The 500,098-nt window shown below is 40.4% G+C and overlaps 39 protein-coding genes and 4 long non-coding RNA genes across 77 annotated transcripts; 19 read left to right on the top strand and 24 right to left on the bottom strand.

Annotated features, from left to right (window-relative positions):
* The first annotated feature begins 31,223 nt into the window (after positions 1-31,223).
* On the top strand, positions 31,224-76,361 carry Fife (fife). Of its 4 annotated transcripts, XM_064690044.1 has the most exons (16): positions 31,224-31,349; positions 40,325-40,859; positions 44,374-44,509; positions 46,498-46,826; positions 49,398-49,646; positions 49,723-49,973; positions 50,027-50,287; positions 50,363-50,604; positions 56,276-56,400; positions 57,373-57,592; positions 57,782-57,846; positions 64,162-64,343; positions 64,562-65,295; positions 72,016-72,881; positions 72,991-73,152; positions 73,887-76,361. In XM_064690044.1, the coding sequence occupies exons 2-16, from the start codon at positions 40,824-40,826 to the stop codon at positions 74,076-74,078; spliced, it is 4,050 nt and encodes a 1,349-aa protein (XP_064546114.1). In that variant the 5' UTR covers positions 31,224-31,349; positions 40,325-40,823; the 3' UTR covers positions 74,079-76,361. The 4 variants fall into 4 exon arrangements, with proteins under 4 accessions (XP_064546114.1, XP_064546113.1, XP_064546112.1 ...); XM_064690043.1 differs by lacking the exons at positions 72,016-72,881; positions 72,991-73,152; positions 73,887-76,361 and adding an exon at positions 65,649-67,416; XM_064690042.1 differs by lacking the exons at positions 72,016-72,881; positions 72,991-73,152; positions 73,887-76,361 and adding an exon at positions 66,762-67,403 and having other exon boundaries at positions 49,726-49,973.
* On the bottom strand, positions 67,404-71,490 carry LOC135433805 (synaptic vesicle glycoprotein 2B-like). 4 transcript variants are annotated; one of them, XM_064690048.1, is made up of 11 exons: positions 71,141-71,490; positions 70,749-71,073; positions 70,578-70,699; positions 70,219-70,522; positions 70,055-70,156; positions 69,277-69,403; positions 68,949-69,223; positions 68,766-68,893; positions 67,961-68,706; positions 67,756-67,877; positions 67,404-67,689 (listed from the first exon to the last, which is right to left on the bottom strand). In XM_064690048.1, the coding sequence occupies exons 1-9, from the start codon at positions 71,178-71,180 to the stop codon at positions 68,669-68,671; spliced, it is 1,461 nt and encodes a 486-aa protein (XP_064546118.1). In that variant the 5' UTR covers positions 71,181-71,490; the 3' UTR covers positions 67,404-67,689; positions 67,756-67,877; positions 67,961-68,668. The 4 variants fall into 4 exon arrangements, with proteins under 4 accessions (XP_064546118.1, XP_064546116.1, XP_064546115.1 ...); XM_064690046.1 differs by lacking the exons at positions 70,749-71,073; positions 71,141-71,490 and having other exon boundaries at positions 67,947-68,706; positions 70,578-70,718; XM_064690045.1 differs by lacking the exons at positions 70,749-71,073; positions 71,141-71,490 and having other exon boundaries at positions 67,742-67,877; positions 70,578-70,718.
* A 24-nt stretch (positions 76,362-76,385) lies between the features above and the next one.
* LOC135433802 (putative transporter SVOPL) lies at positions 76,386-78,959 on the bottom strand. 4 transcript variants are annotated; one of them, XM_064690037.1, is made up of 10 exons: positions 78,837-78,959; positions 78,448-78,772; positions 78,265-78,386; positions 77,813-78,209; positions 77,370-77,756; positions 77,175-77,302; positions 77,009-77,115; positions 76,826-76,911; positions 76,625-76,728; positions 76,386-76,526 (listed from the first exon to the last, which is right to left on the bottom strand). In XM_064690037.1, exons 1-7 carry the CDS (start codon positions 78,874-78,876, stop codon positions 77,078-77,080), a joined length of 1,437 nt encoding a protein of 478 aa, XP_064546107.1. In that variant the 5' UTR covers positions 78,877-78,959; the 3' UTR covers positions 76,386-76,526; positions 76,625-76,728; positions 76,826-76,911; positions 77,009-77,077. The 4 variants fall into 4 exon arrangements, with proteins under 4 accessions (XP_064546107.1, XP_064546108.1, XP_064546106.1 ...); XM_064690038.1 differs by having other exon boundaries at positions 76,386-76,517; XM_064690036.1 differs by having other exon boundaries at positions 76,386-76,728.
* A 919-nt stretch (positions 78,960-79,878) lies between these two features.
* Cip4 (formin-binding protein 1-like Cip4) lies at positions 79,879-216,810 on the bottom strand. Of its 11 annotated transcripts, none has more exons than XM_064690033.1 (12): positions 216,806-216,810; positions 115,925-116,037; positions 87,839-87,954; positions 86,079-86,129; positions 84,913-85,057; positions 84,381-84,850; positions 84,120-84,315; positions 83,119-83,154; positions 82,093-82,442; positions 81,882-82,019; positions 81,238-81,404; positions 79,879-81,166 (listed from the first exon to the last, which is right to left on the bottom strand). In XM_064690033.1, the coding sequence occupies exons 2-12, from the start codon at positions 115,946-115,948 to the stop codon at positions 81,003-81,005; spliced, it is 1,857 nt and encodes a 618-aa protein (XP_064546103.1). In that variant the 5' UTR covers positions 115,949-116,037; positions 216,806-216,810; the 3' UTR covers positions 79,879-81,002. The 11 variants fall into 11 exon arrangements, with proteins under 11 accessions (XP_064546103.1, XP_064546092.1, XP_064546093.1 ...); XM_064690022.1 differs by lacking the exon at positions 216,806-216,810 and adding an exon at positions 117,084-117,130 and having other exon boundaries at positions 115,925-116,035; XM_064690023.1 differs by lacking the exon at positions 216,806-216,810 and adding an exon at positions 117,084-117,130 and having other exon boundaries at positions 81,238-81,401; positions 115,925-116,035.
* On the top strand, positions 83,541-84,524 carry LOC135433801 (uncharacterized). The gene is made up of 2 exons (XR_010437146.1): positions 83,541-83,720; positions 83,792-84,524. It is a non-coding gene; the product is annotated as an uncharacterized LOC135433801 (long non-coding RNA).
* On the top strand, positions 115,957-116,605 carry LOC135433800 (uncharacterized). The gene is made up of 2 exons (XR_010437145.1): positions 115,957-116,077; positions 116,189-116,605. It is a non-coding gene; the product is annotated as an uncharacterized LOC135433800 (long non-coding RNA).
* On the bottom strand, positions 117,314-123,937 carry Ack (activated Cdc42 kinase). Of its 3 annotated transcripts, none has more exons than XM_064690059.1 (4): positions 123,537-123,937; positions 122,951-123,116; positions 119,984-121,130; positions 117,314-119,924 (listed from the first exon to the last, which is right to left on the bottom strand). In XM_064690059.1, the coding sequence occupies exons 3-4, from the start codon at positions 121,117-121,119 to the stop codon at positions 117,770-117,772; spliced, it is 3,291 nt and encodes a 1,096-aa protein (XP_064546129.1). In that variant the 5' UTR covers positions 121,120-121,130; positions 122,951-123,116; positions 123,537-123,937; the 3' UTR covers positions 117,314-117,769. The 3 variants fall into 3 exon arrangements, with proteins under 3 accessions (XP_064546129.1, XP_064546130.1, XP_064546131.1); XM_064690060.1 differs by having other exon boundaries at positions 122,951-123,112; XM_064690061.1 differs by lacking the exons at positions 122,951-123,116; positions 123,537-123,937 and adding an exon at positions 121,283-121,383.
* Positions 124,072-127,774, top strand: Noc1 (Nucleolar complex protein 1). The gene is made up of 5 exons (XM_064690062.1): positions 124,072-124,674; positions 124,733-124,847; positions 124,912-126,459; positions 126,523-127,350; positions 127,414-127,774. The coding sequence occupies exons 1-5, from the start codon at positions 124,198-124,200 to the stop codon at positions 127,653-127,655; spliced, it is 3,210 nt and encodes a 1,069-aa protein (XP_064546132.1). The 5' UTR covers positions 124,072-124,197; the 3' UTR covers positions 127,656-127,774.
* On the bottom strand, positions 130,022-140,177 carry JIL-1 (JIL-1 kinase). 2 transcript variants are annotated; one of them, XM_064690058.1, is made up of 8 exons: positions 139,377-140,177; positions 137,954-139,104; positions 135,115-135,183; positions 134,913-135,046; positions 133,368-133,452; positions 132,491-133,302; positions 131,979-132,433; positions 130,022-131,919 (listed from the first exon to the last, which is right to left on the bottom strand). In XM_064690058.1, exons 2-8 carry the CDS (start codon positions 138,861-138,863, stop codon positions 130,581-130,583), a joined length of 3,804 nt encoding a protein of 1,267 aa, XP_064546128.1. In that variant the 5' UTR covers positions 138,864-139,104; positions 139,377-140,177; the 3' UTR covers positions 130,022-130,580. The 2 variants fall into 2 exon arrangements, with proteins under 2 accessions (XP_064546128.1, XP_064546127.1); XM_064690057.1 differs by having other exon boundaries at positions 137,954-138,996.
* On the bottom strand, positions 140,584-141,616 carry Iyd (Iodotyrosine deiodinase). The gene is made up of 2 exons (XM_064690066.1): positions 141,406-141,616; positions 140,584-141,343 (listed from the first exon to the last, which is right to left on the bottom strand). The coding sequence occupies exons 1-2, from the start codon at positions 141,614-141,616 to the stop codon at positions 140,643-140,645; spliced, it is 912 nt and encodes a 303-aa protein (XP_064546136.1). The 3' UTR covers positions 140,584-140,642.
* On the bottom strand, positions 141,689-143,939 carry LOC135433814 (uncharacterized). 3 transcript variants are annotated; one of them, XM_064690064.1, is made up of 2 exons: positions 142,513-143,939; positions 141,689-142,377 (listed from the first exon to the last, which is right to left on the bottom strand). In XM_064690064.1, the coding sequence occupies exons 1-2, from the start codon at positions 143,765-143,767 to the stop codon at positions 141,689-141,691; spliced, it is 1,944 nt and encodes a 647-aa protein (XP_064546134.1). In that variant the 5' UTR covers positions 143,768-143,939. The 3 variants fall into 3 exon arrangements, with proteins under 3 accessions (XP_064546134.1, XP_064546135.1, XP_064546133.1); XM_064690065.1 differs by having other exon boundaries at positions 141,689-143,367; positions 143,427-143,569; XM_064690063.1 differs by having other exon boundaries at positions 141,689-143,939.
* On the bottom strand, positions 144,732-145,378 carry Irbp18 (Inverted repeat binding protein 18 kDa). Its single transcript, XM_064690067.1, has 2 exons — positions 145,242-145,378; positions 144,732-145,138 (listed from the first exon to the last, which is right to left on the bottom strand). Exons 1-2 carry the CDS (start codon positions 145,350-145,352, stop codon positions 144,896-144,898), a joined length of 354 nt encoding a protein of 117 aa, XP_064546137.1. The 5' UTR covers positions 145,353-145,378; the 3' UTR covers positions 144,732-144,895.
* On the top strand, positions 144,778-145,665 carry LOC135433818 (uncharacterized). The gene is made up of 2 exons (XM_064690069.1): positions 144,778-144,826; positions 145,334-145,665. Exons 1-2 carry the CDS (start codon positions 144,778-144,780, stop codon positions 145,381-145,383), a joined length of 99 nt encoding a protein of 32 aa, XP_064546139.1. The 3' UTR covers positions 145,384-145,665.
* APP-BP1 (Nedd8-activating enzyme E1 regulatory subunit APP-BP1) lies at positions 145,900-147,939 on the top strand. Its single transcript, XM_064690054.1, has 6 exons — positions 145,900-146,040; positions 146,095-146,259; positions 146,318-146,963; positions 147,022-147,355; positions 147,418-147,666; positions 147,729-147,939. The coding sequence occupies exons 1-6, from the start codon at positions 145,970-145,972 to the stop codon at positions 147,839-147,841; spliced, it is 1,578 nt and encodes a 525-aa protein (XP_064546124.1). The 5' UTR covers positions 145,900-145,969; the 3' UTR covers positions 147,842-147,939.
* On the bottom strand, positions 147,728-155,903 carry dpr20 (defective proboscis extension response 20). Its single transcript, XM_064690053.1, has 8 exons — positions 155,492-155,903; positions 153,534-154,208; positions 151,546-152,239; positions 150,133-150,247; positions 149,283-149,508; positions 149,039-149,216; positions 148,827-148,963; positions 147,728-148,768 (listed from the first exon to the last, which is right to left on the bottom strand). Exons 2-8 carry the CDS (start codon positions 154,024-154,026, stop codon positions 148,638-148,640), a joined length of 1,974 nt encoding a protein of 657 aa, XP_064546123.1. The 5' UTR covers positions 154,027-154,208; positions 155,492-155,903; the 3' UTR covers positions 147,728-148,637.
* LOC135433806 (ras-interacting protein RIP3) lies at positions 156,451-162,834 on the top strand. Of its 4 annotated transcripts, XM_064690050.1 has the most exons (7): positions 156,451-156,707; positions 156,839-156,942; positions 158,255-158,822; positions 158,887-159,067; positions 159,232-159,909; positions 160,614-160,817; positions 160,881-162,834. In XM_064690050.1, the coding sequence occupies exons 3-7, from the start codon at positions 158,324-158,326 to the stop codon at positions 161,560-161,562; spliced, it is 2,244 nt and encodes a 747-aa protein (XP_064546120.1). In that variant the 5' UTR covers positions 156,451-156,707; positions 156,839-156,942; positions 158,255-158,323; the 3' UTR covers positions 161,563-162,834. The 4 variants fall into 4 exon arrangements, with proteins under 4 accessions (XP_064546120.1, XP_064546121.1, XP_064546119.1 ...); XM_064690051.1 differs by having other exon boundaries at positions 156,451-156,942; positions 159,499-159,909; XM_064690049.1 differs by having other exon boundaries at positions 156,451-156,942.
* QIL1 lies at positions 162,957-163,915 on the top strand. Its single transcript, XM_064690056.1, has 2 exons — positions 162,957-163,201; positions 163,270-163,915. Exons 1-2 carry the CDS (start codon positions 163,191-163,193, stop codon positions 163,637-163,639), a joined length of 381 nt encoding a protein of 126 aa, XP_064546126.1. The 5' UTR covers positions 162,957-163,190; the 3' UTR covers positions 163,640-163,915.
* On the top strand, positions 168,586-172,818 carry SecCl (Secretory chloride channel). The gene is made up of 7 exons (XM_064690082.1): positions 168,586-169,379; positions 170,800-170,927; positions 170,993-171,400; positions 171,458-171,616; positions 171,679-171,834; positions 171,896-172,275; positions 172,343-172,818. The coding sequence occupies exons 1-7, from the start codon at positions 169,300-169,302 to the stop codon at positions 172,589-172,591; spliced, it is 1,560 nt and encodes a 519-aa protein (XP_064546152.1). The 5' UTR covers positions 168,586-169,299; the 3' UTR covers positions 172,592-172,818.
* On the top strand, positions 205,731-209,097 carry Ir64a (Ionotropic receptor 64a). Its single transcript, XM_064690075.1, has 8 exons — positions 205,731-206,243; positions 206,314-206,564; positions 207,021-207,177; positions 207,245-208,210; positions 208,265-208,526; positions 208,587-208,749; positions 208,813-208,915; positions 208,969-209,097. The coding sequence occupies exons 1-8, from the start codon at positions 205,731-205,733 to the stop codon at positions 209,095-209,097; spliced, it is 2,544 nt and encodes an 847-aa protein (XP_064546145.1).
* A 3,576-nt stretch (positions 216,811-220,386) lies between the features above and the next one.
* Positions 220,387-307,964, bottom strand: DIP-delta (Dpr-interacting protein delta). 2 transcript variants are annotated; one of them, XM_064690035.1, is made up of 11 exons: positions 306,960-307,964; positions 264,373-264,479; positions 263,114-263,318; positions 262,879-263,040; positions 262,282-262,410; positions 260,614-260,704; positions 260,293-260,376; positions 259,362-259,471; positions 257,559-257,621; positions 256,243-256,518; positions 220,387-220,569 (listed from the first exon to the last, which is right to left on the bottom strand). In XM_064690035.1, exons 1-11 carry the CDS (start codon positions 307,090-307,092, stop codon positions 220,559-220,561), a joined length of 1,371 nt encoding a protein of 456 aa, XP_064546105.1. In that variant the 5' UTR covers positions 307,093-307,964; the 3' UTR covers positions 220,387-220,558. The 2 variants fall into 2 exon arrangements, with proteins under 2 accessions (XP_064546105.1, XP_064546104.1); XM_064690034.1 differs by lacking the exon at positions 220,387-220,569 and adding an exon at positions 255,267-256,137.
* Positions 293,822-297,709, top strand: LOC135433835 (mucin-2). The gene is made up of 2 exons (XM_064690086.1): positions 293,822-293,949; positions 294,053-297,709. Exons 1-2 carry the CDS (start codon positions 293,943-293,945, stop codon positions 297,610-297,612), a joined length of 3,567 nt encoding a protein of 1,188 aa, XP_064546156.1. The 5' UTR covers positions 293,822-293,942; the 3' UTR covers positions 297,613-297,709.
* Positions 307,965-322,590: 14,626 nt separating the features above from the next.
* LOC135433826 (fatty acyl-CoA reductase wat) lies at positions 322,591-329,656 on the bottom strand. Its single transcript, XM_064690077.1, has 10 exons — positions 329,320-329,656; positions 329,051-329,179; positions 327,924-328,043; positions 326,869-326,967; positions 326,476-326,632; positions 325,394-325,583; positions 324,487-324,630; positions 323,879-323,998; positions 322,854-323,117; positions 322,591-322,733 (listed from the first exon to the last, which is right to left on the bottom strand). The coding sequence occupies exons 1-10, from the start codon at positions 329,578-329,580 to the stop codon at positions 322,622-322,624; spliced, it is 1,596 nt and encodes a 531-aa protein (XP_064546147.1). The 5' UTR covers positions 329,581-329,656; the 3' UTR covers positions 322,591-322,621.
* Positions 329,657-332,424: 2,768 nt separating this feature from the next.
* On the bottom strand, positions 332,425-354,201 carry Lkr (Leucokinin receptor). The gene is given in 9 exon segments (XM_064690081.1): positions 332,425-333,614; positions 335,058-335,249; positions 335,315-335,541; positions 335,606-335,727; positions 339,472-339,506; positions 339,508-339,621; positions 341,928-342,130; positions 342,668-342,896; positions 353,603-354,201. Coding segments are annotated over 8 exon segments (1,632 nt in total). The 5' UTR covers positions 342,744-342,896; positions 353,603-354,201; the 3' UTR covers positions 332,425-332,951.
* Positions 354,202-359,112: 4,911 nt separating this feature from the next.
* Positions 359,113-361,187, bottom strand: LOC135433819 (shematrin-like protein 1). 2 transcript variants are annotated; one of them, XM_064690071.1, is made up of 4 exons: positions 361,034-361,186; positions 360,857-360,950; positions 360,441-360,791; positions 359,113-359,761 (listed from the first exon to the last, which is right to left on the bottom strand). In XM_064690071.1, the coding sequence occupies exons 1-4, from the start codon at positions 361,058-361,060 to the stop codon at positions 359,742-359,744; spliced, it is 492 nt and encodes a 163-aa protein (XP_064546141.1). In that variant the 5' UTR covers positions 361,061-361,186; the 3' UTR covers positions 359,113-359,741. The 2 variants fall into 2 exon arrangements, with proteins under 2 accessions (XP_064546141.1, XP_064546140.1); XM_064690070.1 differs by lacking the exon at positions 359,113-359,761 and having other exon boundaries at positions 360,145-360,791; positions 361,034-361,187.
* A 2,143-nt stretch (positions 361,188-363,330) lies between these two features.
* On the top strand, positions 363,331-364,135 carry LOC135433834 (uncharacterized). Its single transcript, XR_010437148.1, has 3 exons — positions 363,331-363,645; positions 363,719-363,911; positions 363,999-364,135. It is a non-coding gene; the product is annotated as an uncharacterized LOC135433834 (long non-coding RNA).
* Positions 364,136-364,761: 626 nt separating this feature from the next.
* On the bottom strand, positions 364,762-367,901 carry LOC135433823 (sporozoite surface protein 2-like). Its single transcript, XM_064690074.1, has 7 exons — positions 367,891-367,901; positions 367,716-367,804; positions 367,440-367,655; positions 367,330-367,374; positions 367,179-367,229; positions 366,980-367,114; positions 364,762-366,914 (listed from the first exon to the last, which is right to left on the bottom strand). Exons 1-7 carry the CDS (start codon positions 367,899-367,901, stop codon positions 365,317-365,319), a joined length of 2,145 nt encoding a protein of 714 aa, XP_064546144.1. The 3' UTR covers positions 364,762-365,316.
* Positions 367,902-369,090: 1,189 nt separating this feature from the next.
* On the bottom strand, positions 369,091-370,984 carry LOC135433822 (uncharacterized). Its single transcript, XM_064690073.1, has 4 exons — positions 370,967-370,984; positions 370,375-370,869; positions 370,116-370,317; positions 369,091-370,057 (listed from the first exon to the last, which is right to left on the bottom strand). Exons 1-4 carry the CDS (start codon positions 370,982-370,984, stop codon positions 369,117-369,119), a joined length of 1,656 nt encoding a protein of 551 aa, XP_064546143.1. The 3' UTR covers positions 369,091-369,116.
* A 1,005-nt stretch (positions 370,985-371,989) lies between these two features.
* Positions 371,990-379,906, bottom strand: LOC135433833 (uncharacterized). The gene is made up of 4 exons (XM_064690085.1): positions 379,785-379,906; positions 379,645-379,709; positions 379,276-379,412; positions 371,990-372,127 (listed from the first exon to the last, which is right to left on the bottom strand). Exons 3-4 carry the CDS (start codon positions 379,297-379,299, stop codon positions 371,990-371,992), a joined length of 162 nt encoding a protein of 53 aa, XP_064546155.1. The 5' UTR covers positions 379,300-379,412; positions 379,645-379,709; positions 379,785-379,906.
* A 9,249-nt stretch (positions 379,907-389,155) lies between these two features.
* Positions 389,156-390,711, bottom strand: sinu (sinuous). Of its 2 annotated transcripts, none has more exons than XM_064690079.1 (2): positions 389,850-390,711; positions 389,156-389,778 (listed from the first exon to the last, which is right to left on the bottom strand). In XM_064690079.1, exon 1 carries the CDS (start codon positions 390,621-390,623, stop codon positions 389,892-389,894), a length of 732 nt encoding a protein of 243 aa, XP_064546149.1. In that variant the 5' UTR covers positions 390,624-390,711; the 3' UTR covers positions 389,156-389,778; positions 389,850-389,891. The 2 variants fall into 2 exon arrangements, with proteins under 2 accessions (XP_064546149.1, XP_064546148.1); XM_064690078.1 differs by having other exon boundaries at positions 389,156-389,781; positions 389,850-390,710.
* Positions 390,712-391,115: 404 nt separating this feature from the next.
* On the bottom strand, positions 391,116-392,970 carry ScsbetaG (Succinyl-coenzyme A synthetase beta subunit, GDP-forming). The gene is made up of 4 exons (XM_064690080.1): positions 392,784-392,970; positions 392,572-392,716; positions 392,401-392,500; positions 391,116-392,291 (listed from the first exon to the last, which is right to left on the bottom strand). The coding sequence occupies exons 1-4, from the start codon at positions 392,832-392,834 to the stop codon at positions 391,325-391,327; spliced, it is 1,263 nt and encodes a 420-aa protein (XP_064546150.1). The 5' UTR covers positions 392,835-392,970; the 3' UTR covers positions 391,116-391,324.
* Positions 392,971-393,264: 294 nt separating this feature from the next.
* Sras (Ras converting CAAX endopeptidase Sras) lies at positions 393,265-394,510 on the top strand. Its single transcript, XM_064690111.1, has 2 exons — positions 393,265-393,753; positions 393,815-394,510. The coding sequence occupies exons 1-2, from the start codon at positions 393,372-393,374 to the stop codon at positions 394,315-394,317; spliced, it is 885 nt and encodes a 294-aa protein (XP_064546181.1). The 5' UTR covers positions 393,265-393,371; the 3' UTR covers positions 394,318-394,510.
* An 89-nt stretch (positions 394,511-394,599) lies between these two features.
* bc10 lies at positions 394,600-395,964 on the top strand. Of its 2 annotated transcripts, none has more exons than XM_064690112.1 (2): positions 394,600-394,753; positions 394,905-395,964. In XM_064690112.1, exon 2 carries the CDS (start codon positions 394,951-394,953, stop codon positions 395,188-395,190), a length of 240 nt encoding a protein of 79 aa, XP_064546182.1. In that variant the 5' UTR covers positions 394,600-394,753; positions 394,905-394,950; the 3' UTR covers positions 395,191-395,964. The 2 variants fall into 2 exon arrangements, with proteins under 2 accessions (XP_064546182.1, XP_064546183.1); XM_064690113.1 differs by having other exon boundaries at positions 394,612-394,753; positions 394,889-395,964.
* A 520-nt stretch (positions 395,965-396,484) lies between these two features.
* Positions 396,485-406,601, bottom strand: Msr-110. Of its 2 annotated transcripts, XM_064690108.1 has the most exons (7): positions 406,351-406,601; positions 405,996-406,106; positions 404,173-404,199; positions 402,886-403,083; positions 398,351-398,604; positions 397,061-398,295; positions 396,485-396,973 (listed from the first exon to the last, which is right to left on the bottom strand). In XM_064690108.1, exons 2-7 carry the CDS (start codon positions 406,089-406,091, stop codon positions 396,951-396,953), a joined length of 1,833 nt encoding a protein of 610 aa, XP_064546178.1. In that variant the 5' UTR covers positions 406,092-406,106; positions 406,351-406,601; the 3' UTR covers positions 396,485-396,950. The 2 variants fall into 2 exon arrangements, with proteins under 2 accessions (XP_064546178.1, XP_064546179.1); XM_064690109.1 differs by lacking the exon at positions 404,173-404,199.
* Positions 406,602-411,975: 5,374 nt separating this feature from the next.
* On the bottom strand, positions 411,976-413,843 carry LOC135433820 (uncharacterized). Its single transcript, XR_010437147.1, has 3 exons — positions 413,604-413,843; positions 413,097-413,517; positions 411,976-412,753 (listed from the first exon to the last, which is right to left on the bottom strand). It is a non-coding gene; the product is annotated as an uncharacterized LOC135433820 (long non-coding RNA).
* A 3,051-nt stretch (positions 413,844-416,894) lies between these two features.
* Positions 416,895-423,727, top strand: l(3)psg2 (lethal (3) persistent salivary gland 2). The gene is made up of 3 exons (XM_064690087.1): positions 416,895-418,152; positions 418,237-422,016; positions 422,075-423,727. The coding sequence occupies exons 1-3, from the start codon at positions 417,275-417,277 to the stop codon at positions 423,093-423,095; spliced, it is 5,679 nt and encodes a 1,892-aa protein (XP_064546157.1). The 5' UTR covers positions 416,895-417,274; the 3' UTR covers positions 423,096-423,727.
* Positions 423,728-424,491: 764 nt separating this feature from the next.
* On the bottom strand, positions 424,492-427,668 carry Alp10 (Alkaline phosphatase 10). Its single transcript, XM_064690088.1, has 4 exons — positions 427,664-427,668; positions 427,227-427,356; positions 425,008-426,158; positions 424,492-424,946 (listed from the first exon to the last, which is right to left on the bottom strand). Exons 2-4 carry the CDS (start codon positions 427,330-427,332, stop codon positions 424,608-424,610), a joined length of 1,596 nt encoding a protein of 531 aa, XP_064546158.1. The 5' UTR covers positions 427,333-427,356; positions 427,664-427,668; the 3' UTR covers positions 424,492-424,607.
* On the top strand, positions 427,647-429,329 carry Alp9 (Alkaline phosphatase 9). The gene has a single exon (XM_064690089.1). The coding sequence runs from the start codon at positions 427,684-427,686 to the stop codon at positions 429,262-429,264; it is 1,581 nt and encodes a 526-aa protein (XP_064546159.1). The 5' UTR covers positions 427,647-427,683; the 3' UTR covers positions 429,265-429,329.
* A 1,569-nt stretch (positions 429,330-430,898) lies between these two features.
* Positions 430,899-433,044, bottom strand: LOC135433821 (collagen alpha-1(I) chain). The gene is made up of 2 exons (XM_064690072.1): positions 433,041-433,044; positions 430,899-431,953 (listed from the first exon to the last, which is right to left on the bottom strand). The coding sequence occupies exons 1-2, from the start codon at positions 433,042-433,044 to the stop codon at positions 430,899-430,901; spliced, it is 1,059 nt and encodes a 352-aa protein (XP_064546142.1).
* A 538-nt stretch (positions 433,045-433,582) lies between these two features.
* TM9SF3 (transmembrane 9 superfamily protein member 3) lies at positions 433,583-435,951 on the bottom strand. Its single transcript, XM_064690076.1, has 6 exons — positions 435,707-435,951; positions 435,058-435,615; positions 434,696-434,994; positions 434,205-434,639; positions 433,899-434,129; positions 433,583-433,836 (listed from the first exon to the last, which is right to left on the bottom strand). The coding sequence occupies exons 1-6, from the start codon at positions 435,794-435,796 to the stop codon at positions 433,692-433,694; spliced, it is 1,758 nt and encodes a 585-aa protein (XP_064546146.1). The 5' UTR covers positions 435,797-435,951; the 3' UTR covers positions 433,583-433,691.
* A 246-nt stretch (positions 435,952-436,197) lies between these two features.
* LOC135433832 (protein lin-52 homolog) lies at positions 436,198-436,974 on the top strand. Its single transcript, XM_064690084.1, has 2 exons — positions 436,198-436,620; positions 436,683-436,974. The coding sequence occupies exons 1-2, from the start codon at positions 436,332-436,334 to the stop codon at positions 436,829-436,831; spliced, it is 438 nt and encodes a 145-aa protein (XP_064546154.1). The 5' UTR covers positions 436,198-436,331; the 3' UTR covers positions 436,832-436,974.
* On the bottom strand, positions 436,962-438,160 carry Eaf6 (chromatin modification-related protein EAF6/MEAF6). The gene is made up of 4 exons (XM_064690083.1): positions 437,936-438,160; positions 437,652-437,865; positions 437,468-437,593; positions 436,962-437,235 (listed from the first exon to the last, which is right to left on the bottom strand). The coding sequence occupies exons 1-4, from the start codon at positions 438,086-438,088 to the stop codon at positions 437,069-437,071; spliced, it is 660 nt and encodes a 219-aa protein (XP_064546153.1). The 5' UTR covers positions 438,089-438,160; the 3' UTR covers positions 436,962-437,068.
* A 25,448-nt stretch (positions 438,161-463,608) lies between these two features.
* Positions 463,609-484,641, top strand: Blimp-1. Of its 3 annotated transcripts, none has more exons than XM_064690018.1 (6): positions 463,609-464,113; positions 479,678-480,282; positions 480,392-480,508; positions 480,820-480,858; positions 481,149-483,732; positions 483,802-484,641. In XM_064690018.1, exons 2-6 carry the CDS (start codon positions 479,797-479,799, stop codon positions 484,347-484,349), a joined length of 3,774 nt encoding a protein of 1,257 aa, XP_064546088.1. In that variant the 5' UTR covers positions 463,609-464,113; positions 479,678-479,796; the 3' UTR covers positions 484,350-484,641. The 3 variants fall into 3 exon arrangements, with proteins under 3 accessions (XP_064546088.1, XP_064546087.1, XP_064546090.1); XM_064690017.1 differs by lacking the exon at positions 463,609-464,113 and adding an exon at positions 478,763-479,069; XM_064690020.1 differs by lacking the exons at positions 463,609-464,113; positions 480,820-480,858 and adding an exon at positions 478,763-479,069.
* Positions 484,642-493,588: 8,947 nt separating this feature from the next.
* Positions 493,589-496,548, top strand: lin-28. Its single transcript, XM_064690114.1, has 5 exons — positions 493,589-493,923; positions 495,833-495,951; positions 496,014-496,162; positions 496,224-496,380; positions 496,459-496,548. Exons 1-5 carry the CDS (start codon positions 493,845-493,847, stop codon positions 496,546-496,548), a joined length of 594 nt encoding a protein of 197 aa, XP_064546184.1. The 5' UTR covers positions 493,589-493,844.
* Positions 496,549-500,098: the final 3,550 nt, after the last annotated feature.

Raw genomic sequence — 500,098 nt, 5'->3', positions numbered from 1 at the left:
GATATTCCAAAAAAGCAACAAAAAAGGTTGACTTTAGAAACGAACCGGTTTTTGCTCAACAACTTTTTTTAACCCATCGATTTTGAAAATGTTTGAATGCAAATCGATAATAGGGATCCGCACGAATTCAAAAAGGTATAACATTTCAAAATCAGACAATATTTACCCGAGATATTCAAAAAAAATCATTAAAAAAGTTTTGATTTTCGAAACGACTCCGATTTTTCGAAAAAACGTGATGTAACCCCTTGCCATTTGGCCGATTTTGGTCAAAATTTAGATTTTCATTTTTTTGATGCCAATTGTTAGTACTGATCCTAACGAGTCCAAAATGGTATAAAATGCCAAAATCGGACATAATTTGGCCGAGACATTCCAAAAAAGCAACAAAAAAGGTTGACTTTAGAAACGAACCGGTTTTTGCTCAACAACTTTTTTTAACCCATCGATTTTGAAAATGTTTGAGTGCAAATCGATAATAGGGATCCGCACGAATTCAAAATGGTATAACATTACAAAATCAGACAATATTTACCCGAGATATTCAAAAAAAATCATTAAAAAAGTTTTGATTTTCGAAACGACTCCGATTTTTCGAAAAAACGTGATGTAACCCCTTGCCATTTGGCCGATTTTGGTCAAAATTTAGATTTTCATTTTTTTGATGCCAATTGTTAGTACTGATCCTTACGAGTCCAAAATGGTATAAAATGCCAAAATCGGACGTAATTTGGCCGAGATATTCCAAAAAAGCAACAAAAAAGGTTGACTTTAGAAACGAACCGGTTTTTGCTCAACAACTTTTTTTAACCCATCGATTTTGAAAATGTTTGAGTGCAAATCGATAATAGGGATCCGCACGAATTCAAAAAGGTATAACATTTCAAAATCAGACAATATTTACCCGAGATATTCAAAAAAAATCATTAAAAAAGTTTTGATTTTCGAAACGACTCCGATTTTTCGAAAAAACGTGATGTAACCCCTTGCCATTTGGCCGATTTTGGTCAAAATTTAGATTTTCATTTTTTTGATGCCAATTGTTAGTACTGATCCTAACGAGTCCAAAATGGTATAAAATGCCAAAATCGGACATAATTTGGCCGAGATATTCCAAAAAAGCAACAAAAAAGGTTGACTTTAGAAACGAACCGGTTTTTGCTCAACAACTTTTTTTAACCCATCGATTTTGAAAATGTTTGAGTGCAAATCGATAATAGGGATCCGCACGAATTCAAAATGGTATAACATTACAAAATCAGACAATATTTACCCGAGATATTCAAAAAAAATCATTAAAAAAGTTTTGATTTTCGAAACGACTCCGATTTTTCGAAAAAACGTGATGTAACCCCTTGCCATTTGGCCGATTTTGGTCAAAATTTAGATTTTCATTTTTTTGATGCCAATTGTTAGTACTGATCCTTACGAGTCCAAAATGGTATAAAATGCCAAAATCGGACGTAATTTGGCCGAGACATTCCAAAAAAGCAACAAAAAAGGTTGACTTTACAAACGAATCGGTTTTTGGTCAGCAAATTTTTTGAACCCATCGATTTTGAAAATGTTTGAATGCAAATTGATAGTAGGGATCCGTACGAATTTAGAAAAGTATAACATTTCAAAATCAGACAATATTTACCCGAGATATTCAAAAAAAATCATTAAAAAAGTTTTGATTTTCGAAACGACTCCGATTTTTCGAAAAAACGTGATGTAACCCCTTGCCATTTGGCCGATTTTGGTCAAAATTTAGATTTTCATTTTTTTGATGCCAATTGTTAGTACTGATCCTAACGAGTCCAAAATGGTATAAAATGCCAAAATCGGACATAATTTGGCCGAGATATTTCAAAAAAGCAATAAAAAAGGTTGACTTTACAAACGAATCGGTTTTTGGTCAGCAAATTTTTTGAACCCATCGATTTTGAAAATGTTTGAATGCAAATTGATAGTAGGGATCCGTACGAATTTAGAAAGGTATAACATTTCAAAATCAGACAATATTTACCCGAGATATTCAAAAAAAATCATTAAAAAAGTTTTGATTTTCGAAACGACTCCGATTTTTCGAAAAAACGTGATGTAACCCCTTGCCATTTGGCCGATTTTGGTCAAAATTAAGATTTTCATTTTTTTGATGCCAATCGTTAGTACTGATCCTAACGAGTCCAAAATGGTATAAAATGCCAAAATCGGACGTAATTTGGCCGAGATATTCCAAAAAAGCAACAAAAACGGTTGACTTTAGAAACGAACCGGTTTTTGCTCAACAACTTTTTTTAACCCATCGATTTTGTAAATGTTTGAGTGCAAATCGATAATAGGGATCCGCACGAATTCAAAATGGTATAACATTACAAAATCAGACAATATTTACCCGAGATATTCAAAAAAAATCATTAAAAAAGTTTTGATTTTCGAAACGACTCCGATTTTTCGAAAAAACGTGATGTAACCCCTTGCCATTTGGCCGATTTTGGTCAAAATTTAGATTTTCATTTTTTTGATGCCAATTGTTAGTACTGATCCTTACGAGTCCAAAATGGTATAAAATGCCAAAATCGGACGTAATTTGGCCGAGATATTCCAAAAAAGCAACAAAAAAGGTTGACTTTAGAAACGAACCGGTTTTTGCTCAACAACTTTTTTTAACCCATCGATTTTGAAAATGTTTGAGTGCAAATCGATAATAGGGATCCGCACGAATTTAAAATGGTATAACATTACAAAATCAGACAATATTTACCCGAGATATTCAAAAAAAATCATTAAAAAAGTTTTGATTTTCGAAACGACTCCGATTTTTCGAAAAAACGTGATGTAACCCCTTGCCATTTGGCCGATTTTGGTCAAAATTTAGATTTTCATTTTTTTGATGCCAATCGTTAGTACTGATCCTAACGAGTCCAAAATGGTATAAAATGCCAAAATCGGACATAATTTGGCCGAGATATTCCAAAAAAGCAACAAAAAAGGTTGACTTTAGAAACGAACCGGTTTTTGCTCAACAACTTTTTTTAACCCATCGATTTTGAAAATGTTTGAGTGCAAATCGATAATAGGGATCCGCACGAATTCAAAAAGGTATAACATTTCAAAATCAGACAATATTTACCCGAGATATTCAAAAAAAATCATTAAAAAAGTTTTGATTTTCGAAACGACTCCGATTTTTCGGAAAAACGTGATGTAACCCCTTGCCAGTTGGCCGATTTTGGTCAAAATTTAGATTTTCATTTTTTTTGATGCCAATTGTTAGTACTGATCCTTACGAGTCCAAAATGGTATAAAATGCCAAAATCGGACATAATTTGGCCGAGATATTCCAAAAAAGCAACAAAAAAGGTTGACTTTAGAAACGAGCCGGTTTTTGCTCAACAACTTTTTTTAACCCATCGATTTTGAAAATGTTTGAGTGCAAATCGATAATAGGGATCCGCACGATTTCAAAATGGTATAACATTACAAAATCAGACAATATTTACCCGAGATATTCAAAAAAAATCATTAAAAAAGTTTTGATTTTCGAAACGACTCCGATTTTTCGAAAAAACGTGATGTAACCCCTTGCCATTTGGCCGATTTTGGTCAAAATTTAGATTTTCATTTTTTTGATGCCAGTTGTTAGTACTGATCCTTACGAGTCCAAAATGGTATAAAATGCCAAAATCGGACATAATTTGGCCGAGACATTCCAAAAAAGCAACAAAAAAGGTTGACTTTAGAAACGAACCGGTTTTTGCTCAACAACTTTTTTTAACCCATCGATTTTGAAAATGTTTGAGTGCAAATCGATAATAGGGATCCGCACGAATTCAAAATGGTATAACATTACAAAATCAGACAATATTTACCCGAGATATTCAAAAAAAATCATTAAAAAAGTTTTGATTTTCGAAACGACTCCGATTTTTCGAAAAAACGTGATGTAACCCCTTGCCATTTGGCCGATTTTGGTCAAAATTTAGATTTTCATTTTTTTGATGCCAATTGTTAGTACTGATCCTTACGAGTCCAAAATGGTATAAAATGCCAAAATCGGACATAATTTGGCCGAGATATTCCAAAAAAGCAACAAAAAAGGTTGACTTTAGAAACGAACCGGTTTTTGCTCAACAACTTTTTTTAACCCATCGATTTTGAAAATGTTTGAGTGCAAATCGATAATAGGGATCCGCACGAATTCAAAATGGTATAACATTTCAAAATCAGACAATATTTACCCGAGATATTCAAAAAAAATCATTAAAAAAGTTTTGATTTTCGAAACGACTCCGATTTTTCGAAAAAACGTGATGTAACCCCTTGCCATTTGGCCGATTTTGGTCAAAATTTAGATTTTCATTTTTTTGATGCCAATTGTTAGTACTGATCCTTACGAGTCCAAAATGGTATAAAATGCCAAAATCGGACATAATTTGGCCGAGATATTCCAAAAAAGCAACAAAAAAGGTTGACTTTAGAAACGAACCGGTTTTTGCTCAACAACTTTTTTTAACCCATCGATTTTGAAAATGTTTGAGTGCAAATCGATAATAGGGATCCGCACGAATTCAAAAAGGTATAACATTACAAAATCAGACAATATTTACCCGAGATATTCAAAAAAAATCATTAAAAAAGTTTTGATTTTCGAAACGACTCCGATTTTTCGAAAAAACGTGATGTAACCCCTTGCCATTTGGCCGATTTTGGTCAAAATTTAGATTTTCATTTTTTTGATGCCAATCGTTAGTACTGATCCTTACGAGTCCAAAATGGTATAAAATGCCAAAATCGGACATAATTTGGCCGAGACATTCCAAAAAAGCAACAAAAAAGGTTGACTTTAGAAACGAACCGGTTTTTGCTCAACAACTTTTTTTAACCCATCGATTTTGAAAATGTTTGAGTGCAAATCGATAATAGGGATCCGCACGAATTCAAAATGGTATAACATTACAAAATCAGACAATATTTACCCGAGATATTCAAAAAAAATCATTAAAAAAGTTTTGATTTTCGAAACGACTCCGATTTTTCGAAAAAACGTGATGTAACCCCTTGCCATTTGGCCGATTTTGGTCAAAATTTAGATTTTCATTTTTTTGATGCCAATTGTTAGTACTGATCCTTACGAGTCCAAAATGGTATAAAATGCCAAAATCGGACATAATTTGGCCGAGATATTCCAAAAAAGCAACAAAAAAGGTTGACTTTAGAAACGAACCGGTTTTTGCTCAACAACTTTTTTTAACCCATCGATTTTGAAAATGTTTGAGTGCAAATCGATAATAGGGATCCGCACGAATTTCAAAATGGTATAACATTTCAAAATCAGACAATATTTACCCGAGATATTCAAAAAAAATCATTAAAAAAGTTTTGATTTTCGAAACGACTCCGATTTTTCGAAAAAACGTGATGTAACCCCTTGCCATTTGGCCGATTTTGGTCAAAATTTAGATTTTCATTTTTTTGATGCCAATTGTTAGTACTGATCCTTACGAGTCCAAAATGGTATAAAATGCCAAAATCGGACGTAATTTGGCCGAGATATTCCAAAAAAGCAACAAAAAAGGTTGACTTTAGAAACGAACCGGCTTTTGCTCAACAACTTTTTTTAACCCATCGATTTTGAAAATGTTTGAATGCAAATCGATAATAGGGATCCGCACGAATTCAAAAAGGTATAACATTTCAAAATCAGACAATATTTACCCGAGATATTCAAAAAAAATCATTAAAAAAGTTTTGATTTTCGAAACGACTCCGATTTTTCGAAAAAACGTGATGTAACCCCTTGCCATTTGGCCGATTTTGGTCAAAATTTAGATTTTCATTTTTTTGATGCCAATTGTTAGTACTGATCCTTACGAGTCCAAAATGGTATAAAATGCCAAAATCGGACATAATTTGGCCGAGATATTCCAAAAAAGCAACAAAAAAGGTTGACTTTAGAAACGAGCCGGTTTTTGCTCAACAACTTTTTTTAACCCATCGATTTTGAAAATGTTTGAGTGCAAATCGATAATAGGGATCCGCACGAATTCAAAATGGTATAACATTACAAAATCAGACAATATTTACCCGAGATATTCAAAAAAAATCATTAAAAAAGTTTTGATTTTCGAAACGACTCCGATTTTTCGAAAAAACGTGATGTAACCCCTTGCCATTTGGCCGATTTTGGTCAAAATTTAGATTTTCATTTTTTTGATGCCAATTGTTAGTACTGATCCTTACGAGTCCAAAATGGTATAAAATGCCAAAATCGGACGTAATTTGGCCGAGATATTCCAAAAAAGCAACAAAAAAGGTTGACTTTAGAAACGAACCGGTTTTTGCTCAACAACTTTTTTTAACCCATCGATTTTGAAAATGTTTGAATGCAAATCGATAGTAGGGATCCGCACGAATTCAAAAAGGTATAACATTTCAAAATCAGACAATATTTACCCGAGATATTCAAAAAAAATCATTAAAAAAGTTTTGATTTTCGAAACGACTCCGATTTTTCGAAAAAACGTGATGTAACCCCTTGCCATTTGGCCGATTTTGGTCAAAATTTAGATTTTCATTTTTTTGATGCCAATTGTTAGTACTGATCCTTACGAATCCAAAATGGTATAAAATGCCAAAATCGGACGTAATTTGGCCGAGATATTCCAAAAAAGCAACAAAAAAGGTTGACTTTAGAAACGAACCGGCTTTTGCTCAACAACTTTTTTTAACCCATCGATTTTGAAAATGTTTGAATGCAAATCGATAATAGGGATCCGCACGAATTCAAAAAGGTATAACATTTCAAAATCAGACAATATTTACCCGAGATATTCAAAAAAAATCATTAAAAAAGTTTTGATTTTCGAAACGACTCCGATTTTTCGAAAAAACGTGATGTAACCCCTTGCCATTTGGCCGATTTTGGTCAAAATTTAGATTTTCATTTTTTTGATGCCAATTGTTAGTACTGATCCTTACGAGTCCAAAATGGTATAAAATGCCAAAATCGGACGTAATTTGGCCGAGATATTCCAAAAAAGCAACAAAAAAGGTTGACTTTAGAAACGAACCGGATTTTGCTCAACAACTTTTTTTAACCCATCGATTTTGAAAATGTTTGAGTGCAAATCGATAATAGGGATCCGCACGAATTTAAAAAGGTATAACATTTCAAAATCAGACAATATTTACCCGAGATATTCAAAAAAAATCATTAAAAAAGTTTTGATTTTCGAAACGACTCCGATTTTTCGAAAAAACGTGATGTAACCCCTTGCCATTTGGCCGATTTTGGTCAAAATTTAGATTTTCATTTTTTTGATGCCAATCGTTAGTACTGATCCTTACGAGTCCAAAATGGTATAAAATGCCAAAATCGGACATAATTTGGCCGAGATATTCCAAAAAAGCAACAAAAAAGGTTGACTTTAGAAACGAACCGGTTTTTGCTCAACAACTTTTTTTAACCCATCGATTTTGAAAATGTTTGAATGCAAATTGATAGTAGGGATCCGTACGAATTTAGAAAGGTATAACATTTCAAAATCAGACAATATTTACCCGAGATATTCAAAAAAAATCATTAAAAAAGTTTTGATTTTCGAAACGACTCCGATTTTTCGAAAAAACGTGATGTAACCCCTTGCCATTTATCCGATTTGGTCAAAATTAAATTTTCATTTTTTTGATGCCAATTGTTAGTACTGTCCTTCGACAAAATGGTATAACAAATTTGCATTTTGGCCAGATATTCAAAAGACAAAAGTGATTTAACAGCCTTTTGTCAAAATTTACCGATATTCAAAAAAAATCATTAAAAAAGTTTTGATTTTCGAAACGACTCCGATTTTTCGAAAAAACGTGATGTAACCCCTTGCCATTTGGCCGATTTTGGTCAAAATTTAGATTTTCATTTTTTTGATGCCAATTGTTAGTACTGATCCTAACGAGTCCAAAATGGTATAAAATGCCAAAATCGGACATAATTTGGCCGAGATATTCCAAAAAAGCAACAAAAAAGGTTGACTTTAGAAACGAGCCGGTTTTTGCTCAACAACTTTTTTTAACCCATCGATTTTGAAAATGTTTGAGTGCAAATCGTTAGTACTGATCCTTACGATCCAAAATGGTATAACATGCCAAAATCGACAAATTTCCGAGATATTCAAAAAAAACATTAAAAAAGTTTTGATTTGCGACGACCGATTTTCGAAAACGGAGTAACCCCTTGCCATTTGGCCGATTTTGGTCAAAATTTAGATTTTCATTTTTTTGATGCCAATTGTTAGTACTGATCCTTACGATCCAAAATGGTATAAAATGCCAAAATCGGACGTAATTTGGCCGAGATATTCCAAAAAAGCAACAAAAAAGGTTGACTTTAGAAACACCGGTTTTGCTCAGACAACTATTTTTAACCCGATCGATATTCAAAAAAAATCATTAAAAAAGTTTTGATTTTCGAAACGACTCCGATTTTTCGAAAAAACGTGATGTAACCCCTTGCCATTTGGCCGATTTTGGTCAAAATTTAGATTTTCATTTTTTTGATGCCAATTGTTAGTACTGATCCTTACGAGTCCAAAATGGTATAAAATGCCAAAATCGGACATAATTTGGCCGAGATATTCCAAAAAAGCAACAAAAAAGGTTGACTTTAGAAACGAACCGGTTTTTGCTCAACAACTTTTTTTAACCCATCGATTTTGAAAATGTTTGAGTGCAAATCGATAATAGGGATCCGCACGAATTCAAAATGGTATAACATTACAAAATCAGACAATATTTACCCGAGATATTCAAAAAAAATCATTAAAAAAGTTTTGATTTTCGAAACGACTCCGATTTTTCGAAAAAACGTGATGTAACCCCTTGCCATTTGGCCGATTTTGGTCAAAATTTAGATTTTCATTTTTTTGATGCCAATTGTTAGTACTGATCCTTACGAGTCCAAAATGGTATAAAATGCCAAAATCGGACATAATTTGGCCGAGATATTCCAAAAAAGCAACAAAAAAGGTTGACTTTAGAAACGAACCGGTTTTTGCTCAACAACTTTTTTTAACCCATCGATTTTGAAAATGTTTGAGTGCAAATCGATAATAGGGATCCGCACGAATTCAAAAAGGTATAACATTTCAAAATCAGACAATATTTACCCGAGATATTCAAAAAAAATCATTAAAAAAGTTTTGATTTTCGAAACGACTCCGATTTTTCGAAAAAACGTGATGTAACCCCTTGCCATTTGGCCGATTTTGGTCAAAATTTAGATTTTCATTTTTTTGATGCCAATCGTTAGTACTGATCCTAACGAGTCCAAAATGGTATAAAATGCCAAAATCGGACATATTTGGCCGAGATATTCCAAAAAAGCAACAAAAAAGGTTGACTTTAGAAACGACCGGTTTTTGCTCAACAACTTTTTTTAACCCATCGATTTTGAAAATGTTTGAGTGCAAATCGATAATAGGGATCCGCACGAATTCAAAATGGTATAACATTTCAAAATCAGACAATATTTACCCGAGATATTCAAAAAAAATCATTAAAAAAGTTTTGATTTTCGAAACGACTCCGATTTTTCGAAAAAACGTGATGTAACCCCTTGCCATTTGGCCGATTTTGGTCAAAATTTAGATTTTCATTTTTTTGATGCCAATTGTTAGTACTGATCCTAACGAGTCCAAAATGGTATAAAATGCCAAAATCGGACATAATTTGGCCGAGATATTCCAAAAAAGCAACAAAAAAGGTTGACTTTAGAAACGAGCCGGTTTTTGCTCAACAACTTTTTTTAACCCATCGATTTTGAAAATGTTTGAGTGCAAATCGATAATAGGGATCCGCACGAATTCAAAATGGTATAACATTACAAAATCAGACAATATTTACCCGAGATATTCAAAAAAAAATCATTAAAAAAGTTTTGACTTTCGAAACGACTGTATGCAAAACGGACATTGGCCGATATTTTCGAAAAAACGTGATGTAACCCCTTGCCATTTGGCCGATTTTGGTCAAAATTTAGATTTTCATTTTTTTGATGCCAATTGTTAGTACTGATCCTTACGAGTCCAAAATGGTATAAAATGCCAAAATCGGACATAATTTGGCCGAGATATTCCAAAAAAGCAACAAAAAAGGTTGACTTTAGAAACGAACCGGTTTTTGCTCAACAACTTTTTTTAACCCATCGATTTTGAAAATGTTTGAGTGCAAATCGATAATAGGGATCCGCACGAATTTAAAAAGGTATAACATTTCAAAATCAGACAATATTTACCCGAGATATTCAAAAAAAATCATTAAAAAAGTTTTGATTTTCGAAACGACTCCGATTTTTCGAAAAAACGTGATGTAACCCCTTGCCATTTGGCCGATTTTGGTCAAAATTTAGATTTTCATTTTTTTGATGCCAATCGTTAGTACTGATCCTAACGAGTCCAAAATGGTATAAAATGCCAAAATCGGACGATAATTTGGCCGAGATATTCCAAAAAAGCAACAAAAAAGGTTGACTTTAGAAACGAACCGGTTTTTGCTCAACAACTTTTTTTAACCCATCGATTTTGAAAATGTTTGAGTGCAAATCGATAATAGGGATCCGCACGAATTCAAAATGGTATAACATTACAAAATCAGACAATATTTACCCGAGATATTCAAAAAAAATCATTAAAAAAGTTTTGATTTTCGAAACGACTCCGATTTTTCGAAAAAACGTGATGTAACCCCTTGCCATTTGGCCGATTTTGGTCAAAATTTAGATTTTCATTTTTTTGATGCCAATTGTTAGTACTGATCCTTACGAGTCCAAAATGGTATAAAATGCCAAAATCGGACATAATTTGGCCGAGATATTCCAAAAAAGCAACAAAAAAGGTTGACTTTAGAAACGAACCGGTTTTTGCTCAACAACTTTTTTTAACCCATCGATTTTGAAAATGTTTGAGTGCAAATCGATAATAGGGATCCGCACGAATTCAAAAGGTATAACATTTCAAAATCAGACATATTCGGCCAAAATTTAAAACGCCGAAGATATTCGAAGTAAACGAGACGATTTCAAAATGGTATCAAACGATTCCGAATATTCAAAAAACTATTAACCGCTTGATTTGGCCGATTTTGTCAAAATTTAGATTTTGAAATGTTTGATGCAAATCGATAGTAGTGATCCTACGATTCAAAATGGTATAACATGTCAAAATCAGACAAATTTACCCGAGATATTCCAAAAAAATCATTAAAAAAGTTTGACTTTCGAAACGACCCGATTTTTGCGAAAAAACTTGATTTAACCCCATGCGATTTTGAAAATGTTTGATGCCAATTGTTAGTACTGATCCTAACGAGTCCAAAATGGTATAAAATGCCAAAATCGGACATAATTTGGCCGAGATATTCCAAAAAAGCAACAAAAAAGGTTGACTTTAGAAACGAACCGGTTTTTGCTCAACAACTTTTTTTAACCCATCGATTTGGCCGATGTTTGGTCAAAATATAGATTTGCACGATGCAAATGGTATAATACAGATCGCTTACGAGTTTCAAAATGGTATAAAATGACGAAACGGACTCATTTGGCCGAGTAACTTCCAAAAAAGCAACAAAAAAGGTTGACTTTAGAAACGAACCGGTTTTTGCTCAACAACTTTTTTAACCCATCGATTTTGAAAATGTTTGAATGCAAATCGATAATAGGGATCCGCACGAATTCAAAAGGTATAACATTTCAAAATCAGACAATATTTACCCGAGATATTCAAAAAAAATCATTAAAAAAGTTTTGATTTTCGAAACGACTCCGATTTTTCGAAAAAACGTGATGTAACCCCTTGCCATTTGGCCGATTTTGGTCAAAATTTAGATTTTCATTTTTTTGATGCCAATTGTTAGTACTGATCCTTACGAGTCCAAAATGGTATAAAATGCCAAAATCGGACATAATTTGGCCGAGATATTCCAAAAAAGCAACAAAAAAGGTTGACTTTAGAAACGAACCGGTTTTTGCTCAACAACTTTTTTTAACCCATCGATTTTGAAAATGTTTGAGTGCAAATCGATAATAGGGATCCGCACGAATTCAAAATGGTATAACATTACAAAATCAGACAATATTTACCCGAGATATTCAAAAAAAATCATTAAAAAAGTTTTGATTTTCGAAACGACTCCGATTTTTCGAAAAAACGTGATGTAACCCCTTGCCATTTGGCCGATTTTGGTCAAAATTTAGATTTTCATTTTTTTGATGCCAATCGTTAGTACTGATCCTTACGAGTCCAAAATGGTATAAAATGCCAAAATCGGACATAATTTGGCCGAGATATTCCAAAAAAGCAACAAAAAAGGTTGACTTTAGAAACGAGCCGGTTTTTGCTCAACAACTTTTTTTAACCCATCGATTTTGAAAATGTTTGAGTGCAAATCGATAATAGGGATCCGCACGAATTCAAAAGGTATAACATTTCAAAATCAGACAATATTTACCCGAGATATTCAAAAAAAATCATTAAAAAAGTTTTGATTTTCGAAACGACTCCGATTTTTCGAAAAAACGTGATGTAACCCCTTGCCATTTGGCCGATTTTGGTCAAAATTTAGATTTTCATTTTTTTGATGCCAATCGTTAGTACTGATCCTTACGAGTCCAAAATGGTATAAAATGCCAAAATCGGACGTAATTTGGCCGAGATATTCCAAAAAAGCAACAAAAAAGGTTGACTTTAGAAACGAACCGGTTTTTGCTCAACAACTTTCTCGTTTACCGAGCCGAATTCAAAATGGTATAAAATTTCAAAATCAGACAATATTTACCCGAGATATTCAAAAAAAATCATTAAAAAAGTTTTGATTTTCGAAACGACTCCGATTTTTCGAAAAAACGTGATGTAACCCCTTGCCATTTGGCCGATTTTGGTCAAAATTTAGATTTTCATTTTTTTGATGCCAATCGTTAGTACTGATCCTTACGAGTCCAAAATGGTATAAAATGCCAAAATCGGACATAATTTGGCCGAGATATTCCAAAAAAGCAACAAAAAAGGTTGACTTTAGAAACGAACCGGTTTTTGCTCAACAACTTTTTTTAACCCATCGATTTTGAAAATGTTTGAATGCAAATCGATAGTAGGGATCCGCACGAATTCAAAATGGTATAACATTTCAAAATCAGACAATATTTACCCGAGATATTCAAAAAAAATCATTAAAAAAGTTTTGATTTTCGAAACGACTCCGATTTTTCGAAAAAACGTGATGTAACCCCTTGCCATTTGGCCGATTTTGGTCAAAATTTAGATTTTCATTTTTTTGATGCCAGAGTCTGCCTGGTAGTGCCACGTGGCCGATCGCAACGGTGACTTAAAACGGGGACAATTTTTAGCATCGATTTCGAAAATGGTATAAATGCCAAAATCAGACGTAATTTGGCCGAGATATTCCAAAAAAGGTTGACTTTAGAAACGAACCGGTTTTTGCTCAACAACTTTTTTTCGAACCCACGACTCCGATTTTTCGAAAAAACGTGATGTAACCCCTTGCCATTTGGCCGATTTTGGTCAAAATTTAGATTTTCATTTTTTTGATGCCAATTGTTAGTACGATCCTAACGAGTCCAAAATGGTATAAAATGCCAAAATCCGATATTATTTGGCCGAGATATTCCAAAAAAGCAACAAAAAAGGTTGACTTTAGAAACGAGCCGGTTTTTGCTCAACAACTTTTTTTAACCCATCGATATTCAAAAAAAATCATTAAAAAAGTTTTGATTTTCGAAACGACTCCGATTTTTCGAAAAAACGTGATGTAACCCCTTGCCATTTGGCCGATTTTGGTCAAAATTTAGATTTTCATTTTTTTGATGCCAGTTGTTAGTACTGATCCTTACGAGTCCAAAATGGTATAAAATGCCAAAATCGGACGTAATTTGGCCGAGATATTCCAAAAAAGCAACAAAAAAGGTTGACTTTAGAAACGAACCGGATTTTGCTCATATATATATAACATTTCAAAATCAGACAATATTTACCCGAGATATTCAAAAAAAAATCATTAAAAAAGTTTTGATTTTCGAAACGACTCCGATTTTTCGAAAAAACGTGATGTAACCCCTTGCCATTTGGCCGATTTTGGTCAAAAATTAGATTTTCATTTTGATTTTGATGCCAATTGTTAGTACTGATCCTTACGAGTCCAAAATGGTATAAAATGCCAAAATCGGACGTAATTTGGCCGAGATATTCCAAAAAAGCAACAAAAAAGGTTGACTTTAGAAACGAACCGGATTTTGCTCAACAACTTTTTTTAACCCATCGATTTTGAAAATAATTGAGTGCAAATCGATAATAGGGATCCGCACGAATTTAAAAAGGTATAACATTTCAAAATCAGACAATATTTACCCGAGATATTCAAAAAAAATCATTAAAAAAGTTTTGATTTTCGAAACGACTCCGATTTTTCGAAAAAACGTGATGTAACCCCTTGCCATTTGGCCGATTTTGGTCAAAATTTAGATTTTCATTTTTTTGATGCCAATCGTTAGTACTGATCCTAGAGAATCCAAAATGGAATAAAATGCCAAAATCGGACATAATTTGGCCGAGACATTCCAAAAAAGCAACAAAAAACGTTGACTTTACAAACGAATGGGTTTTAGCTCAACAACTTTTTTTAACCCATCGATTTTGAATATGTTTGAATGCGAATTGATAGTCGGGATCCGTACGAATTGAAAAAGGTATAACATTTCAAAATCAGACAATATTTACCCAAAATATTTTTTCGAAAAATCATGATGTAACCCCTTGCCAGTTGGCCGATTTTGGTCAAAATGTAGATTTTCATTTTTTTGGTGCCAGTTGTTAGTACTGATCCTTACGAGTCCAAAATGGTATAAAATGCCAAAATCGGACGTAATTTGGCCGAGATATTCCAAAAAAGCAACAAAAAAGGTTGACTTTAGAAACGAACCGGATTTTGCTCAACAACTTTTTTTAATCATCGATTTTGAAAATGTTTGAGTGCAAATCGATAATAGGGATCCGCACGAATTCAAAATGGTATAACATTACAAAATCAGAAAATATTTACCCGAGATATTCAAAAAAAATCATTAAAAAAGTTTTGATTTTCGAAACGACTTCAATTTTTCGAAAAACGTGATGTAACCCCTTGCCATTTGGCCGATTTTGGTCAAAATTTAGATTTTCATTTTTTTGATGCCAGTTGTTAGTACTGATCCTTACGAGTCCAAAATTGTATAAAATGCCAAAATCGGATATTATTTGGCCGTGATATTCCAAAAAAGCATCAAAATAGGTTGACTTTACAAACGAATCGGTTTTTGGTCAACAACTTTTTTTAACCCATCGATTTTGAAAATGTTTGAATGCAAATTGATAGTAGGGATCCGTACGTATTCAAAATAGTATAACATTTCAAAATCAGACAATATTTACCCGAGATAAAAAAAAAAAAATCATCAAAAAAGTTTTGATTTCCGAAACGACCCCGATTTTTCGAAAAAACGTGATGTAACCCCTTGCCATTTGGCCGATTTTGGTCAAAATTTAGATTTTCATTTTTTTGATGCCAATCGTTAGTATTGATCCTTACGAGTCCAAAATGGTATAAAATGCCAAAATCCGATATTATTTGGCCAAGATATTCCAAAAAAGCATCAAAATAGGTTGACTTTACAAACGAATCGGTTTTTGATCAGCAAATTTTTTTAACCCATCGATTTTGAAAATGTTTGAATGCAAATTGATAGTAGGGATCCGTACGAATATAAAATAGTATAACATTTCAAAATCAGAAAATATTTACCCGAGATAAAAAAAAAAAAATCATCAAAAAAGTTTTGATTTCCGAAACGACCCCGATTTTTCGAAAAAACGTGATGTAACCCCTTGCCATTTGGCCGATTTTGGTCAAAATTTATATATTAATTTTTTTGATGCCAATCGTTAGTACTGATCCTTACGAGCCCAAAATGGTATAAAATGCCAAAATCGGATAAAATTTGGCCGAGATCCACCGATCCTTTATTATGTTAATTCGGCCGATTTCATGCTCTTGGCACATTTGGATACCTAATACGTTTGCAACACTATATTTATACCCATACACCCTTCATTATTTTAGCTTAGAATGTATGCCATTTCAATCGAATACAGTTGGGCCGTTGTTTATCTGTTGCATGTTCTCAGTTTATTGTTGGACACTTTGCGGCGCGACAAGCTTACTACCTGACGAACGTGTCGCTCTGCGCTGCTGCTATATCTGCTTTACATGCTACCTTTATGACTGAACCAACTGTCCATACATTCATATACTCATATAAAGGTGTAGACTTGTATGCACATACCTAAAGATTTGTGTACTTTGTTTCGCTCAGTTTGATTTTGTTTGTTCGAAGCTGCGAGTAGTAAAAACTATTGCCGTAGGACTCTCACGTGCGCCTGTATGGGTGAGTGCCTGTGTGTGTGTGCGTGCGTGTGTGTGTGTGTGGGTGTGTGTCTGTGTGTGTATGTGTTTGGGAGAGAGCGTGTGTGTTGAATGCTGAAAATATTTCGTGGTTAAACAAAAACATTTGCATGGAAATGTTATACTTTTACGTTGAGTTTTCGGTTTGCTGGCCGTGCCGGAATATTTAGGGGCAGCAACCGGTTTTCTATTTGCATGTGGTTTATAGTTTTTGCTGGCACTGCTTGCACTGCTAATTGAAGCAGAAGTTGGCTTGAGACACTGGACCAATATTTCATTAGGCCTGACCCTGAAAAGTATGCAACCATTTTTTTACAATCGACTTGAACCAGATGTATGCCAAAGAGAGCGCCTCAGAAAGTGAACGGAATAAACTTAATCTGGAAAAATCAATCTGCAATAAAAATTAAATTAAGAAAGAACCCAACAAAATAGCAGACAAGCGCCGAAGAAATGGGCAAAGGCAAAAGACACACAGAAAGATAGAGAGTGAGTGGGAATGAATATGGTTTAATGGACGCACGGACCCTCAGGTATGCGTCAGGATTACGCGGCAGGGCGTGAGGACTGCCCTGCACGCAACAGCCAGCGGTTAAGCATCCAAAGGATATTCATAAATAAATATCTGCAAGCATACAAATTGATAAGCTGGCAGTCAGAGCTATAGAGCTTTAGCTCTTCACTCGGTAGCTGGGCTCGGGTACGAGTCCGGCTCAAGCGTCTCGCTGTCTGTCACGACCCAAAAGCAATCCCAACAAAAACAGCAACAATAAGGGCTCTGCATCTTAATCGACACATGCTGGGTACCTTTGCTGTGTCCTTCGAACAGGACCAAGACAAATACACCCCTACTGGCTGCTGCCTGCTGGCTACCTGTAAACATTGCCCACGTTCGTGCGTTCGCTTTTGCAGCTTTCTAATGGCCGCTCGTCCTTCAACAGGCGCTGCTCCTTTCACACGCAACATTTCTTCTTATTTTTTATACGTTGGCACATTTTTCTGCTGCCTCCTCACTTTTTTTCCTTTTGCTGTATTGTTGTTGTCGTTGTTGCTTTCGTCCTTTCTTTGTGCCCATTCAATTTTATTGTGTGCTCTCAAATTGTTTTGGTATTGAGGCTTTAAGCACGCGACTGCTTGTAGGCCCAACCAACCCCTCCTGCCATCCTGCCAACCAGCCTGCGGCTCTGTCGACCCAACCAGCCAGTCAGCCAGTCAACATTGCTGCCCCTTAACATTGTTGTTGTTGTTGGTGTTGTTGTTGTTATTGTGTTTTGCCTTGCGTGCGATGTTTTTGTGCTCTTCGATGTTTTTGCAGGTTTCCAACATATCCTGTTGCTTGCAAAAACGCAACCAGTTGAACATTTCCAGTCGCGCTCTCTGGGCTTCGGCATTGCTCGGGATTCGTTTAAGGCTCTCTCACTCTGTTGCTATCACTGTCACTGTCTCTCGCGCTCTCTCCCTCTCTGTCTCTCTCTCTCTCTCTCTTTCAGTTTCCCCTCCCTTCTGTTGCTTCTCGAACGCTTGGCACATGTTTAACGCGCAATTATTCTGGTCCTGTTGCGCCTTTTTCAGTGTCTGTGTGTGTGTGTCTTGGTCTCACTGTGTCCTTTAGTTTGTGTACAGCATGAACACAAAGCCAATGTGGAAGTTGTCAAACGCATTTCCCTCGCATTGAAATTGGCCAGTTACAGAAATTAAAATGTAATTATAGCTTTACAAAAGTTTAAGTAAACAAGAAAAATACATTTTTTCTGACTGAAAACAATTTTGTGCATGCTTTTCATTAATAAATATTAGTCTAATGACTACTAACTTATTTATTTTCAAACTCTTTATTTATGAAACCAATTTTAATATAATCTTTCACTTTTTCTTTAATTTATAGAACTGAAATTAATTAAAATTTTATAATTATTAAAATATTATATGCATTTTAAAAAATAAGTTTTGCTTACATTGCATTGTTATCCTTGGCATACGCGCAACTTTCGCATAATAATGAAATAGATGAATAAGGTAAAATTTTTAAATTTCTATGTACAATTATTTTATGCATAAATTTATATTTTTATTTTACAACTTCTGCTGCAAATGCAATAAAATCGCGTTGTTCACCTTGGCGTATACGCGACATTCACAACATCCTAGCATGCAACAATTATTAAAAGAAAAACTCTCCACAGCGTGCTGCCTTGTGTAGAAAAAGCGGAACGTGCAGAGCACGCGCACCTAACGCAAATGCGTGGGCGACAGGAGGCGGGGCCCCAGTGCATGGACGGACGGACGCTGCTGCATCCTGGGAAATCGCTTAGCTGTTGCTTTCGCGTTTCGACGCTGTTTGCAAGGTGGAAATTGATATTACTTTTTAATGCTGCGCCAGCTGGTTTTACGCCGTACCGAACCACACACTCACAAAAACAAATACCAGCACACACGCGGGACGCTTTCCAGTGGCACGAAGGTGCGTGGGAGAGCGTACGCCAGTAAGAGAGAACGAAGCTTATGCGAAGGACCTGACTGGCTGCGGCAGCAGCAGCTGAGCTTCGTTACAGTTCGAGTTGAGCCGTTTCGTGAACAGGACACAAAACGCGGAAGCTGCCTCCAGTCTGAAGCAGTTTGTCAAGCCAAGCAGCGTTGAAGGCGCCGCGTTCTGCAATGTTTTCTAACACTCCAGCGTCAAGGTGTGTGGTGTGGCTGTGTGTGTGAGTGTGGGGACTGTGAGACAGTGAGCTTGCTTCGAAGTATGCGTGTTAGTGTGAGCGCTGTGTGTGAATGAATGTGTTTCTGACCAAACAAAAATCCAGTAGCAGCAACTAAGCCCACACCAAAAACGAACACAGTAACTTTCAAGTGGCAGCTAAGTGTTGAAAATTATACGCCATTAAAAAAATATTTTAACAAGCGCCCGCCCATATAAACCCTCAAGTGCAAAAAATATAAAAACATACATATACATATATATATCTGTATATTGAAATACAATAATACAAATGCCTATTAAGAAGCCAGGCAAGTCGCTACGCTAAATGCCTGATCGAAATTGGTAAAAAAAAAACAGGTAAGATTTCAGCAGCAATTGTATTCTTTTCATTTATATTTTTTCCGTTTTTTTCGATGTCTTTGCGATTTCTGTTATAATTTATTTTGGTCTTGTCAGCAATTGTTGTGAATATAAGCAGTGCTTGTAAGCCAGTCTCGCCAACAAATAGTTTAATTTCCGCTATGGTCGTCATCGGGCGCACGTCCGGTTTCAGTTTTTTATTTCCGCCTGTGTCCAACGCTCAGTGCTCGCTGGCATGTGCCGCATATAAATCTATTTAATGTTATACGCGCATTCAGTTCCTCTCAACTGACATAACTCATTTCGTGTTTTCGATTGTTTAGCGATCGTCACGAAGTATTGCGCATTGGCTATTGATTTTCAGGCCAAAAAAAGAAAAAAATCTATTAAGCAGGCTTAGCGAAGCTGCTGCTACATCTACTTCTGCTCCGCAGGGATTAGCAAAACAAAAGCCTTAGGCTCATGGTAGGAACGCCTTGAAGGACCAAATAAAACCAGCTAATGAAGCAAGAAATTGAAAACATTACCGAGGCGATTAATTATTGATACTTTGATGTTTGGCACCGCCTCGTCTGGCATTCTATGCTTTGTTAGATAATTAATTTATAATTAAGTTAGTAATTTGCCAGGCACCAGGCACCAGACGCCAGTCGACAGGCGCCAGGAGCTTAACTCAAACGGCGCTGCCACTTCAAAAACTGTTTTTGCCTCAAAATTAATGGGCTTTAAGTTGTGTCCAGCAGCTGTGCGGTCTTCGATTAAGACTTTCTGAACGTGACTGGCCTGGCATATTGATGCCAATCAGCAGTGTCGTGCACGGTGCGCGGGGTCTGTGAGTTTTGCTTAATGCCACAATAGATACGGCTACGCTTCAACTAACCCAAAGACCGGGGCCCCCAGAGCAACATTTAGCTCGCTTGGCGGCAGGGGAAGCAGTAGTGGCACTGTGAAACTGTCATTACTCTTGGCCACCCTAATCCCCCCAGCGATTTTGTACGCGTCTGCACCTGTCCTGGCCAAAAGTCTGGGGCCAAAGTGTTTTTATGGATGCCATTTTAATTTAGATTCTTATCAATCCGTAATAAGCGTTTTGTGCGCCCCGCATTTAGGTCAGCGACATTATAAAATATAATTGTAATGATTATGGGCAAATTTAATTTGAGGAATCGCCACAACAACTGGCGGTACAATTATATTTAAAACAAATATTTTACAAAAATATTTCTGTTTAATTTCACAATTTTGCTGCATTTGTGGATTATAATTGAGGGTTTGCTCTTTGACACTGCACAGCGTAAACAAAATTGTTTTTGATTTTTAGCTGCTTTATGGCATACGTTAACAGAAAAAAATTCTTTGCCAGCCTTTTGGGCCACAAATTTGCATAAATTTCCGCCTCATTTTGTTAGCAATTTGTATGCGCAAGCGAGTGACACGTGCGTTTTAATTGAATGCAAATAAAATACCCCATAATACATAATATGACAAGCCATAATCCTGACAGCAACAGTTATATATGCTGACAGCTCGTTCGCCTCTTCCTCCACCCCCACACACACACACACACAACATTCAGAGGGAGGGGAAGCTGCCAGAAGACATGTCACTCGCCTGACAGGCTGCCCATCTCTCAGCACTTAATGGCATTTTAAACTACTGTCTCTACTCTGTGTGTCTCTTTCCTAGTCATTCGCATTATTCGCCCCGCTGTCTGTCTGTCTGTTTATATGTTCAAGTTTGTCTGACATATATCAAAATAGTATATCTACGATTGTATACATATATACGTTCGTTAATGTCTGCCAAGTCAAAGTGTTTAAAATGTTGTACACGCTCGGGGCATATCCTTGTGCTCCTGCTGGATTAGGCCACAGAGAAACATGTGTGTGGGTGGGCTGCTGAAGCCTTTTCTGCTGCGAGACGCTTTACTGCTGTGCCGTATTTTAGATTTATATATTAAGCAGCAGCAAAAATTAATTAATTTTTGGCGGAAGCGCCAAGCCAATTGTGCCGTCTCCCACCGCTTATTTGGCTTAATGCCCCGCGTTGATATATGTGTGTGTATTATGTATATTTATGTGTGTCAAGCATAATCAAAAAAAATAAAATATACCGAATAATAAAACTCTCCGGTGGCAACTGATGCCTTGTGCAACTGCACAATGTAAATTGCCACTTCATTTGCACAAATTTTTAATAAACCAGCGTCGCTCGGCAATTTTTTATAGCACACTTTTGGGGGCGGGCGAACAACAGCGACGACCAAAAAATTCGGACGAAAAAATTCAGTTGCCATTGGCAACGCTTTTTCGACTGTGGCCGCAGACACAAACATTTATTTTAATTTTTTAAATAACTCACATATTTGTCTCTGTTTTTTTTTTATTTGCAAGTATATCTATATTTCTTTTTAGTCAGTACTTACACAAACTGTTTGGCTGTCGAACACACACGCGGAACACGCATAAGCGAGCGGAATTTAATTAATTTAATTTCGTTTGGCATGCCCATTCGTTGTCCAGGGCACACATCTGCCTTTTCAGTTTATTATTCATGTGATGTGGGATGCAGAGTGGAGGCTTATGCAAAAATCAAACGACTCCAAATGCAAGGTAGGCACAGACACACACACTCACACACACGCACCGACCCAGCCCTAGCAATATGCGCACACACATAACTCAGTCATGCAATCAGTTGTCAACTTGTCGTTTGCAGTTGCTGTCGCTCCTATTTACTTGCTGCGCCCTGCAATTTTCAATTAAAATATTTACTCAAAAAAGCGCAGAGTGAAGCTTTTTCTAGCAGCATTTGCATATGTATGCAGCTATTACTTACGTTTCAGGCGACGCATTCACTGAGCAAATCGTTGTAAATTCCCGAAATCAACGTCCATTGCCATGTAAAGCAACAAATTGTTGGCTTAGATTATTAAGACATGTCCTCCTGTTAGTTGTTGCTGTTTGAGATTTTCTTTTGCTTAGCATAATAAAATAATTTCCATATAAATGGTACAGTAAATCCCGCGCCACAGCTCAGGACAAAAGAAAATGTAACAAATTTTACAAATTTCGTGCGCAATTTTCTGTGTGTTTGCTTGGATTTGCTTGGCCGCCGGCTGTTGGCAATGCCATTATCGTTACGCAGACTAAACCTAATATCCGGCAAACATAAGCACACACACACACACACACACACACCAATGAAGGAGCGCGGACAAAGGTAGTTAACTAAGGCGCAGCCCGGCCTAGCTGCCTGTTTACATTTTTGTTAAACGGATCCCTGACCCATGTCCAACTCTGTCTGCCCGCTCTTCTCGCTCCGCTCTCTACCAGCTGTGACTATAATCTCTCCAAAGCAGCTGATAATGGTTTATGTTAGCTAATGCACCTCCCGCACTCACCCATCACTCTCGGCAAACACAATTTTGCCGCATTGTTTGAGTGTCCCGCAGTGGCTCTGCAGCAAAAATTGTCATTTTTTCCGACCTTCTCATAGTTTGAGTGGATTTTGGGATTGGATTTTACACTGCAGGTCTAATGAAATATTTGAGTTCAGGCTTTGGTCTTATGCTTTGATTAATGTAATTGGCACCCAGGGGCACAATTTGGCATTTTGATCTCATAACGGCCGTGCACTCGAAATGATTAATGTATGCACCATGAGCTACGCAAAACCTAAAAAGCATAAAACAAATATAAATAATAAATTGTGAAAAATCTAAAGAATTTTTCCTAAATGTAAAGTTAAGCATGCACAACAACAATATAATAAAGACTGAGATGGATGGCAACCCAGCGAAGTTTTGACAGCTTCTCAGCTCTCGGCTCCGCCAGCTAGTTGCCCCTATTGCCAACTGTTAGCTGCGGCACATAGGCGAAATCTGGAATGGCCAAGGCCAGGCCAGCCCTGGGCGGCTTGTTTACTTAAAGTTTTACGCAAATTTCTAGGTTTTTTTTTCTCCGTGCACAGCTCATGTTTTTTTCCCGACCACGACGCTGAGGTTCGCTGATATCGCTTGGTTACATAGCTTGGAAAATTGAAACTGGGAACTGAGCTAAGCTGAGAGCAACAGTTTGGCGAAAAGTTGAAGCAAGCATTTATCAAACGAGCTGTGCAAAAAGTTTTGCCACAAACACGGAGAAAAAAAAACCGAAGAAAAAGCAAAACAAGCTTTAATACAACGACATTTTAATGCCCTTGCAAAGCTTTATTTGTAAGCATAGCTATCTATTCAATTTAGAATTTACCTTATATTATACTAAATGATAAAAAAGCAACTGAAATCTATCCAAGCTTTCATTTAAAACACTTTTTTTAAAGAACTTCCATTTCCAAGTCGAAAAATATCGGAAAACATTCTAGAAAACTCTAGAATATACATATATATATATATTTACTTCATATGAGTGACTAATGTTCTACAACCAATTTGAACATTGTCCCACTGAGTTTTTATGGCTGTTGTCAAAAATTGTATTACTTCTCGCAGTTGCTGTTGTTGTTGCGCTTGCTGTTGTTGTATGCTATACGCAAATTACGAGCGGTTTTGTCAGTTTGGCAACTGCCGCGCCCAAAAGCCAAAGGATTGACAGTTATTAAAAATGAAACGAGGCAATTACGAGTACATTCTGTTGTTGTTGCTCCCCTCCTTGTTGTTGTTCGCGGTTAGCTGGGTGTGTTTTAGCTGGCGTGTTTAACGGCGCTTTGTTGCCAGCAGACACAGTTGACTGTTTATTCGACTGTGCCCGCCTGTGTGTGGGTGTGTATCAGGGGGGGGGGGGGGGGGGTGGCAAAACGAGGCCACGCATATGCTGATTGCCAAGGTCTTGCCTTATCGTTGGCTTTAAAAAATTGGCATAACCCGAAAAGCGAGCATTATGATTTTTCAGACTGAACGCTGCTCTGCGCTCCTGCTCCCATAAATCATATATATTTTCGTAATATTTTTTTTGGGTAGACGCAACAGCGCTCGACATGCCCAGCAACTCATTTTTCATGGCATGGTAAGCGTGAGCGCATTAAGCTTATTTATTTTTTTAGCAGATTTGGTTGATTTTTTGCGCTTCTGAAATTGAATTTTATATTTTATGCGACTGCAAAATAAATGTTATATGCAGTAATTTTTATCTGCTGCAGGACAAAATCAAAATCCCTTAAGTGTGCTTGCCAAATGAAATATTAAACGGGGCCAGCCGCCTCATATATCATTTTATAGGGTCTCCTATTCCGCTTACTGTTGGCCACAGTATGCCAATTATGCCATATGGAGCAGGAGGTTGAAGAGGCGGGGTAACAGGCTGTTGCTTTTGGCTGCCCGGACTTGAAGCTCTCGTTCATCTTCCGGCCGAGCAGATAACGCCAAGAAGGAAAACTTTGCATAATAATGAGCAGTTTATTTGGCTCCATATGTGAGTGTGTGTGTGTGTGGCTTCCGTATTCAAGACTCGCCATGTGTGTGCGGCAGCTGGCTGCTCGGTTGGGCCACAACAGCCACAGCAAACGGCGGCGGCGGCGGCCAAAAGTTTGCACAAATTTCGTGTTGTTCTTTCATTTGGCGCAAAATTGTTGCGTTGTTTTCGTAGCTGCCGCACTTTGATCAGATTAACACGCCCAGAATCGTTTTGCTTTCCGGCTGCCTTGCTAAAAGAAAAGAAAGAAAAAACAACAACTGACTTATAAATAGGAAGGCTTAAATAAAATGTTATTTCTTGCTTAATATCGTATACAAGGAATATAATAAAACGCAGAGATAAGCAAATATTTTTTAAAAATTCTACAAAGGCTAATAAAAAATAGATGAGAATATTAAAGAATTCACTTAGTTATGTGCATAAATGTAGTTCGCAATTTATAGATATTAAAATTAATTAAAATGTTGCTTTTTCATAAATGCTTGCAACATTTTTGCCTACTTCTACAAGAAATTTAAGTTGTTGGCAAATTGAAGTTAAAGCTTTTTGTGGCTCAGCTTACGAGTTGCCATAACTTTAAGGGGTATGAAAAAATATTTGTTAGACAACTTTTGATGCATGTTGTTTGTTTTACCTATTTTTAACAGCTCTGTTTGCTTTGCACTTTGCTTGCTGTCCGAACAAACTTGCACAAACTAAGCTTAGACCAGAAGGGCGAGTGCCGTTTGCTTAGCGCTTGGGATGCGGTGCAGCCAACACACACAGAGACACATAGACACGCACACGGGACCAGAGAACGGCAAGGGAGCAAACGCATTTCTCATGCTCACAAAACGCACATCAAATTTGCATAATTTTGCGCAAAGCAACATTTTGCAAAAACAAATGGCCACCTACCAGGCACACGCAACAGGCAGTCCAAATGTGGTCTGCTCCGCACGGGTTGGGTGGCGGTGGGGGGTCATGTCATTGCTGTCATTGCTGTCATGGCTGCGCATTAGTTAGTAGATTTTATGAGCTGTGTTATTGCGTAAAACAATGGAATCTGTTTGCATTTAACTGCCAGCTAAATGCTGAAATCAAAAATTTGACAGTTCGAGTGAAGTTTTAAATGCTAATTAAAGGCGCAGCTGCCAACGGTGGCGTATACGTAATGAGGGCAATTTTTCAAATTGGCTAAGAATATGAGACCTGGCAGCGAAAAAGTTTACAACATGTGCGTGTGGCAGCAAAATAACATATGAAACATGAGAGAATTATTAGGGGAACGGGCTTTGGCAGCCAGTAGCACTAGGCAAACAATGTGACCGTGAGCGTGAGTAAGTGTACATATTTGCGCGTGGGTGTAAGCGTGGCGCTGACTGACTGCTGCTGTCTGCTGTCAACTTATTAAGTCAATGTGAATACACTCTCTGCGAAGGCAGCCTCGTGAATTATAAGCATGGCTAAAAATACTTTACCATGCCCAAGTGTCAGAAGATGGCCCAAACAGGCAAGGGAGCCGGAAACAGTGCAAAGAGACTGCTAACTGAACGAACAGACAATGCTCAGTATATGATTTTCATACTCTCTTAAAAGCTGTGTGCTAAGTGATAAGTAATTCATGGTAAAATAAATATATACTGGACATTTTGATTGAATCAAAATACGTATTTAAATTACTTTCCGTTTTTGGTGGTTTCCTATGAATTTCTACTAGAACTAAATGCATTAAACCAACCTTAAAGTAAACCTAAGCCATGCCTAGCAACCGTTTATCATGCTCTGTTGCTACGCCTAAGGAAACGCGCGTCATTGCAACATTTCGCGTAATTGCTGCCACACGCATGAGAGCCGGCAAAGAGACATGTGCATAACCATAACAATTATATAACTAGCACCTGAGATAACTGGGCATATAGTTGGCTCGGTTGCCTTGACATTGAGTGTGCGGCCAAATGTTAATGATGTGGCCTTAACTGCACTTGTTGAGCATTACTTTGTGACGCCACATGACGTGCCGCAAAACATCAATCTCAGTTAGAGTCGCACGTTTCGCATTTACAGTCTCCATTGGCAGTATGTGCCCTCAGTGGAGGCAGCGTAAGCTCCAGCAAATCTCTATTGATTATTGCGTTTATGTGTTTGGATTTTGGTGGTATAAAGGCAAGGCATGTGCCACGTTGCAGTGGGTGTGGCACATACAAATTCAGCGTGTCACAGCTGTCTTTGATAGCAGGTAAATCAATATTTTCCAATATAAACGCATGAACAGCCATACATATTCTTGTTTTTTTTTTTTTTTGTTTTTGTTTTACGCTCTTCAGGAAGCAAATCCTTTGCCAAACAAAGGAGCCAGGACTTTGCTGGCAGCATGCGTGCCAAATGCGCTAGATTTCGATGTAGGGACTAGAAAAGAAATGGTTGCTGCTTTGTTTCGCTTAGTCCCTCTACATGTGTCGTATTTATTTTTATTTGGTTTATTTGGCCATCGCCGTGTTGTATGTATAAGTAATGCCCTACCAGGACATGGCAGCAATGAGCAATGCACATTACGTGTGCGCAAGGTTTACGAGACCGAACTTAAAGTAAGAGAAATCCTAAGATCTATTGTCGCTGGCAGCATTTTAGATTGCCTTGGCTATGCTCAACAAAAGGGTTGCCCGGAAACCGGAACAGGAACTGGCAAAGGAAGCGCCCCATTGCAGTCGGCAGAGCTCATGGCTCGTGGCTGCCAGGCAGGCAGTTCGTGGCAGGCCACTTAATCCGCTCATTAGGCAACAGCTGCAGCTTAGAAATGATATTTATATAAATTTTAGAAAGGTTTATTATGACTTTCGGACGCACAGCACTAGCAGCAGCACAAGCCTAAGCTAGTGCTATAAATTATGGTTCTTATAGCCAGAGCAGCAGTGATTGCCATGACAAAAGCTGAAAGAAGAAAGCAGCGGAGATTTGCAGATGCCGCTTGCTTTGTCCTGCGTAAAGTGTCACTTTGGGTTGCATTTCTTGGGTGCATTTTGAAGGCAGATTGTTAAGCTGGTGCCATTTATTACATACAATACAAGCAGCTGTCATTTGGCATGCCTCGCTGCACATCAGGTTGCAAGCCCTTGTCTAGCCCGCATAAGTATACTACACTTGCTTTGTGGCGCCTTTGTGCTACACTTGGCTGCTGCTGATGCTGCTGCTGACTGCTGCTTTATTTATTTACACACACATGCACAGGCTTGGCTGCTGCGCCTTAAGTAAACATTATTAAAATTGCCAACGCCGTTGCCAGGCAATCCTAAAATAACCAAGGAACCCACGCAGCCATGAAGACCAGCAGATATAGAGGGAGATAGATATAATGATAGCAAGAACGAGAGGGAGGGAGAGTTGTCGCCCTTCCACCAAGCCCTGTAGCTGAGCAAGTGCCTTTGTAGTGGCAATGGAAATTGTCATTTTCATATATGAGAAAAGTCTCGTTTTTCCAAGCTCTTGAAGAGCCACATTGAAAAATACGAGGCGTCATGGCAGCCAAGGTTATTATTATTATTGCTAAGCTAAAGTGGACGCCACACAGACACACACACAGGGATGTCCACACCCACCCGCGCGCACACACACACACACACAGTCTCACACACAGGGATACATATCTACTTGTTGATTATGCTGGGGCCTGTATGATTATCCTTTTTTCACTGGGTTTATTAGAAAGCTGTCAACAACTCTCAGCGCGCCTCGACGCACACTTGACATTTATTTATGCAAAAATGTGAAATCATTTGTGAAACTTGCTTTCAGCGCACAGCAGTCGCACCCACACTCGGTGGCAAAAAGGACCAGGCAAAAAAGGATGCACGCCTCGCTGCCTGGAATATGTGTGCCACAAAAACTGGCCAAGGCTCATGGCCAAAAAAAAAAGGGTTCGCGAATCAAGTTTTTTCGCAGGCAATCAAATCGTAAAGGCTTAAAAAGAGGCAAAAAACGCGAGCGGCAGTCTAATTCTCTTTTGTGCAACACTTTATGCGGCATATTCGGCGGCATATCGCATGCTGCAGCTGCAGCAGGCTCTTTACCCCGCACCCTCTCTGCTAATAACTCATCATTAGATTAAAAACTTTTGTGCCATCACGCGCTTTTTCAGTTATGGCTCGGAGAGCGTAAAATTTTCGAGTATTTTATAACTTTGTCTCGTTGAAAAAATCAGACTTTTTTATTTGGCTGCCGGAGTGCGCATTAATTTGGCAGCAGGAAGCATGAAATTTTCATATTAAAATATTCTCGCACATAAATGGATCACTCGTGCCTAGCGAGTCACAGCTTCCTCTTGTCATGGACCTCTCTCGTAACATGCTTTTGTTATTTTTTGATGAATTTCAGTGCGCACGTGTCTCCGGGTTATTTCCGCTTCCAGGAAACAGGAGGCACTGCCAAGGCAGGCATCAGAGGCAGCTCATTAGGCGAAATGCAAAACAAATACATGTATTGTTTGTGTAATTCAAAAGGTTGTGCTTCGGTTATTACTCTATTAGTGCAAAGTAATCGCGTAGTCTACATAAGTGATACAGCCATAGTCAAGTATATAAGCACAGGCACTGCCACGTCCGCACACAAAGCCTCAACGAAGGCTCAACTCGAATCGCTGTGACGCATATCAGGCGCAAATATCTTGGGCACACTTCGCTGAGCTTAGGCAAACAACTGAGTGACAACAACAGCTACAACAACGAACAATACACAGCTATAGATACATTTGGCTATAGCTATAGCTATAGCTATAGCTATATAGCTATATAGGTTTATTGTTGATTGAACAAAAACAAGTTCATGTAGAAGTAAAGTGCCTACGTGTACTCTGGACTGAGTTAAATTTAACTCTTGGGTGTCTGACTGGCACGTACGGGAAGTCTCTCCGGCTGTCTGGCCAGCCTGACTATCCGTCTGTCTGTCTGGCGGTGCTTCATAATGTTTGGGCCTGGCTATGCATACGTTTAGACATGTTGGCCAAAGTTCCAACTTATGTGCTTCAACGACTTTGATGCTGTTGAAAATGGACTTGGAGCGTCTTCGACATGATGAAACTTCAGACTTTGGCAAAAAACTTTCCATTGCCTTTGTGTAATTTATGCTCTTGTTTTTGTGTGTGCAATTTGGCAAGGACGAAAACGTCCAAGCAGCTGCTGTTGTTGCTGCTGCTGCTGCTATTGACATTGACGACAACTTCCACCAACGTCAAGTGACTTTACATTGCGGCTGGCGACGCGACTGCTCTGCGCAGCAGTTAGGCTTTTTCTAATTTACTAATTTAAATCAACGTTTGCAGCAATGTCGAATAACTTTTGCCGCACAACTTGGAAAACGGCACTTTGCACAATTATGAGCATGTCCTGGGCTCAAAATTATGCCAACACTATCATTAGTTGCCTGGCACAATACAAACTGGAAACCCTCGCTTAGTAATTGAAGTGCATACTTGAAGGCATTGTGGGCGGACGCTTCATTGTCAGCGCTTATGCCCAATGGGGCTCGACCGCAGCCCCAGCAGCTCCAAAGCTGCCCCAGAGCAGCCCATTTGACCAACTTTGATAATTATGAGAGTAACGGCAACAGCCGCAAATGCCAAGGCACCGAAAACTTTTCCCAGTCAGCCAAGAAATTAACGATGCAAATATATTTTCCTTGTTGAATATGACTTAGTGCGAACTTTTGGGGGTCTTAGTAGACACTTAGACTGATATGCTGATAATTTGTGCCAACTGAAAGCATATTTAAATTGCTTTTCACAGTTTCGCAGCACCTAAACACAATGTAAGGCATTCCATATATATGAAGCCAATGATATTTTAGCTTTAAGCTTAATAATTAGTTCAAATATTTTACGCGCAAAAAAATATTTATAAATTTGTAAAGTTAATTTCTTGTGCTCACATCATGTTATATGTGCCTTTAGTTTGCCTTCAACCGCGATCCGGTAATATTTCTGTGAATATTTAGATAAGCTTCAAACTATTTCAATTAAAATGTAATGCATTTGGTTTAATTAAAGTAAATTCCCCTTTGCTGTATTCTTGCAATTATCTCGCTCGTCGGCTTACATTGAAATGTTGAAACCTTGGTTTTGTTTTTGTAAAATTTCAACTATGCAGCAAATGAATTCTGGTTTAAGTGATTTATGCTTCATCGCACCTTTTATTTGATTTATATGCCACATTATAAATTCGACAGCTGTCGAATACCATGCCATACTCAGCCCATACTCAATCAGCTCTATACACATTTTTCATCTGCAGTGCGTCTAGAAGAAACCACGAAAATATAATTCCCGAAGCCGAATCAGGCCAGCAAATAAACGAAACAAATCGAGCAGCTTGATAATGGCAGCAGCTCCCACAAAAAGGAAATGAAATCAAATCGCACAGGTAATTTGTACGCACAATCTTATGGGGAGTACAAGGTAAATCCCATCCTCCAAAGCTGATTATATACCAAACCTACTTATATACATATATATATATATATGTATATATATATATAATGTGTGTGAATGTGTTGCTGTGTATATATACATTATAAATGTTGGGATTAGGCTGGGTTGAGCTTGCGAAGCCTTGAACAACATGAATCGCCTGCTGCGGGGCTGTTAGGAAGCCACAAGCCGATATGCCAGCCCGTCCAAAGACAGCCAGTAAGTTGCTTACCAAGGCAAATGCGGTTGAGTAATGGCATCATCTATGTGGCTGCTGCCAAGGCAAACCACAACAATTATTGCTTCTCCATTGCCAATGCCTGCGGATCCATTCAAATTGCCGGATTCAATAACAGAATGACTTCGGTTCTACTCTGTACGTATATCTGCGTCTGCTTGTATGTTTGCAGAGTGTGTTTTGTGTGTGTGTGTGTGTGCTTGATTAATAACCATGTTAAATGCATTAACAAGAAAAATGATTTGCCAAAGTCACTTGAAGCCGTCACATGCGGCGTATGCGCAACATGTGTATAGCTCCACACATTGCGTATACGCCACGCTGTGCAGCAACAACATCAAAAGCAATCTGTTCTATGCATGCTTTTGTCTGTTAATAAAATTATGAATTATGATGATAGATGTTGATTTTAATGGCGTCACAACATCAACACAATTAGCAAGGCGCTCGGAAATATCCATCCATTTGTATACATCCAATTTAATATATGCAATACTGATGTAAATTTTGGAAGCAATTACATTAGGTGCAATTTGAATGCATTACAACATCGTTTTTAATTAAAATGTAAGTTCTTGTTGCTTGTCTAAACCGACAATCAGCTGGTTACAGAGTAATAAATTTTATTCACAACGTACAACAATCAAAATAAGTGGCATTAATGTTCAATTCTGCTCGCATTATTTATGAGAGCACTGCGGATTACATGTATTTAATGATTAAATCAGAGAGAAACTGACAGCTGGCAAACGGCAGCGGGAAAAAAAATAATGTAAAGGATTTCAAGGCAATGGCCCGAGGGTAATGCGTGTGTAAATGGCACAAGTCAAAATCTGCGGCCAACACAACAAAACCTATAAGTATTTAGCTGACTGGCTGTCTGTTGGTTTGTGTGTCTGTCAAACTGTCTGTCAGGCAGCTGCATACGGCATTTGACCTTCAAATGCTTGCACCCAGGCGGCAAATAAAGAGTGCAAACAATACAAGCCCTTGTTAAATATTGCATGAGTAACAATAAATAACAAGTGACAAATAATATCACGCAATTATTCGACTTAAGATACCCTTGGAGTCCATCTGTTATGCATTTCTGTCGTGAATATATTTAATATTAAATGTTATCAGCTGTTTCGTAAATATATGATTATATATAATTCATAGATTCTGAGGCAAGGCCTTAAGCCTGTTACATATCTAAGCATAAGTTTGTACTAGCGCATCATTGTCGGTTACAGGGTATGAACAGAAAAAATGCAACACAAATAAAATGCAATTTATACGCTCGAGCATTTACTGTGGCGAATGCTTAAAAAAAGTTGCACCAAGAGACAGCGACACACACACACTCATGCACACAGATAGTCAGACGACATGCCAGACGATGCATGTGTGGCGTTGCAATGTGTGCGATAAGTAAGCAGAGCAAAACAGTTTTAACAACAACAATGAAATTGTAATAACAATAATGACAACAGCGACTGAGGCCAAAGGCGGAAGACAGAAGACAGAAGACAGCCAAGGATGCGACTTCGTCCGTCACAAGGGAGACTAAAAGTCACGCCATGAGAATTGAGGGCAAGTGAAAGTATGTGCTCATACACACACACACACACGCACACAAACCCAAGCAATTGTGTGCATACGAGAATAGACAGATGTCTAGATAGTACCACAGACATGTGGATTGCTGTGCAAGTTAATGTAGTGCTGCATTTTGCTTGTCTATGGCACGCGATTAAAACAATTTAATAATAAACATTTTTCCAAACGTTGCACTTGAGTGATAATATAGCGAATAAGTACAGTATTACATTAAACATATTTAAATGTTAAATGCTTAAAATAACTATGATTTAGCATAAATAATTAAATTCCACTTTTATAAGTAGTTGATGCACATTTTGATGCCCGTCAACGTTCAGATATTAATTAAGCTGCCTAAATGACACACTCTGCAAGGAGCTGAACTGCAGCGTGCTTCATTTGCATATATATCAGCTCTTCTGCATATTAATGCAAAATTTATTTAGTTGTCTCTCATCGTTTTAATTGACTTTGGCTTTGAAAGCTGACGAACTGACGCAACTGACTTTTAGAAGGTCGACCTTACCCTAGGAATTTGACATTGAATTCACATTAGTTGCGCTGCAAAAGTTCATGCGTCCGTTGAGCTACCAAACGCCAGCCTGCCTGCTAACTTTGTTAGCTTGTTTCATTGGACGACAGTTTGACATGGACATTGAGATTGACATTGACATTGACACTGACATTGGCAATCGCCGCTTGCATATGTAAAACCACAATAAAAATCCGAAAGCTTCCATATTTAATGCGCTTTTCATGAGAAAGCCTAGACGATGCTGTATAGCTCTCAATTAAATATTATGCATAAAAAAATTAATACATTTTGATGCATGTGAACATGTTTCCTCCTCTTTTTCTAGAGTTCCGCAAAGAGCTTTTATTTTTTCCAACATTTTCGTAGCATTATAATTATTTTTATTGCCGACGCCGCAAGCTTCCATCTCCTTGTGTCTAATTAATTGCGGTCACTTTGTTTTCGTTGAAATTCCAGCACTTGGCTGCTATTAAACCCTTTTCGGCTGTACTTACGAGATTTTCTGGGCCCTTGTTTTTTGCTTTTGTCCTAGGTCTTCAGCAATTTGATTTAATTTGCTAGGTCAGACGTGCTTTATTTATGTGGCATCAGTTTTACTTAATTAAATCAAATAAATCTAAATTTATGCATTTCGCCGCACTTCTGAATTTGGCCTGATAAAATGCCAAAACTAATTTCTGCCCAGCAGCCGAAGATTACCTCAGTGTGTTGAGTTTCACGCATTGCTAATGTGCGTTCATGGCGCGACATCATAAATGCGAGACTGCCACGCACACACCTTCTCACATACACACACACACACACCCATACATATGGGCTTGTATGAGGAAGTCCTTGAGGACAACAGCTGAGTTCGCTTGGTTTGTTGCGTGCCGTCATGGAGGCAAATGGCCAACCGCAATGCACATTCTGCCCCGGCCTTAATGAGCTCCACTCCTTTTTATATTGCCCATATTCAGTTGATTTCGTTTTATGGCGCCGCGACGCGTGACTTCAAATCTTTTATGTGCTACTCTGCGTATGCGTAATTGGTCCTTGGCGCTTTTCGGTGTACCTAGCGGTAAACGTTGCATATATATTATGTGTGCTAAATGAAGTTTCGCGTAATGCTGCAGTTTTGCTACGTGTTAACGGTGCGTATAAGTGATGCAGAATTCATAACTCCCTTATTCTTTATCACACATAAGATTGTAAGTAATAATAAAAATATAAGGACTGCTCTGCTATATACTTACAGTATGCGTAATCTATTTAATCTAATAAGCACACATAGCCCAGTTGCAGGTGAACTGTAAGCACAATTCCCTCGTGCATGTGACAACAAATACGATTTTCGGAATAAATAATTCAACATACACTAAGCCATGAAAAACAACAGCACAGCATAGCACAGCACAGGGAGCAAACAAACAGAATACAAGTAAATTTAGTGTAAAATTGGAAATTTATATATATTGTCCACAAGGAACAATATGTAATCATTAGCAGACCGACTGACAAATCCGACCAAAAAATGTAAGCCAATAAATTACGAGAATGGCAACAACAGTAAAGTTCGAAATTGCGGAAAACAAAAGCACGCAGCAAGCCACACAATTACATTCTGAGAGTGAAATCACTTTGATTTGATTTCAATTAAGATGAAAGCGACAACAGCAAAAGCAACAAAAACAACAACAACACGCCGAGCAACAGAGCACAACAAGTGACAACTGTTGGGCCAGACCGCAGCAAACACATGAACTTGTGGCACAAAACCCATGATTCTCAATGGAGCACGTTGCCAGAATAGCTTTCGGGCTGAGTATTTGCTGTGTCTGAGCATGTTGATTAAACGCCAAATTGCGGGTATCGGCGCATATCCGCAGTACATGTGCCACGCCTACGCAGTTACAGCACTCGCATCATGGCATTTGAATAATTGAGTTTGAGTTTGAGTTTAGGCAAATGCCTTTGCCCATTCCCCCTTAACAAAAACCAGTTTAAACGTTTGTTTGCTACAGTCTCAGCCAAAAATGTTGTTGTCAACAGTCAGCCACTGCCCTGACTTCCGCACCCAATGTCCCCTGTGGGGCGTAGTTCCATTTCATTTGGATGGCATCTACGTGCCTCGCATGACCAATGCCAAGTGCCAGCTGCTGCGACTCAAACATCAATCTGTAAGACCAAGCCATCGCTACCCTAGTGCTCTAGGCGCATTGTTGTTGACTTTGTGCAATTAAATGTTTAATTTCAGTTGTTTAAATTCGTGCGTAGATTCAAGCTCTAAGTGCTGACTGCTGCCAGTTGCCAGTTGCCACGTGTAAACCGGCCGCTGTCAATTAGGCAAACGGCGTTGACAATGAGTCCAGCTTACGCTTCACTAGCTAAAAGCAAATGCCTTGCCTCACTCCACGCCACCTTGCCGCACTTTCAGGTTCATTAAAAATCCTGTTATACAATAATGGCCGTGTCGCTTGCCTGTGTGTGTATGTGTGAGTGCTAAAAGCTTCAACAATGATCCTGACTAGCGCATATGTGTGGCTGTGCGTAATGCTGTGGACTGCAAATTGATGGTTATTATGTGCGCTTGTTCACTTGTTAGGCAATCAATTTAAAGCTCTTTATATAATGGCGCAACTAATCTATATTCCTTTTAATTACTTTTTATTAGAAAGTTTATTGTTATTATTATTTAAGCGGATTAGGTGAATTTATGTTTGTAATATGCATTGGAAAATAGTTAAGTAATATTCAATGTAAATTAATATTTCGAAATAATCCTGCAAAGCAGAGTTAAGCCTTAACATATCGTCTCTCTAATATTGACAAAAAAAAAATAAACAACTTAATATGAATAACGCTTATGTTATACCCTTGTTTCCAAATGACTTAGATACCTATTGTCAGAAGGGAGGGCAGGGCCTTGTGTGGCAAGTACGCTTCCGATACCCATATCAGTCTGACAATTTGCCGTATAAAGAAAACAATTTAGGACAGTCGCGACTTCAATGCCAAAGCGAATGCTACTGAGTACAATTACGCTTAATAGTTAATAGCCAATCTAATCCATGCGTAATAAAGCATACAATTTGTCTATCGCAATAATATATTTATGGCAAAATAAAATTTGCTCTTCAATCAACTCTTTATTTATGGACTAATTTTAGTTGATCAGCTTTCAGCGGTCACATTATTTGATTTACTGCACGGCCAGCTACACTCAGCTCTCATAGTTGCCACTGTTCATAAAACTTGACTGAGATGTGGTGCAAATTTAACATTTATCTTATCTTGTTGCTGGACAAAGTCCTGACCGCAACAACTTCCACGCAGCAGCAGCATTCGCAGCGCTAACAAGCCAAACAACAGGCAACTAGTTGCAGTTGCAATCCCCAATCTCTCCGCTCTCTATCTCAATTGTGTACGCAGTCCCCCTCTAGTTGCTTGGCATTGTTGACAGCGCTTCATTCATGGCATTCATGAGGCTGTGGCTGCTTCCCAGCCCGCTTACCCGCTGCCTGGCATTTGCACCCTGCTGTTGGCCACTTTATTTATGAACTGCGCTGCGATTTCTCAACTGCAATTTGAGCTGCTGCTGATGCTGCTGTTCGACTCCTGTCGAGGTCCTGTGGCTGGTGGCTGCTCTGTTCCATTTGAGTTTTTCTTCATGCTTCATTTGGTCCAATACAATTTCATCTGGACTGCGTGCTGGCCATTTATTATGGCATGCTGCTGAACAGTTAATTTGTGTCACATGCACGTTCCGGAATTCTGAATTACAATTCACTTTCTACACTCCATTGACGTGTGGCACGCACAATCCCAACAGCAACAGCAACAACAACAATAAAAAATAACCTGTTTGCTTGTATTTATTTATCGAACGTTTCAATTTCGATTTGGTTCGCCTGTGCGTGACAATTTCAGGACCATGTCCTTTTGCGTTTTGTGTGTGTGATAAATCTTGTTTAATTTTGCCTAATGCACGCATTATTGCCACATACATATTGACCTTTAACGCTATTGGCTGTCCTGATCAGTTACCGATTAGCATGCAAAGGACGAAACTGGCGAAGGTTGTGTTGGTATTGGTGTTGATGTTGGTGGTGGGTCTGGAGGCCTCCAGCGTGAACAGCTGCCGGCTCGTTTGGCCAATTTCGCGCTAATTAACTATGTGCCAACCATACCAGCTGGAACTTTGCCAGACCTCGTCCTGTGTGTATGTGTGTTCATGTGATTTCATGCTTGTTGCCTACAGCCAGCAGCAGCAGCAGCAGCAACAGCCAAAGTTACAATTTATGAGCACATCCTGGCGCGCCAAGCTCGTGTAAGCAGCAGCGGAGGCAGACGGGTCACCGCCTTCTCCAACATCCTCATCGTCGTCGTCGTCGTCGCCGAAATGGGCGAATGGGCGTGGCATGCAAACACTTGTAACTTGTAACAGTTTGCTTTACATTCTGGAGGCAAACGCCCACGAAAATCGTCCGAATCTCGCATATTGCAGCGTGTCCTGATTTCTATTTATCTTTCTCAGTCTCCTTGCCGTGGCATGCAGCTACGTCCTGTTGCTGGCATGTTGACAGCCTTCAGCTTCAAATAATTTTTCTGCATTTCTTATTTGCCAAATGCCATTTATAAAGTTAAGCAAACTCAACTCATTTAGCAAGTCAAAAATTTCATTAAGCGTAAATATTTTCAATGTCATGCCCCAACCAATTCCCACGAATATCTCAGCGCCATCTCTGGATGTCCGCCAGTTCCGGGCCAACTTTCCAAACTGCGCTTCGATGGCTTTTTATGAACTTTTGTAATGTGCACACAAATGTCAAGAAGAACCCAATGATAGAAATAACCCAACAATGAACAAACCATTGAAATGAAATTTCTTTTGCCAATTTCCTTTAACGCAAAGTTCGAAAACTTTCGGACCATGTGAAATAGTTGAGCACTGTCTTTAATTTTTGTAGCAGCCACTAGATATGGGAATTGCAAATGTTGCAAGTGCTCGCACAGATCGTATATTGACTGCAAATCGAGCGATTCAATTGCTATGTGGGTCATTTGATTTAATAATGCTGCAGCCAAGCCAAAGCCGGAGCCAGAACAAGAAAAAGCGCTAAACTCAACAGTGATTGACTAGAAGATACCTTGTAGGAAGCGTAGAAGTAACCTAACCTAACCTTGAATAACAAACAGCTGAATAATTAATAACTTTTGTGCTTATTACCTGATTCTTTATCAATTTTTAAGTATATAAAATTTAAATGTCTTTTTATACATAAAACTAACTTAGTGAACCAGTTTTAATCCGTTTCGTAACCGAATTTCACATTAAGTTTTAACTATGCACCAAACCGATTGCCCAAAAAAAAACAGGCAAACCTTTTTGGTTCTGAATGATTGGAGGGAGATCCGCACAAAAAAAAAAGTGGGTTCCAACCATAAAATATAGCCCGCAATTTCTGTATGAAAATATTTATGACCTACAATTTTTTCATTAGAATGGACAGTTATACATTTAACATTGAACTAATTCATTTAAATGTAAAAATTAAATATTTGTGGATGTGTTTTGGGCTTGCAGCCCAATGAAAAGTTTGTATTCTAAACTGATTTCCTCGAACTTTCTTCATGTATGCCCAATTGTAATGTATACAGGGTATAAAGAGGGGGGAGTGCGCTGCTAAGTGCGGCTACTATTCCTTAGTCAAAGGAAGGCAAAAGAAGGGCAACAAGATTTGCTGTGAATGTACCATAAGCTGTACAAAGCGCAAGAGTTGTGAATGGCTGGGAGCAGCTTACGAGTACACCCAAGGATTTGCGCCAACAGAGAAAACTGATGACAATGACTGACATAAGCAAAACAAGAGACAAAACTTAAAGTTGAAGGCTTTAAGGCGACTGTGTGGGAGGGTTGGCAAAGTGGCAGGTGCAAAGTAAGTAAAGCAACTCGATACTAGTCGATGCTTTTAAGCACCTAAGTGCTGTGCACGAAAGCACGTATTCAGGCATTTATTTTTAAGGTAAAACAAAGAAAGAAATGCCTTAAGCTTCTTGCCAGCTAAAAGTAGGGAGACGAAATACAATTTGGTTTACTTAGAATGTTGCTATTTGCGTACCTATTTATTTTGTTTTATTATAGCTAACATATAAGTATATTTTTACACGCGACTTAATGCGACTGCTTAACCTAGTTGTAAGCTCTAGCAGCAGCCATTATAATGGTCAGTTTATCGCGCTGCCACCACGCCTACAATTCACAGTACGCTTAAGCACTTTGCATGCAGCGCAACACATTATTTTCCGCCTTATAAACTTTTGCCGCTCGACTTTTCAGCGCCATGTCAGGCAAGAGATTGTGTGGGTGTGTGTGTGTGTGTAAGCGTGTATGTGAGTGCGTGTGTGTGAGGGCAACCCAAACGCTGTTGATGCTTATCGCTGGCAAAAATTATGGCGGTCCAAAAACTTAAGTACGGTGTAAGCCCTGCGGGGATTTGGGCATGACTTGCACTTAAACCGATTCCTGCAACTTTTCAGCCTATACTAAATAACTAATTATAACCCCTAACCATTTTTCCCATTATTGCAGTCGCTGTAAATAAAAACCAATGTTAATTAAAAGCGAGAGGGAACAGCAACGTTGAGTTGGCTTTAAAACCCATTTATGCCATGGGGCTATAAGCGCTGTACTACACATAAGTAAATCACGCGGAGCTACGGAGCAACATGTAGTTCGTGAAACCATGTTGCACTCGATATAAGAACGATTTCGATATACAATGTCAATGGCTATTTACATGGTGCATGAAAAATGGCCATTTGTTTTCAATCAAATTGAAGCGCACACAGAATGGACAGCAACAACAACAGCTACAACAGCAATGCAGCAAAAACAAAAATGACTTAAAGCCGCTTAAAAGTGCAAAACAAACGAAAAAGGCAACGTAAAACGAAACTCAGGCGCAAACAAAAACAAAAGCCGCAGCAGCATAAATTCCAGCAGGCACACGACCAACACGGCGTATGCGTGATTAATTGCACTTTAAATACAAACAAGAAGGACGCGCAAGGACGACAACACTGACAAAATGTTGCCCACAAATGTGATGACGTTCATGAAAAAGGTAAGCGACTGCGAATCTGAGAACATTCTCAATATTACATTTACCATAATTCGCTTTCCACTTCTTATTAATTGTTGTGCGTTAACCATAAAGGGGCAGGGTATATTTTTTCTGTACAATATCTGTCTGCTTAAAGAAAATGAAACTATATCCAGTTTCAATTTTGGATAGAGGGTTATGATCTTTCTGAAATGATAATACCAAACTTTCTGTTAACACTTGAACAACGGAATATTCAGTGATAAAATTACCGATGAACATTTTCACACTTCCATTCGCGACTTTGAGGCAACAGTCAGTTGACAGTTGCTAACGTAATTTATGCCTTAATTTCTTTTTCACTCTCGCAAAGTGTATTGATTTTTAATTATTTTTTTTCGCCGTCACTGAAAACTTAATGAGCATTTGCTGTTTGGAATGCTGTGAAAACAAATGAATTGAGAATTAAATTGAAATTCACAAGCCAACTGCACTTATTTAAAGGTATATCAGCTTTCACTGCGTGGGCTGCCAATGATTTTAAGCCTTTTTTTCAAACGGGGATCAACAAAGACAAACAACGCTAAATCGCAAGGAAAGAGAGGGAAATAGGGTGAATGAGAAAAAACAATATACAAACAAAACTTTTTAATTAAAAAGTCCGGTAAATGCTTTGGACGCTCGACTGCATTTATTTTGTTATTTATATTTTTTTTTAGCTAGCTAGAAAAACAGGAAAAATATCAAAAATAAATAAATGAAAGGGGCAGCAATCAAAGCGATTCAATTGTACTTAAGCACCTGCCCGAAGGGTGCGTCGTTTGCCTTTTTTTTGGCATAAAATTAGACATAAGCTCAGCCAAAAATAATACTGTAAAAACACACACAAAGGACATGCAAAAAAAAAGCCAAGAAACCCAACCAAAATGAAAGTGTAAATTCCGCTGAAATTATTTAGCCCCAAAATTCTTTAGAAAAGTTTATGAGCAGCAGAATGTAAAAGAAAATTAAAGTAAAAGTAAACTGAAACAAGCAAATGTCTCAGGTTGTGAGTGATGAACTGTTTCCTTAGGTTGCCTGAGCAGAAAAACTTTGAATTTACCAAATGAAGCACAAAATCAAAGCAGAAAACCACCCAACTCAGGAAAATATGATTTGACGATGACAGTTCAGCAATGTCACTGTCAGCAGATCCTTACAAAGAAGAAATAAATATAAATGAAAGGATTACCCAAAGTTTTGCTATTTATTTTGCCCATTAAATGCCTTACATAAATTTCATGCTCCTCTTTCTCTCCTTTACCTAAGACAAAAAAAAAACGCCACAAAATGCAAAGGCAATCAGTGGGGCGTAAATGTGTTGCAAACAGAGAGCAGGAGAGAGAAAGAGAGAGAATATGAGATTAAAAGTGAGAGAAAAGCTTAAATGCAGGCAAGCGCCTGCTGTAAATTATGTGCTGTAATTTTCTTAATAGTTTCCCTGAACTTTATCAACTAGCAAACACACACACACGCACGGACACATACACACCATAACAGACCAAAATTTAAGTAGCTGCCTGCAGTTTGTGCTACAGTTGTTTGTGGTTTTTGCACTGCAACGAACACACCCACACTCACATTCGGCTTAATGTGTGTGCTGCCAGTAAGCCACATGATGTCTAAAATTTGGCTCTGTTATTTACATTTACCTATGTGCTGCAAGCAAATCAGCCGCCCCGAAAAGCATGCTATGCTTTTTGAAGCTTTTGCATATTTATCCAAAGCAGCATCTTTATTTTACTGACAGCAATGCCAATCAGCAACCGACTTTATGTCTAGCCCAATTTGTTAGTGTATTGCATGGTCGTTGTACGTTTTGATAGATGCTTTCATTTTGCTTTTTATTGATTTTCATGTGCAGTCAGCTGCAATTCGTGCGCTTTCAATCAGAACGCGAAAATGCCACAGCTCTGTCTGCACCCACCTCAACCCTGCTGCTGCTCTCTTATTACATATTGACTTGCATTTTATGTAGCGTAGTTTACGGCCATAAAGGACGCACATATGGCTTGTGTGGATTATGGCGGTCCTTGGCCGCATCAGCAGCACTTAAATGTCTATACAGCAGCCCATAATTTTTGGGCACTAAAAACGAAACTATTTTGAGACAGGGCTCGCCTCTAAAAAAACCTCATAATAAATGACGAAATTAACACGGCCATAATTACACGTGCTAAGCGGCAGCACCAGACACTGACAGAGACGATGGCGGAGTAGTTTTTGCCACAGCGAGTACATAAATTATATGGAGCGCCAGGGCAAAGGCATGGATATACGAGTATGCAGTAGACCAAGATTGGTTTCCAGCTAGTTAGCTGGGGCAGACAGAAAAGCATATACATAAATCCGGAGCAACATGAATATTGCCTTGAGGCCGACTTCGAAATGACATCATCAAAAATGTAGCACAAGCTGAGCACAAAGCGACCATAATCTGACACTAGGCAGCGCTTAGCCGAGTCTGAGTACAGAGCAGGTGCTTCCCTCTTCCCAAGGCGCCTCGCCAAAGGTAGGCAACGAAAAACGTTGCAGCCAAAAGCACTTAGCGTAATTTGCGCCATATCTGACTGAGAGAGACAGAGAGTGAAATAGTGTGTGTGTGTGAGTGGGTGTGTGTGTGTGTGTGCTGGACTGTGTATAGCCCACATAGGCGGCTGTTTGTTCCGGTTTCGTCGCCGCCATCGCTTTGGCAAATAGAAAATTTCCACTTCATAAAACGCTGACAACGCAGAGCACTTATGTTACGGCAAGAGATGGAGGAGCTGCTCGCTTGGTCGCCTTGCCAGCCAACCAGCTAACATTTTGTTGTTGTTTTTCTCAATTTTAGTGTTACACTCTCTCCCCTCTCCCATTGTCTTGCTCACGCTCACGCACTCTAGAGTGTATGTGTGTGCATTAAAAAGAATGACGGCAATTTTCGAAAGCCGCTCACTTGGTCTTTTTTTTTTAGTTTAAATAAAAATTGCTTGCCGCATTTTACGATTTCTTAGCAATTTGTTGCGCTCGAGCCGCGCCGGTCCAGCAGGTACAACAACAACAACGAGAAGAAGCAGCACAAAAACAAATAAAACGCAACGCATTTTTTCACCTGCCTGCCTTTTTGGTGTTTATCAGAATGACGATGCTCGAAATGAGCATGAGCTGGCAAGACGTTATAAAAATATGCGGAGAGCCTTTCAGGCTGGGAGGGAGGCATGAAAAGTGAAAAGAAAATTCAAATAAAATTAACAAATACATTGGCCCGGCTGAGCAACAGCTGGCGCGCAGTTAAATGAACAGTCATAAAGCTGTTCCGGAATTCAATTTCGATTCAATTCCAACAAGAAATTGCATTTAAAACCGTACAGATTCAATACCCCCCCTTGGTCATAAGTGTGTGCACATAACTATAAATATTTTGTTGCTGCCACAAATGAAACTTTCAGCTCAATATGCCGTTAATATTTACAACTTTCTTCTTAAATCGCTTTTTTTCTTTTTTCATCTTACGCAGATGGTGGCCACCGATGAACAGGCCAACCAGGGGCATCAGCATTCAACCGATTCTGGCAGTGGCGCCTCAAACACGGGCGCTTTAAACAAGATGAAGGCAACGCTCTCCTCATCGCTGCTAACCGTGACAGACAAAGGTGAGTCCAGGTTTGGGGTTTGGGTCTTGGGATTGGAATTGGCGTACGCGGGTCGTAAGTGCATGCGAATTTATGGCATGAATTTTTATGCAAGTGCTCATAAAGCTGCTCGCAAAACTTTTACAAAACTTTGCCCTTGCAATGCCAAAGCCAGCTGATGGTTGCCTGAAAAAATATTACGTGTACGCAGCGTAAGCGCAAACAAAAGGCCAAAACTAAGTAAGCGCTCAAAGTGCACGCAAGTCATAACAATGAGCCAAAACAGGAAATGTGCCAAGCTAGCACAATCTTAACCAACCCGCTCCTGATTTTTACCCATTAGCTCACGGCGTTATAGCCTTGCACAAAGCAACAAACGTTGCGTATACGCAATATTTTCTTTTAGCTTTATACGCTCGCTGTGCACCTTGAATTATGCAGAGGTCAGCGTCAGCCAAATGCATTAGCCAGTCATTGGCATTGCCATTATTATAGTCATTGTTATGGCAGCCATAAACAACGAGAGCTGTACATTTTTTACTAGTGTCCACAGCACAAATCCAATGTCAATAAATGGCTAACAGCAGCTCCAGCAACCGCACACACACGAACACGACTGTTGACTTTTGTGTTATTATACTCTTGCAGCGGGTATTCACATTTAATCGCGAAATGTGGCATGCTTTCAAAGAGGCAACACCGATACCACACTATTTATATAGTTTTATATTTTCTTTGGCACACAAAACAACTATTATTAAGATCAGCTTCTCTTATTGAACGTTTGTTCTGTGTAAGGGTATTTATAATTCGTTAAGCCACATAAAACAGTTCCTTCTTGATTTTATTGCATTTTAGTTGGCTGTGCGGTGGCTTCCTGCTTTTATTGCGTCCACAGCAGATTTATTAGTTCGAAATGAAATGTTATTTTATGATGTTTATTTAACCAACTCTTCTTGACTTCGCCTCCCGCTGTTTCCCCCCACCCCAACCATAAAGACAAGTCCACAGCTTCAAGTTTTTGTGCTGTTATTGCTATTGTGTGCATAATTTGTGCAAATATTTTGCAAAATGTACTTGTGCACGACCTCGACTCACGATTCCAATTGCCACATAATTGACTGTGCTTAAGAGCACATTTGGGCGCACTTATATATAGCTTATACTATAGCTGCATTTTTGGGCCGTATTAACCAGCGAATTGGCCAGCCTTTGAGCAGTTTGTTATTCGCAGAAATTTTTGACGCGGTAGCTTTTTTCTAATTTCTCTTAAAGATTTAAATCGTTCGTCCATATTAAAGCAAAATTAACAATTTATATTGTGGTCACAAAAATGTTGATTCACCTTTTGCCATTGTTCCAGTTGGCCCAAAAAGAAAAGTTTCGTTTCCGCAGCCAAAAAGAAAGTCTTCACGTGCAACTGAGCGTATACGCAACATGCCAAACAAAGCAAGCTTTGTGCTTGTTTCTCGACTGTATATAATGCAAAGCAAACTCGTCCATGCCATGACTGCCTAAGTGGCGAACACTGAAAGCTTTTTATCAGACAAGTGGACCTTATAACATTTTTTATTTATTAAAATATAATTTCATAAATTGTATATAGTATTAATACATTTGTGTATTTGTAGACAAGCACACATTAATGTACATAAATCATTGCTTTTGCCGTTTGGCTTTCAACTGCCTTCGCCGTCGCCTTCGCTTGCCTCAATTAATTGGCAATTTAGAGCAACGCCCACTTGTCGCTACGATGTCGGCAATTTCCGCTTTGACTATCGCTAATCGCAGTCATTTATTTTATTTATCGCCCTTTTTCGTCTGCGCCTGTCACGTTACCAATTTACAAATGAATTAATTATGAAATCAGGTCACATTTTGCCGAGCAACAAGTGAATTATTAAATCTGCCTTGGGCAAGGCGCCAACCACGCCCATTTGGAAGGGTGGGGTCGGGGTTTTTAATGCATTTGTGCTGACTTCATTGAGCGCAATTTTTTCTCGCTGCAGTTAATAAAATGTCGCCACGCCCCTCTCTGGTGCCAACGGATGCGGACACCAGCGGCAGCTATGGCTCGCCCAGCTATCAGCAGCAACAACAGCAACAGCAGCAGCAGCAGGAGGCCAGCAGCAATCTGAACAACAACAATAACAGTACCGGTGGCGGTGGCAGTGGTGGCGCCGCCGCCAAACAGGAGCCCGGACGCCGAGCGGGGGCGTGCCGGGTGTGCCTCAAGTCCTTCAAGCCGGACGACTACCACAAGACGTGCTTCGAGTGCCAGCAGCGTGTGTGCGAGGATTGCGCCAGCTACAGCAAGCTAGACGATCATGAGGACGCGGTAAGTTTTATTCTATGTGGCGGGAGTGGGTGAGGTGGGGGAATAGGTAGCGATGATGTTGCTGTTGGCAACTGCAGCGAAAACAACAGGGGGACAACACGTTTCCAAGCCACTAGGCAATGTCCATTTGTGGGCGTGGTAAAAATAAACACATTATCCCGCGGCGCTTAATTAATAAGAGAAACAACAGCTGTGTAAGTGTATGTGTGTGTGTAAGCCCCACAATGCGTTGCGCTACATTTTCGTTGACTACGGCAAAACTAAAGCGCTTCTGGCATCTGGCTGTGACAATGATTGCATGGGCGTGGCAGCAAGGGCGTGGCAGTGGCATACATTAACCGCTGCCTGCACACAAATTAGATTACATTTAGGGGCTGCCAGCAACAGCAACAGCGACAGCGGCGCCAATAACAATAGCTCTGCCTTCGCTCTGCCTCGTGGCATTAACAAGATAAAAGCCAGATTAACGAGATTAAATGACAGCTACAAAAGCCAAAGTCAAAGAGAGGGTCCGCGCTGGTCAGGCTGGCGCCAGTTGCACTTGGCCTGTTGCTCGGCTGGTTGCCTAGTTGCCTGCCTAGCCAAGCATTAATAGGGCGGCAACGCCCACAGCAAGTAAGCAGCTCTGCCTGCTTCACTCCTGCTGAAACCTATTCAATCAAACACTCGCCGCATGTATCAATATCACACATAATGACCATAGACTGGGCAACCATAACAAGCATACTTATATATACATCTATATAGAGATGGAGGGAGAGAGAGAGAGTCTCGTATCTGTTGAATCAGCAACAATGCCCGTACGGCTGCAACTTTGTCTTGAATTTGTGGTAATTTGGCGGCTTTCTCCATGTCGACAGTCGTGTGAAGTGTCCGGCAACGCCCTGCGCATAAAATTTAACGTTTGTAAGTCAACTGGCCACTTTGGTTAATTGAAATTGATGTTTGTGGGCGAGCACTAACACACACATAGCTACAGTTACTCAGCAACGATTACACTCGCTAACACACACACACACACACAAACACACATAGAAGTGCATATATACACATGTATTTATGACCACAGGAGCGTAATTATGGCCCACGTTTGCACAATGAACGCATGCGACGTTCCAGGCAGCTGTTGGCCTGACCATGGCCTGACCCAAGCCGCTGTCATCATTTGCAATGAGTTGGCAATTTGAGGTTGTGGCAGAAGCATATGATATGCCCGCTGAATGCAGCAGCTATTGCATACCCACAGAGGCGCAGCAGCAATTAATAATTATCTAGGTTATTCCAATTAAAATGTGTTTGTTGTAATTTTCAGCATAGTTATGGAGCTTATATTATATTTATTGCAGCGATCTAATGCAGCAGTATGTCGATTTAACAAGGTTGTGGGGTGTGCAAGCCAATAAAACAATCGGATTAGGTAGGATTAGAGGAAGAGATTCCAATACACAGGTTTTCATAATATAGAGTAGTCAGTTGGTGCAGTTAGTCATATCTCAACAAAAGTCTCTCTCTAGTCTCTAGTCAGCTTTTCCTTCTAAAATCAACAACAGTCTACTATTTAATGCACTCAATATTCAGGGTTTCCTGCTCTGCATCCTTTCTCTCTTGCATCTCGAATCGATTTCCTGCTTATGCATACGAAATCGACATTCAGCAGCCTTCAAATGAAATGCCTTCAGTTTGCAGCAACGGTTAAAAGGCTGGCTCAGAATCGCAGCTGAGTTTGTTGTGCGACAAGCTTTAAAACAACAGTTGCAATTGATTTCTCGCCGGGATCAGGAGCCGGAGCCACAGCATCTGTAATTATAATGCAACCAGTTGGGGAAAACAAAAGCAATAAAAGCGAAAGCACAGCTTCTGCATTGCTGCGGCTGTGGCACATCCTCAGCACGGGGACAATACAGCACGATCTATGATTATAGACGCACTTGAAGCACACACATACACATAGACACACGCACAATTGTATATATATAGAAGCACGCTCTGCTGCACCTCAATTAAAATGGCGGCAACTTCCGGTGCAGCATTCACACACATGAGTTTACCGTCGACTGCCGCTGGGTCAAATGAATCATCGACCAGGTGGAAGTGTAGCGGGCATTGCTGGAGCTTAGTGCAGGCTGTGGTGCACGTGCAGGTGGGGTTGGGTTGAAGTGCCAGGCAGTCATTTGCGCCCACTCGTGGTTGAGAACGTGGCAACTGCTGCCCACTCTTATTCTACCTTTTCACGTGCGCGGAAATAGATTCATTTTTCGCACAGCTCGCGGCTGCACGGTGCAACTTTTGTTCAAAAAGTAATTAATATTTATTTCCAACCAGCACTAAAACAACAACAATAACAACAACGCAAGCAGCAACAGCAGCCATAGAGCCGAGCATAATGTTGCCTTTTCTTCAACTTTAACGAACTAATAAATATTATCCCGCTGTTTTCTGCAGCCACAAATAGAATTTAGCGCTAAGCTATGAAATTTAATTAACGCTGCGTATACGCAATTTTGCTTTGCACTGATTTCCCCTCTCTCTCTTTCTCTCTCTCACGTCATCCATCCCTTGGCCCTTTTGCAGAACATGTGGCGCTGCAGCGTTTGCCGCCGCAAGATGGCCTCGCGCGTCTGTATACCACAGGACTCGACAGATTCCACGCTGGACGTGCCCGTGCTGGAGGCACTGCAGCGTCGACACTCGGACGCCAAGCTGGGCAGCAGCACACAGACGCTGGCGCCGAGCAATGGCGCCGCCTTGGCACCGCCGCGCAGTCCAGAGCTGCGTCGCCATTCAGATGTTTCACCTGCATCACTGAAGGAGCTGGAGCGCGTAAGTAAATCCCATCACGCACACACAGCAGCCACAAACCACTGCCATTTGTTTCGTGTAATTAATGTAATTTCAGCAGCTAAAAGGTGGACGCAGCATGGCGCCCAGCCGTTCGAATAGCCCGCCGCGCGGCAGCGAATTGGAGCCCGCATTTGGCGCGCCCCTCTCGCGGATGCAGTCGCGGCGCGGCTCACGTGTCTCGCGCCAGCACAGCTACGATGATGACGTGAAGACGGGCGGCGTGGGCGGCAGCATGGGTGGGGGCGGGCCCGCGCTGGGCGTGGGCGCTGATGGTGCTGGCCTGGGCATACCAACCATGCCGCGCAGGTAAGCCACAGGGCTAGCAAGCAGAACTGCCGTTAACGATAAATTTCCAACAGGAAATCGGCCTACGATGTGTTTGCCCCGGGACTGATGCAGGGTGCGGCAACAGCAGCCACACAACAGCAGCGTTCACCGTGTGATGGCGGCGGTGGCATAATGCCGTCTGTGCAGCTGCCGGGCTCGCGCCGTCCCTCGTTTCGTGTGCCGCATCCCTCGGAGGATATGCAGAACGATGAGTCGCCCGGCTCGCCGGATAAGGGCAGCCCAGTGCTCACTGTGGACGATGATCGACGCATGCGGCGACGCGGCTCACAGCTGTAAGTGGTCGCCAATTTTTGGGGCTGGCAGCTCAGCACGTATTAACACCGTGTTTTTCTGTGTCCCGATTGCAGGCCGGACATTGCGGCGCTGCAGAATCGCGGCGCGTTGCCAACGGGTCTGACCTGCGCGATACCGGCGCCAATGGCCTCGTTTACGGGTCCCAATTTGGAGGATTTGGAGGCACCACGACGGCAAACTTCCATGGATGGCGAAGCCATACGTATTGTCATACATGATGTTGATTCCGGTCCGATATGTGCATCAAAGCGTCGCATTGTCCTGCGCCGGGACCCCACGGACAAGGCACATCGCAGTAAGTAAAGCCTTCAGAGAGCACACAAACTGCCTCCACCTTAATGTGTGCATAATCATGTATGTGCGTGCGTGTGGGTATGTGTGTGTGTGTGTACAGCAAATTTTATTTGATGAAAGCACGCTGGGGCCGTGCTCCCTTCTGGCCACACCGGAAATGGCCAAGTAAATAAGACTCATTACAACTTTTCGTTATGCTAATTCGTCAGAGCGACCTACCGACGACCAGAGACTCACTGAAAGGACTCGACCAAGCCGCTAACATTTCCTGTCCGCTCTGCGCTTTTCCCAATTCCCAAGCAAACTGCACGGCGATACGATACGACCGTAAAGGATAATGTGGTCGGGGTCCCGTGGGCCCTAATGAAACCCAAAGCGGAAGCAAACTGGTAGCAGATTAAGCAACTGAGCGGATTTTATTGACATAAAGGACTGCAGGCACAACTACGACAGAAACACAGACCCAACACAACAAAACTTATACGTGCATATACATATATCTCTGCTAGTTTACATATACGACACATATACATATAATGGCAGCTAGCTGCTGGCGTTGCTTCTCCGCCTTGTCATCAATTCAAAGTGTCTGTGTGTGTACGTATTTTAATTATATGCATTTTTTGTTGCATTCCTCTGTGGGGCAGCTGTGGCTGCGATGGCGCTTGACAAACGATGCGCATAAAATGACCGTGCAAATGAATTTTTAATTATCAGTACAGAAAAAAATCAATAGCAAAAAACGTGCCAGAGCATTAGAATTCAAAAGAAATTGCATCAAATTAGCATGAGGAAGAAATGAAAACTTATTGAAACAAAATGCGCAAAGAGGAACTTAAGAGCAGATATAAAAGGCACAAGCTAAAGTCTAACTAAGTATTAATTATTTCAAAACATAATAAACTGAATGGGAACTTTGAAAAATATTATTTTAATTTTCTTCGCTTTTCAACTTAAGCCATAAAAGTTTTTATATCCCAAGTCCTTGTGGATATCGATTTAGTTTTGACAAAGTTATTAAAGTGGATAATCAAGATTTTATACCTGTTGTACTGTCCATAACTGCTGTCGTGCTTAATGTAAAAATTAAAATAAAATAACTAACGACTAGTTCAGTTTTCAACCGCATTCTGAGAAGCGCCTTCAAGCGCTGACACGCTCAGTTGTGTTCCTTAAAAATTACCTAATCGCATTGGAACATTTTAAAGTACATGCAAAACTGTCACGAATGGCTCGGAAATGTGAAAAGTTACAACCGAGCAAAGCAGAACGATGGAAAAGATTGAAAAAGCAGCGGAGCAGGCAAAAGAAGTTGAGTGGAAAGTTTATGCAAATATGTAAGAGAGCAAATGGAAAATCGATTTGACAGTTAGTCGCTCATAATTAAAACTCGAATCGCTTATTCTTCCATTTCATTGAATTCACTTTATAGATGCATAGATTTGACAGATTTATTTTGACTGTTATGGCCATGACTGCAAGACAGATTTTTACTCTATGTCGTAAACAAAAGATACTCAGCTCCAAAGCATAAATAACTTTGGCCCCAAATATTGGCTTTATCTACACATTATTGGTGGATGCCAATTTTGGGGTGAAGATCTAATTTAGCCCGCAATTTCTGTATGAAAATATTTACGGTTTGCAATATTTTCAGTAGAAGGGGCAGTTAAAAATTGAAAATGAATTCTTGCGTCAAAATGTCGAGAACATATGACAGGGCTCGAAACAAAAACTGGATTAATGGATGTGAAAATCGAGCTGCACGAATCGAAACCCAGGTCAGGTAGTTGGTTTGTTACTGACAGCTCATGTTGCTGCTGTATTCACTGGCCGGAACACGTTAAATTAGATGAAAAGCAAACCTAATTGGCTTAAAGTGCTTGGTAGTCGGGCTTAAAGTCACGAACGCAAATAATTGTAATCAAATAACTAGCCGCTGGCTTGTTGGCTACCTGTCTGCCACTCACTTGTGCCACAAACGTGCGCCTGACTGGCTTATTTCCCCATATACGTATAACTCTATATAGTAAAATTTCAATTTGCATATCATAAAAAAATGTCAATACCCAACAAATACACGTAAGCGCAGCCTGTAATGATAAAAATGTGTGCGTGTGAATGTCTGTCTGTGTGTGTGTCTGTGCTCGTATCAAGAGTTAAGCAGGCTCTCCTGACTGGTTGCCTGGATCTTCTCTATGCCGTCGCCTGCCTTGACTGCCTGCTGCTTACCTGGCATATTTGATATGCAACGAAGCAAGTGGAATTTTAATGTGCTAAACCATTTTCTTGCCTGACGCTGGCGCGCCACTGCTGGCATTTGTTGTGGCTGTCATCCTTATACATATACAATATATATATATCTCTGGCTATATCCTTGCTTTAGCTATTTGCCGTGCGGCTTAACCACAAGCGCACGCCTGACACACGCTGTGACTGCGCCTGTGGCACCTGCTCGCCTTGAGAGAGATATTGACTTGCATGCGATGCAACGGGGGTCTGTGTGTGTGTGCTATACGAGTGCCATGTAATTTTAAAGCAGCTCTGCACATTTGTTCGAGCAGTTGCGCAATTAGCAGCTGCTTTGAAAGGGCGCTCAATTAAACCGAAAAGCACATCAAATGCAGCTAACATACAAAGCAATCGATGGCAAATGTTATGTAATTGTAAATGGCCTAATGCGCTTTCAATTATGCAGTCCGTCCAAGTGTTTTATTGGCTGCTAAAGTAACACACACACACACACACACACCCGCTCACATATACTCGCACAGGCAATAATGGACGCCACTGGGCGATTGCGTTAGTGGCCCGAATGGCGTCTTAACACGCCTAATGAAATTTTATGCAGCCTCATGAGCTACGCATTTATTACTGCAAATCACGTAAAACCTGCACACACATATAGGAGTTTGCGTGCGATTGGCTCGTTTGGTTTTGTTCGGGGCAACAGGTAGCCAGAGTGCGCCCCGTGCCGCCGCGCCGGCAAGCGTGGCTGCCATTCATAGTTTTAGTGCTCTTAAGCACACTGCTTACTTGCGGGTATTTTCCAGGCACGCTCTACTTAGCAGCAGCCCCTTTGAGTCGCTTGTCTCCTTCAGCTGCTGGCTCGCTCAGCTGTTGACATAAACGAGCGATTGGCTGTCTTGTAGCTGTTCCAGGTGTTCCAAAGTAGCACTTGAATGCACACACGTGTGGCGCACTTGTTTATTAGTTTTCTCTCAAAGTTGATAACCTGGCTAAGGTCTGTCTCCAAGCAGTTGCCGCTCTTGCTAGTTTAATTAAGAATCAATTTTTATGGCAGCTGATAGCAGCCACTAAAAAGCTTGGTCATGCCCTGGCAGCAGCTGCGTGCGTTTGGGTGTGAGTGTGTGCATCGATTAAGTCCTTCGCCCAGGCAACTAAAAGTTTGCACTGCTAATGCCATTAGATGCAGGGCAAGCTTTGGCATGCCACACAAGCAATTGCCAGGACAGAGGCTTAAAAGTTTCCAGCACAAATTTCAAACAGGTAAAACTTAAAGCAACTACCACAACTGCCGCCGCACACATAGATCACTTTTTAAGCGTACCCAAAATTAGTGGGTGACCTCAAAGGACGGGCGAGGGAGACATAAGAGGGTGACCCTCAATAAAAAGTTGGCAAATTCTGGGCATAAACATGCCCATAGCTACCAGCAACAATGCTCAGTATTTGGCTTATTAAAATCCTAATGATACCGACATAAAAATAAAAATACAAAATACAAAGGAAAATAAAAATAAAAGATCAACAAATTGTATCATAAAACGTAGCTGAATGACACATGCACACGAAAGGAGCAGCTAGCCGACAGCCGGCAGCAGGAAAGCAGGACAGCTCAGGACAAACAATGAGACACGGGCTGCCAAAATAGCCAAGGCAAACTGCGAGTGGCAGAACCCAACCTCTCGCATCGGAACCCAAAAACCCAACCTCACCTTAGTGCTGTCCATTCAGGGGTAGTCTCATGATTTTAATGTGGCGGGTTTTATGACCAAGTCTAAGCATATCGAGTATTCACTCAGCACGCACATTTCGTGCATGTTAAGTGCGGCCAAGGGATAACTTACACAAAGCAACAGTCGCGTATGCACGACTAATAGTTACCCTGCAGACAGCTAAGTTTCCGCATGCTCATAAATCAGATTTAATCATTTCTAAATGGTAGCAGCAAATCGCGAGTCTCAAAACTGCCAGGTCATGGACTACTTTTATATCCCGGTCAGCTTGTGAATAATCTGCGCAATTTTACATCCTTTTCGCTTTTTTGCTGTCACTAGGACGCAGGCAGCGCTGACAGCAAAGGATTTGTGTTTTATTTATTTCGTTTTTATGGCCGTGTTTAGCGAGCAAAAGAAAAGATGAGAAACAAAAAGAGAAAGTGAAGCGAAAGAAAACTTTTGATTAAAACACTCAAAGAGAAAATGTCGCGTTATCCTAATTGGGTATCAATGTGCCCCAAATCAACAGCAGCAACGAGGCGTATGCGCAACATTTTATTGCATACTTCTGAGGGCGCGGCGCCAGTTTGTTGGCATTTCCTGCGCAAAACTTTTCCAACAAAAAAAAAAACTGAAGGTACCTGCTCTGAATAATTCTGCTGTGGAAATCCACACAAACGTAAAGGCAAAAATGTCACCGAAAACCTTGGACGAACAAAATTTCATTGTCAATGTCTCGTTACCCCACATACCACACTACTAGCCCCCCCCCCCTCCCTCACCACTTCGCTTCCCTGCTTGGCTCTCAGCAAGTCGCTAGTTAACTTTCTTGGCAATTGTCTGCAGCAAGCGTTCAACTGTCTGGCTGGGAGCTGAGCATTTCTTGGTTGAGTTGCTAAGAAGAAGATGGGGCTTGGGGCGGAAATCCGCTTTCGTAAGTTTTCGTGCACAAATTGTTGAAATTAGTTTTCTGCGCCCAATGATAAGTACTTGAAACTGAGCTGCACATTCGCAGCGCACTCGGCCAACAGCAAACTGAAATTGCAATTAAATTAATTAAATCGTTTGGATTCTTGCAACGAAATCTTGAGAGTGCAGCTGCAGACTGGCCATAAAGCAAAATTTTCTTGTTTTCAAGTTGAATTCGTACAGGTGGCAACCCAATTTTCTCGAGCTGTTCTGCTTTAGAAATGTTTTTGGAAAGCATACACAAAACTAAACAATTTTGGATTATAGCATGTCAGACAAGGCAAAGTCACTGGCCAAAAGAAGTCGAGTTCGGCTCTATATAAATCCAGCACGCGCCCAGCTCTAGCTCGAAGCTAATATGAAACTAAGCATCCCTTTCAAATAAAAGTCGACTAAGCACAAAACTTGTGCAGACAGTCAGCTAGAAAAGTAAATAGTCGAGTTGTTTGCCGAGTCGAGTGCTTTTGTCTATAGCATATACACAGTGTGCTCGTAGGGTGTCAGACAAACACGCAAACAACGAGGCGTATACGCAATGTACTCCGGGTGTCAGACAAGCAGTGCAAACTGCAAATGAAATCAACACAAATTGCTTGCCACATGCCCCAAATTTGTTGCTACGTGCTACGTCTGTGTGGACTCGAAGATTTAATATTGATTTTCCTTTTTGTTTTTCGCTACCCATAATCAGTCAGCATATTTTCTTATTAAATTTCGTGCCGTCTTCTTTTTTTTTTGCAGCACGAGGCTTTGGCATGCGCGTGGTTGGCGGCAAAACCGGCACCGACGGGCGGCTCTTTGCCTACATTGTCTGGACAGTGCCTGGCGGGCCGGCTGAGAAAAATGGCCTACAGCAGGGCGACAAGGTGAGTTAACTACTAAGAATCGCAATTCGAATAACTAATTAATTTCGAAAACAAGACAAGGTGATGTGAAAATTTGAAAACAAATGTTTTAGGTTACTGGCCAAGGCTAAGTTAAAAGTTGGAGTTCAAGTGCTTAGCCATATAACCCGACGGGTATAATAGTTTATATATATTGAATCTTCACAAAAGAATATATATATCAAGTCCATGAATATAAAGCTGCGATCAATTAAGTTCATGTGTACTGACAGACGGACAGCAAGACAAAACCAAAATACAACAATCAAAATAATTGCTCTAGAAAATATGTGATTAGCAACTCACCCACTTATTTCACATGCGTCGATCGTCATTGCACTTAGTTGACCATCCACGTCTGCACTCTCCAAGCGACCCGACCACACTGCGCAGTAACCAGCGCTGCTGCTAACATAGCACTGCATACTCCTTTTCTCTCACGACGTCGACGTCGACGCTCTGTTAAGTCTGCGACGCAAGCCTATAGAGCGCGTCTCTTTGTCGGTGTCGCTGTTGCTGCTAAGCCTGCGCGTGTTACTCAATTGCTGTTAGAAGTCGGCGGCTCGCTGAGCGTCGCTGTTAAATCTCCAGAGACTCCGTTTTGTGTAGCTGAGTATGCTCCGTTTGGTCCGCTACTTTGCGACTGTATGTGTGTGTGTTCGCTGTCCGTTCTCTTTAGTGAACTCAAACTGGCGAACTTACCGGCGACTATAAGAACTCCTAACTAACACAATAAATAAAAGATAAAAATAGAAAATAACTGCAGCAAATAAAGTTTCATGTTTTTTTTTGCGACGCAGCCCAATTTACAGACCAAGCGGCATTTGAGGGTAACAGTGGGGCACGAGCTTGTAAAAATATATATGTAACTGCCTGTCAGCAATTTTACTTAAGGCAAACATTTTTTGCTGACAAATGATAGCTAAAAGGATGATTTTGTTTTTAACTTAACAGATACTCGAGTGGAACGGCATGTCGCTAATCGATCGCAGCTTTGAGGAGGTCTGCTCCATTATGGATCGCACAGGTGACATTGTCGAGCTGCTGGTGGAACATGCCACAGATTTTCGCATGTGCGATCTGTTCGATGAGAATCTGCCGCCCGGCAATAGTGGCGGCCAGAGTGGACCAAGGCGCTCCGGCGATGGTCCTGTAGGACTGGGACTTATAGCGGGTAAGTTTCAGACGCTCATTCATGTAGCTAGTCCCACAGTCCAACACTTTTGTAATCAGTTTTGTATATATATACATGTGCATAAATAATTTATTGATGTACCCTGAAAACAAACATTTACATAATTTTCATTTGTTGTTCTCCTTTCTTGTTACTTCTTTTTCAAACAAATAATTGTAAAAAAAACAGACCCCGAAATCAACACAGACAAATCACCAGCATCGCCAACTAGACGGAAATTACCAAAAACTCCGGTATAAAAACAATTTCGTAATATTTATTTCAATTTGAAATTTGCGATATGCGATTTGCGATTTGAGATAAAAGAGAACATGAACTCTGGCAGTGAACATACAAATATAAAAAGGAAAATACCTTTATATACTAAACTTATAATACACAATGGGCTATAATGCAATAATTAGCTATAAAAACAATATGCAGCTTAAGCATACGCAGTTTTCTCCACACGAACTTTCAGCTTTTCCTCAAAGTGCTCACAGTATATGAAATCATTTGGCATATTTCAGTGCAGCTTCAGTGCTATAAAAAAAACTCACCCCTATTTCAATCCACTTTACAAACGGTTTTTATGATTTATCGATATTTTTGATTATGTTTCAAATACGAGATTTGTATTTGTAGTAGCTAATATTAGTTAAAAATATATGATTATATTCTGATTTGATTTCTATGTGTTTTTCGTTTCGGTTGATTCTTAATATAACTTACTACCACTAACTAACCATAAACAAATGGCTATGGCTAAATGTGTTCTTTGCTATTTTGTCATATAATCACAATAATTATATTATATTTATTTTTCGGTGTTGGTAGAAATAATTGTTAGTGAACTAAAAACAAAAACCAAATACAAAAACAACGTATATAATATAGTATATGTCAACTACTTAACTAGAAATAGAAGTGACTACGTTTAAGGTTACTATAAACTAAACAAAGGAATTAGCTTAGCTACGAATGCTCAATACTAATACTATACTAACGATTTCGATATGCGTTATATAGCACCTTATAGTATCCATTACTCGACATATATTTTGTGTTAGTTGAACCTTCTCTTGGGCAATCGAATTGCCTGTAAAACACAGTAAGAACAAAGCACCAACAATAGATTTATAAGCTGAACATAAAGTTTTACATAATTGTTAGTCGTCTCTACTCTGAGTAATTGTCTGCAGCCGAAGACAGTGACGAATTTTTAAAGATTTTCCTATATACGCAGCTTGTGTAGTACCATTAAATTAGGCTCTACAAATCGATACAATAAATGAACAACTACTAAGAATTACTATAAAAACAGCTGAGCTGGGTTTTGGGCCAAGCTAAATGAGAATAGTTGGCCAAAACGCAGTGAACAGTTATTAAATACTATTTATATAGAAACAAAACAAACACAAAAACTTTATAAACGTTAATAGTGCAAATTGTAGCAGAGTTTAACTATATATTTATGTGTGTTTTAAATGTTATTAACTTTATATAAGTAGCAAAGAAAATGTGCAAAAAGTTGGAAGAAAACAAAAAAAAAAAACAATCCAAAACCCAAAACAAATAAGTAGCTTGTTGTTGAAATGTTTAAATGTTTTTTAACCGAAACAAAAAAAATGAAGCAAAATTGAACCCAACTTCCTTAAATGGTACATATGCATATACGACAGTTTTACGCATTTTTGGACCCAATCATAAGTAATTGATGTATATGTATTTTGCATACATATACATATAGTGCATACGCCTATATCAACACCTATACACATTTGTATTTGTGTGTAATGTCATTGTTAGTGCTGTGTTTGTAAATGTTTAACATAAATAATATTTTAGAGAAAGCGCGATTATATATATTCAATAGATCGTGGAGCCCACCTACTGATAATTACTTATATGATGAACCCACAATAACAAAGTGCTAAATGAAATATAAATCATTTCTTGAAAGAAACAGAAAAAATAATAAAACTACGTTTTAGACTCTTACTAAAATACCATTAACTAAAGCTGCTGCTTAGCTGTGTAACTCCTGTCAGATGGGTGATAAAATTGAACTTTGGTTTTGTAAAGTACACGTTGTAGAGCCTCTACACACACACACACACACACACACACACACACACACACACACACACACACACACACACACACACACACACACACACACACACACACACACACACACACACACACACACACACACACACACACACACACACACACACACACACACACACACACACACACACACACACACACACACACACACACACACACACACATACTTATAACTGTACTTGTACCTATGTATTGATAGTCCTTATACAACTTGTTGAATTACACACATATATATATATATGTACATACGTACTCATATGTATAACTATGTACTACTTCCCCCCAGCTATTGACCTACGTACAATCCAAAATGAGAACTCTATAAAATGATTATATGAGAAACATGAAAACTGATGACTGTAATTGTATTTTTGGCGCAAGTTGTTGCATTGACATTTTTTTGTATGTATATGTTTAATTAAAAGTAAAAGGGTGAAAACAGAAGAGCTCCAGTACGAGCTATATAAATGGAGCCGCTGGCAGGAAATTTAATCACATTTATGAAAGTCAGTCGCTTATCTTTATACCTATATATATATATATATATACCCATGTATACATAACTTTACAATTCTATACGATATCTATATACACCCAGTTATTTTGAAAATTTAACGCATACCAATGTGCTAATGATTTGAAAAGTAAAAGAAACGTGAAAAATAAAGTCTCTCTATATTAACTGCAAAAAAGAATATCAAATATGAAATGCCTGGAAATTCGTTTTATAACTTTTGTATGCAGCCAGTTTCAAGATTCCAGCCTCGACACGAACGCACCCCATTTCGATGCCCGCCAAATGGTAAATGAACAAAACAACTCTATCAATACCCAACATGTAAATGAAGCATCCCATACAAAATATATACATAAAACCGACTATATATATCTTAATAACTTGTACAGTTCTAGCACTCCCAAAAAAAAAAAACGAAAGTAAAGCCCGCTAGCAAAAAATCCTTTCAATAATACCAAAACCAGTGTAATATAGATAGGTTCTATAAGTTGTACTTATATATTGTAATGCCCACAAAAATATAAAAAGAAATGTGTGCGCTTTTCTTTATTTTTGTTTTCCTTTGAACTTTTGTTTCTTCTGCTTTGTTTTTTTAATATATATAAAAATATATGAAAATACATTTTTCTTTGTTACTGTTACGTACGCGCCCCGTTTTTTCGCTGCGCTGTGTCCTTGTGAACAATTTTCCATTTCTCTGTCAATTTGTGAGCTTTTGTTTACGTTTCGCTTAGCAAATGTTTACCTATCCTTACCCAACGTTTCATTTCGTTTCGGTTTATGCATATTTCTTGACTCTTCAATGATTCCCCCTCTTTCTACCTCTCTCTCTCTCTCTAAACTATACTCGTACATAGTGTTGCATAACGTTTTACACTTTCTCTAGTTGTCTTAACAAAGCGAAGCCTTGTAATAAACTTACTATTCACACACCTTGCAGTAAATACTACCTACTATTCCAATTCAATCTAATCTATTTTTTGTTTGTATATACAAAAAAAAAGTAATCTATTTGTATACAAGGAACATTAATTGTAATGTACTAGCTTAATGAGGACAGCTTTAAGATCTGTATTAGTGTTAGCTGCTTTTATGAAGGGTCGCTTGGCAGATTTACAAAGAACAACAAAGAACACATACAAAAACAACTTAAAACTTTCAGTTTTGGTATCTTTTTAAATATTTTCATATAAATTTTGATATTTTTCATTTGTCTCTCAATTTTACCAACTATTTCTTTAACTTGATTGCATTTTGCTTAATTTGCATAACATGTACCGCAAAGCCTACCAATACAATTTGTTTGACTAGCATTTAGTGGCTCTTTAATCTAAAACCGATTAGCATTTCTTTAAACAACTTGCAACTAATACAAATGCATTTAACTATAAAACTTTATATTAAACATATATATATATTTAATAAACAAAACCCTACTACCGATTGTATATGAACTAAATTTTCATTTCCACCTGTACAAGAATTGTAACCCCAGCTGGCACGAGTTATGGCAATGAATATTAAAAATAATCTAAACCAAAATAAAACTGCAGCAAAATGCAGCAACTCAAAAATAATACTAAATAGATCACTTGGTTTTTGCCTCAACAAAATATATGCAGTATATTAAATAACGATGACAAAAACAATATCAACAAAAATATAAAAATAAAAAAAAAGCAGAGCAGAACAAGCTGCGGAAGCAGTAGGAAAAAATTAGTGTCATCAATGCGATTGATTGATTGATGAGCAATGCTGTTTCGCGTCTGACTTTATGATTGATTGATTCTTTTATTGAATGTAATAATTTCATTGACATATGCATATATGTAGCGGACCCTTAGACATAATGAATTGAAATTTAAAATACATTGACTTATCTATAAATACTATACATATATGTGTGTGCGTGTATATATATATATCAAGGGGATTGAGTCGCCCAAAAGTATGAGTAGCTAATTATATATATATGTGATTTTTTATTTATATAAATGTATATTCTCTTGCACGCTTCAAACTCATATAACATCGTATTTAACCGTATATTCGTAAACTTAGTCTTGTGTCTGCTGAATGTCTTCCGTTGTGACTGTCTGCACTGCATTTATTATTCATACGCACCGTAGACGCAAAGTTTACTATCAATTTTAGTTACTTTTGCCACACGCACAAACAAGCAGTCGGGGGAGTAGAGGGCAGGTAACAGGGGGCAAGCAACTACAGGCCTTTGCCTAGCTGCGGTTTAAGCGCCACAACTTTGAGACACTGTCTCTGCGTATCTGTGTGAGTGTGTGAGTGTGTGTGTGGGGGTGTGTGTGTCTGGGGCAGGTGTCAAGTTAGCGTGCGAGTTTTTCATTACGCCCAAAGAGCAGGCAACAGTTGACTCCTGCCACAGCGCTCATTGGTTGTAGGGTGGGTGGTCTGGGACCTTGTTTTGGGCCCTGGCGGCTGTCAGCAACAGGTGCTGTCGCCTTTAATTGACAGCTGGCAGGCATAAAATGTTTGAAATGTCGAAAATTAGAAAACTTTTAACAACAATTCAGGCAGCGCCGTCGTCATTATTATCGGCATTGCCTTTGAAAGGCAACAGCCCCCTCCGTTGCCCTTGTCTTGTGTTAGCCTTCTGCTGCAAAGTTTTTCAAGTGTTTGGGCACTTATCGCTGCCTGCCAGCCAGCCATTTTGATCAACTTCAATAATCCTGGCCCTCTGCATGTGTATTTATGTGCGCGCGCTCGTGTGCGCGTGTGTGTGTGCTGTTTACCTTTAGATAAGTGCGCGCTTCTGCCTCATAAACGCCCCGCACGAATTCGATTTCGTGTGGCCCCCTTCCCACCCAACAGACGAGAAATGTGTCTCGTAATGTAATAAACTTTTTGGCACTGCCATAAAGAGTTGCTACACACACACACAGACACGCGCGCACCGAGCAACAGTTCCTCAAATACATTTGGATGTGTGTGTGTGTGTGTGTGGTCCATTTCCGTTTTGACACACGTTATTGCAATATGGCGGCTTCCGTTGCCATTGCAGTGCTCTCTGTACGCCAGACAGTTCGACATTCGTTTCAGCTGTTGCTGTTGCTGTTGTTGTTGTTGTTATTGTTATTACTGTGCGCATATACACGCTATGAATATTTTATGAGGCTGCGCTATATTCAACACACCCAAGTATAATAAACACAACACTATGCCAACAACAACATCAGCAGCAGCAGCAACAATGACTCTTATGCGCAACTGCGCAGCAATGACTTCCGTTTGAGTGGGATGTGCCGACAGGGGGAATGGGAGGAGGAGGTGAAGTACAAATAAAAAAACGCTAGTCAGCGCCCACAGCAGATGGCATTTGCGGTTCTCCGTGTGGTCAATGTAAATACAAATATATCTCTGTGTCTGTGCGTGTGTGTGTGTGTGCTATAACGTGCGCTTATTCAAGCATCATTTACATGTAACTATGCATGCCTTTTTGTATGGGTATGTGTATGTTTATGTGCATGTGTCTGTGTAACGCCTGTGGCTATGCACTGCATTTTCGCATGCTTTTCATTTCCTTTACTTTCACTCTGTGTCTCTGCCCTTGCTCGCTCTCTCCATATGTGTATGTGCCTCTGCCTTTATTTTCACCCGTTTAATTAGTTTTATTTATGTTTTTATTGCTTTAATTTGTTGTTCAGTTATGTACACAACAACAACAACAAGAACAACTACAGCAACACAATCAAGCAACTGTAAATATGCGAGTTGAATAATAAACTAAAGAGTAAAGATTCAATGCGTTACATATGTAGGCATTAGGCTAATATAATCCACTAACTAAATATTAAGCTAAAACTTGTACAGCGCAGCCTTTTTTACATGCTTCGAGTTGTTGTTCTGTCGTATTGGATCTATGTACTAATACTTCTCTCAACCGCAGGAGCAAATTGCACGGGAGAAAATGGTCAGCGGCCGTGTCCAAATACAGGTTTGGTATCATGCGGAACGCACCGAATTGGTCGTATCCCTAATGGCTGGCGATGATCTAGCATTACGCGATGAGGCATACGGGCATGGCAATCTGCCGGAAGCATATGCCAAAGTTCGCATATTGCCCAAGTGGTAAGTGTACCGTTAAAATGTTTAACCCATCTATTAAAGCCTCTTTATCGAGCTGTTAAAGCTCTTATGCAGCAAACATCAATAATCTCTAATTGTGACTACTTAACTTATTTACAAATATACCCAAACCTTTCTCTACAGCATTTTCTTTGTGTCTTTTCTATTAATGCTGTATAATATATATGTATTAACTCTCGATTATCCTCTTGCTACTGCAGCGGCGACGGCAGCGTGCAGCAAACGGAGGTCAGTCGGCCCACTCAGAATCCCATTTGGAATGCAACCTTGACCTTTGCCCATGTGAAGGCCGACAGCTTGATGGATCGCTATATAGACATACAATTGTGGGATCTGGTGCCGCATACAGAGTCCATATTTCTGGGCGAATGCAACATTGAGCTGCAGCAGGCATTTCTCGATGACCAGGCCATCTGGTGTCGTCTGGAGGACCCAAAGGGGCTGCGTGGCATTAGCATCAGCAAGTCGCCAAGCGTCTCGCCACGAGGCTCCATTGCTGCGGGTGCTGGCCATTGTGGCGATATGGCACGTTTGCTGCGTCGGGATTACAATATGCAGCGCTCCATATCGGATGATGTTGATTCGATAGGGGACGGTGCATCATTGCTACATCCGGATCATGCTTGGATAGCGGGCTCGCGACGCGGCTCATCGCAATCAGAGACATTGGAAGTCGAGGTATATCAGTTGGGTAAGGACTTCTCGCGCTCATTGCCGGGCTCGCGTCGTTCAAGTTTTCAGGATGCCGAAAAGAATCGGCTGGAGGAGGATGCCATGGCCACGCCACCCACATCATATCTTGTGGGCCGGCGTCGCTCCTCAGTTGCACGACGCGATCCGGATGAGATCTTGAAGTCCTTAAAAGCTGTACGCGGCGAGCTGGGACGCACAATGAGCCTGGGCACCGAGCAGAACAAGCGCATGGGTTCGCGACGTAAGTATCGATACCAAGTAGCTTAGGTTAATTATTTACCTTTCAGCTGGGTTCGGGATGCAGCTGTTATGATTTCATAAAGATAAAGGAGACCTTTCTCCAAAGTGTGCTCCCAACTAAACAAACTCTCTCTGAGCTGTCATGATACCCCACCACTGTCTTTCTACCACCCCCCCCCTCTTTCTCTCTTTTCACACTCACTGAACCTGGCTTGCTGTGTGTCTGGTACTACTTTCTGCCTCAGTCTAGCAACTATATACTAACTATATATACATAACATATATATTGCATTGGCCTCTATTTACAACTGTCTATCTAATTTCTTTGCTTTCCCATATCTTTCTCACTATTAGCCACAATATCGGTGTCGCATTATCAAAGCTTTGACACACCCTACACTAACTGGACAAACACTAAATGATAAACCATATCACACAATATTCAATTAACTAAGCAATAAACAATAAATCCCGTTAACTTCCAATGATTATAAATAATGCAAGCAAATTATTAAAGAACTCTCTCAGCACCCGACACCTAAACCTCGGTTCCAAACCTAATCAAAAGCTCTAAACTACACAAATTCTGATATTCAATTTAAAAACCACTCTTTGCACGGCAATAATTAAATTAAATAACTAAGCCAGAAACCACAACAGCAACTAAGTAATCGAAAGCAACTAAGTAAAAACACCAAAAATCTCAAAAATCTTTTTTTGTAAATTATACGAGACACATTGCAAAAACCACACTGCAAATTGAGCTTGGCAGCATAATAGTTTATGTTATTGCAAAAGAAACAAAATATATGTTAACATTTATAAAACAATACAAACAACAACAGCAATGCAAAGCAAAAGTATTTAAACACACAAAAACCACGAACTCACCCACTGGTAAGAATGCAAAATGAATTTTCGTTTTCAGTTTAAGTTTTGTGTTTCAGTTCTGCCCGACTAGTGCTTCACTTTGGCTTATTTCAATCTCTTAAGGCCTTTAAAGAATTGTTAGTACAAAATTCTAGCTGCATGCCACTTAATTAACACACACTGCGACACACACAATTTACCTGTGCACGCTGCCTGAGCTTAAGAACTCCGCTTGCCACTCACCCTGTACAGCTTCTGGTATATTATTAATGCCCACACCCACACACACAAACACAACCAAACCTTCACATACAAGCACATGAAAGACCTGGGTTGCGCGTGCACAAAAAATAGCGGATAAGTCAAGTCCCAGGACTCGGGAAAACTTTTGATGCCATCATTTGGTTGAGCTTAATTCAGCTTATTGCTGTTATTTGCGCCAAGCAACAAAGCAGCCTCAGCAAATTTTATTTAAAATGCAAAGCCATACACACACACCCACACACACATTCACACTCACGCCCAGCCAGCGAGCTGCCACGCCCTATTACCTGTTGGCTGACAACTCCTTGACGCCTGCCATGAACCCTTCCGCAGAACCGAAAAATAGCTCAGCCTTGAAATTAACTTTTAAAAGCAAGCGACACGCAAAATATGAAAAGCCGCATAAGGCACAAGCAAAAGAAAAATCAAGTAGACGAAGAAGCACACAAAGTTAAGCAAATATTAAAGAAAAAGGGAAAACAACAGCCAAATGGGACGTCCTCTTGATGAGCCACAAACAAGCCGTTAAATATGGAAATCAGCCGCGGCCCCAACTCTGACTCTAATTTCAACTACCCACAAAAATGGGAGCTATGGCAAATGTTTGCGTGTTGATGTCACGAAAGAAAAACACGGCAAGGAAACCTGCTGAAAGAAACTAAAGAAAATGGAATATTTTGTTTGAAAGCAAAATAAAATATACGAAAGCCTAAGAAGTGAATTTCATTCTAAAATAATAAATAAAATACATGGAAATTCCAAGAGTCAAGAAAATTAGTGTAGAAACGAATTTGTTACGTAATGAAAAAAGACGTGTTACTCAACACTTAAAAATCGCCGATGCGAATCTATCCTTAGATGCTGCGGCAGTTTGGCCTTTTCAGTTTTGGCCCTGCTTTTCAATGTGTTTCGCCTCACTCTTCGCTGCGTTCCACTGAAATTTATTTTGCTTCGCATAATACACACACACACAGCTCTGAGAAAAGTTTGACATATATTTTATTTTTACTTAAAAGGGCATTGGCAAAAAAAATCTTTGAACTCTTGCCATAAACCCTTTGGCCACATTCTGTATTGTGCGCTCAATTGATTGAATGATTGATTGACTGTTTGAATCAGCTGATAATGAAGCTTGACGCTCTCGACAACTATTATATAAATATGCATATCACGTCACAGGCCCCGCCGTGGTATTAAAAATATATAAATCACTCATGTGCATAACCCTTAGTTGGTAAAAACAATATGACAACGGCGACCGCTGCAATCACAAAGCCAAGATATTTTGTCAAGAGCAAATTAAGTATACGCACCCAGTGCAATTTACCGCCAACAAAAAGTACAAAAAAAATTGAATAATATCAAGCAGTCAGTCCACATGAAATTCCCAATTTGGTGAGAGGCTATGATAACAGTCGTGCGACCCAACATAAGGTGATGGCTTTGCCTCTGAAACATAAAAAGTAAAAACAATTAACTTGATTAGCAAGCCAGATATTCCTTATTACCCATACGCACTGTTGGATGCTTACCTCATACGCGTGGACACCACCTCAATTATAACGGAAGTAGTCAATGCAAAACTACTGAAACACATTGCTAAGATGCAGTGTCGCCACTGATGCATTGCAAAATGGAACTAAAATTCGATGTGTTAAAACAGAATTAGGCTAATAGAAAAGGAGGCTAACAAAAAGGCGCCACCCCAGTAATCGAGTGGCAGGTCTGAGAAAACCCAACTTTTATGCGTACTATCCCATAATGCGCTGCTATAGATCATATCGCAGAAAATCCGATCGGCCTAGTTTACAGAGCATATATATGGCGATATATAATGCCCAAAAGTAATGCCACAGCAGCTCACACAAAGAAGAATCCTGAAATCACGACGCTGACGAGCAGAAAATTCTTAAAATATAGTCTTCTTAGCAATGTAACCATATCATTCCAAAAGCATCTGAAAAATTTAGCAGGTTGCATCAAACTGAGGCGCGGAGGTCCAGGAGTAATAAGCGTCACACCCAGGCTGGCTAAATTCCGACCACAAATTCTCAAACATAGATGATTAAACGTATCATAAGCACGCTCATCCTCTCCGTTTTGGCAATTGCCGGACTGCCAGACATCATCCACATCCACCGTGGTCATATTGAGAAAAAGAAAAGTTGAATATTTTGTAAATTTATAGAAATAACCAAACAAGTACAATCCAAATAAGCAAAGCCTGTGCGACTTAGTTCTTAGTTCTCCGGTAGGAAAAAGATGAGCAAAATGGTAACTGCATAAAAAGGAGCTTTACAATATCAAGCATACGCACCATATGCATCGGCCACTTACTTGCCATGCCCGCCACGTACACATTGAATGTTACCAAGCAGCAGCAATTCAGAGTATAGCCCACAAATATACTGCCCACCAGAACGCCAAAGCGACCAAACATCATCGCCAGGGCCACAGCTTTGCTTCTGCAGGGAAAAAAAATGGTGGAAATCTGTTTGATAATAGGCGACAGACTCTCACCTCAAATGCGTGGCTACCACATCGATGATCACAGTCAACGTCAGTCGCATACTACACAAAGTTGGCACAACGAGCAGGACAAATGCCGCAATGACCAGCTCATCGCGGATGACAAGGTTGAGCATGAAACCTGACAAAGTGGAAAGGACCGAGAAGCCCACCAGAATTGGCTTACGGTTAAGACAAATTAACAAGACACTGATTAGCATGAATCCCGCCAAACAGGCGCCACCATGATAAATGCAAGCGAGCAGATTAGATGTAGCCAAATGGCACTAGAAATTGGCTATTTTAAGTTCTGGTCTAGCGCATTGATGAAACAACGAACCTTGGAAATGACCGTACTGGTATTCCGAGCGCCAGATGCTTTTAACACATCACAGAGTATCATACTTTCTTCGCTTTCCTCCGTCATTTTGATGACGCGCGGCATCCAAACCGTCAGCACAGCACCGCTATAAACACGTATATTTATTTAGATGCATAATAAATACATAGATATATATATATATATGAGAATGCTCAACTAGTAGATACCCTGAACCCAGGGGCAAGCAGCCATTACAAACATTCCAACTTTCTTCTCTTAGAATCGACTATGTCGTTATGATTTTATGGAAATGGTGCGAGATTCCGTAAATAGATCGACTCATGCTGCTTATGGTATGAGAGATTATATCCATTCTCCCTAGTTATTGTATTTCCCGAGATTGACGCGGGAAATACAATAACTAAGCAAAGGAGCAGACAGACGAACATAGCTAACTCAACTCAGCTTGTGGTACTGATCAAGAATATTATATTCCTAGCTTGATTTAAGTGACCATCTACTGGGTAACAGCTATTGCATCCAAATAACCACCCACTATGAATAGCACGGCAACCCCGTGAAGCTACAATAGACCCAGTGTCAGGAGCTTTCAATAAATATATATATAATAACGTCTGTATGCAACATACATTTACACGAAATCGATATATCCCATTTTCAAGTGGACTCAGGGTAGATATTTAACCCGCAAAAAGGTCAGCTAATTCTGATCGAAGAAAAGATATATATTATGTGCGAAATATCCTCTTCGAGGACAATTAAACCAGATACTCACGTGGCAAACATAAAAAACATAATTCCAATAACGAGCAGCATGTAGCGGGCATTGTTGCCTTGCAGCAGGGGCTTCGTATCGTTCCAGACACGTCGGAAAAAGCTGTGGAATAGTTAGTTTGAGCAGAAGGTGCACAGCTGCTTGTTAGTATTATCGCTACTCACTTTTTATCAGGTAGCAGGGAATCACGGCGTAGATTTGACTGCGTCACAGACTCGATGCCCAGACTTTTAAGCGTTACATTCTTGCCCTTGTTGTACCGACAGCACATCTCCAGGACGTCGAGCGCCTCTTGCGTTTTCTGGACGGACAGATAGTACTTGGGACTTTCAGGCATGGGCAAGAGAATAAGCACAGAAAGGATGCCAGGCAGCAGATTGGTCATACTGAGCACACGCCAGCCGCTAATCGCATAGTCGCCGGATATCTTAAGGTGTATATTTTGCGGCAATATCACCAACGCAGAAGCTGTGTGTAGAGGCGGAACAGTGGGCATCTGTCTCGATACATGCAGAGCACTTACCTGGCACATACAGCATGCTGATGCCAATGGAATAGCACAGAAAATTGAGCACCATGGGCCGCAGCTTGATCTTGGTGAACTCGCCCATGTACGTGATCACCGCCATGCCAGGACCTGTTAGACTGCCGAGAACAAATGCATGAAATATTAGCAAACATTCACCAGACTTACACGCAGCCGTTGATGAAACGCATCACAAGATACGACCAGAACTCTGGCATCAGCGACGATATAAACGAGGTGAATATGGTCAGCGTGGAGGTGATGAGCAGCAGCTTGCGGCGACCGATCTCATCCGACTTGTAGCCCATATAGTGGCTGGTGCAGACTTGCGCCATCAGCCCCGCGGTCATCAGCCAGGACAAGTGATGGTTACCGATGCCAAGTTCACACCTGGCTGCCACAGTTATCAGCGAGATGCCGAACTGCTCGTTGGTCACATAAAACTGTTGCATTGCACAGCCAAAAAATATAATCATTTGCATGCGGCCAAAGCCTGTAAATGCCGCGGAACACAGAGCTGAGCAATTGCAGCCGCAGATCGAAATTCTGCACACGCTTACCAAGTGTATTGAACACATCGTCAATGTCCACATTAGCCATATTTCACTTGAGAACGATTTTGAAAATCCCTTTAAAATTCGGTAGCCTAAGAAAATGTTATCAAAATTTGGGAGAATTCAAGTTTTTGTGGGACAAATGCCAAATAGTTGAGAATACAGCTTAATATCTGTCTTAATGTTTTATTAAAAAGTGCAGATGTTTTGAATTGGAATAATCGGCAATAAACCACATTCTGGAGACTAGATGACAAATACAGTTTAATTTATATACATTGGTTTATGCAAGAGGATTTGAGTTTTAACTACGTAACAAGTAAAATAGAGAAAATAAATATTGTAGTGCACTGGAATAAATATAAAAAAAATTACATTTTGTTAAATAAGCAGACTAGCCGAGATCTTAGGATTCAAAGATATACATATTTTGTATTGTTGAATAGTCGACAAAACACTCAAGCAAAAAATGTAATTCATTTAAAGATAAAAGTAAAGAACATAAAGATTTCCAATAACATCGCCCGCACAGCTACTTAATATGAAAATATAAACCAATTTCAATTACAATAATAAACACACACAAATTTTACACATGCATATATGTATATGTACATTAAAATAACACGCATACGCACTGTGACATTTCTTAGCTGTTGTTCTGCATGTTTGTTTTGTATAGCTAAAAGCATTTCTCTTCCCCTAGAGCTTAGACTTGGTCTTAGACCATGCAACTCTCTCTTCATATTTCGCCCAGTAAACCTTGAATACATTGAGTTGGAGTTGGAGTTTCATTCAGTTGAGCCACCTGCAGTCCATGACAATGCCGAGTTGTATTAATTTAATTTAATTTGTGTTTGCCGCATCCCTTGCTGCTGCAGGTGCCAGCCGTGCCGGCCTGCCGAGTGGTCCCAACAGTCGCAAAAGCTCCATACTGGATCTGTCGCAGCAGCAACAGCAGCAGCAACTGCAACAACTGCAACTGCAAAACCTGCAGCTGCAACAACAGCAACATCTGCCGATTGGCATTGGCACAACGGAGACCAGTCCACCGTCCGATGATGAGGACAAGCGCTATCGTCCACGCTGGAAGGGCTCGGGCACACAGCTGCCACCGCAGAGCGCCAAGCAGGCATTGTCCAGGCTAAAGCAAGCCGCCTCCGTCTCGAATGTGGCACAGGAAAAGCAGAGCCAGCTGTTGGGCAGCGGCCTGGGAGACAGCAGCCAGCAGCAGACGCTGCGCAAGGGCAGCATGGTCAATTTGCGTGGACAGGATACACTCAACGCAGGCGGACAGCTGCAGCAGCAGCGCAAGGCTAGCATGTTTCAGTTGGGCGAGGGGCACGCCCCGCAATCGCAGTCGCTGTCGCAGTCGCATTCGCTGCAGCGCAAGGGCAGCGTCTATGTGCCCTCCGCCAGCGATACGCCCCCCATGGGCACGCCCACACGCAAAGGCAGCATCTATCAGCGGACCAGCACGGAGAGCGGCGACAGTCCACAGAGAAAGGGCAGCATCTATCAACGCACCAGCACGGACAGCGGCGACAGCCCACAGAGGAAGCAGAGCGTGGTGAAAACCCTCAGCGGCAGCTATGTCAACGTCGCGGCCATCACTGGCAGCGAGTCCAGCTATGGCCTCAAGTTGGGCCCCTCCCAGATACATCCCAAGGGCTATCGCCTGACCACGGCGCGTTATGGCGAGCTCAAAATGGGATTTGTGAAAATTAAAGGCAACGTCGAGGTGGAGGTAAGAGAACCTCCAGAAAACTGTTGCCCTTTATTAAAGAACTGGCAAATATCTACCTACGAGAATAAATGTAACATCAACTAATCAATGGCCTTTTACATTATTGCAGCTGATTTGTGCACGAAACATTGTCAACGCGGACTGCGAGACGCCGCCGGACACCTACGTCAAATGCTACATCAAAGATGGCGAACGTTTGCGGCACAAGAAGAAGACGCGCGTGGTGCGGCATGCCGCAGAGCCAATCTACAAGCAGACCATCAAATACCAGGTGAGCAAATGGGCCATCAATAAAGGGGCAAAACTCGCCGATGATGCCACAAATGGCGATAAGCACCGCTGGCCGTCAGCTCAATGTTGTTGCAGTTGTTGTTGGTCGCATTTTAATGCGATTAATGGCGGCCAAATTGCAGCAGACTGCGCAGTGCGTGTGTCTCCAGCTCGCGAACACAATGAAAATAGGTCGGCAGAATGCGGTCGGGTGCCAGCGACTAAGCAATACTCTGTTCACAGTTGAACTAAAGGTTGAGTTAGTTGAAAAAGAGACTTCTTGCCTCGGCAGCTGCAACAGGCTTTTCACTTCATGACTGTAAACAAAAGCTTGAGGAAATGTCGCCGCAATAATTATGAGGTGACCTTTAAAGGAAGTGAGCCAGGAGCTAGAGTAGATACCTGCCCAATTTGTCCGACTCTTGTTCTAAGAATGGAATATAAGTTCAATTAATTAATTTTTAAAACTGTCTGCTGGCATTTAAACGAGCAGACGGACAGACTTGTAAACGGACAGTAGAGAAAACTAATATACTCTTTTCACTTTATGAAGAGTGTATAAGAAGCATGTAAGCACTGGCCTGCTTCTTCTGCATATTTATTTATATGTATATTTCCCAGTAATTACACAGAGTGACATTAATGCAATTTGTATGCAAATAATCTTTACTTTTTAACACGCACACCCACACACGCACACCCACACACACACACACGCACACACTCAACGCACAGAGTGCGGATGTCTTTGGCCGGAACATTGTCATAATGGTGTGGCAACGATGTGTGGGCTTCGAGCACAATCAGGGCCTGGGCGGCACGGAGGTGAATCTGGACAAAGTGAACATTGGACAGCACATCAGCGGCTGGTACCCGCTGTTCCCCATGCACAGCTACGGCGGCTCGGATTCGGATAATTCCCCTTGACCGAACACGGGAGCGCGCGCGACAACCGAAACAATAAAATTGAAATGCATAACACCAATATTTAATGATATGCTATTGCTTAAAGTAAACGCTCAATTTGTTAGTACTTAAGCTGGGCCATCCGAACATTTGTTGTTTAATCGAAGTTATAATCCCAAGCCAATCCCCAACAATTCCCACATATATACATTTATATATATCTATGTATGTCCCCAAAATAGTTTTAGTAGTTAAATGAGCTTGACAGCGTTTTTGGTGAGAGAGCTTTGTAGGTACAGTAAGGCAACACTACGGCAAACAATTGCAGGCACAATAATTGAGAAATCAGAGTACCAGATCGAACAGACAGACATATAGAAATACATATTATACAAGAAATCAAAACAAAAGAAAACAAAACAAAAAATGAATGATATATATATATTTTTGCTTGTTGTTGTTGTGTTTGTGAGTGTTTAATGCATGTTGTGTTTGTGCCACGCGCAGGCAAAGGCAAAAATCCAATAAAACAAATTGAAAATCAACAATAAAGTCGTAAAATGCAAGGCAACGAAAAGGCAAGTAAATCGAAAGCATACGCTACAGGAAACCTAAAGTACACTAACCTTTATTAACAAATATATTCAACTAAATGTTTGCTAAATGTTAATCACTTTTCAAAGTCAGAGCTGAGTAAACCCGTGAAGGTTTCAAACTGCAGGCCACACGAATCAAATGCAAAACTAAACACTAAACTTTCTCAGTGTATAAAATATAAAAGAAAAAAACACTCAAACGATATCAAGTGGAAAAAAAAACATATACAACTAAATTAATATGACAATCTTCTTGTGTATGTGTGTGCGTGAGCGTGAGTGTGTGTGTGCGTGAGCGAGTAAAGCGTGATTAAGACGAATTTACTGTAGTCATTTTTTCGGTAGTCAGTGTGGTAGGCGCAACACAACATTTAAAGCAATTTGCTTAAACGAAATCCTCAACTTCCTTCGTGCCCCGCTTGGTAGCCCCCATTTGTATCTTCCCAGAACTTGCAGCTTCACATTCGACTTTCGACAGGACAATCTCTTGTAATGAAATACTAGGAAACAAAAAGATTGAACAAAAAAAAACACTTCTTTTTTTAGTGGGCTTGCAAACAAAACCAACGTTCAACTTATCGACTTGGAGTTTCAAACTTGGCAAACATTATATAAAAAACGAAAAGAAAAAATTATCTAAAAAATATTTAATAACTAGCATAAACTGGTGTCATATTATCAATACAAAACTAGAGTACATTTAAGCTTTGATGAAAATCTTCAACTTTTTACTCTCTACTAACTGAAAGCCTCTTGCAAAAAAAAAACTCGACTATTTCTACAAGTGCGACAACTTTTTACCGTTAGTTAGCAAAAGGACTTCAAACAATTTCACGTGGTACTAAAGAAAAAACTATCAAAATTCTATATACTCTACTACTCCTAAGAATTCGTTATATATTGTTTTTGTTTTCGAAACCCCCTAATTGCTAAGTTTAAGAAATAATCTCTTTGTCATTGTACAACTGCTTAAGTAACATGTGCATATATACGTACATATGTAATTTGTCCAGGTAGCCAGGGTAAAACCTTCGAGTGGTATCGGAAATAAAAAAACATTTCAGTTTAAATAAATATTAAATACTCTTTACATTTTGGCTGTTGACCTTAGCTCGAGAAAAATAGTGTTGTAAGACGAAAGAGCGTCAAAACGAAATGAAATGAATCGAAACGAAATGAAACGAAACGAAAGGAAAACTAAAAATTGGTTGTGCTTTGAGAAATCTATTGTAATCATTGTTGAAAATCTATTTTCTATAATGGCTGTAAAAGCCTTAAGATATTTTCAGCTAAACTTAAGTATCTTAATACTAACTATTGCTGTAACTGAAACTTAAGTCTATTTGATCAACTTTGTACGATCTGTACTTTAATTATTAAACCTATTATACCTATTACATGTTGTTAATTGTAATTGAAAGTACTCTGAAAAGAAAAACACTGTAAAAATAACACCATATCAACGTGTAGCGTTGAGGACAAGGATTAGCAAGGATTAAGGACAGCGCTTTAAAAGTGCAGAGTGTGTGTAGCATGGCTTACGATTATAGAAAAAGGAAAACCTATATTTAACAATTTGTTAAACATTAGTAATTACTTGCATTAAACTATTAAATACAATATATATAGACAGATGTGAACAATATGAACGTACATATATACGGATATATATACATATATTATAATTAAATGTAGCAAAACCCAAGACAACCACAACAATATGTATATCAAATTGAGTTTCAATAAACATACAATATTTATTTGAACAGCGCTGTGTTTTTTTTATAAACGTAGAAATTAGTAATTGGGTTAATCTTAATGCAATTTCTGGTAATTTGACTATTTGGGAAAGCATTAACTAGATCTGTAATAACTAGATTTGCAATCAAAAATACGTTCAATTTGATAATTCTTAGACACATGTTCGAAATTCGAATACAGTCATTAACTACTTCATGCTATAGCAATTACCTTTCAATGCGACCTACCAGAGACAAGCACCATGCTAAGTTTCAGTGGCGCACTCATTGGCCGTCCTTAATAATTTTGCAAGAACCACATAAAAATCACCAGTACTGTAAATAGATAGGAAATTTTGTGTATATTAAGTATACAATATGTCCAAGCGTTAACTGCTTTACTCTATAGCAATCAGCTTTTAATGCGACTTACCAGAGACAAGTACCATGATAAGTTTAAGTGGCACTCATTGGCCGTCCATAAGCATTTTGGCAGGAACAACGTAAAAATGACCAGCACTATATATAGAAAGGAAATTATGTGCATATTACGTACACAATATGTCCAAGCATTAACTGCTGCATGCTATAGCAATCAGCTTCTAATGCGACTTACCAGAGACAAGCACCATGCTAAGTTTCAGTGGAATGAGATTTTGTCAGTCACGCTCTCCTTGACCCTTCTTCATATCTTCGGCAGGAAGCACGTGAAAATCGCCACCGCTGTAAATATTAGGGAAATTATGTGCATATTACGTATACGACCCGAGTGCAGCACTTACCCAATGTAAATAGCACAAAGATATTGAAGGTTACCAAACAGTAAGGGACCATGCAGCTGCCAATTATAGCGCTGGCAATAACGACCGATAAGCGCGCGAACAAGTAGCTCATATTGATAGCCATGCCCCTGAAAATATATAAGCCCATATAAATATATATAAGTCTGACAAGTGTATTAAGCAAAATTAGCTTACCTCAAATGCGTGGGCACCACAGCGCATAAAACCGATGAGATCAGTGGAATGCTGCTGGCTAGCAGCGAACTGAACAGCACCATCGCGATTAGGATGGGCAGCTGAAGCTTCAGAAAATTTAGGCTAAATCCACATATTGTTGCGACTATTGCATACAATAACTGAATGTAAGAGTTGCGCACGCAAATCAGCAGAAGGCTTATTAAAATGCAACAAGCAAGGAAGACGCAACCCAGGACTATGCCGTCGATAAAGTTGGATGTCTTTTGTGAGCACATCGAGGAGGAATGCGTGGTTTTCGTATACTTTATCATGTCGCAGGCAATCATATTAGAATCAGACATGATTTGACGTAGCTTCATGAACCATAGCGCGATCCCATTGCCCCTGATGGAGAGAGAATGTGGTAGCTATTGGCCAAGGGTCATCCCGCACAAACTCACACAAAGAAATAGCCGGACAGAATGACGGTACAGATCAGAAAGTTGCGCAAATAGGGCGGCTTAAATAATGGCACCGTATCGTACCATAAACTTTCGAAGAAATTTCGTTTTTTTGCTGAGCTTTCGGGCAAATCTGCTTGAAACACGCCGGTAATGCCCAGGCTTTGCAAATCCTTTCCTCGATTCTTTAAACAAAGGCGATTGAGAGTCTCGTAGGCGCGATCCTCTTTCCCTACGGATAGTAAAAATTTCGCTGTCTCGGGTAGAATCCACATGAGGATAATCGCTATAAATCCAGGAGTTGAATTCAGCAGCATATTCAGACGCCAAGCACGCAGATGAAAGTTACCCCAGCTAAAAAGTATGCGACTGAGCGGGCTCAGAAAATGGGCCACAACTGCAGACCGAACAAGTCAATGCGGGAGAGTCGAGTCTGGAGAAATGCTACTCACCTGGCACATAAATGGCACCGAAAGCAAAAGCGAAACACATAATGTTGACAACAACAGACTGCAATTTGACTTTGGTAAATTCCGATACATATGTTATATTGTTGACGCTGACACCAGAGATTCTGTGGGGAAGAGTAGCTATCGGTAGAGTAAAGGCCAGCTGAAAAACTTAGCCGTACCCACAATAGGCCCGTCATAAATCTCCAAAATAGAAAAAAGTAGAAACTTGGCATTAATATTGAAATGATCGATGATGCCATGGCCAAGACCATGGAATATATCATTATTTTACGCCGTCCAATCTTATCCGTCAAATAGCCCGAATAGTGTGATGTCAGAATAAGGCCCGCAAAAGCGGCACTAGACAGCAACGAGAGCTGCTTATTACTCAGCGAAAACTCACAGGCTATCTCAACGGCGACCAGGCCCACGCCCATGATTTCGTTGCTAAGAAAAACGCAAGTCAGACTGCAGGTAAATACCATCAGCGCTTGCATGCAACCGAAACCTGAGGGTAAATGCTGCATGTCCTGCAATTGCTGCCTGTTAAAGCCAATGAAGCAAATAGTTACCAATCTCATTCAGGACATCGTCTACATTCGCGACGACCATCTTCGGTGCTAACTATAAATAATATTTAAAAATATATATAATAAATATAATACAAAAATTTAAATTTGACATTTAATACCTATCATAAAATTCCTGGAAACTTGGCTTGGGTTAGTAGTGCGCGTTTTTAACTACAGATGACGCCAGCTATTTCTCTATGCATGTCATATCATGCAGCTTTTTCTAAGTTTAAGCCAAGACAAACACCCCAAGCAACGTTCAGGCTTTTAAAATCAAATTCTTAGTTTAAATTCATTTTATTTTCTTTATTGTTAATTACATATGTTGTCATGAGTTCGCCCACAGGTCGAACCACTCCCACATATGACACCATTTGCCACATTAATTTTGCTCAGCTCTCAATTCATGTTCAAACACTTTCTCATGTATCATCAAGTGTATAAATTATATAAAGTTAAGAATTTTGGAATTGTTTTCTTTGCGCACGCACTTAGTTTAGTTTTTCTTTCAGCTTATTGAACCAAGTAACCACAAAATTGTTCCTCAGTTTATGCACACTCATATGCTAAAGCATCGAAAATTATAGAGCATTACTTGATTTAAGGTAGGGAAAAAATTAAGAGTTACGAAAGGACAGCGGCTCCGACATATTTACAACCTGCTTAGGTTTAAAGCTTATGCAGCAAGTTCTACGAGATACACTCAGATTGCAGACAAACGGACAAGGCGTCTCGGAGATGGAAAACTAAAAAAACAAGTACAGTACAGACTAACTAACTAAGAATCTAATTCACTTGCCAGGCCTCTAAAAAACGTTCACTATGCCGCAGACTTTTAACTTTTGATTACGGTTATTATACTATATATGCTTGTTTTTGTTTTTGTTTTTCCATATCATATGTATATATAGTATATATTATGTAAATTATAAATAAATGTATTGCAAAGTGGCGTCCAACATAACAAAAGGTAGCGCCGCCCGGCTTTGCATTTGACTTAAGCCTGAAAAGTAGTCAACTTAAATAACTAAAAGGGCCCTAAAACAATATTAATTTCGTATTTAATGAAATCTTGTGTTTTCTCATTTTCGTCGTCTCATAGTCTTAACATATATGTGTGTGTTTATATGTAGTTTTGTGGGTGTGGTTGTGTATGTGTGAAAATGTACAAGGCAAAAGCAATACAAAAATTATTTAGGTATAAAATTATAATTAAGTTTTTGTTTTTTGCATAATGCGTAAAGTAAAATGTACAATTGTTGCTATTCCATATATAACAAGCTAGCTCGCTCTTTGCTTTCCAATTCGCATATGCCTCATGCATAATGCAAAATTGTCATAACTTTTGCTATAAGTAAATCGTTAAGGAGACTTTCTTCGCATGTGGTTCATGGAAGCTTTTCTCTCCTATATTAATGCATTTCTTTATAGATTTATTAATGATTGAAGGTGCGTTTTAGTGTATTCATTTTTATCTAATAGCCACAATTACTGTTGCTTTTCTTGGTCAGCTCGAAAAGTAGCAGGTGCCATTAAATATGAAATGTGATTATAAAAAATAAATCTAGTAAGCATATTGCTAGGTGCGTTTAGGTTTTAATGCTTTCAATCAATATGTTTACCAGCTTATTTTTCATGACGAATGTGAAAAATGTGTGCCATATAAATTATTTATATATATATATGTGTATATAAATAGTTAATACATGATTGTTATACTTGTAGTTCTGTTGTGAAAAGAGAAACGTTTCATTGCGTTTGCTTACATTAGGTGAGGTCTTTTCGTGGGGTGCACATATGTATATTTTTGTTATATATATATATATATATATATATATATATATTTTTATATATATGTGTGTAGCTATGATTAGTGACCGTATTTTATATAATATGTTGTTCTCTACTTTATAATCAATGCGATTTTAAATCAAAGTAAATATACCAACACTGTGTATAGAAAAGACAATTTTTAGCTTATCTTAAAACGAATGTACATGGTTGTGCGTTAGATGTGTATGCGTGATAGTTGGTATGGTATTCATGTTTTATGGCTGTCCAGTATAACGCAAAGTTATGACAAAAGTACACAAATGTATGGAACATATGCAAATGCTGTTAAGTAGTTAACATTTTAAACTGCCTGCCTCGTCCCTACGAACGAATCTAAGCAAAGAGTGTGCACTCAATGTAACTCGTCGGCACAAAGCCCTCGTCCCAGCCATTTGAGTTGTTCGCTCGCCGCACACGCGTCCAGCCATCACCCTGATCATTTTCAATCACTTGCAGCTCCTCGCCCTCGTTCATGGGTATGCTGCCTTCGCTGGTAGCTGATGGGGGGCAAGATAGACAAGTTAATTAGATAAGAGGAGTTACTTAATTAACACATTTGACGACTCACCTTCAAAGGGATACAGCGCCCGACATGTGCCTAGGGGCTGTAGCAGTTCCACTTCGGTTTCGTAGGACGTCTCCTCGCCAGTGGCATTTTCATTGGCGCTGCCCTGTCCGGAGCCGGGCAGTGACGTATGCGAGGTGCCTAGGCCGCTCTCGGGACTTGCCGAACTGCTGGATTTCACCATGGAAAGGCAAAATGAAACGAAATATTTGAAGAAGTTGCAATTTGGACATTATTACGTGTTAAATGTATGATGTAAGCAATTAAAATTGAATAAGAACTTAAAGTAATTTAGATAATTGAATACAAATCAAATGAATCAATATAAATTTTGTTTCTTTGGCATATAGTGGACTTTCTTTTTAGTGGGCACTTGTTCCTGTTACTTAAAAGTTTCGCTGATGACAAATCATACGTGTAAAATATGAACAAACGGAACCAACACCATAAAATGTCACCAAAATAAAATGAACAACAAACCATGTACAATAGAAATTATACAAAAATGATCCAAATCATAAGCGATATACGACATACAATAATGTATGAATGTGTAAGTGTGTGTACTGTTTGTGTGTGTGTATGTATATGTATTAATGTGTAGCTGAGTGAATATATAAACATTGAACGTAGACTTATGAGTGTACCCGTTATTGTTATTATTATGCCCATTTTGAATTTGCGCCACATTATCCTCAGAATCTGACCTGCTTAAGCTGCCAGCATCATCGGGCTGATCATCGCCATCATGATGATCATCAGCGCTGGCGCTGCCATTGGAATGTCTGCAGAAGAAAACATTGAGTAATGTCACGTTAAATGGTCATCATTAGCTGGGTTGCTTATTGATGTACTCACCTGGATGTTCGGTGTCCGTTTTGCAATTGATTACGATTCGATTGCGGACTATTGTTGGCCACCTGCAGCTGATTAGCCTTGTCCAAAAAGCCTTGATATTTTTTCAAATTCACTTTCAGTTTTTCCAATTCATGTTCGGATTCGTTCAGTTGTCCCTCAACAGTCATCGGATTGCCCAGCGATGAGTTCGCCTCATAAACGATTTTCATTTTCATCAGGCCATCACGTGTGTTCGTCTCCTGATCGACCTTATGCTGCAGCTCGGCAATTTTCGCCTGCAGCTTTTTGCGCTGCTGATTCGGTGGCAGATCGCTAAAGTCCTCCTTTTGGCCGTCCGCAGTTAGTGAATTCTAGATACGAATTAAAAGAGCATTAGTTGTTGGGCTTAAGAAAATCTATACATACATATACATAAATATATATATGTTATATATATGGTATGTAAAAGTGCGATGAGTACTATACAAGACAGAAATGACGGAACAACAATTTTAACAAACACATTCACAACGTTTAGCAGACGCCAGTTGTTTACATAGATAGGGTATACAAAATAAATAGACAACTTAACAGAAATTGAATAGAATTTCAAGAAATGTAATGAATTGAAAATAATTAGTAAAAACAATGTCAGAATAATCAAACTGCATGTCGCAAGAAAAATAAAAACAAAAAACATGCTTGAATTTTTTATAAATTATTATTAAATTTAAATTAAAGTTAAATATTTTTTTTTTGCAGTGTGTTAGTGTGCTGCTGTGGCATGTTGCTAACTAACCAACTATTTAACGAATGTTTGAAAATCGCATATATAATATTAATTATTATATTTCATTTAATAAGTTTTAGTTAAATGTTGTTCTTAAGGTTAGGTGTTCAAAGTGAATGTGACTCAATGAAGAGGCTAAATAAATTTGCTAGTGTTTTTTGATTATGTTTAGCAGTTGTGATTAGTAGTTAAATGCTTATTAGTAATTGGTGTTAAGAGCAGTTAGTTAGTTAGAAGAGCTGGAATTTACATCATACCTTCATCGTGATACAAGCTTCAATTATCTGCCGTTGCTATTGGCAGCGAATTGATTTATTATTGATTTATTTAACATTTATTTTGTTTACATTGAAAACGTATCACATTTTGTTTTCGTTTTAGTTTTTCCGAGTGTGGGTGTGGGTGTGTATGTATGTGTAAGTAAAAGCATGTTTTTTGTGTTAGAAAATTGTATGACAGCAACAAATATGCATAAAAGAAATTAAAGAGTTAAATACAATTAATATTTGTGAACTGTTCCTTGTGGTTGTGTCTGTGGCGAATTTTTAAATAATAATGGAAAAGCGAGTGAAAAGCGTAAGCAGCCAATTGTTGCATAACTAATGTAAAATTTTGTTTAATAATTGTCAAACAGAGACATAAAATATACAAATTCGTATGCAATTGTTAAATGTATGTTTATAGGGTGTTGAGTATGGTATATATATATGAAAGACTGCAACAATCATTGTTTGGTTTAGTCGACATGTAAGACATGAGATGGGAGGACACGAAACGAAACGGCGCTGAGCTGCCTGGGATAGGTTGGACAGGCAGCTGGACACTTGGTACTTACAGCAAGGTGGAACCAACGTCCAACGTAAGTTTCGTGACATAAATAAAAGAAATGGCATAACGATTTTTGTTTTTGTTTTCGATAAATGAAATAAGAACAGAAAAATAGAGACGGCATGAGTAAAACTATAAGAAGAAGACACAAAACCTACGACTTAAGAATTAACTTAAAACTAATCAAGAAGCATCTGAAACACAAGAGGCAATTGTGCTGACTGGTGGAATCTCTCGCAACAAACAGACACGGAGAGAGTAAGAGAGAGAGATAGAGAGACAGTGTGTGCCAGGCAATGATAGAGATAGGATAGAGACATGAACATAACAGAGGAGCACTTAGAAAGAAATAAAATAAAACGGCTTGAGGAGCTTGCAGCTAAATTGTAAACCTGAACCAGAAGCGGGAATCGCCAACGACTGCTCTCACCTTGTTGCTGCCAAAGATGCTGTTCAAGATGCCGCCACGGGCCTTCTTTAGCTTTGCGGCGGTCAGCGTGCCGCTCTTAATGGTCAAGTGATTGTAGGGAACACTGCTGTAGTTGGATTGCGGCACTGCGCTGGGGTCCATCTTTGACAGATCCTCAAATGGTATGTCCGTTGGTGGTGTGAAGCCCGATTGATATCTGAAATGGTGATGAAAACGTTTAGCTATGCCCGAACAGAAGTAAATCGAGTTTTTTATGCAAACCTTTCGATGACTTTTAACGAGTCTTCCGTCTCGTTGATGGATTCGCCGGCCTTGACAATGCCTTCCATGCAGCGCGCAATAATAGGTGCCACCGAGGACTCAACGTCGGCGGCACCAATAATGAACTCGCGTATGCCACGCGTACGCTTCTCGTCCAGCTCTTGCAGCCGATTGAAAACGGCGGGCAATAATATACCATAGTGTTGCTGTTGGAGATTGTTTGTCTTCTGCAGCTGATTGGCGTATTCGTTCTTTGCATCATCCGACTGCTGTATTTTGGACGTCATAATGTTCTTGTAACGCTCCACTTCGGCGCGACTCAGATTAAAATCCATGTCAGCCTTCTTGTAATTCTCAACAGCCTTCTCCGAATCCCGATAGGCTTTGTCATAGTTGCGCTTGGCGCGCTCCAATGACGAGAGCTGTGCGCTGAGGGTCTGTTGCAGCATTGTGCCATCATTAAGGCATTTCTATAGAAAGATGAGAGATGATTAATAACATATATAAATGTGAAAAGTTCAATAGACATTACCTTGCGGTCCTCTCGCAGTGTTTTCGATAGCAACGTCACACCCTGGATTATCTGTAGCTGCAGGGTCTCGGACACCACCTCACGCTGCCCCGCCAAATCGCCCACCTCCTTGAGCAGATTGCGGAACGCTTGCCTCGATGTAAATCTGTAAACAGCAGGCCAGGCAATCAGTTAGTTAACTGGGTTTACAGTCGACCCACGCCTTTTCGCGCCTTGGGCTACAAACTACTTCCAATGTCTGTCCCTCAGCACCAAGACCAAGACCAAGACCCAAGCACTGGCTATGGCGATTTATGGCCCTCTTATTGGACACGCGCTTTATGACGCGCACTGAACACCCACACGACGCTGTCGTCGCCACAGTCTGTCCGCCAGTCTGTCCGCCAGTCTGTCAATCCGCATATGGTATAGTTCCAGGCCGAGCGGCAATCATGAATAAATATATGGATTTTACAACTGTATAAGGCGAAACGTCAAGCTATCGAGAGAGCTGCCTGGCATTTCATTACCAACTCTTCAACTTGGACGCAACAGCTCCATTGTCATATTACAAATGCTAGCAAAGATTTGCGCCGAGCTATTTGCGAGCCATGATGTCAGGCGGCCGCAAATTGTATGGAATGAATGTAATTAAAACTGAGTGGCAGGCCGCACAATATTCTCAGACCACACATGGAACATGTGGACCCTAAAGTGGCTACAATCATGCTTCCCATACGAGTCTCTCTCACAAATGAAATGCCACAGACACGCAATTGGTTATATGAGAGTCATCGCTAGCGTTGGCCAAAATTAACACTTAACACGTTGCTTACATGTATGCCAAATAGCAAATCGCACAAATTATGGATAATTTTCCAAAAGATTAAACAAACTTTTGCGCAATCGTGTTAAAGAAAACCATCAACAATTTTGGGAATACCCTGCACAAAGTGTGGCAAAGGGCATAGTTATTTTCAAAGAGCAGAATGTATGAAGTATGAAAGTTTTGGAACTGAAGAAACTCTCTCAAAGAAATCAAATTTGCCCCACTCTTCACTCTGATTTCAGTTACAGGGTATACTCAACGTTGAGCTGTTGCAATTAACAGCTGTCTAACTTCTCTTTTTCTATATACATTGTTGTTGCTTACAACTACATTTAAGTTTTATATATTTTGTGCTTACTCATTGTCTTCCTCCTCCTTCTTTTTGGGCTGATAATTTTTCACTAAGCGCCTGTAAAAAGAAAATCAAAAGAGCATGGCATTAGTGAAACTTTGTTTATGCATAGAAAGAAATAACAATAACAACCACTATGTATAACTATTATTACAACAATAATAATAATAACAACAGCGCCAAGTTAAAACATTTGCATTAACACGAGACTTTTCATTTCGGCATTGCGGGACACGCAAAGCACTCTTCAAATTTCAGTCTACCCGACCACAGATTTCAGATTTCACTAACTACAATATGGCATATGTATATATATGAATATATATATATATAAATATATATTTAATATACAGAGAGTGTTTTTCATTCAATGCGGCCGCATTTGTGGTCTAGTTGGGCGCCTGGGAAGAGACGCCGCCAACGCCGCGTCGCAATGATAATGTCATTATAAAGGGCTCAGACCGTAGAGTAGCTGCAGGCATATCAGGCACAGTTCGCCCGGTTCAGCTCAGTTCAGTTCAGTTCAGTCAGTCATCAAGCCAACTCTCGACTCATTTTGCGGCATTCAAATTGTGGGAACAGACGCCACCGCATTGAGAAATACAGTTTTGAAAAGAAGAGGCAGCTAACGATAGCCACGTTGCGAGCCAGCGTTCCCAAGTGCTCCAACAGCTTGGCCCAAAGCAGCAGCCGCAGCAGCAGCAACAGCGGCGACGGCGGCGGTCTGAATCTTCAAGCAAATTATACAATTATGACGCCCAGTTGCAAGTACATACAGCCTGGGCTCGGTGTTACTCAAGCTCAATCATATTAAATGGGCAGCATTATCAGCTACACCCCACCCCTCTCCCCCGCGCGCTCCACTCTTAGTCGCGTGTCAGTTGCGTGGGGCAGGTCGCGGTCGTCTCTTGTTTATTCAGTTGTCAGTCTATTGCGCAATTTAGCTGGCGAGCTGGACACAGCCATGCGCGCATATTATTGGGGTGGGTACCAACGCGCACACCCTACATGCCCGCTCCCTACACACAACCCGCCCATACACGAGGTGCGGCACAGCATTCTCGAAATTGAGCCCATGTTGTCGCTTGTAAAAAGGGCATTAATTGAAGTGCGGCGCAAAAGCCATTTTTATCTTTATGAGCGCTCTCTGTGCTGGCCACAAAGCATATAATTAGTTAATTATTATATATATAGCCCCTCTCCCCTTCCCCTGCGCCAGCGTCAGTTCAGCTTAGCTGCTGCCCAGGAATGGCCATTGGACACAATGCACCGGAGCACAATCTCTAGAACTGGCTGACCTTGTGCTTATTTCAGATTTCAATTTATTTATATGAAAAAAACTTTATATTTATGAGAATTGCACTCGCGTTCAGTTTAAAGTGTCTTGTTTTTTGTAAGGAATTGTTTGTTATGTACTTGTTGTTGTTTTTTTATTTGTTTTTGTCTTGACAGGCCGCTGGCCCGCAAACGGGCGAGGCCTTTGCCAGCAAACCGTACAAAAAATCATTTAATTGACGTACAAATATGGCCATTAAGTGGCGCCACATGATTTACACATTTTTGGGCGGCTTTAAAAGCATTTGTAATTACAATTATTTTACAACATTTTTTAATAACATCTCAACAAATGAGGTGTTGAGTTTAAGCTGTAAATGTTTATATTATCTCAAGTATTTTTCAGCTTAGTCTGAGTCTGTCCTAATTATGATTATTATCTTAATACCTCAACTATTTAATTCTAGATTTATATATTTCACTGTACTCACCTTAATTTGCCGGCATATTCCGTTTCTATGGCCACTCGATCGCGTAAAAAATTGGCATATTTATCGAGCACTTCAATGCCTTTGTTTGTGTGTATTGAAAGATTATCGTACTGATCCTGCAAATGAAATAAGATGACACATGATGCGGATTAGTTGTTTGCGTCGCACAACAAAATATTTGAAAAGAAATTTTTTGTTAATTTTAAAAATTGACATTGAGCCAGCAAAGAGAAACTGAATTGCGTGAGCAAATCAAGAAATCTGCGCTGAACAAAATTAATTGAGTTTTGTATTTTATTAGAGCAGCAACTGCGTCACAGCATGCGAGTGACAGCAACGTGGCGTATACGCAACACAATCGCATTAATGAAATTTAATTGAATTATATGTAAGATTAAGATAGCGGGCTTTCAAGTAGTGTGTGGATAAAGATCGCAATATAGCTTTTCAATTAGCTGCCATAATTTAAGCAATTTACCAAATGCTTTAGCAACTAAAAGTGATCTATTTAAACAATAATTATCCGACAAGGAAGTAATGAAATGTTAGCCTGCACCCAGCTATATCATCACATTATAATGTATTTAAATTTATTAGAAAATCGCACTCTCTATTTCTCTCCCTCTTTATCTATTTCTCTCCCTCTCTTTCTTTCTTTCAATATTACGCTCTCTCTATCAACTATTGGGTTTACCTTACTCTTTCTCCATTCAACTCATGCACTCCCGCATCCTCATCAAAAGAATGTAAATCTGTTAGCATTACCTGAGTTTTTGAAAATTGCATAGAAAGGCGATATGCATTGGAATAAATGAAAACAGAGTCTTAAACAAATATGTAAATGTCTAATTTCGTTGTCCTGCTAAATGTAGCAATATAGATAGAGATAAAGATAGAGGAAATGATGGAGATAGAAATAGAGAGAGATATTCTGCCTGTTGTGTATATTTCCACAACTTTATTACACCCTTGTCAGCCCATTTTTAATGGGTACTGGCTATAACAATAAGCAGAAAAATACAAAACTAGAAAATGCCATAAAGAGACTGGCTCCAATTAGCAGCTACTGCAAACTATTTAGACTCAATATTATGCTAAACGTTAGCAAACGAAATAAGTCATTTACAGTAGCTACAGCGAATATGGAAGTCGTCAAGCTGTGCAACTTCCTCAAACCTCGGTGACATAATGTTCGAGTTATGCTGCGGCAATTTGCAATGCCATTCAATACAATTTGTCAATAGAGAGGCAAAACAACAAACTGTGCTCCACTTTTTACTTTTTCGCACGCAACAAAAATAACAACAATAAAAATAAAAGGAAAAAAAATAAAACAAAATACGTAACATCAAAAGACGTTGCCAATCACGCCCACAAAACCAAAAAACAACAATAAAACAACAGCCACAAACTCGTCAAATCGGCAAACAAATTGAATTTAAAGCACTCAAAAAACGGTAAATAGACCAAGTTTAAAGCTGGCCTCAAACATGCGAATTTGCATAAGCTGCACAAATTCAAAAACCAATTACATAATGGAGCACAGTTTACAGGTTGTTATCATGATCATGATCAACATCAGTCCTCAATAACAAACTATTTGGGCCACAAGCTTTACGTTTTTTGGGTCTTCTTCGTTTTACCTGCATTTCGTATACCCTGTACTCAACAAAAGTGGACACAGATAGGCAGTTAGGGTAGCTATCTGAAAGTTTGAAGATTCTATGTACTATGGAAAAAAGAGGGCTTTATTTGTATCGACTGAAAGTCACTCCTGGGTTTTTAATAATATTAAAAATGAAGCGTATTTCAAGCACATTTGAAGATAACAAGCTTTTGATATTTGTAATGGATCAATGGTATCTGCAAGTTGAGCACAGCCTTTGTCTTTTTTAGTTTATTTTTTATACTTTTGTTTAATGTGTAGCGAATTTAAATTTGTTTCGTTTGCAACAGTGAAATTTGGCAATGTCGCTGACTTCGACAATTTTCACTCGATTTTCGAAGGCAACTCGCACGCATTTGATTAAAAAACACAACAACAACAGAAAACTTTTTAAGTGGCATTTGTAGAATTTTTTGTCACACAACTTTCACTCAGTGCGTGTGGGTGTGGCCCCGAAAAGAAAAGCATTTTTGTGGTTGCACAAAAACTAATCAAGAAAATGGTCAGGAAAATGCCGCCCGCCACACACGTGAGCGAGTTAATCGAGTGGCGAATGTTGCAACGTTTGGGCAACTGCCACTGTGTCATGCATAATGCATGCGCATTGTTGTTGTCGTGGTTGCCTTTATTATTGCTGTGGCTAAAAATGTGGGTGGCAGCTTGTCAAGTAGCGGGCCTTAAGCACCGAAGTGCCAACTGGTGCAGTTCGCATTACTAAAAATGCCCGAGGGATTCAACTAGGCCAGGCCAAAACCAAATTACTTTTAAAATTCATTTAGTTTGCTTTTTTTATTATCATTTTTTTTTTGCAGCTGCTGCGGCGCTTGCGCAACAAACCTGTCAGCGGGAAATTGATTTTACAATTGATCTGCTCTGTGCCAGTTTTTGTTTTTCAAATACTTTGCTGATTAAATGGGCGCATGCGAGTGGCAAATTGTTTGCGTCTGGGCAGGAAAGTTGCGATTAGCGCCATTTATATAAACAGCTAATAACAGGTGAGCGGCGCAAACAATAATTAAATTGTAAATAAATGATGTTCGGAGACAGTAAGAGAACAGCGATAATAATCACTTTCTTGAGGTCTTTAGCGAAAACAAGCTGCAGCTCATTTAAAACTCAGTCAACGTCTTTAAAAAAAGTTGCACGCATTCTTACAATAATTCTCAACAGTTAGGCAAAGAGATAAAATTAATTATACAATTTGTACTATTCTTAAATATGTCAGACATATTTTGTAAATGTTGCACAATCTTGTGAGTTTTTAACAATTATTTGTACATCTAATATTTGTAATATTTCACAATATTATGTTGCAATTGGAATAAACATTGCCTAACAAATGCACAAAAACCACAAGCTAATTTTGGGTTTCGCAAGCAATTTTGTAACATTAAATTTTTAACTACTTTAAGTTCCCAAGAGTCTAGACACTTATCTCTGTTAAATATTAGCTGTAAGACTGTTTCTGAATTATATTCATTTGATTTGTTAGCTCAGTTTGGCGACTTATGAGCTGATCAATGCTGATCCACAGATTAAAATGCTGCTCAGTTATGCTGGGTATTGGAGCTCGTTGAGCTCATCTCTATGCACGCGGCGAGTCCAACGTTGACATTGACAGACGACTCTGGAGGTTATTTGCCAATCGGAACGCAGCTCATTGGATCGCATAGTTAACCTTGACCAGGCGGCTGGCAGGCAGTCAACGAGCAAATGTTTCGCGCGCTCCGGCTATAAAAGGCGGATAGCACAAACACGTACATATACAAGCATGCTTATAAGGAGCAAGGGTTTAAAATTGGCATGCCAGGGCCGCCTCCCGCCGGCTGCGCTGGCTGCTGGCTCCAACTGGAGACAGACTTCCCAGTGCAGCATGTGGCGGCACGCGATGCCAAATGAGGAGCGCTGGCAGATGGCAGCAACAAAGTTGCATGGTTTTAACCGAGGCTGTGGCAGCTACAGCTATGGTTGGGTTGACTTGGGTTAATAACCTTTCGATATTGAAGATAAGCAAAGATAAACATTTAAATAATATTTATTTATTTCAGAGAGTCACAGAGATTAATGTCGCAATGACCGAAAATGCTGGCCAATAAATCATGGCGAAAGTTGATAAACAACACAAGAAAGAAACAAACTACAAAAAGCGGGGAGTACAGCGGGATAGCAAATGTCATCAGGCACACTTCAACTTCAAATCCATCGAGTTATTAGTCGCAGCAACACCAATCCCCAAAATCACTAACCAGTCGACGCTTTCACTGATACCACTCAAGTGTCTAACCGCGCACACCCCGCGTTGGCCCCCTCATTATCGCCAAAGACAATCAACTAAATGTAACAATAAGAATCTAAAGACAACACAATAAGTTTCCACTTTCCCAGCAGAAGAAATAGTAAAGAAACACGGACAACAATGACAATAAAAACCAATAAAGAAATTAACAAATTGCTGAGAGAGAAAAAAAGGGAACAAATAGCAACAAAACACGACAGAAACAAACACTAAATTAAAACCAAAAGTGTTAAATTCGTTGAAAGATTGTCATCGATTGGGCGGGAAATGTGAGCAATCAATGTGAAATGGAATCGCCGCAACCACAACATAGGGCGTTTCCATTGCCCAGACCCCATCCGATCTGAGTGGGGGGGGGGGCCTTCAGGTCGGACACATAGCCACTGGGTCAAGATTGAAATTTGAGCGATTGATTAAAGCACTCGCAATCGCACTCGGACTCACACTCTGCGAGACTCTGCATTGTAGAAGTTCATTAAATTAATCGTGCCTCTGCTTCGATTCGTTACGATTTGTTTTCTTACTTTATTTTGTTTTATTTTATTGTTATTTGCTCGTGACAATTGATCAAAACATAAGTTGGAAGATTGAAAATGCACTCGAAACGGGCACAAGCTGAGGAAGTGCTGAAACGTGACTGTTCAAGTTCTGAAATCCATAATAAATACGTTTTTATATTCTAACTTTATATAAATTATTTAGATTTTTATTAAATTTAAAAATATTATTTGCTAACTTCAAAATGCAAGTTTAATTACAAACAAAAAAGAGTCGAATCAAAAATCTTACTCAATCATACTCTTATGGTTTTCAAAAATGATTTGGAATAGATAACTTGGACCCAGAAATTGGATTTATCTAACCACAATTGCCTGATGCCAAGTTTTGGTGGATATCAAATATACCGCTCATCTTGTATATGAAAATAGGTACGACTTGGACTATTTGCAGTAGAACAGGCGCGCAGTTTTATATTAAAAATTGAATTGCTATATTTAAATTATCAAAATATATGACTAAACAAGGTTTGAACCAAAACCTGGTTTCGTTAATGTGTAAAACTGGGTTCAAGCAGTAAACCTAAAGACAGGCAATTGGCTCGATCCGCAACAACTATTATAGTTATACAAATAATTATAGTTATATTATTTTTAAAAAAACAATTTTGTTTTCATACCTTTGGCAATTTATCCTTAGCTCACAATCTGCAAACGTGATAAACTGATACAACAAAGCGGCTAAATTGGCTGAAGGTAGGAAATTCACAAGCTCACAATTGCAACGATTTGATATTGGTTTATGCTAGATTTTGTTTCTTTTTTTCACATATCTTCGGGGCCTGTCATAAATTCAATTCTATTGCCAGTTAGTGTAGTGCGGTGCCTGGTTTATCTAATCGAGCACAGAAACACAGGTATATTAGACACCATGGTTAAAGCCAAATCAAATATTGTGCAAGAGCCGGCGGTTGCGGTAAAGGGGTTTCCCCTTCGAGCAACGAGCAAAGAGCAACGAGCCAGCGTCGTGATGGCCACCAAATGAGCTGCGCGTCGTTCGCAGTCAATGTTTGTTTTTATGCAACTGCAACTGCCACTGCAACTGCAACGGCAACTGTTCGGCTGAAGGGTGTCAATTGAAGCAGAAATCGACAGCATACATATACTTGTCTCGCTTGCACCGATCGTAGTGCTATTGCGTGTGGTACAATATGGTTCCTGTTTTACATTACAATTGTCGAGGCGCTCACTCGACCAGAAACATTGGCTTCCTTTTGGCCACGCATGGCTTTTTTTTTGTTGTTTTTTTGAGACCCAGTTTGGACGACCGACTAACCAAGCTAGCGCTAGCCCGGCCAACAGGCTAACAGTAAGCAACAAAACTGGGTAACAGGTGCAGCGACAACGATTTTGTTGCCAGTTGCAGCTGGAAGCCATAGACAGGCTGAGTAATGATGGGGTGGGGTGGGGTTGGATTGGGTTGTGGTCAGGCGTTAACTTAGACATGCCAACAGCTTAAATCGCTGCCCCAAAGGCAAGCCACGATAATTACACTATGCAACAGGATTTCAAACAAAACCTTAGCTGCAGTTATGTATGCTTAATGGGAACTAGACTTGACTAGACTATCTACAACATTTGGCATTTAACTAAAGATATATATTTCTATCAAATTATCTTTTTTTTTTATTTGGGCCTATAATACAAACAGTATTAATATTTAAGTGCCAAGTCAAGACCTTATCTGAAAATATTTCTAAGAAAAAATCAAAAGAAAGTTATCTATGGGCTGTCGATGATTTAATCCCTTCCAGACATATGTATATCAGTTTGTTTGACATATTTCTTTGCTTGGCTACACATGGGTCATATTTTTGATGACATTGACTCTTTCACTCTAAGTCTGTATTCCTCTTGAGCTGTACTTCTGTCCCCGACTCTCGCAATCCTAGTATTTTTCTCGATTCAGTAAATTCTTTAATATTTAAAGAAATGATGCAGTGGATGGTTTATACGGTTGACGCATTGCATGTTATGATTACAATAATAACAACAAAAAATGGAACTTGTGGATGACTCTGAATGGAAGTTCCGCAGCACGCGTTTTATCTGCAACGGACGTGGCACGCAAAATAAGCAAAAGAATTGTAACAGCAACAAAGGCAACAGCGTCAGCGGCAGAGGCAACAACAGCAGCAGCGGCAACGGTTGCAGCTGATAAGCAAAGCAACAACTATCGACAATGATGTTAAGCGCCCCAGCGTGTCGTTTGTTGTTGCTGTTGCATATGTAGCTGATGTTGTTGTCGTTTCTGTTGTTGCTGCTGTTGTTGCTGCACCCAGTTGACATTTAGATGACGCTGCTCGCTGGTCGTTGGTCGCCCGTCGGTGCACGCGGGGCCTTGGGCCTGGCAAATTGACATTGGCTTCATGTATTAAGCGCGTATTCATGCTGCTGACACACACACACACTCACACACGCCGCCCGCTCCCAAGCACCCCCTGTTGTGCCTGTGTGTGTTTTGTACATACATTTTTTTCACAATTTAACAAACGGCGGCGCCTTTGTTTTGACTATAAACTGTCAAACTCATCATGATGTTTGCTCGAAGTGCATTATATTTGCCGTTGTTGCTGTCAATTGTGGAGAGTGTAAAAACATTTCTAAAAGGCGGTTCAATGTGCCAGCAACGTGCAACAATTTAAGGAAAAAGACAACAAAATAACCTTAACTAACAACAACTGTCAACAATTTGGCCAGCTGTCCCATGTGATTTTCCACAAATTTGCGCTAATTTCGTTTGATTTGAGGCAAAACCTCAACTAGGCAAAGAAAGAGAAAACTGCAAAGTAAAAAAAAGACAGCAGAAGACAACTAAAACAACGCACAGCACAAACAACTCCTGACCTGTTTTAATACACTTTTAGAGAGTATTATAAATTTCTCATGAACTATGTATGTATTTATACTAATATGCCAACTAGTCTCTCAGTTTACCAGCTTTTGTCATGAGACTTTGCACAGGTTTGTCTTTCAGTTTCAGGCAGTTTGTTAAATGAGGCCGGATATAGCATATAGCTTGCATAATAAGGATCGGAGATATAAAAACTTGTTTGTTCTTCAAGATATATAACCTAACCTAACATTTACGAGATCCTGACTGACTGATTGGTAATCAACGCACGCATACATACATTAATACATGCATACACACATAGATATATACATACATACACAAATATATATACACATACATACATATGTAGATACATGCATCCATGCATACATATATATGTTCACACGTATATATATACAAAAAACAAAACACAAAAAAGCACTACACTGCAGGCTGAACATGAAAAACTGCAGAGCCTACTTGAATTCTTGAGAATCGAGGAGGGGAGCACTTGGTAGAAATCCGTTTTATTTAAATTTGCAGCACAGCGACAAAAAAGCTTGATCTGCGTTTGGTATTAGAAAACAGACATGCATGCATACACATCTACATAAATGCATACATACATGCATGCATACATACACTAACACACACACACATATATATAATACTTATATGCCTTCGTAAAAAATACTTGTATTGTTTATATGTTTTTCATAGGAACAATCGGTCGGAAGTAAAGCTTATATAAAGCACCTCCTAACCGAACGCCTGCAAGGGTATTTAATCTTCGGCGTGACGAACATCGCCGTTCTTTCTTATTTTTTAAACTATTTATAAGCAGCTTGCTTGCTTTTGTTGTTGTTGCTCTTTTGCAGTTAATTTGTTGCAACGATTTTCCGCATCGACAGCAACAACAACGAAGCCCTTGTGGGCAACCATTGTTGTGGGTATTGCCTACCACTTGTTAGCTCACTATGCCCCTACCCTACCCCCTACCTACCCCACCCTATCGCTTACTAACTCGACTTGTCAAATGCTATTTATATGTCTGTGCGTTGCCTCTGGGGTATTTCTCGCCCTCTCACCCCACTCTCCCTCTCCCTATCACTCTCACTCAGTCATTTGCTCTCTTACTTGGTTTCTATGTTTTTTTTGCCAGGCAAATGTTGTTCAGCGTACCAAAAATTAGCACATTAACCCGTGTGTGGTTGTTGTTTCCTTTGTGTGTCATGCTTGTTATTGATTAAATAACTTTAGCAAGGCGCGCACAAAAATCAATACCCATATCTTGATATTAGGTTAGGCAACAACAGCAAGATCAAAAGCAACGCGGCTTTATCCAATTATAAACTTTACAAGATAAAATTAAAAGAAATAAAATAAAACATAAATAAAAGGTACAGTCGCGGCCTGTCAGAAACATGTGTACCATACTTGCAACAACAAATTGCCCGCTTACAAGCTCTGATAATTACATGAGTGTATATACATGAATATATATATATACATATATATATGTGTATAAGTATGCATATACTATATATACAGCAGCTGAATGAATAAATGAATAAATCAAGCGACGCCTTTCACAGTTAACTCTTGAACAGCAGCCAGAGGCCAGAGGCAACAGCTAAAGCCGCTGGCAAACAAAAACAAATCTTGAGAATTCACAGAGCAACAGTCAAGTTAATCTCCAAGCGCTAGGCAACAACAACAACAGCAACAACAACGAGCACAACAACTTTGTGGCAGCAACAGCTACATGATCTTGGCCAGAAGAAGCTCACGCTCGTAATGATGACGACGCCAACTGATAATGCGCGTTCGCCAGACCGAACAGGAAGCATAAAGCATCAGCCAAAAAATCTAACAAAAAACACATTCTATACTATAATATAATATGTGTATATGTCTGTGTGTGCGTAAAACCGTTAACAGCTAGCAGCTAGCAGCAGACAAGTAGCATAATCATAAAATACTTGAACAACGCCGTTTATTTGAACTTTAACTTTAGCCACAACAGCTGAAGCCAAGCAGCAGCAGCAAAAGTTGGTCAAATTTGGTAGCCAATGGCCAAATATGCAACTCTTTGAGATGGTCACGTGAATGGCCCAAACGCAACGGCTCACGCGCAAGATATAATAATAGTTTAATAATATAAATGCTATTTCAAAAAGCTGTAACAACTTATTTGGCTTACAGGCAACATGAAACGCGTCTTTGCTAAACTAAATACTTATTATAATTCTCAAACAGTTTTTGATTTAAGTATTATAGATTTTAAAATGTTTATAATTTCATAGGAATTCCAAAAAGGTTATTGTATATACTATATTTATATAGTGTCTATAATATTTTATGCTGTATTTGAATTAGTTACCTATATTAAAGATGCTTTTATCTTAAAATATGTGAAAGCTGTTACTATAAATGAAAAATGTAATATATATTTTCAAATTTTCAAAGCGTTAAAGGTTTGGTATAAGGGATTAATTTTAAATAGAACTTGGAACCTTGATTTTAAAGAGCTTCGGAAACCAGGTAACGAAACATATTTCTCTGCTTCTTTACACGCAATTCTCATTTTTAATGGGGTTTGCTTTTCGATCGTTTGATCAACTTCAACACTTCATCACAAATTTTACATTCTTTTGAATTTATGTCCATAAAGTGCACATTTTATTAATTTTATTCACTTCTGAACAGTTCTTTAAGTTCCTCAACGTACGACTGTACTTTCTCAGCTTGCATTCCAGCAACTTTTGTCCAGCTCTAACACACACACATTTACACGTCGTTTGCAGCAGTTGGTTATGCAAAAATCAAAGCACATTTAAACGGCGACATTTAATTGCAAACTGGTTGGCCACGTTAATGCAACTAGCAGCAGCCAGTTAACCACCTGCGGTGCAGTTCTTGTGGCTGTGGCTGAGCTGTTGCTGTTGCTGTGGCCACCTCGCGGGCACTCACCAAAAATTCCATATGCCAATCCTTGTGGCTGAAATGTGTAACAGCAGTCAAATAGCCAAACAGGCAGCTCATGTTGAAAGCCAGATGCTAACTAATTGGCCAAGTGCTGCAGTTGCACCGCAGCTAAAAGCGGCCCAAAAGTCACTTTTGGTGTTTCGCGATAAGCCAAGAATTTCAATAAATAGTCAAATCGCAATTCGTGAGCAGAAGAACAAGAAGTAACGCCGATTTGCTTGCTTATTAAAAATTTATGTTATTGTTATAGTTATTACGATATTTATGTGGCTTTTTTTTAACGCTGATTGCGCGCTGGCCAAGTGACCTCGAAACGTGCTCGCAACGCGCAAAAAAAAACTGGCGCACGCCGAACGCTGTTGGCCTGGCCAAAACAGAACTGGCCCGTTGACAATTGCGGCTCATTAGGCGTACAGCAACAATAACATTAACAGCAACAAGCAAAAACAATTCGACTGATATAGTACAAAGTACCTGCAAAGTACCAAACAACAACAAGAGCAAGTTTCAAGAAACAAGCAACTATTTCAATTGGCAGCTGGTCAAGCAAACAGTTGGCCAACAAACACTTCCGGCTTTTTTTTCAGCATCATGCTGTGATCTATATAAAGTCCACAAGGCATTCGACAGTGAACCGCGCTGCCCCCGACTCCCGTTTCCTCACTCAAACGCCATCCAAGTTAATTTGCTCCAATTATGAAAATGCCCATGTGCTCATTAAACTTAATTGAGAAGCTGCAGAGAGAAGCTGCAAAGAAGCTGAGCAGCAGAAAGGAAGACAACAACAACTTAAGACTTAAGACAAAAGCCTAGCAGCAGATGTGCTCTACGTTATAAATGAATGAACGTATTGTAGAAATGACTGAATGACTACGGACCACGGACCTCTCCGACTGACACTTAAACTCGCAACATAGTTAAGTCCCACTTCATATGCAAAGCAAGGCAGCCCGAAGATCTTTTGTTTTAACGACACGAACGCTGAGATACACTACATGAATTTCATTGTGCTCAAAAACTGAAAGAATTACTGAGAAAACTTAAAAGCTATCGAAAAGATAAAATACTTTTAATGAAGGATCGTACTTTTAATGTAAGGAAAGAAGGAAAGTTCGGATATCGATTTAATCCATTGTGTTGGACAGCTCAAAGCGGGAATCCGAAAAATGAATGTAGAGTATATCGGGTTTTTCTCCTTAAGAACTAAGCAGAAATAACTTTAAATTTTACAGGAGTTGGCCTGTATTGGGTGTGCAATTGATCTCATAGCTCTTAATTTAAATGTCTTTAAACATTTTTTGACAATTCAATTTCCATATTAATAGTTTGTCCATTTTTCTTTCTTAATTATTCCAAGGTATAAGAAGAGGGTTTCAAAATGTATACAAATTATATTAGTTCCTTGACTCGAGACCCTAAAGAAAAATGCCAATTAGAATATATCAGAAATTTAAGGAAAGTTATGTTAAATAACCTTTTTAAATACACCTTTATAGCCTCTATTTATTTCTTAGAATATTTATCCACAGTAACTAAAAACTTTGAAATTTTCGCTATTGGCACACACTCAGATTTTACATAGATTTGATGCGTTTGGCATTTATTGGCCCTGCCTTCTGCCCCTGCTCAAGTGCTACTTTATGTGGCATGGCCATTTAGCGCAACATATTTGCGTAAATCTTGCACGTAAATTGCTAGAAAAGTTAAATTTACTTATTTTCTAGCTGTTGCTGCTGCTGCTGTTGGTGGAAGAGCTAGAAAAATGTATATTGAAGAAGACTTCATTGCGTAGCCGGCTGTAGTAAAGTTGAAAGCAAAAGAGCTATAAATTCGCAGCCACATTCTTTTGGCCGTCGTCGCAAAGCGGCCGAACAGGTTGAACTACTTTGTTGGAACCGTGTGGCGCATGCGCATTGCCCAATGCAGGCCCGGACATTGTAGAATCCATATAGATGTAGCTAGAAAGAGGATCATGGCATGGTCAGGGCAGCAATAGCAATAGCTACGACTATCTTAGCTATAAATAGACAGTGGCCAGGACTTATAGGCCAAGCTAAGCTTTGACAATAGTTTCGCTTTTGCAGTGTGTTATCGTTGCCATGCGCTTAGACAACAACAATTTGTTGCATTTCCGTTGCTTGTACGACAAAAAATGCAATGTTATTATATATATTTTTCTGCTTTAACTAGAGCAGGCGGCGTAAAAAGTGAACAACATTTCCAAGTAAGTAATTTCTCATGCACTCGTCTTATTCTTCTTCGTTGTCTTTTCGCTGGAGAGTCAGCTCTTAACTCAACTCAAGTTATCATTAATCTGAGCGCAGTGCAAGGCGAGAGGCGTGAGGCATGCATAGTTTTCATATAGATATACATATATGTAAGTAATTAGTTGTTGTTGCTGGCTTATAATTAAAATTCTCACATACATGTATTTACATACGCTTTTGATTGTACGGATAGCGGCAACAGATTCGTGGAAAACAAGGTGGCAATTATAAAAGCGAAACGCGTTGCGAGTCACTAGGCAAAAGAACTAAAGGCGAATACTAGACGATTACTTGGAAAGAAAGAAAATGAGAAAGGGAGAGAGCGAGAGAGAGAAAGGGACAGCTATCTAGTGGCCAAGAATCTTGTTCTCACATGCCACAAAGTAAATAAACAAAGGCAAATTAAATATTTTATTTGAGATCTCTCGCGTTGAGGAAATGCTCAGCACTATAAAAAAAATCAGTGCGTAACTTTCGCTGCATTTTTCCGCTATTTTTATGCCTTGTGCTAAAATTTTTATTACCAAATAATTTAAGGGGTATCATAGGGTAGGAACAATTAAGTTAAAGTTAAAATATTGGACAATGCAAGCAATTTTGTGAATAGAGTTCTTCAAATATTAAAATTCTCAGAACATTTAAACAACAATAAGGGCCACGTTTATTTTTTTTATATATACAACTGCAGGGTATGCACACAGTCAAGCACTCAACGCCTGTTGACGGAGAACACATGAGTATGTGAGTGAGTGACTGTGAGCCATAATGCAATATTTATGAGCCATGAAAATGCAATTCGAGTCTTCCTGGCAGACAGACGCCTCACACCTCACACAATTGACTGCAGTTTTCAGCTGCGACTTCCTTAAGCAGCAGCTTCCGCAGCAGCAGCAGCCATGGAAATTGTGGGTGCTGCACTCCCCTCACTCTCCCTCTCCCTCTCCCTATCTCTAGCTCTGTCTCACACTTTTTCCTAAAGTTTCGGGCTGCCATAGACAGCGGGGCGTATGCGCAATAAATTAAACGCTGTCATTTCGCCCAGTCGAGTCAACTCAAAAGTCAATTAATAACAGGCAGCAGCAACAACAACAACAACAACAATGTGCTACTCCAGACATGCAACAGCGACGACCGACCACAACTGACGTCACAAGCCGCCTCAGCTGAGCTCTCTGGTCAGTTCAAAAGGTTAAATTGGCTACGACATTCGCCAGCTGCATGAACGTGAGAGAGTTTTAGCTGAGGAAGCAGCCAAAAGTTATGTTAACTTAAGTCATGTCCCAAATGCCACAACAACAAGAACAAGAAGTCACAACAGCAACAAAAGAAAAAACAAGATTTACATGATAATTTAGCAGCTTCAATTAAGCTCATTTTGCTTTGGAATAATTAAATAAAATAAATTAAATATTAATAGAATAGAAAATGAACTGAATAGATAAACAAATTTAAAAACTATGTACAATAATATCCTAAAAAACTATTTTAAAAAATTAATGAATGAAGATTATATAAAAATAAATCGGAAAAGATTTTAAAAATATATTATTAATATTTTTTTAAATAAATTGAATAACTTTAGAGCAAAATCTTTCAGACTGAGTATTATTTATGTGTACATTTTGTGCAATTTTGAATGCTCTCCAAAGATTTCACCCAATGCACACAATTATAGCCAACAACAACTTTGCATAAACTCGGCTCCAATCAAGTCTGCAACAAGTTGAAAAACCAATCTGCAATAGCTGAGCAGCTGCCTCCTAATCAGTGTGGACAATTGCCTGGGCCAGAGACGCTTTCAATTACGCGAGTGAAATGCCAGTAATATGCGCTTTAGAACAAAGCGAAAATTGGCCCAGGCAGCTGCTGCCGCGAACACGTGCCGCTGGCTGCGATCCAAGTGCAGGAGATGGCACAGACGCCCCCACCCCCCAGCCACGACATTCACTGACTGAATGATTGGCAAGCGTGCGAGGCGGGAGGGTTGGTAATTGACCGACAGCCGCAAAAGTGAAAATCTAAACCAAACGAAATTCTGGTTTCAATTGCTCGCGGTTGTATTTGCTTTTTTTTCTCTCTCTCTTATTTTCAGTTTCCTACGGTTGAGTGCAACGAGCAGCTAGCGGCAAGCGGACTTTGCCATTGTTTAGCCGAGATTTTCTGTTTGTTCCAGCTGCTTGACGACGTTAAACACACAAACACATACACACACACAGGCAGGCAGGGGTGTGCGAGGCGGAGAAAGAGTCTAAGTTAGTTGCCTGCAACTCCATCATCAAACGGCTAAACGAGTTTTAGCGCCAAGTGCCAGTCCCGTCAGTCCGTCTGGGGCTGTGCCATTGTTTTTTGGCCTGGTTCAATTCCAACGCTTGGCGTTTGGACAACGCCTTTTGGAAAAATTGAAAATGATCGCCGGACAATGAAGCGTCTGCAAAGCTTGCTAAACAAAACGAGCCACTTAGAGAAGGAGAGAGGCAGAGATAGAGAGAGGAGGCGAAGTGTTGGCGATTTCATAACAATTATTGCCAAATGCTGCCTCCTACAACAACAACCGAAATCGAAACGATTCATGAACGAAGCAACAAACGCCGCATTCAAAATCATTTTTATGCATATGCTTTTATATCTCGAGTGTATTCTTTTTCTCTATTTTTTCTCTTAATTTTTCGCCGGCTGTTGCGGCTTTGTGGCGTGGGCGATTTTTGGGTGTGCAGAAAAACGTTAGCCAAGTGCTTTGCGTATTTTTATATGTAAAACATTTTCCAAGTGGCCATTTGGATGCCGTCTATATAAATACATTTGTATGTTTTTGTATATATAGTAAGGAAAATTTTGTTTTCGATTCATTTAGTCATCAAAAATATTTATATATCATTTTGTTGGATATTTTTACCTTTCAAAACAATCACAATAATTTTTGAATATACTTATATTTTGTAAAAAAAACTTAGGTAAATAAACTGTTTACTGTCAATATCCGAACTTCCAAGAAAATATTCTATTAATAGTTCCCCAACTTCAAATACCTGTCAATATTAATCTTCTAGAAAATGTTCTTCAAATAGTTCCCCAACTTAAAAAAAAAGCCTGTCATCAGCAACTTTTGTGCTTGGAACTATACTTCACCTAAATTTATGCTTAAGATAGGCCTAATATCGACACTTCTTTAAAAAATATTTCTTTTGTCGGGGATTCTTAGAAGTTTGGGGCTCAGCTTAAGAGCTGCAACAACAGTTAGAATGCATTTAAACTACCGTTAGCAAAGAGATTCCCGAAGCGCTCTTCAAACAAAATTTTCATATGTTAATTTTTTCGTCAAATGTTTTTATGATCCAACAGTTGCTTTTATTTTTATGTTTTTTTCTGTGTTTCGTTGCTTAATTTGCATTTTATTTGTGTTATTAAACTAAATTGTTGCTAGGCTAGAGCTATAAAAAAAAACTGTTTTCACTTTCGCAAACTAACAAAAGAATTCGGGCAAACAGATTCCATAACAGACTCTCCCCAAGAAATGCACACAAAATTCAAGTCAAATCAAATCGAAAAAAGCACAACTTAAATATGCAGTCAGAGTTGTATGAAAGATATACAAGAGTTGGCAGAGTCTCAACCTTATAAACCGGTTTACACCTGTCTCTGCGATATGTAAAATTATGAAAGAGCTGGGCATAGAATGCATAAATAATTTACAAAACAAACAACAACAAATCTTTTATGAACACAAATTTAGTGTTGTTGTGTGTTATTGTTGCTATGGTAAACAATGGGAATGCAAATTGACTGGCCGCATGACGTTTTATGATTTGTAATGTTAATTATGCGCTGATGAATAATCCCAACAAGTGAGAGAAAGGGAGGAGGGCTGCAGCTTCATTAGTCAGCTCGTCAAGTAGACAATAAAGCGAATGCATGAGCATTAATGCATATATTTATACTCAGATATACATATAATTTATAAAACAGAAGGGGGAATACGCATAAAACTGAAAGTGCCAAAACAAAATGCGGAAACACTTCCACATATGGCATATTAAGAGAATTTTGAACGCATTGCGTTTATATATATGTATCATATATCAAAACTTTTGCGTTATTTCAGTTCGATACAAAAGTAAAAGTTAACCAGCTGCCCTCCCAGTTAAATGGGCGAAATGGGTGTGGCCAGAGCTGGAAGAGCTCTGATTGCGACGTGCTGTTTACTAAATAGAAAATCAAGGAAAACAGTGAAATGCCACGGAAATGCGTCAAGAAGTTAAAACGAATTGAAGGCGGCGCAGTTTCAGTGGGTGGCTATAGATGCGTATGTGGTGTCTTCCTCTTCTCATTCAGCTAGCAGTCAATGTTAACATAAACACAACAACAACAACAGCAACAGCAACAACGGCAACAACAACTGGAGACTTATAAACATTGTTCGATCGAACGCTTGAAAATATATGTACTTTGTTTATAATAAATGCTCTAAAGGCTTATAAAAATAAACGCATCAATTGCAATGCCGGCAAAGAACGCAGCCAAAGGCCGATACTTGCTGCTGCTTCTTTCAACTCGCTGCCCCTCGCATTGTTTATAAACTGGGAAATGGCAAATGTGTTTATGGAATGGCAGCTGGTGCATACGACTCACGTGGCTTGATTAATTGTGAAGATTGAACTTACCTGGAAAGCAAACAGAAAGAGAGAGAGGGAAAGAAAGTTAATGAACATACAGAGGAAAATTACAGAGTTGTGAATAAGTGAGTTACGTTAGCAATTTAAATGGAAATTATTTCTACAACCTACCACAAATGAAGAATAATTGATTATGTAATTGTAAAGGCCAAAAGTTCGGGGAAAACAATGGACATAAACGCAAGAAATATATGCAGAGTATATACTATAGAGAGGGGTTATCGCTTACTTCTTATCTATTTATAGATTTTCATCTACAATCGATTAGTTTTCCCATGTCTACAAATGAATGTTTAAACTCTTTTCTTATTAAGTTCGAACTTTAACCAATAAAATCCCACTCTTTCTATCTCTGATAGTCGCAGTTCCACTTAGTTAATTTACTCCACGAGTATTCATCCGAATGTAACTGATAGTCGACTCAATTATAGCCGCCAATTTATGTTCCCAATAATCATTTATGCATCACATGTCGCAATTGATTAAATATAATCGATCGCTTGATTAATCGATTGATTTATCTTTCTGCTTGGATTAACATATTTTAATTAGAAATTCGCTATGCATCACATAGTTTACCGACTCCCCATTGGGTGTAACTTCAAAGTCAATGTTCTGCTGCTTCTTCTTCTCTCATACGTCTACTTTGAGTAGTAGTTGTTGTTGTTGTTGTTGTTGCTGCTGCTTGTTGTTCTGCTTCTTCTTCTGTGAAATCAACGCTACCATCATAGAATAATGGCATTATCACAAGGCGACAACGACGACGACAACGATGAAGACGACGTGTGCAGCGAGTTGCATGACACGACCCAGGACACATACACGCACAAACACTTGCAACACTCATTAGTGTATGTGTGTGTGTGTGTGATGCAAAATAGTTGGCAGCTGAGGCAGCTGCCACAATGACAGCCTCGTATGGAGTGCAATGCACCGGCAACAACTGTGCAACAACTTCTTGCGCCTGCCACACGCCCCACACCCCACGTCCCAAGCCCCACAGCTGCCTGCTTCTGCTCCACTGGCAGCAAACAACGCGCAACTTTTATGCCCGTCGCCGTCGACGCTGTCGTCGCCCGTCTGTTGTCCGCCCAGCAAAGTTTTTCTCTTTTTTTTATGAACCAAGTGAAGTTTTAATATTATTATGCCACGTCGGAGTGGCGAAGCAGCAGCAGCAACAAAGTCGGCAAGACACGTCTCAGACTCTTGACTTATTTCGACTTTGCCACAATTTGCGGCAAAAAGTGTGCCGCAAGCTGAGCCAAAGCTGCTGCTCTGCGCAACTCGGACTCACGGACACAAACGCAAACTAAAACCCGTAGTCCATGATGATGCCCAGCTATTATGAACGGCTATATCAATGCCAATTCTCACGCGCTGACAAAACAAAGCCAATGATATTTTTTAATGTGCGCCATTCAATGATTGATGCATTTTAGTTCAAATTGTCATAAACTGCAGCAAAAGGGGTAGACAATGGCAAATGCCTCACCAAATACACAGTCAACCCCCCTCTCTCTCTTTCTCTTTCTGTGTGTGGCACGCGTTTCCTTACGCTTTATGCGCGTTGCGTTTTTATGAACGAGTGATTCAGTTATGTGCAGAAACTGAAAGCGACCTCATTTGTGTTTATGCCACGTACAATATGGCTCTGGCCGGACCGGCCCATGAGTCAAGCACTTTGGTGATCGTGCCCAGTAGCCGGCTACGTGCGCGATCCACGCTGCGGCGCTGCACTGCCCTGCGCTCGGCCCCGGTTCTGCCCCGTGCCCGGCTCGTTGTGCGGCCCTTCCGGCCCCGAAAGAATCGATTTCTTTATGCACAGAAAGAAAACAAAAACAACTCCATGCTGGCTTTTAAATGGGTTCGTTGGCATCGTTGCAAAATATAGATGACAGACAGCCTGGCAACATGTTGCAGCAACATGCAGCGGCCGCTTATCTGCGCCTGCTCTCAAAAGCATTTAACGATTTCCGTTAGCTGCGACTCCTTCACACAACTTGCCCACGCCAGCACGAAAAACAAAATAATAAAGCCCAAAAAAAATATGAAGATAAATAAATAATTCGACTGGAGATTTTGCAAGCCGTGCCACGAGCAAAACAAGAGAGAACTTAGTTTCCAGTTGCTGTAGCTTAAATACCCTTACATATTCATATCTAAGCCATCTACCAGACTATAAATATGTTAGGAGCATAAGAAAACTCGTTTTAGACGAGTTTTTGCAAGATGTCTTTGGCAAATATAAAATGTTTTACACAAAAGTTTGTTCTCCTTAAGATATGTTCTGATGTTTCCTGGATTCATAGACTCATCATGAACAAGAACTAAATATACCTCATGGGAATCAAAGTTCCCATCAAATTTATTGACAATATCATAAAATATAAGGGTATAAAAACATAGAGATGCCCCAAACAATTTGCGTTTGCCTTTTAAATATTTATGAATAACATCAACAAAAAAAGAAAAGAAAAAAAAACAGGCGTCGAATTTTGGTAGGGTTAAAGCCTCGGGCATGTCATGTGACAGGAAATGAAGCTAATTTGTTGGCGGGGTGTGGCTGCTGCTTGGCCAAAAAGGAGGGCGCGGACAAAGACAAAGACCAGGCCAGGCCAAGGCGATTGCAAAAGCAAGGAATCGGCCAGGTAGAGCTCATATTTACATTCAGTCTTTATGGCAAATGTATAAAAGCGCGCGTTCAAAAACGCATTCACATCACATTTTATGACGAGTTGTCAACACACACCCACACACACACACACAAACACAAACATATATCAAGCATACATAACACAACAAAGGAAACATCCTGCCGCTCTCTTTCGCTCTTTTGCTATTGCCTTTCAACTTGCCTGGGCAAAATATATATGAAAGCTTTCTGTATGAGGACAAAAGCTTGCGGCAGCTTCCCATGCACTGAGCGAAAACCATGAGTAAATTCTAACATTTTTAAGACTTGACTGAGCATTTAACTTAAATAAAAAGAAATGAAGCAGCTCGATTTTCTAACTAAAATTAATATATGTCAAAACTACACATAAATTATTAACTGATGCTGACACTTGTCTGTCAGCTATTGCAAAATTAAATCTAGCATATTTTTTGTTAGTGCATCGTAAAATAGAACACTTTTCCACTTTCAGCATTAAGCAAACATCATAATCAAGCATTTTGCCGCAATTTTATAGACAAGGGTTTGTGTACCAGGCACCGAGTTGAGGGGGTGAATAAACAACAAGACAACAAAGCCACCCACGCGGCCCGCCCTTAGAATGTCAGCTGTGGCCGTGAGTCATACAGCCAACAGCTGTTGGTGGGTTGCCCCGTTGCCAACTGAGGGTGGCCAACTCATCACCCCCTTTTTGTGTGTGGGTGAGTCAGCAAGATTGTGGAAAGTGTGAACTGGGAAGGGAAATGACTCAAAAAGGAAAAGCTTTTCGTCAACTGTCAAGCAGATAATGAAACGTGTTGCTGTGCGTTTAATCAGCAGCGAAAACGTGTTGCAAGCTGAAATTAGAGCATTCGCATTTTGAATGTGGCAGAAACGTGAATAAACAAAGAAAGTGTTCGCCCTGACTCCTGGCACTTGTCCACTTGATGTCAAGTGCAGCCAACAGTTGAAATGGAAGTGAATTTCAGATTTAGCTGCTCGAGGGTGGCTGCCATCTGTTTCCCGCTCTCCCTATCTCTATCTCTCTCTCTCGCGCTCTCCTTCTCAAGTGATTTGTGGTCGATTTTTGACGCCGATTTGCAAAAAAAATTGCCTCACATTTGGCAAGGGCTGCTTTGTTCTTTAATACTCGTTGGCCGTGTGGCAGCCACATGTCGCAGCATGAATGGTCCTCAGGCGTAAATGAATTATACGCATACGCTCGTCACGACACATTTTAATATAATTTTGAAAATCTTACGGCTCAGAGTTTAATAATAGATTTAATAAAAGAATGGAATCCAGGCCAGTTTGTAGCACTTCATGAGAATTCTTCAGCGCTTATCAGCGCGGTAATTCTAAGTAAGATTTTTGCTAAATATATATTTATTTATTTATATAACTATATTTATCAGCAAAGCCGCATACATTTTTTCTTTGCATAAATTCACAAGTATACAAAAAAATAGCATTCTTTTGTTTTCCTTATTATTTTGTTTGGCTCATAAATAATTTTGGTATTTTTAATTATTGAAAATAAATCGTTGAACGCAAAGGAATGCCTGACCATATTAAACACGCGTGAGTTGCCCATTTTTATTTTTTGCAGCCACACCCCAACATGGCCATGCTGAAACGCTTTGCAGCTGAAGCCCCAACATTAATTGGCTTTGCTCGTGGCCTTTGGGCCAGCAAAAATACACAAAATACGAATAAAAAAATATTCTTAAAGTTACCTGTCACGACGTTGTGTATCTAATATCCAACTAATATTTGCTTATTAACCTTTGCCCATATCGCTGTCAGTATGTATATGTGTTTGTGTGGCAAGATAGCGGACAAAGTTAAACTAAATATAAATATATGTTCGAGCTATCGCTTGCAACCAAAAATTTATAGCTGAGTTATTTGATATATTTTACTTTAGGTTAAAATTCCCAATAAGTTATTGTTGCAATTGAGGGCTGTAAAACATAACAAGTTATCGAAAAATGTATAGCTGAGGTTTTTGATAGACTTTACTATACCAAATATAACGTTATAATTCCCAACCAGTTCTTGTTGCAATTGAGTGTTGTAAAACATGACATAAACTCTCGACTTGTCTATCGCTTTCTCAAGCACTGCAAACGTTTTAAAAGTTGTATTATTATCACTTTGTTGTAGGTCATATAAAGTGCGGCGATAAGGCACAACTCTCGATAAAAGCGCCAACAAATTTAATAAAGTCAGACAGTTTTACCTTTTATTTGGGAGAGTGTGAGTTGTATATTTGCTTTTGTGTGTATGTATGTATATATTTATATAGCAACAGGTTTAATTTAGTCAGAGTCCACACATGCCCCAACCGATTTACTGATAAGTTTCTTACATTCCCTGACGCATCCAGATATTACACATATGAAGCGGAAATGTGTGCACATATCTGGCGACATGCCTTATAAAATCTAGAAACAATAACCCTATAGAAAAATACAACATGAATCAGCCTTAGATGCTGACCAAAAAGATGAGAAAGAAGGTGAAACACTCACTTATAAAACAAAAAACAAATCAGCAATGCGATGACGCATAAAGTTTAAACAAATTAAATTGTTTGCCGCAGCGGGGAGTGGCTCATAGGTGTTAATCATACAAACACTCACAGGGTAAATCAGAAACAAAAAATTAAGCAAATATATAAGAAAAAAAACGAACTGCTCTAGTTAAGACTGCTTTTTAGGATATATACCCTGTAATTGGGAAATTTCAAGGAAGACATATAAAGTTTAAGCTAAAGCAACATTCGTATCTCCATAAGAATTATTATATAGATTGAAGACAAGTTTTAAAATTTGAAGAGCAGAACTGGATCTATGAAAGCAGGTGCGTAAGTCGAACTTTTTACTCCCTAGCCTCTGGACTAGTTTAAGTAACTATCCCAGATTAGTTTATCCTCATATAACTTCAAGCTAAGACATCTCTTTTGCCTGTCACACAGATTTGCACAACTTTATGATATTATACATTCGCTGCATTCAAATTGTTTGTTTATCAGTTGCAAATGGTTGGGCGAAAAGTAATTTCAAGCGCCAAAAAGTGTGTTGAAATATTTGTTTATTGTTTTCATTTAATTTGTTTTCAATTTGTTACGCATTTATCGCTGCCTCGAAAAAAGTTGGTCAAGCGATAAGTTGCAAAGGAAGTGTGTGCTCTTTAAAAGAACCATTGATATATATATTAAAAAGTATATTTATATGTACTTATATGCATATGTCTTGTCCAGAACGTCTTGGCTTATCAACGCTTTACCACAAATATGCCATACGAGTAGAAGTATATGGCATACTATATAACCATATAGGAATGTGTGTTGTCGCAAGTGCAAACGCAGGCGCCGGCGCACTTTTGAATGGCAACGGTCGCAATTTGCATATTAAACGCGTTGGCCAAATGTATCTGATGGATACACAGCGAAAGAGATAGATAAAGAGACAGCGGCAGACACAGCGGCAGCTGCTTAATATGCATGCAGCACAAACTAAAGCCTGAAGGCTACTGAAATCAATAGACAGCAGACACCACAAACCAACAACAACAACATCAACTCGAATGCAGCAACAAAAACAACAACAACAGAGATTATTTTACAATGCACTTGGAGAATGTGAGCGGAATTCGCAATTATTATAGACTAAAAGATTAACATCGAACGCTGCTCGAGAAGAGAGAGAGCGGAGAGACAGACAGACAGACAGACAGACAGACAGACATCGAGAGAGATGGAGATAAAGAGAATTTGCAATGCATTGTTTTGTCTCACAGGTGCTCTCTCAGGTACTCAGCGAAGACGGCTTGAATTTTGATATGGATCGAAATTTAAAATGCTTCTTAGATAGGCATCAAAAATGATCTAAAAATGTAGCTTAAGCAATCTTATAATATTTTTTATACTTTATGCCACTCCATTATTTCCTTCGCCAATTTTCATGGGGTGTTTTCTTGCGTAAAATCTAATAATATTTCTACCCCTTGGACAACATGAATTGCGTCTTAAATCTACCAAAAAGTAAAAATAAATAAATAAGAGAAATGTCAAGGAAAACACGCCGGATGCAATGAAATCATCGAGCATTTTTGCAACCACCCATCGCGTGGCTCGAATGCCATATCCTTGCCAAATCCCAAGGCGAAAGTCCTGGCCGAACGCCACGCACAAGCGTATTGCGAATTTTCCGCTGCAGACAGGCGCCAAGAAGCTGTCCTCCAGCTTGGCCGGCAACTGCGTCTGAAGGTCTGCTGCTGCCAAATCGATGGGATGTTCAACAAAGGAGATTTGCACTTGGGGTGCGACCCCAACGAGATTGTGTCTAATCTGCAATCAAAATGCGTTTCTTGACAACTTGGCCTTGAGCGCATAAATCGCCGCTGGTGCCGCCCCCGGACCACGTCGTGTGCCTTAATTGGCAGCTGCAGCGATGGGGTCGCAACTGTTGTGTGTGCGGGACAAGGGGTGTGGGTCGTGGAGTGTGGGGGGGTGAGTGCCAGAATTTTAATTATGGCGCACACGTTAGGTAAATTAACGATCCGACTGCAAACAGTAATTGGTACTGCTAAAAGATATACGAGCCCGAGTTCTTGTCGCTTTTTTTAAGATTCTACATACATGTGTGTCATTCGCGAAGCCCATAAAAACTGTTGTTGTCTAGAGTTTATTTTTAGCTTTAAATGCTTGTCATTAAACAGCTAAAAATCGCTAAAAACAACACGCAGACAACACAAAATTGGTTCAGTTATGTTTTAGCTAATTGCTGTGGGATACACATTCGATTTCAGTGTCAAGAAAACCTATTGAAAAACTGCAACAAGAAAATTATTTACACTAATCTCTAGAAAAGAGAAAAACAAGCGACGCCGACAACAATGACAATGGCATTGAGCATCGAGTGGATTCGATGGCAGAGTGTGAAGGAGCTGCACGAGCACAAGAGACCTCGACAGAGAGACAATGGAAGGGGAGGGACAGCTGGAGACAAGTGCCTGCTGTGTGCTCAAACAGCTGAGCCACAACAAACAGATACATAGATGCGAATCGATTAACAATTACAAAATACACATAAATGTCGACTAAACGGGCACAAACTGATAACTCAAGCAATAAAAAGACATAGAAGTCACAGAAATACTACAAAATTAGATAGATTAGAGAAAAAAGTAGAAATAATCGTAATGAGTTGCTATAAAATGAATCGTGATATTATTTAATCTTAGTTTTTAAAAATAATCAAAGCTTGATAGCAAACAGCTGCAATAAACAACGAAAACAGCTGATAAAATACTCAAGAAATCGGGGTTTTTTCTAAAAACAAGAAGTAAAAGTTAATTACGATTTGACAAAGATTAAATATAACAGATGTACAATATAATTTTGATCCCAGACTCAAGTGGTTGTTATGTCGTATATTAGTCGGAAGTTAATCAATTTTGGCTCGCAATAAAACACATCACATTTTATGCAAATATGGAAAACATTTATTGTGTATCGTAAATAACAGTGTAAAGCCTTTAAAAACTGTAGATTGTACATATTCAAAGGTTTTCCTTATCGTTTTTCTATCTATTCTAGTTTTCGCTCATTTCCACCAAGGAGAAATGCATTTCTTCGAAAAGTGTGAAACACCCCTCAAGTGAATTTGAACCAAGATCTTTGAAAATGAGTTTGAGGCCGATCGGATGGAAAATAAGAAAGTTTCACACAAACGTTTTTCGCGATTTTTTCACACATGCGGGTGGAATTATCCGAACCCCCGTCTTAACGTGCACTTCCATCACACAGTCAGTCGGTCAGTCAGGACAGACAGTTTTATATATAGAGATATAGAGATATATATATATATATATATATATACACATTTTTAATTAAAAGTGTGACCTTGCCTCTAAAATCTTGTTTTGACTAAATTTAAACGCTTGACATTTTATTGTTTTTCTCATACACCTGAGCTGACAAATGTTTATCGATTCGAAATTCCTGACACTAATCCAAAACTTTATATAGGTAATGACAACAAACGCAGCAGCGCAATAAAAATACTCAGCGCAGAGCGGTAAGGTTTTCCACTAGACCGCGTTTCCCCTCCCCTCCCCCTTGTTTTCATTTTTAAATGACAGGCGACTATTTTTAGAGCGTGCGTGTGAAAGAGAGAGAAAACGTTTAGACGAGGGCGTCAACGAACCAAATAAAGTATAGAAAATAGAGAAATAGAAAGGAAATTCACCCAAAATAACGACTGTTTTTATTACAATTTTATTTGATTTAATTTTTTGAGCTTTTTGCATATGCAAGGGTTCAAATTTTAATGGACGTGAAGACGGCGGCGCATGCTTTAAATTTAATTAAAGTGAAAATTTTGTTCATAAAAACTAAAATAAAATAAAAAGAAGCGCAGCAAAAATGCAAAGAAAGTTTGTTGAATTTTTTGTTTTTAGTTGACTGGCGCAGAAATTGGCTTCGGCTTTGGCTTCAGTTCGTGGTTTGGTTTTTATTTTTAATACTTATTTCTATTTTTATGCAGGCCTCGCAATTGACCCGCTTATTAGCCCGGCTTTAAGCTTGGAATTTGCATTATAAATAACGATATTTTCGTTTACGTGTTGTAATCAATTAAACGTATTTAATACTCTGCTTACACTTTCCATGCATGATATGCAAAATGCGATTTGTTTCTATTTCCAACAAAAGAAATCACTTTTTTCCCTCTTTTCTTTCGTCCAAATATTTGCGTGTAAATTATTTATGCAAACGTTGAAATGTTTATGGTAAAAAATAAACAATAATTGGCCACAGTAGCTACAGATTTTTATTCTCAAACAATGAACAACAATTGAGTTTTCAATTTATGGATGACTCGGAGAAAACACCTCAACAAAAATAGGTAATTTCGACAAAACGAGAAAGAATTAATTTGAGTAAAGGCTTTGCAGAACAAAAATTTTAATTAAATTGAATTTATCGTAAAGCTTCATTATTTTTAATTGCATTCGCAAAATTGCACTTGCAAAATTGAAAGAAGACAAATCTGCTTTTTGTAAATGCCTCACAGATTTCAGAAAATCCAATTCGGATTAACAAATTTCTTAATTTTTTTCTGTTTTTGGTTAAAGTCAAAAATATGCAGAAACAAGTACACGAACCGAACCTAAAACTCGGAGTTGAACTGAACTAGTGATAATTAACATTGGGTCTGCAGCCCTGGTACATATTTTTATCACAGTTATCATACATATTTGTTCAAAGCGCTTCCTTAAATCCAAAATTCAAACAAAATACTCACATTTGTGGGATTTAAGCTTTAGAAACTATCAAAATGCGGAAACATGGGTTGGATGCTAATAGATAAATCTGACTGCGACCGTCTAGACATGCAATTTTATCCTGGCAGAGAGCAGCAAAGCTGCTACGATGGCAACTTTACCAGCTGCACACACACACACACACCCATAGGCAGACACACGCACACCTACATATCGATAAAGAGAGTTTGAGGGTGTGCTGCCGGCTGCTGTCGCAAAAACTACCCCCAAAATTGAAATCGAAATTAAAAAAGGAATAGAAATAAACAGAAATCGCATCGAACTGTAAAGCAAAAACTAAAAAATATAAGCCCCCCAAAATCTCCGCCGCGCTACTACAGCTGAAGCAGCACATTTGAGTGCGTGCAGCGTTGGGGGAGGCGACGGCGGTATTCAGGTGAGACGTTAAACGGGCGTGTCAGCAACGAGTTAAAAAAAAAAAACAGCTGTGTGCCAAATGGCGACAGGAGGCCATGGAAAAACAGTTAAGAATAAAATCAGTTGACGGCTGCCTGGAACGGACCCAAAAATAAAAAAATTATAATACAACAACAGCAACAACAATAACAACAACAACAAGAAGAAGAATTCCACGCTTGCGGGCCGCAATTTACATAAAACACGCAGAACCAGTTTTTAGTATTTTTTAAGTCGTGTTCTGTTGGTCAAGAGAGTGCGCGCGCGAGAGCGAGAGAGAGAGGGCAGCCGCAAGAGAACGCTTAAAACAAACGCTTGCACTTTGAGCTTTATGTACAAAAACTACAATAGCTTGCTTTAGATATACAAAAACAATAACATAAGAAGAGGAAGAAAAAACTTACCCATAGCTCAGTACCCCAACTCATTTTGTTGTTGGAGCTTGGCGCTGCTGCTGCGTTTTCTGGTTCTGCCAGTTTCTGCTGCTGCGCTGCTTTTGCTTGATCCGTTTGCCACTGTTATTATAATTATTGTTGTAAACAACAGCGAAACATGGGGTAAGGTAAATAAAATAAAAAAAAAGAATAGAAACTGAGAATTTTGTTTCGTTTTCGTTGCCTTTGCTTTTCGCCTAATTGCCTGTGAACAAACGACAACAAAACGAAAAGAGAGCAATTTCCAATACTCTGCGATTCCAGCAACGTTGAATGCAGACGTGTCCACAGGCGCAGCGGCGACGCCGGCTGCGGCAGCGGCAACGGCATCGGCAGGTAGATCAAATGGTTAAGGAATTTCGTTTGTGGAATGGGAACGGGTATAGGACTCTAAAAAAGTGCTGCCAATCGCTTTCAAACAAACAACAGCAACAAATAAAACCGGCCACCGCCGCTGCCGCTGCTGACGTCAAGAAAATTTTCGTGCACTGGCATTTGCTGCAGCCTAGCGACAGAGAGAGAGAGAGAGATAAAACGCGATTTGGAGAGCATGGCTGCATTTCGTAATTGGGAGAGTGCGAGAGTCAATTGGAACGTATAAGCAATCATTTATTTATGACTTTCGATACATTAAAATATTAAACACATAAAGCCGCACGCGCGCCTCTCTTTAATTAAATTTGCCATTAGTTTTAATTTTCAATTTAACCGCTGCCAAACAACGAGCCGCAATGGCTACAACAAATTCGACGCCAGAGCTCACAATAGGCAAATGTGCCTATTGTTGTTTTTTACATAATTTCGCACACACACACACATACACGGGCGCGGGCGCACACACACACACACACGCACACAGCAACGAGCAGAGGCCGAATGCACGCACTCTGCTTCTTCTATGCTGCATTGTTGGTTTTTTTCGCATCGTATTGAACTGAAGTGCAGCGTTTGGGATTTAACATTTTTTGCCGTTCAAGTGTTGCACAATATTTTTATCACACTGATATGCGCTTGCACTTAGTATGCGTCATAAATTTAGGCGACACAAACACTCGCAGGCACACACACGAATATAATTGAATTGTTGTTTTTTTCTCGCAAAAACAAGCAACATGCGGACCACGCGTACCTTTACTTTCGCCGATTCGATTGCAACTAAAACAAAGCTCATCGGTGTGACCGTACTGCGATATAGTAAAAATACTTAAAATAAACCGATGCTACAATCGACGAAATGTGTTATCGATGAGTAAGTAACGAATAGTCCGCAAATATAAGTATCGAGTAAAAGGAACTTTATCGTTATTTTCAAATTGAGTATCGCGCAATTACTTTGCACAAAGAGGAAACGTATTAAACTTTGTAACAATTACATATAATTTATTGATTTAATAACTAACTAAATAGCTGCCATTAATAGGCTTTGCTCGCCTGTTGCAGCTTGCATCATTAATTCTGAAGTTGCGTATTTTTCTGCAAATAATTTTGCATTAAATTATATACAGTAATGCAATAACAATTACAAAAAGTTCATTTCAAATCGTTGCTTAAGCTAAAACATAAAATTATATGCTTGTTTGTGTGTGTGTGTGTTAACATATAGTACAGTCATTGGACTTTTGTTTCTGTTCTGAAATTCAAGCATTCTAATCGAGTATTTTGCATAGATTCGAGACATATTCGGTTGGGCAATAAAAATAGATCGGGCTAAAAACTAAAACACGGCTGGCAGCAACGGCCCAAATTCAACACTAATACACATATCTGGCTTAACTAAATCATTGTGCCCAAACTTATTACTCTAATTAGCTGCATTTAGCCCGCCGCCGTCTGCAGCAGCAGCTCTGCGGCCATTTCCAAGCTCCAGCCGGACTGATGCAGTGCCTGCTCACACTGGGATCTGCCGGCGACGCCCAGCCGAGTCAGCTGATCGATCTTGTAGTGGCGCTGAGCCAGCTGTACATCGCCGCTGGCGGCGCGCAGTGCATTGCGCACATCCTGCTCCACAGCGGCGCTGCCCAGCTCCAGCATCAGCTGCTGCAGTTTCTCCTGTTCGCGCTGCGCCTCCGCCGGCACCGGGGCATATAGCTGATGGGCGCCCTCGAGCTGCTGCTGTTGCTGCTGACGCATTTTGTCCAGACGCCGCTGGATTTGCTGTGCCGAAAGCGGCGGCGGGGCCAGCGGTGCCGGACGATGCGGACGCAGATAATCGTCCAGAGTGACCTCATCGTAAATGGCCGCGCCACTGCCATTGGGCACCTGGCCGTAGTAGGCGGAACCGGCCATGCTGGCGGCAACTTGATCATAGCGCTCGCCGCCGGAGGACGCCACGCTGCCATACAGCGAAGCATTCGAAGCGTAGACGCTGCTCTTGGGCGCCACCACGCGATTGGATATGGCCACAAACGAGTGATGCGTTTCCGGCTGCTGCGACTGCGGTGCCTGCCGCTGATTTTGATACAGTTGCTCCGCCGACTCCGGCGGCGGCGGCTGTGCATAGTACTCCGAGGACGTGGCTGCCACACGTTCATACCAAATGCGATTCACGACACTCTGCGTGGTGACAGATGCTGCTGCTGCAGCGGTCTCCACATTATTCTGCTTGGGCGTGGGCGATGCCTGACTGCCGTTGGATGTGGGACTGGAGTGATTCGATAGATTGCCGCTGCCAGCGGCGTTTTTCAGGGGCGTGAGATTCTGTTTGTAGACAATCTCCTTGTTCGCATACATTTGCGCCGAGTTGCGTTGATAATCCTCCTGTGCCTTGTTGCTGCCGCTATACATGTCCTTCTCCAGCTCAGCTATAAAGGATTTGTCCAGCAGCACGCTCTCCGAGGCTGGCTGCGATTGCCGCTGCTGTTGCTGCTGCTGCTGCACGGTTGTCACCTCATGGCGCTCCAGCGTGAGGTTGCTCAAATTGTACTGCATTGCGGCCGATTCCAAGGCGGGTATGTTCTCCTTGTTGGCATGCCCGTTGGCAAGGCCAGCGCCAAAGAGATTCTTGCGTGCAGCTGGACTGCCGTAAACGGGCGCAACAACAACAGGCTCAGGAGCTGGGGCATTCGAGTAGAGCATTAGAGCGCCAGCGGTGGAATCCAGGCCGCTGGTATCGAACGGATCCCGCACAGGCGTCTGCTGCTCGCGCTTGTGCAGCTGCTGGGCAAACTCAATGGTGTTGGAGTAGGTGGGCGGCATTTGATAGGGCGGCGGCTGCAGGCGTCCCGGAGAGGCGGCAGCTGCCGACTCAAAATCAAACTGCGGTTGCTCGTTGAAGAAGGTGGGCGTGTTGGGGCCCGAGGAATAGGCTGTGCCAGCGGCAGCCTCAGCAAATGTGGGCACATCAATGGGCGCATCCAGCAGGCAAAAGGAGTTGTCCAGCTGCAGCGAGGAACTGTCGCCAGCGGCCAGAGCTGCCGTCGGACGCATCTCAGGCGAGATGTCGATGAGAATGCCCTCCTCCTGCTGCTGCTGTTGGTGCGGCGGCGGTGGCCGGTTCGGACCTCTTGCTGACATCTTATGCTTGACCGCATTGCGTCGCTGCAGACCGCCACAATCGTTGACGAGCTTGTTGTAGGAGAACTGCTTGCTGGATATGGACTTGCGCTCCTTGACATGACCCTGCGGCGACTGTGTGGCCTGTGGCGTCAGTGAGGCGCACTTGCGCTGTCGCTCCTCGCCATTGGGCGGCGCAGCGGTGGCACCGCCAGCACCACCCCAGCAGAAGCCAAAGGGCGAGCCAGGCGCTGCATTGCCTCGCATTTGGACATCGCCGAGACGTCGCTGCTCCAGCAGCGCGCGCGGAAAGACGCCAATATCGTAGGTACGCTGATTTTGGCCCTTGATCAGCTTCAGCTCCGAGCGGCCATCGATGATGGCAATGCTGTCGCCCGGCTCGAGCTGCAGACCCTTGGCGTCATGATAGCTGCGCGTGGCGCGCATCACCGGCGGCGACATGCTGCCCAGATATTCCCTAGACGAGCAAAGAGACAGGATTAGCGAGGGTTCTACATTATCAAAGAGGGAGCTTACTTGAGTGCCGCAAACGTGGGTCGTTCGCCGGGCGTCTTGTCCCAGCACTGCAGCATCATGGCATACACATCAGGCGGGCACGCGTCCGGCTGATGCAGTCGCTCGCCCTCGCGATCGATTTTGCGTAATATCTGGGAGCCATTTAGGCCCACCCACGGATCCTCGCCGAAGCTAAACATTTCCCAGAGCGTAACGCCAAACATCCAGGTGTCCGAGGCGTGCGAGAACTGACGGAAACGCAACGACTCGGGCGCACACCACGGAAAGGGCACCTTCTTGTGCTCGGACATGACATAGCAGTCATCCTCCTGGGGCAGCGCACGCATCAGACCAAAGTCGCCAATCTTGATCTTGTTGCCGGCAGCCAAGAGCACATTGCGGCAGGCGAGATCGCGATGCAGAAAGCGCTTCTGCTCCAGATAGGCCATGCCAGTGACAATCTGCACGGACCAGTTCCAGATGTGGGTCAGCGATGTGTGGCGGCATTGCTTGCGCAGCGTGTCCAGCAGCGAGCCGCGCTCCGCCAGCTCCGTGATCATCATCATGGGCTGGGATAGCACCACGCCATACAGACGCACCAGATTCGAGTGATCCAAGGCGTGCATGGCCTGCACCTCGCGAAAGAAGTCATCAATGATGCCCGGCTGTGTCAGGTTGTCCGACTTGAGCACCTTGACGGCCACCTGGAGCACCTGGCCAGCCGGCGAGGCGCTCCACTCGCCGCGCCGCACCACACCAAAGGAGCCATCGCCCAGCTTCAGGCCCAATGTTATGTCCTTCTCATGTATCAGGCACGTCAACGCGCCCGGCTTCAAATGCTGCTGCTGCTGTTGGTTTTGCTGCTGCTTCTTGGACGAGGGCTGCTTGCCGCCGCCAATCAGCTTGGAGAGTATATTCTTGCGCCACTGATGGGCCTTCTTCTTGCGCACCGCCTCCACCAGACGCCTTATGGCCGGCTTGCCCAGGCCACAGCGCTCCAGATCATCGGGCAGCACGTAGTCAAAGTGCGCCAAGCGAGTGACCTGCAGATCATCTCGTATGCGCTCCAGGAACTGTTCCAGCTGCACCTCCCGCAGCAAATCCTCCAGCCAGGAAGTCTCGCTGGCGCTGCCATCGCCACCCGCAGGTGAACCCATTATTGTGTGAGCTGCGAGGCACAAAATAAATAAAATTAAAGAAATAAGCCAATTTGAAGACAATCTTCAGAATTTAACAGAAATTAAAGAGGCGTCTTTATGAGAAACAGTGCCAACATCTGAGATCTGAGATGAAAATCGCGATTTAACAGAGGGAAAATACCTTTTAAAATGTGTTTCGCTTAATCCTATGATTTGACATAAAAAATATTTCATTAAAAATATGTTTTTTGATCTGGAAACCTTTTCCTTGGGTGTTTCGAGTACTTTGCTTACTTTGTGAGTGGAAAACTATTCCAAGTCTTTTAATGATTAATACTTCCATTTGGCTAACAGCACAACTTTTTCAATATAATCTATTGGAGTATTCGACTATTCAGAAATTGTTATAGCCAAAAATAAATTCCCTTCTCCCATTCTTAGCGCTCTCTGAAATTGCCTAAGAAATGCAATTTTTCACAATATGTTGGCATAGTTTTAAAGGTGAGAATCCCCCTTTTTTTTGGGCATGCAACACACTCCACAAATTGGAGTTTGTTTGTTTTTTGTCTCCAGTTGAGGCGGGGACTTCCCACGCTCACGACAATTTGAGAAATTTGATTTCCATGCCGCTCACGTCTGTTGTGTTACATTTTCTCGGTAAAAAAAAAAGGTAGAAAAACATTGAATTGTGTCTAGCTTTTAGTTCGAACATGTTTAAACGGGGTTGCGGTTCGCTTTCAAACTTGTTGGTACGCCCATTTTTTCGAAAAGCCGCGGCGAACTTGAACCCATAAAGTAGAGACATAATTGCCTTAAAGTACTTAGTTAGCGAAAGTGCCATATGAGTATTTATGGTCAGCATAAAATTAAAATTGCCCACCAGTCGCTGCTTTATTATCAATAGCAACAGCATTACGTCAGCTATAAGCAGCGGTAACAGCGCAGGCGACGCAGACTGTGACTGCGACAGCGACTGCGCTGCTGCATGCAAGTGGGCCACGCAGTGCCTGTGCGCGTGTGTGTTTGTTTGTGTATGTGAGGAAGAGAGCGAGAGAGACTAAACAAATAGCAGAGCGCGCAGCTGCAACATCAACAGCATTCGTGACGTCAAAGTAGCTGCGACTGCAACGAGTTTCAAAAGAATTCTTGACGCGTGCTAAAGTTGCATTTGTAAACGATAAGTGCCGGAGGTGAGCTGCGGAACAACGAGTATCTGTGATTGTGTTCGCTTAGAAATGAGTGCAGCTCATATTTTTAGAGCTTGACTATGATCAATTCCAGCGATAAGCTTTGCAAAAAGCTTGAGCTAATAACGCTTAGCGAACTAAACTATTGAGCAATTATTTAGACGGAAACAATTAGTGTTGCAAAGCGGATGCGGGCGAACAACGACACAGACTGATACTAAAACTACAAATGTCGCTTGGAAAGCAGATATTCCAGAATTGAGAGAAGTTATACCCAATGCATAAGCATCTCAATTTAGTCTATTATCTTCTTTTTAGACTCTTTTGAAGAAAGATATTCAAACATCCTATATAAATGGGCTATATAATATAAAGTACAGTTGGAAATCATAAATGGCGAAATTGTATTTTTATCCAATTTTACTCCCTTTAAACAATTATTTTTACTACTTTTTCTTCTTACACTTTTAAATAAATAAATTAAGTTAAACTCTAGAGCCCAACTGGTCGAATTTCGAACAACCACTGTTATCTGTGGAGAAAATCAACCACCACCCAAAATTAGAACAGTTGCGACAACAGAAGGATACAAAAGGCTCACAGTTGTGTTAATTCCCAGAAGATTTATACATAACAAAAACACCCAAAAAAGGGGCACTTACCCGAGCGAGCTTCTGGCGAGTGGTTTTGGTTTTTGGGAACAGCTGCAGCCGCTGGCCGAATAAAGTCACAGGCAATGGCTCAGCGAAGCGTTGACGCTTCCGTTGTTGTCGTCGTCGTCTGCGTTGTTTTTGTCGGCTGCTGCACTTTGCGAAACTTCCTGTCTTGCTGGTGAACAGGTTGTGAAGATGAAACTGAAACTCAATATGTGTGCACAGCTTGGACAGCCGCAGCAGGCGCAAGGTGAAGGACGTCGACGTCTACGTCGTTTTGTATTGTCTTCGGTGCGTTTATATGTGTGCGTGCGTGTTTGTGTGAGTATGTGTGTTGCTTTGTTTACACTCGCAGAAAGAGCAGCTGGCTCTGGAAGCGCCAACGTTGTACATGGAAATTGGCCATCATCGTCGGCATAACCGGGGCGAATCGAGGAGCAAGAGGAGACCGCTTAATATTAATTTAGCTGGGCCCCCACACACACAACACACAGACACTAATGTACTCTTTCAACAGACGATTTGCCGTGCCCCGTGCCCCGCGCTGCTGCTGCTGTCGTCACAGTTTTTTGCACAAATTTTCTACAGTTTTTACCCCTTGTTTTTGATTGTTGTTGTTGCTGCTGTTGCTTGTGTGCGTGCCAGCGTTTATTTTGTTACATATTCCTCACATTAGCTTTGTGTAATTTCGCATAAATTAAACAAAAATTAACGTTTTCCATGGAAATGCGCGCACGAAAGACAGCACAAAATGAAGACAGTAAAAAATGAGGGGCGAATGCACGAAACGAAGCTTTAGCTTTTGCTGTTATTGCGTTGACAAATACTGCACGAAGAGCTTTTATTCGAGTCACGTTTACAGCTTGTTGTTCAGCAGCAGCAAACAACAAAACAAAGCGCGAGGCTTAATTATATTTTTAAAACAAAATCTGTTGGTAAAACCCGTGCGACACAGCCGCTCTCTGCGTAAGCTGATCTATCAATACTGGACGGCAGTGGGACCGAATCTCAAAACCAAAAATATACTAACTTCTTAAATGCCAATCATTCCAGTGCCGTCAAAATACTAGTCAGCTGAAACTTAAGGTCGCAGCCAACTTCATGCGACTCATAGCTGCGTCGCAACGGCGGTCACACTTTACATCTGTGTTTATCCGCCTTGTGGTGAATGCCACTTTCAAGCACACGTGCAGAGCGTTTAATTTTTGTTAGTGAGTTTTATTTAATGCTAAAGTTGCTTTAAATAAACTAAAAATATGCCGGCAGCTGTAGCTACAGGCGTGCAAATCAATGGACCATTGAAAAACAAAAAGATTGTGTTTAACGAAGATGGCGAAGCCTTGGCAAAGCCCAAAAACGAGAAGCACAACAAAAAAGCGGCTGCACAAAAGGCACAAAATAATAAAAATGCGGCCAACAGAAACGGACAGGTGAAAAAGCCGCAGAGAATTAAGTTTGGAGACCATGGCAATGCAGAAGGCGAAGAGAAGGAAGTGCAATTCAGTAAGAAGCCCAAAGAGCAGCCGGCGAAAAAGAGCAACCAGCTGCCAGAAGGAAGTCAAGAAAAGAAGCCGCAGCGCATAAAGTTCGACGACGACGGCGCCGAGAAGGAGCAGGTGACGGAGAGTGAGACCGAGAGCGACTACGAAGCTGAGGAGAAAGCGACCAAAAAGCGGAACAGGCAACAGCTCCAAGCAGACGATAACGACGCACAGCAGAAATGGTATCAGGTGGTACGTGAACTTCAGAGGATATATATAGACTTATTAATCTGATATGGTTTAAATGCAGCACACGGAGTACCCCTCCAGTGATGAGGTGCTGGACATGAAGGAGAACGAGCAGCTGGAGCTGTTCAATCTATGCAAATCGTCCTTTGAGGCAGAGAAGACAACGTTCAATAAGCGTAGGTTTATCTTTCAAAAGAAAGTGTGTCAAACTCCCAACAATCCTTGTATGTTCCTCCGCAGGCAATCCCACGGATGCACGCTGGCTGCAGACTGCCCTGCACAAAGGTACAGCCAAGGATCGCGCCAATGCGGGCGCCTTGCTGGTGACCAGCAATCCGCTGGGCAATCTGGAAGCACTCTCCAACCTGATTGCCTTCTGCAAGATATCAAATAAGAGCAGCAACGATGTCATTGCCGTGCTCACGGATCTGTGGCAGGAGGTGCTGCTGCCGCCACAGCGCAAGCTATTGGCCATACATACGCGCGGCGCCGACTGGAAGCACCTGAAGAAGCGGGAGCTGCACAAAGAGCAAACACGTCGCATCTACGCCTATTGGTATTTTGAGAGCGAGCTCAAGGATCAGTATCACGAGTATCTCAAGAACCTAATGCAGGGCCTGCAAACAGGTCAGGAGCACAACAAGACGGCTGCCATTGTGGCCGCTGCCAAACTGTTGGCCTATGCGCCCGAGAAGGAGCAAATGCTGCTCACAATGCTAATCAACAAGCTGGGCGATCCCATTGCCAAAATAGCCTCCAAGGCGCTGCATCATCTCAGCGAAGTGGCCCAACGGCATCCCAACATGTGCGGCGTCATTGTCGCCGAGGCCGAGAAGTTGCTCTTCCGCAACAACATTTCCGAGCGTGCCCAGCACTTTGCGCTGTGCTTTCTCTCCAGCATAGCCCCATCGGGTCGTCCCGAAGTCTGCACCAAGCTGGTCAACATATGCTTTGCTCTGTTCAAGGTGCTGGTGCAGAAGGGCGCCGTCAACAACCGCACCATGCAGGCGATTCTGCGTTGCCTGCAAAAGGCCATCACCGAGGCACAGCCGGCCAAGGGCAGCACTGAGCTCTTGACCAAGGAGATGCAGGATACCATCTATCGACTGGTGCATCTGGCCGACATACGCGTCTCGGTGCAAACGCTGGGCCTGCTGCTGCAGCTGGTCACAGTGAAGACCGAGAAATCGGATCGCTTCTATAATGCGCTGTACATCAAACTGCTGGACCTGAATCTAATCAACATTGGCGGCAAGACGGCGGCCCAGCTGCTGCACATTGTGCATCGAGCCATCCACACAGACAAGCATGTGGCACGGGCTCAGGCGTTTGTGAAGCGCCTGCTGCAGCTGGCCCTCTATGCGCCGCCCAACATGGCTGCCGGCTGTCTGATTGTGCTGCACAAGCTGCTCCGCATGCGCCGCGAGCTCGTCGCTGGCATTGGGGACACGGAAATGGCGGCCAGCGCTAAGCAACTGCTGCCGGCAGCTGCTCCTGAGGATCTGGATAAGTTTGGCAGCGATAGTGAGGAGGTGTACAAGGATGTGGATAAGGAGCCAACGGAAGCAGCAGTGAAAAAGGAGAAGGAGCCCGGCACCAGCTCCTGGCACCATGTCCATTTGGTTGCCACAGAGTCCAAGGTGCGCGACATTGACGCCTGCAAATACGATCCGTATCATCGTGTGCCCGCCTTTGCGGGTGCCGGCTATGCGCTGCGCAATGAGCTGCTGCTTCTGCGCCAACATTACCATCCCACGGTGCAGGTGTTTGCCGAGCATATACTGCTGGGTGAGTAGCAACAGTTGGATGCCATGTGGACATCACTAAACTGATACCTTTCCCTTCTTATAGAGCAACGCATTGATTATTATGGCGATCCGTTGCGTGATTTTGGTCTGCCGCATTTCCTGGAGCGTTTCGCTTTCAAGAATCCCAAGAAACTGGACCATCAGCAGGCAGTGGAGGGCGCCGCCAGCGCTGCGCACAAACGTTACACGGCATTCGGAGCACGTGGCAAGCCCGTTAAATCGCTGACCAAGACCAACTGCACAGAGGATGAAATGTTTATATTCAATTATCTAGAGCATAAGCGCAAACAGGCAGAGCTGATGGAGCAGAGCAAGAAGCAGCCAAAAATAGAGGAAAAAACACCGGAAACGGTTGAGGATGATTTAAAGGAGGGCGAAGTCGACGATGATGAGTTTGAATCCTATTTGGATGACTTCTTTGGCAAAAAGCTGAAACAAGGCGGCGATGATGAGCAGGACGAAGAAGAACTGAACTATCTAGAGGAGCTCGGTGGAGAGCTGCAGGCGGACAAGTCCAAAAAGCAGCAAAAGAAGAAGAAACAAACAGAAGATGACGATATGGATGACGATTGGGACGATGATGCTGAGGATGAGGACGCGGATGATCTATCAGGCGCTGAAGCAGACGATCAGTCGGACGATGAGACGGGCTCAATTGATTTAGAGCCCTTGGATGACAACGATGAGGAAGACGATGATGATGATGATGGTGGTTCTATATCTATGGATGACGATAGTGATGCAAGCGAGGCGCCCGACAGTCCCGACGAGGACGAAGATGATGAAGATGCGCCGCCCAAAACAAAGAAATCACGCAAAGATGCCATCTTGAATGAGCGCAACTTCGCCCAGAAACTGAAACACAGCGACGGTGCGTATGAATTATTTGTTTACCTTACATACTATATTATATTAATATATATTCGATCCCTAGATATGAGTTCGCTGTTTGCTGCTGCGGATGATTTCTCAGCGTTGCTGGAGGAAACGGGCAAATCCAAGGGACAAGGCACCAGCAATGCGCTCTTCAACAAGGACAAATCCTCCGATAAGCAACTGAAATGGGAGGAAAAGCGTCGCTCGAACAGCAAAATCTATACAAGCAAAAAGTTTGGCGGAGGCAAAGCCAAAATGGGAGGAGGCAAACCCAAAGCGGGCAAGAAACGAAAGCATTAGCTGCAAAATGAGAGGCAGAGCGACGAGTGCGACTGGTTTTATATATAGAAATCAAATTGGGTTATGAATTGTGTAAATAAATAAACAATTAAACTACTTTTGATAGTTAAAAACAAAAACCACTCGAGTTTTGAAGTCTTCGGTACTAATCAGTAATATGTCGGTGGAAATTTGGGGGCTGTCTAAATAAATTGAATTTAGTTAATGAATTTAATTTAGTCAATACCTACACTATATTTAAACACAACTGAATGGGATCTAAAGCTGGAAGCTGATTTGTTCACTTACCTTATGTGATGAAGGTGCACGTTAAGACGGGGCTTCGGGAAATTGCACTCGCATGTACGGAAAAATCGCGAAAAACGTTTGTATGAAACTTCTCGAAGAATCGATTCCTCCTTGGTGGAAATGGGTGTCAAAGGTCTGCTGGGTGACGTTTTGTGTTCAAATTTATTTACATATGCACATACATACATATGTACATACACACATGTGTACATTTATACGTATGTACATACATTTATACGTATGTACATACATTTATACGTATGTACATACATTTATACGTATGTACATACATACATACATAGGTACATACATACATAAATATATACATACATACATATGTACATGCATACATATGTACATGCACACATATGTACATACCTATTTATGTACATGCATACATACATACATATTTACATACTTATGTACATACATACATGTGTACATATAAATGCACATACATACAAAACAACAAAAAAAGCACTACACTGCTAGCTAGGCATGGAAAACTGCAGAGCCTACTTGAATTCTTGAGAATCGAGGAGGAGAGCACTTGGCAGAAATTCGTTTAATTTAAATTTGCAGCACAGCGACAAATAAGCTTTGTCTGCGTTTAATATTAGAAAACAAACTACATGCATACATATATACATAAATGCATACATACATGCACACACACACACGCACACGTCGTATACATTGATATTTGAAATATTTTATTTTAACTTTATATACAAACTTTGGTGTCTTATATGCTAGCAAGTTAATATGTGATTTTTATTTTCTCATTTTTACAGCTAAAACCAACGCCCCGAACTTTTCGCAACTCGTAATTCAATTGAGCGCTATGTCTGTACAGGCGCTATAATATGTTATTCTTTTAGATGAACCGTATTTAATGCTAAAATAAGATATTATTAGCGATTTTATTGTTGATCTTAACTTTTAACTAATTGTTGACGTCCTCTCATTTGTTGCTTAAACATAGCTGTTTTGATATACATATATATATATATATATATATATATTATATATATATACTATTGGAACCTTAGACTATTGCTGCGGTTGTAATTCTCTCGCATAACTCGTAAACAATGCTTGGCTCGTATTTATAAGCCAGCATTCTGTATTGTGGCTTCCGCTAAGTGGTAATTTATGTTTTCTTTTCTTCTTTTTTTTGGAGATTTGGTTTAACATTTTCATATTTTGTTGTTTATTTTCTAAGGCAACGTGTTAAAAGGCAACTTTCATATATTATTACACTTAACAATTTCGGGACCATGAGCTCTTGTTCTTCGCCTTTCCACAATTTCAATATTTTCAATAAAAAAATGTAGATATGTGTGTTTTGTTTGTTGTCAGAGTTTAAAAACAAATAAAATATAAATTGGTGTTCTTTTTTTTTTAATTTGCATTTACATTTATTTCATTTTAATTCATACAGATGTTAAACGCTTTTAAGTTTTATGTGTTGGGGAGATTTGGGGAAATTTCAATTTCTTTTCTTTCGGCTAACAAAACAAAATGTGTAAAACAAATCAAAGAAAACATCAGTTAACAATATAGGTAAAGTTAAATTAAAATAATGCTATATAATAATTATATAGCAATGCTTGAAAGTCAATCATAATTAGGAGATTTGACATAATTAAATTATATAGACAACTGTGAATATTCAATGCGCTTTTCTCACATCGAGCAAATTTCAAAAGAATTTTCTTTCATTTGCTGCAGATCGATGGAAATATGAAAAAGTAAATTTCAAAAACAATTCACTTTTAATTTCTATGTTATACTTATTGTTGTTGCTGCGGATGCATGACGTTTAACAATTATTTCTAAACTTAACATAGAGCACAACTTAAAGCATATTATTATTTGTAATATTTAATATTATATATGTATGCATATGTATGTATATAAGACTATTAATATGTATGCGTTTAGATCTCCTTTCGTTAAATAGCTTAATTAACTATCTTTGCACTTAACTAATTTTCAAAATTGTATGCCTTTTTGTTTTAATATACGTTATTTTCAAAAAAAATTTACAATTACCAAATTTACATTTGCCACCATTTTTCTTCAAGAGTTTACAAAAGTTGTTTTCTTTTTTTTTTGTTTTTTGTTTATGACTGTACATTACGCTACTAATTACTAATCCAACAACAACGAAACTTGTTATGTTGTATATAGGTGTGTGTGTGTGTGCGGAGTTAAATATTTCAATAATTAATCGAAGTCAAATTCAACTTATACTTAAACATTACACAATAACAACTTCTAAATCTCTATTGACAGGATCTTTGGTGCTGCTCAATGATCCGTTAGGCCCACATTCAACATCATCTATACATCTATGCATGTATGTGTGTGTGTGTTTGTGTATTTGCGTGTATGTGTTTATTATATTGTTGCCATCTGGTTGCGCCGTCGTAATCGTCTTCCGTCCAGCGTTTTCCGTGTCCAGGTCAGAGTCAAATCGCTCATCTGCCGTCAGCTGCGCTGCTGCAGCCGTTGCCTTTGCCGTTCCGTCCACCTTCCATTGGCCGCTACGAGCACCGCCTGCAGCAGCTGCTTCTCCTCCTCGTCGATGACAGTCGTTACTGCCGGCTCGACCTTCGGTTCCAGTGAGTGTCATTCAAACACATAGCGCTGGCGCAGCGCACGCGCTCGCTCTGGCTGCACACGTGTGGGTGGACGTGGCACTTTGGGCTGTCGCTTGGCCTTGCGCTGCGCCGGTGGCCGTGGTCGCGGGAATATCAATGGCTTCTCGTACGCCTCGTCCAGGCGCTCTGCTTTGATTGTTACCCCGCAGTAGACGCGTCGCTCCTTCTTGAAACGATGCTTGAGCACCTGCTGGACACCATTGAGCAGCAGACAGAAGTGACGCCAGCTGGCGCGCGATTTGCGCCATGTGTGTTTCGCCTTGCCAAAGCCACAAAGATCGTTCAGAGGACGCGGCGAGCGCCGGCTGTTCGTGGGCGATGCACTTGGCTTGGCCACAGGCAACACATCCACCAGTGGTGGCAGCTGCTGTATCAACCGGTACAGTCCAGCCTTTGAATCCTCCTGCTCCGGCAGCGTTTCCGCTGTTTGTCGCAGTTCAGTTCGGCGTTGTTGGCGAGTGCGTGGTCGTTTATTTGCTTCAGCCGGCGAGACAATTGTAGGTAGCGCTCGCACCGGACGTGCAGCAGGTGGTGGCAGCATAAGGGCTGCGGGCTCTGGATTGTTAATAACATTGCACTCGTGTGGATGTGGGAGCGGCAGCTCAGTATAATACTCAGAGGGCAGTCGCAGTGGCGGCGCAAGTTCATCAAAGCCATGGAAGTCGGTGAGCGCCTCAAAGTCCGGATCAAAAACGCCCTGCATAACATCCTCGTTGGACGTCTGATCCGCTGGCAGCTCCTCAGCAGACTCGCCGACAGATAACTCAGCACCAATGCGCATCTCTGCGGCCGACCTTTGTTCCATAATGAGAATCAACTGTTTTTGGTGTTCCTGCTTGATGGACAACTCAACTGGCTGCTCCATGGTGTCTTCGCTCAAGTCGACCACAACCTGTTCGGGCGGTGGTATTATGTCTACATCGGGATCGTTATTCTGTTGCACCCAATCGCTGTCCATTATATCGCGCAACTTGGGCCGTTTTGCTGGATCCTTCTGTAGGCACCAGCTGATCAATTGTTTGAGCTCCAAGCTTGAGTTTACCCAGCGCTTGGAGCGCTGATTGAATGACTCCTTCTCCATGCGTTTACGCAGCTTATGATGCACGTCGGGGCCATGATCACAGTCACCCAGGTAGAGGCGATAGGGCGCATGACCCATAAACATTGTGTAGAGCGTCGCGCCAAGACCATAAACATCCACAGCTGGCGAATATGTAACTACATTGGGATCCTTCAAAAGCTCCGGCGGCGCATAGTCTAACGTATAGCGCGGCTTGTCCCGCCAGCTCTGGAAGCGACTATTGTAGCTGCAATGATTTGTTGGTGAGCGAAGGTTTTGAAGTCAAGGCAGGCGTTTTAATCTTACCAGGCATTGCCAAAGTCCACCAGTTTTACATCCATGCTGTCACGGCTCACAAACACTATGTTCTCCGGCTTGATATCCCCGTGTATGAAATGCTTGGAGTGCACATGCTGCACAGCCTGTACTAGCTGCAGAAAGATGTCACGGCAGCTGTTCTCGTCGAGCGTTGTGCTCTGTAGATAAGCGGCCAGCTCCTCGCCACACAGATACTCTTGGATTATCCACACCTCACACTTGTCACGGAACGTGCCATGATAGTTCACAATGTTATGGTGACAGTGCGAGTCCAAGGCGCATGATGTAAGTGCATCTATTTCGGAGGCCCGAAACTTGGACAGCGGTATGACCTTTGCCATAAACACAATATCCGAAGCGTCCACCACAAAATAGCAGGTGCCATAGGAGCCCTTTACAGTCTGCGTGCCCAACTCAAGATCATCTGGTCGTGAAGGTATATTCTGCAAAGCGATATGATTAGTTTGAATTGACCAAATGAGACAGGTATGACAACCCACCTGCAAATTAGGATTGCAGTACTCAATCTGGCAGAGATTGTCGCGTCGCATTTGCTCCAAATGCTCAGGCGCCACATATGTATAGCCGCGAAACAGTTGTATGCGTGCGGGCGGTGCATCACATTCGGGATCCTCGGGCAACTGATCCGTAAACTCGTTACTAAAGTTCTGCACATCGTCCTCGGCGTTGAGTGTTGGCTTGTAAGGTGCTTTGCGGCGTTTAGCGCGCAGATCCTGCCAGTTAATGCCATGGAAGAACGGATGGTCTTTGATCTCGCTGGCATCCCGATGATTGCCGCCTAGTCGACGCTTTGGATTCTTCTCTAACATCTTGAGCACAAAGTCCCGGGCATTTGCGCTAAATGACGATGGTATCAACGGCTGTTCCTTTTGTATGCGACGTGAAATCTCTGATTGCTGACTCTGGCCATCCGAGGTAGCAAATGGTGAGGCGCCCGTCAGCAGCTCAAATGTCAGCACACCGACCGACCACCAATCGACAGCACTGTCATGACCCGGGGGCCCAGTCCGTATTATCTCTGGAGCCATATATTCCAATGTGCCGCAGAAGCTGTGTGCACGATATTCATTCTCGGCGGTGAGTATTTTGGACAGGCCGAAATCGGATAACACAATGTGACCATCGCCATCCAATAAAATATTCTCCAATTTTATGTCACGGTATATAATGCCCAGCTGATGCAGCTGCTCCAGCGCCAGTACCACCTCAGCAATGTAAACCCGTACACGCGATTCCTCAAAATGCTCCGCATGGTAGAGATGTGTGAAAAGTTCCCCGCCATTGGCAAAGTCTGCAAAAACAAAAGAACGCTAAGTCAATAGGCCGTGTGGCAATGATGGAGCATTTATAACTTACCCAGCACTAGATAGAGCTTCGATGATGACTGAAATGCATAGTGTAAGCCAACCAGAAACGGACTGCGCTGCACCGCTTCGAGAACCTTTAATATTCAAAGAGAATTGAATTAGTCTTTTTTGCTAGTATATTTGTATTTAAACTTACAACATTTGTATTGAATACATTATAAACAAAAAGAAACGGTCGCACTGCCGCTTATCGAATAATTTGCCGATGACTTTTGCCACATTGCTTTAAAGCTTTTTTGCCTTATCTTTACGCTTACTTACTGCTTTGTTTATTAATTTCGTTCGGCGCTCGTTAGTTGTGCGCTGTTTTGTTGTTGCTATATACGATTGAGGAGCTAACTGTACACAACAGCTGTTTGGGAATTTCCCCAACACGAATATCCCAAACATACCACAATTGCCCTACGCCTCTTAAACACATTCATATATATGCTAACTAGATATATATTGTACATATATGCATAGTAGTAGGTTTTTTGGTGGCGGCGCAAAAGTGAAAAGATATTTTTGTACAATTTAATTTCATATTGAAATTACTTCATCTTTCTCTTTTTGCCTTCATAGACAATTGTCAAGCATCTCTGGTTGTACACACAACTTTCACATTTCACGATTTTATTCCCTTCCTTTTTTGGCTAAAGCAACAACAGCAATACATAACGCAGGGCGATGCCAGCGCAAGCAGGAAATTTTGTATACTACAGCCGGTATATAAGCCTCCTCTTCCTCGGCCCTACCCTATTTACCCCACCCCTCCCCACACTAACACACTTATACTGCTTAACTATGTCAATAACTAGGTTAGTAGCACAAGCGTCATATTCGTCGTTGTTGTTTATGTACCTTGAAAAATGTAAGTTGCGTGTGTGTGTCTGCGTCTCGTTTATCTGTAAAGAGGTAACAAGCCAACGCATTGTATACTTTTTAAATTTTTCGCCGAAAATTGCCCTTGTTGCCTAGTTTGTACTCTCTGCTGTTCTCGCTTGCCACCTACACCTGTTTGCAGTTATTTAACCAAGTTTTGCATTAGGATTTCTATTTTCAATGCCGCTAACCGGTTGTGGATTGCACACACACACACAAAATGAATACATGCATACATATGCACACATACATATGTGGTAGATCAGCTTGCTCTCTTTTGGCTCTCTCTCTCTACCTGTCTCCACCACTATCTTTGGTAATCCGTTAGCTTTTCGCCGGTGCAACAAGTTAAGCGAGCGGTGAGCGAGCTTGTGTCATGCGAGTGTGTTTTTGTACGAGTGTCACGAGCACGCTTTGATTCTTGCAAAGTTTTTGGCTGCCGCCTCTTTTTTCTTTCCTTTAGCTTTTTTTATTGTTTTGTGTACGTGCAGCAACTGAAGGTTTTATTTCAATTATCTGCGCTTTTTGATCATGATAAATGACAAGGGAAAGATGCAATGGCAAAAAAAACTTGGAATGGGGCACGTATCGTATCATCGTAAGGGCTTTCTTATGTTTTTTTTTTTGTAATTTGCTTTGACCATTTCTCTTTTCTGTACATTTTACTTACCATACGCTCAGTTTTTGTATGCTCAGCCGTTTTGCGCTTTTGCACTACTGTAATCTTATTGAGAACCTTCATGGCATACAATTTGCCTGCATCGTGTCTGGTCAGTTTACGCACCAAGAAAACACGTCCATAAGCTACAGAAAAATAGAAATAAATGTTTATATAAACTTGATATTAGTTTGATCAGTTATTTGATGCTTACCTCCCGTGCCAAGCACGCGAATGATTTTAAAGTCGTTTAAACTCACGCGCTCATCGCTATAAAGTTTGACTGTGAAAGAAAAATTGAAATGCAGATTGATTAGCATAAGAAATGAGAGCACTTATAACTAAGAATAAAGCTCAAAAGACAAAACAGCAAAAGACTAGAGCTACACACATTGAAAAACGATAATGGCCACACATACTGATATATGTGCATTGCACACATACGCAGACTGTGGTGTGCTGTGGAGCTGGTGAAAACTACACAATTGTTTATTCTGTAGCATGTGATAAGCATTATCGCAATTCGGTATGCAGCTGAGCAGCACGTGCGACACTTGATATAAACAGCTAAACTATAAAAGTGTATGCATTGAAATGTAAGCAGAGCGAACTATCACTCGCTCTGTTATCAGCGTTCATATATCACACACGTATATGTATTTATAGGCATATTAAAGTATATTGTATGAAAACGTTATAAGGACAACAACAAAGAGCGTCGGGCGTCATTGCAGCAGGTGGCTGACCCACTAAGAACGTCAATCGTCTGTGCAAGAGCAGAAGAATGCGCAGCAGCCAATCAGAGGCAACCCGCCAGCCAACTCTCTCTACTCAATCTCTCGATGACGGTAGCCTTAACGGTTCATTGGCCCTGTCTCGCATTTTGGCAATTTACAGTTACAGTGACGCGTACAGACGACATTTGTACATTAGGCATGGAAAATTACAAAAAAAAATATAGCCCAATTGTGTGCAAACAAACCTGCGCATATTTAATCAAATTTCCCAAGTGACTAATATGTTTGCCGTCTCTCATTTTCCCTCTCCCACTCAGTGTTAACATTTGCAGAAATAAACTCCGCAGTTGACAAGCAGCCTGCGGCAGACAGAAAAGAGCGCCAGCAAAAGATAGATAGAGAGCGAGTTGAATGCCAATGCTGGACATTTGTCCTTGAACCTGTGGCCTTTTTGTTTTGTGTGTTTAACGTTTCATTCATAGGATTAGTCATTTCTTCGAACATATTGAAATACTTATGAACTTAACGTTAAGTTAAACGAGAAAAAAGTAAGGTGAAATAAAATGAACAGCTCTTCGTGTGCATTCAACCCCTTTTCTACTGGTTCAATCGAAATTTCAGCTTGTTGTGAAATATGCTCAGCACATTGACACAAACCAGAGGTTAATGAAATTACCTTGCTAATAATTGTTGTTTCAATAAACCAGTTGCACATATTATTAATATTTCATTAACAAACCCAAGTTGCTAACACGTCCCGAAAAGTTACGTACGGTCCCTTTTTTTTGGGAAAGGTGCAATGAACTTAGTAGTGATAGCTTTTTTCCCCCTCCTGGGTGGCCAAGAACATATTAAAAACAAACAGCACTTCAACGAAAATATGTTTTTGAATGGCTAGCAAAATTATTGATCCAACAAAACGCAACCTAGCAGGCAATCTGAGAAAAAAGTAGGGAAACACTATAACAACATGAATATTTCTCCTAACAATTCTCTGGATATCATAACAACCTCATGTACTGTTTAAAGTATCTCTTAAATTTTCAGGAATTGTGTTACAAACAAAACAAAACAAAAATGCGAGCAAGAATTACAATAAAATGTGCAATGGAGCAAAAAACCAACGGAAAACATGTTTTTCTATAATTGCCAGCAATTGCTATGAAAATAACCATCAAAAATGGAACATTTAACAATATTCACGCTTTTCATCTATAAATTAAATAATTTAATAATATTTTTATTAGTACGATTTATTTTTAAACCGCAAAACATTCAAAAAGCACTTTTTGGCCTTGATGAACCATATCGTTACATACAAACGTGCATATTCGTCCATACAAACATGTGCATGTATCTTTTAGCAGGCTTTTAAACTGTTTAACCTCAATGCGGTTTGAGTTGTTTTTTTTGTCGACTAGCCAAAGTTTAAAGAACGCGAAAAATGTGAAAATAAGTATTCCAAATATATGATAAACAGCTCGAAGTCGTTAAAACGATTAAAGTATCTTGGAGTTTAAATAAATTGCTTTTAATTAAATCCGAAGTAGTCATGTTATTTACATGGTTATCTGGCAGATCCATGTAAATGAGCTATTGCCGCTGTTAAAAAAGTTCGCCTGTTAGAAGTTTTTTAAATCGGGTGCGGTGCTGTACACAACAGAACACGCACAGCTGTCTTCGCGACATTCATACACATTCAAGCACACGCACACACTTAAGAACCGTTATGGAGAGTATATTTGCGCTCTCCAGTGAGACAGCTAGTTCACGATCTGTCGACTGCTGCACGCACTATAACAAATTGCAGCGGAAAGAGGGAGGTCAACAAGAACAATATTCTCTCCGACTTGACATCAAGTTGTTACACACTCTTAAATGTAAATTACAAATTGACAATAAGGCGCAAAGGCTAACACGTTTTACATAAATATGTATATATGTATGTAGTGGTTGCTGGGACAGTTGCATTGTCAAGTTCAAGTAAATCAATTGCTTATATGTATGTATGGCCATGCTCACACACACCTACATATGCAAATAGCCAAACAGTCTGAACGTGAAATGTTGCTCGTGGTGTGGTGAGTTCAGGTGAGTTACGTTTTGGGGTGAATTGCAGTGGGGCAACGCAACAAACACCCAAATAATACCATGTATGTGTTTGCGCAAGTGTGTCAAGGTTGAATGCATGTGCCTCACTTTAAAAGGATTGGAAAGGACGAGGTCGATGCCGCTGCATTGACCAGGCCATATTACCTCCCCAACTCCCCCAAATCAATTGTAGATACAAGTCTAGACTTAAAAGCATTTACTCACCATAGGAACGCAGGTCGGTCACGTTCTCCAAATCCCGTTGATGCCCCTCATTTTCTAGATCCAATGGCGTGCTGTTGCTAGTTGGCATTGCATATGTTGTGGGTTGCGTAGCTGCTTTTTTTGCTGCTGCTGCTGCTGCCGCCGCCGCTGCAGCTGCAGCCGCTGCCGCATTGTTGTTGTTTTTGGGTTTCCTGATGTTGCTAGTGGTGGGCGATTCATCGATTTCCAGGTCGCTATCCTCCTCCGTTTCTTGGTCGTAATATTCGATGCATTCATTCTCGTCGCTCTCCGCATCCGAAATACATACAACATCTGCCACAGCACTCTGAGGCGGCGGAGAGGCCGGTGAGGCTGGCGAGGGCGGCGTCGGTATTGTGGATATGTTTTTACGGTAACTGTATTCCATTCGTGTAGTTGTTGCTGTATTGGTATTTACGTTTGGCTTTTTCTTCTTATTGTTATTATTGTTGTTGCTGTATTGCCTCCCGTTTGCGTTGCTAACATTGTTGTTCTGTTTCTTATTGTTGTTATTATTATTGTTGTTGTTATTGTTGTGGTTCATAGCTTTGCCGTTGTTCATTTTCCGCTGCCCACTGGAGGACCCAGAACTGCTGCTTGTCTCCACGACGTTTTGCTGATGCTTCAATTTCGGATTTTTGCTGCTGACTCCGTTGGTCAAGTGCTGCAAGGGCTCATCGTCACTCTGTCGTCGTCGTTTGGTCGTCTTACTATTACCGTTGGCCGTCATCGTGTGTCCATTGACGAGCTGTGCTGAACGCATTTCACTATCGTCTAGCGGAGGTGCTGGCGGCGGTTGTTTTCGTCTGCTCTTTGCACCGCTGGTGTTGCTACTTATAATTTCGCACTGGTTGCGCTGATGTTGTGATTGCTGTTTCTGTAGGCGACTCATTTTAAGTGACAGAATCTCTTCGGCGTATTACGCTTTACGTTGCAAGTTGTAGATGCTAATTGCAATAACTGTTTAGGGCGATTTGCAGCAGCTGATTAACATGTCGCTTAGGAGCCGAACGGGCGAGTGGGAGCTGTAGAGTGCAATCGAAAATTATTACGCGCGCTCTCTCTCTCTCATGCGAGTCTGCCAGTTAGTCAACAATATGGTACAGTTTGGACTAGAGATGAGCGCGTGTCGGCTAAATTTAAAGAACGAACAGAATTATTTTTTTTTTTTTATCGATATTGTAATGTTTGAAAAAAACCGAGTTCACTAGATTTTAATATTTTATGAAGACCAACTCAGTATTAATTTGTATAATAATAAAGTAATAAATTCAATTACAATAATTGCATTTGGTCGAATTGGGTTTTGTTTATCCACAGACACGAATGCATCACGCGCTCATCTCTAGTACAGTTTGGACACAAGCACGGACCAAAAAACTCTGAAAAAACAACTACAACTCACCTCAGAGCAATAAAAGGCGCAAATATGTCGGCAACAACACTTAAGCACAATTATGTTTGAACACGTTTAAAGATGTTGGATGCCATGCGTTTTATTATTTGCATATATATATATATAATAAGTTGTTGTATATATTTTTATTTTTTATTTAGTTTTAAACCCTTGGTTTAGATATTATTCAACCATTTGTTAATACGAATTTGTGATAATCACAAATTTCATCAATTGCGTTTTGCGCCTGCTTTTCGTATGCACTATTTTTCTTTCGCCTTTTTTGCTATGGGTCTTTCTTATTACGCTCGTACACACATACAAGCACGCAGGCGTTTTTCGGCTACGTTTCACGGTTGTTTTGTTTTGACTTGCAGATTCTACAGTGCAATAGGCCTGATTTATTTAAAATTCCAATTGACGATGAAATCGATTTTGGCGGTATTAAAAAAGATTTAATTTTATTATATGTATGTATAATACGTGTGGATTTTACAAGTTTTTACCGCCGCTTTCTACTTCACATACACACACGCACATAAAACCAACACCAATGCGGCGCGACGCTCTTTGCCATCTGCTTTGCGCTCTCATTCTTTGCCACTTATTTGCTGTTGCATCGACAATAAAGCACACGCTTATAATAATTTATCAGGTATATTTAAGCCCGCATTGTACACGATCGGCTGCAACTATATATGAATAAAAGCAAATTGTAATATTTACTTATTAACTCATTGGGTTCTTTGGTAATTTCGATAATTTCCCGACAGCGCGACCGAACACATTGAAGTTATTTATAAAATGAACTGGTATGTGCTGTTATCGATACGTGACAACGCTTAATATATATCGATGGTACATTTAGCCAATGGGGCACGATCGAGTTTTAATAACTATTACTATAAGATAAAAAGAAAAAATTGTACGTGCCCCAATTCAAAGCATATATTCATATTCTTGTACGATTTTGGAATTAGTTAGTAAAATTAAAATAATGAACATACTCACATCGATAGATAGGGCTTGGCCTATCGGTGACCATTCACAGTAAATGATTAAACAGCTGACGTACCTTTCCAGAAGCCATGGAATCGATAGGTTTTTGATGCGGATCGACCAAGCCACCACAAATTATTGAAATGTGCTCCTGAAGCTTAGTATGCACATTAGCATTTTGCCTAATGCTTAGTATTAAAAATAGCTATGTAGTATATACTGAAACAGATTCAAATTTGTTTACTGTGATTTTTTGAGATATCTGGCATGAACAATTTAATATTTAACCATAATGCTTTGCAGTCCTTTGCGTTCCAAGTCTGGTACCTTGCAATTGTCTTCCGCATAACCAACAGCAAGCAAAATTAACAGCTTCTCATTCGTTGGCCTTTCGAGCAAACGCCTCAAAGCAGGCCCACAATTAAGGGGAGTTGTGACTAGCGAGCAAAGTCCAGCTGCTTGAAGAGCGCACAGTAGTATCCCGGCAGCAATGGACGTTGAAATTTCATTATAGTAATGCAGCTTCTTGCGTCCATCTGTTGTGGTACCGTGCGTTTGTTTAAAGATTAGAATTAGATAGGGCGCATCAGTGAGATATGGCTTGACTGCATTCGTATGCAAGGGTCGCAGATCCGTCACCCACTGTGCATGCATGCGTGTGCTATAGTTTATCTGCTCCTCGTGCTCCACGATCTCGCGCACAGATTGCTTCACTGCCAACTGTTCGACCACACAAAACGTCCAAGGCTCGGTGTGTGCGCCGCTGGGCGCAGTGCCTGCAGCGCGTATACAGTCCTCTACGACATCTATTGGTGGCTTAATGTTGGCGTTAAATGCACGTACACTGCGACGACCACGCATCAGCTCATAGAAACGCCTGCCGCCATTGGGATTAAGATTATGGCCAGGTACAAATGGCACATGTGGCTTCTCCTCCAAGGCGGGCTGAATGGCAGAATCAGCCAGCGTGAATTCAACTGTGAAAGATTGAACTTGATAGACTTGCGATCTTACAGATAGCCTCGTATAGGTTAGCTACCTGCAACATTCTCTGTCCCCTCCAACTGTTCCCAGCTCGAAGTCCTTAATCGTCGCTTTCGATAGGTCTTGATGTATTTAATGGCCAACGCGACGAGTAAACCAAGCAGAATGCTCGGCCAATGCTTGAACAGCTTGCAGCTGCTTAGAAGTGCTTCCATCTTGGACTGCAGCTGCGGGAAGACTGTCGAGCGATAAGCTACGAAGCACATCTCTTTCTTATCTAACGAAACTTGGTCAGGGCCGTCGAAAAACTGATTGATAAGCGAGCTAAAGTTGCGATTTTACCGCCTACGTTGATCGGAACAATAGGGGCAGCCGTGGGATTTAAGGTGGGGCAGTGGCCGGGAAGGTCCGGGTTTTTTTGCTTCGGGAACGTTTCCGCATTCACATGGAGCGCATGTACATTGTGACGGATCACCCTTTTTGTGAATCATATGACGTTTGTTAACCTCCCGCAGGATTTCAATAATGCGCCACTTGGCATCGAAGAAAATGAAGTCTGGGGCGGAATCGAGCTCCGCTCGTATTAAGTCAAGCAGCATGGCCACCTGCTGGTCTCTAGAAGTTTCGGGCGGTAGACCGCGCTGGTCTTGAGATTTACGTGATTCTTGACTTGCCCGAGATCCTTGAGATTGGCCATTCGAATACCCCGAATTTCGACCCTCGCGGTTATTTTCAACACCCGACATACGGGGATCTTCACTAAAGTCGGCTTGACCTGGCGCTTTAATGACTGCAATACACTTGTAGCGCGGATTTTGAATACAGGTCCCTTTACATTCAAGGCTTCCTGAATTAGCTACTTCTTCATGACCTGAACAATCACATGTTTCTTTCTTCTCTAGCCCAGCTTGCGAAGCACGTTTTTTATTGTCCTCCTCTAGCTGAGCCGACTGCCGCTGAGACTCAGTTGTCGAAACTCGTTTTTGCTGCTCGGCATCAACTGGCCTCGATTCGCTCTGCCGCTGTTGCTGTTGTTCCTGCGACAGCCGCTGCGGCGTCTGCTGTTGCCCAGGCTGTTGACCCTGCGACAGCCGCTGCGGCGTCTGCTTTTGCCCAGGCTGTTGTTCCTGCGACAGGCGCTGCGGCGAATGATGTTGCCCAGGCTGTTGTTCCTGCGACAGCCGCTGCGGCGTCTGCTTTTGCCCAGGCTGTTGTTCCTGCGACAGGCGCTGCGGCGAATGATGTTGCCCATGCTGTTGTTCCTGCGACAGGCGCTGCGGCGAATGATGTTTCCCAGGCTGTTGTTCCTGCGACAGGCGCTGCGGCGAATGATGTTTCCCAGGCTGTTGTTCCTGCGACAGGCGCTGCGGCGAATGATGTTGCCCGGGCTGTTGTTCCTGCGACAGGCGCTGCTGCGAATGATGTTGCCCAGACTGATGTTCCTGCGACAGGCCCTGCGGCGACTGCTGTTGCCCAGACTGTTCTGGCGGCTGCTGAGGTTTCCGCTGCTCTAGCGCCGGTGGCTGCTGTTGCGCTTCCAGCACTGATTGTTCCGGTACCGGCTGCTCTCCTTTGCGTGAGCGCTTGACATACATTGTGTTCAAGCTAATGGTCTCCGGTTGCGCTTTATGTTTCGATTTCGTTCCAAAGAATTGCATGCCAGACACAGGCGTAGCATTAACAATGTATTTATTTTTAATGTAGCTCAAGCCCATCGGATTCCAGGCTTTGCTCGCAGATGTGCGTATTTTGCTGGGCCCACAGCCAGCTGCTGACCCATCGTGGCCTATCGGCTGTTCATATCGCAGTGCTTCGTTGGTGTCGTCAAAGTTAATATTGATAAAGGGCACCAGAAACAGAAACTCATTGTAGTATTTAATCGAAGGCGTCAAAATTTCGCCATACCGACGACGCGCATTCTCAATGATGGCGTATTCACGTGCAAAGGACAGGCGCAGCCCCTCCAGACAAGCTTGGATTGTTGGACCTGTTTGGTTTGGGAACGAGCGCGCCATGTCTGAAAAGTAAATATTTTCAATTTGCTTATTGCCATACTGAGGGTTCTTCGGATTGTACAGATTCTCGTATGTCGAATATAGACTTATCAGCTTGCGTATATCAGCGTCCTCGAGAGGTGTTTCTATTTGATCCGTGCGCTTCTTACTAGACTGAACTGTGGATTTGTTTCCAGAGCCAAATGGTAAGAACTTTCGGAAGCCGCGAAGACCCTTTGGCTTGTGTTTTGGAGTATCATTGGCATTGTTTTGACGGGGGGTCTCTTCCACAATGTAATCTTTAGTATCCTTGTCCGAGAACCCCAATCCTCCCCTATTCGGGCTCATCGTTGGTGAGATATCGCGTGCATTCAACCTCGGATCGGAACGCTTGAAATAGCTGGGATTGTGTTTCTGTTCCATTCTCAGCAATTTGACGCTTCAGCAGGTATATTTTAGAGTTGGCGTGAAGACAGGGAACAAAATCATTCAAGGGCAGCAGCATTATTACTGTTTTAAATTTTGTAACATTCTAAAAAAACAAAAAACACAAATTTGAATTGTTTGATATGATTTTTGACGGCGCACGTATTTCAATTTATCGACATTTACTTCAATGCAGCCCTAATTAATTTTTTGTTTATAACATTTTTCAGCACTTTAAAAAGCAAAGGACAAAAAAATTCGTTTCTTCTCACATAGAAAAAACTGTTTTTTAACAAGCCAATAATATTTGTAATGTTTTGCACTACTAATTCAACAACAGTTGTTGGTCATGAATTAAACATTAAATAATTTGAATTTTATTTATCACTGTTAGGGGCACTGTTAAGTAACAGCTGTCTGTCGTCGGATTCTGTAAACTGGCCATGGGGCAACAACAAAGCAACAAAAACAAGTTACGTGAAATATAAATGGAATAATAGACAAATAAGTAAATGGCATGGCCAGCCGTGTGATTACAGAAGAACAGCATTTTTTCTAGGCGGACACACAGCATCAATTAAACCTGCCATTTAATTAAAACTTGGAGCAGGCTATGCAATTGGCATTGGGAATTTGGCATGTGACATTTCTCGTACCAAAATTTGCTGTCAAGACCTGCCGGGGTGCTAATTATATGTTACAGTTCCAGTTTTGATTTCTCAGTTTCGGCCGATTATGAAAAAATAAATGAACGTATTTATATACGAAATAAATGCTCGGCAGTTCGGCAAACTAGTGAAGACTAAATATAACGTGTACACACACACACACATACACACATGAAAAGTGCAATAAATCAATGCCCAGCAGTGTGAAGGCGGAAGTGAGCAAAACAGAAACAACAACAAAGACCAGAAGACTGAGCAGCCGTAACGGGATATTGGCGCAAGCAACAAAAGAATTTTGCATTACACTTCGCGTTGGTTTATTACATTTAACAACCAAAAATGGATGAAGTTTTTTCACTGCACATGGAAAAGCTCGATGTCTATGACGGTTAGTAGAGGGGAATTACTTAAAAATATGAAAATAGTATTATGTATATTAAGAACAATTGCTCGTTAGTCATTTTGGTTTGATGTCCTCGTCGTCTTCGTCGTCTGTGGATTTATTTAATATCTCATCTATGAGGCGATCCTGTTCTTCATTCTTTTTGCCTTGTACTATCATTTCTCGCAGTGTTTTAATGTGTTGCTTTTCTGAATCAATTTTTGCCCGAAGTTTTAAGTTCTCATTTTTTAAGTTGTCGATTCGCAGTTTGCGTTCCTCGGCGGTTTTTTTAGTCTTTTCACGCGTGCGCTGCACTGCCTATAAGAATACAGAAACCTACAGATAATAATTTCCGAAATGCTATTTTAGGGGGTCGCTCATCTAGGCTAGCAACATTGTCGACCATTTTATTTACATTTACCTCGTTATTCTTCTTTCTTTTCAACTTGTAATTGGGATCTTCTGTCTGTGGACTTGTTTCCGTGCTGCCGCTGCTTGTGGACGGTTTTGCAGTGCTTCTTCTGGCTGGCATTCTCTCGGTGATAATATTAATTTGTATTTAGTTTTATGTCGTTTCCTTTTACCAGTTGAAAAATGTAGCCAGCAAACAAACACAAGCCGTTGTGAAATTACAACGCGAATGATGTACCAAAGCGTAATTGTAAAACATATGTGCCCTCTTGGAGCAAGTGTTGTAAAGCGACAGCACTCATTGCCCATGAGAACAAATAGAGATGCGGTATTATACAATTAATTTATCGACTTCAGTAAATTATAGAAAAATTACAATTTTAACATGATTATCTACAATAGCTAATTAAATTTATTATTACGTCCCTAAAACATTTATGGTTTTGCTCACAATTTGGTATTATTTAGGCCGATATGTAAGAAAAACTATGTTATTACAATTTGTTTGTAAAGACTGATTTCTTGTATGTAGTTGAATAAGATAACAAACTTGAACGCAATAAATTTTAAATCAAAAACAGAACCATGATTATGTGAAATGTAACACGTATGAATAAATAAATCCTTAAAAATCCAACTCGCGCCTTTTATTAAGGGGTAAATTCATATATCGATAACACACGATAATGTGCCAGTTTTGCAACACTCGCAATTATTTTTTTGCTACCGGCTTGGAAAATGTCTTCGCCTGCACCACCAAAGTCGCCTGAATTATCAGATAAAAGCAAAAAATATGATAGGCAAATCAGGTAATTATGTTAACACGCTCAAACATTGTGATTGGCCTAACATGACCCCAACAGGCTGTGGGGTGACCACGGACAGACATTGCTGGAGACGGCCACAATTTGCCTGGTCAATGTGACGGCTGTAGGCTGCGAGGTAGCGAAGGGACTTGTGCTGCCGGGTATTGGAGGCTTTACTGTGGCTGATGGCAGCACTGTAAAGGAGGAGGATTTGGGCAACAAGTAAGTCGGCAACAAAATATGTTCTGTTCAATTGTGGTGACTAAAAGCTGGAGAGTAGCTTTTTTCTAGATTATAGCTTCCTGGGTAAATCGAAGGCACTTGCTTGCAAACAGCTGTTGCAGGAGCTCAATCCGGATGCCAATGGTGATTATGTAGATGAGAGTATTGACTATATATTGGAAAATCGGGCGAATTTCTTTGAGAGCTTCGACCTGGTGATTGCCTCAAATCTGAATGAGCAGTCACTACTGCAGCTGGCCAACCGGTTGTGGGAGTCCAATGTATCGTTTGTATATTGTCGTTCCCTGGGTATGCTGGGCTCCATACGCCTACAACTGAAGGAGCACTGCATTGTAGAAGCTCATCCCGATAATCGTCAGTTTGATTTGCGCCTGGAGCAACCATTTGAAGCATTGCGCGACCACTTAGAAAGCACAGAGGTGACAAACAAGGTGCCCTGGCTATTAGTGCTGTATAAATTCCTGAAAGCTTGGCAGACAGAGCATGGAGCTGGGCGACAGGCGCCTGGCAACTATAAGGAAAAGACACAGTTACGCGAGGCAATTGGAGCAGCAATGCAGAAGGATGAAGAAAACTACGAAGAGGCTATAAAGGCGGTTAACACTGTATTTGGCGCTGGCCTGGTGCCAAGCTCACTCAAGGCCATATTCGAGGACGATGCCTGTGAGCAATTACACAAAAAGGTAAGGCGCCTAGTCCGGATGGTCCGTAACTCATACAACAACTTTCCATTTGCAACAGAGCGATGTTTTCTGGATTATGGCGAAGGCCCTAAAGCACTTTGTGGTGGAGGAAAATAAGGGTTATCTGCCACTGCCGGGCGTACTGCCCGATATGACAGCGAATACGGACTCGTACATAGCACTGCAGCACATCTACCGTCAACAGGCTTTGCACGATGCCGATCAGGTGTACCACAAATGCCAAGATTATCTTAAGCAATTGTCGCTGCCGGCGGACAGCATAGACGAGCGCACTGTGCGTTTGCTGTGTCGTGAGGCTGCCGGTCTGTCGGTGCAACGTGGCACTCGCATCGCCGATGAGTACGAGAAAAACTGTCGCCTGCTGCCTCTGGGTAAGTGCCTTTTGAGTGCAAGCTCGAAAATTGCAATGTTTACCTGTAAATCCGATTTGTAGTGGAGGACAATGAGCTGCAGGGCAATTTAACCGTCTACTATTTCGCTCTTCGTGCCTATGAACGTTTCCTAAGCGAGTGCGGCAGCATTCCCGGTGAGTGCACTGTAGAACAGGACATTGGGCGTCTAAAAAGCATCACAAGCAAAATGTTGAACGACTTGGGTCTGCATGTGGCCATCAGCGACGATGTGCTGCACGAGATATGCCGCTACGGCGGCGCCGAGCTGCATGCTGTGTCTGCGTTTATTGGTAACTATATACGATGGTTATGTCAAGGAGCATGTATATGGATCAATTTATTTTGTTTGCAGGAGGATGTGCTGCGCAGGAGGTGATCAAGATTATTACCAAACAATACAAACCCATTGATAATACTTTTATCTATAATGCTATAAGCACTGAAAGTGTAACGTTAAAGTTGTAAATGAATTTCTTATAATACAATTATACGAAATGGTTACGATTCTTGAAGCTTTCAAAAATCTGAATCTGATTAAACAGTAAAACAATGCATAAATAATAGTGTCACATTTCGTAAAGGGGAACTTATTCTGATCATTGTGTAGTTTTATATTTATTAATCATATCTCTGCTTATGCTCTAGATATTGTAAGCGTTCAATTACGCATGTTTATGCTGTGGTATTCTTGAAATAGTACTATGTGTATACCTCGGTGTTGGGACTTATATTGTACGTTTTCTTTTTTTTATAAAAGCCCAGCACAGATTCTTTTGCTCATATGTTATCTTACATTCCTGTATTTAAGTGTGTTCTTTTAATTCTCATATGCGGCTTCCTTCTTCCTTCATTGTTTGTATAGAAATTCGTTGGCATCGTCTGCGCCAAACGCAAATATTTGACTTATATTAATATTAACTTTATGTGTGCTTTTACATGTACAAATAGATGCTAACGAATATCAAACGAATAGACAGTACATTATATGATTTAAATAGGCATTTACTTACAGTACACTTGCTTATAACAACAATTCAGTTTAGTTTTCTTTTTTTTTTTTGAACTTATTTCGTTTTAATTTTAACTTAGTTTTTAGTTATTTCTAATAACTTCCCGCTATGTGTCTATTCCAAAATCTTTACAATTAATTAACAAAAATGTACACAAGAAGACTACCAAGAGAACAATTTATGCCTATTTCATATTTTTTCATTTATATATAATATATAAAACTAGGCGTTTGGTGTTCAATTTGTTAACTTTACCTGTATCTAAACACGTTCCTACTGGCGGTCCATCGAAGCAGCAGCAGGAAATATAGTCCGATTATATATTGCCAAGTGGCATGTGCGGCCCCTGCACCACCATGATGCAGCTCAGCAAAACTTTCGCCTAAACGAACAATATGCTATTATTAATATTATATACTTGTTGGGCAGGTTAAACTTACCATTTAGTATGTGCACCACTATCGTGAAATTTTGATACTCGCTTATGGAGCAGGTATAGTTCCCGGAATCAGCTTTGTGAATTTTCGCAATGGACAAAGTGGAATTCGCACCATCTTCCATCAGTTCGGTTTTAACACTGGCATGCAAATAAATGGGAAAAAAAATTCAATTAACAAAGAGTTAATCTTGTAAGGGTTTAGCATAGTCTTACCTAACACCACCTCGTGTTACATCGTAATTGAGTACATTTTCGCTGTGCTTCCAGAAAACAACGGAGCTAGTCATAGCCACATTTCGCACCACACAGGACAGCTGAAGCGTGGAATCAATTTCATAGTATTTCTCCTGCAATGGGTCCCCGTATTCATCCACAATCATCACCTTTGGCGCTGTGCGTTAAGGGCGATGCGTAATTAGTTTTATTAATTCGAAAGTTGATTTCAAGAATTTCCTACCATTTACATGCAAGTTAATTTGTATAACGCGGGGCGGATGCGTTGAGATCTGGCACTCGTATGTCGCCTCATCGTCCTTTTTAACATTTATAATTTTCAGTCGCCAGTTGTTGGGATATTGAAATTCCATTTTATAGCGCTTATCACCTGTGTAGGCGTGCAGGCCAACAGTTAGCAAATCCAATGCGTTCTCCTCATTTTGCGCACTACGCCGCACCCAGGAGACCTGTCAATAATAACAACAATAATGCAGAGCTTCTTCAAATGTTTTTATAGTCAAGCTCTCATCTTTTCTCTCACTATCTCTCTTTCTCTCCTTGCCTCTTTCTCTATTCTCTCGTAAACTTTTAGCCGCAGTCACTTTAACTGATACGCTTATATAACACTTTATTCTGTTTTATGAGAATCGCATAGAAGGTCGATATCTTGCAATGAGTAAATCAAACATGCTGATACTCGTTATCCTTGATTCACCCGTTCTTTCTCTTTGACTCATTCGCACATCCATATCCTTTGCCCGCCCGCTATCTTTCTCTCGCTACCGCTCTTTTTTCTCTCTCTCTTTTTCCGCCGGACTCAGTCACATTTCCCGCTCTATTTCTTGTTCAATTTACACTCGTTCTTCCACCAGCCCTTCTAACTTGTTCTCTCTCTCTCTCAATCTCTCTCACTCCATATATTTTCAATATCGCCCTTCTATTCGATTTTCATAAATTCAAATTTGTTCATAAACATATGTGATAGATTGTTGCGTCATTTGATGTGTAGCTCTCCTATATTAGCTATACTTCAGGGCTTTGTTTGTTTAAAGCTAGGCACAAACGAGTTTACACTAAGTATGAATGCTTACAGTCTTATCTTGGAGCAATGAAATTCTGCAATTTAAATGAATGCTGCTGCCCGCCTGTACAGTCATATTTGTGGGTTGTCCGACACGCTGCACGTCCTCAAAATGGGGGCCATATCTGTAAGAAAAGTGCGCCATATGTGATGTTAGTAAAATGTGTGCAGACACACAAACACACAAACATATAGAGAGAGACCGATGTGGTTATAGTATGCATTTTTATTGGTCTGCAGGTGTATGCAGGTAAGCCTAGGCACACACAGACTACCCTGCTCGGAGCTTGTGTGCCCTTATGCTTAATGTTTATTGCTTGTAGCAAAAGTCTTAAAAACTTTAGTTTTAAACACGTTTTACACAGCAAGGACGTTCGGTAAACTGTTTTTATTGCCGCTTGCCGGGGCTAGGCATTTCTTTTTTTCAGTCTGAGTTTCTGAGTTTGTGGGCGAACTGTTCTTTGAATTCTATTTACAGTCCAACTATTATGAAAATTATAGATTTATTGTGTAATTACAGGCCTAGGAGTACTTTAACCTCAATGGCAAAATGCTATAATGTACACTTTATTAACGAGGACAGTGGTATTAGGTTTTTCTAGGTTTTTGCTTTTTATTATTTATACGAATTACATAGAAACTGGACAAAGTGCTGAGTGGGGAAGGGCGTGGCATTAAGAGCCTGAGTTAATCAATATTCCTATCCGATAATTTCAAGAAATATTTAATATTTATAATTCAACAGAAATTTCGAAAAAATGTAGCACTCGGAAAAAAACGAACTTCTCGGAAGAAGCCTATTTGTAATTCATGAAAGTATATATTGGGTTGAATTTAGGAATCTTTTTGTTGTATTTTAAGATTGAAAAGAGAATTATTCTTTAAATTATATTAAAAAGGGTTCATAATGATAGAGTTAATTAAACTTTACTCGATACGGAAATTTGAAATACTTCTGAGATATTAAAACTTTACTCGATACGGAAATTTTTAGGGATTTTCCAGGATCTGAAATAAGGTTCATTCTGTTTATAGATTTAATAAGAATACTTCCCATTCAACTGGTCAAAAGCTTTGATTCAAATATTGATTATTATGATAGATAAAAAATAATATTTAGTATTAAGAAAATAGAAAAACTGATAATAAACAAAATATCGATATACTGTTTTACAAATATTTTGTAATGAGTTTAGCGGGGCTTAAAACCGAAGATAAATTAAAGAAAATCTTAAGATTTATATTGCCTAACTTACGAAGTATGATCGTAATTAAGTCAAGTAAGCTCCAAACTTGGCCAACAGGTTTACTTGACTGAATTACAAGATTCTTGACTTCTTTTTCTCTCAGTGTGAAGTTTAAGGTTAGGCTCAAATGAATAGTATATAAGGTATTGATACTGAAATCTTTCACCCGAACCCACCTTTGATCGTGATGATGATGTTTGTTAGCCGCTGAGAAGGTATCGAAGATATAGTTGAGCATGGGTGCATCGGTTTTCTGTTGCTTGGGCAGAATATATTTGCTCTCCACCTTCTTGGCCGAGGTGCGTACATGGGACTTATCCGCTCCGGTCGCTGTCGTTGGGGTTGGCATTGCCAAGGAGCCATTGCCAGCGACCTGTTGGCCGCTGGAGCCCTCGGTGGTGGCCATTGTGGTCGCTGGCACATTTCCATTGACGCGCTGCGAGCCAATTTGTTGAAATGTTGTGCCACCAGCTGCGGCGCCACCGATGCCGATGGAGTTTTTCAGACTTGATGCGCTCTTCTCGCGTTGCACAGCGGCGGCTGCTGGTGTTCGCGATGTTGATGTTTGATACGAACTAAGCTGCGATAAGGACAATAAATCTTGTGTTTTTGCATTCATTAGTTGTCTGCCATTGGCTGTGGCGGCCGGCGCGGCAGACGTTGCTTTTGGCGCTCTTCTCTCATTTTTCTCGTTCGTTATATTGTGCCCCTGGCTCTGCTCCCGCTCCTGCTCCCGCTCCTGCTCCATGGCAATGACGTAATCATTGGCCGACTTCTGAACGTCATCGGCATCAGCATCAGCATCCGCATTAAAGGCAGCAGCTGCTTCTGCTCCCGCAGCGGCATAGGAATTATCGATTTCATTGGAATCTATGTCGCATAATGAAAGACAAGACAAAATTGAGTTTAAGGTCATTTGGCGAGCTAGTCAAAAGAAAGTAAACGACGTCCTTTGATACCCTTAAAAAGGAATCCATACTAAGTATATTACTGAGGGCACATTGAAGAACTTTACTCTGGAGCTAGAACGTATATGTTATCGATATATGGTATTGCATTAAACAGTTAGCCTGGTTCAATCTGATCTATTCTAATGAAACTTGTAAGCATTTAGATTAAGAACCTTTATTGGGAACCTGATATCAGAACTATCTGCGTCCTCTTCTTAAGAATTCGTAGTTAAGTACTTGTATTTGTTGCTATACGATCTAGTCTAATCTCATGATACTTGGTAGCATCTAGATGGAATTACTTTATAGTCCTATTAATGTTGCCTTTTGTTGTCCTTTCAAGGAATATTTTAGCTTGATGCTTCTAAAAGACTTCGACCTATTTCTTTGCAATTGACAAAGCTGGCATATTTATATCCTTGGCAATTTCAGCTGCCAGGGTATTTAGTTTTCGTCACGCCCACGCATATCTTTGTTTCTTTTTTGAAACTGAGACTTGATTAATATGTTGCAATAAAGTTTCAACGTTTTTCCTCGGCGGGGGTCAACTGTATTCGTGTTAGGTTAAAGCTGCCAACGATTTTTGCCAACGATTTTTGCACAAAAAATCAAGGAAAGAAAGTATCGTAAGCTTTTCCAAAAATTACTTTAGATTAATGAGTCTATAAATAACATGGTTCACGTCAATGATCTTACTTATTTTTTATTTATTGCTCGTATTTAACACATAATAGCCAACAAAAGTGCTAGGGAACATTTTTGCCAAGATGTTTTGCTACCAAGCACGAAAAATGCTTAATTTTCCATCAAATATATTTGCTTGCGGTATGAAAGAGAAAAGTGCATGGCAAAAGATGGATTGATTGATTGATCTGTATCTTAAACGTTTATTGTATCTAAATATTGCATATGCATCTGTATCTTCAACTCTAACTCTCTCTCTCTCTCACTCTCTCTCTCTCTCTCTCTGCATTTGTTTGTCAATCCGTATCTTCAGCTCCATCTCCTTCCCATTGTTATATCTGTATTTCCAGCTAAGATTCGCATTTTTATCTCTAGCTCTATTTCCACTCGCATCAATTGACAAAGGTGTGGACTTAATTACTGAAAACTAAGCTGAAGGTCGTCAAGGGTGGGTGGGTTGGTTTGGGTGTTTCAGTTTAGATAGCGCACACATTCTGGATAACCGCACAATTGACTACCCGGTTCCTTACCGTGGCTAACACGTAACGTTGTGGCCAACTGCATGTGCTGCTGCTGTGTGCGCGTGTGTGTGCGTGTGTGTGTGGGTGTGTCCGTTGTAAATTGAAATCCTGCGGATGTCATTGTTGTTGCCGCTGGCAATTTGGCAACTGCAGCTGCAGCTGCAGCTAGCATTGAGGAGTCGTAGTCGGCTGGCAGCTGCCCCTCCTCCAGCTGGCGACCACGAAGCGCGTCCATGTTGGCCATAGAGTGGGCCTCTGCCCGGAGCGAACCACTGCCCATGGCGCTAGCGGTGCAGACGATTGTTGTTGTTAGTATAAATAATTGTATTAAATTGCAAATAAAACATTCAGTTCGGCGTGTTGCAGGACTCGTTGTTGTTGCTGCTGCTGTTGTTGTTGTTGTTGTTGCTGCGGTTGAAGCTTGAAGCGTTTGTTTCGTTTTGGTTTTAATGCGTGTTGCTGTTGCTGTTGTTGTTGTTGTTATTGTTGCACTTAAACGCATTTTGTATTCGTGAATTCCTGCGTGGAATTTGGCTTAACTAAAACACATTTCACAAACTGCATTTGAGCTGGTTTCCAGGTTTCCACACACTGACCCCAGCCGCTTGTTGCCACTTATAAAAACAGTTATTGTTTTCAATATTTGTTGGCTTATTTTTATATCATTTGCATTTGTTGTTGTTGCTAAAGCATTGTTAAATAATATTTGGTTTATTGATAATTGATATTGGTTAATAAATTTGTTTTTGTGAAGGCTTTAGCGCGCACTCCAATTAAATGAAATCAGTCCGATTTTAATTATTCATTTTAATATTCGCTAAATGGTTTATTGTTTAGTATTTAATGCAATTACACGTTTTACATTTTTTTCCCTCTCACTGGCCAATAATACGCCATGCATAATTGAATTGGCTTAGCCTGTGTAATTATTTAGAAATACAAAATATTTCCAATAAATAAATTCGGCTTAAGCTGGCCAAAGAAGGCGATGGGCCTATGATATTTGTGATTTTTTGTTATTTTGTTGCTTTGTATTTGCCCCAAATAACTTTTGTAGTTAGAAGAGACAGACATGTGTTCGACTTGCCATGACAGCAAAGCCGCCTTTTTTTTTTTTGCCATAAACTAGATATTGTTTTGGGCTTTAGCTTTTATGCTGCAAATGCCATTCAGCCTTTACGCCGTAAACATGTATTTATTTACATATGTATGTGTATAGCTCACATTACGGGCGCAGCAGCATAAAAGCAAAAACCTGTACAATATCGACAGGCCTAGGCATTGCATGTTTTCAGTTTTTTACGTTTTCCTTTTTTGTGCTGCATTCATAACAAATTCTCATAAATTCGGATATCCTGATTTGTAAAAGTCAGAACACACAAGGCAGCTGTCCATTCAATCGCACAAACAAAAATAAAAATGTAAATTAGCGCAAAATGGTTTTCCGACCAATAAAAAAAAAATACAAAATAAAATATGTTACAGCTTTTCAGGGGCTTTTTGGCTTTACAGCCCGATATCCGTGCCACATTGAATTGTTTTAATTTCGCATTCGCATTTCCTATTCAAACAAAGCTATCTTAAAGATACAATTTCGCGTGGGTCCGCGAACTTTTCTTGAGGGCATAAAAACGCGACAGCAAATCCCATTTATGAGCTACGCTCAGTTTATTTATTTTATTTTTGTTTTTATTTCGATACTTTGTGATTTGCTTAAAGCGCTTTCAGCTTTAGCTAAATCATGTCCCGAACTTGGCATAAATATTTCTTTTGTGTAACTTGGCACAGAACGTATCAAAACTACTTTCACTTCACAGCCAGAATTTGTTATTATTTTTGTTGTTGCTATTACAATTTCATGGCATGCACAAAAAATTAGCATTTCCTTTGCACACACAGAACGCAGAGCAAAAACTTTTTTGAATATGAAATCTAAATAGTTGCGACTTCACGTTGTAATATTTTACACGCAAGTTTGGCCATCTACATGCGACTCGACGAGATTCGGGGAATACGTTAGACACGTTCAGCCGGGTGCGCCTTTTGGGTAAAACGTCAACACGCCGTTACACTTCGTTTATGACTGTCCATCTGAAGGCAGCCAAATCAGTGGATTGTTGAATTTGAATTGTTGTTGACTTGCCGAACTCGTCAAAGCTGCGAAATCTCTGTCTCGTTAACGGAGCTTCGTCTTTTGCTCGGGGTAATGCGGGGCGGCCAAAGTCGCTTGCGTTAAGTTTGTTGAATTTGCCGCGCGTGTTGAGTTTATTTACTCCGAATTTGTTAGGGGTTGTGTGGGGACAAACTTAGGCATAAATTCGGTAAAGCAGTGCATTATAAGGGGGATTTTGACGCTTTGGTTAAGGTTTTTGAGATTCACTGAAAATAATTTTTGCTTGTTTTAATTATTTTTCATGTGCAGTGTGTCACTCTCTTCCTCTTTATATTAAATTATAGCTCTTAAGAGCCAGGTCTTTACCTTCAAAGGTATCCCTTCGTTACTGTATAATCCTCTGGAGTATGCTCTGGAGTTTCGTCGCTCTCAATTATTTATGTTAATTATACAACAAAATGTATAATGGAGAATAGTTGTAGTGTGATGAATTTTAGCATCAAATATATAATACGACACATATTTTGCTAAATATTTCGTTATTTTTAACGGATTATTTTTAATACATCCTTTACTCAGTGTACTTACTCTGTTATACTGAGGCACTTGTATGCTCACACTTATACGTATAAAAGTATAACAGCTCGTAGTTAACCAGAGATGGCGCCACCTACAGCTTTAATCAGTTTTATGCCAATGTGCAGTGTTGCAGAGCGCACTCAACTTGCTCTCCATTTTTCACCGCGCGCTCTCTTTATACCAATCTCTCCATCTGCTGCTGTTGTGGCTGTTGTGTTATCAGAAACGCTTGGATGCTGGTCGGGTGCAGACGTCCTTCATCCTTGACAGAGTTATAATCGAGTGCTAGAATAAATTGCTGCAACTAGTTTAAAGTGCGAAAACGTCTCAGCTGAATGAAAAATTTTTAAGTTTTTCTCATAATATACATACAAAACCTGAGTAACGTGCAAAGGATAAAGCAATAAGGATATTGGCCAGTTTTTTTTTTACAATCAAGTTAAAGCAGCCACAACGCACAGGAGAATTGAAGCGTTCTAATGAATACCTAAGTATACATACACACACACATATATATACATACCTACACACATACATATGTACATAAACGTGAAAAGAAAAGTTGTTTTAGGTCAAACAAAAGCGAAGCGAACAAAAAACGGAAAAAATTTAAACATTACAGATAACTCAAGAGAGCGCGAACAAAGGCCAAAAATAATGAAAATCAATTGGAAAAACCTTTAAAGCCAGCCTGAGAAAATAAAGGATCAACTAAAGCTCAGACGCGTAAGTAATTAATTATGCATGCTGTGCGTGTGTGCGTGCGTGCGTGTGTGTGTCTTTCAATTATTCTCAAATGATTGTTATATAAAAGAACGTGTGTCTGGAAAAACTTGGCGCTGGTTCTAGGCGCTACTCACACGCCTCGTTCAATTTGCAGGTGTCTGCACACCTGAAAAGCTCTTGTTATCAGATCCTTCAGCTGGCACAAGGCGGCCGCCTCCCGCCTCGAGTTGGGATTCATGCTAATTGTCTGCCTCGTGTGGGTGTGGGGTGCTCTCCCCTACAAGTGGCTGCTGTTGTTGCTCCATAAGATCTCTGCGCAGCTATACTTGGCACTGACATTGTTGTTGTTGTTGTTGTTCCTCTTGCTGTTGTTGTTGTTGTTGTTGCTGTTGTTGACTCTTGTTGTGTGCACAATTAGTTCTGCGAGTGCATACACCCACCCAGCCGCAGCGCCCACTTGAACTGGGCGCTGTCTAAACAGCCCCAAGACACGCACAGATGACCTTCCCATGCAAGACACAAACAACAGGTGGATGTGGCGAGTTCTTAACTACTTTTGTTACCTATTGGTATCTCTCCAGTTCTATTCTAATTAGTAAAAACTAAATTGGAATTGTTTAAATTTAAGTATTACTGAGCATAAAAGTGCCCATTAAAAGTGCTAAACATCCATCTGTATCCCCTTGCTCATCTGGGCTCTCGTAGAACAGCTACAAGTCAAATAAAAATCAATGTTCAAAAAAGATGCACTAAATTAAAGAGGTATATATGAATCTCATTAACTTGCCGTCAACATTTCTTTATAAAATAAACTTGCTTAAGTCCGCGGCTAAGTCAGGAAAAACTTCGAGGGTATCTTCTAGTCGATCACTCACGATTCGAGCACTCTAACTAGTTGGTGGTGCGGTAAACGGAAAACTTTTAGTTTAGGTCTAGTCTGTTAACTTAAGCTATATTATATTTATATAAAGTCTAAGTCTTGCAACTTGAGCAAAATTATGAATTTTTGTTAGCTTAAGTTTTCTTTTATGTGAGTAGAAAGTTAAGTGAAGTAATCTTAATATAATAATTAAAATGAATATTCTCATAAATCTCCTACCGTCTTTCATATCTCTCTTCTCTTAAAGCTTAAATTATAATCAAGTTAAAAGTTAAAAATGAAGCGTACCCATGCAATTTTCTATATTCGCCTTGACTTTTTATAGAATAACTTGCAGTCTTTTATGTCTTGTCCTTAGAGAACAAAGAACTGATTGTCCCATTCAGAGACAGTTGCTTGGCTTTCTAATGGCGGCTTTTGTTTGTCCTGCAGCGCATCCGTTGATGAGCAGCTCGTTGGCTATAAATACACCGCAAAGCGAGACGTCAATGTGGTTGTAATATGCCGTCACGTCGCAGCGGTGGTGTTGGCACCACACGGCGCAAGCACTCGGTGGGCAATCTGCGACGGGCGCATCCGGCCTCCGGTGCCACATGGAATGTGCAGGTGGTGCGCGGCAAGATGTCCTCGAAATGCTTGTGGCACGCGTGTCGAGCGCTCATATTGGGCCTGGCCCTGATGATGGTGGGCGCCGGCATGGCCACGCTGGGCTACTATGCGGATCATCTGTCCATGGGCTCCGAGCTGCGTGGCAATGTTACGGTGCGTGTGAAGAACGATCTGAAGGGCTTCCATTTGAACAATTTCGCATATGTTGGACCCATTGTCATGGGTTTCGGCGGCTTCATTGTGGTCGCCTCCTGTGTGATGACCTTTGAGGCTCGCGACTCGGCGGCCAAGGTGGTGCCGGCGCGTCTACGTGGTGCTGGCGGCGGCAGCTGCAACAAAACGACAGCGCGCAGCAATCAAGGCAGCTCCGCCTCGCAGCGCCGTGGCATGGGTAAGACATAAACCTGCAATTGGAGGGGGTCGCTCCAGCTCACTGCTGCACCCGTTCTATGTAGGTGCCCAGTATCAGACGACGCGCTGGGATCAGCATTTTGGCGTCTTTCGCTCCTCGCCCGGCGATCCACATCAGCAGCTGCAGGCGGTGGCTGGTGCGGCCGGCGCCGGTCAGCAGCAGGCGCAGCCCTTTGATCGCGAGGCCCTCACCGCGGAGCTCATCAACTTCTCCAAGTCACTCAGGTACTTTTTCTATGTTCCAGGTAGAGCACACTGAATCCACATAAGCATAGCATACTCTGTAAATTTGTATATAAAATATTCGCAATTGGCTGCCTCATGCTCTCTATCTCTCTGTCTCTCTCTCATGCATTATCTTTCTCATGACTGCTTTGCATCGCCATTAGTGCATCCACACGCTTCTCGCCACAGCTGCGCCGTCTCACCTTCACTGGTTCCGTGCCCAATCTGTCTACCATCCATGCAAACGCTCATCCAACCGCCTGCATCGACACTAATCACTCCAATCTGTTCTTGCCGCATCCCAAAATGCCGCTGGAACTTCTACAACTACAACAACAACTACAACCACAACAACTGTGCTGTAAACGGCATCACCATCATCGCCATCACCAACACAAACAACGCAAACAACAAACGTCCACCTCGAGCAGCAGCGTCCGGCGCGTGCGTCAAACGCGCACAGCCACCGCCGGCGGCGGCAGCGGTGGCGGCGGCGGCGGCGGCGGCGGGTTCGGCTCCGGTGGCTCCAATGCCCGCCTCATCAGCAACTCATCTAGTTTGATACAGCGCGCGACCAGGGAGTATGTCGCCTGCACTTTGCTGCAGCCGCCGGCAGCGAGCCGCGTTTACTGGCAGGCCTCGTCTTTTGATGCCGGCATAGCCGCAGGCTCAACTCACGGCTCTGCTGGCGGCGAGAAGCGCGCTGAGCGCAACAAACGCTCCGATACAGCCAAACGTCACGTGCTGGCACGTCAGCGACCCATCGAGCATGAGGAGGCCGCAGCGGCTGCGGCGGCAGCGGCGCGTGATCGGGATCGTTGCAGCCCGCTGGGACACAGGCGGTAAGTGCGGTTCCCAACACTAGCTTAAAGCTTAAAAGCCACATGCCAAACAATACACATGCTTACCAACACTGCGTAATAGTTAATAAGTTTGAAATATTTTGAAAGCACATGAAAGCTTTCGTTCAGCTAAAAGCTTCACTGACAATTTGATGCTGTTCACCTTGCGAATAAGACCTAAGGGTCGGTTAGAAACACTAGCTTAAAGAGCGACCTACATACAATACAAATGCTAACCAACACTGCAGTTTGTTGGAAGTTTTGTAGGCAAATCAAAGCTTTAGTTCAGCTAAAAACTGAACTAACAATTTGATGCTGTTATTGGTCCTTAGTGCGGTTACAAATATGCTTATCAACACTGCATATTGGTTACACTTATAAAAGCACATGAAAGCTTAAGTTCAGCTTCAATGACAATTTGCTGCTGTTCTTCTCGCACAAGTTTTGAGCGCGGTTATCAACACTAGCTTAAAAAGCGACATACATACAAATACTCATGCTAACCAACACTGATTATTGTTAAGAGTTTGGAAAGCACATTAAAGCTTTACTTCAGCGAAAAGTTTCAATGGCAATTTGATATTGACCATCTCTCGCTCTAACCAGTTGCGAATTGTATCAAGCTGAAGAGCTTTTACAAAAGCTTTCTTAAATTTAAAGCACATTTTCCACCAACTTTTTCTGCATTTTCAACCTATTTTCAGCAACTCGACCATGTCAGACTCGTCGTACAGCGGCCGCTGGACGGCGCGTTGTGCTTCGGTTGCGAGTCGCACCTCAAGCATTGATTCACGGCGCATTCAGGTGGATCTGCATAGTCCGGAAGTGATGCCCAAGTCAATACTGCGCTCGCCCAAACGCTACAGTTCCGGTCCCTCGGCGACGCCATCAGTTGAGAAGGAGTTCCGGTAAGCGTGCTGCATTATCATATCCATAACCAGCTGCCAACCGTCAAACTGTGTGCCTTACAGCAGCCAATTGTCGGTCTGCTCAGAGCCGCCTCCACCCGTCCGTCAATTGTCGGGACAGTCGAGCATGGAGCCAGCCGTGCCGGAGGAGAGTGTGGAGCTAATCGACGAACGTGTTGCGGTTGAATGCCACAGCAACAGCGAGTGCAACGTGGCCTACAGCGAGATAAGCGAGCTGGTGCATCACACCCACAGCCTGCCGCCAAAGAAACAGCGTCCCGACTTTCTGCCCCTCGGCGGCAGCGCAGATCAGCCGCAGCAGCAGAAGCAGCAGCAGAAACAGCAACAGCAGCAACAAGAGCAGCAACTGCAGCGGGAACTGGAGCGGGAGCAGAAGACGACGCTCTATAGAAGCAACAGTTCCAGGCAATTCTATCGGCCCAAGCCGGCCATAGCCAAGGATCGGGATGATTCGGTTTTCTATATACGCTCCCTGGAGCGTGCCGGCAGCGCCGCCAGCGGCGATGATCACATGTACGACTCACTGAAGGTGATCAATGAGCGTCGCTCCACCCTGCTAAAGGCCGATTCGCAGAGCTCGCTGGGCTCCGCGGAGCGCAAGCTGAGCAGCTTTTCGCTCAAAATGCCGGATATAACGGAGCGAGAGAACTCCATAGATATAGAGGACGGTCCTCCGATAACACAGTCAACAGAAGAGCTTGAGAAAAACCCAAATGAAACCTAAATATCGTTGTAGATAATATAAATGTGTGTGCGTGTGTGTGTGTGTTGTGTGTATTGATAAGGTGTATTGGATATTTAGCCAACGACAGTTACTTTAGCACGGATCTATTATAATGTTGGGAAATACGGAGAGTTTTTGATAAACCTGCAAAAATTGGTACACCGAATTTGAATTTAAGCTTAGCATAGTAACCGTCTAAATACGATATCAAAATATCCTTCCTTTCACTTTCACGAATGAAATCTATTTGAAAATTGTTAACTATGAATCGTTATCTGTGTTGCCCTAGGCGCTATTATCGATGTATTACAAATTAACTATTTTATATATTTATGTGTTTCAAATTGTAGTCTTCCCGCTGTTGAATTGTTAATGTGACTTCGAGCAAAATCGAATATAACATTGTTATACGTTAAAATGCATTCTACGGATATAAACGAGCTTTTAATAATTAAGCGCTCTGAACCCAATTTCGACTGTATCCTGTTTCCCCTGTGTAAACTACAAGAACAAATGCTTAAGAATTCAATTTGAATTTGAATTTGTATATAAGAAACTATATGTCATATTACAATCAGCTTACAAGCGAAGACTGATGTTCGTAAATTTATGTTCTATTAATGAAAAGTTCTGAAAAATGTCAATTTCTGTTCGAATACAATGAAAAGCAATAAGAAATTATAATTATTTATAATGCACGGAGTGCAACGAAAACAAAAAATCAACAAATTTATGTTTCAAGTGTTCCACAACTTAAACATTATAAAGCGAAAAATATCAGAAAATCCGAATATCAGCTAACTTTGGTTTACTGAAGTTTATCAGAGTAATATCAAATATTTTCACAGAAGGTTTGCAGCAATTTCTACCAACGTAATTATTGATAATTATATATAACAATAATGTAAAGTATACACTTTACATAATACTTATACACACATAAATATGTATTTTATATCTGAGTGTTAATTTATAAATCAAAATCGAACGCAAACAAATGTTTCTTAATCCATGTTTCTTATAAATGTGTTGAACAAAAATATTAAACAAAAATTTAGTGCAGTCAGGCATTGACACTAAAAGAAATACGAAGGAATTTGTACTTATGAAAATATCAGAAAAAAACAAAAACAATCCAAAATGTTATGTGTACTCAATATTGATGTGCAAAGAGTTTTATATTAACTGTTTATTGCATGAGAGATTCACATTTATTAGAAATGCAAACAATATTTATATTAATAAAAGGAATTACATATATGTGTGTTAAAATTTAAAGACTTGAAAATTACTTCAAATATTTAATCCATATTATATGTTTGTTAATCTTTTTCAAATTTACAGAATGTAAACGGGACTTTCTTTCGTTAATTGTGTAATATATTTTATTAATTTGTTTCTGTGGAGCAGCGTTTCGTTTGGTGTGGAGCAATTCTGTTATTTAACATAGCTCTGGCAAGCGCAATGTTAGCTTGCATCACAATTGTTGTTGTCTACGCCATACACACAATTCTGTGGAATTTTTAGTTTAATAGCAATTGACGATCTACGACCAGACTTGCCCAAGTTTGGAATATATTCTGCCTAACACGCTTCCCCTTCCGTAGCAAATAAGCAAACGAAACAAAATGGTAGTTGGGTAAGTTACAGCACATTGGCTTTCAACAAATTACGTAACCTTAAAGCTTACCCATTGATCCATGTTAGACTTCTGGTGCGCTGCGGTGTAGTCGCTGGCGCTGTCTACTACACCCACCAGGCTGGCGTCTGGGGGACCACGGACGAAACGGATAAGCTATACAAAAATGTGAAGGCACAGCTGACTCCCTATGTGCAGCAGGCAAAAGAGCGGCTCCCTTTCGACGTGCCCGAACTGCCAAGGGTGGGCGAGATGCGCTTCCTGGCCAAACACTACTACAACGAGGGCGTCAAGAGCTCCTTTCGGTTTGTCCACATGCTGCCCTGCTATGCGGGCCGAGGCCTCAAGAAGGTGAAAGATACAATTGAGGAATTTGCCAAGGCACCCGCGATTAACGCCAGCAGCGAGAAGCCGGCGACGGAAACGGCGTCAAAGTAGTCCAATAGATGCTCTGGCTATCTATTCAGTAGAAGGCTGTTTTCATGTGTTAGTTCATAGCTAGTCTATTGAATACTATGTTTATATACCATTTCACACCCAAGACAATTGTCGAGTAGCTCTGCGTGGAGTTGAAGATGTCGAAAGCAATTGTTTGCTATAAAATAATTATTTACCTCTTTTTTGTGTGGAATACTTAGGCGCATTGCGCTCGTTCTTCTATTCTAGCAATAAACAATATTATGTCTTAAGCGTGAAAGCCGCCTAGAAAACTTATTAGGCATTATTTAATTTAAAATAAACTAATGCGATCGCAACTAATAAAATTTTGTAGATGTTACTATACAAAAATTATAAATTGTAAATCTTAACGAGTTCTCAGCGTGATAAACCTGTATTATTTAAAGAGTCGCGACAGATAAAAAACAAGTCATTGCTTTTAATTTATTATAAAGAAATCTAATATTTGGCTAACAAATAGACTAACCATGATGACAAGGGTAAAAATATGCTAGCTGGGCAGACGCTCCGACGAGCAATACGTGAATAGAGCAGGGTGTCTTATAGCCATAGCTGATCCCCGGACGATATCAAATGCAAAAGATTGACTCAGAGATATCACATTTAATAAATAATAATTATTCATTCTTAAAATATATTTTTCTAGATAACTAGAGCAATGAGATAACAGCTATAAACGACAATTATTGGCAAGCATTTTAGCTCAATCGAATTATTGCTATTATTTAATTTTTAAAAAAAATTGGCAAAAATTGTATCTGTCCAAGTCAGATCAGGCCTGGTTCAGCTAGAGTGATGCCCCTTAGGTCTTCACAGGCACAATAGATCTTCTCGGACGCAGTGTTCCGCCCCCCCCCCCCCCCCCCCACACTCTTTATTGTGAGAATCCCTTGGATTTAAGCTCACTTCTCTTTTGTGAAAAAACACCCTTTACATTAATAATATTATTTATAGATAACTGTGGCGTTCGACTAAGATGGAACAACATTTATACCCTCGTCTTGGATTGGAGCCTAAATACGGGTCACTTGGACAATCTCTTCTATTGAGACCTGCAAATTCTAATCGTTTAGTCTAGTTTTGGCTAAACTTCTTATATGCATATGAGCAGCATCTTATTGCTTGCTTAATAGTCAGATATATTTGCTGTTAAGAGTGCAAGCAATGCTCCAGATTGCCAATCACTATAATAATGTGGTGTATTTTGTTGTTAAACAAGCTTCGCAGACTCGCAACTCGTTGCTGATAAACAACGAAGAATATTGGGGCAGGCTGTGCACGGAGCGTTTCGCTGGCAAAAACGTCACTCATCTCAGCGCATCAGATATTGACCGACTGAGGACTGAGTCATTGATTAAGCTGTAGAGAGTGAAGGTTGTCGGCCGGCTGGCATTTTCAGATTACGGCCAATTACAGTGGCAGTCGAGCTTCCGTTGTGATTTGGTTTACTGTAAAGTAGATATTACGCATACGCCTCGTATGTCTAAATATCAGACATTAAACATGGCTTTGTACGGCTCAAATGGGCAAATAAAACAAAGCTAACAAAGCGTACTATATACGGAACAGACGTCACCTGGAGGTAAACGTGTGCCGCGCACTGATACTGATAAGAGCCAGCTCTGCCAGTCGTATCCCTAATTGCGGAGCACTTGAGTGCGCCCAAAAATACACCAGCCGGGCGATAAAAAAAACCAAAGTTTAGGACAATTGCTGCAGTTTGATGTAACTGTCACAGTTTTAATTTTAGCAATGGTCGCAGCCAGGCACTTGAGTTCGGGCTCTGATTATCTTTGGACGGGGGCAAAATATGAATTTTGATATTTTTTAATTTCGAGTATTTGTCATGTCTATTTATGATATTTGCCTATATTCTCGCCCTGCTGCTGCCTACCACTATTTACTTCACATACAAGCACTTTTTAATTAATAAAACGTTTTCGTTTTGTGATTTTTATTCTCTTGCTTGTTTATTGGCCCAGTTAAGCGGCACCAAACACAAGTAACTGTCGGCCACAAAGTTGTCAACTCTCTGAGTCTCGCTGACAGGCAGCAGATAAAAATTTACTACTCACACCACCCCCGGATCAGGCCCTGTTCCCTGTCTGGTTAGCCATGAGTCATGCTATGGCAAAGATAATGTCAAGATCTTGGTACAGCGGCTGCTGTGGTATCTCCGGCGGCAAAAGTACAAAAGATCCGTTATGAATCGAATTATATCACGTGTTAAATAATAAAACGAATTTTCATTAACTTGTTAATAATTAAATTTGCTTTGGTAAGTGCAAATGGTCAATATTTGCCAGCCAGTTGAAAGCAAATATAAAATCACATTTTCGGCGACCCATAAAAAACGACAAACACACCACGAAAAAAAGCAAAACAAAAAATGCAAATAAATAAATGCTTAACCTCTAAATGGGCGAAAACATGTATACGCCATGTTGTGCCGCCCCTCCCCAAGGCAGACACAACAAGCAACACCTCAGAGACCTACAACGATCTAGAGGCCGCAAGGAGAGCAAATGTTGTATGAGCATACACACACCTGACACGCACACACACCCGACACACACACACACCCGACACACACGCACGCGCACACACTGTCACTGATAAGGAAATTTCTTTTCGACATTGCGCATACGCCGCCGCGGGGCGTGACGACACAAGAAAGCGTCTGACTATATAAGAAATAAGAGAAAATCGTGTTTATTTGTCTTTGGCGCACAATAATAATTAAAAATGCTTTCTTGTTTAGTTTAATTAAAGCACTGATAAACAAAATATATACGTTGACTTGGTCAACAAATAAATTGACGCAAATTCAAAGTTCAATATGAATTTTCCAACTGCATAAGTAATTAATCTAAGATTTTTGCAGAAAATTGCACTATGAGTTATCAACGGGCTTTTACGGCAGATTTAACAGATTATGGTCCTATATTATTTGGGCATTATTCTGCTACGATTATTTGTAGAAACAATTCCATCTTAAGACATCTTCAGCTTTTGCCTACCGTTCGTGTGGTTAGGCCTAAGTTTATGATATTTGAATTATGTGTTTTAAGTCTCTTTTAAGTAAAAGTAAAGCATTTGTCGGTTTCAAAAATCTGTTATCTAATTGACGTGCGTGTTGTGGCCAAACTAAGAAAGCACATTCATGGGAAAAGAGCTATAAAGTGTATATTATATATATAAAAATAATAATACTGCTGCTCAGCTCTATACCCTTTATATTGTAGCTGTTGTCAGGTCTTGCATTTAATTAAAGCTCGATTTATAATTCGTTTAAGATATTTCGATTTGAGCATTCAATGTCTATGCAAACAAAAAAATCAATTAAACAAACAACACAGCAACACATGATCATGATCAGTGTGCTTTCAGCTACTGTCGCATCCATAGCAACAATAAACTTAATGTTATTAACTCATTTTGTTATTGGCCATTTGTATTTGTGATATTCAATTATTGTCACACAACTATTTCGCTATGTCACGTCTCGGCTTTTGCTAATTGTTGTTGCTGTTGTTGCTGCTGCTTATTAAATTGCCAAACAATAGCGTTAAGAGGGCGACCTTTAAGCATAAGCCGGCAGCAGCATCGTATACAAAAAGGTTTGTTCAACTAGCAAAAGGCGCATAATCAATGATTGCTCTTCAATAATTGTAAGCTGCTGATAAGAATTAAACAGTTTGCCAAAGTTTGTTGAACTGCAAATCGGCAGCAACAACAACTTATATAATTAATTTATATGCTACATTCAATAATTAATTTGCTCAAATCATGTGCGTTCGTGCATTTGTTTAAACAACAGCAAAGCGTGTGCCTTGGGCAAATATTACAAACTGAAGCACCCAATCGCCAATCGCTTAATTACAATCCGATGTCGTATTGCCACAAACACCTGAGCACACACTCGCACACACACGCACACACACACACACTGCAAATCCATCAGATCAGGCAGCCCCCAAGCAGCGGCCCCCTCCTCCAAATAATATGGCTTAATATGCTAATGCTGCAACTAAGAAATGCAGCATCGATTTGCACATTCATAATTGTTGATGTGCATTAATTGCGATTTCTACTATTTATTTGCGTTGACTAGAACGCATTTCCAAGACTCGGTGATACCGGTTTGCTTTATATTCGAACACACACTTATGTAATGCTTCCGATATCGTATATACACAAATTGCTTTAGTTATTATATGTGCCATTTGAAATAATACCCTCTAGAATGTGTGTTAGTAGTGTAATAATGCCAAACCGCTGAGTGTGTGTCAAATGGGGGGCAGGACCTAACTCGGCTGCATATAAATTTGTAAATGCTTAGTCAGAGATTGGAGAGCTTGAGTTCTAAAAACAAGTTGTTAAAAATAGAACACTATCGAATGTGCTTAACTGGCTTTGAACTGAACCAGATCTAAGTCTGAATTCTCTTTTAATTTTTGACATGAACCAAATGAGTTGTCCAGAAACAGAAACAGGCAAATAAAAGCCTTGGTATATTTAAAATAAAACTGAAAAATATCCAGCTTCAAAGCATAATTCGCTTTGATCAGAGTTTGAACCAACAGGTTGTGGAAAACTAACTTGACGAACCAATTCGAACTCACTGGTTCAAACCGTGAACCGAACCACTAACAGCATTATTAGGTCTGGCAACCCTGAACAACTATGATATCTATGGGCGCTGGAATATGTATAAAAACAACTCTTGATGAGAGTAAAAGTTATATAAAAAAACTGGTTTACGTATGTGTGCATGTGTTCATGGTTATATAAAAACTATAGGGTATCTGCTAGTCGCGCTTTTGTGGCTTTTGCTGCTGCTGCAGCTGCTGATGCTGTGGCCAGTTTAAAAGTGAGACGATCTCCGGCGACCCTGCGCTGTCGCCTTTACGCTGTTCGACAGCTAATACCGCAGCACCGAGAACACCTTCACAAGCCGACAACGCGACGAACCGATTTGTATGTTGTTCTTCTTGTTGTTGTTGCTGTTGTGATTATTGTTGTTGCTGTTTGTGTCTGGCTGGTTGGCTGACTGGCTGGCTTATCAGCAAAAGCGAACGTACATTTTGGGCAACTGCGACTGCGGCAACTACTTACAAACAATTTCGCTAGCCTCCCCCGCAGCTGCTCAGCTGCTCAGCGTTCGGCTCAGTGCTCTTTGAGAGGCGTCGCCGTCGACGACAACAACATCGGCAGCGGCAGCGGCGGCAGCAGCAGCGGCAGCGGCGCAGCGACCTGGTGGCAGTCAGGTATTTCTGCGAGGCGCAAACGCAACGCGAGCTCAAAGCGCCAACGACAAGCAACAGGTCCACGTCCTCGTCGGCATTAGAAAATTGCCAGAACCAATCAATTAAATTATTTATTTATTATTTGTATTATTATTATTATTATTTATATGCAATTCGAGATCGTCGAAGTGAATGTTGTGAAGTGAAGCGAGAATAAAAGATCGTGTGTAAATCGAGCCGGTGACAGAACAAGTGTTCGAGTGTTCAACAAAACATGAGCATTAAGCAAATCGAAATTAATTAACTAGAATAATACACAAAAAAAGCCACAATAAGTGCTCAATAAAAGTGAAGTAACAATATTTGAAAACTTTAAGCTATTTCGACAAAATGAAGCAAATGTATTTTGTGCACTTTACAAACGTATTTTTAATAACAATTTTATGCAGCAATATACAAACGATCGTCGGGTAAGTGCAGCCAAATTGTTTTCAACTTATGCCACAGGAATCTTAAAGTTAGGAAGTAGCTAAAGAATCTATATATTTTTATATTTATTCGTCATATTTCCGTTCTCTCAGCATTAGGCAACGCTGATAGTAATTTTAATTTCTTTCTAAATTTACAAATAGACTGAGGTGAAGAGCACGAAGCAATTGCGACTGATAAAACTAAATAGCATTGATATGTTTCCATTTGTCAGATACAACCAGAAAGAAAAAATAAAAAAAAAAATTTACGGAGTTTGGCCAAAAATAACTAATTGATTTTTTCGTCTTGGCATTTCTTTGTTCCTTTATTCTTTGTTGCCATACTAATTATTTGGGAGTTCTTTGTTTTGCTTTGAATATATGCACTTTGTTTTCTTGTTCTTGTTGATCTTCAGTTAAAAGTGAAAATTTCCACAATATCGTTGACTTTTTTATTTATAAAAATGTTTACATTTTGAATGACAAAGTTACACAACTGATAAAAATGATAAGAAATTGCTGCAGTTTGTTGTAAAGAACACGTTTCCTTGTTCTGTAATATGATAAAGTCAAAAGATGTCTGGGAATTTCAGCTGTTCAGTTATCAATTTTAATATGAACAATTATTCAGATAGAAGATGTGCCAACAGTTGATAAATTAGATAATAGATATTTAATACTATGGTGAAAACGAACTGGCATTACGTATACGCACTGCCGCCATTAAATTTGCCGTTATTTATTTATGCCGCCGACGCTATAAAGCAAATATTTCCATAATTCGAAGGTGCTACAAATTTTAATTAATTCAAGCCGACTTTCGGGTCTCATGTTTATAAGGTTAGACAGAGAGAGAGAGAGAGAGAGAGAGAGAAAGAGAGAGAGAGAGCTCATGGAAAATTATTATCTGCCATTAAATGCAATGTCAATAGGTAAATATTTAAAAGCAAACCAGAAATAAACGAGCTACTGGAGTTTATTTATGGATTTTCTGGTTAGGGATCAGGCCAAGTGCAATAATTGAATTATTGTTGGCTTGTGTAACAACAACACTAACAACAACAGCAACAACAAACGTTAAACAATAACAATATTAATAATAGAGCAAAGTAGGCAAATATCCCGGAGACTTAGCTTCAAATGAGCTTGCACAGCTGCCCAATGGCTTGCGTCCAACCCCCTCTTCCAATGGAACAACTCTTAACACTTGCCATTAAAAAAGTAAATTAAATATTTGTATAGCCTATTGAAACTGGGGCCCATTGCATTTTTTGCCAGTTGCACCAATATGAATTAATTGCTTGTGCGCCAGTGTTAGAAAATGCAATTAATTAATTGACCCAAACATTATTCGCATTGCTCATACGCAAAGTTAGCCTGTCACTAAGAGTTCATTCACTTTTTTCTGACCATCTTCTAGCGCCGCAAATGACAGCAACGTGGACGAGAACTGCCCAACGCTGGCCAACGCGGACAGTTTGCAGTACACGGAACTGATCCAAAGAATGACGCATGTCTGTCGTTACGATCGTCTGGAACGACCCATAGGCAAGTGACGGAGTATAATCCTAGCCGGTCGCTGGCTGCGTTTCTAACAAGATTGCTCTTTACAGAATACGACAAAGAGACTTCAAAGCGTCTGCCCATTGTGGTGAAGATGCGCATCTATGTGTACTTGCTGCAGAATCTCAACTCGGATCTGTTGCAGTTCAAGATGCACGCACTGCTGCAGCTCAGCTTTCAGGATAAGCGACTGGCCTACAAGGAGTTTGCGCCGGAGCGACGTGAGACGATTTTGGGGCAGAAACATTTGAGCGAACGCCTCTGGCTGCCGCATATATTCTTTGCCAACGAGCGAGAGTCGAGCATTTTGGGCACCGACGAGAAGGACGTGCTCACATCCATATCACGCGATGGCAACGTGATCATCTCCACGCGAATACAGGCCACGCTCTACTGCTGGATGAACTTCAAGAAGTTTCCCTTCGATCAGCAATACTGCTCCACGGTGCTGGAGAGCTGTAAGTTGTCCATAGTTTCCTATTGGGCGCATATATTATATGGGGATTCTCTTCTAGGGATGTACAACACTTCCGATTTATTGCTGGAGTGGGAGGATCGTGCGCCCATATCCTTTGATCCCGAAATGCGGCTCACTGAGTATAACTTAGGCCAGTATTGGCACAACACATCCATTGTGCTCTCAGATGAGGTCAATATGCGACATGGCGCATTCCGTAAGTGATCTGGCCGTGAATCCTTTCATAAATCTAATTAAACTCATTTTTTTTCTTTATAGAGGGCAACTACAGTTCGCTAAGCTACACGGTCAATTTGCAGCGCGAGATTGGTTTCTATCTGTTGGATTACTATCTGCCCTCCATGATGATTGTGGCCATATCATGGGTGTCCTTCTGGCTGCAGGCAGATGCCTCACCGCCACGCATTATGTTGGGTAAGCTATTAAATCCGGTCGGAGCAGCCGCAGGAATTATTAAGCTGATTCTTTTTTGTAGGCACCAGCACCATGTTGTCCTTTATAACGTTGTCCTCATCACAGAGCAAAACGCTGCCCAAGGTCAGCTATATTAAGGTATCGGAGGTGTGGTTCATTGGCTGCACCTTCTTCATCTTTGGCAGCCTGGTGGAGTTTGCCTTTGTCAATACGATATGGCGACGCAAGGAGAATATTGAGCTGAAGAAGGTCAACAGCAAATATATTATAAAATCCACATTAACGCCGCGTCCCTCGCGACGTCAGATTGGGGGCAGTTTGAGCAACGATTCCAGAGCGCGCTCCTGCTCCAGCCTGGACAACATTGTGTCCAGCACAGAGAGCGTGCGCAATGGCAATGGCACTGTCAATCCCGCCTTTAACAATTATCTGACAGTTCATGTAAGTCAATGCAGTCTGTAAGGAGTTGCTTGGATGTTTATATTTATATCCTTTGATTTTGTTACAGCCCAACCTGCCCATCATACGCACAGAGTGCGCCGACAATGTTTCGGTTTGCAGCGCGCGGTCAAACAACGATCACGTTGTGGACATTGATAAGGATAAGGATAAGGACAAGGAGAAGGATGCACCCACATTTACAACCATGACGCCACAAGAGATCGCCATGTGGATTGATAGACGTTCGCGTCTGTTATTTCCCGGCATGTTCTTGGCATTTAATGCGGTTTACTGGATATTTGTCTATTGTTTTTAGGCTCAAGCGAACTGCACACAATTATATATGTGAACTATTAACGCACGCACACAACTGTTGCCATACATGTGAATTCTTGTCGCTTGTGTTTGTTTTCTCTTAATATTACGCTTATTGTAATATGTATTAATTAATTGTAAGTTACATCATCTCATAGTCATAGTTGTACAAATGTCACGCATATCTTACAAATAAAATCAATACATACTTTAAGTACAAAATCAAAATCAGACCTTTAAATATTGCGGTATGCGGCAAGTGTGGCCAAATGCGTGCTGAATAAAATTCGCCAGCTGTTAGTTAACAGGCTGTAAAGCATACAGCTGCTAGCGCACGACTTTCTGTAACACAGCACTAGATGGCGATGTTGCAGCGACAGTTTTAGCTATGGCAACCGCCAGGTGGCGCTACACCGAAGGCAAACGTTGCAATTAAAATAATTAGTATATAATAATTAGCTATTTATTGCTAATTAGCAAAAGTTTTGCGCTTTGGGTCACTAATTGCAGCCACATATTAGGGAAGCTAATCAGCTACATTAATTCGAATATAGACTAATTAGCACCGCTTTCCTTCAATCGGAGTTGCTTCGCGCTTGACGCTCATATCCGTTGCATTCAAATTTCCTGCTTTAGTTTGGTTCACTGCATCCAACAAACCTCCACCCAGCCATCCGCCCATCCACATGAATCTGTGTATCTAAGCTCAATGCATTTGGCACTTTCGTTTCCCTAAATATAATCAAAATATGCAAATGCAATTAGGGGAAAATTTAACATTTACAAAAGCGTGTTAATGCCTTATATTTATATATCTACATATATTCATGACTTGGCAAGCATTAACAGATTCTGTTTGCTTTCGGAAAAGTGAAATTCCTTGTGCCATGGAATTTTTTGTGCAAGTGAGGCAAACATTTGCATTTAGCTGCTGCTAAGAGGCTTAAATTGCAATATAAAATTTAATTATATATCTATTTTTTTTAATATTGCATGGTACTTCTTTTGAACTCTTCTCTTTTTATGCCCCATTCTTATCCGCTTTTCATTGCAATTTCTCTCGTATTATTCCAGACCGTGCGCTGGCCCATTGCACTGGCTCGTAAATTGAAGCATAATTTATTGAATTTGCGCGCTCATCGAGCGAAAAGGAAAATCGCAGCGAGCAACAGTTGGTCGTTGATTTGTATCTGAAAATTGCATCACTTTATCAGTTTAACATTACAATCAAATTACGCACATGTGACTATGCAATCTAAACGGGAATTCGCTGCATTCAATTGCCATGTAAATTGATGCCAAAAATGATTGGACAGTTGTCTGCATTTGCAATTAGGCTATGAACTAATAGCAAATTATTATTAAATCGTTTTTAAAGTGGAATTCAATTTTCAAATACAATTAGTCATATAGAATGGTTTTTTTCTTTGTCCATTTAACATACTAAATGGTTCTGTAACTTTTGAAAATTGCATAGAAAGTTTGTAATTATGAGAGAGGGAAAGAAAGAAAGAGAGAGAAAAAGGGAGAGATAAAGAGGGAGAGAGAGATAGAGAGCGGTAGTGGAGCATATATTTTTCACTCCCTTGCTGTCCTCACGCATTTAACGCCCTTCGATGCGATTTTCAAGAATTCAAGTGCTGCTGAAGAGCCATATGAAACATTAATGAGTATATATAAATAGCTGATATTGAAAAAGATGTTATGAAGACATCACAACGCAGCTTGCATTTAATATAATAGCAATAGAATGCAGCGCTTTTGTCTCTTATTCTCTGAGAATGGAAATGGAAATGAAATAGCTTGACAGTCTACGGCATTGTGTGGTATTGTTTTCAGTGTTCTTCTTTTTAGTTTGTGGCAGTTCACACTTGGGAAATCAAAAGACATGACGTCAATCAATTGCTGCTGCTCTCAAGTGACAATCAATTGAGCTGCGGGTGCGTTCTGGCTAAAAGCAAGCGTTTAGTTGTAGGCAACGGCAATGAAGGGCGGCGGGGGGAATCCGAAAGCGGCCTACAGCAAACTACAATACCATGAAAAGGTTCTTTTTGGTAACGCTGGCATTTTACCTGGGTTGTTGGTCTTCATTTGTTGGGGCATCATCAAGTGCGAAATTTCCAATTTCCGAAATGCGACACAGCAGCAACAATGGGCCACAGATATTGACATAGATACGTGCCATGGAGTCTATATATATATATATATATATAAATTTATATGGATATATGGTGGCACCCCAACGTTTATTTACATTTGCAGGGCTATTTTATTATTTGCCATTTTGCTGACCAGTTGAAGGCACGAGTTAGCCTTTGATTTTGTTGCACAATATTTGGCAGCAGCTACCTGCAGGTCCCTCTAAATGCTGTTTGATTAAGCCGGCCATTTGTATCTGTGTATCTTTGTGCTACTATCCGTATCCGGCAGTTTCGCTGACGCTGTGCAAATTTGTTAGCTCTGTCTATTTGCTGCAGCTATTTGCCGATGTCCTTGTTGACTCGTCTGCACTGCCTGCTCCAACGATTTGCCATCGATTGGCCATGCTCTTAAACTCTTAGTCGCAAAACGCAGCTTTCAATTCTTCAGTTGAGTTAATTATTGCGCAACTGCTAGCTGCTACATTTATGCAACAAATTGAGTTAACATCTCTTTACTTGGCTCATTTCGCATTCTGTTTACGTTTTAGCTGCCTTGCCTCATCGCATATTCGATTGCAATTTGTGTTATTAAAAGCTGAAACATGGCCGCTTCCGCTGTGCTGCTTTAAATGCGTTAATTTATCACCAGTTGCCTAGCGAGAGAAGTCTGCGCCTTTTTGTATCTTTGCCACCATTTCAATAAAGGCATTTGGCAAACAAAAAATGTGTTGCATACTTTCGAGCATATTTAGTTGAGCTTTGTCTATATGTTAGTCAATAGTAGTATATATATTCTTGATCAGTATCAACAGCCAAGTTGATATAGCCATGTCCGTCTGTCCGTCTGTCTGTTTCTATGCGAACTAGTCTCTCAGTTTTAAAGCTATCTTTATGAAACTTTGCAGAAGTCCCTCTTTCTGTTGCACGCAGTTCATATGTCAAAACCAGCTGGATCGGACCACTATATCATATATGCTGCCATAGGAACGATCGGTCGAAAAGTAGGTTCTTGTATGGAAAACATTTTTGTTTATAAAGTTATCTTTACTAAACTTAGTATTTATTAGTTTTACAACGTTCCCCATATATATGCAAAATCCTATTAAGATCGGACAACTATATAGCTATATACAACATCATATAGCTGCCATAGGAACGATCGGTCGAAAATTAAGTTTTTGTATGGAAAATTTTTATGTTTTTCAAGATATCTTGACCAAACTCGGTACTTATTAGTTTTACTAAGCTCCCCATATATATGCAAAATTCTATTCAGATCGGGCAACTATATCATATAGCTGCCATAGGAACGATCGGTCGAAAATTAAGTTGTTGTACGGAAACCTGTTTTGTTTTTCATGATATCTTAACCATACTCGGCATTAACTATTTTCCCTGTGCTTCTTAGATACGGGCAAAGCACTATAAGCATTTTGAAAAGGTTGGGTCTGCAAGGGTATTAAATCTTCGGTGTGCCGAAGATAGCACTTCTTTCTCGTTAAATATATGCGCGACTTTTAATTATAAGTCAGCCAGAAATGGATCAAAGTGCCTGGCATATAAAAAGCTCCTTTAGCTAAATATAGCTTCATATTAAAAGTAACTCTAATGCGCTTTTAATTGGCATGCAACTTTAGTTGGTAATTAGAAACAGTTGCTTATATTTATAGAAAATCAAATTGAATCAAATGAGTCATTCACCTTAAGAGCAGCTACTTAAATGCACAGATAGTATATTTTCGATTCTAGGTTGTAATAATACAATTGTTGCTCTGATTAATTTGTATCTTATCTTTTAAAATGCGTATTATGTTTGCTTGATTAATTATGTTTAATTAGAAACGTAAACATTTGAAAGTCTGTTTTTGACATTGCCACATTAACAAAGGCGTTAACAAAATAAATAAACTGCGGCAATTCAAAACAAACCCATTGAGTGCAGACTTCAACTGAATTAAGATATTACAAAAGCTTATTGTGTGTGGCAAATCACTTTAAATAAATATTTTGAGAGTGCTTTCGACAGGTGCAAACACAAGACAAAAGCAAATTTTAATCAATATTTGAGAAACCCAAGAGCCACAATTTAATAAAAGCAACGTCCAGAGGGGAAGTCTTGAATCTAACTAAAAACAACTTTATATAGAGTTCATACAGTTTTTGACATATTTTACTTTTTGTTTTTAATGCTGCGATAGCCAATTTATATTCTTTTATCTCACATTTTATACTGTTGGCTAAGGTATTATAATTTAGTCGCAAAATATGTAATGTATGTATAATTTCTTGATAAAGACAACGACATATATGAGATATAACATTTTCTGCCCGATTCGCCTTTTTGCTATAGGCTGTATATACATAGCATATCCGAGACATCCGGATCGATCTGTCGAAAAACGTTTTATATTTTACCTGTCTGATTATTTATCTTGATGAAACTAGCCGTAGATCTGCCCTTTTTGCCGTAGGCTGTATATCAAAGGAATTCGGATCGTATTACCTTATCAACAGATTATGTGCTTAACGAAATGCTATATCATATAATAGTAATAGTATCTATTTTTTTTTAACAAACACAAAATCTTATCAACAAAGGACTTTCAAATCATTTAACTCTTATTTCGCTTATCTTCTAAATGCCTGGAAGAGTATTTCGTCTTCGAAGCGCCGCAGTTGCTAGTTTTTTTTTTAAACTGTTACAATTGAATTGAACTGTTGCAAAGTGTCCAACAGAATATGTTGCATGCCATGCTTGGCCTCAAGCAAAATTTGAATTGTCAAAAATATAACGAGGTTTTATCCCGCCCACCCCACAACCCACCTATCGCTGAGCCCATCTCTCACTTCGTTGGCCGTTGTCTCGTTGCGCTGACATAAACTGCATTGAAATGTCATAAAAATTGAAACACGTTTCTCTCGTCCACCTCTCGGCTCGCTTGCCGGTTGCCATCTGCAGCCAGGATTCGACTCGTTGTACCTACTGCGTCCTGCGTCCTGTGTCCCATGTCCCGTGTCCTGTGTCCTGCTCCTGGCTGACTTTGAATGGCAGTTGGCTTGTGTCGCTGCAGTGTCGCATAATGTTGTTGTTGCTCTTGTTGTTGTCGGTTTTGGGCTGCTGCTTTGCATACAAATAGAGGTAATCTTTAGTTCACCCCGACAGTTGGCCCCAGTCTGGTCGCAGGTTCGACTTTCCTGCTGCGCTCGGCATTCGCCCCATTTCGCTGATGTTGCGCTTTTGCACTTTACACGTGGCCACTGGGCTATGCGCAATGGGCGTGGCCCTAACATGTGTGGGCGTTGGTCGGAACTTAGTTGCGCGAATATTACGAAAATTTATTGTTTTACGTGCGAATAATTTTGGGCATTTTTGAATAGGCTTTGAACAATTGCTGGAATGAGATACTGCTGCAGAACTATGGACAAATATTCTGTGAATACTTGGAAACGGAAGATTTGTTGCTTTTTGAAAGAGGAAACAAGAAAAACAAAGGATTCTTATTGCTCTCTATATTTGAGTAGCATTTTAATAAAGAGCAATTGTTTGTAAAGGTTCAAATTATTTATTGAAAATATTCACTGAACTATCTATTGATAGTACTTTTAAATTTGAACTATATTTGGCAACTGTGGCTGCAACAACAATAACTAACTTTGACAAACAAACCAGAGGGTTGTTTATTTAAACTATTGAAAAAATATAAAGCTAGAATAATTATTGAATTATCTATTAAATAAGCACAATAATTGTGTCTGAGATGGAACCTTATATCTGACTCATAACAAGAAAAGTTCATTAACTGCATTTGGGTTCAGCTTAAATGACATATTTCCCACACACGCACTCAAACTAAACTATAGATAACCGCTTGAATGTGTGTGTGTTGTACAGCCGAATTACAAGCAGAATCGATTTGCATTTAATTGCATCTGCGGCTGCACAAATTTGTTGCTCACAAATTTCCGTTTGCGAAATTATTGTTCGCATTGTTGTAATGTTTACGCATTTGTTTTGTTTGCTGGTTTAATTTGCTGACAAGTTTTGTTGCACAGTGTATTGTTGTTCTTGTTGTTGTTGTTGTTGCTACAATGCTGAGCTCGAGTGCACGAATGTGTTTTATGTGGATAATCGTAATGGGGGCGGGGTGTTAAGTGTTTTGTACATTGGCCGGTCACCTTTTGTTTATTATGTAATTATCAGGTATACCAGGCGTATGCTTAATGATTCAAATATTTGCTTGTAAATCAAATAATTTTAACAGTTAATTGCAAATATATTGAAGAATGAGTTAGTAAATGCAAGTGCTTATAGGGGACATTAAAATGAAGTTCTGTAAATATTTCCCATGGCTCCTTGACACGACTTGTATTTACAAGAATTCTATGCACTGAAATTTTTCGATATTTTGGTTCAGTTTAAAATAAATGGCTTGCTTTCACGAGCGCAGGTTTGGATTCGTCATTATTTATGTAATTTATAAATTAATTTATTATGTAAACCTGACTTCCTTTGATTTTGCTCAGTTTTAGACAGTTTTTATCCAGCTAATCCTGATAAAAGAAACTCCGGCTTCAAACTAGTTCGGTTCAAGCTCGACTTGCAGTCTACAACTTGATATTATTTAACCCACAAGATTTCAATACATCATGAAAACTTTAAGATCTTTTGAAACCAATCTGGGTTTGTGGACTAAAGTCTACATCAACTTTCACTCATCAGCTTGCAAATTTCATGTTTGTATTCAAACTCAAAAGAATAATATATTTATGCTTTTGTCCATTTGCATTTTCTGTTAACTCTATTAATAAGCTCAAGCTACTTTGTCTTAACATTTCAGCCGTAAAGGGCATAATCCATGTAATGCCTTAGTATGGCTGCATCTTAGCCAGGCATAAGTCGGCCATTTGCTCAGTTATTAATATTATAGGTAGCTCAGATGTATCTCTAACTGTAATCTGTCAGCTCGTTAAGTTCGCTTCCTGTTTCCAGCCACGTTTGAGTGCCACAAAGGCAAATGGCGAGGTATACGGGGTGCGGGATGTGGGGCACCGGCTGATGTCTGCGGATGCAATAAGCTTTAGCTTACACCAACACTTGTGAAATGCCATTCGCCTCCAGCTGCGTATCAATTTCCATTTTATGCCAAAGCGACAACAACAATAAAAACAAGGACAACAAGGACAAGGCAGAGCAAGAAGAAGAACAAGGACGGCAACAACAACAAGTTGCTTGTTATGCATTCGTTTGTCGGCACTTTTTATGCGACTTTCTCCTGCTGACAACGTCGTTATCTATTCAAGTTTGTCAATTAAAAACATAATCCCCAATCAGAAGCCAATAATACCACGCTAACGCCGCCGCCCGCCCCTTCACCTTGCCTGTCGTGCCGACTTGCCGCTTGTTCGTTCGTCTCTGCCTGGCAGGCACTTTTGTCTGCCGCCAGCCTCTGCGACCCCCTCTTGATAATCTGGAACAGCTCGCCCACCATCAAAGTTCCAGAGCATGGAGCTGGTTGGCTGGCAGGGGGGGGGGGGCAACAGGAACGACATTGTCATGGCAAAAGTAAATATTATTTTTTTTTTATTTCCGTTTTTTTTTGCCTGATTTTTGTTACATTTTTGGCTAGTGAGTAGCAGAACGGGCGCCGCGTGCTGTTATAGTATTTGTGTGTGTGTGTGTGTATTTCTCTCTCTCTCTCTCTCTGTGTGAATCTCTGGATTCTGGCTGTGGGCGCGCTGGCAGATAATTGCTGCGATTTCCATGGCCATGCTATTGTCGTCAATTTATTTTTTTTTTTTGGCCATCAAAAACGGCGGCTGCTGTGCGGGCGTCGGGCAAAAATGTCAGAGTTTTGATTGAATTTTAGCCGGATTACAATAATACGCCATTGCTCTCGGTATTTGGCTTGTAAAATGCTGAATTAGTACGCTTTTTGGCTATTGAAATCGCATCAATCGCAATTTTCAAACAATCGTCTCAAGTGATTTATGATGTGGAACAGTTGCAAGACGAAGTTGGAAATCGGAAAATTGCAAAGAAAGTAAACAATTGGTAGATCTGTGAACACGCAAAATCATTGCGAATATGCATACGGCTTGTGGAAATACGTAAAGATTGTTCATTGTGCTTATAAGTCTTCACATTTCGACAGCATTTTATTTTATAGCCGTGTGGGCATCATATTCGGCAACATTTTGCTGATGAAAGATCACTTGCTTTTGAGCCAATGAATTCTAAAAATGTTAATTAACTGAGATAACCCAATGCGTTGATGGCTGTGCATAAGTGTATTAAGGCTTCGTGGTGTTGGATTCCAATATCTGCATATCATTCCTGTTTTGAATATAATTTTGCCATGCATCTATGCAGAGCTGCGTTTACAATTTGCATACCATCAAAGCAGCTTTATAGAAAACACTTTTCAATTACATTTTAGACAAATGCAGTGGATAAAAAAAGGAAACGGATCTGAATTGATATGTGAGGGCATTTGAATACATTAATGTTTGATCACGTTGTTTGTTTTCAATTTACGCTCAAGTAAATTTATTTAGTTGCATACGCACAGATTGGACGAGCAATTGGAAGTGTATTTGGAGGCACTTTGAAACGTTATTATGCAGTATTTAAAAATAATATAATAATGTGTTAAACTTAAAATAAGCCTTAAGGCCAAACAAGTTAAATACTGTTTTTGCCATAATCCTCGCAGCTAAACTTCAGCCAAGCCCCGCTCAGCTTGCCCCACACACTCCATTCAAGTTAACCGCAAATTTGTAATGTTTTTCATTTGGTTTGCCATCGCAGCAGCACAAAGCTTTTACAATTGTGCAGAAGTCCAACCGCATAGAGTAGAGAAAATGTTATGCTAAGTTAGCAACGTCTGCGGTTGGGCTGTTGGCCACAGTTTATGGACCCGGCACTCATTACTCAAGCATGTCCTTTGCACTTTGTTGGATTGGCCAGAATTTTGGGTTTTTGTTTTTCGACGGCGCACATTAATATTTGTTGTGACTTACTCGTTTTGCTTTGATTTCAACTTGGGATACGTTGCTCTAATGGCGTTTATCATACAACTTGCACCTTGTGCACTGTGCTACAAAACTCGCTCGAAACAGCTGACAAAACAATTCTAATTTGTGCGCACTCCTCCACTGAAAGCCAAAATGCAAAACAAAGCACAAAATAATCAGATTTGGCATTCTGAAAAGTGAAAAGCTTTTAACTGTTGCACTTGCGTAAATTAAATGCCATTAAAATTATTTTCATAGCGCTGCGCCAACACGCTGAAAACTATAAACTTGAGTAAATGTCGGGGTAGCTGTTGGAGCGGGAAGCGGGGCGGGGCGGGGTGGCTGCTTCCGAGCATGGCTGCTTCATAAACATTTATGCACGATGGGTTGGGTCGCATGGGAAAATAATAACAATAACTTGGCATGACATTTAAATTGAAATGTCAAAAATGGCTGACATCAGCTGGAAAGTCTCAAGCTCATATTATAAAGCTAAATAATAACAGCGGGAGTGAGAAACATGCTAAAAGTGATTAAGCTTAACTTATTCTGCAGTATATGCGGAATATTATATTGTATTTTAGTTTTTTATGCATAACAAATCTACTTTGTGATTTAGTTTTCCTTTACTACCACTTATATCGATTGTTACTCTTTACGCGACATCTATTATACTTCATTTTCTTGCACTTTCCAATAGGATTTCATATACATTTCTCACTGCATACTTTGCAGCGTCTTTTATCTCCATCTCGGTTAATTTGGCTTTTAAAGCCACACACACATACTTTTGCAGTTCATTTCTCAGTGTCAACTTAAACTTGGAGTAATTTGTTAACAATATATTTACAGAGCTCAACATGTACAGACGGGCGACAATAATAACAAGTAAAACATGAAAGACAAAAACCGAATGAAAAAAAAGAAAAAATGAAGATTTGTTAGGCCAATAAATTTGTCTGCATGTCTAATTTGCGCATGTTGCACACACAGACACGCACATATGCACACATACACTCACAATTCAAGCGGCATCACCATAAATTATTCTTATCTACTTCGTCATCGGGAGTGCAGTTTACCTTGTCGGTTCGGTCAGCTGTGGTCAGCATGTAACCGCAAAGTTTTCGCATAGAGTGCAACATGAGTTCGGTTTGGGGCCTCGGGATCTGTCTATGTGTGTGTGTGTGTGTGAGAGTGTGTGTGGCCAATGTACCCATTGTCGAGGCACAGACACATTTATCTGAAACGGCGGACAGCCTGCTCTGCTCGCCTAGCTGCTGGAGAGCGCAGCGCAGAGCAACCATAAATTAAATCAACACACATATAGAAAGACGCTGCCGCTGGCCCTACGTAGGGTGTGCGTGTGTGCGTATGTGTGTGCGAGAATTGCTGTAAAATGACGCAATTGCAGCTGCTGTTGCATCAATAGACTGTCTGCCAGCATCAGCACAATGAACCAGCCCCTATCGCCCAGCCACACCTACAAGCTTAGTGCCGGAAACTCTGCGTCCTTTTTGCCTTTCGAGCTGCTTTTCCGTTTGCGTTTGCCTTTGTCTTTTGGCATTTAATTCGATTCGATTAAAGTCGGCACCACAATACCGAAATGTTAAATAATCCCATTGTGGGTCAGGTGAATGCTTGAGTTGACCTTAGCTAAAACAACCAGAATTATCAATTATCAAAGCTGCCAATAGCCAGAACTAATTGTTGCTGCGCGCTGTTTCAACTAGCTGTCTAAGTTTTTCTGGGTTACCGATATAATAAAGACAATAAGGCTGAAAACTTTTTATAAACTATGTCCATTATTAATATGTCTTCACTCAAGCATCCATTTGAACCCGTCCCTTTATTTTGGGGCGGTTGGTTGAAAAAACTTTGGCACTTTGCATGACCAACTCAAACGATTTGCTCGGTTAGCCGGAAAACCAACAATAACAAACCCTAAAAGATACACAAATGCTTAGAGACCTTAAACGACTGCTGATCCGCTCCCTTCTCTTGCCATGAAAAAAAAAGAGAAGAAGATGGCAAAATGCTTTATAAAAACACGAAACAAAAACAGGGTCCTGAGGTTTTTGTGTGTTTGTAAAAGCACACAAATCCCAACTTAATCCATGTGCAAACTTTAAGGACACTTTACAAGGGTTTCGCATCTAGACGGCCTATTTGAATATTTAATTTTATAAAAATCTTTCAACAGCTGTTAGCAATAAAGTAAGTACTAAGTTTTTGTATTCAATTTGAAGCAAATATTGCTGCATGTCAATAACAAACATGGCCATAAACTTATTTATATGTATATATATATATATATAAATATATAAAAAATACCCTGTAGCAAGCTATGAATTGAAGTAAATTACTGTATCCTGACTGAATTCAGTTTACTTAGAACTAACATTTAATTATTTTGCTTATATTAAACAACTACAAAATTTGACTGCATACAGGGTATGCGTACCGCAGTGCAAATGCTTGAATACAATTTCATAATTCATTTGTCAGAGTGTTTCAAGGCAAAAGTACATACTGCTTTGCATATATGTTGATGTATTGTTATGTTGACAGGTGAGTGAAAAATATTTTGCAAGACGACAATTGTAATAGTATTTGGTTACATAATAAAACCTTGTGCCGGGCTCCATGTTGAATATACAATAATAAAATTGTCGACTTTCTGTGAGCTCAGCAAGTTTTCATTAAAGCACTTAAAATAAAATTGCAAGAATTTATAAAGCTTCTAAAATTCGTGCAAATAGACAAGAAAGAACATTGAAAAAAAAAACATTGAAACAGTGAACATTTTTAGATTTGGATTTCTCACATTGTTGCCAACAAAGCAAAAGGATATATAAGGATTAAATGTGCTATATATGAATGCATGTGTATATAGCGACACACATGGCTAAGCGAGCAGCTGCACTCTGAGGACAATGGCAAATGTATATTGTGTTTTTTGCCTTTTGTTAGAGCATAGGGAATTCATAAGAATTACAGATTTAATTCATATCAAATGGCAGGAAGTGCCTGGAACAAGTCTTAAATAATTGCAGCTGGCATGACGATTTTAAATTGCATTACACTTGTTCTTCTCGTTCTGGCCACAAAATTGCGGCTTAAAGACGGCCAACGATGCGCTTTTAAAGCAACAATAAGATGGAGAAAGAGAGGGGGAGATAGAATGGCCGTGCAGGGGAGTCTCTTTGGGTAGCAGACAGCTAGCTCACTATGATAAATTGTCACTCGAAGCGACTGCGAATTGAAAGCGCAAATATTAACATTCAAGACAGGCACACACACTTGTGGCATCAACCAGCCACAGCCAGCTGCCGCTGCGCGCTCCCCAAAGCGCCGTCCAATGCACACTCCATCACACCAGGAGGCGGCACAGTTGACAGTGCAGCAGCAGCAGCAGCAGCAGGAGCGGCAGGAGCAGACGACTCCTGACCAGAGTCGTGTTGAGTCAGTCAGTTGGGCAAACAATGACAGTGTATGCTTAGACACATGCGTTGCAGTTGACTATTATGCACGGCAAGTAGTCAAAAACTTTTTTTAAATTCAAATTATGCATAACAAGAATTTTAGTTGCCATTTAGCCAGATAGAAAATTCTTGTTAAGAGTAACAGGCAGAAAGAAGAATCTGCAACCCAATAAACTATATATGTCTGAGTTGATATCGGAAAGTACTTAAAATTTGAAACATCGATAAATTTCGATTTTGAGACATGGTTTTTAAAGCATAGCTCGAAGCTCAGCTCGCTGCAATAACCGCAAAATCTTAAATGAAAACTTTTTTGAAACTAAAAGACTTTCGCTTTGCCATATGTGCACAGATGAGTGCCATATCATCGGATCATGAAACTATATACTCAAGAATGTATTTGTATATGAAGAAGGCTCCAATGCTTGAACGACCTTAGGTTCAGGGTGGCTCCTTGTCGGGTATTTTCGACTGAACATTGAACCCAAATAATTATCCGATACGATAGTTCCGATAATCGATAAATTGCCCCGTGTTCAAGAAACCGATAAATATCGATATTGAGATTATGAGCATATCTCTTATGTTTAAAGAGCTAGAGTCACCGTATTTAACATTAAGCTTAGATTAAAATATATACGTAAATCGTAAAATATATATTCGTAAATCTTCGGTATGAGAAGGATATATCAGGATATCTCCCAGTCAGGCACTCTCATCCAGAGCCCTCTTAATTATTTCCTTCTTTTTTTTGGCTTTTAAAATTGAATTACAGCCGGACTAAAATACACACTATTAGGTTAAGGCAAGAAATGTCCTAAATATTAATAATATCAGAAGTACACACACAGAGGCTACAACATACGCACGTATTACATAATTGTTTCGAGAGCCTCATTAAATGCCAGAACTAAAGCCCAAGTGTGCCAGCAAATTCTAGGAATTGTCTAGAGCTCAGCTGAGTGTGTGTGTGTGTGTGCTTCAGTTTTATATGGAACAAACACAGCATGGGATTATGATGATTATTAACTTGTGCATGGGCAAACGATTGCCAGCCTGTTTGGGTGCTCTTTAAAGCCACATAAAATTTTGGCGAATTTCGGCTTCTGTTTGAAATTATCTCGGCTGGTTCTATAATTGCCGCAGCACTCTCTGCCCCCGCCTGCCCGCCCTCACTCGGGCTGTCCCACAATCGCCATATAGTCGGAAGCCAATCATTTGGGGGGCGTTACGTTGTCATTATGTCAATCTGTGCGTTCCCAAAAATCTTTTCGTGTGAAACGTGTAACCATGTGTCCTTGCTGCAGCCACCTTCGTCCGGGCAGCGGGTGTGTGTGGGTGTGTGTGCGGAATGATAATGAGTGTGTCGTTATCTTTTCTATGTTGTGCCTGTCTGTTTTTGGTAGTTCATTTAGCTGTCGTTAAACACACGTTCCAACTTAATTAGTATAGGGGCGCGCACATATGTATGGCCAGTGGGCGTGGCTGGGATGTATCGGGTAATAGGCTTGATTTGTAGTTGGACTCTGCCTGAAATTGCTTGACAATTTTCGTGCTTGTTTAAATTTTACAGTTTTATTTAATCAAAGATAAAAAATTTCACGCTTTCACTATTCAAATAGTTTTAACATTTTAATTAAATTAATTTGCGCACAAAACATTCTACAAACAAAAAAGTGTGCATTTGTTTTTGTGTGAATTAAATGTGTTTTCATTTGAAATGTTCATTATTCATTTCAGTTGTGGAATTTTTATTTATTTACTTTTTTGCAAATAATAATTGTTGTAATTTCTGCAATGCATGCCTATTATATAGTGCTGCATAATTAACATTTAACTCATGAAAGCATGAAACTGTACATAGAAAAAAAGTAAATAAAAATCCACTCAATTATTGATGCAGCCATGTGAAAGCGAGCCTTTTAAAGTCAACAATGCCTTAAATATTTTCTAGCAGCAGCTGCCATATAACTCTATCGCTCAATAAATAAAACAAAAACCTCAGACCAAAGCTGTGCATGGGGCAGCTCTTAAAGCAACAACAAGCGCACAAAATGCTCGTGTATGCAGCAGATACTTTATGCATGTATCTGGTAGATACTTTGGCTGCAGCTCTTGCCATTGGCATAAAAACGTTTATATGCTGCAAACCATTGAACTGGCTGGCCACATTATCTATCAAGCAATAGAGCATTATGAACTTCAACGTACGAGTCTTTTGGTACACAATGATGGAGCTTGTTGGGCGTTGTTGTTGTTGTTGGCCATATTATGAGACTTGGCAACTTTATTTATTGCTTACTCTGTGGCTTACTAATAAGCGCTGATGTGTAAGAATTGTGGCTGAGCAGAGCCAATTCGGCAAAAAGGATTGAAGGCAGCTTTAAGACAGAGTTGAGAGCAGAGCTGAGTGCTTTAAAATGTTTGGAAATCGTGTGTAGCTCTGTACATGCTCGTAATAATAACTCAGGCCGACAAACGTAAGCCGCACAAATCGCGTGCATTAAATATTTACAGTTTAATCCACTCAATGGCAGGAGCGAAGCCGCCGCCAGACGACGCGGCATTCGCAGCACAGCCAAAAATTGTGTGGCAATAAAAAATAGCAAAATATCTTACAAATCAGGCGCAGCGACAGCCGAGCAGGCAGCCAGCCAGGAATACAGACAGACAGACAGATACGCCCTGGCATTTCCCAGCAGACAAAGGCAGATTCAAATACTCGAATGGAATGTTAAAAACGTGCTGCTCTTAAGCATTTGAGAGGTGCAAAAACCCCAGAGCTGTGGCGCGGCTTAAAGGTTTCGGGGTCAAGGGGCTCGTGGATGGCTGCGTGGTGTGTCTTTGTTCGCCTGCAAGGGCTTAGCACTGTATCAGCACTTCATTGAGAGCACACAGCCAGAAATAATTATGGGAGGCCAAACGCAATTTTGGCCTATTGCTGGGGGGCGTTCTGGCAGCTCAGCCCCAAAAATCAACAAGCGACGCCCCCAACACTAAAATATATACATATAAATATATTCGAGGGCACAATATTAAAAGCTAAACAGCACGAAAATAGCGCTGAAAATAAAATATGAAGCATTAATATTCACACCCACATGAGTGTGAGAAGGTGAGGGAGAGGAGGGGGGGGGGGTGGTTGACAAGCAGAGTGCCACAGAAATGGGCACGAGGCATGCCACGTCAGACAGGCACTGACCTTTTGGCACGGCCGCACTTCCGGACGCCTCAAATTATGCCATAAAATGTTGCCCAAGGGATGAATTCATTTACGGCACACACAAGCAACCCCTACAAGCACACGCACACACACAAACACACACACAGCCATTAAATCACCAAAAACAATGAGCTGGCCTCGTGCTGCCGTTGCCGTTGCCGCTGCCGCTGCTGCGGCACGTCACGAAGTTTACCTGCTGAAATTAATTTCATTTGAATTAAGCACAGGCAATAATGCCAAAATTATTCACAGACACCACCAATACAATCAACTGCCCCCCTGCGAGTCCACCAGCCCCACCCTTTGCCCAGACCCTTGGCCCAAAACCGAATTGTTTGCCAGCCTGTGCTGTTTTGTTAACTTGGCTTACGGTTTGTGTTTTGGGGTTTAAGGGCTTTGATTTTGGCAGCAGGCCCAGCGATTTCTGGCAGCTAATTGAATACATTAGATTCAGTTTGGCTCAAGTTTATGCAATTGCCTTTCAGTGTTTGTCATTGTGTTGGATAAACCAGAAACCAGCCGCCGCATATACCCTAACATTAATATTCATATTTGATTTGACCACAAGCTGTTGAGCACATTGAACACATTTGAGCAACAATTTAATTTGCATTTCTCACTTTTTGCTGGCCACGCATTCTGGCCAGCTGTCCAAGCATTTGAACATGCGCCTGTCCATTTGGCCAAAACGGACTGTCAGCTGGTCAGTCGTTTGTATAAAGCGCTGCCTTTGCATTTTAAATGCCAAACACAGACGGACGAACGGACGGAGAGACGAGCGGAGGGGCGTTGTGCCCTGGGGATAAATAAAGTGAAATATTTACATGCCGTCGCCTGCCGGTCTGTCGCCCTTATCATTCGGCCTTACGCTTTGTGTGTGTGTGAGCAATCAAAAAAAAAAACATGATCTTCATAATAATAACGATTATATTACCTCATTTTGTGCTCAAATGTTTTCAAATGACAGGATGTGAGTGAGAAAGTAAATAGAATAATTTTTTATAAAATAAAAATAATTATCAGGGCTGCATTTATAATTTATTTTTGAATATTCTTTTATATCTAAGTTTTTCTAATGTAAACTGTGTAGTTTTCAAAAATTATTTTGCTTAATTAAAAACTTTTAAGGCCGACCCAGCTACAAATCATAAATAGCTTGGGTCCTAGCCATTGCATTTATCTAACCAAATTTGACAGATTCCAATTTTGGATAGAGGTCAAGTATAGCGCCCATCTTGTATACGAAAACCGAACCCCCAAGAAATATTTAGGGATTGCAGCCTTGATTATTATTTGATCAATTTTGGAGTTAGCTTCACGCGAAAATAAAAGTTTTCTGAATATTTTTTTAAAATCAAACTAATTTATTTAAAAAAGAAAACAGAGACATAAATTGGAACCACTTAAGAAATATTTATAAAAAAAATAATCAAAATATTTATAAGGATATTTTGAACATTTTATTTGCTGATAGGGTATGTTAACTTTTTGGGTTGCTCAATATCTTGCAGATTCTCATTTGCGGGTGCACGAGCGTAACTTTGTTATCAGCTAGTCAACTAAAACGTATTCACTTGAATATTTTCATATTATTAAAATCGCTGCACTAGCTGTGGCATGCCCCATTGGTGTGGATGTGTGTTGTTCCGCTTGGCTTAGCAATCTGCCATGATGCAACACACTCATAGCCGTTTACAGGTAAACGTCGTTCTTTTTTTTTTCTCTGTATTTTGTTATTTTGCGTATTTTTGCCTCAAGTTGATTGCATTTTTCAGAAGCTGAACTGCATATAAGAAAACAATCCGTTCACAGGCAGCTTTTGCATGCATCGCACGTTCGCTTTTGGTTGATTTCTTGCATTTCTCATAACCCCTCACTCCTCACGCACACACACACACACACATACACAGCTATTGCAAGTCGGGAGTTGGAGTTGCCAGTCCAGGAGTCAGTCACATGCATCAAGTGCACACATGCCTTTATAAAGCCCGACATCGCGGGTCAATTTCATGCTACGGTGACGGCAACCTGCTTGCAACCTGGACCAACTCAGGGCACAGCCTGGACAACGGCACGTATGCGCGTTATTCTTCTTCTTCTGCTTGCTCTGACTACACCTGCCACCTTTGCATTCTGTCGCTGCGGTGTGCAAAGTGCAGACCCTAAGTTGCGCCTAACAGTAAGTGTGCGTGTGTGTGTGCGAGTGTGCTTGTGTGGGTGAATGGGCGTGGCATGCCGGCACGTAATTGATTGTTCAATCTGTTCCAGATCAAACGTTTGACACCGTTGCAAGAGCTGAGCAATTGCTATGCGTAGCGGTATCCAAAAAACGCCAACTTCCCCCATGGCTCCACAGCACTTGCTCAGTTTAAATGAACTGTGAGCTGTTCCCCCAACACACTCAAACTGATTGGGAGCCCTCCAACGAATTGGACGCACGACGGCGCTTTAAGAAGTGCAAATGGGTGTCTTTAAAGCAGCTTCAATTGAATTTGCAGCCCTGTGTAATGAAGTTCTAGTCGAGCTAATTTGTATGCCACAGCGTCATTTGGCCTTGTTTCGTGGCCATAATACAATAAATGACAAATGCTGATTGCCTCGGCGGGCAATATTTAAAAGTCATTCGGTCAATGCAGCTGTCACTGATTGCTCTCTGTCTATCTCCCCCTCCCCCTCCCCCCCTCAACAAATGGGCCACTAAATCGGAAGTTTTATGCCAGCATTTTGTGTTGCAAATTGAACTTTGAGCTGTTGCCAAATGTGCAGCGCATAAAAGTCACTCTGAATGTTGTGTTTGGCTCTGTCTATCTGTTGGCCAAATCACATGCAGCATATTGTCTAACCAACTGGCAAAGGGCCAGCCAAAGAAAGAGTCTTGCATGTGTTTTCCAAATCAAATGACAATCGTTTTAACGTTTACGGCGATTGCCTCATAAATTCACTTCAAATGGCCAACATGGCGTATACTTAATGTTGATTACAGTATTATTAAATGGTTTGCACTGGCTACAGGGCAATTTAATAGTTATAGCAAGGATTAAAACTGTTACGAATTGCGCCTTTAAGCCTGGCCAAGATATATTGATAATCTGTATAAACTTTGATTATTTGGTAAGGCAATTAAATTTATAAATTTGAACATTATTTAGTTATTTATGAGAAAAGCTTATTTGGAATTAAAAGCTCCCCAAAAACTTGACTTCAATCACATTTGGACACACTTTTCTTTCTTCATCTCTTTCTTCGCACTTAACTCAGCTAATCCTCAATAAAAATAATTGCTGAGTCTTGTCCACACTTGGGACTTAGCCGATGGCATTGACTGTGGACAAGCCCTTTTCAAGCTAAACTTCAGCAACTTCTTAACTTCTTGCTGCAGCTGGCAACTACTCGTGCTGGACACTGATATGGAAAAACAATTTGATTCAATTACAACCCATAATTCATGAGCGGCCTTTCATTTGGCCAACTCAGTGTGTATTCAGATTTGCACTCACGATGAATATGCATTGGCTTTGAATACCCTCTCGTTTGCTCCTCGCATGTGTGTCACTTTTTTGCTGCTTGTTAGTGATTGTCCATTGGGCATTCATTTGAATTGTTTTCGTTTTCGTTTTTATTTTTTGCTTTTGGTGTATGCCCATGTCAAAAATGTGGACAGTTTGTCACTTTAATTGAATTTCCATGCCAAGGCTATATAAAAAAACGTGCACAATAAAACCGAGTGGGAAAACACTGCAATTTATGTGAAATAAAAAGAAAAGCAGGAAAACCGAATGGGGAAAAAAGTTTGCATAAATTTGCGTACAACTGCTTAAATCAGCCATATGTATGACCATATGGCCAAATAGCAGCTGGAGTCTAAGAGACTCTTTCTCTCTCTGCAAAATGCAAAACATGCCCCATATACTACATGCAACATTTGCCGCCAGCTGCTGCCTGGCACATTGCCACAAGTGAACAACAACAGCGAATATCCAGAGAACCAGCGGCAAATTCACGCTTCTAAGACATTCTGGTGTGGGTGTGTGTGAATTGGGACAGGGTGGGAATGTGCGTGGGCGTGATGCTTGTTGTGTTGACGATTTCCGGCACAGAGTGTTTTCCTCTACCTGCCGCGTGCCGCCTGCCGAATGCCGCATGCCTCAGCTTACCTCAACACTCAAGCACCCACGTCTTGTGTCACCTCAAAAGCCGCCGATGCGCAATTCGCGTTGCGAACGCTGTTGTAAGGCGCTTGCTGCAAATCCCCCAACAATCTCTTTCCCTGCTACTGGCCCACAGCGTGAGTTGTTTACGTGTGTGTTATGTTTGTGGCATGTTCGAGGAGCTATGTTAAACATCTAACGCCTTCTAAGTGGCTGCCGCCATGACAATGCGTCGCGTGTATTCCAAGTTTTTGATTGGAAATATCTTCCATCTCCGGCAAAATTACTCGCTATGCATCTAATTAATCAACTAACGCTGTATAAGATTTAATTAAATCAGTTTGAAGTTGCATTTGCTGCTTTTAACTTTGTTTATTAAGTGTCAAACTGTTGTTGAGTAAATGTTAAATAAAATAAGTTTACAAATTGGTTTGATTGCCTCTCGAGTTGTTATTGTATAAACATATTGATCATTGGGCTCCAACTATTTAGCTTAATCACCCACCCGAGTCAAGTCATATTTCAAACATATTTATTACTTCAACACAAGCGACCCTTACATAATTTTCATTTTAAACGAAGATTTAACAAACGATTGACAACGACGCGCAGCGGTAACTTTTATTGACAAGGAAATGCTTTTGAGCAGGAAATAAAAATCGGATATTGTCAATTGTTTACCGTCCATTGAATACCTGAAATGATTTCCGAGTTGGCTACAAAGTAGTAATAAAAAAAAAATAAATAATGATAAAAGTGGCCTCATTTGGGTTTGTGCATTTTTTTCACTCTAAGAGTTAATCGTGTTATGAATAGCAGCAATATAATCCCCACTTTACTTTGGCAGAATGTGAGAAAAATGCTCGAAAATAAAATATGGAAGGGCTTAGTAGAAAAACTCATTACCTTTGCAGTCCGGGTTGAGCGTCCCGATGTGCCACAAATTGTCGCTTAACACCCTGTAATATATGAGCCGGATGTGGGCAGTCAGGCGAAATGTGTGCCAGGTCATAAAAGCTGTCTGACAAACTTAGCCCACAAAATGCATTGCAGCAGAAAGAAACGGAGATAGAGGAAAAGAGACGGGGAGATCTTGGGATAAAGGGAGACAAACAGTCAGGCAGAGCGACAAGCAGACGGACAAACACTAATAAACACTTTATGAGAGTGCAATAGGGGTTCAAGACCGCTGCCCACACTTGGGAAATCAAACGACATGGCATCAATCAGACGTCCCCAAACTGCCAGCAACATTGTGACAATGAAATCAAACTGAGAACTCTATCAATGTAGCACCTAACACCACCACCAGCTGCAGGTTGAGGCGACAAACAAAGTGCCGCAGGCAAAAAGAGAATCGAGCTGCGTTTTAGTTGGTCAAAGGCTAAAACCACAGATCTCTTCTAATTCTCCCATCGCCCCGCACCAAAAACAACCGATGGCCCAAAACCCAAAAACCGACATTCTTGTTTGATTTCGACCGAATCCCGCACACACACGCAGAACTGAAATTGGTAGCTGGATGTTGCCCTGCGCCTTGTCTTCATTGTGGGCCAATTTGTGGACCATCATCAAGTGCGAAATTTCCAATTTCCGAAATGTTCAATGGGCCAGCAAAACGGCCCGCAGCAACAACTGTCATGGATTCCCAACAATTTGTGCAAATTTGTTGGCCTGCTCAGCTACAGGCGAGCCCCATGACAACTAAGAGTGCTACGGTTGGGGTTGCTTAATATACAGTTACCCTGCAATTAGTTGAGTGGGTGGTGGCTAAGATTCTCAGCTTCACCTTAATATAGATGCCGAAGATTAAATACCTTTAAAGTCATATAACAGATTGTCCAGATAGTTAAATAAAGGATATAGGTTCTGGAAAGTTCTCTCATAAAAGCTTAATAGCTAGAAGACAGGCTTGTGGGCAGACGGAGACAGTTGTATCGACTCACCGAGTCGAAAATTCGGGTGTCATGAGCGTATTCGATTAAGTTTCAGAAAAGTGACCCTTTTTGTTGCATACAGGACATAGCTGTAGTATACCCCTTTCTATACATTCTCCGTGCATAGGGTATACTAAACAGAAGAACAACAAATGTGTTGGTTGGCCTTGTTCTCGGCTGCTTTTCTCGTTGAACTGTCTCCAGCTAGTTTCGCATTGTTATTTACATTTGGAGAAGCATTTTATTATTTGCCATTGCAGCAATTGGGGTTCGAGCAGGTATAAAGTATTTGTCAATAGCCACGGGATGGAAACCTGTAGATACAACTATACAAATTGCATAGATATTTGTAGTTATTTATATATATGTATATGTATGCATCGTTTGAAATTCTCTGTAGTTTAATTATTTGCAGACTTTTTTATATCTTGGACTTTTAATTGTCTGGCCCTTTGGCATAGAAGTCATTGCCCCGTGGGCCAATTGTGTTAAGCAACTTTAACTTTTCGGCTCGATTTAAATTGAGCTTTTGGCTATTGGTTTAACTTTTGAACTTTGCACCTATTTTAGGTGAAGCTATTTTTGGGAACTGCCAAGTGGCTTAATTTGAGGGTTTTTGGAGCAACGGACGCAGCTGCTAGGGGAATATTTATAGGTTGAATTTCCATAATTTTCCATTTGCAGCTTATCTTTGATGCTAATTGGATTTTAATGATGTGATAAATTATATCAAGAAGTATTTCAAATATCTTTGATATTAATATCTTTGTCCAATTATATCACCGGTAAAAGCTATTCTACTTTGCGGCATATACTGTGAGTGCCAGTTTCTTTCAAGAGGCGCGCACTATGTATTTTGATCTGCCTGCGATTGACAGTTACTCCCAGAAGTTTTCGTCCAGCATTTGGCAAATAATTCAACACAACAGTTTGGGCATAGCTGGGCGCACCTTTTGGTATTTTCATTTCCCTTCGCGTGCTGCAATAAACTTTAACGTATTCATTATGGCCATCCGGAAAATGGCATTTTCTTCGTGCATGGCGCGCTTTTCCGTTTCTTCTTTGGGACGAGGTGGAAATGGTTTGGCATTAAATGGCCGCCGCGGTCTCCTCACGTAAATCGTTCGACTTGGTTGGACATTCTTTTTTCTCCTGGTTTTTTTGTTCTGCTGCTGGTTAGTGGTTTTTTGCCGCTCGCTTTGGCTTGGAAAGGACCAGGGGCAAGGGGGTGGGCAACAAATGTCAATAAAAATAAATGCGATTGTCGGTTGATGCAGCAAGTTTATTTTTCACCCCAATGTTCGCTGTTGTGTAGAGATTCCCTTTGACGTTGAGTAAGATCTACGTGTGTATGTGTGTGTGTGAGTGTGTGTGTGTTTGTGGGTGGGTGCGGTCATCAAGTGCGCTACAGTTGATGGTAATTGTCATCAAGTCAAAGCGAGCGTTGATGGAATTGTAATTAAACGTGCATAAAATGCATTGAGAACACTTTTATTGATCTCGCACTTAATTAAAGGAAATATACAGGAAAATTAATGAAAATTGTATGGCCATTGTGGTGATAGCAGTATTTCAGTTTGTAAGGAGGGTAAAGCATATTGTTGCCGCCTTTTCGCCATAAAGCATAACCTAGCATTTTGCGATAACCATAAAATGGAAACTCTTTTGATTCCCATGCCCCGCATCTAAACCAAGCTCCTAGACCAATTTCATTCCCTGCTGGGTTGCTTTTTATTGTTGTTTGATTTTAGCATAAAGGGCGGATTTGGGAACAAACGGCATCCATTTGGTTTTGGGTATTAGTGGGATTTGCTTGTTTCTTGTGGCCCCCAAAACAAGTCCCACTCCACCCCCTAAGCCCCCTAGCTCAATTCTTGTTTGCCGTGTCCTACAGGCGTTTATCGTTTTCTCGCATTTATTTTGTAACTTCTTTTTCGTATTCGATTTGCATGTATTTTGTGCTTGTCGCAAAAAAGGCAACATTCTTTGCACTTTGTGCGTACATGTGAGAGTGAGTGTGTGTGCTTATCGTTGTATTGTGAACAGAGTGTTGCAAGATTACGCATACGCAATGTGTGCCCTGACTATGTTATATACTCTTACGCAGCAGCACTTTGTATTACGTTGTGTATTATGTTTTGTTTTGACAAATTATGCAAATGAGATGCAGACAGATGTTGCGGGATTTACACAGCTGCTCCAAAAAGATTGCAGCCCATTGTCCGCATTGTCGTTTTGGTTTCATTAAATGCTGCCCCATACTCTATCAACGATTTTCATGACTTAATTTGAGTTGCGTGTCCTCACTGTGCCATAAACAGCTTCACACAATAAAAGTTGTGGACGTTTCTTTTTTTTTGGGTATGTTTGGTGGCAGGGGAGAGTTGGTGTAGTCAAACAAACACTTCATTAGTACTCGTATTTGTTTATAACTTAATCTAGCCAAAATGTCAACACGAAGCACGCCTGTGAAATTTGTATGAGCACAGGACACGCACATTTGTCGCGGGCGGGCTCAGTTCTATAAGCAGGCAACAAAAATTTTGGGGTTTGAGTGGCCAAAAAAAAGGCAGCTCATGAATCTTGATGCCTTTGTGTTTTGCACATTACAATATTTAAGTGGATTTCCCTCAATTTCACTGTTACTCTGTTACGGCAAGGTACAAGAATTCAAAGCACAGGATTGTACATTCAACTTCAAAAATTAGAAGCTCTCAAGTTTTACCTCCCACAACTTTTCACCAAGCGCATAAAAGTAGGCAACAGAAAATGGAACTAAATTTTTTTAAGTTCCTTCTATGAAAGACAAACCTTGGTATTTGTCATTTTGCCTGTTCTTTCTTTAAATTAGTAGCTTAGTAGATTTCTAAGTTAGCTTAGAGTTGGCTTCCCCTTTTTTTACCTGCCTCAGTTACATGTATGCACACTGCGCCCGACGCCCGACTTTATTGCTGTTACGTGTCGTGAATTATTGTCATCGCTCGGTGCCAAGATTAACAAATGTTCGCGTCCGACGTTTGACTGCCAGTCGGACTGTCTTTTTCATACCATTCGGTACATCGTCCCGCCCTCTCTCTCTCTCTTTCTCTCTGTCTGTCGTTTACAAGTGGCTGCCGTCTTGCGAGCCAAATTGATGAGCAAGTAAACATGTGTCTGTGCGCTTTTATTTATGGATTTCCATAACAATTCAGCGTTACATATGCTTCGTAGCTTTTGATTGAAGAGCGTCTAGTGAAAGCTAGCTACATCTGTAGCCATAAAGAAATATAGTACGCAAAGGTTTGATTAAAGACTTTTTATGCAGCGCAAAAATTAGGTGAAATGAGAAATATGAAAAAATTTTGCGTTTGTTAAGCAGGCAAGCATTAAAAATTCTTTTGTAAAATAAAATAATATAGCAAAGATGAAGAAAAGCAATATTAAATTTGAAGTTTATATAGAAACATTAAGTTTTCTGAAGGCTCAAAATAGAAAGTTGCAAGTAGACAAACGAGAGCAGGAGACTAGTAAAGGGCAAAAAAAAGCAAAAAGAAAGAGTCAAATCATGAGATATTAAAATCAGTAGTCCATGCGAAGAGGCAGTGCATAACAAATGAGAATTACTGCACAAGATTTAAGCCAGGCAGAAGTCACGGAAAGGCTGCAAACTGCATTATTCCGGATGATGCCCCTCAATGCACAATAAAACACGCTCCTTTGGTATTCCTGAGCTCAACATTAATATAATTTTCTTAATTTTAATCATGTTAATAGTAAACAATAATTGCTTTCACCAACCTAGGTTCCTTTATTCAGGAGTGTCCGACTAGCAGATACCCTGAATCTTCTTCTGCTAAAACCGAAGAGTCGATATTGGAACTCCATTCAACCTTGCTACCGTCTCATACTCAGCACGAGATCTTATCGTTCAAGAGAATATTCGTATATTATCAAAAAGACAACAGCCTGAAAATTGTGGCTTTAGTTGGTGGTCAGCTTCAATGGATTTATAGTTATGATGCGGGGGATCACGATAGATATAAAATGAAAAAAAAAAATTGATTTGTATATACTATTCCTGAAGCTTCATATCAAATTTAGTGACTAGCTTAAAAATTTAAGTAATTTCTTAAAAAAACAGGATTTCGGTATCGATTTTTATCGATTGCCTGGAAATGGGGCAAGTTATCGATTATGGAAACAAACTCATGCTGTTCAAGTCTCTAGCTCTATACATAAGGACAGACGGACATGGCTAAATCGACCCGGCTATTGATCCACACCAAGAACGTATATACTTATGGGGACGTATATGCTTCGCTCTGCCTGTTACATATATTATCACATAACCAGTATATCCTTCGTACCAATTTTCAATAGGTTCAGGGCGTAAAAATGATTTATTTAAGCTGTAAGCTGCATCCCATTGCTCATACGCCATGCTGACCTGCGCATAGCGCAAACATCTTCAGTTTTTTGTTTTCTTTTTGGTTTTTGTTTATTTTGTTGATTGTTTTTGGCACTTTTGTTGCACTTTTGACTGAGGCTGCTGTTGGCAAGCTGCTGCCGCTCTGGACGCCGGATTAACATACCGTGGTACGTTGTCATCGCGGCAAATGGTTCAGGTGTCAAAATTGCGGGGTGAAAGTTTGTGGCTGCTTTTACGGCCACGCTTACTTTTTGTGTGCGTTTCATGTGCAGGTTATTCATGTTATTCTTTAGCTATTGTAACTCGTTGCCGCTGCTGCTTTTCTTGTTGTTATTATTGTTGTCGTTGCTTGAGTGCAGCTAGCGAAAGTTTTGCACATTTTTGCCACAGCGTTGAAATATGCTGCAAAATTGCAAGGACGTCACGACAGCTTGCCTTAATAATGGCAAGCATGCAGCCAGGTGGGCCGGCCGGGGAGCAGGGTAAACTATTACATAGCACGCATTGCACAAAGGAGCGCGACATGAAGCGTTAGGTGTGCAGCTCTCTTTCTCTCGACCAGGAGAAATGCATAAAAAGCGCATTTTATTATTTCACTCGAAAGTTGTTTACGGCGCCTTTTGCTGTGCTTTCTCGCCCCCCATATTTGGCTTCTTATATACACTGTTCATAAACAATAAAAGAGTATAACCGTTTTGCAGTGCGCCCGTATGTCCGCATAAACGAACATTTCAACGCTATGCAAGCTAGACAGCCAAAAGTTTATATATATATATGCTATATTTCCTAATGTAATTTATTTCATAGAGCCACCAACTCAGAAATGAAGATTTTAAGTTTTGCTGCTGAGGAGCAGAGTATAAAGCAGTCGGTTGCAGTGGTCAACAAAGTTATTACTTGTTTTATATCTGGCGTTGCACAGCTACCCCGTTGCGCGCATTCATTATATTGTAATATGTTTTTAACATTATTTTTATTATAAATCAACAAAATGCACTCAGCGCGACTTTTCAGTTGACGTCGCAACTTTTACTGAGCTGCCAAATGGCTGCAAAGAGAGGCGTCAAGGCATGGGAAAATGGCAAAAAGATTGGACTGCGATTTATTTTATGGTATTTAAGTTATGACTTGCGCTGTAAAGAACTTAATGGGCGGCGTGAATGTGGTAGACAGGGATAAGAAAAGCTGAAAATTTGCTTTCACCATAAATTAACTGAAGAAATGGTAACAATAAATGGAGGAAAAATAAACTTGTACTTTATATATTATTAGCTACATTCAATTTTGATAATATTTTTAAAGTTTTTTTTGGCTTATTTAAAACACATCATCTGTCCCCAGATTTGAATATAGGCTTATTTAAACTTATATTAAAACATATAATATAAATATGCACTTACCCATAAAGCCCCAAAGAAATCGTACGATGGTTTTTGTTAGCATCCCTTGGTAAAAGGAGTATGAATTTCATATTGCATTACATATTACATTACTGAAAAATGAAGAAGTAGAGCGCGGATTAGTTAATTTGAATAACAGTTAGGGATAGGTTTATCTAATTGCCAACAAAACTGCTCAACATAACATTCAAGGTATGAAAGCCTGCAGGGTTTACTAGAATTCTTGATAATAGTAGGGCAATATTTTAAAATAGATTTTTAAATTTGCATTGCAGCGGAAGTTGAACTTGCATACATAAATTCATATATAAATACGTGCATGCGTACAGACATAGCTACACACATATTACATAAATACATAAACATACACACATTCAAATAAACATACATACATAACATTATTAACCATCGGTTTGGTTGAAGCCGTCTCCTCCTCCTTGTCGAAGCCACTGCCTGCTCCTGCTTTATTATAGCTACCGCCTCCTCATTCATTATTAAAGCAGCCGCTTCCTCCATCAGAGTTCAAGCCGTCTCCTCCTCTATAGTGAAAGCCACCGACTTCTCTATAGTTGCAGCCGTCTTCTTTTCCATAGTCGAAGCCACCGTCTCCTCCTCTATAGTTAATGCCACCGTCTCCTCCCTAATAGTCGAAGCCGCCGCCTCCTCGTAAGTTGAAGCCGTTTCCTCCTAAAGCAGCCGCCTCCTCCGACATAGTTTAAGTCGTCTCCTCCTCCATAGTTAGTGCCACCGTCTCCTCCATGGTAGAAGCCACCGCCTCCTCAATGGTTTAAATTTTTGGGGCTTATTTGAATTAATGAGAATCGCGTAGTAAGGCATTTGATGAAGTTGGTTCTTTTTTAAATTTGCAGCGCAGCGGGTAGTAAACTTGGGCTTGCAAATATACATATATACATACACATGGTCAGATATGTAAACCCACATACTCACATAGACACATATATATACATACATGCATACATACATTCATACATAAAAATACACATACGTACATACAAACACAAACATATATGCATACACAAACAAACATTCAAACATACATATACATATTTATGTATATAAACCTGATTACATACAGGTGTAAATACGTACTTACATACACATACATATATACATGGTTAAATGCATGTTCACAAGAGACATATACATACAATCACACATATATACATACATGCATGCGTTCATACAGACATACATACACACATACATACATACATACATACATAGACATAGATCAATATTTTAATTGGTCAACATTTATGTAAAACGGGTACCCTCAAATATCATATATAGACATTTCCACCCCCATAACTCGGTCAAATCTCATCAGATTTGCACGAGGTGGGGCTCTTTCTTAGTGGTTTGGCCTTTAGATTAATTGGCCATCTAAATTTGGCAAAAATTTTCCTGGTCGAAATTAATGTGAAAATGGACTACTGAAATTTCCTATATAGACATAGGTCAAACTTTCCCACCCCCACAAATTATTTTTAAACCTTTACAGAAGAACTTATTGAATACGTGTTTCAGCGATCTGCAAAATTTCACCCGCAACACTGTTAAATTGGCTTACCGTCTGATCGGTTTCACACTCACTTTTAAAGATCTTTGAGAGACTTTATTTTATAAATATAAAATATAGTACCACGGGCTGGGGTATACCCGCTAGTCTATGTATATTTTGTATAATTAGAGATGTTCCATTTTTTGTTAATATACCTGTTGAAATTGTGTTTCTCTTTCAGTAGAAACTAGCTGAGAACTGTTACGCCGCAAGGACTATAAAAATAAACATTTTTCTTTCGGTTCCATTTAACTACAACTGTCAGTCAGCTGCGCTTTCACTTACCCAGAATATCCTGAAAGATGCAAATTTGTTTCAAGGATAAAAGCGAGGGTACAGCCCTCCTCAGCTTCTTGTTTTTGTTTTGCTGACACTGCCGGAGCGACAAGCATAAGAAAATGTCACGAAAATTTGTCAACTTGCGGCATCTGCGTAATGATGAAAAATGCCACATGACAGTCGAGTTTATTAATGCACAAAAAAAGTAATATAAATAAAATAAAAGCGAAAGTAAAAATTTGCCCAAAGAAAGTGAAAATTCTTGCTTCAAATGTCAATACTTCTAATCCTTTTTCTAATCCAACTTTCTCAAGATATAATCTCACTGAGAATCAAAGAAGGCAAAGATAAATATCTCTCTCATAATCTCTATATATCAAACTGTTAGTCCTGGCTGACTGACTAACTGCCTAATTGGTGATCAACGCAAACCATAACAGCTAGGAAACAGAAATTAGCACTTTAGTTACTAAGTTATTTAGTACTAGTAAGTAATGGAGGTGCATGCTAAGATCATCAAAAATCATTTGAGATGTGTTGCACACTTTTCGCAAAATCCAAGCTTCCTCTGTGGAAGTTCGAAGTTTTATCCGAATTGCTTCAAATTTATTTTCTATGTATGTGAACTAACTATGTATGTGAAATAATAATTTTTCAGGGGCGGAAATTGGGCGAACAAGTTAGATCTAAAATTTTAAACACAAAACATTCCACAGGCAAGGCAGGGAAATACCCGCTAGAAATTATAAGCCAAGTCAAAATATATCCAAACTTAGCTTCAAGTTCTTAAGCTCGTAGGCTGCTCCTCGTGACTTAGCTCTTGATTAGGATATTTGCTTTGTGGTCTTTGAGGCTGATTGATGTGCACATGTCCAGAGTCCTTTCTCAGTGAGCCGTGTAAGCACACCTGTTCCATTTGACCCATGTAGGTATGTATAATACGTGCAACATTATAAAGCTGAAATTTAGCTGCGGGCTTGAGAGGGTCTTGTGTCAGAACAGCTCAGCTGGAAAAATTACCATTGGCCGTGTTCAGTCTGTAGTCTGTTCGGGCTCACTGGTTGAGCAATGAAAATTTCAGTAAAAGAAAACATAAATTGAAATCATCATCAGAGGCAGCAGAGAGCACATTTGGCCTTTAGCGTTTACGTGTTGCAAGTGAGTTGTGATCTGTGAGTCGTGAGCTGATTAATGTGGCTTGTCATATTATGGGGGCCTGATGCTGATGAATGCGAGTAACTCACTTACGGGCCATAATGTAAACTGTATAATGTGCAGCTGTAATGGCTTACTTTCATTGCAATTTCCTGGCTTATTGAGTGCCGCACTCATAGCTCTTAGTCTTGGCCGGCTGCAGCTGCCGCTGGTCATTTGCATGCTGATCTCATTAGCCACGAAGCAAGTTCATCTGGTTGGGCCAATACGCTACACGTCCGGGCAATTGCAGTACCTCTACGAGTATTGGGAGTCGGTTCAGTTGCCACTTGCTAGTTGCCACTTGGCTGCCGGCTGCATCATTTGCATGCAAATGTCGTTTGGCACTTTTAGCCACCAACAAGTCCCACGTTGCCGCCACCCCAACCAACTGGTTTACTTTGTGCCGCTGCTTTTCAGCTTGTGCTTGTTCATTTTGCGCTTTTGCACGCCTTTGTTGTGGTTTAGTCCTGCACTTGGCCTGACTTTTAGCCACAGTCAAGGGGAGGGTCTCATAAAGCAAGCCCAAAAGCGGCGACAGTTGCAACTGCCGTTGACACTTCATGGGGCCAATATGCCAGGCACGCAAAGTGCGAGAGAGTGAGATGGAAGTGGTGGGAAGAAAGGATGAAAACTACTTGCTTTCATGAAAAGTTTTCCTGCTGGGCAAGTTTTTTGTGGAATCTTTTCTTTTTTTTATTTCTATTTTGTTTTTTTATGGGCTCACTGCTCGTTGCACTTGCAAATGTGCTCTTTACCACTCATTAGTGACAATTTGGCAACAGTTACTTGCTGTAAGTGCCTGCCCTTTAAAGACAAAGCAAAACCCTCAGTGGGATATCTTCATACATATGCAAGTATTTTCTAATTGCATGAACACTAAGTTGCCCAAACTTTTTGGGCTACACTCAACTTTGTAGTAGTTGCGGCAAAAAGACTTCAAATCCGATTACAAGCTGAATATAACGCATACGCACCGTCACATGCACGCTGTGGGGCCAATAAATAACGACAAAAAGGTATTGAAGCATTGTGGAGCCATTAAAGCGCTGTGCTTCGACGCGCTTGGCAAACGCAAAGTCTTCGCGCTCCGTTTGCTGCCAAGAACAATTAAGGATTTCAACGAACGCCAAAAGCCAAACAAAATACGCTTTGGGACTAAACGAAATAAAATTTAAACACAAAAAAAAAAATTATAAGACAGGCAGCAGGAGCAACGACGCCTTAAGGCCAAGAAGTCAACTTGATAAAGTAAAAAAAAAAACAAAACATAAATAAATAAAAAATAAGACAACAGCGTAAAACCTCAAGTAAAATAAACAAAAATGTAATTTGCGCCACTTAGCAGCAAATGGACAGTGCCATTAATAATTCCATTTCTGTTTTTTTTTTTGTCTTAGGTATTTCGAGGATGGCCCCGCCCAGATAATAAGGAAATATGACTTTGTGGCCAGGTCCGTGGACATTGCCGGTTGCCGTCTTGCGTTGCTTTAAGCTTGAACACAAAAACCGAATTAAATAATGACCATGGCAAAATATTAAAAGTCAGGAAATACGAAAAATTGCCACAAAAAAACATAAAGTTTAATATGTTTTAAGGTCAGCAATTAGAGACCTGCGCGCGCGTTTACAGTTTTCTTTAAATTATGCATTTAATATTTATTTGTTTCCCAATTATGAGCTTGTTTAAGATGCCTTGCAGATGTAAAGTTGAGAAATGTTTGTGGTCAAACATCATATTAAGTATATATCAGTCTCTAATTTAAGAATCTTCTGTAAATGCTTACCAATTTCCGTTGTCACGTCTTTAACAAAAGCTATGTAAGTTTTAATAAAAAAAGCCTGTGCTACTATAAACTTCTCAGAGACCTTTGCATAGAAATTCAATTAAAGTGACAAACTGTCAAAATTTGTGACATGGGCGCACTGCAAAACCAAATGAATACCCAAAGGACAAACACAAAAACAGCACATACACACACACACACACACACTCACATACGCACACAGATTAACAATACGAATATTTCGCAAGGGAAAAGACATTCATACGAATTCACATTCCCATTCACATGCAAATGCAAATGTATGCGGTCGGGTGCGGGGGTTATGGCTTATGAATTATGAAAGCTAATTGATTGAAATTGAATAATAATTGTGTCAGCTGACAAGAAAAGTGAAATTCCATTGGCCGATTTATGGCTACCGATTCATCGCTTCAGAATTTTGACAGTTGCACGCAATGTCCCCGACATTGATCCATAATTGAGCAGTTGTGGGCAACTTCTTATAAAGCCGTTCGACGGCAATCAAAGCGCCATTCGAAGTCATGGTTGGCTGCACAACCGTTTTGCTATTAGTTAGCCTGCTGGCCGGATTGCGGGCAGCGGAGTTAGAGCCACGTAAAACGGCACTGCTGCAGAGCCGGCTGATGCTGGAGTTCGCGGAGCGGCACAAACAAATACCGAGGTTAACTTACTTCAGCTGCCGCAATCCCGCCAACAATGACACGGGCAATGTGCGCGCCAGTCGCGCCAAGCTGAGCCAACTGCAGGAGGCGTTCGATGCCAAGAATGCGCAGCTCATTGGTAGCCTCTACCAGGACAACGTGCAGCGCAGACCCTTTGTGCGGATTGTGATGTTGGATGTGCTCCGTCAGGTGCGAACCAAGCCGGGCAGGGGCATGCCACGTGGCAGGCCGGGGGCCGGATCGGGCACAGGTCTCAGCACGGCAGCGAGCAGCGCCGACTGGTTGGACAGCGTGCTGAAGGCGGAGGCACTGCGGCAGATTGTGGTCGTGGATTTGGCATGTGGCATGCTAAGTCGTCGTTTCCTGGAGATGGTAAGTGGCACGGGCAGGCGGCAGCATGTCCTTATGCATATTGAGTGCTCCAGCTGCAACTATTTGCAAGGCTTCAGCCAAGATGCTCTACAACGATAAATATCACTGGCTATTGATTGAGGATTATGCGCTGCACGTAAGTGCGGGCGTCATGCAAGCGGAACAGCAGCTGCATCTGACGGTTACGGACACAGACACGGATACGGATGAACTGCAGCCCATTGAGAGCTTAATGGAGACCCTGAACTTCTACATGAACACCGAGCTAACGCTGGCAAAGAGAACGCCCCAAGATGCCAGCTATTCACTGTACGATGTCTGGTATGTTGCATTTGGAGTGTCTATCCCTCTGCTAGGGACAGCTGTCAGAGGTATTTGCCATTGACTTGTTGCTATTGACAGTGAGTGCTAACGAGAAGTTTGAGAATTGAATTCTTCAAGAATCAGTTTGAATAACATACTTTTTCGACTGAGGCACTTCAGTTTACACGAGTTTATCCAAAAAATATTGCCGTATTTGATTATTTTTTTTAATTTTTATTTGAGGCTTGCCATATTTTCAGCACAAATGGGCGATTAGATTAAAATTAAAATTGTTGTACTAAAACTTTAAAAATGCATGTGAAAATAAAATCCTGGGTTCATGGATGTGTAAGACAAGGTTCACAAACTAAACACAAACTAGGGCAATCAACAATTTTTGTTTGGGTTTGCTGCCCTACAGACTCTCATGATGAATATAGAAATATGAAAAGGCTCTCCCGTTCCGATTCTCAGGAGTCCAGGCCGTATTTATGGCGGAAATGTCAATATAACGGAAATTGGCAGCTTCACTTTGACGGACGGACTGCAACTACATGGTTGGTTTCGGACAACATCCACGCTGCTGCGACGTCTCGACATGCAGCGCGCCCAAGTCCGTTGCATGGTTGTGGTAGGTACTGGTGGAGGGGGTGTGTGGGGGTGGCATGCTCAAACTGCAAACTGGCTACCATTGGCAGGTGACCAACAAGAACATGACGGGCACACTCCTCTACTATCTAACGCACACGGTATCGTCGCATATCGATACAATGAATCGCTTTAATTTCAATCTGCTGATGGCCGTGCGGGACATGTTCAACTGGACGTTTGTGTTGTCGCGCACCTCCACCTGGGGCTACTTGAAGAATGGCCGTTTTGATGGCATGATTGGAGCGCTCATACGCAACGAGACGGACATTGGCGGTGCTCCAATTTTCTATTGGCTGGAGCGGCACAAGTGGATCGATGCGGCCGGTCGCAGTTGGTCCGGTCGTCCGTGTTTTATTTTCAGGCATCCCAGAAATACACAAAAGGATCGCATTGTGTTCCTGCAGCCCTTTTCGAATGATGTTTGGGTGCTGATCTTGGCGTGCGGTGTCCTAACTGTGTTCATACTTTGGCTGCTGACCACCATTGAGTGGAAACTGATGCCGCAGCAGGGTGCAGCGCTGATCAAGCCAAAGGGCGGCGCTCCACAGCATCATCATCACCATCATCAGCAGCAGCAGGAGCAGGAGGTGGATGCTGTGGCGGCATTGGAGGCGCAGCTTGCGGACGATGAGTCAGTTGCTTCACTGCAACTGCTGCCAGTCAAGGGCGGGTTTTGGCAGCGCTCCTATGCAAGATTGAGCAACTACATCAATAAGCGTCAGGCTCAGGGCAAATCATCCAAGCGAGAGGGTCTCTTTCTGGAATCGGTGCTGTTCTTTGTGGGCATCATTTGCCAACAGGGTTTGGGTTTCTCCACTAGCTTTACCTCGGGCCGCACCATTGTCATAACCAGTCTGCTCTTTTCCTTCTGTATTTATCAGTTTTACTCGGCTAGTATTGTGGGCACGCTGCTGATGGAGAAACCGAAGACCATCAAGACACTGCGCGATCTGGTGCACAGCACGCTGCAGGTGGGCGTCGAGGATATAGCATACAATCGGGATTATTTCTTGGTAGGCCACAAGGATATTTAGAATAACACCAAATACTTGAATGCATAATTGCAGAACACCAAAGATCCCGTTTCCATGGAGCTGTACGCCAAGAAAATAACCAGCTTGCCACCTAACAAGGATAATGAAGCGCCACCTAACGGCGCTGGCGGAGGCGTCGGCGGTGAGGAGGACGCCGAGCCACCGCCAGCTGGCGCTGCGTCCAAATCCTATCGCGACATTGTGCACAGTCATGAGGTGGGCGCGCATGCCAAGGAGAATGCGGCCACTAATTGGCTAGATCCCGATACGGGCTTGCGGCGTGTCAAACATGAACGTAAGATGAGCTGTATTTGTATGTGGGTGTGTGTGTGTGTATTAATAAATTGGAATATAGGTTTTGCCTTTCACGTGGATGTTGCGGCTGCCTACAAAATAATTTCCGAGACGTTCAGCGAGCGCGAGATTTGCGATCTCACAGAGGTCAGCATGTTTGCACCGCAAAAGACGGTTTGCATAACCCAAAAGAATTCACCCATGCGTAAGGTGATTTCATACGGGTGAGTGTGAGAAACGGAGAGTTTAGTAAATATTTTATAAATAAACCTAAAACTTTTGCAAAGCTTGCGACGTGTTACGGAAACGGGCATCTACTCATATCAATTCAATGTTTGGCACTCGAGAAAACCGCCCTGTGTGAAGAAAATTGAAACCTCCGACTTACACGTGAGTTGTACGGAACTTTAAGTTGAATGTATCTAAATTTATGTTACATTTAGGTCGATATGGATACTGTGAGCTCGGCGCTGATTATATTGCTCTTAAGCTATGGCATCGCACTACTCGTGCTGGGCATTGAGATACTCTATGTCAAGTGGCAAAATCACATTGAAATCAAATTGAATTGAGGCGGAAATTAACTTGGCATTAAAAGTAGTATGCTATTTATTCTACACTGTTCGACTTTCACACCTGACTTTCTTAATGTTTGTCAGCACTTCACGTTCCACGCTTTTCCATTTCATTAGCTTCACACAAAGCCAAGTTGATTTTCAACTTCGCGTAAATATTCTACGAATTTGTTAAGCAGCGAAAGTTAAATTAAATGAACTTTTCAATAGGTAATGCCCACATACCGAAATGTTCGCTTACTTAATTAAATTTTGGTAGTCACGGTCGCTGTTTGACATTCAAGACGTCGCGTCGACGGTTTTTTACTTATCCAATTACAGTTATATAATTGATTCTTTTTAATTGAGGATCGTATATAAGTGGATTTTAGTTTGATTAGCATAAACTGCGTATACGACGTGTGGCACAGAGCAAAAAATTTAATTAAGGCAGATTCAATAGCAGCCTTTATTCAATAGTTTTTTGTGGAAAACCTTTAGGGTTTGGTTTTACTACTACTATAATATTGAATTTACTTGTGTAGTGGTTGCACGACAACTTCATTGGCAAAAGGAAAGAAAAAAAAAGGAATGGCAAGAAAACATATTCAACAAATAATGCAACAAGAGGGAGAAAAGAGCTTTTCTTTCTTTTTGCCAGTTTTTCGCTATGTGCGCCGGGAGGCAAGCAACTAGCTAGCGAGCTAGCAGGCGGCCGAGTGAGTCAATTTAAACCACAAACGAAGTACAAAATATCCATTAAGATAACAAGTTTTCAGTAGTTGTAACATTTTCCCCATGCCAAACAGCCACCCCCGCCCTTACAGGCATTTTTCTGCCTTTTTAGTGCCTTTTAGCTGAAGCAGGGCGACTGCTGCTGCTGCTGCTTCTGCTGATGCTGCTGCTGCTGCTGCGGCTGCCTCTTGTCAGCGCACAAAGTTGTGGGCCTAGACCAATGTCTTGTGCCTTGGCGCAATGCCAAAGTGACGCTCTTAGGCGTTTTTAAATTTGAAAAGAATTTTATTTCACAGTCTGCGTGTAGCAAGCCTCAAAGTTGCAGGCCTTTGGAAAGTGCTAACAAAAATAGAAAACCTCAAGAATGTCCTTGTTAAAACATTAAAACGTTAGGCAAAGCCTGGGAAATCAATTACAAGTGCCTCTTGTTTTGGGTCACCAGGATTGCTGCAACTCGTGTCCAATTCCATACAAGGAACATGCATCAAATACTGCCGCTGTTGCCATGTTATTTAATGTCCTTGCTCATTAGCGAGCCATGAAATACATCGATGTAGCACACAACAAGATAAAGAAACAGATATATGTATAAAATAAAAGTGGCTGTAAGAAAAGACAAGGCTTGCTGCTGAGTGAGTTTGTGGATTCGCTTGTATTTACCAAAAGTAAAAGAATAAAAAAACACAGGAAGATTGTGCTTTTTGGTTGCAGCCAAACGACTGTTGCCGGTTAGTTGGTTTTTTGGCCATTGTCTGCTGGCAGTGTCAAGAGTTCGTTCGATTGGGACTTCAGATTGCATAACCTATACACTATAAAGCTTGCCCCATTTGCCACGCCTTAGCAAGCTGGCTGCTTTGGTAGCGACAATTAAATTGTTTTTGGCTTTGTTTAAGCGCAAATTGTGCAACAAAACTTTTGCGGTTGCCGGGCGAAGAAAGCCAACAACAATGACAGGAAGTAGCAGCAAGAAGTTGCTTGCGACGGCGCCACCGACTGGGATCTGCAGCATAATTAACAAAGCGCTCAGCAGGGCGCATAATTTTACTCGCTGCCAGTTCACAGTTTGCAATATTATGCAGCGCGGTCTGGCCAAATGCGAAAGTTTTGCCAAAGCCAAAGTAAAGTAGTTGCCTTAACGCCCCTGGAGCTAACCGACTGAGACCCATGAAGATCGGGACGCAGCTTGGGACAGTTTGGGGGGAAGGGGACGAGGCCAGTGGCACGGCCAGCGCATATGCTTGGGGCTTGTGTCAAAGTGTGAAAAAGTTTCGAGCGTCTTAATTAAATTTTATACAGAGCTACGAATTATGCCCCAAATTAACAGCGTGAGGTGATGGCAACTTTTTAAAAGTGACAGCTGCACATGAGAAAAGTAATGTATCTAAAGTGTAAAAGGAGGGTTCCACGAAGCAGACTTTAGTTTAAGCCAACTTATTACTGGAAACTTTGCGATAATTGAGTGGCTGCTTACTAAGCATTTTTCCTTTTTTTAAACACTTTTAAATACATTTGATGTACTTTACATATATGTTTAACACCCAGAACAATTTTAAATCAATTTAAACAATTCACAATTGGAATAAAAAATAAATTAAATTTTAATTAAATTAAAATTCAATAAAAAAAATGACAGAGAAATATATTTTTAAATTAAAATTGCTTGCAATTAAAGCAATTCAATTGGTAGAAAGGGAAGAAGGGTTCCGCAAATTGCAACAGCGAGACATTCTGAAAAAATTCATATTATTTTTATTAACCAATTTTAATGTAAAGTGAATGCAAATTCTCTTTTAACTGGAATTTCCTTTTGCCAGTATGTGTCTGTTTTACCTGCTTACGGTATAATTCTTAATAAATATTTCCAAAATAATAAACTATTAGTTTGCTTCCTTCATTATGATGCCAAGCAGGCGCCGCTTAAGATTCCATTTGAATTTCAGTCACAGATTGATATGTGAATTAAATAATATAATAAATTTCCAACGCTTTAAATGCCATAAATGGAGACGACTTTGTGCAATTTCTATTTAAGTGAATAATCATTCATAATCTCATGCTGTGCCCTGACCGTATGAACTTCTCCTAGAGCTGAGCCTGGACACACATCTTGGCGCTTAATGAGGCTACCAAAACAATTATGTGTCCTGCTCTGTCTCTCTCACATTCTGTGGCTGTGTGCCTTGACATTATTAATATTTAGTTCTGCTATTTAAGTCAGACACGAAACACACACAGGCACACACACGCACACACCGACTCACACATAGGCATAAATAATTCATACTGTAGGCACAATTATGTATAATTGAGCGTTTGTAATAGTTTAAGCACAATTTAGTTTGTATGTGATTTTTTCTCTTAACACATTCGTTTTTGCCACTTACCCACCATTTGCACTTTTCCTAAATGCAATAATTTATTTATTTTACTTTTTTTTTTTTGGTCGCACAATAGTGTATAACTGTAATTTATTATTATTATTTTTGCCCTGTGGCTGGGTTTTGGGCAAAGTGCCAACAATTCATATTTTTATCAACCCGTGCAGGTGCACAAAAAAGTTGCAAAAATATGTATATGAAAATGTAAAACTGTTGCCTAATGCACAAAAACATTAGAAATACAGATATTTTATATCTGATAAAATATATAGAGCCCAACCAATTTAAATATGCTCTGAAAAATGTTTAATACAAATCTGTTAGCTTTTTTCTACTAGAGTTCTTTAAATAACTTGTAAACCCATTCTGTGCGTATATTCGATCAATTTGCGTTATTTAGTTGGAAGTTTAAAGTTTCACTTTTATCTAGAGCTGCCATGGCAGAAAAAGTTAACTTACTATTTATTTGAATGGTTCTCGTCTGGCCGATGGCATCGGAAGTTTCCGAGAAGCAGCCGGAAAAACTAAAGAAAATGGAAAGTTTTTGATTTATAAACGCGAAAGTTTTGCGCTTCATTCGACAGCATAAAATATCTTGTATACCCTTGCAGAGGGCATTCTAATATGGCCATTAAATATGTAGGCGACAAAGTATATTTTATGATCGGGGCGATGCTGCTGGTTAAAATGTACATACGAGACTCTCAACTAGATATGGCCAGAAGGGGTAACTTCAACATAGCATAAAGTTTCTATAGGAATCTAATCAGTGAATAGTATAAAAAGAAATAGTATACTTTGTGACAAGCTGTTCACAATCGGATAACTTTGTATTACATTTTAATAGGGTATTAAATTCATGACACCAACATTTATTCCCATTTTTTATTCAACTATTTGATATTTTCTTTGCTTGAATCTCGGGTCTTTATGAAGAGTTTACTGACTTTTGAGCAGGCATTGTATAGAATGTTATTGTCAAGATATGAAGAAGAATAGTAAAGTTAACCAACTTTTGTGGCAGAGATTGGGCAAAATGCTTGCCAATTAAATAAATTATATATACAAAATATTTATAATATTAAAATTGCAAGCACAAAAATATATTTTATATAATATTAAGTATACACAACGTATCCGATTCGTTACTTCCATTTTACGCTCTAGTTCCCAGCACTTTATATGTACACAAAGCTCGAATATAACATGTTGTTGGCGGATTGAAAAAAAGAACATTTCAATTAAATTGTCAGTAGGACAACAAGCCGCAGAATGTCAACAATGTGAGGCCACTGTTGGACACAATCTGTCACTAATATCAACGAGTTTTATTTAAAGCTGCAACAACATCGGAACAATTGCTTTTGGGCATGCTGTGTGCCAGCCAAATACGAGAAAATTGTTGTAAGATATTTTCGCATGAGATTTATCGCGGCCATTTGCTTATTGACAGCTCTGTACGCAGCGTGACAAGACAGATATGTAATACAATAACAGAGAAAAATGAAAAGAGAGGATGAGGGCCATTTGAGTAATTTATCATACACACGTAAGTCAGGTTTATATAGCACACACCTGTGGCTGCTCATGTCCCATCAATCAATCGAAATTTGACTTTCCTTTTGCAATGAATAGAAAATGTAAGGGAGTGAAAATTATATAACATTAAACCAGGATGAGTCGTAGTATTAAACAAATTGAAAAAGTTTTGCTCGAGCCTATGATATTATTTAAATTCTCAATTTATAAGCACTTTTAGCTGCGTATTGGAAAATCTATTAAAGGTGTTTCCTGTCGTTCGCCCATCTATAGACTTATATACATATATATATATATATTTTTGGCAGTATTTTGGGCAACCACAGGTCCGTCCAGGGCTTAAAAGTTTTTGCCAAACTGTTTTTGGCCTTTTCGTCTAAAATAACGAAAAGGCGCTGCGACTGCGACTACAACTACTCTGGCTAAGTCCACAAAGGCAAAAGGGGTTAAAAGCAAAAACTGAGCTGCGTAAAATGTTCGAAATTGAAAAGCGCTTTTCCCCGTTCACAGTTTTGTGGGGAGTTGTAGAGTGGAAAGCTGTTAAGTGCGTACTCTTGATTGCAGCCAGCAAATGGTTCCCAAGTGAAGCGAAACTTAATGACACAAAGCGCACTAATTTAGCTACACCCCCCTCCCATCTCTGAGTCTCCCTTCATTTTATTCTGTCTATGCGAAAAAAAATGGCACATCGAGAGGCGAATTATTGTAATCCCATTCAAATCAAATTCAATCAATCACTGACTGCACTCGTTGTAATGGGTACAGCTAAGTGCAATTATCAGCGATTGGAAAGCTCCGATTTTTTAGCCATGATTGCCACAAGAGTCACTTTAAAGGAAGTCAAACCAATCCGAAAATAAAACTACTAAAAATAGTATAGTAAAGGGTGCTGTTCTTGCATATACCAAGTCATTTTTTAAAGAAATACCTATTCTATCGAAGTATTTATAAATATATAATAATAGACGAGTGGGTCTTTACAGGCTACCAAATCGCCTGCTGATTGGATATTCTTTTCAGTAATTTAATAACTTAAATAAGTTGTATATAACAATGAAAACTAGAGAGCTCAGATATGAGCTTATTTATCTAAGAGCCTTTACTCCTTATAATAACTTTGCCCTAAATTGCGAAAAATGTTGTTGCCACACAAATGCTTTAAAGGTTGCCTATGCATTAAGATTATTATAATGCCTTTTAAAATATTCAAACAGCAAAGAAAACAAAAGCCGCTTGACGTTGGACTCAGTACTGAGCCCGTTGTTATAAAGTCTCTGGTTCAGTCTCTTTGGAGCTCAATAAATGTGTCTAAAAACTTTGCGACTGTAATGCGACTCCAGGGAATACAAATATTCAACTTGGTAAATACGTAAATATGACAAATACAAAAGCGGCCGTTGCAGCAACAAAAACTCTGACCAATGGGAATAGCAAATGAAAAACAAAAGCGAAAACTCAACTCAAATAAACTGAAATTTGAAATCTGTTTGTTATAATGCCACGATTACGTTGCTCTCAGTGTCACGTACATACAAAAATGTTAACATCGAGTGCGAGAGACGAAGTGACGTTGTGCAAATATTGTTGAAGCTAAAATATTTGTCAGACGCATTTAACACGTATACGCCCCCATGGTAATCACTGTATAATACGAGTCGAGCCAAACAACACTCCCTGTATTTGCATTGTCATTTGTTAACAAAAGACAAGCCGAAATGAAGCTGCTGCCCAGAGGGTTTAACTAATAAATACATACTCTACTCGTACAGCAGTCTGTAGTGTGTTATATATGACAGGCCCATTATCCTTGCGTACTCTGTTAAATAAATGCAAGGACACAAGCACAATGAAGCAATGCAACCGAACAATTATTGTTCAAATACAGCATTTGGCGAGCTGATGCCACCATTAAATTTAAATCGATTTGGCATACGACACGCCCACAATCAAGTGCATATTGCATGTGTGTGAGTGCGTGCTTTGAAAATTCCAGCCTATTGTTGAAGCTGCCTTCCTGCAACTGATGGCCAGTTCTGGGCATGGGTTATGAGCTCTGCGTTTTGTCTGCAGTTTATATAATTAATTGAAAATTATTGTGCATATGTCATGGGCAATTTATTAAAGACTCAGCTGCATTTTCGAATAACAGATTAAAGAGTTCTTTGGCTGTGCCAATGAATTCTGCTCATTTGTGCAGTTGCTCAAAACCTATTCAGAATATGCTCAGAATTATTCGCACGTAAAACAATAAATTTTCATAATAGCCTCGCAACTAACCGCCTAGCTAGCGCCCACATATGCAGGGACCACACCCATTGCCCAGTGGCCACGTGTAAAGTGCAAAAGCGCAACATCAGCGAAATGGGGCAAATGCCGAGCGCTGCAGGAAAGGCAAACCAGCGACCAGACTGGGGCCAACTGTCGGGGCGAGCTAAAGATTACCTCTATTTGTATGCAAAGCAGCAGCCCAAAACCGACAACAACAAAAACAAGAACAACAACAATAGCAACAACAACATTATGCGACACTGCAGCGACACAAGCCAACTGCCATTCAAAGTCAGCCAGGAGCAGGACACAGGACACGGGACACGGGACGCAGTACGTAGAACGATTCGAATCCTGGCTGCAGATGGCAACCGGCAAGCGAGCCGAGAGGTGGACGAGAGAAACGTGTTTCAATTTTTATGACATTTCAATGCAGTTTATGTCAGCGCAACGAGACAACGGCCAACGAACTGAGAGATGGGCTCAGCGATAGGTGGGTTGTGGGCTGTGGGGTGGGCGGGATAAAACCTCGTTATATTTTTGACAATTCAAATTTTGCTTGAGGCCAAGCATGGCATGCAACATATTTTGTTGGACACTTTGTAACAGTTCAATTGAATTTGTAAAAGTAGAAAAGAGCAGATTTTTGGCCGCGTGCTTATCGCTAGGTATAAAACGTTGGGAGCCACGTGTTTGATATTGCGCATACGCCGTGAGTTCGACAACGTTTAACATAGAGCCAGGTCATCAAAATGATAAGCGTTTGGTTTTTTATTTGCATATCAAACGCATTAGACACATTTATATTACCTTCGCCAGGAGCTTTGGGTGCACATGCTGGTCATAATATTCAGCTCTGCTTAAGGAACCGCTTGTACCTTGAGCTCACTTTTAAACATTTTCAGCACGCAGCATTTTTTTTGTAGGTCTCGAACACATTATTTATGACTCGTACGTTTTGTATGTTCGTTTCTTTTTTTCTTTTTTTTTTGTTATGTTTTTTAATATGCTTGCCACAACAAGAAAGTTGAAATGTGCAACATAAAAATATATACACACTCATGTATTATTTATGGGAACATTGCTGCTAAGGTCGAGCTTAATGATCTGCTTTAATGCATGTGAAAAAATGTAGCTTTTAAAGCTACTTCTATTTGTTTGAATGAAATTATGATTGCATTATGCGGCGTCTCAATGCCTTTAATTCATTTAATATATGCCACGAGGCGTATGATCAATGCGTGGGCGTCCGAGTTGCTGGGGTTTCTATCAAGGAGCAGAGGGTAAAAGAAGGAAAGCGGCAAAGAACATCATCAACGGAAACTTAAGTATCTCAATAAATCTTGAGCTTAACATTTGTTGAAGCTTTTGCCAGTGGGTAAACGTGACTTGAGTGCGACACATGCTATAAAGGTCTCTCTGCGTGTATCCGTTTGTGTGGGCGCCGCAAAGTATGCAGTAATATTTTACAAATGCTACATTGAAATGCAGAAGCTTCTTTTGTGGACTCAGTTACACGAGCACTTGTCTCTCGGCACCTGGCTACAGGACGTTGAGGCTGCCATTGGCCAACTATTTAGCCAGCAGATGTAATGGCTTTTAATAACATGAGTTCTATTGCAAAAAGTTGGTGACATATCAATTGAAACCTCCTCTAACTTTGAAATACGCATCAAATATGCAAATTACTGCAAATGGCTTTATCAAAGTCAACTTGGACTCCACCTCATCGTTGGCATTTGTAATTAAATTTAATTAAAAGTCTGCGCACATTCCGACTCGAGCAGATAAATGCCAACTGAACCTGAGCTGCTGCCCAAGTCCATTCGTCACACGGCGCTCACTTAACAATTCAGTTATTCAAATGAAGCCTGGCACCAGCTAAAGAGGGTGGAAACATGAAGAAAAAAAAATTATCAAAAAAACCCGCTTTACAGTCACTTGGCCGCGGATTATTTTAATTTTATTCATTGTGCATACAAAGATAAAAGGTGAAAAATCTAAATGAAATTTTAATGCGATTTAAACGCATGCCAAATGTTAGGCAAGCCTACCAAAAGCGCAAAAGAAAAGAGTTGTGCTTGAATAAAAAGTAGAAACTTTGTCACATCCAATAAAAAAATATTTAGAAAAAGATATTTTTCTATTAATATTAATTTATATAAGTTGTATTTTGATTAAATAAAAGTTTCTCAACGACAATGAGCCGAATTTTATACCTGATAATAGCTCACAAATTGTAACACCAATGCAGAAAGACAAGGACATGCTTAACTCGCACTTGGCATCCTGTGCAGCCTACTGAGGGAATTAATATGGTATCCTTTGTGGCACATTCTACTTGGCCAATTCGACCGTATTCGTATGGTTTGATTTTGGAGTGGCCAACTGATTGTCGCCGTGTCCTTTGATTTCCCTGGTGTGCACAAGCTAGAGGTCCGTTCTGCTGTCATAAAGGGCAAAACGTGAGTGTCACATGACACAATGCGTTCAGCTCGCTGCTCCATTTGTTGGTCAAATGTGTGAGACAAATCAGACCCTGTTACAGATACAGATACAGATATGACGAGATTTCAGTTAGTGAACTGAGCAATTGTTGTGGCTTTAAGGAGTCAGCCAAATAGTTAACGATTTGTCTCTCGCATATCCCACGCACATAACAAATGTGGAGCTGGGACCGACCACATGACTTATGTGCTAGTTAAATAAATTTATGCTCTGTGATTTTCACATAAAATTGATTTATCACATTAACCACAGATAGAAGGAAGTCTCGGAGTTGGCTTCATTTCATGCTCGTTGGCTTTTTGGCTCATCAATTGCCAGAGTCGAAGGTTGCCTCCGCTTTGACAATATGCGATGGTAATGGAAATGCCAGCCATATGAAATTGCATTAGATGTACCCAAAAGAGAAGCCCATAAATTCTAGTGGACACTAAGGTCGCACACAGCACAGCAAAAGAAAAAACATGGCATACAACTTGGGTTAAGCTACCGCAAAAGAAGGGTTAATGGTGCGGCTTCCCTTCTTTTTTTTTGCAACAGAATTTATAACATTTGTAATGAAATTGCAGACATAAAATAGGAAAAAAAAAGAGTAGAGGGAACCCCTAAGCAGGCAAGCGGTAAGCGCATTTATTTCAATTCATATTTTATTCTTAGTTTTTGAGGAATCCTTGAGCTGGCCGCTAGGGATAATCAACATAATGAGTGAAGCGCATTGGAGCGAGAGCTATCTCAATGGACTGCGCCAGAATGTACGTAGTATAAACAAGGCGAAGACGAGTTGTGTCAGAAACAAATGCTTTTCATTTCAAATGCAGCTGTTGCTGGGTCTTACCCCCGGGGGCCCATGTTTCTTATCCCTTTCAAGTAGCAACAACAACAACAGCTACAGCTAAACACCAAGACACATAGCTGCTTGAAGGACAACAGATGCTTCACTGCGGCAGCTTGTGTCGCTCGCTTAGTGTTGAATAACGTAATGTATCCTGAATTCAGTTGGGTTCAGGGCGTGGTTGGCAAAATGCTTGTGGTTTGGGCATTAGTGGTATATTGGGTTCTAAATGAGTTCACATATATCTGCAACTAGCTGGCCAACAACAATTTTTTAAGTTGCTAATTGTGGGGTCTTATATCATATTATTAGATTATGACATAAGTTTTAAGTAGAGAAGTTGCGGGAAAACTAAGTTTAAGATGATAAGAAAATTAATTCAAATTAACTAAATTTGAAAAACTAGCAATAGTTGGAGCAAGCTACAATTAAAGTTTGCTTTAACTGTTACTTAGTAAATAAAAACAAAGTCTAAAGCAGGAAGCTTAAAATAACAATGTACCTTTCATCTGAACGCAAGCTGTTTGCTTGATGTTTGATTTGTGCATAAAAAACGAATTTGCCGTAGCAAAAGAAAAATGGGCATAGAACGCGTGCACATACGCATTGGGGCATTAGCAGGATTTGTCCTGTACCCACACTCACACACATACGCTTGCAATAAACAGCGTCTACAGCAAGTGGCATAAATTGTATGCCATATGGCAATGGGAGTCTGGGTTTGCTGTAGGATCTATCCCGCTGCTCCCCGAGGGCAGCAGCTTGCCACCAGGCGTTTATCGTTTGTAAAATTCGAGATTTGCATGCATTTGCTTGTCATAAAAAAGAAGCTGGCAACGTTGAAAGAAATAACGAAATGTGTTTACATGTTTATGTGCGAAGGGAAACGAATGTTAGATTACCCATACGCAATGTTGCCGGGCCACTTTGTTATACAATTCCAAGCAACGTTTCGTTTCTTCTATTGTGCCACAAAATGATGTAAATAGAAGTCATATTTCGGGTAAAAAACTTTAAGATGTGCGGCGTTTCGAAAATGTTCCACTCACCTGTATTTGTTGCATGTCTCGCGCAATTAAAAGCAGCGCGTCATACGATTTTGTGGCATTTCGTTTTATAATATAATCTGCGAGCTGTCAACAAATGTGCGTAATTACGCTTACACTTAAGTATTAATGGGCAGCAATTCTTATGTGCTTTGGACATGCCATTAAAATGAGCTTTAGATGCGTGCTGAAATATGGATAAAATAAATGCCACAAATGAACTGTTAGCAAGGGTGACTTTTATAACAATTACGTTTTGTGACCATTAAGCAGATAAATTAAATGCCATAAATGCAGTTCAATTAATTGCTTGTAGGCGAAAGTTAATCTTAAAATTATTATATTTATCATCATATTTATTCCTCATACATTAAGTTATGTTGTTGAACAACAAAATGACAAAACTTTTGCAACTGCACAGACAAAAACTATGGCAGATAATACAGATAATAAAAGTTTTGCCTAACTGAACGAAACTATGCAGAAAATTGAGTCAAAAGTCATGAAAAGTTTTTGTGCATGCGAATTGTTGTTTAGTTAAGAGCCAAAGGAATTCGTATTAAATTGTACATTTTGAGTGCATATGCGATTAAAGAGTTGAAAAGGCAAGCCGACTCTTTAAATATAAAGGAAAATAGACTTATTTTCTTATAAGATTATATATTTACAAAGAAGTAAAATCAACACGCCAGCTGAAGGTGTATTAACCGCTTTAAGCGCTGTCAAATACCTCCCACATTGCACCTTGATGCCTTCCAGTTCGCTTGACTGTCAACTTAATTAAAAATAATCTGTGCACAATATGTACACTTTAAATGATCTGTCACAGACAAGCTATTATGGAAGTCCTTTATAATTTAGTTAATCAGCTGGTTTACCCTTTCAAAACAAAACATAGAGAGAAAAAACGTACTCAATTTCCGGGACGCGGAAATGCGAGTTAATTGACCCGACCGGGCAGCAGCTCGTCCCTTCATTTTTATTCCTCACTCCATCCGCCCGCAATTTGCATGCTTATCTCATTAGCTACCAAACAAGTTCATTAGGCAGCCCGCCAGGGCTCACGTCTCCGGTCGCTGTTTGATATTGCTGGCTGGCTTGGCTGTCAGTTAGCCCATTGCTTGCCACTTGCAGCCTGCAACATTTGCATGCAAATGTTGCCTGCGCGGCAATGTCCTTTTAACTCTTGACTGCTTGTGCTGCTGAGCCAAGTTGCTTGGTCCTCTTCTGTTTTTTTTTAATGCCTGAAAAGTATGCTGCACTTGACACATTTGTAAATATTTGCTAAAGGCGCAGTGTAAAGCTTTAGCCAGCGGCACATCGCGTATACGCAACGTGGTGTGGCAAATAAAACTAAGCAAATATCGCGCGCAACAGCAACAGCTGCTGCCTATCCAGAATGGCCGCTGGTCTTTAGTCACCTGTTAATATGCAGGCCAAGGGGCAGTCATTGAAATTCTTTTTTAAGAACTAGCACCTGCCACATGCAGCACTTTAAAAGCTAAAAGCAATGAAAGCAGCTAACCCATGGCAGCACTTTGCTGGCGGCCTTTTGCATCGCATGAAGCTGCAAACTGTGCGGCTGGATAGCTCGAGAGTTGGCGGGGGGCGGGGGGTAGATAGCTGGAGTCGTGACGTGAAGCGGAAATTATGTAAATTTAAGTGTTTTTTCCGCTGCATATTTTTGCGTTTTGTTTTTAGTGGCGCGCAGTTTTGCTCATGGCACTGGAAAACATGATGAGCAAGCGGCCAAAGGATAACAGCAGCAGAAGCAGCAGTAAAAAAGCCAGGTTCAAAAGCCAACAAGAGCAACATGCATTTTTAGACCAGAACAAATAAGCCATAAACTTGGCTTTTGCATCTGCAAGTAGAATGATTGCATTACTTTTTGAGGTTGAAGCATTACAAAAAGTTTTGGTAATTGTTTTGCAAGTTTATTTTGAAGCCACTGTTAAAATGAAAAACCAGGGAGTCAGAAAGTCTACAGTACACCCAAAGGCATAAATATATATGCACAAAAGCATATCGAATGAATCGCACTATCGATTGCAGCGACTTTCCTTATTTAAATAAACAGTTTAAGAACATTTTAAAAGAACTTTAACAAAACTAATAATAATCTATGCAAATATTAAAAACGATTGTTTTTATTAGGAGTAACAACCATCGCGATTCGCAACTATTTTCTCGCAACCTGAGCTAGAATGAAACGTGACCAAATGCGCAAACGAACAGTTTCCATAACTCTAAAGGTTGAACTGCAACCCGACAATTGTGTGGCCCCAAGTAATCCCAACCGCAAAATATATTTACTTCAATTTATAATTCATCCAATGGAGCAGCGGCAGCAGCAGCAGCAATGCTCCGTAGCTGGTAGCGTTTAGCCCGGGCACACACACGGCGTATGAGCAATTCAATGGATACTCAACGTTGCAGCGTTCATTGTTTTCGATTGCTCAGCGCTCGGAGTTTATAATGGGCATACACGGAGCTCAACTGGAGCATACAAATGCTGGCAAATTTCTCAAACCGGACGCCAACGACCGAATGGATTGCAATTTAGCCGGCCATTCGGTATTTGTAGAGACAATTCAATGGCTTGGTTTATGTGCTAGCAGTTACTCAGGTGATTGCAAATCGTTTATCCTGTGGAGGATTGCTTTCCAAATGTCCTAACATAATAGTGGAAAATGAAATGGAATTATCATTTTTCAGTCAGTTTGAGTTTGCTTTTTTCGAGCTCCTTGTGAACTGCACGAAGTAATTTCCAAATGCAACCTTTGATTAAGTTTGTTTTACCGCAGCTGAAAAATAATATTTCTGCTCTATGGCGCTTACAATTATCGTTTACATCGCACGAAGAAAAATTAATTAATTTTCCCGTTTTTTGTAGTTTCCTATGATTTCTCTATTAAACGTCGCCTTTAAATGCAATCCGCAGTTGCTGCTCTTTTGCCTCTTACAGATCTCCGACTGACACTTACTCTTTAATTGTCACGCTGCACAGCGTCTCAAGCAGCAGGCTGTGGGCGTGGCGCAGACAGCGCCAGCCACTTGGTGGCACATTTTGCTGGCTGTCACATGAGCACCATGCAATTTCTAAGTAAACTAATTAGGGCAACGGAGCTGGGCCTGTGCTCGCTTTAAAGTCTTGGCTGCCGCTAAAAAAAAAGCCTATCATCATTCCAATTGCAAGTAAATTGCTCGTGAAAAAAGCATGTGGAGAATTGTTTTTTGGCATTTGAATATTTTATGACATGTATCAGTTTACGTGCCACAGACACGAGACTCGCAACAGCCAGCCCACTTGAAATTCGAAATTTTTTGAAATTCAGCCAACATGCCGAACGGAGAAAACTCAATTTGCTTAAGCAAATAATCGACAGGGCGTACACATGTTTAATTTGTATGAAATGTATTTAATAAACAAACCGTTTTTGAAAAAAACGGCATATTTGAAGAGCTGAACGGAAAAATTGGGGAGGGAAATTGTGGTGCAATATCTAAGCGGATAAATGGACTGCAAATATATATATTATATATGTTAAACTATGCTCCCATAATAAATGCAAAATCTTATCAAAATCGTACCACAATCGGTCGAGTGGGAGGTTCTTATATGATCAATATTCTGTTTCCCAAGATATTTTACTAAACTCAGCATTTGCGAGCTTCACTATTCTCACATGTCTGCAAATGTCTACAAGGGTATTAAATCCTCGGCATGCCGAAGATATCTTTAATATTTTTGTAAGCTAAATTCCACTGTTTTTTATTTTTTAAACATTTTCTAACTAATAAACTATTTATAAATTGCTTTGCAATCATTGCACAGCAATTGTAGTTTCAATATTGTTGTTTCAAAGTTTCCACACGCACTCGTCGCACACATACAGAGACAACACTAATTGTTGCAGCGACAGAAATTGCAGAAAAACTGTTCAAATTGTCACTCATAAAAGTTGCACGATTGAAATTACGTATACGCAGCGCGTGCATTTATTGTCCATTTGTATTATCATTTCGTGTGCATGTCCATTTTGAGTGCTGTCGAAAGTTTTTGTGTTCTACTCATAACTGACAACTGACAAAATTAATTTGGCCACACCCCAAACCCCTCTCCGGGCCGTCAACCCCCGCTCAATACATAGCAGCACCCGCAACAGCGAGACTAGAATTTGTGAACTTTTGTGTGCGAACTTATTTGCTGGCTTTTACCTGCAATTAGACGCAATTAAAATCGCAAAATGTAATTTATTTTAATTGCTGTTTCAAACAAGTTTTTGGCCATAGCCTCAAAACAGCACAAGGGTGAAGCAGGGGCGAGTCGGGGGTTCGGGTTGGTAGTCATGCTGAGTGTCTGCATGTTTAGATAAAGTTCGCTCAAGTGCTTTCAAAATAATAAAATTATGCACGCAATTTTGAATGTGAATTTGATGAAATTATAAAGTTTTGACCGTCCAAGCGCAAGACAAAACAGCAAACAGCACTTGAGTGCGAGACAACTGTGCGTGTAGACGTCACAATTGTTAAGCTGCCAAATCATCGCAAAATCCTGAACAGATTTGCAGCTTAAGCTCAGTAATCAAGCCCATAAAAACAACTAATTAAATTTGGCTTTAACGCTGCCAGTCAACATTGAGCTGAAAGTTTCACTTAACCCTCATAAAAAGCAATTCCTTTTTGGCCTTTAGGCGTGCTCCCTCTCTCTCTCGCCCCCTTTCCCTCTCATCTCTCTCAATCTCCGCTCTGTGTATGTGTGTGTGAACTGCCTTACCACAAAGGCGCACAAGAACTTGGGCGGTTTTGTGAGCTCATTAGCGGGTTTATCTATTAAGTGGCTTAAAGATACTCAGCAACTTGTTGAGCTGGCGTTGTTGACTGAGGTTATCATGGCCGACAGTTGGCGAAAACAATTGAACATGTTCCAGACTTGTCTAACCAATAAATATCACAAATCACTTGCCATTCGCTTCGGGCACAATTGAGTGCGTGTGCTTATCGGGCTGAAGTGCGACAAATATAACGCATTAAGTTAACATTATTGCCAAACAATTTCACTCTAATCGTGTTTATTTGTGTTATTTGTTGTTGTCATTTCAACCCACACCCACACCCAGTCACACACACGCACACACACCACCAGGAGCAGCAGCAGCAGCGCTGTGGGAAACGACTCGATTTGGTTGCTTCCTACACATAACTCACATCCGCTTCGCATTTTTGTGGCATTTTTTCTTCTCTTGCCGCTGTCGACGCCGCCAATTGACGTTTCGGAAACAACAACAAGAGTAGGGGAAATTTATGTGTAATATGAAGCTCTGCTCTGATAGCACCCCAATTCGCCACACACTCGTTGTGGCATCCTCTTCAAAATTCCGTTTAGCAGTCAAAATATTTGCACGCCAAAATATCGCCATCTCATTGAGTTAAGCAAACAAAATCAGATTCGGCTCAGATTTGTCGTGCCCTTATGCCGAAGGGTAAGCGGCACAGTCGTGAATTATCCCGTGTGGCAATGGGTATACGTTAACTAATTTGTGTTTCACTTAACACACATGTAATTGAGTGTTGCTGTGGGTGTGTTTGTGTGTTGTTTTGTGATGTGATGCGATTGTCGCCGTGGTAAACTTTGCCGCCTAATTCCTGAAGTGCTGTAACAGGTTACACAGCACTTTACTAGATTTACCCAAATGGCCTATTCATTTCCAAAATGTGCTTAATGTGAGGTGGCCTCCCATAAATACCCTGCACCTGTGGCGAGCTTCCTTTCAGAATAGCCCCCGATCTTGTCATCAGTTCAAAAAATATTGATCAAAATATAGGGATGACACGGTATAGAAACTCCAAATCAAGAAAAGTGAGGAATATATTTGTACGTTCGTTATTTTCTTCTTTTGCTTTTGACAGGCGCTTTTACACATATTTATACCCATCCAACTTAGTTTTCTACCCAAAGGGTATCAACAAATACGCATAAGCTGCTTGCCTCAAATTTTAATTATAATTGAGAGCCATAAATAAATATTTAGTTGCATTCTCATTGAAACATTTGATATATGTTCTGTAATTAATTAAACATAAAAAATAATGTCCTAACTGCGGAAAATACACTGCGAGAATGAGAATATTAAAACTTTTCATGATGAATGGATGAAGCAAAACTTGGCCTAGGGGCCGGGTAGTACCCGCTAGTCAAGTTATATATATGTATGTATATATATAATGAAACTTTGAAAAAAAAAATCACAAAATTTGGCTTTTAGCAGCGTAGACATCAATTACGCTAATGTGAAAATTTGAGTTTAATTTGAAAATCTAACAAACGATTGCATAACCAGACGAAAGCAATTCAATCAATTGCAAATCTCTGTCTAACATATTCAACGAAATTTGAGCTGATGATATGGTGCACACGCAGGATAAAAACACAAAATAGACACACTCAAACACACACACACACAGCAGCTATTACTTATTTCATATGTAATTGTGTGTATTTAAGTTTGAATGCTAATGCGGGCAAGATTGGTAAATATTTAATGTTTGCTCTGGGCACGCAGTGTGCGAAGGACCATGTCCAGTGATCGACCATTAAATATGCTAAAGTTTTGTTTTATTTGCCGACAGACCGCAAAGCATTGTACATTTTATTGCACAATCTATAAAATTGTTGGAAAACTATGTCACAAACATCACACTTGAGACCAAAGGCATTCACACTGGTACGAAATCTTTTTGAGCTCTGACCAGCTGCAGCACCAGCTCTTGTGGCCACTGCCAGCAAGTTGATGGGTTCGGGTCAGTTAAACAAAGATAAACATTGTAAGTTAAGCTCGGGCATTACACGCCACAAAACAGGATACCTAAACACACACAGGTTTATGCAACTTTAAAAGTATGGAAAAACATCTCAATTTACATTTCGGTAAAACCTTTGTCAATCAAGAAAACACCTCGAAAACAAACAGTTTATAGCTGCGAATAAAAACATTAAAAAAAGCAGACATTTTAACTACAGCATCAATTCTGAGTAGAAATTAAGATCTAAAAATAAAATCAGTTTTATAGGTTTACTTTAATCAGAGCTCTCTACAAGAATTTCGCATTTGAAATTATTTGGCTTAGTGTGCGGTCAGGCGGGAGTTTCCTGTACAAAAGTATTCAATTATGCTAACTCTTCTTCTACGCCTTTCGGTCGCAATTGCTGTGGGCGTGTCAAATCGCAACACTTGCTGAGCTGTCTCATTGCTTTTGGCTGATTTAGTAGCGTTGTTGGTGGCGCCACATTTTGTGGCATAATTTTAGACGGTGGCCGGATATGGTACACAATGCGCTGCACCTTTCACCGGGTTTTCACTGTGGCTGCCTCTTTTTGCCCTCGGTCAGTTTTGTTTTGCCACGCCTATTTATGTGCTTTTAACGTGGGCGTGAATATTAATGACTCATATTTTGCAAAGTTTGGGGCGTTTCATGTTGATTTTGTTTGTGGTCGCGGTCTGGCCCCACGGTTTTTAGCCGTATAATTATTTTGCGGCTGTGTGGGTAAGTGTGCCTGTGTGTGTGTGTGTGTGTGTGTGTGTGCGTATGTGTGTGCTGGCATGGCATGGGAATTTATGGTCTACGGCCTTGCGTGCTGTGCGGGCATAGCTCTCCGGCTCGATGTTGCCGGCAAGTTTTATGTCTTAGCTTGTTTTACTTTTCAATTGCCAAGTTTTGTGCGCACTGCAAAACTGTTTAACATGCGGCGCACGACGGCTTTGCGGGCGGCAGGGGAAGGCGGCAGCACAAAAGTCTGTCAGTGTATATTGGTATAAATTGCTATTTTTTTCTAGAAACAAACACACCTAGACACACACACATGCAGCCATCGACTAGATTAAAGTGTTAATATTTAATGTGCGCATCGCTTTGAATTATTTTCCCATACAACTTGCATTCAATTTTTTGTCTCTCTGTCTACCCGACATTTATGAAATGTTTCCGGCTTTAAAGCATTTAACACTTGCCAATGTTGATAGGCTAATGCCGTCAGTTTGCCGCGTCGCATGCATTAAGCTAACAAGTTCTAACAGTTCGCTGAATGTTGCATGCCACTCGTTGTTGCGGCCGCATTGAACTAGCGCATCAGACGACAGCTTGAAAAACTTTGGTAGCACGCAAAAAGTTGCTAGAATTAATAAAAAAGAAAATTAAGTAGGAACTTTGCAGCTGGATGCAACCGACTGCGTAATACTCGTTCACAACTCATAACAGCTTAAAATAGACTATCAGCAAAATTTGTTGAGATATATTTATTTTTTTTATATGCCACGTCCCTCTAGAGGGCGAAGCCAAACTATATATGGAACAAACTTTTGCAATGAGAGTCTGCATATCAAATTTTGTCTTACTAGCTCTAAAGCTGCGGAAGATATATTTTGTTCCCAATTTGCCTCCAGAGGGCATATAATCGTCACACTTTATTTGGCCTTAACGAGCATATATTTGAAGTCTCTAACTTTAAGAACATCGAATGGGAGTGCTATCATTGGAAGAGACGCACGCATAGCAAGAGGAATATCGCACAAAACTAATATGCTCTCTTTCACATTGTGAGCGAGCTTAAAAAACGCAAAAAACCTCAGTTGCCGACATTTGGAAAATCAATTACCGCACGCAACGCGTCAAATTACCGCCCCGCAGCTCCGCCACGAACGCGGCGTCTTGTCTGGCGCTGATAAGCCACAACGACAATTGACCGACATTTTATTTAATGTCGCCGTTCATTAGGCAGCCACAGAACGCATCAAACGCGTCCAACTTGAGGGTGGTGCGGGGGTTGGCCGCCAACCGCAGAGCCATTTAGTCCCGTAAACAACAGGGCAAGCAGCGGATGTGCCGGCTGCCGTTGGCCACCAGACTTCTGGCTTCTGGCTTCAGGCTCCAGGCTGCAGCCACAGAATTAGAAGCTGTTTGGTGTGGCTGGTGGGGCAGCCCGCTGGCCTGATCATGTGTTTCTATCTTAATCTGATAAGTACGTGGGGAGACTGGCTGGCTGACTGGACGTTGTTTGTGTTCTGTTTAAAGTTCCTGCCACCGGTTGTTGCCTCTGTTATTGATGACTTGCCCCGTGTTGTTGCGGGCTTCCGCTAGCTGGCAAGTGCAGGGATTTTCCGTTGCTTTGCCAGATAGCTGGCAGTCAGTTTCCTTGCTATCCGTGAACTTTAAGCAATGTTCTCCCCGCTTGCTTTTTATTCTCTTTACTAACTACAACAAATTACGCTTGCCTTGCTTTGCAATAATGTTTACACTGGTATTGAGCATAAGATCGATAAATGCAATCGATTTAAAAGCTCTATCCAGTGCTGACATAATTTTTTCAGTTTTGATACTCTATAAACATTAGAAATGGGTGGAAGAGAGTTTAGGCTGTGCGGATAATAGAGAGTGGAAGCCACAGTTGTCTAATATATTTATGATTATTAACAAAATTAAAATGGCTCTTAAGAGCCTTCATTAAATTTAATAATACCCTGCAACTCCTTTAAATCGTGTTACAAATGAAATAACTAAAGCCTTTTTGGCTGGTTTTCGTACAGGGTAACTTCTGGTCTCTAATAAATAATCGTTTATTGTTGTTGTGGCGCTTTTATTAAAGGCCATTTGAATGCACTTTAAATCATATTTAATGGAAGTCGAGAGAAAATAAGTAAACATAATAAATTCTGAAAAAGCTATTTACACACACAGCGCAAAGTGGAATAAATTCAGTAAAAGACAGCACTTTAATAAATATATAAAAAAAAAAACAAGTCGCATACATTTCCTGTAAACAACTGAAAACACGCGTTCGGTAAAATATTTTAATTATCTCCGCTGCATAAAGCTTAAATAGCTCATGAAGGGGATTAATTTAATGGTGTCTTTAAAAAGCTTTGTGCATGCTCATGTATTAAAATAATAATTGTTGTTGAAAATTAGGATACAATATTATTAGTTTTCCAAATATTTGTTTTAATTTAAGAGCTAAGCTTTTTAGTTGAGAAATTCATAAGTAGAACTAAAGTAAAACAGTTTTTACGCAGTCACTTGAAGCTGTCTGGAATTTTCTTTAAAATTACTTTGGCATGCAATTTTCATGCCACAAAGGACATTAATAAAACGAATTTTAACTTGAAATATTTACTGTGTTATTTTATGTGAAATATTTGAGCAATTCCAATGTCCTGCGGTGTTCAACATTTGCATAAATTTTTTGTTTTACCAACTGCAGCTGCAACAGAAATTGTCCAAGAAATAGAGACAGCTATTTAAGTCCGGCTTGCTGTGTGAGCTCAAGGGCTCCTTGTGGAAATTAAAGTGACATTTGGTTAAGAAATTTAAGTGAAAATTATGATGCGAAAAACTTTATTCTGAGCCAAGTTTTCCCTACTGCTTTTTTGAAGCCTTTCCGTTAAAACACACACAGCAAATTTGATTTATGTGCTAAGCCAGAAATTTGTGTAACTCCTTGCTGCAAAGTCTATTGACCTAAGGCACATTTCTCACTTGCCTCTCACTGCTGACAACCATTAGACAAGCAGCTTACCTCACCCCACCTCACCTAAGCTTACCTCTCACCTTGTCAGTTTTAATGGTAAAAGTTTTTCACTTAACCTTCACTGTTGAATTGATTTCTTTCACTCTTAACGACTTTTTACTTGAGTAATGACTTTGCATGCGTCTCTGCCATACGATGAGTTATGTGTACATATACATATATATGAATGTGTGTGTGTGTGTGTGTGTGTGTGGGCAAGTAACATATGAAGTCTGTTGCACATCTGTGCCTGAACTTGCTGCTAAGCTGCTTGGCTTCATAAACTTCCTGCAAGTTTCGACTGGCTGTATTTACAGTCTCAAAATTGAAAGTCAAAAGTGTTAGTGACAAATTACGTAATGCGTTTGGCATATTTCAAACTTTCCAAACTTGTTAAACAAAATATTAACAAGCTGAAAGCTTTGTCATGTGGGTCAGTAAATTTTTGCCCTGTACCTCTTAAAGTTCTATCAGACTGTAATTTTCGAAATACTTGCAAAATATCTATTCAAAATTGATTCTAGTCGACTTATCGAGTGTCAATAGAAATAAGCAATATACTATTTTTGAATAATTGTAAGCATAAGGTAATTACAAAAATGTATAATATCATCAACGACACGTTAACTTAGTTCAAGACACAGAGTGTCCATTAGTCGAGTAGTCCACTATTTACTTATCCTTTTTTGATATATATAAACCTGAATGAATGGTTTAGTTGTTGTCCAAACAAAATGTTAATTAAAATGCTGCTTTTTGGCTAACATTTCGTGCTTAACAAAGGCCCCAACTACAATTCAATGCTTATAAACGAATTGTTTTGTTACTAAAACAACATTTGCTCGTGTTTCAGCTACATGCTGCCCACAATGCTCAGTTATTCGACTGAGTGCCACAAAGCGCAACATTGGTTTAGCTGGCTTTAAGCAGGTCTTCTTGCAAATAACCTTAATTTGATTTATGTGTAGATCATTAAAAGCCAGCTAAGTGCGTAAATCATTGAAATTGAGAAAGCCGACGTCGGTATTTTGTTACAACAAGCCACAGTAATCACAATATCCAGCATACTTATGGGCGTATCGAAGCTGCAGCTAAAACTGAAAATTGAATAAGATTTAAGGCTTTAATTAAAGCCAGCGTGCGCTGCACAATGTGGTGTGTGTTGCTCTTTCTTAAGTGCTGGTAAAGTTGCTGCCAGTCATATATACAGCACATACATCAATAAACAAGAGGCAGCATCATTTACATATAAGTACAACATGTCAGAGAGAAGTGTAAGCCGTCAATTGCTTGCCAGGTGCAGCTACATTCATTTTGTTAATGAATTGCCAACGTTGCGATGCAAGTGCGAAAGGCAAAAGGTAAACAATAATTCAACCGGATCGCAGCCATAAAAAGCAGCAACAAAAGTAAAAGAAGCAGCCAGTTCGCATATTAATTAATATTGCGCATACGCAGCGTCTGCCCAGCGTAATCCATAGCCTTAAAATCTTTGCATAAAAGTTAATGTACACACACAAGCATATCCACACATATCCGTACACATATATACACTGCATCGAACATAAACCACACCGTTTTTTATTATATTTCCCCGTCTGGGCAGCTGCTACATGTGACTTGGCGAGCGATAAATCTTTTACACGCTGATTTCACATATGCTTCGAACCTTTTGGCCAAATTTAGATTTATTTCATTGCGAATATGTTTGAGGAGGCAGAAACTTTTGACATATTTCAGACAGGCGAAAGACAAATGCGCTTTTAACGTCAATAAATTAAAAGAACTTTTATGATTTATAATTTCATTCAACTAAATAAAAGAAATTAAAAAAATATCATTTTGTTTCATGAAAAAATAAAATGTAATTCAAAAAAATCAAATGTAACCAAAGCAAATGTCAGCTGTTGCCTGTGGCATTTGTTTTTTTTTCCCTTTGTCATATCAAATACATTTGTATAAAAAATATTTTATAAAAATCATTTTTAGTTTAGGCCAGATAATAAATCATATTGCAGCGAAACACTTTTAGCCACAAATCCAAAACGAAGTAAGTTGTGGCAACAACAAATGTAAGCAAACTGAATAACATGTGAGTGTATAAACACAAAAAAGTTTCCATAAAAATTTGCCCGAGCTGCAACAAAACCAACGAATAAACAACAAGTGTAAACTGCAAACTCTATGGCTTCATTGTTGACTTTAAATTATGCGTAGCAAAATAGTTTGTTGTGCATTTTTATATCTGAGTACAGTTGCAGCTTGTACTTTTCCACATTTGTTAAACATTTTCATTTAAAATTATGGGCACTGGGGTGGCTTCAAAATATATTTAGAACAAATATACAGCACATTGAAGCACACGGGTCGCTGGTGCGGCCATAAATCACATTGTTTACCATTTTAAGCAGCCAAACACTGGAATTAAAAACATGTTTTCTCCCCAGTTTGGCCTGGGACACAGCAGGATTTAGATTCAATTAAACTGTCAGCGGGACAGACAGACCCACAAGACGTGCTCCTTGCCCCTGAGAACTTCCCTGGCTCGCACGACACCTGCAATATTTGTCATGCCGAGCAGCGTGCATTAAATTCGAATTAGCAGAGAGGCGTCAACAGAACAGCGTGTATATATACAAACCGACCTCCTGAGTCTCTGATTATGCTAAACACTAAGCGAATTCGATTTTAAATTGTGACCAAGATTTATCGCTATCGACGCTATCATTTTTCATGCCCTCCAACTGCCTAAGGTAGAGGGCAGGAGCGTGTGCTGGCAGGTGGGCGAGCTGTCAACGGAAATACAGCCCAAAACCGCAAAGGACACGCGAAGTTCGAGCTTAGCGGCCATTGAGGCCGCTGAAGGACAACAAAGTGGAAATTTGAAATGCGCGAGCAATTTGCAGATGCCGACCGCAACCGTCTGTCAACAGGGGACAACTGACAAAAGCTGGAAGTGGACAAGGACATCGAGTTGGAGTCGGAGATGGACACCTGTGGCTTTTGCCGGGCAATAAATCAATTTGCCTGACGTCTTGACATTTGCCTCTAATCGCTGCGGACTTGAACTAGAACTTGCTCATTCGATGTCGAACTGAGCGAATTTGTGGTATTTTCTGTGGGAATCTGTGAGAATTTCAGAATAGTTGGACAGAACAATTATGCAGTAGGAAACATTAAATTTAAGTAACCATGAAAGAGGCTGGGTTTTTAGGTAGGTAACCGAAGTTAGGGAACAATTAGCCATGTAAAATTCTCAAATTCTGCGACTTGGTTTTTAATGTCCTTTTCCGAATCCGCTGTCAGACATTCGCATCGTTTGCTCAAAAGTCTTTTCAAGACTTCAACAATTCCTGTTTCTTTTTGAAGCCACTGAAATTGAATCCACTCGATTGCGTCTAACTGAGAGCTGCCACTTTCAGTGACCGTCGCCTAAGGTTGCCCCCAGACTTGTGTGTGGGCGTGTCTGGTTGCATTTGTATCACTTTTTCCACTTAAGTCGGGCAAAATCAAGCAAATCATTCGCCTTGGTCGAAATCAATCAAAGTCAAAAAAGTTTTTATAAAAACGATGAAAAGTCCTCTGCGAATCTTATCTGGCTGCTCGGCTCAGTTATGGAAGTAATTGACATGTTTTTCAACTTACATAGAGCTGCCATTTCCCTCATGCTTCGAATATGATTACCAGAAGGGAGCCGACCACCGAGTTTATCACAGTCATCGAAGTGTGCCCAATGACTGCCAAAAGCAGGCAACATTCGAAGACAGACGACACAGGACAGACGGGAAAGTGAAGTGCGCACTTTGGTATTAGCCTACGCCGATTTATGACGCCACTCGATGGCCATTGAGAGGGAGGCCTCGGCAGAGCGGTGTCTGAATTGTGGTCATAATCCAGCGATTGTTGGTATTTCCACCTCCAAATACGTCGCAGCTCAGCAGTTCCCACCCGAATCGAATGGTATTTTGTATGAGACCGAAACTCTACCCTTTCTGTCTGCCTGCGCCGCCTGCTTCAAATAATCATATTACGGGCTGGAGTGCATTTTGGGCGCTTTGAGTAGAATAATTAAACCTTGCATCGCCCTCAGTCAATGGAAATCCGCAAGAGAAGATTTGTCGTCTGCTCTGCAATTGACATTTATCGCAGTCAGGCACTCGGGAGACAATGAGACTGGCGCCCACTTAACAACTCATTAAAACGCTCAACGGAAATGACAACAACAACAACCACAACGACAACAACAGCAAACAACCAACAATTGTTGTCACTGCCCTTTCCAATTGAAGTTGAAGCATTTTAAATGCTGTAATTCATGTGAATTCAGTTGTTCACTCATTACTCTATTTTTCGGGATAACCCTTGTCAAATTAACTGAATCGTTAAGTAAATGACAGCTAAAGGATCAGATTATGAGGAAACAGGCAATTGAAAATCCCTTGAATCCCTCTTAATTGCTGATTACCCAACAATGAGAGATAATCAGGATAAGTCCTGGCCCGTTCATCAATTGCTCAACAATAAAATCAATTTATGACAGGCTTTACCTGGGAAACAGATGGACTATTAAAAGGAATGCTAGATACAGTAGAAATCTTAACGTACCAATATTTACTGAGTTTTAAACATAAATTTGATAAATTTCATACCTTCATCTCCTGGTCAAACATCTTGAGAAATGCGATATCATTCAAGTTGTATAAAATGAATACTAAAATTGCACTTAAAGGACATTTGCCGCTTAGACACACGAATGTTTCACACTCCTCATCAGTCATCAGCTCCAGCTCCAGCTCTCCCCGGGCACAATTCACATGTGCGTTTGCCACCGAGCCTAAGAGAGCCTGAGCACTTCTGCCATAATTCCAGTTGTGCTCCGACCTCGATCTCGACAATTTTTGAATAACTAATGAAGGTGCCAGAAAAACAACAATAACAGAGCAGCAACAACTGCAAGAGGGTTAAACATTGTGTCGAGACTCGAGTTCCCGGCCTGAATATGAAATTTGGATTTTCATCCAACTGTCGACATTCATCTTGCCAACTGTCTATCCAACTGGTTGGCATTAGGCAGGCTGTCTGTCTGTCCGCCTGTCTGTTTGTCTGTCTGTCCTTTGTCCAAGACTTGTGCGTCATTGTCAAAATATTAACAGCTGGCACATTCCAAGTCCAAAGCTCTCCTCTCATACTCATGTGAGCGCTTAAGCCTGGCCCTAGATGAGGCTGATGATGAAAAATAGGAATTTAACTATTTTGAAATATATATTTTGGCAAATAAATTTGTGAGCATGCGACTGGGTCGAATGTGGGTCAAGGCGGTCAGGGTAAATCCTTTTTGATTTGGACTCATTTTCCTCTGCAAAGCGTTTGCATATCTTTGCCTTTGGCCTGCAGCTGTCCGAAGTACATAAATCTTTGATAATGTTTAAACATCATTGTCTAAATTCAGACTGCTTTACAGATTAAAAGTTATAATCTGTTCAAGCAACTATAAAAATAATAATTCATTTAAAAAATCATCACTAATTGAGTGGAATTAAAGCACAAGAGAATTAATTTGGATTTTTCCCAGCGACCTTTTAGGGAAATAGAGCTTCATAGTGTGCCACCATTTGTATGCTAAATGGGGAAATCATTTACAGGAAAAGCATTGAAAAGAACAGACACAATCCCCCGTCGAATGCAATTCCACTCAGAAGTATCGAAGTATCGATTTCCATGAGTGCACAGGATGCAAGTGGCGGAAGCCAGAGACAAGGACGAGGGAGACATTTACTTGGGGTGTCGTCTGCTTCATATGGGGAAAATCTAAATAAATTTGCTTTTGAGTAAATTAAAAACAAACAGCAAAATCAAATATTAATGTTCCGTAACGCGATAGCCAAAGGGTGCTTCACTCTGATCATTGTGGACAAGTGGAGCTCTGATTCTGATGCTGATTCTGACTCGGTTGTTGAATGGCGTTGGGTAAACAGCGTCATTTAGAAAAATCAATGGAATGCGCGCTTTGTTTGCCTATCAAACGAATGAATCAACGAAAAATTGTCATTTAGTCACTTTCAGGCAAAGATTTATTTTCATTTTTAGCCCAGTTGCGAAATGTCGCCATAGCAAGGCCTCAAAAACTCCAAATAGAGTCGTCTCCATCTACATCTGCATGCTCGTTAGTCTGACGCGGCACAAAAACCTTTTTTGGTATTCAAATGTTATTTTTGGCGCAACATTTGTGGAATTTTTCTGATGCCCCAGCAGCAAAGAGACGAAAAACCGTGTGAAAAACGGAAGTGTTTTCCCGTTTGTTGTTGTTGCTGTTGACACCGAAATGCTTGGAAAACGCTTTGAGCGACCGCAGCTATGAAACGCCTTCAAACTTTTCGCTAAATTGTTTGTTTTTTCATTGCCGAACTGAAACCGGAAAAGGATTCGTGTTTGTTACGGATTCATGCAAAACACCAACGGGCGGACCTCAAAGGGTTGAAAACAAAACTCCAAAAGCGGAAAATATTCGAGTTGATGTGCCCTTTGGCTGCTCAACCATTGAGTGTTTCCCTAATTTCTTTGAGTGCTTCGCAAAGGAGGCGTGACGTGAAAGGTGAAGGGAAAGATAAAATTTGATATTATAGGTAGTTAGTGCCTGCCCCTCTATGAGGTGAATGCATCTGTGTTATGTGTTCTCACAAACATTTCCCGAAACAGGGTAAACCAGAGCAGGTGTGCGTGTGTGTGTGTGTGTGTTGCTGCCAAGAGCACGATTCACGAACCAAACAAATATTACGAGTTGGCAGGTGATGTAGTTCATGTTTCAGGCCTATGTTTAGCCTGAAGAGACTCAAACAATTATTTCGATTAGTGAAACCGAGAACCAGAAATTTCTGCTGCCGCAGGTGCAATTAAATGTTAATCGATTGTGTTTGCAGTTTGGCATCTGGAGAGGGGGAGGACTTCGAAACGCCCACAGTCAAGTGCAGAGCATATTGTGTGTACTCACATGTGTGTGTGTGTGTGTGTGTGTGTGTAGGTGAGTGTGCATAATCAACTGCAGCTGACTGTGAAGATGCGAAGGTGGTGATGATGACCTTTTCTGGCTGCCTCCGTTTGTGGGTTGCACTTGGTTTGAGTTTTGTCTGTTGCTTCGGCAATTCGGAGTTATCTTAGAGAGGGTGTAAGCTAGAGATAGACAGAGAATGAGAGGTTCTTTGTGTGTCAGATACGTAATTAATTGTTAATAATTGTTCAACTGTCACATGCAAATAATTTATTTGACAAAGTCAATGTGAATGACCCTGAGAGAGGTATTCGAAGGGTTAAGTCTTTAATTCGCATAATTTATAGTTATTAATCCTATCAAAATGTTTCATATTGCGCGTACGCCCCGTTTCAGCTGCTGCTTATAATTGCCAGTTGGGATCAGTCTCAACTTGTTTTCCGATATTTGCATGTCAAACGCGTGGTAATTTTATATTACTGCAACACTCGATACCCTCTCTGAGCCCTTCGCGTTGCTCGAACGCATTATTTATGACTTGTACGTTTTCCGTGTTATTTTATAAACATTTTTCAAAATATGCTGCCCGCCCGTCAGAGAGGAAAGTGGTGGAGGCTGCAACTGCTTGCCGTCATCATAAAAAAGGAACTCTGCGCACCGACGCCTTTATGTTTTATTTATGAGCCCAAGCACGCCCACATAAAGTTAACATAGGGCCCACAATGCGCGACGCGTTTTAATGTGACTCATGGAAAGGGGAAAGTCTGGATAGGAAGAGAATCCGAAAGAAGATGGCAACTTTTATAGAGGTAATTATTGCTCGGGCGAGCGAGATATATGCTCGAAATGTATCTGAAATCGATTTCCATACATGCAGATTAAGCATTATCAGTACTCATAAATAAACAGCAAAGGGCCAAGGGTTGAGTGCAGCTACCCAATGCTCCCTGAGTCGTTTTACGTGGCAGTCCCCGCAGAGCTGCTTGTGGAAGCCACAAATCGCCGTTTAAATATTAATACATCAATCCACTTAATATGCGAGTTTGCAGCGAGGAATGATGCAATAAATATAAAAAAGGGAAACACACAGACACACAAAAGTAGAGAATACCCAAAGATGATGAGCATATGCAGAAGTTGCCCATACACACACACATAAATCCAAAGCGCATTGAGCACTCTTCACTTTATGATGTGTTTTGTCGGCGATATGATATGATATGAAATAAATGGTATCATAAACGAGAACACAAGAAATGTCCATCAAAGATACAGCTTAGCCTTGTCGGGCTGCTCGTACTTATTTTTGCCTTTTCAATCTGGCCACAAAGCAAACAAGATTCTTATGATGTAAGACAAAACAAATTTTGGTATAAGCGCGCACTTCCTGCAGCCTCTCCTTGGAGATGTGGCACAAAGGAAGTGCTCCGCTTGTTTATTTCTGCAACTTGTAATGCAAACAAAAACTTCTATTTCCGATGAAGCCACTGGAACAAAATCAAATACGGAGAGAGAGGGACTGATGCTGCATAGAAAAGTTAAATTTGTATTAGGGAATATTCAGTTAGACAGCCAACAGATTTATGACATTGAACAAATTTAGTCAGAGTTTGGTCATTTTTTGAAAAGTCTTGATAAAAGTTGTAATTGAAATGCAATGTGTTTATATATTAAAAAGATATTCATTTAAATTAATATCTAAGTCCAGTGCCTAAGTAATTTCGGCTTCTGAATGTTTTGAGTCTCTTGTTTATGTTTTATTTTTTTTATATTTTTTTTCAAATTTAACTCTCTGCTAAAAGATGTATGCGCAGGCGCATAGTTTCAAGAGCATGTTTAGCTCTTATACCCGAAACTCTGCCAAAACTGAACGAAATCCGAACCAAAACTGCCGAAGTTCAAAACCGAGTTTTTGAGAAGTTCAGTTGATTTTGGGCAACCAAATAAACTGGTTTACTGCAAAACTGAACATACTGTTTTTTTTTTTACATTTAATATATATATTTGTTTTTACGTACTTTGTGTTACAATTAAAATTTTATTAGAGCAATCAATTGAGAGCAACGCCTAGACATTTGACAATTAATGCGGCCATCAAATTGTTGTCCAGTTGATGGCCTAATTTTTGACGTATCTGCAGCTGATTTTGAGCATTAAATGTGGTTTTTATTGTATGCTGTTTTGGCAATGCTCCATCTTGGCATTCATTAAAAATTGAACACGGCATTGCCCGACTCCAGGCTCGACTTGAGACTTTGGTTACCTGCTGGCTGGCTGGCTAGCATTTTCTTCTCAAGTTGCTAAGGCATGGCTTGTCGCTAAAATATGCTGGCCATTATTTATGTTAAATGTATGCAACATTTTCCGGCTGACGGGCAGAAAGACTTTGCTGACGTTGCAACCTGCAGACGCCTGACTGAGCCGCATAACGCATACGCCCAGTGAAACCGCAAACAGTAGCTGCTTCTTTTAGATATTATAATAGAGCTGCTCGTTATGCGGCTGTAGGTAAGCTTTTGCTCGAGTGTTAGTTAACATTTCTGGACTTTAGTTTGTGGCACTTAAAGTTGCCGCTCAAGTATTTTCAACTGCAAAATTCAAATTTTGTGCACCGCCATCGGTCTGCTCGGTCTCTGCTCTGCTCAGCTGTCTTCATAAAAATTTCAACAGGACAACGTCGGCGACCTGCTCGTCCTTTTTTGGATGGCTGGCTGGCTGGCTGCTGCTGCTCGTCGCCATAATTTACTCAACTGTTGTCTCAGTTGCACGAAAACTGAATTTAATGCATTTGCCAGGCACTTTTCCAAGCCCGTCTCCTTCCTTTGCCACTTGACTACATTTTTTTTTTATATTTTTTTTTACCAACCAACAATTCCATTTCCATTCGCTGGCATTTGGTGCTGTCTGATGAGGACAACGACAACGTCTGAGGAAACCGCAATGTAAATGACATCCATCGCGTAATAGTCGTATTTTGAGCTACCTTTTGAATAATTTACATTGTACTTGGCCATTGTCTGGAGATTTGGCATCTTTTGGGATTGCATTTCGCGTTTCAGCTTGCAAAAGTCGCTACTTCAATGTGCAGCATGCCGCATATAAAAGCTAATTGCAATTCAGGCACTTTACAACATGAATTTGTGGCACTTGCAACTGATTTCTTAACATAATCCGAACTCAATTGGTTCCCCGGCTGTATGTATTAGTATTGCATAACGAACTGCAACCAGATGCAGCAGCTTATTTTGTGTACGCTGTTATGGAGTGTGTGTGTGTGCTTGCCACAACACAATGCCAGCCCATAATAATATTCGTTAGTTCAAGCTAATTACGCTCTGTCAACTGACAACATCAGCGATAGTTCAGGTGCCGGGCCACATGCCACATGCCACATGCGACATGCCACGCTGGGTGCCGCGCTTGTTGTTGTATTTTTGTTTTATTGAAATTATGCTTTTCGGTTGTTTGTGCCCTGATTAAAATGACATTAGCACAGCCGGCGATCGGATTGCATCGGTTTGGGGGCGTTTGTTTAACGAATCAATTTGATATATGCAGCGATTTGTTTTTGTGCCATAAAACGCCGCTTGAATTAAATCAATTATAAAAGCGTGTGAGAGAGAGTGTGTGTAGGTGTTTTTGTGCCAGGCGAACGCGCTTTCAATTGGTTGTTAATTGACAGTTGATTCAACGGATTTGTTGTGGAAATATGATTATTGTTTGCTGCATAGGTTAGTTGGGCTTAAATCAGTTGATAATACTTAGCATCCATATCAGAATAGTACTTAGAAAGGCTGCAAACGGGGCTTGAATTAAACCCACTTCAAGCGGGTAAATCGAATTAAATTAGTTTTTTTTTTCAAGTAAAGACATTTGAAGATCACCTAGCATAAAAGCATAAATAACTTTGGTCCCAATCATTGCCTTCATTTAATCACACTTAGTATATGACAATTTTGGGTAGAGATACAATTTAGCCAGTTTCTTGTATATGAAAATATGTAAGACGTGCTATATTCTCAGTATTGGGAATTAAGAATTTAAGTGCTTTATTAAGATTTTGAAAATATATGAGAATTCAAGATTTTAATCAAAACCTGGTTCGAACCATAAGCCGATAATCTCCTTTACCCTTGTACAACCTATTGAAATATTTACAGCTTTTAATATTTTCACAACAAGAAGGCAATTGTGAAGTAAAAGTTGAATTATTTCAATAACATTTTTGAAAGTATATAAAAGACCAAGATTTGAAGTAAAAATTGGGTTCATCGGTGTGGAAAATTAGGTCAAAGAGGCAAACCTTAAGGCAAGGAGTTGGTTCGAATTGTAAGCTGCAACGCCGACTATTCCTCGTACTTAGCCTTATATTTATATTTCTTGATTTTCTTGTTAAAAAGAATATGCACTCCGAGCATGAATAGAACTCGCCCAATATAATGTACATTACGGCTCGATAATTAAGTTAATACAACAACAATGAACGCAACAATGCCAAGCAATCAATAAACAAACAAAAAATTTCTGGAATTTCGCTTGCATCAAAGAAAATCCCCCAGTAAAGAATGAAAAACCGCCGCATTCCGGAGGTCTTGCTGCTTCCTGCCTTGCAACTCTGCTGCCATTATTTGGCTATTTTTTAATGAAGCCGTAAACTGAACTGGACACACACACATATTTCGTTTACATTTAGCTTGCGTAAATTGTGTTTTAAAAAATGCTTTGAACTTGCCACAAAATTGAACTTTGCCTCGCTTTGCAGCAAATGTCCCGCGTCAACTTTTGTAGCATTTCATAAATGGAAAATCATACGAATTATGCGAGGTCCTGCGACATTTGCATATTTTCCATGTGTGTGTGTTACCCTTCACTTTTTTCATTCTGTCCGATGCTGCTTTATGTTGATTCAAGTTGGCCTTATTGCCAATCTATATGCAAGCCGCAGTCAAGCGCTCGTCTACGTTCTGACTGTTGCTAGACCCCTTTTTATTCTTTATATATATTGTATATATATACCTACTTTTTTTTTGCATGGCAACCGTTTGCCATGCGTTTTGACTTTTAGTGCTTTTTATATTTTTTGATAAAGTGTTGCCAATTTAACCGGCAGCCATTTTGCTGTAACGCAGACACACATAAACCCACACAGACATTCGCATAGACATTGGAAATAAAGCAGCAGCCTTTCGGTTTGATTGCCCGACTGCGCAAGGGAGCGGGTTGCATGGGGTCCATTTATGGTTTTTATTTTAGTTGAATGTCTGCTGCGGAGGAACAGAAAAGAAAAAACACAGAGCTCGCTATTTATTTTATTTTATTTCCATTGAATGTCTGGCGATGCTCCTTTTTGCGGCTTTAAAAAGGCACACACACACAATATAATCAGCCACTGATAATGTGCCATAAGTACATATTGACTGATTGAGGAGCCCCCGAAAGCTGACCCAACTCATAATGAATCTATAAAAAGAAACTACAGCAAATAAAATTCGTGGAAATGCAAAAGCAAATTCTTAAAGGCGCACTTGAACATTGAACTCAGCGCTCAACTCGAGTTGAACTTAATCTTTGTGCTTTATCAGACGTGAAATTAAGGCAACAACCAACCGACAACAACGAGTAATAGAAATACTTAGGATAGCAACTTTGGACAGGTGTAATTATAGGTCGTGTAGGCCGGGCCGTGTCGATACGATACGATACGCACATCTTTCACCAAACACTTCAAATTAACTTTCGCTTGAGCGCCATTAATTGAGGTGCAGCTTGCTGGGGCAGCGGGGGCAAGCGCACATTTTGAGCGTGACTTTGACCTTTGGCTAATGATCTCTTAGAGATGAGATGCTGAACTTGTAGTCAAATCAATTTGTCGGCTTTTAATTAAATTCAATTAAACTTTGCCGCTTTGAAGTGGAGCCAAGGTGTTCGCGCGGAATGCTTAATATTCAGTTTTAGGCTGGGGTAATTACTCCAATTGTGCGAGGGGCAAAGGCGATAGGTCGGCGTATCTATAAATTGTTAACTCTGCCACAATCTCTTCAACTGTGTAAATAATTTTCAACTTAATTACAAAGCTTTATACCTATTTAGTTGCAAATTGCAACATTTTTATTTTCACGCGCTTAGCTTTACAAACAGATCGTTGTACAGACTGCACAATTTGTTTTGCGCAGACACACATAAAAAAATAAACCCTTCACAAACAACACAACGAAACGTTGCATTTGCATTTCTAGTAGAGGGGAATTGGGGCGAACTGCCCACCAATTGTAAACTGGCCCACAGATTGCACCGACAGGCGGCGGCCTGCTCGCACGCTCACACTACTTTTTGGCCTGACGGAAATTGGAAATTTCACACTTGATGATGGTCTACAAATTGGTCAACAGCCGTCGAAACGCAAACAGAAATAAAGCCTGTCAGCTATTGCAGGGCATTACTCGTAGTGCTAACTGCACAAAAGAAAAATCAAATCCCAGCCACGATTTTCGTTGCGGTATTGCTGCTGCTGATGCTGCTGCTGCAGAAGAAAGGTATTCCGAAATTTTGTGGTTTTTGATTGGAGAGAACTACAATAGCCCTGCGGCAATGACAATCAAATAACACTGGGCCGAGGCCATTGTGTGAGCAGCAGCAACTATTATAGGATTTGATTTCCCAATGCGCTTTGTTACAGGCCCCCGCCCCAAAAACTGTCGCAAACTGTGCGGTTATTGGACACTTTTGAAAGCTAAAGCTTAGCCACAAAATTGAAATGGCTTTTATTGCAACAACTGCTCAGTGTTAATGCAGACTGTTATGAATTCCGTTTGAGCCATGTCAGCTGCTGCTAGCTCACATATATACCGACAGATTGATTGATTTCATTGGCAGCAGAAGGCAATAATCATTTGGTAGTTTAGTTTAAGGTTGCGCAAACGTATACAAAGTTGTCTCAGCTTTTGTCAATTTATTGCCAATTTAATGCGCTTGCCTTTTTCACAGTGGCCTTGACAAATGCGTTAGTTAAGCGAATTTATGCACTGAGATTTTCGCATAAAATTGATTTATCACATTAGCCAAACACACTCACGGCCAGACAATGTTTGAGACACAGACAATTGTATCCCTTTTGCATTTACAACATTTATGCAGCAGTTTTTTATGCTCGCTTCATCAATTGCTGGTCGTGTGTCCTTTTGAATATAAATGGACACATGTGAGTCGCGTTTGTCTGAATACTCAATTGCATATCTTGCTCAAGGACCCGGCAATAAATTTCCACTTATGCTTGAGTTGGGGGCCCGGAGCTCAGCTGTTGCGGGCTTGCGTCTGGCTGGTTAACCGCAACCGCCAGCAATGGGTCTGTCTGTCCGGCTTTCTCTTTTCTTTTTTTTTTTTGCATGTAAATAAATATTTATAGGCATTTAAAATGCGATCTATGCGACGGCAGAGTGGTTACAGCACCTTAAAGGGCAAAGGGCTTACGTGGGCGCCGACTAATTTACTTAAAATACAAATCCGGGCGCTGAACTTGAAGCTAGGCAGGCAAATTCCTTTTCAATTTTGTTTCAATACAACTTTTAAATTCAATTTAAAAGACAGAGGCGTAAGGACACACATATGATGGCCTTAACTTAATCTGATTGTAATGCGATACACTTTACAGTCTAGAGATACAAATCAGCACCCACATAAGCAGAGAAACCAACAGAGAAACTCTAGAAACCCAAAAGCGCAGCTGTTGCTTCTATTGTTGTTTGTGTGCGACTGTGCGTGTGTGTGTGTTTGTGTGTGTGCGTGTGCGGGGGAGGGGCGCGGCTTGGCTGCTGCTATGCTGGGGCATACACGCGTACAAATCAAATAAATTATCTGAGGATTTACAGTAATAAAGTAGTAGATAAACCAACAAAAGTGGGCAGCACTGTGGCCTGGCACGTGGATGAGTGCGTGGTTTTAGCTCTTGGGTTAAGCGCTTTATGTGGAATGTGGCAATTTGCCAAAGGTTCCATGTCAGACTTTGTTAAAAGTTTATAGAGAAGTTTAGTTTAGTTTTCAATCAAGAAATCCCAAGCATCAGATCGCAGTTTAAGAAGTTACCTATAGAAACACTTGTGTAACATATTAAATTATATGGAATGATTCACGCTTAAGAGGGTTGTTATTGAGAAATAGCAAGATATGGAATAAGAAACCAGAATCAAACTTGACCTCGAGCTAGACAAAATGTTCGATTATAGATTGGAAAGGCCTTATTCCAAACACTTAACAATTTATAATTAATTTTTAAGCATTATAAACAAGCGGAAATAATTTCCATTTACTTCCAGATACAATAGTTTAAGATTCACTTCAAGAGTTTTGTTTTCAATATGAGAAACCTTTTCAAATCCCGCTCACAATTAAACTCGCGCCTTGCTCTAGGTAAAAGCAAATGTTTTATGAAAAGCGCTTTGAGTTTACACTGATGAAATCCTAGTCAAATTTACTTAAATACTCGAGCGACCGGCAAAACTGATTCAGCACTCTTCTTAATAGCTGAGTCCTGTCGCCCACTGTGATAAGGCGAATGAACTAAACGACTAGCGAGGCGTGAAAAAAAGACAACAAGTACAAATGAAATGGGAAAAACTCATCTTCATTCTGCGCGACTTAATGACAATGACCGTCAATTGCCGAGCTACGTATCTGCGAGTCGCAGGCAGCAGCAGAGCCACCGCAGGAGGACCAGGAGGACCTTCATCCACTCACTTCTCATCAGCTGTCTGGCTTCATGTCTTTATCTTTGTCGCCGTTAACGCCGCTTAAAGTCAAATACAGCCACTCAGGCCAAGAGGCAGACGTGTTCAGCAAACACACGCACACGCACACACAGCCAGACATACAAATGTAAATGCTGTAATGGAGATTGTGTTGGAAAATAACCGCGCTGCGTCAACAGTATTTATTTTATTGACATTTGTATGCCTCACGGTCGCTGGCCCCCCTCTGCCGTCAGACCTAAACAAACTAACAGCCGCAACGCACAGCAGCAGCAGCAGACAATGAAAAGCTATTTTGGGGCAAAGTGTTTGTGCGACAAACCAAAACCTGCAACAGCAGCAACCGAGCAACGCCATGAAATGGAAACGCAACAATCAAGACAACCCCCAACTGCCCGACCCATCATGCCGCAGCCGTGTCCGCAAGCTCGAGCTGCCCCATCCCATTTTTTGAGCGCGTAAAAGTTTACGAGGCATCCTGTGGCAGCGTTGGCAACATAAAGTGATTTGCTTGCTGTTTCCTCGCTTTTGTTTGGCTATCAAAAAGTTTTCAAGTTGCATTAGAAAAGTTGATGCGCAAGTCCATCAAATCTATGCCCCGTTTCAATTGTTCAGCGCGCTTCGGGTTGGGCTCCCTTGTGACCGTAGCGAGTAAAAGATTAACACAAACTAATGTTATAACAGCAAACTTGTCAAAGTCACTGCTACAAATGGAGCCCAGGCCAAACATAATAAACAATAGCAGCTGCTGCTACTGCTGCTGCTACAGAATAAGACACAACACTTCGACCAGGCTACTTGTAGCTGTAGGCCGCCAAGTCAGGTTCGGTTCCATCCCTTGGCTTCAACCCAGCTCAACTGTGGCGCAGCGACGTGCAGCCTGGAATCGGAAATGAATGGCATTTGTTACTGACACGCGTTCGGGGCCACTGTTGCACGCCCCACGACTCGCCAGGCTTCAGGGCGGCGGCGACCAGTCTCACTGGGGCTTGTGCTTGGCCCAGCTTGCTGGCGTGCCCCAAGTGACAGGCCTAAGACAATACAATTCCTTTTATTATCAATGCTCAACACACAATTATGTAGTAAAAGAAAGACAGAAGGAGAGGGAAAGAGAGAGAGAGAGAGAGAGAACTTGTTCTCTTTCTCTGTCTGTTGTCTTGAATATCCATTTTTTCTCTCTCTTCTTCACTCTTTCACACTTATTTTCATTACTTCATTTCATGAGAATCGCATAGAACGGTGATATTTCAAAAAGAGTGTGCGAGTAAGTGCTCTTCTTCTATATTAATCAGCGTTTAAATACAAATTTGTTTCCCAAATAAAGTCTGTTGCTTCATCATACTGCAGCTCGGCAGTTCTTACTAGAATTTATAAACTAATTTGCCAAGCTAACTAAATTCCATGTAAATCAAATTTGTAAATAAATTTGGCAAGCAAGGTAGAAATATTTCTAACACATATTTGAAATGACACAAAATCGGAGATTAGAAAAAACACAAAAATGGAAATGCTCTGTGCCAGCACGGACAGAAACTAAAGGACATTTACGTACAAGATTTTCTCGCCCGCAGTGTTGACCGGTCAACTGGCCAACTGGACTGGCTTAGGACATTAGGGTCTTGTGTATGTATGTTAGTGTGTGAGAGTCTGTGTGCGTGTCTGCGTGCGTGTCTGTGTGCGTGTGTCTACGAATATTTCATGCAATATCCTGTTGAATATTTAAATTGTGTACACAATTTCCGGAGCAATGAGTTTGACAATGGAATCATTAAGAAAAGATAACTGAACCGGGCTGCAAGGCAGAGATAAGAACGCCTGACTGGACACCCACCGCAATAGTCCAAAAGCCGAGCCTAGGCTTGCATATATATTCCAACTCGTAAATTCCAGTTAAACATACACATTGCGTAAATGCATTTTGTGTGCGTGTGTGTGTGTGTGACTTATACTGCTCCAAGATGATTTGTCTAATGCGTGTGCCTGTGTCTGTGCGTGTTTGAGTGTGTCTGTGATTGCATTTTATTTATTTTTTGCCTTTGTGGTATTTGTTTTGGCCGACACATAATTTATCAGGCCGGCAGAGACACGCGCCGACCAAATTGACAATTAAATAGAGAGAGAGAGGCGAGAAAACTTGATTAAAATTGGCAACGCAACAGACAGATGGCTGGCTCGAGGACTGAACAAAAAAAAGAAAAAGGATGAGCTGCACGTGCGTCAAACGCAGATGCTTGCCAAAAGCTGACCAATGGCCAGCTATACACGCACACACACACACGCTGGGCATAGCCAATGTGCGTTGGGAGACGTCCAGACATCCCTGTACGTGACCAACTGCAAAGCTGTCAAAAGTTGTGAAAATTAAAAAATAAAGTCAAACAAATATGCGCGACGACAAAAATGTGGCAAACAGAAAGACCCGCACAAAAGCCATCCATAAAATACACTTGATAGCTGCGGTGTTTAAGAAGAAGAGCTCGCGCCTGTAGAATGCACAGACAAAATGTTGCTTGTGCTTTAACTTGTAACCCCTTACACACAGTTTAAAGAGCTCAGCTTGAGAATAAGGCAAGAAATTTATAGAGGCTTATATTATTTCGGGGAAAAGTTTATTTAAAATATAGGTGGAAAGGGAATTAATAAACGATGGGTTTTGAAAACTGCTTGAGAAACAGCAGCAGGCAGCTGCAGTTATCTGGGCGAGTAAGTTCAAAGCCTTAGCTCTATTATTACAGAAAGTCTTTCTAATGCAGGCGTACATATGTTGGACTCGGCTGGATCAGTCCACCATATCATATTGCTACCAGAGAAATGATTGGTCGAAAAAAGCTTTTTTTAAGAGATCTTAGATTGCAAGTGTTAAACAATGCGCATAAAATATAAGCAAAGTCTAATGACACTATCGAGGGGAATGTAAGCAAGCATTTTAAAGCGACATGTTTAAAAGTGTATTCAATCTTCGGTATTCCGAAGATAGTCGCTCATGTTGCCTCTTTTGAGTTATTTAAGTATCTCTATTTAAATGATGTTTTGTGGCATTTTAGCAAGTGACCGCATAGAGTTGCAAATGATATAGTTGCGGCGCCCACCCCTCAAAATGACAGCAAAGTTTCAGCTCGGTTGTTGTCGCAGTCACATCAATGAGTCCCCGCGGCGACTTGCAGCTGCTGCGTTGGTTTTTAACAAATTCCAAAAACAGAGAAACACTCAACACACCCTCAAACACACACACTCCGCACTAGTACTTTTGCTTGTTTAAGTGCAGGGGTTTGTGCGTGTGTGTTTGAGTGTGTTTGTTATCGTGTGTGGGGCAGTCATTTGCCATCAAAGTCCGCTAGCGAACAATGCGCTATGTAATTTTTATGCAACAAACATAAAATTTCTCTGGGGAGCACTATGTAAAACTGACAGATGAGTTTCGACAAATAAAGGCAACAAACTCTGTGGCGATGACAGGGCGAAGTCCAACAACAACAACAGAAACAGCAACAACAACAATGGCAACATAGTATGCAAAATACATGTAAGTAGTGCTGCATGCTGCATGTGGCAATAATAACAACAAAAATTTAACTGCTCGACATGTTTGGCTGCAATTTGCGTCGTCTGTTTTAAAAATGCACACAAAGTTTCGAAAATCCCTTCGGGCTGCAAACATTTTTTATAAGTTTATTTGGTTTATGGAATGTTCATAATGATGTTGTTGGCATTGGCAAAGTTAAGTGCAAAATGAATTTAAATTAAATTTCAAGTGCTTAAAACTGCGTTTTAAAAATTCAAATAAAATTTGCATCAAATTGCATTTCAAGTGCAAAAAAATAATATGCAAACATTTGAATTAAATGGTTTAGATAATAGTTGTTCGGATTTGACCTATTTGTAAGTTGTAAAAGACTTTGGGCTCTTGGCGGGTTCTGGATTTGATTTAATTTAAAAGCAATTGACATAGCGGACGCTGTAAATATAGGTCTTATTGTCTTTTGCTTTTTCCTGTTTTAAGCTGAAGTGTCGTCCCCAGGAAAATGGATATTTATTTGGGTAACAAGAGAGTTTAAGATTTAGTTCAAAGAGTGCAGCTAAAAATGACGAACGTGCAAGACTTGTGTAACAAATTACATATTTCCGTTGGCTGATATAAAAAGTTGCTTAATCAAAGCAGCTGCTTATGCCATTCGCACTCATTAACCAAAAACCAAACACAGATGCATCCTTTGAGCTGTAATTCATTTACACAAATAAATGTGTAAAATCTGGCAAAGAACACACACAGAATTTTAACATTGCATTTGCCCAGCGCCACGAAGCGAAGCGAGCAGCAGCAGCGGCAGCCCCGCATGAATGTAAACCAGAAGCGCCAACCCCCTAGCCCCCCGCTGCATGCAGCAGCTATCCAGAAGCAGACGCCATGCCGTGGCAAAAGCTAACCAAAGTGTTGCACTTACTACATTTAAATGAAATTAAACATATTTCCTGCAGCTGCAAAAGCGGCACGAATGGCAGCAGGGACAAACAGACATGGCGACAGTGGGGCAGACAGACATGGGCGCAGAATTAATTTGTGAATGCGTATGGTGGGCGGGGGGAGTAGGTGGATGGTTGGTGAAAGCAGAGTGTGCGACGGGTTGGTTGGGTGCTACGCGAATTTGTAAGATGAAAGTTTTGCGCTTGAAGCTTATCTTAAGTGTGCGCACGCTTTGCACTCAACTATTTTCGCTATGTTGAAGCGGCTGTAGGCAAAACTTTGCCGACAAATGTGGTTTCCGCTTGTGTTTCCACGCTTTCTCTCTCTGTGTGTGTGCTGGCTGTAAGTGGCGCCTGAATTCACGTTGTGGCATCATTTTCGCGCTTTTGTGCGTATAATTTAAATGACTTTTGAAAAGTTGCTCAAGTGGCGCCAGCGTCAGCCACGAGATAACCAAAAGGTGTCCGTCCGCCCCGCTGTCTGTATGTCTCTCTCTCTCTCTCTCTCTCTCCGTCGTATGTCTGTCTATATATGTTATAATTATGATAATGTTAGTGCGCCCAAGTGGTTTACATGCTTGTGGCAAAAGTTGTTAACCAAATTGAAGCGCACGGCTTTAAGCTGTCTGCCAGCCCGCCCGCAAGCCTGCTGCTGTTGTGGCACATTGCGTATACGCAGCGTGTGCGTGCCGAGTGAAACGTTTTGTCGCCAAAAAGTTCGTCTGGCCATCATGAAAACAAACAAATTATGCGCTTGCTGCTGAAGTGGTGCGTGGTGGTGTGGGTGTGGTGTGGTTCGGCAGGCTTGGCGCTTTAGTGTGCTGCGTGTCGAGCTTAATTGAGCAACGTCAACGCGTCAGCTCAAATCTATGCAAATAACATTAAATTATTAAACAGTTTTCTTTGCTTCGCAAATGTTTAGCATATTTTGTGTTAAACTTGTTTGCATGTCGCAAACAATTAGCAACCACACACACACTCACTCACACACTTTTATGCAGTTGTTGCTCTGCTGTAAAATAAACGCGCTCATTAACGTTTTTGGCCTAAAAGCCGGCAAGAGCCAAATGTCAAAACCCCAACGTAAAGCCGCCGAAAAGCCAAAGCCAAAGGCATTTGCATAAATGCGGCGCTGACGTCGACGCTGACAGCGACGCCGGCGTCGACGTCGACGCATGTAATTGAGCGCTGAATTAGATGCAAATTGCTGAATAAAACAACAGTTATTTATGTTCGTTACTTTGTTCTCCATTTTGTTCGCATTTTGTTTTTTGTTTTGGTTTTTCTGCTTTGCGTTTCCCGTTTAGTCGCCCCTTTGCTTTGGTATCAATCAACCTAAGTTTTATTATGCTTATTTTCGCGTAATAATAACTGCTTACAATTAGTCTCAATCTTAAATACATATTTTGTGGTTTGCTATTATTTATGTTTTTTTCATTTCATTGCAGTTAATTCGTTATATTACAATAGCTTAGCTTTTTAACTGAGCGGCTGGTAAACCATAATTAAATAATGACATTTTAATTAGGGATTAAATTGTAAAGCAAATTTGATAAACTATTTTTTGTTGCATACTTTTTAGCTGCAGCGAACTAAATTATGATGAAATTTTAACTTCATAAATTACTTTAAATTGTTTGCCTAACAAATCAATTTCCATAAGATTTAATGGGGCATAATGCATTTTTATTTATTTATTGTTATTGTGTCTCGCCGCTCCGTTAAACAAATTGTTAGCACAAATAAATAGTTTATATTTTTTTTGCAGCTTTTAATATTATTAGGAAAATTTCCGTTGCAAAAGCCTGCGGCATTTAGAATACTATTATTGATTTGATATTTCATCTTAAATTTTAAGTACAGGCAACAAACAACATAATTATTTATATATATATTTATGAATATATGTATATGCATATTATAATTTATTACAATTATTTTCAATATCATTATTTTCACTTAATATTTCTATCAATTATTTATAGTTAAATCGGCTTAATTACGAGCACTGCAAGTTTTCCTTTTTTTTTTTTTAATATACTTTACTTTAAACTTTCCGCGGCTTTTGTTTTCAAAACTTGTTATTATTTATGCCTTTTGAAATGGAATACGTTTTTTTTTTTTGTTTAATTATATTGCGCTGTGTTATTGAATTTTATTGTGGCAATAATTATTTATAATTTTATTTACATAAAAAGGCAATTTAGTTTACAGCGGTTTTTTTATATGTATAATTATTTATTTTTATATGAATCTAACTTTTGTATTTACATATTTGTTGAGTAAAACAAAAAGAAAAACAAAAACAATAACCGCAGATCAGGTTAATGTTAAATGAACCAAATTGATGTCAAATGAGATTTAAACAGAAAAAAAAAAACCGAATGCCCGTTTATAAATCATAAGCAATAAATTGTAATAAATTATATATTGAAGAAAAGTTCAGCTTTATTTGACGAAAATTTAAAGCGCATGTTGACAATATTGACCCTTTGCATGTCCTTGGGGCGAGAGTTGCTTGCTGCCTTATGGTTTGCATTTATAATACTTAATTAGCTGCATTGTTCGAGATAATGGCAGAAGCGACAATGCATGTAAGTCAACACGCGCATGTCCTTATTTGCTCCATCGACAACAACAACAACAATAGTATTAACAATCACACAATGAGCACACGAAAAGTATACAATAAAAATATTAAATAAAATAAAAAGCATTAATTTTGTTGCATTGTGCCGGCAACAATGTTGACTATTCATATATTACTTTGAATACACTCATTTATCTAGGCGCTGCAGCGAGTCCTTTTGCAGTTAACATCGGTTAACAGTTAACTATGTGTGCTCTGCCACTTGGCCAGCTGCCACGCACTGTATGCCGCACTTTATGCAACACGGTTTAAATTATTAAAACCATATAAAGTTACGGCAACAACACACATGACATAAATACAGTAAATTGGCAGCCCCTTAACCCCGCTCACACACAACAACATATCATATATGTGTGTGCGCATATAAACACACACACACACACATATAGAAAAGAACTCTTGCCCATTTTTTGTATATATATTTATATATATATATATGCAAATGTGCCATATATCTTCTGGCCTTAATACCATTTTTCTTGCTGTCGATAGTCGCTTGGTTTCGACTGGGGGGCCCGCCTGTGGGCCACCTTTGGGGGCCTCGTCATTGGTCTGCATGAATTATGACCAATAAATTGGACATGTTAACTGTGTGTCATTGTGCGGGGCAGGGAGACCGCAGGCCACGCAATTTTATGCTGAAATTAATTGCAAGTATTTCGCGCAGACAACGTTTCAGCGTGTTCGGCACTCGGCGCTCGGCGGTACGGCCAATGTCGTGCCACGGGTCGTATGAGTAATAATATAATTAGCATGTGCATTTATTAAAAAATGATGAAAGCGCACAAAAGCGCTGCGAGGTCGAGAATCAGGACGAGGACGAGGACGAGGAACAAGGATGTGGACACCGAAGCCAGTAAGCAACAATTTGCTCGAATACGTAAAATCAAGCCAATGGCTACGTGTACGTTGCCGGAATATTATTATTGCAATTTCTTTCTGGCTGTGGCCCGGCGCCAGGGAGCGCCGAGTGCAGGGCGGGGGGTGATGGGTGGTGGGCGTGTAATGTAAAAATTAATGACATTTTTAAGGCGTTTTATTGCCACGACCAAACATGGCAACAACTGTAAAGCCTTGACGCACTAGTTCGACCAGCTTGCTGGTGCCCTGGGGGCGTGGCTCAACCTCAAGCAGCTCAATGAAATTTCTGCATTTAAGAAATTGCAATTTCTTTTATATTTGCGAAATATTGCAAAAGCGCTGGAAATGAAGTACATCGAAACGAAATCCAAAAAAATATAAATGTAATGCAAAAGTAAAGAAAAATCAAATATGTAAATGAAAAGCTTTTGCTTGCTAAAACTGCAATGATAAATAACGCTCAAAATGTATTTTAAGATGTTCAAATATTAATGTATGCAACAATTAATGATGACCCCAATAAATGAACTGCAGCAATTTATATTGCATGACTTAAACTACTAAAAAAAACTCTATTTAAGAACTCAAAACTAATAAAGGACACAATTTTCATATGTATTTTCATCATATGTTTACGTTTGGGATATGATAAATTCTGTTATTTGCTTAAGATATGCAATTTTATGCAATATGCAACGTTTTCTTTAAACGATTATCCATTTTGTTTTTCATTTGAAATTAATTATAATCCAAGTGTATATTCATTTCCATGGAAAATTCACTTAGCAGCTGGCTAAAGAAAAATATTATTTAAGTCTAGGATAATGCTCGATGGAAAAGCTTTGCTTTTTGGCTAAATATTTTTGCATGTGTATTCAAGAAAAACCAAATGCTAAGCCCTAGGAAACTGACATGCGAACACACACAAAAACAAAAGCTCAACAATTTTATTATAAACTATATTTCTATATGGATTAAATTTTTTTTTTTGCTTTGTATCGTGAGAATATGTATATTTTTGAATTGTACAAATAACTCTCCTTCACTAGTCTTCTGTTTGTCTGTGTGTGTGTATTTCTTATGTATACGTTTTAATATTGTACATAAAATGAGCATTTATTGTGTTTGCTACGCACGCCAGCAAAACTTTTTAATTATTTTTGTCGCTTATTTTCATTGTCAATTTTCATTTAACAAATTTGTTTAACTTTATCATAAACAAATTCAATTAAATGTGAGCTATTCATTAGTTATATTATTATTGTAGCTATAAACATTATTAGTATTCATTTTTGGTTTTCAGTTTTCAGTTTGCTTCAGCTGTGAAATTAATACACCTAAAAGCTACCCCTTGTACCCCCCTTTGGCTGCATTTTACAAATGCCTTTTTTTATTATGTTTATTTTAGTTGAACTCAAATTATTGATTTCAAAGCGCAGCAAACAGCAGAGCTAATCCTGCGCCCAGCCAACACAGCCTATGCATAGCTCCAGCTATTTGCAGCACAAATAGGCAAAAGATATATAAATATTATATATAAGTATATGGATTGAGTTATCACGAGTTAGTTATAGATTTATAGGAGCAGACAAACTTACCGGTGGAGCTCGCGTACTCGTTCGGTGGACGTTCCGTGTAGAACATGCTCTTGCCTATCGCCAGGGAGCCCTTGCTGCCGCCGCTTAGCGCTGATAGGCTATTGCCGGCGGCGCCACCGGGCAGCAAGGATGTTTGCATCGAAGAGGATGAGGCGGCGGATGAGCTGGAGCCCGCCGACGATGAGCCACTGCCAGCATACAAATCGTTTTTCATGGCGTAAACATCCGTTTGTAGCGATTTCGTTGAATCGTTGCGTAAAGTTGGTATAATATTGCCTAGAAGAGTGCGAGAGTATGGGAATAGTGAAAGAAGCTAAAATTAGCACGCTTCGCTTGTTTATCGTATGGCTAATAACTCAATAAGAAGAAAGCTTGCCCCACACACACACACGCACACACAGTCACACACGTCCGCATATATATATAACTTGTTCAACCTTTGCTGACATGGTTTTCAAGTTAAATTGTGTGGAAATCTTGTGGCAGCCACTTGGCTGCGATACAAAAATTTACCACGCGCACAAACACCAGCACAAACACATACACACACACATATATATATATATACACACTCCTGCATATATAGATATAACACATCCTTTGTTGCCTGGCAAGGATTACGTTCCGTTGCAGTGGCAGTCGACGCCGCGCCAGTCACTTTAAATAAAATATGTTTGGTCCTTTCTCAAGAGTTGTTGTTGTTTTTTGCAGCGCGGCAGTGTTTCAAATGTGTTTCCAACCTAATGCCCCCGAAAATCCCTAGCAGCATAATCCGCAGCATATTGCTTTGCCCTGGACTTGCACAGCCCGGCGGAACACACAGAACTTGAAAGTGTGTGTACTTTTCTGCTCGACTTGAGTTTGGAAAGCCCCACGTTGAAATAGTCAAAAGTGCTTTGCTTTACTTTATCTCTTTCTGTGGGCGTGTCGCCGTCCCACAGCACTCTCTTGAGTGTGCCACTGTGTGTGTTCGAGTGTGTGTGTGTGTTTGGCTGCGATGGTATGTGTGGCTCTGCCTGGCTTAGCTGCTACTTTCGCAGTTTTGTTTGTGGCTCGCCGTATCCTGTATCCTTTTCTGTGAGTGTGAGTGCGGGTGTGCGTGTGTGTGGGGTGGGTGTGAGTAAGTGTCGGTTTGCCGGTGTGACTTTCACAGTTTATGCAACGCTCGTCGCTCTCGACGCTCTACGGGATGTGTTAAGCACAAAAGCGAGCATCTATCCCCGGCCCCGGTTCCAGCTCCAGCTCCAGCCCTGGGCCTGGCCCCACTCCACCCATATACATATCGCTAACATCAGCTCGTCTGATACTATACTTACTCTCCCTGGACTCGACGGTGGTGTGTGTTACTTGTTTGGATGGTGTTGATGGCAAAGGTATCTCTGTAAAACAAAATGGAATCGAATAGCATCGCATAATTAATTATGATAAAATCAACCAAATGAGTTTTTAATTTCAGTCACTGTGTAAGCCTGTCTGTGCGTGTGTCTGTGTGTGTGGGTATGCAAGATGTATATATATAAAGTGTATTTGCGTAAAATATATATGCCAACTGCGTTGTGGTTTTGTATGTCAAGTGGTGCCAGTGGAAAGGTCACACCATTTCCTTCTTGAACTCAATCGTTCAAGTTGCAGGCAGCTTAAAGAAAATAAATTAAAAGCATATGCATGTACATATAAAGCCTTTATAAGCCACATTATATATAAAATGTGGGTCAACATGATGTTGCGAAAATGTATTCAATTTAATTGGATTTATAATTAAATTTTACATGTATTTTTTGAAATATAATAAATAAATGATCTCTCAAAGGAATCGTGTGTATTTGAACTGGGATAGTCTGATAATAACAGTTGAATATTATATTTAAGGTAACTATCTGCTTTTATTTCTGGGCAAGATATTACTGGATCCGTACATAAGCCTGGGTTATGAAGCTAGATGCTTGCTCTTGATGACTGTGTCACAAGGACGGCTTAGATAGCTAGCTTTCTGGCTTTTATTTTATAAACAATTCTTACAAAGTAGGCTAACTAGATGATTGCCAAAGATACATTTTACCAAATATAAAAGAATATACAAGAAAGTAATGATATATTTGGCATGCCGAAGGTTTAATACCCTTTAAACATTTGCCTCACGGCTTTGCAGATATGTGAGAATAGTGAAGCTCGCAAATGCTGTGTTTGTTAAAAAGATTCACACTAAAAACAAATTCCTAAAGAGCTATAGAATATAGTAGTACGATCTTGATAAGATTTGGCTGGATAGTTTTGCTAGTAAATGCCGAGTCTGGTCTAGATATCTTGGTAAACAAAAAGGTAAAAGACAGACCAACAAACGGAAATGACTAAATCGGGTATATCTGCTGTTGATGCTGATCTAGAATATATATACTTTAGGGGGTCGTACTTATCTCCATTTATGCGTTACACATTTCATTAAAAAATTGTAATACCCTTTAGAAGGGTATAAACAACATCTCAGGCCACGACTTTCTCAGAACACAATCAAAACATCTGTGACCTTTTCTTTATTCATTTATTCCCGAACGCAGCTACAGCTCTGTAGTGCATAAAAAATAAATAAATAAATGAAAGTCCCTAAATATAAACGAAACACAGACGACACGTGAGACCTCACATAAGCAGGTAACCCAGACTGCCAGGCTCAACGGCTCTACGAGTTTTTGCAGCGTGCACGGTACAAAGTCAAACAATTCCAGAATGCACCTTTATTTTATGTTTACGTTTATGGTGAATGTATCTACGTGTCCTGCTGCTGTTGCTAGTTTGGCAGATCCGAATGTAAACCCAAACCCGGAGTCAGAAGCAGTTCAGCTCCGTTGGTGGCCGCTCGTTTAGTTTTACGCTCCAGAGCACAGTGCACATATCGGAGCTAGACGAGCCGCAGTTCGACTCCGCTCGGATTCGGCCTGCTCTTGTGGGCGCTGGAGCGGCACATAGGTAAAAGCTTTTGGCGAAATTGTGCCACAAAGGGCGCTCGATATTGCATTCGGTATGTGTGTATGTGAGTGTGTGTGTGTGTGTGTGTGTGTGTCTGTGTGTTTATATGTTGGCTGCAACTAGTGCACTTAAGCTACCAATACAAATGCACTTACCATAAACACGTATGGAGCCTTCCGTTTCCCCAAGAGAATTCTTTGAGATGCATCGATAGTTGCCAAAGTCGCCATATTGTAGGTTTCTTATCGTCAGTTTCATGTGGGCGCTTTAAAAATAGGCAGTTAGAGTGAGACAACATATAGAAAGAAAAAACCAAACGGCAGATGTTCCACAAATCGATATCGACATTAATTTACAGCAGAAAGATCAGCTCAGAATTTAGTTATTTATATATATATATTTAAGTATAAGATTTCAGCCAAAAACAAATACATTAAATACCGAAACTGACTGTTTAAAGACGGAATTGTTTTTGAGAGAAAATCAAATTTTAAGTGTTTCACAAATCGAAGTCGCCATTAGTACAGAGATTAGCTCAGACATAAGATTTTAGTCACAAGACAAATAAAATGATTAAAAAATTGGTGATTTCAAGGGGAAATCGTTTTTTTAGAGGAAAAAAATGGCAAGTATTCCATAAATCATTATCTTCATTAATTCACAGCACAGAGATTGCCTCAAAATGTAAACACAACATATTTTTCGAGCCTTTAGTCAAATACAAGAAGTAAGAAAGAGACGATTTAAAGGCGAAGTCATTAATAGGAGAAAACCAGATTGCACGTATTCCACAAATCGATGTCTTAATTAATTCGTAACACAGAAACTACCTTAAAAATGCACAGCGTTCATATAAGCTCCAAAATTTCAATTAAATGGCAAATAAACAAGGAATGAGTAACAGGTGATTTAAAGGCGAAATCTTTTTCGGGAACATATGCACTGAAATGTAGTATGCATTGGCGTTTTTGCTCCTGACCCAGCAGCTGCCAATGTTGTAGTCAAGAGCAAATGCATAATAAATATTTAACAACACCATTTTGAGAGGGCGAGTTTCGGGTTTAAAGTTTCATTCATTTGACTTACCGATACGAGTTCTCTGTGTAGTCCGTTTTATATTTCTTGCTGGGCAATACCATTACAGAATTGTATACCCAATAGATGATGGCTCTGAAAAATGCAAGAATAACAACAATTTTTCATCATATTCGAACAAGGGGGGGGGGGGGGGATTTTTCATAGAAAATGAAAAACAAAGTGCATTTCAAAATCAAAGGCAGATCAGCTAACAGCTGGAGGTGCGATAGAAGCCCGTTTAAATGAAATAAAAAACGTCGAGTACGCTTAAATGTATGCTATATCGAAATTTAAAAAAGAAAAATATTTAGAGATGAATGAAAAACTCACTTGGGATGAGCCTCGGTGTGGCAATCGATGGTTACATCTGTGCCAGCTGGCGCGCCAACAAGTTGATTCGGCACCCAAATCATTGGCGAGACTGAAAGAAGCGCGGGGCAGAGAAGGTAGAGAAATGTTGATAAAGTGAACGATACCAGAGGGAAATACCGAGAAATATGTATGCAAGTGTGTGTATGTTAGTATGTGTGCATGTATGTAGTTAGGCAAGGTGGCGTTGCATTTCAAGCGTTTGGCCAAAGTACGCATAAGCTGCAGCATTACGTATGTTCAATATGTGTCTGTCTCGCTTTCCTGCTGCTCAATTTTCCCCGTGTGTCTATGTGTGTGTGTGTGTGTGTGTGTGTGTCGTCTGTCTGGCAAGCTTAAAATGAAAGTGCAATGACAAAGCTGAAAAACACTTCTGCGAGACATGGCAATGAGACAACACGTTGCCAGCCTGACTCTTAAAAATAAAGAAATGAAGAAAATGATGTAAAGTTTAGCAGGAAGTACGTGCTGTGGATTTTTGGCAGCATAATGGGGGCTGTTTTTCAGTAGCAAAAACTTGCGCATTTGGCCAGTTAATATAAAAATGTTGCCATGTTTGGCGCAAAATTGTTTTAAAACTAGCTTCGAGTGTGTTTATTGCTGCTCTTGTTATGCCAAACATTCATTTTGACAAGCTCCACTAATAATAGTCAAATTTTGGCATATATGAAATTGGCGATTATGAATAATTTCAATATCTATCAATTTAGTTGCACAAAGTCTGCCCCCATCAATATATCCACACACAGCTTTGCCTCAGTCTCCATCCAGCTCAACTATCTGTTTTACCCGCGCATTTACCATAGTTTGCCCCAGTTTTGTGCACAATGCAAACACGAAATTGAAACAGCGAACGGCTTGTTGGAAATTTAAACGCGCACCCCGTCAATGCGCCTACCTGTATTTCGAAACATGGCGGATCGCGCATCCCCTAACTACCATGCACAACGCCACGCACAAAAACGTTCATAATAAAATAGGTGGGGGCGGTGGTGGGTTAAAAAAAAAATGGAAACGAAGGAAAATGCCGTCAAAGTCATACGTGCAATGCCGGCAAGTGACTTTATTGCAGCTACGTGACGTGAATTATTGTCAATGTGTGGGCCGCCTGAGGCAGCCAGGTGGGCTGGGAGGGGGGCGCGAAGAAACTCGTTAGGATTAACAAGCGTTTACTTGGCACACAGCGTGCAGCTGCCAGCAACCAGCAACAGCCGCACAACTTTAACGCCCGGCTCGACTCCATCATATATCAGCTGCATTAGCAGGAACCAACCAGGTCGCTGGCTGCGTTTGTCACGGCCGCGCGACGAGCGACGAGCGAGCGTGCAGTTAAATTGATGAGCGGCAGGTATACGACTCCAGACTGCCTCAATTGCCGTATAGATGGATGAATGTGCCGCATAGATACTCACTCCATCGCGAGTCTCTGCGAGTCGTTGTCATCGTTCTCGTTAAGTGCACGCGCGTGCTACAGCCACGGCAATATAATGTGACCGGCTCAACGTAAACTGCCGCCGCCTCGATATGTGCATGTATTGTGTATATATACTTATATAGTTTTCATTTCGCTCAAGTCAACCGACTCTTGTACACACATATATATGGTTGTCTATATTGTGGGGTACTTACACTCCACATCCAGTATTATGCGCTTCGAGACAGAGGGTGGCACTCCATTGGTGGCTATGCACAGATAGGCGCCCATCTCATTGCGGCTAACTTTGGTCAGCGGCAGGATATCGCCATCGTAGACCAGAACTGTTATTGTTGTTGGTTTTGATGTTTGCAGGAAGTAGATGTCCGCACCATGGAAATAAACGTGCAGAGCATGGAGAATTTTCAATGGGAAACTGACAAAATGAAATGTATCTAAGCGTGGGCAGCTTCAAAAGTTAAGTGGAAGAACAATTTAAAAAAATTAAAGAATTTCTTGTTGAACTAAAGTTATGCATAGGTCAAAAAGTTTTTAGATTAAAAAAGAATTTATATTAAATTTAATCTCCTAACAGCAAATATTAATTTAAAGTTAATTTAAGTCGAAGTGACTGTTAAATAAGAACTGAAATCGGTTTAAATTTATCGCTTACACTTACAAATTTCCTATTCAAAAAATACTTCTGGTCATAATTATATTTTACAATCATCATTTGAAATAATAAAAATCTATTTAACTTCCATCTGTCTAACTCTTAAAGCCACCCGCATTAAAGTTTGACACTCTCATACCTTTCTTCTTTTTCTCTACGGCAATTTCCTCGCCATCCTCTCGACGCCAAATGATTTTTGGCGTTGGAAATCCATCGGCGCGACATGTCATGTTGATATTTTGATTTTCACGCACCGCCACCGAAGATGGGGTGCTCTCAATGTCCAGTATGTTGGGTGGCACTGAAATGAGAGCAGGGCGTACATATTAGTAGAGGGTACAGCTTTGGCTGTTGGCTTTAACTGCGTCACTTACCCACCACCTGCAGATAGCCAACCTGGCTAATCATGGGATTGGTGTTGACCTGGCACATGTAATAGCCGCGATCGTCCTGATGCGCTTGATTGACGTGCAGCAGCCACGTGTTGTCCGCGTAGGTGATGCTGTAGCGTGGTATGCGCGAGATGACATGGCGATGTATGGTGAGTATCATCTGGCGATCAATGTGTATCCAGGCCACCTACAAAGGACAAGCCAATCGATATTCAACTGTGCTGCACACATAGCTAAGTTCACACACACGCACACACTCACACACAGAGCTGTAGTTATAATAAATGAACGCCTTGTTGTGACGCATGAGTGTGGCTAAGAAAAAGAAAAAAACCAACTTGACAGCTGTTTCCGCTTTTTTAATACAATTTTTTTTTTCGTGCTAGCCGCATCAGTTTGGCTTCGTTTGCTTACATTGCGTGTGACACAAGGACAGTTCATGTCCTGGCAAGGATTTTGCAGCCATGCCGCCCTCGCTGCAAACTTTTCAAATTTACTTTCTGCCCAGTGACAGCAATGAGTTTCTCGTTTTCAGCAGCAGCAGCAGCCCGCTCCTTGGCAACCAATGTTGATGAAAGTCCAATAAGAGCCAGATAGAAGAAGCTGCCTGAGACAGGGACTTGGCGCCTTGGACTCCTCGCATGTCCAGTGAAGAGGACAAGCAGCAAGCAGAAGGCGCTGGCACAGGGCAGCGTTTTATATGAAGTTGATATGGCGAGTAAATATTTGTGATTTGTTATGAACGCGCGCAACTGAGATAAATGATAAGTGATTTCCTCGTCATTTTGTTGGGTTCACACAATGCACCCTCTGCTGGTGTGGTCGAGGGTACAAGACGTTTGGGTTATTAGTTTTTGTGCCCGAAGTTTTCAAACTGTTGATTTAGTTGATGTGAAGAGACTTCTTTATTATCAGTTGCCCGATAAATTCAAATAGAGAAAATTGGAATAGACTTGAAAGCAGTTACTCAACAGCGTACTCTGTCACTGTGCCCAGGCCAACAACTTGTCATAGACAGAACATCACATGTCTGCCTCTGTTTCTGGCTGTCAATTCAGCACACACCCACACATAAACACACACCCAAACACACTCAGACACACAGCGTCAGAGGAATTCACAAAATTGATTTTAGACAGTGTCGCCAGCTTGAAACTCCATTGTGACGCGCGCCGTTCAATGTACGCACGATTTATGACGCTCCCGAAATGACTCCCTCCCTCCCCCAATACCGCACTCACCTTGTAGCCGCCCAAATGCTCGACCACACAGGGCAGATTGGCATCACGGCCAACGGCAACGGTGACATTTGGTATGGGCTGTGCAAAGCGGGGCTCATCCATCATAACTGTGAATGAAGAGGGGAATAGACAACTCGGTTAGCTAATGAGCAGCAGATGCAGCTTAATAATAAGGATTGCGATATGCAAATAACCGAAGGGAAACATACCCTAACTGAGAAAATTAAAAATATAGAAGCAGGAAAAACTAGAAAAGGGAATTTAATTTTCATATAAAGAATAAACAAAAATCAAAGTCGAACGAACTCTGTTTCCTAAAAACTTGCCCAAGAATTTCAATTTAATGTGTATAAAAATAATTGGAGCATACTTTTTGGGGCAAGCATTTTTGAATAGTTCCCGTAGGAAGATAGTTTCGTAAATAAAACATATTAATTAAATATAAAGCTTGGCCAGCTGAATAACAAAGTTATATAGCATCCAATGCAAATATATGTAGATGCTGTGCGTTTGTGGAACTGCAACAGCAGCAGCTGCTGCCGGAAGTCCATGACCCGCAGGCCAAATATAATCAACGGTTGCGTTAGTGTCATTATGAAATAATTTAACAAAGCAGTATTTTTTTTTCCTTTTTTTGTTCGTGTTTCGTTTTTTATCTAGCCGGGAGCCGGAGCTGTAGTCGACACGTAGTCGGTAGTCCGTAGCGGCTACCGCAGCCTGTTGAGGCATTGCGGACGTCCTTGGTTGTTGCTGTGGCAGTTGTTGCTGCTGTTGCAATGGCACTTTTGTTTTTCTATGCATTCATTTCGTGTGCTGTTTTTCTTTTTTTTTGCCACGGAAATGGCGCACAAAAGCAAAACACCAGCCAGGCTGTTAAGCACGGCAAGTGGATGCCTGCCTCAATGTGCCCCCATTGCCACAGCGACCCGCAACAGCGGAGCGGACCTTGTTATCTGCAACACGCAGTTGGCGGCCCGCATGCCAACATTGCACCTGGCATACGAACACGAACACGAACATGGACACGGACACAGACCTGGCATTGAAATTGAATGCAAGCCAGCCGCTTGATGCCATCGTCGTCTCGGGCAATTTGAGGTCTCATTTTACTAATTAAATTATGACTACTCGACTCGACTCCGACTCCGAGTCGACAGGTTCGACACCCAACACCTTGTACTGTCCGGAATGGTTTGTTCAAATAGCGAGCAGCCCTTCGTTGAAATCTAAGCAAATTAAAAATTGATTAAATAATTGGATAGGTTGGGGCAATACTTTGCAGTCAGTAAAACTGACTTAAATATTCATTTACATAATTAGGAAAATTTCAAAATAATTTAACCGAGATAATTATTGAAGTTCTCTATTAAGAAAAAAAAAAACGCCTAAGAAAAAATAAATAAAATATATATTACAAAAATCTAAAAAAATTCAAGCTGATTATGTAAATGTTGTGACTGAAATCTCTACCAATAATAAATCTCAGTTCTCGGCTTAACGCTTTCAATTCTCAACAAGTTAAGACTTCAAAACAGTCTGCTTATGATCCCACAGACAGCTTCTTCTTGTAAGCGCTCGTTTTTTATTTTGTTTTTAACCCAGTTAAAGTTTTTAAATCGATTTCAAGCACTTACCATGTGTCACTAGATTCGTCATATAGATGAGAAACATAATCCGCCGATTTGTAAAACGGCTTGGAAATATGTTGAGCGCAATAAGCAAAAGTTTAATTACCGTGATTATAAACATTTTGTACAGAGCAATTTGTGCGTTTAATTAGAATTAGTTAAATACACAGACGCGCACACACACATGCGCAGAGCGAATATACACTTTACATATATTCGTTTAATTACGCGACTATCTTTTTTTTTTATTTCTGTTGGTTTAGTTTTTCACAGCATTTTCCATTTGAAGGTTTACTTTTATTTCCCATACATTTTATACATTTGTTTTGTGGTTTTTTGTTGCATGTGTTCTTTTTACATTTATTTGATTTGCGTAATTTAATTTGCACACACAAGTGAACACTTTCGTATATTTCGTGTATTCGTTGAATGGCAATTCAAATTTCATTTAGCGTAAAGCTTTAAAAATCGCTTAATTCACTTGACGCGTCGATTGTTGTTGTTGTTATTGCTGGAGACGAAACAATGAAAATTGAAAATAAAAAATGCATACACTGGTGAGAAGAATGGGCGGGGCGTGTTCAGGAGGTGTTCGCAGAGGCGCAAACGATTTCAGGGATTATAGCATTTATTATTATTATGGCACTCGCATACTCAATTCTTGTTGTTGTTGTTGCTGTGTGTGGATGGTCTCTACAATGTTTTATGTGTGTATGCGTGTGTGACTACTACAAAAGCAACAACAACAACCCCACCCATTGTAGCTGTTGGGCTTTATGGGTTATGACTCGATCGTAGCTTGCTGTTTTTGCTATTGTTGGGAATTTCGGTTTGCAAAGTTCATTTGACTGCTTCTGTATGTCACTGACTCTCTGTGTGTGTGCATGTGCGTGTGTGTGTGTGTGTGTGTGTGTGTGACCAGTGCTACATTTATTATTAATAGCGCTGTATTCCGGACCAGAGTTGTGTATACAAATGAATGCGTTGCATTGATGTTGCTATTTTATGACCAATACGCATTTCAGTTGTTGTTGTTTCTGTTATTGTTGTTGTTGTATTGTTGCCTTTATTGCTGATGTTGTTGTTGCTGCGGCTGTCGTTGTCATAACATGGCCACATTTTCATTGCGCATGAATTGTTACATTTCGTTTCGCTGCCATCTCTTATTGTTGTACATTTATGCACTCCACGAGGGCATAATGACTATAACATTCGATTTATACAACCATTTTTGGTGAGATCTATTTTATTTGGTACCAACTTGTGACTCGTAAGGGACATGTGGAACCATAAATTATTAAAATGTTTAGCTAATGACAGTAAAGCTAAGTATTTTATAAGTGTGGGTATCTTTAATACTATCGAACTAGGCAAAAATAATGGAAACGGCTTAAATTTACAATGGAGGACCAATGCGACTAAGAGGAATATATTGAAGAAGGTGTGTAGAAATGGAGGCCCAATGCGGCTAAGTAGTTTATTTTAAAATGGACGACTGCTTGCTGTAAAGGATTGACAGAAAATCGCTCTGCGTTTGACGAACTAAAGTCACAATGGAGGACAATTATAAAATCAATGCCATAATGAATGTCAGAAACAAGCTCTAAGCTTAGGGCAGGTCAATAGATCTAAGACCGCAAATAACAAAGCTTTATTTAACTGACCATGGAACGTAAAAGCAAGTCGTATAGATATATAACTCATTAATGCACTAACTTTTTAAAAAAGAGTATTTTGAATTTAATTTAGTGACCATGGAGATTAATTTAAAATCGGGATAAGTCGTAAAGAGATACAAAAAATTCTAAGTGGCCTTGGAGGATAAACGAGAACCGGGGCAAGTCGTATAGATAACCAACTTATTATTGTGCAGACTGTTTCAAGGAAGAGTATTTAGAATTTAATGTAAATTTACTGCAAAGTGGCCTTGAAGGATAAGTGAGAACCGGGTAGGAACACTTCTTATTATTGCACTAACCTTTCAGAAAAGATTATTTAGAATTTAATTAAAAGTAACAATGAAAATCGGAGAGTCATAACGAGATACATCCTATTATTTATACATAAATAGTATTTATAATTAATGTAAATAGAAGCAAGTCCTATGGAGCTAATCTTATTATTCCACTAACTTTTCAAAAAAAGAATATAAAGAATATAACTAAAAGTGGCCGTGGAGAGTAAGTGAAAATCGGGCAAGTCTTATGGATGATTATTGTTTTATAAAAGAGTATTTGGACTTCGTTTAAGCAGCTGGAAAACTGCACACTGTCTTTACGTTTATTCGCTTAAATGCACTTTAACTGACTGATACGTTTGGGTTTTGTGGCGCACTGTGACTTGGCCAGTTCAATTTTGCCAAATGATTTATGAATGCACATGACATATCAGCATCCTGTGCCGCCCCCCGCCGTTGCGCCCCCTGCTGTTGTATGCCACTGCCGCCACTCCAGTTGTCGCATCAAGACATTAATATTTGATTTAACTGCCGCTTTTTGTCGTCAGTTTCGCTTGGCTTAAATATTTATGTGTTTGCATTTAATAATAAAACGAATAATCGTATAATTCTTTTCATTCCTTTTTTTTCTTGTTTTTTTTTTCTTTTTTTTTTTTTGTTTTTTTTTTGTGACTGGTTTTAAAGTATTTAAAACTGCGCCTGACATAACATTTACATAGTTAAATAAAATAAAAATGTAAACAACAAACAGACGTCATGTTGTGCACGTCGAGTTCATCTCAGTTTTTATTTATTATGCATTTTAATATATATATTTTTTGTTTGTAACTCTTATTAAAAGTTCACATAAGGTAGCTTCATGAAAATCGCTTGCATTAAATATAATTGACATTGTATAGAACAATGAATTTTTCTTCTTGCTGGCAGATTTTTGAACTTTCCAAATGTAATAAAAGAAAACAATAATAATAGCATTTAATGTTAAAATGCTGCATTAAATTAATAAAAATGGAAATGAAATGTGTTTTTTAATTGTTTAATTGCGCGTACTGACAGTTAAAATATGTAAATCGTTGGCTTCAGAAGCTGCGCCGGAAAGTAGGCAACGAAATTTAAATCGTTAAATTATATTTAATGGGTGAGCTTCAATTTATTATATAAAATTATCTACTGGCTGGTGATTAATTTGCTTATATAGATAAACACCTTGCCCAAGTCTAATCTAATCCGATCTACGAGAATCTTGAATATATTGTTAACTATAAAAATTTCTTCATCTATCTTATTTGAAACTGTTAACAAGCTGTTAACTTTTGATTTGTGTTTTTTCAACGCATTTATATCCCTCTATTTATATTATAAATAAATTTGTAGCCTATCCTTAATAATACTTCCTGATTTTTTAGAGCTTATCTATCATATAATACATGCCTTAATTGCGTTGTATTCTTCATTTAACTAATCAAGCCATCAATTCTACATTCGTCCTGAAATATGTGATTTATATACCCATCAAATGCTGTTTTTTAATGGATAAATTGTCAAATAATTGCAGAGCAAACTAATATTTAAATTCCTTTCCTTGGATTAAAACAAACAAAAAAAAAAAAACAAAGCAATGCAACTAAAAATCAATTTCAATGACCTCCAAACAGCTGTCAGAAATTTACATATGTCGCGCCACAAATTTCAGCAGCTAGCAATGCGGCAGCCCCAAATACATGTACTGGCCACACATGACTGACTGAGGGGGCGTGGCTGGGCGAGCGTGTGCGTGTGTGCATGTGAAGTCTACTGCTGCTGCCGAAATGGGCGTTTTGTTGCTTGCTGCTGACATTTTATGGCTGACGACAATGTTTTTGGCTCCGTCACGCCCCCCTGGCCAGCCTATACACACACACACACATACACACACACTCGCTGGCAGCAGGCAAAGTAATTAGGTTGAAATTACAAATTATGGGTTCATGTACCAGATTATAGCGACAAAATCAGAGAAACGCACATGGCTGGAAATTACAGCATTTATTTTCGGCCATGTAGCGCACAGGAATGGAACCCAAATATCCAAATGGACGAACAAAGCATGAGGAGCGGCAATAGCAGCAGCAGCAACAGCAGCAGCTCGTTAAAAAGCACTTAGGAGCGCAGGGGGCGGAGGCAAGCGCATAAAATCGGTACGTCAGTTGGGTAATTATGATGCAATCAGTTTGAAAACAAATGAACAAAGCTAAAAATCACAACCCAAGTGCCTGACATAAATAAATGAACCAAGCCAACTTTTATATTCGCACAAGAAAAAAAAAATAGCGTCTGCCACAAATGCATTTTTTGTGTGTGAAATTTTCAATTCCATTCGCACAATGTAAATTATGCCCGAGCTGGGGCAAAGAAATGGCATCCAAAGGCTGTCATCTCGACTGCATCTTGAGTGGTGGCACAAAAAGACAGACAGACGGGCGGACGGACTGACAGGCAGCTAGCTGACAGCAGCCAGTGCAAATGGAATCGCGGCTGACAGCGTGACGGCAGAGAGAACGGATAATGGATAATGCAGCAGCATCAGCAGCAGCCACCACAATGCTGCAGTAGAGAAAGTGCATTAAAATCCTGTTTTAAGTCAACCAAAAATTCCTGTACAAAAAAAATATTGTACTCTCTGCATGCATATGAGAATTCATGTTCATATATTTGACATGATGTTGCCTCAACAAGTTAATGAACATTAAGAAGTTAATTTGTATGCAAGCGTGGAACAAAAGACATTAAAAAAACCCATTCAACATTATAATTGCCATCCCAAATTAACAAAGGCATTTTTATTTTGCCTGCATGTTCCAATTCGTTGTTTTTTTTTTCATTTGCTGCTTTTTAGCAATTTTTGCCTTGTACCGCTAATTAGCTTATTTTGGCTATTAGTAGCATCTTTTGTTCAAAATGGAGGACATGCAAAACAATACCAGAGAGTGCCCTTTGGCTGTTTGCATTTGGGCATGGGAGGAAGAGCTCATAAGTAGCTTAAAAATAAGCCAAGAGCAGTTTTGCGGTCCATTTGAACAATTGAGACTTTGTGCTAGATAGTTGTTGAGAATTTTTTATATTTATGGTATATCAAGAGAATATTGTTTAATAATGTATGTGGTTTAATGCGTTGTTATGACACTTTACCAGACAGCATAACCTTCAGCCTTTTAAACTTTCATAACTAGTTAAAACATCGCTCTTTAGAATTCGCCTCGTTTAATGTCTGCTTTCTTGTTGGTTTATTTATTTATGAGAATTTTCTTTTACTTCAAACTATCACAGTTTTTTCTAGAACTACTCATAACTGAACATCAATCCGCGTTTCAATCACGATACAATCCGCACTTCAGCGAAATGTACGGAAAAGATTATATTACACTTTCAATAACTCAGGATTTGATTTATTCCCAACGCTCAATCAATAAATGAAAAACAAATCCTTCTTGCTTGAAAGTATAAGCAGTTGTTTTTATTTATGCACAGCTATCAATAACTCCTGGCGCATTAGACCAGGAATTGAAGCTGGCAGCTGATGTCCTGCGGCGGTGGGGAGTGCGACAAGAAGAAGCCAGCGGAGACTGCTCTAACGAGGCAAATGATAGAAAAACCATTGCCGCGTAATTTGGATCAGTGCGCTGGGTCTGCAGTTACCGTTGAAAGTTTTGTGGCACAAGGCGTAATGCCTTTACAAGCTGAAGGATATTAAAAACAAGTGCGCCAAAGTGCAACAGCAGCAGGAAGAACATCAGGCAAAAGCGTAGAAAATGTTGCATAAACTTAACATAAATAATGAAAGCAATATTTCAACCCGGCCAGCAGGCAGCAGGATGAAACAAAGCGGAGTCTTTGAATAAGGAGCTGCATAAGCAGCCGCAGCGCAACAAATGAAGTTTGGATGACTTGCAACGCGGCTGCCGGTGTTGCCTGTGCTGCTGCTGCTGCTGGCTGATTGCCGTGAAATTTATGTGCGCGGGGGGGAGCTGCAGGCGGGGAATTTGTAGTTGTATGTGTTTTATTTTTTTTTAATGAATTTTCGCCCATGCAAATTACAAAGTGAAGTTCAGGTAAGATTAACCAAGCGGCATTTACGTTCTGGCCACGTTTTATCGCCGCATTTTGTGGCACAATTAAACACTTTTTATGTTGAGTTAAATTTGTCACGAGCATTTGATAAGCCTTTAATTATTTAATTAAATTTTAATTTAATTACTTAATGGCCATTACATGCAGCATCAACACGCGAACACTGTTTATGCCAACGCACAGAACGGCACTTTGTATGTTGTCGTTGTTGTTGTTGTTGCTTAACACGGCCACGTTTGGCGTCCACTTCCGGCGCAGTTTCGAGTCGAACTGATGACTCGATGCCTCGCTTCATTGGCAGCCAATGCCGCAGCATTCGGCCAGCGCAGCCGAAGTTCGCTTCGGCTTCGGCTGCGGCGCTCGTGCTCGGCTTTCGTCAAGTTTCGAGTTTCGCTCAAGTTGTTGTTGTTGCTGCGCCTGCGTCGCCGCTTTCGAACGAAACACGTGCGTTTCAAAGGAAAACAACAAAAAAAGAAATAAACATTCGCGCCTTTTTCGAACTTCGCTCCCAACTGGCAACGTACTGACAATGTGTGTCGGTTTGTGTGTGTGTGTGTGTGGGTGGAACGAGCGTCTGTTCTGTGGGTGTCCCAACAACAACAACAACAAATAGAACGGAAGAAAGAAAAAACGTAATACGCAGCGCATAAATCTCATTGGCCAAGAATGTGTGCACAAATTAATACAAAGAGCGGCGCTGACTGTTGTTGTTGGCTGTGTTGGGCCATTAGGCATTAGGCCTACAAGCCACCCCCTTGAACTTGAATTGGATTTGCAAGCACGGTAAGCGAACCAGATAAACGTTAAAGTCTGCGCAACAGCTGTGATATAATTGGCAGTATATGAAATAATTTTTTTTTAATCTTTTCATGTGAATTGTCAGAAATGTGCAACTGGAGACAATTTTATAATTTCTTTTTAGTTTAATGATTTTAGTTGTCTGGCGGCAAGCCAGGAAAATCAATTTATATTATTTATTGAACCAAACTTTAAGCTTAAAAAAAATTATATAGAAAATATATTATTATATTATAAATCCTAAATTAACCATTTTTTTTTAAATAGATTAGAGTTTAATATAAAACTTTTAAAGTAGACCCCAAAGACTTAATAACTTTGGCCCAAGCATTGCATTTATCTAACCATATTTGGTAGACGATAATTTTGGGTAGAGATCAAATGTAGCCCGCATCTTGTATAAGAAAATATGTACGCTTTCTATATTTTCTGCACAACGGGCAATTGTAAATTAAAAATTGTAGAGCTAGGTTGAAGGATGTGGAAAATTATCCAGATGAATTAAAATGAAAGGTAGAGTGTTCTTTCGAACCTTGAACAAAACCAACAATTTTTTCTTGGGCTTGAACCAACTATAAAATACTTCAAGATTGTTTAAATTAGAGGAAACAAAACTTAAAAGCCTCTTTAACAGCTTCAAATATTAATCTACTGCAAAAAATGTAAATAAGCTTTTGAAATTAGTTTTGTGTTTTATAATCACATCCTGCTGCCCAGCCCGTTCGCAGAGTTATGCCAGACAGTTGCATTTGCACACTGCACTTAAATATTCTGCATACGTAATTATGTCAGTTGCAGCTCTGTGGGCGGGCAGTTTAATATACTGACTGTGGGCGTGGACAGCATATTTGTTCTGCTTGTGCAATCATAACGCACAAGCGCACACATAACAAAATTGTGCGCAATCTTTGACTAGCAACTTTAAAGCTCAACAAACTCGCTGGACAGCTAAATTTCCCACCATTGCCGAAAAAAAAACACCCAAAATTGTGTCTATGCCATTATTTTGACTGTGGCGACTTTTCGGAAATATAAGTTTTTGTTTGCATTACAAGTTGCAGAAATAAACAAGCGGAGCACTTCCTTTGTGCCACATCTCCAAGGAGAAGCTGCAGGAAGTGCGCGCTTATACCAAAATTTGTTTTGTCTTACATCATAAGAATCTTGTTTGCTTTGTGGCCAGATTGAAAAGGCAAAAATAAGTACGAGCAGCCCGACAAGGCTAAGCTGTATCTTTGATGGACATTTCTTGTGTTCTCGTTTATGATACCATTCATTTCATATCATATCATATCGCCGACAAAACACATCATAAAGTAAAGAGTGCTCAATGCGCTTTGGATTTATGTGTGTATGGGCAACTTCTGCATATGCTCATCATCTTTGGGTCTTCTCTACTTTTGTGTGTCTGTGTGTTTCCCTTTTTTATATTTATTGCATCATTCCTCGCTGCAAACTCGCATATTAAGTGGATTGATGTATTAATATTTAAACGGCGATTTGTGGCTTCCACAAGCAGCTCTGCGGGGACTGCCACGTAAAAAGACGCAGGGGCCATTGGGTAGCTGCACTCAACCCTTGACCCTTTGCTGTTTATTTATGAGTGCTGATAATGCTTAATCTGCATATGAGAAAATCGATTTCAGATACATTTCGAGCATATATCACTCGCTCGCCTGTGACTCGCCCGAGCAATAATTACCTCTATAAAAGTTGCCATCTTCTTTCGGAGCCTCTTCCTATCCAGACTTTCCCCTCTCCGTGAGTCACATTAAAACGCGTCGCACATTGTGGGCCCTATGTTAACTTTTTGTGGGCGTGCTTGGGCTCATAAATAAAACATAAAGGCGTCGGTGCGCAGAGTTCCTTTTTTATGATGACGGCAAGCAGTTGCAGCCTCCACCACTTTCCTCTCTGACGGGCGGGCAGCATATTTTGAAAAATGTTTATAAAATAACACGGAAAACGTACAAGTCATAAATAATGCGTTCGAGCAACGCGAAGGGCTCAGAGAGGGTATCGAGTGTCGCAGTAATATAAAATTACCACGCGTTTGACATGCAAATATCGGAAAACAAGTTGAGACTGATCCCAACTGGCAATTATAAGCAGCAGCTAAAACGTACGCGCAATATGAAACATTTGGATAGGATTATTAACTATAAATTATGCGAATTAAAGACTTAACCCTTCGAATACCTCTCTCAGGGTCATTCACATTGACTTTGTCAAATAAATTATTTGCATGTGACAGTTGAACAATTATTAACAATTAATTACGTATCTGACACACAAAGAACCTCTCATTCTCTGTCTCTATCTCTATCTTACACCCTCTCTAAAACAACTCCGAATTGCCGAAGCAACAAACAAAACTCAAACCAATTGCAACACACAAACGGAGGCAGCCAGAAAAGGTCATCATCACTACCTTCGCATCTTCACAGTCAGCTGCAGTTGATTATGCACACTCACCTACACACACTCACCTACCTACACACACACACATATGAGTAAACAGTACACAGCACACAGTGCACTTGACTGTGGGCGTTTCGAAGTCCTCCCCCTCTCCAGATGCCAAACTGCAAACACAACCGATTAACATTTAATTGCACCTGCGGCAGCAGAAATTTCTGGTTCTCGGTTTCACTAATCGAAATAATTGTTTGAGTCTCTTCAGGCGAAACATAGGCCTGAAACATGAACTACATCACCTGCCAACTCGTAATATTTGTTTGGTTCGTGAATCGTGCTCTTGGCAGCAACACACACACACACACACACACCTGCTCTGGTTTACCCTGTTTCGGGAAATGTTTGTTAGAACACATAACAAAGATGCATTCACCTCATAGAGGGGCAGGCACAAACTACCTATAATATCAAATTTTATCTTTCCCTTCACTTTTCACTCAAAGAAATTAGGGAAACACTCAATGGTTGAGCAGCCAAAGGGCACATCAACTCGAATATTTTCCGCTTTTGGAGTTTTGTTTTCAACCCTTTGAGGTCCGCCCGTTGGTGTTTTGCATGAATCCGTAACAAACACGAATCCTTTTCCGGTTTCAGTTCGGCAATGAAAAAACAAACAATTTAGCGAAAAGTTTGAAGGCGTTTCATAGCTGTGGTCGCTCAAAGCGTTTTCCAAGCATTTCGGTGTCAACAGCAACAACAACAACAACAACAAACGGGAAAACACTTCCGTTTTTCACACGGTTTTTCGTCTCTTTGCTGCTGGGGCATCAGAAAAATTCCACAAATGTTGCGCCAAAAATAACATTTGAATACCAAAAAAGGTTTTTGTGCCGCGTCAGACTAACGAGCATGCAGATGTAGATGGAGACGACTCTATTTGGAGTTTTTGAGGCCTTGCTATGGCGACATTTCGCGACTGGGCTAAAAATGAAAATAAATCTTTGCCTGAAAGTGACTAAATGACAATTTTTCGTTGATTCATTCGTTTGATAGGCAAACAAAGCGCGCATTCCATTGATTTTTCTAAATGACGCTGTTTACCCAACGCAATTCAACAGCCGAGTCAGAATCAGCATCAGAATCAAAGCTCCACTTGTCCACAATGATCAGAGTGAAGCACCCTTTGGCTATCGCGTTACGGAACATTAATATTTGATTTTGCTGTTTGTTTTTAATTTACTCAAAAGCAAATTTATTTAGATTTTCCCCATATGAAGCAGACGACACCCCAAGTAAATGTCTCCCTCGTCCTTGTCTCTGGCTTCCGCCACTTGCATCCTGTGCACTCATGGAAATCGATACTTCGATACTTCTGAGTGGAATTGCATTCGACGGGGGATTGTGTCTGTTCTTTTCAATGCTTTTCCTGTAAATGATTTCCCCATTTAGCATATAAATGGTGGCACACTATGAAGCTCTATTTCCCTAAAAGGTCGCTGGGAAAAATCCAAATTAATTCTCTTGTGCTTTAATTGCGCTCAATTAGTGATGATTTTTTAAATGAATTATTATTTTTGTAGTTGCTTGAACAGATTATAACTTTTAATCTGTAAAGCAGTCTGAATTTAGACAATGGTGTTTAAACATTATCAAAGATTTATGTACTTCGGACTGCTGCAGGCCAAAGGCAAAGATATGCAAATGCTTTGCAGAGGAAAATGAGTCCAAATCATAAAGGATTTACCCTGACCGCCTTGACCCACATTCGACCCAGTCGCATGCTCACAAATTTATTTGCCAAAATATATATTTCAAAATATTTAAATTCCTATTTTTCATCATCAGCCTCATCTAGGGCCAGGCTTAAGCGCTCACATGAGTATGAGAGGAGAGCTTTGGACTTGGAATGTGCCAGCTGTTAATATTTTGACAATGACGCACAAGTCTTGGACAAAGGACAGACAGACAAACAGACAGGCGGACAGACAGACAGCCTGCCTAATGCCAACCAGTTGGACAGACAGTTGGCAAGATGAATGTCGACAGTTGGATGAAAATCCAAATTTCATATTCAGGCCGGGAACTCGAGTCTCGACACAATGTTTAACCCTCTTGCAGTTGTTGCTGCTCTGTTATTGTTTAGGCTGTTGTTTTTCTGGCACCTTCATTAGTTATTCAAAAATTGTCGAGATCGAGGTCGGAGCACAACTGGAATTATGGCAGAAGTGCTCAGGCTCTCTTAGGCTCGGCGGCAAACGCACATGTGAATTGTGCCCGGGGAGAGCTGGAGCTGGAGCTGATGACTGATGAGGAGTGTGAAACATTCGTGTGTCTAAGCGGCAAATGTCCTTTAAGTGCAATTTTAGTATTCATTTTATACAACTTGAATGATATCGCATTTCTCAAGATGTTTGACCAGGAGATGAAGGTATGAAATTTATCAAATTTATGTTTAAAACTCAGTAAATATTGGTACGTTAAGATTTCTACTGTATCTAGCATTCCTTTTAATAGTCCATCTGTTTCCCAGGTAAGGCCTGTCATAAATTGATTTAATTGTTGAGCAATTGATGAACGGGCCAGGACTTATCCTGATTATCTCTCATTGTTGGGTAATCAGCAATTAGGGATTCAAGGGATTTTCAATTGCCTGTTTCCTCATAATCTGATCCTTTAGCTGACATTTACTTAACGATTCAGTTAATTTGACAAGGGTTATCCCGAAAAATAGAGTAATGAGTGAACAACTGAATTCACATGAATTACAGCATTTAAAATGCTTCAACTTCAATTGGAAAGGGCAGTGACAACAATTGTTGGTTGTTTGCTGTTGTTGTCGTTGTTGTTGTTGTCATTTCCGTTGAGCGTTTTAATGAGTTGTTAAGTTGTCCCAAAGAGACAAAAGTGGGCGCCAGTCTCATTGTCTCCCGAGTGCCTGACTGCGATAAATGTCAATTGCAGAGCAGATGACAAATCTTCTCTTGCGGATTTCCATTGACTGAGGGCGATGCAAGGTTTAATTATTCTACTCAAAGCGCCCAAAATGCACTCCAGCCCGTAATATGATTATTTGAAGCAGGCGGCGCAGACAGACAGAAAGGGTAGAGCTTCGGTCTCATACAAAATGCCATTCGATTTGGCTGGGAACAGCTAAGCTGTGACCTGTTTGGAGGTGGAAATGTCAACAATTGCTGGATTATGACCACGATTCAGACACCGCTCTGCCGAGGCCTCCCTCTCAATGGCCATCGAGTGGCGTCATAAATCGGCGCCGGCTAATGCCAAAGTCCGCACTTCACTTTGCCGTCTGTCATGTGTCGTCTGTCCTCGAATGTTGCCTGCTTTTGGCAGTCATTGGGCACACTTCGATGACTGTGATGTACTCGGTACTCGGCTCCCTTCTGGTAATCATATTCAAAGCATGAGGGAAATGGCAGCTCTATGTAAGTTGAAAAACATGTCAATTACTTCCATAACTGAGCCGAGCAGCCAGATAAGATTCGCAGAGGACTTTTCATCGTTTTTATAAAAACTTTTTTGACTTTGATTGATTTCGACCAAGGCGAATGATTTGCTTGATTTTGCCCGACTTAAGTGGAAAAAGTGATACAAATGCAACCAGACACGCCCACACATAAGTCTGGGGGCAACCTTAGGCGACGGTCACTGAAGGTGGCAGCTCTCAGTTAGACGCAATCGAGTGGATTCAATTTCAGTGGCTTCTGAAAGAAACAGGAATTGTTGAAGTCTTGAAAAGACTTTTGAGCAAACGATGCAAATGTCTGACAGCGGATTCGGAAAAGGACATTAAAAACATTAATTGTTCCTTAACTTCGGTTACCTACCTAAAAACCCAGCATCTTTTATGATTACTTAAATTAAATGTTTCCTACTGCATAATTGTTCTGTCCAACTATTCTGAAATTGTCATAGATTCCCACAGAAAATACCACAAATTCGCTCAGTTCGACATCGAATGAGCAAGTTCTAGTTCAAGTCCCCAGCGATTAGAGGCAAATGTCAAGACGTCAGGCAAATTGATTTATTGCCCGGCAAAAGCCACAGGTGTCCATCTCCGACTCCAACTCGATGTCCTTGTCCACTTCCAGCTTTTGTCAGTTGTCCCCTGTTGACAGACGGTTGCGGTCGGCATCTGCAAATTGCTCGCGCATTTCAAATTTCCACTTTGTTGTCCTTCAGCGGCCTCAATGGCCGCTAAGTTCGAACTTCGCGTGTCCTTTGCGGTTTTGGGCTGTATTTCCGTTGACAGCTCGCCCACCTGCCAGCACACGCTCCTGCCCCCTACCTTTGCAGTTAGGAGGCATGAAAAATGATAGCGTCGATAGCGATAAATCTTGGTCGCAATTTAAAATCGAATTCGCTTAGTGTTTAGCATAATCAGAGACTCAGGAGGTCGGTTTGTATATATACAGGGGATTTCCCACGCCGTTCTGTTGACGCCTCTCTGCTAATTCGAATTTAATGCACGCTGCTCGGCATGACAAATATTGCAGGTGTCGTGCGAGCCAGGGGGGTTCACAGGGGCCAGGAGCACGTCTTGTGGGTTCGCCTGGCCCGCTGACAGTTTAATTGAATCCAAATCCCTGACAAGACTGAGGAGAATTCCATTGTTTGGCTGCCTTACAAAGTAAACAGTGAGATTTATGGCAACATTATGCCGAGAACCAAAATGTCTTGCTATTTTACTATTAATATTATTATTATTTTTCGCAAGTTCGCCCTTAAACACACATGAAAATGGTTAATAAATGTGGAAAAGTGCAGGCTGCAATGTTCTCAGACATAAACATGCACAGAAAACTATTTTGTTTCGCATAATTTAAGGCCGTAGAATTTCGAGTTTACAGTTCTTGTTTATGTGTTGTTGTTGCAGCTTGGGGAAAATTCTGTGGAAACTTTTTTGTTTTTATACACTCACATGTGTTTGCAATGATTTCTCATGTGTCCTAAACTAAAAATGATTTTTAAAAAATATTTGTTTTTAGAATTTTTGAATAAGAGAGAAGCTGCAAATATAAATGCCACAGGCTACAGCTAACATTTAAATGCAGGTTGACATTCGCATTTATTTTATATATTATATTATTTGAGGAATTTCAATTATAAATCAGAAAATTTGTATAAATATATTAACATTAAAAGCGCATTTGTCTTTGGTCTGTCTGAAATATGTCAAAACTTTCTGCCTCCTCAAATATATTTGCAATGAAATAAATCTAAATTTGGCTCAAGGGTTCGAAGCATATGTGAAATCAGCGCGTAAAAGATTTATCGCTGTCCAAGTCGCATGGAACAGCTGAACAAAGGAAACAAACTGCGATATCACGTTGAGATGAGGCATAAACCAAGCCCAAAACTGAACACATTTACAAAATAATGTTGCTAACAGTGCGTATGCGTGATAAGTGTATGGAAAATGAATTGCCTTCGCAGAGCTCCATCAATCATTGTATTATTTATAAGTGAATTGAAATTATTTTTGATGATGCTGTTTGCTAGTATTTATATTTTCCGCTTCGGCTTTAATTGCTGTGAAGTGCAATTATGAAATGCGGCGGAATCAACTTGCCGCAACGTTGCACAATTTAACATATTCCCATTATTTATGGTACATGCAAAATAATGAGCCTCTCGCTCGCATACGATGTCTAAACTATCGATTTTCTGACACAAACTCTGGGGGATCTGCCAACAGCAGCCGCAGCAGACTCAGCAACAATAGACAGTAGACAGCAGAACCAAGTGACAGGACATCCCAAACAGTTTATGACACAATTCGCTGCCAGTTGCATGGAGCCACTTAAAGCTGCCCCATTAGTTAAGGTGCTGTCGCATTTTTATGAGCAGGGGGGCAGGGCAGGGGCACATCAAAAACCGGCAAAGGCAAAAACTTTCAAGTCATAAATATGAAGCCAAGAACTTGGCAAGATAGTTTCGCAGTCAGCGATTATTAAAAATTTATTGATTGCCCCGATAATGTTGGTGTGGCGGCGTGGCCGCTGACACGAAAGCGCCAAGGGGCACAAACCAGCCAAAATGCTTTTAATCTGATTGCAGCGGCGGTCACAAAGTTGGCAGGCAGCAACAGAAAAAACACGGGAGTATGATTAAGGGGAGCATGTGAGACTAAAAGATATCCAAGATCCAGATATATAAAATATACTGCAAATATACTTTCATGAACTCAAGCTCCGATAACTTTTACAAAACTAAATTGACTTAATTTTCGATTCATTCATTCCTTGATCCTATTATAATAGCATATACAATTATCTACCCTTTCGTTATTGTAGTTGTGCCTTCTGTGCCTCTTACAAACCACAGCACAAATTCAATATACACCTCTCCAACCATTTGTAAGGGGTATCAGGCATAAGAATAAAACGGAATAAAAACGAGAAAGAAGTGCTATCTTCGGCACACCGAAGACTTAATACCCCTGCAGACCCAACCTTTTCAAAATGCTCATAGTGCTTTGCCCGTATCTAAGAAGCAGAGGGAAAATAGTTAATGCCGAGTATGGTTAAGATGTCTTGAAAAACAAAACAGGTATCCATACAACAACTTAATTTTCGACCGATCGTTCCTATGGCAGCTATATGATATAGAAGCCCGATGTGAATAAGATTTTGCATAAGTGAAGGGAGCATAGTAAAACTAATAAATGCCGAGTTTGGTCAAGATATCTTGAAAAACCAAAAAAATTCCATACAACAGTATAATTTTCGACCGATCGTTCTTATGGCAGCTATATGATATAGTTGTCCGATCTTAATAGGATTTTGCATATATATGGGGAGCGTAGTAAAACTAATAAATACCAAGTTTAGTCAAGATAACTTTATAAACAAAAATGTTTTTCATACAAGAACCTACTTTTCGACCGATCGTTCCTATGGCAGCTATATGATATAGTGGTCCGATCCAGCTGGTTTTAACATATGAGCTGCGTACAACAGAAAGAGGAAATTCTGCAAAGTTTCATAAAGATAGCTTAAAAAATGAGAGACTAGTTCGCACAGAAACAGACAGACGGACAGACGGACATGGCTATATCAACTCGGCTGTTGATACTGATCAAGAATATATATACTTTATGGGGTCGGAGATGTCTCCTTCTATGCGTTACACATTGCACGACAAAATTATAAGACCCTCTGCAAGTGTATAAATATTTATGCACTTGAATGGCAATAGACAGTTTAGAAGAGAGATGGAGAGACGGAAAAGTTTTTTAGATTATAAATCAAAACTTTCAATTTTCCCCTAGTTTTTCATTTTCTTCGTCTTCTTTTTCGAAGCTGACGGCAAAGTTCTGTCCAGACACCAAGCGAATTCTTCGTTATTCTTGTTCATGGCAAGGAAAGTTGTTGCCAAAGACTTGAAAGTAACTAAGAATAATATGTATATTGATTGACTGACAAGTTTCCCAGGCCATCGAATGCCACTGAGAGTGCAAATAGTTGTGTAGCAACAAATGTAATTAATGTTATTGTTTATGATGATATGAGCACAGCTATGAACTAATTTGAATGCAGCCATAGTAAGCCTTTGTAGCCAAATATGTGCTTGAATGCCCCGTGTGTGTGTTTGCATGAAAAAAGGGCATATTAGTTAGGTTTGAATTCCTTGAATGTAACTACATTACTTTTCTACAAGTTCATATAAGGAAAACTGCCCTAACAGAGTATCAGAGAAGCGTTCATTAATAGCCAGAGAATTGCCTTGTCTGTTTTGTTTGCAACCCAAGTTGCATGCTCCAAGGCATTGTGGCTCATTTAAACGTTGCCTGGCAAACTTAACCGCATACGCACACATAAGACGAAGACAATGATAACGTTTCATGGAATTATTTGAGCGCCTTTTGTTGGTGGTGCTTCTGGTGGTGGTGGTGCAGCTTCTGCTATGGCTGTGGCTGCGTGTTGCTGCAGAAAATGTAATCAAGAAAACATTTAAATGAATGGCAAATTCAAAATTGCATGCATATTTCATATGTGCAGCCACAAAATGCTCATGTAATTGCGCACAAGTTGCCAGAGTGTTGGAGATGCTTGCATAAATTTATGGTTGCCATACCAAAAACTTTGGCAACACAGCACCCCTCCCCTCCCCCATCCACAAGACATGGTTCAAGGCTGCTTTCGGGCATTAGCATGCCAGGCGACGTGGGCGAAATTTGCACATTGATTACTTGCCGGAAGTCATAATTAAACAACATCAAAGGACACACACGCACACACACAGTCACAGAGAAGGCGACAAGGACACCAAAAACTTTGGCCATAAGTAAAATTAACACATAATTTGTTTACCAAACACGTTTGGCACAGCCAAAAAGCTTGACCACTTTTCACCCACTAATTGAAAATTCCAAGTGCAGCCTGATAATGTGAAGAGCCAACTAATTTGGTTAGTACAAAAGACGGAAACGACAGCTGTGCCGGCAAAGCAAATATGGTGTGTGTGCGTGTGTATGTGTGTTTGCCAGACATGCATGAGAGGGCCAAAAGGAAAGTGTTGAGCGCTCAAGACCCAAGGCCAGACCATTAGCACAGCCAGGTCGTTAAAAAGTAAAAATCAATTTATGAGTAAATGTTAAGTGAAAAAGTTTTGCCATTAAAAGCATAGAGTGAGAGAGAGGGACAGAGAGAGAGAGAGAGAGGGGGGATGGGAGCAGTGCTATACTCGTCTGAAAGCGAAAACATCGTAAGCCACAACTTCCCACATCGAACCTGCAGTCGTCTGGCAATTTGAGGTGCTCAATTTGAGGTGCTGAAAAGATAAATCAATTTGCTTGCTGTGCACAGTTGGCAACAACAAAAAGGTTTAATTAACGAACAAATGTCAACTTGAGCGAGCAACACTTAAGCAGCAACTTTTGTACGCAATTAAGGCTTGAATGAATGACAGCTTGAATGGGCCACCTAAGTGGGTAACTGAACGAATAAATGAATGACCGAATGAATGAATGAATGAATCAACGTGTCTGTAGGTGTTCAAGTCCATGGACGCAGCATTAAACCCTCAGAATTGTGCTTGTGTAATTTTGCAACATTCTCTGTGAACTCTTAAATCTGGCTACAACCACACAATTGTTGCACTTGTCGGGTTGATGTTGTCGTTGTTGTTGTCGTTGGTGGCCATTTTAATTGCTTGAAGCATTCCGACAACTAAAACTGTGCAAAGGGTCGTTAAACGGCGCGGTTAAATGCATATATGCACATGGAAATTCAGATTTTATTCCAAGCGTAGCTATTTAAAAGAGCTAACTTCTGGCCGCTGTATATTCCGCCAGTCCAACTAAATGCTATGCTTTAAAAAGTGTTCTGATCTTCATCAAAATTTGGCACAAAAGTATAATTAACAAACCAGAAAGCAAGGATACCTACGATACGCCAAAGATTGAAAGTCCTTGTAGATATGTGGCATAGATGGCATTTATACGGAAGCGTTTCTTCCGACTTTTTCTTTCTAAAGGCGAAATAAATTATAGTAATGGATAGTAGTAAAAGAGTTTAGCTGATATGCTAGTAAGAAAGTGAACCGGACAATTTCCAAGTCTGCGAGATATTGGCCAATATAATCTAAGCACTCTCTTCTATGTTATATAATACACTCTACAAGGTTCTTTTATGCAATTTAACCAATCGTTTTTATGGTATATATATTATAGTATCCAGATCTAAACAAATTTCTGGTCTGTCATATAAAAATCCTATTAAAAAGCAAACCAAATCTATTTAAAGTGCCCCAAAAACTGAACTTTATATATACTTTTTTCTGTCTCTGTTGGTCAACTTGGATTCAAAGATGTCGGGTGCTTTTTCGCCCTGTGAAAATTCGGGCAAAAAGCGCAAATACTTTTCAGTTACCACTTAATGCCACAAAAGGGCAAAATTCAATGAAATTGAGTCCAACAGCAAAGTGAATAAATTGTCACTTGCCCTGCTTGAATTGTAAGTGCAAATATTAACATTCAAAACAAGCGCACACTTGTGGATTACAAACATATATATATATATAAAGCTAGATAGATTGAGATAGAATATAGATGGGGAAAAGTCGTGTTCACAGTAGAGATAGACACTTGGCTTGGTGAGGAGCTACAACAATACCCAAGTGACAATGTAAGTGACAGACAGGACTGTGCAGCTGTTGACAGACGTCTCTGCTGGAAGGCATTTTCTTAGTGCGACACTCAGAAATCAAAAGTAGAATCCGAAAGCAATGGCAAACAATGAATGTCGCCAGGGTCACCGCAGGATATCAAATAATATTTGAGCTAAGTTTTCGCTTGCACACGCATACACATACATTCCACACTTACAAGGCTCACACGTATTTCGGTTAAGTTTAAAATCTGGTTATCTCGAACTGCATACCGATGAGCATTTGCATGGCATTGTCAGAGGGACGGACAGCGAGATGAGCGAAGGGCGTGCCTGAAATGGATGTGTTGACATAGCCTTATGCCAGGGCACGGGGCTTTCAAGTAGGGCTGGGGGCTTAATCAAATTACAAGTTGATAAACAGTTGAAGCTCTGCCAACATGCAGGTCAGTGTAAATAGCAAATGCATGTGAGCTGTTTACAGACTGCAAATTCCGAATGTCTGCCAACTGAAACAGCATCGCATATAATGGAGCATATGTTAATCAGGTTTCTGTTTCTACTACTATGTCAAAATGTAATCTAGTTTTGCTTCAGCTACATATTAGGTACCAAATACCGTAGCTTAGCTTAAACTCACTTTGGCATGCTTTTCTCAGGCATCTTCAACTCATTAGACCTCTTAAATGACAACAACTTAGTGTGTTGTGTGGGCAGCCACGACTCTTAGCTGGCACATTATGGTTTTTTGGCATGGCAACATGTGTGCTCTTAATGAGCCATTCAACTAAATGCTGCGTCCCGTGGCATTATTAATAATTAATGCGTGTTGAAAGTTATAATGTGGCAACCTTTTAACGCATTTATATTTAGTACGGGTTAAGCTGTTTGCATATTATTTAAAATTGTGATAAAGTTCTCTACATCAACTAAGTTGAATTTAAGAGAAATAAATTTTTTATAAAAGGATGATAGCATTTTTATATAGAATAAAATCTTATGATTTAAAGCTGCACTCTTTTGACTTCGAAATTGGCACGCCACTTTTTTTAACTCTTTCAATAGACAGCTATGTTTAACATACATTTTACTTCACGTAATTCATATTTTAGTGTATCAATAATTAGTACGCAATGCCGATAGCTAATAAATATTGCAATAAAATTTACAAATATCCAACTTAAAATTTCATTTGGGTCTGATTTATTGATTGAAATGCCGAGCTTTAGGCCAGTTCGAATACAAATATGTAAATGCAAGAGTATTCACATTATATACACCCAATTTTATAGTTTTCACACGCATAAAGGGTGCTACAGTGTCAGTTATCAGTTGCTGACACGTTTGAGCTCCGCTTAATTCAAAACTGTCAACTATTATGTCTGGCCCATAACTCGCTTTAAATCAGAGCCCCGAAAATCAAAGGCCACATAGGCAAAATTGCACGAGCTAATTAGCCAAATGGGTGCTCATTGGCAGCTGTGTCTCAAACCGATTAAATTTGTCATGCAAATTAATTAAATTAACCCATGAATGTGTGTCTGGCAAACATTTCAGATACTACGAAACACGTTACAGGCCGGCGCCCAAGGAAAATGGTTTCTGGCCAAAAGTGCTGGCAAATCACAATTGCATAGACTTTTCGGGATTATATTTTATAGAGCAATCAATTCATGTGATTGCGAGAATTTAATTTCAATTTGGCAAAACGATTTACATATACATATATTTGCTGTTCATTTGTACTTTTTTCTTATTTCATCTTTAAGCTAGAAATATTTACATAAATTGTTGTGCAAAATTAAATGAATTATTTATTTAGCAGGTGCCGCTACAGTGTGTGCATTCCAATTAACACCGAACGACGACGGCGGCGGCGGCGCTCAGTGGCATAAATTCCAATCGGGAAATGTATTTATGTCAACTGTAAGCCGATTAATGACGGCCAAAAACGGAAATCGTTACCAGCCACGGGCGAAAGCGGCCTATTAAAATCAATTAAAATTGCAATGCTATTGCAAAGTGGGTAGTCAAATTTAATGTATTAATTCGTTCGGGCTATAAATTTTATAAATTTATACATGCGTATATTTATATGCTTTCATATAACTACTTTTACGCACATTTAACTTAAAATTATAATTTAACAAAATATCTGTTACATGAATTTTGCGACGGGGTCATTAAAATCCGAAACCCAGTTGGCCGTAAAATGCAACTTAAAATTGTCATTGCGTGAGAGAGTCATTAAACTGCACGGAAATTTCACAAAATATTTAATTGAACCGTGTCCGTGTCCGGCGGGAATGTTGAGCGGGAGAGACGGGGTTCGGTTTCAGTTTACCAACTTGTTGGAAATGGTATATTAATCCGGAGCGTGGTAAATAAAAATTCAACAAATGGCATTTGATTAAAATTCAATGCACAAAAATACATATTTAATTAAAAAATATATATGCATATTTTTTATTCATATGTGTATTGAATATTTACATGCGACACATGCAGCAAAAAGTGCATCAAGTGTGTTCGCAATGGCTTACAAGTGTTGTTATGATTATTGTTGATGTTGTTGTTGCTGTTATTATTATTGATATGTTGTTTACATAGTTGTTCAGATTTTAATTGACTTTACAAACAAACCAAATGGAAAAGCGCCGTTTCAAAATATATTTTATGAATTGCTTGGCAAATATGGTAAGCCTTATAAAGTCATATGACTTGCATTAAAGACTATTTGGGGAGTGTTAAGAAAAGCTTTATAGTCAAAGCACGTCTCATGTTAGGTATAAATAGAGTAGTATTATAAGGACAAACTGCTTTAAATAAATAAAAAGTATTTTTTAAACGGCTAGAATGGTAAACAGCGTGTAAGTTTGCTCACAGGCTCTAAGTAACAACTAAATACCATGAAGCTTAAATAAAATATGTTAATTAAACATTAATATTCACACCATTTTTCGCCCAACCGCCCCACAAGTCCACCGACAGCTAACTGACCTTTTTAGCAAACTGAGCAGCAATAAAAGTTTAAATAGAAATGCCAACAAGCCACAACAGCACTCATCATGGTTCAACGCGGCCAAACCAGGTGGGGGTGTCCGGTTTTCGGGTTACAGGCGGTCTGAAAGGTATGCGAATCCTGTGAATGCTAAACGTCCAAATGCCAGGAGGGGGGGGGGGGCGTGTGTGTCATGTGCGGCATGTGCTTGGACATATGAGCGCCATTTCCGGCTAACCTCAATTGTGGCCCATAAGCGAACAAGCCAACAGACATAGGGAAGCGTATATAGATATATATATATACTTAATTTAGATGCATAAAAGCGAACGGGCTCATGTTATTTTGAACTGTCAATTAGTGCATTATAAAAGAGACAGTATAAATTAGAGTTTGGATATGTCTAGGCTTAAATATAGCAAACAAACCTATAATAACTCTTTTATCTCTGCAACTACTTTAATAAAACGTTGGATTCCTCTAGCTTAAGCAAATATTAAGTATACGTCAGTGTTTTTTATCAGATAAATTAGCTTAGAATAACATCTACAACTACCGGAAAAATAGAGAAAAAGGAAATTCCTTATCACACAATTCCACACTTAATAATTTTAATACTCTTATTTTGAATAGCTCACTTAAAAATAAAAAACCACCCAAAGAAAAGCATTTATTTACACAACTTGAACCCTTTATCGCCTAGTAGCAGCCCGACCTCCTCCAGTCAACACTTTTAGTCATATTTTTGCTCTTCATGCTCAAACGCGCCGCTAAAGAGTCGAAGTAATAATACTCAAATAAAACATTTACAGGCGCAGACGGCGAAAAACTGCAAATGACATACCCTGTTGTGATGCAGAGATGGGTTGACGGGGTGGTGCAGTGCTGCGGTGGGGATGTTGTTGTTGTTGCTGTGTCCACAAAACAGCGTCGAGTTGAGTGAGTCAAGTGGAAAGTAAAGTGGATGGGACGAGCAGGGGTTTGAGGCTGTTGGTAGTCGCAGCCAAGTGCACTTCATTTCGTTTCCCCTCATAAATTCAAACCGAAAAATTCGCTAACGGCTGCACAGCAGGGGCAGAGCATGAAGTGCACTTGGAAACAAGCTGCCTACAGTGGCACAGCACACAGCACACACACGCACACTCACAAACACACACACACACAGCGACACTCTGTGGATTAGTTGTAGTTACTACGGTTAAAACTGTCTATGGGTCTTGGGTATTTCGAGCAGGTGGCTGTGTGTCTGGTAGGAAATTTAGTTGCCTCAACAAAGCCGCAAATGCGACAAAAGCAGAATGCAATTCGCACTTGAAACTGAAAAGCAACAGCAACAAAAACAGCAAAAATAGAAAAAACAACAACAATAGAGCGCATTGTGGTTAAAACAAAAACTTTGCCAGCAACTTCAGCGCCACGCGGCAGCTGCTGTCTTTTTTTTCAAGAGGTTTTCCCAATTTGCTGCAGAAAATGAAAATTTAAATTTTTAAGCAACGCAAACGTCGACGAACGAAGGCTGCCAAAAGTTGCTCCGCAGTTTTTTTTTTTTGTATTTTTTGCTGTGCTGCAGCTGAAAAATTTCACACATTTCCCACAGCGCATTGCCGTGTGCTTTTCCAAATGCTCCATTTGGCTGCCATTTGCTTCGTTTTTTTTTTTGTGCATCTTTTCATCAAGCAAGTCTCGACTCGCTGCCATTTCGCAATTTTGTCAACGCGCATACAACATTTTTTTTCTATAGCAATTCCTGTTGAGGCTTGCCACACGCGCTGATGTATGGCATGGGCGAGGTGCTAGTTACACTGTTTTCCAGTTTTCGCACTCGTTTCAATTTAATACATATAATGAAAGACAGGAATGCGTTCTCGTTTTGTTTTGACTGGCCATAGGAGCCGGGGCAATCATCAACACCGGCCAAAGAATGCACATCCCAGCACACGCACAGGCACACACACACACAGCGGCAGCTCCCTGCTGGGTTGCATGCAACAAATGCCTCAAGTGCATAACGGCTGCCAGGCATGGCGTCCATTGGGGTCTGTCAGCCTGGCATAAATCACTGCATTTGCTTGTTGGCCCACCCAACACTGGTCCGGCTGCGTGTGCTGCTCCTGCTGTGCGGTCTGCCCTCCACCCTATGGCTAATCTGTGGCTGTAGCTGCCAGCCCTTAGCCCTCAGCCCGCCCCCCTCCATTTGTCCATCTGGCTTGGCTGGCAAATGCAGCTTTCTACGCTTTTGTTTGCCTTTGCATGCACTCTATACTTTCACTGCTCTACGCCCCGTTCGGCACGCTTTATGTTTGCCTCACACTTGGCTCAATTAAAAAATAGCTTTCGTTTCGTAGGCCAGCTGGCTTGGTAGGCAACTGTTTCCTTTGGCAATTAATTTGTTCTCGTTCAAAGGTATTTTTAATTGCCTTTCTACACGAAATGCAGCAATTTTGCTTGTGTATTGTGTTGATTTTCACACCTATATAAATATGCAAAGTTTTCCTAGCCCCCTTTCTTATTTTTGGGTCAGTCTTGTTCAGCAGACAAAAAGATTGCAAAATCAATGCAGGCCATGTTGATAGCCTTTGTTTCTAGATAATATTAATGGTAACTGATTTACATAGTGCTGCACAATTACGTCCAAATGCAGCTAGGCTTATTCTATGGAAAAGTTGTACAGCTCCACTCCGCTTACTTTTGCTTTCGCCATCAGCTGAAAAGCAACTGAGCCCAATGACAGTATTTCTACTTCACTTTCGCTGTTTACTTTCGCACTCGAAATTCTAAAACTTCGTGAATTTCCACGAACAAAAGTTTGGAGTCGGCATTCGAAAACGAGCAAAAAAGAACTCGCTCAGTGGCAAGACAATGCGCAGGCGCAGGAAAATTCTTTTAAAAACCGCTTAAGGTAAGGTTCGGCTTCTTATTGAGAGTTTCAAGCAATTTGTATAAGAGTTGTAAGACTTGAATAAAGTTGCGGCAATGTTTGTTAAATAAAAAATAAAAGATATGTTTATAAGGTGAAAGATGCCCGCATTACTTTGCGCCACATTCAAAAACAAAAATTAAATAAATAAATTGTCACAACAAAATCGTAACTCAATTATTTATGCCTTTTTTCTCCAGTTGCCATTACAGATATGTACAAATATTTACTTTGGAATTTAGAAAACAATATTTCAGCATAAAATATATTTTACAAAATCCAAAAATCGCCACAAGCTAATATTTTATGGGCAGACAAAAATGTTGCAATACCAAAAATAAATCAAATGCGAACATTTTTATAAAAACAGGCAGCACAATGTGATTTTTGCCAAAACTTGTGGCTCTTAAAATTGACACAAAAAATGAGTGGAAATTGTAAAACGGCTTAGTAAAAATGCAAATTCAGCATAACAAACGAGAGCAAACAGAGATTCATTGGATTTTAATTAACAGATGTGGCCAAAGCATGAGTAAGAAAAAACAAAGATAAAGAACTATGTAATGCAGGCGAAGGCACAGTCTGGACATTATGCAGCCCGTTTGCTTTTGAGTGGGATTCTGTATTGAATGTTGCTTTGATTTTGTTATACCTTTTGCTTCATTTCGTATTTTGGTGTAATTTTTTTATGCTCGCAGCGTACACAGCTTGATTTGTGGCGCTTTGTCTTAGCGTAGATATCCCAAACGCCCCCCAGCCGGAAGCGTGAAGGTTGCCACATGTATCAACCGCTCACGTAAGCCGTGCGAAACATATAAACCAAGCCAGGGCTAGGCGATTCTCGTCAGCGCAACACGCACACGGACGAGGTCAATTTCATGCAGCACACAGCACAACAACAACAACAGCAGCAGCAGCAACAACAACAATGACAACTTCTGCTGCTTGGGTGCATGTAGGACACGTACGCCTTTGCTCGCTCGCTGCTTTTCTTTTGATGCGGCACGACAGGTGCTCAGCTGTAACTAAACGTCCGTTCCAGCTTTACCACCTGGCCACCGCTCAAGTCTAGTCTAGTTGTGTCTGTGTGTGTGTGTGTGTGTCACATATATGCCAGGTCTTGCACACATCAGGGACATGGCAGGCAGCTGTTAGACGGTCACGTCTACCCGGCTCGTAATTGATAGTTCAATCTGTTGCAGATCAAACGCTTGACAGCAGCCAACAGATCAAGCTGAAAAATTGCCTTCATGGGGCTATCAGGATTGGTCATTATACTTATTAGTTATGACACTTTTAACTGTATTTTGTTATTAACAAAGGTCACCTTCGATATATTTAGTCAAGTTCTTATTCGAATTATTGGAAAACAAATTCTTTATGCCGTGAATAATCTATTTGGGAAACACCTAACAAAATACCAAGTGAATTGCAGTTTTTGGAGAAAATCTATTTAATTTTCTGTTATTTTCTTTTCTTAAAAAAAATGTCAATAATTTTCCCACACAGTTTCTGCACGTTCGCTGTGGCAGCGTCTTGCAACGTTCTTTACAAAACAGAAGCTACTTTTGCAGGGCGAAAATAAATCGGTAAATAGATTTACGCTTTTAAGTTATTTGTCGTTCAAATGCTGTTGCACTTTTCTATTTCTTTTGCTTTGAAAAATAATAACCGAAAGTCTTTTTATTGGTAGCCGAGTTTGCTGCCAATTTTGTTTACTGCTCATGTTTTGTCGCTTTATTTTAATGGCTGGCGCGTTGAAATCCCGGCTTCATTTATGTTTATGCTCGCATTTTTTATTTGTGTAATTCAAGCGTCGAGTGGCTCTCATAAATTCTGAATGTTGAGAGGTCACGTTGTCTCATTAAAACAACAACAGCAATAAGTGTAATAACAACAGCAATAAGCAGCACACACACACGTGTCAAACTCACAGAACTTGGAATAAAATCGTTTACCTTTAAGAGGAACAATGACAAGTTGTGTATTTTATAAAATCTTTAAGCAGAAGAAGCCCTGTATTCAAATGTAGATCAAAACCGGTAAACTGTTCCATTTGCAAAAGAGTATCTGCGCTTAAATATGTAAATAATATTGTAATTTTAAGTTTTACCACTTGCAAGTGAGAAACAAATATCTTTATCAACGCAATTTTTTTAGATTGTGACTAAGCAAAGGAAACACTCAACAACTTTCTATAGATATGAGAACTGACAACGCGTGTCAATATTATTTCCCTATTATTATCTACCATTAACTAGAGCGTTCTGGGAACAGATTAAAATGCACCAAATGCCATTGCTTATGTATATGTTTCTATTGATAAGAAGTAAATCATCTTTCATTGATTTATTCGAGCCGTATTATCAATTAAAATAATAATTAAAATACACTTTAAAATAATAATATCTTATCAATTTATTATCAACTTTATCTCCTAGGAAGTTTATATAGTAAATGGCTTTGACCAAGTAGGTTTAGTCTCGAACCGATCGTTAAACAGTGAATATTTAAGAAAACAACTATAAGGAAAAGAAAAAATAGTCTGCTAATAATTGGCGAAATATATGAGAAATTAAAGAGTGTTCAAACAACAAAAGAAAAATAAATTATAATGAAAGGTAAATTCTTCAAAGAAATTAATTTTGTCTACTGTGAATTCACAATGACGATTTATATTAAAGTGCTTATCGCAATTCTCAATATACTTGCGTCTTTTTCCAGCCCATGCTTGGGACTGGCTGCCAGTGCTGTTCGTATTGGTAGCCGCGTGTTTGGCCCTGCGCGGCGAGCCAAGGCACGAAACTTGCAACAATGAGAAGAGATATGAGAACCAGGTCATGTGCGCGGGCGTACAGTTTGGCTATCGGGCGCCCTATCCAGATAATTGCAGCTTGTATTTAGTTTGTGATTGCGAATATCCCACCGTGCTGCCATGCCCCGGCCAACTGTGGTGGAACAATGAGACGCAAAACTGTGACTGGCCACAAAACACTAAATGCCTTTACTATACCATCGATACAACACCCAAGACAACAAAAGCAACCACAGCTGCCACAACACCAAGCAGCACCGTTTACACTCCGCCAACGACAACACCCATGTCAAGCACAACAGAGGAAAATTGGCCATCAAGCAGCTATGATCCGCCACCGCCACCACCGGGCATTCCTTATACATTTTGTAGGAATTTAACTGACGGTTCGGTGCATCGATATCCGTACGATTGCAATGCCTATATTAACTGTACCCACGGCTATCCAGTCTTAAACTATTGTGAGCCCGATAAAGTCTTCAATCAGGTGCTGCTCATTTGCGATACGCCCGAAACTGCCGAATGTGAGCCACTGCCATTGCCGTCAACAACAACCGAGCACCCAACAGAAACAACAACTGCAGAGCCAACAACAACGACTGAAGATGGTGAGTGTGGTGCTCCGCCGTATGGCATTGAAGCGGATTACTGCGTACCATTGGGCGATGGCTTCTACGAATACCCCTACGATTGCAGCGCCTACATCAGCTGTCGTCATGGCTGCACGGATAAGGACTACTGCATACCTGATAAACTCTTTAATCCAATTTTGCATATATGCGACACGCCCGATTCGGTGCACTGCAATCCTAAGCCGTATCCAACAACAACTGTAGCCACAACGCCTGGATCCACAGAAGATACGAGCAGTTCGACCAATGCAGGAAAAAGCACAACGCCCGTTAGCAGCAGCTCCACCACCACAGTGGCAACGACAACAACACCAGCCTTGCCAGCGGATGTGGATCCCGATCTCTGTAAGGGTTTGCCCGATTACACACGCTTCCCCTATGCAGCCGATTGCTCTCAGTTCCTGCAGTGCAGCAATAATCAAGTGGTAGTGGGTCAGTGCGCCGAGCCGCTGCTCTTCAATCCCGATTTTCTGATTTGTGATAGCGCGGATGATGTTATTTGCTATGGTGATCGCACGACAACCACAAGCACAACCAGCACCACAGAAGCGCCCACAACGACAACAAGCAGTACAACGGTGACGACCACGCCCACCACAACACCCGGACCAGCCGAGCTATGTGCAAATGAACCCTTTTACGCTACATTCCCGTATGTGCAGGATTGCACATCGTACATTCTTTGCCTGGGCGATGGCGAATTCTATATTGCAAAGTGCATTAGTAATACATACTATGATCCAAAAACTGGCGATTGTGGACCAAATGTGTCGCCGACAGCTTGCAGGGAGCAGGATACAACTACAACAAGAACCACGACGGAAAAAACAACAACGGAACCTGTCACCAGCATTTCGACACCCACCACAAGCGTGGGAACAACAACAAGCCCAACTCCTGTGCAACCCGGCGGCATATGCGGCAACAGGGATGAGGGCGAACTGATTGCCTATCCAAATGACTGCAGCAAGTACATTGTCTGTGTGACGCCAATTCCGGTTGCCTTCTACTGCAGGCCCGGCTCCTACTTCAGCGCCAAGCAGCAGCAGTGTGTGAGCTGGGAGGACAGCGATTGCGACAAGGACACGGCCACGACACCTGGTTACACAGGGCCGCCATTGGAGCCGACAATGTGCACGAACAGCAGTCGGGATACGTTCCCCTATCCCGAGAACTGTCAGTGGTTCATACGCTGTGTGAACGATTACATCTACATGATGGATGTGTGCAACTGTAGCGAATACTACGATCCGATAAGCGGCAAATGCGGTGCGGACGTGCCATCCGATGCCTGTCGCTGGGACTATACTTCAACAACAACCGAGGCAACGCCGACACCTACAACGACAGAGCCAACACATGTGACGCGGCCACCACCGCAAAAGGGTCCCTGCGATGATGCGGCTGATGGTGAACTGGTGCCATATCCCAACGACTGCTCCAAGTACATCAAATGCGATCACCCAATAGCCGCGGCATATGATTGCGATGATGGCGATGAGTTTAGCCCCGTGTTGCGTGAATGTATGGAGGCTTCGCTCGCCAATTGCACAGTTGGCACAACGCCAGATCAAACGGACTCAACAACACTCCCAACTACACCCATCTGGCCAGGTTCAACAACGGGCAGTATCACGACAAGCTCTCCAGTCTCAACTACATCTCCTGAGACTTCTACAACTTCCAAGACTTCTACAACACCTGAGACTAGTGAGCCCAACAGCAGCACAACTCTTGATACAACAACAACCCAAAAGACTACAACGCCAGCACCCTCCGGTGGCATTTGCAGCGGAAAGCCCGATGGAACTCTAGTGCCATATCCAAACAATTGCGGCAAGTATATTGTTTGCCAAGAGCCTATACCCATTGGCTATGATTGCCCCGAGAATTTGGAGTTTAGTCCCACAGAATTGGAGTGTATGGATCCGGAATTGGCCAATTGTGAACCCAAGCCAACTACGGCGGCAACAACAACGGATGCATCAACAACACCTTCCTCTACAACCACAGAAACAACGCCCACAACAACAGAATCGACAACAACCCCTTCCCTAACCCCTCCAATAACTCCTACGACTACGCCAGAGACCACAGCCTCGACAACATCCGAAACTACCGTAACGGATTCTACGAGCACAACACCCGAAAAATCAACCATAACAACATTAACAACAGAACCGACAACGACCCCTTCATGCAACACATCACCTAACACGACTCCAATAACTCCTACCACTACTCCAGAGACCACAGCCTCGACGACACCCGAAACTACCGTAACGGATTCTACGAGCACAACACCCGAAACATCAACCATAACAACTTTAACAACAGAATCGACAACGACCCCTGCATGCGACACATCACCCAACACGACTCCAATAACTCCTACGACTACGCCAGAGACCACAGCCTCGACAACAGCCGAAACTACCGTAACGGATTCTACGAGCACAACACCCGAAAAATCAACCATAACAACTTTAACAACAGAACCGACAACGACCCCTTCATGCGACACGTCACCTAACACGACTCCAATTACTCCTACGACTTCGCCAGAGACCACAGCCTCGACAACATCCGAGAATACCTCGACAACAGAGGTGCCAACACCAAAAACTACAACTCCAGCAACCCCAACGATTCATCCAGATACACCCAACATATGCTGTGGTCATCCTCTAGGTACAATTTTGCCCTATCCTAACGATTGTAATCGGTATGTTGTCTGTGACTATCCGATTCCCTACGCTGTCGTCTGTGAAGAGGGCACAGTGTTCGATGTAGAGTATCTGCAATGCACAACCAACGGCAAAGGATCTTGCATTTAAAAAATAGAGCATTAGAAACCACTAATTCAATGCTAAAATCAAGAAGTTCCTTTAAAAATTGTATGTATATATAAAAGTATCAATAAAAATAAGCAAAGCACATGAATATCTAACAAGGTGTGACTCTTTCCCACTTTCGGAATCAATTGTCTAAATGCACAAATGCAAATGCTTTAACAGCAACTTTTAGGGCCTCTAAGAGCTACTCGAAGTGGTATCAATTACACGTAAACCCTTTTTAAAAGCATTGCCATTACAAATCCCACACAAGTAAAAAGATAATTTGCCACTTAATATCGAATCCCAACGGCAAGTGTCGCCAAGAAACAGGCGCGCGACAAACAGGAAGCCCCACAACACGAACGAGCACAAGCCAGGACATTTTTAGCAACAGGCTAACAACAAAATTGTATTCGTATTGGATAATATCAGTTACAAGTTTCAGCAATTTATCGTTGCTTGATTTTGCCAGTCGTCCTCACTCAACCCATACCGCTCGCTTGTCGTTCCCCAGTCCACATCCTTACCTAATCAGATTTCAAGTTTGGTCACATGTAGCACAATTGGCTAAGGAATTATATTTGGAGTGGGCAAATACATTGTACTTTGTTGCTGTTCGGTCTGTGTGTGTGTGTGCGTCCAAAAAGAGAAAAAAAATAGAAACACGACTAGAAATGTTGTGTGACAACAACAGGGAGACAAATAAACACATTTGGAGCAAATTGTTTGGCAATAATGTTAACCTAATGCGTTCCATTTGTCGCAATTCAAACGATAGACACGCATTGCGATTCAAGTGATTTGTTAGTTCCCCAAAGGGGAGAGAAGAAATCGTGGCCCTATCGAAATGAGCTTGTACTATAAACCTGATATCACACATATAAATTCGTAATCCACTGAAAATCATTTACCAATTTGGCAGCACTTGGCTCTGCACTTGGCTCTCTTCCAGATCATTTACATAGTCCAGTCGGTGTTTCAGAGAGCATCCTTCATAGTTCGCAGTAAAAAAACAATTTAGTCGAACATTTATTTTGCTTGATTTGAAACAGAGCCAAGTTTAAAGTACTGCCAAAGCTGTTGCCTGAAATTGGGCGAGGAGCCAAACTCGTAAAGCACGTCCATAAATGTCACACTTGGCGTATGCTTAATATGAACATAAACAAGCTAAAAGAGTTTCCTCCAAAAAGTTTAAATACCCTTGCAGAGAGAAAGTCTAAATCAATAGAATATAGCTCCCATTAGTACAATATAGATACGCACTAAACTTATATGAATGATATGCTTTTGAGGTTCGAAAATAAGTCACACAAATTTCGTGACAATTTCCAATACCGTCTAAAAACACAAATTAATTATAAGCTACTATTTCATAACTTTATATTATTGCTAACGAAATGTATCCATGTCTATTGCATCAGAAATTCATTTTGTCAGTTTGACAGTCTTGCAAAACTCTCGCATATGTCAGAATCTAAAAGTTTAGTCAGCGTACAATAAGCGAATTGAAATGATATGCTGGTATTTTATGAATGCTAAACTACCCCACAGCCAGTTCGGAGAGGTTTACTATAAAACTTTTGCTGTGCATATTAATGTGCAATTCCATTCGTTTATGTAAAATATATTTTATGCTACCCGCGAGAATTCGCCGTGTTTCGCAACAGATAGACAGAATCAGAGCAACACACATATAACACACACAGACACACGCAACACGCACACACATGAATAGTTAAGCTTTAACCCCTTTTGCAGATAAAATATTGAATGTATGAGTTGGTTTATAAAAATGCATGACTAAAATTCGCAGTTTGCAATAATATTTGCATTTAAGCAAATTCCATAAAAATATTTAGAAATAACGGCAACAAAAATGTAAACAAATCAAAAGCAAGGGGCTTATGAATTTATTATAATTGAATCATATGGACTGTTAGGAATTGCATTTCCAAATTGTATATCGATCGATGGCATAGCAAAACTCAAAGTTCCAATTGGATTTCTCTATGTTTTTGCTTTAGCTCGTATTTATTTGATTCTTTAACAGATTTCGTTGTGTGGGTGTGATTTGAATTTCCTTAGTTTGATAAATTTGATTTGATTTCATTTTAGAGTGCAAGTTGAATTGCGAAATTTAAGAATTGCGAAATTTACTTTGCACATTTCCTTTACTCTTCTTCACCTGTTGGCTCCTCCTCCTCCACACCACCCTGGTAATCCTCATCGCCATCTTCTAAATCTAACTCTTCAGGCAGATTATCATACTCGGGATTATCATACTCGGGCACTCCGCGCCACACACCGTTCCAGCCATTATTCCAGCCATCATTCCAGCCAGGATTCACACCCTGGTGCCTATGTGGATCAGCATTCGCATTCGCAATGGAGTTTGAAATGCCCGAAACGATCACCGAATTGTTTCCAAATCGGACCGTCGAATTTGTCTGCTGTGCCAGCTGATGGGCCAACTGGGACAGAGCAGTAGTCAGTGCCGCCATGTTACCGGGATAAAAGTTGGGACCGAACTGTGGCGCCGCCAGGGTGTAGGCGAATATGCTGCCCAAGAGCAGGGTTACAACTGACACGATATGCATGGCTAGTCACTGGTGCTGCTTCAACAGGTCGCAATTAACTGTGCTTACCGTCAGCCCCATCTGAGTTTTTATACCAAAAGATACACAAGATCTCACAGCAACCCATGCCACACTCTGATAAAGCAATTGTACAAATTGTAACTAGGTTAAAGAATCTTTCTAAATTAAAACAAAAAACGTTTCGAAATCTTCAAATATTTAACGATCGACTTGGGCTCAAGTCGAGTCGCATCAAGGTGACAGCTGCTCTTAAACAAACACTGTATTTTGGGCCTATCGAATAAGCCCTAATTTACCTTAAATTACATCACACCTCTTACAAATTTCTCAAGCTTAATTTAAATGTTTGCGTAGCAAACATGTGTGAATGGTTGAGTCGTTATTGTGGATATTATTTGTTTATATTGATTTGCGGTGCAGCGCACAAACTATACAAAATTTAAAACAACTTCTATAGTCTGAGGCATACGAGTAATTCATTTGGAGGATCTCTGACGAGCTATGAAACCAGAAAATGTAAATAAAATGTTTAAATTTAACTATTGTTGTATTCTTAATATACAATCTCAAATTTTGCCAAGCGTATTTGTATCGAAAATTGATGAAGGATTTGATCCGGCGATCTGCCGCTTGTTAGTCCGACCCTCAAATACCTAACCTACACATTCTCATTATGCAACGTTCGCGAAGAACAATTGCGTTGTTTGAAAACTTTCCACGCAAAACGAAGCTTCAGTAAAAATTTCAGGTTCTTAGAGTTTACTTTAGTAACCAACTATTTATATATATATTAAGATGAAGCACAAACGGTATAGTATCTATTATGTTCCAGCTCCGCAACCTCACAAAGAAAACTGAAGTCCCTAGGTAGCATCTTTTCTGATAGAATCACAGGAATATCTACAGCTAGTTCATCTCGGATCGCTATTTTCATAGCAGTATGCGAATGGAACCAATAGTCAGCAGAAGGAAAATATATAAGTATTTTAAATAGGCATCATAACTGGGACCTTAGGGGCCAAGGTGTTTTAAAAGGCTTTAAACCCGACTTATAACCCACAAAGAACAATATAAGTAGCAGCTAATAAAAGAAGTATTATTTGCTAGGTACATAAATAGTTGGATATAGTTTGTGAGCTCTAACTCTCTAAAGAGTTTATGCTTCCGAGCAGTATATTCATGATAAGTTGTTTTTCTGAACATAACCCTTAATAAACAAAGTTCGAAACATCCAAAACTTTGATTGTAAATTTAGTCGCAAGCTATAGAAAAATAACATTTGCTCAGTTGAGCACAAATCCATCCACTTATCATCAACAGCAAAGTGTATAAAACTGGAGCGATTACAAGCGGTAATAACACGATCTGGTCATATAAAAAAACGCTCACAAATTTAATGTCGCTAAGCGAAACGCTTAGGTTTTTATGTTTGGGGATACACAGTCACAACTTCAGCTCAACCATATAACAAGTCGGGCAACAATATTCATAAAGGCGCGCATCATCATTATTAGTATGTCGGGGGCAAGGGGCACGGGCACGGGCACGGGCACGGGCAAGGGCAGGGGTTTGAGTGTGTGGGGTGTCGTGTAAACAAGTCAACAACAAATTATGAGTCACGCAACAAAATTTGATGTACTGTGCACGTTGATTGAAGATTGTTGGGCCCGAGTTGAACGTTGCGTATACGCAATGTGTGCAACAGCAAAAAAAAAAAAGGGAAAGAGAAAAAGTTGTATCTTAATTAAATAGCGCGTTGAATATACCGAAACGACATTTTTAATTAAATGAGAGATGCAAATGTGAATTTGCCGCTGGTGGTTTTTTTCTCCAGGTTTTTCCCGTTTTTCCTGCTTACCTGTGGCCGCACACATTTTCGCATTTACAATTTCTTTGTAATTTGACTTTTTGCCCTGCTCAAGCGGCCGAATGGAAAGTGGCAAAAGCGAAAGTTGATATAAAATTAATTAACCGCAGCCAAATGTACTCGTGCATGTTGCATGTGATGAGATTTCTATTAATTTGAGAGCTCTTTTCAATTGGAGGCGAATCATTCAACAGAAATGTTTGCGCACGCTTTTGGGTTGATTTAATTAAACTTTTTGCGCCTTTCATTGATTTGTCGCCTAGCCTGAGAAATCGACAATTCCTTTCATTCATTATGTGCCCCGAAAATTGCGATTCAAAACTCATAGCGAGAGAAACTTCACGAATTGCAAATTTGTTGTTTTACAAACAGCCCGCAATTGCCTAGTCGCTGTTTTCATAACCCAAACTTTAACTTGCAACTTCTGGCTTGAGGGGAAAGTTTTTACCATGACTTACTCACACACACACACACACACACATACACAGGCGCGACTCGTGTGACTCATGACTTGTGTGTTTATTTAATATCTATGCTCGTAAAATAAATTAAACATTCATATTCCGTTTATTTACTTAGGCAAATTGAGTTTCCACAGTTGACATGCTGAATACGCAAAAAAGCTCCACACTTTTGAGGAGGCGGAGAGCGGAAAGAAGACAGCCCCAAACAGGCAGTCAAATGCGCGAGGACTTCAAGTTATCACAGAGTCATCTGATAGATGGCAACCAGAGGGGTTTGGCAGGCGTTGTAAACAGGAAACGAATGTCTGTTGCATGCGCAAGTGACAAATGTCATGAAATATTCAATTGGCCGACATCAGCATAGCCTGCTCTGGCACGAGAAGCTACAGCTTTGAATATTTTTAGGCAACCACTTCAAAGCGGAAGAGTTTTATAAATTTCAAGAAATATATGTATATTTGTGTATGTATGCACTAAAGTAGAGTTACCATAAATCAATTTGACAGATTGATACACTTCAATTAGTTGAATTGAGGTATTATACAAGTTTTTGAATATATAATGAGTATATATTGATAGTTTTCTTGATAGAAACTCGCTTTTATGAGTTCTTGATCTTTCTAGAAGAAGGAATTCGGATATAGGAGTGTTTACTGCTCTCGATTATAATAGAGGAAATTAAGCAGTGTTGCCCGGGTCAAATAAATATTCGTGTAAATGCAAGTTGAATAGAAAAGATTTCTATTACTCGCTCTAGATAAAAGGCCGTTCATACAGTCAATTGCACAAGCAAAACACTTGTTTTGACTTATTAAAAAACACAATTTCTAATTTAAAATATAGAAAAAAGTTGTATCTTAAAGAAGCCCAAAGCATACAAATTGTACAGTTTATGAATAAATATATCAGTTCCAATTAATAACAACATGAACTCAAACATTTTTGTCATTGTTCAATTGATCGTCCCCTTAAGGTAAACAATTACACACTCTTAAGCACACACACACACAGGCACACACGATTGGCCATAAGCCCTTAACAGGTCATAATTGGCAATCGAGTATAAAATATCGTGTCATATGTGTAACTGGGGGTCAGCAACAACAGCAACAAAGGAACACAACAACGTTCATAAATCAAACACGCAAAGCCCCCAAAAACAATGTGTTTTGTGGGGCACACACTCATAAATACATGTGTCTAGTGTGTGTGTGTGTGTGTGTGTTTAAGGAAACGCTTCGTTTTCATTGTGTAAATATTTAAGCACACAATAAAATGGAAACAATGGGTGGTATGCCAACCACATACACACACCTAAACATCGCTCTGCACCGGGCCACAACCAAAAAAAACCACACACACAACAAAAGCATAGCAGGTGTCAAATGTTGCGGCCAAAGAAAAGGCAAAGTCGGTGTCGGTTCAGTTGCAAACCCTCTTGCCGCCTCAAGCAGCAGCGTTCGAACTTATGACAGACACAGACAGACACACACACACACACACACACACACACACACGGAAACTGAGACTCGTCTTCGATTTGCACATATGTTTAAACATTTTACGTTAGTAAAACTCAAAAATTGCGTTGCGGAACTTTTGGTACGTGCCGCTCTGGACAGGCACGAAACAAGATCTGATCTAGCTGCCAGCTGCCTGCCTAACATTAGTTGTGAGCACATAAAAAACAAATAAATTGTATGCGCCTCATTGGATTTTATGACTGCAGCAGAAATGATTTAAGGCACACACGCACACACACAAGGTCTGTACTATTGGAAATTGTCATCTTGGGCAAGTTTACATTCAATCAGTTGGCGCAACTGTGCATGGCCAAAAAGTTCAAACTGATTTTAATTAGACGCTCAGGTAAGCTATTACCTATGTGCAACAGCGATAAAGTTTCTTATGGGGCGGAATTGCAGGTGGGGAGTAGGGGTACGGGTTGGTAAAACTTTATAATCGCATTGCACACGCAACTTTTTCAACTCAGCTCTCACTTAGCGCCGCTCGTTGACTCAATCAGTTTGCTTGGCAGCGCTGGAAATATTTTTGGAAACGAATTATTGACAATTGCAATTCAATTTCACACACAATTTGGCCAAAAATGTCGTCGTGCTTGTTGTCCTGGCTGTCGTTGCCACCGGAAATAGCAAAAAACTTTCCACCGAGTGCAGCTGAAAACTTTTTGCACTTCGTGCCGTCAGCAGCGTTCCATGGAAATGTAATTCAATGCTCTATCGAATGTTGCGCACAGCCCCAAAGAAAGTAAATAAATATCAGCGACAACAAATGCACAATAAATATGTGCATTCGTGTTCGTGTCTCTCTCTCTCTCTCTCTCTCTTCCTCTGTGTGTGTGTTTACACTTTAAAATATTGTGCCAAAACATTTGATTGAATGTGCCTCTGATTGAGATGCGAATTGTAAAAGCTTGAATCGAGTTTGCCGTCGCCTTTGTGTCAGTTGCACGTTTCCAGATCCCTTTATGGTTCGCTTTTCGAAACATAAAAAGATACGCACAAGGGCTATGAATACTGAATAATATTATTTGAACCCGTTTTGATCTGTTTTTTATGCGCTCAGAGGTTCAGAGCCATTGAATTATAATCCATACAAAATATTTTAACATTTACAAAACTTAAGTATTTAATCCTGCATCTAACTTGAGTTCAAATCATATTTAAAATCATGCTGATTGAGAGTTCATTTTGTTTGAATTTTGGATATATACAAAGGCCAAATTTCTGTAATTTTTTCATCTAAATACACACAAAATTTGTATTCAAAATTAATATTTGAGTTTATTTTTGTGCCCTTTAAATTCAAAATGATCTTTCCTTATGACGACAGGGGGTTAAGCCGAGGAAAATTCGTTAAATACTATTTATACAAATTAATAAAATGTAGAAGGGGGTTTTGGCAGTCTAAAAACTAGAAAGAATAGGAATAAGCTGTCTAAGCTTACTTTAAAATGTTGTAAACAACAAAAAATGGACAATGACTTATGATAGGGGTCCGCAATAAATCAAATACTTCGCTCGGACTACGCTCGTGATTATTCAAAATACATACAAGTCCAATGTGCTTTCATCTTATATGCAAGCGCTTCGAACCCAAATCGTTGGCTGGATTATGCCACCTTAAAGCCAACACCTTGGCTATTTCAAAATGCAGGTATTCCATGAAATGTGCTTCCCCAAACATCGTCCATTTGTTAGACATTTGAGCAATTTCCAACATGCATAGCAAAAGTCAAATATGAAAACTGTCAGCAGTGCTGAAAATTTATGACTTCGTTAACACACAACGCACTCACATGCACACACAGAAAAGCGTGTGTGTTCAAAGTATGCTACAAATTTCAAATTAATATGCAGGAAGCAAAAAATTGAAATGGGTAAGCGCTGCAAAAGTTCGGGGAACATGTTTCATTTCGCGACGAATTATCGGAACCGGCAGCTTTTTCAAGTTTACGCCGAAAATGTACTACGTGATTTTCGTGGCGTTGAGCCGAGACGGGGCAAATTTTTATACAACTCATATATCACCGTAAAATGACATTTTTATTGTTTGGCAAAAGTATAAAAATTTGTTTATTTTTTTTTTAGAAAATTTAATGAATTTATTTCAACATTAAAATGGGTTGGGCGCAAACAAATGGATGAGAACCTTTATCAAGGACAAAAGAGAAATTGAAAGCCCTTAGAAATTTATGAGCAGAACGGTTCTAAGATTGTTGTGGCACACGCATTTCTTTAAAATTGTTGTTGAAAGTAATTTTTTTTTGCATTTTTCACTTCAGTTTTTCTACCGTTATTTGATGTACCACAATCGCCTTTGGGGCGCTACAAGAATTATATGCACATGTGCGTGATTGATTAAAAAATGTTTTAGCCTTGGGACAAACAGGCGTTGCTGCTGCAAGTTGCAAGTTGCATGTGGCAAGTGGCAAGTTGCTGTGCCACGTGCAGTTGCAACACCACTTGCAGTTAATTTAAGACTTTTCACACAATTTTCGTCGAGCAAACGCAGCGCGCGTTGCAATCGCCTTAAGAACTACTTTTAACAAATGTGCAAAACGTGACTTAAGCATGAATACAAAATCCTAAAGTTCATACGAGAACACACACGCATACAACTATCGAGGTGGATAAATGGAGGGGGAGGTGGCAATAGAACCGCACACTTGGGACATGAGCCAAACTAGCGATATGCAAACAAGCGGGCGGGATGCGGGCAGAGGGGCGGAAGGGATAAATGTAATCCCTGCCTGCAAATATATTTGCAGCAATTTATAATTTATTAAAAAAGTGTAGCATAAGCCACGGGGCAGCAAAGGGATACGGCATAGCCCAGAACAAAAGCAGCTCACGTCTCTGCCGAACACTCACACATACATACATAGCATACACTTACCCCTCGTCGCTCTGCACACAGCTATGCCTCGGGCACACATGAGTAATATGTGAGTAGCGCACAAACAGAGCATCCAATTGCGTCTCTCCTCCGCCCACGCTCTCTTTCGTTCTTTGCCTGGCTGCATCTTCATTGCAACTGCTTTTGTTTTCTTTGTGCAAACGAAACGCAAAACCACAAAAAACGCATCGCCCGGTTACAGTTACTTTGTTTGCCATTCTCTTTGCGGGTGCCGTTCGCTCTAGCACTCTATCTCTGCGTCCCTCCACCGCACCCGCTCTGACGATACCCTTAGCCAGGTATTAGTGACGGTTGTGCTCTACGGCTAAAGCTTAATAAGCTGCATTAAAATGCATTTGATACAATAACACATATTCAGCGCTTAAATTCAGTACATTTCCAGTGATTCACAATTCGCGCTGTGATTTCAGAACAACTTTCAAGAAATTACTTGCAAAAGCAGTTGGTTCTGCGCTCTGGGCCAGACAGCTTCTCCATTGATGAAGCAAACGCTGCGCAAGATGATGTTCTTCCTGCTGCTCCTGAAGCTGATGCCGCTGATGGGTGCTTGGCAGGGGGGGAGGCGGGATGCTGTTCGCCATGTTTTCTTTTTGCAATTTTCGTTTTTTGTTGTTGCCCGGCGGCGCTTGGTAGCGAAAACTTCAAAGCAACTCATTTTTATATGCCCGCGCGCGTTCCTTGGCATTTTTCCATTGCATAGCTGAGAATATTAATTTTGATGTTTTCTGTTGTCTGCACTGACTTGGCATAATCGATGCATTTGTGCTGCAGCTGTTGTTTAATTTCTTTGAAAACGCTGGCGAACGCCGCCGGCCAAGTTAATAAGTCAACTATAGCGGCAACTTTACTTTGATCGTTCGTCTCTTGGCTTTTCACTGACTATGCACCGTGCACTTGATATTAAACGAGCTAGAGTTATTCTTAAAATCGAGAACACTTAACACTTAAATATATAAACATAAACACTTTGTTGAAATTGCCAGAAACAGCCTCACTTTACGCGTCAAAATACCGAATAACTGTAATCTCATTCTCCTTTGGTCCAATACACATGGTCGCATTGCTTAACAGGCCATTAACAGGCAATTCACAGATAAGCGATACTATCGTTTAAGATTTCGTATCGATACACTTTTACACACCGATAGGTCTTCGAGATTCGATAATTAATTCAATATCTATTGCAAACAAATAACCGTTTTATCGTAAATATCCGCATTGCTGCCAACTTGATCACGCCTACAGTTATTGCTTTTGTATTTAGTTTTTGCTATAAAAATATGAAAAAGCATAATTACGTCGAATAATAATAATAATAAGCGTAAGTAAAAGCAGTAAATGTTATTTGGTGTCGTTTTCTTATCAATAAAATGTGGAAATCGTTTTTCAATACTGGTAAATTGGCACAAAATTGCGCATGCAATAAACTTTGACTACAGCTGAAACACTTGGACCCTGGAAAATACATGGTATGTACATATGTACATCTATTTGGTCTGTATATTTATATTGGAGACGCAATCGGTGCAGTTCCGGGTCCATTATCGTGGCGATAACAAAATGTTTAGTTTTCGTTGAGTAAAAACTTTTTTTGGTGTAAACTTTTGCAAGTGCATTTAAATTGAATGTAACTTTGCACTCATCTATGCAAACATGCAGCTACACTCACACACACACACACACACACACACTGGGCTACCAGCTATTTTGGGAGCCAAATGCAATTTTGAGAATTTTTGGGTGTCTCCCTGTGCCCAATAGGAAAACTTTGCATATATTTCACTTTAACATACACGAAGACTGCAATGTGAGCCTCCCTCCGCTGTCCTTGTCGCCGTCGTCGTCGTCGTCGATACTTTTGATATGCAAAAGATATGAAGGGACAGCTGTTTCCTGCTCCATTTGCTTGCCAGAAACTTTTACAAGAGCCCAAATGCATTTTGCAGCCGGCATCTTCCGTCGATAGTCACTTTAAATATCTGTACGAAAACATTTAAAACTGCATAAAGTTTGTCCATTTTTATATGCCAGCAAAGTTTTCACGCTTTTGCGCCAATCCCCCTCCTCAGCCCACTCAACGGCGCATTTGCCAACGCTCTTAATGCATTTGGCTCGGCATTTTATGATATTAGCATTTAGTCGCCTTAACTTTCACTATTTACGACCGTTAAAGGTGACCAGGTGCGCATTTTTAACCGTGCCTCCACCTAAGAAAAGCCGCCTAAGAAAATTGAAAACTTCATTGCGATTTTTATGCAGCAATTTAAACTTTGAATATTTAAACACGGAATTTTATTGGTCACCCACGTGGAGGGCGTAAAATGAGGCGTAAATGGATTAATAAAGTGGCATAGTTAAGACGAGAGAAATTCATGGCATAAATAATAGTAAAATCTTTAAGGCAATATAGCTCAACGAGCAGTTCAAAAAGCTGGTGCTCTCTTAAAAACTTGAGTCTTAAAGAACTTGTTAATTGGATAGATCGGAGATCAGTTAAATATGATTCACTATAAGGCTGCAGGTTGGCTTAATATCGAAATGGATTCAACCAGGAGTTCCAAGGAGTCCCTACCACTAAGTATATAAAATTGGTCAATTTTAGATAGAGGTCTAATTTAGCCGGTTTATTGTTGATGAAAATATGTAGGATTTTCTATATATTCAGTACAAATGGGAAATTGGAAAGACCGGACACTAAGTCCGAACTCAAGGATTAAAAGCCAGCTTCACGAACCGAACCTTGATATTTAATCAAATTATAAACCAAAAATATATTACCGTATGCCATCGAACAGAATGATATCATCAGGATTGACGCTCTCCGCGCTCTCAATTCGTTAATTAATGAGCAGCTGCTGCACTTTTAGCTTTGACATGGCGTAATTATGTTGAAAGTAACGGGCTAGTAACCAGCCACGCCCACCTCGTGTCCCATGGCATGCAACGAATAACACCTTTGAGCTTAAATGTAATTTATTTAGTCTACTTCACGCTCATAATGCCACACATCCTGCAGCATAAAGCACAGCACTCACCCATACACACGCGCACACACGCACACACACGCATACGGTGTGGCATTCATGTAACGCGTTTCGTCGGCAAGTCGCTCGGAAAAATTATGTTGCACGTGAGATGCTTCAGCAAATTCGCTGCAGCAATGTGTGCGCCACGAAAGATGACTGAGTGGATGGATGGCTGACTGGCTGACTGACTGGCTGAACAGTCGCCGTGACGCGTCGTCCTACGTGTGCACAACTGGAAGATGAGTTCCACTTGGATATATAAATTGAAATCATCAACGGGCTTTGTGCGTTTTATCAACATTTTTACGTGTGCCGCCACCACCTTCACCTTAACGTAAATGCAGCATGCGCGACGTTAACGTTAACGTTAAGCATACACACGTTACCATTCGCTTTGTCAGGCTCTGATTTCACACCCCCCCACCCCAAAGTCGCCTCTGGCCATGCCACCCCCCCAGGCTCAGGCGAATTAAGCAATTTTCCAGAGGGTTTTTGGCTGCTCTTCGGCTTAATGTCGGACTGAGTGGCGCGGTTTATTAAGATAAACGATGATGTACGGCAGCTAAGCCGGGCTCCAAACTCCAGAATCCCGACTCCCGACTCCATGCTCCATCTCGACTGTTAATTGACTTCCTCAGGTCCTGGCCAGAGCAAGTTCGCATTCTATTAGCGCATTTGCATGCTTATCTCATTAACAGAAAACGCAAAAGTTCAGACTAGACTACAGGTTCTATTTTTTATACAATACCCTGTACAAAGTAAATATTACGGGTATGCTTATGTTATAATTGCACACAACAATTTTTCTACTTTCAATTCTTTATTCCCCTTATATAAAGGGAACACGAATTCCCATTTCATCCTCTTTACCCTATTTAGTTATCTTGTTTTCTATTATATACATTTTTTTTCTCTCAAATTATTAAAAATAAACAGAATAGTTATTCAAAGATATTCAACATCAAGTTTTAGCTCTGAGGAAGATGCGAAAGAGATACCTTGATAGCTCTCTGTTTGTACAGGGTATTGCCTAGTCCGGCAACTAGTTTTGCTCAATGCATTTTAGCTTTTGTTTTTGTGCTCTCAACATAATTTCCATTTACATAAATGTCGCGCTCTCTGTGGCTAGAACATGTCCTGGCTGCTGTTGCTCCTGCATAGCTCCACATTTTCCGGTTTTCCGTTGCGCTCTGTGTTGTGTGGAACTTTGGTGCTTTTGTTGTGGTTTTCATTATCCCTTTCGTTTGGCTTTTCGCTGCTCATAAGCCGCAGCTTCAGTCGACCGCTGCAGCTGACACATTTGCCAATATTGACTATGCACAGCAAAAGCAAAAGCAACGGCAATGGCCACGCCCACGCCCACGCCCACTGACCGTGCTTAGTTAAAGTTTCTTTATGACATTTTCATGAGCTCATTGCCATATACCCTTTCAACTCAGCACGTAAAGCCTGTGCCTATGCAAACAGCGTGGGTTAGTCGACTCGGCCTTTTTACCACTCATTAGTGACAATTTTCTTGTAGTTGACATTGCGGCCGCCCACATGCCACGCCCAGGCCAACGACAAACTGCGGCCAGCAGCCAGTGCTGGACAAAGTTTTTGCTGTTTATGCCATTATAATATACCCTGCCAGAGAGTGTTGTCGCTTTGCTACGAAATATGTAGCTGATGGAAGAAGACGCAGCTGCCTACATACATATTATATATGTGCTTGATCTGTATCTAAGGACGAGTCCATCTGCTCGACTGTCTCTCTATCAGTTTTAAAGCTATCTTTATGCAACTTTATGGGAAACTTTCTACTGTTGCAATCGATCGGATTGCAGCACTATATCATATAGCTGCCATATGAAGGATCGGGTAAAAAATTAATATCCTCCATCAAAAACTTATTTGTTTTTCAAGATAGTTTAACCAAACTTGGCATTTACAAGTTTCACTGTGCTACTTACTTATCTGCATAATTATATATACTTCGGAGTGCTATATCTTAAGGAAAGAATCGCTCGGAAACTGAATTTTTCTATGTTTTTGAAGATTTCTTAACCAAACTCACTTATTGCAAGCTTCAATATGCTCCCCACTTAACTGCATGCCAGTCCCAAGGGTATTTAATATTCGGGGTACCGAAAATAGCCTTTTCTTTTTAGCTTTTTTGTTATATTTTAGCAACATTTTAAATCTACCAAATCACATGCAAAAAAAAGAAACGGATGCCTGCAGGTGCAAGGACGCGTTGTTAAATTTTGATGGAAAACCAATTAATTGGAAAAATTAAAATCAAATATTTGCCAAAGCGGTTGAACAACACTCAAACAAGCTAAAAGAAGGAGAACAAAAAAAAAAATGAGAAAAAGCAGAAATGAAAATAAAAAGCAAACAACAACTCTGCAGCTTGCAGCTGGTTGCTCTTTTCCCCGACATCATATCTAAGCGTCGTCCTTCATTTATCCTTTTGCCTGTGCATGAGTGAAGAGGAGAGAACTCAATCAGCGCACGTTGCCGCCAACAAACTCACGTGCAAACACTTTACATCAGCCCACCTCATCCTCAACCCATTCCTCTCTCACTCTCTCATCGCCCTCGTTTCGAGCTTTTGAAGTGCAATTTAGCGATGCCACAGATTTTTTTCTCAGCTGTTTTTCAAGTGTGTGTGCGAGTGTTTTTGTCTGTTTGTGTGGTAATTAATGCAACAAGAGATGAAAATTGCGTACAAAGGTGTGTAGCTGAATGGTCGGGCACTGTCTGAGGAATTGACCAGGTATCCTGTTGCAGGACGAGCTGCTGCTGTTGGCAACGTTTGCCTCAAATCCGATGTAATGAAATACGTTTTAAAGTGCACAAAGAGGAATTCGTTAGCAAATTGAGGGTATTACAGAAGGCGAAAAATTTGATTATCTGAAGGATAAGAAAATACGTAAACGCCACGTTAATTACTGCTCACTTGGTTAACTCTTGCTGTAAAATGTTTTAAATTAACCTGGATATCAAGAAGACTGTTAGAGCATCAAGCATCAAATGTTGCACGAAGCGCATAATAGGGTTTTATTTTTATTATTTCCTCTTTTGTTAGCTTTCCTTCTTAGCAGCAAATACTGTGAATCGCTCTTCTATGCGATTTTCATAGATTCAAATAATCGATAGACGGTATGTGCAAGAATGAGCATTTAGCAGATTCATGTAAATACATATATGTTGTTCTAAATATCTAATCTTTTAACTTTTATTATTATTATTTTATTTGTTTTGTGAATTTTACTCCAAATCTACTTTCACATTGGAGCTCACGCTTAACTACTTCCCTCCGCTTCCACCTCATAAGCCAGGATACACACATACACACACACACACACACACCTTTTCATGGCGGGCGATGAGATCAAGTGCCATTAACAACAGTTCGCGGTTCAACGCGCTCCATAAACTGCACACGCCTCAACGCACCACCCACCTGCCCCGCCTCGGCTCGTCGCATTTGTGAACATTTCAACAGGCAGAGGCCACAAAACGTAAGCAACAGCATTTTTTTAAAGTGGAATTTCTGTACGGGCGGCAAGCTTTAAAACCGGAACCGAAAAATACTTAAAGGCCGCTCGACCACAAAATGATATAAACAAACACACAATTTGCGCCACTTAGCAGCAAATGGAGGAGGCTATTAATATTTCTCATTTTTTTTTTAGCTGCTGCTTCTTTTTTTTTTGGTATTTGTGGCCAGCCACAAAAAGCGCAGGCAAAAGTAGCCGAAGCAACCCCCACGACCAGCCAGCTTCAACTAAAGATAATAAGAAAATATGACTTTGTGTAGGGCTTGAGGCTGCTGCGGCCAAGACGACCGACCACAAACGGCAAAAGCTGAGAGCCAGAAACATGAGTAAAACATGCCGAGACGCGCTTGTAAAACAAGCCAGCCAACAACAACAGCAACCAGCAACAACAATCGACAACACTCGACGGCAGCAGCAACAACAACAACAACAACAACAACAACAACAACAAACAATAAATTGAGCACGGGCGCAGCAGAACTCATAAACAATGTAATAATAAGGCCAACTGTGTGCGTACGACTTAAGACGCAGCGCCCCCTGGCGGCCCTTCAGACGCAACGCCCTCTGGCGGCGACACAACGGACGTTGGGTCGTGCGTGTGCTTCCATTTAGCGCTTATAAATCTTACTTAAACCTACTCTTTAATTGTGCTATGTTTAAAAAAAAACGAATGTTAATTGTCATTAGCAAGAGCCCATTATGAAGCACACTTTGGAGTTGAGAGCGTGTTAAGTGAAGAGTTCTCTGGTTCAACAAGATGATGAGTTACAAGATACAGCAGCTGTTAGCTAGCCATCAGACCGGAAGTGGTCTTGCATTGCATATTTTAAGATGACCGGAAGTAGACATTTTATTCATGTTTGCTTGTGGAAATAACCGTTATTCTTTAAATGTGATGCTAAAAACGAACCTGCAAGTTTGTTGTAATAATGTTAATTACGTTAAAATTGTATTTTTAATGAAAGTACATTTCTTTAGTATGGATCATTATAATATTATAAAATGTAATTCGAATTTCGTTTCTTTCAAATGCATTTTTTGCATTAAAATATTTGTTTTTCTTTTCAATATTAAATAATTTTATTTCATTAAAATATGAATAGAGTAAAACATTTTTTAAACAAATGAAATACTTTGAAGAAGACGCAGCTGCAGAGTATAAATAACTTTGAATTTATTAGTTTATATTTGGTATTCTGGCAATTTTTGAGTGGAGAGTATAGATTATAAATTGAATTTATTCAGTTCAAATTTATATTTGAACCATGAACTGAGCTCAAGGTTGTAAAAGCTTAACTTCATTAACCAAATCAAGGCAGGAAGTTGGCTCGAACTGAGAACTAACCCAGCCACAACTATTATTATTAACATTAGCATTATCTAATAAGATTCTTCGCATATCAATTATTTTTTATTTTGCATTTTGCTTAATTAAATTTAAATAACGTTCATATATTTAAATTTTACGCCCAGGCTGTCAGCTCTAAGCGGCAATTTGATCTGTTTGGCGAACAATTTCAATTCGATTTATGAAATGAATAAACTGGCAAATTTAATTGCATTTGCTTGACACGATGAGCGGCTGCTGACGAAGGTGTGGAGCGGGGCAGGAGATTGTGATTATGTACTATTGGCAGAACGACACATTTTTAATTAAATTCAATTATCCTTTTTTTCGTTTCTAGTATTTGTGCTCTGTGCGCAGTGGGCCAATTGGAAAACGCAAAGCAAATAATTGCCGGAGCGCTGTTGAAATATCTTTTCCCCAACTGCTCGACGGATAACAGAATTAATTAATTGAAAATGAGTGCATCAGAAGCAGCAGCAGCAGCAAAAATGTTGCATAAGGATAAAGTAATAAGTATCTTGATAATTTCTATTAATATTCAACATCTTTGACAGTTGACTAATATGCTGCAGCAGCTCTCTCTTTTAAAATGTTGCATGCATGCGGCGGTATGGCAATAAAAATTCCAATTGCCATAATTGCTTAGCGTCTATAAAGTTGTGTGTGCCACAACAAGTTACAGCACCCCAGTGGCAACCGCCCATAGTGCTAGACAAAGTGGGTATATCCAGCGAGAAAAAAAAACAACAACAATAACAAGGCGAGCAGCTGGGCAAAATTCAACTAAAATAGCTGCTGCAAAAATATTGCCAACGCTTCGCGCGAGTTCAAAAGCTAAAAGTTGGCCGCTGTCCATTTTAGCAGAGCCCACAGCAACACGCCTCCATTTCCCCAGCTGATCCACACAGGCTTTTTAAAGACCACGCACGACTCCACAGGCGTTGCCTTGCCTCTGATCCTGCCCCACTGCGTTCAGGATACTGTCTGCTCCTGCTACTGCTGCTACTGCTGCTACCACGGCGGCTGCTGCTGCGGCTGCTGCTGCTGCTGCTTTTGGTGCAGATGAAGCGTGGCATTACATCAGTGACGTCGACCGGAAATTATGTAAATTTAAGTGTTTCGCCTTGTTGCTGCCCCATGTTGTTGTTGGACCGCCCAAGCGATTTGTTTTGTTTTCTTTTTGTGTGCCACTCTTAACATGGCAATGAAAACATGAAAGCAAAAACGACGGCAATAACCAATAAAAAAAAACAGCAAGAACAAGAAAAGCAGCAACAAGCAACAGCGGCCAGAAAGAAAGTTGCTCTCAAAATTTTCCACATTTGGTTTTTGTTCCTGCTGTTATTTTTGTTTTTGTTTATACCGTGGGGTGGCGCGTTGCCAACAAAGTTTTCGTAATTGTTTTTGCATTTGTGGCACACACACACACACACACACACACGAACACATTGAAAACAGTTGGGTCTACAGCTGGGCGCTTGGGCGTTTTGGTGCGCCCCTCGACCGAGGCCCAAATGTGTCCTTTGGTGTATTAAAAAGTTTTTAGAGCGCTCTCCGCACGCCGCTTGCCCAAAACATGCGCCATTTCTATATATGCGCCTGCTGGTCCTCGTCCTGGCGCTGGTCCTGACGCTGGTCCCGGTCCATTGCCCATTAACATTTTATATGCAATTATGATTATTTTACCATTGTGCATTTGCGGTAATCTTTAGGGAGCAACCGTTCGGAAGTTGAGCCACCAAATTTAATGGGCATGTGGCCAGCCAACTGACTTGCCATCGAAAGCGTTGATGATATCGCTGAAATGTGCCTGAATCGATTGAGGGGCAAGTGGACTTACAGATGCCGACGGCTGATGCATTGTACACCCAAGGCTTGCGTGCCACATGTTGCAACTTTAGCTGAGTGGCTTGGAAATTAAATTAAACTAATTCAAAGGTAATCTCAATTAATTTTGAACATTTTTGGCATAGTCTGATGGAGAGTTTATATTATATAAACCCTTGACCTCATGAGAATTGTATAGAAGGGCATATTTAAAAATATGGCTTTTTAATAATCATACATACATAAATACGTACATGCATACACATATAATTACATATATATGCATACTCCTTTTTCCTTCTTGTTGAATTTATCCCCTTCTCATTCAGCATGTGGGGCCTATTTGAATTCATGAGAATCGCATAGTAAGGCATTCGTAAAATATGTTTTTTAATTAGGAGGCGCAGAGAGAAGTAATCTTTGTCTCGCATTTACACATGTATACATATTTATATATAACAGGGGTCAAATGAATTTGCATATAGATGCTAGAAAATTAATTTTAACTCAAACATCACCAACAACCCTTTGTTCCCCATTTACAAGAAGGCGGCATGTATATCCATAAAGTGTGAAACAGCTCTCAAATGAATTTTAACAAAGATCTTTGAAAATGAGTTGATCACTAATCAGTCAGTCAGCAAGACAGACAGTCAGTCAGTCAGTCAGTGAGAAAAAACACTTTTATATAAAAAAATGTACTTACATTCTTCTCCTACGTTATTGAAGGCGCTGATAACTGTTTGTTTAAATCGCCGCCTCCTCCTTGAGAATCATATAGTAGGGCATTCGTTAGTATGTTTATATATTTTATTAAGCATCACAGTGAGAAGAAAACTATGCCATGCTTGTATATATACATGCACACATAATTATATACCAGCACATAAATACAAATATACATACGTATTCTTCTTCTAAAGTATTGAAGTCCTCCTCGCACATTGAAGACACCGTCTCCTCATTAATGAAGCCACTGCCTCTTGCTTACTAGAGCTGCTGCCGTCTCCTTTTTGTTGAAGCCGCCACTTCCTCCTTATTGCATCCGCCGCCTCCTCCCTATTGAAGTTAGGCTTCAGCAAGTGGGGCCTACTTGAGTTCATGAGAATCGCATAGCACGGCGTTGGTTAAACATTTTGTTATGTTTAAATAAGCAGCTCATTGTCAAATAAGCTTGGTCTAGCATATCTACATACACATATACATACACACATACATACATACGTACAAACATAGATACATGCCTACATACATACATACAAACATGCATATACCTACCCACATACTTGCATGCATAAGCACATATGTATATAGCATGCATGCGTACATAGGCACAAGCACAAACATGCACACACGCACACACATTATTACTCACATGCTACAGCATACATATAATCACACATGCATTTATACAGACATACACACATACATACAGACATACATAGATACATATATGCATGCATACATACATAAACTCAGACATACATACACACATACAAGTATATGTATTCAAATCGCGAAATACTCTATATGGCAGCTAATAATGCCAGGGAACTGTGTGTATTATAGACGACGCGAAATCAAGTATAGCTTATCGAGATGCCTCGCTTGACCTTAACCTTGAGACCTGCTGATCTAACAAAAGTCCTACAAAGCTCAAATTAACTGCTAAGCTGACCCATAGCTTGAAGAGGAAGAGCGACAAGCGCACTATCTGAGGATTCCATAATGTCTGCTCAGCTGAAATCATTCTTGAAATGAAAAGCCTTTCGAGCGGTCCGAGCTATGCATCTTCCAGTGTCACTTCATTGTTTATTATGCGTTCAACGAACCAATCATTCATTTCATTTGGCAATCTGTCCGAAGAGCCTAGTCAGCACCTATATGACACTGTCATCGCTCATATGGCTCGACCCTGCCCATCTTAAATTTCCATGCTGTCTGCAGCAGCTTTCATTTCTTTTTTTTGCAAAACATGTTCAAGTGAGTCCTTTTGCTTTACATATTGGGGCAGGGCAGACAATGAAATGGACATTGAATTTGACCTCTCTCTGTGTGTGTGTGTGTGTGTGTGTGTGTGTGTGTGACTGCAGTAGCTTTTGGGTTAGCAGCAGCCATTCTGTGGTCATTAGCCTAAACCAAAGCTGATTCGACTCTCAGCGTCGCTCTGCTGGCTGAGATTTTCTGCAGAATTTGCAAAAAAAATAAAAAAAAAATGAAAGAAAGTATTCACAAAATGCGACGGCAACACAAATCTTCTTTATTGCTGGTACGTTTTAGCATGCACAGGCAGGTGAGGTAGACGCACACACACACACACAAACACACGGAGACACACACACTTGGACAGTTGCACATGTGTGGACTTTGACAAGAGCACATTAGGAGGCCCTAGACAAACAACTAATGGCCTTTTAAGGCATTTTGCTGTTGCCCTCTCATCCAGCTATTATTATTGCTAACTCTGTCTTTCTCTTTACATTTGGCTCTTACCTGGCACAGGTGCTGGTCCTGGCCATGGGTTTTCGATACGTACGGCATGTTGTTTTAAATTAAAAATCCAAACACACAAACACACACACTCAGACATAGCACACACCGGTTCGAGCCATTGGAATATTTTCCATGTTTGCAGTTTTTGGTCACCAACAAATTTTGATTTATGCCCTTGGGCCTTGGCTGTGCCTGGTGCTTTCTTATGTATTTCTATTGGATTTACTCAGCTGCTTGCTGCTTGCTGTTTTCTATGGCATACAGCATTCCGATGCTAGCTAAAAATATTGCGCATACGCCGCATTGCACGTTCACAGCAAATCGAATTTTTCTTTTATTCTCTGGACTACTTCAAATATCTGTCCCACCCGCCCGCGCTCCAACAAAAATGCCAAATGCCAACTCCAGTTGGCATTGTGCGCGACCAGCTCGCTGCACATGAGCGGCCAATTACACGCACGTTCCACGCTGTGAATGCATTGCCTGAGGTCCTGGGGGCAGTGAGGCAGTCAGTTCATGACTTGATTATCATCGCCCGCTGCACTTGCACAGCTGATGGCGACTGCATTTGCATCTGGCATCTGATGAAGTTGCATGCCACGTCCTAGCACCCCGCTCTCCGCTTCCCCTGAACCCCTGTGGGCTGCACTTTTTAGCGGGCGACGCAAGCAGCAGAAGCCATTGACTTTTGTGCTGGGTCAGGCGAGCTGTACTCAGCTGCACTTTGTTGGAAGAGCGTATGTCAGCCGTCATGGCCAGCGCATTTGTGTTGATTATTAGAAATAGGCCAAGCTAAACGAAATATGTTAATTTTGGAGAAATAAGTAAAAACTGTTAGTGCCTATTTATATTAGCTGATTTATAGGCTTAACTTTATACTATTTTATTAGCCGACATCTATATTTTCGGGCTGTTAGTTTCAGAAATAAACCTATTATAAAAACGCCGGGTGGGCCATCAATGGAAATTTTTGTATTTTTCTGGGCTTTTATAATACAACTGTAGAGGGTCTTATGATTTTGTCATGAAGTGTATAAGTAGTAAAAGGAGACGTCTCCGACCCCATAAAGTATATATGTATGTTATATTCTAGATCAGCCCGTCTGTCAGTTTCTATGCGAACTAATCTCTCAGTTTTAAAACTTTGCATAGGTCCGTCCCTCTGTTGCAGACAGTAAATATTTCGGTATCGGCCGAAAATGAAATACTGCAAAAACATAATAGTACAACAAGCTTCACTACACTCACATATCTGTTAAATCGTGAGGCAAATGTCTACAAGGGTATTAAATCTTCAGCATGCGGAAGACATCCTCAATTTCACGTTTTACTATGTATTCTATGTGAATTAAAATAAATAAATATAACAAGATTATAAACAGGTTATAAGTCAACTCGGTTTGAGCCAGGAATTCCAATTTAGCTCTTGCTTAACTTTCAATATGGTTTGGTTTAATATAAAAAATATTTGAAGGAGATTTATTTAGACCAATGCATTTATCCAACAATGTTTAGTAAATGCAACTAGGTTTTGGGTAGACTCCAAATTTAGCCCACATCTTGTATATGAAAATATGCACGGCTTGCAATATTTTCAGTACAAATGGGCGATTGTAAATATCAAATTCAAATGCTTGAATTTATAACAAATAACTAAATATTTAAAGCATAAATTGTTACGATTAGTTGATGTGGGTAATTTGGCATTTAACTGGGCAATTATTGATATAATTGGCTTAAATTGGGCTTGCAGTTATTTATATTACATTCCGTTCTATATACATTAACACCCATAAACCATTTCAATAGGCAGCAAAATAAGGTGAGCACAACTTTTGACTTGTCTTTGGGCCTTGGCTTGCACTTATGTTAAGTTTTATAAGTATTTTATGCCAACGTCAACGCAATTTTGGCCACTTTGCGTAACACACACTCACGCACTCATACACACACACACACACACAGCTACGCAAAGGCCCAAATACAAGGGCAAAGAGAGTGTTGGGGCAGGGGGCGTGCTCCACTATCAGGTAAAGGGCCAACTGTGCAGCCAAGTGCAAAAAAGTATGCACATTAATTCAAGTAAAAATAAATTATAAAAGCAAAAGGTCCTGCGCACAGCCGACGCCGGCGTCGAAAAATTTCGCTGCTCGTGCATTTTATGACGTTTAATGTGTTTCTGCTGTCAGCGGCAGCAGTTGCAGCCAGCGCTGACGGCGGCGTCGACGTTGCTGCTGTTGCAACTTTTCAGCAGCGTTGAGAGTGCATTTTGTTGATTTATAATAAAATAATGTAAAAATATTACACAATAATGAATGCGCGCGGGGTGTGTGTGAGTGTGTGTGTGTGCCCAATGTCTGTCCATGCTGAACTCCCCCCTCCCGCCCTTCCCCACTCGCATTTTATTGCTATCTCTTTCGCCAGCGTCTGTCTGCGCTGCCATGAAATATGAAACAAGCAAATGTTCAGCGCGAAACAAACAAAAAAGTTGCAGTAAGAAAAAAGAAAGAAACAAGCATATGAAATATGCGAAAAAATAAAACTTTTAACTAAAATTATATATGTAATGGTATGTAGCTTACAGTATGCAAGTATGTGTGTGTGTGTGTGTGTGTGTTCGTTTGTCATGTTGTTTACGTTCACATCTTGGCCATTTTTCTTTGGCAACGCTGCTTGAAAAATGTATGCGGCACTTTGAACTGTCGGCGCTCTACATTTCAAAAAGAGAGCTGCAAAGTTATGGAATTATTTATCCCAATGCGCAAGTTAAAAGTTAACTGGAATCAAATTCGACCCCCTGGTCCTCTACTTTTGTTATTTTTTAATTCTCGAAATATATCTTCAAATTTGAATATTTATTTAAGCTTGTTTTAGTTTGATTTCTTTTAATAACTTTTCTTTCGTATATGCCCGCATGGTTCAACTGTAGCGCAGCTGAAAACTTTAGCTAACTGCAATACCCTACACATATTTTGCAACACCCACTCTTAAAGTCAACACTCACAATCTGCTGTGAGTATGTGTTATGACGTTTTAGTCCTTGCAACTTTATCGCACCAGAAATTGCATCATATTTCAGGGGAGCGCGACAAAATATAAAAATACAAAGTTCACAAGCAGCCAACTTTTTTACCTGTCTCGCCCACCGCGCCCGCACAGCTCAGTTACACCTCAGTCAACAGCAGTGGCAGCAAAAACAACATCAACACATGTCAAGTAATAGGTAGAAGCCGAAGAAGAACGAACAAGTAGTTGTGCACAACTTCTTGTGGCGGCCACGTTGCGTATGAGTAATGCTAGACAAAGTTGAAACGGCTTTTAAGAAATCGCTTGCCATCGAGTTTATTAAAACGTTATGCGCTTGAATTATAATTTATAATGGCACCGGGTCGCCTTTTACAGCGCAATCCTTGGCATAATTTTGAAAATTCTGAGATAAATGCGCAGAATGCACATAATTAATGAAAGACCAAATGTCGTCTTCAGCAGCGTGTGCAGCACCAGCATTCTGTAAGAGAGCAAACAAAGTGTAATTAAAAAGTACTTAGTGCACGCTCTCTGTTTCGTTCTCTCTCCCTCTCTCTCTCTCTCTCTCCGTGTCTCTGTTTGTCTCGGGTCGGCAACTCACCTGCGATAAATAGTTTTGCGCTGCTGTAATTTATTATCGTTAGCGTTATCCTTAAAGAAGTAGCGCCTGATGCCGCTCAGATACGAGCGAAAATATTCACTCCAATTAATCGTTGCTATGTTGAACTGCAGCTTCTCACGCTCCCCAACGGGCAGACGCTCGTTCAATTCGTCAATGTTGCGATGCGCAAACTTCCATTCCTTGAGCCCGAACCAGGCCATCATATTGATTATGCGCGAGATTTTCCGATATGCCTTCACGTAGCTAAAACAACAACAAAAACAAACAATGCCGGGCTATCCGTATTGATGACCCGCTGCTAATTGAGACACACACAAACTGCCAGGCCAGACAGCTCAGGTGCTTTATAAGTAATGGGCAAATGGCTTTGGTAATGCGCTCTAATTGCAATTTGTTAAATATAACGCATACGACAGGTGGCATTATTTGCAGTTATAACATCGAGCCAATTATACTCTAATAAACTCTATTGGTTTACTCAAATCGGAAACGAACGTTGAACAGGTTTAGTTAGTTTACGAACGACTAAGCCGTGGCATATTTATTTAAATTCAGGTTTGGCTGAAGAAAAAATAACATTTATTCATATATCTACAAATAATGTAGCCAAATTTGTAGTTTATAGTTTAAGTATTAAAATGGAACGGAAGCTTTGGGCAGGCATTGGATAGAAGCCTGAATCGAAGCACCGAAGACTTATCTTAAGCTTGCAACCTTGAAGCAAATTGAGTCTTAAGATATAGGTTAAAGATCAGAGTCAAGTCGCCTAGCATAGCTGATATGCGCGCTTTGAGATCAGCTGGAAAGCATGGAATTGCTTTTCAATGTTGCGTTTAAAATCCGTTCAATGTAGCGCACCCGAAATCCACAATAGCATCAACTAACTTAGGGCACACACAAACTAACTCAATAAAACGCTATTTGTGTGTGTGAGTGTGTGTGTGTGTGTGTGTGTGCCAGGCACTATATCGATATCCCCGGCCCGGTTGTGTGCGTGTACTTACATGCGCTTTTGTCCGGTGGCCATGGCAATTAAATCTAAAATATAAGCTGGGATATTGTGCAAGAAAAATGCAATTGCACAATGCAGAGGCTTCGATGGTATTATAACGTACGAGAAGCACCTGTGACAATAATGCGGTCCAATGGGTTCGTTGTCCAAGTTGGGAGTCGTTGTACCAACGCGATTGCCATTCGATTTGGTTGGATTTTAGTTGCCGGTTTTTTCGTTTTTCGTGTTTTCCGTGGTTTGAGGTTTTGTTATCCAGTTTGGTTGCCGACGCGTCGCATGTTTGGTAGGTTTTTCGTTTTCCATTTTTTATTTTTTTTGTTGGGTGAATGGGAGTTAAGGTTTGGCATGTGTTCGGTTTCATTGTTTCAAGGTATTAGCAGAGTGTAGATAAATTTTCCAAAATGTTCGCCACAGAGAAATAGAGACATATTTAAGCATTTGGATTAGACATGCATGCAATATGGCAATGGTTCGTGCGGATAACGTTCCACAATAAAGAAATTCAACAAAGAATATGTATTTATATCAACAGCATGCAGTACAAGTACCCACACGAGTTGTGTGTGTGTGTGAGTGTGCTTAAGCAGTTGCCAGACTCACCAAAGCGACTTGTCGAATGGCTCGTGAAAGCCCTGACGCGACAGGTGCATGTACTGGCCCCAGGTAATATTGTTCACATCGGATACGTAGTTGTAAACGGGTAGCTCTGATTTGCCATCTAGTTGATTTTCACTCTGTTCAAATCTAAAATATTATTTGATTAAAAGAAATTTGTTTTTATAAATGATTAATTTATAATTAAATGGCGTATGGGAATATAAATAACTCTCATTAAGCAATTCTAACAACTGATATTGTAGCTGAGTATGGAACAAATTGCCAGAATATTCTCTGCTCGAGTAACCAATTAAGGCTCTACAATAATAAATGGAACCATAAGCAAATTTAACTGGGCTATTTCAGGCACGGCGAAGCTTTAATGCCCTTATAGATAGCAGATATGTGAGCAGAATAATAAAGCTCGCAATTGGTGAGTTTGATTATCATATCTTCTCAGTTGTAAGCAACCTACTTAAACAAATAAATAATATGTTTGGTCAAGATATCTTATGAAACCTCGTTCTTGACCTTTTGTCATAGTAGTGAGCAGACATCCAAAGGGGGCGCTCATTGATGCTCAAATTAATTCCATAAAAGGAACCGTGAAACGTGCTCACGCTGAGCCCGTTTCCTTTATGCGTTACAAACCTTATTTAAAAACCAAAATACGCTCTGCAAGTTATAAGAAAGAACTGTAAAATAACTATAATTGCATTTAAGATGATAAGCTGCATAAAGTTGACTAAGCTAAGTTGGGTAGCGAGAACCAAGTGAAATGAATAGCTCTTAAATTAGATCAAATATATCAATGTCAATAAACTAGCAGCATGTTTTAAATATTTACTAAACAAGTCTTTTATACCCAAACTGTGTTTAAATGTGCGCTTTAAAGGCAAAATGTACTCACCTTCTGGCAATATCCCAGGCGGATGCTATCATTGCATTCACCACATAATCGGCGGGCGCCATATTTGACTTGCAGCTAGCTGTGCCGTAAATGCAACGTACGAGTCCCCGGGCTGACCAAGTGCATAAACCTGATGGCCCGTACAAATTATCAGTCCAGCCGGGAAATGGATCCTTGTACGTTGACATTACTGCAAATAAATAAGAATTAATGGCTGCTTTGTTGGACCAGAGACCGGAGACCGTTGTTGTTGATTTTAGACAACGCCAAAAGCGATAATGGTCCCCCTAGCCCAGCAAAAACAAAAACCAAAAAATAAAAAAATAGAAAGCAAACTAAATTCCCCTCCTCTTGAACCCAATGCCAACTGGTAGCTGATATGCCTGAGTCCCAATTGCAAGTTTTGCACTTGAACCTGTTTTTTTTATTTTCATTGCTATTTGCTGCTGCTGTTGGTGGGGGCAGCCAGGATGCAGCGCAGGATACTAGGATGCTTTGGCATTTTTGTGTTAAAATAAATGAAAATTTGTTTGCGCTTTGTTACCGAGCTGCAGCTGTAGCTGGAGCTGGAGCTGTAGCTGAAGCTGCTGCCGTATGGCTGCGGCTCTAGATGAAGTCGGGGCTCTGGAGTCCGGGCAAGTCAGGCATGCTCTGACTTTTTGCTGGGCTTTGTTTTCGTTACGTTTCGTTCGTTACGTTACGTTGCGTTTCGTTGCCGTTGCAAAAATTACAACAACAACAAAAATATGGTGTGGGGGGTGGCAAAACTTTTTTTCCACATTCATTTATCTGCTAAACCATGGCACACTCTTCGACTTTGGTAGCGAAATGCAACGTTGTTTGCTATTTTTCACAAAAATTTTAAATATTCCTTTTTCTAGCTGCCACTGATCCTTTGGGGCTCGTGTCCAAGTCGAAGGCAGCTAGCTGGCTGCAGCATTGCGAATAATTTGTTGTGCGCAATCTAACAAGTTTCTTGCATGCCCAGGGGTATTTTGGGCTAATTATCTGACAATTAGTTTGTGAAGTCAACTTTAAAACCGCAAACTAGCTACAAAAAACCGTCTTTCACCCACACTTACCGATGGGCGGCCGAAATATGCCCGCGGGCATATGAAAAGCTCGATGATTGACCAGATTTTCAGCGCATTTCTTGGTCATCGTATACGTATTTGGCATTTGGCCAATTAGGCAATGACGCAGCTTCTCCAGCGTTTCATCATCGAAGGTGCGATAGATCTGTAAACGAGACTCCATCAATTCCAATTGCCAATCATTGAGTGTTCTTTTTAATTAAAATAAAAATTGTTGTTAAGCCAATCAGATCAGGCGGCAGAGGCACGTTTAAAATAATTATAATATTCATGAGTGCTGTTTGCCTGTTTGTTCTGAAGTGCAGGGCATATACGAATATAAAAGCTACCCTCTACCATTCCCGGCTAGGCTTATAAGTGCTGCAGCAGCGCTCAACTTACCTGCATGATTTTTTCGTAGCCAATTTCATTCTCATACACTTGTTCCTTGATAAATTTGCGATTGCAGTTGCAGTACAGTGTCGAAATGTGCACGAATGACTGCGGGCCGCAAATCGGGCAGGGGAGGGCGCGGGGGTTGGCAGTGGGAGCGGCATCGGCATCGGATGAGGCAGCATGTCGAATGTTGATTGAATTGTGTTGAAATTGTTTGCACACCGCAGCCGTAAAAATATGCAACAGCATAAAAAGCAGTATAGTAAAAAAATAAACACAAATATACCCAACCAACACACACACGCACACCCAATTGCAAGGGCAGTTGTAAATATTAAAATGCATACACAAATATTTCCCATGCAGACATGTACAATATGTATCTTGGTTACTTGAATGCGATATGCGAATATTTGACTTAATATCACGCAAAAAAAGTCCATGACAACCACAATTCGTAAATACTGCGGCTGGATTAAACATAAACAGTCGGTAAAAGGCAGCTCGTGTCTTGCCAAATATATTACACAACTTTAAGTAATTAAAAAGAACATTAATATAGCCTTCAAAACGGTTCGAAAATGGCTAAAAAGAAGCTGAATTTGTGTACAAAATCTATATAATTTTTTAAGACTGAAATCAAAACAAATAAACAAAAATTAAAATTAAATGAGAAAAAAATTGAGTAGTACTTTTTGGAGTAGAAGTTGGTGAGTGAAATATTTAAATCTTATTTAGTTTCTTCTACAAACATTTAAATAATTTTTTTGTGGTATTCAATGTAAACGATTCGAAAATTGAAATGATTTTAAATCAAAGAAATGAATAATTGAAAAAATGTTAAATTTCAACTAACATATTTTATGCATATTTATACATATTTTCCATGCAGAATTGAAACAAATATTTTCCCGATCTGCTTTTTCTATATACTAAAATTTCTATGCAAAATTAAAGCAAATATTTTGCCGTCTTGTCTCTTCTATATTCTGAGTTCTAGATTTCGTTTGGTTACATATTTGATTCGAGCTTGGGTATGCTCGAAATAGACACTTACTTACCTTCAACTGCTTCATTTGCATAGCCAAATCGAGTATCTTCTTGGTGCCCAGGACATTAATGTCAATAGCATCGCTTAGTTTCTCATTGAATTTTACCGAGGCGACAACATTGAAGACAATCTAGACAGCGAAACAAACAAAAAATGTAATGAATATTAAAATTGAACCAAAAAAACGATGCCAACAACAACAATTGTGCAACAAGAGTGCATGCAAAATGCACGAGTAGAGCATGCAAAACAGAAGCGTTTGCAGGATGCAGTTGGTTTTGAGCCCATCCTGTTGGCTGCATTCGGCGATAACCTCAAAGTCAGCACGGACACGGGACACAGGACACAGGACACAGGACACAGGACATGGCTACACATGCAACTGCTGCATTGAACATCGACAAAAAAGCAATTTTAGTTTTAAAACAGCGCAAGGACTAAACGCTACGAATCCTGCCGACTGCAACACATGGGGAAGAGAGTGACTTGTATGCAAAATGTTTTGCAAACAGCAAAAAAAAATACAAAAATATAAATAAAAAGAAAATGGAAAATAGAACTAAAACGCCGAACGGATGCGACTGGCAGGACAATGGCTCGCGCACGCCAAACACTTGAAGCATGCACAGGAATTTTCATTTATTTATATATTGTTTTTTATAACCAGCAGCAGGAGCCGCAGGACTACCAGCAGAAGCAGCAGGCACACACATATTCATAGTACGACGTGCCGAGTTTCAATTTTTGTTGAAAAGTACAAAATATATATTTTGTGCCTTGGCTTCACGGTGTGAGTGACTGAGTGTGTGTGTGTTGTACAAAGAAAAATCATAAAAAGGAAATAAACTGACTGCATGCTGTTGTCGTAAACATGGCGCCTGCCTTTGGCAGGCAGCGCTACGTAACGTAATGCACAAACAGACAAATAGACAGAGCGACAGAGAGACAGACAGATAGACAAACAGACTGAGCAGGCAAACAGACAGACAGACAGACAGACAGGATAGCAGGCCAGATCCTACCCAGATAGGCAAACACACAAAAGTTTCACACAAAAGTCTATTGATTGAATTGCCAACAGAAACAGGCAACAAAACTCCAGCTCCTCCAATCGAGTGTGCGAATGGCAATACTCACTTGGACCTCAGACGAGAGCATTGCACGGTCGGCGGCATCAATGTCCAGGTCGATGGCACTGTAATCAGCGCGTATCGGATGTACCTTCTCCAACAGCTCCGGTCGCTCCACGCGCATTGTACTGAATATCTGCAATAGCAACAAGAGCAGCAGCAGCTCCATTGAGTTTGCATTGTTCACAGCCAGGTGCCGATTGTGGTGGGGGTGGGGTGGGGTCTGGAGTCGATTGACGGGCGGCAACTCATTTCCTCAGATCGCTATTGACTTACCGATTCATTGAGGAATCCCTGCAAACGCTCCTGCACGCTCATGTTGTCCTTGCTGCGTATCAGCATGTAAATTTTACGCAAACCAAAGGCGCGCAACAATTTCTCGGTTAGCACTTTGCCCACAAAACCCGTGCCACCCGTAATGAGCACCGTTGCATCCGTATAGAAATCCGTAACCGGTGTCGCTGTGGGCGTGCCCAAACCACCAACAGCAGCAGGAGCAGCATCGATATTCGTGCCAGTGCCAGTGCCATGGCTCATTGTGTATGCCTCGCAGTATTCCGTGTTGCTGCCACTGCTGCGACGCGAAGAGCTTGTCGATGAGAAAGCCTTGCGGGGCGCTGCAATTGTCAATCATATGGTCGGGAGTTGGAAACCAGCGTGTTGTAACTTTTTCAATATGTACAAGGCACAACACACTTCCAATGGTTCTACTGATTCTCTATCAAGGCTGCAAGCCGGTTCGAACCCCGAATTTCAATTCTGAGGTGGGATACAGGGTGTTGCAACTTTTCAATATGCGTTTCACAGTTTGTAGAAATAACAACTGCCTTCCGAAGGTTCTGCTGATTTTCTATCAAAACTGCAAGCCGGTTCAAACCCCAAACTCCCATTCATCTTAAGCCAAACTACTTTTTAAAAAAATTTGTTAAACACAAACGAAAATAATTTAGGCCACATATCGTCTAGCCATATTTGGTATGAAAATATATATGGATTGAAATATTTTGAGAATAAATGGGCAATTGTAAACTTAAAACCAGGTTTCCAGGTTGTGGAAAATCAGCTTCACGAACTGAACCAGCTGACAGGCATGGCGTTGGTTCTAATTGATATAACCTTGGATATAATTTATATAAGCTTGTGTCTTTAAACCTAAAGCTGTTCTTACGCACCTTTATTCATACCTGACTTGGGCATTTTTGTATAAACACTTAAATAAAACGAACCACACAGCTCCAAGGCTGGAAACACTTTGATCGCTTTCTAATTGTTAAAAATATGATATGGCCAACGTTGTCAATCAATAACTGACAATCGCTGTGCCTTGACGATTTTCCCACCGAATGTCAATTATTTAGACGCAATACAAAGCCAATCATATATATATATATATATATATATATATATTCATGAGATTGTGTGTGTGTGCGTGTGTGTAACTGGTCTACTTGGCGAGTTATTCAACTAAATGCTCTTGAGGTCTCTGGCTGACATTGCGGTTGCATTTGACCTGCTGACCTGCACCGGACACACACACACACACACACATTGACTGTGCCAGTCACGTTAACGTAACTCACCCCCACTCAGCTCCTGACCCGCTGTCGTTAGACGCTCTCTCAGCTATTTTAAACATTGTTAATTATTCAATTATCAACAGCCCGTGCGGCTTCTTCCTGGTGCCAGGACACTGCTGTGCTCATGCAACCAAGTGTCCATCTATGTGAAAATAAGCGTTGCAGGCACTGCGTGTATCTGTGTGTTTCTGTTTGTGTGTGTGAGAGCGAGAGTGTAAGCTTAAATGCTGCCACGGCCGACATGTCAATGTCCAGTCTGTCAGTTCATTGCGTGCTTTGCAGTGTATATCTAAGGGTCTATGTGTGTGTGTGTCTGCGTGTGCCTCAGAGTGCAGCATATGTTGTTTGATTGCATGTGGCATAAAAAGAGCCGCACATATGCCGAGTATTGCGTGCCACTCGTGTTGTTGTTGTTGTTGCTGTTGTCATATTTTGTTAGTGTTTGTCAACCAGAATAGCTCCCTTTGTTTGTCCTGCTATTAGGGTAGTTTTATCAAAACACACGCGACCTTTGCATATGAATTGCGATGCAGAAATAAAATTTTAAAATTTATATATGAATAAATTACATCGACTGAATGAAGTTCTAATAAAGGTTGCTTAAAATTAACCCTAAAATATGGGATCACATATATTATATGCAGATTATTTCACAATTTAATTTTACTCAAATAAACTTAGTTTCGGATTTGCCTTTTGAATTACATTTTTAATGGCAATTAGTTTGTACTAAAATCTGGAAAAATCTAGATCATATAATCATATGGGCCTTATGTTCATATAACCCTTAAGTTCACATAAATCACGGAATATTTGTATTGGAAGCTTTATAACGGAATATACCTAAGTCAAACACTCAGCACCCTGTTAGTCGAAGCCTTGAAGATTTCTTTGTCGGAATATACTGAAGCCAGGCACACAGCACTATGTTATTTATAGCTTTTAAGAATTATTTAACAGAATGTATATAAGTAATACACCCTGTTAGTTAAGGCATTTAAGATTTCTTTAACGGAAAATACTTAAATTAGACGCACAGCACCCTGTTAGTCAAAGCTTTGACTATTTCTTTAACGGCATATACTTAAGTTAAACATACATCACCCTGATAGCAAAAGCTTTTAAACATTTTTTAACGGAATACACATAAGTTAAACACATAGCACCCTGTTGTTCAAAGCTTTTAAGATTTCTTGGCCCGCAAAGCTTCGTCAATGGCGTCTTAAGCTTTTCCGTTCTTTATTATATCCGGTTTGAGTCTGCGCTATGCTATGCATTTGGCTCAAGCTAAAAAGCTGGCGGTTATAGCCAAGACGCAAGCTTTCTAGCTTCTAGCAAAATGCCTTATGAGGCAAGGTGTATTTCTTTATGGGCCAAACAGAAAGCTTCAACGGAATGTCAAGCTGAAGCACTAGCCATAAATTCAAAACTGACATTTGCCAGTTTCCGTTAATATTTAATTTATAAATATTTCAACGCAATTAAGAGAAACCAACTCTCATGGAAATTATGGTTGAATGAATTAGTATAATGATGATAGAATTTATTATGAAATGATATCAATAATTGTGCGGTAATTAACAGGCCATAGACAAGCCTAATAGACGGGCACGTTTTTGTTCGATTCGTTTAATGACTCGAAATGTTTTTATACTTTTTATTGGTAATTTAATACAATAATTACATTAATTAGCCTTTTGATGCCAAAAACGCGCACACACAGATTCACACAAATACATATAATATATATATATATTTGAATCGATATCGCTTAAAAACTAATTCAATAATTTATATTTGAATGCTACTTAATTGATTTCGCGTGCCTATTAATTAAAGTAAATTGCCTAATGCACTTTAAAGTAAAAAATTGTTTGCAGCGAAAATAAAACTGTAATGTATATAGCAAGTGTGTAGGAATTTCGATTATTTTGATACGATTCTAACATTATTTATGCTTAGGTTAGACAAATGTTTTAAACTATTTTTTGAATAGCTTCAATTTATGCTTTCACTCAGCTTTTGCGGTGAATTGAAATATGATTTCAGAATTATACTCCACATTAATCTTTAAGAATATTACATTCAATTGGTTGGACTTGTGGAATGCTTTGCCCAACACATTGAATGTTTAAGTATGCATATGTGTATATGTATATAATACTGTACATGGTTTTGCAGCTAAGGAAAGTACGCACACATCATCCATACGACCGACTTGTGCTCAGTATGCACATCATTCAGAATTCCTAACATTGTATTTATAATCACAATTCATAATTTCGAAATCACAGAGAAAATCGTCAAAGCCAATTGCCTCATTGGCGCTATCTAGAGTGGCTGCCATAAAATTTCGCTTTCCGAACCGGAGCCAACGCCTCCGACGCCATCTGGCTCCCTTGTAGCGGGCTGCTGCACTCGTGATACTTCGCTGAGAATGCATGTGCCATCGCATTCCGTTTGACTGCCGAATTCCTGTTCACAAATGCAGCTGGAACTTTCTCGGGACTCGGCTTTGAACAGCGCCAGCTGCATACCCGCTCCCGCAATGCTGGAATTCACTGGCACCTCCTCGCTGGACGACGGCAGCTCCATAAGCGCCAAATCATCCTCGCACTCAGCCACATTCGGCTGCAGTGGCTTAAACTGATTACGTCTCCATGGCGGCATCGTTGCCTCACTGCCTGCAAATGTCACCACGGTTTGGTGTCCGTTGTTGTTGTAGCTGCTGGTCTCATTGGCATTACCAATGCCAGTGCCATTGCCATTGGCTTGATAAGCGGTCCGGCCAATATTCAGGCCTGTCTTGCCATTGCCTGCATTCCGTACCGCAAAGAAATTGTTGCGTATACGCATTGAGGAGTTGGCATAGGTCGACCGTATGGAGCTGGCGCGGGTGTGCATGGAAAAGGTTCGCTCGTGCGGCTCCAGGCTGGTCTTGAATTTGCAGAAGCATGCGGCGAAGCGTTTGTTGAATTCACGCTTAAACTTCTCCTGAAATACACAAATTCCAGACAAGCGAAACTTTTATTGGTTTGGTCTAATAAAATATTTACAAAGTTTGCGACCCAACGATTTCTTAATGCCTTCAACAGACCCTTATATATGTTTTAAAATAGACTTTAATACATCGTGTTAAATTCCCAGTCGATTAAAAATATAAAGTTTTTATGTTCAAACACTTTTGAATATGTTTTTCACAAAGGGTCAGTCATAAAATACTTGAAAAAACTTTTTACAACAAGGACAAATTTAGCAAAAATTTAAATTTTCACACCCAAGGATCCTTTTGACATCTTAATATATGTTTTAAAATAAAATTTATAATTCAGTGTGATTATAAATTTAATAATCAAGATATTTTTTTAACACAATAAATACTTGCAAAGAAAAACTTTAAGAAATAATATCAATTTTAGATGCCAGAAAAACAGCTCTATCTAATCCAGACGAAATTTAGCATGGTATTTGGTTAACTTTTGGCAAAGAGATACGAGTTTGGAATTTGGAAAGCAACCTTTTCCGTGCTTAAGTTGATGCTCTCCATTAGCGCTTCTAATATTATAGAAGTACGTAAGTTTCTATGCCAGAAATTCCTTAGCCAAAAAGTTACTAATGAATGTTGAGCTCTGATTTTATTACTCGTGGTGCCATCTGTCACTTGGGCTTTTGAAGTAAACTTCTCAAACCTATCCCCAAACACCATAATTGGCAACAATCGTGGTCTTGTTTCCATTTCGACGCCTTGACACATTTTGGTGTTTGTGTCGGCAAAGTTTTGTCTCAAAAATATCTACGTTTTTATGGGCGGCCCACACGTGAACAGATGCTATTGTCTGGATTTGGGGAACAAAAAAGTTTACGTGCATTTACTTGTCTTTTTATCGATTTTGCGTGCGTCCATTTGCCACTTCACGAAACAAATAAAATATTTGCGCTTTTATTTCTGCGATTTGCAGACTTTAGCTTTGGGCTTTGTGCGTCTGGCCGGATTTCGGTAGGTGTTTATTTTCATCTTCGTTTTTTGATTGGCAACAGTAGAACGTGCTTTTAATTAATTTGAGTGGACAATGTTTGGTGATTTAATTTCGAAAAGGGCAACTGTAGATTAAGCTAATTATAATAAGAGAGCGTGAAACGAATTTGTTTGTCAATTGTTGTCTAGGAAATATGCCTGCATATTGGAACAAAATTTAATGAAATTTCGTCTGATGCCCCAAATCAAGTAGTTTTAAGAGATATGCGCACAGGCGACATGTTCAATGGAAATTTATATAAATATCGTATTTGGTGCACCAGCAGCGAGAGCTCACTGTACTACATTGTTTTATGTGTGCCGAACTGAGCCAAACTCGAGAGTCGGCTTAGTAACAATCAGATAGAAGCAAACACGACGACATCAACGATAACCAAAAGGAACCACTTAGTAGTACTCACATTGTAGATGCCATAAATAAAGGGATTATAGCAGCTATTGCTCATGGCCAGCCAGTCGCAGCAGAACCAGACAATGCTAATGAAATGATAGTCATTGATTTCCGGTATTGTTACATACAATATATTATAGAGCTGCAGTGGCAGCCAGCACAATCCAAAGATGACCACAACGATAATTAACATCTTAATGACCTGCAATAAAAATAGCAAGCCAATTAGAATACTGAGCGCAAGATTTTGGTGGTAGGGCGACAGACCTTTTTCTTGTTCTTCAGCAGCGTTATGTCACGCGAGTCCTGTGCATTGCCCGGAGCGTGTGTGCCCCACAATCTAACAGCCATTTGTATATAGACAAAGCTAATCACACAAAATGGCACCAGATATTGCACAAAGACCAGAGCATAACGATACGCCTTCAGTTGCTCATCGGAGAGATTTTTGTTCATGCAAAACGGTCGCGTTAAATTAAAGTAGACATTATTCTCTGCGAAATAAAGTACTTTAGCAATTACGAACTTTGTGGTAAACGAGTGTGGTCATACACTTACCCCGAAAACGGTCGGTTATTTCCTCCACACGAAACGCTATGGGAAATGGCGCTGCGAAGACCAGCGCCAGCAGCCAAATGCCCGCAATTATGAACTTTGATATAAACTTGGTGGGACGTGCGCTGCGCAGGAAAAGAAAAAATGGTGTATATATATGTGGGTTGGGTAAATGCTGTATACCCAAATCCCACTGTGCACAACCAACAGCACAAGAATCCCTAGACAACGAACACGCTAAAAGACGAACGACGAATACACGACGCGTAACAACGAGCAAAGAAGACGGCGAATTCGCAGACGGCGAGTTATCCAAAAACGACGATCAACGAGGACAGTGCAAAGCCACGAGGGCAACGTACTGGACGTAGAGCAGAAAGATGTTTGCTCGTTAAGACGAAAAGTTCAACGCTGGACCTGTGTGGTATGAAGGCTGAGAACAAAACGACGAAACGACGTGTTACTTTGATTCGAATGATAATCATCCTAAGCAATACAATTTGTTAAATCAACAATACACTTGTTTATAATAAACTTTTAATATAAAACCCCACATTTTGGGCGCTCGTCCGAGATTGAGCGAGATTGAGCAAGATTGAGCGAGATTGAGCAAGTGTGAGCAAGATTGAGCGAGATTGAGCAAGTGTGAGCAAAAGTGAGCAAGATTGTGCAAGATTGAACAGGAGTGAATAAAGTTGAAAACGATCTTACGTTACAACAACAATTGTGCAAAACAAAAAAAAAACTATTCAAAAAAAAAATGTCGTGCCTTAATGATTTAATAAGTGCTAGCTTACGCTCAAGCAAAAAAGGGAGCATAACTGCGTTGCACAAGTTCATCTTTGAAAATGAGGGAGACAGAAATAATCGCAAACGTCTACGCGCGAATTTTCTGGCTTCGAGTATACAGAAAATGACGCAGAGTATAGTGCAAAGAAGGAATACGCATTGAACAATTTAACGCAGGCTGACCTTGTATCAATATGCAACATTCTAGGTATAGAATATGTTCACGCAGATTTGCATGGACACATTTTTCGTAATCTGATGAAAAACAATTTGATGGAATTCAACGAAGTAGACGAAGAAGCAACTGACGACGAAAATGAAATAGAAGAGGAAGCAGACAACGCTTCATTCCAGACCGCTGACCTTCGAAATAGGGAAAACTCGAAAACTAGGAGAATTGCTGAAAATTACGAAATTGCTCCTCGCTTTGCGATCAGCTTTCGCGACGTGGAAGAGAGCATTCGTTGTTTTGACGGCACAAACACTATTCCAGTAGAAGTGTGGATAGAAGAATATGAAGAGCAGGCAACACTCACGTATTGGAACGATTTCCAGAAGTTTCTGTTCGCAAAAAAGGCACTTAAAGGAATAGCGAAAAAACTCTTCGTATTGAGTGAGAGAGGTTTAAGCACTTGGAACTCTCTCAAACGAGCACTCTTGGCAGAATTCAGTTCAAGTGTAAGCAGTAAAGAAATTCACGAACAGCTCGCGCAGACGAAACGCAGCAACAACGAGTGTGTATTCGAATTCTTTTATAGAATGAAAGACATTGCTTCTCGAGGTAAAATTGCAGATGACGCTTTCATACAGTAATTAATTGACGGAATAGATGAGAGAGGTGGAAACAAATCCATATTATACGGTGCGAAAAATTTAAATCAATTCAAAGAAAAGTTGAAATATTATAAAACAATGATTGAAAAAGAGTGTCGAGTCGAAAAGGAAAAAACAAAGCGTAACGATTGCAGTGTTAAAGAAAGAGACAAAAAAGCTTTCAACGTAAGCAAAGATGCAAAAAAAGATGTGAAATGCTTTAACTGTGGTGAAAAAGGGCATACGTCTAATTATTGTCAAAATAAAAATAAAGGAAAAAAATGTTTCTCAGATGCAATCAATACGGTCACATCTCGAAAGATTGTGAACAAATTGAGAAAAGTGAGGCCGTAATATCAAATACACGCAGTTTGCAAGCCAAAAACGATTTATCCTGTAAAGAAGTATGTTTCTCAAATAAGAAATGTGTAGCGTTATTTGATACTGGCAGTAAATTCAATATCATCCGTGAAGACTTTTATTGTGAAATTGGCAAGCCGAAGCTAGAAATCTGCAATGTTTTTCTTATTGGATTCGGCAGTGAGCGCAGTGAGAATAAAATAAAACCAACTGGACATTTTAAACATCTAATTCTTATTGACGATGAAGAGTTTATACTTGATTTTTACGTGGTTCCAATTAAATGTATTGATGTCAAAGTTATTCTTGGCGAAGAACTATGTTTACAGGCTGAGATTGTATTTAGTCGTAACGGTTTACAAGTTCGCAAAATGTCAAACAGTGAAGAGATAATTGAGAAGTATCGCAACAAACTGACGGCACTGGAACCCGCGAAATACAAAACATACTCGACGAGGAGCAGGCGGAACGTCAGCTGTCCAAAACGGAACAGCAACTGTCTAAAACCGAACGTAAACTGCTGGACCAGCCCATCGAGAGACGCACCTGGTTCCAAACCAAGCAACAACGTGAGAATGAAAAGGCTCGTCTAGCACTCACCTCTAACGTCGATGAGTCCAAGCCAGCGCCAGCAGCTGGTAAAGGGAAGACGGCAGGTAAACGCAAGCGTCCAGAGTACGGCGGCGATGGCGAGGACGGCTCACCAGTTAAGGAGCTAGACGCTAAGCGCAAAAAGAAGAAGAAGGAGGAGCCCAGAAAGAAAACACCAGAACAGCTCACCAAGGAGCGTGCCATGAAGGAAATTGAAAAGGTTTCGCTGGTGCGCGACAAAATGGCGAAGCTACGCAAACGACCAGGCAAACTGGGTGCTGCCACCGATGCCCCGAAATATGTTGGTTCTACCGGAGGCAAGCCCAAGCGACGTGGCGGACAATCTCTGCCTTCGCCAATGATCTAACTGATGTCAGTCGCAGCGGTGCACTGCGTCTAAGATCCGAGGCCAATCGGCACAAGAAGATGACTAAAATTGCTGCTAAGAAGAAAACAAGCAACGTGAAGTTAACCAATAAGGCGGGTAAAAACAAATTTAGAGCAAAGGCAAAAACACAAATTTTAAAAATTCAAAATGAAAATAGAAATACATACAATTTGAGACGAAAGCATGCAAGACGTTATAATGTTGGCGACCTTATTGCCATAAAACGCACACAGTTTGGTAGAGGCCTAAAATTAAAGCCTAAGTTTTTGGGGCCCTATCAAGTCGTTAAGATTAAGCATAACAACGCGTATGATGTCCAGAAAGTAGGTAATTGCGATGGGCCGAAGAATTCTGCAACGTGTGCCGAATATATGAAGCCATGGTCCATTGGCAGCGATGATGAAGATGACGAGGAAGCATTCGGGCCGAACGCTTAGTCAGAATGGCCGAATGTGGGTTGGGGTAAATGCTGTATACCCAAATCCCACTGTGCACAACCAACAGCACAAGAATCCCTAGACAACGAACACGCTAAAAGACGAACGACGAATACACGACGCGTAACAACGAGCAAAGAAGACGGCGAATTCGCAGACGGCGAGTTATCCAAAAACGACGATCAACGAGGACAGTGCAAAGCCACGAGGGCAACGTACTGGACGTAGAGCAGAAGATGTTTGCTCGTTAAGACGAAAAGTTCAACGCTGGACCTGTGTGGTATGAAGGCTGAGAACAAAACGACGAAACGACGTGTTACTTTGATTCGAATGATAATCATCCTAAGCAATACAATTTGTTAAATCAACAATACACTTGTTTATAATAAACTTTTAATATAAAACCCCACATATATATATATGTAAAAAAAAAGTTGAACACTTTAATGAAAAACCAAATTCGTTATTAAGTCATCATATGGCTGGCTTACCGCAATGGATTAATTATGGCCCGATGTCGATCGATAGGCAATTGCCGTCAGCGTAAACACGGAGACATTCACGCTGAGCGCCTGCACAAACGGACAGAAGCCGCACATAAAATACGGCAGATTCCAGCGTTGCAGCAGTGCGGCCTGAAACTGAAAAAAAGAAAAAAAATTTGAATATTCTAGTCAAATGTGTAACCAATTACACTATGCAACAAATCTAGCGATTTTCGCTGAGGTTAGCCTGCAACAGGCAACCCTTTTTTTTTGTAGCTTGGTGTCCCGAAATTAATCAAATATTTCGTGATTTCCTTTTGTTGAGGTTAAATTATTAAGAAAAATTTAAATGTTGCAATAATTTATGCTTTACATTTTAAATTTTTATTTAACATATTTATTTTCTTCAATGCAAACTTATTTAAAAAAAATGTATATTATTGCATTTTACATTTTACTTAAAATATTTGAATTAATATTTTTGGCTGTGACATTTTGTTATTAATTAAGAAATTTCCATGAAGCCAAACAACAGCCTTCCGAAAAAAAATGAATAACAGCAGTGGTTATCATAGCAACCAGTTGCTGAAGGACCTTTAGGATATGCCCGCATTGTCCAAAATAAATTCCGACAACTATGGGGATTGCATAGATTCTTGTCCTGACAACATGCTATGATTTGTGTGTGTTTTCTGGCAGGTTTTCTGTGAGGGGGCAAAAGTGGGTTATTTTGGTGTGCTTTTGCATTTTCGCAACACGCATAATGTGGTGCTGCATTGTGTTCAGTTCATGTTGCTGCAGCAATCGCAGTGGCGTAGTTGAGCAGATGTAAACGGGGGCAGGGTCAACCAATTAAATCAAATTATATGCGGCGCCCAGTTTATTGTTGACAAATGACAATTTGTTTCGACAGAAGCTGCCATTTAACTGTCCACTTAATGAATATTTATTGCACTGTCTGTGTACTTGGGGCCCAAAGATTAAGTGCTGTCGACTGAAAGTCAACCGAGATGGATTAATTAAATAAATGTGGTTAAATACCAAAGTGTATGTCATCAACACAGCAAAGCTGGAATAACTAATGTATTCTATAAATACACCAATATTCCACTATTCTATTCTATTAAATTTTAGTAACTGCCTGAACTTTAAGTCAATGTTGAGTGTGCCCAAGTATTTTTGTAACGACTAAAATCGGCTTTCGACCATTTATTTTTTTGCTAAGCTGCCTTAAGCGTATTCCTTATTTGAAATTCATTCATAAATGGAACAGGGTAAGTATACGAGAATTTGTTAATTTTGTAACAAGCCGCCGATCGCATGGGGTATATATATTCCTTATCAACTAAGTCGTTTTGTCCGCTTGTCTGTCTGTTTTTTATGCAATCTTGTCTCTCACTTAAATAAGTTAAAGTTAGCCGGATCGGAACACTTTGTCCTAAGATTGTATATATCTTTTTCCAGCTTAGCAATTTAACCGTCGTCATACAGCTGACAGCTATCATAAGTTTGTATAAGCTAAAAATTGTTTTTTCTTTAATAGACGCTTGTAAGGGTATTAAAGCTCCGACACTGCCAGAGAACTCTTTTTATCTTGTGCTAATGCATTTTTCATTCTCGATTATGTACATTCACTTAAAAATGCAGATGTAAATTTGATATTCAGTCTGTTATCCACACAATGCTTAGCTGAGAAATTCAAACCGATATTAATAGAAAGCAGGCGGACAATGCGGATTGTCTAGATGCATGTGCTCATGAATACATGTTATATATTTTACTCGAATTTAATATGCAGCTGGAAATTACTTATGGTTTTTAGCAGGAAAAGCCCAAAAACTGTTTATGCCATTTTGAGAATATTTTCAGGCAAATGACAGGCTGGTAGATGACTTGCCGCTGCCAGAAGAGCCAGTGTCGCTGGATTTCATCGAAACTGTCAAAATATGTATCCCAATAATGTACAAGCGCAGTGTTGAGGGTTCTGTGTTTAAGCGCCGGAAATTAAATTGATGCTCGATTATAGTGAAATCGGTGTTTGTGGCTGTGTTTGGCGTGTGTGGGCGTGTGTGAGTGTGTATGGGTGTGTGCGGCATAAAGGGAATATTAACGCGGCAGCAGTCGAAACTGAAAACTGGGCTAATGCCATTAAACTGATTTATGTGCACAAAGTGTTAACATCCAGTCGAAAATCAGCGAAACTCAATTTATTTAACATGCCTGCCTGCCTGCCCGCCTGATCGCACATTGCGTATACGCAATGTTTAATTAATGCCATGACGATTCCCATACAATATTTATAACTTTTCAATTGCTACTATCAAAATGTTTTTCATCCATGCCCAATTAGCCAGCTGTTGGCTTAAAAGTTCGACGATTTTTGTCAACATTTGCATAATTAGAATTAGACGAAAATATGCGAAAAGGGGTAACTTAATTAGTAAAACTGCATTTGAGCTCACCTGAAATGGTATGCTGAATAGTCCAATAATGACATCCGCAAACGCCAGATTTGCAATATACATATTGGTAACAGTCCGCATTTGTCGTGTGGTGGCCACCACCCAAATAACCAGCGTGTTGCCAATGACGGCCACTATGCTAATGCCGCCATAGAAGATGGAAAGCAGCGCCACAATTTCCGCGGGAGCCGCATACAGACGTTCTATGATAAATGGAAAAATTGAAAAATGCGAAAATGCATAATGGAAAAATGGTGAAACAAAAACTACATAATTGACAAGCTCTTGAAATGACAGACTCGCAATAATCGCAGGCAGTTATAAGTTGGTTGTGACAGCGATTCAGTGGCATATACAAGGTTATAATCAGGCATATCATAACAATAGACTTTATGTTCTGAACAAGGGCGTTTATTTGCAAGCAAATTTATAAAGCTCAAAGGCTAAAGGATGTTTATTCATAAAAAAATAGTTATGCTTGAAAATTAAGAGTCTTGTTTTACAATTTGCTTATGCTTTTTAAAGGAATTTATTGCTTAAAGCCAACTATTGGCCACAAATTATAATTGATATGCCAGCTCGAGGCAAAAGCCAAAGACCAAAATATGGAAGCCTTGCTGACACAACAACAAAAAACAAACTTGTCATGGTATGATGGATAAGGCCAGCATGATTAAGTCTTTAAGGCTTCTTTGAATCGATTGAAAAAGAAAATGAAAGAAAATGGGGTTAACACTTACCAAATTCGGCTTCCTCTTCGGCGCCAGGCAACAGCTCCTCACGTATATGCTGATTATATATTATATCAGCTTCCATGATGCTGCTGCTCTTGTTGTTGCTGTTGTTTTGATTAATTTTCTAGGATTTCCGCTGAATAAACTGTTGTCAATTTATAAAGCTGGGCGAATTTTCGGCCAAACGCGAAATTAATTTATGATGTGCAATACATTTTATTGCCACAGCTGTTGGCTGCAAGTAGATGCGAAAATAAAGTTAGAAATGAGAAATTAATTGACATACCCAGAAAGTTTAATAGACAATATCAAAATTTCCCCGAACTGTGAAGATATACAATGTTTTTTAAAAGTTTCAAATTTACGACAAATTTAAGCGAAAAACCAAACATTTATAAAAAACGCAGAAATTTGATTTTCTAGAAATAAGTGTATTTTCTTTTTGTTAGTTTTCTTTTCAAGATGGGTAAAGAAAGAATATGAAAGAAAAGAAGAACTTAATTTAGTCTAATTTAATTGAAAATAATTAAGTCACGGCAGCGAAATAAAGCAAACGCCAAGCTGGCATCCAAATATAAGTATATCGAGTCAGCTTGCCTGCAGGAATTTAGAGAAAAATGCATTCCGAATTTTTGTGCATACCACAGAAACTAGCCAAACTGGCACCTGGCGTGAGTTATAGTCAGCTGTCAGCTTTCGCATAACAAAGTTTACTTTTCATAATTGAAACGACTGGAAAACCCCCTTCGCACATATTTACATCGCTGCCGGCACCGTCTGCAGCTGCCAGCTTAGCGTCAAGTGCAGTCTGTGGCCAAGAGGGTGATTTTGTGCCCCAACCGAATGTTCGCCACCATTTTGTAGCCACAGGTCAGTTAACATTGACAGCAATTGCAAGAAGTTGATGTTTTCGTTGCCTCCATAACTAGTTTAGTTGACATATGTTATTTTCTATTGCAGAAGGCTATATAAATATTTTTCTGCTTTTATTCAAAAGAGAAAATGCCCTGCAGTGTTAGAGTGGACCCTAAACTATGATGTATGTATTTAAATATAAGATTCCTGTGAGCTATTGGCCTTGTATTTTCACTGCACATTCCAACCGGAAAGCAAAATATGTATGTATACAAATTTGTATATGACACCCACGTTTAAATATTTCATTTAAACGTCCAGCCTGAAACTTGGCTTGTAATTTTAATGAAAACACATAAATTCCATTTCGTTACGGTAACTGCGTGTACCCAGATGAGTTTCAGCCCATATACATACATATGCATGTGTGTATGTGTGTGGCAAGTAAAGTCAGAGTGTAATTTAACTGAAGAACTCCATTCACTAAGTAGATTTTGCTGCTTTTGTTCCGGCAAATTGTCCTTTGTAAACATTTCTAAAAACGCATAACCGGATTTTTACTTAAAATCAGTCCTGAAATTGATTAAACATGTGCGTACCCAAAAAAAAGGCCATATTTCATATACTATTTGTATCCAAAAAGGATACGGGCCTAGCACAATAGAAAACAGAAAAAAACAGCATTGTTATCAGCTCAGATTATATTCAGAAGGCTTGTGGCAACAACACGTGTGCCAACCTCCAACCATTTGCCATTTGGTGTGTGTAGGTTAAGGTTGAAGGTGTTGCACAACAATACATCGGTTATGAGTAACCAACAGCATTTTATCAGCTCAAGGCGAGCGGAGACCTGCAGCTTTATGACTTACACAACACTGTGTTGGGGTGTGTTATGTGTGTGTTATGGATTCAGGCTACAGGCTGCTGGTCATAACACCCCATTGCGTTGGCATCCTGCGCTTGGTTTGCGTCTCATTTTAAGACGCGAATTTAAGAATGTACCTTTAGGTCGACATTATCAAATTACATAATCAATTAGGTAGTCTGAAGGACACGGCTTAAATTAGCCAACAATTTGTGAAGAAAGTGTTGTTGCTGCACCTTGACGGCCGCCAACTTCCGCGGCCAGTTAATTAGTTGAACATAAAATGTTGCCTGCTTAAAGGTTGTAAATGTAAATGAAAGGCTACCACCCAAGCGGCCCATATATAAATTTGTAAAGTCCTGCTTACGAGCACAAAACTCAGCGTGAAAGGTTGTTAAATGCAGAAGTGTAAAATTTGTTAAGTGTTTTAGAGCAAAGCAACAAAAGGACTTGACTGCCAGCTCAAGCTACGACTTCCCAGACCCCCCACCGCCCCAAAGGTCGTTTCAATACACTTATAAAATTGACAGACGCCCTCAAAAACAGCAGGACATCGATTCTGTTCAGAGAGCCTGTGCATATGTGCCAGTCCAGGCAAAATAAAAACAAATATTTAAAATACTTCTAAATAGAATATTATTGAATGGCGCATATAAACAAAAGTATGCTGCGATAAACAGATTTAAGACATCAAAGTAAAAGTTCACAGGCTCATAGCAGAAGTACTTATTATATATATACATCAAAAGGACAGCTGCCATCAATAGACATTTCTATTTTCAATTTCGTTAAATAGCTAATATTAAGTATAGCACACGTGAGCCAGGCACAATGGAGGCACACAAAAATACAAAAAAATTGCAGGCAAAATAAAGAAGAGCAAAAGGGAGCTACACATGTCTAATGCTATTTGTGTGTAATACGCTTTGGCTCCAATAAAGGGCAATTTTCGAGTGGAGGCTAACAAAAGAGTAAACCGACTTTGAAATTGAGCTTCAACTTTTTTTCTACACTTTTCAAATCTTCAAATTAAGTGCGAGTAACCGATACAGATATGTATCTCAGCTGTATTTTCTGTACATTTTTTTGGGCCAGCTTTAAAAGATTTAAATCGAAAGATAAATACAAAAGTTTTTCCAAGTTATAAGCTACTTGTAAAGGGTATCCAGTCTAACCCTTAAAAATGTGCTGCTGACAAATGCATTTATATTGTATTTATGCATATATTGTGTAAAATTGTATACCATTATATGGTTAAACCTTTTTATGAATTCATGAAAAGCTTAAGAATGCTAAAAAAAAAAATTGAATTTTTCCCAGATTTACATTTACATGCGCATGTACATATTGTCGGCTCCTTGACCCTCTTAAGCCATTTTGTCCAGTCGACTGTGCAAATTTTCTGGGGCGCTCAGCATTTTTCCGAGCACATTGGAATATCTAAGCTGTCAGTTTGAGCTTTGTGCAGCAGAGCCAAAATATGAACCACGTTCCACTAATTTGTTACGCACTTGGCGCTTTTCGGACTCGTCTACCCTGGGCGTAAGAACTTATTAAATATTTAAGTTTCCGGTTAGCCTGCACAGATGGTAAATATCCTAAATGAAACTTTAATTAAGTACTTTAAATCATAATGATACGCTTGATCTGCGGCCCTGAGCGCTTAACCTAATGGCTTTTAATTAGTACAATTACAGATTCAATTAACTTGCTGGATACTTAGCTTTAAAGTAAACTTTAACTTTGAACGCATTTAAGTTTTTGGTTAATTAACGTACAACTTCATTTGTTCGTGCTGAACTCATTATAATATTTAATGTTGGTCCTTTATGGGTTTCAAAGAGAAAGTTATTAGGCTTTTGACTGCTGCTCATTAGAAACTCAATTTCGCAGCCGCCGCTGCTGCGTTGCTGTCCCTCCAGGGAACTGGTTAGGCTTTTCTAATGTCTGTCAAACTAGTCAAAGATCCACAATATTAAATATTAAGTTGATATTTAAGTGCGTCTGTCTCAGTCATGCGACAGGCATTACCAACAGCGGCTTGCAATAGGATGCCACGTGATCTGCCTGCGCATTGCGAGCATGATATAAAGCCACCAGCAAATAAAAACCAAAACAAAGGCAAAGCAAAGGTCCAATGAAATTATCCTCCGCTAACACACACCAACGCAAAAAAAGAAAACAAATTAAGAGGGAAAAGAAAATCAAGTTACCCAAAGGAAACAGTATTCGGGCATGTTGTCAGCAATAGGGCTGGGGTTGGGGATTGTGTGTGTGGTTTTGGCATTAAATGTAATTGTAATAAATGCGAATGTTACCCGGCTGTGCTATAAGTTGTCGCCCTTGGCAATTGGATCCCAAGCTCCGAAATTTTAATAACTTTCCCTTGGATATTTAATTATATTACTTTGATTTGCCCCGAGACCACAAGAGCGTGTCAAAATGTAATTAAATATTAGCCAAGGCTCAACCACTAACCACTGCGATTCAAATGTGGCGCCACCTTAAAATATATATATATTTGGCTACTTTTGCACAGGTAATGCCGGATTAAAAGCGCAACCGAACCGCGCGACTGTGCGTTATCAACTGTGCAACGATGTTCGTCTTCGGTTTTTATCAACCGTGCGACGATGCCACGCAAAACAAGTGTCTGTGGAGTCGGAGCCCAGAACTTAAGTTGCCGCCACTTAAAGCCATAACACAACAAGTTGCAGGCCAACTTGTTTGCCACTCGAACATGTTGCAGTTGCGTTGCGACAAGTTAACCTGCTTTTGACATTTTCTGATCTGTGACCCAAGTAGAGTTATTAATTATATTTTTGCAGGCTGCCCAAAAAAAAAGAAAGGAGGAACTTATAATTATCTTAAACAGGCCAAACATGCCAAGCATGCTTTAAAGCGCATTAAATATACGTATGTAAAAATGTATGCATATATAAGGATGTGAGAAAGGTATATTAGTTTCTCTGGTCTGTGTTGAATTTAGGGGTTTTAAACTTGTGGAACGTGTATACCCTCGTCAGATGAACTGCGGGGAATATATAGCTACGCCAACTGGGGCATTGAATTTAGGGACTTTAAGCTTGGGATGGTGGGGAATATTTAGTTACGCCAACTGGAGTGTTTAATTGAGGGACTTTAAAATTGAAATGGATACACTTTTATACCCTGGTGAGATAACGTATTGGGAATATTTATCTACCCCAACTGAAGCGTGGTAAGTCATGAAACTCGTTATGTCTTTATGCGTTTATTGCGCCGACACCTTGAACGAGTATTAAGCAGTCAGTCTGTGCACGACTGCAGCGATCTGTAATTTTCAGCTCAATATTTAGTTCAATTTGTTAAGGACCATTCGCAAATTACCAAACCAAAATGCCATGCAAATTAAGCAGCTTATATGAGTATATTTAATCCCTACGCTTATGCAGTTTATTCGGCTGATAAGCTCGCCAAACTACAACCAATTAAGTTGCCTATTATAAAGTGAAGAGCAATCAGATAATTTCTAGTGAAACCTTGTGACATCGGAAAATGCAAATCTGTAAAGTGCCATCAAGTGCCACGTGGACTGCGCTAAGGGATTTCAGCTTAGGATTTTGCGCTTCATAACTTTTGCCATTTGTAAAGTATTATCTTGATACATTTGACGTTAGCTGAAAGCATCTTTTTTTTAAGTCTTAAAACCAGGAAAACGCACTTCACACATGAAAAGGCTTGAGTAGTAGATGCTTAACGGGAAAGTACGCTTTACCTATACTATACATAAGATTCGAATTTTCTTTTAACAATTCTGGCTAAAACTTATTTTATTGTAATTCGTGTGCATAACCTAATCACTCCTTGAGGCTTAACAGGAATTTATTTATGTTTCCCTTATAGATCCTGGCATACCTTGTTACCAACAAAATTTACGCAACATTGTGACACAGCTGCTAAGAATTATAAATCTGACGAAGCGGATTATAATAAAACCAAGCAAAAAATTTTAAAAATGCTCTAACTGAAGAGAAATGGAGCAAAAGGGGTTCAGGCTTAAGGCTATTATTTGAAGTGGGCTGCACTTCTGGAAAAATATATTTATAAAAGCTATTTAAAATGCATATGGCACGTGCCTTACACACTTTAGCTAATATTAATATTAACAATTATTTTAGAAACTCAAGCATCCCCCCTTGTGTGCTGCAAATATGTTAATTGCAAAGTTTTGGGGAAATGTAATTAAAATTATTTTAGCATATTTGTGCTTGGCTGTGCTGCAACGCGTATGCGCTATCTGCCACACAAAGTGCGATGTTAGTAGAATAATTTTTTAATTGGATTAACATAGTTTTGTAACATATTTTTACACATGCTTCATCAGCATCCGTTTTGGGTTTGCTTTGAGAGTTTCGCTCAGTTATCAGCATACAAGACCTGGCCTAAGTCATGCGACTGGAACAGATAAAATTTGTAAAAAGTCTTAGCCTATTAAAGTAAATAAGATTTTGTGTGCAAGTGAAGGCATTTACCATGTGATATGAATCAATGTAAGCACCACATTTAAATGCAGCACAGCACAAAGAATGACAGGCAATCAAACTGATAAAAGTCTGCCCAGTCTAATACCGTGGGTCTAGACATCTCGTTTATATACTCGGACAAATAGCGCAGACAAACCTAATAAATATTTAATGTAACTAATTGTTGTTGGTGACATTCGGTTTGCGGCTCCGATAACAATCGTGTAATGTGAACAGCGTAATAAATACATATTTATAGAGCCGCCGGGCAACTCGTCAATGTCTAACACTCGAATTTTGACTAATGGCTGCGGCAACAGCTGCGGTGCCCGTGGCACCGGTCGGAGGTTGAATCTATTAGAATTGTATATAGTACAAATGAATAAAAAAATAAAAAATAACTAAAGAGACGACTGAATACCCTTGCGGACAAAAGTGCTCGGCTACACTTGTTATTGGAGCAAAATAAATAGAATTCAACCAATGCAAGTATTTGAATAAATCATAAAATTAAATTGAATGCTAACAAACAGAAATCATATTTCTCAGAAATCAGCTCTAAATCTCTGTGCGTATAAAATTTGCTTAGAAAACTACTCGTACTTCAGAGAATTTTGTCTGTCTCCTTTCGTTGACATGTTCCTCCGGCAAGGAACATCATATACTTACACACTGCTCACAAAATTCTTCAATTGTGAACTCTGCTGTCCATCAATGTTTTTCCTAATAAATTATTCACGAGAATACTTGGCAATGCGAAAGCTGTGCTGCAATATTTTGCTACACAAATATTTGTAGCCTTTAACTGCTTTATTAAAATGCTCCCATTTGTGTTCTTACATATTTCCTCTTTTTACTTGTTTGTGTTCTGTCCCTATATTTTCGTTTTGCTTGAATTCACAGAACTCTTTAAAACCAAATGTTGCTGTACATATTTAGTTTTGTTTCTTCACAAGTCATCCAAGCAGCATATTCTTCTTTAAATTAAAGTTTTCTTGAAAGTCAAAAATTCAAACTATTACATTTGTCAAGTATTTGCCTAAAAGTGACTAAACCAATTGAATAGTCTAATTGTGCAACAGCAAAAATTAAATATTTGATGTGAATAATGCTCATTAATTTAACTCTTCTCTGTTGGTAAGTGGCAACATTGTATTATTTTAATTTGAAAAAATAGTATAAGAGAGACTAAAAATAGAAAATTCGAACGAATACTATGCAAAATGAATGCAAGAAGAATGTACATCAAATCCTTATCGACTATCAGATACCTTGTAATTTATATTTAATAAATTATATCCCAATATTTAATCTACAGCTAACAAATTTTTGCAGCTATGTTTTTCTTTTCACCAAATTTATCTATTTAAGCTACATGATATTAGAAATTATGATATCATATGATACCTCTATACCACAAGGACTCTTGATCAAAGGTTCTCGAACTTAACCATCCGATCGGGCTCAAATTTATTTTCAATGGTGTTTGTTGAAAGGGGTCTCACACTTTTGGGAAAATTCCTCTCTTCTTGATGAAAGTGGAAGTCAAACCGTCATTCGCTGGATGACATTTCAGATTCAAGCCTATATGAAAAACGGGACTTCGATAATCTTTCTAACCACGGTGGTGTTTACAGGGTATGACCCAGTCAAATTGTGCATAAATTTCCAAATAACTGATGTTCATTGCCGACATATTCAAGAGCGCTTCAGTACTTAAACATATTAGGGGTCGCACTTTTCCCTTAACAAAATTAGCATTGCTCTTTTTTTGTGTTGTATTTTTTCTTTCGATTTTTTCCAAAGAAAACACGAAAAGAAAATGAGCTTTGCAATTTATAAAAGATGTTCAACAAGGGGAAACAAGTGGAAATATTTACGTGCTTCGGTGCATTTTTGCCTGGTGTGGAAAGTATAAAACGGAGCTTGAAAATCATTTGATATAATATAAAAAAAAAAATATATTATAAAGCAGAAGATAGGTAAAACATATTTAAACTCAATATGCTGATGCTGAGGGTAAGAAACTTTTTCAATAAGTGTGAGGGCTCAAAATTCGATTCCACTTTAGCCGGCTAATCAATAAGCTCTTCGGTTCACTTGCTTGTTAAGATTGTCCAATTACCTCTTAATAATGTGACCTTTTGGTTTGCCCTTTTAACAAAGAAATTACCCGGTTAATAACAGTACAAAGGGCACGTCCCATTTTGCATTAAAATCAGCTAATTCTAGAGTCGGTATGTGTGCAGGTAAATGAGATTCAAGTTTTTCATCATATTTAAGCTACATCGATTTTCAATATTTTCACTCGTATCAATATTTTGAGATGAGATAAAATAGACAATAATTAAGAATTCATGCAAATTCTGAATAAGTTTGAATAATTTTCAACAGTTGGCCTAGAGGGAGAAGGCAAGCAATTAGTAATTGAACATATGTTGCAAAGCGCCAAGAAAAAGTTGTAGGTCGCACAAACTTTCCAACATTTTCATTATTGAACTTTACAGATGTTTCTGGTCAGAAAGTGGGGTCACATGGAAAATCCATGCCCTTTGGCAAATAATATCAAGTGCGTACGTGCGGAAAATTTAAATGATATTCGGTATGCTGCCCAAATAAGTAGACTATTAAATTTGAACTCCCTGAACTGTCACCTGAAATACATTGACTAAAAATACGCATTTAGAGGTAGAAGCTACCTGGCGTAATACATTTTATACATTTCTAGTTAGGGTGAAAAACATGTGCCTTGCATTGTATCGGAAACTGACGCAACTTATATAAATTAAATATGATATACTAACAAGGTTTATTTTTAACCCCTGACCAGTTAATGAGAAAAATATTCCCTGCAACATCCGTTTTCATTTCAGCAACATCTCGAATAACAAGAAAATTTCTCAGGAAATGGAATGAACTGGAAATGTTGTGAGCTTGGCATTGAAAAGATGACATGCGAGATATTATTTATATATTTCCCCCCTTTTGTAATTGACGCAATTCGACAATTCAGCGGAATAACAATGATTTAAAATGATTGTTCATTCTGGGCAACTGTCAAAAGTAGTTCAGAAAATATGCTCGATTATAAACTGCTTCTGTTCACATACTCTTTTGATATGTTCTGAAGGATCAATGTGTCCGCAGTAGTCTCCAATGTGCCTGTCATTTTAAATAAAAGCAATTAACTTACACAGCCCAAGTAAACATTGGCCTTGAGTCAAATGAAAAACCAACACATTTTAATATGTATTCGGCATTGAGTAGCTGCTTTTATAGGTGCTTGTAATTAAGTTCCAGTATTTAACAGTCGGATCAATCAGAGGTGCCAGGCTTTGAATTAAAGTAAAGTTAACACCACAGTAAAGCCTGTCAGACTGACAACTCACAGCTTCGAGTGGTGTTAGGTGTTATTCAGGCGGCTCTTAGCGTACATACAAAATTAAAAATGTGTTCAAAATCTGTTGGCTTTTAGCGAAAATAATTTATCTACAACCCAAGAAAAACGTCTAAATTAATGCGAAAAAAAAATTGAAAGGCAACAAGAAAAACACATTTTAAAGTCATGTTTGCCAGCTTTATGGCCTAATAATTCTTTGGGGCACATTTAATTTCCTTTTGAGTTTAATAGCTGAAGTCTGTTGGCATGTTGGGCCATAGGCTGAGTTTTGCTGTGGCATAATTACAGTTTGTTGGGCGTACATTTGTAAGTGTAATTACCTCCATTTCTTGTACGTATCTTCATTTCACGCTTGGCTATTATAGTTTATCCTGCTGGCAAGCAGGGGCGTGCCAAGCGTAAGAACACCTGGCCACAATGGCAATTTGTTGACGTAATGCCACAGTAGATGTAGACTAAAATCAAAAGTAGAATTTCGAATCTATTTGCTGTGGCATGTGGCAAATATTGATTTTGTACCTGATACGTGCAAAGACATTCGCCCCATAATATCAAGTAGTTGATAAAAGTTCTCATCAACAGCTACAAATTCCCACGCAAAGTTTGTGAACCAATTCTATTTTGGAATATATTCTGCAGCATATACATAATAATATTAAACTTAAATTTCTTTCCTTTTAATTAAGTGTATTTCGCACTTGACTTTGAACCTTAGCTCTTTAAGAGGTTGTTTATATTTTCGACAGATCAAAAAAGAAAAAAACAACTTAAACAAAATATTTATGGAATATTTCTAAAAAAATATATCCGCAATCCACCAAGCATTGAGCTAGAAGTAAACAAGCATAGGCCAGCCTTTTTGGGCGAAACCACCCACATGGCAGGCAGATGCTAAAAATTCATTGATAAACTTTCCAACACAATAAATTGCCAGTTGCCAAACAAACGAGTATTGTTTGTGTTTCAAATAGTTTTTTTTTAATGTTTGCTTTTTTGTTGTTTCTGATATGCGAGCGGAATAATTAACCAAGTGACGGACTGTCTGGCCACTTCGTTGGCTGGCAGTGTGTTTAGTATGCGGCACGTATTGGTAAATAAACAGGGCGCAAATGCATTTAATGCTCTTAATTGTAATGAAAATTAATTTTTATTGACGCGCTGGTTAAAATGCAATTGAAATGCATTCAATTGCCATCAACGGAAATGCATATTATTAGTGTTCATTTGTTTTTATTTTTTTGTTGTATCATTTTTATTAGTGAAGCGCCGGCAAATAATTTCCAGTTTATGGCGTGAAATATTAATTTGCAACTTACCCAGAAATTAATTCCTGCTGTGCTTTTAATTTATACAAATTATTATATTTACAATAATAATATTATAATAAAATAATGTTGTAGTTATTGGCAGTCCGTTGGCCAAATGCAATTTGTTGTTATTTCTGTTTAGATTTTGCGTTTAACGTAGATAATCAAGAGCAGCACTATCACAAATTTCCCATTGCAAGAGCCACAATATTTTTAATCACACTATACTACAATACAAGTGTGTATATGTGTGCACTTTTTGGACAATTAATTGCGCTCGATTCGGTGCAAATTGCAAAGCCAATGCCTCGGCTGGAAAAACAAACTGCGCCAAAGAATTCACTTGAAACGAGAGACGTGACGCCTCGATTTTAAATGTTCATGTGATAAAATTTATATTGAATATATAAATTCAAGTTAATGTCAATTCGAACGATCGCAGCGGAATGCCGAGCAACCGCACAATGAAAGCGCACAGAAGCAACTGATGGCTGCGTGAAGCCGTTTTTTGGGCCGGCAAAGCGTATACGCTTCTATTGATTCCTCGCACACATACGCACACAAATACACTGGCACTGGCATAAACAAAGGCGCGCGCACACAGACAACACACACACGCAAACACACACACACACACACACAGAGAGAGAGCCGCAAAGCAGCGCTGTTTATCGTGAACGCCAAGCGAAAGAATACGCATACGTCAGGTTGTACAAGCAAACGGCAAGCAAAAGCAGGTGCAGCTATATCTTAATCAATTTTCGCAATGAACACCAATAAAAATCACATTCGGTAAACAACAACAACAACCACACTTTCAGCTAGGAAGCTGGGCGTGTCTCTGCCTTAGACCAGTCCAGAGTGCTGCGAAAGTCGTATTTATTTACCTGCCAAGCACCTGCACCCACTTTTATGTGCCTGTTGTCAGCTTTGATTGCAGCCCCAAAAAATTAACTGATACGAAGAAAAAAATTGTGTTTATCATTTTCAATTTTCTTTCGATTACTTTTAGATAAAATAGCCACAGTGATAAACAATAGATAAATAATTTATGAGCAATAGATTTTGATTTTGTTTTGCGCCTGGGCATATTTTAATTTAATTAGAATGTTGCATAGTCCATCTAGCACGATTTTCAATGTTATCTGTGCAAAAGCAAACAAGACTATCTTTATGTTAGGTAATTAAATGTGCCAGCCACATCTATATGTTTAATCAGTGATAAAAATGGGTCAACACGCAGGGTTAGCATTTTAGAGAACGTACCCAGACTTGTTTTCTCTTTGACACACAATAAAATTAATTGCATTGATGGACTGAAAAATACCATAAGCTAATAGGCGTACAAAAGTTTGTATTATGTGGCAGAGTATATTGAAATAGCATGCTCTGTTGCTCTGGAATTTACAGGGTGCAACAATCAACTGTTCATTAATATGTTTGCGGGCAATCAATAAGTGTTTCAATTGATATGTTTGATATCATTTATATTGATGGTCTTTTAAATAGCCATCCAGACAAATGGATCGAATAAATTTCCAATTGAATTGTGCTCAGCTGTTGATGGGAGTAATACTCAAACGACAACCTAAGCTAAGAGCTTGGCGCCACGCCCCGAATTGATATACATTTGATATACTCTAAATGATTGCACAAATATTTATAAACGTTTCGGAGACGCTCGAGATCTGAAGAAGAAGCTTTAATATTTACGTGTCAATTGAATTAAATACAAACTAATTAAAGCAAATTTTGGCTATAAAACTTACTTGCTGAAGCGTAAACTTGTGAAAACACACACACACGATGACTTCGATATATTTAGTCTGCGTTTAAAGAGTCTTCTTATAGCAAAGACCAGTTTGTCGGCATGCTAAGTGCCTAAATGAAATTTTATTTATTTTATAGTATGCGAAACATTAAAAATTTGCAAACTTCAATAATGCCACGCTTGGTTTCGGTATGTAAAATGTCAGCGACTGCAAATTGTCGAGTAAAAATGCTCTATTCGGGAGGGGCCGACTAGGGGATACCCTGAACCTTCTTCTAGCAACACCAAGTGCAGCTCGCGCTACTTGATATATACTATTCTAGAATTTGATTAGTCTAGCCTTTAAAGCCCAAGAGATAACTTGTCAAGTTATCGATGGTCGCACACAAACATGTGCTGCGCGGGCAGCTGGAGGATTTACGTTTACGTTCTTGTAGATTTTGTGATTGAGTCGTTCATACACGGGGAAAGACGGACGGACAGGCGCACAGACAGGCGGACAGACAGCCGAGCATGGCTAGATCGAGACAACTATTGATGCTAATCAAGAATATATACACTTTATGGGGTCGGAGAAGCTTCCTTCTGCCTGTTACATACATTTGCACAAAACCATTATACCCCTTCTACCCATTTTCATTGGATTCAGGGTATAAAAAGAAAACCCCCTCATTCTCGCTTACCAATTGATGAATTTAACAAATATATCTGCTGGGATATTTGGGTTTCATCCTTTCTTTTCTTCTACTATTTTTTTTACTTTCCTGACATTTAATGGTTTCTCCGGCTTTCGATTGTTCCGTTCTCTTCGATCAGCTCTGGAAGTGTTTGCATCATTAAGGGCTTGATTAAGTGCCTGATTAAGTTAACACATTTAATGAAAAGCAATTATCCATGAATTCCGCTTGAAAGCAGATCGGAAAATATTAACGAGCTTCCCGAATTGATTTATGCACAATAAATTACGTGCCTCCTACAACCGGATCTGCATGTTTGCCTCCTGCTGCTGCTGCTAAACAAATGGCTAGAATCAAAATAAAGTGTGATATGATAATGATTTGAATCATTTATTGTCTGCGTTGCTCTGGCGCCTGGCACGTGCCATTCATTGATAACGCATGTTAACTGGCTGCGAATTTGATTAGCTGTTGTCATGGGGAACTGTGTGGCACGTTTGCGATTCTGCAAAGGATGGACGATTGTTTATCACTGCTTCGTTAACAATTTGTCTTTGTTTTATGCATTCTAATGGGTTCGTTTAATTGGCAAGCACAACATTTCAATGCCAAACTTTTATTAATTTCGTTAATTTTCCTTTTTTTTTGTGAACTTTGTACGGATATTAAGTGATTTGCACTCCCTGCCGACTGCGGGCACGTGGCACTCTTTTAATTAAATCAACTCCATGCACGCCCAACTCGCGTAGGTGCTAATTGGGTAAGCATGCCGTTTGAAAACCTTTTAAAATTTATTCACAGCCAGAAAAGTGTATAAACCCAAAAGCGAGCTGAACTAATTAAAAAAATTTTATTTAAAGCATAAAAAGTATTTTATTTCTGCAATAAATTGAGTTGTGTTTTAAGGTACCCTCATTAAAAATGGTTTAAGATGTGTGAAGTTGCATTTTAAGGTAATCTCATTAAAAATGTTTTGAGATGTGGGTAAAATGGAAGGCAGTATAAGGCAGCTTTGAGCCTTTTGGCAGTATATTCAACAGGTGACTTTATATAGCCAAGTCTGTTTGTCTATTCCTAACTAAGTTCCTACACTCAAGCAAGTTTTGCAATTGACCTAAAAACTATTCCAGGCATGTATAAGTCAGTAATTGGCTCTGCGAACTGATTAACACCAGTTTACTCCCACGCTGGCAACTCTCTAATGAGACTCGACTGCCTAATGAGTTTCTACTGTCACTTAAACTGTCCAACTTTGGCAGACAGCTGTCGACAATCAGTATGTGCAATTAACCAAAGAAAATTTCATATTTTTGCTGCTTTTGACAAATGAAATGTTTTAAAAATTAACAAAAATTATTTTTGTATATGGGTTAGCCAAAAGTTAGCGGACTGAATTGCAAATGGCTTGTATACAAATAAACCACGATATTTAAGCCGCTTTGCGAGCAGCACTTTAAACAGAAAACCCGCAGAAATCTTGGCCAAGACTTGCGCAGTCGCAAATTCTGTAGCTGCAGCCAAATTTTTGAAGTGTTATGAAAAGTTTAAGACATTTAGCTGCAGGCCAAAAACTTTTAGCTGGCAATAGCGCCTGAATAAGCAATTCCTCTAGCCGAGCTCAATGGGTTGCTGTTAAGTACGTGAAAAGAGCTGCTTAAGTTCTTAAAGTCCCGTCAACACTTGGGCTAACAAGTTTCATTGGTCTGCTCCAGCTCAGCAGCTGCCATCAAGGAGGAGGTGCATAATTGCGATTGCATTATTAGCGCAATAACGAGAATTTGGCTTACATTTACGAGGGCAGCACTAAAATTATGCCAGACAAATATTTGCACTTGTTGCCGCTGAGCAAATTGCCGTTTGCCCAATAATCCAACAACAAATGTTCATATGCATTAATCTGGCTAAATTGCTGTTGTTGTTGTTGTTGTTTTTGTTGGCGTTTAATTAAAATGTTGTTAACATTAGATTTCAACGCGTGACGACGTTAATGCCGCTCGCCAAAATAAATAATTCCATTTCTTTATCATTTTATTTATTGTACTCGCGGCGAGCACGCGCTCAGCGCACTGTCAATGTTTTAATTATTTCTATTTGCCTTAAATGTGCGAGGGGCTGGTGCCAAAAAAAAATAAAAAGAAAAAAAAACATTTTCTATAAACAACAACAAACATGGCAACAACAATAACAAAAATCATTACAGCGGCAACGTTGCGTATGCGCAATATTTTTGCTTAGTTCCATTTGATCATAATTTTACTGCAGCAGTGGAAAAAATGTGCGATTTCGGCTTCTCTTTTATGGCCACATAAATGTTTTAAACAATTTAGCCATAAATAAAATTCCGCACAGCATACGTACGTTTTTTTTTCACAATTTTTTTTATGGGCGCCGCGGAAGGAAGCGTCGCATTCACTGAATGGAACCAGTTGGCGGCGGCAAGTAACTATGCGCATTGATAGATTAAAGAGCTGATCGCGCCGTGGAATATTTTCTCGGGCATAATTCCTCTAGTTTTAATTGCTGTCATATGATGCGTAATTGTTGTATATTGACTTTGGCTCTGTTTAAAGATGGGAAAAAATTTCTCAAATTAACACCAAAGGCTTTTTATTATTTAGAATTTTCTGAAAAGTTTTCCTATTTATTCGGTGTGGAATGTAAAATATGTTTTTGTATATACGCTTAAGCTTTTAATATTGCTGTTGTGGATTGGCAAATAAAAAGCTTAAGAGTCTATAAATAGGTAGAGTTTATGATAGTCGGAGAAAATGTATATACATATATACATTTATATATATATATGTAGAAAAATAATTGGAGTTTTTGATAGTCAGATAGATATATATATAAATATGTAATTAGGTAGAGTCGGCTATGATCACATAGAATTTGTATATATCTATATCTGTATATAAGTATATGTACATAAACAGGAAGAGTTTATGATAGTCAGATAGAATATATATAATTTAACTTACCCTAAAGTAAGTAAGCCTTAAAGCGTGACTAAATAGTTGAGTTGACCTTCACAACTGCTTAAGTTATGCAGATTATACATCAAACACTCTTCATTTTTTATGTACATGTGTGGGATATATTTTATTTTGGATTCCATAACAAGAAAAATGGTTTTAGCTTATCAACAAGAGACTTAAAATTGTCAACACCCGTTGCTTAAGGCCAAAACAAAAGCGAAATAAAGAAAATGAAACTGAAAATGGCATTTGGTGGGGAAAAACACGCTTCGCTGCATTTTGTTTACATCGCCCCCACTATGCAGCTTGCCACAGCCCGACGAGACAAAAGAATGAAAATATAAACATGACTTTGCTTTAAGCTAAGACGCAAGCGCGGACACCGCCGCTGCCACAGCAGCTGCTTTATCTTATTATTATTATTTTTTATTATCATTTTTCTTGTTTTTTGTTTATTTTTTTTGTTGGCGTCAAATTTGGCATGAGAAGAGGCACGCGTTCCAAAGTGCTGAATGCAGTCGGTTAAAGTTGAAAGCGGGCAATGCGGGCGACGTTTACAGTTGCATTAAAGTGCATGTTAAGCTTTACGAGGAGGGGGATGCTATTACTGCTGCTGCTGCTGCTGCTTGTTGTTGTTGTTGTAGTTATTTCTGCTTGCTGAGGCATAACAGTTGCTCAAGTTCTTAGCGGGTGTCTCTGTCTCTGTCACACTGCAGCTGGCGCGCTTAGCCGTATGTCTGTCGTACTGCGGAATATGTAAGAGTGAGAGAGAAAACAATGTTTTTTTTTATCAGAAGTTGGCAACGCGTGCGAAGACGAAAACATGGCATACTTTTGGGCACCAGTGGAAGTTGCACGCCTTCTGCTTGGCATGCAAATGACATGACCATGGTTAAGACAAACAATTACCACACATTAAGCCCAGTTACACACAAAAGCACATAATTATATGCACCACCCCCGAGGGGGCTTGCATATGACACCACACAAAATGACAAATTACAGGGTGCAATTGGGCGTAACCCAGGCACCGATTACAATTTCATCATTTGCCGCTTGATGTGACTGAAAAGAGAACTGACAGCGGGCTATAGAATATTTTGTTAGATTATTAAAATGCTGCTTAAATTAAATTAGTAGATATTAAAGTTTTATTGCTAGTTGATTAGCATTAAGCACACGTTATATACAAAGCAGAGCAATAACAACAACAACAACAAGAACAACAACAATAACAACCAGACAAAAGCATTAGTCATAGCCACGATACCCGCCATAGTTGCTGCGATCACGATAGTAATCGCGCTCCCTGGCCGGCGGCAGACCAAAGCGATCGGTGTCCTGGTAATAACCATAGCCACGATAACGCTGGCCACTATACTCTGGCTGCCAGTAGCCCGCATATTGTCTTAAGCCGCCATTACCTCCATAGCCGCCGTAGCCTGCGGAGCCCAGTATATTGGTCGTCGGATAGTAGCCGCTGCCTCCCGTGCTGGGATAGTAGCCGCTGCCTCCCGTGCTGGGATAGTAGCCGCTGCCTCCCGTGCTGGGATAGTAGCCGCTGCCTCCCGTGCTGGGATAGTAACCACTGCCGCCCGTGTTGCCATAGTAGCCGCTGCCGCCATTGTATGTATTGCCGGGATAATAACCAGTGCTGGGATAGTTGCCATTGTTGGGTCTATTGTTGTAACCAGTGTTGTATCCATAGCTGGGATAGTTGTAGCCATAGTTCGGATAACCAGAACCCTGTCCAAGTAAACCGCCCAAGTTCAACACTTAAGGACGCGCCAACCAATGCCAAGTTTCAGGAAAAGCTATTTATAAATTTGTAGTCGCTTACGTTTGGCTGAGGTTTCAGCTGTGGCCAAATCGCTCGCCTTGGCATCCTGTGCCGCCGGCAATGGCTCAGCCCAGGCCACAACGCACACGAGCAGCTGCGTTTCGACAAATATGTGTTTGTATATAATACACTTTTTGGATTAACTGAGTTCTTTTTGTTGTTTTTTTTAATACTCACTAAAAGCGGCAAACACTTGGCGTTCATGTTGAAAGGTACTTTTTGACAAATCGTATATATTGCAAATGGAAAAGATACGTTTGACAGCGGCACCGTAGAACGCGCGAAGAGACAACTGCTTGAGACAACGCTTGTACGTTAAATAATTCTGTTTCCCAGACGGGGGGCCAATTTATATTTTTCATTTTCCGGCTGAGTTGCTGCGCTCAAGTCGACGCAGACGTCAACGTCGCCGAAACAAACAAACCGAAACAATAATAAAGCTTGGCCCCAGCACCAAGTCGCACTTCGAAGACCAGCTAAAACGTGCGGCTACGTTAATTTTATTACTCATACGACACGTAAGGCAAGTGCGGCCCCAAAAAAGAAACAGAAAATCTTCAAAAGCTGTTACGTTTTCAGGGCTGACAGCGAGCTACAAAACTAAAACGATATTTTCTTTAACTGAAAAATTAAAAACAAATCAAAAATACAATTACTTGTAAGCTCAGATATGTTGTGATTATATAAAAAATAATTCTAGCTATAAACTGTGCCCCTAGTCATGTTTTCTTTCAAATTCTTGTGAATTATGCCTTTGTTTAACCTCAAATTAAACTATACTTACGACCTTTTGGCTGTGCGATTATGTATCATTATTAATATTTGTCTCGGGCACAGGTGACAAAATAAATGCCTCATTTTGGCTGTCTCTTGTCGCTTGTTTGTTGCCAGTGCGTGAGTTTAATTTTAGATATTTGCGCTTTAAACTTTAACAAACACAAATACACGAAACGCTGGAAATCGTTTTGTTTAACTTGGTTCACACAGATCGCTTTCTTTCATGTGGACCGACGGCAGTTTTTTTTTTTTTAGGAGAACTCCAGACGATATGCAAGTACCCATATTGTTTGCATACTATATCTTTAATTCCAATTATCCACACACACAGAGAGACAAATCTGCGGCAGGGGCCAAAAACTTGCGCCGCGTATGCAAATATTTGCCAGCTATTCTTGTATTTTTTTCTCTCAATTTTTTCTTTGTTGCCACTCTGCTAACGGCTTTTGTTGCCATAGGGCGAGCCGAAAGATAATAGCCAAAAACTTCATAAGATCCAAAATACGCCTGAGCCCATGCATTTAAAATTCATTCAGGTAACGCTGAGGTGTGGCTACTAATTGGGCAATTTTGTTAGAAGTGCGCAGGATATAATCGACAGGAAGCGACTCGGGCTGAGAACAGCTGCTGCTATTTGGCGACCAACAAAATATTTACATATATCCAATCCAATTTCGTAAGCTGCTGCAACGCATATCTAGTTTGCCCTTATGCCAAGTTCAATAGGCCGGCTTCAGCGTATGCCTGCTTTGTCTTATATCTAAGCGTATATACATAGCCTCCATCCATATCTTTTTAACACTAGCGAAACGTGTGAACAATATTTGGGCTTGTGCGATGCGGGAATTACAAATTTTCAATATTGACTTGACACAGTCGTAAACTATAAAATACAAAAACTGGGTTACGTAGCCATTATTCAAGGTGAACAAATTGCATAGACATAATACAAATTGGTACTCTTAAACGTATCTTAAAGGTTTTCCCACATTATGTAAGAGCTATTACTAGAAGTCAAATATATCAATCAGAATTGAAAAGGCCTTTTATGAACTTGCAGCGAACGTTAATAAAAGGAAGACTTTTCATTGCACTTTAATCAACTTGTTTTCAATTTACTTTGAATGCCAATTGATTTTCGAACCTGTCTTAAATTTGTTTATGGCCCAAGGCAGCCAAAAAAAAAATATATTTTTCCTCTTTAGCATATTTAAATAAATGTTTTTCATTGGTTGTAAGAATTTTATGCCCAACGAACCGCTGTAAAAACAACAAGAAGCCGCTCTCTACGGCTTACAGAATATAAAATACGCTCGCAAAAAATTTGTATTTTATTTCATATTAAATTGAAACGTAAGACGAAAGGAGCTAAGGCACTTTGTTACTGAATATACCCTCTGTTAGGGTATCGCAAGTCGAAGCTGAAGCCCGAAAAGTTGTTCAGGTTATGCAAAACAAATCATTTTTAACATAATTTATGTTAAATTTGTAAGAAAAAGTAATTTTCAAAATTTTGGTTTATTCTCAGTAATTGTTGTACGAGGCAAAATAATTAACGTCTACGTCTTTATTTTTTTTTTAAAAATTTCTTAGCTTTATTTTGATTTTCCTGTTATTATAAGAACAACTTAAATTAAATTTATTAGAAAATTTACAATACTACTTAGTCTACTATTAAGTCTAATATAAAATTAACAAGGTTACGGTGACTATATATGTATATCGATCTGGGATATCGATTGGATGAGACCCCCGCAATCTCCTCCGCGTTCGGACTCCTCCAATTCGACGCCTCTTGAGAAGGCGCCTAGCCAGTCGATTTGGATGGTTTCCCAGTCGCGTTATGTAGTTTGTCCTAGTCCTAGGTCTTTTTCCAAATCGGAAGTTCGCATATACCAGGGGGCACCAGACAGATAGCGGAGCGTTTTTGCTTGAAACACCCTGATTTTTGTAAGGCGCGATTTTGCAGCAATACCGTAAACTTGAATACCATATCGCCAGGCAGGAGCTAGGCAGGTTTTGTTTACTTTGTTTTTTAAAGATACTGTTGAGCAGCCATCTGAATTTGCCTAATCTGCTTTTCAGGGCTCCTGTGATACTTGAGATGTTTACTAAAGGTTAAGTCTAAGTGTACCCCTAAGTATTTGTAGCTGTTGTGGTGCGTCAGGAAGACTCCCGGACTCCCTGCGGAGCGTTCCCTAAAGCAGATTCGTACTGGAACAAAATCAAAAAACGTGGTATGCAAGTCGATTCCAGAGATCAGTACGAGTTCAAAAAGGTATACTTTCCATTTTTAGCCGAATTATCGGAAAAAAAACAAAAATCTTCAAAATGATAACGCAATTTTTTCGTGTTTTTTAAATAGCTGTATCTCGGCCAAATAAGCCCCGATCTTGGAAATATTGGTCTCGTTCGACTCGTGGTCACAGCCATTTTCAGCAAACATTGTAATTTTTGCAAAAAACATAGTAGTTTTTCTCAAATTGGGCCATTTCTTAGAATTCAGAATGTCAATCGCTAGCCGGGATCCGTACGAGAAGAAAGAGGTATATCATTTCGAAATCGGACATATGGTACCCGAGATATTTCAATTTTAATTTTAATTTCAACGTATTATGTAGACAGCACGAAAGTATGCAGTACTAACTACTAAAATTCTGCTAAAACCCGCTATAAACGGCTATAAATGGCTATAAATGGTTATAAAGCCCCTGGTATTTTGGCTGATTTAAAGAAAAATCTCGTCCCATTTGTGAGGTTTTTTTTTGTTGGTTGGTGTCCTGGTGTCCCTTTTACACGTTCTTTTTTTAAAGTAATAAAAATATGTTACTTTTTTTACCCGATTTTAAAGCGTTTACCACGATTTTAAAACTTTTGGGCTGTATTGTTGTCAAATTTAATTGTTGTCAAATATGTTCTTATCACAAATTTAGTTGAATTCTTTTTTTGTGCATTCAAGTAACTTACTTTACTTGTCAGACAGAGCAAATGGGGCAAATAAATTTAATTAATCATTGATTTTTCTTACATTTTATTTAATTTCATAATTTCTGTTTAGACATAACAATTCATTTCTCCGTTTCAAGCATTTTAAGTATAGAAATTAAATAAACTATCAACTAAAATCTAAAGAAAGTGAACAAAATACAGATTAATACATTGAAATACAAAAATGCATAATAAACAACATGTCACAAACAATTTAAATTTTCCCATCGTTTTTCATAGTTTTTTTTTTCTTTCTTTTTAGCCACATGTGCAAAATGCATACGAAAAACATTTAAGAAAATGATTTATCAAAGGAAGTTAGAGGCTTAGTTGACAGGAAGCTTGGAGTGCATTTCGAGTATTACGAGTACAAAAACAAAAGCAAAATGATTATTTTTTTAATGAAAAATAAACGAACACATTCAACGGGCAGTTATAAACTTTTTTTCTAGTTTCTTTCCTTTTTTTCATTTTTTATATCCTTTCCTGGCTGAGAGTAATCTCGTTAATAAAAACACTTAGACTAAAGCTGGTTAACTGGCAATTGGGTTAGTTGAGGTGCTGCGGGCTGGGGAGTTGTGCAGGACTTTCGGGCGGTGCTGGGAGCTGGGGTTTTGTAAGCGGGAACTGGGATTTTGGGTAGTTTCGGTGACGTCCAGACGTCAATTGTGATGTCTAGTTGTCGTTGTCGGCTCTTAGCTTTGACTTGCAGTTCCAGCAACGGCTGCCTCAGCCTTGTCCTCTACAGGCGCGGCAGCTTTGGCAACGGGTGCCTCAACCTTGATCTCGACAGGCGTGGCAGCTTCAGCGACCGGTGCCTCAGCTTTGTCCTCTACAGGCGCGGCAGCTTTGGCAACGGGGACCTCAACCTTGATGGTAGCTTCAGCAACTGGTGCATCAGCCTTGTCCTCTACAGGCGTGGCAGCTTTGGCAACGGGTGCCGCAACCTTGATCTCGACAGGCGTGGTAGCTTCAGCAACAGGTGCCTCAACCTTCACTTCTGCGGACTTGGCAGCTGCCGCTACAGGCTCCTCAACAGCCGCTTTCGCCTCGATAACATCCTCAGCCTTAGTCTCGCGCTTTTTGTGGTATCTGTCCAGATTCTGTGTGCAGGAGCATGGGCACATGCATTGATCCTTCGGTCCGGCGCCGGCGAGAATCGAGTGCACACTGAAGCTATTCGGTATGGAGGCTGGCTGTACGCCCAGCGGGAAAGGATCAATACTCTGATATTTGTTGGCCGTCTTAATGGTGTTCTCATCGCAGTTGGCGTAGTACTCTTGTGGCAGTATGACCACGGGCATGAAGGCGATCACAGCACCCTTGGGAATCTTGTCGGGTGGATAGAAGGCCGGTTGGCCAGGTGCCTGCGGCACGACGGGCAATTGAGATAGTGACATGGCGTTCATTATGCTGCCGAAATTCGTGTTTCCATTGAAGCCGTTGAATTGTTTATTAAAGTCGACCGAGGCCGGATTTGAGTTGGGATAGGTGGTGGAGGAGGTATAGGTTGTTTTTGATGAGTGCGTCTTATCGGCATTACAAACGCAGGTTTCGCTGTTTGGCGTATACGACGGCACATGCAATGGGGGAGAGGGACGTGGAGTTACATTCTTGTTGATGGGCTTGGGTTCAACGTAAATGGTTTTCGTCGGTTTCGGTTCGGTCGGGTAAATGGGTGGTCTGTATGTCGGTACTGCCTCAAATGGCCTAGGCGTCGATGGCTTGTATGCCGGTATATTGATCGTGGTTCGTATTGGTTCGATCGGAGCCGCCGGCGTCGGCTTTGGATTGTATGTGTTGACAAATTGTGGCGGTTGTGGCTGTATCGGTCTATATGGTGTGGGTACTGGTGCGGGTGCGGGTGCGGGTGCGGGTACGATTGGTACTGTCTTATGGATATCAAAATTACCCGTTGTTACAGTTGTTGTAATGCCTTTTACTGGTCTATCCGTATTAATAGTGATAGCCGGGACCTTTGGCTGTGTTATCGTCGTCGTCGTTATTGTTTTGGTTGGCGGTCGTGGTGTGGGATTCGCAGGAACATGGATAGGAACGGTATTTGGGAAAGAAGGTGGAATATAGGTTAGTGGTGTTTTAGTTGACGACACTTTCTTAATCACAGAATTATCGTAATTATCGTAATTTGGCTTGAAAGTTTGTGGCTTATTGGTCGGTTCTTTGACTAGTGAAAGGGATGGGGGTGGTACGATTTTACCCGGTTGATTTGGCGGCAGGTAGCCAGGTGTCTCCTTGTCCGAATGCCTGGGATCGTTCGGCTTGTATGTTGGGCCTTGAAAGTGCGAAAATATAACACATTTCTTTAATTGTACATAAACTATGGTTAGTTCCACTAACCGGGTGGTCCGGGGCGAGTTGGGCCGGGTGGTCCAGGTGGGCCTGGGGGTCCGGGACGTGTTGGGCCGGGAGGTCCTGGTGGACCTAGCTCAGCGTGTCCGCCATTGGCTGTTGGTCCTGGGGGTCCGGGTGGGCCTGTACCAGATATTCCGCATTTAGTATTGAAAACATAAGTATAATTTTAATCAATCTTGTTTACCGCCTGGTCCCTTGGGTCCTGGACGATCGGGTCCATTAGGTCCTGGTGGTCCTATATCGCAAGAATGGGCATTTAATTTATACCATTACCGAAAACCCAAAACATTGTGTCCTACGATGTTTTTTATTACTTAAGCTTAACTTAAACATACCTGGTGGTCCGGGAGGGCCGGGTGGGCCCTTGGGTCCCTTAGGTCCTGAAATAAGGTAAGCGTAGAAATGTAAGATTCACTCTAATACTTGACAAATGCCTCCAAGTTACCGCCAGGTCCATTGGGTCCGCCGGGTCCGTTTGGTCCGCCGGGTCCGTTGGGACCAAATCCTCCGGTACCGCCACCATCGCCATTGCCTCCGTTGCCGCCATAGCCGCCCTCGGGTCCGACTACATGCACATATGGTGGAGCTGGAGGTCCAGTGGGGCCTTCAACATGTACATATTTGCCAGAATCATCGTGATAGTATTTTCCATCGTTAATACCTATATCAAGAAATTGACGCGTAAGCAAAAATCCGACAGATCTTATATATCTCGCCTTACCATTATAACTTCCGCCCCTAGGATTATTATATTTACCGGCTCCTATAGGGAATAGAGAGTAATGCGATGCAAAGCATACGATTATTAAACTTGTAAGGATAAGTATAAAGAGATCGGCTGCTTTTCGACTCGAACTACGTATACATAGTGTAACTACGAACTAACTACTAATTACAGTGCGTACATAGTGCTACATACACGGATAGGTGCTACAAGGAATATTTTGATAGACCTACAGATAACTTACAACTACGGGGGATTTGCTAAGATACCAAACACCAATAACTAAAATGCATGCGAAAACATCATGCGTTGGGTAATCAGCTTGATATGGATTGATTACATCGGTTAAACTAAATTTCAAAATAAACCAAAATACCCAAAAATTAGTTAGTTAATCAATAGCCCGTTAGTAATATTGCTCAAGCAGTTTTGTATGTGGGCGTGTCAATGTGCAGTGTAAATAAATAATAATACAAATGTGCCAAGGCATCCAAAAAGTGAGTGATACGCATGTTTGCATGTGTGCATGTTTGCATGTGTGCATGTGTGCATGTTCGCATGTGTGCATGAGTACATGTGTGTGGGAGCGTGTGCTTTCTGAGTAAAAGATGTTTAGTTCTCGTGCATGAGTGAGAAAGTAAGTGTGAAGTAACTTGTGAAAAATATGTGAAGGTGCATAGTGTCTCAGCCAAATGCTGAACTGAGAAACAAAACAGAAAACGATGATATAAAGAAAACATAAATAATAATTGGCTTTGCCTTTGATCAAAAACCGATTTGGTCTTTGATAGCAGATGCAAAAGATGGATACAGTACAGAAACAGAGATATATATAAATAAACAGAGAGTGACAGAGAGAGAGAGAAAGAGGGAGAGAGACAGAGGAAAAGGTAGAGATAGATATAGAGAGATTTATTGCTTGATTGTGCGCTCTTAGCAAAAGTGCTCTAATAACGATAAAGATAACTATGTGGGGGGGTTGGGAGGTGCCCTAAAGTTGCCCTGCTGTGTGGTGTGTGCCTGAGTATTTGAGATTTGTGTGTGTTTTTTGAAATAATAACAAGAGGTGTATAACAGATATTAAATTGGTTTCAGAGTTTCTTGGCTGAAAATAAAAACAAGACTGCTTAAAATAAATCATAAATAGATGTACATTAGCATAATATAGGCATAAGATATATAAAATAAATGAAACTTAGAGCTAGGCCAGCAAAGCAGCGTAAAATTTGAACAAACCGCTTTGCGTATGGGGCTGCAAATTAAATTTTGAAAAAAAATTAAGTAAGAAAAATACCTGTAAATTGTTTAACTTAGGTGGAGACCCCCCAAAACCGCTCAGCGGCTCGTTCAAATTTTGAATTTGTCTGTGCGGCGGCGCAATTACAAATCTCAATTGATCTAACCTGAAGTGTATTTGATGGCCCCAGGAAAACCGGTATTTGTGTCTGGAGTGTAGGCGCCATTAGTGCCGGGCTGGTTGCCGTTATAGCCGCCATTACCGCTGCTGCCCGGGCGGCCACCGACGCCGGTACCAGTATTGTAGCCGGCGCCTGGACGGTTGCCATCACCGCCACCTGGATGGTTGGCATCACCGTCACCGATATTGCCACCACTGCCAGGGCGATATTGGCCACCACCGCCCAGAGGGCCAGGACCGGTGGCATCACCGCCGCCAACACCGGAACCTTTGCCGGGAGGATAGACGCCAACACCGCCAGGGCCGGAGCCGCTGCCGGTGTGGTAAGCGCCACCATCACCAGATCCGGTACCAGTGCCAGGACGGTATTTGCCACCATCACCTTGGCCGGAACCATTGCCGGTTTGGTATCTGTCACCGCGACCAGCGCCGGAACCGGTGCCGGTTTGGTATTTGTCACCGCCACCGACACCGAAACCGCCGCCCGGGCCTGTGGCATCTCCACCACCGATATTGTTGCCAGCACCGCTGCCAGTGCGATCGCCATCCTTATATACCGGTTTTCCTGAGGCTCCCGATCCCGCGCCGAATGGTCCAGGAGGTCCTGGTGGTCCGGGTGGTCCTTTGGGTCCAGGTGGGCCGTTGGGTCCATTGGGTCCATTGGGACCATTGGGTCCATTGGGGCCGGGAGGACCGTTCGGTCCGAATCCTCCATTTGGTCCAAAGCCACCATTAGGCCCGAAGCCACCGTTTGGACCGTTGGGTCCGCCATTGGGACCGAAACCTCCATTCGGACCGATTGGTCCTCCATTGGGACCGAAACCTCCGTTCGGGCCAATTGATCCTCCATTAGGACCGAAACCGCCCTCGGGACCCACAATATGCTGATAGCGATTATCTTCTGGATTGTACTTTCCATCATCTGAAACACAAAGATTTGAATCCGCCACAACACCGCGTACTCCCAGACAAAAGCTCACTGCCGGGTCTAAGAGATGCCACCGAATGGAAGGACGGAGCCTGATCGCCAGGTCCCTCGTTTGTGTGTCCTTCGTTCGTGTTAAACAGGCCCTTCGGTCCCTGCTTGTGAATGGGCAAACTCTTCTGGCCCTCACCCTTCAGTACAGGTATGTTAAGCGAGGAAAGCGACGAGCCAGATGTGCCAACACCCTTGTTCTTGTTCTAGAAATACGATCGCACATAAGTAGCTATCCGGATGATCTCACTGCGTCTTCTTACATCATCCACTACGAAATAGGGTATATCATGGATGGCACCGCCCTCAAACTTGCCGCAGCCAATGGGAAAGTAGAGTTCGTGCCACTGCAGCAGGATGCCAGGCTTGGACGGTCCACCGTTCGTCTCATTGTACAGACCGGGCGGGAAGGTCTCCACTGGTTTCTCCGGCTCCACGGTGCGGTAGCCATGCACATCGGCCACATAGTGTGTTGCGCGCAGCAGATGATAGGGATCGATCAGACCATAACAGCCATAGGTGACGCCATCAGGGCCACGCGTCTCGTGGTGGAAGTTTCCAGTCTTACCAACATCATAGCCATAACGATAGGCGTCTGAAGTATTTTGTGGTTGTTGTGGTTGTTGTTGTTGTTGTGTTGGATTGGATAAGGTTTTTGGTTCGGTTTGGTTTTTTTGTTGGAGGGGGTTTTTTGTTGAAAGATAATGTTTTTTAGAGTATAACGTTTTGTTGTTTTTGTGATTGAGAGTTTGAGTTGGCTGAAAATTGTGCTGTGAAGTTTGTTGTAGAAGTTTCTGTACCTACTCTAAGACTGCCTAACATCAATTTATATAGCCTGCTTCTGGGCGCTGTAACTGTAAGAGTTGAGGACATGCCTGCATATCGTACATATGAAGTTGAAGAGAAGAGAGAGCGAGAAAATGTCTTGTGGTGTTTTCTTGTGTGTTGTTTGTTTTTATTGTAATTGGCTGTATATATAATTTATTTTTTTGGTTTGATTGTGCGGGGTAGGTTTTGGGCTTAATATTGGATAATGGCGTGGAGAGTATGAGTATGCGAAGCCATTTTAATTTTTTTGTATTTTATGTATAACTTTTTTCCACTAAGAACAAAATAAATACATAAAAAATATATAGAAATATATATATATAAAAGAGAGAGAGACAGAGAGAGAGAGAGAGAGTGTGTGTATGTGTGTGTGAAAGAGAGAGAGAGATTAGAGCGCAAAAGAGAAGATAGATAGAAGATAGAGCGATTTTGTTGTTGATTTTTGAGCATATATACAATTTGACTACGATTTCTACGGTGAGTTTAGTAAAGCTGAGCTACAAGGGTAAAAAATAGTAAATTATAAAAAAAGACAACTACGATAGATAGTTTGTTGTTGTTGTTGTTGATTGTTTGTTGTTGTTGTTGTTTCGTTTGATTTTCGATTTCGGGGTATTAATATGTAAGTTTGATCAAAACTGCTGAAGTTGGTGGTTTGGGGTCGGGACAAGGGACAAGACGATAACTTAAAGCTACTCAATAATACAAAAATAATATAAATTGGGCAACTACTTAAAAACAAACAAATTACAAAATACAAATCGAGCTACTTGGTAAATATACGATTAACGAGTTACAGGGCGAAACGATGTACACAAAAACTAACAAACTGCATGAATGGTTTTTTTTTTTTTGTTTGCAAATAGATTTAGTCGTTATGATATAGATAGATTGGATACGATGATACAAAATTCAAACTAATATATTACAATTTCAATGTGTGGGAAAGAAAAATTTTGATATAGTTTCAGAATTCTTTTCGGTATTTTTTTTTTTCAGTTTTGATGTTTTCAATGTGATTAAGCGTATGTGTTAAATTGATAAACGTCATTACTTACTTGTGTCAAAGTTTGACGAATAATATTGTTGGTTCGTTGTCTTTTGATCATTGATATCGACAATCAGACGTCGATTCTCTGCATCAAATTTGGCAGAGTAAACGCATTGCAACCAAATGCAAGCGACGATCTGCAAATGAATGAAAAAATAAGTATTATATAAGTGTGGTAAAATATACATATCAATAGCCTAATGAGCAGCTGTCAAGTGGCAATAGGGGCATGATAAATGTGGACGCCTTATTGTCAGTACAATGTCATGCAAGACACGCCCACAACTTTTGCTTTTAACGCGCAGATTTTTGTCTCTTTGGTGTATTGACTTAATTTACATAGACCACAGCGAGCGTGAGAGATGACTCAAGCAAAGATGCCTCATTCAAGGCAGTTAGTCTGAGAGCTCAGCTTGGCACTGGCTTTTGTTGTTTCTGTATTCAAATCAGCAACCATTTAGATCCGGTTCGATACGTTTAGTTTGCAAAATTAAAGCAACCAAATAATGCCCAAAAATGCCGCTCATATAGGCAGTCAAAATGTCAAAGGCGTTATATATATATATATAAGTATATGGGTATGAGTATTTAAATAACAGTCGAATTCTCGTTTCCAGTCAAGTTTTGCCCGTCAAGCGTCAGAAAGATGACAATCTTTATGTTGAACTGGAATTGCGGTGCTTTTAGCTGCACCTACTAAGTCAATTTTGTGCGCATTTGTCGCAGCAAATTGCTGCCACGCTGCATGAACACACGTAGATACATTTGTATCTTTTAGCCGTTTGCGCATCCGTCAGCTACGCATAGTCAGCGAAAAATGTCAGCGCCAGCAAACCAGTTGATTTTACTAGCTCTGCTGACAGCTATGCTCAATTAGCTTAGATATTAATGCACTGTACGGCATATAGAATGACAGCCAAATCAATGTAAATTGAATTGCCTTTATTTCAAAAGGAAGAGAGAGGCTGTCTGCGTTGATTTTGCAAGACTTGTGCCCACTCACTTTTTACCCAAAAACCCAAATTGAAAATAACCTGAAAACGCGTATCTTTCCTGCGTATCTACGAAAATGAAAAATTTACATATTTTTAATCACATTGTACATAACTTATCGCGAGTTCCGGCAATGCTCAACCAAAAAAACTTCCTTATAAAGAAACCAGTTCCATAGTATTTTAATGTTGAACAAAAATCTAGATACTAATAAAGTAGAATTCATTAAGCAATAATTCTTAAATATGTCGCTTATAGACACCACTCGAGGCTACCAAGAGCTACAAAATTTGAACACTGACCTTCGCACTAAGCTAAATAATTTATTAGTTTTTACACGTGTTTTATTTTGATGATGAATTTATTAGGTAATTTGTTTATTTGTTTAACTGTTTTCTATTGTCTTTTACTACAAATTTGTATCTGCCATTTTATACAAAATAAATCGACAATTTCTGGGCGCGACTTGGGTGCGTTTGGGTTAAGGTTACCAGAAAAGAAAACTATGAAAATAAATATGAAATATGAGCAGAAAACAAAGATATAATTTGGTAACGCCCAGCTAAATGCAGCTGTAAAAATGCAACTAATACAGTTTTTATTATTTATTTATAAATTATGGTTATTAATAATCTTCAAGCGTGGACAATCACGTTTAATTGTCAGACTTAATGCCCATAAAATTAATGCCAATGAGCCAAAAATTTGAAATGCGATAAGGTCAATAATTTGATATAGCCAAGCTCATATCAATATCAATATGAATACGCTTTGCAGCTCGCATCAATACAATGAAAAGCAAAAACGAAACCATTTGAAGGAGGCTGAACTTGATTCGCTCAAAGCCTGAGCACCAGCTAAAACACACACACAAGAGCCAATGGAATCTCATTAATGCAAATTTGTATTAATGGCCGAGCCGACGAGGCTGGAAACTGAGTTGTTGCAAAATTCTTCGACAATCAATTCATAAACATTTATGCAGCTGATGCTGGCTATCAAGGTGTCGGCTACCTGTACGCCTGCTCCCAAATCTCCACAAATCAAAATAATCATATATTCAGCAAAAATCATTTTTTAAAGTTTCATTTTTTTTTTTTTTAATTTTTTTTTCGTATTCATTTATTGCAGCTGCTGACAATGGAGGTCGTCGTGTCACCCACATATCTAGCGGCAACTTTAACGGTTTCTGTTTTGACTACAATTTCTTTGATGGGGCATCAATATCCGTCGCTCTTCCTCTTGCTGCACACACACACACATGACGCATTAACAACATTGACCTTTTTACCAAAAGAAACTAATAATGTTGTAGCCAAAACTTTTCGTCAGATTTACAAAATTTCATCTACGAAATTATGCGGAATTTTACCTCAACTGTGAGCGGGGCTCATAAATATGCGTTAAGCAAAAGTTAAAGAACTTTAAATTAAATATTGTTAAAGTTTTACAAACTTTAACGAAATATTAAGCGCAGTTAATCGATGTGACGGAAAAACTGGGCCACCTTAAAGCTGCTTTAAACTTGTTTTACCAACTGTAAGCTTGTACTTACTGAAAGTAATATATTTTTTTTGAATATTTTAAAGCATCTGTAAAGCATATTAAATTGCAAAATTGATCAGAAATTGCATTAATATAGTTTGCAAATGCTGAAAATAAATTAAAGCAGCGGGATATTAGGGCAAAACTTCAATCAACTAACTCTCATACGCGCACACATCATAATTGAGTTAATTAATTGGCTAACCGCGCCCATCTATAACCACCCACATGACTAATTACCCAAGCTTTAAGCCATTGAGCTGTCGGCATTGGTAAAATTAAAGCACAAAATCGTTTGTTATATTTAATTAGTTATTCAGGGACTGGCAGCTACCGCACCCCAACAGGCGAGCTCTTGTGGCATGCCCCAAATGTCGGTTGGCTCATATGTAATTCATGCATGACGCAAGCAGTCAAATCGCATTTCAAGTAAAATCAATTTTAAAGACAATTTAGTTTTGAATACTCAGTTGGCATGTGGGCCAGTTGGCAACTGCAACTGGCAGCTGAGAGTGGCAAATGCGTCGATGAAGCGCGAATAAGCGGCATTTAAAAGTTCATTTTGTCGAGATGCGTGCAACATCCAACAAGTTCTGCTGCTCGTATATCATTCAAGCCCCAGCTCGCTTCAACAGTTAAGACATTGGCAAGCATTATTGAACGTGTCGTATGTAGCAAAAGGCGGCTGACCCAAAAGTTCTGCCAGTTCAGCCTTGTCTCGCGGTCTCAAAAACCATTACAATGAGCTATGAATCTTGCATAGTTTTTTGCATAAGTTGTCAGACATATCGAGAGACAGCTGGGCGTTCCAACAGAGGCAACGGGCCACCATATGCCAACTAACATGCATTTATATACACTACATATTAATCGAGTTGTTCGCACGCACAGTCGTTTGTTTACATGGCAAGCTACAACCACGACTTGCCAACATCACCAACATCATCAGCATCGTAATGATCAACGTAATAATGACCATAATCCATGATATCCCAAGTTTTCTCGGCCCGTTATAAACTGGTTTGGGTTTCAGTTTCAGCATCTTTTGATTGCCCTTTTAACGTCAACGAAATTTTTTATATATATCTTCTCTCTCTTCTTTTTGGGTATCTTATGGACTTACACTTCAAGGTCAATTGGCATCTGGTAACTGGCGCTGAACAAAACCGCCAACGACAATAAGAGCCAAGAAATATGTTTATCATAAAATGCAACTGCTTTGGGCTGTGTCTGGCCTTAATCGATGACAAGATTCATACGAAAAAGAAAAAACACAACAAACAACACAACGACTGCATTTTATTGAAATTGCTTAGCTGCAGTTCATAAATTTGGTTGTTGGGATTGTGAAATTTCGAAATTCAATAAGTATGCATTGTGAAATGTTAAATCCCTGAACAAAGCTTAAAATATTCAGTTCCATTTACAGATCGCAAAAACCAACCCAGCAACAAATCAAACGAAATAAGAGTTAGTGAAGCTCAAACAAAAATTCTAGCAGTTCGATAAAAATAAAAAAAAAACAAGTCTTACCAGCTCTGGACGATGGCCTTTTTTTTGGGTTTTTCCAGTTAATCCAGACACTGATTTAATTAGCGCAGAATTTGTTTGTCAAATACAAATTTGTATTAAAGAATAGCGCTAATGAGTTCATTGATATCATCGAAAGTCACAGCGGCTGACAAAGTGCAGCTAGCCAAGACATTGTTTATAGAGTAGCATTTGCCAATATATATATATATATATAGATATATATGTACTCGAACTGTTGACACTCGCCTTAATTGTTGCATTTAAACAAAAGCTATTCAGACGACTAATTAAAACAAGCCCAAGCTGACATCATGTTTGCTGGCCACATATTTTGAAACCTACGCAAACGCATATACTATATAGTTTGGGAGTTATTTATTATGCAAATAACTTTTACTTTCTTTCAGCGACTTTTGACATTTGCTCAGGCCACACACACACATATATCAAATGTCTTTTACGTATATCGTTTTCGTTTTTATTTAAACGAGAAAACCTCAATCTGCGCTTCACACTCAGCCGTTCTTCGTTTTGGCTTTAACTATTTGCGTTTTGTGGTTTTTTTTTTAATCGCTGACGAATATCAAAATCTAATTTGCATTTCTAGATTTTGTATTATAGATATATATGCGATAACAAATTTAGCGCGCTTGCCTTTTATAAGAAATACTTCGGCTGATGAGCTAACAAAAGTTCATAGACGGAGACCTTTAGGAGCGTCTTTTAAATGCCATATTGAAAGTGAAGAAATTTGCGGCCATCAAAAGTGAATGTGAACTCAGAACAAAAGATGGCAAAAGTGAGGTAATCGTAGAAAGTGAAATGCATTAGTCGAACATAGTTCGACTAGGACAAATCAACCTCAGCTTAAGCACTATAAATCTAAAAAAAAATGCCTTTGCAATTGCCAATAAACACACTTTACAGCTGTGAACAACTGTAAAAAGCCAACCGTTTATAGACCCAAATAGAGCCCATAAAACTAGCTGCCAGCCTATTTGGCATGCTAAGCACCCGGCTAGGCCGTCGACTTTTATGAGTCACATAGAATGCTACCTTTGCAGATACAAATACAAAACACTTGCTCAGATACCATGGCAAGCTTGATGCTACAGTCTATCTAAATGCGAAATCTTTAAGTGCAGCGCACAGATACAAAAGACAAAAAGAAATTCCCGACATTTTAAAATTCCACTGTCAACTTCTGTTAGAGGAAATAAAAAACAAAACGCAACTTGCCACAGCGAAGTGCAGATACTCTTGAAAGGCATTTAAGTTCACAATCTAATAAACTATACGAAATTAGAAACATCCTGTCCACTGGCAGAAAATTAATAAAAATTGTCGACGACTGTTTGCTTTTGGGCAAGAAATAACTTCCTGTGCAAACTGTACGTAAGACTAATGCGGCCAGGGCAATTGTGCCAAGTCAGAGCGACGACCGCAAGGCAAACAAATTGGACAAAAATTCCGTGTACGTGCCTGCAAGCTTTGGCCAAGATTTGTCCATGAGCGACCAAGAAATTGGCTCAGCAGACATTTGATGACAAACAGAGAAATCTTGATAAAAAAAAAATGTATATATATATTTAAAAAAAGTGGGCATTGGCGGCACGCATAACCCCACAGACGCACAGCAGGTCAAGAAACTGTGGCACGTGACAGGTGACAAAAAAAAAAGGCGAACCCAAAAAATTTGTCACCTGCTCTTGTCTAGGCTAAAGGTGTTACTGCTGCTGCTGCTCATGATGATATCGCAGTGTGTTTTAGAGTGCCATTATGTCAGCTTCTTCAGGTATTTTGCTGACTACCTGTCATAAATTGTTAGCCTGCGTTTTATTAGACATGGCAACTGCTACCAATTGTTGATTCCATATGGAAAGGGAATGCATCTTTAAGCAGTCAGGTCGTGCTCAATCGTGCGGCTGCGTGACACGCCTCAGCTTAAGTTCATTAATTTAAGGCAACCGCAGTTACAAGTTTTATTCTTTGCAATTATAACAATTAGCATGCGCCAGCGAAAAAGTTTAGAATTCTTAGAATGAATTTAGCGCAGTTTTTAATGAATGCCCTTGGAACAGTCGTGATCTGTCAAAATCTAAGCTAATAAATACATAATTATTATATGATCTCTATCATAGATAGTGCATCAAATAGAAATGTCCGCTAACATTAGCCGGAACTGGGTTTTGGCATGCCTTCAACTTGGTCAACAACGCAATTGCCAATTTGCATAAAATTCGAAAAAGAGCAACAAGTAAATTACTCACTTCGAACAAATGCCCAAAAAAACACAATAATTGTAGCTAATTTAATGACATTCGTGTAGAAAAAAAAGAAGAAACATTTAATGCGCTTTTGTTCGATACGCAAATTTATTTCGATGTGATTTTTTACTGTCAGGCCGCATTTTTGTCAGCTGACGCAAACTTAAAAAAAAAAACAGGAGGTAAAAAATTGAAATCTCAGTAATTACAGTTTAGCAGCTGACCAAAATATACTACATAAATACCCAGACGAAGCACCTACAAGTTGTTTATGTATATTGAAAAACTAGGCGAGACTTGGCGCTGTGTCTAAAACAAACAATACTTCGCCGGCGTTTGTTTGCATTTATGAAAAAATGCCGGTTATTAACGCATACTTTGTTGTATTTGCCTAACACCTGGAATAGTATAAATACATTTTTTTCAAAATACCCAAGTATAGTTACAACTTGACCCGGACTTGAAGCTTAACCTGCATGCCAAAAAATATATAAATAAAATACTGCCTAGCAACTTTGGCTGCAAATTAAGATTCGCGAATGTTATTTGATTTCTACAGACTGTGCCATAACCTCAGCCTTGGTTTTCATGCATTTCCAAGCAAACACGGCCTGAACTCATATTTCGATTATTTATTTGCATTTCTCATCTACCAATTTTTAGCTAAGCGCTAAGTGTTAGTATGCACAGACGGGAATTTCAGTTTTGGCCATGACTCAAAACGGTAGCTGGGGGCCTATTAACGCATTACGATCGTAATATATGATAATAATTACTTCATAAGATAGCTGTGCAATTTTGTTTTATCAACATGTTGCTTGGACATCAATTAAGACTTATAATTAAGATAAATTGAAGTTTTGATAATGCTGAATGCTTTATCATTAATAACTAATGTTTAGCAAAATGATTTTTTATTTAATCTTAACTTTAAGCTTAACACTCACCATGCAAAAAACTGCACGCGCCATTTTGCAACGAACAATTGTAAATTGACACAAGAAACGCCAGTAATTATTTATTTATTTGCCTTTTTTAACAAATTTTTGCAATTGAAAAATACTTTGTTATCCAAAATTCCAATCTTGAAATATATAAAGAAAATGAAGAAAAAGTTTTTAAAATATATTTTTAATATATTTAAGCACAATTATTTTTAATTAAACACATATGCAATTGTTGTCCTTGTGGTTGAGTTCAGTTTTGTTTTTTTTTTTTTTTGAAACTCTTGATTCAGTTTAAGTTTGTGTTTGCACTGAATAAAGTGTAGATCACTGTATTTACTTGGGGGGAGGGAGCCTAACTAGAGCTCATACCGTGGTGACCGATGTGGACGAACTGAAGATGAACGCAGCTCGTCTTTGCCATATAAACAACGCAGCTGAAAACAAAAAAAAAAACTACAAAATAAAAAATAAAAAGACCAAGACCCAAACCTGAGAGTAGCGCCCCTTACCAATACAAATGAATTTGGGAGCAGCTCCAGTGACAGTTGATTGTGTGTGTGCGCCTTGCTAAAATATGGTTTAAAGTGCGTGTGCCAGTGTGTGTATCTGTGTGTGTATGTGCGCGAGTGTGTGTGATTTGCGTAGCTCGAAACAAGTTTTGTTTCGTCGCATTGGTTAATTTATATGGGCAAGAGCAAAGATGAGCCTAACTTAGTTGCAGCTGAGCACGGATCGTATACTCAATAAATTGCTACTCTCTCTCTCTCTCTCGCTCTCTCTCTATCTTCCTCTCTCTCTCTCTCTTTGGCGCGCGCGGAGCCTGACACGGACAACCCCTACTTAGTTAGAGCGTGGACTTGCGTGTTTCAAGAATTCAGCTTCACTTTCAGGTTTTTGTGCTTTATACAAAAAAATATTAAAATTTTAAGATTCATTCTTTTTTTCCATTTTTTGCCAAAGAATTTATATATATATATATTTAAAAGTCTTTGTCTTTAATTGAAAATTCGGGTTTTTCGTGTTTATTTTGACTTAATTTTGAGCACTAATCGAAAACTGATCTATTGGCCATAGATAGCAGCCATATGAGGCGGCTGTTGTTGCTGTTTTTTTGGCTCTGCCTCAGCCGGTTATCGGGCAGACTATTTGAATATCAAATGTGTGCAGTATTTTAAAAATAGTTGGTTAGTTTTGTTGATTTAATTAATGCTTACATAATAGCGCCTTTTTTGTTTTGGGCATGCAGAATGCGATTTTTTGATTTCCGTATGAATTAATTGTTTTCGTCGTGCCATAATTAAAATAAATTGCCAGCCATAGATCAGAATATTTTCTTTGCCACGCATCGATTTGTTGTTTTTTTTTTTTTGTATTTTTAATTTCGTTGTGAACTCACACGGTAGCTAACGCTGAGATCATATGGGAAATTGATTAGCCGAATCTTAATACATTTGGCTTAATTGAGACACCTCATAGACGACATGCTTCCGTTTGATGATCCGCTTAAGAATTTAGAATTTTGTGAGTAGTTGCTGAGCTGCGGCTGACACTAAGCCAAAGCAAAGGCATTGCGTATACGACACGTTGTGCATATGCGCTATTATTATTTCGGGTAAAAGGAAACAATTAGCTAATGTTGATCGACTAGATGCGCGCAGTTGTTGCTCTTGAAAACTGCAATTGACACAGTTGCTAATAATAAGCTACTGTCGTAAACAGGATGAAGTTAATGACAATGCTTAAGTCAAGGCAAAGTCAGCCATCGCAGACAAAACATTTATAAAATGTAGCTACATATTAACAATAAAAAAAGGTGTAAAAACGAGAAAATAAGGACACCCTCGGCACGCCGAAGATTTAAGACTCTTGTAGATATTTCCATTTTGCAGATATGTACGAAAAGTGCAGCTTGAAAATGCTGAGTTTTTTTAAATAACAATCTTTCCTTTATCAGCTTTATGATAAAGTGGTCCGATGTTGATAAGATAAGATCAACTCGGTTGTTGATACTGATCTAGAATATTAATACTTTATGGGGTCGGATACAGCTCCTGCTATGCGTTACACATTTCACGTAAAAATTATAATACCCACTACCAGAGTATAAATATGAATCGATGCACATCGTGCAAAACCTTTGGCCCAGCAGAGGCAATCTGCACGGTTTACATTTACTGAATTGAATCGATTTCTGTACGCAGCTGTCTCGTGGGCTTGGTCGCTGTGCATAATTATTAGGCCACAGTGACATTTGTTGTGCACTACACAAATAATATTTAAATTAATTTTCAAAAATTAAACAAATGAGAGAGGGTAATCGTAATCGTCATAAGAGTTGTTATTGCCTTAAAATTTATATTTTTTTTTTAGTTTTTTATTCACTTGGAAGTTGCTTAGCCAACCGCAATGCCCCACATGTATTCACTTATTCACTTATTATTTTGCATTTATTATTTTATTTCTTTAAAATATCCGCCCATTTTTAAGCTAAAAATAATATCTGATCAAGCATAAGACCCTGCTTATATATTAAAATATTGAACTTCCAGCCAAGCTCAAGCTGTGCCTTAAAAATATTGAAAACAAAAGTGAAAAATTGAGTTTTATGTGTATTAAATGGATTCAACTTGTTTATATTTATATATATATATATATATATATATAAGTGCACATGTAAATGCATTTTTGACAGTGTTTCATTGAAACAAAAATATGACCCATGCGTATCGCTTTAGCAAATTTATTAATCATATTTTTTGGCATATTAATATAATTTTTGTTGTGTGCAAAAAAACATTAAATAATTCTCTTAAGTCTATAATTTAACATAAATTTGGCGATATGTTTTTTTTTGCAGCCCACGCTTTTGGTTTTGTTTTTTATGAACAGAACGGAAAAAATGTTGGAAATTTTGAAGACGACCTTTGACGAGAACAAAAAGCACCAAAATCAAAGCCGACAAACGAGTTAAATGTTTTTAATATATGCAACAACTAACAACATTGGAAATAAGTCTGACAAATATGTATCTGAACGTCGTATCGTTTTTAACAAGCGGCCAATAGTTTGAGTTTATCACATATTTTATGCGTGCCAACCAAGTCAACAGGTCTTTAATGAAACGCAATTGCTGCGTTGAATTGGCCAACATTTTGCCAGGCTGGCCAAATTTAGAAAGCCTGTAAATTGCAATTCCCCTTGACGAGTCGGAACAGTTTAAAATATCAAATGTCAATGCTTGGCCCAGACTTTAACGGAGCATCAGATGGCGCTGACTCAAGCGAATGACTGATCCGTTCCGTTTGGACCCGGGCCTTTTACCAAACACACATACACACACACACACAACTTCGAGAGGCCATCAATTTAAAATTTAAGGTAACCTGCCCCACATAGCCAGCCACACAATTTGTGGGCATGAATCACCAGTTTCCTGTCCGCCTTTCTGCCTGTTACACAAGCCGACAACATGCGTTGACCTTGTTTGCAGGCGGCATCCAGCTGCTGCCCCACAGAGCATCGCCGGTTGCATGCATCGCCGTTGATGCGGATGCTTATGCAACCTTATCAGCGAAACGCTTGGCAACAGTTGAATGACTCTCTTGGCTACGTGGCCAGCTGAACTTGAGGATGGGGTCGTCGCATCCCTGACCTTCGGCTACAGCGACATTGCAGCTTGCGAAAAATAAATCAACCACAAAATGCCGCTTAAGGTTCTTGGCCTACAACAAGTCATGCGGGCCATTTCCCAGACATGGCATTTAATTTCCAAGAAAAGCAACATTTTATTCAAAGGCAATCCTTTAATGTCATGTGAAATATTCTGTTAAAATATGAAAAATTGAAAAGCCTAATTGGTTTTTATCGTCTTCCAGTTGACATAATAAGTTCTCGAAATCAGAACAGCGAAGCAAATGATGTCATTATGCTTCTTGTTGTTCATTAAAAATGCATTAGTCAAAGGCGAAGAGCGTGAATTAAAATCTAACTAAGCCTATGACGTGTGCTCATTACAACAGCCAACAAAGGCAGCTAGTTATGTGGGAATTTTTAAGAACTTCCACCTTCCGCCCTCTCCACTATTTACACAACTCCAACTAAAATGCGTGTCTCTATATTTAGCCAATTAAAATTATGGTAATGCTGAAACAAATGACATAACTGTCAAAATGACAGCAAGAAGCTGTTGGTATACGATATCTTATCAATGATATCAGAACTTAAAACTTGTTTGCCAAAGCAGCTGGAGGTCTTCGGCCATATATCATCATAAATAGCAACAAATACAATAAAGATTTAAACAAATAGTTTGCATTCAAATTGCTTGTCTTTAATGATAAGCATAATTTATGTTTACAGTTTGTTTTTTTCTTTCGTTTTTTGTTTTAAACAAGAGGAAATACAAGACATATTTCCGAAAAACTTTAATATAGTTTCTTTTGTCCGATTCGGAATTATGCATTGCGTTGACATGAAGGCTGTTTAGGCGGCAAGAAACATCAACATTTTGACAGTCGAACAAACTGCCAACTAAATGCAAAAAATTTCACCACCAACTTTGCAATCAATCAATCAATCAAAAAAAGTCTTCAGAAGGCTGCAGTCAGTTTTTTTTTTCGAATTTTTGAATGCTAATATTGTTTTTTAGATTTTGTTTAATATTTGTGTTTTTTCTTTTTCTCTGTGCCTAAAGGTCGTTTGCAGGCTGAGAAGTCGAGTACTTCCGTCTGAAATTCAGTTGACATTCGTTCTTATCAAATTTCGCTAATTTATTTAGCACATTTAATTAACTGAGAAATCCAAAAAAAAAAACTTGATTAGTCAATTTTGCATTTATGAAATGAACCACTTGCTGTGGAATTAAGAAACTCTTCGAATATTCATTTAATTACTTAATTGTCGAATTCGATTAAAACATATATGGAAGATTTGTTAGATTAATCAGCCAATCAGTAAGATTTTATACTATGCTCTAACTGAATAAGACGTTTAGCTGAGAGACAGGGCTTGGCATTTATTTTAGAGCTAGACTAGCAGCTTTTTTAAACGATATATTTATTTATAAATATGTATAAATATTTATAGAATACTGGAATATTTAGTTAATATAATTCATTCATGCATTATATTCTTTCTAAGGCACAAAAAGTAATACACAATTCGAGTTGCATAATTTTTAAACTTCATTTAAATATTTATGTTTCGATTGCCCAAATTTTAACTTCGTCCGAGAGTATCTATTGATACTTATATCTTTATATAACGTGCCTTAGTTAGCTCGCTTTTGACATTTCAGGAAATGCAAACACATGAGTGGACTAAAAAAAATAATAATACTAAATAAAAACCAAGACCGGTGGCATTGAGGCGTCGCACAAATAAAAACAAAGATTAATTTGAACTAATCCAAAAAAAACTAAAGCAAAAGGCAAATTAAATAACGTTTTAGCAGACAATTGTGACAGGAGATTGTGTTAAATTTGTTTGCAAACTCAGGAATTGGAATTTATTGTACAGTTTCGAAGGCGGACTTTTAGATTTTTATGGATTTGCATGGAAATCATTCAATTAGCTGGCTTTTAGCCAAGTTTATGTTGTGTGCTTTTTTATATTTTTATATACACAATAACAAATAAAATACAATTAAAATGCGCTCTAAATCCAGTCAAACAAGCCCATTTTATTAACTACAAATTTGATTTTTTCAGCTAGGACCAGAAGAGTCGATCACATTTTTGAATGCCAACTTTTATGGCTTACTTTATATGGCAGCTTGTTTTATTAGTCAGCATAGACTTTCCAGCCAAAATTCTATACTCTGCATAAATTTCGAACCATTTATAACTATTCTAGTTTCAGGTGGTTTTTTGGCTTAAACAGAGCCCGCGTCTGGTATACATATGAAGTGTTAATGCCATTTTACTTTCATAACTCACCAAATTTCATTATCGACTCGCATTTGCGTCTGTAGGCTAGTTTTACCTGTACCCGGACTGCCCACCGTAATCATATTTTTACATAAATTTCAAATAAGTTAGCTCTTTTATCTGGCCAAGTGTTCGCTCAGCACTATTTTTATGCCACCAGCTCGTCTGTCCGGCTTGGCGGCATCATGTTGTTGGCATCATGTTAGCCAAATCATTTAAATGATAATATCTCTCGCTCGCACAAGTTCCCGTCTGGGCTAAACCATTTGTGTATTATCTTGTATATATGCTAAATATATATTCACACTTTTATTAGATTCAAAGCCTATGTTATGCCCGGCTCCGCCTGCTTTTTTTCTATTTCAGGTACTATGTGAAGTTCAAGGAACTGGCCGATAACATTTTTTCCTAATAAAGATCATTGAGCTCATTTAAAAGGCAAAAAAGGCATTAAACATTAAAAATCTTGTCCAGACTTAGTTAAAAGGGCTAGGCGTTTCATAAAATGCTATTCTTCCCTTCAGTTATATTTAAAACAAATTTTATTCTGATCTTAGCATTAAATACCTTTGTTTTCAGCATTTAGAAAGTTTATATAGATTATGAAATAATCGGATAAACCTGATTAAAATGCTAATCACATATTTGCCAGCTCCTGCAAAAGCTGCTCCATTTTAGACAACCTGAAGTAGCTATTTTGCTGTTCAGTTTTGAGCATATGCAAATGAGAAACGATTTGCCTATTAGATGGGTTTTAAGAGCGGGGCATGCATCATTAAAAGTGGCAAATAACAAACAAAGACGTCAGAGCCGAACAAACCAACCAGTATTTGTCCTGGTCAAGCTCAAGGTCAGCGGCATAGTCGAAATCGAAAATCATGTGAATATCATAAAAGGAAACCACTTAAATGAGATCCAATAAACGAGACTAGTTTATCATGTGCGGCCGCTTGTTTTGGCCATTTTGTGCCTGCGCCATGAAAGTAGTTCTATTTGTAAATACCAGTAAATACGACGATTAAGTTTTAATGAAGCACATACATATTAATGTGACAGATCTAAAAAAAACCCCACTTCAAATAGTCCACCAACTCTTGGACAACAATATTTAGAGTTGCGCTCGCAAAACAACAACAGTTTGCGGCCCGCAAACAATAATCCAACTAATGTGTTTATCCAAAATAGGAAAACAAAAATGAGAAAAAACATCATTTGCGTAATCGAAAGCGCACTCTCGGTTTCTTGAATACCACAAACTCTTAATTTCAATGCGTTCATTCACTTGATACGCGTAGCAACCAAGATAAAAAATGTAAAATGAGTCGCCGAAGAATAAATACCCTTGCAGACAATCGTTTTTTACGACCTATTTTCTATGTTTCTATGGGAATCAAGAGATATTCGATAGGACTTTGCAGATGTGTATAGATGAAAATAGTGAAGCTCATAAATGGGTTGGATTAAGATATCATGAAAAACAGAAAACTTTTACATACATATATATTTGTTCAATATATATATGTTCAACCGATTCTTCTTCTATAAATTAAAGTGGTTTGTTGCTAATCAGATTTTTCTCATAGAATTCGGGGAGCATTTCTTAAATATTACACCTTGCCTTCACATTTTGTAATATCGTTAGTTACCTTGAGTACCAGGAAGACCTATCAGACCACGCTGGGTTATCAAGAGGGACGTAGGTATCAAAGATCAGGTAAAGGGTATCATAAAATGTTTTAATGGCAACGTCAATGTCTGCACAATTGTACAGTTGGGACCAATCGACTTTGCAAAATAAGATTATTTAGCTTATAAAAATCAGCCTACGAAAACACGATTCTTATTCCGATGCCTTTATTGGGACGTGGACTGGTAGATTAATGACCAAATCAAAAGTTGCATAGAAGGTATCTTCTGCAATTGAAAGCGGGTCAATCCTGTACACAACATTGTGGAACGAATCCAACACGAAGATCAAATCAAGAGATCTGTCGCTTGTGTTATACATCCAGCCGCCTACGATTCATGGGAGACTAGTGTCCACAGAAACAAACAAGCGGACAAACGGCACGGACGTGGGTAGGATAATATATATACTTATATATATAAATTTATAGATAATGTGTTATCCAATGAAGGAGACGCCTCTGACCCGTAAAGTATATGTAAATGTATGCATATGTATATATTCAATATATATACATATATATATATAAACTTAAGGGGACAGAGGCTTAATGGGTTACACATTTCATGACAACACTTTAATACCCTCTGCAAGGGTATACAAATCTATTGAATATTTATCTAAACTCTTTGGCAATTAATCTCTGTTAGGCGCTTTAGAACAGGTCCAAGACCTTTGTTAATCTTGCTTCGGTAAGAAATTAATATTTTTTTTTTGGTTTTTTTATCCGGCTGCTGAACCGACGCGTAGACTGACCGTCTGTCTATCCTTCGGACAAGTTCTTGATAGCAGCCAAATTTTATGCAAATGAAAACGAAATTTGTTTAAAAAGCTCGCAACTGCCTAAAGTTAGCTACAAATTAACAAAGAATTTATGTGTGCTTAAGACTGAAGTTTGCTTTGCGTCTTCTTTTCATTTTCAAAATTTGTGTATATGCTTATTTTATTTATATTTATTTGCATTTGAATAAATAAATGTCTAAATATTTTTCTCATTTTTATTACGTACACACGCAATCTTCCGCAAAATATTTTATATATCTTTAAATTAGTTGAAAATTCCAAGTTTTTTTAAGCGCACAAATTTTTTTAATTATTTCTTGGCATAAATCAAAATGTAATAACATCATGGTCTATGGTCAATTTAGAATCTGTGCCGATTTTTTTTTTTCTTTAAATTACATTTGCTTAACTCACCATTAATCCATCCATCAATGCAGATTGCGCTGATCTTTCACGCCTCAATATCTTCAAAGCATTTTCGACACGTCCTCACGAGTTTTAAACCTGAAACTGGACGCTATTTGCCATGTTTGGGTATCCAACGCGTGGGTAACTCTACTAAATATTATTTCATAATTCTGAGCTTACATTAAGTCCGACGTGCCTGACTAATTATGCCCAAATAAAATTATAATTTAATAAATTTTTTTTTACCTTGCATCTAAAAGCATTTTAAAGTGACGGTCAAAATCGTTTGTGAAATGATTCAATTTGCGTAGGAATTAAAAAAAAAACAAAGTCGATAAAAGACGTTTCATTCTTTAAATAAATTATAAATCTAATTTAGATGTTCACTTTTACTTTATATCGAATTGTGATTATGTCACAAAACATATGCAGTTACCAGCAGACGCTTGGATTTGTTATAGTTCCAAATGCAATGTGTTGCAAATGTTGCACAAACCCCAAGTCTGTTATAACTATAGTTATTTGCCCAACACAGCTGCACTGGACCTCATGGGAAAAGTTCACACAAAGCTTTTTTGGGGCTATTGTTATTAGTTTTGTTGCCTTGAACTCGCATAACAAATACAAAGATACATGGAAATGCAAGTGGAAACCAATGCATTTTGTTATTTGTTTGTATACAATAAAAAAAACTTTATTATTTTTCGCTTTAGCTAAAAAGTCGTTTGTACAAAAGTTACACATATATATATTTATATATACATATATAAAAATATATATATATTGTATTGTATGTAGGTGTGTATATGGTCAAACAGTTTAAATACTTTTGCATATGATACATAATTTGTAAGACAGAGTGGTTTACAGGTTGGACAAGCACTAATAGGGCTACCATTAATAACAGGTAGTTTGTAAATATTCGAATAGAAAATGTAATGTCTTAAAATTATTGGACGTTTTCGTTTCGTATTGCTTAACTATGATTCTCATTTTTTTTGGGTACTGAATTCTTAACTAAGGCACTAGATTAGTAGAAGTTTATGCAATCCAATCGGTAGTCGTCATAGCGCGATTTCTCAGGTATGAGAAACTAACAATATTCTGTTTTTTTTTTTTATATAAAGGCACTTTAAACTATAGCAAAGTTATCTAATTAAGGCACTTACTTGTTGTTAGTTCTAACCGCATGCGACGACAAAAACAAAACTAATTGATTGATCAGGGGACCGGGGGGTAGGTGACTTTGTGCGTTAATTGAGCGCAATTTGGTATGCAAATATTGATATACAAGCGATAATGATTCATTTGAGCTTCTAGTGGAATGAGCTTCATTGATGTGTAGTTGGCGTTGTGGTTGCCGTTGTTGTTGTTGTTGCAGAAATTGAGATGAAGCGTTGCAGTTTCAGTCAGTCTTCTGTACAACATGCGGCAGCCTATCTCTGTCTGTTGTTGCGGACGTGTTAATGAGCTGTAGATTGGATGATTCATAAGTACCAACTGAAAGTCTCTTTGGATATAATGTGGCATGGTTGGTGCGGAAATGTTGTCTGACAATTGCATAAACATTCAACTAGCGGCTGGTTTTTTGCAACTAAAACTACATTTAATTATATGGTGAGAATTCTTTGTAGAATGTCGTGGGGACGGAATGTTTTTGTGTTGTTTTTGTTGTTGTATTTATGGTTGTGTTGTATGCTGCTGCAATCAAACGAAATTAAGGTTAAAGGTTACTTTGTTGTCCCGAGGTGCATAACACAGCTACTTACCGACTTTATTGTCACCTTGTGAAGGGACTAACGCTGTCTGCGTTAGCCACGCACAAGCTCAAAACGTGTCTGCGACTCCTTGAACTGCACACGTTTCCGTTGCTGCACATGTGCCTCGGTAAGGAAAAGCGTGGCGGCCACCAGTGTCAGGACCGTGCCCACACAAGCCAGCACAAAAGACCAGCCGAACCAGTTATTCGCATGCTCCGGCATCCAACCATTCCGATTGCCAAACACCGCAAACACAATCACTGCAATGGCCGCACTGACACCAGAACCCAATAACACATAGCCCACACCTCGAATTAGATTGATGAAGTGCTTTTGATCTGGTCCAGCGCAGAGGAAAAACACCAGCACGCCAATTGCACTGACCAGCATGCCAATAAACGTGAGCGTGTAGAAGAACTGTGTTGTTATCATGAAGGCAGGCAGCAGAAATCCTCGTATCTCATCGTAGCCCTTCGTAAATGGGTCATACACCCAACGGCAGCCGACAAAGAAGCGGCGCTGGCTGTCATCGTTCACATCGGGCAGCGAACGAAAACAGTGCACCCAGAGTCCCAATCTCTCCAACTTGGCACCCGTAATGCGGTAATCGCTAACCAGCCAACTGGGCGTTGCAAACGCTATTGCTATGAAGGCGAATGCAAAGATGAAGACGCCAACGCCACAGCTGCCTGCTAGGGTGCGGCGCTTCATGTTGACGGTATTGTGTGGACTGGGTAGATGCTCCTGGTAATCCTCGCGTGCAAAATGTGGCGATTTTTGCATGCTTTGTACAAAGAATTGGCAATATTTCACAGACTTCCAATGTTTGTTTCATAGGCTTAGGGTGTGGACTGCAGAGTTGCATATCATCGCTTGGAACACGTTCAATTGAGCGGCTCTCTGAACTGACTCACGGAACTAAGTCGCTGTTTGAGCATTGTGTTCAATTATAATTTTTTTGGTTTATATTTCCACTTCTTGCAATGCATTTGAGGGCGCAAATTTTAGTTAAGCTATATAAATAAAATGTTAAGATATCCGACATAATTGCAAGAAGAAAATTTGCGAATTTAGCTTAAGCTGGAATTAACAGAACACTAAATCCAAATAACAGTGTCGTGACAGTTATCGGCACGACTAAGCTCGAGTATCGATAATGCAGGGCTCCAATCGTATATAACCAGAGACTGTAATCATTAACGTAATTAGGTTTGGATATTTAATAGTCGAGCACTACCAACTAGAGCACTCTGAATAAACAAATAATCATAATCATTACTTGCGGTCCCTTTATAAAAGTGTACTTTAAATTTAACTTTAACTTAAACAAGTTATTTTCGTAAAATATAACAATCTATATATATATTGTGTTTACAGTCTTTAAATGAATAAAAGGCCCATCCATGCATAACTGCCATGTTTTGTACGTTTAAATGCTAAAACATGTGCGTCTTTGACAATTGAGAAGATTTTCATCTTCAGTTTTAGAGGGCGGCGACTGCCTTTTGCGCGGCATCATCCAAGTCAGTGGCCGTCTGTATTGGCAGACCTGAGTTCTTCAGGATCTCACGTGCCTTGGTTACATTGGTGCCCTCTAGGCGCACTACCAGCGGCACGTTCAGTTTTAATTTCTTGGAGGCAGCCACAATGCCATTGGCAATGGTCGCACAGTTGACAATGCCACCGAACACATTCACCAGTATGCCCTTGACTTTCGGATCGGATGTGAGGATTTCAAAAGCTTTGGCCACCTGGTCCTCCTTGACTCCGCCACCGACATCCAAGAAGTTTGCCGGCTCACCGCCATTCAACTTAATAATGTCCATGGTGGCCATGGCGAGGCCGGCGCCATTAACTAAACAGCCAATGTTTCCGTCCATGGCCACATAATTGAGATTATATTTAGATGCCTCTACCTCACGCGGATCAGTGTCCTCTTCGCGGGTGTCCAAGGCAAAAATGTCCTTCTGACGAAACTGTGCATTGTCATCAAAATTCAATTTGGCATCCACAGAAATAACTTCGCCATTGTCGGTTTCAGCCAAGGGATTAATTTCAATTTGCACAGCATCCACGGCCTTGAAAAGTGTGTAAAGCTTTTGAATCTCATCGGCACAGCGTTGAACGGCATCGCCTTTAAATTCCAGAAACTTGGCGACCTCGAGCAGCACGGCCTCTGGTATTGGCTTGTTAATGCTCAAGGGCACAGTCTTAATCTTCTCGGGGGTTTCCGCAGCCACGGCTTCAATGTCCATGCCGCCAGCAGGCGAAGCGATCAGCACGGGTCCATTGTGTTCGCGATCAAGCAAAATGCAGAGATAGGTCTCGCGTGTAATATTTACACTGCGCGCCACCATCACCTTGTTGACCAGAATACCCGATTTGGGCGTCTGTTTGGTAATCAGACGATTGCCTATCATCTGTTTGCTCAGCGAAAGCACATCGCTCTTGCTGCAAAGCAAAAGTACTAGGCAATTATTAATGTTTCTTATTTGGCAGCCACTCTCTTATCGCGACCGCGTTATCAATGCAGAGACGGCAGCAAATGATGGCCACTTACTTTGAGGTTATGTGCACGCCTCCCTTGAAGCCATTATCAAAGATACCCTTGCCGCGCCCGCCGGCTAATATCTGCGCCTTCACCACATACTCGTCACAATCTGCGTGGTAATTAGCAACAATTAATGAAACGATTATATAAATTTTGGTCGATTTGTCTTCGCTTGATTACCAAATGATTGGACAACTTGCGTATCATCTTTGGAGTTATCCAAGACCTTGAATTGTTGTATGGCAACTCCATATTTTTGTAGTAAATCCTTGGACTGGAACTCCAACAGATTCAGATACCGCAACTGCTGCTGCAGCACAGGTGCCTTAAGATAAACAAAGAAATGGAGTTTGAGGCAAAGGTCAACGCGGGTTAACATATGCTAAAGAAACCTTATGAATGAGCTGACGTGTAGTGGTAGCGGCTTTTATTAGAAGCGACATGTTGCACTTTAAAATTACACTGGACTTTGTATACAAATTAAATTATGATACGGCGTAGCAATTTTTATTAACAGCAATTAATCCAGCTTGTTTAAATAACAACAAAACGCTGCCGCCGCCGCCGTCGTTTAACAGAACAGCGCTCAAGCTAACAGAGACGTAAACGCAAAGAAGAGTACCGTAACGCAAAATAGAGCAATGTAAAAACACTTATGATTTTAAGAATAAATAATTGCAAAACAACGGGTTAAAAATAAATAGGAACGGGGTGAAATCATTGTGTGATCATTTGCGGGCGTTAAACAGAAGTTTATACAATAACATGAAATGATCTGCTATCAAAACTGTAGGTGTCATCTTAGCCTTTTACTTAACAGTGCCCTGTTAAAGCAAAATATGATATGATAAATCATTAGTGTTAGGCTCTGCTAGAAGTTTACCAACAGCTGTTTTGGGAATATCTATTTATGACTGGAATAATAAATTAAAATTAATGAATAATATCAATAAAATAAATAAATTGACAATATAAGTGAAATGGCTGATGAAAGTATAATACTGCCGCCACTGGCATCACTGCCACAAATTCCGACCGTCATATCAGTCAGTTGTAGCTTTACCTTAGCCGTCATCTATGTGGGAAGTCTATATGTGTGGAGCACCAAACATAATCGTGATCATCCGACGACAATAAAGCGACGCTTCGCCAGCGTCTCCTGTGTCATGGCAATGGCGCCGCTTTTTGTTTATTTCTTCTCATCACCAGAATTGCTGCAGCGAGAGCCATTTCCCAGCCTGCTCGGCTTCCGCTGGCAAGGACTGTGGCAGGCGATTGTGATACCTTATCTGCTCACCGCTCTGTTGTTCTTGGGACCCATCTTTGTGAACATGCAGAACGAATCATTCCGTTCATACTTCGGTATGCCGTCTATAATGGGACAATCAATAAATTATTAACGTTGTTTTCCGTCAACTTGTAGACCTGGAAGCCTGGCGTGGCTCTTGTACCAGCATTATATGGATACGTAACCTTGTGATGGCACCGTTAAGCGAGGAATTTGTTTTTCGTGCCTGCATGATGCCACTAATACTGCAAAGCTTCACACCCATGACTGCCGTATTTATAACGCCACTCTTCTTTGGTGTTGCCCACCTGCATCACATAGCCGAACGTCTGAGTCTGGGCATGGAGCTCAGTACCGCATTGTTCATCGGGTTGTTCCAATTCACCTATACGACGCTGTTTGGATTCTATTCGGCATTCTTATTTGCCCGCACAGGCCATTTTGTAGCTCCGCTGCTGGCTCATGCCTTGTGTAACCATATGGGACTGCCCGATATACAAGATCTTTGGCAGCAGGATCTGTGGCGGCGCGTTCTTGCAATTGGTTTGTATCTTGTAGGGCTTGCTGGTTGGATTTACCTGCTGCCCATTGCAACTGAGCCGTCGCTCTACAGCAATAAGCTTTATTGGAATGTTTAGAAGCCAAAAAAGGAGGAGTAGTAATCATTGTATTGTAGTAATCATTGTATTGTTGCCATAATCGAGATTTCGGTATCTCACAACCTACATACATATGTATTTATGTATATAGTTAGTCATATCATAGAAAACCGACTGTACAATGTTTAGATAAGTCTTCCGTTAAATAAACAGTGCAACTATTTTTAGAACACACGAATATCGCTTAAATTTGGCGCTAATCTTGTGGAGCAACTCTGCTTATCACGACTATCGATATTACTATAAAATCTCACGATAGCTCCGCAGCTGTGACAGCGATAACGATAACATCGTCATATGTGTAAAATGTTTTAAGAAATTAAGAAGCATGAGAAATGTGTGATAAAAAAAATAAGCACAAAAAATTGACGCTGAAACTAGCAACGAGCACTCCAGACAGCCGGACTTGTGGCAGGTAAGTGTCATACGTGTATATAAGTGTTTTTTTGGGTAGCGCCAGACACAGCAACAACTACGCCCACGCCACAACACAATACTGCTGACGTCTCGCTCGTCCCAGGACAAACGATAATTACAATTATAGCCCTAGTTCTTAATGTTTGCAGCAACAACAAAAACAAATAAACGACACGTCAACGTTGCGGCCCGAAAATGTATTGCCTGCAATGTTTACTCCCCGTATTGCTCATACCAAAACCCACAAACCCAGCGCTTATGGAAACACATGTCATGTTCATAGTGCTATATTTAATAGGCTTCTTTCTGGAACGGAAGCCATGTACGATCTGTAGCCTGGTATTTATTACCGCCGTTTCGCTGTTCTGCTACAGCGGCGTGGGCAACTGCATCTTCTGGGGCAACTGCGAGGGTCATCATTGCGAAAACGGTTAGACGCCGCCAACCCAATTCAACAGCAGAATACAGGAGTGCTAAATAATAATTACGTTCGCGTTGCTACAGCTTTACAATACATACAATTTGCATACACAAACAAACCAACAAACAATCAGTGATAAAAGTGAGTGAGTCAACAAGAGAGGAGGAGAGCCGAAGCGTGTGGTGTGTACGTAACTTGTACGTGAAAGTTTGTAAACAGAAGAGGAAACTATATATCTGCCCACTCAGAAAGCCAAAAGAAAATATAAACAAGTCCATCCCAACGCGTTCGATAGCCTGTTTCTATTGCTGGTATTTTTTCTTCATGTATTTTAATTTAGCTAAATTTTCTGCCCCTCGCCCCAAATCCAATTCGTATTCAACTGTTTTATTTAGAATTAGAGGCGAGTTTCGTTTAACAAGCGCTACAAAATGTATTGTAAATTTTCTGATTACGAGGAGAGGTACCCCGTCAATGCAACTTGAGATTAGTCATATGTTATTTAAATAAACTAACTGTAAAAAAATTAAAGGAATTATAATATTGCTGTGCGTCCTTGCTGCGCCAATGGACGTTGATATCGGTTGTTCCCTGTCCTGTGCACATGCAAATTGTATATATATATACACACACGACATGCATACATATATACATTACATTTGATTGATATATAAATGTATAAAATAATCAAAAAAGAAAAATGTTGGATTTTTTTTTTACGAATTGCACTTCGTAAACTTAATTTAAGCAACGACAAATTATCCAATTTGTTTGGACACGAGTTTAAATCGATTAAAAACAAATCACAAAATTAACGTAACACAAACGAAGAATATCTATTAAAAAAAAAACATTTAAGAAAAATAAAACGATTTATTGACGCTGTAGCTAACGAGATGTTTTCATTTGAACTGCAAGCTGCAGCTGGAGATCGTAAGCATTGGAATAGCTACGTGACATCTAACTTTGGACAGCTCAAATTGTTAAGTGTTGTGCTTATCTGTGTGCATTATTGAATAACTTTTCTGAATATAAATTAATTAAATTCTATTCTGGGTTTCTCCTATATGCCCTCAATTTTGTTATTCTTGAGCACATGCACTAAAGTATCCAGAGAATAGTACTAACAAAAACCTGCATTATAATACACACAGTATCTTCTGATTTTGATTTCCAATTATCCACAATTTTATTCGCTTCAAAATGTATGTATATAAAAAATGTACAATTTGTTGTTGTTGTTTTTTTATGTTTTCTTTGTTTACTTACTAAAAACTACAGAAAAGTATTAAAAATAAAATACTAGAATTTATATACAAATTTCATCGGATTTATTGTGAAAACAAGGACGAAAAGAAAAATACTTTAAAACTGTAGACATATATTCAAAACAAATACGATTTATCGATTTACGAGGCTCACAAAACTTGAGAGGACCGATTGGAATGTTATACATACAATATCTTTTTTACGAAAATATACAAATACATACATATATAGAGATAGTGGGGGGAGGGGAGGAGATATAGGTGGAAACATATATAAAGAGATTTCTTTTTGGGGCCAAAACTCAAAATTTCTATCGATTGACGTTTTCATTTTTGGCGTTTTGGGGGCTGCTACAAATGCAAACGCATTAGTTTTGAGATGTTTTCGGAATCGAGCAACGGATGACGACACAGTTACAATTTGATATGGAAACAATAACGACGACGACGACGACAACCAGATACGATTCGCAGAGCAGCAATCACAGGCGTGTTGTTGTTGTTACTTAAACGGAACGAGGCTGGACGACTGAAAAAGAGAGAGAGAGAGAGGGAGTGGAAGAGGATCATTGGTTGAGTGCCAAGTGGGTTAAATGCCGAATGCTTAGGTGCTTACAGTGTGGTCGCTGCGACTCTTCGGAGGCGGGACCGCCTTCGGCTGACTGCATCATGGGCACGGGAATGCGCACAGGCTGGGCCAGGCTACGTCCAAAGATCATGCGGCCGAATGGCACCTGTGGTGGCTGATCGGGCATGGGTGGTGTCATGGTGTCGCGTGGCTGCTCCGGCAGCGGCTGCAGAATCAATCGTTGTATCTGCATGGGAGGCACTTGCTCCTCCTGCTGTTCGTTGGACTCCTGGTCACGCTGCTGTTGCTGCTGTTGTTGCTGTTCTGGCTGCTGCTCGCGCTGCGGGCTTGGGGACTGGGCTGCAGTGGTGCTGGACTGCTCACCGGATACCACAGGCGTCTCAGAGTGCTCTTCCTCCTCGCTAGAGTTGGCGCTATTGTTCTCATTGGAGTCGGCAGCATCCTCAGCGGTCAGGCGACGCAGCTCGTCGGTAAAGCGATCCTCGGCCATGCGCTGAATGTTGCGCAGATCGTCAGCGGTGATGCCTACGCGCTGCAGTGCCATGCCCAGTGGCATGTGCTGGATCTGGATCTGTGGCATCTCACGCTGTGGCATCTCACGCTGGGGCATCTCACGTTGGAGCAGCTCACGCTGCAGCAACTCGCGCTGTGGCATCTCACGCTGTGGCATCTCGCGCTGTGGCATCTCACGCTGCTCCTGCTGATTCTGGGCGGGCATGGGCATATCGTTGGTCATGTCAAACTGACGGAAAGGCAACTGATGCATGTGAATGCGCACGGTCTGGATTTGGGGCTGCTGCGGCTGCTCCTCCATGCGTGGCGCCTGCATCACCTGTGGGGGCATTGGAGGACGCATGGGCAGATGTTGGAACGGAGGCGGCAACTGGCGAATGATGATGGAACCCTGTTGGGGCAGCTGCTGTTGCATCGCTGGTGGCATCATGCGCTGTGGCATGTGGGTCAACGGCATCTGGTCGGGTATGCGGCCAAATGGAATGGGCACACGCTGGAATGGTATGAACATGGGACGCATTGGCTCAACGTCTTCATCGGAATCTTCCTCCTCCTCGCGCTGGCGCTTGGACTCCTTCTCGTCCTTGTCGTCACCACCATCGCAGAAAATGGAAATACGTTCGCCTGTGATGCGTGCCTTCTTCGGATCGGTGGTCAGATTAACGCCGAAAGGCAGCGACACGGTCTTTGAGGGTGAGTCGACAAACTCCTCGGCATGCTTGCGCTCCACCACGCAGTTCATGCGGGATCTATACAGAATGGATTAATGTAGACACACGTCTAAATTAAAAGCGTGCTAATTACTTCTTGTTGTTGCGCAGAATGGCGGCGGCCAGATCGCTCAAGTCCAGCTCGAGCGGCATCTTGCCTGGGAACTTTTGCATCTCCTCGGTCTCATCGCTATCTGAATAGGAATTGTCGTGATCGTTGACATTGCGTTCAATGGCATCGTTCTTTGATTCCGTCTTCTTGTCAACAACGGTCTCATCGTGGTCGAGATTTTGCAAATCCTCACCGGCATCGGATTTGCCCAGCAAAGCTTCAGCTCTTGGTAGCTCCTATAAAATAGAAAAGATAACTATGTGTTAGAATGCATTCTATTATTTTATATTTCTATACCAGATTCAAACTATTTGGTGCTGATCTGAACGATAGGGACTAATATACCGCACAAATATATATATATCTATCTAAATATATATATATCTGTATGTATATAATATTTGGCAATTCTTTATTATTTTCTGGAATTTAGACCATTTCAAGGCTTCAGTGGTTTTGACTAGGAAATGTATTTGACGTATTTTGTTGCTTATTTTGTTTTATTTTCCTGTATTTTTTTGTTTTGTTTTGTTTTTTTTTTTTGTTAGAGACCACTTAAAATGGTATTGGCCAGCAAGCACGTACTGGCAATATACGACTACAGTGGCTGCAATTGTTATGTGCCTCTAACAATGAGACGTTGTCGTCAGAAGAAGTGACCCCAACCTACATACAAAAACGACGCGACGTCAGACGCAACTGCGACTGAAACCAAAAGTAAAATGCCATAAAAATTAAAAAAAAAACCAAACACATATTACATAAGCACATACACACACTGGCTGAGCATACTTCACGACACAGCAAAAAAAAAACTCACACACAAAAGCAAATTTAAATAATTTGTTGAACAAAACAACAAAAACCTCATTAATTCAATGCGATGGCTGCGGCTGCGGCTGTGGCTGTGGTTGCTGCTGATGATGATTGATAGTGGGACACAAGTGGGCAGCGGGGCAGGGTGTGGGTGGCTGGTTTGAGTGTACCTGCCCAGGGGCAGAACGCCTAAGCCCGCAAGCAGCCGGTGCTTTGGTTTGAAAAATAATGTTATATACATCGTCATCGTCGTCGTATATATCCGGTAGCTAATGGGTTCTGTGGCTCATTATCTGTGACTTGACATTGGACCATAACTTAAGGGAAGAGTTTCTCACTAATTGGACAGCTGCAATTGCAATTTCAATTTATTTGACGGCTGGTCAAGTCAAGCAGCCACATTTCCTATTAAAAAACCAAAAACTAAACCCAATTAGCTGGCTCAAGACTGTTTGGGTATTTTCCTCTCGGATTATCTGGGCAAGCCAAAGGTTGCAGCTGTGCTCTAATGAAATTCATTAGTGCCTAATGAAGCGCAGTAGATTTCTTGTGTGGCGGCAACAGATGCTGCTGCGAGCAAAAGCTAAGACCACGTCTGAGTCATGGCGCGTATGTGACACATAATTGCTTTTCGCCTGAAATCAAGCCACAAAATTTCACTCAAAAATATAAATAAAAGCAGAAAAAATGAGTAACTGAAACTAAAACTGAGCCAACCAGTTTGACAACACCAGAAACCAAGTCAGCAAGTCTCTGTTCCAGTTCCAGTTGCAGTGCCGCCTTCCCGCCTTGCCCGGCCAACCACTTAGTCAATTGCTAAGCTTCAACTCCGGTTTACAGCTCAATTTTTGTTTTTTTCTTATTGTGTTCGCTTTTATTTTTCTGTTGAATTTCAAGGCCAGGCAAGCGCCGAGAGATAACATCAATTACACAGCACAGAACATTTGCGGGCACATTAAAAACTAGACACGTAGGCCCCATTTGGATTCGCACCGCGGCGCGCATACATTTAGATGACAATTAAATGATTACAAATTGAAAGCTGTGTGCAATTACTTTTTTGCCTGACTGTCTGTCTGTCCGACAGTCTGACAGTCTGTCTGGCTGTCTATAAACCTATTTTTAGCATTGACGCAGGTGCCATTTTCGAATTGAAATTCTAGGCGCGCAGAATTTCCTTTTGAAAATCCAAGCATTATTAAAATGTTCAGCCACGCAATGTCTTGGCATCTGGCAAAGTGTTTGCAAATTTGCACAACAGCCACATAAATTATAAATCATCTATTGCGATGTGCGAGTGTGTGTGTGTGTGTGTGTGTGTGTGCGAGCGTATATTGCCATTACATAATCGTCCATTGGGGCCCATAAGTTTTGGCTTTGTTTGCGTGCCCAAAACGAAAGACTTAAGCGCGCAACTTGCCTTAAATGGCAAACAGTCAACGCGTCTTCGACTGCGTCTTTTGTCTATATGTGTGTCGGCGCCTTCTGTGTGTATGTGCGTGTGTGTGTGTGTGTTGACGACTTACAAGCTGTCTGTCTGTCTGTCGGTCTGCCTGTCTGTTTGTGTGACGGTGCCAAGCGGCGCCAGCCGGCAAAAAGTGACAGCAAATGCATTATGGCTGCTGCGGCTGCCCCTCCCCCTGTACCAGACGCTGCCCCTCTACTTGTGGCTGCTGCTGCTGCTGCTGCCTCAGCTGATGATCTCTGGCATTTGCCGCGCCCACGCCCGCTGCGCCGCGCTTGAGCGGATTACTATGTGGCATATGTGTGTGTAAAAGCGGGTTTTGTTATTTTTTCACAGACATTGCAACATGCTGCAGTGGCTGCTGCTGCTGCTGTTGCTGCTGTGTTCCGTTTGCTGCTTTCACTTTGTATTTGCCATTTGATTCGCAATTGTTGCCACTGATGATTGTGTCGCAAGCTCCCAGCACCCGAGCTCTACCATTTTGGTGTCCACTTAAGCGTCAAATTATGGGAATTTCGCTTGATTGAATTTTTCATTGCGCCTCCGCGTCTTTACATAAGCCCCCAAACACTTTATATAGAGAGTTTCGGGTTGAATAACCCGCTCCAAATTGGCAGCATCATCTGACGAGGCTTTTGTTAAATGCATTTATTGTTGTTGTTATTATTGTTGTTGTTTCGGTTTTTCATCATTAAATTTAATTGCCGCTGCATATTTATATATGCATTTAATTAGTTTTATTGTTTGTTATGGGCACTTTCATTGCACGATAATTGAATACTGATGATGCGGCATAATTTTGTATGCAAATATTAAAAAAAAAAAAAAATAACGAGTTATAAAAAATATAGATAAAAAAAATATGAAAAATAAATAAAAGAAATATGCATACATTTGACGTTGTCTTGCAGATGTTTTAGAAACGCCATTAAATTTGAATTATGTGGCATGCGCAAAATGCGCCGTCATCAAACGATGTATACGCCCATATATAACATTATGGCATATACCATATACCATATGCCATATGTGGTTGTTATGGTGCGGCTATAATGGTTTTAATGGGCTATTTGGTTACATAGGGTGAAATTTCTCAAGGAAGCACGCAACACGCTAATTCAATTTGCACTTATACAATTTTAGACGAATATGAATATGAATATATGTATATATATACGAATGTGAATGCACAATGAGTACCCAATAGCAACTGTTGTTGTGCATTCAATTGCCTTGATTGTGCATGCAATGTGGTAAATATTGCGCTATATATATATATAGACATATAGCTTGTAAGACTGTAGCTACAATTTATTGTATCTTGCGATGACAGCAAAGTTTTCAGTTTTGCATATCCGATTGATATTGTGTCGGCACTTTTTCTATATCTCCGTGATTTATAGTTATATCAAGCCTTTAAATAAACAGAAACCCTACGGTCTATGATATTAACCGAGCTATTATTTACTTTCAAGTTGGTTTTTCAGTCAAAACTGAATCGTGTCAGGAAGTTTCAAGCTACGGCACTCTAATCGGTATTCATTTCATTAACATTAAGCTTATTTCCACTAATATATTCTTTATCAATCTAACGAACTATTTCATTTGCTCAAGCTGCACCGCTCTAATCTGAATTCTATTGAGTTGCCCGTTCACTGCAACTATTTTGCTTGGGGTTTTCCATTGTTTTGCCAAGCTTTAAGTTATCGTCAATAGTAAATAAAAACATAAAGGCAGCTGCTTTTTGCTTGATTATGCGGGCATACAGTGCCTGCTAAAATGTTGTACGCCAGAGCTTGTGGCTAATAGTGCGTGCAGTAAACAGGCAAGCTGAAAGAAACTTAACATGCACTTATCTAAGCCCTGTGTGTATTGTATATTGTCGGGAATAATCAGCAAACACGCATCCAACAGGCAGTTGTTATATCCAGTTGTCGACATTTTCCGGTAATTATCATTAATTTACCACAATAATTCGACTGTTGCGGCTAATCAGCGCGTCGAAAATGTTCGTGACGTGCGCAACGAACGATGCAAAAGGCAATAATAACCATATAACAATATGAGGATTAGGTAACCATATAAATTGTACACGATATACGCCTCGAATACTGACACCGACCGATACGGAATGAACGTTTATGTAGCGCTCTCTCTTTAGTATGAGTCCCTTTCCCACTCGCTAATCTTTAAATCTTGAATAGCTGTGCATTCAGGCGTTTAACAGTCCACTTACCTTGTTCACCTGCTGCAGCGTTTCCAGCATCAGCTCCTTCTCCAGCACCGAATCGAGAGCCTGCACCTGATCGCAGGAGGCCTTGGCCTGCAGATACGATGAGGCCAAAATGAAGGCGCCCAGCACAAACGAGGACACAATTATGGTGAATGCGGTGATTTTGGCTATTTTCACCGAATTCGCCTGACGCTTGTACGCCTGCAACAACAATAGCAATGGCAAAAGATTAGTTTTAGTTTTTAGCTTTTGATTTTGGGTTTTATTATTGACTACAACGAAAAAAGACAAAAGTAAAAGTGTTACGTGCTCAATTTTAAGCGTTGACCTTTCGAGCGAGTAAAAGCGTTGACCTTGCTGGTTGGCAAAGTCTTTGACTTTGTGCCTCACGTGTCGAAAAGTTGCAGTGCAAGGTGCAAAAAACAGAAATGAGGTTGAAAAGTTGAATGTTAAGGTAAAATGAATACAGTTATAGCGAATAAGTAAAAGCTTTTTGGGGGTTTTCATAGAATCAGACATTGAGGCCGTTCAAGCTGGCTTTGATGAGCGTAACTGGAGCTGATTAGATCATTCCAAAAAACTTTTAGATTAGGCAAAAATTAACAGCAAAATGTTTGACAAATATTTGTCTAGTTTTTGTAGGTGCAAAAATTTGTAAGTTGATGTCAAAAGAAGGCCCAATACATAAATAAGCCAGATAGACTGTTGGAAATAACAAAAACTTGCACAACAGGAAATAATAAAAAAAAAAAGAGGCGACCACAAAAATTTGAGGAAATGAAAAGGCCAACAGAGCAGAGCCCCAAAAAATCAAAAAAAAAAAAAACAAAAGACTGAGGAGAGTTTTAAAGTCTTGGCTGCTTTGGGTGTGGGTGCAGTCAGTCAGGTGAGGCACAGACACACACATGTGTGTGCGTGTGTGTGTGTGTGTGTGCTGTGCAGCGAAATGTGCAATTTTACACCTTTAGATTGTGAGTATTGTGCTCATTTTTTGTTGTTTTTTTTTGTTTTTGTTCAACAAATGCAATTGCGAAAGTGAGTCGCAGCCGAAGTCGAAGTCGTCAGCAACAGCGAGTATAGTGTATAAAGTAAAGTGAAGTGCTATGTGGTGAACGTTAGGCATAGCTAAAGCAGCAAAAATAAAATAAAAAATAAAACAAGAAGATGAAAAAACACGGCTCTAGCTTGTTACTGTTGATGAGTTTTTTTTTGTTGTTGTTGCTGTTGCTCATTATTTGTGTAGCTGGTGTTGGGTGCAGTTGTTAAAGACAAAAGACTTGAGCGACAAACCTGATGATTAAAGTTAAAAAATCCCAGCTGTGGTTTGTTGTGTATAGTGCGAGGGGGGTTGAGATTATATAAATTTTTTTTATTTTTATTTATATTAAGGTGATTGTCAATCGCGTTTGGATTTGCATTCACAGTTTTTGGTTGAAGTGTGTGTGAAAGGAAAACGATTTTTGTGTTTGATGGGCAAAGGCACAAAAAACACAAACACACATACACATAAAATGAGAGAAAAACAAAAACAAAAGGTTAATGAGTTGGTTGCATGAAGGTTTCATATTATATTTAAACTTAAGCTACAGTGAAAGCTGCTGGTCTAAGTACAGCAGCCGAAGTCTGCTTGAGAAGATGCGACTGGAAATTTGTAATTTGATCAATGCATATGTGGCATGATGCAGCTTGAATACTCGTTTGAATTGAACATCTAATAAATCCATTAAGGGGCTTGAATAGACGCAAACCTAACCGAAATTGTTTTTAAGCTCCAAAGTCTACTTTTTATTTCAGTTTTCATAAGCGTTTTACATTGCCTCATAAGCCGGTCAACTCTTGCATCAGTCCCTAACTAAAGCCCAGCTGGGGTCACTGTAAACTAAATTGCGTGTTAGCTAACTGACAGCTGTCACTGTGTGGCCCCAGAGAGGCTGCTCTACAAGTGGGCTGGCCGCTCGTTGAGTGAGTGGTGCAATTTATGGCTGATGCGGACGTTTTGAATGCAAAAAAATACAAAAATGGGAAAAATGCAAATGCACTTTTTATGCAAATTTCAAATCAATTGCAGCCCACATTGCGCACAGTTCGTCAAAGCTCGAGACCTGGCGAACTCAGAGCTCAGCTTGGGTGCAATAATTGCGCCAGTTTTAGCTGCTGCTGCTGCTGCTGCTGCTGCCTGATGTTGTCATGGCGCATTATATTTAGCTTATTTGTTTGCGTTTATCATTATGAAGTTTCGTATTTACAGTCGTGACTTTTGTATTAGATCTCAAATTTGGTTTCCAACTGGTTTCTATTTGCTCTGCTCAGCTCTCGGCCGTTGCGGTTGCTGCAAATGGGTACAAATCTATTCACACTATGCCGAGAATTGCGCTGTATCCATTTGGTTCGTTGCAGCACTCGCTGCCTGAAGTTTGGTTTTTGTTTCTGATTTATTTATTTATTTAAGTTAATTTTCCTTGTTTTTGTCTTAAAATGTCAACGCCGCTTGGCGGGGGTCGCACACAATTGCCAAAGCTGTGCACGTTGCATGCAATTCGCAGTGCCGGGTCTTAATGGCCACAGACATAGCGGCTGCATATAATCATAATAATAATTGAAAAAGTTGCATTAAAATTATCCACAGCCAAATTGCTTATGCATGCAGTTGCAGAGCCGGATCAGATGGCGACTTAGTTAGTGAAAATGATCACGTTTGCAGCTGCGTGCAGAAAGGCAAACACACAGACAGACAGAAAGACTGAGGGACAGACATTGTCCGTGCACACAAAAGATGCAGGCAGCGACATATTGCGCATACGCGTCGTATGCCCGCAACGGATGTGCCGGCCAACCGAATGACCCTGGCATTTTGTATATATTTTGTTTTATTGCTACCTGACAATCTGCAGCTGGGCTCTGGCCAAGTAACGCTTGAATCGCTGCTGACCTGCTTGCAGCTTATATAAAGTTAGCGCAAATAATTGCCAGAGTCAAATGACATATGGAAATTGTAATTAGCTGGGCCATTCAACAATGACAAATTGACGCATTAAACGCAACCGACCAAATATTGCTAGGGCCACTTATTTGTGATAATGATAGATGGCTAATTTAATGATAGGCTTACTCACCGGTGGCGGTTCGCTGGCGGTGCTATAGACCTCGCTAGCCGCATAGTCGGGCTTCAATTGCACGGTAGCCATGGATACGTTATCCTTCTCGGTCATCTATGTATCTATGCACTATAAAATAAATACATAAATATGACTTGGTATTCATCAAACACTTAGGTTCACATTCAGCCTTAGATCTTATTGTTTTTCGTCATGCTGCACAAATAGTTTGAACCAATTTTTCGTGCACTTTCAAAATCGTATCTGGTTCGTTAAAAATTGCATATCGGAAAAGTTTCACTTTTTTGGACATTTAATTTTGTTTTTTTTTTGTCTTCTTTTCAATTGTTTTATTGTCGACTTCTCCACTTACATTGAAATTTATGTGTTTTGTTTTTAACAGAAACGACGCTCAGTAACGAAAAAGTAAAAGGAGTTTTGCGTTTTTTTAAAATTTATTTTGTTGTTGTTGCTTGTTTCGCTTGTTGGAACAGTTTTGGTCGCTTTGTGCGGTTATGAAAAAGTTGTCTGACCAACTTTTCAGAGGTACGCCAGGTGGATAAAGAAAATACTACGTCTTTGTTGTACGACTGCCACTCGCCGTCTGAGGCCTCAAACGCGTTTCGTTTCAGATTTTTCTACCAGACTTAAAACTTTTTTCGTCTGTCGGCGTCGACTGCAAAGCCACAAGCACACGACTCACACACACAGACACACAACTAATACACACGCAAGGCAAGTACACGATCGGCAGCAGCAAAAAACACGAACGTGAAACGAGAAACAAATAAAAATAAGAGTAAACCGAAATACACATACACACGCATACACTTACCCACACTCTCACATAGCATTAACAATCACTTGATCGTCGTGTATATATGTTTTTGCAGTCGGGCTTGACAGAGAGCTTAAAAGCTTTCGGGTGCGGCTTGCTGGCTTGCCAGAGCAGCTACGCAGCAATATTTCTTTCAAGCTGCCCACAAGCTTACTTCAGTACAAAAAATATTAAAACAAATTCGTTTTTCTCTTCGTCTTTCCTAATTGGCTGTAAAACCTTTTTGATTCGTTGGGGACCCAGCTTTAATGCATAAACAGACGAGTATTTTAGCGAATTCCTTCTATTCAATTATTAACGCCCAAAACTTGTATAATCGGCAACTATTCTTATGGTGGTAATGGACCATGGCGTAACCATTGCAAATCAATTTTTATTTATTTACAAATATGTACATGAAGTTCACATCTATATACAGATTAATTAATGTGTGTAATCTTAAAGAGAGAGAGAGAGAATTTTGCAAAAGGTTATCGCTGCATTATTTTTCCAAAGGGTATCGCTAAACTGAGCAAATCGAAATGCGGTGATAGCTTTTTGTATGTTATATATGCACTTTATGGTCATATTCGCCATTTCTTCTATAATCATACTTGCCTTGCGAACTCAAGATTTAAGAATTATTTGCGAAGCATTACGCAAAGTATTCAGACATACGAGTACAATTAAAAAGAAAAGCCAACTCAATTGCTGATTCCTGGACAAAGCTGCAGTCAAAATGAAGACACTTCACGTTGCGACATTTATTCTGCTTTTGCTGGCATTTCAGCGTTTGACATCTTCGCGAGATATAGTATACCCAGATAGGACCAACAAACTCAGGCCTGAGCCCAAAAGGGACTTATATGGGAACCCCATATGTCGTTTATGTTAAAAATATGTGCTATTAAATATACTAAATATTGTTAATAAAGCATTGGTGTTTTCTATCAAAATAGAGGTATAACCCAGGCCCAGGTCAAAAGAAATTCAGCGGATATCTATTTTAATTTGAACGTAAGAACAACTTGCAGAGGATAAGAGCATTTTGAATTTCGGCTGATTCAACTTAAAGATATCCTGCTAACAGTTTTCTGCCATGCATCAACGAAATCGGGTAAAGATTCAGACCACACCCTCATAAGGGTTTAATGGGAAAGCCCACACTTATCAATTTTGAAAGACTTCATTAGATTCAAATATCCACGTTCTATTCTGTGTCGCTTTAAAATTGTTTATTGCTAGAAGAAAACCTACACATGAAGAATGTTTGTAACGTGATAAAGCTACGATACTTATATATATATAGCATTAATTTTTACATAGTCATCTCCACTGTTGCAAATATCGCTTCTCAGCATTGACTACTTTTCAGCATAAGAAATGAATTAGTAAGAGTCTAACAATAACAATAATCCCCACTAGATCGAAAATAAAATTGTATTTTGCTGATTGCTGTATTTGGTTTGACATAAATGAAATGAATAAACGTTCATGGAAAGCCCTTCGTCTATAGTTTATTCCGCCCAAGTCTGGATGATCTAATTTGAACTCGGTATGTCGCTTGTGAAACAAAATGATGGAATACAAAAATTAAACCCTTTTTAACCATTGACAATGCGATCAGGTTATGAAAGATAGTTATAGTTGGAATACACTTAAAATCATATCAGATTTGCGCTACATTTCTCTAATTCTGTCTCTCATATGTTTGGAGCATCGTGAGCTTGGGAGTCAACAAAAAGTAGAGCTTATTAAGGGGAATGAACAAATATATTTAAATTAATATAGTTTAATCAAAAAACATTAAAAAAATAATAATAACATTAACGCCTAATCAGCTGACACTGGGGTCAATGAAATAGATCCACCCAAACCATGACGTTACTTAACTTAATACTTAACATTTTCGTAATCTCTTCCGGCTTTTACCTGATAATTATTTTTTACAATGTTTTAAGTATTCGTAATCTCGACTATTTATAATAATAAATAGTTACAACACCAACGTGCGAACACAATTATCAGCCTGTCTCTCTGATCAGTGTAAATAGAACCGAGAAATCATTAATCGCGTCTGTCCAACTAGGCCTAGACGATCACATCAATCGTTGAATTGACTGCAATCGAGCTAATTGTAACATCAGATCATTGAACACTACAAGGACTGTCAACAAAATGCTTACACCTCACGCTATGGGCTGTATCCTGCTTATCCTGCTGGCACTTTTCTGCATTGCTTCAGCACAGTACGCAGACCCGGACGAAAGAATGTTAAGGCCTCTCCCCCACACGTCCATTATGGGAAGGCCCAAGCGTATCGATTTTAAAGGGCAAAATGCAAGTTTAATTGTTGCTAACAATTGATAATAAAGAATGTTTGTTTTGTTGGAATAATTTGAAGTTTTCGAATTGCTTGCATTAATATTTTCAATGACAATGATTTTTGAGAAATTCTTTAATCATGCTTTTCTTGATTTTTCCCTATCTATCAAATGTGGAAATAATCCTTTTATGGCCTCATGTTAACCTTATATAATTGCATATATATTTATTTTATTTACTATTAAAATTATATCTTTCGTATGAAGTACACATCTATATTCATATTTATTTATGTGTGTAATCATAAAGAGGGAGAGAGACTGCAGCAAAAGGTTATCGTTGAGCTGCGCAAATCGAAATTCGATGATAGCTTTTTATATATGCAAAAATATGTTCATGTTCGCAATTCCTTCTATAATCTTGCATGCCTTGCGAACTCAAGATGTAAAAATTATTTGCGAAGCATTACGCAAAGTGTTCAGACATACGAGTACAATTTAAAAGGACAAAGCTGCAGCCGGAATGAAGACACTTCACGTTGTGACATTTATTCTTGTTTTGCTGGCATTTCATCGTTTGACATATTCGGAAAGTGTACATCGAAATGAGAACAACAAACTCAGGCCTGAGCCGAAAAGGGACTTTACAGGGAAGCCCATACGTCTTGATTTTGAAAAATAAGTGTTAATAAATATACTATAATAAATATTGTTTACGGAGCATTGTTGTTTTATATCAGATACGCCAAGCCCAGGTCAGAATCTATTTTACATGACATTGACTAGTAGGAAAGACACAGACATATACATATACATATATATATATATATGCTAACAATTTGAAGTTTTCATATCGATTGCGATATATGAAAGCATTAATATGATTTAATATTCTTAATATAATTTTTGACAACTTCGTTTATCAGCCTTTTCATGCTTTTCATGATATCCTATCTTTCAAATGCGGAAATAATCCTACTAAGGCCTTATAGACTCTAAGAAAGTCTATGAAATTCTCTTGCTTTGATACTTAATATCAAAAGTAGTGAAATTTGAACAAAATTATAAATGAATATATTAATAATATTCAATTACAAAGTATTGATATGTTGTTTTTTGTTTAAACGTAATTTTTGAATTTCATTTTTATATATTTTTTAATCTATTTAACGGATAGCACTCTAGGTCAAAGACAAAGACAATAATATATGTAGAATATATATTAAATACTTGTAGATGTTGGCTCGATGCGATTCGCAGATAGGAATACATGAATATGCTGCAATCTCTCAATGCGCAAGCTCACATACATCATATGTATGTATGTGTGTTAGTGATAAGCACATATTTATATAAATTTTAGCTACTGCAATGCATCGATATGCCCAAACTGTTTGTGTAGCGCATCGTAAAGCTCGGCACACACAAAATTAAAGGTGCCCAACACATTCGCGTACACATAAATTGAAGCCCAGATCTCGTAAAACTAGCTTCGGCTCAAATTTGTTGTCGCTGACGCTGGCGTCGACGTCGCTGTCAACGTCGGCATCAGCCTCAGCTGCATTGCAACGGCCGTTGATCAAGTCGCTTTTGTGGCAGCTGTCTTTGTTGTTTTTGTTGTTGTTGTTGTTGCACCACTCAAACTTGTTGCTGCTTACGAAAAAACATAAACTTTTCGCTTTTGCTGTTTTAAAGATTTTGTTGTCTTGTATACCCATTAAAAATGTATATACAGGGTATAATTAAAGCCGTCCTTATGTATGAATCATACAAAAGAAATCTCCGCTTACATAAGTTATATTTATTTTGAATAACCAGCGCTTACATTTGAAACTCTCTCTTGTCAGATATGTACTCGCCTTTCTGTGCGCTTCTCATAGCCTATGATTTAAACAATATTTGTTATTATATACATGCATAATTAATCTATGTGCACTTAAGTAATCCTACTTGATTTCAAGACTGCTATATATTTATAATGTAGATGACTTTAACTATGTCACAGCTGATAAGTCGAAGTCTCTCTCTGTCTCTCTCCCTCTCTCTTTACCTTGCGCTTCCTTATCTACTACCTAATATTTCTCTCTTTCCCTGACTGAGAACACATTAAGGCGACATCTCATGTGAAAGCATGATTATGAATATGTGATCGACATCAGGGGAGGCGTAATTCTAGTAAATATGACTTGTATGCTGAGTCAATGTAGATTAGTGCTCCACAGGGTATCTGCTATTCGAGCACACTCTTTATTCTGCGCCGCTCAAATAATTGTAGTGGCCACAGCGTCTAACAACAAATCATTGCACTATGCTGTATACACAAATAGTTTTTATATATATAATATTGAGTATATAGCATGTCTGTATATATGTGTGTGTGTGTATGTATGTGGCCAGGGTTCATCTTGATTGCTTCAGCAGCTGCCGTTGCCCGCTGCCCTCTCCCCGCTGCCCTCTTCCCGCTGTCTGTGTTGCTTTGTCCGTTTAACCTCAGCGTTACTTGAGCTGAAATCCAACACAACAGCAGAAGTCAAGCGCGTCTATGAAATATTTGGAGATAATATATACCCTATACTGAACTGATAATAAGATTATAAAGCAGCAGGCTGGTCATTTGTCTCTGCACTTCTTTTTAATAAGTAAATGAAAGTCTATGGACATTGCTCATCTACTTCACATGGCCAATATCATTGGAGTGCATCAAATTCGCCGAATCATTAACCAATATCATTATTTGCATGACTCTCATGAAATATATAATCGTTCAAATTAGTCGCTACATTTTTTTCATTTTTTTATTGTCATTATTATAATATTTTTATTGCTTTTTATAAGCTTTATTACTTTTGCGTATATATATATTTTGTTTAGCTTTTGTTTAAATTGTTTTTTTTTTATCATTTCTGTTTGGTTTCTTGATAATGTTATAATATGTTTTTTTGCTGTTCGTTTGGGTGATTGGCGCTGCCATCATTCAGGTTTTTTTCTTTATGTATAATCGTCGTCTATTATTTAATTCTTATAAATGATGGCACACGTATACAAACGCATCCGTAGTTTGATTGGGACGGGCTGCTTTGTTGATTTTACATTCGCCTTACTAATAGTTTATATCATGCTAGACGCTCGTTTATTAGCTGTATCTCAATGACCCAATGCCCGGCCCGGCGTTTGACCGTTGTCATTATGCAATCTTGAGTTTATTTATGTTTTTTGTTTTTGTTTTTTCTACTGTAATTACATAATTTTTATATTCGAAATGTCACAAGCCAACAAACGCAGTCGCCGCTCAAACTATGAGCTTCAGCTCTCAGTTCACATTGAGTTATTAGTTATTAAATTTCTTTTTCAGCTTAGGGTTTATGCAACCAGTCGCCCAATGCACGACGCCAACGCCGACGCCAACACCCGCCCGCCAGTCGCCGCCGCAGCACGGCCCATTCCCAGTTCCCATAAGACGTCTTGGACATTACAGCATCCCCAGCATTTGCGGTCGGAGCTGTCAGAGATCCACTAATTGCCAGCTTCAAACTGCGCATGACTTTCATTTGTTTAGTTTTTGGACTGCTTTGTTTGTTTTCGTTCCCAAATTCAAAAGGCAGTTGCTGATTTGCATATAATAATCCGGAGAGCAGCTGAAATGCCAAATTAATTAACGATACCCTATGAAAAACAATACTTGCATCAGCTTTGTTATCCAATTGCAGGTTTTACAAATTAGATTAGCATTGATAGATATACACACTTTCAATTATACACAGCAGAGTTACGAAGCGATCGAAAAATATATCCAATCTTTATACTATAGATAGAGCTTGGAGCTACGATGCGCGGTTCACAGGCAAAAACTTTGATTTTCGTCGAGAAATTAATTAAATTTCTGGGAATTTTATTGTCTTCGCAAATGTGCGCATTATCTTAATTATTTAACCTGTGCGAACTAAACGTATTCGGGAATTGCCATTTTCAAAAACTCACTTTTCTGGTTTCTGCGCTCATCTACATAATTATTTAACAATATTCGAGATCAAGTTCAAAGTCGTAGAGCACTTAGAGCAGTTCCTAAAAGATTTGGCCTGTCGCAATTAATTAAAGCAAACAAAAAGAAAAGCTTCCACAAGTTTTTAGAGCATAAACAAATTACAAGTAAATTAATTTGAGCTGAGCTTAGCTTAAAGCTTTGATTGGATTAGTCGTGCGGCTTCTAAGAAAATTTCTAATAATTATAATTATACCAAAATAGCTTTAATTAGCGTGCACGTGAATTCTCGGATCTGTCACTGATGCTAATTCGATTTGGTTTTCGCAGATAGCAGCCATTATAGATGTCTACTGCGCAATAGTGCAGGAATATTTATGCATCTATTCGAAATTCAAAATTGTTAAGCATCGGGTACGCCTACAAATTAAAATTTTCTTTTTATTATGGGGATTTTTACAGTTTTTTTTCGTTAAGTTTTTTATTTTTGTAGTTTTTTTTTTTACCTAACTCTTAACGCGATTCAACCAACTGGATTTGCTCTCTCTCGCTGGTAGGGAGCTGGCGGTACCAAGCGGCGACTTGGCACCAACGCGCCGGCTCGGGCACATGTCTGGGAATAAAGCGGCAACAAAAGGAAAACAAAAGCGCTTCAATGCGGCTTTACGACTCTACAGGGAGTGGTGAAAGATATTCGCATATGTATACCTGTACTCCTATATGCAATACCCAGGCACAACTACATAAGTTCGTTAAAGCACACATATGTCTAATAACTAATCGCAGATGTGTACGAAATTCACACAAAACGCAAAAAAGTTCGTAAATAAAAGCAACAAGAGCCGCAGCAAATATTTGTGGTCGTCAGATGCTGTTCAGCGCGTCGCCATTTTGATTTGGTTTAAAATTAGCTAATAATAAAAAAAGAGAAAAAAAAATGAAAAAAAAACAAAGGTGCAAAAAGGTAAACAAGCCGCACACAAAAAAAAACAAAACATACGAAAAAACATCTGCGAAATTTTGTCAAGCGGAATATACACAATAATAGAAATACTTTCGTTGATCGAGACGAATTCGCAATGCGCTACTCTACAAATTAAATTAGAAACCTCACCTTATCACGACTCGAACGAATCAATTTCTAACGGGCATTGTTCTTAAGCTCTATTTACCAGTTTTCTTATATGGACAGAATTTGTTTTCCACTCCGAAATGCAGTCCAAATCTCGATTGCTGTGTAGCGCATTAGAAAATATAATTAGAATTCGAGTTGGTCACGGTAGAATGGATGTTGCGGTGATTATAGTTAGATTTAGGTGCTTGAAGATTGTTTTTGGGGATTTTGTATTATTATTATACATTCGTACACCTAAAGGGTATTCACATGAAACAATGTAGCATGTTTCTCTGCCTTAGGCAAACTGTTTATTTATTTTACTATCCATAACTCTTTTTTCTGTTTTTTTTTGTAGAAAAAAGTCCCGATTTGTGTCTGGCTGAACTGAAATATTATAGATTTTATAGTATAGTTATACGAAAGGCGTTTTTTATAAGAGCTCTGCAGCTTCTTAAAGCGCAGAGACAATTACTTGAATCTGGTTTTTGTTTGTTTTGTGATTCAACAAATTTAAAGAACAATTCTAGGCAATTGATGAATCTAATATTCTCCCCATTTCCCTTTGTACCCATTACGAACGTGCTAACAGCGTTTAGCACCTCACAAATATAAAACAACTGCCCCAAGCCCCACTTTTCCCCAGGCCACAGTGTTTGCAGCGCGCATGGGATGAAAGCATGCACAAATAAATTTAACCAATTTGGACGGGAATCAAGACTGACCGAGACCGTAAATTGTTTAAGCTCTAATATGACCATATTATATATATGTATATATAATATTTTCATGTGTAGATCCGCAAATTAGTGATAGTTTTGTTTTGAGCAGATTAAGCCCATTAGCATGGTGAAATTTAGTTGCATATAGAGTGTATTGTTATGGTATATAAATGCCAATCGGAATTAGTTTTAACTTCTCTTTTTTTTTCTCTTACCAATTAACACCATCCGTTCTGGCAAGCCCAGATTACTAGATTTCTAGTTCAAGCTCCGCTGGTTGTTGTTTGGCTTGGCTCCGCGGTTCGTGTTGAATGTCAATGACTTGGTTGGTCGCTGGAGTTGTTGCTGGAGCTGGAGGCAGTGGCATTTGCAGTGTTCATTTGTCAACAACAACAACAACTAGCTACAACAACTTTCAACAATGTCGCCCTCAATGCCCATGCAGCGTTGCGCTTTTAACGCTTTTGTATTATTATTTGCTAAGCAGATCATAAATACTCGGCTATATATACAACTACAACAACAACAACAATTGAAGCAGCATATTTGACTTGAAATGGCATTTAGAAATGTTAATTGCCGGATTTATGGCTGTGGGAGTGTTTCGTATTTAAAGAATCAGACCCATAAAGGAAAGATCAGCCAGGCAAAAGCTGCGGAAAAGTTCAAATATCCGCCTAGATGAGTTAAATGATTATTGAGAAACTATAAACATAATGTGCTAAAATGATTATGGACCAAGGCGCAAGGCACAACAAGCAGCCGCATTGTTACGCCCATTTACGCATGCTTACCAAGTTTCAGGAGTTTTGGGGTAGAAGGAAAACAATACGCAAGGTTTTCACACCAAGGTGCCAAAATTGTGGCAACAGCCAAATCCAAATGTCAAAGTCCGCATATTACGCTACAGCTACAGATACAAGTGTGTGTGTGTGTATATGTACTTATGAATATTTATCTGAATTGGATTGTTTTTTTATTTGTATTTTTTTTTGTCGACATCTTCAAAACACAATGGTGGATTTTTTTCTCTAAATTGCAAATGCACTTAACAAATGCGATTTTCGAAAGCGATAGCAAGTCACATTTTGAAGTTTTGGGAAAAGCTACAAAATTTCAGAGAAGCAACAAAAAAGTACACTTAAAGTACGGATAATGGACAAAGACAAAGCGAGGAAGGTTATTGTTGAGGCGCCACAAATTAATTTGCACCTTTCGCCTCTGTTGCAGCAGCTGTCGCGGCAGCAGCAGCAACAGCGACAAGTCTGTCGGTCGCAGCAGCCGGTGAAAGTTGCATGCAAATACAAAGCCAGAAAAATTGTGGTGCTGGCCAAAAGCCCAAATCATGATTCGCGCTGCACTCTCTTCGCTGGGCTGCTGCAATTGCTGCTGGCAAATGCCAAAGCCGCAGGGCCCTTCTTTTTCTTTTCCCTGTGCTTGGCGGCGATGTCATAATCCGCGTCGGGGCTTTTCCTCATTGCACCCGAAAGCGTTTCGCTTGAGTTGGGTGCCTGGCCTAACGGCAAGTGTACTCGTTATTTGTCATTTATTTGCACTTCGCAATTGAGTGCGCTTTGCTGGTAGGAAGCGGAAATAAGTGGCATTTGGCGGAAAGTGTGATGTTTGAGTGCGTTTTTGCTCAATTTGCGCAGTTAAAAGCATTATGCATTAACAATATTGGTCTTAAATTAATTGAATCAATTTAAAAAATGTCATTTCTAACTCGCCACTTATCGATAGTTGCGCTTTCAGTGGCTGTCAAACTGTAACAGCTGTTTAGTTGCATACTTTTGAGCTGTGAATAATGTTATCGATATAAATGGCTAAAAATTTTATTTGAATATTTACTTTAAATTAACGATAAATACATGAGTTTTTGTATCACTGCTGTCATAAATATTAGTTTAGCTGCAAAGTATTGTAACATTTTGCATTTTACAATCGATACCATATATCGTTGTGCAGCCCTGGAGGTATCGGTATCGTCTGCGCAAGTCATGACCCAAAAATGAACATCAGCTCTTTGAAAATGCATAAACACTTTTTTACATGAAGTATTCAAACAAAAGCAAACTCAAAACGTGTGCACGTGGATGCGACGAAGCGTGTGTGCCATACGTGGAGAACACAGGAAAGGGCGTGCATCAAGATTTTAAAGAAACAATTCAGCAAGTACGCACCGCACTGTTAATGAGGATGACCCACACCCGCACCCCGCTAACGCAAACGCATTGATTACTACACATTTTCATCGTGCAAGCAACGCAACGCGGCGCCGCCATTGAATCTAAAATCAGGCAAGTTCTAAACGAAAAACGATTCCACGCAAACTTATGCAAAAATGTCGCTAATGACGCGCATCGAGGGCGGCGGCGACAGCGGCGGCAGCGAATCGCAGAGCACACCTTCAATTTCCGAGGTCGCTGCGTTAAGCGATGAATTACAAGATGGTGATAATAGCCTGGAGCCAGGTGAACTGGTCACGCCACCGCATCAGCAGCCGGGCAACGCTAGTCCGGCGCTGAAGAAAATGCTCGCCAAGGACTTTATAAGCAAGGCATTGCGCAAGCTGACACAAATCGATACGGATAACTGTGAGGAGAAAGAGCGTGCTATTTTGGAGCTGGAGGCCATCAGGCGCAAAGAAGTGGCTGTCAAAATTGTAACTGAGAAGCCACCGCAAACTTATCCACTGGAAAATGGCAGCGCTGTAACAGATACGGCGGGTACATCGACGCCCGCATTAACGGACGATGCCGATGACAGTGAAGGCTTGTACTCGGACACTGACTCCTCTGGGGATGATCAGAAGAATGTAGAGGATGTGCAGAAGGCGCGCAAGGAGAAGGAAGCCGAGGCAGCTGCGGCGGCAGCACCACAACCACCACCTGCCCCTCACCATCCCTTTCTTGGACTCAATCCACTGCGTTTTCACATGCGACCGCCGTGTTTTGACTTTGCACGCATGGGCTTTGTGCCCAGAATGCCGCGTGGTGGCATGCGTGGAATGCGACCTATGTTCTTTAACCGACTACCCGCTGCCAATCGTTGTGCCCCGCCCAGGGGCACAACACCGCCCTTATCAGCGTCAGCGTTGTCATCGTGCAATGGACCTCAAGGTCAGGTTGCTCCATCATCAGGTTCATACGGACCAGCGTTGCCACCCGGTCAGTCCCAAGGTCAAAGCCAGGGCAATAAACGCACACAGTCTGATATAACGTAAGTATAACAAATATACAGGGGACAGCCGATATTGTAAATAATGTTAAACATTTTAAATATATCCACTTTGTGCTAACTCAGCTGGACAACATCGCAGCCGCCAGTCTCGTTCATCTTTAATCTAGTTACGGAATGTGGCAATGCGCAACACAAAAACTGCAAGCAAAAAGAGATACAGCCGGCCAAGCCTAACTCCAAGGAAAATGTCGGCAGTGACACGCAAAGGGAACTGTCCAAGGATAAGAGTAACCGATGCAAGGATTCGACCAAGGAAAGTAAAGAGAAACAGAGGGACCGCTTCAAGGAGAAACTGAGGGAACGTTCCAAGGAGTCTAGAATCGATAGCTCAAAGGAGAGACTTAAAGAACGCTCAAGCGAACGTTTTAGGGAAAAAAAGGGCGAACGCTTCAATGAGAGGCAGAGGATAAATTCTAAAGAGAGAAGGGCGTGTTCCAATGAGAAGCCAAGGGAGCGCTCTAAAGAGAGCAGGGAATGCTTCAATAATAAGCAAAGAGATCGCTCTAAAGATAGAAAAGAGTTCCCCAATGATAAGAAAATCGAACGCCCTATACAGAAAAGGGAAAACTCCTATGATAAGCAAAGAGAACGCTCGAAAGGCAAGATAATGGGTGACAAGCCAAGAGAACGCTCCAAGGAAAGGTTGGATCGCTCGATTGAAAAGCAAAGGGAACGCTCTAAGGAGAAGAAACGAGATAGTGACCGATCCAAAGAGAAATCTGCATCACGCTCAACGGAAAAACTCAGTTTAGAATCGAAAAAAGGTCGCCGAGATCGTTCTAAAGATGGACGTAGCAAAAAGTCAAGACACCGCATGCGCAGTAGAAGCAATAGTCGTAAGTCAGAGATTAAAGCAAAGACGCCGCCACTGCCACAGGCCAATAACGATGCTCAACGGGACGAGCAGGAGCAGCTAACGCCACCATCGGCTCCTGCCGAGACGATAAATGCCTTCGATATATTTGCCGAATCGCCGCCAAGACTGAAGAAAGCTAACAGCCCAGCCAAGATGCAATCGCCGCCACAGGAAAAAACTGCCGAATTAAAAACAGAAACGCCTGCAGAACGCAGCACAACGCCGCCGCTGGAGAATCGACATATGCAGCCCAAACCTGTACCCATTCTTGAGCCACAAAAATCAACGGCACCACAGTTGAAAATACATAGCGAGATTCACATACGTATTGGTGCGCTGCTCGAGGACAACGATCTGCATTTCGAAGCGTTGCTGGCCACCAAGGAGCAGCTTCTGCGTAAAAGCACCGAACACCGCAACAAAAAGGAAGCACCCAAAGAGATGCACATCAAAGTGGAGCCTATCGAGCCAGAGACCGCTTCAAGCAGTCACTGGACAACAAGTTGCACACCGGAACGGCAAGCGGCGCCGCCACGGCATGCCAATCCCTTTAAGCGTGAAACAGTATTATCTGAAACGTTCAGTCGCCAGTCGCCCCCCAGACGCTCCACAGAGTCATCGCGTCGCAGCATGCAACGAAACGGGGACAGGCCAAGCAACCAACGCAGTGGCTCACGTGAGCGCGACTCGACGACGCTGCGGCGCAGCGATGAGTTCAGGGAGCGTGTCATCAAGCAAGAGAAAAATCGCTCCAAGACGCCACCGTTGCTCACAGTGCAACAAATCAAAGTGGAGCGCCATGCGACACCGCCACTAGTTGGCGAAAACGAAAGGGAGGTGCCAGTGCGCAATGGTGTGCTGGCTGCCAATGCGCCGCCGCCTCAGTTTCCTCTCGAGATGTCTGGCAAGAACGATGAGCACAGTCCCGATACTGATGACTACATAGACAACTGGGAGAATGATGACTCTATGGCGGGTGGTGACAGCAATACGCCAAAAAATTTACCATCCACAGTTATGGCACGCCTTAACGGCGACAATGATGAAGACTCAAATGCCCTGTGGAACGCCAATAGCACGCCACCGCCCAAAGCAAAGTTGCCACATCTGTGGGATCAGCAACTGCCGGAAGTAACCGGAGCAGCTGTGCCCGACAAGGCGCTGATTAACATACACGATTTGTACGACAAGTTCATGAAGAGTATTAAAATGGGCGGCAATGCGAATGAAACAACAACAGCTGCCAAGGCGGAGGCAACCACAAATAGTTCCTTAAGCAATTCCACTGCCGAAGAATCTTCCAGCGACACAGATGCAACGTCGAGCAGCAGCAGCAGCAGCAGCGGCAGCAGTTCCGATGATGACGACAATAATGATGATGATGACGACAATGAAGATGACGATGACGACTCCAGCACAGATGAGGACGACAATGCTGAGCAGCAGGAGCAGAAGACGCAGCAGTTGATCGGCCTGGAGGATGGCGACCAATCGCAATCACAGTCAGCTGTCTCGGACGATGCAGCAGCGGCTGGGAAGCTGCTGCTTAGCCACAAGAAGAACAATGTCAGCAAGGATTTGCGCAAACTCAAGAGTCTCGAGGACAATTTAGCGCGCATTCAGATGATGCGGGAAAATTACGATTCGGGTGACGACATTTGCGAGGAGCTGCTCAAAATGGAGTCGCTATTCCTAATGCAGCGCAATGCTATTATGAACAAATATCGTAAGCCAGAACACAAGACGGCCAGCGAGGAGTTGCATCAACTGCAGCAGCAGCAGCAGCAGGACGAACAGCAGCAGCACCTGCCGCCACGGCCAATATCACCAGTTAATAATATCTTTGATGCAAATCGTGAAGCCATTAAACTAACCATTTCACCCTTAAAACTAACACGCAAGCCAGCAATTTTTGACAAGGATGAACCGGATATAGCACCACAGTCGTCCTCGTCGCAGCCACTCGATGGGAAGCTGCACAAACCGCCCAAAGAGATTGCCATTGTCAAGCCCACCATCATGGATACGCGCTCCAAGCCCTCACGACAGCAGCAGCATACACAGACGCAGCAGCAGCCGCCGCAACACCACCAGCTAAAGCGATCACGGACTCGGGAGCGCTCCAGATCGCGCTCAATGTCACGCAATCGTTTTCGACGCAATGTGCGTCCCAGTCGCAGCAAAGACTCGACACGTTCGCCCAGTCCACGTCGTCGGCGTCCAATGCCTTCGCCGCGTCGCGGACGCTTTGGCAAGCCACGTTTGGGCGTGGGTCGCAGTCGCAGCCGCAGTCTGAGTCGCAGTCGCACGCGCAGTCGCAGTCCGTTGCGCAGGCGGCGCACCAAACCGCTGCCCGGACGACGTCGCAGCTCATTGTCGCCGCCTTGCAAGATGCTGGGCCCACGCTCACCACCGCCACCGGCGCGACGTCGCTCCTATAGCCGCGAACGCTGCTACTCTCGCTCACCGCTACCTTTTAAGCCGCCATCGCCGCCCATGCGACGCAGCTGGTCAGGGTCAAGGTCACGCTCGCGTTCACCCTCGCGCAGACACAGCCGCACGAGATCCAGAACCAGATCAAGATCCCCACATAGTCAGAGCTTTACCGACTACTTTGTGGAAAACCAGAGCCTTGAGGCAGCTGCCTACTACTACAATATGTCTCTGATGCAGCAGGATGCGAGTGGCGAGCAGTATGACAGCTACGCGGCCTACGTGGACACCGCCTACAACATGGACCAGGCCTATGCACAATACAACGAGTACTCGGCGACCACAGCAACTGTACCTATGGACTATGATTATGGTGGTGGCAGTATGGTGGAGCCATCAGCTATACCGGTGCTGCGTGAGCTGCCCATGGCGCCCGTTGTGCCTGTGGCTGTGCAAAAGGGAAATGTGCTGGAAATTGTGCCGTCTATGGAGGCCGCCGTGGAGCTGACGAACGTGCCGGCTGTTGTGCCAGAGGAACCACCAGAGGACAAAAAGTAAGTCAACTAAAATTACAGCCAACCCGACAGCTAACCAAGTCGTATTGTCACACAGCAAACCCAAGCGCAAGCGCGTCAACTTTGTGGATAATGTGCTGCCCAACTACGAGAGCGACAGCGAGGATCGCAAAGTTGTGGAAATAGCGGTGGAGCGTGCTGTAGGTCAGTATCGGGACAGATGTGCCGCCAAGGCGGCTAAACTGCAGCGCACAAGGGAACAACTGTTGGCCATGCCTCCGCCACTGCCGCCGGTTGCTCCCAAGCCGGCGCAACTGGATAGGCCCGTTCTAGTGCAAAAGAAACCCCGGTTCCGCTACTATCACTTTGATCCCATTAAGGGCGCCATTGTGAAGTCGCGGGAACGCGTGCTACGCCCGTCAATGCCGCATCCACCGCCACGCTTTGACCCCAAGTACATGGCAATGCTGGTGAAATCTGGACGCCTGCCGATGCCGGCGTTTTTGCGCCATCGACCGCCACCGCTACCCGCGCAAGCGGATGCCATGCTGCAGGAGTTCTTTAGCAAGCATCCGCCGCCACCGCTGCAAAACGTGCTACCACATTATCTGCGTGGACCACCGCCAATGACAACGGTGACGACGGCACCGCCACCCATCGTCTCACAGCCGATACCTGTGCTGGGTGCACAGAGCTATCCGTGCTATCCGACAACCCCAACGCCAGTTGGGGCGCCCGTGCCCTCAGTTGTCACAATACCAGCGCCCGTTCCAGTGCCAGTGCCTGTGCCTGTGCCCGTTCCCGTTCCCGTGCTGACAGCCACGCCACTAACATCAACGCCACCGCCAACATTGGTGCCTCCGTACTTTACACCGCCACCCCTGCCCACTTTATCATCACATTTCACAGTGCAACCCGTGCCGACAATGCGCGAGATAATGCCCGTGGATATATTACAGAAGATTGGGCCGCTGCCCAAGACACTAGACCTGGATGTCGGCAATCCTGGCCCGGACGATGCCAACACCGATCTCAATGAAGCCGAGACAACGCCGTCTATGGAGACAGAACCTGCCGACGATCGACCGACGCCAGCAACGTTGCTGGAAACCTTATAAGAGAACAACACCAATGCACGCACTCTAACCCCCCCATCCCTGAAGTCAGTCTTAAGAAACCGGTTCGCAATTATACTCGCATGTACTTAGAACCACCAACCAGCTGGACACATCATAACAAATTAGCTCTAAGTAGTTATTTTGTAGGCCTATCAACAACCTAGACATATTATTTTTTTTTTTTACCATCCAACGAGCTCCCGGCAATTATATCATAATATTCTGTTATTTTTCTTTCACCTTTTTCTTATAATCATTTTTTTACATATATATTTTGTAAGCGAAAGGCATTTATTGTTAAATTTTTCATAGAACTAATTCTGCATTGTGTAACATTTAACATTTAGTTCATTGATTTCTACAAGAAAATAAAAACAAATCAACAACTGTAAATAGTGCGAACGACTGGGAGCATATCGAGTCGTATTTAGTCTAAGCGACATACGTAATGTATTTAACGAAACTTTATACAAAAATTCTACAATTAAACGAAGGTACTTTTGACGTATGTACATGTATGTACGTAGAATATTTGTAATTTTTAATTAATCGGAAGGAGCTGAAGGATATTAAATAAGTAATCATTTAGCTGAATGTGTGTGTATGTACATATATATGTGCGTGTATGCTTATATTATTGTGTGTATGTTTCATTTGGCATCTAAATCTGGGAACTTTATTCTTGTATATATATTCATGTAAAAATTTTACCCTCAAATATTTTATACAGACATAGGTCAAAACTTCCCATCCCCATAACTCGTTCAAAACTCAACCGATTTTCATAAAGCTTGGCGTTTTGTTCATGGTTTAGCCTGTAGATCAATTTGTCATCTAAATCTGGCAATATGATTCTGGGTCAAAATTCATGTGAAAATTGTACCCTCAAACATCCTATATAGACTTAGGTAAAAATGGTTGGCCTCTAAATTTTTTAATCTACTTGAATTTAAAAAACATACCCACATATTTATGTATGTGTAAATTTTGCCCTAATAAGCAAATTAACCTTATCTTAGCTCATATTCTCTTGAACTCCATTTCCCTTCGTCTCTCTCTCTCTCTCTCTCTCTCTCTCTCCCTCTCTCTCTCTCTCTCTTATCTCTCTGTCACTTATTTTTCTCTTACTTTCATCTGTTCTCTCTAACCAGCTCTCTATCTTTTTCTTTCAGGGATCTGGATATATTAAAATTTGTTACCCTTCTACATAACGATGGCATATTAAATAATCTCAGGAGTAAATATTTCGGTAAGTACATGTTTACATATATATACATATATAAGAATTTATGTTAACGCAGTTCAGATCTGGGTTATTTGCTAGTATTTATATAAGAACATATGCCAGACCTGGGCACGGGCTATCCTCCAGTATATAATATTAAAAGAATGAGTGTGGTTTTCTCCTACAGTGGAAGTGTGGACTTATCTGGTATATCCCAGCTATATTTAGAAATTCTTTTTTAAATCTAATAATTTATTCTGCTGATCACAATAACTGCTTTATTCAAACTAATTCTTTAACTTGTCCGGGGCAAATGGACCAATGTTGGCCGCATATGCCATCAGAGCGGGTATTGTCGATTGCTCGTAGTTGCCGGAAAAGAAGTGCTCATGGGGACCCGATGCAAAGACGCCCACATCCTCGCCGCCATGAGTCTCAGTATTGAGAGGAACTGTGGCTTGAAACTGGAAGTCAGGATCCTTGGTGTTCGTATGCGTCAAGTCCTTGCGACCGTTCTCATCGTAGGTATTCACAAAACCCGGTCCATTGGCATAAGAGAGTATAGTGAAGGGCAGCGCATCTTCGGCCAGATTGGGAGCCAGCGAGAGTATATTCTGGCGACGATACTAGAAAGTAATCGGAACATTAGAAGAGAACTGAAAAGCGAGAGGATGAGAAGACACCTACTGGATAACCATTGATGGTCATTGTGTGCGAGTGATCCGAGGTGACAACAATGAGCGTGTCCTCCTCCGAGGTGAGACTGCGTGCCAGCTCAACAGCGCGGGCAAACTCTTCGGTGTCCTCGAGAGCCTTTTGTGCCTTCGTCGTGTGATGGGCCATGTCAATGCGGGCGCCCTCCACAAAGAGAAAGTAGCCCTGTTCGCTGCGACTCAGCACCTTGATGGCCGCCTCTGTCATCTCGGAGAGCGAGGGCTCGAGGTAGTCCATGTGCATGCGCGTGCGATCGCCATGGTAGGGGCAGTGGCTGACATCGAATAGACCCAGCAGGTAGTCAGTCTTGGTAAGGTCCAAATTGTTGAGACCTTCTCGCGACCAGACATAGTGCGCCTCAGCGCCTTTTTGCTGCTTATCCTGCTGCCAGTCCTTGATCAAATCGCGTCCGTCGTTACGTTTGCCCGCAAAGCTCTCCTCATCGCGCATGCTCTTATCGCGGAAGGAGGCACGTCCGCCGCCCAGCACCACACGCAAATCCCGACCCACCGGCCATTCCACCAGCTGGCGTGCAATATCCGTATTGAGCTCCGCGCTGCAGTTGCTCGAGGTGATCTTTTCATCGTGCTCCCAGCCACGATCGGCCACGTGTGCGTAAACACCGGCCGGAGATGCGTGCGTCACCCGAGCCGTTGTCACCAGACCCGCCCACTTGCCCGCCTCCTGTGCCCACTGTGCAATGCTCTCCGTGTGCGTGCTCTTGTCGGTGCCCGCCAGGCAATCGCCTCGCTTCACCTGGGCATTCACGCCGATGGTGCCATAGTTGCCCTTGACACCGCTCAAATATGCCGTCGCCGTGCTGGCCGAGTCCGGGGTGCGCTCGTCCACCGCATACGTCTTGGAGAGGCCCACATAGGGGAACTTCTCGAAGGAGACCTGCTTGTTGCTGTCACCCATGAAGGCACGTGTTGCCGCTATCGTGTGCACAGACATCCCATCGCCCAGGAACAGTATCACATTCTTGGCACGATTCTCGTTGAGTTTTTTATGATGCGACAACTTATCGGCCAGTATGGACTGGGCCTTATCGTGCCAGAAACGTGTGTTGAGCTCCTCGTCCAGTTCGACATAGTCACGTGAGACACTCATGCGTGGATGTTGTTCTGTGTGGGGATATAAAACAAAGTTCTCAGCGATAGGGACTATAAAATGGGTTATTAATATATTCGAAACACGTGAGGTACTCATGCGTGAATCTTGTTTTGTGCGGATTATAATACAATGTACTCAACGATAGGGCTAATCAGATTGGTTATTAACCTATTCTAATTCACAATTAATAAGTGTTATGTCTGATAATAACTACGATTTTCTAATGAACCAGATTAATCAATAATTTATAATTCTCGAAGTGTTATAAATTTAGTTTGTTCATAATAATCTTAAACAATGGTGTTTCCAATAGATAATTTAATTGGAGATAGTATAGATTATACACAAACTTCTCATCGTACAAGCTTTGCTCGTCAGAGTAAGATTTTCTCAATTTTGTAGCTGGATTATTATTAATGGCTTTCTTAAAGGACCAAATAATGAACTGCAAAAACAATTGTTCAGTATTCGATTATAATAAGTTTGACAATGCCAATCAATAGGCAAAAAAATTTCACACTTCTTTGAATTAATTGTTCACGACAACAATTGTTCAGCCTTTGATTTTAATTAGTTTGACTAAGCCAAACATTTTTCAAACTTCTTTGAATTTCTTGTTCACGATGAATATTCAGGGTTCTCACTGCGGTGTAGCTGATCCATTTTGTAAATTGTTTTAAAAGTGGAATATGTTGCATCAATTACACATTGCCAAATAAAAGAATTTATTTAAAAGTCCGAAAAATGTAGAGATTCTGTCGAAGATCTCCTATATATTGACGGATTGATATAAAACTATTTAAAAACCCGTTAAAGAAGTTAGCTTTTATTTTTGTTCATCATTTTTGATCATATTCTAGCTATTTTTTTTGCAGCTTCAAAAAAGTAGCTGAAGCCAATTTTATTAATAGCTAAAATAAGCTTTCTGACCGTTTGACCCTCTTAAGTTGTCAACTGTTTCCCCCTGACAACCTCTGATTATAGCCCAATTTGGCTGGGAAACAGCTGAATTAGCTACACTGTTGCTCAGCCAGAACGCAGTACTCTCTCCTCTCCTTCGATCTGATCGATTTACTCACCATTCTCTTGCTCATCGGATAAATCTGCCCAGGCCGGGCACGTCATCAGAGCGAGGGCCAGAATGCACCACACTGAGTAATTAGCTCTTTTCAAGCCTTTTGTCATTTTGTTAAACTTTTTTTTGGGGGTTTCTACTCGGTTTCGTGCCGTCCAACAGCTGGCGTTAGACTGTTGAGCCAGCGTATGGCAGACATGGTTATATAGCCTACGAGTGGGCCTTTGTCCATTATTCCGCCGAGTATATCATTTGTTATTGTGATTTGTTCAATCTAAAGTGCCAATCGCGCAGAATCGAGTGCTGATTTGACACCTGTACTAAAGAAGTGCCCATAAATAAATCAAGCTCAGGCGTCATAATCATCACTTCACAACAATAGCCCCAACCGTGGTTATAAAGCTGACGATCAGCCGCGTCGAGTACAGTAATTGCTGGACTATCGAGCCGACAACCTGAAAATGCAGACACTACGTTGCCTAATTGGTCTGTGGGTGGTGCTGCTTCTGGCGGCGTGCGTGCTGGGCGGCGCAGTGCCTGGTCAGGTGCCCGAGGATGACGACGAAGGCATGCATCCCCATCTGGAGGACTTTGCAAGGAGCGCACCTGAACCCCGCATCAAGGCAGAGAAAACGCACGAATATTGGCTCTCGGCCAGCAAGCAACACATTCTGGAGAAGCTGAGCTATGTGCGCAACACGCAGCGTGCGAAGAACATTATACTCTTCCTGGGCGACGGCATGGGACTGGCTACCTTGGCTGCGGCTCGCAGCTACATGGGTGGCGAGGAGCTGAAGCTCTCCTTTGAGGAGTTCCCCTACACGGGCCTCTCCAAGACCTACTGTGTGGACAAAATTGTGCCCGACTCGGCGTCCACGTCCACGTCGTATCTGTGCGGCGTTAAAGCCAATTATGGCACCATCGGCGTCAATGCACACATCAAGCGTGGCGACTGCTTGGCCATGGCCAACCAAACGAATCACGTCTTCTCTGTGGCCAAATGGGCAATGGATGCGGGCAAGGCCGCCGGATTGGTGACCACCACTCGTGTCACACATGCCTCGCCTTCGGGCGTTTATGCACACACCGCCGACCGTGAATGGGAGAACAATGCGGTGCTGGAGGAGGCTTGCGGTGGACAGGCGAAGGGTCTGGACGATATTGCGGTGCAGCTGATCCATGGCGAGGTGGGCAGCAAGCTGAAGGTGATGCTCGGCGGAGGCAGACGTAACTTTATAGATGCCCAGTTCTATGACAAGGGCCGTCGCACCGACGGACGCAATCTGGTCGAGGAATTCGAGGCCATGTCCGAACGCAACACCTATGTGAAGAACCGCAAGAAGCTGCTGAAGGTGAATGCCACCGAAACGGATCGCCTGTTGGGTCTGTTCACCAAGAGTCATTTGCACTATCATCTCGAGCAGCTGGCGGATCCGGAGAATACTGAGCCCACGCTGGAGGAGATGACAGAAAAGGCCATTGAAATGCTGGAGTCCGAGGAGAATGGCTACTTCCTGTTTGTGGAGGGCGGCAAAATTGATATCAGCCATCATGATACCATGGCGCGCATTGCGCTCGACGAGACCGCCGAGCTGTCCAAGGCTGTGGCGCGTGCGCGCAAAATGACCAGCGAGAAGGACACCCTGATTGTGGTTACATCAGATCATTCGCACACCTTCAACTTGGGCGGCTATCAGAAGCGTGGCAGCGACATCTTCGGCAAGGCCAAGTCCACGGGCACCGATGGCAAGTCCTATCTGGCCCTGAGCTATGCCAATGGCAAGAGTTTTGCGACCTATTACAATACGCAGACCCATGAGCGTGTTGATCCCATGACGCTGTTCGCTGAGGACCCAGACCCGGCCCAGCTGTTCCCGGCCACAGCTCCACTGGAATCAGAGACGCATGGCGGCGAGGATGTTGGCGTCTTTGCTTCCGGTCCTTGGGCTCATCTCTTCACCGGCGTGTACGAGCAGAACACCATTCCACATATGTTGGCCTATGCCGCGTGCGTAGGCGATGGACAGACAGCCTGTGATTGATTGACAGCTTGAATGACCCTTAATTTTAATTAAAAGTCGTGCTCCTTGGAGTCGATAGCAAACGATTCTCACGTACGCTTTATCATTAAGTGAATACTCAAAGATTGCTGTGGGTGTATTATGAACGTCATCACATTGGGCTTCAGATTTGATTGTATTTTTTCGGGATTTCGGCGCAGATTATATTCCCCTATCTTCAAATATAATTGTACTTAAATATGTATATTATATATGGATTTTGCGCAAAAACATATTACGAGCACTTACTATTAGAAGATAAACCCGTTCTCCAAGGCGAATATACTTCCATGACATGGCGTTAATCGGTTCTTGAAGCGTCCTCACTCTAAAAGTTGATTATATCATGGGACTTTTTATAATAAAAAGAAAAAGACAATTGCAGTAGAATTTTTTGACAGCATTGCTCTTTTGTTCAATTTAATAATTTCTTAAGAGTTTTCGGTTTGAAAAAGAAATAATAATTTAAATTGTAAATGATAATACGTAAAAATGGACATATTGACTTTTTTTGAATGAATCTAACAGGCAGTATGAGATCGTATGCCAAGTATATAACTATAAAAGGCTAAGATCAACTGTCGATCAATAGCCAAGTCTGCTTGTCTGTTTCTAGTTAGATCGGATCTGTTTCTATATCCTTCTTTCTGTTCCGTACAGTACATGTATCGGAAACGGCCAGATCGAATCGCTATATATATCATATATCAGTCATAGGAATGATCGGTCATATATTAAGTTCTTTCTTAAAAAACATTTTTGTTGTTCAAGATAATTTGACCAAGCTTGGCACTGGCGAGTTTTTCTATATTAGTTTTGGACTACTTTATCATTTAGCTTCATAGAAGGAACTGTTCAAAAAACTCTAAAACTCATTTTTGTATGGAAAACTTTTCTTATTTTCAAGATATATTCATCAAATTCTGTAATTTATTACACGATATAATTTAATATTCCCCCAATATTCTCTTCATATCTGTCGAATCGCGTCTATTCAGACTATATGACTATTCTTAAAGGAAGAATCGGTCGTTAATAAAGCACTTCTCTGCTTTATGCTTATAATAAGTAGTATTTAATTCAAACCTTTCTTATTTGGATTTTGTCTATATACACTTATATATAGAATATATATATCTTCTAGTTGGGCTGTCCTATATAGTGCACTTCTTCTTGTGCTTATCATTATATTCTATCGCAGCTGTATGTTATATACGCTTGATTCTCTGATTATAGTCAATCTGTACTATTAAATTGTCATGATCGTAAATTAAATTCTTAAGACTTGGTCTCAATTTGTTTTGAACAAACAACTTTCTAAATCTTATCACTTACTGTAAACTACACGGAAATCGGATTAAAATGATTAATTTCATAAATCAGTAATCGTCTTTATATATATACATATATATATCAAAATATATACTTATAATAGAACTTGGCTCTTTGTATATTCCACTTTCCAGAATATATCAAAACTAAACTCTTTAAAAAATCTTAAAAAATTCTCTCTCCTAAAACTTTTCTCTCCTAAATTTTTTTGCAATAACAGTAAATTTTAGAAATTATCAGTACTTTTATTATTATAATAAGTGTGTTCAGGTGTTAGTTAGTGTCTATAGAATAACGGCGTATCGTTGATCGACCGTGGGCGGCTGGATTAGGGAGGCATACTTATCCCTCAGATCGACCAATGCTCGCTGAAAGCTGTCCATGCTGTTTTCCAGCTGGTTGGCGTTGGCCTGCTCGGAGCTGGCAGCGCTGATGACGGGCGGCTCACCCAGCAGCAGGACACGGCGCCAATCGTTGGCCTCAGAGTTGCCACGCATCGAATCCTTGCGCTCCGAATTCGTCGCTGCAAACATGGTCTCGTCCAGACCGTCGGGCTGATCGTCGGGCGTGGGCGCTGTGGGCCCTGGCCGCGGATTTGGTGGCGTTATCCCGGTCGTTGAGGCGGCAGTGGGCACGGCCGCCTGTTGTGCGAGTTGCTCTTGGAAATTATGCGGTAAAATCTCATTGAGATCATTTTTGGGATTCTCGATGCGCACCAATTGGCCATCAGGAGTAATGCGGAAGAGCTGGGCGCGTCCATTGACGCCGGATGGTATGATTATAAGATTGCCAATAGCGGAGGATATGCCCTGACCAAAAGCTCCGCCTCCTCCTCCTCCCCCTCCTCCCCCACCTGGTCCGAATCCTGGTCGAAAACCTGTTCCAAATCCTGGTCCAAACCCTGGTCCAAATCCAGGTCCAAATCCTGGTCCGATTCCTGATCCTATTCCTGGTCGTGGTCCGTAATCACTATATGGACAGGGAAAGCAGTAGCCCGGTGGTCCCGGCGGCCCAGGCAAGCCCCTAGGACCAATTATAGGTTGAATGTTGGTACCGAATGGTGGCATAGGCGGATAGCCCCAAAGGCCACCACCACCACCAATGACACCACCACCACCACCACCGCCAACTCCACCACCAGCTCCACCACCACTTCCAAAGCCAGCACCAGGAGGGCCTGGCGGTCCTGGTGGTCCTCGAGGACCCGGCTCACAATTACAGTTCAACAACGAGGCGCTGGTCGTGGAGCAAATACCTTTAAGATTTGAAAAGACTTCACTTGAAGGATTATTAAACAAAGCGTCCTGGTAACCTACCCAGCAGCAGAGCAGCCAGAAGGCTATGCGATGACATGATCTCTTAGTGTGGTCTATTCCAACAGCATCTACAGACTGACTTGAGCCAAGATCGGATCATTGGTATTTATACCGAGAGCTGGGCTCTAAAGAATTTTCAGAGCTATTCTTAATGATATTCGATGCGAGTGGAAATTGGTTTCCAAACATTTTCATGTGCATATAAATGAGTGAAATGTGTGGAGAGACCCAAAACGTATTATCCAGGTGGGCTGCTGGCCCATAACTGTTCTCGCATAAGATAATCGTTAAACATACTTAAAAGAAATAGTCAGTCAGGCAGAGAGAGGGAAACTGATACACAGTGGGTTGTGCCATCGCCAGCATCTTGACATCTATGGTTGTTTATGTCGGGAAACATGCTCATGCTGTGGCTTAAATTGGGTCGCTTCTATTCTTGGGCCATGTCAATCGTTTCGTGTCAATCAGCCCATTAAATTTGTTGCTGACTTGATGTTTATTACAGTACGGGCATGAGGGAAAAAATAAAATAAGTAAATAATAATACCCTAGTGAAGAGATCTTGATTTTAGAGCCTGGTGGGTTTGATTGTGAATGAAATTGATTGAACAGACACTTTTCCACACTCGCCCAAAAACAAGTGGTTTTCAGGTTTCCGAATGCCGTTATTTAATACACATAAATATGTATTTCTTAAGTAGAGGTAAAGCCAACCAGAATATCCAAACGCACTTTTCATTAGCATAAATTAATGCAAACATGTTCGCGCCCCGAATTTAATGAGTCGCCTATTCAAATGTTCTGCCACATATATATATGTATGTATGTGCTTTATCAGTTACAAGCATACCGTATGCCAAGCACAACATAGTCTATCTTGAGTGGCAGCTCTCTAAATAAACCCCATTGAGCTGCGGCACGGTGCTGTGTTTGAGTACATTTATAAGTACTGCAGAAATTCCAAAAGACAAAAGATTGTAGGTTTAAGTACGGAAGCAACCGTCGTAGCCGTTGGTATGGATTTTTCCTAAGGATGATAGACTGCTTTCAAGCTAATCAATTGGCCGACTTGCAATATCACTAGTCTGGATGATTGCGCAATTCACTTACGCATTGTTACCCTTTGATAAATACGAACACGTTTCAATTAGCCAATAAAACTCTTCGTATACCCAGTCGAAATAGAAAACATGAAATAATCATGTTTCGATAAGAGATCTTAAGAGGTTAGTTCGATTAAATCGTTCCCTGACTCTAATGACTTTATAGACATCATTTTTTATATGTTGATTTTATTTATTTAATATTATCGACTATTGCTAATCAGCACATTTCTGCAATGTATATAAACTTAATTGGCGCAAAATATTTGAAGTCACATTTGCAATTGCATAGATTTTTGATAAGTTTCTAGGCATATTTGATATTACAATATATATATATATGTATATATGCTGCACACACGCATAAACACATACAGAACACACATATGCATACAAATACATAGTATATGTGCCATATATTTATATATACATAGATCAGATCAGGGGCGACGCTTCGGCTGTTATGTTATCATTGGTGTGAGCTCTTTGACTTGGTTAATTCATTCATTTTTAATCCACACCAATATGAGAAAATTGTAAGAGCATTGATAAAGAGCAAAATGAATATATATAAACACAAGTGGGTGAACTAAAGGACTACAAAATAAATACATTTGTAAATGGTTTCAAATGGTTTGAACTCTACAGCCGCACGAATTTAGTCTATTTTCACATTGGAATAGATTTTACGCACGAAGAGATTCGTGCCCACATAGCCAACGGTGCCGCAGATGATGCCCAAAGCGCCGCTGAAGAGTGCCATGTAGCCAAAATAGAAAGCTGTTTGGAATAGTCCAAACATTCTGCAAAAACAAAGTGATATGGTTTAAAGATGTTAACAATGGTGATGCTTAAGGTCACGTACTTGGTCTTAAAAAAGAAGTAGTAAAAGGAATAGGCATATACGTAAATGGACGTGGAGCCAGCTGCCATAAAGCTCGTCCATTGCCACCGATAGTCTTCGGCATTCAGCAGGAAATATGTGCACACAATTGTAACACAAACGGTGACTACAGTCAAAATGGAAAACACGAGCAACATGAAGCCATAGACATAATAGATTTTGTACGCCCAGAACGAGGTGAAGATAAAGTACCTGTATATCAAAAGAGAGAGCAGATAGTATTAAGAGATAAGCTCCAGCAATAAACAATAACATTGAATCACATACATTTCAATAAAAATGGAACCAAATGGTAGCACACCGCCCAGCAGCACAATAATCAACGGTTCCATATACCATTTCTTTTCGGGAATGGGCCTGGGTACAGCGTTTACGCGACAAGGGAAATCCGGCTGACCATCCAAATTACGTCCCACCACGGTGCCAACGAGAGTCAGTGGCAAGATGACAAACAGGCAAATGCAGGTAACTGCAACCATTGTGCCAAAGGGTATGGCGCGTGATGCATGATAACCAATGGCAATAAAGTTAATAAAGAACGCAGTTCCACAAACGGCGACAGGCACCGTAAACGCGGAAGCGAGCATCTGACGTATCCACAAGCGACCGCCTAGTCGAGCATAAAGTGAGCCACCAAAATAGCCATTAATGGGCGATGTAGCTGCATATACAAATATGGCCGTAGATAGCATTGAGCCACGTCTATGAAGCAAGAGTTTTGTAAACTATTTTCAATGTTAGTTCAGCTGTTCACTCACTCTGTATACAGTTCACCGACAATCGCAAACATGATGACACAAAAGACCACTGAGATGAGCTGATAGCCGGCACCGATGAGCGCGGAGAAGAGAAGTGAATTTGGTGGTGTGCGAAAAACATCGCCATGCACCTGTTTCCAGCCGTATTCATCGCCCAAGTCGCGTTCCATGTCATCCACCTCCTCATCCTTGCTGTAGCGTGCATAATCCTTGCGCAGCGTACGCATCAATATCATAGAAACCAGACCCACCAAGAAAATTACCATCATGAAGCTATTAAAGATGCTGAACCAATGTATCTGAGTGCAAATAAATTATAAAAATTAGCTATGTTAATTAGAAGTATGAGCTGGCATAGATACCCTGTGCTGGAAAAAATTTGGATCCAGATACTTGTCAAAGCGATTCTTAAACTCGATCTTTGTGGGCTTCCAATTGACCTCGTAGGAGAACTTGATTTTGGCATCCGTTTTCAGTTCCTCGCGCATTTCCGTTGTTAGCGTTATGTCCACAATCTGCTGGCCATTATAGCCAATATCGAATTTCTTGTGCGTGTGTATGTAATACTTGCCATCGTTTTCATCCCGCTCACCGACCTTGCCCCATATGGGCAGACCATCGATGTACATCTGATACCAGTACTCGTTCATCACAGCATATTTAAACGCCTTCACATTCTCCTCGGTTAGCTTAACCATACAAATAACCGTGCGCGGGACATCCGTCTTGAACTCCATCTCGTAGCCACTGAACTCTAGCTCAACGCCCTGGAGTGCCTCGCTGAGTGTTTCATGGTAATGCGATATGCTCGATTTGGTACCACTGCAGAACGGCAGCGAAAAGTAGGCATAAGTTTCCTGCCGGTTATGATACGGACCAACCGTATTCATCCATAACACCACCTCATCTCGATCATTATACTGCAAGTGTTGTTTTATGTTTAGTGAAGATCTTATACGAAGTGTCACCTACACTACAGATGCATGCATACAGACACATATACAAATATACCTTATGATTGTGCTCATCGGCTGACACCGACACGTAGCAGCTACTGAAGAGCAGACATAAACAAATTAGAAGGACCGGTGACGTGCCCATGGCTGAACTTGTTTTTGTGGTCGTTCTATTCCTTAATCTGCTGCTGGCCACTTGCAGTTTCTTTCCAGCGTAGATTTCGTTAAACAAAACGGAAGAATTAAAATGAAATATTTGTGATAGCCTCGATTAGAGTAGTGTTGGCTAGTGTTTAGGATTCTGATTGCTCTATCGATACCCGCATCGCTAAACGATTTATTCTAAAACTCCAATACGATATGACCATGACAATATCATCAAGGGCTATATTAAGAGACCTACATCAAGAATTACTTTAGCATTGTCATCAGTATTGTTAAAATAATGAAAAATGAACACAGGTTTTCAAAAAAATCGTGCTGTTCGATAGTGATATCGATACACTTTCATTCTGAACTAGTGCTATCGAAGTTCATTTAGAACCACAATTTAACAGAAAACTCCGCAACTTAGGGAAATGCGGTCACATTGCTCGGTTTAATAATACAAACGCCTTTTTAATTAATTTATTTAATTCATTTAACTGAATTTAATACGTTTACACCACATCTGTGCAATAATGAACAATATGGAACCGGGGGTTGAAATGTTCTCTCCGGAGACTGTTCTGAAGTCGGAAACGGACACCAACGCAGCGGGGACGACAGGCAATGCCAGCAGCAACAAGGTGCTGAGCGCCAAAGAGGATGAGCTAATATCAATGGAAACACTGCGTGAATCACCGGTGCAGTGGCCAGAACGCTTTCCTGGAATGGATGATTTTCTGACCATGAGCCAAACACCGATACACACACCAAGCGCCGAATGCACACAAAACTTTACCAGTGCGGACATGGCAAGGATGAACCGTAAGAGGAATTGGGAATTTTCCAGCATCCTACGGGCCTTAACAATTTTTGAACTTTTCCAGAGCTGGCCAGCCTAACACCAGAGCAATTGATAGATAAGATTAAGTCCATGCATGATGAAATCTATCAACTAGGCCTGCGAGAGTCCAAGGAAATGACACGCGGTAAACTGTTGGGCATATTTGATCGAATGGCCAAAGGAAAGAACTAAGACATTCACTTTGAATTCTGTTGCCGTATTATATATAGTTAATTTTACTTTATTATACATAGACATGTGATTACATGTAGCCTAAATTTAATGTATATTATGAATTTTTTTTGTAATAAAAAGAGCGATCGTTGATTAATTTAGTTTAATCATTTAAATGTACAAGTGAAACGCTAAAACACGATTAAAACTCTTTTTAGAGCGGTCGACGATAATCCAAGCTTTGGATTGAGCTCATTATCGATGCCGTATTTTCTTATTAATGTGTCCGCTTTTCTTTGCCGTCGCACTGGAGCTAGATGATAATTTGCTTTTTGTGTTGGTGGTGGGCGTGCTGGGTAGGTCCTTGTTGCTGCTGCTTGAGCCGACAACGCTTCCCGACTCGTTTCGATGGGACGGCGAATCTGCAAAGTTCCATTAAGACATTAATTAAAGTCGTTGGATCAAATTACATGCTAAACCTGTTAGTTCACTTCTTAAGTTAACTTATAGTTATAAAGGCTTCTTCAATTTTCTTGATATTTAATTAAAGCACCGACACATATCACAGCACACGATCAAACTTCTTCTTCATCATCTTCAGCACGCTTCAATCCGTCACACTGATATCGCCCACCTCGTCTTGCCACGCCTTACCCTTTTCATCCTGAGATTTAATTGATGTAGCCCCATCGTGAGCAGTTGTTGTGTTCTGGTTAATTGAGATCTGATTGTCGCTGGAGTCTTCATTCGTTATGGAATCCGATTCGCTGGCGCGCTCAGCTGTATTAATTGAAAATGTTTAGTAGAGTTTGCACTCCAATTGCTGATGGCTACTCACGATTGCATATGGCCATTGAGGTAATGCTGGATTTGGAGAACAGGCGCTCAGCATCTTTGAATTTGCGATTGCGTTTGTCCGCCTTCGAGTTGGTTGCCTTGTTGGAGGTGAGGTAGCGCTCCCAGCCGCGTATGATGTTGCCACAGAGCTGCGTGTCCTCCAGGTAGGATCCCTCGAAGGCGTAAATCTGTCGTTCTAGGTTGGCCAGTTGTTCCTGTTGATTGTGTTGCATATGGTGTAATGTTGTATTTGTTGCAATGATTGTTTGTTTATTTGTTTGTTACCGAAGTTTCTGCCTTCTTCTTGATTAGGTCCGCCAATTCTCCGCGCGTGTCCATGGTGCCGCCCTTTGCATTGGAATTCGTTTTGGCCGACTTCTTTGGCTTGTTGCTATTGTTGTTCGTTTCACTAGCATTCTTACTCGTTGGTGAACTCATTTTTTATTGTTTAGATGCGTTTTGTTATTTATTTTTGGCGATTTGTGAGTATAGCTAGTTGTGTATATCGATTCTGAAGCCACAAAGACTTATCGTTCAATATGGCGGCTTGTCGATTTCATAGAGCTGCAATGCTACAATTATCGATGCTGGTCATGACTTGCACATATGTAAACTAGATGGCGCTAGTAGCATAAACGTGACCGTTAATTTTGAACGACGCTGAACACAATTGCGAAGTCAACTATTATCATTTCAACGAGCCCTTCTTTGGGGATTAAATAAATATGCGTGTGTAAATAAATTGTAATTTTAAGTGGTGGCCAAGTTTCTTTCAACTTTTTGTTCGTCAAGCAATTTCATTACAAAGCTTCTCTTAACATTCATAGGAGATTCGAGTGCGTCTGCCATTGACCTCTTGCGTCGATTGTTTTATATGCGTGTATATCTAACAATAGCCACGGCAGCAAGCGCCATTTCCGACATCATCATCATCATCATCATCATCATCATCCACAGCCGCAACAGATCATCACTGTGGCTTCCATAGTTTATTGACCCAAGTTCTTTCTAAGCTGTTGCCCGAAAAGTTTGTTGAACTCCCGAAAAAAAAGTGAAGCGTTATTTCCATCAGCTGCTCCCGCCGCCACCGCTCCCATTCAGCTACTGGTGCTGCGTAAGCTTGTGCTCCCTTTCGCTGCTTGGTGCGACTCTCTTTTACTTTTTAACAATTCGTTGCTCACACAGCTACGCACAAACACGCACACACACATGCACACACGCACAACTTTTGTGTGCTAGGTGCTGTGGCTATTTTTCACTTTTAACAGCCGACGCTCGTCATACGCGACGTATGCTTGATTTTATTTTGCTGCGCTTTTCTTACTTTTCATATGCCCATCTATGGCCCAGACGAAAAATTAATCCAGCGCAAGTAGAAAACAATATCGCAGCGACAACATTAGAAAATGAAATCACAACGAAAAACGAAACGGCAACGACCGTTGCATTGCTTTGCAGGCTGGCAGCCGGTAAGCAAAGTCTGCTTCCACGTCTGACTGGCTAACTGACTGACTGGCTGGCTGGCTGATTGACTAACTAATTGACTGACTGACTGACTGACTGACTGACTGACTGACTGGCTGCTTTGTATGTGTGTCAAAGATTGGCGCGCAAAAACTTTCATTTTATTAAAACAAACACACAAGGCGCGGCTTGGGCGACTTGGAAAAACTTATTTTCATTTGGTTTTTTGTAAGCAAACATCTGCCTGCCACCAGCCCCGCCCGCCTTGGCCAACTGTTGCTCCACCTTCTGCCCCACCGTTGCAACGGCTGGTGCTGCTGCTGCTGCTGCTTCTTCTTCTTCTTCTTGCTCGCCTGGCCAATTGACTGCAGTTTACAATAATTTTTATGATGAATTGCATGGCCGCGTGTGAAATCTGCTGCGGCGACTGAGGAAAAGTGGAAAACTGCCAGAAAAGTGGAACACAGCTAAAGAAGCGACGACTGCGTAGCCAACAACAACACAAACACTCTCGACTAATTAGCTGCGTTTTAGAAATTCAGCGGCAATGAAAACAAAATCGAGTTCAATGCTTGCAACGATGACGCTGCCGCTGCCACTGCCTCTGCCACTGCCACTGCCACGGCTGCTGGCGCTACTGTGTTGCACTCGTTGTTGTTGCTGTTGCTGCGGCTGCTGCTGCTGTGGCAACTTGTTGTTCGCGCTGCTACGTTTTCGTCGGTTTCCAAGAATCGCGCACACATACTTTGCACATACGATATAGCATACATAGTTTGTTGCCATCGATTGAGGAAGACGCGCTTTCCAACGAGCGAGTGAAAATGAGTTGGTTGCGTTTTGGGCAAAAAATGGAAAACTTTTGTAATCGCCATAAAAACAAAATGCATAAAATTGAAACATTTTAGCGCACATGCAAAAGTTCATATGCAAAAGCTTGCAGCTAAACCCATAAAATGCCGCAGGCAGGGCGAAGGCGGCGCTGGCAGTGACATCATAACAGATTGACTGACAAACACACAAATGCACTTGCCATAAAGCACACAAACAAGCGGGGAACACACACACGCACACACACACACATGTGCATTCTCTCTCACACACTCAACTTATGCAAAAGCTACTGCATTGGCGCACTCGCCGCGCTCTTAACTATTGTTCGCTCTCTTGTGCTCTTTACATAGCGGCAGCAACAAACACAAAAAGCTCTAGTTTTTGTTTTTGTGCAAAAATGCCGGAAGAAACTTGATCTTGATTATTTTCTATGCAACGAGCAGCCGAAGCCAATGAGCACACGCGAGCGAGAGAGAGCGCGTGAGTGCGCAAAAAGTTCAAGTTGAATGTCGCTGTCGCGGCCATCGCGCTGCTCAGCCGCTCACAGCGTGGGGTCTGCCTCTCTCGCTCTCGCTATCGCTCTTTGTGTGTGTGTACGTGTGAGTATGTTTGCATGGTGGGGCGTCACAATTTGCACTGCTGCGTGTTGTTGTTGTTGGCAGTCGCTTTTGCTTGCTCGTGCGCTTGTTTGGGACTTGCATGCATTTTTATTCTAAGCATTTTGAGCTTTTGCATTTCTGCTCTTGCAGCTCGCGTGGGCATAGAAAATTGATTGAATTCTTCAATTGTGTATTTTGAACTGTAAACTTAAAAATGCATTAGTATTTCAATAATCACTAAAAGAATTCTTTTTTAAATCGAAATGATTTTGTATATGTCGATTACATAGCGATCAGAGCTTTTTACTATATAAAAAATAGCTCATGGCTGACATGCATATGCATGTGCATTCAAAATGGGCTATAAATATGCCTGAACATGTACAAATTTGCTTATTGTTGAATAGTTTCTAATGCTGCTATCATTCCTTAAATGCGCTCCTTTCTAACTTGACTTTCATCCAACAAAATGTTTTTTCCGTATGACAAAAACATAACCCTAGACACTTAAGTATTATTTGAACTTCTCACCTCTAAATGCAGTCATAGTTTATGGCACTTTATGTAGGCATCAGCAGAAGTACTTAGCTGTCGGTCACCGAACTCATCGTAAGTAATTAAAAAAAAGCCGACTCTTTACCCAAAAAATTGTTGACCAACAAACAAAAAAAAATGAAATGCAATCAAAGTTAGGTAAGAGAACTGACCTTAAACAATGCTGCACAGATCTTATGTGTGTTTCCCAGATGCGACACACACTTACGCACACGTATCCCACAGATAAAAAAAAACGCATTCACCCAAAAACGTCGCCAGCAACAACAACAACAACAACAACAGCAAACATTCCTTTTCAAGAGACCCAAAACAACAACACGCAAAGTTTTCAGGCAGCGCGATGAGCCAAAGAAAACCAAACGAAAGCCAAGCTCTGAAAATAAAAAAGAGAAAAGCAATCGATACAACAACAAAAGCAACAACAACAGATTTGAGCCAAAAAGAAAAAGCCTAAGAAGCAGTTAGCCGCAGAGAGCCAGCAGGCAGCGGGTGCCGGGTGAATAGTGTTGGGCAAAGAGTGAGCAAAGAGTGAAAGAGAGAGAGAGAGAGAGCGAGGTAAGCGCAGGCGAATGGAGTGCACGAGGCGAATGAACTTTGAGGCGAGTCGTCGCTGGCTGCGTTGGCATGAAAGTTATGCAACGCAACACACACACAAACACAAACACACACATAGACAGGCACTCACATAGAGCTGAGCGCCATGGTGAGCGCAGCTTTGCTTTCGGCTCAGCGCGCGAAACAAGTTAACTGTTTTTCTTCGGCCTCGCGCTAAGCGCTTGCCTGCCAGACGACGACGACGACTTTGACTAGTCGCTGTCTATGTGTGTGTGACTGTATTTGTTAGTATGTGCGTGAGTCGATGACTTTGCATAAGTGTGCCAATTTATGAAACGGCGTGGCCTTCAATGCATCAAACACGAGCTGATAAGAACGGTTAAAATCTTAAAAAAGCTGTAATATAAGCATTAATTATTTGTATATAAAAAAGATTTATGCTGGTTAAGCTTTTTGCTTTGGGTCAGCTTTGACTGGCGTCGAGAGCCCAACTAATGCATTCTAAGTTGCCTGCGCCTAATGCTGCCCAATTCTGCGGGCCGGCAGCGCTTTGTGCATCACGAATTTGCCACGTTTTTTGTTTAGCAACAGCAGCAGCGGCCGCAGCAGCGGCGTCAGCGTTGCATTCAGCATGCAGCAAACATTACTGTACATTCACCCACTTTTCAAAGTTCAAACACACACATAGACAGTGAGAAGCGCACGGCAAACGTTTCGCTAGAGAAACAGAAATTGCATTCTAGACGCCGCTGCAAAAAAAATAAAACCCGAGTTGCGCATGCGCAGCGATCGTGTGTCTCTGTGTATGTGTGTCTGTATGTGTGTGTTGGTGTGTGTTGCAGTTACAGTTGTTGCTGCAATAGAAAAAAAACTGCTTTCTCTTGAGGCCAAAATAAATGCAACGAGTCTATTCGCAATATTGTGGCAGCATCTAATGAATAGACCGTTTCAAAAGTTGTCTTGAACCTGAAAGAATACCATAAATATATATATATATATATATATATATATATATGTATATATAAATTGGTTGGTATTGGAGTGCTTTAAACATTAAAATATCATATATTTATTAAGATATGGCGAAGTTTAAGACATAAGTTGGTCAGCTTGGGGCAAAATAAGCAGAAAAACACACAGGAAAATATAAATTCGAACGGTTAAGTTTCAGAAAACAGGCGGTTCTTTATATATAGGAAAAAGTCTTGACTTTTCTAAGTCCAACATATTTATTGAAAATTCAATTTAATAATGATATAATTCTTAAATGTCAATGCTTATTTTAATAATTATTCTAGTTATTTATTTCTTTTATACAATTCTTAGTTCAACTAGTTTTGCTTTGCTTGCATCAGAAAAACATTCTATGAATTTGTTGAGGATCATTCTTTATAGCACGTAATCGATGTACATAAATAGATATAAACATATTTTGTGTGGAGCTTCAAAGAAAGCAAACAAATATTTAAAATCAGCTGAAGTCAATAGCCAATTGCCTGCCACCTGGCGCAGCCACTAAATTTTGCTGTCTATAAGCACAATAGAATCCGAGCCACGTTAAAAGCAGGAAAATTGCAATGCGAAAATCGGTTTCAGTGTGTACCTGTGTGTGTGTGTAAAATGTACGGTTATAATGCACATCAGCATTTCACTTAATGCACAGTTTGTTCTCTGGATTTGCTAGTTGCCGCGTTGCATGTTGCGCTGTCGCTGTCGCTGTGCCGCACACTCTCTGTGCCGTGCTAAAGCACCGTTAGGCGAGTGTTTATTACGCTCCTGTTACAGCATACAAAAGCGGCCAGCCAAGCAACAGCCCCGACGCGGGGTGTGGGCGGCTGTGTGTGCGTGTGTGTGTGTGTGTGTGTGGCAACTCTGGCAACTGCAGAACATTTCGCCTCGTTGCGATTCATATGTAATTTTCATATCTGGCCCGAAAGGAAATTGGTTTTTGTTTTTGGCCAAAAGAAAAGTGCCGAGTCGGTCAATCGCCCAATGACCGCTGGGCGAACGTTCCAATTGCAAGTTTCCACTCGCCCGCTCTCTTCCCCCCTCCCCTCTCGCACTGCGGTTGCAGGGTGTAATGCATTTGCCAGCAATCGAACCCAACGATCGCAGCACTCGGCAATTTCTTTTTAGCCATGGCCTTTTCTTATGCTGCCAGCAGAAACATAATTTCAGTTATTTGCCAGCTCAGTTCCTCGACTCGCTGCGACTCGCTCTATGCGCATGCGCATAGAACTTCCGGGACAACAAAACTGAAAAACAAGAATGCAAAATGTGGCATGCAACATCGCCGTTCGAATACCCTTCCAAGCTGTGCAAGAATTATTCTCTTAGGCTTTCTACGGTTACTTTTATAATCTATAAAAACTACTCCTTGAAAAGCAAAATCAAGAATTTCTTTTCGATTCTGATTAGATTAAGGATTAAGGGCAAAATTAGGAATTTGTATTAAAAAACGAATGTTTTTGTGAGTTTAGGACTTCTCTTCAGATCCCAGATATTGGGCATCTTATTGAGTAAAACTGGCCAAATCAAAATTTGTAATAGCTGTATTTTGATTTTCCTTTGCGATTCAAGAACCTATTTTCAAAATATGGTGGTTATCTATGTTTATACTGATCAGCTTTCCTTGATCGAATTTCTTGCCCCTTTCTATGTGTGACAAAGGCCTGGCCTTAGTTATTGTACCCCACGCTGCTAATGTATAAAAAGGCCAACTAACTCTAACAACAGCTACGATGGCGATGACAGCAACAACAGCAACAGCAACAACAGCAACAACAACAATAACTGCGATTGCTGCAACTGAGTGCAGAATTAGGTCACTGGGAATTCTTTTTTTTTTTTTTTATATTTTTTTTTGTTCTATTGCCCATTTTGTGCAACGTTGTTTTGCGCGCTGTTGTATTGTGTTGCTGCCTCTTGACTGCTGTTTGCGGCTAGAATTTTTTTACTGTTTTGGCTTATAATGGCGCACAGAGTTTGGCAACGTGCAACGATCCCAGGCGGCGGCGGCAGCTTATTGAGTTGCTATGAAAATATTTGACGGTTATTTTCAATTTGTTGCACACAGCGCACAATTTGGCCAGCCGCAAGGCAGCCCGAAAGAGGGAAGCAAAGACGCCACAGAAGTGGCAAGTTCACATCGCATTAAATAACATAGCGCAAATTTTGTGGTCAATTTGCTGTGGCACAGAATGTGTGTGGCTCGAATCAAAATGGGTAAACAAGTCAAGATTTGTCTGCGATATGCATGAGCAGCCAGTCAATATGAAAAGCTGATGATAAGGCCCGAAAGGCAGCTGTGCGCAAATTGATATATATCTGAACAATTCGAATAGAAATGTAATTGGGATATAAACAAAATTCTAAGGCAAGCTGAGCTTAAAGCTATCACAAATTCGAATAAAACCATATTTAAGACTGAATTACTTGAATTGAGCTAACAAAACGTTAATTTAACTAACAAAGTTATAAATATTTATTTATCACTCATTTACATCCCCATGTGCAAGCAACAACAATAAATATTCCATATTGAGCAGTATAATAAAATAATTTAATTTTTTCTTTATATGTTTTTAATGACAAGCCTATAAATAATTAAAGAGCCGTTACTAAACGCCATTAATTGTGCATTTAATTAAATGCATTTAAAAATAAATTCAAAAAACTTTAAATGCCTTTTGCAATGATTAAGAGGAAAATAGGAGAATGTTGTTGAGAACTTTAGTCGTCACAAAAACAGCAACAACAGCAGCAGCAACAACAACAACAACAACAACAACAACTGCAACAGCAAACAAGCAAAACTGATTTTTCGCCAGAGCTTCGCATTGCGCCTTTCCCTCAATAATTTTCTTGGAAATATTTCTTAGACCGGTTTCATCTTTGGCAGCAGCAAACATTGCAGAATTGTTGCAGTTGTTGTTGCAGTCGTTGTTGCTGTTGTTGTTGTTGTTGGCTGGCTAAAGAACCGCGACGCAGACGCGCTCAGCTACCGTTGAGATACTGTTATATTCTGCAAAATGCATCGGCACGTCTCCAATCGCATGCATCTGTGTAGCTGCGAGAGCAATTCTTCTCTCTCTCTCCCTCTCTCGCTCTGTGTGTGTGTGTATGTGTGCGGCAGCTCCTTTCGCTGTGCTTTTGCACACATTTTTCAAATGTAAGTTACTTGCGGTCATTGGCTTTAACTGCTTCTTGTGCTGTTGCTGTTGCTGCTGTTGCTGCTGCTTCGCTGCCTCTTCAGCTGCATTGGTAACTGGCCGCTGCAACTGCAACTGCTGCAGTTGGAGTTGGAGTTAACTTGCGGCCATTGTACCGATTTTGCCTGCCATTAGATTCTAGGCGGGATTGGCAATTGCTGGTTTATGCTTGGATTTGGGCATTGCCTAACCATAAGCTGCCCAATAATGTTGCGGATCTGATTGGAGTGCTTTAAAACCGTGCTCGCTGGCAACGCCCAAACAAAAGACTTAGGCAACGAACTTGCCAGAACTTGCAGGCCAACATGGGGACAGCGACAGCGACAGAGAGCAGAAGAAGAAGCGCAGCAACGAGAGCGTCGCTATACGAAGCCGAGCTGGGCTCAGTCGCAGCAGAAAACGAAGCGCAAACGAAGCCCGACCGAAGCACAGGCCGCCGCGCAGCCGCTGCCAGAGTCAGTTCAACGAACCTGCGCTCGAATCTAGGCTAAACATTCTCGCGCTGACGTGCAATGAAAACGAAAAGTACCGTAAGCTAACCGCTACAAAGCGGAGGCTTCTGGAAGACGCGGCCAGAACATTGAACGTGCTGCGCAGAGCGAGAGAGGGAGAGAGAGAAAGAGTGAGAGCGGGGCGGGAGACATTTGATTAGCAAGCGCTGGCCCAAAAAGGGGGCGGGTGTGTGGCAGGCTATGCCTGTGTGGCATGGCCCGAACGTGACGTTCTGTTGTGCCACATAGCATACACACACACAGAGATGTGCGTGCGTGTGTGTGTATGTGTGTTGTGCTAATCAAATGCGCGACTTTTCCGGCACTTTGTCTGAGCGGAAGTTGCAAGCGGCTTTATTAGCTTTTAATGGGAAAGTTATTAATGGGACATATTTGGGCAAACAAAAAGCAAATGGGTTCTAAGCCAGCTCACCTACACCACACACATACACACACACACACACACACACACGCATTCACGCACACGCACTGGCTGATATTGATGGCTGATCGGATTGACGCTTTTGGCGCATTGACAGCAACTCAATTGTTGTCGTCTCGTCGCTTGCCAGCGAAAGAACTGCGAAAGCAAAACAAATTGGTGAAAGTTGTTGCTCAGCTCCAAAAAGTCTTCTTGGCCATTCGTCGCCCGCTTTGTTGTGCGTTATATATTCGCGTTCTTATTCGCCGAAAAGGTTCTACCTCCTGTCCGCCCTGTCTCCCGCCACGAAAAAAAAACGGTCGTTGAACCTGTGCCGTGTGCGCGCCTCTTGAAAAGCTTCCAGCATTTCGTTTTTCATCTGTAATAATTTGGCGTGTAAACGGCGGAGTCAACGACTTCTGTGCCGCCACGCGAAGGTTTACAGCCCAACTACACCTCCTCTCCCCACCTCCCCTTCTCAGCCCATATTCAACACTTGATAACAACCGGCAGGCACTTTTCTGGCCCAATCGCAACAGCTACGGCTGAGTCATCTTGTTTACGCAAATCCGAAAAAAACGGCAACCTTTTTGACAGAGTTTCTTTTCATTGGAATCGGTATTGAGCATTGTATAATTAGGCTAACAGCCCCGGCCGCAGTGACGAAAGTGTAATCGCAAATACGCACACACAAGCAACTTTTCTTAGAGTTATGGAAATTTTGACCATGACACGACAGCGCATAAAGCCGCGCTTCTGTCGTCGTCGTCTTCGTCTGTGAGTCAGCGACCTGCAATCTGTTCTGCTTTGATTAGGGCCAAATGTGACTGAACCTGTGCACAAAAATTGTAAACAACATATTTTGCTAGGGGAATTCTTCGAGATTTTTTTTAGACTGCGCCATTTTGCTGGCAAATGGGGCAACAAGCTTGCATTCATATTTAAATGTGGTCCATGAAAAACTATTTTGCTAATAAGATATAAGAAATGTTTTACAGCTACGAAATATAAACAAAATCTTATTTTTTCGAAGGAAATTGACAATATATCAATTAAATATTATTTTAATTATTTGAAAATTGCCTGCTCTGTATTTTATACCCCTGTGGAGAGTATTAAAATTTTGTCATGAAATGTCTAACGCATGGAAGGAGGCAACTCCGACTCTATAAAGTATAAATATTCAGATCAGCATCAACAGCTGAGTTGATATATGTCGGAACAGGCCGAATCGGACCACTATATGATATAGCTGCCATAGGAACAATCGGTTAAAAGGTTATGGAAACCATTTTTTTATTAAGATAGGTTGACCAACTTTGCCATTTGTAAGTTTCACTATGATCACATATAAATGCAAAATCTTACCAACATCGGATCCCTATAAAGCTGCAATAGGAACGATCGGTAGAAAAGTAAGTTCTTGAATGGAAAATATTATATTTTCTAAGATCAAACTCGGGACTTACAAGCTTAATTATTCTCACATATCTGCAAAAGGGAAATGTCTAAAAGCGTTTCAAATCGAATATATCGTTATCTTTTAAGTTTAAAATTATATCAAAACTAAAACTAAATAAAGGTTAAAAAAGAAATATCTGTATTTGCCGCCAAAGTCCGAGCTCTTCTTCAGCTTAAGTCTTATTTTAAAATTATATTGTTATTATATAGCAAATAAATATGGCATATTTAAGACCGTACCATAATAATATGCTATTTGTTTCCCACATCACGTATCTTTATCAAAAAATCTTGCGGTTCTGCGCAAAAAATTCTTTGGCATACCAAGACCTACATATGAGCTGGAGTTGCTCGCATATTAGAATTCCCAGCGTGGCGGGCGAGTACAATAAACAATTGCCCCGCTCCTACGATGCCCGGGTGATCCTCGGCAGATGCAATCGTAATAGCATTTTGATGATCATTTTTATCGCTCAGCCGAAATCTGTAACAAATGTAATGGCCCGAATGCTAACAGCCATACACAAGATTGAAGAAGAAGAAGAAGAACAAAACCTGCTGCACGGCCGCCACTCGCTGCTCCAGAGCTCCACACATGCGTGTGCGGCGTTCCAATGCGCTGGCGACTTTGTCGAGCTGCGGCCAGTCCGGGAACTTTGGGGGCTCGGGTATATCGGCTTTTGGTTGATTCGTAATTATTTTCATTGCTTTCGGTTAGTTCGGCCGCCGGCTTCGGCTCGAGTTCGTGCTGGTGTTCGCGTATTGCTACTCCACTTTGTTCATTGTATATGTATATGTATGCCTGGCTCCATGGCAAGTTCAACGCACTCGCTTGAACTGCAGAAAAGACTGTGGCTGAGATGTAGATAAACATTTCCGCAACGGCGCCGAGAGGCCCCTCGGTGAAAAAAAAAATAGAAAAAAATCTATGTAGAAACATTCTACGTTAGCCAGCAGCCAAATGGCCAAACAACCAGCTAACAGCCGACAGACAACAACTAAGCCAAGAGAGTGTAACCAACGCGAGATACTTTCATTGGCTTATGCGAATCTTTCTCTTTGGCAATGGCAATGGCTTGGTCGTTGCCTGGCTGCGAGCTGCTGTCTCGCAGCCAACCAGTTTCTTGGCCAGGCTAAAAAGAAAGGCTTTCTTTCTGGCCAGCTTTTGCAATGCTGCAGCGATTGCAACTGCAATTTGAAAGTATGACCGAGTGCCCAGAACTCCAGACCCCAGACCCCGGACCTCAGACCCCTGAGACCCCTTAAAAACCCAGCCAAAGCGCAGCGCAGCGCTTTGGACAGCAATTGAGTAATTTTCTGCTGCTGCCGCTGCTGGTTCTTTCAAATTCTAGCCAAAATCTTCGTGTTAAAGTTCACATAGAAGATGGCTGCGGCTTTGTATTTGTTGTTGTTGTTGATTTCGGTTCGTTTTTTGTTTGTGGTCAATGAACTGCCCGAAAAAGAAACCCAAAAGTTCAGACTTTGCCGTTTGTTACATTCTCGGCCCGCGTCTTACATAAAAAAACTCGACGCACTTCGCTGCGTGTCGTCATTGGGAGTCGGGGGGGTCTACGTGGGGGCTCTGAAAAGTCAGCGGCGTATTAATTTTTCTAATTTGTCTGCCAAGAGGCGAATGAACTTTTCTAGCTTTTTTAAATACACTTTTTGTTTTTTATTTTTTGTTTAGTTTGGCTTTATGTCATGTTATTTCGTTTTCTTTGGCAGCTTTTTTGTTTTTTTGTGTTTTTGGGAGCTGTGCTATGAAGACATAATAGATGTAGTCGCAGCTCGACCGGCTGGAGTTCAAAGAACTCATTCGGCACTATTGTGAGAATTCATGCATATATTTGAATACCTTGTGCTAGTGTCTAGATTTATGGAAATGCGATACATAAAGACACATCATAATATCACAGTCTCAAATTGGCAATGTCATTAATCAAAGTTTTCTAGCCACGAACAATCGTAGATAGTCATATATTTTTGGTTGTGTGTAAAGTTAGCGCCAAATTCGATTAGCATTAAGTTTTTTTTTGCTTTGGTTCTTAAGCGCTTGTAACGGCGGCAAATGCTCGAGAAGAATTTTGCATAGACAAATATATAAAAATCAAATTTGAAAAACTCAAAGTCTCTAATTTATGAAGCCACTTAAAAATGTGGAATATTCAATTTAGAACTTGTTTCTATACTATAATTAAATAAGTTATATTATATATACAAATATATACTATATCTGGGTTAAGGATCAGTTTATGATGGGAAGCGTCTATAATATATGCAAAGGCAGGCAGCACGAGTCTGACAGTTTGATAAATTCATCGATTTTTACGAATGCATAAGTTTTATTTTTCATAGTTTGATTAATTTATGGATTTTACTTGCTGCCATAAGTTGTCGGGTAGAACCAGAATTTTGTAGCTAAGCACGATCTTTGAAACAATTCACGCGCTACTCCAAAAAGGTCTTCATATCGGTTGTGTGCTTGGAATAATTTATTACAATAATTATTAAAACATAATAAGTAAGTGATGCATTCAAATATATCACATAAAAGGATTATAGTTAGATAAACGCAGTTCTAGGATATTGATTAACGTGGAGCCGGATTCCGATTCCAGACTAGAGGATATATTATTTGATATATTATTGTCTAGTCAAAGGCCAGTTCTATTAAAAAAATATTAATAATGATGATAATGATAATAAAAGGAATAATAATGATGATAATATCAATGATAATGTCAATAATAATATTGACTAATAATAATAATAATACCAATGATAAGAATAGAAATGCTAATAATACTAATGATAATGATAATAATACTAATAATAATAATGACGATCATAATAATATTAAAAATAATAATAAAAATAAGATTAATAATAATAATAATAATAATAATAATAGTATTTATAATATTGATAATCATGATAATAATAACAATGATAATAAGATTGATGATAATAATAATTTTAAGATAATGTACTTTAAATTTCCCTGAACTGCTTCTTTCCTTAACTTAATATAACACTTTAGTTCCCTTCGAGTACCCTACATTACTTGAGCATATGTAAATTCTGATAAACAAAACGCTTTCTTTGCTCACATCAAGCAGCTGCTCCATTAGTTGCTGCCAACTCAAGTCAGCATCAGATGCTTCGCTTAATAAACAGACCTAACGGTGCTGCAATCCTTTAACGCCATTTTATGCGTCAGCTGCCCGTCAGCTTTCAAAAAATGCCCCATTCATAATTGATTTCCGCTCAAGACAGTCTTCATATACGTATGAGGCGCAAGTATTTCACTTCCACATTAGACAACAGGCTCAGAGACAACTGTTATCACACACACACACACATACACACACATGCTGAGAGGGAGCTAGCGCTCTGTTTTGCATTTACAGTTATGCAACACAATGCATCCACATCCTTTGACATAATAGCCGCGGCCAAGGCAAGAAGTGTTCACACTACACAACACAAGTTCGAGACGCTGTTAAAAACGAGTTTCCTGTCGCCAGTCGAGAAATAAAATTTAAATAAGAAAATAATGAACGAAAAAAACAACAACCGCTATGTTGCCGGCTGAGGCTGTGGCTGTTGCCTGTTGCCAGTTGCCAGTCTGCCTGTATTGCTGTCGTGGGCTGTGGCAGTTGCTCCTTTCAATTTCTCGTAATTCTCAAATGAAGCAATCGCCAGAGACGACGTTCAGTTCCGCCCGCGTCGCCGCGAACGCCTACAAAATGCTCAACGTTCCACGCAGCTACAAGACGAACAACAACCACCAACAACAACAAATACTAACAACAACAACCAGCAGACAGTTGAACAATAGAGCAACAATAAACACGCAAACAATAGAGAGAAACTGAGTGCAACAACAACAGCAACAGGATTTTTACCGTAATCCTTTCGTTTTGATCCGCTTGAGAAGTATATTTTCATTCTGACGAAAATGAGATTTTTGCCGCCAGAAGCTGACTGATTGAGCAAGGATTAAGGCTCGCTGCCAGCTACCTGCACAGGACATGAGTTGCTTTATTTGAATACGAATGCCAGCAGCAGCAGCAGCAACAACCCTGGCTGGCAGGTACCGCAATATTAAGCGCGGCGTCAGGTGCTGCTGCCTGGTGAGGCAAGGGTAACCGATTGCCAGTGCCCATTCCTTGGGTTTTGATTGAGGAGCAACGTGAGATTTTTACGGCATGTGGAGGCGCTGCCATTTGATTGCGTGAAATGCCTAAGAAAATTGATATTTTCCACAAAAAAAAACTCGTAATATTTACACAACCGAACACAAGTGGGAACGGGCCGCGCATATGCTGTGCAGGAAATGCTGTTAAAGGATTTACCCAGCGGAAATGACAGCAGCGGCAGCAGCAGCAGCAGCGTGTCTGCCTCAATAGACAAACAATGGTTTAATTAAAGCAAGGACACAGTCAGTCATAAAGCCATAAAATTCATAGTGTCCCTCGCGGCAGCAATTGCCGTCAAAGGGTTGACCCAGGCAAGGACTCGAAACGTTCCGTCGCAATTAGTGCAGCCTTTCGCTTCCTGGTAAATGTGTGCATTGTCCTTGCACGGTAGGCAAATGCGTTTCCATTGAAATTGCATGCAGTCCACGCACAGACTGTGTGTGTACATGCGTGTGCCTCAGTCAGTTTGGTCAAGTTCGTTACTTAAGTCTTTCGTTTTTACATAAACGAAAGAAGCAAAACTTGATGAAGACGCGCCACTAAAAACTGTTGCTCAACTCGCACAAGCCGAAACTGGAGTTCAACGAACGCACAAAATTCAAATATATAATGAAACAGTCCAACAACAACAACAGAAACAACAACAACAACAACAACAATCGTTGCTCTGTTACAAACGAGCGCCAAGTCACAGCAACTGCGGCTCAGCCCGCCGCGTCCCGCCAGCAATCAGTCAGTCAGTTGGCCGCTTGCTTACAGCGCACCCCACCTCGCTCTGCCTTACATATAGACCCCCCAACCGCCTCCCTCACCCCCTCGCAGCGCCTGCTGCTGCCTCACGCACTTGGCCGAAAAAAGCACAACGACAACGTGGCTGGAGATGAGTTTGTTGACCTGCCAACTCAATTTTTTGTTTGTTTTCGGCTTTTTTATTATTTTTGTTTTTTGTTTTTTTTTTTCTTTTGGCCAAGAGACGAAAATGAAATGGAAAAGAGCGCACACAACGTTCTTTACATTTGTATTTATTTTTGGTAGCCGCGAAACACTCTCGCCGCACGCCTTTAACTCTCTCGCGCTCTTGACTTGGTTTTTGAAAAGTGAAGTGAATCACTTTGATACACGCACAGTAGCCGCTGCCGCACAATGGACACGCTGCCCGAGGGTCCAGGGACCAGGGGACGTTGGGCAATGAGGCTACAAATTACTTTTATATTCGCATTTGCTGAATTATGTCGAATGAGTTGGGCAAACACTCGACGAACGTAGCTGGTCTGGAGTTAACAAAAAAAAAACCGCTGAACAATAAGCTGTAAAGCTGGAGCCGAAGCTTTAGCCACAGATTTCCGTCGCCAGCGGGCTGCTCTTCATTGTTTGAAGGTGTGTCGCGGTAGCATACGCAAATATAAACACCTGAACATATATATATGCGCATATATGATTACTTATATTTCGAGGGTGTTTATAAATGGGGGGCAGCTGCTGCTGGTGTTGCTTTCTTTTGTGCTTTGATTTTCAAATCTGTCGATAAGATCGCGATGCGGAAATCAATCAGATTTGTGTTCAGCTGATGCAACTTGCCGAATGACTAATCAATGAGAACAGGATATTTGCAGCTTGAATTACTCATAAAACACAAAATAATTGATTAAATAATATCACTAACTCAGCTCCACGTCATGTTGGAGTGTTGAGAATTTAACAAGAAACGAGGAAGTAAGGATTCGATTCTACGTTCTAATATCTATAGTATTATACTAATAATATTATAGAATTATAATAAGTATTATTATTATATTATAGAAATTAATTAATAATTAAAAGAAGCCCGCGTTGTAGGCAACATCGTAGCAAATTGTTAGCTATGTATTGTCTGCTTATTCTTGCGGTAGATTAAAAACACAATTATTCTATAAGATCCAAGTTTTCACGTAAGAGACTTCCTTGATTGTAGTTTAAGTTAGCTCAACGGCATTTCAAAGACTCCCAGACTCTTTCTATACCATCTAGAATGTTTATCGCTTTCGACCCGTGATCATCACACTCCCTCTCTATTCTCCTTGTTGACTTTGCCCAAAGGCAAATTTGTCAATTTATGTGGAATTACAATCCTCATTCCATGCCATTTTTACAGTCACTTCATAATGGACTATTCAAAAATTGGCCAGGGCAAGAAGAAAAAAAAATCTCGTCTCTTTTTTCGCACAAATTTTTAGCTACCTGTGCGAGCAATTCCTGAAAAAGATGACCGCAACCTTCTCAAAAAATAAGAGAGCATAACGGAACGGTGAAAGTTATGAGTCCTTGAACTGTTTTTATGTGTTGTTTATCCCTGGCGATGCCGCAAAATGCGCGTGCCGCTGTTTTGGCCCCGGTCCGGGCATGCAAAACAATAGCCCAGGCCCAAAGTCTGGCTCGGGTCGAGGTCTGCGCAACTAACTGACCTGGGTTCGTGACGAAAAGTTACGTCACTGTAGCAAATTGTGATCCCTGGAAAACGCTGCATTGTAAATTATCTAACGTGTTTATGAGGCCGACAAGGTAAAAAGCAGGACATAAAAAATTTCACAGCCTTGTTGGAAATATCTTGAACAGGCCCATAAAACGAGACACTCTACATGACTAAATTGACTATATCAGAGGTATTTTTTATCAGTTCTGCTGTCGATAAGGTAGGCAGTTTTTTTTTTTTTGAAGATTTCAATATAGGTTACTAGTTCCGCTGTAAAAGGGGTCACACATCCTGCGCAGCCTTTTTTGAGACCAAGACGCATTTCCTAGAGCCAAGTGGAACGCGCTTTTCCAGGTCATTTCCGTTGGTATTCTAAATGGAACTCGGTCACTTGAATTATTATTGAATAGCCTCTGAGCAACCACAAGGCTCTGACACTTCCTTTTTTATCCTCAATCTTAAGGACTGCATTGGGCTAAAATTACATAATTATTAGTTGCTACCTAATAAAGGTGAGGGGTAAGCGAACCCTTGACAGCCGCTGCACTGACAACAACAATACAACAAAAAATAAAAACCCATAAAAAACTTGAGAATTTTCGCGCGCAATAGTAAAAATTCATTTTCCCCGCGGCAGCAACCCCAACAGTGGCAAAGGAAAACTGAAAGAAAAAAGGACAGCGCCGACAGATGCGCCGATTGATTCAACGATTATGATCAGATCCTTTGCGCTAAAGGGGCACTCATGTTGCACAGCGCGGCGGCGTTTATAACTGTGCTTGCTTTTGATTTCGTCAGGTGTGCCAGGAGCAGCTTCTTTTGCCTGCTGCTGTTGCTGCTGCTTGGTGGCTGGTGGTAGGAAATCGAAATCGTTTTGTTGCGCGTTTACAGTTAGCACGTCGCATTCGGTAATTGCCCCCAGCCGGTGGCAGGAGCAGCGGCAGGGGCAGCAGCAATCGTGGGAGCGTTCTCTTACAGGATATGCGCGACGGCTCTAACGGTTCATAATTATGCAAGTAGCTGTCAACTCCAAGTGCGCGACTCCCACACACACACGCACGCACACAACTATAAATATGCAAACATATGCGAGTGTCTATATCCGATTTCAGCTTGTCAGCTTGTCAACAACATTTGCAGTTATTTTCGCGACTTGCCGCCTTTCGATTCATCAATCAGCATTAGTCTAGTTGTCTGCCAGTGACGTGGGGCAAAACAGCTGCAAAACAAGAGCGACAACAGCTTAAGAGTTCATTGTTACAATTATGAAGTGTTGCCGGAGGCAACGGAATGGACCAAACGCACAAAATAAAACAACACAAACAACCCAAATAGCCGAATAATCGAACAACCTGCGCGAAAAAACAATTTACACGGGGGAAAAAAAATAAAAAACAAAATTTTTGAGTGGGCTTAATAGCTAACGTGGGAGTTTTTACCATATGAGCAAGATTTTAATATAACATTTGACTATTAGAATTAAATGCTATCTAAATTTAAATAAAGATGAAGACAATGTTTAAAGATAGTGAGTCTTACAGCTAGTAAGCTCCATAGAAGTATGGCAAATTTCTATTAATATAGGCCAAGAAAATGTATCTATCTAGAAAATGCTTAACACATGATGAAATAAGAGCTACTGTAAAAACCAAGGCTGGGAACCAAAGGAGCTCATACAAATTTCTAACAATATATGCCAATAAAATGTACGTTTCTAGAAAAGGTTTAACTTATGCTTAAATAGGAACTATATTAAAATTAGTGTCTGAGAAACAAAAGGGTTTCGAGCCCAGAATTCAAATACATAGACTCCACAGAAGTATTACAAATTTCTATTTATAAGTATATTTCAAGAAAATGGATGTATCTAGAAAAAGCTAAACGCCTGAATAAATAGAACCTACTGCAAAAATCATGGCTGACAACAAAAAGGGGTTCTAACCCGGTATTTTAATACATATTTTTACAACGAAACGAATTTTATACCAAAGCATTTGCCCAAAAATCAGACGAACTAAAACCTGATACAAAACATACATTTTTCAAAAAGGCTTTGGCTCAAAATATAAATAGTATAAAGATAGTTTGCATCAAAACTTTGACCATCAACCATGTTTAGTACAGGCCAATTTTGATTTTGCTTAATTTCAATTTTAAAAATGTAATTTAATTTGATTGTGGAAAATTGAGGTTTGAACTAGAAGCTCATGGCTGTGAAAATCCGGGTTCACGAATCAAATTTAAAAGCAAGGAGCTGGTTCACGAACATAATCCAAGAGCAGGAAGCTGGTTCGAGTCATTAGAAGATTCACCCACCTTGCAGCGCTGCTTAGAACAAAACAAAACTTGGTTTATCTCTCACGTAAGATAAGATGTCATAACCGGAATTTGCTCACACGTAGAATAACTGCAAATAATGATAAGGATCTGTCCGTTGCAGCTGAGATAAGAGTCGCAAAAGAGACACTCAAGCAAATGCCGTTGCTGGGTACTTCAAGCCAAAGCTGACAAATGAATGAAGTATTGCCTGCTGCTGCTGCTGCCAGCTACTCGTATTTGAATGCAGCTAACAGAATGATAAGCATTTCATCTTTGGCAACAGCCTAACAGCAGTTGCCGTTAGATTCTTGCAGTTTAATTGCGTTTTAGGCAAATGTGGAGCATTTGTTCTCGCAGTGCACTAAGGCAAAACAATCTGAAGTACTGCAGAGGGTCGTCGAGTGGGAAGGGTGGGTGGAGAGGGGGGTGGGGGCTGATGCTGGCAGCGTCAGAGTATCTGGCGTAGGTCGTTGGCTAGTTTGGCGGATTGACAAACACTCGAAGACATGCAGAACGAGAACGGCAGAAAAACCAAAGAACCAGCGACAGCGACAACGATCCAAGGCAAGACACTTGGCGCGGCTCTCACTCGCACTCTTTCTCTCTTTGAGAATTGCGAATACTCAATTGTGGAGCTCTGTGAGTGTTAGCAGAAAACAGTTAACTTTGCTTTTGTGTGCGTTGGCCGCGCCGTTGTTTGCCTTGTTGTTGGCGCTTGTAGTTGCTGCCGCTGCTGTTGCTGGTTGCTGCTGTTGCTGGTTGCTGCTTCTGTCGGTCATTGGCTTAGCACACATTTTTCATTTCGTTGCGGAAAAGAGTGAATTCCAGTGCCTCCTTCGTGGCTGGCCCCAGTCGCCGCAACTTCGAGTCAAATGTGCCACACGCTGTTTGTGGCAGTTGCTGATGCTGATTGCACTCGGTGCTGGCTTTCAGATTGATTGCGAATACTTTCAGAATTGCAACAGCACTATTCTAAGATCCGTTGCCACAAATTGTACAATACAGGTGTCTATTATTAAGGTAAACAAATAACAAATATACACATACACACGCACACACACACAGAAATGGCAACAAAACATTCACTTTGTCTGCAGCTTCTGACGAATGGCAAGTTCATTGCTCCTAACCTAATTTTTCAAACATAATCATGAAGTAAATCAGGTTTGGCACATAGATAACAACAACAACTACGACGACAACGACAAAGACGACAGCAACAGCGACGCGACTTCCAGAGACCGAGCCGCGCTTAGAATCATCACAGACGGGACTATCAATCTGTCCAGGTGTGTGTGTGTGTGTGTGTGTGCGGTGAGAGCTCTTACCGCAAAATTGGCGCGTGTGTTTAGCACCTTTCGCGCCCCCAACTGGCAAGCAGTTGGCAGCAGCAGCAACAGGAACAGCAGCAGCAGCAGCAACAATCATAGACACAGCTGCAACTGTGCTGCATAATCAACTTCTGCGTCGCCCGCTCTGATCCACTTAAGCACGGCCAAAAAGCGCAGCCCAAACTTCAGTTGGCAGCGATACAAAGTAATTGATGGCAACAATGGCAACAGCAACAGCAACAGCAGCAGCAGCAACTGCTGCAAGTGGCAGCTAGTTCGTCTGAGGTGGCTGACTTGGTAATTTGATGAGTGACCATTATGCACAATGAGCGCAGGAAAACAAACATTTGCGGCCAGATTTGGCAATGCATCAGCATCAGGGAGACAGCGACAACAGCAGCAACAGACAGCAGATACGGGCAACAGTCATAGACACAGCAATAGATTCTTATAAGATTGAGGTTAAGTCTTGCGATTAACTTTTGAAGCGCTAGTCCTTTCATTTTGTTCATTTGAAAAGTTGGGCTAAAATGTTGTCTAAGCCCAAAAAGTTATTTGTGCTTCACGGCTTGAGTCAACTCTCCGACTTGAGCTTCGGTTCGGATTAAAGATCCTTGGCTTGTCATAAAATTTTTAACAAAGCAGATCAATATTTAATTAATTTTTGTGCGCCACAGCGTACTCCATAGAGACTTAAAGATCCCCTGGGTCGAAGAACAAATTCAAGCCACCCACAGCGCTCCATATTACTCGCTGGCAACCTTCAAGAGGGAGAATTCTGCCCAGTTATTGCCCACCAATATCAATAACCACGCCCACCCAACTGTTTGAATAAAAGTTTGCTTATTATAAAAAAGTCTAAAGCAACTAAAATGTTAAGTTTTTCTTAACACCACAACGGTAAACTTTAGTTAGTGCTACACAAATGCACAACTTGAACAAATTTTACGTGCCGCTAATCAAAAGACTTAGGCAACAAACTTCAAAAATATTTTCAAAATTCAACTTTTGAGCATGAATTTTTGGCAAGTAAATAAAAGTTAAGTCCATTTGTTTTCTAGCGCTGTCATGCAAAATAATTTTATAAAAATTATTGCTTAATGCCAGTAATCAATCAGCAACAGCGACAGGTCGCAATCAAAAGACTCTGGCAACAAACTTACAGGTAGAAAGAATATATGTAAAAATTTCAAATATAAAATGTAATAAATAAAAAGCATATTTATGGCCATTTCGGCAGCACTTTAAATGCGCTTGTTCTCTTTGTCCCTATTGTTGTTGTTGTTGGTGTTGCTCTACCATCATTTATTTATTGAAGTGTGGCTGCTGGCGCTGGCCAATGAACTCCAGCAATGAAAACGAACGTATAAAAAACGAAAACAACAAGAACAAAAAACTGCGAAGAAGAACCAAAAAGAAATGAGCAGCGCCCCGCACAAAACAGAAACCGAAACGACACAACACAAAAATTTGGTTTCAAGAAGTCATTGAACTTGTTACCAAAAAAATAATCAACACACACACACAAACTCTCTGGGTGCGTGAGCTTGAAATAAACTTGGCTCGAAATGAAATGAAAAGAAATGATTGTTGGAGCAGCCGAAAAAAGGCCGAGAAGCAAGCGAAAGAGCCATCAAAAATGAAAGAGCCATAAAAGCGGGCGACGTTAACGTGCGCTCATGACTTGGCCTCTCTCCCTCTCTCTCGCAGAGTGTGTATGTGTGTGTATAAGTGTTAAATAATACATGTACATATACATATGCATATAGGCCTAAAACGCACTTGATCTGCCTGCTGACCACATTTTTTTTTATTATATTTTTCGATAGGCATTTCATATTTATTTTTTACTTTCAATTATGGATAGGCGCAAAAAAAAGAACGAAGAACTTAAAACACGAACTTGTTTTAGCGCGGGGAATATTTCTTTTCCCACTTTTTTGTATTTACTTGTATTTTTTAACCAAGACGCAATAGTTTTATGCATATGCCAAATATACATTTATTGAGTTGCGTTAATCAGTTGGGTTCTTGAAATTCCGAAAGTTCTTAAATCAACTGCGTTTCATCATCAGCGCGAGGCACATCAACCAAACCCGACAAATATAATGATGATTTATTTACTAAATATTATAATTGCGCTCATGCTCATACTCATGCTTATGTGTTGCCTTTTTGGGCGGGTTTTTCAGCTTCGTTTTTTTTTCTTTATTTATTTAAGAATTTATTGACCCCATGTTGGAGCGTTTTTGCTTTCTATGTGCCGCACGACAAGCAGCCACAGCAGTAGGTTCTAATGACCACAGTTCCCAAGTTTCTTGAGCGTGTCTTTCGTTAGTTTTTTCATTCTATTTATTATTTCGTTCGCTGGCTGGTTCCATTGTCCATTAGAAGCCGACACGTCGCTTTTTTAAAGTTCTGAGCGAATCAACTTTTGTATGCCTTAATTGTTATTTATAGAAAATGATAGTAAGTGTTGCAAAGCTAATGACTTTTTGCGCGGCTTGTCTGGAGTTCTATAGGCCTTTCGGGCTTATGGAGATCTTCTGAAACCACCAACTGATTTATTGTGCGTGTCTTTTGATTCGTTTCATAATCCTCTGTGCGCTGTTTTTTTTTTTTTGTTTGTTTGTTCACCATCGCGCAGAGTTCAAGGTTGAGCTCAGTTAATGCTAAAAATATTGATTACCTTACCAAATTGCCGGGCTGCCAACTGCTGGCAACTGCTCGATGCTGGTATTCTCAATGCCCGCAGCTCGACGAACGGCTACCTTCGTTAATTACATTTTAGTTATGTAAATGCCAATTTCAATTAGTTGCCATTTTAATGTCTTTGTTGTAAATAATGATTTGGCATTTATTTGATCTATTGTCTTATCTCATTTGCCGCCCTTTTATCTCAGTGGCGAGCGCTAGGCAAAGGCCTTAGAACTTATATTACGCAATCTATGGTATTTATATTTTTATAATGCTGCTTTATTCTGATTGCCGCATGCTTGCAGCTATGAAAATGTATTAAAAAAAAACTATATTTAATAACCCTAATTATAAGTTAACTCCCCCTTTTGCTGTAAGTTGAATTCTGCGCCAAGCCCTTTGTCTGGCCTTTGTTATTAATTTGCTGTAATTCAAGATTTTCTCTAGATTTGTGCGTAGCCTGAGATTATGGCCTCGCTTACCTCTTCAGATTTTAGGTGGCATCGATAATTTGCTTTATATGTGTCTTAAACTGATTTGTATCCAAATTATATAGACAGATGGTTCTTTTTTTTATAATCAGCAGCTAGCACTATATTTTTCTTAGTTTATGCATAGTTTTTACTAAACTATCCTACATGTAAATAAAATACAGATAATCCAACAAAAATCTATTAAAATTTGGCATTTGGCAATTTTTCAAAAATTCCAAAAGTCTTATATAAAAAGTTCAGAAATAATTTGATAACAAATCGGGTAGTTAGTTTAATAAAGTTACTTCCTAACATGTGTACTCATTCTTTTTTTTTAAATTTATTTATCTACGTATTTTCAGAACAATTTAAAAATGTTTTGGCTTAGTATTGTGCCCAGATCGCCGCAGATCTCATCCCATCGATCGCTCAGATCGGGTTACTTTATTATTTTTGTTATTTTTGTTACTTTTCTTATGCTCGACTTAACGTAGAATAAGTTTTTTTTAGTATTTATTCCCATAAGTTTAATTTAAGTTTTATTTATTTTTGGTTTAAAAGCCAATTTTACTACCCTATATTATTAACACATTTCAAGTTCTTATTTCCTTAATATAATTATAATTTATGTATTTATTTTCAGCTATGCAAAATGACAACTTGCCAGTTCCAATTTGGGCAAACAACCAGTTGAAAAAAATAACAACAACAACTACTAAAACTCGGTTGAGACGCTCGCCCATTACAATATGCAATTATAGCATCATGAAATGTAATACGCCAAAACAAACAAACAACAACAACAACGACAGCAATAGCAACAACAACAGCAACAGTAACAACAACGACAACAACGACAACCAATTACATGCAATTGTGAGTACGAGTGCTGAGCACAAGTATTCACCTGGTCAGGAGAGTGGGTGAGAGCGCGCCGCGTGCACTTACAGAGCAGCATTTGCGTGTGTGTGTGAGGGCTTCTGTGTGTGTGTAAGTGAGTGTTTGAAACGGGTTAAGAGAATGAGAACAAGTGGCGGTTGGTCGCGCTTGGCTTGCGCAGATTCTAAACTTGTTAGAAGAGTTCAACAAATGAGCGCGAGCGCCAATTGTCAAGATCAATGCTGCGGCAGCGATTGCTGCTGCTTCTGCTGCTGCTGCTGCTGCCGCGAGCCTTGAAAATGTTGTAATTTTACGCTCGCATGCTCAATTTGCGCTCACTCTCCGTTTGATGGCGTCTATGTGTGTGTGTGTGTGTTAGAGGCGTTTAGAACTATTGCAAAAAGCACGAATTTATTGAGTAAAGAGCGAGGCAAAAACAACAGCAACAACAACAACAAGCACAGCGGCAGCAGCGCCAACGCTCAATGCCAAAGAGATGGCTCTGCTGGCAGCTCTGCCGACGCACTCACCTTGAATGAAAGTTCTGGCCTGTTGCGCTCACCACACACACATACACACGAAGCCGAAGAGATACCGCGACGACGCGTTGCGCTCAATGTAAAAAGAAGGCAGCAGCGGCAGCGACTGAGACAGCGACTGCGGCTTTGTGTGTGTGCGTGATCAAGAACCTGAGACACCTGAGCTGCCGCTGTTGTGCTGTCTGTATGTGTCTATGTGTGTGTGTGTGTGTTTTGAAGAGAAAGAAGAGTCGCTGTAGAAAGCAGCGGGCAGAGCTGATGTCCGTGTCCGTGTGTGAGTGCGTGTCGTGTAATGAAATGCTGAAAAAGTCTATCTGTTTGCGTCGGCGCTGCTGCTGCTGCTGTTGCTGCTGCTGCTGCTTTCAGAAGCCTCTAACGACGTCGCCGCTGCTGTCGTTCGACATTGAAGTCGCAACGCGACTCATCCGTAGTTCAGTTTCCCGTAAGCAACAAAACGATCGAGACATGGTTTCGTAAGCAGCACGCGTTACGTTTTTATTGCTTTTAGAAGAATAAGAAGAAGATGTAGAAGTGCACGTTACGGCTAACCGTCAACAACAACAACAAAATCAAAAAAACACCTTCTAAAACTAAACAAATTAAATTCTGTGCAACAACAACTACAAACAACAAAAGGTGCAACAAAGTTACGAATTTGTGTTTTGCATATTGATAAGACTGCCTACAAAAGATATCATAGCAAAGTTTTACATATAATTAGGCAATTAGTTCAAATACCCCGCCCACAAAATCAAGTGTGCACTTCAGTGCCAAAAATGTGTAACAACAACAACAACAACAACTAGTGTTTATAATAATTGAAAAACAACAAATACAAATACAAGTAAACGGCATTTAAGCATTTGGATTTATTACGTAATGGATTTAAAATTAGCAACAACAACTACAACAACAACATCGTCAGCAGCAGCAGCTTCACAACAACTAAAGCAACACGGATATGCATTTAAACAATGAAAATGGTAAGTGTTATTCACATTTATTTTTTTTTTAATTTAAAGCATAAAATTTTTTTTTTTTTTTAATTTATTAGTATTTGTAAAAAAAAACCATTTGTTCAAGTCCAGTCAGAAGTCTTGGTCTTGGCATCTATATATCTATCTATTTAGGTCTTACCAGAAATTTGTTCAAGATTCTCGAAAGTTCTGCAAAGAAAGCTTTCCATTAACTTACCAAACTTGTTGCCGTAACTCTCAGACCCTACCAGAAGCAATCGCAGTTTTAGATTCTTTGAAATAGTTAAAATCATGGCTTATATTTCAATAAAGTTCCATTTTCTTGCCCTTCTTAGATATCAGAGATTATAGCATAGATATTCCAAACAAAAAAAAGCTCACTTAAATCAAATGAATCTGTAAGATGTCGAATGTATCTTCCGGATAGTTTTTATTTTACGCGGCTAAAACTGAAATTGTAAATATATATCCTTAGAATATCTAAAAAAGAAAGCATCGTTAAGATAACCAAAGAGCATAGATTATATTCGCATACCTCAATTGCAAATCTTTTTATCATTAAGAAGAAAAAATCCCAACTTTACTCAGAGTAAAGCACGCAAAACAATAGTTTGTAATAAGCTCGAACGCGCCATGACTTGTATTATGTGATTAATAGTAATTTGTTTACACAAGATCACAATATTTAATTGTCTGAGCACTTCCTGGTTTATCTTGGCCATTACATAACAACCAAAACAATGCAAATGAGCCATCGATAAATACACTCATCTCAGACAGAAGGCCACATAACAAATTGCATAATCAATTTGCCAGCCACTTTAATTGTATTATTATTAGTATTAATTCTTGTTTATCATCAAGACCAAGTGAGAATTGCTAATTGTCTTTTTTACACTCCATTCAATTCAACAATTTGCTAACAAATTATGTCTTGTTAATTGTCTTTCTCTGAAATATGGCCAACAATGAAGATGTTAAGCCAAAGTGGACATAAATGCGTTTAATTTTAACCATGATGTGGCTAAGAATCTCTATGAAGATGAAGACTTTCTAGTGTCAGTTATGCTAATACATAAAGGTATTATATAATCAACCCGCGGGTAAAACGAGTTTCAAACTTACTGAACAAAACAAAAAATAAAACAAAATTAAAGAACATATAAAGCCCAAAAAGTGATTAATTACTGTCAGGCTAGTAAAATGGGGTGTATATAAAAAAAGTTCTTAAGGCGAATTTATGAGAAATTTAATCAAGCCTTAAAAACAAAATACGCTTAGACCACTTGCCGCTGACTCAACAATGAAGAGCTGCCAAGTCTGGATAGCATTTCATTAGAAAAATTATATATAAAAATTGTATTTTTAATAATCATACAAACAAAAAAAAAGCAAATAAGAACCTAGCAAAGTGAGCAACAAAAATAATTAGACAAAACCAGTTTCTGGCCTTAAACAAATAAACAGCAACAATAAATGGGCAAACACACAGATTTAAAGGCATACAGATATCCACAGATATATAAATATATATATATATATATATATATACGAACAAAGTTGGTAACTTTATATATTATAAGAAGCGCTAGGCAGAGAGAGAGCGGGAGAGAAAGAGAGAGATGCTAAAATAATTGGCGACGTAAGGCAGAAAAACCTTGACTTTGACTTTAAATGACTCGCAGCGCCGTAACAGAAACAACAACAAAAACAACCACGACAACAACAACAACAATAAAAGTTGTGATATATTGTCTAAACAAAAACAAATTTGAAATGAAATCGAAACGTGGCGCGAACGCTGACGCTGACGCTTCACTTCGAGATGAATGAACAAAGCAAAGGCAAAAGCAGAGGCAAAAGCAAAAACAAAAGCAAAAGCAAAGGCAAAAGCAAAGGCACTCAGCAAATGCACATAAAGCTCAATTTCAATATCAAGGTCATTAGCTGCAGCTGTCCGAAGACGCAGTTGCCACCTGTTAAAGGCGACAGCAATAGCTTCAATTGTAATTGATTTTAAATGGCATATAGAATGACAGATCAGCTGTGCGAGGGCTGGGCGGGGAGTAGGGGGGCATGCACAGCTCAATATATATTATACAAACTGGCAGCAGGCGTTCAAGCAAAAGGTTGTTTTGCATTTCAAATGAGACAGCAGCGAAAAGCTGCTCTCGATGATTTGTAGCTGCTGCTGTTGCTGTTGCTCCTATTGTTGTTGTCGTTGTTGATATTTGGCACGAATTTTGCAGCTCTTTTTTTGGGCATTGCGTTATGTAGACACACACACGGACGCACACACACACACACACGCACGTTGAGTTGGCCGAGTTCAATGACTGCGCGTCCAAACAAAAGACTTAGGCAACGAACTCAATCTAGCCTGAAAACGGTTTTCATTTTCATTTCTGAGAGAGAGAGAGGGCGCAAGTGAGCGATAGAAAGAGACAGCAAGCCCATAGGAGTCTAGCATTAGAATGTTGTTGGCAAGGGCGCGACCAAACAAAAAGTGAATCTGCCGCTTGCCGCAAACCAAACCAGTTCAACGCTGCAATTTAGTTACCATCCTTGCTGCAGCGGTGCGGTGGGCCCGCGTTGGGGCAGGTTGCGAGGCGGTACAGGCAGGCCGGCAGGCAGGCAGGCAATCCAAGGCAAGGCACGGCTTGGCTTGGCTTGGCAAGGCAGCTCAGCATCGGCATCGGCATCGGCATCAGGGAATCATTTGCCGTGAAAAGGGCGTTCAACTGGCAAATGCTCATGGGCACATGGCGTGTGTTCGAGGTTCTTGCACTTGGGGCCGCCAACAACAAGTTCTTGCTGTTGCAGCAGTTGCAGCACTCACTGTCTGCGCTCCGCCTGTCGATGCACTTATTTTTTACACATTTTCTTCGTCTTATTTTTTTTTTTGTTATTTTCTAAGCCTGCCCGTCACGTCATGAAAAGGGAATCAAATCACTCTTACTCTTTGCCGCAGCTGCAGTCAACTGCATGCATGGGGTTATTGACTTTGCCTGTGGCAGCGCCTTTTGCTTTCTTTGTTGCTGCACAATTAGAATTGTTGCTTGCCTTTGGAGCTTGTTGGCCAGGCTCCAGCTCCGGCGACAGCTTCAACTGCAGCTCTGGGCGGTGCACTTGCCACGCATTGCAACTGCAAGCAACATGCAAGTCATGCCAGCATCGCAGCTTCATATACAGCTTAAGAGCTTAAGAGAGCGCTGGCTAAGAGAGGAAGAGCGAGAGACAGAGAGAGGGCGCGCGCGCACAGGTGGCTGAAGAGAGCGCGCGCACACACCAGGAAGAAAGTGTGCAATGGCCATGCAAAAGAATCAAACGAAAGACACGGACGCACACACAGCAAAAGAGGCATGAAAAGAAAACAAGTTCGCCAGTTCAATGACCGACCTACTCAAGCGCGTTATAACCAAAGCAACACCAACACACATACACACACACACACGCATACTCAGACAAGCGCGAGTGGAGAGCAGCGCGCGGCTTTGTGTGTGCCCGTTTGCGCTCAGAGCGTAAGCGCATGCGCCGAGGCGGCTGAGTCGCTGCTGCTGCTGCGGCTGCTGCTTTTGTTGAACTTTGCAGCGACAGGTTCTGTGTCATGTTGTTGTTGTTGTTGTTGCTGTTCCGACACTATCGCGTGTGGCGTTTGCTGCTAGCTGTAAATGCAGACATTGTTGTTGTTGTTGCTTTTGTGCATTGACTGTGACATTGACGAAGCCAGCGCAACGTCGATCGGCGCAGTTCAGTGGGTGGGCGTCTCTTTCCACCTTTTTTTTTTTGGTGGAGCTGACACGCTGACTCTTTTGTTTCGATTGTTGTTGTTGTTCGTATTGTTGAAATCAAATTATGCTCATTTACGCGCCACGCATACGTAATTCGTAATCAGCCGCATTACGTTATGCGACCCACGAAGTCAGCGCGCCTGTAATTGCCGTTTGACTATGACAAAATTACATTTTTTTTTAATAAGCACAGCCCAACCTGTGTAACGGTATTTTATGTGTCGCCTTCTGCTGCACGCTTTTCTTAATACGCTTTTTACAGTTGCCCGTCACTTAAAACGTGCTTGAAATTTTATTAATAGACGTTTTGCGGCTGGGGCTAAGCTTTTGCCAGAGCTTTAACTGCGCCAGCTTGCATAATGTTGAGTTCAGTTGAACACTTCCGGTTTCTGGCTCTGTAGTTCATTGTCAACTGTCGCAGGGCATAGAAAACGCAATCAACCCTCTGGCGTGCGAACTTTTCCAACAAAACATGCAGTTGCAGCGGGAGAGAGAGAGAGAGAGAGAGAGAGAGGAATAGAGAGAGCTTAGCTGCAGAGCTTTACGTTGGGTTCCGCTGCACTTAAAGAAAATGCATGTGCTTAAGTAAAAACTTTACTTGGCATTTTATTGATATTTGTTAAAACTACACTTTCAGATAAGATTTGCTGGACTATATGCAACAATTTGCTATTAATAGTGCAATTTATTTACCTGGGCAATAAAATCTTATCTTATTTGACGATTTTACAGAGCTAAAACTGGCTGATCAAGGTCAGTCAGTTATTGTTTGTATACAGAAATAAGAAATGTGTTTCGGTGTCTTCTTTTGGGGCAAGTGTAGAAATGCTCTCCATAATCCTTTGTTGCACTTACATACGGGAGCACAGTTAAGCTAATCTATTAATATGCTCAAGAACCCAACTTTTTTCCTCAACTATACTCATGCCAAATATTACAAGCAAGCGATTCCTGTTAGCTTTCAAAGCTTCGTGTTGCATAGACAGACCTAGCCCAATAAAACGGCTTGGGTTTTTCTATGGAAATCACAGCACCATGCAGCGCTGCACAACACCACAGAGCCCCTACACACGGGAGGGAGGGAGCCTGGCAACAACCCCGTGGCGTGGCGCCGACTGCACTGCAGACTCGGCTCGACTGCGAATGCTGGCGACGGACGCCGCCCTTGTATCGCTGCCTTTCGCATTGTTGTTATTGTTAAATGCGCGAGTTCAGCTCATGCCAAGTGCAAGTGCCAACCCCACTTCAGAGCCCCTCTACCCCCCTGCCTTTTGCCCGGCCCCCTTGCATGTCTGCTTGTTTACTGTCTGCACTGCGTTCGGGCTGCATTCGCTGTCGCCGCTGACGGCAACTGCGACGGCGACGGCGACTGCGGCAGCGGCAGCGGCTGCGACAGCGGGCTGGCCAAGTGGCAGCCGCTGAACTGGCAGTCGCTTCAGTCCTGACTCGGGATGTTAGCGCGTTGGGCAGGTCATGTCTGGCAGGCGTAGCAGCCGCGTCGCGAGGACTAACAAAAAATAGCAAAAAATATATATACAAAAAAAAAAAAAAAATAAAATGATAATAATAAAATAGTTTTGCATTTTATACAAAGAAAATGAAATGATATACCACAAATGTGTTCAAGCAAATCGATTTAGTGCCGTTTAAGTGTAAGATTCTAGTGTATAAGGCTCGAGGAGTGTACGCTCTGTATATATATTGTCTATATATCCCAGCAATACGGCAAGCCGAACAGACCGTGGCAATGTGTTCATACGCCCGTAGAACACTATACTTTTATCGTATCTATTTTCGCGATATTTTTGCGATAATCAGTTTCTTCAAATCGCGTTTAAAATGCATTTTGGCCAATACTTGAGCGATAAGGAGACTGAGAGACCAAAAACAATACCAAAATTCTTGTGCAACAAATCTAAGGAAAAGGTAAATCGTAAAATATACTTAGCATTAATTCTATACTTTTGCTTTTCTGCGACATGAGCATGTTCAGTGTCCGGTGCCCGGTGCCAGGCGCTGGCTGACCATGTCCTAGCGCACCATAAAGCTCGCCGCCTCATGTCCTGTGAAAGTTCTTGCCTTTCTTTTTTTTTACCACATGCTGCTGCTGCTGTTCCTGGCAGTTCAATAACCTTCCAAAATTCGCAGCCAGTAATGGCAGCAGCAGCAGCGTCGCGAGTCCTGACTCCACGCCAGACACAAACAACAAGAAGCAGCAGACGCCGCAGCCGCTGCCGCTGTTGCTGTCGCTGCTGCTATTGTTGTCTCGCTTGCTCGCATCGAAATCGAATCGTTGCCGTTCTGTCTGAATGGCTGGAGTGCAAAAAATTAAAAGTGAAATTTTGTGCGCTAGCGCCTGCGCCGCCCCAACATAGTCCTGCCGCTGCATTCAGGGTCCTTGCCCGCAGTCGCTGCGCAGCCGGCGCCAACACCAAGCACGACGCACTGCACAAACTGCACACTGTCAAGACCACAACCCAAAGCGAGGCAGCTGCCCAGGCCCAGAAGCAGCATTAGCAGCAGCAGCAGCAGGACCTTCGTTTGGCTCGTCGTTGTGCTCGTCGTCGTCCTCGTCCTCGTCCTCATCCTCGTCGTCGTCGTCGTCGTCGTCGTCGTCGTCCTCGTCTGCTGTCTGTGCTGTGCATTGTGTACAGCTTTTGCTGTCGTTGTCCTGTCGTTTGTGTGTTTCGCTTTCCGTATTGGGTGTGTATACCACTGGCAGCCGGCAAAAGCCGACGACCGTGCAACGTACGTGCCCAAAAGTTCAATGAACGCGCCAGCGATTTATGTATGAAAAGCGAAAAGGATAATGAGCAGCAACAGCAGCAGCAACAGCGGCAGCAGCAGCATTGGCAGCGACGGCTGCGTCGGGCCCTGCCCCAACATAATGTGGCAACATTGGCAAGGCGTCTGCTGCAGCCACTTCCCCGTATGGAAACTTCGAACTGGCGTCGTCTGGCGCTGCCTGAAAAGGGTCGTTCGCCTTTTCTGTTGTCTGGCAAATTTTACTTTGACTTTTTTCCGCACACCCCCGCCCCCTCACACACACCCACAGTCAGGCAGTCTGCTCCTGTGTCTGCCAGCCCCCAGCGCCGCTCCATGTCTCGAATTTATGCGCATTTTCAATCGCTTTGTCGTAGGTCGTGTTTGTTGTTGTTGTGTCGTCAAGGTAATCTCGCACACAGGATTATGGCCAGCATATATATCCTTATAAGCCGCTTCGCTGCCTGCGATTGCAGTTGCAGCTACCTGAGCCCGGACATCTTAATCTCGGCTTGCGTTTAGAAATTTCCAGTCCTTTTTTCTTACTAATTGTTGCTAGCAATTTTTATCGTTTGTGGTGAAATTGTTCTTTTGGCAGCGGCATCTACTAGCTGGTAGCCATGACATCATGCCCCATGTGGCATGCAACTGTCAACTGTCTGCGCTGCATTTGACCTTTGGGTGCAATGACCCCAGTGCGTCAGCTGCAGATGATGCAATTCCACTGCGGAGCTCACCAAGTCAACAAGTAGTAGTAGTTTGGGCCCTAAAATATGCAAATTTACTTGATTATATTTAAATATTATATTAAATCTTTGGAGTTAATTTAAATATATATAAATATGTTAACAACACTTACATTTTAGAAAGACAAGTTCTAAAAATTAACATTTCTTTGGCTTTTAGGAAGAGCTGAGAAGAATAAATAAGTATTTATTAATTATTTTATTGCTTCCCACGACTCTTAAAATTTTCGTAGCATGCTTCCAGGCGTTTCTAAGGCATTCATCTTAAACTTTACTTTATGTATATTTAAACCAGTTTTTTTCGATTGCGGTTAAGTTGTCTGCTCGAACTAATGTGCCTCACAAAATTGTAGCGCAAGGCATGCAAAAAATTCTCTTAACAAACTCAACGGCAAAATTGAATACTTTAATTAACACTAACAAAATCAACAACAAAATGTAAAACTTTCACTGCGCAATAAGTCAGAAAAAAAAATAAAGAAAAACGAAAAACAATACAAAAAAAACACAAAGCAGAATAAATTCTAAATCAGCTGATAAGGAAAGGCAAGTGCATGGCAAATGTAAAAGCAGAAGAAGCAGCAGCTCCAGCTAACTGTAACTAAATGGTAGCCGATAAGAGGGCAACGAATTGTGCGGCGAAGCGCGGCGAAGTGGGGCGAAGGCGAAAAAGTTGCATTTAATTTATGATTAGGCGGCCAAACGACCTACGTCAAAGCCGAAATGCCAATAAAACAAGGCAATCAATAAAGCTATTGCACCTATAAACATATACGTAACTATATATAATTATATTTACATACATATACATATAGATGTGTCTGTGTGTGTGTGTGTGTGTAAAGACTGTGTGAGTTATAAGCATTTCGCAAAGCTGAAATAAATCAAGATTGCGCACAGCAATAGAGGCGGATACATTTCGATTGCAAAAATAAAAATCTTTAAATATATATACATATATATTTATTCATTGTTTCTCATATACAGATCTGTTAAGGTTTAATATACTTTCGCTTTTAATTGTTGTTATTGTTGCAGTAAAAATGAAATTTTTGTTTAAATGCAAAGCCGACTGCGAGACTTGGGCTCGTGTCGAATGAAGCAGCAGCTACTGAACGACGGGCAGAAGCTAATTAATATGCGAACACTGACAAAAAGCAGCAACCAATTGATAAGCAGTGTGAGACCAAACGAGAGAGAGAGAGAGAGCGAGAAAGAGAGGGAGGGTGAGAGCGCGCTCAATTGCATTGCCATTGCACATGCGCTAAATGTGAGCAACAAATTTCAAGGTTAAAGTGCAACGAAACCGCAACAATACTTTTACACAGCCCATGCAACCCTTGGCTGGTTGTGGCAGGGGTTGGGGTGCTGTCTGTAGAGCTCGCTGGTATAGATACATAGTATTTGTCTGTGTATGTGCTTGTTTATATATATATATATACATATTTTATTTAGATATCAATTTTAATTACCATAAATTGAATTGCAATTCTTATTTCGTTTGCTGCTGCCCTTGAATTGCAAATATTAATTTCAGGCTTGCTTGCTTTTGTTAGATAATGAGAGCAACTAGTCAGTGCACAAAAGATACTCACTTTGAGATACTTTGCATACAGAAAATTCGACGTGCGCATCGCTGCATCGTTCCATTTGTGCATTCTATTCGCATGCACATTCTCGACTTGTGACTCAAGGTTATGATGATGATGATGCTCACTGACTGACTGACTGACTGCAATAACCCCCAGTCACCCCCTTCCCCCACCCCCCCAACCACCTCACAACCAACCTTACCGCTACACTACAAAACGAAAAAAAGCTCTGGCAATTATTGCACACACACACACACACACACACACGCACGCACACTAATTCAGCTTAGCACACAATTTTATTTTATCAGCTGAATGCACCGTCCCCCTTTCGCACACAGCCCCGCGCTGTTTGCTCACTCTGCCAGTTCCCAACTCCCCTCAGCCCCCCTCTAGCCCTTTGTTTGTCGTGTTTTCGTTTCGTTTTTGCATGCACATAAAATAAATGCGAGCACTCAGCGTTACAACAAATTCTGTCAGATATTTGTCGCGGATTTGTTGCTGTTGTTGCTGTTGTTATTGTTGTTGTTATTTCTCTAGCCTCTGCTGCAGCGCACATTTTGTATTTATATTTCCGGGTTGTTGCACGCCCGTTCAAAATTTTGTTTTGTAGTTACTCGCAAATTGTTTTCGTTTGTTGTTTTTGTAGCCGTATCTAAATGCATAAACATCATAATTTGTGCCACACGCAGCCCGTAGACTTTTGTAAATAATAAATTCATCAATATTCAATGTGAAAATGTTCTACAAGTTCAATAAATAATCATGAATAAATAGCAATATATACATATATGTTTTTACACATTAATACTTAACTTTATACACATCCCTGCGTCCTTGAGATCTAGATAGCTTTCAATTGCAACCAAATAAAGATTGCTTAGTTTTTAGATATAGTTATAATATTTATTATAAAATATATTTTGTTAGCAATAAAAATTTTTTGTATTTACACACAAATATTTTAGATATTTATAAATCTTAAAAATCTTTAGATCCACAAATATTTAATCTAGATATTAACAATTTGTGCTTAGAGAATTCGTCTCATGAGAAACGTCTTCTTTCTCTCCTCCCATGGAACTACTTGAGCCACAGAACCCTGGTTAGTTTCGCTCTCTCTGTATCTCTCGTTTTCAGCTTAAGCTGCATTTATTGTTCGCAATTAGTGCTAACTTGCTTTAGGTGCCGGTTCTTCATAGACAAAACACAGATCCCTGCCTCAGATCCCTTCTCTCTCTTTCTTCCTCGTTTTTAGCTTTATTTTGTAATTCGCAATTTGTTCTAACTGGCTTTAAGTGCCTGCTTTTCACACACAAAAAAGTCTTCTAAGAAACGTCTTTCATCTCCCTCATGTAACTTCTTGAGCCACTGATCCAGGGCTCAATCTCGTCCTCTCTCTTCCCATCATTTGCTCGCGCGTTTTCAGCTGAAGCTTTAATTAAATGCACAATTAGTTCTAACTGGCTTTAAGTGCCTGCTCTTCAAAAAAATCGCTTCCTTATAGCTAGTAAATTTCAGCAACTTATCTGGTTAGCATACTCTATTGTTACCAAGTTCTATGGCTTTTCCGGCGTTTACTTTCCACATGTCTTTAAAATCGCACCCTTCGCAACTGAATCATCAGGGAAATACACACACGCGAATACGAAGTGTTGCCTGCTGGATGGGAAAGCCGATTAGAAAATGTTTTAGTGGAAAACGCAATACACAATACGAACGACCCAGGCACTCCCCAATATAAACAAATATTTGCATTGCACTTATAAATACATCGTGAAATTTGTTTATTCATTGAGAATACCCAACAGATATGCGTAGATTTCCTAGATAGCGCACTATTCGCAAGGCCACCCAGTGAGCCCTGACACCCAGCCAGTCCGAGCGAGACGACACTATGTAAGCGGACATTTGATGGCCTTTGCTGCTGCAAAGTTATCAGTAGTACTTTATATATATATGTATATATGTTGATGTATGCATTTATATAGGTAGTATATGGGCTGCGGTTAGTACAGTTTGCGTTGCCTATCGCGCACTTGTCCTTGAATCGAAATATCGCCATTTGGTTTTTATTGTTGAATATTGTTGTTGCAATTGCATTTGTTGCATTTTGTTTCGTTTCGCAACGCTTCCCCATTGCAATTTGATAAAGATCGATGCAGCGTCAACGACGTTGCGGAAGTTTTTCACAGTCTAGAATAACAAAATTATTATGAGCACTGCATCAATACTCAGACGACAATTCGTACATATAGAAATTCATCTACATATAAATATAAATGTACACATATATATATACTATATGCATAAGAACATGGTCGGGCGCATAGCTAACGCAGCCACAGGCGGCGGTAAAACACGGCGTATGCGCAATGTGCAAAAGCTTATCAAAATGCAAATGCACTCGGAGACGACGCTGATGATGACGACGGCAACGTCAGCGGGTCGCCTGCGTTCAAGTTGAATGTTAAACCCAACGAGTCATTTCGGTTGACAATTTTCTAATAGTTTTTTATGGCTACTGTTGTTGTATAAACTAAGTTTATACGGTATATTGAATTAGTCAGTGAGCATGTAACGGGCAGGCGAAGCGCCTAAGTGAATCATAATTTAACAATAATTTCCAATTAAAGTATTTAATATTTTTGAACTCAATTTCAATCAGCTTTTAAGGCTCGGCCTCAATTAATTTTATTTAATTTTTTTTTTATAACTTCACTTATTTATGCCAATTGTAGTGTATTCATGAGTTCTGTCAACTATTTCAGATTTGTAATAAATATACTTTATATTTTTGACCTCAATTTTAATCAGTTTATAAGGCTATTTCTAACCTTTTATGCCAATTGTAGGGTATGCACTAGCTCTGCTAACTATTTCTACTCTCTATTTAATCAGATTCTTAATCTCAAAATAATTTTATTAAATTTGTTTCTATTGGCATTCTCTTAACCTACTTATACCAATTGTAGGGTATGCATAAGTTCTGCCAACTATTTCGGAATGATGTCGTGTACACGAAATGCGTTCGTGTAAGTGTGCACTTGTGTGTGTGTGTTTGTGTGTGGCACTTATTTATTTTTAAATTGCTGCGCCACTCTCTCAACAAATTTCGCGTTCAATTCCCGCTTGGCCCCCCAACCGTTCGCACCACCTGCCCTACGCTCGTTGCGCTCGTGTCCTTCAAATGCAATTGTGCGATGATTGGAAACGCGTTGAGCTTTTTACTTTTTGTTTCTAATGCGGGCAACTCTTTATAAACACACACACACACACACACATACACACCCATGTAAACATATTAATCTTTGTGGATGTGTGTGAGTGTGTGTGCAGCTGTTTATTTTCATTTTCATAGCGATAGCGAAAAGCTTTTGGCGCACTATCTGCACACACACACACACAGTCATTCACACATACACTGCCTTTTAATATAGTTTATTTTGTTGTTTATTTTTATGCCGACGACTTCCTAGAGGCAAAACGCATCTGTTCTATGCTAAGATGCGACAGAGCAATGCATTATCCAATTTTGGTTAGCGTTCAGCGAAAGTTAGTCCCTTATTGCCGAGCAGTGCAAAATCGAAAGTACCTAAAAAAAGAATAAAATTGAGATTGAGAAAAAAAGTGAATAACTATTTCGCGGCTGGCGCCAATTGCCAACACAAATGCACACACCCACAGGCACACACACACACACACACAGATAATCGCACATGCAGCTAGCCAAAAGTGTTCGCACGTTTCCGCACTCATCAAAATAGAATCGAAGTGCAATTTTACAATTGCAACGCAAGTGCAAGTGCAACTAGGCGGCAATACATGCAAGCACACACACAGACACACACAAAGATAAAGTATCTGTAGCCGTAGCTGTATCTGTGTCGATGTGCTTGCATCCGTGTTTTTGCCGCCATTGCCATTTGCCAAAGTCTGGGCAAAAAGTTCTCATTTATGCTGCACGTCGCCGCAGTTCGCATTCTACGTGCGTGTAGCTCACAGATTTACTTACGGCAAAGACCCAAAATATAAAAATCGGAATAGAAAATAGTATACGATTATTGTAAATTACCGTTAAGCCAATGGCAAAACATTTTAACTATTGGGTGAGTGCATATATATTTATGATTACAATTCTTAAGTGGTCTGTAAATAATGAGCTGTTATCAAAAGAACTTAAATGCATATCTGATAAGACTCTAACAATATATAAAATAACTATTCAGGTTTATATGGACATACATATGTTACAGATCTGATAATTCACTTAATTTATTCTATGCTATTCATATAACTGAGACAGCAGCTGAAAGCTTTCAGCTTGAACTGTTTGCGAATTTTAATCTTAACTTTACTTCAATCAATAAATTTGAAGGGAATCGGAAATAAAAGTTTGTATACTATATAAAATATGGTATATGCTAATAATATTCAGGTTTGCCTTAAGACTTTAGGCAGTTTCCTTTCTTAACCTTACTCTCAGCCAGCCAATAGCTAACTTGATTGATAGCTTTTAAAAGCTTATGTTAAGCAGGCTCTAAATTAATTGACATGCTGCATCAAGCCTGCAACATAATTGGACATGTCGAATTCCATAGCTGTCAGCACGCAAAGCACACTTGTGGCATTGTCTGCCACGAACAGTTGCCACAAGCTCATCATAAAAAGACTCGCAAGAAAATGTGCGGCTCATCAATATGGACGCTGCCGCCGTCAATTCCTTTGCCAGCCTTGCACAATAAGTTCATGATTGAGCGGCGGCGCAGTAAAAACAAAAACAAACCACGCAAAGAAGAGACAGAAAGTAACGTTAGATTGCAACCACCGTTGGGACGCCAGCGACAGCGACAGCAGCAGCAACAGCAGAAACAGCAGCAACAACAGCCACAGCAGCAGCAGCCCCGCCGATGCTGAAAGCGCGCGGCGAAATGCAGTCCGCATGAATTCGCCAAGCAACTGCGAAAGCTTTTTTGCATGGCGCTCAAAAGCGCAACCCTTGAACAAACTTGAGCGTTTAACTGTTTTTTTTTTTCGGCTGCGCTGGCGTTCCGTCGCTGCTGCAGCTGAGTGAGTGCATTCATGGGCAATGCCGGGTCGCTCGTTTGCCGACGGCAGCGGTGGCGGCGGTCTCTCCCTAGTCTGGCTGCAGCGGCAGCGGCTGAGGCAGAGGCAGAGGCGAGCGAGCTTTGAGCATGGCGCCTGTGCCGGTTGCATGTATATTGTGTATATGTGGGTCAGTAGTAGGAACACTCGGTCCGCGTCTGTGTGGATGGGCACAGCGTTCATTCTAAAAACTTTTTTGCACATTAGTTTAATAATTTTAGTTGTTCTTGTTTTTGTTTTCTTTGCATTTGTTGCCCGATGCATTTTTGTTGCCCTCCACTCTAGCTATTGTTGCTGTTGTTGCCTCTATACATTTCCGCATAGCTGCATTTGTGAGCGCAATTTGATTTGCGAGCGGGTTTGAGAATCCAACGGGAAGACACAAAATATTTCTGATGTCGTTGCCGTGAGTTGGTTCAGTGCAATCGGGTATGCGGTGCGGTCGGTTGTTCTCGCTAACGGTGTTATTCTCACCGCCGGTTCGCAAACTTCAACAATGTAAACTCAACAAATTTTAACCGAAAAAAACTGTAAAACTCTAAGAAATTAATTCAAATTTGTTTCTAAATTGCTGGAAATTTGCTGGCTGCAGTCAACAATGCAAGCTTTCGGCTGGTCAACGCGGCGTATGCGTAATATATCGAGCACGAAAACCAGCAACGAAACAGAAAGTGATGCGTAATTTGCCAGCACCAAAAGTCCAAAAATTAAAACAAACAACAACAACTACAACAAGAAAAGCAGCAATAAATGATTGAAATTATTCAGTGTGCGAGCAACAACAATACAAATAAAATTAAGAATTCAGCGGCTCAATTAACAGGAATATATTAATTCAAATTTATATATTTGGAACAAAGTAACTGTCATTAATGAGCGCAAAAAGCAGCAAAACGAGAGTACAAACAGCAGTTGGCCAAAATAAAAATATAACAAACAAAAATAAAAAACGTAACAGCCTCACGTGAGTGTCAAATTCTGAATGAGTTTCTAAATGCTTTGCCTTAAACTTCAATAAGAATATGCATATATATATATATACTTTTTTTTTTTGGTCGGGAAAGAGATTTGCCTCTGAATGCCCCTGAACGTGAACGCGTAACCTCCATTAAGGCCGCAATCTTGAACTATGCAAACACACACACACACACACACACACACACACACACGCGCGCATACACGATGACAGCGTCGAACCGAAGCCACTCGACGCTTCGTCGTTAACGCTTTTTGCCGCTATTTTCCCGATAACGACAGCAACGACGACGCCATTGAAATACGAATGCAACACTGCAGGCACACACACACATACACACGCACGCACACATTTAAACAGGCACATTTTTGAGTGTAGTTTTGAGTGAGTGGGCGAAGCTTTGCCTGTCTCTGTTTAAGTGTGTGCGTGTGTGCGTCTCTATGTGTATATATATATGTGTGTGTGTGTGTGTGTGTGTGTGTGTGACGCATGTATTAATAGCCCTGGCTGAAAAAAAGTGAAAAGCAGCACAGAACATTCACAGCGCGTACTAAAGCTCTATTTTCTTTCTCTCTCCCGCTCCGTTATCTTTGCAGATCAAGTGAAACTTTAAATACAACAACAGCTAGCAGCCTAAGTAATACAACAACACAAAAGCGCACTTAAGCCTAGCATTAAGAAGCGAATAGCAACAACAATTAGCTGTAAATTTAAAATGCATGGACATCATCATCATCAACAGCAGCAGCAGCAGCCGCAGCAGCAGCAGCAACAGCAGCAGCAGCAGCAGGCGCTGCCGCCGCCGCAACAAGTGCAACAAATGTCCGCCACAATGAAGCTGGCTGGCCATCCACAGCAGCAGCAGCAGCAGCAACAACAACAAACACACATAGCCATACAGCAACAGCAACAACATCCACATACGCATCCACATCCACATCCGCATCATCATCATGCACAGCATCCACATCATCATGCAAAGCTGCTGCGACGATCGCGCAGTCGCAGTCGCAGTCCAACGCCGGACGGCACACAGGATTACGATGTGACGCGCATGCGCGAGGAGGACTTTGAGCGTCTGGCCGTATATCTGGTGCCCGACGTACAGGCGGAGCGCGGCCTGCCCAATCGTGCGGATAAAACGCTGCCGCGCAGCCTGACGCTCAAGTCCTCCATGGTCTACTCAACGCCAAATGTTAAGGTGAGTGCCGACCACAGAAGCTCGCCGGCTGTAAGAGTGTTGAGCCATCAAGCAGAGCTAATTGTACTAACTGCACTCTCTCTCTCTCTCTCTCGCTCTCTGTGTGCAGACTGAAGGAGTTTGGAGCAGCGGCGTCATACCGCGCGGCACACGCTTTGGCCCATTCGAAGGCATTCCAACCTCAAATTATCCAAATGATAAGAATAAGGCGCGCTATTTCTGGCGGGTAAGCACACAATCACAATTAACGGGCATTAACTGGTTTTTGTTTAAACAAAACTATGGTTAACATATTTTTATTTTGCTGCATTTTGCTACTTTTTAAAACAAGCAAAAACTATGCGACTAACCAACTGGTTTCTCTTAATTTTTAATTTCATGTGCATATCAAAAACAAAACCCAATTACTATACAAATATATATAACCCAACTACAAAAAACAACCAACAAATCAACCGTTTATAAAAATTCCAAATTACAATTTTGCATTTTGTTGCGGATTTGAATTTGAATCAAAAAACCAAAAAAAATAATCAGGTGCAGGGAACACGCCACATAACCTACGGGAATATTAAGGTACCACTTTATGCTTTGTTTTATTTGTGACTCTTAACCATTCAACGCACTCTCTCTCTCTATCGCTTTCTCTCACTAAATCTAACTGCACTCACGCTCGCTCTCTCCTCTCTCGCTCTCTCTCACTCACTCACTCTGTCTGTCTCTATCGCTCAGCAAGCGCTGCGCTTGCTCTCTTTTGTAGTTTGTTTTCTGTGTTGTTGTCTCTTCAACTTGTTGCTGTTTCCAAGGAAAATATCATATCGAGCATTCTTCAATCTCGCTCTTTCTGTTCTCATAACTCTCCGTAGATCTTCAAGGATGATGACTATTATTATCTGGATGGCTCGGATCGTTCGCAATCGAATTGGATGCGCTACGTGGCCTCCGCGTACTGTTTGTCGGTCATGAATCTGGTTGCGTGCCAGCATCAGGAGAACATATATTTCTATACCACCCGCGACATATTGCCCAACGAGGAGCTGATGGTCTGGTATTGCAAGGACTTTGCCAGCCGCTTGGGCTACGATGTGGATCCGGAGCGCACCATATTCGGTGCCTGCAAGCAGGACGTGGATGTCGAGGAGGAGGAGGATGAGGATGAGGAGCTGGCGCACAAGAAACCCCATTATGCAATGGCCGCACCAGAAATACCCGCCGAGGTGGCTGTCAGTCACATTACCTATGTGATGGGTCTCCATTTGCCAGGTGCGCCGCCGGCAGCAGCTGCTCCTCCGCCAACAGCAACAACAACAGCTGCCCAATGCTGTCGACGCGCCAGTCCGCCTGCCCATGTCAGCACCACCAGCAACAACAACAACAACAACAACAACAACAGCAGCAGCAGCTCCAACTCGCTGCATCCGCATATACATCACAGCCGGCACGCGTCCGTGATCATTGGGCAGGATCGTTCGCCGCTGAACAGCAGCAGCTGCGACAAGGAGACGGCTGGATCGCCGCTGTGCGGCAAGGATGCGCACTATGAGCATCAGCTGACGCCGCAGGATGGCAGCGTGCGGTCGGTGCGCTCCGATGAGGGCTACCACAGCAACGAGTGCCAGGAGGATGGCCTGACGCCGCCGGAGGATTCCAGCGATAGCGAGAGCGAGCACAACTATGTGCTCGACTGCTCCAAGAAGGCGATTGCGCCCAAGGAGACGGTCATTGCGCAGGCGCAAAAGCCCAGCAGTGTAACGCCGCCAGCCACCACGCCCACCGTCGCTGCCGTCGCCGCCACGCCCAGCTGTGAGTCGGATAAGAACGAGTTTCGCAAATTCAAGGTGAAAATGCCGCTGAAGTACGAGTTCAAGAACAAGAGCTGTGTGAAAACGGAACCGCTCAAGGATGTCGATGAGCATCTGCCGCCAGCCGGTGTCAGCTTGGAGGAGGAGGAGCTGCACGAGCTGCATGTTGCAGCAGCGGCGGCGGCAGCGGCAGCGGCAGCGGCGGCAGCGCATTCCGAGGACTCGCTATGCCCGCCCAGCACCACAACAACGCTCGGCGAGGAGCAGCACCACCAGCATCAGCAGCATCTGGAGCCAACCAACACACAGCCCGCCTCCTCGACGGTAATTGTGCTGGAGCACAACTCGGGCGGCCAGACGCGCACTATTGTGCCGCTGAGCAAGCCCTACTATGAGGCCGATCCGCCTGGTGAGCGCTATGTGCGCTTCGCCCAGCCCAGCTCGAGCATACTGGAGACCATACTGACCAGCCAGCATCGCCTGGAGGCAGCTGCCGCCGCAGCCAATGCCTGCAGGCAGGCGAACGCAGCGACGCCGCCGCCCACCTCGCCCACGGAGATGGCCTACAGCTACAAGAAGTCGCAGCGCTATGGCAATGCAGTTAGTCCCGATTCCAGCTCTAATCTGGGTCAGCCCCAAGAGCTGAACGGCGCGCACGTTGTGAGCGAGCAGGAGCTCGGCTTGAGTCGCGCCACGCTGATCAAAGGCGAATGCTCGCCGCCACCCGCCGCCTCCCATCATCATCACAATGTGATCTATTCGCCGTCGAGGACCCATCATGCCGCCTATGAGCCGGGCAGCCATTCGCCCAGCTATGCCGGCTATGCGAGCTACCCGGGCGCACAGTCCTTGCATGCGGCTACGTCCACGTTCCACTCACCGCCGCACAGCTCGCACTCGCCCTTCGATCGGCAGTCGAACGCGTCCAGCGGCGGCGGCTCCGCCTCCAATTTGCATCTGCTGCAGAGCAGCACCCAAATGCTTAACCATCCGCTGATGCAGCCGCTGACGCCGCTGCAGCGTCTCTCGCCGCTGCGCATCTCGCCGCCCAGCAGCCTCAGTCCGGATGGCAATTCGTGCCCGCGCAGCGGCAGCCCCCTGAGCCCCAATTCGTTGGCCTCGCGCGGCTACCGCTCGCTGCCGTATCCGCTGAAGAAGAAGGATGGCAAAATGCATTACGAGTGCAATGTGTGCTGCAAGACCTTTGGCCAGTTGAGCAATCTCAAGGTGCATTTGCGCACCCATTCCGGGGAGCGGCCGTTCAAGTGCAATGTCTGCACGAAGAGCTTCACCCAGCTGGCGCATCTGCAGAAGCATCATCTGGTGCACACGGGCGAGAAGCCGCATCAGTGCGACATCTGCAAGAAGCGCTTCTCCAGCACATCCAATCTGAAGACCCATCTGCGGCTGCACAGCGGCCAGAAGCCGTACGCCTGCGATCTCTGCCCGCAGAAGTTTACGCAATTCGTCCATCTAAAGCTGCACAAGCGTCTCCATACCAATGATCGGCCCTATGTGTGCCAGGGCTGTGACAAGAAGTATATCAGCGCCTCCGGCCTGCGCACGCACTGGAAGACAACAAGCTGCAAGCCCAACAATCTGGAGGAGGAGCTGGCCATGGCGGCGGCGGCCACCTCCGAGTGCCTGGGTAAGTTCAGAGCACAGCTCGGCTCGGCTTCACATTCAACAGTTGCTCAAAATGGTTTTCCGCTTGCAGACAAGGATTTGCCGGAGCCGGACTCGCGCGAGGCCTATGAGCAGCTGCAGCAGCATATGCATCCGGTGCATCCGAGCCTGCGTCATTTGGCCGGCGCCCAGTCGCCGCCGCGTCTCATTCCGCTGGGCGGCAATGGACAGCAGCCGCACATGCACATGCAGCAGCTGCAGGGCCACCAGCCGCATGCGCAAGCGAGCAATGCGCCGCCGGGCCACCTAATGCACTCGCCGCACGGCGGCCCGCCCATGCTGCTGACCACAGCCAATCAGCTGCCGCCGCCAACAACGCCACACCACATGCAACAGCAGCAACCGCAACAGCAGCCGCCACAGGCCTCGCCCGGCCGACAGCCGCCCACGCATCAGCAACAACAACAGCAACAGCAGCAGCATCTGGGGCCACCGCATCATCTCGCACAGCACTCGCCCAAGTCGCTGAAGCCGCTGCCGGACGCTGGCTATCTGCACGGGCCGCTCGTGCAGACGCAGGAGAATCGACCCTCGGTCATCGAGTCCTCCAGCCAGCCCATGATCATTGAGTGCACGTAAATCCGGCATTCAACTATCCGTAACTGAAATTGAAGTGCAATACAACAGCAACAACAACACGTAGAAGTTAAGAGAACCGTACGGAAGCGGACAGACGTTACCTAACTGCAGCACACAAGCACACATAACGGTATTATTATTAGATTGTATATAGCCAGGCGGGCCCAAAACAAAACCCCACAAAACCCACTCAAAATTTATTAAAAGAAAAACCAACTCATTTCGCGCTATGAAAAACTAGATCTCAACAATTGGCAGTCCCTCAGCAAAAAAAAAAAAAATAATAAGAAAACTGAAATTGAATAAAACATAGAAAAGAAAACACGGCATATTATTTTTGATAAATATTTTATATTAAACAACTGGAAAATCATTTCAAGCTGTTAATTGTAAAAAAAACCATTCAAAGCAAAATAATAAAAACGGCAAAAAAACAGCAACAATTTTGATTCGATGTGAAAACTAAAAATGCATTTAAATTTGTTTCCGAGTTGCGAGTTGTAAATTACAAGTACAGTTATGCATAAAAGTAAACATACATAGACATAAAAACACATACACAATTAGATTCAAGTTGCCTTATTTGAATTTCGTTAGCACTGAAAACAAAAAAAAACCAAACACAAATATTTGCTTACAATTCCAAATTTAAGCAGAAGAAATATAAATGTATGAAAAAATCAATAAATAAATACTGCAAATACGTATTTTATATATAAATATATAAATATATAAACATAAATATTTATTATATATTTGTATGTATTTTATTAAAAGCAGCAGCAACACAATAAAATCAGCAAACTGTAAATAATTAAAAGAAAAACAATAACAATAAACTTTGACATATGTAATAAATAATTAATTAATTTGAAGGCCTGTTAAATTTGCAAACCGCTTCATTCACTAGTGTTTAGCTATTAATTACTTAGCCACGTAGAGATTATCATTATGATTATATGATTATTATGATTAGTGAAAACAGAAAAGAAAAAAAACAAGAAAATATGAAGAAAAAAAATCAAAAAGAACAACAACAAAAAACTTAGCTGAAAATCGGTGCTTTTGACTGTTTCCATTTGTCCACATTTACATTTACAATTGTATTTGTATTATGAAACACAATAATTATTACCATAAACTTAAGTACATAATATACGCATATATTAATATAAATATTAGTACACATACATAGCCTAATAATGTAGCAACATATTCTATATCATAAGCCTTCTCTAAACAAATCTTCAGCTCTTTGTAACAATTACTTTTGCGCCTTAGAAAAACAAAAACAAATTCTCCCAAAAAACAAAAAAAAAAAAAACAAACAAAAATATGAATTATTCGTAACTTTACCAAAATTTAGCAAAAACAAACAAAAACATCAAAACGCTCTCAATTAGTCTTCGTTTTTTCTCAATGTCTAAGTTAAGTAAAGCAAATGGCTTAGTTAATTTGTCTGATTAATATAATGAAAACTAATATTTAAGCTTATAATATTAATGAGGCTGACTAGCGTTAAGTCTAATCTAATTAGCTCTAAATACAAACCTGTATATTATAGCTTAATACCAGCTTAAACTGTAAGAGACAACACCAATTCGTAACACTTAAGTATTTATCGTGTACGCGCGCTGCGAGCGCACGCGGCGTATGCGTAATATTATTGAGAATCGAAGATTTCATTTACCAATACGCCCGTGCGCTCGTTTTGTAAAGTTGTTTACCGGGTTTTCATTTTTTTATTTTTTCGTTTATATGTGGGTAAGTGGCAGCAGCGCGTGTTCGAACCGCTAATTGAGACTAAGACTACGCAAAATTCAATTTGTATTTTTGTATTCGATACAAAGACGCAAAACCGTTGAAAAAGTTGAACGCAAAGTTTGTACGGAGTTAGCTATAAAACTAGAGTCTAAGTTTAATAAGCATATGCAATATTTATATATATATATATATATATATATATTTATATATATAAAGTATATATATACGCATTATCTAACTCTAATCATAAAGTATTGAGTGGGAGACCTACATACATGGAAAATATAAAAGAAGATAATCAAAATTATAAAAAAACAAAAAAAAAAACAGAAAATTGTTGATTTTATTTAGACTTTTTTCGTCTCATGTGTTGTTGGTTGTGAGTTCATTTGTTTTGGTTCTTTGTGCAATACTCAGAAATATTGAAAATAATTTTTCGAACTGATTTCATATGATTTCTGATTTATTTTTTAATTAGTTACAAAAGCATAACAATAATAAAATGATGTAAGGAAATGTCATACATAAGAATACTTTCCTATTTGTGAGACTGAGACTGAATGAATTACTATATATACAATACTCCTAACTCTTAGCGTTTTGGGTGTTACAACAACAACAAATAGAACAGAAAAGAAACAAAATAGCATACAATATAAAACAAACAACTTTATCATTGATTTGCCTGGCCGCATTTCGATATTTTACAACAGGAAACTTATTGCTAAAAAAAAAGAAGAATATTTTACAAGACAGAACAAATAGTCTTTCATACGTTTTGATTTATTGACGCATTGTAATATATATAATTATTATTTATATAAATATATACATATACATACATATATATAAACTATTATATATTTGTATTAGCACACGTTTGTAGTTGGTAGGGGGAAATAGAGAGAGAGAGAGATAGAGAGAGGGAGGCGGAAGAGCTATAGAGAGCTATACTAACTATGCCCATGGTGAGAATGCAACTTGTACAGTTATTTTGAAATCTGTTTCAGGATTCAAAACACAAAAACAAAAAAGTGACGACAACACGTAAATTTAAATGGAGAATAAATGACTGCTTCTTAGTGTTATAAGTGACTCTGATTTAGGTCAACACACACACAAAAAAAAAAAAACAAAAAACAAAAACAATGAATGAATCAATTATAGAAATCAAATCCAAATATATTGCATTATATATTCGATAAGTACTTATATGTATGTCAACTTTTATTACAAATCAATATTTCCATATGTATCTGTATCTGTATCTGTATCTTTATCTGTCTCTGTATATTTATCTAATTACGTATATAGTGCATGTAGAGCCTTTGTTATTCATATTTATTGGTAAACGCATATTAATATACACACTATATATATATATATGTATAAATATTTATATATATACATATATATATATTTGATTGAAAATTGTTTTTTGTATCCACAAATGTACAAAATTGGTTCTCATACACAATTAAAAACGCAGCGAATTTCATTTGCAATCATTATTAACAAAACAAATTGCAATTAAAACCTTAAATTAGTGAAAGTATTTTGTTGAATCCATTTAAAATTGTTAGCGATATGTCTCTGTCATTCACCTTTTATGCCACAATAACGAAATAAAACAAAAAAAAAAAAAACAACAAAAAAACACTAAACCAAAAACAAATATGAATCCATAATTGACTAAATACATATATGCGAATTATATGCGTAAATCTAAAACAGAAAATGTAATGAAATTATTTGAACGCAACTTAAATTCCTATTAATTATATAAAATATCTCTAAAATATCTCTAAATGAAAACCACAATTAATACAAATACGATGAAAAGACATAAATAAAAACAAAATATTTCATACTAAAATAACCTTAAACAAATTTCTTTCAAAAATGCATTTACCAAAGAATTTAACAAGCAAGACAAATTTATTTGAGAATTGAAGATTTTATAATAGAGAACTTTCAAGTGAAGCTCTAAAAAAGTTTTGACAACATGTGTGTCTGTGTGACTGTCGTTGGATTTGAACCAAATCCCCCTTTTATATCGAAGCATACTTTTAGGAACTAACATTTAAAGAGACAACCTTCGAATGTTGGCTGAGAATGAGTTCTTAGATTTGGATTGATTTTTTAAAGGGTTGCAAGCAAATATTACCGGCTTACCGCATGTAGTTCGAACCAGTTTTCGATTTAAACCTTGGTTTTCCATATATTTTCAAAACTAAAATGAAGCACCTCAAATTTTTAATTGACAAGTGCCCGTTGAGCTGAAAATTTTGAGAGATATACATATTTTTATTAAGGTATGTAAGCCCAAGAAATATTATCTGCTTGGGGTTCGAGGTTCGAACTAGGTTTTGGTTCAAACCTTGGTTTCTAATATATTTTCAAAATGGGAATGAAGCAATCCAATTTTTAACTTACAATTGCCCGTTGAGCTGAAAATATTGGAAGCTGTACATATTTTCTTTACAGACTGCAAGTCCAAGCCATATTATCGGCTTGAAGTTCGAACCAGAATTCGGTTCGAACCTTAGTTTCTCATATATTTTCTAAATTGTGCCCGTTGTACTGAAAATATTAAAAGCTTAACGTAATTTTAGTCAGTCATTTAGCAGTCCCAAGAAATCTTATGGGCTTATAGTAAGAACTTCGAGCCAGATATCGGTTTAAACCTAATAATTCAACAAATTATAAAAATTAGTTGCTCTCAATATAGGCTTGCTTAAGAGTTTCTATGCCAATTGTACTTGCCTTTGGCTTCCGTTTTCCGTAGGTCGATGGGCTGTCACTGCAAAATGGAAACATCAATCACATGTCAATCAAGAGGGAAAGTGGGATACTTGAATGCTTATTGTGGACTGTAATAATAAGCCGGCCTCCTGCTGAACATGCAAATCGTGTGCGCTCTCGCATAAAAAAGGACACCGACAACAAGAGCAAAAAAAAAAATATATAAAAATAGAGAGATTGTCGATAATCACACAGCCCCGACACGAGGTGCCGGGCGGGTCAAACGCGTGCAGCGGGACATCCGCTGAAATGAAACGCTGCGGCGCTGCCTCCCCGGCCTCCCCTGCCACCCGCCAGTTGCAACCACTTTGCATGCAACTTGCAGCATTTTTTTCTGTATATTTTCTGATTACGATTTTGCATAGAGTTTTCATTGCTCGAATTTTCCAAATTTTTGTTTGGCAACGTTTTTATAGACTTAAAGCGGATTATTTTCAGCGCATTGTGTGCGCGCGCTCTTTGTGTGTGAGTGTGTGTGTGGAATGCATGTCCGGAAATGCATGTCCGATCAAGCGGACCCAAAAGGCCGGCCGGACAATGGAACCGCTGCTCGCTGTTGCAATTGCATTCATTGATGTGCGGCTGCCTTGTTAATCCTGTTCCAATTATGCGCATGTGAGTGGTTCGTATCCCCTAATGGGCACTTTCCATTTCAGCCATTGTGCTCGCAGGCGTCCAGTCTTTTGGACACTCGCACACAAGCACACACACACACACATAAACACACACAGGCGCAGAATCTCGGGCACAAGCCAAAGGACTCTGCTGTCGGCAAAATATTGATTACACAGGCCCCTTTGAGCCAACGGCTATATTTTTTTTGCTGCTCTGATTTTGTTTTGTGTTGTTGTTGCTGCTGTTGTTTGTATGTGTTGTATGCATTTATTAAAGATAAAAATCAAACTGACCCAAGCCTGACCTCACAGCAGCCAGTTGAGGGCAAAGTCCTGCTCTGGTTTCAAAAAAAAACCATATCTTGTCTACATGCGCAAGGTAAAATAAAGAATAATTGGAAGTTCACTTTAAAGACTGTCATATACATAAAATATTTTAGTATTTATTTAAATGTCTGTCGATGGAAATATATAATAATGTTTATTCGTATTCAATCTAATTTTTAAGCAGCCACGTGACCAACCCCGCTGAGCACCAAGGACGATTCAAAGTAGAAGGCACCAGCAATGCCGGTAATGGCCGATATGTATGTTCTTTTATGCCACTCGCAGACCAAGCTTGCTTCACTTCTCTGTATGTGCGCATGTGTATGTGTGCATGTTTCCTTAGGTATGCACGAATATGTTTATGACATGCCTATAAGCGTCAACGCATGTTTGCATGTACGAATGCATGTGTGTGTATGTATTTGTATGAATGTATGTACGTATGTATGTATGTGTGTGTGTATGTATGTACGTATGTATGTATGAACGTATGTATGTACGTACGTATGTATGTATGTTTATGTATGAATGTATGTGTGTGTGTATGTATGTACGTATGTATGTATGTACGTATGTATGTACATACGTACGTATGTATGTTTCTGTATGAATGTATAAGTGTGTGTATGTATGTATGTATGAATGTACGTATGTATATACGTATGTATGTATGTGTGTATGTATGTATGTATTTATGTATTTATGTATGTATGTATGTATGTATGTATGAATGCATGTATTTATGTATCTATGTATGTGTGAATGTATGTATGCATTTATGTATGCATGTATACATACATTATACAAACGTATAAATGTATGAATATATATGAATGCATGTTAGTATATATGTATGCGAATATATGTGAGTGAACATGTACGATAATATATATAAGTTTGTGTGTACTTGTGTATACGTTTGTTCATGAATGTAAATGTATGTATCAATGTTTGTTTGTTTGCCTGTAAGTATGTACATGTTCGTATGCTTGTATGTATGAACACAAAAGTTCATATGTATGCTTGTATGCATATGAATGTATGTGTAAGTGTATGTATGTGTGAATGTCTGCATGTATGTATGTATGTATGTGTGTATGTATGGAGGTATGCTTATATGTATATATGCATGACCAAAATTACTTCATAGTATGGTGCATATTTAAAAAAAACGTGTTTTTGATGAACGCCGTACTACTCGATTCTCATGAATTCAAGTAGGCCCCTCATGCTGAAGACTGAATTTCACAAGGCGGAGGCTGCGGCTTCAACAAGAGGAGGCGGCTGCCTGAAAAGGAGGAAGCGGCGGTTTCGACTAGGAGGAGGCGACTGCTTTGACCAAGAGGAGGCTAGGCAGAATCGGCGGCTCCAACATGGAGGAAACGGTGGCTTGGACTAGGAGGAATCGGCGGCTTCGACTAAGAGGAGGCGGCTGCTTTGAACAGGAGGACTCCGCGGCTTCGACTAGAAGGAGGCGGCGGCTTCAATTATAAAGCAGCTGCTTTGACTAAGAGAAGGCGGGCCTTTCAGCGAGGCGATTTAAATAATGCCGGCCTATGCTTTTCTCATAAATGCAAGTAGGCTGCTCATATGGAAGTCTGTTTCTGCTTTGACTTGGAGAGAGCTGGCCGTTCAGCGAAGCGATTTGAATAAGTATGTAAAACTTGGGCGATTTTCATAAATTCACATGGAAGCAATGCGGCTTCGACCAGGAGGTGATTTTGGTTTTTATTATTCAACTCAACTTATGGTACGTGTTGAAATTTTCCGTTTAAAATATACAGATACATATATAGAAATCATTATTTATATATGTACGTGTGTATGCTTGTATGCAAGCCAGACTAAGAATATTTCTTGGTGTGCTGCTTATTTAAATAAGTAATTTTAACAAATGCCGTACTATGCAATTCTCATGAATTCAAGTTGGCCCTTCATATTAAAAATGAGGCGGAAACGGGGCGGAATCTACGCCTTCAATAACGGAGGAGTCGGCGACGACTTTAATAATAGAGGAGGATATTTGTATTTATGTATGTGTAGGTTTGTATGCATATCTGATAAGCTTAACTCTCGATGCGCTGCATATATATATATATAGAAGTAATTTTGACGAATGCCGTACTATGCGATTTTCATGAATTCCAGTACCCCCCCACAATGTCAAGGCAGGGCATGTTGCAATTAAACACCTTTAATAACGGAGGAGTCGTATTATTGAATATGTAAGTTATGTAATATGTGTATGATGGAATGCAAGCTTACGTTTATTTTTCGCTGTGATTTAAGCAACGCCCTACTATGCGATTCTCAATAATTTATGTAGACCCTCTATACCGAACGCTGCCTTCAGCAAGGAGGAATAAGTATCTTAAAAAACGAAGGATACTGCTTTTATAAAAAAAAGGAGGTGATGGCTGTGGCAACATTTTCCAAGGTTTCAATGGAGCAAACTAGAGCAATAAAATGATTCTTATTATTCAACACAACTTATGGTACGTATTAAAACTTTCCATTTAAAATAAATATATATATTGAAATAGATAGCATATATTGGCTAATAATCCACACGGCACGAGTTGTCTTCTTTAACTACATATAAGTTAGATAACGTGCTATTGTTGCTTAAAATGAAAAGCATAGCGTTTCGTAAGCATCTCCATTTCAAGCTCGGCGCTGTCACATTTGCTACTCATGCTTATATAAAATTGTTCTTGGTTTCGCCCCTTGTCTCGTAAATCTGTGTTCTATATGTGTGCAGCCTCTCACCCTCGGCAGTGCGGGTCCGGGCACCCGCCCTGCGCTCGGCTGTCGTCAAGCATTTTGCGGCATTGGCCGACGATTTGGCATGCCACATAGCGGCAGGAGCGAGGCACGTGCCATGATAAATTGCATCCATGGCCTGGAAAGACATTCGCAAAATGTTGCACAATGATGCTGCACGAGGGTAAAAACGCGTTGCCACGCGACATTAGCAATTTGTGTGCATAATCTGCAGCATTCATTTTGGGGTGGCAAATCGGAACAATGCGATGTCTGTCTGCGTGTGCGGCTTGTTCTGCAGTTTTTTATGCAATTTTTTGTGGCACCAATCAGATGTCTGCCTGTTTTTTAAGCACTCAACCTATCAGAATACAGACCATCAACTCGTGGTGTATAACAGTCTCGTGGTGTATAACAGTATGCCAGCCTGTACGACATACGGATCTTCAGATACATGTCACGCATGCGGTGCGTACAGTTCCAAAATTTGTATCTAAAAACCGCAGATAACAAAGTAGAAACCAAAAAAAAACACGCACAAATTAAAGTGCTCGAAGTGCGTGCTCCGCTCTGACTATGCCTCTGCCTCTTGCGCTCTTTCGCTGTCTCGCTCTCTGCGCGATCGCTACGTAAAGTATCTGTCAGATACATTTACGTTTGTTACGTTCAATGCTCACCACGACTCGACTCAAATGTTTTTCCACACACACGCACACACACACTCACACTTGGCTATTGCTGTCACGCTCGCACACACGCACACATATCTTGTGCGTCGTGGCCGTGTTTGAATATTGTTTTTGAAGATACAGCTACAATTTCGGGCTGTCTCTTGTGCGAGCGCGCATGTGTGTGTGAGCGTGTGTGTGTGTGTGTGTGTGAGTGTGTGTTTCAGGCACTGTGACCTTCCTAGAAATAGTAAAACGCAACTCACAATTCAGTTTGACGAAGTGCGTCGTGCGCAGCGGCAGCGTTTTTCAATCGAGTTCGTTTTCCGAGTTTTGTTTCGTTTCATTTCCATTCCGTTTCGTTTCGTTTACGTCGCATGTGCGTGCGTCCGTGCATGTATCTGTAACTGCATTTATGCGTGTGTGCGTTTGTGTATATTTTGGTGTTTAATAGTGTGGGCAGCGGAAATATGCAGCAGTTGACACACAACACACACTCATAAGCAATACCGAGAATTGAAGCCAAACAAAATTGAAATCTACAGCAAAACAGCATGGAAAATCAAAATTTAAGCAGCGAGCCAGCAGCTGAAGGCGGCGCCAGGAACAGCTCCTCGCCAGGCACAGCGCCAGGTATTAAATATCACCCACCCCACCCCTCTCTGTAGCCCCCCTTTCCCGCACAGACTCCCAAATAAGAAACAGTGCGTATCCAAAACATGTAAGGCCAAAGCAAAAAACAAGTTTCACTTTTGTTTATGTGGCTGCTGCTCTATAAAAAACGAAATCTTATCAAACTCGACGCTGATTGGCCGCAGCGATCGCTTGTTTTTTTGTTATTTTCGTTTCGTTTTGTTATGTACTGCGCAGTTCTTTATATTTGTTTTCCGCATTTCTGTTTTGCTTTTGGCATTCGACTTTTTTATTGGCAAACTGTTTTTTGCTTTATTTTATATATGCTCAGGCAGCTCGGCTTAGGGGCGAACGCAGATCAACCCTCAAATGCTTGCAAATCGAAACGCATTCACTCCCCCCACCCCACTGCCTACAGCCCACACCCCGCTGAATGCAGCGGAAAATGTGCAGAAACCGCCCTCTTCTCCCCTGCCTGCTCTGTGGGCAACATTTTCTGCACATTTCTCATAGATTTTTCCGGCTTAGGCATTTTACTTGACTGCATTATTTTAATAACTTTTTTTTGGCGTTTCTCTCCAATTTACAAGTTTTTTTTTAAGTTACAAAACAAGTTTATCGTCTTACAAATTGTGTAAGCAAATTTGGGCGCTTCTTTTTCATACTTCAGTGAGTTGCCCAGAAAAATAAGACGTTAATAGGGAAATAGGCGCGTTTCCCCGAACATTAGAAGTCATTCAGGCATATGGTGGTAGTTTTTGTTAAAGATCTTGCATATATTTTTAAACTAATTGAGAGATTTTACAATGGGAAAGTCGCCGCCAAAGATGTATCATAGAATTGTGCGTTCCATGATGACTATATTTGATATACATTTTATATATTTATACAGCTATGGAAACTATGTTACATCAGCAAAATATATCTTTAATATAAGAAATATATTTATATATATTAACTTAATTTTAAACGAGTTGCATTAGAAAATCTATAAATTCTATCAAGTTAGCTATAAGATCTCACTAAAAACGTTCTCAAGTTGCTGCCAAAATGAGCTATAAAAACTTTATAAAAGCAACTAATTAATATCTTGATTACCCAAATAATATCTTGTGTTATTGCCCTCAATCAATATCCAAAAACTCCTCTTCAATTGAAATATTCACAACAAAATTCTTAATGAAGCAGAAAATGTTTCAATAAGACAAACAAAACACTCTTAAGGTCCGGCAGCAACAACCCTCAAGAAAATCACAAACACTACACACATATATATGTATATATGTATGTATAGGCTTTTCAGATAAGAGCTATCAGCCAGCGTGCATGCATTGCAGTGCGTGGCAGTATCTATGTATCTGTCAGATACTACGAGACAAACGCAAACCAAAAGATAAGCGGCCGAAAATGGAACGCAATCGAAATACCAAATTATGAATGAACGCAGCAAATGAATGAAACGCACGCGTGTGCGTGTGTGTGTGTGCGTGTGAGTGTGTGAGTGCTTATAGATGAAACTCGCGCATTTCGTAGATAAAGAAATAAAAAGTGGAACAACAACAGCTCCCAAGCATTCAATTCAATTCAATCCAAAAGAAAAAATATATAATAAATATATTCTTATTAAAAACAACGAAACCTGTTTTCCAATTGTTGTTGTTCTTGTTGTTGTTGTTGCTGTTGCCGTGGCAGAGTTTTCGGTTTGGTTGTCTTGAGCATTGGCTTGCGGCAAATGGGACAAGGACACGGCCAGGCATAAAAGTTGTTCAGCTGCTGCTCAATTTGAATAACAAAAGACAATTGCAGCAATGCCCAGGCAGGATATTCAGGATAGCTGAGGCCCTGTTGCCACTCAAATGCTTGATTCACCATCCTTTATATATGTATGTGTATATGTGTGTGCTTACAGCTTCGCCCGGCGAGGAATGCGGCTGTGTGCGTCTGGGCAAATGCAAATGGTTTAACGTGGCCAAGGGCTGGGGCTTTCTAACGCCCAACGATGGCGGCCAGGAGGTTTTTGTGCATCAGGTGAGTAAACACACACACCCACACACACACTTAATGTCACTCAAATGTTGCCACACACACAGAGTGTCATACAAATGGCCGGCTTTCGTTCGCTGGGCGAGCAGGAGGAGGTGGAGTTCGAGTGCCAGCGCACGGCACGCGGCCTGGAGGCGACACGTGTCTCGGGACGGCAGGGCGATGATTGTCACGGCAGCACCTATCGGCCGCGCATGTAAGTGGCATTTGCACAGGCCGCAAACTTAAATCTAAGCCGTATTCAACTCAATTCGCAGCAATAGAAAAACTCGCCGCATGCGCTGCTACAATTGCGGCGAATTCGCCAATCATATTGCATCGGAGTGCGCGATAGGGCCGCAGCCGAAGCGCTGCCATCGCTGCCGCAGCGAGGACCATCTGCATGCCGATTGCCCGCATCGCAGCGCCGCGGTGGTGAGTTACACGCAAATACACCATGTTTTGTGGTGTGGTGGCAAGTGAGAGTCTAGCTAATTTCACATTCTTCCACAGACACGAACCAGCAGGCGCAGCAAAAGCATTGCCAGCGAAGAGGCAGCTGAGGCTAGCTCTGCAGCAGCAGCAGCAGCAGCAGCTCCCTAGCGCAACGATGGGGCATATTTGAAGTTCAAAACTTGTAAAAAATACACCTAACAACAACGTACAAAATGCATCAAATCAAAGAAATACCTCACGTACAACCCACAGCCTCGTATAAGTGCAGTCATTTTCTTATGCGAAACTAGATATTAAACAGTTTTGGGGCGCCACGAAGTAGGCGGTGCAGGCGCCTAAACTATAGTTAAGTGATAGCGATTAAATTACTGTTCAAAAGAATAACTAAAGGCCATTTAATGATTAGGCTTAAGTAATAATGCTTAAACACTAGCAAGAGCAATGCGAGAGTACAAATTTTGTTGTCATTTTCGGCATGATTTTTGGCCTAAAAATTAACCATGCCAGCATATTTTTTATGTCGCTTTCTTTTTTATTTTTTACCAATAATCAATATAAAATAAATTTCTAAAATTGTAAATTTAAAAGTAGCTAAATTTAGCTAAGGTGAGAAAGCCTTCAAATTGAGCAACAAAAATGTAAAATAATTTAAATAATCCTTGCAATTTAGCTGTTGATAAATGCAAGAGCAAAAGCTTTAATAATTGTTGCAGCTGCTTGAAAGGATTTTTACCAAGCAATTTTAATATTTTACAAAATTTTTAATTTTCTTTAATTTTTGTTTGTTGGCTTTAGTTGTAGATTAATTTCAGATAATTTTATATTTTATTGCCGCAGCTAAAAAGCTGTGCCTGGAGAGCTTCACATACACAGGCACACACACCCGCCTACCTCCCTCCCACCCAGAGGGAGCTGATTGATAAGAAAGCTCTGGCCAGTCACGTGGTGCACACAATAACAAAATTTGGAGCTTTGGGGCCTGGCGGCAACAACAATAACAACAACAACAATGTAATCACCATGAAAACGCAGAATCATTGTAACACATTCCTGAGCTTCAACCCCGCTTGCAACTGTGAAAGTGAAATAGTGGCCGAGGAAGCGGCAACGGCAGCGGCAGCGGCAACAACAATAAGGATATTGTGCGAGGACACGCACGCGAGAGGTGAAAGTTGCGCTCAAGTTTGCTCTCAGCGCACTGTTTGTCTCTCTGGGCGAGGGCGAAATATCCCTTCGGCTGTTTTAGTCGCGGTTTGCGATTGAAATTTTTGCGCTGCTGCTGCGCTTCTGTTGTTGCCACTCTCGTGTTGTTGTTGTTGTTGCCGCACCATAATTTTTGCAACATTGTTCGCTTCTCTTTTTGGCGCGTGGCTGGGGCCTGGCCTCGCTGAGGATGTGCTCGGCTCTGTGGCAGACTCCAAAAGGATGCAACTGCCTTGGCGCGAGGACAGCGAGCATTGCCTAGTCTCAGTCTCAGTTTCAGTCTAAGGCTCAGTCTCAGTTTATCTCTGCCAGAGAATTGTTGTGTGTGTGCAACGCGGCGGATTTAACAACCAACAACAGCAATAAAATACAAACACAATTCAAACCACAAAATCAAATAATTTACAATAATAAAAAATATTTAAAAAAAAAACATAAATATATAAAAAACAATAACTAAACCACAAGAATTTTAACCAAAGTTAACAAAGCGTTTCAGCAACAAAAACAAAAATTCTAACAACATTTGTAACACATTTTTTGCATATAAAACTTAAAAAAACAAATTGCAAAAATAACACAATTTAAAGTAAGACAATAAGCAAAATAATCTTCGTTTTTTTTTGTATAAATATTAAACAAGGACACAAAACGACAACAAATGTAAAACAAGCAAAAAAAAAAATAGTTCAAGGTTGCAAAAAAAAATATAATTTGATTTTGAATTTTTTTGAAAACCAAACGTTTTTGTACAACGAAATATGCCAAATGAAACAGTCAAATGTAAGTCAATGTGTGTGTGTTTGTGTGTGTGTGTGTGTGTGTGTATATGTACGTGTATGTGTGCGTGTGTCAAGGCATCAACACAAACAAAATGAGGCATCGAGACCCGAAAAAGGAAACTGCTCAAAGAAAAACCAAATGCAATTCAAATCAAAAGAACAATAACAAAAGCACAACAAACAGCACACACACACACAAACAGCACACAGACACAAGCAGCACACACACACACACAGTTAACAGTACACACACACATTTACATGTCGCTTGCTGTTAAGGCAGCGCCTGTTATGTAATATCCTGTTTCTGAAGCTGTCGCCTGTCATGTTACAAGTCCAGCCAGGCAAATGCTTAGGAGCGGGCCCTGTATCTGTATGTGTGTGCGTGTGTGTGTGTGTGTGTGTGAGTGTGTGTTGTCCTGGCTTGAGCTCTTGTGTGAGGGGGCGTGGCATGCACCTCAGTTTTAGCTGCTGCTAAAATGATTTACTACACTGTGCAACGCTCCATGGGCACGGCATTGAGACATTAACACGAAGGACGAACCATCCTTTAAATATATATCTATCTAATAGGGACACATTCGCACATACAGATACAATATTTTTAGTGGCCACAGGGCGTGTGTAGTGTGCGTGTGTGTGCGTGTGTGTGCGAGTCTGTGTGTTAAGCGTGCAAATATGCGACACTAATTCGATGAGCAAATGCTAATATTACGCATACGCCGCATTGGTCGAAGGTCGTCGCCATAGAGTTGATCATTTTTTGTCTTTTTTTTTTCGTGTGTGTGTTTTTGCTTGGCCAGCGCCTAATTAATGAAATGTATGTCATAATGCGACAGGCAGTTAGTAGGTCAAGTGAATTCCATGTTGAGGTTGAGGGCCAAAAACTCTTTCGCATCAAAAAGCCCTTGGCCAAAAGAGAACAAGCCCCCCAACCCCTAACCCCTTCAGCACGAGTAAATGCGACGATGTTGCGCGTAAAGTAAATAAATAGATGGGCGTTTTCTAGCCAAGTCGAGCTACGTGCTAATACATTAGCCTTTAAATGGGTTGGGCTTGGGTTTGGCTGTCGGGCGCCTGGGATAATAAATAGATCAGTGCAGTAAGAAATTGATTTTAGCAGTCGAGCAAAAGAATTTAGGATTGGTTTTCCAATTAAAAAAAGAAATTAAAAAAATTCCTGATTACTTTTGGAATTTACACAATATCTTCTTTCAATTATATAAATCTAATTGTTCTTATTATAAATCTAATTGTTTTGTGTAATCCTAAGCAGTCTCTATCTAACTGTCAACGCACCTCACTTTTCCATTTTTCCATTGCTAATTTTGTTCTAAATATTTGATAACTTTCACTCACAGTAATTCATTTGATTCTGTTTTAAATTCTGCACAGGCAATTTATGTATTCAAATTGTGGCATGCTTCAAAAGGCGGTAACAAATAATGCAATACTAAACGGTGAATGTTCCAACAAGCTAAACTACAGTTTGTACAAAAATAAATAATAATAATGCTTGAGTTCAACTAAAAACCTCACAATTATAACACAAAAGAGATAAAACATAAACAATTACTGTGCTCAACGATACAAATATTTAACCAAATTAAATTAAACAACTAAATCAAAAGAAACTTCAAATAAGTCTTCACACAAATTGCACCCCCAAAAAAAAGGTAAGTTAAAGGGCACAATTTTTATTAACTATCTAA

Source organism: Drosophila montana, unplaced genomic scaffold (assembly GCF_035044405.1).
Source record: "Drosophila montana isolate Dmon_TW-CO22-7 unplaced genomic scaffold, ASM3504440v1 contig_3231_1, whole genome shotgun sequence".
Lineage (NCBI taxonomy): Eukaryota > Metazoa > Arthropoda > Insecta > Diptera > Drosophilidae > Drosophila > Drosophila montana.
This window is presented reverse-complemented; position numbering and strand designations above follow the sequence as displayed.

Excerpts from the sequence above, each read along its gene's own strand:
- Fife (XM_064690044.1), top strand. The coding sequence starts at position 40,824 with ATGTTGCCCACAAATGTGATGACGTTCATGAAAAAG. Across the intron at positions 57,593-57,781 it reads AGGACTGGGACTTATAGCGG|ACCCCGAAATCAACACAGAC; the intron begins GTAAGTTTCAGA and ends TAAAAAAAACAG. Across the intron at positions 65,296-72,015 it reads CAAGCGCATGGGTTCGCGAC|GTGCCAGCCGTGCCGGCCTG; the intron begins GTAAGTATCGAT and ends TTGCTGCTGCAG.
- LOC135433805 (XM_064690048.1), bottom strand. The coding sequence starts at position 71,180 with ATGGCTAATGTGGACATTGACGATGTGTTCAATACACTTG. Across the intron at positions 70,700-70,748 it reads CGTTTCATCAACGGCTGCGT|TCTAACAGGTCCTGGCATGG; the intron begins GTAAGTCTGGTG and ends TGTTCTCGGCAG. Across the intron at positions 69,224-69,276 it reads CCAGTACGGTCATTTCCAAG|TGCCATTTGGCTACATCTAA; the intron begins GTTCGTTGTTTC and ends GCCAATTTCTAG.
- LOC135433802 (XM_064690036.1), bottom strand. The coding sequence starts at position 78,876 with ATGGTCGTCGCGAATGTAGACGATGTCCTGAATGAGATTG. Across the intron at positions 78,387-78,447 it reads AGATTTATGACGGGCCTATT|AATCTCTGGTGTCAGCGTCA; the intron begins GTGGGTACGGCT and ends TCTTCCCCACAG. Across the intron at positions 77,116-77,174 it reads CTTTGTGCTATTTACATTGG|CGGTGGCGATTTTCACGTGC; the intron begins GTAAGTGCTGCA and ends TAATATTTACAG.
- Cip4 (XM_064690022.1), bottom strand. The coding sequence starts at position 117,125 with ATGAGCTTTGTTTTAGTTGCAATCGAATCGGCGAAAGTAAAG. Across the intron at positions 116,036-117,083 it reads TCGAATCGGCGAAAGTAAAG|TGGCAAACGGATCAAGCAAA; the intron begins GTACGCGTGGTC and ends TTATAATAACAG. Across the intron at positions 81,405-81,881 it reads CATAATAATAACAATAACGG|CAGTTCGGCAAGTCCCGAGA; the intron begins GTACACTCATAA and ends GGTGAAATCCAG.
- Ack (XM_064690059.1), bottom strand. The coding sequence starts at position 121,119 with ATGGGTTCACCTGCGGGTGGCGATGGCAGCGCCAGCGAGACTTCCTGG. Across the intron at positions 119,925-119,983 it reads CCCACGTTTGCGGCACTCAA|GGAATATCTGGGCAGCATGT; the intron begins GTAAGCTCCCTC and ends TTGCTCGTCTAG.
- Noc1 (XM_064690062.1), top strand. The coding sequence starts at position 124,198 with ATGCCGGCAGCTGTAGCTACAGGCGTGCAAATCAATGGACCATTGAAA. Across the intron at positions 124,675-124,732 it reads AGCAGAAATGGTATCAGGTG|CACACGGAGTACCCCTCCAG; the intron begins GTACGTGAACTT and ends GTTTAAATGCAG. Across the intron at positions 124,848-124,911 it reads GAAGACAACGTTCAATAAGC|GCAATCCCACGGATGCACGC; the intron begins GTAGGTTTATCT and ends GTTCCTCCGCAG.
- JIL-1 (XM_064690058.1), bottom strand. The coding sequence starts at position 138,863 with ATGAGTCGCCTACAGAAACAGCAATCACAACATCAGCGCAACCAGTGC. Across the intron at positions 133,453-134,912 it reads ATACAAAAACTGAGCGTATG|GTTCTCGAAGCGGTGCAGCG; the intron begins GTAAGTAAAATG and ends TGAATATTAAAG. Across the intron at positions 132,434-132,490 it reads ACTGCAATCCTAATTTGCAG|AATATACCTTCACGACCAGA; the intron begins GTGGGTTGTCAT and ends ATCGCTTTGCAG.
- Iyd (XM_064690066.1), bottom strand. The coding sequence starts at position 141,616 with ATGTGCTTCGTAGCTTATCGCTCGACAGTCTTCCCGCAGCTGCAGTCC. Across the intron at positions 141,344-141,405 it reads GGGGACAGAGAATGTTGCAG|TTGAATTCACGCTGGCTGAT; the intron begins GTAGCTAACCTA and ends AATCTTTCACAG.
- LOC135433814 (XM_064690063.1), bottom strand. The coding sequence starts at position 143,767 with ATGGAACAGAAACACAATCCCAGCTATTTCAAGCGTTCCGATCCGAGG.
- LOC135433818 (XM_064690069.1), top strand. The coding sequence starts at position 144,778 with ATGGATGAAGTTTTTTCACTGCACATGGAAAAGCTCGATGTCTATGAC. Across the intron at positions 144,827-145,333 it reads AAAGCTCGATGTCTATGACG|TGCTTCTTCTGGCTGGCATT; the intron begins GTTAGTAGAGGG and ends ACGGTTTTGCAG.
- Irbp18 (XM_064690067.1), bottom strand. The coding sequence starts at position 145,352 with ATGCCAGCCAGAAGAAGCACTGCAAAACCGTCCACAAGCAGCGGCAGC. Across the intron at positions 145,139-145,241 it reads AAAGAAAGAAGAATAACGAG|GCAGTGCAGCGCACGCGTGA; the intron begins GTAAATGTAAAT and ends GTATTCTTATAG.
- APP-BP1 (XM_064690054.1), top strand. The coding sequence starts at position 145,970 with ATGTCTTCGCCTGCACCACCAAAGTCGCCTGAATTATCAGATAAAAGC. Across the intron at positions 146,041-146,094 it reads AAATATGATAGGCAAATCAG|GCTGTGGGGTGACCACGGAC; the intron begins GTAATTATGTTA and ends TGACCCCAACAG. Across the intron at positions 147,356-147,417 it reads CTGTCGCCTGCTGCCTCTGG|TGGAGGACAATGAGCTGCAG; the intron begins GTAAGTGCCTTT and ends TCCGATTTGTAG.
- dpr20 (XM_064690053.1), bottom strand. The coding sequence starts at position 154,026 with ATGCGTTTAAGTGCAACAATAACAACAACAACAACAGCAACAGCAACA. Across the intron at positions 148,964-149,038 it reads GTAACACGAGGTGGTGTTAG|TGTTAAAACCGAACTGATGG; the intron begins GTAAGACTATGC and ends TTTGCATGCCAG. Across the intron at positions 148,769-148,826 it reads AGTGGTGCACATACTAAATG|GCGAAAGTTTTGCTGAGCTG; the intron begins GTAAGTTTAACC and ends TTGTTCGTTTAG.
- LOC135433806 (XM_064690050.1), top strand. The coding sequence starts at position 158,324 with ATGCCGTCACGTCGCAGCGGTGGTGTTGGCACCACACGGCGCAAGCAC. Across the intron at positions 159,068-159,231 it reads AACTTCTCCAAGTCACTCAG|TGCATCCACACGCTTCTCGC; the intron begins GTACTTTTTCTA and ends CATCGCCATTAG. Across the intron at positions 159,910-160,613 it reads AGCCCGCTGGGACACAGGCG|CAACTCGACCATGTCAGACT; the intron begins GTAAGTGCGGTT and ends ACCTATTTTCAG.
- SecCl (XM_064690082.1), top strand. The coding sequence starts at position 169,300 with ATGAAGCAAATGTATTTTGTGCACTTTACAAACGTATTTTTAATAACA. Across the intron at positions 169,380-170,799 it reads AATATACAAACGATCGTCGG|CGCCGCAAATGACAGCAACG; the intron begins GTAAGTGCAGCC and ends ACCATCTTCTAG. Across the intron at positions 170,928-170,992 it reads TCGTCTGGAACGACCCATAG|AATACGACAAAGAGACTTCA; the intron begins GCAAGTGACGGA and ends TGCTCTTTACAG.
- Ir64a (XM_064690075.1), top strand. The coding sequence starts at position 205,731 with ATGGTTGGCTGCACAACCGTTTTGCTATTAGTTAGCCTGCTGGCCGGA. Across the intron at positions 206,565-207,020 it reads TATTCACTGTACGATGTCTG|GAGTCCAGGCCGTATTTATG; the intron begins GTATGTTGCATT and ends TCCGATTCTCAG. Across the intron at positions 207,178-207,244 it reads AAGTCCGTTGCATGGTTGTG|GTGACCAACAAGAACATGAC; the intron begins GTAGGTACTGGT and ends TACCATTGGCAG.
- DIP-delta (XM_064690034.1), bottom strand. The coding sequence starts at position 307,092 with ATGAAGATGCAGCCAGGCAAAGAACGAAAGAGAGCGTGGGCGGAGGAG. Across the intron at positions 263,041-263,113 it reads TGGCTATCTGCAGGTGGTGG|TGCCACCCAACATACTGGAC; the intron begins GTAAGTGACGCA and ends CTCTCATTTCAG. Across the intron at positions 260,705-262,281 it reads CATAATACTGGATGTGGAGT|TCTCGCCAATGATTTGGGTG; the intron begins GTAAGTACCCCA and ends CGCTTCTTTCAG.
- LOC135433826 (XM_064690077.1), bottom strand. The coding sequence starts at position 329,580 with ATGAGCCATGGCACTGGCACTGGCACGAATATCGATGCTGCTCCTGCT. Across the intron at positions 326,968-327,923 it reads TGCAAATGAAGCAGTTGAAG|TCATTCGTGCACATTTCGAC; the intron begins GTAAGTAAGTGT and ends TGCGGCCCGCAG. Across the intron at positions 324,631-325,393 it reads GCCTGGGATATTGCCAGAAG|ATTTGAACAGAGTGAAAATC; the intron begins GTGAGTACATTT and ends ATAATATTTTAG.
- LOC135433819 (XM_064690070.1), bottom strand. The coding sequence starts at position 361,060 with ATGAACGCCAAGTGTTTGCCGCTTTTA. Across the intron at positions 360,951-361,033 it reads CCAAGTGTTTGCCGCTTTTA|CTGCTCGTGTGCGTTGTGGC; the intron begins GTGAGTATTAAA and ends GTCGAAACGCAG. Across the intron at positions 360,792-360,856 it reads AGCTGAAACCTCAGCCAAAC|TGTTGAACTTGGGCGGTTTA; the intron begins GTAAGCGACTAC and ends CGCGTCCTTAAG.
- LOC135433823 (XM_064690074.1), bottom strand. Across the intron at positions 367,115-367,178 it reads AGGACCCAAGGGACCAGGCG|GCCCACCCGGACCCCCAGGA; the intron begins GTAAACAAGATT and ends TATCTGGTACAG. Across the intron at positions 366,915-366,979 it reads AACTCGCCCCGGACCACCCG|GCCCAACATACAAGCCGAAC; the intron begins GTTAGTGGAACT and ends CGCACTTTCAAG.
- LOC135433822 (XM_064690073.1), bottom strand. Across the intron at positions 370,318-370,374 it reads CCTATTTCGTAGTGGATGAT|AACAAGAACAAGGGTGTTGG; the intron begins GTAAGAAGACGC and ends TCGTATTTCTAG. Across the intron at positions 370,058-370,115 it reads GGCATCTCTTAGACCCGGCA|ATGATGGAAAGTACAATCCA; the intron begins GTGAGCTTTTGT and ends TTTGTGTTTCAG.
- LOC135433833 (XM_064690085.1), bottom strand. The coding sequence starts at position 379,299 with ATGGCGCGTGCAGTTTTTTGCATG. Across the intron at positions 372,128-379,275 it reads CGCGTGCAGTTTTTTGCATG|ATCGTCGCTTGCATTTGGTT; the intron begins GTGAGTGTTAAG and ends ATTCATTTGCAG.
- sinu (XM_064690079.1), bottom strand. The coding sequence starts at position 390,623 with ATGCAAAAATCGCCACATTTTGCACGCGAGGATTACCAGGAGCATCTA.
- ScsbetaG (XM_064690080.1), bottom strand. The coding sequence starts at position 392,834 with ATGTCGCTTCTAATAAAAGCCGCTACCACTACACGTCAGCTCATTCAT. Across the intron at positions 392,717-392,783 it reads CACGTCAGCTCATTCATAAG|GCACCTGTGCTGCAGCAGCA; the intron begins GTTTCTTTAGCA and ends GTTTATCTTAAG. Across the intron at positions 392,501-392,571 it reads GCAAGTTGTCCAATCATTTG|ATTGTGACGAGTATGTGGTG; the intron begins GTAATCAAGCGA and ends ATTACCACGCAG.
- Sras (XM_064690111.1), top strand. The coding sequence starts at position 393,372 with ATGGCTGATGAAAGTATAATACTGCCGCCACTGGCATCACTGCCACAA. Across the intron at positions 393,754-393,814 it reads ATCATTCCGTTCATACTTCG|ACCTGGAAGCCTGGCGTGGC; the intron begins GTATGCCGTCTA and ends GTCAACTTGTAG.
- bc10 (XM_064690112.1), top strand. The coding sequence starts at position 394,951 with ATGTATTGCCTGCAATGTTTACTCCCCGTATTGCTCATACCAAAACCC.
- Msr-110 (XM_064690108.1), bottom strand. The coding sequence starts at position 406,091 with ATGACCGAGAAGGATAACGTATCCATGGCTACCGTGCAATTGAAGCCC. Across the intron at positions 404,200-405,995 it reads CCGCCAGCGAACCGCCACCG|CTGGGATTTTTTAACTTTAA; the intron begins GTGAGTAAGCCT and ends AACAAACCACAG. Across the intron at positions 398,605-402,885 it reads CGCTGCAGCAGGTGAACAAG|GAGCTACCAAGAGCTGAAGC; the intron begins GTAAGTGGACTG and ends TCTATTTTATAG.
- Alp10 (XM_064690088.1), bottom strand. The coding sequence starts at position 427,332 with ATGACAAAAGGCTTGAAAAGAGCTAATTACTCAGTGTGGTGCATTCTG. Across the intron at positions 426,159-427,226 it reads ATCCGATGAGCAAGAGAATG|AACAACATCCACGCATGAGT; the intron begins GTGAGTAAATCG and ends ATCCCCACACAG. Across the intron at positions 424,947-425,007 it reads TGACCATCAATGGTTATCCA|TATCGTCGCCAGAATATACT; the intron begins GTAGGTGTCTTC and ends ATTACTTTCTAG.
- Alp9 (XM_064690089.1), top strand. The coding sequence starts at position 427,684 with ATGCAGACACTACGTTGCCTAATTGGTCTGTGGGTGGTGCTGCTTCTG.
- TM9SF3 (XM_064690076.1), bottom strand. The coding sequence starts at position 435,796 with ATGGGCACGTCACCGGTCCTTCTAATTTGTTTATGTCTGCTCTTCAGT. Across the intron at positions 434,995-435,057 it reads CAAATTTTTTCCAGCACAGG|ATACATTGGTTCAGCATCTT; the intron begins GTATCTATGCCA and ends ATTTGCACTCAG. Across the intron at positions 434,130-434,204 it reads GGTTCCATTTTTATTGAAAT|GTACTTTATCTTCACCTCGT; the intron begins GTATGTGATTCA and ends TTTGATATACAG.
- LOC135433832 (XM_064690084.1), top strand. The coding sequence starts at position 436,332 with ATGAACAATATGGAACCGGGGGTTGAAATGTTCTCTCCGGAGACTGTT. Across the intron at positions 436,621-436,682 it reads GGACATGGCAAGGATGAACC|AGCTGGCCAGCCTAACACCA; the intron begins GTAAGAGGAATT and ends GAACTTTTCCAG.
- Eaf6 (XM_064690083.1), bottom strand. The coding sequence starts at position 438,088 with ATGAGTTCACCAACGAGTAAGAATGCTAGTGAAACGAACAACAATAGC. Across the intron at positions 437,594-437,651 it reads CTCAATGGCCATATGCAATC|CTGAGCGCGCCAGCGAATCG; the intron begins GTGAGTAGCCAT and ends CAATTAATACAG. Across the intron at positions 437,236-437,467 it reads TAAATCTCAGGATGAAAAGG|ATTCGCCGTCCCATCGAAAC; the intron begins GTAAGGCGTGGC and ends GGAACTTTGCAG.
- Blimp-1 (XM_064690018.1), top strand. The coding sequence starts at position 479,797 with ATGCATGGACATCATCATCATCAACAGCAGCAGCAGCAGCCGCAGCAG. Across the intron at positions 480,283-480,391 it reads ACTCAACGCCAAATGTTAAG|ACTGAAGGAGTTTGGAGCAG; the intron begins GTGAGTGCCGAC and ends CTCTGTGTGCAG. Across the intron at positions 480,509-480,819 it reads AGGCGCGCTATTTCTGGCGG|GTGCAGGGAACACGCCACAT; the intron begins GTAAGCACACAA and ends AAAAATAATCAG.
- lin-28 (XM_064690114.1), top strand. The coding sequence starts at position 493,845 with ATGGAAAATCAAAATTTAAGCAGCGAGCCAGCAGCTGAAGGCGGCGCC. Across the intron at positions 495,952-496,013 it reads AGGAGGTTTTTGTGCATCAG|AGTGTCATACAAATGGCCGG; the intron begins GTGAGTAAACAC and ends CCACACACACAG. Across the intron at positions 496,381-496,458 it reads CGCATCGCAGCGCCGCGGTG|ACACGAACCAGCAGGCGCAG; the intron begins GTGAGTTACACG and ends ATTCTTCCACAG.